The sequence below is a fragment of the Lagopus muta genome, chromosome 1, assembly GCF_023343835.1.
Source record: "Lagopus muta isolate bLagMut1 chromosome 1, bLagMut1 primary, whole genome shotgun sequence".
Lineage (NCBI taxonomy): Eukaryota > Metazoa > Chordata > Aves > Galliformes > Phasianidae > Lagopus > Lagopus muta.
The window spans coordinates 119094568-119606299 of record NC_064433.1 but is presented as its reverse complement, the minus strand read 5'-3'; the positions used below and the strand labels follow the sequence as shown (position 1 = coordinate 119606299).

General features: G+C 41.3%; 7 protein-coding genes and 1 non-coding gene across 26 annotated transcripts; 3 read left to right on the top strand and 5 right to left on the bottom strand.

Moving 5' to 3' along the window:
* Positions 1-82242: 82242 nt before the first annotated feature.
* RAI2 (retinoic acid induced 2) lies at positions 82243-114508 on the top strand. Of its 3 annotated transcripts, none has more exons than XM_048948883.1 (2): positions 82243-82355; positions 112396-114508. In XM_048948883.1, the coding sequence occupies exon 2, from the start codon at positions 112487-112489 to the stop codon at positions 114131-114133; it is 1647 nt and encodes a 548-aa protein (XP_048804840.1). In that variant the 5' UTR covers positions 82243-82355; positions 112396-112486; the 3' UTR covers positions 114134-114508. The 3 variants fall into 3 exon arrangements, with proteins under 3 accessions (XP_048804840.1, XP_048804857.1, XP_048804848.1); XM_048948900.1 differs by lacking the exon at positions 82243-82355 and adding an exon at positions 82855-83200; XM_048948891.1 differs by lacking the exon at positions 82243-82355 and adding an exon at positions 89380-97901.
* A 9564-nt stretch (positions 114509-124072) lies between these two features.
* On the bottom strand, positions 124073-193845 carry SCML2 (Scm polycomb group protein like 2). Of its 4 annotated transcripts, none has more exons than XM_048926984.1 (15): positions 193756-193845; positions 182884-182991; positions 177934-178002; positions 171839-171909; positions 165720-165954; positions 161573-161661; positions 159937-160180; positions 146362-146612; positions 141914-142049; positions 139954-140157; positions 135113-135295; positions 133975-134088; positions 128867-129148; positions 128000-128163; positions 124073-126490 (listed from the first exon to the last, which is right to left on the bottom strand). In XM_048926984.1, the coding sequence occupies exons 2-15, from the start codon at positions 182903-182905 to the stop codon at positions 126365-126367; spliced, it is 2190 nt and encodes a 729-aa protein (XP_048782941.1). In that variant the 5' UTR covers positions 182906-182991; positions 193756-193845; the 3' UTR covers positions 124073-126364. The 4 variants fall into 4 exon arrangements, with proteins under 4 accessions (XP_048782941.1, XP_048782930.1, XP_048782951.1 ...); XM_048926973.1 differs by lacking the exon at positions 193756-193845 and adding an exon at positions 193442-193585; XM_048926994.1 differs by lacking the exon at positions 193756-193845 and adding an exon at positions 193442-193585 and having other exon boundaries at positions 128867-129145.
* Positions 193846-218336: 24491 nt separating this feature from the next.
* On the top strand, positions 218337-343095 carry CDKL5 (cyclin dependent kinase like 5). 10 transcript variants are annotated; one of them, XM_048933318.1, is made up of 19 exons: positions 218337-218418; positions 264744-264973; positions 265446-265480; positions 288571-288616; positions 291270-291406; positions 294342-294462; positions 295582-295641; positions 301912-302002; positions 304564-304753; positions 309252-309332; positions 313049-313209; positions 315060-316086; positions 318965-319066; positions 319316-319421; positions 321199-321322; positions 329308-329410; positions 333585-333707; positions 334802-334921; positions 335900-343095. In XM_048933318.1, the coding sequence occupies exons 2-19, from the start codon at positions 264910-264912 to the stop codon at positions 336278-336280; spliced, it is 3072 nt and encodes a 1023-aa protein (XP_048789275.1). In that variant the 5' UTR covers positions 218337-218418; positions 264744-264909; the 3' UTR covers positions 336281-343095. The 10 variants fall into 10 exon arrangements, with proteins under 10 accessions (XP_048789275.1, XP_048789301.1, XP_048789309.1 ...); XM_048933344.1 differs by having other exon boundaries at positions 218338-218418; positions 264846-264973; XM_048933352.1 differs by having other exon boundaries at positions 218344-218455; positions 318968-319066.
* Positions 343096-346208: 3113 nt separating this feature from the next.
* RS1 (retinoschisin 1) lies at positions 346209-357919 on the bottom strand. Its single transcript, XM_048969124.1, has 6 exons — positions 357867-357919; positions 350921-350946; positions 350032-350137; positions 347114-347255; positions 346695-346890; positions 346209-346456 (listed from the first exon to the last, which is right to left on the bottom strand). Exons 1-6 carry the CDS (start codon positions 357916-357918, stop codon positions 346304-346306), a joined length of 675 nt encoding a protein of 224 aa, XP_048825081.1. The 5' UTR covers position 357919; the 3' UTR covers positions 346209-346303.
* Positions 357920-362171: 4252 nt separating this feature from the next.
* TRNAV-UAC (transfer RNA valine (anticodon UAC)) lies at positions 362172-362244 on the bottom strand. The gene has a single exon. It is a non-coding gene; the product is annotated as a tRNA-Val (tRNA).
* Positions 362245-365495: 3251 nt separating this feature from the next.
* Positions 365496-392914, top strand: PPEF1 (protein phosphatase with EF-hand domain 1). 3 transcript variants are annotated; one of them, XM_048939535.1, is made up of 18 exons: positions 365496-365897; positions 365996-366109; positions 370982-371171; positions 373887-374014; positions 374537-374588; positions 377270-377433; positions 378957-379071; positions 381040-381086; positions 383375-383541; positions 384226-384262; positions 384723-384872; positions 386885-387016; positions 388395-388580; positions 389194-389336; positions 390181-390287; positions 391242-391405; positions 392240-392324; positions 392723-392914. In XM_048939535.1, the coding sequence occupies exons 3-18, from the start codon at positions 371099-371101 to the stop codon at positions 392911-392913; spliced, it is 1941 nt and encodes a 646-aa protein (XP_048795492.1). In that variant the 5' UTR covers positions 365496-365897; positions 365996-366109; positions 370982-371098; the 3' UTR covers position 392914. The 3 variants fall into 3 exon arrangements, with proteins under 3 accessions (XP_048795492.1, XP_048795481.1, XP_048795488.1); XM_048939524.1 differs by having other exon boundaries at positions 391239-391405; XM_048939531.1 differs by having other exon boundaries at positions 365496-365921; positions 391239-391405.
* A 1877-nt stretch (positions 392915-394791) lies between these two features.
* PHKA2 (phosphorylase kinase regulatory subunit alpha 2) lies at positions 394792-434042 on the bottom strand. 2 transcript variants are annotated; one of them, XM_048939507.1, is made up of 32 exons: positions 433818-434042; positions 431706-431864; positions 430589-430636; positions 430048-430216; positions 429190-429272; positions 428518-428598; positions 427400-427498; positions 426951-427097; positions 426665-426718; positions 425999-426121; positions 423338-423433; positions 421793-421900; positions 421024-421102; positions 419532-419666; positions 417874-417983; positions 415111-415255; positions 414603-414681; positions 412887-413050; positions 412104-412277; positions 410907-410995; positions 409772-409905; positions 408208-408364; positions 406754-406833; positions 406442-406520; positions 406187-406316; positions 404479-404580; positions 403765-403883; positions 401974-402021; positions 399891-400058; positions 398484-398537; positions 396990-397190; positions 394792-396390 (listed from the first exon to the last, which is right to left on the bottom strand). In XM_048939507.1, the coding sequence occupies exons 1-32, from the start codon at positions 433893-433895 to the stop codon at positions 396217-396219; spliced, it is 3666 nt and encodes a 1221-aa protein (XP_048795464.1). In that variant the 5' UTR covers positions 433896-434042; the 3' UTR covers positions 394792-396216. The 2 variants fall into 2 exon arrangements, with proteins under 2 accessions (XP_048795464.1, XP_048795470.1); XM_048939513.1 differs by lacking the exon at positions 401974-402021 and having other exon boundaries at positions 394793-396390; positions 433818-434041.
* A 1321-nt stretch (positions 434043-435363) lies between these two features.
* Positions 435364-490775, bottom strand: ADGRG2 (adhesion G protein-coupled receptor G2). Of its 2 annotated transcripts, XM_048939495.1 has the most exons (29): positions 490532-490775; positions 479580-479698; positions 473714-474334; positions 464223-464249; positions 463397-463423; positions 461850-461894; positions 461698-461730; positions 460673-460714; positions 459051-459098; positions 458405-458472; positions 456923-456996; positions 455760-455799; positions 455604-455638; positions 453390-453472; positions 452744-452804; positions 451533-452260; positions 450774-450972; positions 450312-450468; positions 449267-449416; positions 448918-449040; positions 446723-446768; positions 446515-446618; positions 445889-446010; positions 444966-445234; positions 443847-443946; positions 443234-443508; positions 439877-439978; positions 439040-439192; positions 435364-437351 (listed from the first exon to the last, which is right to left on the bottom strand). In XM_048939495.1, exons 2-29 carry the CDS (start codon positions 479695-479697, stop codon positions 437167-437169), a joined length of 4035 nt encoding a protein of 1344 aa, XP_048795452.1. In that variant the 5' UTR covers position 479698; positions 490532-490775; the 3' UTR covers positions 435364-437166. The 2 variants fall into 2 exon arrangements, with proteins under 2 accessions (XP_048795452.1, XP_048795445.1); XM_048939488.1 differs by lacking the exons at positions 461850-461894; positions 490532-490775 and adding an exon at positions 490150-490327.
* Positions 490776-511732: the final 20957 nt, after the last annotated feature.

Here is a 511732-nt window from a genome sequence, read left to right as displayed (position 1 = left end):
AAGTGAGGAAGGAAGAAAGGTAAGGAAGAAAGGAAGGGAGAAAAATGGGGGCCAACTTCAGCTGAAAAAATCTACCATTTGTGACCTAGACAGTAAGGACTGACACTTGAGGATATGTTGATACTATTTTTTCTCTGTGCACATGATGGCCTATCTTCTCAAAAGTGAGGAATGATTTTGGGTGCCTCTGTCTCTAGCAACTGAAGCTGCACAGAGAGCTCCATGCCCAGTTACAATGATGAGTTACAATCATGCAAGTGTCCCACACATGACCATTGCTTGCCTCTGGACATCCTTGGTGCACAGAGGTGTGATGATGGACCTCCTCAGCAGCTGTGGTTGGTTCATTCCTTCCCATGGCCACTCACTAAGCAGCTACTGGTCTGAACCTCTGTTGTTGGTGACACACAGGTAGCTTCAGAGCCCTGGTGTATTAATTTTTACACTGCTTAATACCTTTCTGCATGACATTCATCCACAGAGACTGAAATCAGTTATCTTCTGAACAGGAAGTTACAGAAATGAGAGAAGATGAGAAAAAAATCATCTACCTGCATGATACCTACTCCCCAGCTGGTGGCAGCATCTGCCCAAATCACCGAGGGCCACATGAAATTATTATCAATAACATCAATAATGACAGCATATCTTTTAGTGAAGAACGGCATCACTCAAAAATTTCTTCAGAAGGCAAGGTTTCCAGATGCAAGAGTGACAATAGCCATGACACCCAGCACTGCTTGCCCTTTCTGCTCATATCCCATGCCTTTCTGGGCCTGCCAGTGAGCCCTGTTCATGCTGGATAGCTAAAATGTGACAGAGGATTTAGCTCACCTCTTCCAGAAAACGCAGGCCAGCCAGCAAGCGTCAGTAAACACCACTCAGAAAAAAAACTACCCCTTAGATATCCTCCATCTCCTCGTGATGGATGAGCTGCAGCTTGGGCAAAAGGTGAGGAGGCTGAGCCATAGCTGTACCTCATGAATCTCAGCAAAATGAGTGGTAAAACCTGTGAAATACGCTTCGTTTTTCATTCTGTTCTTTTTATTCTTGGTTTTGGGCTCCCTGCCTTGTGCCAGGGTGTGCAGCCCATGCCTAAGTGGCTATGGGCCACAAGGGCTGTGCTTTGACAGGGCCATGGAGAACAGCAGGGCTTAGCAGGGAAAAGAAGGGCCAATGTGGAGCTGAATTGTTCAAATGAATTCTGTACTTTGCCGAGTGTGACGTCAGGCTGCCTTTTCTTCTGAATTGCAGTAAAAATAAATACAGCTAGAATGTGGGCATGGTTTGGAAAGAGATTAAGGAGAAGTTTTAACATTGGTTTCACTGAAGTGGAAATGATTTCTGATAGCCAGCTGGAACCTGGTAGAGGCACTCGGTCTAAGCTGAGAGCTCGTGCAGCTGGAGTTTCATAATACAAAATTGCTAGTCTTTCATTTATTAGTTCAGAGCCAGATCCTAAAATCTTATTTATATGACTAGTCCCTCTGGGCCATATCCTTATTTCTCTTACACCAGACTGACTCAGGAACAAAAGAAGGGATGCCTATGAGGCAAACCTTCCTCATTAAAAGGTCCCTCCAGAATGGAAAAATAAAACACAGTTATAGTCATGTCCCCCAGCCTGCAGCTCGGAGGCATGGTCCAGTACAGAAATAAGCTACACACCAGGCAGCTTTCTTCAGCAGAACTAGCACGGCCCTCTAGAGCCCTCCATTAACTCCTTCTTCAAATGAGGATTTAGTTGAAGTACCTGGTATTAATCATACAGGTCATAAATTTTGGGGGTCCAGTTTACCTTAAAACCTGCTCCCCCCTGTACACTAACCAACACAGCAGTTGTTACTATGGAAACATTCAGCACAGAGATGGTTGGCTCAATAGCCTGAGCCCTTCATTTGGACCTGAAGCCAGGTACCTTGAATTCTTGGTAGTTTGCTGTCTGATACTCATTCGGTGTGAACCAACTCTGCATTTTCTGGGACAAAATATAGGAAAAATGCCATAGGAAAAAAGGCTGTGTGGATCCAGACCATAACAGGTTTGACCTCGCTGCAGAGTCATCCAGTACTGGCACGAGGGAAGGCACCTTTCTGCCCTCTCACACTTATCACATGCCTTTGGAGCCAGGAAATAAAGCAGCAGTTCTAGAGGGCCACAACACAACCCTCTCATTGTTTTGTGTACTTCAGGCTACTCCAACCTCCCAGTAATACCAGTTATAATGATGGACAGCCAATTTGTTGCATAATGTAGGGTCAGCTTCTTTGCTGCAGACAGATCCAACCCGGAGCAGTACAGGCAAAAGATGCTGCCTGATGCTTGTCTTGGAGACAGGATAGTGCAGTATCAACTTAACTACTAGGGCCTGTAGAAAGGATGCACCAGATGGGAGATGGGGCATGGGAGATCCTGCCAAGAGCAGAATGGTGGGCAGAGTGTGGAAGTCACATCCACACCAGATATCAGTTTGGTACAGCAATGTCTAAGGTCACAGAGACCTATATTAGTTATCCATATGGCGGCACACAGGTTTGCCAGCTCAGATCCAGATGACGTCTGGGCCACTGAGCCCACTAGGAAGGATTTATTAACATGAGGACAGTGGGAAGGCTAGGCGTCCAACCTTGCTTCTAGAGCTAGGGGGAAGTTCTTCTTGGCCAGCATGAGTGCCCCCTTGCACATCTTTCCTGCCTATCTAAATCCCATGCCCATCTCCCACGTAGCCTGGGGCTTCTTGAACCTAGTGGAGTAGTTTCTGATGTATTTTGACTCCCATGCCAGCACTTTCATCAGCAGCTTCCTGAAATGTCAGCTGGAGAATGCAAAGGAGGGGGAGAAAAGGCAGGAGGAGGAAGATGAAGGAAATGGCCAAGGTCTTAGGCACACATGAAATGCTAGGATTCAAATGAAGTCAGCCTGCTATCTGACGCACGTTCATGCTGTACAAATACCCCAACAAACCAGAAAGCTGGGAAGAGATTCTGAGGCAAGAGCCTGCAGAATTGAGACAATGGGGGCATGCCTTGCACATACCCAGAGCCAAGAGACTTCACAAATCAAGAAAGAAATTCTGTAGGAGAAACATTGTAGTGGGTGGAATCCATCAATTACTCTTGTTAGCACCTGCAAGCATGCTTTTTAACAAAGCAGGATTTTCTCACCCTGTGGAAATGCACTGCACATCCTGCCAGGCTAATTAAATAGCAGTCCCTCCCTCACCAATTTGGGTACTGCAGTGGGTGTGTGTGAGCTCAGCCTTTGCACACAAAGGACAACCATCCCCAGGTTGGTTTCCAACAGGGAAATGAAATCTTCCAGCAGCAGGAATCTGCTCTGTGCCTGATGCCAGGGTGAACTTGCTCTGCAGAGCAAGCCCCCACCCACCTCCCACTCAACCAGAGCAGCTGTGAAGGGCTCTGCCCCCACTGAGCCTGCATCTGCCTGCTGAGGCTTCACGGGAGTGAGCAAGATTTGGCTCACCTTCCCAGCCCTACCTAACCCACAGCCAAGTTACGGGTAATACTATGTGCTGCAGAGCAGTTCTGTTTGTCAACTGGAGGGCTTTGTGGAAGCCCTATAAAACACAGGCACAGCATAGCCAGTTCAGCGTGGTTTGGTGTGCAGCAGTGATGTTGTCTGCACCTGGGCACCTCTGGGACCTGTTACCATTACCAAGGGCAGAATAAAAAGTCCTTTGCTTCTTGACTGCATTTTTGAAAGCTGAGAGGACTGCTCAGGGATTTCTGAAGCTTGAGTTGATTAGCAGTTAATGATGTGCGTCCTGAAGAAAAATTAAGATTAAATATTGTGCTCATTTTGGAGCAGGGCATTTTCATATTGAGATTTACAGCTACTTTGTTGGTATTTGGGGAAGTGTTTTGGTCTGCCCAGCTCTTGGTTACACAGCCGCTCACTCATTTTATACAGATATAAATTAAACAATTGAAAACATATTAAAGCACAGAAGTGTGTCTGTTGTAACTGCATGCTAACTTTCAGGGAATGCTATTGGAAAACAGACATCAGTCACTTCTTCAGCAATCAGGTGATGCATGCTCAAGAGCTGCACACTTACCCAGGGCCATGCTGTCCCTGCACTGACTTCCCTGCAGTTTGCACATTACCCCTTCCAGCCTGACTAAGGTGCTTCAACAAAGCTCACCTTGCTGGTTGCCTCAGCTCTCACCATCCTCCCTTGGCATCTCTCAGCTGTGTTTTGCCTTATACTCATTTTGAAGTTCTGCACAGCCCTGCCCTTTCCTTCATATAGTGTTTCTGAACTGTGTTGCTCATTGGTGCCCTCCACCCTGGTGGCATGTCCAAACTCAGCTACCTGGGTGTCATCCCCTCATTATTTCTGCCTGCAGTCATAGAATAGAATCATAGAATCATAGAATCATGGAATCATAGAATCATAGAATCATAGAATGGCCTGGGTTGAAAAGAACTACAATGATCATCCAGTTTGCTATGTGCAGGGTCGCCAACCACCAGACCAGGCTGCCCAGAGCCACATCCAGCCTGGCCTTGAATGCCTCCAGGGATGGGGCATCCACAACCTCCTTGGGCAACCTGTTCCAGTGCCTCACCACCCTCTGAGTGTAAAACTTCCTCCTAATATCTAACCTTAACCTCCCTGTCTTAGTTTAAAATCATTCCCCCTAGTCCTTGGGATGCAGTGCATCTTTCCTGAGGGAAAAGGAAACTCTTAATATTTATGTATTTTTATGCCTTCCTTCCTGAAGATCTCCTCTCCTGTTGTCTCCAGGAAATGCAGTTTGTACAAATATTGATTTAAAAGAAAAGAGAGGAGGAGGTGGTGTTTCCTAATGTGTTAAGAGAGAAACAAATCATGCCTTCTCTCCCTTTCTAGGTGTTTGTCTGCATAACAAGATGAAAGCATGCTTATAAAGATGTACAAGAGCAGCAGAGATGTGGTGGAACAGGCTACAGGTGTCACTGACACCTGTCTCCAGAGGGCAACTGGGTTGCTGAGCTATTCTGCATCCCATATACCCTCCTTTCACTCCTCTTGTTACTCAGGGTAAGAAGGTTCAGTGAGGCATAGATACGCCCAGCCGTGCTACATTCATGACTTTATTTTGCTGCAGAGACATGGTAGAAGATCAACACCTAACACTTCATGTGTAGCAAAGAGGGACGGTACAGCGTGTAAAATGAGGACACTAATGCTCTTCTTCTTCAGTGACTATTAGAATAGTTATACCATTTGTTCAAAGGAGTAACATAAGCAGTGCAGCCAGATAGGCTAAGCTGGACAAAAGCTTCTGGTCCTGTGTGGCTATTAAGCATTTCCAATTAATTAAACTCTCAGTTGATAAATACATACAGCCACAATGGGATAGGTATCTCTTTAAAAGCAACTCTACTACCCTAGGGAACCCCCGGGAAAATAATTTGTAGAGCAGGTCTGTGATTGGTACTTTGTGATATATAAAACATAGATCACAGGAAAAAAGAGGCTAAATCTAGAACTAGCTGAAGGAAACATACAAGATACCTCAAAAGTTCTGATTCAGCATGTACAAAGTCTCTAGTCTTTAATACATATGAATTGTTAAAATTTGAGCATCCAGTCTCATGACAGAAAAAGCAGAGTTACTGGAATTGCTCTGTAGATGTCCTGAATTATTACTATTACCACTCGTATGTGAGCTCGTATAAATTTTGTTACTAGCATGGCTGTGACGCCTTGTGCCTTTTTCTCTCTCCCTCTCTCACTTTTCAAATACTAAGCTGAATTTCTAGGTTGCAGGAGGCACTATGGTTCACACTAGATTGGTTCTGCTTCCCAGCATGGCTGAGCCCACTATGTGTGGCCAGGAGGATTAGCAGGAGTCAGCTCAAGGCATGTTTTAGAGGAAGCAGGATGCATTGTAAGTGAGCCTGCCAAGGCAGTTTAGAGGAAGAACAGCAGCACTGCTGACAGAGATAATAGCCCTGCTAATAGATATGCCACATCTTCCGAACATGTTCAAAATACGGATGCATGCATCTCTCTTTCTTCAGTTGGTGAAAACTAATAATAATAAAATATTTTATTTTCAATAGCATCCTGTTAAAGGAAATGCGGCTTAGCCTAGAGTTATCTGCTAATTTCAGGGAGAAAGGTTGTTTTAATGCATTGTAAAGCAATCATTTGTATTATGTTTTAGTATTGGTTTTCTGTAAAAGCCTAAAGGTCGTGTTCCTACTTACTGTAGAATTATCTGGTGTATATCCAGAATAAAGGAAAGAAGAATAAAAATTCTTTCCTTGGCAGCTGGAACAAAACGTCTTAAGCAAAATCATGTGTTTGAATCTACATTCAGACACAGCTCTTACTACTACAGGTCTGAAAATTTCTCCCATAGTCAGACGTACGTTGCAAGTCCTGTGTTTTAAACACTGCTTTGGGCTTCATTTGGATTGCTCTGTCCATGTAGGAAGATCTTTAGATACTCTTGAGCATGACCCTTGGATCATTCTGACAATAAACTTTGCATTTTAAGAACAAACTCACAGGGTTAATTCAATTTGGCTTTCTTGGATCCCTGTTATTTCAGGGGAGCTTCCTACCTCTCGACCTGGGGATGGGACACCTCGTCAAACACCAAGCTCATACAGATCTGAACTTAGAAAGCATTTCAAAAGAAAAAATGGAATCACTTGAAATGTTATCACTCTCTTTTCTCTTCTTTTTGGATTTAAAACTGGTTTGTGACCTACTGGTTTCCTGTGAGTATGTTAATTGGCTGAAAGTTTTACCCAGTATTTTGATGGAATATCAAAACTGTGAGTTCTTCTACCTGATGAATCTTTGCTTTGCATGGATTTAATGGGTCATATGGTAAGACGCGTTTTTTTCTGATTGGATGGATAAAACATCTTAAATAAGAAAAAAACAAACACCACTAATGAAAGAGGTGCTTCTGGCACAAACACTTGGAGGACTACTCATTCATTCTTAAAATTCATGCCATTTTCCCACACAAGAGTTGTCACATACTTGGCAGCAATCCAGGTCCTCGTAAATAACATAGAACATAATCTAGGAATAAAAGCAACTGAACACAGGTCTTTTAGCTGCAAAACCTCTACAGATCAGATTCTGAAAATATATGTATATGTTTTCAGCTATTTCTGTTAACAGCGCTTGCTGTAAAACAAAACCTACTTACACAGATGGCTGCATGTTAGTCTTTCTGGGATTTTTTTTTTTACCCCTTAATTCCTGCGTTTTCTTCTCATTTGTGGATTTGAGTCAGACTGTCCATGTTATTTTCATAGAGCCATTTGTGTTCTAATTAAGGAATAAGGAGCAGAGCCCGTCCTGGGGATTAGGAGTGACTTGGAGTGTTGACGCAAAGCTGAGAGCCATTAGCAACACCTGGCCTTTAATTCCCCAGGAGATGCCAGTGCCAAACTCATCATGGCTGTTTCTAACAGTCCATGCTGGTTGTGGGTTTTGTTTTGTTTTGTTTTCCAGTGGGGAAAAAATATATATTTTTTACTTTTGAAAAGTACCAAAGGGCAGGTAAGATTTCTGTGGCTCACCATCCAGGAGACAACAGGAATAAAAAGAATGTAGATGGCTACAACAGCATCTATAGAAATATAATATTTTTTATTTACCAGCCCACTCATGTGTCTACATAGCAAGTAGCAAGGTGTGATGTATTTTCAGATATACCAGCTTCCAGAAAAACAGATTTCATTAGAAGAACCAAATTCCAAAAGAATTATAAAATGAACAAAACTTGCCATATATCTTTTTTTTTTTTAATAAATCCCATTAGTGTTTATTGTTAACCATACAGAATAATGACACAATAATGTTATCTAATTAACATATTTGTGCTTTAGTTGATTGAGAGGGAATGGGGTCTATACCCATCTAAGCAGCTCTGCATTCCTGCTGGAATACATTAGCTGTTCCTATCCTTCCCCATGTTACTACAGTATCTTTGTCCAGCACAGGCTTGCATCACTTCTGGGAGAACACCTTCACTAAGTTCTTACACAACATTAATGAACATTCATGCATAGTATAGCTATATGTATGTTTCAATGACCCAGATAAATGTGCTTAATTTCCTTTATGTGTAGTGGGCATGAGTGTTTAATTATAACGAGTTGTGACTTTTGTAGTTTATCTCAGCCCCCCAGGGAGCCCTTGAAAATGAAATTTCCTATTCTCTGGTATGCAAGCAGTACAATTTTACCATAACCCTACACTAGGATATCATAATCCATGCTGCTTCTCTGCTTTTCTTCCTCTTAATGTATACAGAGAAGCATGGACATTGAAGCTGGAGTTTGTGAGACAGTGAGTTCGTACAGAAAGCAGAAGGTTGCAAATTAAAAGAAAGATTTAATGAGAAATGGGCTGCATGACAGCAATCAGGACTTTTTTTTATAAGTCACTTAAATTACTGGCCACATATTAATTCAGAGGTTAATTCCTCTGGTTAAACTAATCACTATTAATCAATGAAGCTGTTAATCACATTGCTGAGAGCACAGGACCGAGCAAATTGGACACTCAGATAATTTCTTGGTCTTACCAAAGCTGCAGAAAAGTTTGTGTTTCCCTCAGAAAAATGAGCAAAGGGTTAACTGACTTGCAAAAAAGGTCCGTTTGCAGCAGCATTAAACCCTTCTCTGCTTAAAGTGTTTTTGAGGTCTTTTCACTCACCCCCTGCATTTCTTCCAAACGTGTGCTTTAGCCCAACACTTGCACCCTCTCTCTTTACATAAATGCATGCAAGCAAGGATGGAAAAGGCTTGCAAGGGAGAAATTTCAAGTGGAAGATTGATGGCCAGCGATTGTGAAGCCAAATCACTCACTATACTTGCTTTGCACTACATGATTTCCTGCTGTTGTTTCTAGTTACAGTAGATAATAAAAATTGTTACAAAACCCTCTTAACAAGAAAACAAAACACAGATGGCATGTTGAATGTAAAGCATCTGGGGATGGCAATCAACTGCGGCCTCAAAAGCTATTTTGTTCCATCCCAATTTTCTTGAGAAGCGGGAAAGGGGCGGCCGGAAATGCTGCGCGAGCTGCTGGAGGAGCGAGCTCTGCCAGCGACCGAGAGACTCGGCCTGTGCTGGGAAGTGACTGGATCTTGGAGGGGACAGTGGCTTTCAGGAATGCTTAGGGCTAATGCACAGTGTTATTATCCTCTTATCTCTCGGGGCCCGGCTGGGAGAGCAGTCCCTAAGACATTTGTTCCTGGGATTGAGCACCAACTATTTACAAACCTGCCCGGATACTTGTAAAGAAAAGAAAATGCGGTTATTATTTGTGCTGTAAATTCTGAAAATGGAGGAATAGTCAAGGCTTAAAGAGCAGATGAAACCTTACTGAAAACTTTTAAAAACATCCCATTGAGAAATATTTATGCCTTGCATCATATTTTAAGTCTTTCTCCTCCTTTGTTCTTTGGTAATACGGATAGTGAACCAAATCTGGAAATCAATTACGCAGCGTATGTTTGGCATAACTTCACTGACCCCTTTTGTGTTAGCTGGCCTGCCTTTACAGCCCAGTGCCGCAGAGATCACCGAGTTCAGCTTCAATACAAAGGTTCCTGTAATGAATGCATTCATCTGCTCCCGTGGGCCAGGCTCAGAGAATGCTACCTGCTTGGGGAATATTATCCATTTGCTTGTGAGAACATGAAAACAGATAATGACAGATAACAAAGCTGCTATACCCTCGTCCTTGTTGGCAAGTGAAAAGCAATGGAGCGTATCTGGGAGGAGATTTACACCAAGATGCTCTGGCCTTTTTCCCTGGTGTAAGCTGATAGGGCTGCACAGGCTGCTACAATTTATGCTGGCTGCTGAGGCCTCCTTTTTCTAGCAGACATGAATTTCACTGAGCAAGAGAGCAGTTCCTACATTTGCTGTGTGTGGTGTCTCCAGGCTTTCAGTGTTTGGACAGAAACAATTTACAGATAATAGGTATCAGCATCTGCTTTTGGCCACGGATTTAGGTGGCTCTTTCTAGCATTGTTCCTCTCTGGAGGCTGCCTCTATGGACATCAGGTGGTCATGAGTCTAACCAGCAAAAGCAATATGAAGCAGAGCCGTCTGAAATCTGTGGGATGAACAACAGGCTTGATGTTACGTATTTCTTTGTTCCTACTGACAGAGGTTACTCCCTGCTCACCAGACACATTCTGAATGCCCTGCCACATCTAGGAGTGGCTTGCCATGCTTCAGGGGACAACTTGATGACTGACAGGCTGTATGCAAATCACAAGGATGGCTTTGCATCTGGCATGGATTTTTCTTGACTAGTTTGCACATGAAGAATTCATGGCATGTGTGTGGCAATGCTCTGGGCACAGCAGAAGGATGAGCGAGTTTCACGTTTCATTGAGGACAACTGAAACTTGCCTAGATTGTACATGTGCAATAGCATTGGCCTAGAGCTAACAAATATGTTGGCAGCACAGTTATTTTGCAGATGAGGTTAATCAGCCATTTTACTCACTGTGTCCCCATTCACATCAGCCATGCGCGGTTGAACAGGTGGTAAGATGTTTCTGATGTCAGACCTGCTGTATGCTGGTGCAAGGCCATTACAGCACAGAAGTCCAAGGAACTGGCCCTCTTGGCACAGCCCTTTTACACTTGATATCAAGAGTGTGTCAAGGCTTCCTCACTGGTGGGTAAGGCCAAGAAAACTACTAGGAGGTTAGCAAGAAAGATGGGGTAGCTCCCAGGCCCCGGGAGGATGTCTGCAGGTACGTCACCTCACCCATGTGAAGGACCATGATTGGACCTGAGACTCACATATGCTATTGCCTAATCTCTGCGTTGGAGGTTTGTTCTCTTTCTCTCCTTCAGTCTGTAATTCTGGGCCTTTTCTCACCGTCAATGCCACCTTGTCTCAAAAATGTTTCAGGTACAGCTCCACTGAAGCTGCATATATGATTTGTGCCTCTTTAGAAACATCAGTTGGGTGTAAGAACATTTCACATTCATTCTTCATGAAGCCAGCCAGTGGCTGACAGTCATACTATCTCTCATAAAGTAGGTATTACCTTTTTCTCCTCCTCACCTGTGTTTTCAGGTTTCTGAGCACCTGCTCTGCTCTAAGGAATTACTCGGTGCCATTAGATCATAGAATCATAGAATCATAGAATCACCAAGGTTGGAAAAGACCTTCAAGATCATCCAGTCCAACCGTTCACCTATTCCATTTAGATGCAATGCCAGTTCTATTCTTCTATGTACCCTTCTCACAGACCCAGATCATAAAACTGTAATACTTACATGAAAAACACAAAGGCTGACACGATGACAAAGCACTACATTTAGTATTACAGACTATGTATATGTGAACAGTAGCAGACCTCGTGCTTTGTGGTGTGTATTTTCAGCACTCTGCTCACAACAGAAGAGATGGCACATGGCTGGCCTCTCAGCAGAATAAGAAATTGGATTATTTGGGTGCCTTACCTATTCACTGATGAGTACTGAGTTCAGTTTAATACTAATTTTGGTAACTTTTAAAACCTAGGATATTTTGTTTTCTTCGATCTGACTACAGGGTTAAGTCTTGACTTTGAGGCTTCACCTGCACATGTGTGTGTTGGTGTTTGATGAGGATAGCAGCATCGGCTGAGGAAGAAAACGATAGTGTGTGAACATGCCTTGCCCTCCTGGCAGGGATATGACTTGCCCTGGAGGGTTGCACCGGCCTTAGGCATTTGGAGTGTGAGATACCTGGAAATGTTGCCTTGGAGGCAGAAGGAGAAGCAGACAGATGGGGACTGGCATCACAGATCTGTCTGCTACATTGAGGGGAGCACATGAGGGACCCCTCCTCCATCCTCAGGCTGTGACTGCAGCTGTAAGGAGTTATCAGCCTGAACACTCTGACTATTTCATTGGGGACTACATTTTCCTTAATTGGGCGGAAAATAAAAATGGCATGCATGTGGAGGGTTAATACCAATGCAGAGATGAGGGAACACATACTTTTTAAAAAATAAAAGCCAGCAGTCCCACTGCTACATCCAATACTCAGGGTGGAAAATACTGGCATATATTGCAATGGCAATGCAGCTAGACATAATTTGAAGGTCTGTTTGATTCTCTTATAAAGGACTTAAGCCAATTCTGGCTTGCAGCTAATTCCTTTTCCCTTAATAGCTGCTCAGATAATAGGAAGCAAAAAATAAAAGGCAAAGAACAGCACAGCAGACTGTGCAGTAAAGATGCAGAATCTTTACCCCAGAGATGTCTGGGCTCAGCGTCTGAAGTGCCTCCCTAACATGGGCATTGTGGTATTTGGACAGCAAAGTTGTAGGACCTATTTGGCAGCGAGACTGCATACAGCTTCACAGAATCACACAATAGTTGAGGTTGGATGACACCTCTGGGGATTGTCTAGACATACCCGCTTATTCAACTCTTATTTGATGCTAGTTGTGTATTTCTCACCTAGCAAGATTTCACACTCCAGCAATACATGAGCTGAGAGGGAGAAAAGAAAGATAACATCTCTGATTTGCAAAACACATTAATTTTTCTTTCTTTCTACCAGGAGGATGAGAAGTGGACACAGACCATTTGTAATCTGAAAAACATATTATGTCTCAGAGATTCCTCTAAGGGTGAAAATCCAGCTATTCCTTAACATATTGTAAACTGCACATATTCCTAGCAAAATGTGTGCAGTGAATTGTGTTCTGTGAATGAAAGAGCAAAGCAAAGCAGTGTAGCACTGAAGACAGGAGGCAGAATGGGCTCTGTGCTCAAGAGCCTTTTGTGTAGACCCTGCCTCTTTCTTTCAGTTCTCTCCTGGATAATAATGTCCTACATAAGTGGCTCCTTAAGGTGCTGCTGCAATTACCCTCAAGCAATAACCACGCATTGTAGCATTGTACTGGTCTGTCTGAGAGCCAGCATTAAGGAAGGCCATCCCGACCATGGGGGCTGTGGCTCTGCATGCAGGCTGAATTAGCATTGCTGGGGGGCTAACAGTGCTTGAATACTCTGATTGCTGTAGTATTAAACTAAAAGAGCCAGCATGTTGGAGCAGCGTTTATAAGGCTCTGGATTTTTTTACATTTCATCCACCTTATCTGTTTGAACACAAGATATACCTTTCATCACATCCTTGTGCACTTGGGCTGTTGTGATCTGTTTTCCACTATGTGCACCTAGATGACTTTTGCAGGTGAAGTTTCTCCCACCCTTCTTTTTTCAATACAGAAATGTCACTGTTTATTTTAGGAACTAACAGTGCATAACTGGGATATTATTTTCTACTGCAAGTTTTGCTTCCCTAACTATGTGCATGCCTTCCACACACATCCTCAGCTGTTGAATCATGGCTCAGCAGCTCAGTGGTTGCCTCAGTCTTTTTGAAATTTGCAGCCTGCTGTGGATGCTCCTGGAGAGTTCGTGGCCCTCAAGGATGTCAACAGAGCCCAAACCTCTCCCTATCTGAATCAATGTGGCCATCAAATGATAGCCTCTCTTGGTGCTCAGCTCTGGCTCCTCTCTACGTAATTCTCTGTACCAAAGGATCTGACGACTGCTATCTCACATTCATGCATTGAAACATGAGGGGTTTGGGAGCATGGGAAGCACGGTTCTACGGCCCTGTAAGGCTGAAACTCAGAGGGGAGAGTGTCTGAGACAGACAGGGTATTTGCTCTAGTGGTGTCCTTGTGTTCCATTAAGTAGTTACTGAAATGCATGGCGCATTTAGCTTTTCTCGTATTGCACTCTATAAATGTATTAATAAAAGGTATTTACCCTTCATTATTCTCATTCTCCAGAGAATTACCGAAGACAGCATATAATTAATCCAGATGCTTATAGGAATCCAGTGAGGTTGTGCGCAACAACCACTGTCCTTACTAAAGGTAATTGCACACATTCACCACAGTTCAACCTCTGTGGCATTTTAAGAGAAGCATATCTAATTCATGAAAGGGAAGAATTGGTTATTATCTGTATTATCCTTAGCACTCTGGCTTAATTAAGAGTGTTAAAGAAAGATAAAAGGTAAGAGAGAAATGCAGGAAGATGAAATGATTTGCCCAAGGTCACAGAATGGAGATTAGCACCTGGGTCTTTATAGTCCCTGCCTAGTGCCCACCCCATTAGATCAGATGGCTTCTCAAATCACCCTTTCCAAAGATCAAATACCTTGAATGTCCATGGAAGCCTCTCAAGGAGAAAAACAAAAATGGCTCAGCGTAGTCTGATGACGCTACAGCGAGTCAGGAATCACTGAAATGCATTAAAAAGAATATTGATTGGGAAGCAATGTTAAAAAGGAAACACTTATGCTTTAAAGAGTCAAGGCAAAGAGAAACTACACCTTGCTTCAGTTTGGCTCTTATATTTTTGTAAAACGAATCAATTAGATCTTGCTCTTAATTTAGAGTACTGATGCTTTCAGCTGCAGTTCTGAGCTAGGCACAGGCATACTAGGTGTCACAGCTTCAGAAATAAAAATAATTGGTTTCGGAGGAATCTAAAGTGCTAAGGAAGTAACCACTTGCTGACCTATTTATCTGGAAGCAGCTTAAGGAGCAATTTTACATCTGTGGGCATCTACAAGATAAAAGAAGATACAGTTTATTAGCAAACAACAAGATTACAGCTAAAGGAGAAAGCAACTTCTTGAGTGTTTCAGCAAGAAAGGCAGGATGAGCATGACCCCTTTTCCTCTTATTCAAACAAGACCCTCAGCTATGCCCTCTGACCAGCACAGCCCCAGTTCTTCAGGGCTGGAGCAGTTGGTAACTCTGTTTCTTCTTCCTACCACCCCCCCTGGGGTGCTGCGGGGTTGTTGGAAAGATGAGACCCAGCTCTGCGACTGGCTCCTGTGTGACTCTGAAACAACATGAAGGGAACAGGTGAGGGATGGAGCACCAGTTCTGATGGTAATCTCAATATGGGCTAGTTAAAAAACAAGCCTATATCTCCCAAATTAAAAAAAAAAAAAAAAAAAAAAAAAAACAAACCAAAAAAAAAAAAACCACCTCAAAAGGAAACAGCTAATTTAGTGCCTGCATTAAGAGAAAAGCTCTCTCACATGGTTCCAAGGAAATCCAGGCGGTTATTTTCCAGTATAAAAGTTTTTTCCTAGAAAACTGTTGTGGTTTAAGCCAGCAGGTACGATGGAGAAGAGAACTGGAAAAAAAGCAGAACTCACGAGTTGAGATAAAACTATTTACTTACTCAGAGAAAAGAAAAAGGACAATAATTATGAAAATATTTATATAAATATATATGAATATATATAACAAATGATGCACAAGCGATTGCTTACCATGCCCTAACTGATGTCCAGCTAGTCCCCGAGCAGCAGAAGAGAGTGAGATGAACTCTCATCCCTATCAAAACTCCATCTGCATGATGTCATATCGTATGGAAATCCCTTTGGCCAATTTAAGTCAACTGTCCTAAGTCTGTTCCCTCCTAGCTCCTTGGGCTCTTCGCTGAGAATGGCTTTGACTCTGTACAACACTGCAAAGCAGCAGTTATAAGCATCAGTGTGTTATCAACATTGTTTTTCTCCTAGAAGCAAAATGTCGCATCATACCAGATGCTATACAACTCTATCACAGCTGAAACTAAGACAAAAATATCACTTTACTGGAACAAAAGTTCTTGAGGTGCAATCTGGCATTTCTGGGGTAGAATTACTGGCCAAAGCCATAGAGGAGCTTGAGAATATTCAAAAGGTTCTTCAGGGCAATTGTCTGCAAGACTAATGTCACTGCTTGGTGGTATGATATAGCAAGCCACAGGGGTAGCTGTCTAATTCAGATACGTGTAGATACAGTAGGTGTGTTTTGGTTTGAAATCGTTACATAAATCTACATGAGATGGATGTTTAAGCTTGCATTTGTAATCAGTGGTGATCTATGGCCTTGTTCAGCTAAGCATGCAATCACAGAATCATTAATATTGGAAAAGACCTATAAGATCATCCAGTCCAACTATTCAAAAATACTGCCCACTAACCATGTCCCTCAATGCCACATCTACACTTTCCTTGAACGCCACTAGAGGTGGTGACTCCACCACTTCCCTGAGCAGCCTCTTCCAAGGCCTCACCACTCCTGAGAAGTTTTTCTGAATATCCAACATAAATGGCTATAGCCATCTGCAATATTGTAGGTTGTCTGAGACTTCCACGTGAGACTGGTTGTGTTGTGACATGTGTCCTTCTGGACCATCAGCTGAGGTTTTGCTGTCTCTGTGGCACCTCAGCTGATAATAAAGACACGTTTAGATAAAAGTGCGGAGCCTTTTGCTGACTTCTGGGTGATGACACTTAAGGCCAGACTATCTTTGTGGGAAAGACTAGACTGTCTGGGGCCTACATCAAGCCTTTGGAGTCATTAAAATTCAACAGGCTGTGGAATTCCTTTGGGTTTTTAACTGACAGAAATCACATATGATATCATATGATATGATTCACGTCACCTGATTTTAGTGGGTATCCAGTGTAATGTGACTGCCATGGCATTTTATACCATGTGGGGAGGTAAGTGCCTCCAGGGGTTATATCATAATATTTCTCTCTTTCTTACAATATTTTTTTTAATGCCTAAATGGCTATCTATTTCAGGAGAGGAGAAGAAGGCAGGTGATGGAAAAGTTCATTTGAAACAGACATCTCGTATCTAATGGGCTGGGTAAGCTAATTCCCTGCCCTGCTATAGCAGCAAGCCCATAGCTTTTCCATCTAATGCTTCACTGCTGCAGTGCAAGCAAAAACTACCCTTGAGACTGCCAAAGCCAAACAGCTCAGCTACAATGAAAAGCCTTCACTTCACAATCCTTATTTTGTGTAACCTGTATGCAATCCTCATCAAACTCACAGCTTTCTTGACTTTAACGGAAGTCAGATTTGGGTCCTAAAGGGTTGCCATACAAAATGGAACTTTTGAGCTTGCCTCTGCTTTTGACTACTTGGTAGATGTCATCTTCCTAAAGGAGTGGATTTTAAAGTTCACAAGAAAGAAAGATTAATTTGAAATTAAATGGGTTGAGTGAAACTCTGGGGATTACTCTGGCCTTGAGAACGTGATAAAAGAATTACACTTTTCCTTTGGCATTTTCTTGCTCTGATGACTCATTTTGCTACTTCTGCTCTTCTTAGAAAACAAATTCCTGATGTTCATAGTGACTCCCATCTCACATCCACATGCACACAACTTTTGGCGCTGTCATAAAGAACTCTAGGATTTCTTAACTCTGCAGAAACTGGCCTAGTAAGCCAGTAGGATCTCCTCAAGAATCAATTTTTAATTTTTTTTCTTAAAGAAAAATCCATGTGAGTCAAAAATTTCTAAATTATTAAAGTGGCAGTAGATACACAGTGCACAAACATGGATCTTGACTAGGATTTTGCTCTTCTCCACATATACTTATGTGATTCTTTGACAAAGGGCTGTTGTATTCCCATGTCTCCATATTAAGTTTGTCATGCTTCTGTTTCCAGCACCAGTTTCCTTAAGATGTTTGAAAAGGGATTTGAAGTTGGTCTGACAAGACTGCCAAAGGATTGTTTGTGCTTTTCAGAGCCCTGTGGTATCATAAGGTGCCTTTGGCATCTAGAGGTTGGCCAGTAAGCCACTAATGGCATTCATCAGCCACAACCCCAGTATCAGACTTCCTGCAAGGCATATGAGGAGTAAAGGATTCTGAAAAGAAACCCTTCGGAGCTATTGAATGGACAGCAAGATATGCACCAATCCTAAAGAAAAAATTGAAGCTACATGTTTCTTCCAGCCACAACGTGTTTGTAGCAGACCAGGGAGACAATGGCTGATGTCTCTTCTGGTTCCTCAGCCGTAGCCTTTCTGTTTGCATGGAATTAGATGTACACAAACTGGATCAGACCTCCTGCTTCTGAAATGCCAGAATCTCACATCCAAAATAGCCAAGGGTCTCAGAGTGGGAGCATCTATCTTGCGCTTAGGAAAATATTGTTGAGATCCTCAATTTTCCTGATCTGGAACAAGACATTAATGTACCCAGTTCTTTGTCATAATTCTTAAGCGCCTATAAAGCCAGCAGAGAGTTTTCCTCTGGAGCACATGACCTAGCTTAAGCCATATTCAGATTGGTGCTAAAACGGAGGAAAAGTAGGGAATGAAAGGCCTCAAAATGAAAAACTCACCCAGCAAACCTATTTGGCTGCATGATGGGCAGAGTGGGTGCAAAACAGCTATGATAGGCATGGATTTTATAGTTTTTCACATTTTCTTCATGTTGCACTCATAAAAGTACTAGAGATGCTAGGGAGATACAGACTAATTGTGCCCTTGAAAATGGGATACATACCTGCTTAGCAAAATTTAAATCTATAGATAGCATTGAAGCAAGACAATGAAAATACCACACCTACTGGAGAGATCTGCAGATTCTGTATGAGATGATAAAAACAAATAAAATTATTGGTAAGTGATCTGCTCAAAAATGTTGGGAAGGAAGGGAGGGAGGGAGGAAGAGAGGAAGGAAGAGTGGAAGAGATGAAGGGAGGAAGGGAGGAAGGAAGAAGGGATTGAGTTTGTTTGTTTCTCAGAAGGGAATTCTGAAAGGAGGATAGGGATCTCCAGAGCATCTTAAAATGTGTCTAAACTTGCTACAGGTAGGTTGTTTGTTATTTCTTCATCATGACTAAAGGCAAGACAAGAAATTATCAGCTTAAATAACACTGTGAGAGAATCAGGTTAAATGCAATAATTGTTAAGAATTGGCATGGGGTCCTAAGGCTGAATGTGGAGGTTTTTAGGGCTATACTAGACAAACATCTACCTGTAAGTATGTGTACTTCTGCCTGAGGACAGGAGGATGGATTAAAATTAGCTGACCTCCTGAGGTTTAAACTAAGACTACATTTATGCTGAGTCTACAAAGCCAGAAGCAGGTGGTTTTCTAAAGAGATGTCATCTCAAACCAGCATCTCTGAGGATGCTTGTTATTACACTGCTGCTATTGGTTGGTCATACTTTAGGCTAGTTGCATCTGCAGTTGTTTACATAAGCCAAGCAGACACAGAAAGCAGCACACGACAGGGATTTTTTTTTCAGTGCAGCCTTTGTTTTAAGCCAATCAATTAATTTGGCATCTAATCTATGTTCTCCTTCTTTCCTGGGATTAGTTTAAATATTTGTAAATGTTAATAAAGAATCTGAAATAAAAGCTTGAACACACATTTCATTGTAAATCTTTTTGTTTTGCCGAAATGTACTTTGACATTCTGTCAGTTATTAAACAGCTTTTCCCAGGCACTTTATCTACTGCAATATTAAAGGTGAGGTCTTACTGAAATAAGACCCCTGAAATTTACACAGAAGTATCCACTGTCTTTCAGGAAAATTCCTGCCTCAGTATGGAATTTGGAATTTTATTTCAGGAAAATGTGCTGTTCTTCCTGGAACAATAAAACTTGATTCTTTTGTAGCTTTCAGAGTGTGCAGGGATTTTTGCAGAAGGGTTTATAGAAATGTTTTCAGAGAATACAATTTTTAACATAATTTTTAACATTTTGCTTTTGATTAATTTTTGAAGGGGTGGATTTTTCAGGTTTAAAAGCTCTGCAGCTCAGACTATGAAAAGTAATGAAATCATAACCTGTGATTTGATAACCACAATGCCATAACCTCTAGGAAAAGCAAAAATGCATTTGATATGTGTTCTCACATGACTGTTCCTGCAGCGTTACTGATCCAAGATCAGCATTCTTGCTAAAGAAAAAAAAGTCATCTGCAACCCCTGTGAGATTCAGTGAGATACTGACATTAAATTCACTGGAAAATATAAGGTAATAGAATGACTGAAAGCTTTCTACAGGAATTGCAGGGGCCATTTGCAAAACTAGCATCATTTTCAGTAACTGCTGTTTCCATTTCCTTGGTGCCTCTGACCCTAGGAACCATGTGTGCGAGCGTTGAACCATCACGACCATGAGCACACAGGAACATTTGTGGTTCAGATGATCCTTGCGCTGTCCTGATCGTAGGGCCTTTCATCTGAAACCCTCTGAGCTCCTCCTGTCCCTCACTGCATCAGCTCTGAGTGCAGCTGGAGTTCACAGCATCCAGGCCTGGTGACTGCACCTTGTGGGGATGCAGCATGACCCAGCTTCCAGCTGCCACTCCATGTCTGTCAGCTCCATATGAACACTCCGGAAACCCCAAGGAACCCCAAATGTCACAAGGTATCCCAGTTTGGGCCTTAGCTTATAGTCTGTAGAGATATTCAGCTGAACTGTTCACCTGTGCCTACTTTGAAATGAGGCACATTAGAATCATAGAATCACTGAGGTTGGAAGAGACCACTGAGATGATCCAGTCCACCAACCCATCACGCCATGCCCACTAACCACATCCCTCAGGGCCACATCCACACGGTTCTTGAACATCTCCAGGGACAGTGACTGCACCACCTCCCTGGGCAGCCTGTGCCTCTGCGTCACCACTCTTTCTGAGAAGAAATTTTTCTTAATATCCAATCTTAAATTGTCTTCGTTGACTGGCTCTCCACTGATGAAGACAGGAATCTAGCCACCCTGTATGGAGAGTTACTGTCAGAAATGTTAACCTAGACTGGAGTCCCAGCTGTGCCCCTAACATTTGTCTGTTCCTGTGCAAGTGCTCACAGATAGATTCTCTTGCTGTTGAGATCACTGTGACAACACCCTCGTGTGCCCGCAGCAGCACCCGTCAGCCCCTGCTGCTCTGCTGGCTCAGGGACATTGAAAAGATCTAAACATTCTTCAGCACTTTTTTTAAATAAAAGCAGAAATTGCTTTGCTGGTTGCCTTCCAGAGAAGCAGAAGCCTGGTTGTGCCCAGTGCACAAGTAACAAAAGGAGGCCTTTGCAAATGAAAATAAAAAACAAAGCAGTTACAAATCCACAGCTTCCTTTCAACTTAATTCTAGCTAAGCTTCCAGGGTGTCTTTCCACACTCCTCCAGCCATTTGTTTTTGCTTCCTAAAAAGATCTGTGCTATTCCTCCTCATTATTCAGCAGCCGCTGTGTTCCAGCACAGAATGGTTGTACTTCAGCTTTTGGCAGGGAAGGGCCCTTTGCTACACTTCATGCTGTTTGTGAAACGCTTTGGGAAGCTTTCCACCGAGAAGCATTGTCAAAAGGCGAGCCTATTATTCTTGCAGTGGGGGATAACAGGTTCGGCCGTCGGCTCGCTGTGTGAGCAGGTGCCAAAATCCTGCTGGGAAATACTGATGGAGGCTGCTGGCTCGCTGCAGCAGCTGGGAGGTGCCGGGGTCTGTGTCCGCAGGGCTGCTGCACAGTGCCTCCTCCGTTCCACAGCAGGGCCGACGTCTTGACCTGTGAGTAGAAGGTCAGCGAGACTGGGACTGACGTTACAGCAGTTTTAAAAGCCCAGCCCCCAAGAAAGTGGATGAGTTCTGGCCTTCTTCCGCACTTTGTATCCCAGCTTCGATGCAAGCTAAGCAAACCATCTGCTTGCTGACTGCCACAGAGCAGAGCAGAGCCTCTCTTGCCCACACCTCCCCATAATTGTTTACAGCGTGCTGGGCTCATCCTGCTGCTCTGCAAGGACCTGAGGCTAGAGTGTAAAGCAAGGCCACTGGCTGCCCAGTGCCTGGCCATAGGGCTGGTGGCTCACCTTGTGGAGTGCACAGTATGTTATATGCTTAGTAGCACATCCAAAGTGAGAGCCTTGCACCAGGCCTTGGTGCAAGGCCATCTCTACAAAGGCAGGACTGCTACCACACAAGTAGCTGGTGGCCCCAGCTGCTAACTTGGAGGGTTTTTTTGTGCCGCCACCCCCTCCTGGGTTGGATGGAATATGGTCAGCAAGCTATGGAGATGTGAACAACAGACTAAGGCAACAGCAGGCAGCTATACCCTGTCCTTTGTACAGGTCAAACCAGCCATTTGCAGGAATGCGGTTGCTTTATAAACCCCCCACGCAGGGATGTCCTATTCATGAGCATGAGGAGAAAACAAGGCCCAGTGTAGTTACTCTATGCTTGGGCCCATGACCTGAGATAGCTGAGCCAGGGATACACAGAGAGTGGGGTTGACTGGGATGAAGACTCCTCTCTCTGTCCTGAGTGGGGAGGCTAAGGCTGCTTTTGCCTCTCCTTTTCTCCCGCTTTAAGATTTTCTGATCCTCCATTTCCTGTGAACAGCCCTCCAGCCTCACATGGGGAGACTGTAGGCCTTGCTTGTCTTGCTGACTGCCATGGCCATGCCATGCAGCTCTCTTTCTTTCACCAGGGTCTCCTGTCTAGGAACAACCCGTGCTGCAGATATTCTGTACAGAGACAGCAGTGGTGCCAAACTTCCTGGTCCCTGTGGAAGTGACCCTGGGAGTTCAGGTGACTGCTGGGTAGCAGACCTGAGAATGTCAGTGTTGCCCCAGCCTCCTGTGAAGAGCTGCTAGTACCTCTCCTAAAGAGTGAGGAAGGCAGAAGCCAGGTCACACTTTCTCCTCCTGCCTCATTTAATGGCTAGCAAAGCTGGTGAGTTCCTCCTAGGCTGTGTCATCCCTGCCTGTCCTCAGCAGGACATGTCATGGAGCCCACAGGACAGGCAGGAGGCAATGTGTGGCCAGCAGTATCAGTGAGGGACATGCTGCCATGAGCAGTCACATCCCAGTCTCTTAGGCAGCACTGCTGATATGCTTTAACAAGGAATGTGGAAAGAAGGAAAAAGAAAGATGCAGAAAGGAGTTTTAAGGGGTGGACTTCAGTGTGATAACGCTGGGCTCAAGGCTCTCTTTCCAAGGTAGGCAGAAAGGTCATTAACTCCATCTCTCAATTCATTATTCAGAGAGAATCTGCATTACCAACGTTAATGCTCCAGCCAGAAGAAAACCTAGCAAAGGTAATAGATGTTCATTGGCCAGAAAGAGAAAATCCCACAACATGCTTTTTTCTTGTATTAGCTGAGACATGCTGCTTTTTCAAAGGAAAAACTGTACTGCAGAATCACCTAGCAACCCCCACAGAATGACTTGACCATGCCCTCACTGCTTTGGTCTCCTTCACCTGGTGGTTTGCTTTCCTCTGACCCTCCCTCCCATTTGTTCATGCAGATGGAGGAGCAGCATCTCCACATCCTTGGCCATTTCATTTCAAGCAGCTATTTCCTCTATTTTCTTCATGAGGAAGCACTTTTCCTCATCTGTACTTCCATTAAGAAAATGTACAAGCCTAATAGTTACTAAAAAGAAAGTGACTAAAGCTATTGTAATGTTTTTTTATGGACTCATTAAAGGTCATATTAATTTTTCTCCGTATTGGAAAAAATCTAATTTTTTACTCGTGACATAATCAGGAGCGGTACCTGGGCTTTTAGGGTTGAAGCGTTATCCCGTTAACCTTTTGTTCCACTTGGAACAATTGCTCCCATGAACTTGCTGAACCACAAATCAACCCAGGGCTTTTAGAGGGGACCCATCTCCTCCCAGGAGCTGCTTTATTTCCCCTTGCACACCACCCTCTGTGCTCACAGTATGTGTCCACTTTGCAACTGAGCTTGAGCCAAGGAACTGTGTGGGAAACTGGACTGAGGATGCTCCTGTGAGGATGTCCTTTTGCTAAGATGGGTCATGGGCAGGTCCCCTCCCAGAGAACAGCCCCAGGTGCCCATGCATCCCCTACCTGAGGGCAACACGTGCTAAGTAAACTTCTAATTGATTCGGTTATGACAGCCAGCAGCTAAAGTAAAGCCATAAAACTGCAAAAGCATAAAAGCAAGAACACAGTGAGTGATTGATGGCATGCTGTATCTGCTCTGCACTTGTCAGTGATCCTGTGTGAGCAGGCGATGTTCAGTGACAAGGCAGTGGTATGAATGTTAAGTGTGGTTATTTCACAAAGGACCCAAGTTCTCCTGACAGCCAGGAGTGAGTTATTTCCAAAACGTGTGGCGTGTCTGTCTAATCCTGATGCATCTCTTAACAACAATACTTCATAAAACCTCAGTTTGTAAATTCACTACCAGTGGAGGAACGAAGTGTCAGTCTATAATCTGTTGTCATGGAAATAGTTGGGAAGTTCAATGTACAGTGGAGGTTACTGGGATGTGAAAAGACAAGAGTGTGCTTCTTCTTGATTCTGCCTCTTCTGATCTGGAAATAAAGGCAGAGGCTACACTGAAGGCTAAGGCAAGTGTGTTTACTTTCTAGACAGGTGCATTCCACTATCTGAGTAAACCACACCTAACCAAACAGCACTGTGTTTGCTCTTGGATGACATCTCTCAGCTGCTCATCTTTACAGCCCTGAGCTTGCTGCCCTGGGGATACAATGGAATTTCTACAGAAATCCACGTAAGATGGAAAGTGAGACAAGGACCGGAAAAGATAAAATGAAGAATGAATGTTAGAGGAGGTGAGTGCAGAGAAGAACATTCCACTTACGGTATTATGGAGGTTTTTAATTTCCTGAAAACATTTTATTTGGGCCAGGCAGATACATGAGTAGAAGGCAATTGCATTACCAGGCCTATTACTAACCTTGATTTTCCTTGGTCTTATCTGAATGGATTATTTTGTCAACAGTTCAGTAATTAAATTTAATAAAGGAAAAAAAGCGTGCTTTGGTTCAGGATTATCTACACACAGCCTTGAGCATATGGTTCGGAAGGTAGGAACTGGGGCAGCATTCCCTTCTTGCGGTAAGTGAAGATCAGGTTCAAGACTGCCTGAGGAACCTGAGCATCCATATGTCTATGGTCCATAGGTGCCAGTATGGTGCATGCCAGAGTCCTGAGGGAATTAACTTATGTAGTTGCCGAGTCTCTCTTGATTATATCTGAAAAGTCATGGCAGTAATGTGAAGTACTTGGTGAATGGAAAAAAGGCAACATCACACCTGTTTTTAAGAAGAGTAAAAAGGATGACTCTGGGGACTATTGACTTGTCAGCCTCACCTTTGCGCTGGGGAGGATCATGGAACAGATCCTCCTGGAAGCTATGCTAAAGCATAAGGAAGATAGAGAAGTGATTTGGGAGAAACAGCACGGCTTTACCAAGGGCAGGTCCTGCCTGCCTGACCTTGTTGCCTTTTATGAGGCCATAACTGTCATTTGCAAAGAAAGAGTCAGTGATGTCATCTATCTGGACATTAGGAAGGCCTGTGTGACATGATCACTCATAGCATCCTTATCTCTGAATTGGAAAGATATGCATTTGATAGTTGGATTGTTCAATGGATGAGGAACTGGTTATGTTTATGATGTGAAGAGAATATTACTGAGAAACAGATCTGTAATTGGTTTCAGGAATCATCAGGATAATAAAGCCTTTGGGACTTGGACTGCTTCTTTCCTCTTTCCTGCCCTCCCCTTCTTGTTTATATGGCACCAATCTGAAGCTCCTGTTCCAAAGCCTGCTGCTATTAACATTTGCTGGAACTGAAAAAACTGAATTACCATAACAGGGGGAAAAAAAGGTAAATGTGAACCTTCTGATATGGGAAACACTACTTTTTTTTTTTTTTTTTTTTTTTTTTTAGATATGTGCTGTTATTTTTTCTTTTGGTATCCTCCAAAAATGCAATCTAATGGTATCTATTTTTGAAAAGCCGCATACTTGGTGTAGCAGTGCACGGTATCTGTTTTCTACTAGTATGAGGAACACACATTTTAGGTAGAAACAATTCACTTGGATTAAGATAACGTGTTTTCTTTCAAGCAATTAGTAATCATAAAAGTTTTCTTAAGAAAGAACATTATTAAAATCCCCATCTGCCACAACTAGTGCTTGGTGACTTGGCATCCTTACCAACCCACTGAGCTACATTTGTGTGACTTACAGATTTTCATCCTCGTGGTTATTCATTGAGGAGTGGTTGTACTGATCCACATGCTCTCAGCTGGTCAGTGTCACAGCAGTGCTGAGGTGGTGCTGTTGCTTTCAAGGTGTTGTAGTTGGGTAGTAATGGGATAGAACAGTGAGACATGTTCAGAGAGGTGGTAGATGCCCCATTCCTGGAGACACTGAAGGTCAGACTGGATGGGGCTCTGAGTACCTTGATGTAGCTGTAGGTGTCCCTGTTTACTGCAGGGGAGTTGGACTGGGTGGCCTTTCAAGGTTCCTTCCAGCTCAAACCATTCTGTGATTGTATCCAGAGAGTTGTGAACAGTGGTTCAATGTCCAGATGGAGACTGATAGCAAGTGATGTCTCCCAGGAGTCAGTATTGGGACCAGTGTTCTTTAATATCTTCATCAATTACATTGACAGCAGGATTGAGTGTATCCTCATCAAGTTTGCAGATGACACCACACTGTGTGGTGCAGTCAACACACCCATAGGGATGGGATGTCATCCAGAGAAACCTAGACAGGCTCAAGCATTACGCTCAGGTGAACTTCATGAGGTTCAAAAAATCCAAGTGCAGAATCTAGCACCAGCATCATGGCAACTCCCAACAAAAATACAAGCTCAGGAATGTAAGATGGAGCACAGCTCTGCTAAAAAGGACCTGGAGGTACTGGTGGATGACAAATTGGACAAGCAATGTGCCATCACAGCCAGAAATCCAACTGTATCATGGGCTGCATCCAAAGAAATGTGGCCAGCAGGTCAAGGGAGGTGATCCTGCTCTTCTGCTCCGCGCTGGTGAAAGCTCTCTGAAAGTACTGCAATCAGATGTGGAGCCCTCAGTACTGGAGATATGTGGACCTATTTGAGTGTGACCAGAAAAACAACCCAAGGGATGGAACACTTCTCCTACAAGGACAGGCTGAGAGAGCTGGGGCTGTTCAGCCTGGAGAAGAGAAGGCTCTGGGGAGGCCTTTCAGTATCTGAAGGGGAGGTTGTAAGAAAGAAGGGGACAGACTCTTTAGCAGAGTCTGCTGTGATAGGACTAAGAAAAATGGTTTCGAACTAACAGAGGGGCAATTTAGATTGGACATAAGGAAGAAATTTTTTACAATAAGAGTGGTGAGGCACTGGCACAGGTTGCCCAGGGGGGTAATAGAAGTCCCATCCTTAAAGACACTTAAGGTCAGTCAGGCTGGACAGGGCTTTGAGCACCATGATTGAGCTGTGGGTGTCCTTGTCCATTGCAGGGGAATTGGACTAGATGGCCTTTTAGAGTTATTTCCAACTAATAAGATTCTATGATAAAAGCAGCTAGAAACCTGAGCTATATCTCCTGGAAGCCTCATCTCTTCCCTGGTGAGCTATGGGCACAAGTGTAAGAGGAAGAAAATAGCTCTCTGGCCTCTCTTTACAAGGTTTCCAGCCATTTTCCATCTGAGTGCCAAGATCACCAGACCCAGCACAACCTTCTGGATATGGCTGCTGGAGACATGCAGTGATACCCACATTCCCTCACCCCCATCCCCTCACTGAGGCTTAGTGCTGACACAACCTTGGGCAGCATGGCTTTCCCTCCAGATAAGTTTCTGTTGAGCCCTTCAGCTTTATCACTAAAAGCTTTTTCCACTGAAATTCACCCCAATTTCTTTGCAGTCAAATCTTCTGTACAAGATTTAAATAATTCATAGACAGTTTTCATCAACACTTCTTTTTCACACGCTGCTTTTTTTCCTACTTGTTCTCTGTTGCACCATAATCAAATAACAGCCTAACTGATTGCACTCCCTCCCTTGGTGATTTATGTCGAGGAGCAAATAAGGAAAGAGAATCGCTCTTGAAAAGCTGTCCTTGAAGTCCTGTTCTACAATAGGTTTTTTTGTTGTTTTTTTTTTTTTTTTTTGTTTGGCTTTTTTTTTTAAGCTGGGATCAGAAAAACATAAATGGAAGTATATCTTCAAAGTGCTCTGGGGGTTGTTTGCCACATGACTCATATTGACTTTAATGGGAGTCACATGCTAGACTCCCATGCAACACTTTGAAATTTTTAAAGTGCCACTACTCAGCAGAAGGGTCCCAAATAAATCGCTGCTCTTGGTGTGCTGCAGCAGAGCAGGGAGATGCAGGAGATGCAGGAGCAGGCTGGGACAGGTCTGGGTTGAGTTATGTGTGTCCTTTGCCACGACAAACCACAGTGGCCTTCCCTCTGCTTTGTGGAATTGCATGTGCCTTCAGAGTTGCACCCTGGTATTTCCCAGAGCTTCTTATTGTGGAGTCCTAAAATCATTGTCGTTATCTTGGCATCCTAAGATATTCCCAGGCTTGTCTATGGGAAAAAAAGTGAGCAATCACACTGAAAATTCACATGCAATAATAAATAAGTAAGTAAGTAAGTAAGTGTTACTCTCCCAAACGCAAGCAGGTTTTTCTTTTTTTCAAGAAGGAAACAGCAAAATCCCCTGCTCTTCCATATCCTCTACCCCCGAAACAGGTTGTGTGTCAGACTGCTGTCAGGTCAAATGGCTGAACATGATTTAGAAGGATAAAAACCATGTTAAAGCAAACTAAGAGCAGATTGTTCCCAGTGCACACATGGCTAATCCTTGCCTGGGACCAGGCAGCCTGGGCGCTGAAGATAGCAGAAGCTCTCTGCGTTTCTTTGTAGTATGGGCAAGTATATTAAAGTGGGAGGAAAGCACTGCCTGCTTCAGGTGGTGATTTGTGTTTACTGGCTGTGATTTTTATGAGTTGGGGAAAGAGGCAGAGACACCAGTGTATGGTAATTGAAACATACGGGGCTGCTGTAAGAGGCTGTTTCACCATCAAAGGATGGTGACAAAGCCCTTTCAGAGGAGTGTTTTTTGGCTTTTGCTAACACTGCTGAATAAAGGATCTTGGCACTAATGTTACATTTCACGGTGCAAGCGCGAAGCTGTGAATCATCTGCAGAAGGGTTACAAAAAGCAATACTTCCTCAGCTGCTTGGAGCTGGGACCCTACGGTATTTGGACATGCTCACTCCAAAAAGCCTTCCTGTGCTAGGGGCAGGATGATGGAGCTGCACGGCAGGATGAAGAAACAGAAGGGCTGGTTGCTGCTGTCCGTCAGGTCGGTACCCAGGGTTCTTGTCTCACCCCAATTAGGAAGGGAAGCAGAGGCCCTACTGAATAACAGCTGGCCAATGGCTGTTTCTTCCGTCTGCTGCTGTCAGGCCATGTTTGCAAATGAGTTATGCATGCCTTGAGAAAAAACACATGGGATGTAAATTATGCAGCCAGTGACTTCAGTTAGAGTCTTCGGTGGCTCCAGCAAGACATTTATGCAAGGAGAAGCTGCTGGACCTGCAGTACACTCTGAGCACAAAGGCAACTTTGGTGCTGCAGGGCTTTCCCTGGATATTGCTGTTTTTCCATTTCCAAATATGTCTATTTGGAATGGAGGCCTTTGGGTATTTTTCTGGCAGCCCAGCCAGCATTATGCCTCTGCCGGGCACCCTGAAAGACTGGACAAAGGGCCACCGCCTACACATAAATCATCTTCACAGTGCTTGAGCAGGGAACCCAGCTTGGCCAGGATGTTCACCACAGTCCCTGCCCTGCCCTGCAGATGGCCTGTGCAGAGGTGGTAACTCAGGCCCAGCTCTGCATGCCTGATGCAGCACCTCTGTGTGGTGCATGCAGGGAAGCCCAGCCCACAAATGCCCTCACCCCACACCCATGAAGACCTACAGTGCTGGTGTCCTCACCTGCCCCACTGTTCAGGGTATAGGGAAGCTAACATGAGGCTGGAAATCTCATCCTTTTTCTTGTTTTCTACGGATCGTAGAATCATAGAATTACTGAAGCTGAAAAATCCTGTGAGGCCATCTTGTTCTTGTTCAACCTCCAACTACCACCACTATTTTCCCATCTAAACACTTCTTGAACACTTCCAAGGATGGCGGCTACACCTCTTCCCTGGGCAGCCCATTCCACTGCCTCATCACTCTTTCTGAAAAGAACTTTTTCCTAATATCCAACCTGAGCCTCTCCTGGCACAACCTGAAGCCATTCTCTTTAGTCCAGCACCTCAGGGCCACAGGATTCCTCACTGGATCCCTTCCTCCTAATGCCGAGGGACATCAGCACCTCTTCCCTGAAGATTCAGGGCTGGTAGAAGTATCTTAACACATGGACATCTCATGAATTTGGTGCTTCTGCAATTTGTGTCCTAAAGCAGAAAAAAAAGCAAGCTGTCTGAGTTAGAGTGAGAGTTGATTCCCAGCAGGGCAGCCCTCCGCCAGCATTTGTAGCGCTTGCAGAAGAATGAAGGAGGTGTGAAGCAAGTAAGGCTGTGTTTCTTTCATGAGATAGTTCACAGAATCATAAAGTCATGGAATATCCCAAATTGGAAGGGCCCACAAGGATCATGGAGTCCAACTCCTGGCTCCACACAGCACCACCCAAAATCAAACCCATGTCTGAGAGCGCTTGTCCAGATGCTCCTTGAACTCTGGCACTCAGGGCTGGCCATGGGCAGCCTGTTCCATGCCCACCGCCCTGTGGTGCAGACCCTTTCCCTGACCCCCACCTGCCCCTCCCTTGATGCAGCTCCATGCCGTTCCCTCGAGCCCTGTCACTGTCACACAGAGCAGAGCTCAGTGCCAGTATAAAAAACAGCTGGTTGGGGATTTGGTCAAATTCAAGATGGAGGTGTGCACTACACTTTATGCGCAACTGTGGTAAGATAAAAACAGAGGCAGGAGCAGTGATCTGGGCAACAAAAAGCCGAGGTAAGAAGGATGCCTGGTTCCCTCTACACAAAGACCCATGTGGTGTTTAAGCAGAGCAGGTTACTAGCTGCTTTAAGCAGAGCAGGTTACTAGCTGCTTTTCCTCCATACGATGGCACAAATTACAGTAGCTCTTGAATTTTTTCAGCATGTTCGAGTGGGCCAGTGAGCCCTTATCTGCAGCAGAAGCTCAGACAGAGCATAAGGAGGTCTCTTCAGTCCTGTGACTCAGCCTCCTGAAGGTACAGACCAATATGGGCACCATTTGTTTGTACGCTTGTTTTTTAATTTCTTCCTCCACATAGTTTGCTGGGAAATAGTCTGCCTGACCTTGACAGCTGGCTGAAAAATTGAATTGCATGGTTTCTTGGCACATCGTGCAGATTTTGTCTAAGGCAGAATGTTTCATAGGAAACATTGACTCTTTTTATTTTATTTTTTTTCATTTTTTTTTGTCAGAGAAATGTAAAGGCACAAAATTGTGAAAAATTGTAACCATGATCAGTGGTCAGTCCTTGAGCCCTGCTAAGCCCTCTAAATACACGGTGATTATTTTTACTGCAATGTGATTTTTTTTAATACTAAAATATGCAAAGTACTTCAGTAGTCAAAACAGAACCATCAGTGTTCTCCAAGGAAAATGATTTGAATATTTTTTAAAACAATCTATAGGAAATTTCATAATTTAATCTGTTTATTATGCTTTGAAGTTAAAATGTTACCCTGTCATAATTTTGATTCAATGAAAAATTTCAGTATAGCAGCACAGTGAGGTCAAACAAAAATGCAGCATTGCCAGATGGTAGGGTGCCTTCCATTTGCCTGCTCATGTTCTTTATAAAGCCTGAATTCAGAGCATCCAGTGTATCACTGCTTAAGTGTGAGAAGAATTTGGACATAGCTGGGGATGGAAGTTATCTCAGCAGACACAGACACATTTAGGAAATGCGTTTGTGAAAGGGACCTCAGCTCAGCAATGGGAAGCACATCATACTGCTCTTTTTTGTTGAATAATTGAAACAAGTAATCATATTGAGTAAGATGGGGAAAGTCAGTAATACTGCCATCAGTAGATAGATAATTATTAATGGAGGACCTGATTCCTAGCCAAAATACTGAGATATTTCCTTCTCAGAGGAGCGTAACCAATGAGTTACAAAGTTCTTGGCTTTCTGGGTTAATGAATGTTTATGTCAACAATGAGAAATGACTGTAGCAGAAAAGGCTGAGCTCATCCTGGAGCACTCTGGAGCTCTGTGTTGGTTGTGGTTCTAGAGAATGGGTTGCATTCTCTCAAGCAGATGTTGGATTTCAAGCTGCATTTATAACATACATTAGCAACTCCCTGAGTTGTACTGGGTGAAAGAAATTTTACATGCACACTGAATCCTACCTTTCACCTCCTTGGCTTTTGTGGCATGAGCCAAAATTGGAATAATGTATTTTAGGCTGCTTGGCCAAAATGGGAAATTGCCTTTCTTGATTTTCCTTTGGTGAATCAAAAGAAGTAAAAACTATTTAGGTTGATCTGACTTCTTCAGGTCACCTCAGGAAACAAAAGGCAATTACTCATTTAGCACTACCATAATCCCAAAGTTTTAGCAACGTCCTCCCCTTGGAAGATGCTACCTGCTTTCTGCTCCCACTCAAAATCTATTCTGGTGTTCAACTATGTGCAGGGAATCCATCATATCCAAGCCCATATTTGATGACCAGTTAGTTTGTTAACACTGAATAACTGGGAAAAGAAGTCATTACTCTTCTGTTGGTCATACCTAGTATCCTCCAAGGAGGTATTTACGTGTGAGACAAGAAGTTCATTGGCTTAGTTGGGATGTTTATTACTGTCCCTTGTATAATAAAGCCATCAGTCAGGAGGGAAAGGAGCGAGGGAGAAAGGAGAGGCAAATTTCTGTGAGAGAATTTATGTGTAGATAGCTGTGTATAGCTTTTCTTTTATTTTTTAATGTTGATTGGAGAATGATGTCCAATAAGATATACAACCCTGTAGCTGTACACATGTGCTGTTATAATACGGCCATTCATTCAAAAAGGCTGGCAATGGTTAGGGTGGCAGATTTATTGTGTGTACCACAGGTTAAGGATCATAGGTCATTTTGCAAATATCCTTTTCAGGTGTCTGTAAATTCCTGTAAAAACACACACAAAGTACAAGAACACTCAGAAGAGTTATTTTTTATTACCTTCCTGACTCAGAGCCTAAATGAAAACAAGATAACTGTGTCTTACTGGGAACACTGGGAGAGCTAAGCACTCAGGGCAGAAGTCCTCTGCTAGCCCAGCAGCCACGACACCTGGAGTTATCTCTTCCTGGCACTTAGACCTCTATTTCACTTCACAAAATGCCGCAGCAGATCATAAACTTCCTCGCGGTTGAGCAAAGTCTGCTTTTAGCTCCTGTTCAGAAGATGGATCTCCACAGAGGGATAAGCGCAACCAACCCAAGCACCTTTTAAAAGGCCGCCCTGACCCCACTTCCCATGCATACAGTACTTAATGAGAGGCTTAACTGTATCCTGCCTTAATTTCAAATGATTTGTTATCGCTTATGCAGATTATCAGACAGCGGCTGAAAGGGAGTGTTGTGTTTGATTTCACCAACTTTCCGATTCCATCAGTGCAGGACCAAAGCTGCTTCAAGAAACCACATGTCCTCTCCCCCCTCTTTCCTCCATTCCCTGAAAAGATAAAGACTCGCACCACACAGAATTTTACGGGCTCTCAGAGGTTCCTGAAGAAGGATTAAACCATCCTATCCCCTCAACCCATTACCCAGACAAAATGCGATTCCATTGCAGTTCCAATTGCAATTCGCAGTTTAATTCTCAGCACAGTGCCCACTGTGGTTCCCACTGCAACCCCCACCAAGACCTCAGGGCTTGACTTGGTGGCTCCTCACAGAGCATAGGGGTTATCTCATCCTCATAGCAGCAACCAGTCCTGAGAAATGAAAGGGACCCAAATGACTTTTTCTTTTTTCTTTTTTTTCTTTCTTCCTTTCATTTTTTTTTTTTTTTTAACGTGAGATTTGGCAGACAGACTAGCCAGGGGCACTAGTAGCACAACATGAATAATAGTTTCTGACAGAAGGAGGTCACACAGCCCATTTCAGCCCATCCACCTACGTGGAGGAAAGAAACATGACGAAGCAGGAACACTAAGTTCTTGTCTAAGTTTTCTGACTGTTCACTGTGCTACTGTAGATGCTTTGGCAGCCTTTTGAGCTTCATTGCATGTTAATTAGTGTAACTAGTACGACTTTTTTTTTTACTGGAAAAAAAAAGGGAATTTTTCTGACAAGGTGCCTCAACTCCCTTCTAGTATAGTTTTTGGCAGTAATTGTGGAAATTCTCCTTTTTCTGTGAAAACAATGTAATCTGAACATTTCAGTTGAACTCATTGGTGTGGCTCTGCATTCCCCAGAAAGAATGCTTTGGTTCAATTAGTTGCTCTGGCAATCAGTTTGATAAATTAATTCACACACACTGAAAAACAGTCAGGTCTCTCTTGAGAACTTTGGAACCAGGTGATGTATTTCGAAAATGAATGGGCTTTTGTTTCTTAGCCACTCCTTGTAATTAGTTTATATAACTTTTCTTTTTTCACCCTAGATGTTCCTATCTTAACTAAAGTTCATCAAACTCCGTGGAGAAACGTTGCCTAACCTGAGAAGGTACAAAGGCTGCTGTGGAAGTAATGCCTCCTGTTTTATAATGGCTTATGACATCAGAGGCAGATGTCGGTGGTTTGGCAGTAGAGGATGAAGCTTCCTGCCACGATCCCATTACATGTTGCTGCTGTGTGACAGGCAGCAGCAGAGGTGCACTCTGACACAATGCTGTCTTGATATGGAAGTGCGAATAAAGCAAAGGGGGGTCACTGAGCTCCTCAATGTAGAAAAAATGGTACTCATTGACATTCATCATTGCTGAACGTTTGTGGAGACCAACCAGTGGATGTGAGCACAGTGACGGGTGGGTGGTGCATTTCTGCCAGGACAACAGCAACAGCACATCACCTGCACTGCTGTAGATATTTATAAGCGTGGCATGCAGGCTTTTGTTTACTGGTGGTGAAAATAAGTAGCTCATGGTGGTGGCTATGTTGAAAAAGAGTTTCTGTAGCTGTGAATTTACTCTATCATATATTGCTATGGTGCTTTTTCTATTTCTTGTAGTTTCTATGGAAATAAATAGCAGGCATTACTTTTGGAGCAACATAAGTAATTATTTTATCCTGATGAAGTAGATCCCAAGGTGCTCTCAGGAGGTGTATTTTTATTTGTACTCTGCAATGACATTGGAAAATAATATTTTGATTAGCAGAATGTATGACTTAAATTCATCCTTCCTAAGTTGGACAGCTGCAAACACGATCTGTGGCTCCTTAGTCCAAGCATGTATCAGGAGAGGTGGGGGAGACACCTAGCCACATGAAGGTGTTGCAGTCATTTTTCACATTACCTCAGCTACTTCTAAAGGGTTAAAATCTAATGGAAAAGCCCTCCCTCAGTTCTCCTGTTTGGGATGCTGGAAAGGCTATGTGCATCTCACCCTCCTTAATGCTCTCATCCCCAGCACCCCACGCTTGGGCAACAGGGGGAGGCAGCAAAGCAGCAGTTTCGTACCACACGCAAGAGCACGGGCATCTTCCCCACTGCCCTAAGACACAGCCTTTTTGCTATGCTAGACAGTAAGTTTGGAGCTTTTGTGGTAGTATTTTGTCTTTGTAATAATGGGCACACAATATGGAGAGGAGTGGAAAAACATGTTGGTGGAGAGAACCATTTCAATCTTCATCTTTTAGTACTTTATTTTTCAGTGTACTGGTAGCACTAGTATTGGAATTATTACACACCATTCAAAATGAATCATTATTTTTAAAGGAAAAACCATTTTGAGGCCAAGTTTTGAGATGTCAGCCTTTGTAGCCATTCCCACTTCCACCACGGTTGAGGGAATGTGTTACAAGGAAGTTTTTGAACGAGCTGTGGTGAGGTTCCTGGAGTCTCACCGCAATTCAGAATCTCCTGGCTCTTCTAGAAATCACCCTTTATTCGCTGTCCCAGTTTTTTTCAGTCAAACAAAAATGTGTTTCCTTCGTTTCTTTGCAAGTGCTCCGTGTTTAATTTGGCAACAAGGAAAGCACGAATCAGTCCCACTTGTTCACAAGTGATGCAGCAGTTTTTCAGCACTTGCGCTCAGCTGCGTCCTTGAATTCACTTTGTCTGATCAGCAGCCATTTTTCAGCCCAACTGTATTTCTGGTGCAGCCAAGTCAGACTGCGAATGAGCAAAGCCAACGGAAGATCATGCCTCTGTCGAGAAGAATACCTGGTTCCCTAGCTACAAATAAGGATGTGCCAGAAAACCCAGCTTAAGTGAGAATTTTTTTGCTAAGCAGTGAGGTCACTGTGACCTTCAGAAAGATTACTTCATGCATTTTTGTTTCAATAGGTGTCAACAACCATGCTGAGATAGCTGGGGTTGTGCCGCAGCCCAAAAAGGGCAAGAGAAATTAGACACTTTGATCTGGTTGGAATTTTAAATGGAACAGCTCTGCTTGCTTTTTTATTTGCTCAGCCAAATACAAACCTGCTTTTGCTTTTATCTTTATGGTCCTGATACGAAATTCAAATTCAGAAGCACAGCACAGGAGCTCAGGAGGGCAGCATGAAAAGCCCCATTTGCAGCCTAGCAAAACCGCTTCTCTGCTACTTCTCTTTTCTGTCCAGTGTGAACTGAGCCCAACCAGGAGCATGCTGCAGCACCACCAGACCTGGCTTTGGCCCTGCACTGGGCACTGCAGAACAGTGAGGCACTCCTGTCCCACCGGTGAGCATCTCCTTCCCACTGCCCCCCATTGAGTTCTCCAGCACTCCTCTACCCTACAGTTCAGGAGCATTGACACACAGCTGCAATGCAGTGCAACAGTGCACAAAAACAATCAAAGTATTTTAATAAGAAATGTAGTGCAAATTATTTCTAGGAATAGCACTATGAATGCTTCAAACAGAATCATACGAGTCATGATTTCTTTTGTGTCCGTACTGTTGCATATTCATACAGCAGAATATTTCTGGCATGGACATTTTTAGGAAGTAAGTTTCAAAAACGTGCCTGAATAGTAGCAAGAATGAAAGTCAAGTTTTCAGGCATGATCATTCACATTGGAATATTACAGTGGCTGTGATCAGGGTGTCAGAAGCAGTGTCACAAAATCACAGAATGGTTTAGGTTGGTGGGGACCTCAAAGCCCACCCAGTGCCACCCCCTGCCATGGGCAGGGCTGCTCCCCCCAGCTCAGGCTGCCCAGAACCCCATCCAACCTGGCTTTGAGTGCCTCCAGGGATGGGGCACTACAGCTTCTCTGGGCAGCTGTGCCAGCACCTCACTGCCCTCTGGGTAAAGAATTTCTCCCTAGCATCTAACTCAAATCTCCCTTCTTTTAGTTTGAAATCCTTCTCCCTTCCCTGTCACTATCAGACTGTGCAAAAAGTCTGTCCCATTTGTGTTTGCACAATCCCCTCAAGTACTGGAAGGCTGCAGTGAACTCTCCCGAAAGCCTTCTCTTCCTATGATCTCTTCCTGACCATGATCAGCTTGCAAATATTGAACAGCTGCAGAACAGTGTTTGGAATCAACCAAGCTTCTGAACTGAAGATTTGCAATACAATTTGGGTAATCTCTATCCACAGATAACAGAAGACTTAACCCATCAGACAAACACTTCATCATCAGGCAGCCACACTTCTCAAATTCAAAGACTCTGTTTTGGCTGAAAATGTTCCCTCTGATTGCCTCCTCTCCTAATAGGCAGCTGCATTTACCTACTGCAGAACCATTTTCTTTAATACTAAACATGCATTAATTCCCCTGTATCTTCTGACTGACTTTTGGTACTGTAATCACACTGGGGGCATCGTGTGCAGATGTTCACAAAGCAAAAAAAATGTACTCCCAGGCTTTAAAATATAACAACAGCCTAAATTCAAGTAGTTTAATACACAGCAGAGATATGCATCCAGGTATCAAAGCTAAAATGTAGGATTTTCCAGACCCTCTGTCACAAGCACAGATCCAACTTGCAGTTATTGAAAAGTGGCTGGTCTGTGAAATAGCTCCCTTGTATCAGCTCAGTTTTCCTAGGTTATTGACCTCAGTCCTAGTTCTAATAAGGTGCAATTTGATTTCTTTAGGAACAAGATTGTCTAGGCTGTCGGTTTTGGGAAGTTCCAAGGTTCTGTGTTTCTGACCAGAAAAATGTAACTAATTCATTATTTCCACTTGTCTGGTGAGAAATGAGAACTTTGGCTTGCACTATCTATGTATCAGCAATATTTCTGAGACAAAATATACATAATGATTCTCTGTACTTACTCTCTTTATCATCCTTAAAAGAAAAAACAAAAATCTGCTTCTTTGCAAACCTCCAAGCAGAGAAACACTTACAAGAATAGCATTCAACACAAGGAATCTGGAGTCAGAGTGAAGACTAAGACAGACTTAGGACAGGTGCTGTGTCCTGAGGAGAAGATAATACTTTTCATTTCTCATTTCTCTTTTTCTTTTTTTGCAGAAGCTGTCTGCTGTGTTTCTGAAGTGCCTGTAACTCAACTGTGCCTATATTGCCCCTTGTGATACAGGTAGCGTAGATAATGTTCTTCCATTTCACCAGGCCAATTCAAATAGAAGGATATTGTTTCTCTAACCCCTCATCTTAGCTCTACACAATTGGTGCGCAGGACTGATGCATACTAGAAAAGAAAATATTCCTTTCCAAATATCCCCTGTTATCCTTTCGACTTCCTTACGCTGAGATAACCAAAATAAAATCAGATTCCTTTTCCTAAAATTAACCCCAGTGACTCTTCTTTCACATGGGCTTCTCAGTTGCTAATACCTGTCTCCCTTTCTCCCTATACATCTGTCCCACAGGTCTTTTATCCCTTGTGCTGGGCTTCCTCAAGACGTGTGCCTGGGCAAAAGTTGAGGCTGTCTCCCTGTGTGGATCATGGTGATGCTACATAATAGTAAAATGAACCAAAGGCCTCTCTGCTTCGTAATGCTCCTGTGCAGAGCATATTGCCCTGGGGTGCTTTCCTTTGTTCTGTCTTAACTCAGAAAACTTTTGGTTTTGTTGCTCCTCATGATTCCTTAATCATTTGGCCAGACTTTGTCATAGCAAAAAGTGCCAGTGTCATCCATGATATTGGTTCCTATTGATTGGGAGGAAGGAGAAGAGAGGTGCTGTGCAGAAATGGATTGAATGGATTTGACGGATTTCATGGACTTTTTGCTGTACTGTGCACTGTGGTGTTATGGGAAAGCCAACTCTTCTGCATGGCCAGAATAATACTGCATAGCCTGTGCCCTTCTACTTCTACACCTTCCTGAAGTTCTTTGCTTTGGCAGTACTTGGCCTGTCGCCATGAAGTAGACAAAGAAAACAAGGAAACCTCAGAGCTGTCCTTCATGATCTTTTTTGTAACCATCAGTGGCTGCATTGTCTCTCACAGCCTGCCTGAGGGATCAGTGATGTTCCTCAGAGTACTCCCAGTGTGTTCCTCAGCTGGAAGGAACATGCCATGTCTTAGTGCTCCTTAGCAGTACATTTTAGGATCCCCAAGTTCCTGACTCCAATCATTCTCCACCCATGACCTGCCCACCTGAAGCGCTGCTGATATGCTGGCAGGCTAATGGAATGGCACACATCTTCCAAATTGCCACCACAGGAACGGAGAAGGAAGGCTAGGAGATTCGATGCAGTTGTGGAGTAGAACAACCCAAGGAAGGTGAGGTGAAGGGGATAGGGTTGGGCTGCTGGACATGCTGCTGTTCACCCTTTGTGACTCCCTCTACCACAGATCTATCTGCAGTGGAAAGATGTTCTTTCAGAGCCTTGGACCATTCTCCTGGTCTGTTAAGACCTGCAGGGTTTTCCTTGCCTTCCTTGCGCTTTAAGGGCTGGTTGGAAGAAAGCTTTTATCTTCAGCAACCTGCAGTACATGTACTAGAACGTGCAAGAGATACTAGGAGAAAAAGCCCAAAGTTCACAGCTTAAATCCCCAGGAAGAGCAGCAGGGAAACAAATGAACACACACACACACAGCTTGCCAACAAAGCATGGGATGGTCCTTGTCACCTCCATCACCTCATATGTTCCTCTTTGAAATTACATCCTTGCTCCCCGCACCCAACAGCAGTCTAATTTCTTTGACACTAGCACTGTATTGCTTTACATTTAGAACACCGAGGTCACAGAAAGTGCTTTATACCATGAAGAAGTTACTTCCACTTGAATGAAAGCTTTCTGTAACTGCATATTGCTTTCAGTGTTTGTGGCTGCTGATCCATTATTTGCAACGGGGACAAATCTCATGCTTTGCTTTTCAGCTGACTGAAGATTTAACCTCCCTTCACTAAAAGAAAATGTGATGGTATGAAAGATTTCCAACTATTCTCTCATTGTTTTTTATTTTTTTTGTAATTGTTATTATTATTGTTGTTTGTTGCTACCTATTTGCTATAGTTGTGACGTGGAAAGCAGTGGGACTGAGTTATTTTTTGCAGTAATGCTGTGGGAAGGAGAAGCATCTATTATATTCATTCTGCTTCATTAAAAGGCAGAGCATTTTATGGCTTCTCTGCTCTAGCCACAATGACATGGTGCCAGGTGCTGTAGCTTACATCCCTCTCTTCCCTTCGCCTGCAGAAGCAAAATAGTCCAGATCTGCAGAAGTCACAGGTAAGACATTAATCAAAACTCCAGCAGGGATCCAAAAGAAGTTCCTGAAGCAGAAAACAGTTAGAACAGCACACACGACCATTATTTTACCTAGGCATTCAGCAAACCTACCTGTGGGTGAGAACTTAAGAAAGATGAGAAAAGCATTATGAAATCAAAACCCAGTGTTAACAGCATTAGTTTATAAGAACATATGTTCACTTGTGTTCAGATCCTGACTGTTCCTGTGCAAAGGCTAGGTGTTAAGTGAATGAAAAACATTGCTTATGTAAATATGTTAATATGTGTGGACATGCTGCATTTAATTGTGCTCTGCATATGCACATTCACAAAGCAGAGACCTTTTATAAACATGTCTTTTCTATGACTACTAAATACATCGGTGTGAGATGAAGTATTTCCTTTAGATGATCATAAAATACGTCCCTAAAATGTCACCACTTATTTTATTTTCCCAGCTTGCCCCACAGTTCACTTTCGACTGAAACTAATTTAAATTACTTTGTAGCTCCCAGCAATAGAGGGAATTTAGTAATTTGCAGTTCATTTGCCCTTACTATTCCTGGAAACGGTATCTGAGGTTGTCCAATTCTTTGCATCAGGAAACGCGCGGAGCCCAAGTAGCAGTCGTGTCATGCCTGGCAGATTTTGCCAAGGAAACTATTGGTTTTTGCAGCTTTGAAATTCTGGGATAATTGACATGTGCTCCATTCCCACAGAATAGCTGCGATCCTCATCACTGCCTGGCTGTGGATGAGTTTAGCGAACATTGTATTTCCCGAGCGGCGGTGAAGCTAACTTAATTAGGGAAGTGCCTTTATCCACCCTGGACAAAGGCTGCCCTTGATGGAGTGCTGTTGAGAAAACAGCTCTGAGGCAAAGGGGCTATGAACTGGATGTGCAGAGGTGTCTCCTCCTTGGCCTGGAGCTTCTGGAATCGAATGGCAGGGATGACATCCTGCAGGGAAAAAAGGGGTGGGGGTTGGAAGATAAAAGCATGAAATTTCTAACAGGAGAGGAGAAAGCTTTGGCTTACAAACCCAACTTCGGTGCTGATGGAAAGGAGGAGATAAAAGCGTCGTACAAATGAGATCTGAACACTGATGGCTGAACACAAACAACTAGCATTGTACATGGAGCAGTGACAGAAAGACGGCATTTATCTGGGTACATTAACTGCTTCTGTGTATGCCGTAGGGTTCTTCTTGTCATCTCTCCTGATTATTCAGTGCAAATACACAGGAGGAAAATCTGTACGTGTAAAGAAGCACTGTGATATTGGGATTTGTTTCTAACCAAAGTTCTCTCACTCAAACTGTCAAGAGCTCTGTATTCCCTCAAGATTCCCTAATTTTGTCAGGAAATAAAAGGCTAATTCTGACAGCGTCTACAAAACAAATAAACATGTTTTCCCTCCCTTTGCTTTAAACGTCTTTTGATATATTAGCTGTTTTATGTGCTAGTTCTCAGCAAAGTACTGAGTGTGCACATCTCTCATCTGTGCCAAATTCAGCAGAGAGGGATGGAGCCTGCTGACAGCAAAGGTGCAGGGCACTTTGGACATCTCATCCACACCATTACTGACAGTGACAAGCACCTCAGAGCCCTCTTTGATTTCTTATTATGAAGAGAGACAAGTTTATCCATGAATTTTTTGGTCTGTGCTTTCAATTAGATCCCTAATCTGACAGCTTTCTGTCCCACTGTAATGATAATCTGCACATTAGGATTTCTGAGGGTAAGGCTTAGTCTTGTAAATTGAACATTACCATATCATGATGATAACCACACTGCTGGAGAAAGCATGAGGGAAGGAGTAAAAACATATGCAGAATGAAGTTATCTGCTGGCTTGAGGATGGTTTTTCTGGACAAAGAGAAGGCCTACAGTAGTGAATTGTATTGAAATTTTTGCTTTTAAGATGAATGTTGAAGCTAGCAAAATTCCTGTTCTTCCTGAACATTTCTGCCTTGTTCTGATTTCAGTCCTGAGAGCTTTCATGGGACTAGGAATTTCTGTACTGCCTGCAGGCAGCAATTCCTGAGTGTCAAGGATGTCCCTCAATTTAATGGAAACCATACACTTATAACTTCCCATGTTGTAATGGTAACTGGGGACCAAGATTTCAAATAAACAAGAAATGGCACAAAAACAACTGTTGTGGATTATTTTAATGTAATTTTTCCGCAAACAACCCAGCAGTAACATATGTCTCTCAGCGATACCATGCTATTACACAGCTTGGCAACGGGGTTCACCGACACACGAGAAGGTCGAAAGCTTTGTGAAGCATACAGCATGTCAGCATCTTGGTTTGGGGCAGAAAAGCCAAACCCTAGACCCAGCACTCTTCCTGTATTGCTCTTGGCTCCCAGGGCTTAGCCCTTGGGATGGATCCCAGATAGAAAAACTACAGATATGATTTCGCTATGGATAGATGAAGGCTTCAGATGCCAAAGCTAGTGCATTTTATGAGCACTGCTATTTCCATAATAAGCAATAAATGTAGCAGCTCACAACATGCCTGTGATAAGGATTTTGTGGTATGCTTTCCAGTGTGGGACAAAAGGTTTGAAAGACTGAAGACTCTCTGTATGTTTACAGCTATTGCACTCCCAGAATTTACATCAAATCTGAAAATCCTGGTGAGGGCAAAGACAAGAAACAAAGGGCATCCCATGCCGATGTACCTCAAGTCTCACAGCAATTCAAAAGGACAGCCTGGTGGCCACGCACCCCAAGTGAAGCTTAAAGATCCAGCAGCCTCAGGCAGTAGCTACAGATGCAGAGCTAGTTCTAGTGTCAGTCTACTCCTGTACCTCTTGTCTGATTCATCCTACACCCATGAAGGAGGTTCCTAGGCCTGCTGTACCTGGGCACAGCCACAGTTACCTCAGCCCAGTGATGTTTGGCAGAAATCCAAGAAGAAATCGCATTTTTGGGATATGCTTTGAAAATAAACAGAAGGGATCACAAATGACAGGAGGCATTTCTGTATTATCTGACTCATGTGCCTTCACATGAGTGCAGCCAGTTAACAAGTACTAGCAGGGTCATCTACTTAGATCACTTCTCAGCTTATCCCAGTAATGTGCCTTGGCAGATAAATATGTGATCTTTATCTGGGTGGTTTCTAGTTGCATCTTACTAAGTGTCCTTTATACAATCCTGACACATCCTTCACTAGTAAACTTAATTTGCAGTAACATTCCTCTTTGCTGCCCAGAGCACATCCAACTCTTTGATTCCCACTGCAAGTGAAACACTGGGTACATGATGAAAAACTAGTGCTGAAAACTAGTGCAGGTATCAGAGATTAAAGGAAGCAGCTGGGCAGAAACAGTATCAGGGACCTTCAGAGCAGCATTCATCCCCTGTTGCTCTCTGTGCATCCTCATGGAAATATCACTTAAAAACTGAATTTTCCTCTTCTGCAGATAGCGGACAGTGCACGTGTTTCAGTATCCTCAAGGAGTACTGGCAGAGCCTTCTCTACATTTGTGGTGATTTTTGCAGCTCTTCATGGAATCATACAATCACAGAACCACAGAACAGCTTAGGTTGGAAAGAACCTCAAAGCCTACCCAGCCCCAACCCCTGCCATGGGCAGGGCTGCCCCCCACCATCTCAGGCTGCCCATCCAACCTGGCCTTGAGTGCCTCCAGGAATGGGGCACCACAGCTTCTCTGGGCAGCTTCTAAAATAGATATACTTTTGCACAAGCCTCTGGAGTCCTTTATGGCCTGCTACTATATATAAGCATTTGGAGTAGTTGTATGTGCGGCAACATACCCCAACAAGTGGATGTGGGGGTATAGGCCTGTGGCATAGCTTCCAGCAACATCTCTGACAGCCCTACAGGTTTTGGGGCAGCCACCACCCCATAGCCTGCATCCCAGCTGGTGTAGCTGGTATAGCTGGTGTCCACTCTGGGAATACAGTGACAGCCACCGTGTTGGATTTCACAAGTCTAGCAAGCTATTGCCCACAGACTGCCACCCGATCTCCATAAATGAATTCCTGTATCCATAATTTACTTGCAATGTGGATTTCTTCTAAATTGTCAACAAAGTGTGACCACTATTAGCTGCCTGTATAATGTCTGCATTTATCTCAGCTTGGGCAATGAGTATAAATGAGGGCTGCTTGTTTTTCCTGCCCCAAATAATTCCAGATGTTAATGAGATAGTGCTTGAGCTCAATCAGTGCAAGGTTATGAGGATTAAACTACTTGGAATGTGGTCTCGATTGTTGGTGCTGACATTTTAAATCTTGTTTTGCCTTAGGAAAAGGCTACGCTTGCTCTCTATTTTGGCTGAGAAGGGGTGGGGAAATGGTACTGCCTCCAGTCAAATTCACGTACATTTTCTCTTTCTTGTGGTTTCCCTTGCACTGTGCTGAAATGCAGCATTTTGTTACCTATTAAAGTGTCACTCTCAGCGATATTGTGCAGCTATTAAATTCTGCCAGATCATCCTTTGTGTGCAAGAGGATGTTGACAGAGCCGCAGCCCCATCTTTCAGCTATTATATGGTATTCAATGTCCTCCAATTAGTATGCACAATAAATCTAGCCTGAGACCCCCCACTGCTTTATGTCATTTCTGTATTAACCTCACTGCTTCCCAATGTGTTCCTATTATTAAGCCATTTAAAGGCTTCCCTCTGTTCGGTTACCAGCGCACTGTCTCATTTTCCTCCTTTCATATATTTGCATACATTTCCAAGGTTCAATTGACATGACTTCAGTTGTTGTTATTTTTTTAATTAAAGATTATTGCCAATATACTTTCTTTACTCCATCCTTCTTATGTGCGTTATCCTCCTGATCTCCATGAGATTATATAATGACTCGGTTAAGAATAGACTGATTATCATTTCATGTGTTCAAGAAGCCAGCCATTTAAGGCTGCCTGTGTAATTTCCAGGCTAAAATTGAGTTTTGAGACACTTTCGGTCAATGAAAAATGTAAAATTGTTAATGCATTGCATTATGTGGTCCATCTGTGATTCTTAGTGCTGTGGCAGACTACAGAGCCAGGAGCGAGCTCCCCTTGCTGTGCAGCTACAAAGGCAGGCAAGGTTTTAGCTGAGTGGGAGAGTTGGAGGGGGAGGGTGCAGAGTTGGAGTATAGCATCTCAGGATGAAGAAGGCTGAAAATCACTTGTTTAACTATATCTGCAACTGGCATTTTAGAAAACTACCAATGGAGATGACAGAGGGTAATGGAGGGCAAGAAGGATAGAGCCAGTGGTGTGCTGCACAAGAGGCAGTGGCACAAAATGAACACAGGAGGTTCATTCTGAACAACAGGCAGCACTTCTGTGCTGTGCAGGTGACATAGCACTGGGCATAGGATGCCCAGAGGTTGTGCAGTCTCCTCCTTGGAGGTCTCCAAGAGCCACCTGGCCGTGGGCCTGGCACCCTGCTCTGCATGTGCTGCTGGGGCAGGGGCTGCACCTGATGGACACTGGGCTGCCTGCCAGCATCAGCCATCCCGTGGTTGTGTGATTCCAGGATTCTATAGTGGTTAGCGGTGGGCAAGAAGGATCTTCTTGTTCCCTCAGCCAAGTTTCCATCAGATTATGCACCCTTTCAAAGTAGTGTACTTTCTTTAAAAGCAGTGAATAACCACAAAAAGAGAGAAAATAATCAGAAAGTAAGCTCTGCAGCAAATGTCACCCCAACTTCTGAGCATACGAGTGCAAAAATCTCGAAAATATTAAGCTAAGAAACTCCAAGGAAAGGAATATAATGTGTAAGTTCTCTATCTGCTTCTTTTATGTACATACATAGTTTTTGACAGGGGATCCAGGAATATTTATAAAATTCTCCATGTATTTGCAGAGTAGTTTGGGTACTACCCCACTGTTATATACCAAATGTGCCAAACCAGTGTGTCAGCCTGTCTGGAACTCAGTAAGTACCTTTTGTTCCCCTTATCAGCAAAAATGCTGATTTTAATATCAAATAAAATATTCCTAGGGTAGGAAGCACAGTAAAAGTCCATAGGAAAGCCTTTTATGTGGACTTCTACGTCCTAATCTGAATGCTGACTTTAGAGGTCAGCTGAATTCCTGGATGGAAAGTGCAAAGGTCTGGCTCTGTATGTGCTCCCAGTTTTCAAGCACAACAAATGCTTTGTTTTTGATTTGAAGAGCCTGGCATTGGTTTCCCAAGGCTTTCCTGCAGACTGTTGGTATATGCAGCCACTTAATTGGCAGGGCTGGAGGTGCTTCATTTGCCACCCCAGCTCCTACACCTTGGTGGAGGCTCTTACATCCATATAATTGCTGAGAAAAAGGAAGGGCAGTACTGAAATGTTCTGTTTTTCATCAGCCCCCTCCTTATGCATGGGGCCATGAAGACTCATAGCCTCTACAGTAACATCATGTTTGTCCAGCTGGCCAACTTGTACATCCACAAAAATGGAAATCAACTAAACCTCAGTTTTCTGGTGACTTTTCTGGCCTGGAAATTGGAGGAGCAACACAGCTCATACATAGCGTCTGTATTGCCAACTGGAACAAAAGTGATCTCAGCTTCTGGGAGACGAGGAGGTGTTCTGCATCAGCCAACTGTCAGTGGAAATAATCTGCGCTCAAGGCAGACACTATTGCTGGTTTCTCTCCATCTGCCTGCCTGCAGTGCGAACCGTGCTCTCGTCAGCTATTAGCCGGCAATTCAGGCGAGCACAGGTGGGCAATGTCTGATGTGATGGAGAAGAAAAAAGGAGGAAACAGGCGATTGTAAGGGATTAAAATAACTCTCCACTGGAAAGTCTTGCTGCTCCCAAGTGGCTTCAACCACTCTGGCCTTTGGGGGAGCTGTGCCGCAGACTTTCCTCCAATGGATCGAAACCCTGTTCAAAAAAGCTGACTGCTGAGCCCTGCCCGGCCCTAGCTTTGGTGTATTTCACACTGAGCAGGGGAAAAGCGAGGTTCCACACCTCCCTTCTCCCCCCTCCCCCCCCAGCATATCATGTTCCTTTTTTCTTTCTAGAAGATTAAAATAAAATAGCATTTCCACTGGCTGTGGTAATCTGTTTGAGAAGCAGATGTTTCTTAAAGGAGATGGAAGCAGCTTAACCACCTATGATGGGCTGATTCTTAATTCGTTGGCTGAGAGCTGAAATTATCTTCACGTAACTTTGAAGAGGACATGGTATTTGTCTCCCCGGGCAGACAGCGCTCTGCAGTAAGCTTCTGAGTAGGGCTGAGTCTTTGGGAGAATTTATATCCCCTGAGGGACTGTACCTCTGGTTTATCTACTTAAAAAAAAAAAAATCATTTCACAGAATAATTGATTATGGAAATTGTTCAAAATATCGCACACATTAGGTTTGGTGACCAATGGGATCTCAATGCAAATACTGCATGTCAACTTCTGTGACCTGCTTCCCTTCATTTTGCCACTGGCTTCAAAGAGTGTTTGACCAATGTGGACATGTAATTGTAAATAAAAGTGATGTGTTACAATCTCATTACAATAAAAATACATTTCAAGCTTACACTTTAAAAATGAATAAATAAATTGCACAGGTGCATGGAAATTCTAGCAGTGTCAGAAGACCGTTTTTGTGATTTATATACTATTAATTTATTGTGCCTCTGCTGACGTGTGTGTTGCCTCCATCAAACTCTGCAAGCCTTGCTCTCAGCATTGCATTGTACAGCATAAATCTTGGCTGTGAAAGGGGATGTGCATCAGCCAGGCATGGCTGGGTGGTAGCTCCTCTTCCTGATGGAGTTTCTCCCACCTATCTGAGCTATCCTACTGAAGAGAATGGAGTTGCCCAGTGGCGCACTGGTGCGGGCTGCGTGGGCGCCGCTGGGGACCAGCACAACCTTTGTTCATCCCTGGAAAGTAATTAGCAGAGCCCTCCTCCCCAGGGACTACAGCTGCAAATTGACTGTGCTGAGGCCCCATCTCTGCTCTTCTACCACATCTAAAAGTGTCTCAGATGTGTTTTCTATGATTAACAGCTCCTAGAGATGGCTGGCTGTTTCATAATTTGAGATTGAGAAAAAATAAATCCACTTTTACTGCCACTTTTCCTCTTGTTTCATCGAGGAAGGGGGACTGCGCTTTGTTGATGGGATACCTACTCCAGTTCTGGGCATGCTTGGTGGCGCAGGGAGATGGGATAGGTCCCAGTCTCTTGCAGCAGCCTCAGTCTATGTCTCTGGACTCTGGGAGAGGTGGTGGGAAGACATTTTATTTCATATTTCTTTCACTGGATTTCTTGTTTTGTTTTGCTTTTCTCTCTCTGGGGCTGTCCAGTTCATATTGATTCCAGCTTGACGTAGAAATGTGTCACAAGAAGCCTTCACAATGGAGAGGGCGTCAGCAAAGCATTGCCCCTGAAAGCAACATGTTGCAAGCCTAGCAAGCCTCACCACTACCATGGGCAGGGCTGCCCCCCACCAGCTCAGGCTGCCCAGGGCCCCATACAACCTGGTGTTGAGCGCCTCCAAGGATGGGGCACCACAGCTTCTCTGGGCAGCTGTGCTTACTACCCTCTCACTCATATCTCCAGGGCCATGGATTCATGTGGGCAAAGCACCACTGTAGTTGTGTGTTGCTGTCCAAAATTATGCACTCCCCAGAGCTGAGCAAGCTCTCTCTTCTGAAGTCAGCTGGGCAAGAGGAAGATGTTCCTCCACCCCTTTTTTTGTCTGAGATGGCAGTACCAAATCCCACAAGGGATGAAAAATCTTCCTTTCGTCATGCGCACACGATATTTCTGTGGCCTGAACTTTTCTCATTGAGACAGATAGTGGTGTGTACATGAAAAGGCAAAAAGAAGCCCAATGCAAAATATTCTCCTGCACAGAACACAGTGCATCCCCCGGGAGCAGATGAGAGAAAGAGCAAACCAGATGTGACAGATGTTAGTCACATCACTGTGTGCACTACTGTCAGGCAGGGAGGAGTTATGCTAAAGGGGCAGTCAGAAGCCCACACAATAGTATGGCATTAATTGTTTCTGATTCCAGGCAAAGATGTAAATGCAAATTTTTAAAATATATGCAACTCATGATTGTTTTTCCTTTCGTTACTGGTGTCGGGGGAAATTGATTTTACAGATTATTAAGATCCTATTTATTTGCAGAAAGCCTCTTTTTAAGTAGTAATTAGTCATTTTATTGAGCAATCTGTGGCCATTTACTTGTTTTGCTTGTACATTTTGCTTGTTTACGTTGTGCAACACAGGGCCAGCATTTTGCAGTTCTCCAACTTGCACATTATTCCTTGCGAGGGTGCATTTTGGTTTCTGCTGCTGTGTCAGGCTAGTGCCACCGTTGCTATGGCGATGGCGATGTTTTAGTCCGCTTTGTCACCTTTGTCCTGCTATTTTTTTATATGCACATTCCAGCTGCAGAGGCCTAAGAAGCAGGCGGAGGGTTCTCTGGGGGAGCTCAACCCCATCCCTTGTTTATTTATTCATAATATCTTATAAAGCAGAGTGGCAATTTCATAGATGAATAAAGTCAAAAGCCAGCAGAGCTCATCCGATCTTCTGAAGCCAACCTCCCATATAAATGTCACATAGTTACCCCTGCATGGCAGTCCATAAATCCCAGCTGCTACATCCTGAAAGGCATCCCATCTCAGTCAAAAGCCAGAAACTACCCATCGTCCTATGCAGATTGATCCAATGTTTCCAAAATTCTTTGTGGTTTAGGAAAAGTCTGCCAGATTTTTCTTTGAAATCAGAAATGTATTTAAAATTACCCCTGGCTAAAGGTCTTCTGGCTCCATCTCTTTGCCCTCAGCTTTTGCAGACAGAAGCCCTCTGCCTCCAGCCTATGCATCCCTCCCTGGCGGCTGCCCCAGCCACTAAGCTGAGGTCTCTCAAGGCCTGCAGTGCTTTTTCATGGTGACTGCATTTCCTGACACATTCCCTTGTCTCTAGGTGCTGCACTCGGGAGACTGTTTTTCCTTCTCTCTTGCCTGCAGTAAAACGCATTGAGCTTGTTTGGGTGCAGCTTCCTGTGTGACCCAGCAAGCCTTTCAGCTTTATTTACCCTTCTGCCTTTCTTTGGGTGAGTGGCATGCTTTAACCGTCGTGGTTTTGTGTTTGCTTCCACATCACTAATGAAAATGGTGGGCAGTGAGTGCACACGTGTGGATCTCCAGGAAACGCCAACAGCAGGGGATGGAAAATATATACTTTGCTTTCACTGCTTGAGCCTACCACTGGGAAATCAGGCCAGGCTCTTTGTATGGTATCTGTAGAAAAACAGGGAGAAATGCTCACTGTTTACAGGGTGGGTCATCTTCCCCAGCCAGTAGTGAAGGGAGCACACCAGAACACAGATCTTGCCGAAGGTCTACGGCACATCCACTGCATGCCTGCCAAAAACCTCCTGAACTGACATGCTGGAAAGCAAACAAACAAAAAAAAAAATAAGTACAGCAGCAATCAGTATCAGTGGCACTGCCCCTGAGCTAGGGCTACAGGTCATGAAGCTACAACTTGCTTTAAGCCATGTTTTCACTAGGAATTGCAAACATTTCCTGCTGAGCTGTGGGGACTCCTGACAAGGAGGCTTTCCCGTTGCTGCTGTGAGCACAGCCTGATGCTCCCGGCTGGCTATGGGGCCTGGCCACTGTATCTGTGGTCCTGTGGCCTGCAGTTGGGTGTGTGGAGGCATTTAATAGACTTCCTGCTCCCTGTCACAGCATTATAGATCCACAAGGGGCTGGAAGGGACCTATGAAGATCACTCAGCCCAAGCACCTGTTAAAGCACATTCCTACAGCAGGTCACACAGGAAAGTGTCTAGATGGGTCTTCGAGTATCTCCAGAGAAGGAGACTCCACCACCTCTCTGTGCAGCCTGTTCCGGGCTCTGTGACCCTCTTGCAAACAGCAGAAGGGGAGACACATTTTGACAGGCTGTAAGGACACAGGGCCTCCCACCTGCACCCGTGGGCCTGTGGTACCAAACTGAATTTCAGAGACATTTGAACACATTTGTTTTAGGGAAAATGAACAAAATGGCAATTAGTGTCAAGATGTCTGGGGACCATCCTCTCCCCTGTGTGCACGTGGTGCAATGAAAAACTGTTTCTGAAAGCAAAAAAGCAGGTATTCCTATCTCTCGCTATCTGCAGGCAGTGCTTTGGAGCTCTTTGATGTTGGCTATGCACACAGTGGAGGCTCTGCTGGCGCTAGGTTTTATAGCACCAATACAATATTAACTGCAGTAATTTAAGGTAGCCTGTAAAGAAATCTTGTGCAACTGTTTAAGTCTAGAGATATGGTTACAGCCGCCATCTGACACCTTCTCCTAATGGGATCAAGGCCATGGTCCACAGTTCTCCCTGCCGCTTTCTAAAATGTGGCTGGCAACTTGTAAGCAGTATTTGGAGATATAAAATCACCTTTGAAGATAGGGAAGAAGAGAAATCATCTTGGAGTTCTGTGTATTCTGCATTTTTAAAGCGTTCCGAAAATCCCAAGAATTGAAGGAAAGCTATGGTTCCAGCAGCAGCGGCCTCTGTTTTTTCAAGAAAATAAAAAGCAGAGAGCGATGAAAAATAAAACCCGCCTCTCTAAACCATTACTGATATCACTGCACAAATGCCAAATACATCAACTATGTTTTGCCTTCACTGTCATTTCTGGATAAATGCCAGGATCATGAATATCTGAGCCATTAACACAGCCACAGTTTTGCTAGGCACAGGCATGCCTCCATCTGAAAGCGAACAGCAAAATACAAAAAATATCTCCTAAGACCCATCAAAAAAGCTTTCTTCCACTCTGGCTACAGCTGCTGCAGGAGGACTGACTTCTCGGGGCATAGAGCTGGTGGGTGCTGCTGGGATCTCCTTTAGGCCACAACCCAACGTCCTGATCTTCAGGCTGCCTTTGTGCTGATTCTTCATCTCCAGGAAGGAGAAAGTCACATGTTTGTTTTTTATTTCAGCCATTCCTTCTATACAAATCAAACGGAAAAGGTCAACAGTATTATTTCACCCCAGCCGCTTCCTTAATGGCGAAGTCATCCTCGCCGCAGCTCTTGGCCTGAAGCAGTTGGCTGTATGTAGAGCAGCAGCTACGAGGCTCTCCTAGAGGTTAGATGCGACACTGCCTCCCTCCCTCTGCTTTTAGTCAGCGGTATTTTATTTTATTCTTTTTCCAGGAGGGTGGAGACTATTTTGCTCTGTTCTCTTCTGCTCCAAAGATCAGCTGCAACTTGACCTCCTGAATGTTCATCCTCAATGCTCTCAGAAAGGTTCTGAGTGGTAAATGAGGTTCCAAATGCAGGAAGAGATTACTGTATTTTTCTTTTCCTTTTTAAAACCTTGAATAGATGAAAATAGATGGTAATCAACAAACCTGTGGCTAGAGGAAAAATCCCTTTAACTCACATTTTACTTGAATTACATGCAGGACAAAGAAACACATTGCACCATGTGCATGAATAGATGCTTTATTATTCAAAACAAGCTTCAAAGAGCATTACGTCCCCTATAGAAAATATGCAATCAGTGTTTAATTCAATGGTAGGATGCAAATTTAAATTCCCATAAGGGGAAGACTGTTAATGCCATTTAAATTGGTTGTAAATTACAGATAATACGCTTGAGACCCGAATACAGATTAGCATAGTGTTGCCTTATGAATCCAGCCCTACTTTGAACTTATTGTGTATTTATCTATGGACAGTAAGACAATGAAGGCTTGCTTACACCTGTATTTTATAATTCGTCTCAACTCATATGCAGAAAAATATCTTGCTTTTAAAATGCAGATGTTAGCTCCAGTTTGATGGGGATTGGTTGTGTGGAGATGATCTTTGGTTGCAACCGTATCTGTTCCGCTCTTTGCCTGGTCGTGTTACATGTTTCCACAGCTTTCAAATCACACAGAAATTAGCCTGGAGGAGTCACCATTTTTTGATTTTATTGACAGCTAAGGGAAACCCCTGGCTGCTTGGATGAACTCACCAACTGGCATATGCTTGGGACACGTGTCTCTTGCAGAACCCAGGGCTGCCACTGGCTTTGCTGTGTTTGGTACCCTAGATGTTTAGCTAAGGCAACCCTCTCGCCATGGCCACAGCTGCAGAGTGAGGAGTCCAGGCTCCCAGCAAGACATTTTTTCAGAGAAAACAGAGCTCTGTGGCTTCATACTTTGTGTGTCAGAATAGTTAATGGAAATAACTAATGCACTTTAAGGCTAGGCTGTTTAAAATGAACTGCCAGCATCCCATGGCAGAACGTCTGTTTGCTGTTACTTTCTGTGGTGTTTTTCTACCCATTCTTCTATTGTATTTGTATGAAACAATAACTTGTAGAACCAAGATTTTTTGTTTTTTAAAAAGAAACTAACCAGTTACTGCAGAACAGTTCAATAAACCACCGATGGCTTGAATGAGCCTTACTGGTATGGATCCCATTAATGCCATGCTAGCAACATTTTCCTGGGCTGCATCATGAGAAATTTTGGAGCATGTTTCTGCACACTATGCAGGTCCAGAAAACATTTTGTACATCCCCAGATTACCAAGCATTACTTCAGTGTGTTACAAATGGAGAAACAAAAGTTTGTGTGGCAAACGTATCAGTCTCGGTGGTGAATTTCTTTCAAGGCAGTACAGATTACCTAATGAATGTCAAGGAAATGTGGCCAATAATTTCAAACCCCATTTTATGGAACAACTGTTTATGGTGAATATACATGAGGATGAGCATGTGAGAGGCTGGAGGGTCAGGACTTTTTCTGAGCCTTTCAAATCCACTGTGGGAAATGTTTATGGCCACTGAACCAGGCCATCCGCTACAGGTTGCACCCAGTCAGTGTGGATTTTGGTTCCCATCCTGACCACTGTTTTGCCAGGAGCACAACTCACCTCTATTGTAGATGTGTCCAGACTTGACTTCCAAGCACCAGACCTTGTTGCATTCTTCTGTTGTCTTGAGGAGCTAACTAGCTCACATTCTCACATTCCCAGCCTGTGCTGGGAAAGAGTGTGGATCAGTACCGCATCTTTCTGACTCCTCCTGACCTTTGCTGAGCTCTGGATGCCAGAGCTGGATGCAGTCTTTACAGTAATGCCCTCACTCAAAGATAATTTCCCTGTATGCAGGGATGATTCCATTTCTCTATTTCTACTTGCTTAAATGCTCTTGAAACTTTTTCATTCCTCTGGCTGAATCATTACACTGGAAGCAACATATTCAGTAATGTGTCTCACATGATTTCCAGGCTCATTTTAGCATCACTGATTTCCAGAACATAGCCCCTCCATCTTACACTCCTGATCCATCTATTTCTAAATTCATAATTACGCCTATGCTATATAAAAATGCTTGTGGGTTATGTCAGCCCTCCTCACCAGAGATGAGGATTTTCTCTTCAGGGTATAAAGCTATAAGAAATAGCACAAACAGACTCCCACAGGACTCCACTGCAAACACTTTATATTGGTTCGCCCTTCCCTACTTTCAGTATTTTTCAATCAATTAGTTAACTAGTTTATCACTATTTGAATGAGAGCTGCTTCAGTTTTGTTTATTGATTTTTTCCCCCCCAAACACAAAGATTTAGGTACTTTATGGCAATTATCCTCTGAATCCTATCAACTTGTCACCCCATGAAAGATATGCTGTCGTCAAGCATATTTGACAAAACATGTTTTCTATAAAGCGTTGTTGATTGGCATTACTTTATGCTCTCATCTTTTTTGTTTTTACTGATTGTGTCCCCTATCAGCCTTTCCCATGACTATGCCTGGGATCAGTGCCAAGATAACTGGTTTAGAGTCTTCTGCATCATTCCATTTGCTTTCTAAAATACTGGCCAACATTTTCTTCGAGGCCCCGCCTGGCCTTCTTCTCAATTGTTTTTTGTTCCCCTCTCTTGCTCCCATCTTTTCAGGATTTTCCCAGAACTTAGAAGACTTCGTTCATTGGACTCCTCTGCTGGTTCTTATGTTTCTCTTGAGTACAAGGTACTTAGGCCTACAGATTTAAAATAGTTAGAGTTTACATATAACCTCAGGCTAGGATTCCATATGTAGACAAAAATCATTATCTTCCCGCTGAAGTTCAGACATGGATCTAGGTTTCATCTGGGGTTTTGCAACATTTTTTGGTGTGATTAGCACAAAGCATTTACATTTATTGGGCCAGCCCAGACTTTATTTCATCCTTTTCCCAGCCACCAGCTCAACATGGGCATAAACACATTACCAAATCAGTATGCCATTTATCATTGCTCTATCAGCACTGCCATTTCAAACCTGATTGTGCTACGACTGAAGTAATTTTGTTTTGAAATGGGCATCATTAGCACTATAAATGGGTGTTGGTTTTAGAACACAGGTTATGAAATGTACTGCTTTATCTCAACAACAGATTTCCTAGGCGCCTCTGAAGTGTAAGTTAAGCTAAAATGCTTTCATTAATGAGGAATGACTGTGTGAGTTTTCATTTCAGTCCCCTCACGATGGTCACTGTCACTGCACAGTTAGATAGCAGTCACGTCCAGCATGTACCTGACCTTTACACACAGGGAGCATGATCCTGCTCTGAGAGTCATTGATTTCCATTGCAGGAGATATCCAGCACTTTACAGCCTTGCAGTCCCAGGAGCATCTTCCTCAAAAATTTGGCAACTTGAATACCATAATTACTTAACTGTCTTATTTAATTATAGCCACATGGAAGAGAGGCTGATAGACAGTACTGCAATAGAACAGAGCCACGTGGGCCAGAGAAGGGTTAAATCACAGTTGAAAACCTCCCTGGATGCACCACGTGGTAGCCTGCTTGACTGTGCACAAGGCTGTCTAGTGTTTATGGCTTTGAACAGAAAGCCAAGTTTGCTCTTCGAGTTTCTGTATGAAATAGTGTGATAACATATCAGGCAGCTAATGTCAAGAGACTTTGGGCTATATTCATAAATGCTTCAGTGAATCAGTAAAGACACAATAAATTATTGCTTCAGAAGTTTCTTCATTCACCTGCTCCAGGCAAATGGGAAAAGGACAATCAATATTTCTTTTTGAAATGCCAGAAATCTGAAGCATATGAAATTTCTTGACAGTCCCTACATTTGCACTGGGATTTTATGAGGTTGCATCAGTTGACCTTCCCCCTCTCAGACTGTATGCAACTTGAAAAATAAGGAATTGTAATAAATATAGCCACAGATGGATTTAAGCACACTACCACAAACCAGAGCATATTCAGTAATCCAGAAAATGGGCCATGTTGTAAAGTCAGTTCCTTCTGAATTTCCAGTAAATAAATTGATAACGTTTCCCTTTGAAATGGAAATGAAGTGCAGTTCCATGGGACAAAGTTTTGCTCAGTAAAAATCTCTGACTCTGAGCCAGCATTTCAACAAGGCTTTGTACATGAGAGAACAGGAAGCTCTTGTTTGTTTGTTTTCTAATGAGAGCAGGGATTGAATGAAGAAGGAGGCAAGGAGGTGGTGGTGGTGCTGCCCTAGCTACAAGGCCAGTCATCCCTCATTTGCAGCACAGCAGCCAGATGCAGCTCAGAGTGGGCAATATGGCCAACCCCCTTACAAAACATGGACTTCAATGGCTTTTAGCTCTTGAAGCCATCAACCTTCTTCCTTTCTGCCTATGGTCTCCCTTTGTCCTGCTATTCCTATTTCCCCCCTAGCTGCTTCCACATATCCCTCCACAAGTGGGAAAAATATCCAGGTTTCCTAAAGCACCTGCCTTTCATTTTTCTTTGAATTTCTCTATAAAACATTCTCAGCTATGATAACTACAGATGTCTCCCATCTCGAGATAGTTTCTAAGATGCACATTGCAACTTCTGCTCTTCTGCAAACACCCTCCCTCTTATTGTTCCCCCATTTTGCAGCCCAGCTCTGTGCCCATTTTGCCCCTCAAGCCCTGCTGACTCATGGATTTTGTGGAAGATGCTCTCCATTTCATAGCTCACCTCAGCAAGCAAGAAGTTGAAAAGAGAACAGCTTTTTGCTAAGTTCAGTCCCTCTTACACTGCTCACAAACACTGCTTTGCCCTTTGAGCATTATTTGCACAATGCTGGGTGCTTCATGAAAAGCTTAAATTTGTGAAATAAAGCAAGCCCAATTTGTTTCTTGGGCATTTCAAAAGTTCTGATGTAGGTATGACTTCTGCAGCCTACCCCTATTTTAAGGAAAATCTATGGGTCAGAACACTTAGGCATCTCTGACAGAAATACTGTGCATCAGTAAATAAATCCTGGTTTATGAAATGGACTGGTCTATACAAAGCACAGGGAAGTCATTTTCCACTTCTTCTCATCCCTGTCTGTAAATACTCAACACACCCCAAGTATGTGGAGGTGAGACCTCTGTGATAAATTGCAGAGCAATATGCTAAATTAATCTGTACTGCACCCCCATTAGTTTCCTCTGCCCTTTGATTTCTACACCATCTTCTCTGGATCTGTTTTAACATTCCTCTGAACAGTCACTGTTTAAAAACAGAAAACTAAGCCAGAAAGCCCACCATCACCAATGAAATCCCCAGCCACCTAGACAAGATGTATATTCACATTTGCTCATTTCTTCCTATGATCTATGCAGCATCACCATCATCTGGAGCATACACATTTTATTTACATTTATGTAGTATAATGCATGTAATTCACTTAGACAAAGTCAAATTTGGAGCTAATTCCTTTTACCTCACGCATTAAGATCCATTGCTCTCAGGATCGCAAAGGCCATGATGTACCATTTAGTGATGGCCATAAAGAATTCGGTAGTAGCAAGTTTGTAGCAATATACATAAATATCATAGTATTTAAGTATCCACCATTATTAGCTCAAAGAACCTGCAGTGAGCTGTAATGTGAATCATGTGCTCTCAAACTTGTTGCAGATGACATCATCCATTACTAGTGACCATTCACACATCAGCTGTTGCCAATTATTTCTATCCACATAACATATAAACCTAGTCCAGAAGAATTTCTGATCGTCACATCCAAAGTATGCTTTGTAATGTGACAGATAGGACTATTAGCTGCTCTGACTCCTGCATGGAGTGGACTCAGATGTTGGTGACAATATGATGATGGCCATAACCTGGAGCTATGGAGGCTGGGCAGATGCAGAAGTGTGGCTGGTCTCTGCTGAGTTGTCCTCTCTGGTACAAACCAAGGAGGACTGGATCCATGTGATTGCCTTGATACTGGGGACTTTAATGTCCTTGGAAAATGAGTGAGATCTACTTTAACTATCTCTAATAAAAGAAAATGACAATAAACCATTCTCCAGGCAAGAGCTGTAAATACCACTGTGTATATTGGCTTTTACAATTGAGGCATTAGCCAGATTATCTCAGACTGTGTAATTTAGGGTCTTTCATCATTTCAATTTCCAGTTATGGTAGGAAAAAAAGCAACGTCTGGAAGATAAGTATCACAAAAGGAAGAAAATCCTAGGCTTAAAATATATTTAATAATTGAATGGTCTAATAAAAAAAAAAAAAGCTAGTCTTAATATTTTTCCAAAGTGGACTTAAAAACCCACAGAATCACAGAATCACCTGGGTTGAAAGGGACCTCAAGGATCATGTAGTTCCAACCCCCCTGCCTAGCAGGGCCACCAAACATACACATTCAGATCAGGTTGCCCAGGACCCCGTCCAACCTGGCCTTAAACACGTCCAAGGACAGGGCATCCACAACCTCCCTGGGCAGCCCGTTCCAGGGCCTAACCACTCTCCTTGTAAAGAACTTCCCCCTAACATCCAACCTAAATCTTCCCTCCTTCAACTTGGATCCACGTACCATGTACCCAGTACCTCCTTTTATGAAATTCAGAGCTTTCTCTTCTTCAACATCAGGGAAACTGAAATTATCACAGTCTAATAATTCCAGCAAATTTTCCATGGCACAGTGGTGGACAGCAATAAGTTAAGTAGGAAGCTATTAAATATAAACTACAACAATGCCTAATTCCCAGTTGAAATGAGGATGCAGACACTGCAAGTTTCTGAACTTCAGTTGTAACAACAATTTTGACTGGTCTTCAAGTCCAATGCCTTGCACTGAAACAGATGTTTGTACTTTACCTCCGCGTGTAATTTAGCTATTGAGCAAAATGGAATGGCAGAGCAGATGCACTTGCTATGTGATGTATGTGATTCAGTGACCTTACAGAATCAGAGAGGAAATCAGACTTCATAAATGTTCATAGTTTGCTTGCTGTTTGTGGAAGGTCCAGACAAGTAGGTGAAGAAGACTGGGTGGTTATGAAAGAAACTTGTCATCCCTGACATTCAATCTCGTATAATGAGTAACTATCAACATGGAAACCTGCTTTTCATAAGGCATGTGGGAAAACAGGCAGAACAGCAGTTTTGCACTCCTCTTTCACCTAAGTAAAACACATACCCTAGCAGAAAAGTGCATGGCAAATGTGCCATTTCTGAGAGACAGGAAGATTTGTCACAGGGGCTGCTTACCTCAGCCACTCCTGTCTGTCCTCAAGATGTCCTCAAGCCATCCATGAGGCTGAGTGGGCTGAAGTAAGGCCAGCCAGCAGGACTCTGGGCATCCTGTGGTGGTGCGACCAGCAAGGGAGGTTGTTGAAGCACTGAAAACTCTTCACCTTATGAAATAACTTCATGACATGCAAGTGAGTAAATCATCATCCCGTGAGCGATTTGTCCCTCCGCTCTGCCACGCAAATCACAGCAAAGTGGCAGGAGCATGGTGCTTATTTGGCTGCAGAGCATGAAGGGGACTCAGACCTCCAGGCCTCCCGGCATGGCAGGCCAGGACCCTTTCCTTCCACCACTCACCGCTTAGGTGCCAAGGCTGAAGGCAGCAACTGCCTTTGCTCCCAAAGCCAGTCTCTATACTTTCAACAGGACCAGAGCAGTCCTGACCAGCCTTCTGCTGGCATCTGCCCTCCCTCTTTGCTTGGTCTTGACCTGCTTGGCCACATCTGTGCCATAGGGGATCTACAAGTATCTGAAGAGAGGTTATAAGATGGATGATGGGACAGCTGACTAAAACCCCATCCTATTCCCAGCTAAGGTGAAATGCATGTTGTAGGTTTTAGCAGGGTTCATTTTCTTCCACGTCTTCCAAAATAACATTAACTGATAGATGACAGAGCACTTCTCCCTGTGTACTCGCATGTGTGGAGGCAGAGCTCCTTGCTCACAGAGACATTTCAAGGGTTTGTGTGTGAGAATGCCAGTGGTTTGGTCAGCCACCCTTAACAAATGTGTAAAAATCCTGATTGAAGCTTCATTATAGCAAAGTAATTATTTCTGAGTCATGATGGCAGGCGGTCCCAATTAGCTCTAAATAGGATATAAGTAGCAGGAGCAGAAAACCTTCTGCTGGGAGGATCTAAATTAGACGAGGCTGAGGATACTCCAGACAACAGCAAAGTAAATAGGAGGCTTTCAGGCAGGGACTAGGCAGTGTTATTGCTTTCCGGTTTCCAGGAACTGCCAATCCTGGGAAGAAGGCAGGCAAAGGCTGGATTTTCTGTGCCACGCCACAGAAGGGCTGTGCCATAGCTACTGCCTCCTCTTTATGGAGTAATTCTCACAGAGACAGTTCTACCTCTGTTACCAGCATCCCTGCCCTGGTGGCTGCACCCTCAGGGGCTGGAGTTGCACAGGGGAATCCGAGCAGGCCACCAGCCACCAACTTTCCTTCACAGGGCTGAAGAAGATCCTGCTCCATCACTGCCTTGTTTACTTGGTCGATATTTTGCATTTTGGGGCTTCCTCCCCACTGACAGGCAGGGCTGCTGGGCAGCTGCATCTGCAAGGCTGAATGTAAAGATATGCAAGGGGATTTCAGATTCCTTATTAATGTTTTACAGTGTTATCTCAAAAAAAATATTTACAGCTTTCCTTAAACATTACAACTAACTTTGTGATTTTAATATACATTTGTCCCTTGGGTTTTTCACCCGTTAAGATAGATTAAGTGACTATTCTAATGTACAATAGCAGATTTTGCCCTGTGGTTTAGCGGCTGGCTGTGGTTGACTGATACCCAGCCCTCTGAATCCCCGCTGAGCATCTAAGCTCTATGAGCTGCAGTGAATGCATTTAATCTACATAAAAAGAACACAAATTGCATGTTAGCCTTTTTGAGCCTTGTAATCAGTTTTACAGTTTGCTCGGTACGTTTCTCTGCAGTGCTGGTGGCTCCAAGGAGGTTCCAAGGATTCTTCTTTTTTCTCCTGCCTCACATGAAAAAAAAAAGTGTTTGCATTTTGATTGTGCCTATTCCATGACCTCCATAATTTAACCGTTGTTCATATTTAGTGCCGACTAGAGTCCTGGGGGTGGCTGATAACAATAATTTGTAATAAAGCATATGCAAGCTTGATTATTTTTATTCTTGTTTTCCCTAATAATGCAAAATTAAATTTGTTAATTAAAACAGATGAAATCAAATAGGATTCTGGGGCTGCAAAAACACTTGGATTATCCTGGCCTCACATTTAGGATGATTATATTGTTTGACACGTATACAGTGCTTCCAAGCAGTGTAGAGGTTAATCTTCACCCACCCATCCCTCGGACATGTGCTGTTATTCCACAATTTGCAGCTGAGGATGCCTAAGCAAAGAGGTTAATGCCAGAATTATCCAATTCCCACACAAGCACAAGCAGCCTTCTGCAGGCTCACGCAGGAACGGGATTTTGGAAAGTCAGGAGATGCTGATGGAAGGCTGCGGGTGCCTGAGCATATTTGTGGCAGAAGATCTGGGAGAAGGATTTGGGGCAATGGGCACACCCTGTCGTGGTCCAAATTCAGTTGCACATCTGCCAGCTGCTGCCCTGCACAGCATGCAGATGAGAGGCTTCTCCCAAAATTATTGTAATCCCTGATGCACACATGCTCTTTAGGACTCAAAAGAAACAAAGCCAAACTAAAGACTAGGGCAAAATCTACCCTTTAGACCAAAGAGTTCCCTGACAGAATGCGGCCTCAGCTGCATATTTTGTGGGGAAGTGTTAGTATCGGTGTTGGCAGATGAGGAACTATTTTAACCCTCTTTCTCAACTCAATTCCAGCTCTGGTCTGTTGGATGCTTTTGTAATACCTCTCTCATACACAAATGTACTTTGGTGCGCAAGTGAAAACATAAAGGAAATTAAGCACACTGAAATATGATGCCTTGGCAGCTTTAACATTTATTTTGGAGGAGAGTTTCATTTTCTGGGGCACTGCAGCACGCCAGGCTCCATGCTTTCACTTAGTGCCACTTCCCCACAGTGCCACAGAGCCTTGACCTGCACAGCCCCAGTTCCTGACCAGATCTGGTGGGGATAACTTCTTCTGTGATTACATTAGCTGCACAAGCTGCAGTTTATATTGAAATCTCCACCTTCTTCCAACTTGCTAGCGGATCGGCAGCAGTGACTGGGCCGGACTCCCCGACATGTGGCCCTGCATGTGGCAGGGGCGTTGGAGATTCATGATCCAACCCTGGCCATTCTCTGATTCTGTGATATTGGCTGCAACCAGTTTTCTGGCATGGTTCACGCACTGTGAACGTCCTCTTCTGCACCATGCCAGCGGAGATGCAGATCAGCTGCTGCTGTGGCCAGCAGGAAGCAGAGAACAGCAAGCAGGCTGCAAGCTGGGAGAGCTTGTATGTGGTGAGCAGCCAGCTCAGACAGTGAAACTTACTCTCAGAGAATCATAGAACTGTTGGAACTGGGAGGGACTCTAAAGGCCATCTAGACCAGCTCCCCTGCAACAAACAGGGACATGCACAGCTAGATCAGGGTGCTCAGTGCCCCATCCAGCCCGACCTTGAGTGTTTCCAAATCAAGATCTACCACTTCTCTGGGCAATCTGTGCCAGTGTCTCACTGCCATTGTCATAAAAAAAAAAAAAAAAAAACTTTTTCCTTGTATCCAATCCAAATCTCTCTCATTTCCCCTTTGTTCTATCACAACTGACCCTACTAAAGAGTCTGCCCCCTTCTTTCCTACAGCCCCCCTTCAGATACTGCAAGGCCACTATCAGGTCTCCCCAGAGCCTTCTCTTTTCCAGGCTGAACAGCCCCAACTCTCTCAGCATGTCCTCAAAGGGGTGGTGTTCTATTTTTATGACCCCCCTCTGGACATGCTCCAACAGCCCCATGCCTCTCCTGTACTGAGGACTCTGCACCTGGATGCAGTACTCCAGGTGAGATCTCACCAGTGCAGAGTAGAGTACAGGAAAAGAATCACATTCCTTACCCTGCTGGCCAGCTTTTTTTTATGAAGCCCAGGATACAGTTGGCATTCTAGCCTGTGAGGGCACATTGCTGGCTCATGTCCATCTTTCCCTGCACCAGAACCCCCAGATCCTTTTTGGCAGAACTGTGCTCCACCTTTGCATCCCCCAGCTTGTACTGATAGTGGGAGTTGTCACAACCCAGGTGCAAGACCCTGTAGTTGGTTTCATTGAACCTCATGAGGTTCACCTCACAGAATCACAGAATCACAGAATTGTAGGGGTTGGAAGGGACCTCCAGAGATCATCGAGTCCAACCCCCCTACCAAAGCAGGTTCCCTACAGCAGGTTGCACAGGTAGGCATCCAGACCTCAGCCCACTGATTGAGCCTGTCCAGGAGTCTCTGAGGTATCTCATCCCTGTGGTGTGTCAACAGAACCCTGCACCTTGGTGACATCTACAAAAATGCTGAGGGTGCATTAGATACCACCATCAATGTCATTGATGAAGATATTAAACATCAGTCCCAGTAGTGACCCCTGAGGGACACCACTCATCACTTTCTCAGTCTTATAAGGGAATAAAAGCCCTGGAAAGTGGAGTTTTGACACCTCAGCTGGAGATACAGGATGGTGACATACAATGTTGCCTTCCCAAAGGGTCCAGGTTGACAGTTCCCTTTGCACCACTTCCTATCCATCAGGGCTGAGATGTGGGACATCCTCACTGAAGGCAATTATCAGCCTGCAACCTGAGTTCATGAGGAGCTCCATGAGGGGCTGGCTGCTGAGGACTGCTGGTAACAAACAGAGTCAGTGGGGCTGGACATATCTCAGGCATCCCAGGAAGTGGCTTATAGCCTCTGCTGGCCATAAAAGAAAACACTGCAGTTATCTACAAATTCTCCCTAAAAAGTAAAAAGACAGTAAATTCTGCCAGTTCCAAAGGGTGAATGTTGCAGAAAGCCATGAGGATGCTGAGAACAGATTACCTCCTTTTTCCTCAGAGAAACTCTTCGGGACATCTGGCAGACAGCTATAAAATTCTCCTATTTTATGTTTTAATTACATTTTGAGATGGTTAGGCTAAGCATCCGTGCTTTAAAAAGAGCAAACTCTGTGCTCTGAGTACATGGAAAATGAGAAGATCTACCAAGAAGTGTAGCTGTGTTTTGGTTAGTTGTCACTTGTAACTCAGTATGTTATAAATAATGGAAGAGGGAACACTGAAACACGAGCTCCAACAATTTTCACCAAGAGTCCAACAAAGGAAAAGACTATCAGTGTTGACAAGAATTGTTTGGTGGAGAATGATATTGCATATTGCCGAGCCTGTGAACATCAGATTTACATAAACTCCTTCCATATGAGATGTTAATCAGGAAGGAGAGCTGAAGAATCTGAAAACAATCATCATTTCTCTTTTCAAACCCCCCAATGCTTAGTACGGGGATTCTGTGGCACTCCTGCATGTGGAAACACAGGGAGAGTCCAGGGCAGGCAGGCATGGACTCATCAGAAGTGGAGGAAACTTCTGAGAAAAGAGAGGTCATAAACAGGCCCCGAGCTGAGAAATGTGCACTACTGGCACTGAACCAGCTGAAAGGGTTTGCTTTGGGAGGGTGGGGGGGGAAGGGGAGGCAGAGAAATGAGTGCCTGAGCTGAGGCAAGTCTGATCAGAATGTTTCAGGGATAGGTTAGTTCAGTGATAGAGATTAATAAGAGGACTAAAAAGTGCCAGTGCATTAAACCTTGAAGTTTTAAGAGCACAGATGCAAAAGAGGAAGATCTGTAGACATACACACGTAACTGAGATTAATGGGGATAGTTATAGTTCCTACAGATGAACCTTTGTGATAACTGAAAATATTCACAAAGCTAATGTGGTAGAGAACCCAGAGAAGCCCCAGAGAAGCTGTGGTGCCCCATCCCTGGAGGCACTCAAGGCCAGGTTGGATGGGGCCCTGGGCAGCCTGAGCTGGTGGGGAGCAGCCCTGCAGGGGTTGGGGCTGGGTGGGCTTTGAGGTCCCCTCCAACCCAAGCTGTGATTTCATGATTCTACAATAATAGCTGCATGCAAAACATAGAGGCATATTCATATGAATATATTTCCTAGATAAACAAGTATATATGAAAATGCATAAGTATTGTTTACGTATTTTTGGACCAGATTTTGGAACAGAGGAGTCATTTTCCAAAAAGCAAGCAATCATATTTGACAGCTTCTAAGCAAGAGTTCAGTTTTTATTTTGAAATGACACTTTTGCTTTCAAAAATGCAAAATTAATTTGGAAAAAAAAAAACAAAAACAAAGAGGGAGGTGGGTTGCTCTATTTACCTTTGTACAGCGATCCAGTGGTGGAATACAGTTTGATTGAAAAATATATACTGTTCTCAAGGGAACTGCCAACTGAAAGGACTCGCCAGCATTTACTGACTGATCATGGAGCAGATGATCACTTGCTCCCAGTTTATGCTGGTATAAAGACAGAGAAAATCTACTGGCTTGAAGGACCTGCTCTAGTCACCTAGCAAGCTCCTCTTCAAGGACCAAATGAAATAACTGTGACCAGAACATCATCCTCAGCTCTGAGCAGGAGGAGGTGAGCAAGCATTCTTCAGCGCAGCAGCCCAAAGATGACAGTAGCAGCGCCTGGTGCAAGGAAGCTACAGCTCAGCCATCCCCAATGACACTGGCCATAATCTCTCTGGCTGCCAGGGGCTTCCCCTGCTTGCCCTCCCCAGCTCTGCCTCCTGCTCACAGCCATGTAAGAGGGTCAGACCTCCAGGACACACAATTAGAGAATGCACCATTAAGAACGAGACTCCAGATTATCTATACATTTTTAATGTCCATTTTGTCCCCCCTCTAAATGCTCTCAGGGGATATTTGTGGCATTTCTTAAGCTGCATTTTTTTTTTTTCTGAGAAATGGATCTGAAAGATTAATGCAAAGCCAAGCAATCTTTTTCACTTAAACAAAGTCAGTGGCACATAAACCTTCACTCCCCACCTACTTCTGGGGAATAAATATCTATATATTGCAGAAATAATGTGACTCCAGTGTGCATACTGCTTGCCAGAAATGCCAGTGAGTGCTACATGTATTCTTTCAAATAATACGGTGTGTTTGCAGCTTTAAGATACCTGAAGCCAGAACAATCTCCAAAACTGGGTTATTTAATCCCACCAGTAACTACACACAGCCACTGCAGAGAGATGCAAGTGTCCATGCTCTGCTTGATGGAGCTGAGAGCAGAAAGGGAAAAGCCCTGAGCAGTGTGCCCAGAGACCCTCTCCCACACCCAGTGCTGTCAACAAATCTCTCCTATCTGGGACCTTTCAGATTAGGCATGGACACTGAGATCTGCTACATGTCTGTCCTGACTTCAGCTGGGATAGAGGGTTTTTAATTCACAGTGTCTGGTACGATGATGTATTTTCACTTTAGGAGAAAAGCAATGTTGATAGCACAACCGATTCTCTCCCCCATCTCACTGGGAGGTGGGTAGCAGCAACTGTGGTACTGAGCTGCCTGCTGGATTAGACCACAACAGTGCCTCCACTCTATGTACTATGTAATGCTATGTACCCAATATTTTCTCCTCCCAGAAATCTAAACTAAGTTTTCCTTTCCTTGACCCTTGGCCAACACTCACTGTCCTACCATAAATAATTCCCCACCTTTGTTTAAACTGTTAAACTGTATGTATTTATTGCCTGTCATTGCATTCCCCGGTACAGCTAAATACCCTGCTGGTCTGCAGTCCCTCTTCCCAAGTCTTCCTCTCCTGTCCGCCCTCCCACCAGCCCCTCCTCCCTCCGGCACAGTGGACCTTCTCCTGGCAGAAATGAGGCACAGAGAAAAGGACTGAATGAATGAGGCCCTGGAGCATGTCCAAAGGGCTACAAAGCTGTGAGGGGTCTGGAGCACAAGTCTTATGGGGAGTGGCTGAGGGGACTGGGATTGTTCAGCCTGGAGAAGAGGAGGATCAGGGGGGACCTTATCACTCTCTACAATTCCTGAAAGAAGCTTGTGGTGAGGTGGGGTTTGGCCTCGTCTCCCAGGTGACAGTGATAGGATGAGAAGGAATGGCCTCAAATTACACCGGAGGAGGCTTAAATTGGATATTAGGAAAAATTTCTTCTCAGAAAGAGTGGTGAGGCAGTGGCACAGGCTGCCCAGGGAGGTGGTGGAGTCATTGTACCTGGAGGTGTCCAAGAACTGTGTGGATGTGGCACTGAGGGATGTGCTTAGTAGGCATGGTGTGATGGGTCAGTGGTTGGACTAGGTGATCTTAGAGGACTTTTCCAGCCTTAATGATTCTATGATTCTATGAATTATCTTCTTGACAGCTTTTGCAAGTTCTTGTTTCAGATGCTTTGTTGATTTTTGGTGGTCCTCTTACAGCGAATGGACCAACGAAATGGAGACCAAAATGAACGTCTGAAGAAGTATTGTGCCATCCAGCTGGTCTGCAGGGAAGACAACCTGATCTCTGGAAGGACGGAGGAGCACAGGCACTGAACAGTGCAGAGGGCACACTTGTTGTCAGCACTTCCAATTGACAAGTAGCAACTGATCCCAGGCAGCCATGCTCCAAAACAATGCCCAGGCTGCAGGACAGTCAAATTTCATTATCCCTTCTGCAAAACATATGGAGGAAACAAAATATTGGAGGATACTCCAGTGACAGCTAATGACATTACTGAAATTACTATAAATATCAGCTTTAATCTAATCAAAAACAGTATATCAAAGGCATTAAAGCTGCAGATGCTTACTGTGCCAGGGGGGAGCCAAATGAAACCTTACAGATGTGTCATACTGTGAAGTTATATTTGCATAATAGAAAATGAATGCTGGCTGCATCTCGGGTTTCTGCTGCTTTTGAAACCGGGGGGATGTGGACATTACATGTAGTGAAGATCTTTTTAGGTAGCCTAAGGTTCAGGCAGACAAAGACAAACAGAAATACAAACCATCTGCAGGTCCAACAAAAAAATCCCAATGAATGGACAGATCGAGCACTTCATCCCTTGCTAATTATTACATGGGCTGCTCTATCGTGTATTTAATTAGCATCATTTCTTTTGAAAGCACATTTTGCTGACCCGATGCTGACTGTGGGGTGAGAACCACCAAAGTAACATCAATCAGTTAATTAATTGATTAACACGTTTCCCTCTTTCTTAATTCCTGCTGATGAATTTCATTTAGCTGCTTTTAGGCTCTGAATTTTCAGAGGATTTGTTTCTGGGCAACCAGAAGGATGAATGGATCTGTGATATTATTTTGCTGCTGAAAAGAGAGGATGCTTTGGCATCCTTGCAGGGTCTCCAGCACCTGGATGAACACTGCTGGGAAGTAAGACAACAGGTGTACTTCTGTTAAACGCAGGAACGATCCTGCTTACCACTGGAAAAATGAAGAGGGGCTGCTCATTTCTCACTGCTGTGCTCATATCTCCCCTCCATGAACAGGAGATGTTCCTAGACTTAGGCACAGCACCACTTCTTGATTGTGAATATTTCCAAAATGGAAGAGCAACAGCAACTAGAGGCTTCCACAAATGTGTGCCCAGACACATGGTCCAGCCCAGCTGACTTTGCTAGAGGCTGCTGCCTGTTTCTGTCTGTCCACCCCAGTCAGCAGGAGCCCAGCCACAGCCTTGCCCTTCTGCCTCTCATAGCTCTGAGTCCAGCTTCTCTGGCTTCGGTCTCGGTCCAAGTTTCTCTTTGATGCAATGAGAACTGCACTTGTTCCTGGTGAGACATCCTCAGCTGTGCTCAGTAAGGGCATAAAGGATCAGCCAGATGTCTCCCAGACACTCCATGTTGCTGGGATAGATGGAAGCTGTGGAAAGAAGTACAGGTCCAGCAACAGGGTAGCTCACTGTGGCACAGAGGGACATGGTTAGTGGGCATGGTGGTGATGGGCTGGCAGTTGGGCTAAATGATATTAGTAGTCTTTTCCAACCTTAATGGTTCTGTGATTCTGTGATCTCCCTCTAGTTCAGCTCTTTGGAAGATTTTGGAGGTGTCCCATGCTGGGAACACATTGTCAAAGTTAGGGCAAAGAAGTGTGCAATGCTGCCCCAGCACTGGGAAGGGCAGCAAAGCTCTGTCCTTTTGCAGCAGTTGAGGTTGAATCTCACCAGGCTGCACAAGGGTTTCACCTGGCTCAAGGCTCACATGAGGTCCCAGATGGAGAAAATGGATTTTGCCCTGCAAGATTATCTGCCTGGATTTATTAATGCCACAATTTGCATGAAGATATTCATTTAAAAACTATTCCGCCAAAAGCACCGGGAAAAGAAAGAGGTTGACTGGAAAAAGGATTTCTGTTTGGCCTTAATTGAAAGTAGAAAATAATGTTTGTACTGCTGCACGCCAAGTATTTTAGAAGGATTTGAGATTACAACACAGAGTAGGTTAATGGCAGTTTCATAACCTAATCTGCTATAGAACTCTGATTTTAGCAGCCATCTCTCCTGCCCTGGCTTAGCAGGACTCGCTCAAATCCCAGCAGGTTCAAGGAGATGAAGGCTCAGCACTCTCAGTCACAGTGCTGCCAAGTGCTGAGGCTTAACCACAGGGACAAATGATAGCACACAGTCTGTTGTACCCCAAAAACCTTCTGCTTTTTCAAGGCAGCACCCAAACCCACCCCATGGCTCTGCATCCTCCCCATGGCTGCTACCCGTGGCAGGATGAAGGCAGCAATCAGGCCCACACAAGGTTTCCTGCACACCCTGAGGGAACTCAGAGCATGCTGAGCTCCTTATGCACTGATCTGATGTGTGCTGCGTTGGGATTTTCCTGCTGCGTGGAAGGACGCGAGCGGACTGTGCCTTTCAAATGACACTTCTAGCTCCGCTCAACCAAAACCACTGACAGACGCGTGGATTTATACTTCGAAACCTGCAGGGAAAGACTGGGGAAGGAGGACGGGGACGGAGACGTCCAGCTGTTGGAAGGGAAATATTTAGGGAAGATAGAGGAAGCAGCCAGCAACTGGTACGGCTAACCTACAAATGTCAGCGCTGCAGAGCAGGCAGTCTAAAAATAACCTCCAATTGTCTCCCAGTGATTGCAGCAGCAGCACAGCTCGAGCGCAAGGGCCTGAGAAAAATCACCAGCGGGGGAAGGATTCCAAGTGCAGCTTTTTTAAAGGCCCATGCTTTTAGAGATCTCTGATTCAAACAGAAAAGCAAATGCCAGGTTCGCAGAAGTCTAAGGGCGAGTTAGGTTTGATTAATAGCATTCGCCGAATGAATGTTACCTCTGAAAAGCAGTATAGGCTGGATTGCAGCTATTGTCTGGAATGCTGGAAGTACAAAACATGGTTGAGAACTCCTCTTCAGGCCTTCCAGACCCAATACTTTAGATGAGAGAACTGAACACCTCTCCTTATAATTTATATGCTTTGTTTTTTATCAGACTCCCTGTTCTTTTACACCCTACCAACTATTGCTTTCTCTTTTCACTGATTATTGAAACAAAGTCTATGGCAGCATTACATTAATTTATAACAATTCTTCAGAATCGATTTTAAAGCATGAAGCAGAGAACTGTATGCTTTCATCCTTCACCCCTGCCTGAACCCCTTGTTCTACAGCAGGTGCACGCAGGCTCCAGATGCAGAGAGCCAGGGTAAGGACATCATCACTCCATCTCCATGCACAAGAATTTGAGATGGCAGACCAGCTAAAAAGAGAGGACCTGGCACATAATGGTATTTTAAACAAATGAGTAAAAATGCTTTTGAAAGACAAGACAACTAAATACCTCTCCAACAATATACAGGACTGCTGCTTACCTACAAATGTTATAACACACTGCTGAAGATTAGAGGGGCTGCTTTTCCTATTAACAGTACAGTCGTCTATGGTTTAAGGACTGGGAATAGAATCATCGAATCATTAAGGTTGGAAAAGACCTGTAAGATCATCTAGTCCAGCCACAAACACATCACACCATGCCCACTAATCTTGTTCCTATGTGTCACATCCACACGTTCCTTGAACATCTCCAGCAACAGTGACTCCACCTCTTCCCTGGGCAGCCTGTGCCACTGCCTCTCCATCTTTTCTGAGAAGAAATTTTTCCTAATATCCAACCCAAACCTTCTCTGGTGCAACTTGAAGCCATTCCCTCTCATCCTATCACTGTTATCAGGGGGAAGAGGCCAACCCTCACCTCACTACAACCTCCATTCAGGCAGTTGTAGAGAGCAATAAGATCTCCCTTGATCCTCCTCTTCTCCAGACTGAACAATCTCAGTTCCTTCAGCCATTCCCCATAGGACTTGTAAATAATGATGTCATGAGTTTCTTCCCCTCTAGAATGGGATATTTTCTGAAAGCTGAAGTTTAAACAGCTAAGTCTGGGCAGTAACATTTTTGGATCTAAACATTCCTCATCTATTCTTTTATATTCTTTTTCTACTCTGTGAATGGAAAAAAAAACACAGTGTGGTTGCTGGCAAATGCTCCCAATATCTCCACAGACCCCAGTGGTATATGCACTGTCATACCAAACCAGAGCAAGAAACACCAAGTGTGCCTGAACCATGGGATCTGTTGCTGCTGCTCTGGGAAGGTGAGCAGCAAGGATGTGGGGGAGCATGCGATGGGCATGGAGCTGGCACCAAGGCAGTGCTGCATGGAAGGTGGGACAATGGCAGGGTCCCTCTAGGGCCAGTTTTTCAACTTATAAGCAGTTGTGATTGCTGTCTGTGCTGTGAGTTTGCAGCAATGGTGAGAGCATTCCCGATGCCATGTGGGCAGGTCAGGAAAGGTGAATCACAGAATTACAGAATTGTAGGGTTTGGAAGGGAAATCGGGATCATCTAGTCTAACCCTCCAAGGATAGAGTCAGGTGAGCGACTCTTCCTCAAAGGGAGGCAGTGGTAGGTACGTTCATAAATTTACCATTGCATGAGCACTACCACATTTCAGTGCCCCATCACAGCATGTTCAATGCACCCAGACCCAGCAATGTGAGCACAAGGCAGAACTGGTAGCAAAAAATCATGTCTGCATGTAATTGATAGAAACAGCACAAAGCACTATTAAGCTGTTAATTGGTTATTTGAACTTGCCCTGGATTCACTGGAATCATCCTGAGGTGGGCTTGCAAATGGAAGTACTGCAGATGTGGGCACACCATCAGCTTTGGACTTCAACCAGTCGGCACTTGTGCATCACAGAAGCTCTGTAGGTGGCTCCAGAGTGCCAGATGGCTTAAAGCACATTGCCCTATGTGCTCCAGCGCCTCTGCCACCCCTCAAAGCCCCCAAACAACCAGCATATAGTGAACACGTGCTGAATGCCCTCAGACATGCGCTAGCAATGGCCACATTCTGCACTCTCAGTTTAAGAGAGTGGTTCTCCAGCTTGTGCGGTGAATCAATTTACTTTACTCACTCATGCCCACTTCCTTAGTTCATGGAAATGACACCGCCCTGGCTGGGAGCGCTGATGGCAGGAGGCTTGGGTGACCGAGAGCCAGAGCTGTTTGTGTTTACATCATTGGTCTGAATCCAACAGAGGCTGATAGTAAAAGAAAATATTAGCCATCTGCCCATCACTTGATAGCTTTTCCAGCTATAAAACCAAGAATGGATTAGATACAGGGGCTGACTGAATCTGCCTTGCCAGGGCTGGCCTTGCCATCATCACCCTCAGCACCCGCCATCAGGGAGCTCCAGCAGGGCCCCCGACAGCTTCCATTGACACCAACTTGTTACAAATATTGAAGAAAAAATACTGAAGAGGGAAGATGGTTGTGTATAGCCCATTGCTCCCTCTCACCATGCATCATGCTGTTTATGAACTAGCAGATGCCACACAATGGCCAGTCCTCTTGGAAGTGCTTACAACGGCACAGTTGGAAGGTAGACTTTGTCTATTACTATATTATTGTAATGTTCTTCCTTGTCAAAACAGAGTCCTGTATGTTAATATTTCCCACCAGCAACTGCACTTTACCACATACTAAAATCCCTCAGCTGTAAAGATAATGCTTTGTGCAGTTTATAGCCTTGGAGGTATAGGTAGCTCACACACTCCATTTGTCAACATTGCCAGCAGAGGCACAGGAGGCGGACGGCTGCTGCCTCCATTCGCAGGACATCGCTTCTCTCTGGGGACTTGGATATGGCATAGGGGCTGCCTCATGCTTCCACTGTGAGCCTCGGTCTGAAAGGGCCCTAGCACAAGTGGTGGGCTTGTGTTGTACCAACTACCCCTTATCATGCATGGCAGTAATAACTGCATGGAAAGAAACATGCCTCAGGACAATGTGGGTGCTGTGCAAAGGTCACTCTCTTCAGACCCTAATTGCTTAGCAGAAGTGACATTTAAATTGTATATCATTAAAATCATAACAAATTTATTTACCTCCTCCCTTATCTGGATCATTTTTGCATATATTACGCGTTTGATATATTGCATGCTATTGAGATCAGAGTGCATTTGCATCATAAAATGATGTCGTGTGGAATCACGATGACATGGGGTGCCAGGCGCCTACTGTTACTCATTTGCTGGCTCCTTGAGCTTTGCAGGAGAAGTATGGTGGCTGATTCAGCGAGAGCAGGTAATACTGCAAACAGAGGGGGAATGTGATATGGTGAACATTTCTGCACAGTGAAAAGAAAGTTGCAGCAAGAAGTAGATATAATAACATGCATGTGCATCTGGTTCAGTTCTGAATCATTTATTCAGTGCTAGAATTGACATACATGCATATATACACATGTATACATGTGTTTATATGCAAGAATCTATGGATTCTTCTTTCTAGTTCAAAAGAGAGCATTGCAGGCAAAATCTTCCATGCATTAAAAATAACATTATTTTTTAGAAACTGGATATACTGCTCATCTAACATCTCTAATGGGCATTTTCTCTCTTGCCCATAATTAGACTTCAAACACTACATTTTAGCTGCATCAGCCTTAAAACTACATTCAGCACGACACTGGTTATCTAGCTAAAAGCAAGTTTAAATAAGACAGAATTAGCTATCCCCTCTATTCCTGGTTTCACTCATGTGTGTTAATTTCTTTTGCTTGTGTAATTTTTTACTCACCTTTCTATTGTACTTCTGGATACTTGAAGCTGTGTACCATATAAGAGAAGAACAGCCCAATGGCCACACCAGAGGCTGAAGGAATCAGAGATTCACAGAGTATCATGAGTATCCTGAGTTGGAAGGGACCATAGGGATCACGGAGTCCAACCCCTGGCTCCACACAGCACCACCCAAAACCAAATCCGATGTCTGAGAGCACTGTCCAGACGCTCCTTGAACTCCGGCATTCGGGGTCGTGCCCACAGCCCTGTGGTGCAGACTCTTTCCCTAATGCCCATCCTGAAGGAGCTTACCTTGCCCTCCTAAGTGACGGTGAAACAAATCCAACCACACATTTCTTCAAGTGTTTAGCTTCCTTCTTCTACAGACAGACTGTGGAGAACAAGGAACCATTTGCTCTCCTAAAGCATGTGGAAAATGTTTATTTGCTGCTTTACAAGGCCTGAACCAAAGCCTATTGGCCTCTTTCCAGTCCATTGAATTTTTATTTATTTATTTTCTTTTAAAGCTGGGAGAATGTTTTTGGTGAATAACGCATTTGTCAAAAAATGCTGTCTTGAAGAAGCAACTTGTAGAATTGAGTCAAACATAAGTAGATTTAGCTGGGAAACAAACAGAAAACATTCATAAAAACCTAACTGAGACACTCCATGTTTTTCTTTGGAAAATATATATTTGTTTCACATGTGACATTTTTTAAAGGCTACAAAAAGGGATCTAGCTTGCTTAGACTCTGTAGTCAAGTCTCTTTTTTTGTTGTTGTTTTTGGTTTTGTTTTCTTTTCTTTTCCAGACTGGCCATTATGCCAGACCTTAGAGATGAGTTTCTTACCCCTTTCTATTCCATCTTCTCTGCTCGTATCACTTTTACTTGCTTCTTGCTGCCATTCCTCATAATTTGCGGCACTCCTCCCCAGCACTTACTCAGCTGAACAGACTGTAAATTGCTAATCTCCAAATTTATTGCAGGAGAAGATGGCACCATTGGCTGGCAGTAAGCTCTTACGCTACGGCTTATGCAAAGTATAGCAAACACTGGCTGGCTGTTGTGCCCTTGTGTATCGATCTCAAAACGCACTATAGAGAAGACTACAGGTAAAATCTGTAAGCTGTAGGAGATTTTTGCCATTGGGTCAAAGTAGTATTTCCTCCTCCCTACACAGAGATAATTGTCAAGGATCACAAAGGACTACGTCATATCATCTGTAACAAACACTTCAAAGTGCACCCCTCCAAACCCTTCAGTGTTGCCGCCAGCTAAACCTCATGCACAGTGTCCCATGCCTCTGTGGTTAATTGGGATTTCCTCCAACAAAAGCAAGCCGGGTCAGCAAAGGGCCGTGCTTTGCACTTTGTGCTGCAGTGAGCGAGCCTGGGAGCTGGCTGCCCGGGTGGCTTCAACTGACTGCGCTGGCTTCTCTTGTGGGGCTTTGCTTTCTGCCAGGCTGCTTCTGGAAAGCTGTTGAGTCTGTTAGACCTATTTGCCTTCTGAGCTGCCTCATCTCTTCCCCGCAAGCGTCACACAGGCAGCCTGAGATCTATCTATTGTGCTTCCAAAGATTGCCCATCTATTTTACTGGTCATTAAAACTTAATGCAAAGATTTCCTTTCAGCAAAAGAAAAAACAAAAAAATAGGGACAGAGCACTCCTTTCTTTTAATAATGCTGTCTGAGTTTACCAGCTATGCCTAGACGCTTGGTTTCACAGCCACAAATCAAGAACTCAAATGCCCATAGCAAACATGCACATTTCCCTAGGACATTGCTCTTTCTTCCTTTTTTTTTTTTCCTTTTTCTGTTCTGCACAGCAGGAGTGGGTGGCATAATAGTGGATATTGGAAATAAACTCTTGAGCAGTGGAAGGGCCATCATTAGTGCTGACAAAAGCAGCTTTTGAGGCTGAGCCAAGATCAAATAAATGAGAACTGGTAGGAGAAGCTGTCGCGTTTATGAACAGTTTATGAATGTGAGGTTCAAGTTACCACTTTTTTGAATCAATTAACTTTTGTGATACGCTGTATAGACGGGCCCAAGCTCAGGATTTCCTTTTGATTTAAGCAAAGATACTTTTGTTCTGAATTGTTAATTAATTCTCATTGGGTGGAGCAAGAGGCTTCCCCTAATTTACTTCCAAACTGTTTAATTCCAGTCATCGTTGTCGTTTCCCTCCCCTCTTTCACAGCACTTCCACACCCTGCCTTCCCCACCGACAGCACCTGGCCTGCCATCCCACCCCAGGAAGACAGGGACACACTGATCATCCCCTAACACTAACTGCTCTTTTCCAAAGGGGAGCTGTCACAACATACCTGCCTCCAGAGCCAAAATGTGCACTGACCGCAAGGACCCTCCTTTCACCTTCATCCACGAAAAAATTTAATTAATCTTTCCATATTGGCAGCTGAACATCTCCTGAAGAGAAAAATAAACGTTAATTTCCAGAGGTAATTAACAGTCAGTGAATGAGACTAAAGGGCTTTCATCAAAATTACCAATCAGCTCAAATTTGAAGAGATTCTCTCCTCCTCATTGCTTCATCTCATTCAGCCAGTCCTGCTGAATTAGTGCCTAATAGAGTCTCAGACATATTCATATGCTGTCAAATTCCCATCCTCCCAAGGAACTGTCCCTTTCAAATGGTAATATGGAGGGCGTATGATGTGCTCTCGTTGCTATTTCGGATTTAACAGCTGGCTGCATTGCACCAGCGGTAGCTGTGGAAACTTAAATACGGGATGTGCGTGCCTGTGTGTGTGTATACGCGGATGTGTAAACACCTACTTTTTTGCAAATTATACCCTGTATCTTAAATAGCGTTCTCTTAATAGCTCCTTGCAAGCTACTTCACTTTTTAGACCACCACAGTTGTAGAAGGAGAAAGCACAACAGCTTTACAGCAACCAAGAACAGGTTCTCTCCCCAGGCTCTGCTCTGCTCTTAAGCCAGCCCCTGCTCAGCACATGCCTAAGGCCAGTCCTGGGGTGCTGGTGGCCCTTACCAAGCTGTCCTAAGGATCTTTTCAGAGGACTCTCTCCTTAGCAGGCTGCAGGATGGCTTCAGGGAGTTGCCTTTGGATGTCCTCAGCACAGCCCATACACACCTAGTATTGTGTCCAGGCAGAGAGGTGGCTGGTTTCAGGACGGTAGAGAGAAAGCAGCAGTCTCCCTGTGTCAGTGCAATGTAAATTTTTGGTTTTTTTCCCTCCTTCAGCTTTGTTAAATATTTTGAGCCTGAGCCAGTAAGCCGTGGTGTTTGGAAGGAGGCTCCCACTGCTTTCGGTTGGATCTGGCCCTCCAATCCGGAAATCTTAGGGGATCCTGTGGGGACAACCAACAAGGAGAATTCCTACTAAAGCCTTCCTGTGTGCTGTACCAGGGCACGTCTGCAGACCGCACTGGATGGGCACAGAGCGTGACCTCTTTAACAATACACATTACATGAAAGCTAATAATTCTGGCCAAAGCATATTCAAACTAGGATGCTTGAAGCAAAACTAATGCATTATTCACTGCTTGTTGGGAATACAAGAACACACAGATAGACATCTGAGCCTTGGGCCTTTTCTGAGATGTACTGTACACTGCCTTAATGTGCTTATGGCAGTACAGTTACAGATCTTTCGTTACTAATATTATTTAAAAACTTGTCCTGTGATAAAAAACAAAACAAAAAACAAAAAACAAAAACAACAAAACACAAACGTATGCACATTCAACTTTGATTTCTGGCTGTATACAGTGATAAGAGATGTTTTTAATGCTATATTAATTTCCTTGCTGGAAAATATGCCCTTCCTCTACCTGTAAATTAAATTAAACAAATATTTGGTGAAAGCCACAGGGTGAAAAAGTGCAGAAATTGCCCATTTCCCAGTTGGAAGCTGAAGACAGTTCTGAACAGAACACCAGCATGACCAACTCAGACACAAAATGTAGACCCTGCTAAAGTAATGCTTCTCAAACATACAGACTGTAAAAGAAGGACAAAATATATGTTGCTTTGCATGCTCAAGATACACGAATAAAATTATTTGGAAAGCATTTCAATCATCATTGTGCAGAAAACCATGCTGGGATTCACCTAACTGTACAGAGACAGTCTGTAATATTGATACCTGACTCTGAACGAATCACCCTCCAATCCCTCTGTGGTCAACAGAAAAATGCAGACACTTGGGGGAGTGATTTATCTCTTCCTAAAGTAGATGTGTAAGAAAGGTCAAATGGATTGCATCCTAAAAGTGCCTATTCCTCTCCGCTGACCATAAAGGTTGAAAAGAGTGACTAGCACAGATGTAAATTATAATGCTGGAGACATGAAGCCTGTGGCTTGATGGGGGATGTTAAAGTGTACCCCAATGGCCCTGCTGGCCACAGTAAAAAGGTCTGCAGGACAAAGACAGTACTCCTCCTTCTCTCTCCAATGGCAGATTTCCAGGTTTTCATCGGATGGGAATTTCTGTTCAGAGGCATCATGCTGTATATCAGCTGAGATGGTGCCATACACTCAGATCCAGCTAACTGGATCCCAGTGGCAGTTTTGCAATGTATGGCTCATCAAAATAGACCAAGATCTAATCCTAGATGGTCCTGAAGTGCATGCACAAAGGCATATTGACAGACTGCACAACTTTTCCATGGCAAGTTCTCTCTACAATTTTACAAACATCTCGTGCAGGCTTGACATGGGACCCACCTGGAAAACTGACTGAGCTGTAGAAAGAAACGTAATGTATTACTTCTATTCCAGATTCTCACTTTTCGTTACCTTCTCTGTGTTTTATCTTTAAATAGCCACATATAGTGACGTACTAGACTTACCTGTGATACCGTTGATCATCTCAATAATTGCTTTCAGGATAATCAAGCTACAGTATGATTTCTAATGAACACTCATAATTGGAAAAAAAAAAAATAAAAATTGTGAGAGGAGTGTTACCTGGAGCCACAGTGCTTGATTTCAATATTCCTGAGTTTATTCAGTGTTTGATTCCCAAAGCAATACCTAAGAAGCCAGTACCCCAGTTTCAGATGATCTCAGAAAAAGGCAAAGAATCAAAAATCACCAGGTATTATGGTCACATACCTGGAGCAACAATGCTGAGCGTGGTGATTTGTTATAATGTCACTAAAACCCCTTGATATATTTAGCAAGTGGTAATGGTAAAGGTTATAATTCCTCCGAGGGACGATAGGGATGAAATAAACCACAAGGGTCAAGTGGATTATGACCTCATGAAAACTCAAATAATGGAGATGGAGCTTTATAAACTTCCTTATAATAGATAATGGCTTGAACAATTTTAAAGCTGCTTAGTGCTCAATTTAGAGCAGTCACAGGCTTCCTATTGTCCATATATTATTAGAAAAACAAAAAACAAAAAACAGAAAATTACTTCTGCCACTAGAAATCCCATCTGCTCACAATTCCCATTTTGCATACAATGAGCACCTTGCTGTTCTCTGAAAGCCCACAGCAGCACAGGTGCACCCATCTATCAGCTCTCCCTACCCAGCACTTACAGTGTGAGTGCTTACATGGAATTTGTGGCTCTGATTTAAAGCTTGTAGCGTATCCTGGATTGGCATATTAATAACCACACCTGGCAGCATTTATTTTGCTGCCGCACAGCATTGTCACAGCATCAAAGAAAAGGAAGATGAATAGTGCTTCATGCTTTGCATCCTTCGCAAAGGGAAATGGCAAGAGCCCATCAGCACTGGCAATACATACAGTCCATGCAAATTCTTTCTCCATCATTCTCTCAGCCACCTGACCTCACAGTGAAGCTCACACATGTTCAAAGTGCATCAAGTGTGGAGCCCCCCCATGCACCTGAGCAAGTTTTACTGCATGAACACTGCGACAAGAGCTCAGGCAAGCCAAAAGGCTGGACATGCGTGCTGTAGAGTTTTGTGAGCAAATGCCTAATAAAAATCCCCTCTCAAAATCATGGAGCAGTGCTTGAGGCCACACAATGCCAACCTCCCCAGCATGGAGGTGACATGGCGTTTACGGCTGTGTGACAGCACTGGGGATGGCAGGGCTGCCACAGCATCGACCTGAGATGTGAGTGGGGCAATCAGCCATCACTGACAGAGGGATCTGTGATTGATTTTAAATTAAGGTCACTGTCCCCGGGCCACAGCTAGATTTGATTACTTCTGTCACATTTTAGAAGGGTGAGACAAACTTGTTTGCAACCATCCCTCCAGTGACTCAACACATGATGATGGTTTTCCAGTCGGGTTTGATGTATCCAAATTCCACAACGCACCATGGGCCATTGTGCTGCTGGCATGAGCAAGGCTCTTCTGTAATCTTCTGTAAGGTCTGGGTAATCAGTAACAGCTTCTTACCAGTCAGAGCTTCAGCACCAACACCACCACCTTACCTAAGGACACAAGCCAACAGAACAATGGTTCTGCATCGACACCTACAAGCGACGTCACACAGTCCGTAGTCAAATTCATGGTAGTGTTGGATAGTACCAGATTATGTCAGACAAAACCCACCTCTGAGAGGTGTAAGCAGGCAAATGGAAGCTGCTGACGGACACAAGAAGGGATAGCCAGGGTCTTCCCATGCTGGTGAGCAAAGAATGTCCAGCTGCAACCAAGCAGCACTGTTGGGAAGATGCAGAGGAGCAGCAGATGTGGAATCCTGTGATGCTACAGAACTTAGTCCTGACTTAACCTAAATTCCTACAGCAATGAGGAAGCCACATATCTGGAGCATTTGAGATGACAGCAGGCAAATGGCTGTAAGTTATACCACAGGGGACACTCCTACCCTCTTTGGGGAGATGGATGAGGCTGATGACCCATTAAGGTTTTTTTTTTTCTTTTAGAAATTCCTGGGATGTCGCAAGTGCACGTGCTTTCTTATTTCTTAAGTCATTATCTGTTTGATCCAGAACCAAGGGTTTTGCAATGCACATTAAACCACAAGAGGAAATCTTGAGCAGTTTGTTAATATCAGCAGCAATCCAGATGGAATTACCATCATCTCCTGCACTCGGTCGAGGGCACATGATGTAATACCAGGCATGGATTTAGCTTAATGCAGCGCACCTTCCAATAAGCTACTGCAAAGGGGAAAAAATGCATGACATCAAAGAAAGCAATTTAAAGAGGACAGATCCATCTTAAGGCCTGCGATATGATGGGGAAACAGAGATAAAATGAGGAACGGGGAGGCGGAATGCAAACGGTAAAAGGGTAGAAAATAAAGGGAGCAGTTAAAAGAACCCAAAAAGCAAGCAGGAAATGCCCTCGACGGAACCTGGCACCGCACAAGCGCCCGCTCCAGCCCACCTGCCCCTCTCCCGGGGCCGCCCCGAGGGCATGCGCGGCCCCGCCGCCCTACTCCTCCCTCCGCCGGCGGTCGTGCGGTCGTGGGCGGAGTCTCCCCGCCCAGCCCCGCCCCTCCCCGCCCGGCCCGCCCGCCCGGCCCCGCCCCGCCTGCCCGCCCGGCCCGCTGGGGAGCGGCGCGGGACGCGGTGCCGGCGGCCGGGCAGGGCCGGGCAGGGCAGGGCACGGCGCGCGTCCCCGGCGCGGGGCGGCGGCCGGGGCTGGCGCGGGAGGTGGCGGCTGCGCCCTGGCCACGGCGGCAGAGGCGGCGGCGGCGGGGCACGGAGCCCGGCGCGGGGCTCCCGCAGCCTCCACCGGCGGCCGGAGGTAGGTGCCGCGGGGCGGGGCGCGGGATGAGCTGCGGCGGTCCGCGGGCGGGCGGGCGGCCGGCGGGTGACAGGTTGGCCGGGGCGGCGGCCGGGCTCCCGCGGCCCTTTTGCCGCGCGTTGCGACGGCCCCGGTGCCTCGGGCGGCGGCCCCGTTCCGGCCCGTGACCATTGTCTCCGGCGGCGCCGGGCGGGCGCTGCGGGGCGGGCGCCGCCGGGGTCAGGGCGATGCGGTGCGGGGCCGGCGTTCGCGGCTTTGTGCCCGCCGCGGGGCGGCCCGGTGGCGGTGACAGCGCGGCTCCGCGGGGCAGCGCCCGCCGTGCCGAGCGTCGCGCTGTCAGCGGCTGCGGGGCGGAGGGCCGCCCGGGTGCCCGTGGCTGCCCGTGGGCAGAGCGGCGCTGCCCGGCTTGGCCGCGGACCGCCACCTGCGCTCGGACCCGAGCGCCGCTCCGAGCCGCGCGGTGCCGCCTCGCGCTTCGGGGGCTGCTGCTGCTGCTTCTGGGGATTTTTTGGCCGGTGTTCGCAGAGGGTGCTCTTCTCGCTGGAAATCTGTTTTTAAACAGCGCCCGCGATGCAGGTCTTAAAATATACGCGTCGTCTGTCGGGGATGCGTTGTTAACGCGCGGAGGGTGAGCGGTTACCCTGAATTCTTTAGGGATTTTCCATTTAAACTCGGCGAGCAAATCTCGGTATTTTTTTTCCTAGCAACCTTGCGCGTCATTTATCGCTCGCGAAGTGACTGAACGTGTGAAGTGAAGCTTCCCCCACACATACGCCGCTGATTGGAGTGTTTCGGGCATGGCGTTAGTGTGGGATGGAAAATCAGCGCGCTTCCATCTCTTCCCGGTGCGTGTATGGGAATTAGGAGAAGCTTCCCCTGGCTGGAAACGGCTGCGGGTTGCAGCGGTTAATGGGGACCCGGCTGCCCCGCACCACTGTGCCCCGCACCGCTGCCCTGAGGGCGGTACTCTGCGGTGAGCCCCGGCGAGGCGCTGGGATCTCTTTCAGCCCGCGATAGGAAGCCCGACCTGAAGAGGGGATAAATGCCAGTATTAACTCGAGAGGGATATCGAGTGCCCGCCCGTAAGCTGGGGTCGCCGGGTGCTTGCAGCGCATGGATGGCATTATGGGTGTAATAAAGGTGCAGGTAGCTCCAAGCATGCCACTGCTCAGTGCAGTTGGCATTGGCTGCCAGCTGGCCAAGCAGAGCCTGCAGCAGCGTGTGTTACTGGGAAGAGATGCACTTGCATGTAACAAAGGCGCTTGGCTGATCTCCTGTTTGAGGAACTAATTCTTCAAAAAATCTGCTTTTTGGCTCTGCAGCACCCCGGGTTCCCCTGCCTTTGCACCCTTCCTCTTTCTCTGTGGTTGCCCGCACCAGGCTGGGCACTGTGTAGACACAGCAACCCGTTGGTGCTTCATTCCTCTCTAATCCCATCCTACCCCGCTAATCGCCTCACCAAATCTTTGACGTGAGGTGGTAAGGACCAGGCGTAGTGTTCCAGCCCTGTGTCAGGTTTGGAACATCCCTGGCACACGTGGTTGGGAAATAAAAACTGTGGCTTGAGGGTAGATCCCGACAGTGGGAGGGAGAAGCAGCCAGAAAATGGCACCTGGGGCGTTGCTGCAGAGCCAGCTGTGCACGGGGAGCAGCGAGCGGAGGTGGGAGGGTGCAGCTCCCTTGGCGTAGCAGCAGGGTTCTTATTTTAGCGTGGAAGACGGCCAAAGATAAGGAGCGGTTGTCATCCGGCTGCTGGGAGGACTTGTGGAACAACAACAGAAAGCTTTGTGGAGGTGGAAATGTTTTCATGCGGGTGCTAAAAAAAAAAAAAAAAAAAGCAGATAACCTTGTGAGTGATGGACTTGCCACATGAAGCTGGTGGTACAAGGTTCTTCCCATAAAAACCAGAGTGATCCTAATTAAGCCCAGATCCCGTTAAGTGACGCGTGGCTTTATTCATTTCAGATGTTTCTAGGTCCTAGAGATGGGGCCAAATGTGAAGAGTTTGATGTGGCAGAGAGTTTAACCCCAATTATTTTGACATAAATCACGTGATTGTTACAGTAGCCAAGTACATGTGATGGGTGCCCCCGAGCTGCTGAGTGAAAAATGTGTATATATTTTAAAAATTTCCATGAAAAAAAATCTATAAAGACCATTAGAGACAGTGCCTGCAGGTTTGCTTGTAGGACACACAGCTGAAATGGGGGCTTCCCAGAGCTGGCAGCTGTGGACGGAGCAGATAAGTGGTCTCCTTGCAAAGTTGGGCTGGGAAAATTATCTGGGGAAGTGCTGGCTTTTCTAGTTGGGGTGGAAGGAGCACGTTGAGGATGCACGGTGCTGGCTATGGATGGCTTCACTTGGAGGTCAGGCTGCCCTGGGTCATGTTTCCAGAAGTGGCATCTGCGGAGATATTTTTGGTAGCCTTTCATATACTGTCCTTTGAAAGAAGGTGGTTTCCTTTTTCGTTTTGTTTTGCTCAAGCCTTTCTGAATTATCTCAGAAGACACCAGATTTCAAAGAGGAGGTAACTAGCTTTGTGAAAAGTTCTAGACTTTGAACTATCACTGGCCTTCCTCTGTTCCCCCCTGGAATTTCCTTTCCAGTTTTTTTCCAGTGTTGTCCATCTTTTCCAGGGCGCTGAACAGCCCAGTAATTTGGCCACTCTGTGTAGGAGCCACTTTGTCAAGTTATGTAGCGTTGCTGGCCAGTTCTGGCTTCCTTCCACCTTCCAGCAGATCTGCCCACATGTACAGCAGTCACATAACAGTGCTGTAATATGGGTAAGAAGCAGGCTGACCTCTCCACCCTAGTGAGTTTCAGTGGGGTTGTTGGACATCTGAGGCTGTAATTCCCCATCCAGTTAGTGCAGGCTGGTTTTGAACAGCAGTTTGTCCTCCAACACCTTTGTTTGCTTCAACCTTTCAATTATGTTTCTGCTTTTATTGTGACATGGAAACAAAGAGGCCGCAGAAATACGGTGGCTACCAGGAGGGCCAGGAGAACAATGGCTCTCACGTGCTCTGGCAGACGGTGCATTTTTGGTGGCAAAGCCAGGTTATTTGGAGGAGTGCAGGTCTTGCATTCCAGTGAAAAATAATTCATTAGCAGCCATAGAATAATCACTTTGCTTCAAAAAGGCACTCCAGCTGCATTGCACCAACTGTTCTTTTTCAGCCTCTGAATCCTTAATGACAGTAGTAGCTAATTTCTTTTTCTGTGTTTTTCTAACTGCAGCGTCCTATTTTCTCCGAGTTTATTGAGAAAATAATAGAAGTCATTACATAGCTACTTGTCACCTTTCAGAGAAGAAAACTTCTCTCTGGTTGAATAGCCAAATTAGTTATTTGGTGACCGACTGGAACAATAGCAACTTTTTGTAGCTCATCAGTTATTCATCTATGCTTGCTGAATAAACTAATTAGTTAGAGGAGTGTCACTTAACTTATGGTCCATGAGTATCAGAAGATGATGAATAAAATACTTGCAGACAGTATAGCAATTGCACATGTACATTGTGTTGCATTCCAGGAAAAAAAGAGTCATGAAGTGACAAAGTGAGTAATGTGTATTCATTCTATATTTTTTTTTGTTTTATTATCTTTGAAAACTTATGTGACTGCACTGCATGAAATTGTTCTTGGTTTAAAAAAACAGTTAGGTGATTCTTTTGGTTGAAGGAAAGATAATGAGGAGCGTTGAATTGAATGATGTAGAAGGGCAGTGAGAATAGAAATGTGAAAAACTGAATAAAATGTAGAATATTTTTGTGTTTATGATGCACGTCTTTCTGCTGGTTGGTGGTGGATGGCTTGATCTGGACTCACACGAGGCCGTCGCAAAGCAAAAAGGAAGGGTAATGCGTTGTTTTTTAGTTAGGGTTTTCCTAGCCAAGCAGCCAGGCATCGCCACAAGAATAGCAATCCTCTCCTCCAGCCTTGGTGATGGATGGCCTGGAGGCGGGAAGGTGGCTCGGTCAGGCAGTGAGGTGGGGCGGAGGCCTGCAACCCTGTGGTGCCTTGCTGAGAGTGCCAAGAGTCAATTAAAATGGATGTACAAATAGCTGCCGCTGTGCTTTTTTACAAATAAAATCTTATCTACTTCCCCGGGGGAAGAAGAAGAGAGCTATCGTGCTTTGTTTGAAAGAATCTGGTGTGTGGTACCGTATTGTGCGGTACACTCTTTGGAGTCCTGGAAGAAAGTTGAGGCAGGGACTGAGCCCAGAAGCCTGGCCTCTGGGGAAAGTTATGCACAAGCTCCACTGGGAAGTGGTTGGATCACAGGACTCAGCTTGAAGGAACAATGGCTCTGTAGCCCTGGATAGTCTCCTGGTGGACAGCAAAGGCTGCTTGCTACCTAGGGGAGAGCATGTGCTATGTAGGTGCATGTGCCCAGGCCCGTGCTTATTAATTTAAGCCTGTCCTAGAAGAAGGAATGCAGAGAAGAGCCCTGCTGTTGTAGTCATGAGGTGCAGTTAGTTCATCCCTGGGGTCAGGTGGAATTGTCCCTCTGTTTTGGGTATGGGAGGACCTCTGTATGGTGAGGGTGGATTCACAGGGCCTCTGTGATGGAGGGAACTGAGTTCTGTGTCACAGCTCTTCTGCGTTGGACAGGCAGGATACGTCAAAGGAAGTTGTGCTCCGATGGGGTTCATGGTGTCAACCTCGGTATCTCGTATCCCATCCAGCCATTATATTAACCAGCAGTTCAGCTTAACGAGGACTGCTTGGCCAAGCTCCAGTTGTGCTGGAGTTAAAGGGATGTTGGTGGGTGGAAGAAAGCAGTGGTAAGGAATTATATCCCTGCTCACTGAGGGAATGCACTACCCTCTCTGGTTTGGATTTGCTATCTGAGTCCTTAAGTGATTTATTTAGTTACTTATTTATTTTTAAGATGCTCAGGTAGCAGCCGTGGGCCATCCCTTCCGTGTTTTGTCGTGATACCATCACTTGTGTTTTAGGATATGTTCTGGCTGTCATGGTAACTTCCTGTCTTCCAGAGAGAATCGTGACACCGGTGGGGCTAGCCCAAGTGCTGCTAGATGCCAAAGAAAAGAAAGTGAAAGCAGAGCATTGTGGTAGGCCACAGTCCTCACATCCACAGCATGTATTTGCAAAGCTGGCTATGGCGTGGAGGGACTTAACACAGCCTCCCAGCCCCTATCCACACAGCATCTGACCCCGAAATCGTTAAGTTGGAAGATGAGGGGAATGCTGATCACGAAGGGGCTCTGGACAGCATGGCCAAGATGTCCAGAGCCCCTTCGTGGTCAGCATTCCCCTCATCTTCCCCTCATCTTGCTGGAGAGGCTTGTCAACACTCCTGCTTCCTGTTTGCTTTCTGGCAGGGCTGAAGAGCTCTTTGCTTTGAAGCACAGAGGCCCAAATACTTCAGGGCTCAGTGCTTCTGAAACTGCTTTTCTTGAGGAGAGGTGCCACTGAACTTCCAAGGAGCTGAGATTCTCTTATGTTTAAAAAGGAAGGGGGTGTTTCTATTAGAGTTTCCTGTTTTGAACTTAGTTACAGAAGGATTGTCTTTTTGCATTTTGTATTGTAGATGTAGTGCACTTATGTGGATTATTTTCATAGTTATCTTATTTTTATCTGTTTTGATTTGTGCAAATAAATCTTCCTGTTCTATTTGAGGCTGCTGCTTTAAGGAAGTCTAAGTAAGGTTTCCTGTCAGGAATGGTTCAGATGTGGTTGAATCTTGCCCTGGGGCAGGAGAATGGCTCAGACAACTTATCAAGGTCCTCTTCAGAACCTTTCCTATGGTTCTAGGCAGTTACCAGACAAAATACATTTGTAGTAAGTTGTTCTGGTTATGCTGATAGGATTTTGCTGAAGCATTTAGCATGGGTACTTGTTTATAAAAGAAATAATAGCTAATTGCACTATAGTTACTGTGCTGAATTTGACAAATATCTCTTAAAATTACAGAGGAAAACAACTGATGTTACATTTTCAGACTAACAGTATGATATGGCTGTGATTAATTTTTCCAGGAGCTGTGTGGTTTTTATATCTGCTTAAGTGTATTAACATTTTAAAAGGTCAAAGGTAAGCTTTAAAATGGATGCCAAATTAAGATGGATGGGAGGAAAATGACATTTAGTTCTTGTTACTGCATATTGTTTGAATTTGACCAAAGGCAAAAACAAAACAAAGAATCACCCTCCCCCCAGAGAGGCACAGATGCACATGAACACTCTGTCCACCTGACATCCCAGCATACCTGCTCCAGGAAAACCTTAGTGGTGCAGGCAGATCCTCACCCTAACGAAAAATTAGTGGTCTTTGCTTCCAGATGGTCTAAGTACTCTGCAAAGCCTCTCTTTTAACTAATGTGAGCGAACTCTCTAAATAAATCTAGCTAAAATATTTATATTAGGAAAATATGGCTCATGTGAACCATAACCACGCTACCATTTCCTGCCCTTGCTGTGTTTGAGATGACGGCTTCACCACGGAGAAGGGACTGTGCTCACAGTGCTCTCATCTGTCTCCACACAGCCCTTAGCAGACAAAGTCCTTCTGAAATAAAAGAAAAAAACAAAACAGGTTGCAGTGGGAACGGGTCCTCTGCTTCGGTGGGAACAGAGCATGATTAGAGCTGCTGTATGGAAGGAACCAACGCACTCTGATTTTGGAGAAAGCAGTATAGCTTGCCAAGAGGACCGAATCTGATTTATGCCCGTCGTTTCCACTCTTGCCCTGAAATTAGGTTTAGGACCTAGGCTGCGATGCACCATGGCTTGGGAATTTTGGCCACTCCATTATTTGAGGGATCTTTTAAATTCCCTCCCTGCTAATGATAAGTCATCCTAAGCATCCCTTTCAGGTGCTGAAGACGTTTGTCTGAGGTTCTGACAAAAAAGAGAGGAAAAATGTGTTCAAGCTCTTGGTTCTGCTGTGAAAATGTATTTTTCATTTCAAGCTGAACCTATTCCTTCAAGGCCTTGCTGCCTTCCGAGTGGAACAAACAACATGCTTATTTTTTTTTTTGTTTTACCAAGAAAAGGGGGAAGAAAAAAAAAGTAGTCCTTCAGTTGCTCAACCTAAACATTTCTTTCTGTTTTATGGTTGGTTGTTTTTTCAGCTTGGCCACTGTAGCAAACAATTTCATTATTTGCATAGCTCTAATTGCAGTGATTAAACAAACACAGCAAATGCTGACCCTTCGCAGAGCCTCATCACAACCCCGCAGCCAACTTCGTCTGTGTTTTTTCCACAGGGAAGGAGGGAGGGTGGAGTGGCTTTGTGCTAGGCTGAAAAGAAATTACCGACGCTTATTTATTTATTTCTCTTCCCTCCATACCGTTAACGCTGCCGACGTAGAGCAAGAATAATTTCACCCATCCTCTTGCTGGCAGATTCAGCAGTATCACTGTGGTGTGAACCTGATACAGCTGAAGAACAATCGGGTTTCAAATAGCTTGCTCATGTGTTACTTCCAGGCTGCAGCCTCCCGTGCCTTCATTAGAATACTGCGTAGGATTGATACTCTGCTAGCAATACTGAAACTAACTCTAAGGGCTCGGAAGCAAACGTTTACACTTTCATTTTCCATTGTGCAGATGGCAGGCACCCTCACACGGGGTTAAGCAAAATCTTAGCTGGCTGCAGTTCCATCAAATTGGAGCAAACAATTTTTTTGGACATTTTTTAATGACATTTATTTATAGCAGGTAGAGCACAGGCGGCTGCTATTTCTCAGAGTGCTGGAAGAATGTTCTCCAGATGGTGCTTACTGTTTATGCTTTTATTGAGTTCACTTGAACACAGCAGCACTCTACACAAAACACGGAAAATTGGAAAATAAAAACAATTATGTTTTTACAAAGTGCCATGTTATTTGCTGAAATGTCTTATTTGACTGATGAGAGATGCTTCAGGGAGGCGTGGGGGATGATGCCACTCGCACAGGCGCTCACTGGAATGGGTGCAGGCATCTTCCCAGCTTGAGGGGAGCTGCCACTCTTCCCCACACGGTGGGTTTTACACTGCTGCTGGTGATACCTTCGTACATGTGCCTCCCATTTCTCCAGGGCTATGGGTGAATTTAGGAAGGGGGTGATGATAGCATTGCTGTGATTGAGTTTTCCCAGTCTGGGGTGGGAGAGAGGTGAGGCAAAGCCGTCCCTGAGCCCTCCTTATGCCACCATTCCCCTTGGCTTTCAATCTCCATGAAAAGAAACGTGTTGAGGTCTTCTGCTGGTCCAGGGTGAAAGCAGTGGGCTGGTGCCCAAGAGGAGCAATGTGATCCATGGCATCTTTATCTAGCAGTGAAGTTGTAGATCCCCACACCATCCAGTGGTGGGTGTGCTCTTGCTGTTGTAGAGAAGACTGGAAGCTTTAAATAAGAGAATGTGGAATTTTAAGAATATTTTCTCATTAGTAATACTTGGAACAGTTTTCAAAAATTGTTTGTTTTTTTTCTCCATTTCTTCTTAAGAAAGCAAACAGGCTGATCATCAAAGTAGATTTCAACAAGAGGGGGAAAAAAAGCCTTTCAGTAAATATTTCTGGCTTCTGTTAGCAAACAGAACAAAAAGCCAGCAACAGTCCACAGCACTTCAGGACAATTATTCAACCAGCAAAAACCCTCTCCAGTTTAAACTTTCAAATTGGATGCAATTATTATTTCTTTGTGAATGCAAGCCTTCAGTTTCCTTTGAAATCCAGTTTCAAGCCATCAGTACGTTCAGTGAAATTGAATTTCAAGAAATGAACACGTGAGCTGCCATTCAACCTGTTTTTGGGGGGATTTCTTAGCTAAATGGTGGTGCGGTGCTGCTCAGCGCTTCGATTTCTCTCCTCTTGTGACCCAAGAGACAGCCCTTTTCCAACCCGAATTCTTGCTACATCAGCTACATGCTGTTTATCTTCAGCTGCTCCCTTGGCAGTTATTATTTCTTAATGTGTTAATTGTAGTTCCTGGACCCCAGTGTGTGAGCATGTGTAATGTTCACTGTAATGACGCCGATGCGTTCTGTAGTTCCTGGAATTGCAGAGAGAAAATGTTGCATTTGTCCCAGGCACAGGGCATCCAGTAAGGGAAACCAATTACAAGAATTCAAATAGCATAAAAAGAACAGTGTGGGTAATTGGGAGGAGTACGCAGTGAGGCTTGGGTTTGATTATTTTTTTTTTTATTCAATTATGGTTCCAACTAGTGGTCTTGCTTTGTGTGATATATATATATATTTTAATTAAAACTTGAATTATGTCCATTGCTTTCCACCTTTTAACAGTATTTCACTGTGAATTCATTCCTAATAGTGAGTAGTCAGGGGTAAAGAATGGCTTTGCTGAGCGATGGGGACTGTTAATTATTAAAAAGAAACCTACGGATTTAAAACAAATTAGAACTCATTAAGACGAGGTCTGTTTCCATATAGACTGGCTGACATGGAGGAGCACATCTGTGAGCCTGGAAAATGGCACTTTTTAGCCAATGCATCCCTCACAGAAGTGCACCTGTGCTGCAGGGTCGCTGCTGGGGCTCGTCAGAGATCCCAGCTTGGATTGGTTTTTGCTGTCCAAATCTGGCTGTGACTCAAGCTGTTTTTTCTTAGGGGCTTTCTGGGGAACTTTGTGGAAAATCTCAGGGGTTGAATTGATTGTTGGACGCCGTGTACATAACTATGTACTGTTGCAGCCTACTTTCCTGAAATTGTTCGGTGTCCACAGGAAACTCCTAATAAAGAGAGCAAAAGGTGACGTATGATAAGCATTTGAGAATTTAGTTTTATGTTTCCATATGGGCTTTGCACCCCAGGATTTGCTGTCAGGCTGAGATATCCCTCGCATTGTCAGCAGCATCACTGGTAGCGGCACACTTGCATGGGGAGAAGCAGCACCACCATTCTGCTGGCTAGGAATCAGCAATAACATTTTGACATCTGTGCAACAGTTTAAAATGAATTATTCAGCACACAGATCGTGCTTTCAGAGCAGCCAGCGCATCTCTGCCCGTTTACTGCTGTCAGTCCGTGATGGAGATGCCACTGGTGCCAGTGGGAGCAGAGCACATGGGCTGGGGGTAGGTTTTGGCCTATAGCCTGGAACAGCATTTGACAGCACCCCTGCAGAAAACGAAGGGAATAATCTGTGTCGCTATTGACAAAGACCTGAGATCATGATGGTGTGCTGTTCTCTTGGAGTATTTTAAATACATTCTGAAATAAAGGCCTTAAACAATTAGTTATAATTTGGGCTGTTCAGGTTAAGCTCCAGAGAGTGAAGGATGAGACTGGTGCATTGCGTGTGAGTCCCCAGATCCACGAGCATCCTGTGCCCTCTGGGAGCACACCCAGCCACTGCCCTGCAGCAGGTCAGGGCAAGCCCCAGTTTCTGCCAGGCCAGGGACTGGTGTGAAGGAGTCACTGATGCCTATCAGCAGAGAAAATGTGTGAGAGCTGCAGCGAAAGCAGTATCGGATTGGGAAAAACACGGTGAGCAGCAGTGAGAATGCGCTTTGGGGAGTCGCAGATGGGGGAGGCTGGGAGGAAGGACAGAGTAGCTGAACAGGTCTGTTTGAGACAGGCTTGTGGGAGCAGAGCTAGGCATTTAGCTTCCTAATTCAGCACAGTCCTCTGAATTAAAGTTGCATATGTGTTGCGAGTCTGGCATCTGTTATTTCACAAGATGCCTGTTCTCTGTAGCTGCATTTTAAATATAAATGCAGAACACAGGATGGTAAAGTTCAGTGCAGTAGGTTATTGGTATTTCCTTGCCTTCCTTTAAGTACTGTGCTGTAGCTGTCCACTGATGATTTATTTAGTGGGCAAAAATTTGGGAGCACACAAATATTGCATTGCATTATGCAGCAGAGTCAGCAGCCTGGCATTGTCTCTGTTCATGTTTGGGTGATGGAGCACACAGGCTGCCCAGAGGCTGTGCAGTCTCCTTCTTGGAGGTCTCCAAGAGCCACCTGGCCAATGAGGCCTGGCACCCTGCTCTGGGTGTGCTGCTGGGGCAGGGGCTGGGCCTGATGGATGCTGAGCTGCCTGCCAGCATCAGACATCCTGTGATCTTGTGATTCTTCGGGTGGCCAACTGAAAACCCAGCCTTCCCATTTTCTGACCATACATGTGTAGCAAATAACACCCTGCCATGTAAGTAGCCCAGTACTGCACTTGGAAAGGAAAGACATATTATCCAAGTAACTATAAAACAAATGGCTAGCATGCATTAAATTTCTCATGCAGGAAAACAGATCTATAGAGAAAAGACACTTAAGCACATAATGAAAGTTAAGGAGATCCTTATGTCCTATTGAAGTCAGTAGCATTTAAGCATGTACTAAAACCTTTCCTGAAACAGGAACATGTACAGTGTAGCAACACAACAGCTGTAAGGCTGATGCTGAAGGGCCCTGAACCCCTGAATGTGCATGTATTTGTAGCCTTACTATCATCATCCTCAAGAGCTCTGCCAAGAGAGAGAAATTATGATGAATACCTCACATCTCATGATGCCCAGGTGCAACTCTTTTGCAGGAGGTGTGCTATGCTCGCCTGGTTGCTTGGCACTAGCACTCCTGTGGCTGCCATTTCCAGCAGTGTGAACTGGTGCCTGGTTCTGTACCGTCATGCAGCCAGCACCAGATGCATGTGGGTATGTGCATGTCATGCTTCTGTAATGTCTGTGCTGGCTTTCTGTATGTCTGCCATCACCGAGCACCTGTACCTCTTTTCTATCTTTGATCTACTCGCCATCACTGTGCTTCTGGGAGGCAGATGAGTGTTCTCACCCTTTCGCAGGGAGATAGAAGAGGCACAGGGAGATTTTAAAAGTTTTTGTCACATCCACGTGGAGGCACAATGGGGGACATTCTTCCAGGCCCTGTATCTGTGGGCACTGGGCTCTCTGAGGGTTGCTCAACCTCATGTGATAAGCTTGTGGCAGGGGACTCGGAATGTGCAAGGACCATGGAGGGAACCTGCTTTGCTGCTGTGTGTATGAGCTGGTGAGAAACCAGGGATATGCAGAAGACCAAAAAGAAAGGGAAAGAGGGTAAACATCCAAAGTAATATATGTATGGGGGTGAAGAACACTACGTGCTTTTATTGCCACTTGATTGGAAGGATGTGTGCAGCTTGTGAGTATCCATTAATTAGTGGTGCAGTTGCTCTGTGCTGGTATCACTAAAACCTTAATGGTACGTGGTACAGGGCTGTGATTTCTTCCTTTTTCCACATGCCCTTGTGAAGATGCTGTCTGTCAGTGCAGTGCCTTGTGAACAGGGTATGCCACTGTGCCTGATTATGTAGCAAGAGGACTGTAAAATCCTTCGGCAGTTACCTCCAGTGTTATTTTTCCTTATAAAAGGTCTTTGATATGCAGTACTTTCTTGCACACACAAAGTCTTCAGCGATTTTCTTTCTTTTGCTGAAACATGCTAATTCTTAAAATGGCTCCTGCGCAGGCATTGCCTGCTGCACTTAGTGCCTGCAGTGCAATGGGTTAGCAGCAACAACAGCAAAGGCTCTCCTTCATTTCCTTTATATGCACATCGTGCAGCTTTTCAAACAGTGCATCAAACAACACCGACTGGAAATTTCCAGGCCCATTTCCTGTCTGGTGCATGCTCATAAAGCAGGATTGTCTGTACAGTGCGTAGCTGCAGTACTGCAGAAAGTCAATAAAGAGCTGACCATCTCACCTCTATCAAAAGCAGTTGAGAAGCCCTGCCTCATCTGCCTTATTAAAACCACACTTGACTCCTGCAGAGAGACATAGCTGGAAACCTCGAAGAGAAAGAATAAAAAGGAGGCAGAGCTTGCAGTGAGTATTCTCCTTCTGGGTCTTGCAGTAAGGTTAAAGAGTATTTATTCTAAAATGGACCGAAAAAAAAGCAGATTCGTGAAGGTCTTTGTGTAAGTGTGGGCATACTGCTTGAACCTCCGACTCTCCCGTATTCAGTACGACACAGAGATGAGATGATTCGTTATTGCAGCAATGAGTAGATTGAAATAGCTCCCTGATGGATTTGTATTTTAAGTGTAAGGATGTGGATGCATATAGATGTGCATGTGTGTATGGACTTTATCTTAGCAAGAAAAGGCATGCTGTAGAAATAGGTACAGGAGGTAGGATTTGTGCTGCAGAATGTGTTTCAGTATGCACTTGAAAGGCCGCTTATTTTTTAATTTCTTATTTAAGAGTAATCGATTGAATGTTTGCCAGGCTTTCAGTAGGAGCCACCAGGAGTCCCTACCCCCACCTTCCCAGGGCCTGATAGCTTTTTCTCACCTTAAAATGGAAAAAGAAAGAACTTTAACAGAAAGATCATTGCTTTAGCTTAATATAGTAAGATTTCAGAGATCGAATTTTCTGATAGTAATGAAATGAACCATGAGTTGTGCCATGAATTTGATTGCAGTTAATTAGATTGGTGAGATGCTCAACAAATCTGGCCCATTATCTTTAGCCTCACCTACTTTGGGTTTGTATGAAGTAGTATTCTTTTTATATAAATATGAATGTATGTATAGTACGAAAACCTGTCTGGCAGCTCAGTTGTTTGGAACAATTACTGTCTGTGAGTAGTTACTAATAATAGCGTTGGTGGAAACGCTAGTGTGCTGCTGACCATTAATCCCACTGTGTTTATTGCTTTGGTGGCACAGGCTTGGTTTGCCTTTTCACAAGGAAGAATACAGCTGAGCATTTCAGCAAAGAGACATACACAAGCTCTGTCCTGCAGCTTTTTCCAGTTCTCATTGATCTTAATGAGACTAGTCATATGAATAGGAGCGACTCGTGTCAAAAAGGATTTTTTGGCTGAAACTCACAATTTCTATTTGTTTGATGTGCCTCCGCAGGCTTCAGAGTGAAGAGCTCCTGTTGTTGCTTTTGGCAATGGGGAATAGCTGCAGAGTAGGGTGTCCCACAAGATGGTCTCGTTGTCTTGCCTTTGCTCTTTATGCAGTCTACTCCTGTTCAGCAATTAATAAGATGGAGTATTTGGTGATGGAGAAACCTACTGGCTTGAAGCTACAGCTAACCAGGAATAGCACTGAAGAGCTGATCGTGTTGGGGGAAAAACAGAAGGAGGACTGTGCCACTGGGGAGATTGGCTCTCCAGGGCAGTGGACATGGCCCCAAGTTCAGGGAGAGTCTGGACAAAGCTCTCAGTCAGAGTTTAATTTTGGGTGGGCCTGTGGGGAGCCAGGGGTTGGACTTTGTGATTTTTATAGGTCTCTTTCTACTTGGGGTATTTGATGAATTTGTATGATTTGACATGCAGACTAGCAGTTGGTGGGTGGGAGAGCACCCATCAGAGGTAGGAGGTGTAGGTACGGCGGGCCCTGGAGCTGCCAGGGATTGTCTCCTTGTTTGACTGTTTCTGCTGTGCCCAGTGGGTACCCACTAAGGAAACAGGGCAGGCTCTGCCCATTACCTGCCAAGCCCTCATCGTGAAGGGTGCTGCATCTCCCCCATTGCCACCACCTTGGGATAAGTCAGAGGCATCGTGTGTGATGTTTCTCAGGCAATGCTATCTAGAAAGGAAACAATTTTACACATCAGCAGTTTTTTATGATTAATAATATTATCCTGCCTTAATTGAAAAATGGGCTGGGGCCCTTAAGAAAAAATTAAGCTGCAGGAATTAGAATCTAACCTCTTTATGATGAATGTGTATTTTTACGCGCCACATATTGCTGTCAGTGCTTTTAGGAATAATAGCGTAGTATATTGTAATAAAGAATTGTCCCGTGTTGTTTGTAGTTGCGTGGCACCATTCTGTCTGCCTGACTTGACTTTAAGAGCTCGGGTAGAATCCATGTGAGGGTGCTGAAATCCTTTTAGAGGGAATTTATGTACAAACAGGAGAGCAATGTGTAGTCTCCAGGCTTCGCTATCAGTTGTTATTGCTGAAAGATATTCACAGGGAGCTAATGCCAGACATAGCATTAGCTATCTTCAGCCTCGGTGTCTTTGTGGAAAGTTGGTAATAAAATGAGAGAGGGCTCCCGTCGGCATGATTCTTAAACATCAGTGAATCATCTTATGCAGCGAGGCAGTTGCTGCTGGGGTGAGTGTGTGCAGGGGTCTTTGTGAGCCACGTTCTCTACCAAAAGAGGTAGAGGGGGAGGGAGCAAACCTGCTGCTGTCTAACCTGGCATGGAGCCACGGCTGCCTTCCCCATGGAGAACCACAGCTTCAGCAGCAGCTGAGGGGAGAAGATCTGAAAGCAGGTAAATGTGGGAGATGCGAGCGTAGCACCTTGAAATACAGACACCATATTCCCCCCACCCAGAGCTTTCAAATACTCCCGTCAGCTGAAATACTGCTAACCCAAACATTCGAACATGATGAGTCAAATCTCCCTGGAAACCAAGCAGAGAAGAACCCGCATGTGTGGAGTCGCTGGTGCTGGTGTTTGTCTCCGACAGACAGCATAGAAGCTCTCCTCCTCCACCTCCTTCTTCCTCGGGGACACAGCAGAGCGGTAAGGAAGAAAGGCCGGGCTGGCAGCGAGGCAGAGGATCGTCAACTGTGGGATGCTCACCCAAGGGCTCCGCCAGGATGAAAGGTCTGTGTGGCTACCCCTGTCCTTTGTGTTTGGGCCAGCATTGCTATTAAAACAGACCCCGGGGAAGTGTGTGTTAAGGTGCTTCCTTCCATCCCTCTGTCCTTTTCCCCCCTCCCACCCTCATCCTTTTCGTCCCTGGAGGAAACGCTTGTCTCTGCCAAGATCCTGCCTCGCAAAAGTAAACAACATGAAATTACAATAAAATGTTGTGATTTGCTGGGCTGACGCTCAGGAGCTGCACAGTTACGAAAAGAGTCTTCTATAGATAGCCCTGTGAGAAATAAACAATCTTCCATCTTGAGTGGGCTTCAGATCCGAGCACAAGGGCAGGGCGGATGAAGAGCGAGGGATTTCTTCCCCGAACCGCAAGGTCCTTAGGAAGTTTATATTGCAGCAGCTGTCGGCAGCTCTGACATGTTGGTGGTTGGCCATCACACAGTACCACTGATATTTGGAGCTCTGCACGTGTGCGTGCTGTTGTTGCTTGATGTTTTAAGACCGGGTCGTGCACTGAAATGCCCGAGAACAAATAATATGAGCTGCAACTTGTTTCCTCTGGGGTTCTTCCAAATAATTCAAACTACAGCAACCCTAAATGGAGGTGTAATCCCCGGGAGATGAGCTGCCTTGGAAGCTTGCCAGTTTAGCAGGCTGGGTAATCTGCGCTGTCATCAAGATTTGAGGATTAGCTTTAGTGAAGCTAGTTGGCTTTGACATTTCATTAGGGAAGTTTTTAGTAGTTTTTCATCCTCTGTAAATATATAATGAATATTATGCTGTAAAATATAGATGATGCAGTTTTGTTACCCTTATACCTTTTAATATTCGTGCAAGTTGAGGCCGGAACTGCAGACATCTTTTATCTGCTGAGTATTTTTTAAATCATTGCTTGTTTAGGAAAGACTAACTGAATCAAAGGCTGATTTTGTAAAGGATCTGCTTCCCCCAGTGCTAACCAATAAATTTTCATCTGGGTAATTTAAGTTACCGAAGTGTTATCTCCCAAAGAAGGGATAAAAGCAGACACTACTTATCCTATAATCTGAAAATATTTTGAGAAGTGAACTGGAATATCAATAAAACGGCTTATCATCAAGGTCTCACAAGAGCAGTAGAGGACATTTGTTTAAAAATCAAAATGCTAAATTTAGAGGAATGGACGGGGCTCGTGAGAAGGGAGTGTGTACAAGTGACAGTGCTGTAAATTGTCTCGAGGGTTCAAGGGACTGGGGAAGGACACCGTGTCCTGAAGTCACTTGTTCCCAGCAGAGATGTCTCTGCTGATAAGAGCTGGTTGTTGTTTGTGATGACAGTGATCGAGGAGGACAAGGTAGAGGCTCACCCATAAGCTCCTGCAGCTTTTTTCAGAGCAGGGCTGTCGCCTGCTTTATTTATCACTGCATGAAGCGCTCCAAGTTTTTTGCCTGCTGCAGAGCACGGGTGCACATCCTCGGAGCTGCATTTGCCGTAATGCTCTTCCAAGTTCTTCTGCATGTCTGTGCCCATGGGCACCATGGTACTTCTGGGGAAGGCCAAGAGGGGTTCATGGGGGCCAGCAGGGACACCCGGCTCCAACTTGCAGCAGGGGCCTGGCAGATGAAGGAAGGGGAGGTCCCTGCCTCCTTTTGGCTGTCTTGCCTCCTTGTTTCTGCCTTGCTCTCCTTTATGCCAATAACATTCTGTCCTTCACTGTTGACAATTATTGAAGAGGTTCTGGCGACAGCATTTGTTATCTGACCTACAAAAGCTGCAGAAATGCCGTTCTTCAACTTTGCGACTTAATCACTGCCACAGGAATCAATCCTTCCCAACCTTGTACATTAGTGAGGTCTGGGCCCCGGGTTGAGCAGACTGGATGTATTGATTGGCTCCTTTCCCACCAAAATCCGTGAAAAACTTTCATCCAAGGATACTCAGCAGTTGTGTGGTAAGGCTGACCAGGTCAGTCATACAGGATCCTACTACCACTATCTTGGCACTCATGGTGCTGGGGATGGAGCAGCTGTAGCATCCATGCCAGGCCATGCTGTGGGCTCTCTGGTTCCTGAGGGCTGGTACAGGCTGGCATTCCTTGCTTTCCTGCCTGCATCTTGTCTTGCTGTCAGTAGCAGTGTATGAGCACTGACTCCTGAAGTCTGCAATGTGCTGATTTGTACTTCTGTTGCAGAGCCTATGAAGTGAAGCTGTGAGTGAAAAGCGGAGCTAGTTGAACAATTTACTTCGTTTTACTTAAAAAAATAGAGAAGTAATAAAAATAGAGTTAAGGTTGGGCTGAATTTTTCTAGGGCTTCAGCATTTCTCCATCATCTATGTCATGGCAACCTGAAGTGGAACAATGAGTGGTTGAACTGAACCTCTGATGAATATTTCTGCAAGCATTTATTTTAGCGAGATGAGGAGGTGCCGTTAGCAGAAATGCATCCAGCATAAGGAGCTAAACATCTTGTGAGTGCAGAGGTCTTGATCTGGGATAAAGCAGCATCTCCCACAGGCTGTGTTCCTGTGATCCAAAAGGTGTGGAGAAAGGGGATGTGTGTGTTTGTGCACATATGTTGTATTCCTATTGAAGGTGAATATCAATTTTGATTATCCGAATATTGATATAGCAGTTTAGAAATAGTTTGCCCAGAGGAGTTGTTTGCACTGTTATATTTACCTGCCCAATGAAATCAAGACAGCCCTTCAGTCCATGAATCGCAGTACAGTACAGTGTTTGCCATTCGGATTTCTATGGTTGCACCAAGCATGCAACAGTATCCAAAGAATTTTATTGAATCAAAGTAATAAAACTGAAAAGTAGTATTGACTTTTCTTTGGCTTTTTCAGCTTCTTGCTAATTTTGGCCTTAGAATATATTTCAATGCTTTTTAGGTTCCATTTTATTTAGTTACTTTATCTCTCAGATTGTAGGCTTTCTGTTAAATCATGGTAACTGTTTGTTGTAAAGAATGGGACATTCTTCCTAGTGCTTACTGGCCCCAGTGTAACATACATTTTCTAATGATTTTTGCTGTTTTGCTGATTTTGAGAATTTAAAGCACAAAGTGGGTTTATGCAGGCCACATGAATTTCTGGCTTCAAGGCAACGATAAGAATTTTAATGGCTTCGTAAATGACACCATGCATTTAAAGTTGGTTTTCAGCCATCTCAAGATAGTTTGTTGTGCAAGAGTGGCTCCAGAGCAACATTCTTTCCTTCCAGAAGAGAAGGTGCCAAGGGGATTGGTATGTGGAAGTGGCTATAGACTGAAAGGTTTACTTCAGGAGTCTTAAGGATGTCCTCGATGTATTTTCACTCAGCGCAGCCTCCTGTTGTTTCAGAGGGCAGCAGTTCTGCAGATCACACTGTGGAAGCGCCCTGGTGCTCTTTACAGACACTTGCTTCCACTGGCTGGCCACTGCCTTCAGGCTGCTCAGGCCTTCACACCAGCCCTTGGGAAGCCTTTGGAGGGCTGCAGAAGAGAGCACGGCTCTGCCCAAGGAAGCCTGCTTGCATGACCTGGCTTTTTGTGGTGCAGCCAAGACGCCACGATTTTTCTCCAACTTTCAAAGTTAGAGAAATGCATCACTTCCTCAGTTGCGGTTGGAGATATTTCCCATCCATCTTTGGCAGCTCTTTTAGAAAGACAGTAGACATCCCTCTCTGAGTCTTGTTTTCACAAGCTAAGGGGTTGCAACCATTCTTTCTCACACTGTTCCCTAACATGCACAGTTGTACCCTCTCTTGGTTTCACTTCCTCTCTGCAGCATCATTCATCTTCTGCCTTGCACTAGGCTTTTTCCTCAGTTCCTCTCTTCATCTTCCCTACCACCATCATGCATTTTTTCCTGTTTTTTTTCCTGCCTGGATCTCTCTGCACATTGTGCATCTCACTTTTTGCAGCAGGCACCACGCACCCCCAGAGCTAGGATTGCCAGTCTCCCTTTTAGTGCCAGATCTCCATGTTCTACCATTTCCTTCCATTTCAGCCATTCTGGGAGATAAATCATGAATGTCAGAGGAGTGGACCTTCTTCAGATGGTGTGCAAAGTATGAGATGAGTGGTGCTGTTCTGCCAAAAGGTGTTCAGTGACTGCTATCAAGTGGTCCTTTGATCTGGAGACAACCCAGAAGTCCTCACAGTTCTGCAATACAGATGTCAGGAGCTCTGCTTCTTCTACCCTTCCCTCTCCTTATGCCCCTTCCCTCACTTTTCTGGGTTGTGCTCCTCACCTCCATGGGCCTGGTGGCCCTGTCTGCCAGGCAGCTCCTGCAGCCCTTCTTACGTGTCTCTGAAGCTGTTCCACAAACATCCCTCCAAGTTGAAGGTGGAGTTTCACGACCTGTGGGCCTTAATAGTAGAGCTGAACGTGTTTTTCCCTCAAGATCAGCAGCAGAGTTCTGAGGTTCTTGAGGAGAAAATGGTCTTATCTCTCTGGTACAGGCAACAGATACAGGTGATTTCAGGTCATCTGAATAATAAAGGTGCTGAACAACAGTTGCTTGCAGACAGTTGTGCTGTGGTCAAAATGGTGGTCATCTCTGGCTTTAAAATAGCTTTTTTTTCTTCTTTATTTTAGTCCCCAGATTTACTCTGCAATGGGAACTGTGCTTATCGCATGTTTAAAGCAGATTTCTTCACTGTGCGTATGGAGGAAGGTAAAGGAAGTGATAAATCTCTAAAGCCAGTAAGATAAAACAAATCCCCTCTAGCGAAGGGCCAGATACGGCATCTTCTCCTGTCTCAGTGTCTCGGTCTGCAGCTGCCCTCACTGGTAGGAAGATGGCTGCTGCTGCAGCACAACAGAGGGTGCAGGAGGAAGGCCAGGGAGCAACTGCATCACTAAGTCCAGTGCAGGGTTGAGGTGCTCTCTGTCAGCAATGGAGAGATATATGGGGTACTAGAGGGAAAAAAACCACCACTGTGGTTGAAAAGAAAATAAAGAATAGGATTGGGACATTGAGAATTTATGGCTTCTTTTCCCCCCAATAATCTGAAGAAGGTCCGTTGTCCTCCCAGTTTTTGAGATGGGAAATGCTTTGTAGTTAGTTATTTCCTGCACTCCTTCTTAGCATCAAATCAATAACAGGATCAAACTCCTGACTCCATGCTGTTCCCTTTCTTCCCTGTGCTGCTGTTGGAAGCTGGGGAGCAGCAGGCTGCAGGTCCCAGTGGTGCGGCTTCTGCTGTCTTGTGTGTCTGTTGCACCAATGCCCCGTGAAATGTAGGGCAGGTGTAGAGCTTTCCTGGGAGCCATGGGGCCGCCTCTGGGCAGGCATTGAAAGGCTCCAGCAGAGGCCAGAGAATGCAGAGCGGACACTTTCTGTTTGCTGCCATCCCCCTGCCACTGCAGACCTCCGGCAAGTCTTTGAGGTGCACTCATCTTCTGAGTCACATCCGTGTCACCCGGCAAGCAGTGTGATGTTGGGAGATGTCATCTCACATCACATGGACATTTGCAGGCTTTCTTCTCAGTGACCTTTCAGCTTCCCACCTCACTTCCTGTGTGAATGGTTGCTTGTCTTTTCTGAAACAACATCTTAGTTTCTTCTGGTGATGATAAGCATGAAAGAAAAGCTATGTCAGCTGGAAATATACAAACACTGTGTGCTTCTCCTGCTTTCAGAATATCCCCTGATTGCTCTTGTATCCTTGTGGAAGGGCTGGAGAGCAGTGCTACCAAAACAGATTTTCTTCTCTACCACCTTCCCTCATGACCACTGCGTGGCAAAGAAGTACAGCTCCTCTAGGCAGAGGGGCACACATATGCAGCTGTGCTCCTGGTAGGTCAACTGGGCACTGCTAGCTCCAGCACTCACATTCTTCGCTCATTAGTGAATTTAAATGATGTCATTGGAGGAAATTTCCTCCTAATGCCATAGTGCTCTCAGCTTTCTTTTTTTTACCTGAAATAGCCAGTTAAACAAAAAAAATTCTGACAGCCAAAAAAAAAATCAACACGAACCTACAAGACTCACTTTAATTGCATCGTGAGGAGATCTGCTCTCCTCTTGAGTCAAAAGGTTTTTATTTGATTATGTTCAGATTTTTACTCACCAAACACTGTAAATCTTTTGGTTTTAATTAAAGATTTTTTTTTCTTTTGCATTAGACTGATGCTAAACTGGATTTACTAAATCTTCTTACGCTGTAAGTAGCAGTGACCCAGATAAACACATTTAAAAATTCAACTGCTGAAACTACAGTATGTTGCCTTTGTAAGACACAGTGAGAGGAAGTCTAAGCTAGTTCTATAAATTTACAAGGGTAACATGTAGCTTCGTACCATTAAAAGCAGATTCATAGACTAATTTAATTCTTTTAAATTAGATGCACAAATCTGCATGAAAAGAGTGTTCCTTGGTTTGGCATCCGATGCTTCAAAGTTAGAAGGAGGCCTGTGAAAAAATTACTTTTCCCTTCTGCGTCCGTTCTTTTGCAGTGCAACAACAGCGGCTTTGAGGAAAACGGAGGATAATTGCTTATTTATGGATGTGGCTGCAAAGAGTCTGCAGTGCTTTGCCTTTCAGTGCCTGAGCTCGTGGTGACAGCAGTGTTTCCATGTAAGGGCTGGGGCCCAGTCAGGCCCACTGTGTGCCCATAGGCATGGCCTGGATCAAGACGGGGACGTCAAGACTTCTCCATGGACTGGATTGAGATGCAGACATCAAGACTTGTCAGTGGCCTGGATCAAGATGTGGACATCAAGACTTCTCCGTGGCCTGGTTCAAGACATGGATGTTGCCAAAGTTCCTTGTTGGCCTAGATTTGAGTCAACCTATTCCGTGACCCAAAAAACTGTGGTTTAGCACTGCCTGATGGGATGCTACCCGTGGTTTCAGATGTGCATTTTGCATGCTTTCTGCCAGAGCAGGTGATAGAGACGGCATCAGAATGGCTGCTGGTGGCATGGCATGCTAGTTGGCCACACAGACCCCACCAGTCCCCACATGCTGGCAGGGAGGCCTGCTGGGCATCTCTCGCACCCTATAACTTACCCGAACGTGGATGTTACCACTTCTTCAGTCCTTGTGAATTTTCAGACAGCAGCGTCAGCTGTGTTTACACAAGGAAGAAATATATACTATTGGGGACAATCAGATAATAAACAGCCTTTAATTAGCGCAAAAGACGCAATGGGACCTAATCCCTCAGTGCCTGTTTAGACAGCCAGACCCAAACAGCTTGGGTCTGGTGCCCCATTACTGTTCCTGTGGGGAAACCAGGGAACGCTCCATTTTGTCACTGCCATCCCAGTGCCTACAGCTGGTTGCTGGTGTGGGGCTTGTCCTAGACCTAGGGAGATGCCACAGGCCATGTCTTGCTGAGCAGGAGCATGGACATTCTTGTGTTTGTGGTTTGCTTGGTGTCCCCAAAGGAAGAGCCCATGAGGGTGTGTTGCTACAGGATCAAGAAGACAGGCAGCAAAAAAAACCCCAACATTTGCTCCAGTGTGCTTGCAGGTTTTTTGTTTTTTTTTTTTAAGATGTTTTGTTCATCGTTCTATTTTATTTCCTCTTATTTGTAGTTAAATGAATGACACTGCAGAGCCAGCTTTTGTCCTTTACTGTGTGTATGCACAGTGATTCATTTCTAGCTGAAAATGTGACAACGTGAGAGCGAAGCTCTTCCCACTGGTGTTTTCGTGCAGGGATTCGCCCATTCTCCCACCTCCCTGGGAGAGCTGAGCCGTCAGTGCACAGCCACACATACCCCTGCAGGTCTCTGAGGCTGGGCAGCACAGCCGGACGCCAGACCTCCCCTCCAGGTTTGCTGGAGTGGCCCGGTGACGTGCCCCAGGGGACTTACAGTCAATGATGATGGATGACGCTGGTCCATTAATGCAGCAGTCTCATCTGGGAAAGATGTAATTGCCGTTCCGTGTCCCGCCGCTTCCGTAAGTTTTTCAGCACACGTAGTAGTGCACGTCGCGATGGAGATGGCTGGTGACAAATGTTGCAGTAAATATGTCAGGGGCTCCGCATCCCGTGGCAGCTCGCTTCTATTCTGGTACCGGGCAGCCATCGTTAAGATGGGGGAAGTGATAATCACAAAATTTGCTGTACTGCGTTCATGATGATGTACCGCTCTTCTAAGATTTGATGGAAGAGCGTGGGCAGTGCTGGTCTTGTTTCCTCCTGCAAGACGCGTCTGCAAAATAGGTTTGTGTTGCCTGGTTCCTTGTGAGCAGGAAAGGCTCGGTGCAGCCGATGGGATGGAAAGCGGTGTGTAAACGGCTGTGAAACGGAGATGTAAAAAAACGCTGCATTTTTTCTCACATCGCAGGAACCCCGTGCTTTCCTGGCTCTTTTAAACAAAATGCCTGCAGCTGCTTACATGTTTGGCAAAGATGAAAAGAAGGGGATATTTTTGCTTGGAAGCTTTTCCATCCACACAGCTTTGGATAGGGTGGCGTTTGAAACCTGGTGTGGGCGTGCTGTCTGCGTGAGGATTAGTGCCGTCAAGTGGCTGACGAAATGTTGGGTTTGGTGTACTGACGTGATGACGTGTCGGAGAGGGAGAGTAAGGCCAGTAAATCTGGAGCTACAAGTATAAAAATTGATCTTGAACTGGCGAGCTGAAGGAGGATATTTGAGTTGGTTGGGAGGAATGCAATGTTAAATAACCGTCTTTTGCTCTCCAGACAGCTGAAGAGTCTGTCCCCTTCCTTCTTAACAGTCTCCCTTTAGATACTGAAAGGCCGCTATCAGGTCCCACTGAAGCCGCCTCTTCTCCAGGCTGAACAGCCCCAGCTCTCTCAGCATGTCCTCACTATGGAAGTGTTCCATCCTAGAGCTCTCCAGCTCCAGGTCTCGTCATTGCTACTGCATTCATTGGGAACTTTCTGGTGCTCTCTTTCTGGCGTGCAGAGCCTGGAGGCTGTACCCTTTCCTGTCCAGCACAACAACATTTGTGCTGCTGGTAAGCCCATCAAAGCTGCACCTGGGAGCTGCCATTTTGGCCCACCCATTTTGGCTGTTGGATGGCATCAATACCTGTAGTCGGTCATGGGCACATTCTTTCTTACGGTCTTAGGAACATGTGTGCATCACTAGAAAGGGTTGGTGCGCAGGAAAGTTTGATTTTTTTAACATGGTGCTGCATTTCTGCTGATTCTTTACTTATGGAAGGCAGGATGTACATTGGGACAGTCAGAGGTTGTGAAATCTGGGAGAATTAGTGATTCTGGCCACAACAATGTTGAACTGTAATCACAGCCTGCCTCCTGCTCGTTCTTCCTTGCTGCCATGGGAGGGTTTGGGAGGCAGCTGTAGGTGTTGAAGCCATCATGGTGCAACGGGGCAAAGTCAGGTGTTTCACCTGCAGAATGGTTGTAGCGGTTCACAGATGGATTTTAACTTGACCTGGCCAGCTGAGCAGGGTGACTGGTGTGATGGATCCCTGTCCCCTGCAAGCAGGAGCTGCATGGTCATGTCTGCAAGGAGGGACAGGCAATGAAGGGCAGCCTCCCGTTCTCATCTTGATATTGGAAAGATCAAGGGAATGCAGGGAGAGTGTGTGAGCCTGGGGTCGGGGGAGTGGGTTGGGAGGAAAGAGCGAGCTGAGGGTTGCTGAGCTGGGAACAAACCTCTGCCGAGGAGCTGGCAAGGCTTTGAAGTCGTGTCACTGACATCAAACTCTGAGACCCTTTGTAGGAAACACAGTGCTTTAAGGACTGTTTAATAAAGCTCTCGACTGGGAAAGGAGCAAATATTTTATCAGGCTGACGCTGAGTGCTTTTTGTTGTGGGTTTTGGGGGAAGCGGGACTGGCAATTACATTTAATTGATATCCTTTTCCTCTTGTTATCATTGGGGTATCGATTGCTGGGAAAACAAAATGCGTGTTTTAAAAAATTTACTGTAAAGTCACAGCTCTCATTTGTTTTGTTTAGCTCTGCGCTCTCAAGCAGCTCATTTTTCTTTGCTTCGCTGGCAAATAGAATGTTTTGATTGAAAACAATACTAAATAATCAGTTAGATGGGATGTTTAATGACAGGAAAAATTGTTTAAAATATTTTTTCCCATAGGAAAATCATGCCGTTTGCTTTTCAAGCCTAAGAAGCCTTTGAATGCCATTGTAAGTCTGCATCCTTCCTACTGTCTCGCTCCAGAATCAAACACGTGGGCACAGTGCGTGTGTTGAAGCATGTGGGTCAAGGAGTGGTGGATCCCGGGAGCCCTGGCACAAGAGACATCCATCCCCTGAGTACATCCAGTTTTTCCCTCCATCACTTTCATGGGGGATTTCTTAGGCCCCCACCTGCTGTTGTTTCGACATCCCTGTGGGTTACCCAAGGCAGTGCAGCAGCCTCCAGTGCCCCTGTCCCAAAGAAGTGATGCAGGTGGATGTCGCAGGAGCAGGGCCTCGTGTTCCCCCGTCTGAACAGGAATTTGGAGCATGAAAACTGCAGTGAGGTTGCAGGGATGTCGCCAAACTCTGCGGCACGTGACTCAGCAGTAATTATGGCTGGCAAATTTATATTTGTCCTTCGCATGTCAGGTTCAATACATCAGCTTTCCATGTGCTGTCTGGGGCTCTGAGCGCGTGTCCGGCTCAGTGCAAGCTGAGCAAGCTGCTGCTGCTGCATGGGCATTGCCTTGCTGCTCCGAGGGGTAAAATAAAATAGAGCCCATCTGGGCAGGGTTTGTTCCCAGCAGCAAGGCTCTTCTGCTGCAACAGTTTTGAGACAACCAGGATTGGGATGTGCTGTGGGTTCCATGCCTTGGATCATTTTTTGTGGCCCTCCTCTGGACACGCTCCATCTGTGGTTTATATGTACAGGAGAGCTACTGGTACGTTAATACCTCCATGTGAAAGCTCGCTTCCTCCAAATACTTCTTTTCTATTCCAGCAACACCCTTAGTAACAACATGGAAAGCCTTTATGTGTGTGCGGCTGTAACAACACAGCACAGAAGTCGCAGGATGCAAGGTGATTTACGGCTCACTGCTGGGTGTCAGTGTGTGCCCCGCTCGCCCTCTGCCTTATCTACTGCAGAAGGATGCAGAAAGATGGGGCGGGCTTTGGCTGCCTGCAATTGCATGCGTGGCATGGGTGGTCCCACAGCGAGCACCCACAGCCCTGGGAAAAGCTGACATCGGCAGGGGATCAGCAAGCAGGCCGGAGTTATCACCGCCTTCATAATGGCATTTCTGCACAGCTAACGTATCATTTCCTGTAGAGCTGCACACATCATTGCTTAGTGCCATGAACTTAACTCTTATCAGCGCCCCAGTGGGAAAACCCAAGTTATTTACAATAGCTTTCTTTTCAGTGTTGTAAGCTTATTTTAAATTAAAACAAACAGCAAATTAAATATTAAATAGATAAGTAGGGAAAGTGAAATTAATTGATTTTCTGGCACCAGGGTAAGGCAGAAAGAGGAACCTTCAGGCGGTTTTGCTGAGTTGCACTGCCTTCCTTCTTGCTTATCAGGTACATGGGACTGACTTTAAAAGCCAGGCAGCTCTCACTATGTGTTGAGAAGCAGCAGTCCTCAAAGTGACAGCAGTGCGCACTTCAGGTTATTCTTTATTAAAAGAGAAATGTAGTAAAGCTTTCACTGTTAGTAGCAATGTTGGAGAATGCAGTTTAGCGTAAGTCCTCTCCATAGAGACGTAGTTTCATAGAATGACTCAGGTTGGAAGGGACCTCAAAGCCCACCCAGCCCCAGCCCCTGCTATGGGCAGGGCTCCCCCATATCAGCTCAGGCTGCCCGGCCCTCATCCAACCTGGCCTTGAGAGTTGTGCCTTGCCACCCAGGTGCTGCTGGCATCGCTGGGTTCCTCCACCTCAGGGACACACGGAATGCAGCTTGGAATGGTATTTGACTGTGCCTTAAAATCCCCAAAGCAGAAGCGGGCATTTCTTCCAGGTGCCTGATGGTGATAGATGAGCTCTTTTTTCCCTTGTCTAGATACTTCCTCTGCCCTGTCGCTTTCTAAAGCAGCAGTGGGGGATTTTATGATGCTTCAGACTTTCCTCCTGCACAGTTATCTGTCTCTCTCTGTGGGTCTGTGCAGCATGCTAATCCCTCAAGGCACTTATGCAGCATAATTTTCATCTTAATTTTTCTATTTCTCAATGCTAAATGGCCTTAGCAGGGGAATAGAAGGTCATTTTTCCCATCCCCACCAGATTACTTGTTTGCTGTGGAAACGCAGAGATCATCTCACGCTTTGCAAACAAACGGCAGAGCAGAAGTCCTGGTGCCGTCTGCAGTGCTCCTCAGTGCCGCCGAATGGAGGGCAGCAGGGGTGCGGGGCTGGGCTGCAGGCATGAGGCAGTTTTGAATGGTTCTTTTATAAGGAGGGAGATGATGTGGGAAGTATAAAACCTCTTTTTAATTCCTCAACAAGATGAGCCTGCTTGTGTTGGTGCCGCTGCTCCTCGCTGTCTGAATCATCAGCATTATTTCTCTCCTGCTTTCTCGTGCTCGGGGAATCTCTGCCTGCAGCCAGTGCTGAGTGAGGAAACAAACAGAACCCCTCAACCCCGCAGTCGTGTTTTCCTCTCAACGTTTCACGAGATGAGAAGAATCATGAATTATTCTCCCCCAGCCAGCAGCAGCGGGGGAGAAGGAATGACTCATCTGTTTACTTTTAAAAATCCTCTTTAAAAATCAGATGTGCCCGATGATACATGATCGGGATTTCTCTCGCCCGGCCCCAGCTATTAACTCCCGACATTGCTGTAGTCCTGCTCTGGCCGTGACACAGTGCTGCCAAACCCGGGGATTTACAGGCCTCGGGAGGGATGCTCTGGTTTCCCATTTCCCTGCCTTGGCCGTGGTTTGCCCTTTGTTCGGGGTCGGTTTTTGCGTCTGTCTGCGCTGAGCTGGCAGGTGACGGTGCTGCTCCCGCAGCCGTCCATGCGAGCAGGGCAGCGCTGTGAGCAGCCGGGCCATCCGTACAACCATGGGATCATTCAAGTTGGAAAAGACCACTAAGATCATCAGGTCCAACATCAGCTCACGTACCCAAAACAGGCTTAGGGTCTGCGTGTGGCTGCTGCGGGCCAAGGATGCGGAGCGGTGGTGATGGTGCGCGCTCTGCTCTTGGGTAACAGCGTGCAGCTGTGCGCAGGTGAGGAATGTAAATCTGGGGTGCTCCGGTGCTTCCCCATGGTAACAGAGTTAAAAATGGACAAGTTTCCATGGTGATTATTACCGCAGGATGCGCTGCTCACTTCAGGAGTGGCACGGGCAGCATGGCAAAATCTGCAGGCGGAAATTATTTACCCTTCTGAATAAATGAAGGCACAGCGCCATTAATACGCTGCTTTGCAGGGAGCATGGGGGGAGCAGAGTGTTAATCTTTGTAGGAAATAGGTTGCAGATTTCACTGTCACCATGAACAGAAACAATCTCTGTCCTTTTTTTGTTGACATTTGCTTGGTTTAGATAAAGACACAGGCTGCTAAAGTAAATTTGAATCAGAATCACGGAATGGTTTGGAGAGGACTCTAAAGCCCATCCAGCCCCAACCCCTGCCATGGGCAGGGCTGCCCCCCACCAGCTCAGGGCCCCATCTAACCTGGCCTTGAGTGCCTTCAGCAATGGGGCACCACAGCTTCTCTGGGCAGCTGTGCCAGCGCCTCACCAACCTCTGAGTGAAGGATTTCTGTCCCTTGAGGTCTTCGAGAAACACGTAGATGTGACACTGAGGGATGTGACTTTTAGAGGCATAGTGGTGATGGGCTGACAGTTGGACTAGATGGTCTTAGTGGTGTTTTCTGACATTTATGATTCTATCATAAATGTCTATGATATCTGCCCTTGTAAAAAGTCAGTCTCCCTCCTGTTTATAAGCTCCCCTCAAGTTCTGGAAAGCCACAATGAGGTCTCCCCGCAGTCTTCTCTTCTCCAGGATGAACTAGCCCAACTTCTTCAACCTTTCTTCATAGGAGAGGTACTCCTGCACTCTGATCATCCTCATGGCTTCCTCTGGACCCCTGACAGGCTGTGTCAGAGGTACTGCTGCACCAATGGCCTGACCCACTTAAGTAAAACCTCAGGGGTTGAAAATATAACAGCTCTTGTAGGGGAACCGAGGACCCAGCCACGGTGGAACATTTCTGAGCCGTGTATATTTAGAAACATTTGGTTTTGTGCTCCTGCTGAGTTAAAGCAGTGCACTGTCTCTGGGCCCTGCCATACACTGTCATTATGCAGAGCTTTGTTTTAAAGCAGCAGAAGGGGCTGCCCAAGCCCTTGGGTTGGCTGGCGTACGGGAGGGGATTTTTTTTAACTGCAGGCAGCCTTCAGGTCCTTTAAATTATCTGTGTTTACGGCTAAATATAAGTTCCTCAAAACTGTTCGTACAGCACTCACGGACGTCTGTGTATACAGCATCACTGTGTACATTACCGCTATGAGTTGTGGAGCCGTTATCCTGAAACGTGGAAACGTTCAAGGGCTTGTTTTGGCGACAGGGTCTTTCAAGGCAGTCGCAAATGTTTTGTTAAGGAGGAGATTTATGCAGTGCCTAAACCACGTCTCTGCATTGCAGGCCAAGCGATGTCGGTGCCGGAGCCCCTGGCAGCCCCATCCTGCTGACGGCGATGTGAGCGTGGCGCTGCGGAGCCTCAAAGCCCTGCGAGATGGAGGAGCTCTACAAGGAGACTCCCAACCTGCCCATGGATGTCACCAGCCCACCAGCGGCCATGGCCAACAACAAGCTGGAGAACGGCGTGGCCCAGCTGATCACAGCGGAGGCCTGGAACATCAATTCAGCTGACCTGATGAAGAAGGCCCTGTCCCCGCTGGTGACCGTCCCTGCTCCCTCCATCCTGACACCGCCGGCTGAATCACAGAGCGGGGTGGCACTGAAGGTGGCGGCCACCGTGCTGCAGCCCATCTGCCTGGGGGACAGCCCCGTTGTCCTGCCTATCCACCTGCAGGTGGCTGGCAGTGCCGCCCCGCAGATGCCGGCCAGTGGTGCCACCCCGTACGTCATGACCACGCAGGGCCCCATCCCACTACCAGTCCTACTGGAGCAGCATGTTTTTCAGCACCTCAACTCGCCCCTGGTGCTGCCCCCCGGCACTGCCTGCCCTGCCAGCCCCCTGCATGGTGGTCTTTTCCCAGGCGCCTCTGCCCCTGTCAGCCAGCCCCAGCTCCTGGACCCCAAACCGTCAGGCCCAGGCCAGGAGCCCGTGCTGCCACCTGTCTTTCAGACACCGGGTTTTGCCGCAGTCCTGCAGGACCTCTTCCCCTCAGGGCAGGGCGCCCTGGGCTCGGCCCCCTGCCAGCCCCCTCCTGACTATGCTGCCCTCCCACCCCAGGCCTTCAGCTCACCCCTCTCCCCGCTGGTGCCCCCTGCCACGCTGCTGGTGCCCTACCCTGTCATCGTGCCCCTGCCCGTCCCCGTGCCCATTCCCATCCCTGTCCCCATCCCCATGCCCCATGGTGCTGAAGCCAAGGTGACCCCCGACCCACCCAAGCCCCCACTCTTCACCCCGCAGCCCTGCAAGGGCACCCAGACCCCTCTGGAGAAGGAGGAGACGAAGCCCTTTGACCTCGTCCACCAGCGGGACTTCTCCCAGCTAAACCGCCACACTGTCATCAAGATGGGCAGCGAGAACGAGGCGCTGGACCTCTCCATGAAGAGCCCGCCCATGGCTCGGGCCTGCGAGGCTGCCCCGCCACCGCCATCTCCTGAGGACGGGGCACTGGACCTGTCGCTCTCCTCGTGCCGCAAGCCAGGGGGTCCCCATGGGGAGACGGCCGGCAGCGGGCCCAGTGCCGAGGGCAGCCCGCAGGACAAGCCGGCCACCTCCTTCGCCCCTTCCAAAGCGCCGGAGGCTGCAGGCAAGGCGGAGGGCAGGGTGGTGGGGCCGGGGCCAGGTGAGCTCCTGCGGCCGCCACAGAAGTGGTTGGTGGAACCAGCCGGGAGGGCGGCCTGCGAACCCAAGGCCGGTGGCAACAACATTGAGATCGTCAGCACCTCTCAGACAGCCAAAGTCATCGTCTCTGTCAAGGACGCCGTGCCCGCCATCTTCTGCGGCAAGATCAAGGGCCTGTCGGGGGTGTCCACCAAAAACTTCTCCTTCAAAAGGGACATGCCCCAGGACTCAGTGCTGCAGTGCTACGACATGAAGAGCCAGCCCGAGCCGCGGGACAACACCGAGGCGCTTAGGAAACCCGTAAAGAACAGGAGCGTAAAGCTAAAGAAAATGAACTCGCCCGAAATACACATTCTTCCAATAAAGAAGCAACGGCTTGCTGCCTTTTTTCCAAGAAAGTAAATTATGGGTTTTTAGAATTTTAAGATTATTATGGAAAAAAAAAATAATAAAAAAGATGCACTTGGTTTTAAACTCATTTAAAACTTTAAACTATCTTTGTAAGTTATTTTTGGGGAAGGGGGAGAGGAGCAGAAGTAGAGTCCCTATAAGCTGGGTTTCTTCTTTTTTTTTTTTGTTATTAAATTTTGACTTTTCGTGGGAAACTGAATAAAAGCAACCTATTTTTCAAGCAGATTGCACATTTTGCAGCTTTAATGGAGTAACGGATGAGTCAGAGGGGTAAGAGCTATTTTCACTGCCATAAAGTGCTTTGATGATGTAATTCTTCATAATGGTTAGAACGGAAATTTCAAAATAAATGTTTGTACGTGCTAATCGGTGGCGGTATCTCTGTCATTTCTGAAGGGCTTTGGCAGCATGGAGGAGGCCTGGCCAAAGGCTGCAACCGCCCTCACTTGTTCAGAGTGCTGCTAAGAATCCACCTGGGAGCGGATCGGGGCATGCTGTTGGGGGCACTGCGCCCCAGTGGGCTTCAGAGTGGCAAAAATGAGGGTAGCTGAGCGGTGCGGCCCTGTGCTGACGCTCACAACCCCGTTCTAAAGTGTTGAAAGCAATCGCAGCAGTTATTTAAACAAGAAAGTCTTAAAAACTGGGGGAATTCGGTTGCAGAGGGTGATAGAGAAAAGTCGCCTAATTTTTTCCCACCTGGCTGTAGATATATGGAGGCATTGTTTATTGTTAGTTTTATAATTGTCTTTGATGGCTGAAGTCAATGCACATGAAAGAGCAGAACTGTGTAACTTCATTACCTGACGGTGTACAAGCCGCACACGTCCATGGAGAAATGTGAATGTACCATTACAATAAACGTTCTGGTAAGTGATGGTTTTGCACTTGTGTATGACAGCTGGAGACGCGCTACTGCACGTTGGCTTTAAAGGCCATCTAGTCCAACCCCCTGCAATGAATAGGGACAACTACAGCTCCATCAGGGTGTTCAGAGCCCCGTCCAGCCTGACCTCGAGTGTCTGCTGGGCCAGGCACACACTGTGGCGTAGCTCTGAACCCATCATGCAGGTAATGCAGTGCTCTGACTGCGCCACGCTTCCTCCCTCTGTAGCCAAACAACTCCCAGGTCTCCCCATGGGCAGAGATTGTAGCAGTAGTTCTTGCAGGAAACCGGCCAGGGAGGCAACTTCCAGGTTCAAAACGCCATCTCCAGCTATGGGCCTCATCATGAGCTCCACTGACACTTCCACTGCAGAGAGCAGGGCACTGCTCAGTGCCCCCACCAACTGCCCAGGGAGCGGGAAGGGCGTTCTGCTGCTCTTTTGGGCTGAAGGACTACTCAGTATACAGAATGAGTGGGTGTTGTGCACCCCTACCATCATATCCTGCCAAACTCCTCTTTTTAAATGTTTTTATTTTCCCAAAGCTGGCAGAACTGAAAATGCTCGGATAGCTCGTAGCATTGATGGATTCATTAATGTTTTGTCATCTGACAGGCTTTTGTCTTTTTAAAATAATCTTGTTCTTAGGTGAAAAGCGTTCTGCTGCTTTGTTTTGTTCCTCCCAAAAAGCTGCACTGATGCTCCACCTCTCAGTAGCTGCAGCGCTGGGGCTGAGGAGGTCCCTCAGGACTCCAGTTCCCATTGCACTTCCCCACAGCTGTGGCCGGGCCAGGCGCAGGGTGACATGACCTGCTGGTTTGCCCTGAGGGAACAAGACCCCAAGCCCAAAAGCCCTGATACCATGGCAGTCAGCTGCTCTTAGCAGCCTTTTTAAGTGCACACAAAACTGTAAGAACACCCAACTGCTGTGGGTGGCTGACTCAGGTGTGAGGACAGACAGGCAGCACACAGCAGGCGCCCCAGAGTATTGCAGCCCTCCCTCTCTGAAATGGAGCTGAGGGCAAGGTGTGTGAGGAGGAGCCGAGGCACCGAGGAGCTGAGGGGAGGCCTGATGGCAGCTGCAGCTCCTCACAGGCAGCGGAAGGGCAGCGCTGAGCTCTGCTCTCTGTGACAGCGACAGGGCCCGAGGGCACGGGGCAGCTGGGGGCAGTGGGCACGGAACAGCCATGCCACAACACCTCCCTTTTTCAGCGCTGGGCAAAGGCCCCTACCTAGGTGCCATCTTCCTCCTACCACTGCTTGTGTGTGAAGCACATGGGTACAGCAACACTTAATTACACGAAGATTGAGCACTTCCACCTCCTCCTTGCTGCTAGCAGCAATTACAGATTTTGTACATTGGGCCATTAATTTTCTCCACGGCTACATTTTAACTGCTTCTGAAACTTGTGCAGGAGAAGGATGGGGAGCTGCTATGTGATATATGGAGCCTCCATTTCTGGTGGCTGTTAATGGAGACATTAATACCTCTTGAGAAGTTGAAGGGAAAGTCATTAAGCCATAATGGCAGGAGGAGGATGTTTTACAACAATGGGCACGTGCAAAGTAGAGACAGAAAGGAGCAGCACTGACCCTCAAGGGCAACCCGTGTTGGCTCCAAGCTCCCAGTGACTTGCGGGGTGGGTTTTATTAGGAGGTGAGGAATGAGCAGAGTGGAATCCCTTCCCATCTGTTTGCTCTCAAGGAGGGGCTTTGCAGGAAGCCATGGACCCCAACTTCGAGCTCAGGGAAAGCAGCCCCAGGGGCAGAGCTGGCCCATTCCCTGGCACAGAGGTGAAAAGAGCAATGACATTTCTAAGCCTGATAAAAACAGGTGATATTTAGACTGACAGAACAGACACACAGCCAGGGGAGAAGCAGGCAAGGCAAGTATGAGTTCAAGAAGGTGGTGGAACAGGGGAAGATGGAAACAGGTAATGGTAGCCAAAAGCCACCTCCAGATCTGTCATAACATGACACCTATATTAAAGCTAGCGAGAATCCAGCCACAGAATGAAAGAAAGAAGCAATGCGGCAGCCCTTGGCCATGAGCAGACGATGAGCAGAGCAGAGGAAGCTGTCAGCTTCACACAATGCACCCCAGGGAACTGCGGCATCATGAGCAACAGGGCAGCGAGTACAGGGTGCGCTTGCCTGGGATGAAGGCAGCTGAGACACAAACATCACACCACACCATGTCACAGCACAGGAAACACGTCCTTTCCCCTCTTGCTCTGCCTCTCCTATGACACAGCCAGTGGTGGGGAAGAGTGGGACTTAGCAGCAGACCCAATTAAACTGGAAAGAGAGGGGAAAGAGAGTAGCAAATGCATCAACTTCTATCACAGATGCACACACAGCACTGCCTTGTAGGTCCCACAGAAGTGGCGGCTGAACACCAAAGGGAGCAGTGCCAGGAGTCCTCTCCTCCACTTGTGCAGAGGCACCTCAGGACAGGGATCCAGCAGCAATGCTCGGCCCAGCAGCAGCCCTGACCAAGGATCTCCGACAATGAGAATGTAGAACATTACGTAATATCCTGGTGCCAGACATTTGGGTTTCTTTCTGTGCTCAAGTTTATGAGAACACGCTGAAGTGCTTGGGCAAAGCCCTCACTTTCATCTGGCTGGGACGGGCTCCTGCGTTCCTGCACGTCAGCCTGCCACTGCAACAGCAATGGTGTGTATTTGTGCCACTTGCTTCTATACACACCTGCCTCTTCACTCACTTCCATTTGCTTCTATACTCACCTTCTCCCCCCTACTCTTCACAGTTTCATTTCTCTGAGACCACGTTACGTACTCATCAGTGCTGAAGTCTGCAATTCAGGACAGTTTCCACGCACAAGCAAATCCCCTAATTTCAGTGTGGAAAATGTGTTTTCCACAGTTGTTAAATTCCCAGTATCACCCCCCTGCTAGGAAAATCCATCTTGTTGTTTAACCACCTGAATCATTTCTGCATGTTTGGGGAGAAAAATTACTAACCACTGAAGTATTTAGCACTGCTTTGTGCCCACATATCCCAAGCTCTCCGTCAGTAATAGCGTAAGATCCTGGTACTGAAATTATTAGGGTACTTTCAAATGAAGTGGGGAAAATGAAAAGAGCACCAGGCAGGATGGCATCTAATAGAAGTGCCTGGAACGGAGTACTGTTTTCCAGGCAAAAAGTTTTCACTGTAATGAAGTTCAGGTTTGTATGGAAGTGCTGGGAACCCAACGCCCTGCCAACCCGTGCCAAGCCCCCCTTTGCTCCCGGGATTACTAATGTTCCTTAGCCCACAGCTGTCTCAAAATGGCCACATTTTCTGCATTGTTTTAATATCATCCTTCCCACAATCTCCTCATCAACGGCATTCCCATCCTTTTCTGCTTAAGAAACAGAGATGATAGGCAATGTTCTGTCCAAGTCTGGCATCTTGGCATCTCAACCAAACCACAAAAGAGTGCGTCACTGCAACACAAAATAAGGAGGTCCTTCTCCCCAGGACCTATGTACTATTAAAAAAAACCCAGCAACAACAAAAACAACCACCCATAAATCCCATCAGTAGGTATGGGAAAGTTATTAATTGCCGAGGATTCTGCTTCACCAGTCGTTCAGTTGTCTACTAAGACCTCAAGGGGAAAAGAATAACACCTCACCTGCATCCAAAGTTACAGTGATTTCAGGTGAATTTGTCATGCTTTAATTGAAGTGTGTAACAGGAAAACGTGGCATGATGGTGTGCCCTTAGAGACCCTGAGAGACACAGCTCAGCCATGCAGGCACTGAGCTGCCCCACTTGTCCCAAAGCCTGAGGACCATACGCCTCACTGGCCAAGTACCCCAATACTCATGTACAGGGGGTCCCAGCAGGACTGAAAAAGGAAATATTTAAAATGCTGTCATCTACGTTTCGCCACTTCAAAAGAGAAACAACAGTGCTGAGAGTGTGCAACACACTGGGATCTGGGCTCAGAAATATTTTCAAGGGATAGACTTTTGAGATCACATACTATGGACATCTGGACTTTTGAGCAAGACACCTTATGTGGTAGACCATGGGACTTTGCCAGTGCTCTTTCATTTCGTAAAACACCCATGTCCTCCTAAATGCCAGGCAGGTCTTTCATCAGGGGTTCAGGTAAAGGGATTGTTCCGTCCTTCTCACAACAAACAGCACTTTTGATGATGAATTAGTTAACATCCTGAAGTGAAGAGAGAGAGGGTCTGAGGCTCCCATGACAGATACTTACAAACTAGACAACAAAAGCCAAGGAGTCCAGAAAGCTATTTCTCTTTGTAAAGCCAATGCTGCTACTGGGTCAGTCAACTACGCTTACATGGTCTACAATGAGAAACGGCTATGGTACAAAGATGGGAAGCTATATGAAGTTAAACCCAATGCTGTATTCTTTGTCAGGTGAAACTTTAAAACAAATCACATCAGGAGGGAATTGATGGCTTAGGAAGAAACAAAGGACAGAGGGAGGATGCTCGAAGGATCAGGCAGGGAATGACTCAGCCCTTGTTCTCAGATGGAATCATATCAAGAAGTCTTTGGTATCTGAAGTTACCGACAGGCCCATGGGTTTACCTTCAATTAAACATGGCACTACATTTAAAAGACAAGTTTTGATTTTTTGCAACTGGTGACCAGCAAAACGAAGGGGGAAAACAGTCCATTTTCACACACGATGAACTATTTTACACCCCTGACATAGCTCAAAACATTAATCTTTAACTTTCCTCCTTAAAATCTCAGCTCAATACCAATGCCCAAAGTCATCAGTTATGACTCAGCAATCAGTGCATCTAAATCCAGAACAGTTTAACTTTGTATTCCACCTGGTTTCTCCTTTTCCTCAGTTTTCCATTACTTCATTCTTCATATATTTTCCTTCCCATGATTATTGCACAAAAGCCCTATCACTCATCCCTGCCTTCCATTTCTGTTTTCTTTCAAAACATTTAAACTTTCTCCAACCTGCTCATTTCCAGCTGCCAAACCCTAAGACAGTTTACAGTTCATTACAGTGAATGCAAGGATGAACGGAAGCAATACTCTCCCTTTGACTGAGCTGAGAGCCCTGGCCCTTTGAAAACAGCTGGCAACATTCAATTGAAAACAAAACAAGCAAAAAAACCAACACACACCTAAAAAGCCACCACTGTCCATCAGCCTGATATGGAAAAGAAGTTGTGTTGGTAAACATCCCAAGTCTTGTTAGGATGACCTAGATTGTAGCTCACTCCTAGTGAACCAGCATAAACCAGGGCCAGGCTTGAACTGAACCTTGATTTATTAATTGTGCCCTCCCCACTACTTTGTTCATGCGAGCACAGGAACTTAACACAGACAGACAGACAAGAAAGAACTCTGTGGATTGCACCTTGGGTAATTCAGCCTCAGCCCTCTGTTCACAACAGAGTACCACCAGCATTCCTAGGCAAGGAAAGAAATCAGTAGCAGTAACACATTATGCAGGGATCAGCAAGGAAACTGCTGAGTCCTTTTCTTACTTTTCAAAACACACAGAGTAACAAGTACATGTAAAGATCCTTCCCTCAAAAACAGAGGCTCTCCAGTGGTAGGAAGACCTGCTTGGCAGCTCTGGTTTGAAGAGGTGGAAGTTGAGGGAAGAAGTGTTCAGAGCTGTCTGAAATTCCCGTTAACATTAATACAAGTGCTTGAAGGAACAGAGCGCTTACATAACCATGAGGGGAAAAAAATGAAAACAACAAAAACCACCAAATACTCTCCACATGAGAAAAGGAGCAATCTAGGAAGATGCCATTCAAACACCAGACTTTCTGAGGTGCACCGCCATTTGTTGAGGTTTTCCAACTGCCTTGCTGACTTGCCTCAGCTTCCACCTGGGAGGGGAGCCGAGTACTTGTCTTTCCCATTCCTGACCTCACTGCTGAGGCTGCCAGCACAGGGTAATGGCAATTACCATGGTGGTTTTGTGGTGCATTCATTTCCTTCCAGCTGTCATAACTAGAAAGGAGTCATTGGCAGGAGTGCGTTTCTGCCAGCATTGAGCTGTACATCTGTTCACATTTGTCTGTTCACACAATACGGGATGTGATCTCCCTTTCCTCTTGTGCTGGCATCTGTTTGCTCATACGATTTATCCTGGAAGGGCTTTGATTTCGGAGGCTAAAAAGTCAATCTCAGTAGATGAGAATGTCTTCGTGTATTTTAACAAGAAAAGAAGTAGAGATGTGCAGCCGTCACTATCAGCACTAAGCAGCTCCACCACACATGGGGAAAGCTGAAATAAAAGTAGCAGAGGTCTGAGGTACAGCTCAGAGTAGCAGCAGCTCAGGCAAGGCTCCTTGCTTGTACTGCAGAGCTGGGAGATTATGGAGCTGGTGGAAGCTAATTCTGATTCAGATGGGACAAATTACAGCTAATCAAAATGATCTGCTAGGACAGGGATGGATGATTCATGTAAGCGAGGGAGTTAAAAGCCTGCTGGACCGCTGTAACGGCATATTTTAAGGACATACTGAACTCCCATCATCTACACAGCCACGGTCAGAGGAGAAAGTTTTAAAATTTATGTGTTTGTTGTTTTCAAAGAAGAATTTCTGGGGTTGCCGCTGTAAAAAAATAAATAAATCACAATATAAAATGCTTTCTGCTTGCCGACTCAAAACACAGAGGGCTTACAACAGACTTCAGATTTTAAGAAGATAAAGGCTCAAAATGGCTCTGCGTAGTCTTTTGAGCAGCAGGAGCACTGCCAGTTTGGGAACAAGATCCCAGGACTATGGACTGGTTACTGAGCTTTGCAGAGCAAAAGATTATAATCAAGGATTGAGCAAAAAGCAGCAAACATTTCACCAGAGGAATAGATGTGAATGTTTCTACCTCCCTGCATCACTTTTAGGCAATTCCAAGCAAGCACTTTCTACTCACTCCAATAGTTTTACAAGCAATAAAAAAAGAGGGGAGGAATATATGACCTCCAAAATTGATCTCAAGGGGGGTTTTTGCCCTCTTTTTTTTTTTTTTTTAACCTAAGCCTATCTTTACATAGCTTCAATTCAGCAGAAGCTCACACATCTGATGTTGGAATTAAACATTCATGTAACTATTACATAACAGCTTGGCAATCAAAGAACAAAATATTGTTATCCACTTTCAAATCTGTTTAGCCACGTGACACTGCATTAGAACCAACTACAGTCCTCCACTCTTATTCAGAACAGGGCAGAGACAAAAGAAAACTAGAAGCACTGAAAGCTGTTGGTACAAATCCCACTGTACTTACACAAAAAACCCTCAGGCCTATGCTGAGTGGTATTTCTGTTTTTCCCTATAGCACCACTTGCTCTACAGCTTTTATGAAGTTATTACTTCTAGTCACTATTTTAAGTCTATGGGAAAAAAAGCTTTTAGAAATCAAATAGGTTCAGAGCAAGCGGCATAAAAGTTACACGCAGTGGTGTAGACAAAAATCACTGAGCAGGCTTAAGATAATTTGTGATAATGAAGAACAGAAAGAAAACCAGCTCCAACTGGAAAAAGAATGGAAAAATAATATAACACAAATCATCCTAAAGCAGTGAGTATCTCTGCTTCAAGTTGGCTAGACACAGGCTGCTCCCCTACTTGTGGATGTTGGGCCATTTAAATTAAAAACCACTTATAGTACAGATTCATATATACAAATATATGAATAAACTTGCATTACTACCTCATTTTTAGTGGAAAACATGATCCCAAGCTCGCCCACTGGAAAGTTATGTGAACAGGAGAAAGTGACTCTCTGAGTTAAGCAGGAAGATAACCTATTAATTCCACAGTGTACCGTGCTTCAACTCTCTCCATTTTACCTCCAATTAAAGAAAAGACAGGCATGAATAACCATAGTGCTTCATTTGTCCAGGTTCAGGGTTCAGGACTGTAGCCATCCTTACTTGAGGGATCATCGTTACCCTAGATAAAGGAATATTTGAGCTATTCAAAAGTAGAGCTTTGTGCATCGCGTGCAGGACATGCATGATGACGTCTGCAGACTCCCATAAAACTGCCATCAGAATAACAGAGAAGGTTAGTGCAGCTTTTGGGCAAACTCTCCCTGGGCAACCGAAAAGGAAGCAGCGTTTCTACAAACACTATGAGCAGGCAGAAGAGCATCTTCCCCTGTAACTACCAGCCGACATAAAAAATGATGTGCCTTTATTAAAGCAACAAAAAAGGGGGAAACATTCCATCCCTTGAGCCAATACTTACAACGCAACATTGGTGTCTTTTACTGTTCTTCATGAGTTGTGAGAGATGCTGCTCCTCCTGGAGAAGGAGCACTTTAATTTCAGATAGAAGAGACCTTACCGCACACTGACAAGTCATAGCACAGTCTCGCAAGACTCTAAAAGTTGCAGATTCAGCTGGCAAACTGGTGAATCCCCACTGATAGAAAAGTACCTCAGAGAATGCACCACACATTGTTTTGTATTGAATAGGCACCAAAAAGATATTCGCTGTCCCTTGAGCAAGATCAGTCGCAAAATGCCTCCAGACTGTCGTTACTTCCATGTTCCACGATTCGCCTGCAAGTTGTTTGTGTTACCATTAGCCCAATTCACATTACTTCTCAAATGCAGGCGGATCACTGCAAACGGGCATCAGAATAACAGACTTCTCTGTAACACAAACAATAAAACCTAAAGTACATGAAGTTCAAACCCACTGGCACTGACTGCTTTATTTTAAATCGCTCCACCTGAACGCAGCACAGTGTTTTAGTTTTTAGCCGTCTCTCCCCCTTGGTGATTTATATGGGAATTCTGTAAACTGTAAGCAGCGGTATGCTGTATTCAAAACTGAAGAGATGAATATATTCCTAAATCGTTATTTTGAAAGCACAGACCAACCAAAGTTCAAATATGAACTGCTTGGCATAAACAATGTTGGAACCATGTTATCCTTCGGAGTGAAACTTCCTCACGTCAGATGTTTACACGAGCTGTCCAGACCTGCCCAGTGCCAGATAAGAGCTACCCCTGCCTACGCAGGCACTGCTTACACACAGTGTCAAAACGAAACGTGCAACAATGAACAAACCATTTTATTTTTGTTGATGGGAAAGAGCATCCCATTGAAAAGAAGGAATGAAAAATATATTCTGCTAGAACACATGGAACGCTTGAATCTCATACTACAGCCCGTGGTGAAATTCTGGTATTGTAACCCCCCACCCCCCCACGCACACGGGTGCCCGCAAAGCCTTGAACAAATATTTATACCCATAATAGTGCCATGTATAAAAAGTTCATTCCATAGAGGCCAAACTGAAATTTTAAACATCTTTGTTTCTCCTCTGCCAACGGCAATGTGAAAAATGAAAACTGTTTAGTTAATTGTATGAGCAGTACTTCTTTTTACACTGAAGAACTCTGAACTTCAGCATAATAAATCATGGTGGAAGTAAGGTTTAAACAACATACTCAACATGCGGGGCATGATGTTTTTCTTAATATATAACTGGGACTTTCATATGGTTTTTATCAATGATCAAGTCAGTATTTTCCAAACACAAAGAGAAAATATTCTGCTTTTCCAATCAGTGCTCTGACCTCTTCCTAATATTCAGAACATGCTTGTATTATTCATCTAAGCACACACGCACCACAAAAGATATGCAAAACAAATCAATATAGATAACCTTTTGTGTCCAATGTCTAGCAATGGAGTAATAAAAACAATCCTCAAAGCCCAAATTAAAATTGCATTGCAGTCACTTAAACTAACAAAGCTCTTGGACGCCGGTGAGCCACAAAACACGTTATTTTGCAGCAGTATCTCTGCTGAAACCTGAGCAGTATCAGAGTATTGGTACAGCAAGGCAGTTTCAGAAAAGGAATTTGTAAAAAATACATTTTTACTATATAGCTTCATATAAAAAGGCAATAAGAAATATAATAAAACCTACCGTTTAAGGACTACACCTTCCCTACCAAATAGTTTTCGTCACTTGCACTATTACATACAGTACATTCAGTTTCCTACACAGAAGTATATTTTCTTGTCCCTGATGTATATTACAATTGGCAGTGAAAACAAACTGGTTTATTATCACCGCTGGTTGTTGTAGCTTATATAAACAGCACCAATTTTACCCTAAACAGGCTTATCCATTACACAGTGGCACTTCCTTAAAGGAAATACAAGTCTTAAACATCAGAACCAACCACGTATTTCCAGAAATATACCGGAATACATGGCTCAGTTAAGTGATGAATAACCATGAGGATTGCATAGTACAGGGATTTTGCCTGTAGGAGTAAATCTACCCTTTGATTGTTTGTCACCTTCTGACTCCAAGAATGGACAACAAATTAAACAGGCGCTAATGGAAATGAAAGTAGCACAGGACTAAAATCACTGGTAAAAAAAGAAAACAAAACCCAGGAAATTGTACAGTTCTCTCTGGCACAGTGCAAAGTACACATTAAAAACTGAATACATATGTACAGGGTGTATGTGCATTTTCAAATACACGTAATGTGCATTTCCCCAACACGTACACGTGTATCTATAAAAAGCATGAGGACGTGTATCCATGACAAACTTAGCAAAAAGATGGAATGTTTTAAAATGTGGATGCGTTGTTACAGTGAAATCTGTCTGTTCCAGAACAGGCTGTTTATACAGCCAATGTGCTCTTCCATGAAACAGAACTATTATTGCCACCATAAATTGACAACATACCCTACATTTGTCCTCGTAACTTACGAAAGGACTGATAATCACACTTTATAAAAGCTTAGAATTGTTTGAAGCCCTCTCCTCCGTAACCCTTCCCTCCCTACACCTCCCTCCCCCCTGAACTGCTCATACAGCTATTCCCTTTATGGAAATCTATGAAGAATAATCTAGCTGAGTATTACTCTTCTGGAGAAACAGGCACTCACTGCTGAGATTAGATCTTCTATTTTCTTTGCAACGTAAAAGTTCACAGCCATCCCTGTAATAATTATTAACATCTGATGCTGTTTCTGTTTTTCCCTTTGGGATTCAGCTGTTTTGGTTCTGAATATGAACATGTTTGCTGAAGTCTGCAACAGAGAATGTGCCTTTTGGCACTGTTACCCAACCTGCCCATTACCAACTGTCTCTCCCTGCAAGCTGGCTGAAACAGTTCACTAAAACACTAGAATGGAATACATCTTTTCCCTCTACTTTCTCCTAAGGTGTCTTTTTTCACATTTTGACAGAACTTCCAAAAAATACAGATAACTTACACCAGCAAAAGACACTTAAATAAAGGTGATGGCAGTTAACCTGAGAGCTCAGTGTGGTACACACACACACACACACACACTGCAGTGTCCCCGTTCAGCTAGTACTTTCCTTGTTTAAGTCTTTCAATGTGGTAGCACAACTTCAGGGCGGGCCCCAGCTTCAGTCCCATGTATTTCATGATCATATCACTCCTCAGTAACAGTAGTGCCTTTCCATCGATTTCCTGCAGAAGGAAGAGAACAAACACAACACGACTATTTTAACAATCTGCACGCTAACACTGAAAACTACATTATATTTGTTGAGAATGCAGTAAAAAAAGCATTTACCATATACGAGGCAGTAACTTATTGCAATGTGATATTTACCCACAGCCCCTGAAAGTGAATTTATTGTAGCATTTTTACTGTATGGTTAAGGTCTGTGAGATACTAAACAAAATTACAGTAAGTAAAGGAAACTGACCAAACAGCCCCCAAAAATAGGTACAGCTGAGAAAAAAAGTGAATGGGTCAAGGAGAGAAAAAAGGCTGCAAAGGAAGGTCTGTGCAGTTAGAGATTAAATGATGCAAGCACGGAGGCCTTGCACTGAACCTTGAACACAGCTGTGGGAGGATTCTGGCATGCGCATGCAAACAGTCACTCAGAGGAAGGGGTTACAGACCATCTGAAGCTGTGAAATAAGACAGATCTACAGCCAGGTTAAAGCAGACAGATTGTTAGGATCAAGACTGAAGACAACTTAGTCAGATTTCAACTGCCTGGTTGAAAAGTTGCTGAAATGTGACAGTCCAAAGCTCTTAGTAGCATTACATACTGCAGACAGGCAATTAGTTCCCTAAAACACCATAAAGAGAATTATTCTGTCTTAGTTTTTTTAAACATAAACCTGACAAAACAAGCGACATTTAGTCTTGTTACACAACTAAGAATAACACATAAGACAGGAAGTTTTGTTAAAAGTTACTTTGAAATTTGCTTCTAATCCAGCTTACTGTGAAAGAGTTTAACTGTTAGTAAGAGCTGGTGCAGAATGGGGGCAAAATGCTACTAAAGAGAAAGCCAACCTCTTTTTGGAGAGCCAAATATAAAATGAAATAATGACACAGCTCTTTGCTTAACACCTTGCCATACAAAAGCGCAGTGAAAAGGGAGATCAAAAACAACACAAGGAAACCAACATTTACAGTTTATCTCCCTAAGTACAATATCTAGTTAGATCCTACAAAACTCCATATTCTTTGTCAAAACAGACAAATGTTTCAGCTCAACCTCTGAATTTTAGTATTGATGACCAAGTGCAAAGGTAACAAGGCACAGCAGCTTCTCTGCTTTGGGATAATCCATGTACAAAACAGACGGCCTTAGAGAAGTGTCACCAACAAAAGACAAGCACCCCATATTGCAGGTGAGAATGTCAGCTTCTCAAGATGTACCACAGCAACAGGGTGCCTTGGAAGCTGGCCACTACAAAGTAAGAGTTCCAGTATCACACTACCTCGTACCAGCTGGAAAGCAATGCATATTATCTTAAGTCTAATGAGGTTGGAACACAGAGAAAACATACTGCAGGAGGATTTTCAGGTGGAAAAATAATTTTTCAACCTCCCTGTATTACACAAGTGAGCAATCTACCTTTAATTGGAAATACAGTGACAGACATCGAAGTTGTATTCTAGAAGATTAATGCAATACATGACATCTAGTAGAACAGAATGGATATGCATCATACATGTCTCCTGAAGAGTTCAGCATGTGGAGCTAGTGCCTGCGGATCAGCTTCTTTCACAAAACACATTACTTCCTCTATTGACCAGGTGGACGGATCCTTATTCGATATTCTTGAAGGTTCCCTCTTAAGTGAATTCAGATCTGGTCCAGTTGTGGAACTTGCAGCTTTCAGCGTAAGAATATTGTGAAAAGAAGTATCACTAGTCTGTACAGGACTAACACATTTCATTTTACATATGACATTCTTAACAATAGGCTTTTATTATTCGTTCTTTGTCATATATTAAAATAAAGGATGTTTTATTTTCCTTCATGTATCAAACCATAATACCAAACAGTTCCATTTGTCTTAAGTACTCTCTACAACTGCAGATAATTACAACAACATAAAAACCAGCTCTATGACATACCTAGAGGGATTAGTTTGACTCGTGTTTGGTTCCCGGGTCCCAAGATGCCAGTATCCGGGAAAGTGGCAAATGGAAATTCAACTGTGCAGAGCAACAGGAAGAAACCCTATATCTGTATATCAGCAATACAGAAATAATTGATAAAATGCTCAGAAAGCAAGCTGTGTTTAACTAGCACTGCCCAATCCAGCCTGTTGCAGGGTTGTCCATGACAGCAGTGAGAGGAAAGCGCAGCAGACAAGACTCCTCTGGCTTGCTCCATGGTATTAGTTCTAGCAGGCTTAAGTTCTGCATTTGAAGTTACATTAGCAAGCCTGACGTGCTTGGCAACAGCACAACATCTCACTCCATATGTAACGTATTTTCTGTGGCAAAGAACTTCTTTGTTCATAACTCACGGACTTTGCATGTTCATAAAAGCTGTTACATACTTTGGAAAGTTTGGGCATATAGCATACCTTCAATCCTCCTCTGTATTCGATTCCTACTGACTTCATAGTAACTGCTGTTCCCAGCAGAGCTCAATGACAGCCGGCGCAGGATTGGGGCTGAATTTGAGGTAGCAGTCACTGGCTGAAAGGAATTCCTGTAATACGCTGCACTCCCTGAAGTACGATATTCGGTGGAATTTCGACGGGCTGGGCTTGACAGATTTACTGAATTAAGTGCAGAATCCATAGAGTCCTCAGAAAAGCGATGCTCTTTGGAAGTGCTGTTTTCTTCTATACGTAACGTTTCTGCTACAGAAAACAAAAGCATTGATCTGTTCAAAACGATGGACTTTGTAGCTTTGTTATTTAATTCCTTGCTATGTTCTCTTGAAGATAATAACGAGCTCCAAGCCTGTTAACAAATCTCCTGTGAGACAAGACTTACTGCAGAACAGTCATTCTCAAGTAACCACTGCTCCTTTACTACATTAAAAAATTTCCAGTAAAATGTCTCATAGACAAGTTTGAGACAGTCTTCCATAAATCATCTCAGCTGTACGTGTTAAATATTATGAGCAGGATGTGGACATAAGGTTTGTTTGATTTTTTTTTCATTGTCTGATACTAGTATTAACACATGCAATCTCAGTCAAGCATTTTCATCATCTTTCTTAATCGTTACTTTCTGAGAATCTGTTTAAGAGTTGCATTATGTTTATAATTTTTATAAATATAAAAAGAATTATAAAAAGAATTTTTTAACATAAAAAAACCTCTCATGGTAACTAGCAATTGTTTAATTTGTTCTACACAGTAAAGGGAATCTCTAACTTCATAAGCAAGAGGACAATTATCATCTGTAGATCTCCATATGTTCGGAGACAATAGCCATCACAAAAAACTGAAGAGACTACATGCAGAGCTGCAGAAGGCTGTAAATCCTAGACTCACATGCACACTAACACAATACACTCTGATCACAATGCTGCATCTACGCGTAGTTAAACATCAATGGGAACACCACTCCATCCTCTTGTCATTGTATGTTCTCAGCTCCACTTGCACTAGGCCAATATCTACCCTGAGGAAGAAGCTGGAAGCCTGATGCAAAAATCTGCATGAAACAAATGCTGCTTTGGCAAGAGAGTTAAGAGCTGGAAAATATAGCTAACAGGTTCACAGAAGTGTAAACTCCACATTACCATCTTGAAAATTACTCTATGAAAGTTATAAAACATATGCTAGCGGAGCAGCATATTCTTTGGGGTAACTGGTACAATCTGTGAAACAAATTCCTAGAATATGCTCTTTATTACCCTTCTTATATGACAACTTCCAATAATTTCTTGGGAAACTTCCAGAATTAAATAAAGGAAGAGTATTTTCCTCAAACAAACAAACAACAACAATAACCCACAGAGAGCTTTTTAAGCACGTTTAACTTGTTCCATCAGCAATTAGGTTCTCTCTCCTGAAGTCTGTATAACACTGGAGTTTAGTGAAGAACTTGGAGTGTATTTCACAGTTACGATCTTCAGGCAACATTATCCCAAAGTGGAACAAAGATACCCAGAGAACCAGTTCCCTACTTCATGAATTCAGTAAAGCGAGACATGCAAACCAGCCTAACATCTTCTCGTGGCAAAAAGAAGCTTTAAAGTCCACAAGCCCTTCTCTTTCGAGTACAATCCCCAAGACAATAGTGATAAGCTTTCTAGTTTGATCTGTATCAAAAAAGCAAAGCAGTAGCTACTGAGGTTTTTGGAGAAAGCAAACTTTTATTTGTTGGCTTGAAGTATCTACAGCAACTTGCTAAAATGAAAGCAAAAGCCATCTTTCTATAGTATTTCAAAGATACTAACTCATCATTGATAAGCACTATAATATTAAAGGAAACAAATGAGAAAGTTAGATTCAGTAGAGAATGAGACCACCAAATGAAGTCTTGGTGCAAGACTGAAAGGCAGAAGTAATACTTCAAATGGCTACAGAAAAGCACTATGAAGGAGCCCAAAACTTGTAGATTGAGACTTCATAAGTTTTTAAAGGCATGATGAAATACTGGAAGCAATATTCCACACCAGAAAGTTTCAACAGGAGTATTTCAGGAAACATCAGCTAACTCCATGCAATGTCTTATGAAGGAATCTTTTTATAGTAATCAAGCAGAGATCCCAAATATGTCTTTTAAATAATCATTTTATGTAATTCTTTCCACGATCTCTCAAGACATGAAGGGTTTTAAATTCACTATATTATAAAAGAATTTAATTGCATTTACTCCAACTATGTCCCTGGTTTCATTCTAATGCTATTGATCCTAATTAAGCAACAGTAAATAGGGATGGCAAAGAGAAACTGTGCTCTGTATCCGAAGACACTAGCATTTGAGCTTAGAATCAGAAAATCACAGAATGGCCACGGTTGGAAGGGACCCTCAAGGATCATGAAGCTCCAACCCCCCACCACATGCAGGGCCACCAACCTCCCCATTTCATACTAGACCAGGCTGCCCAGGATCTCATCCAACTGGCCTTGAACACCTCCAGGGATGGGGCATCCACAACCTCTCTGGGCAGCCTGTTCCAGCACCTCACCACTCTCTCAGTAAAGAACTTCCCCCTGACATCCACCCTAAATCTTCCCTCCCTCAAGTTAAAGCCATTTTCCCTTGTCCTGCCATTATCTTAAACTTATCTTAACTCTTCAGGTCACATACACAAGGTGGGAGCACTGGCATACTTCACAGGGTGATCATCTTTTAAAAAAGGTGTTTCTGCTCAGCAACTCTACTGTCCCAGTCCACCCCCTTTCAATCCATCTAGCTTCTCTACAAACCAACCCCAACTGCAGTCTTGTAGAAGGCACAGTCAACAGGTATGAGAGCTGATTCAGAATTGGTGTGTGACAAATACAGCTTTGCAATCAGTGGAGCAATATGACTCTTTTCCTACCTCGATATTTGGAGCAGATGTGAGTAGTAGAGGGATGGAATGAGAACAAGTTTTTTTCTGTTACTCAGGAGGTTCCTCTGCAGAATACCTGAAATCTGGGTAGATGTATAAAAGGCCAGTAAAATGCCTTATGTTTCAAATGTAAGGGTAAAAACAGACTGCTAAAGACTGAAGGCCTTAGAAGGAATTGGACGTTTTGTTTTCTTGAAGCTCCTCTGGGAATAAGCTAGTTGTTTTGCTTCATATATAACTGCATGATGTAACTGGCTGCAGTAGTAAAGAACACTCTGTTTTCAAGGGGAAGGAGACAGAGTTGTTTCTCTTTTCCTTCTCTTATCTTTCAGAACTTTAAGAAGAAACTGTAATGGAACAGAAATGACAGCAAAATCTGCAAAACATATCTACGAGTAGATCAGAAGGAAAACGAGCAGTTTGAAAGACCCTTTCCCACAATTATTCCATTTTGCGTTCAAATGGTATTTCAAAACAACTCTTTCAAGACAACTGTGTCTCAATGGAGCCAGAACATTTCAGGGGCAGATCTTTCTTGCTAACCAGCCCATGACTGACCGCTATGAAATTACCTCCAGATTTTCCTCAGAGGACATTGCTCTAATGGGAAACACACAACACTGGAGAATACTTTGCCTCTCAAAATACACGTAGTACAAACTCAGACCTCTTTTTTTTTTTCAATCCAAGTAACGGCACTTTACAATAAACTACTGATAAATGAATTTGAAGAAATACATTGACTTCATCTATAAAAGGGTTCCGTTCCCGTATCAAAATGCTCATCAGGTTATAACACGCATGCCAACTTACTTACAGGGAGATTTCTTATAAGAGAATGCAGGTCTAAGACATCTGTTTATCTCCAATTTAAACAACTTAATTTCAGTAGAATTAAGTTTTTTACAGTTATTCACACAGTTGCTTACTAGAAATATATGATTTAATTGCACAGATGTTCTAGACCTAAACCAGGGTCTATTTAAGACAGAGAAAGCTCTGCATTGACAATTTTTATATTTCTATTGTGGTTACATCATTGAAGTTAATACATTGTATTTATATTAAATTGTAAGAAGAACCATTTTTAATAAGCTTTAACATTCTAATTTGATATCTTCTTCTGATTTAAGTGTGGCCCTATGACTTTACATAGAAAAAGAGATTATTCTGCCCACACTGAGGCTAAATGACAAAACACCAGTAACTCAAAAAAGAAGAAAAAAAAAAAGAGAAAAAAAGAGAAACAAATGACTCATCTCAAAAGCCTTTGGAAACATTATGCAAATATACTGCAGCAATAGAAAGTATCTATCAGATGGGATGAGTCACATCAACAAGTTACCACGGTTTGACAAGTAGCAAAAGCAGAGTAAAACCACTCTTTCCTAAGTCTCTCTGTGAGGTTTAAGCTGACACGCTTCACTTACATTCTGAGGCTGACTACAAATCGGCACAACGAGCTACTGCACCTCTGCCACAGCACAGACAAAAGCTTTCCTTTTCCTGGAGTCAGCTGCACAGAGAGGCTCCTCTGCTCTGGTCCCTGCCGTGGCTGCATTTTATCCAACCCATTCCTGCGCTCATCTGAGTGCATGATGAGTCAGTGCAGAGAAGTAAACTGCGAATATCTCCTAGCTTTGCCAAACTGTTTTCTGTGCTTCACTGTGTCAGTTCGTCACCCCATCAGCAGGGAGGCATGGGATGCACTACAGAGACAAGGAGGCAAGGAGAGCAGGAGCAGAACAACTTGTAGGGGCAGCTAGTCATACATTCAGTTAAATTGTACCATCAAAACACATCCTTGCTCTTACAATCATTGGCCCAAGCCAAGAGTTATTAGAGTTGCTTCCAATTTATCTCCTAATCCATTTCAAGGGAATTATTTTTGTACTAAATAGCCATACATGAAGCAGGAGGCTTCAAATGTCACCTATCTGCCTGAGTGATTTCACAAAAAAGACTGCCATGTTTAGGAGAAAGACTTCTTGAACTTGCAGTAGATCGTCCATAAGCACAAAATCCATGCCACTGATCAATAAATATCTCCATTCTGAGCTGTCAAGGACTACAGGCAAACTAGAGACATACACTGTACTCACTCCTTTTGAGTAGAAATACCAAAATCATATGTAATCCTCGTATGTAATACCAACACAATGTAATCACCTTCAGATGGATGAGCATCACTCCTCGGAAGCTTAGGGGAAAGGGGAGCGGTATATGGTGGAGAGTCCTGAGAGTATCGTTTAACACTTCCATTTTCATGTATTTCTTCTTTTGCTGTGAAGAGGAAAGTCATCACCTATTTATTATGGTATAAAAATGCTCACAGGGAAACTCAAAGTACAAAAGGAAAAACATACATCAAGTCATTCACCAGGTAACAAATCCATTTCACATAGAATCCATCATTTCAATACAAACTTCAAAAGCTGAAGTAACAGCTTAGTTTATACTGTCATCATCCAAATTTCCAAACTTACTCTACTTTCCTGAAAAGTATTAAAGCAAATGACTTTTATCTCATGAAATGAAACAAATACAACTTCTTTACTGGAAAAAAAAAACCAAAACAAATAAAAAACGAAATACCAAAACCACAATACTTTATTTTCTAAAGCAGCACCTGTAAGACTGAAACTGCATTGATGTCAAAGTTTTCTCAGCTATGGCTCCTGATAACTCTTGGACTGGGACTCGTAATACCAGCACGGCAAACCATTTGATGGGAGACCATGAGCATGTTATTTCCCTCTCACTCTATATACCCCCAGAGTACCAAAACTCACATAAAATGTCACAAGCAGCCAGCTGCAAAACCCACCTTCTTTACTAGACTGTATGCTGCAGATCTAAAATTTTGGAGCCATCACTGAGCAAGGTGAACAAAGGAAGAAAAGACTATTCAGTGTTGTGGGATAGGCTGAACTGAATCACCTCTCAGAGCAAGCCCCTCTTATAAGTTAGTAAGCATCTTTATCCAAGGTTATTTTATGATTCAAACATAAATTGAACAGGCAAAATGTGAAGTTTTTAGTCTGTTCTTTTAGTAACCCAGTGGTACAATACATATGTTTCCTAGTTGACCACAAGAAAGAGTTAGCAGAACAAAATGATTTCTGCACATGTGCTATGAGCTATTCCAACCTGCCACAGCACTTGTGCTCTGGAATGAATCCACTAAGAACAGAACCATTTCAGTCAATTTAAGTTACAGCAAAGCAGACCAAAACGTTAAATTTCATAAAGTAACCACACTTGTCAAAAATAACAGTACTTGTAAACAAGAGTTGTTTAATAGTACCTGGTTTGTTCCTATCGTACTCCGTGGGACTATGTGCACACCCCATGTAAGGGCTGAAAGGCTGGCTACTGAAAAGATTATCGCATTGAAGACTGTGGCAGAGTTTCTCCAAGAAACGTAGGACAAATGATGCACTGTTTACAGAAGGAAGATTGATGGCATGCTTCTCCCCATCAAAGGAAGCTGCGAATAAGAAGATGATGTCAAACAGTCCCTGAGCATCACGAAGTATAGCAAAACACTAACAAGTAAAGGACGTTCAGCTTTGATTTAAAACATGCAAGACGTGAGAGGAATAAACAATCTTTCTGGTGTTTCACACATTTATATTCAAAGAACTGGTTGTACCTTCCATTGGATCCATGCCACTTTAAATTTGCTCTATGAGAACTTATTTTAAGAAAATAACACTGGCTTTAAACGAGCGTAACAGATCTATTCTCTCAACATCAAAATCTTACGGGCAATTTCAGTTGTTTGCTTTTAAAACAGTACCTCTCTACCACCTATTTGCAGGAGATAACCAAGAAAAGATCCCTTACAGCACTTGCTAGAGAGAAAAAAAATAAACTTTTTTTTTTTTTAGTTTGTAACTGAACTGAGCTTACAAGCAGTAGTGTGCAGGCATGCATCACCACTGAAATTCTGACTACCGAAACTCATTTTGTCATTTGATATTTTACCATTAGAGAAGTCCATCCTGCTGTCAACGCTACAGTGATGAAGCTGCAACTTAATTCTAAAAAATCTAGGTGGCAGAGATACCACAAGAATGGACTTGAATGAGTGATTACAAAGAGACTGAACATGGGCCAACATCTTTTACTTGCTGACCTCTTTCCTTGCTCCCTAAATACTGAGAATGATGTAGTTAATGATAATTTCCCCTTTTTGTGATACTTACTGAGATTCTGAAAAAACTTCTATTGCAAACGCCACCAGTATGTAGGTAAATAATTACAGTTATGTTAGCTGAATCTTTTGGTTATTTCTAATTAGAAAGACACTGCAACAGAACAGGAACGAACTTGTAAATTATGCTTAGGGTTGGAAAGAATCAGTGTGAACACCGGGTTTATGCATCAATTTGTCTTCTCGGCAGCTTTCTGTTTTTGAGATTCCAAATGCTAAGCAGAGCTTTAAAGGATCACATTTGGTTAGCGGCAGATGCATTTTCAAACAACAACAAAAACAACAACAACAAAAAAAACCCCACAAAAATTACAAGAAAGCTTTTATTCACAAGTCTGAAATAAGGAGCATATCCATATTGTGTTACAGAAGAAGACAGATATTATATACAAAAACAAAGAAAACGCCCCAGCACTAGCATATTTTATGCTTCCTTAGGAAATCAAAGGCATGACTGACTTATACTGTTAAGTGAGCCTATGATTAGGGTTAATGCAAGTGCACGGGCTAGCATCAACAATAACACACTACCTCTCATTTGCTTTCATTGTGTAGTGACCCAATGCAGGTGCCTAAAGTTTAAGAGTCAGTACCACAGGGACAAATCCTGGACCCACGGGTTTCCACGGCCCATTCACATTTTTTCCTGTCTCCAATGTTTAAATGAAAACCTAATGATTCACATGTGGCTCAGACACAAGGCTCTCTACCTCCTGTTTGGGGAAGAGGTCTTGGGAGGCATATTTCTGCTAGGAGCTCAACCAGTTCTGGAGAGCAAATGGGCTGTGAGACCCAGCAGAGCCTGATCTCCTGATATTTACTGCAAGGTACCACTATCAGCTGCAGCAAACATTCAAATAACTTCATAGTAGCCTCACAGGTAGTCTTACATGGCCCAAGGGAAATTACTTGTTCTCCACATCTTAATTTCTCATTCACATCTTAATTTTGAAAAGAAGCATTGAAAAGAATAATATTATCTTAGAGTTGTCAGGAGGATAAAGCAAGAAACATCTGAGGCTATCTGAATTCCCCAAGACATACCATAAAAAAAAAAAAAAAAAAAAAAAAAAAAAGGATTCAGTGCAAACACAGCTCTCTTGTACTCCAAATGTCTGAGGGCAACCATAGGAACTCCAAGCAAAGGAGTGGGATCCAGATCTACAGGCTCAACAACTCTCTGCTCTGCCTGGGGACAACAAAAGCTTCTTACTTCCAAGATAAACGCTAGGGCTGAAAATAAAAAGGAGTACTTCTGAGGTGCAACAACCTCAACCTCTAATGACAAATAAACAGGGAATTGAGCTTGTTTGTGCAATCCCAGCCCTTGGGATGAAGAGACATTCTCATTTCTTTACTTTTCATTGTGTAGGTATGTTTCAAACAGCAAGCTCGAGCCAGGAGAAAGGCTGAGAGCTAAACTATCAGACAAATGTGTCTGTCTGATAGTGAAGAAAATCACCCAAGAGACTGATTTAATTCTCTGCTTGAGAAGATTTATCTGAACCTCACTGTTTCATCCCACTAAATGACACAGACTCAGAGCTACAAGCAGAAAAGAGGGGCTGACACCACCACCATGAGTGGGCTTGCTAATCAAGCCTTTAATTTCCCTTTGGTTACATTTGCTTGAATTGAAACCTTATGCATCAAGCAGAATTAAAACAGTTTGTGCTTTTGTTTTGAGTAAGAAAAAAATCCTAAATTCAACTCCATTCAAAACAATTATTTTCTCTGGCAGCTGAACCAAAAGAACCCACTAATTATTCACACATATTGTAGCAAGATTATTTCATCCAAGTCCCAGCATGCAGTTTTCTACTATACCAAATACAATACTTGCCATGAAAGTTCATCACAAAAGATTTAGATTTCTTTCCTTAATCTCTGATGCAGACAATTGTTTTTCTTGCCAGTCTTAAAGAAAAACCAACCATACAAAAAAAAAAAAAAAAAAAAAAAACCAAAAAACTTTCAAGCAAAAACTCTACGAGAAAATATTCTCACAATTTCATTCTGCAGTTTCTCATTTTATTCTACTGTATGTAGCCTACCTTCCTATCCAACTGCACAGTTGGTTTTCATAGAACCACAGAACGGCCAGGGTTGGGAGGGACCTCAAGGATCATGGATCTCCAACCCCCCACCACATGCAGGGCCACCAACCTCCCCATTTCATACTAGACCAGGCTGCCCAGGGCCCCATCCAATCTGGCCTTGAACACCTCCAGGGATGGGGCATCCACAGCCTCTCTGGGCAGCCTGTTCCAGCACCTCACCAATCCCTCTGTACAGAAGTTTCCTCTGATATCCAGCCTAAATCTTCCCTTCCTCAACTTAAAATTATTTCCCCTTGTCCTGCTGTTATCTACCCTTTCAAAGAGTTTTAATGTATTACATTAACCTAAGCCACATTCTGTTCTTCTCAAAATATATCCGACAAATTTTTTTTTTAATAAAATGTCTCAAGATTTGACTGATCACTCAGTGAGCTTCTCAGCAACCTATCCAACAAGCTGATGAGCAGACAAGAGCTAAAAAAACACAGAAAATGCACCTGAGAGCGCTCCAGCACTCTGCTTCATGAGCAGCCTACAGAGCCAGGCTTCTTGAGCTTAGGACCACTGAGCTGGCTACTTTGAATCTAGCAGTAATTACAATAGTAATTCCTGTTCCTACAGGATTTTTGAATGAAAATATATCAGAACTAGATTTTTTTTTTTTTTTCTGCTTTGTAAAATAATTACTTTCAACTATTCCATCATAGCCCAGATTCACCACTGGCCTACAGTTTAGTCCTTCTTCAAGAACAATAACAATCAGAATACTGGCAAAGCATATCTGAGTGTATTTTGTTCCATAAAAAAATGACTTTTTGGAATAAGGCACAATTATATTATTATATTAATAATATAATAACATTTCATATGTTTTGCAAAAAATAAAGTAATACAAGTTTCACACCCAAGCTTACACAGTTCCAGTAAACTTTTATTACAAAGTAGAAAAGAAGCACCTATCGTACGAACAAACTCATGCAGACACATAAGCAAGGACTACTGAAATTCTGGTATATGCAGGTCAGGGTACTAGGTTGTAGATACTGTTAGACAGCAAAGTCTTTTACGAGGATTTAATTAAACCTGTATTCCACTGATCATCTTTCACACCTGGTGATAATGTAAGGAGATTAAAGTTACACCAAGTCTTTTTACTGCCAGTGATAGAATTATGAATTGATGTGCTAACTGCCATACAAAGTACTTTCTAGCCTAGAAGGAAAAAAAAATGTCAAGCAGCAGCTACTCAGTTTGAGATGTAAGGATAATTTATTTGTAGACATAGCATTAATATGTAGCAGAACTAAACCTATTCCTTAGTAGAGGACACAGGAGAATGAACACTGACCTAAGAGACCGGGGAATGGGGGAAAGGAGGAAGCAGCAAATTTAACATGTGGAATCACTTGCCTGGAAGCTAAACAGATTAGCTGGAAACTTTTCACTCACTTGGGTAAGGTATTAAGAACACAAACATTATGTACGGATAAGATTATGAGAATGATTTGAATTAATAAAGCTGATACTTCACTCATACTGAGCTTACTTGACAAATGTATAGCTGCAGCTGTTGGTGCATAAGCTCTACTTATTACCAACCACCTAACTGTACAGTGTACACGTAATTCAACTTTGCTATTGCTAGATTCTGATTGAAGAATTGTTCAGAAAATCCTGGACTCTGACTGATACAAAGTATACTCCCCCAGGACTCTCTTAATAAAGTAGTTCATAAACATACATTCTTGACTATGCTTAAGGAGTTACAAAAGTGATAGAATCTCATTGCAGTTACTTCAGTTCTTTCTCCCTACCCTAGGTTCAGAAACAAGTGAAGAAACAAAAAAAATTAGAAACACCTTCACATACCAGTTATCATTTCCCCTCCATGATGGCCAGATTTCAGAAATCCAAAGACTGTTTTGGATTGATAGGCACAATCCACACAAGCTTGTACAGCCTGTTGAAGTACCACGTTGACAGGACCTGGTCCAAAGTGATCTGGAAGCTGCTGAACCTTCTTCTTATCCAGGTGAGGCCCAGAATTCCCATGCTTGTTGACATAAACACACACTGAAAAAGAACAAGCCAAAGTATTTCTACTTTCTTTGTACCTAGTGCACACAGAATAGAGACACATTTCACGTGCTAGAATTGCATTGTTTCTGAAGTCCCAAATTCACTTCCACCTGACCTCTAAAGCCTTTCTGTACCCTGCTAACGTACAAAGCCATCACACTGCATTCTTCTTTCAACTCATCTCTACTCACATACTAGTCCCAGGAAAGCAAGAACTACCAGTACATGCTCTAAACTACCAAAAAAAATCTATTCTTAAAAGCTGTCCTTGCTGCCCTATTTTTTCTCATATTTGAGAAGATACAACAAACCAAACCCTATAGCATAGGCCTGCTATGGGTGCCCACTCTGAAGCACCCACACAGCATTAACAATGTCTATGCACAATGGTCAGTATCTGCTATCTTCAGCAACCACCCACGTATGATTTCCACACCACAGCTTGGCTTTCGCTGCTAAACAAAAGAACAATACTTACCTGGATACTGTGCAAAGTGGTTTAAAGCTTATCATGAAAGTAATCAAATAGGACTATTGAAAGCACTTTTTACAGAGACAATGAAAAATTGCCTTTCAAAAGGAACAACAAGGCAGAAAAATATGGAGAAAAGCTGTAATTGAAGGGTTTTTCTTTCTTCTTTTTGGTCTTGACTGTCACATGACCAGGAACTCAGGAAGACATTAGTGTAGCTTAAATCTTTTGTGATTAAGCAGACAATCTAAGTGATATGTAATAGAAAAGACTGCTGCATTTTCTCAGCTGTAGTACCATTCTGGCTTAGTTAGAAACATAGATTTTAAAAATGAAACGTTTCTATGAAGTGCTTCAGTGATCTTGTATCTTCATGCCTATCTGCTTAGTCTCTGATGTCTGCAGATTGGAGGAAGCCACTTGTATGAATAAACAAAGATACAAATCAGCAAAAAGAGCTTTCATGACATCTTCGTCTGACTTCAGTAACAGCTGACTCCTGAAAGGTTTATTTTCCTAGGAAACACATAGGTATTTTCCCCTCATCCATCATTGAAGTTGGGATGGAGAAGAGCCTGACAACTTCTATTGTAAAAACAGTTTTTAAATGTCAAAAGTATCCCAAACAGCATTAACATAAGTTACGGGCTTTTTTAGAAAGATCTGAGATTTCAGTTGACAACCTACAAATTGTCTCATTACAGAGTTGCAAGCCCCTCAACAAGCTAGCTCATTAAGTAGCTTATTTTTGTTTTGCCAACGCTTTTTAAGATACATTTCATTACATTTTCTCTTAACTTTGCTTGTTTAAAAATAAGGGAGATATTTCCCTTGATTGCTTTTACTTGGTTTAAATGGACTTGCTTTTTTAATAGAACACTGAAGTGAGACAAAATCTCCATTTTGTGGTATTAAAGTCAAGTGTGCATGAAAGCAAAATATCATATGAGCTTTTAGCTACATCTAATCCCATTTCATACATCAGAGAATGAGACAGACAGTTGTGCAGTTTCCTCCTTCAGACAGAGCGAAACTGACAGGTTTAGCAGACATGTTCAAAGTCTCCATGCTCCAGCACTTCTTGTTATAATGCAGGCATCAAAATACCAGTTCTACAAAGTAACACTGGCACCTACAAACATCTTTTTAAAGAAAGGTAGTAGGTGAGTAATGATTTACAGGAGTAAGTTTGCAGCACATTTCCATAAGAAGACACGACTAGTTTTCTTGAAATTGAAGTCATTTCACACTAAAAATGTCATTATTTTTTTCTTTTACCTGTGGATATAACTGCTGCAGCTGCACCAGACAAACTAATTCCATCTTTCAGCATCTGTGTAGTGCCACTGTCCCCATCAGGAGAAGAAAGAGGAGAAGGTGGTGCAGGAGTCAGCTGCTCTGGTAAGACTTTTTTCTGTTTTGAGAAAAAAAATACCAAAGTATTTAATGTTTTTTAAGTAGTATGCCAAACCTTTCCACTATCATTTATCATACTATTGAGTGCATGTAGTTCCTTATTACAGAAGTACTACATTGCAAAGATGATGAAGTCTGGGAAGGGATGATCAGGAACTGCCTGCGTTTACAGCTACTTCAGCAACGCAGGGGAAGACAAATGACTTGAAAAGGAGCCCACTTATGGTTGAAAAGGAACTCACTTATCGCTGAAAAGGAGCAGGAGAGCAATGAGCTATATATAATCAATTCACGGTCCTTCTAAATTTTAGGAATCACAGAAGAGGTATTTGGATTACTTTCCCACATACACTCTTTCCATCATCTGGGTTTATCACAATTCCAATAAATTATTTGGGCTGTGCACACATTGTCATATATTGTCATTGTCATTTGAATTCTGATCCAAATTTAGTTGTCAACTTTACAGAGCATCTAGATTTTCTCCCAGCTTGTTTCAAAGAGGTTGAAATTCTTACATAACACTTTCAGAAGCTGGTGCTCTATGCAAGGTATCAAATATACCAATATAGTTATAATTCAGTCACTTGAGTTTGCAAAACTTTCTTCTTTCCCAAACCAACCTTATTTGTAGCCTATTATATACCAGACAGACAGATTTTGTAGCACAAGGATGTAGAAATCAGTCAGTGTCTCCCAGCTGAGAAAAAAGATAATGTTGCAATTTAGTTTGGGCTGGGGCTTAGAAAAGAGGCGTATGCTAGAAAGGCACTTCTGATGTGTTATAAAAATACATGGAAATAAAAGAAGCAATTAATTGGCAAAAAATTCTTCACCTCTTCCTTCGCCATTTATTCTTGCACAAGAACATATTACATGCTCATTTTCTACCCTGAATTAAAAAAAATTAGGAATATAAGAGATTAGCCAAGGTGGTCAAGGTGGCAGAGACCCAGATACTCATGTGGAAAGAGTTTATATCTAACACTGATCTGCAGCAAAGATAAAAATCTGCCAAACTGTCAAGGAAAGCTTCAGTTTAGAAGTGCAATGTAATAAAAGTGTAATGGATGGATAAGGAGGATATTTACTAAATAGTACATTAACAAATCACATAGCAAGCAAATCACCTTCCAAAGAACAGTAGTGCCTAACTTCTCCACAACACCTACTAAGAATTGTAGTTCTTTTCTTCTAAAGTCTATGGCATGGTAGAGAAAATTTCTGTGCTCTTTACAGATCTGAGAAAATAGATTTGGAAAGAGAAATTATTTGACAACACGGTACAGGATGGAATCACTACAGACGTGAGAGAGACAGCCAAGGTTTGGCACTGCTGTGAATGAGACGAGGTGGAAAGGGTCAAACACTGAAGCAGTGATGTATTACTTGTCAGAGACTGACTATGCATCTTAACACTGGGAAACAGAAAGGTTTCCATCCTTAACACAGAGAACAACAATGCAGTTAGGAAGTTAGAGCTTTTGATCTGAAGCCTGGCATTCCTGAAGCCTCTATGCAGAAGGGACTCCCCAGGGGACCAGTTGTCTGTTGTCATGCTGCAAAATGCCAGCGGTGGAGTTGAGAGGAAAAAGGAGGGAACAGGAGAAATGTAGCATGAAAACAAAATGTAAACACTAAGATGTAAGCCAGAAGAATTGTCTACCCTCCACACGAATGCTTAAGTGTGGTGAGGCTAGCCAGCCATTTCTTACCATCTCCAGAATGAGGAAAGAGCATATTTTGGGAATACAGCCTGTTACGCTTGCTCAGCTGAGTAATTTGTAATCCCAAAATGATGAGCAGCACACCGCAGTCCGACAGCCAGGCTGTGTCAGGAAGCAGGCCGTGCTTCCAGCTGGGCTCACCACATTTGCCCCTACCCACCTTTACCAGCTGGCCCTGCCAGCTGGGAGGGCACACCAGCACCGAGTGTCTGCACAGAGCTCAGCACACAGGCTGGCACCTCACCACCCTTCACTGATGCTGCTTTCGTGGGGTCACATCTAAGGCTGCAAACCACAGTCAGACCAAGGCCCTTTCTCAAGAGATGCATATAAACCAGTTGGTCTGGAAGGAATTCTTTGCATTGCTCTGCAAAGTGCACTTTCAAAGGTGATGGGAGAAATGTAAAGAGATTTTTTTCAATATGACAGTAAAAAGAAAAAAAAAGCAGCGCACACTGGGGGGTAGGAATGGGGAATAAGACTTGACATGCTTTTTATCCTCATGGAGAAGCTTAAGAAACATTTAGGCGAGAAAATGACAACAGCTTAACATTCCTAGCTGTACAATAAAAATTAATACATGCACAATGATAAACATTGCAGAATAACAAGCTTAAAAAGGCAAGGAGTCCCAGCCTGCCTCTTCACTGTGAGATTTAACAAGTCAAACAAATCTCTACTTCATCAAGCACCAGACTGATCTCCCGAAATACACAGGTTTTGAATTAGCACAAAGTCAGTTCACATCTGGAGAACAACTGCACAGGCTGAAAAGGTGGAGGGTTATTTTGGATTTGTCTTAAAACAAACAAACAAATAAACAACTGCATTCAAATATCTAAGCACATATCACTAATATTATATTTGTGTGCATACTGGGAAGTACCTGAGCTGTGTGTCACTCTATATCACATATACCCCGTACATACAGAACTCCCATTTAGTAATCTCTCCTCTCTCCACCCTTACAGTATTAAGTAAAACACTGCAAAGAAGAGTGCAAATATGTGTAAAGTCTTGGCAACCTTACCACATACTTACCACATACCGTAGCAATAAAAACTTTCCATGGCTTCTCTAAAGGAACCCAGTTGTTAAGTTCTCAGTGCAAAAGTTACAATAGTAACGTGCCATGTTAGATAGGTGCCTCAAATTCAAGATACTACAAAGTCTAATGCTTAGTTGACTGGTCCCACAGAGGAAATCAGATGCACGTGAAGTTTTCTCAGATCCCTTCCTGATCGCAAGAAATGCCCAAAGTAACTCCCAATCCCAAGCAAAGCCCTATACTTCACACAGACCAGGTGCCAAGTGCAGGGCTCCAAGAAGACACTTCCCGTTACCCAGCATTTGAAGCTCAGAAGCCTCTTTAAAGGTGAGATGCCTGCAACTATCTTCCAACTTTTTTTTTTTTTTTTTTTTTTACAAGAGACAGAGGAGCACAAAAGCCTTGCACAAAGTGCACATCCTGCCATACCCAAGTATCTCCTAAATATAAGATAACATGTTCAGTTATCTCCTTTAAAGCCCTTTAGGCTTATGGAAAACAGCCAACCCACTAGCTCAGTCTGTGTGGGAGCAGCTTTCTCCTCTGTAACCTGCACCTCTGTGTGGAAACAAGGAGATAAAGCTGGAGCCCAGGTGCCCCAGCAGCCTACTGGTCTGCATGCCTAAATGGGAGGGACAGGTGGCAGAAGACAGCAGGGTTTCTACTTTCAATCTGCAGAACCGTTCCTTACCCTGCAGCCAATGTTGCAACCAAAGTAATCACCTCCAGTTTTATCCTAAAGCCTTTTAGGTGCGCTCTAATACCACACTTCACTAGTGCTTCACACTGAAGGGCAAAGTCATACTCATGCCATTACTTCATCCCTTCCCATGCACCACCAGCAATTTCTTACTAGCCCACAGTAACCCAGGCTGGAGGAAAGGAAAAAGCAAAACTTCAACTTTTGGAAATGAGAGTATGTGTGGGTGGCTGACCACTGCCCATGTCTTGGACTCAGCTCTGAAGGGAGCAAGGCATCATACCTTTCAGGCTCACACCTGAGGAAATGCATTGATGCACTGCCTGAAGGGAAGTGTCCTGGTTCATGCAGGATCTCCAGGATGATGGGATGTTCAAGAGATTAACTTGGCAAATCCCGCTGCATGCTTAAAATGCCTAAACTTTTCACCAAAATCCTCACTGTTCCTAATCTTTTTTTCTTGTTCAACATGAGAGAAAAAAAATGAAAAACATGCGTATGCTACAGTAGTAAAATAACTCAGACTAAAAAGCCTCAAGACTTCCCCGTGGTTCTTGGGATGTTACTGGAAATGGCTATTCCAGAATAGTATTTTTCAATACCAACAACACATCCATGAATTAATCTAAATCAGTACTCCCATACTGGAATAAGAAAATCCCAGAAGTTTATCCTGAGATATTCTAGAATAGCTATTCTAGACGTTTTGTCGTAATCAACTTCCGAACACAGTAAAGCCCTGAAGGCTGAAGAGAAGCCAGAAAATTAATGAAAAAAAAAATAATCTCACTACAAAATTTTGCAATATAAAGTAAAGTAGTAGATAAGGACTAACCTTTTTTCCAGGTTTTAAACTTTTTTTCCTTGTTTTAAGATTCTCAGTATGAGAGGTGCTTTTGGTCAGGGGAATATTTTTAGGAGACCTGCCCTTCTTGGGAACTGTAGACTGTCCAGGGGGTTTGCCCCGACCTGGTTTCCTGCCCCGCTGCGCTGGTACTGGAGCAGATTTCTGTGGAGACTGCATTGAACGCCGGGTCACTTTGGAAGGGGAAGATTGGATTTTTGCACTGCTCTTTGTAATGGAAACTGAGGAAAAACAAAAACAAAAGGGAAGGGGGGGAAAACCTCAAAATGAACGATGGAAAGCAACTTTTCTAATAAAGGCTTTAAAAAAAAAAAAAGTGTAGTGCACAATTTACATTGTAAAATAAATATACTTGGATATTTTGAACCCCAGTGGTTGGCATGAAACTACGTAATTTCATTAAAGCCAAAGAGAGACTTCTTTATACCCATTATTTTAAAGGGACCTTCCTAAGGAGAAAAAAAAAAAAAAAAAAAGAAGAAGAAGAAAAGAAACCATTCAAATAAAAATAAAAAAGAATTAATTCACTCACCTTATAAGTGCTTCCCATGATTTTCATCATCACAAGATAAAGTACCATTCATCAAGAAGGCCTTCATAATACTTCACAAGGTATACAGCCCATAATACTTCCACTCTCCTCTCAGAGCAGTTCTCACAATTACAAGATATGCCAACTACTTCTAGCAAGCTACAAACCAATTCTGAGCAGTGAAGAAGTCATCCAATTAAGAAAAGAAATTGATGACAGGCAAAGTATCGTTCATCAGTATTTGTCTGAGACGTCAGTTTAGAAAGTTCACATAACTGCTCAGATTTTTATACTTGGAACAGATTTAATTTTTTTTTTTTATTATTACGTTTTAGTTTTGGAAGCCAAAATAAAATGTCATTTTTATTTCATCTTAACATTCTCTGTTGATTCTTCCATCCCAATAGAAATCGGATCCACTACATACAAGATGCGTCTGCATTATAATCTGATGAGAAGCTGCAAATTGTAATCAGATTTCATTGAACAAAACTTCTTAGTCTGCTATCATTTCCACCCATCTCCCTTCTCTAAAGCACTAATGATGATTTTACTGTAATGATTCCCTAGCAACAGACTGATTAAAACAAGAGGAGGATGTCAAATGGAAGATATCCTCAATGAGAAGACATCCCACACCACACTCCTTGTGGCCAACACAAAGCAATGACCAAGTCCACAAAGAACTACGTTCTGTTTCTTGGACTGAGTGATGATGGACAGGCAGATGCAGAAGCAGCTAAAGGAGAGGGAAGAAGAGGATGAAAATGGGAATTTTTGTGATGATAAACCACCCTCGTCATGAGAAGCATGGGAAAGGAAGAAGAGAAAATACAGCATCTATGAAATCATTTGAAGTCTTGGCATTAAACTTAGTTAGTTTTCCAGAATCATACTGTCTTTAACACTTGCTTTTTGCAGCCTGCTGATACAGGATAAACTCCATGATCCACACTAACTATAAAATACCATGAGCTTAATGTGACATGATGCAGAAGTACTACAAGTTAGGGTTCAAGAGGGCTTCATGTGAGTAACCAGTGCCAAATCCAAAGGACTACTGCAGTCCAAAATTGGAACACATGGGGGTTCTAAAAGTTGATTTCTCGGGTTTTCATGAATTTATAGTAATTCTTCCTTTACAATATTAGTGTAATTGATACTTTCTGGTAAGCAAATATAATCAAAGATACATCTGAAATGAGATCTGGAGAATATACTTAGCAATTTAGCAACAGTTTTAACATGTAGCTATTTGAGTGACAGTCACCTGAACATTTCACTACGTAGCTTTGCAACTGTTATTTTGGCTCTGAATTTTCATTCAAGTTAACTGTTACGAAGTATTTGCAGTAGCAAATATAACATTAAGAATGAATTACATACTACAAGCAGACTCTTACGAAACACAAGCTCTACTGACATCCATTTTTAAAGCTGTAGGACTGTTCACAAACATTGTGATTTGTCTGATTCGATTACTAATCCAATATTCCTAAATGGCAGTTCAGAAGAATTTTTTTCGCTATGATTGGTTGCAATCTCAATACATTAAATACAGACATTACATCCCTAAGTACCTGAGAAGAACCACCTTCTCAACGTGGAATGTAATCCCTTTCCTATACCAAAACTTATTTTCATAGGCAGTGATAGTTGAAAGCTGAAGAGAATTTTATTCAACTGCTGGCAAAGCACTACTCTCATGTCTCTGAATTGCTGAGTGACAACTTGCATTAACCAGTACTTCTGGAAGAGCAGAGCAGTATCGACTACATGCTGTACCACACAGTGCTACATATTACATGTGTTATGTTTACAGGAATGCAAAATACAGCTGTTTTTATTTATTCATGCTACCCAACTAGGTGTTAAACCATTGTGAACTTGTAATTGTTGGTTCACAAATTCTTTGTGCCTCTGCTGAAATCTAGCAAGTGTGTTTCTATTCCCTCATAGTAAATACAGCATACATTAAATACAGAACGAATTACAATGTCAACAGGTATGAGTTTTGATATCCTGAGTAATCCCTACTCCCCTCCTGAAGGATATTTACACACAAAGAGTAACAATGCAAACAGTTTAACCACTTCAGGCCGCCCTCCTGAAATACACATAGCAAGTATTCTTAGCACAGCATCTTCCTACCTGCACACGCCAAAGGACCAAATATTAGCAGCATTAACCACTGGGGGGGGGGTCAGGTCCCATTTGATATTTTTTCTTCTAACTAAAGCTGAAGCTGCTTTTTTCAGCACGCAGGACTACAACAAAGCCCATGCTGCCTGGGCAGCCTCCCTGAGATAGCAGCAAATGAGGAGGCAGCTATTTGCATTTGTTGATTTAAGAGAGGAGGGGGGCAGTGGGAGACTGCTAAAGTAATTCACATATTGTCTGCAGGCTGTATTGACAGTGATCATCAGTCACCTGCTCATGCTTCCTTCACCCCAGCCTTCAGAGGGAGACCAAAGGTTATGCTGGGTCAGAGGATCTAGAGGGAAATGAAAAGACATGTAAAAGCTAGTTGCCAACCTCACTGCATCTGCAGACCAAGTTATCCCCACTAGACCACATGTTCCAAAAACTAAGATGTTTTAATAGTCTCATGAGAACTTGTTAAAATATATCAATGAAAAGAATAGAGAGAAAAAGTGCCAAGCTCTGCTTGCAATTACTGCACTATTTAGCTGGGATATTTACAACAGAAAAAAAAGCAGATTTGCCTTTTCAGGATACTGCTTTGCATCACAATGGTCTTCTCATTTGCACAAACAAAATAAAGCATTTGTTTCATGCTGCTCTTCTACAAAAATATCAACTGCTCAAGTTTCCAGAGTTTGATGCATTGCATGGCATTCTTTCCCAAGTCTCTTATTTATATCCAGAAACCATTCTGGTGTCCTCAATAACCAAAGACCAGAGATCATAAACATCCTTTACCATAGTAATGTTAACAACTAAACACAGTTTTCAAAGGCCACAAGAGTTCTTGTTATTTTGTCAAGCTAGCAAAGGCTATAGTTAGCTACATTCATGCAGTATGCAAAGAACTTTCAAACCTTCAGAAACTGCTCTTTCAAAACATTACCAACCTATTGTCCAAAACAATTCCTGTGAGAATCCGGCACCTATAAACTTTGTATCCTATCTATTTAAGAGAAATGCAAACCCAAATACTTCCAAACCCACAACCTTAAGATGCATTACCGCCATTCAGTGCAAATTTGCACAAGTAGATCCACTGGAGTCAACCAAGTTTACTTCCATGAAGTGGATATGAAAGATTAGATTTTACACCAGAGCCAATTCCTGCTTGTAGAAGTAAAAAAAAAACCTCACAAGGCACATGCAGAACTGCAAAATTGGACTCTATAATGTTAACCCCACGTCCTTTTGCTGGAATAAGCCAGATATGTAAGACAAGTGTGAAATCTAAAGCTACTGAACAGCTCCAGCACTTGAGAAGGGATGGAACAGATGACAGCTCTCATGCAATTCTAATTATTAAAATTCCCTCAAATAATCCACAGCAACAGTTTCATTCTACCTCTTTAACTAACACCAAGGGAAAAAAAAAATCTTCCAATTTGTAATATTAACATTTCAAATCTACTGCTCAGTTAGTGTCACAGAGCAGCAATTACAAGAAATGATATAAGAAATTTGAAGCAAAATTGCATGAAGGAAGGTAGGAATCCATTTTTCCACACATGTGAAAACAGCATTCCTACCTCAGGTGAAGCTGCCTATTAGGACAGTAAAAACAGTAATTCAGGGTTTAGATCATCATTTCTTTCAAGAAAAGGAGTTATTTTGTTCGTAATGCAGCGTAGCTCACATGCCTCCCTGAGAATGAAGCAGAACATTCTTCTGAAAATGTAAAAGCCTGGCCCACTCTCATCTGCAGATTAATAAAATTGAGGCAAAGAGATTTAGCAACTAACCGTAAATCCATGGGAGAATTCCACAGCAGAAGTAATGGAAACACTACTTGAATTCTAGCCCTGAATTTTAACTATAAAATTAGCATTCTTTAATACATTACATATTTATTGTGATAGTTTTGACAAACTGGGAAAGGAGGTGGAAAAGATTAGCAGGTTTTCAAAACAGCTTACTGCTAAGCATTACTAAAATGTACATGCTCACATCTCAGTTGAAGAAGCAGAGAGTCACACAAAAGTGTCTGTAATACATGCTGTTTCTATCCATTATTTATATTTCTGCCAATATTTTAAAAAGGAAAAAAAAAAAGTGTTATTTTGCTATCTTCTGTGAGCAGTCCTTGCCTTCTGCAGTCCTGAAAGGTGAGATGGAGGACACTAAGCAATATGAGATAGAATTGAGGCAAAGTGTTTCCTTCCCTCAGACTTCCCTTAACAGCACTTCAGCACTCTTGCTCCATCACCTCCATGCTCAGGCACAGCCCTGGTCCCCCCGTTTTCAGCAACTACTGAGGCCAGCACCTATGGAACAAATCTGGGATCTTTGTGGATACCTATGAAAGTACAAAATAAGCTCCACCAAATCCCACTGCTCACCAAACAAAGATACACCACTTTCAAAAAAAAAAACAAAAAAACCAAACGTTTTTTTATAACTCACATGGATGCTGGCAGAAATGAGGCAAACAGGAAAATAAAAAAAGAAAAAAAAAAAGAATCCTAGAAAGATTGCTACAGTTAATCTCCACAAAGCAAGAACCATGAAAAGCCAGCTTCTAGGTCTCATCATTCAACAAAGCAACAACAAATAGGCTTGTAAAAAAATAAACAACAAACAAAAACCCTGAGCTCTATTTTGTTGATAAACTCAGGTGGAAGAGACCAAGTTAACACTTGATTAACTTTCAAAGCAATACAAATTTGAATTATCTGGAGACTGTTCAGATCCGCTGATACGTTAAGCCTGACAAAACCTATCTCTATACATCAAGTGTCAAGTGTAAGCTTTCACATTCAGATTTTTGACCTTGCTGTTACTGATTCTGTACAGTTTCTGTCTTTATTGTTCCCCAAATAGCCTCAGCAGGATGCAAAGTAGGCCCAAAATGAGACTACAACATGCAATAAGCTTCAGGGGAAGCAAAACAAATGCAGAGCACAATTATTGCAAAGCTGTGATTTGTTATGTTTCAGGGCGGGATCTGAATGAGAGCACTGATATTCATAATTCAACTGATATATACTAACACAGATTCAGAAAAAATCCACCCAGTCCCATCCACTAGCTGGACAACACAACCAACCACTGATGCCATTAGTGTTCACAAGCTCTCAGTGTGAGGTCTTCATTTGTGCCGCAAGTCAAGTAAGCAGGGTGGAAGACTGGCCTGGATGAACAGGTATCCTGCAACCTGGGCAGAAAGAAAATATACAACCTCTGGAGGCAACATCTGACTTCACGGGGAGTTTGCTGCAGCTCACATCTGCAGTGAGAAAACAAGAAAAGCTAAGGCTCCACATTGATTTGATTGCAACCAGGGTGGTGTTTGACAACAAAGAAGTCCTTTCAAAGTATGTCAACAAAAGGAGGAAAAGGAAAACACAGGACTGATACTTGAAGCAGGAGGTCACCTAATAAATAACTAAGGATAAGGAAAAGATAAGAGGCATTTAATGACTTCTTTTAATCTTAGTATTTAATAGTAATCACGGATCTTATGGTGCCTGGTCCACAGTGTTTGAGGGCCACAGCTTGGGGAGCAGTGACTTTCGATCTGTGGTCACCAAAATGGTAAGTGAACAGCTGTTACCAGCTCTATGTTCCTAAGTCCATGGAGTCTACTGAGATTCAGCCCAGAGCACTGAAGGACTCTGCAGACACTATAGCTTGACCTCTCCAACACTTTACCAAAAGCTGTGGGATGCTGAGGAGGTTCCTGCTGACTAGAAGCTAGCCAAAATTATCCCCACTACAAAAAAGGCATGAGCAAAAGCTCAGGAAACTAGAGGCCTCTCATTCTAACCTCAGTACCTGAAAAAGTTATGGAGAACATTGTCCTGGGAGATACTGAAAGGCATTTAAAGAAAAAAGCTATTATTAGGCATAGTCAACACAGGTTAATCACAAGGAGATCAAAGGCTGAGAGGTACCTCAGTGCTCCCTGCAGTGCCCTGATGAAGGGAAGCAGAGGGAGGTGCTGGGTTCTGCTCCCAGGAACTGACAGCAGCAGGAGAAAGGCACAGAGCTGTCATGGAAGGGTGGGACTGGACATTAGGAAAGTTTTCTTTACCATGAGGGTGGTTAAACGCTGGAAGAGGCTTCCTAGAGAGGCAGCTGATGCCCTGTGCCTGGCAGTGTTTATGGGGTATTTGTACAAAGACCTCAGTAACATGCCCTAACTTCTGGTTAGCCCTGAGATGGTCAGGAATTGGACATGGTAGTCTCTGAAGGTTCCTTCCAGCTTAACTGTTCTATTCTAAGAGCAAATAAAAAAAAAAAATTCCATGTAACAGGAAAAAAATATATGTGCCTGGAGCACTTGCAGTTTGAAAGAGAAATACAGTTACCTCATAAGCGTGTTAAGATGGTGACAAAACCAGTCTTACAATAAGGTCACACCTTTGGGAGAGGTAAAACCTTTATTTTTAAGTAAGTGATTTCTGCCCTGTAGCAGCACCATCCAGGCCCTGTTGCATGATGCCAAGAAACATTAATACCAAATAAAAAAAAAGCTTAACAAGCGAGAGAATGTGGCAAATCAGATTTTAGCCTGAAGCACTGAGGAGTTCTGTATCCACAGTTCTGAAGACAGCATATATATGCTTACTGTATGCCTAACTACTGTGTCCTGCTCAGAGAAGGAAGTCGGCTGCACTGAGAGTAAAATGAAATCTCCAGCAATATGAGACTGTGCAAATTCAGCATGTTTCTATCTATAATGAAACTTAAGGATTATTGTGCTTATCTGATTTTTTTTGCTACTTTAAACAATGCAGTCCTTTCAAAGACCTTACTGTAGCTCTCTTCAAAGTCATTTCAATGCTTTCTTTGTAGAGCAGTACTGAAGTTTACAATGATGTTGCACAATTGTGTACAACTCAGCTGAAAATCCAGCACAGTAATCTTGACATCATTTCATTATCAGCAGAGAGATGTATTTCTGGCAGCTAGCTTGGAAAAAATCTGCACAAACTATTGAGATCATGTCTGAAATTTAAGTAAATCAAAAACCAAGAAATCATTAAGCAGACAAACAAGACATTCCTTTACCTTCACTTGGGCCTGTCCTTCTCTTATTGCTGTAGACAGCTATAGGAGATATTAATCATAGCCTGATTAGCGTAAGGAAAAAAGATTGCTCTCACTGACAATAAAAACACAAAACGGGGAAAAGAAATGAGGTGGCACATTGTGTGGAGGAGGAAAGACAGAGAGAGCAAGGATAAAAACTTGGTTTTTTTTTTTTTCCCTGATTACAGCATCATCTTTCCTTGTTCACCTGAACTCTCTCCTGCAAGATGCAGTGAGCAGATCCTTGCAACATCTCGATCTGTCAGAGATCAAACTTCATAAGACTGGAAGGAGAGAGGAGGATCACGAAACTGTGGGAAATGATCTTTCTGCAGATGCATTTCACATCTAAATAATACACAGTTCTTTACAATGAAATCAATCTTCGCAGGTGAACCTGCTTATCTCCCACATGGTTTTGCCCACATACTCCTCTTCATTCTTTCATGGAAGTGTTTTTGCTTATAAGAAGACAAGTTAGCTAAGTAAGTGGCATTTATATATAATGACTACGTAGCAAAATGAATTTATACAGAAACAGCAAACCAAAACTGCTCAGACAGTCTCCAGTCACCTGTCTTCTATGTCCATCATAGGCACCAGATAAAAACAGCTACTTCTTAGGCATAGTAACAGTTCACTATTATCCAACTGAGTAGAATATAAATAACAATCTATAGCAGTTAAGTATACAAGCATAACATGCTTGGCCCAGAAAAACAGTAGATAGAAAAACATGCAAAAGATATTTTTAGCAAGTCTTTTCAAATTATATAAAAAGGAGAAGTTACATGGATGATCAAATTTCAGAAAAAATGCAGAAGGTAACACTAGAGCAACAAGATCAACTGTTCTTTTTGCTTTTGTGTTCACCCCAAGGAAGCTCACATCAGTTCCTTTACTAGAACCCTTCTTCACCAAGATTTCAAAGAAGCTCATGACACGAAGTATCAGTAGCAGAGGTCAGGAATCAGAGACAAAACAAAGAGCAGAGCTGGCTGGGCAGACAGCCCATTGAAGTTTAAGGATAAAAAGTGGTATGTCCAACCTACTGATAGTGCTGTGAAGTTTGTCTTCAAAATCGCCTCAGGTCCAGAGGCATAAAGGTACCTAACATGATGCCAATCCTCCTGATGTGTGTACTGGACAAGTTGTTAAAAACTGCTGTACAGGAACAGAGGTAGTGAACACAAATAAAAACACAATGTGTTAAAGGAGAAGCGAACACAGCTTTTGTAAAGTCACATCATTGTAAATCCATTAGAATATTATTATTATTAAGTAATCAGTAGGCAATCAGATGATTGAAAGTCAGTTGATGCAGTCTGTGGATTTGCATTTGACAAGATCTCACACCGCAGTCTCTTAACTAACAAACTTAACTAACAATGGGTAGAAGAGAAGGCCCTCATGGCTCTTTCTAAAGAATTTAAAGGAAAATATTAAGCAGTGATCAGGAACAAAAGGACATATCCAAAGTCAAAAGGTTTCTAGAGAAATCCTGATGAGATCCCCACTTGGACTTGTGCATTTTATCCATATATGATCTACAGCAAGAGAGAAGCATGAAATGGCAACAAATGTAAAATAGTTCTTTGAGTAAAGATCATGCAAAACTGAGCTGATGCCCAGCAGGTGAGGAAGTAAAAGATGAAATTCAGTTTCAAGCAATTAAAAATAATTCAGCTTCTGCAAATGCATTACAAAGCATTACAAAAGAAACATCTTGGAATTGAAATAATTATTTCTATGGCAGTATTAATTCATTGCTCAGTAGCGCTCCAGAATCCCAAATGCAACTTTATGAATAATCATAAAAGGAACAGAAAACAAAACAGAAACAGTGCCTTTAAGTCTTAGACATCCTGTGCACTTCTGGTTCTAGAAGCTCAAAATGGCATAGCTGAAATGGAAACAGTACAGAACAACAAAGGTGACCAGAAGAATTAAATTCATCCTAGAGCAAGGTATAAGAAAACAGAACAGGATTTTATAAGTTTGCAGTAGAAACAGTTTGGGGGAACACAGGAAAAAAAGAACAACAAAAAAACAACAATATGACGGCTATATGGAAGTTAGGGAATGAGTATTTACTGACTTTTCCTGTAAAAGAACTAAAAGTACAAGAAGCTGTTTGAGTACAAGAACTAAAAGACATAAAAGTGAAACTACCGGACTACCAGCAAGGCAAAGGTCATCTCCTCTTGCAGGAAACTCCCTTCTATAGGATGCAGTAGATGCTAGAAGTTCAGATGGCTCCAAAACACACCTGAACAAAATGATCAAACTCTGCCTAGAGGTACGCAGCACAAAGGCATTATCTGGGGTACGGGTGTTAGTGAGTTCTAGACTGCCAGATACTAAGAACACTTCTGAAAACCTCTCTCCTACTTTTGTGCTTTTCTTCAACTTTTCTTCAACTATCTGCTTTGAGCCACCACTGAAAAAGCCTCCCAGAGCAGGAGATCCTTCACATTTATCCAGCAGACACTATCATGCCACAGTTCACACTCATGTTCCTGTGCAAAAGGTCATTGTAAAAACACTTATCTGACCAAGAAACATGGAGTAAAACAAGTTGCTGCATCCTTAAAATATTAACCTTGGGCCAGCAGGTCAACTTGACATCAAGCAATGCTGTCAAACCACATATTAGATAAATTACTACTGATCTAGATAGCCAACTACAATACTAGCTATGCACAGCTTCTACTAGTAGAAACACTAAACAACTACATTTCATACCACTATGCACATACATTGACATCAAGCTACATCTCCTCCATCACATGTGATGAAAAGGACAAAGACGAAACATCAACAAGATTATGGACTGAATGTCGCAAAGAGTTATCCAGAACAACTTCTTACTTATCTTCCCCATTTTATCTTCTATTAATTGTGTCTAGGCTCCTAAGCTTATTTTTCTATACCAATGAAAATTAGTAGAATAAAATGCTAAAAAGATTAAATACACCACATATCTAGTTTTAAATAAATTAATTCATACCTAAGAAGTCTGTGTTAAAACTGTTCCTAAAAACCACCCATGACAGAAGTCCTACATTCTCTCAGAGCATCCTAAGTGGCTAAGAGAGTTAACTGCATTAAAATGCTCCCTAATTTTCAGATCATCTCCATTACTGCACTTTCTCTCTCAGACATTAAAAATGTAAGACTCATGGCAGGAAGCTGCTGTCATACGTATGGATGAAACTTAAAGCTTAACTTATCACCTTCATACTCAGATTACAGAATATTGCTTTTGCTTGATAATTAAAATTTGTTTTGTTTTCAGTTCTTTTTGTGATCTATCATGTTTACATGCCTCCTAGGAAAAAAAAAAAAAAAAAAAAGAAAAAGTAGTTATAAAATAAACAAAAATACTTTCCATTATATCCATTCTGAAATCTAAGCCACATTCAGCCAATTATTTTCACTTTCTTTTGTGGAAATTGAACACAGAAACACTAAAACAATCAGCAGGAAAAAAGTCAGGGCCAGAATGATACTGTAACATTTCAAGTGAATCCCTACAATATATTATCTGCCATGCTTTCTTCCTTAACAGAAATAGTCAATGTTAATATGACTTAATGACGAATCCTGACAACTTCATCATATTTCTGAATTGAAATGACGTGATTACAATCTCCTTGAAGCTACTATTTACATTTTAATAAAGGACTATCATTACAGTTCTTTAATGGCTCAAAAGCAATCAAATAACTCTGAAAAACAACCAGAGAGCAAAAAATATTACACCTAGCTATGCAAATTTGACAAATGCATACAACGTTCTCATGCAGCAAAATTTAAAATTTAAAGAACAAACTTCCTGCTCCAAGCAGGGAAAAAAAGGAACACAACTGCAGCCTTGGACACACTTTTAAGACTGCAACTAACCAAATTCCTAGCCTTCACCTCCCTGCCACACATTTCTACCATGTCTCCAAAATTCTACAGTTTTAACTAAACATCTGCAACAACCTCACCTTGGGTTTTATCAGTGCCTAAAGCATTACTGTTCTTCATAAAAAAAGCAATGGAATCCAGAGTTCCTTGGGTAGGTCCTTCACCTTTCACCAAATTCCAGCATACTCAAGAATTGTGTTCATGTTAGTGTCTGAACGATTGGAATATTTAATCAAACCTATTATTACACTATTCTTTGATGTCTATCAAACACTAATCAGGCAAGAGAAGTGCTGTACATATTGTCTCAAAACACTGTTCATTTTCCAGCACTGAAACTGGAGTAGACTAAACAATTTCATAATGCTTCTTTTCAGAAGATGCAATTGGAGTCAGCAATTTAAATGGTCACAAAAAAGTATCTTAAAAAAAAAAAAGTACATCACCTATTTACACAATCCCTTTTGTGCATCCCTTTTTGTATATATCCCTTTTATTTCTCCTCAGTTGACACAAACTAACTTATCATAAAAACAGACTTTATCCATGACTCCTCAAGACAAAGCCAGCCTTCTGAAGAAGCTGAGGCATGCACTTTGCAGACTGGGAACAGAGATACATTGAGGCTGTAGTCACTTTGGGACTCTACACTATTTTGATCAAATGTATTCTGTCTTCCTCACTTCCCCCTCCCTCCTCACCACAGATCTGTACCTGCACATCTTTGATCTGCCAGCACTGCTACACACATCATTGTTCCCTGGCTGAAATCTGGAGCGTGGGCTAAACTAAATTACAGTTACTGTGACCTATTGGCCATGACTGCAGACAGCAATTACGGACAGGCAGGTGAGGGCAAGGTCTCAGAGGAAACAAGCAGCTAAGAAAGGAACTCTTTATCACCTAGATATTCCATACACTCTTGACCCATTGGCAAAGGATTGAGAAAAATAACAGAGGAAAAAGTAGGAGGAAATGACTGATTTCTTGTCTCGTTGCTTCTATTCCTTTTGTACTTCAGTGGGAGCTGGAACCAGTCTGCTTGTTCCTTACCTAACACCAGCTGTGAAAATGTTTGCCATTAGAACAACTTATTCTGGTGAACCATATTGAAGCACTGAACTAAAATATGGACCCCTCTATAAAAAGCTTAATTTCTGTCAAATGTGAAGAGAGAAAAGGTAGCAGAGCCCACATAGTTTGACAGAAAAATCTTGCATTACAGAAAGACAAGAGTAGAAGAGGAATTACCTTCAGGATATTCCTCTTTATTTAATCTCCCATTTTTCCAGGGTAGGTGGCTGAATATTACAAAGCAAGGTTGCCACAATTTAAATGGTCTCTATTACCAAACATATTCATAACCATAAATTAAAAAATGAGGATGATACATTCAGAACAGGCAGCTTCAAGGCAGAACTCGAGAGTATGAAGCAAAAACCTTCTAAAAACACAGTTTAAACCAACAGTCTTAGCAGTTAGCTTAATACAAAGTGCTGCTGAAGAGGATATATTGTTGTCGTTAAAAATGATCATTTAACTATTGTAAAACCAACAGCAAACCTAGCTTAAGTCCAACATTCTTCACAAGCGCACAAAAAAAAAACAAACAAGATTACCAGAAGCCCTTCTCACAGTAAAATATTAACTAAAATATTTCCAGAGTTGCTACAAACACAGAAACTTGCTTCCCAGAAACTATTTGCTTTAAACTACATAAAGAAAATTTAACAATATTTCGCCCTGCTCAGCTACTCACAAATCAAATCTCCGTTCTTATCTGCATACAGCCAGCTGGTTTTTAAAATTCTGCTGTAATTGAGGGAAAAACAATTAAGCAATATTATTAACCATCTTACCATTGTTCCCTGGTGGTTGTAATGCATCTCCTGTCAAGCTACACCATCCAACTGGGAAAATATCACGAGAATCACATCTGCACCAATAGTCAAATGCTCCTCTCCAGCCATCAAAAGTAACAAAAACTTCATCTCCTTTAACATCTCCAATGGTTGCTGGGCAAATCAAGTATGGGTTCTTTCTATCTATGGCTTCAAGCTTCATTCCAACTTTAAAGCAGTTTGTGGCAGGTTTGGGTGGTTCCTACAAAAGTAAGATTGGTAGAATATTTGTGTTCGTATGATCCGTTAAAAACAGAAGTCAGAAAACCTCTATTTTTTCTTCAACATTCTTATTTCTGAGTACTATCAAAAAGTTACAGCGGATATTCAAAGACACTCACTGGTGTGTCACATTTGCTTTTCTTCTCGTGCTTCATAAAAATCTAGATTCTGTTCCCACAAACACAGTTGGGATAATTAGCAAAATTCCCCATGTCAGCAAGGCTGTGCCAAAAGTATTTACATAAGCAATAGGTTGCACCCAATACATTATGCCTGGGCAGCAGGACAGCAAAGGCACTAACGTGAAATTATCACATGCTAATAAAGAAGAGAAGATTTGCAGGGAATGGGTATTTCTGGGGCTGATAAATGTCTGGTAAAAGCTTCATCTCTCAATTAGTCCATGAAAAATTCATTAGCATTGGACATTATTTATAGGCCTCTATTAACCAAGCCTGACTCAAACCAATTCCAAGTGGACAAAAGAGAAACAAAAATCAAGTCAACAAGAAAAAAAACAAGCAAAAATGTACCCACAGTGCAGAGGTGGTGACACAAGGGAGCCTGCATTACCACCTCAACCTTAGGAACCTCAGCCTCCAAAAAACAATCATCTCAGTCATGCTGACAGGCTACCACAGGGAAGTTTGGTTCAACACACCTCAGAAAACTACATAAAGTTAATCATGTAAGTAACATGGCAGGTCAGGAAATGAACTCTCTCTTACTGACATACATTTATATGTCATTCCCAGTATCAGAAATGAAGCCATTCTCTTTGGCAGCACCGTAACAAAAAAAAATGAAGATGTCATTTTAATATTACTATTGTTCTATATGTACTTTTTCGTGTTTCAGTGCAGTTTACTTAATAGTTTAAAAAAAAACAGGCAGAACAGCTTTTTCTACTGTCAACAACTTTCTCATTAGATTTCAAATGATGAGTAATGCACCCAATTAAAACATTTAACAAAATGTTTCCAAGCACTATTTTATTCCAATGATTCCTTTTCTAAGAAAAAAACAATTTACTCTTGTGCATAATCACAACACGAGTATGATGCTTTTAAGAAATGTGAGACAAGGCATCATGTCTTCAATCCATGACACAAAAAGCGTGCTAACATTTTTCTAAATAACACAGCAAACTTTAAAAGTCTCGACTCAGAAAAGGAGATACCCATCCAATGGACTGGAAGCAGACCACCTCTTCTCTAGTTTTGTACCTTGCCAATCCATTTCAAAGCAGTTTTAAATAACAGTTGCCTTCTTGTGCTGCAGCCAATAGGCAATATCTGGGCATTCTCACTAAAAAATGCAACCAGAGATCAATGGATATAAGCACGTATACTAGCAGACCTTTTCTCCTTACCTTCTTAAAGAACGCCGCAGGCGCCATTTCAGCTCCATTCAGAGTTCTTAAGAGAAACATTGGCCAAGAAGATGCATTCATCTGGAATCCTAAGTAACAAATAAAATACTTGTGTATAACATCCCTACATTCAGTTTGTAAAATACGGGAGGAAAAAGATATAAAATTGGCTTTACTACTGCCTGACTCCCTCTACTTTGGACTTGGAGAGACAAAACAGAAGTAACCAAGAAGGCCCAAATAGAGGAGCTGTTGGTACAGAAATCTGCGCACTGCATGCCCACTTTGAGTGGTTTGCTTACAGAATCAGTCACTGTTAGTTTGTGATTGATAGATAAACATTTAAGACTGTCCAACATATGATTTCTAGCACAGGAGATGACCAGGTCATCCCACACAGTCCCTGCCTCAGTGGAACTTCCCAAGCAGAATGAAATCAGAAATAACTCAGCTTACTTTACAAGGCCACTTCTCATTCTCAAATGACTTCCTCAGCTCCAGATTCCTTCATTTACTGAAGAGAGACTCATATTTTCAAGGCTGTTTTAAATCTTTCATCAGATCAGATAAGATGACCACCAATTGGTTTCTTCTCCCCCAACCATAAAAATAAATAAATATTCTTAACAAAGAACACATAATAGTGAAGCAGAAACATATAATGGCTGTAATAGATGTGTATATCTTATTGAAAAACGCAAACTAGATGTTTCTACTCTAGCATCCTTCATTAAACAAGTGAATAAAAAGTACAAACAGTAATCAGATTTGTTCAGCTGAACTACTTGATACAAGCAGAACAGATGTTTGGCTGAAAATATTCTCATTCCAGATAATCTTCCTTCAGAATCAACTACTTTCCAGTTAAAAAAAAAAAAAAAAAAAAAAAAAAAAGCATAAAGTAAAACCAAAAATATCCCCTTTACACTGTTTTACTCCATCTTTTACAGTTACATGCTGGGCACAATTTTACAGGCAAATAGACACAGAGAGAATTGGAAATCTCTCCATAAAGCAGTTACTACCAGAATCTGCCAGGAACTGATGAGCTCCCTCACAACTGAACCATGAAGAGCCTCTTGGAAGAATGCCACTAGAAAGGTGGAATGTATTCACAATTCTTGATCAGTTAAATCATTAAGTAATCTAAAATTGAATTACGTGGATTATATTTTTTAATTGCTCTTCAAATTACAGCTTTCAGCTATCTTTAGCTGAATAAAAGTTTATGCACTGGAACTACCTACACAACACCTAAATTAATAAAAAACTCACAACTGAGAAATGGTGTCATAATTTGAAGACTACTGAGCTGATTATCAGTCTTGGTTTCATACCAGAGTCTTTACACAGTCTAAAGACGTGTGATTACTGAAATACAATATTCCTAACCAGCTAGCACAGAAAAGACACATACACAAAGAAAGAGGAATGAAAACTAAACAGTTTCAATCAACTTCACTTGGCCCATAAATTGTAGGTAAAAACACAGTAAATATTACCTTTATCAGAATTTGCTGAGAACATTAAGTTCTCAAAACCATAAAAGATCACCTATGTAAAACAGAAGACAAAACAGGAACCCTGTCCTACATTAATCATTTTCTAAAAAACCTTATGTAACATACATAATTAAAGCTATGCAAAGATGAGGTAGGAGGGAGTATTTTAACTTGTTATTATGAGAGAAATAGAACATTAGTATCCAGAAGGTTCCCTACCACTCAGGAAAAAAAAAATAAAATAAAATCAGTTGCTTAAATGTCTAACAGGAGGTAATTATACACCCAATTAGCTCCCAGCTTTGCCCAGGAACAGGATGCTGTAAAGCTGCCAAGAAGGCTTTTTCAAAAATTTATCTAGGTATGCCAGAACGCTTCATTGCTGGAATTCAGCCTATCTCCAGAAAAATCTAAGACAGGAGGGAAAAATAATGGCATTTGCATTCTTTTCTGAATAACTGCAATTGTTCTGAGGGCAGGTAAACTTACATTCCTGGATGTAGGGAAACATTTGCTTGTTTGGGGCTGCTCTAAAAGTAGCCTGCACCTACAAAGTAAAAACAGTATCCAAAGAAAAGGCATCAACCCTTCAACTACTGATCTCGGAAAGTTTCTCTTCTTAATGGCTCAACTTCCTTCATTACTCAGAATCCAGAGTTGCTTAATTCATCAGGGCCAGTTTAGAAACACATTTCTTAAAAAAAAAAAAAAAAAAAAAAAAAAGCACTGCAGTCTTGAAGAAAAGCTATACGTCACACATACATACAGCTGAAAGAGTAGATACGCTCTTTTCTTTTACAGCCCTTGTTCATGTTGGTATGACTGCATTCATTCTAGAAGGTTCTACGAAGAACCTTCAGAGAGGCTAAGCAGTCATTTCTCAAAAACAAAATAAAAATAAATCAGAATCTTTTCCCTTCAGTGTCAAGAAATGCAAATGTTTTCATTCAAGCCCTCTACATTCACAAGAAAAAGAGATTAAAAGAAAAAAAGCCTTTTTGAGCCGAGACTGTATCTATCTCAAATAATACCTTTGGTGGACTGGTATTCTAGCTGCATTATCTTACATTTCTCTAAAGCAGCACAACAGCACAAAAATATCTACCCTCACAATCTACATGAAGCAACTTACTGCTTAAGTGAACTCCCGCTGTATCAGTTTGCCTGTCTCCAAGCTAATCAAGTTTTGCACTGCAATGAAATTACACTTTCCACTTTACTTTTCTAACAGAAGATCTGAAATCTATTAACAGATATGGTAGAAGAGTTTCCTCAGGTCAGTAAGAGAAAGCACAACCACCTTCCCAACCTCAGTGATTCCATAATTCCATCAGAAGAAGTTGGAAAAATTTCTTCTCTGAAAGAACGGTGAGGCAGTGGCAGAGGCTGCCCAGGGCAGGTGGTGGAAAAAAAGGGTATCTGATACACTAAGTGACATGGTTTGGTGGTATGGTGGTTATAGGTTGATGACAGGACTAGGTAATCTTTGATTAATTAAGATGAAAGTTGGTCATTATTTTTCCCGTTTTTGAAAAGCAGAACTATTTTCAAACTGATAAGAAACATCATTTTATTTAAAGATTTCTGTACCCAGAAGTGTAAGCTCTACCAAACACAGTAGAAAAATGTAGATCTAAATATACAGATTAATCACAGCAGAGAAAAATGATGCCACAGTTATATTACTCACAGTAGTTGGTCAAAATTAATTTTGAGTATTCATTGTGTAGCAAGGAATTCTTTTGTATAGCTCCCTGTTTAATAAACTTCCTCAATTAGTTTTCACTAAGCTCAAGCACTACTTCTCAGTTTGGGGAGGCATACTGTTGTGGCTCATACTGCTCACGGAAGGCAAAAAAGAAATCTGCAGACTATTTCTCAGCGTAGGACATCTGAATCCTTGCTCATGAGCATTTGTCGTGCTCGCAAACCAGTCACAACAAATTGATCAAACATCCCCCTCTTGTGTCAGCTTGAGGAAATGAGAAACACACGCAGTTTGCTACAGCCTTGGAGCGCCTCTTTCCTGATGCAGTATTGTTGTTCGCTTTCCCAGATTACAATTTGTTTGGAGCACCCAAGAAAATGGAGTGCTTGATTCGGGTTGTCCTGAACTGTACACGCTTTATGCAGTCCAGCTGAGCACTTCACACTTGGCTTAACAGCAAGTGTCTTCTACTGGGCCACTCCACCTTACTGAAGAGGAAAAAAGGATGTTTTGCCTTACCCAAAATTTAGTCCTTATTAAGTTTCACTAAAAGGGACATGGACAACAACAACAAGCAATAAGATATTGTATCCATACACACTCATAAGGTAGGGTGTGTATATCAGTGAACAGTTTCAGAATGGGCACATGACAGTATCTCAGAATTACAAAAGCTGACAGGCACTACAATTTAATACTAAGAGACTTCATTAAGTAACTAAAGCCAAAAAGCAATTATTCTGCTCATTCTTATTTCAAAAGACTAACCTGATCAAAAAAGAAGGAAAAAGTCACAATCCACTTACCCGAAATTAGTTCACTTACCTCTCCTTTAGAGTCAAATAATTCTTTGGTGACATGTTAGTACCACTGAATTTGCCAAGACAAAGCACCAGCTCTGCTCCATAGACATTAGTTCAGAAGCTTTGTTTCTTACCAAGTGGAGGCTGCAGCATGCCCCCCTTCTTCTCACAGGTCCCGATGGGCTGTATATCTGAGGAGTCCACCAGCCTCCAAAAATCATTTTTGTTGTCACTTCCATCGAGTCGCAGCCTTAGCCTGGCCCCAGTGATTCCAATTATCGTAGCTATGCAAACCGAGGTAACGTTGCGAGGATCACGGGCTTCCAGTTTCATGCCAACTTTGAAATCATTCGTAGGTGGAATTCTGGACTACAGTAAGAGATAAAAGACTTTTTGTTGTTGTTTGCATTGCTAAATTGCCAGCCAGTTCAATATACAGCTTTCATTCATCCAGATATTTCATAGAAGTGGGTAAATATAAAGAAGCCTTTGAACTTCCAGCGTTTAGCAGTAAATCAGAAAAGGAGATTGGACAACCTCCCAGCAGCATAATTTCAAATATTTGATGCTTCTGCTGCATAAACACAACTGATTTTTTAAAACATAGGCAGAGCCAGGATGGGTAAGACGGGAATATTGCAAAAATATGAATACAAAGTTGGAGGAGGAATGAATAATACTCAAAGCGAATGGGAAACAAAAACAAGAATATCAGGAAACATGACAACTCTTAAAAATAAAGAAATAAATACCAGAGCAAACAATATTTATTAGTTTTTAACTCATAAGAAATACAATAATATTTTGCAAATTAAAACAAAACTTGGACGCTCTTGCGCTAGACACAATGAAGGTTTGAGGCAAGAATGTTTCTTCACCAAAAAAAGCTTACAGTACAAAAAAAGAAAAAGGAATTAATGTTAAATGCATTTTAAAGAAAGGAAACAGTCTACAGTCACGTAAAACTGTGCAAAGACAGGAACTGCAGCTTGAGCTTATTCACAGAGAACTGAGTACATTCATACACACACACACACACACACACACACACAGAAATGCCAATTTAATTAACAGGCATCAGATTCTTGAAAAAAAAGATGCCAGCACAAGGAAGAGATGATGAATGCAATTTGGTCTTTCAGCTGAATTTTTTTGTTACAAATTAAAAGTTAAAAAAGGAGAATATTCTTTAGTGAGCTATTATGAGGAACACAGAGAAGTTCACATAACAACAAACAGAGATCAGGCAGAAATCTGCTGGATTACAGTCCGAATGCTTGCCTAATGGAACCCTGTAGGCAACATCACCTTATAACAATCACAATCTTGTATCAAGACTAACTGGTATTATACGACTCACCTTGGCTCTAGTGAGATTCTAGAACAATCTCAAGGGAAGTAGAAAGATATCTCCTCACTTTCAGCCCAAATTTATTTGTAGAAACTTTTACCAATACTGTACTTCCAGTTCTCTCTACATCTTTGAAAATACGAAAAAAATCTGCAGTGTATTTCCATGTAGCAACCTGATCCCTTCTGATCAATCTTTCCTCAAGTTAAACAAGCCAAACACTGAGGTTTCTCGTAGGAGAGGAAGACTTCTCCTGGAAGCCTGCCTCTGTACCTCATCTAGGTCAAAGCTGCTCCCAAAAGCAGATGCCAAAAATGGCAGCCTTCCACTTGCCATTTTACCCCTGCAGCTAACATAACCTGAAACACAGGAGGCAGGCAGAGGGCTCACAAACATGGGCATTCACATTCACAAGATGCACACATCCCTTGCCACACCTGTGTGGTCAGGTCTGGTAGGGAACTATACTAAGTACGCAGGGTGCACCTGTATGCCTGGGTACACAGAAAAGGGCTGAGGAATTCTGCTACCTAAACAAGTATTGGTGATATTTTGCCTCCACAGCACTTAATAATTAAAAACGTATCTTGCTCTGTCTTTTCGATGGCGTGCAGGTGCAGTGTTCCAAGCAGATCCCAGATCAACAGCAGGAGCGCTGGAGGAGCCAGAACTCAAAAACCAAGGAGACAAGCAATACTCAGTGAGCACTGAGGGCAGCATCTGCCAGTGCTGCATTTAGACAGCAGGCTGTCTGAAAGGGGAGACTGAGCATATTAAATTCAAAGGGCAATTCAATTTCAGGACATTGCTTGTCCAGCTGTTATTTTCTACAACCATGAAAGACAACTGAAATTGAAAAATTAGGGAGTTTGGTTTTTTTTGAAGGAAAAGTGAGCCTGTTTAAATAACAACAACTCAAGGCACAGTTCTAAAAGGTAAATCCTCCATACCAGTTCTTATCATGTAGTAAAATAACAAAACCAGCTATTTAAGAGCTTTCCTTGAAGCTCTATTCTAACCCAAAGGGGCTGAGCTGTTAATATTTAAAATTTTCAGCTGCTTGAAAAGAGAAGTTTAGGGGTAAGAGAATGAGATGTAGAATGCTTCAGAATTTCAGGGAGTCATTAAAAATAACGAAGAGTGACAAAAAAATTCTAAATTAAGATAAATACTTTAATCAATTCCTATTAGCAGTCTATGCCTGTACTTTAACTTATGGTAGAGACTTTAATCTATTGCTCCCCAGGTCATTTTTAATTACTATAACATGTAATATTCCCACAAGTCACAATTTCTAGATGTAACAGTCAAATAAAGCTCTCTGCTTGTTTTTTGGCTGGCCACAGCAGTGCCTTCCTTTCATTACACAGAGTGACAACAACATGTACGATTCATGTGTAACCCAGCAGTAGTCAAATTAGTCCTACATGAAGCTCAAGCACTTTAGTTTCTAAAATCCTCAAACATTAATTAGCAAGAAGAGCTGGCTCTGCAATAATTAACACTGCATATTACTTCCTACTTAAAGGTCAAATCCTACAAGTGTAGTTTGAATATGCAAATTGTTTGGAAATTTGCTATGCACAGACGTGAAGGCTCTTCTTTCCAACCCACACACTCGTAAAGTAAATCCAAGTCACTCAGATGTATCTATCTTAGCCCACGTTATTTAAACACCTTTATTTGGGATGCTATTTTGTTGTATGGTTAAGGCTTCCCAAGCATCATTTGCAAAGAAGTCAACACACAAAAGAGACAAGGAAAGGCTTCCGAGCAGCTTTCTGCTACAGCTACATATCTCAAGAGTGTATGCTCTGGTCATCATGGTCTACAAGGTATGAATACAGCACTAACTTAGAATGACCAAGAAATAGACCACTGCCCTATTCCTACCCAAGCAGGGCTTGGGGTCTCCACCTTGAGCTGGTATCTACCACGAAAAACACATACTGAGAATGATAAATTATAGGTGAGCCATCCAAAAATAGCCACAGACTTTGCTATTCTTAGCCCTCTCTCATTGAAAGCAGCACAAGAGAGGTATTTTGTCCTTTATCCTCATCTCCTGAAGCGAAAGTTGAAATTCAAGACATAATATGAAGAAATGCTACCATCTGCTTTCATCTTTCTCTGTTCTCCATTCCTGCAAATTACTTCAGGTAACCAGTATGATGATTCCTCTCCTCATATTATTAGTCCAGGTCTTCAGATCATTCCTTTGCTGCTTTTTGCTTGGTCTCCACTGGAAGCCACTATCACAGTACTACGAGACTGCCAACAAACCCTAGAAGTCATCTTTCTGGACACTCCAACCTAGTAAACCACGTATACGCTGCTTCTCACATAAATTATAGTTCTACCAACCTGAACTACCCAATTCCTTCAGCACCTATCTACTCAATTCATGGAAGGTGCACCTACTGAAACTCATCCTACATAATTTTTCACAGCTAAGTCAGACACTCCAACTTCAGAACATACTAGATCCCAGCTGCTCCTACAGAAAGAAAAACGCCTTCAGAGGTTGATTCATTCTCCAAAGAGCTGAATAAATGAAGATCATTAGCTCATACAAGATGGTAGATTTAAACTGCATCAGTAAATACATATAAAACCATCACGCAGGGGGAAATCAAACTTGTAGAGCACAATGTAAAGCAGCACACTAAATACCCTTTGTACGAACTCCTTAATATCTCTCACTGAATGACAAGTAATACTGAATTCTAGTAACTTGAGACTGTAGTTACACATGCATACTCTTCAGTGACCTCAATCTTTTTAATTCTTACATTTGAAACGCTTAACTTTAGTCGCCCTCCATCTTTTGACAGCAGAAGTACACTAAGTTCAGGGACCAATTGTTTTCCTTATTATAGATCCAATATTTCCTTTATATTCTACCACAGAATGATTTCAGTTGAAGAAACCTTAAAGATCACCTAGTTCCAGCTCTCCTGCCAAGGACACAGATACATGCCACTAAAATAGATTGTCGAAACCCCCATGCAGCATGACCCTCAACTCTTCCAGCAATGGGGCATCCACACCTCCTTTGGGCAGCCTATTCCAGTGTCTCACCACCCTCACAAGGAAGTGTTTCCTCCTTATATTCAGTTTAAATCCACTGTCTTTTAGTTTAAAACCATTGTCCCTTCTGCCACTACAAGTTCTGGTAAAAAGTCTGTCATAAATTTTTTAATGTATTCTTTAAACTCCAGTACCTGTTATCACTATCTATTTTTGAAGCCACCATGCTACCAGAAAACCATAATGCAGTTGCCATCACTGAAATCTGGTAGGCATGGCCATCAATGACTACTAGCTGTTCAGGAGTTTTTCTGGTTGATCCACATGTAGAAGCCATTTTGTTCTTTCTTGCACTCCTTTCCAATCTAGCTGAGCCTAGATGGGCTCAAGCAGTGGGCCCTGGAGAACCTCATAAGGTTCAATAAATCCAAGTGCAAGGTCTTTCAAATGGATCACATCAACCCCCACTACCAATAAAAGCTGAAGGACAAAAGGATGGAGCATAGCCCTGCCAAAAAGGACCTGAGGATACTAAGGGATGGCAAGCTAGGCATGGGCCAGCAGGGTGAGGGAGGTGATTCTGGGCTGGCGAGATCTCACTTGGAGTACTGCATCCTGATGTAGAGCCCTCAGTACAGGAGAGAGGTGGACCTGTTTGAGTGTCCAGAGAGACACTGACAGAGAGGGGGCCTGTTCGGTCTGGAGAAGAGAAGGCTCTGAGGTGACCTGATGGCAGCCTTTCAATATCTAACGGGGGATTGCAAGAAGGGGACAGACTTTTTAGCAAGGTTTGCTGTGACAAAACAAGGGGAAGCAGTTTCAAGCTGAAACAGGAGATTTAGATTGGGCATAAGGAAGAAGGTTTTGTTTTGTTTTTTTTTATGATAAAGGTATTGAAGCTCTGGAATAGGATGCCCAAACAGCCGGTAGATGCCCTGTCCCTGGAGACATTCAAAGTCAAGCTGGATGGGACTCTGAGCACACTGATCTAGCTGTAGGTGTTCCTGTTCTCTGCAGGAGAGTTGGACCAGATGACCCTTAAGGAACCTTTCCAACTCAAACGATTCTATGATTACACCTTGGTAAGAATCATCCTGATCTGAAAGAGTTAAAACGCAACATATTTCATGGAATCATGGAATGATTTTTCACTGAAGTGGCGAGGTGCTGGTACAGACTGCCCAGAGAGGTTGTGGGTACCCCACCCCTGGATGCATTCAAGGTCAGGTTGGATGGGGCCCTGGGCAACCTGATGATCTAGCACATGATCTACTGACTACCCACTCTGCCTTTGGTGGGGGGGGGGGGGGTTGGAACTTGATGATCCGTGGAATCCCTTCCAGTCCAATCCATATGATTTGAGTATTTGGGAGATTCAAAAAATAATTGGTAAATAACTTTTCCAGCATGCACAAAAATATATATACATACATTTTGTACATCTAATACCTAGCCAGAATTGAAAGGACTCCTACAGTTACAGATTGGTGGAAGGCTCCTTTCATTATCAGCTAAATTTTAATTCCCACAGTAATCCTCTAATATTACTAAAAAAAAAACAAAACAAAAAAAAAAAAAAACCACACAGAAATTATTTTTTAACTCCAATGAGACTGTTCTATTTTGTTCTCTTTTAAAGAAAAAGTGAGTCCAAAGATACAGTTTTAATGAAACCCTCAAAATCTGGCTTGAGGCAGAAACCAAAAACGGAAAATTTCAGTTGCTGGTATCTACCAAAAGTTTAAGATACTGATAAACAGAGATCAAAAGAAGTCAAAGTCTGCAAGCAGTCCAAATGTAAAACTTGACATGTAATCACCCCACAACGAGTAAACATACACACACAGACTTGCAAAACAGTATTTGGCATACCTGTTTGAAACAATGTAGAGGGGCAGCTATTGATTCAGTCTCCTTCAGATAATCATCCCAACTAAACTGTTCTGAAAGACATAAGACAAAAAAAAAAAAAAGGACATTTTTGAAAGGGAACATAAATTAAGAGGTGAGCTGGGAAAACGGAGAGCAAAAAACCCACCCAAATATCTGTAGAATATTTTTGTTACCTCAAGAACAGCATTACAATAAAATGAAAACTTAATAAAATACACAGCTTTTGAAGTAGCTTTAAGAGTCAACAGGGGAATCACACAACAGGAAAATATGCATATCTACAAGTTCTTCTTTTTGTGCTCCACATTTACATATTTTGTGCTCCACATTTACAGATACAAGTCAGGATACCTAGATTCAATTCTCAGCACATTCCTGTAAAAATCACTTCTGTGCTTTTGCATCTTAGCTCCCCATCACTTGAGCAGTGGGACGAACAGCAGCACTGCTACAGTAACTCCAAAGGACTAGTTTAATAATACGCAGTAAAAACCACAGACACTTAGCATCTACTGAAATATACGTTGAGAATCAGTATCCCCAGCCATAAATCAAAAGAATCAGCATTACATTCCAACAGCACCTTTGTTTCTTTTCATGAGAAGTTTGATAAAGGTTCCTCTTTGTAAGGTGAATACTACAAGATAAAAACTACCACAGCACAGCTAATGTTTTTGTCCGTAAATCATCCAGATGACCTCCTTTGCTTATTTTTCTGTTTGGGCAGCTGGAATCTATCTGATGTTCCTGTAAAGCAGATCATAAATGAACCCCAAAATAGTGCAACGATGCCACCCAGTGGTTCAATCAGCGATAACTTCACAGAGCAAAATCTTCACAACGGTGGAGAAACTGCATTGTGCCTGCCAGTAAAAACACTACTGGACAAACACAGTGCCTCAAGCAGAAGAGAACCATCCTCTTGATCCACTAAGATCTTCAGTTTTTGGCACAGCAGCCTCAAAAGGGTATGAAGGATTGGTCCTTGACTCTGCAGAGGGCATACAGTTGTTAACTAAGTAACAAGTGAAAACATAATTCAAAACTTGATAATTCAGCAAACTGAACTGCAGTTAGGCTGGTAACAAAGATGTTTTCATAGGGCACCTTGGAAGCCTGTATATTTTGTCATAAAAACCTTATTTACACATTTATACACTTGCACTGATTTTGTATTATTCACAAAAGGTATTAACTTTAAAAATGCATTAAGATACTTTTAGGAGGGTATGTTCTGGAAATGGTCCTTCAGACTATTCCTAAGAAACCTGCCTCCAGATCTATTGCTCCTTTCTTTGAAAAGCCATGGAGGACACAAATACCAAAAGTAATAATTAACTGCTTTCTAAGTCTCACCTTATAAAAATAGCCTTTGAATCTAAAAATAAAATTGCCACTATCGATTGACTTGTGATTAAAAAATTATTTTTCAAAGTAAACTTTAATGTACTCAGTTCAATAAAATTAACCCAGAGGTTAATTTCACACAGGGGGTGGTGATGCACTGGAACAGGTTGCCCAAGGAGGCTGTGGATGCCCCATCCCTGGAGGCATTCAAGGCCAGGCTGGATGTGGCTCTGGGCAGCCTGCTCTGCTGGTTGGCGACCCTGCACATTGCAGGGGGTTGAAACTGGATGATCGTTGTGGTCCTTTTCAACCCAGGCCATTCTGTGATTCTGTGAACCCTACCAAAATGTTAATTATGTTCCAGCTATTCCAGCGCTAACTTGATACAATATTGTAATTAGGAACCACAGCTCTGTTGTGGTAGGACCAGGCAATGTAGATACTTCAGAGACAGCATGTTCCAAGAGGAGGGACAGCATTTACATCCTCTGAAAATACTGTATCTCCATAGCTGCATTTCCCAAAATGATTTCAGTTGTTGTAACATGACTTTAAATTTGGTGGGATGTCCAGAAAGTACAGAGGAAAACAAATGGGTTTGCTTTTCAGGGAGTATTTGCTAGAAAGCCTCATAAAGTAACACAACAGCCAGCTGCACCTAAAACCATAAGGAAAACAATATTGCCTTGCTCTTTACTTTAAATGCAGGATATTAAAAACCCTTCCCTCAAGCATAAATGACCTAGTTTACATCAGGACCACTCCAACTGTGAAGATATGCTACAGAAAAGCAAATGTCTCAGATATAGAGCTACTTATCATTTAATTGCTGCAGTCATTGAAAAGAGAAATGAAAGAATATCTCAACATGTAAGATGGTTACTTAGGAAGACAGTAACATGGAAAAAAAAATCTCTATCCAAAAATCTCTACCCAAAAAGTAAAGAAACAGTTGTTTTCTACATATTTCTAATTCTAAAGCCCCTGAAAACACACAACTTCTGAGAAATTGAAGAGAAAATTAGTTCACACTGAATGATTTAACATGCATTCTCCTTCCCACTCAACCTGTAGGCTGAATTAAACAGCTTAAGAAAAACTGTCATGCAACAACATAGACAACTCTTGCAACCCATGAGCAAAGTGAAAATGAGAGAGAAAAAGGAATTTTCATGCTGAAGAACAAATCAGCATATATTGGGAATGAGGAAAAGAAAAACAAAGAAAAAAAAAAAAAAACCTGAGGGTAATCAGGACATTTTGTATAAAAAAAAATTAGGTAGTTTATAGCCAGCACAGGAGTGGGATTCTAAACAGTGATCCAAGACCATCAGCATGCCCAAACAGCCTCATTATTTAAACAAACAAACTAACAAACAACAAAACAAAACAAAAGAAAATAAGTTTATGCCACAGTTGCCTACAATAGCACTGGTTTACAGTCAATGCTCTGTGGGTTAACAGTACTTGCTGTCTTGCTATTTTTTCAATTCTGCGCCAATACCCTAGAACTTCTGGAGAGGCTTTACCCATTACAAACTAACTTAAGCTACTAGAAGGGACCCTAGGATGCCTCCAGTTTGGCTGCTCAGAGCAGGTCCCATCACAGCAAGGCTTGCTGAGTTCTGAGTATGTCCGGGTAACCTCTCTGGGCTCCTCTTCTTGGGTTTGATCATCCTTCACGTGAAGATTTCTTTCCTCACAGGAAGCAGGAATGTCTCCCGTTCCTATGAGTGAAGACAAGATGACCTTCCATTGTGTTTCAGAAATGCATCTGGCCAGATTTTCTTCACAGTCACCTGTCAGGCAGTTGAAATTAGCAAGGTGATGTCCTGTAAGCTTCCTCTTCTTTCAGCTGTGCAAATCATCAGTCTTCTGTTTACATCTTGTGCTTCAGCACTTTCATGCTGTTGGTGGCATCGAGCATGTCAACGTCTTCTTCACACTGGGGAGCTCAAAACTGAACAGGGTTCTCCAGACACAGTCTCACAGACACCCAAAAGGAGCCAACTTCTCTCAGCCTGCAGCCCACATCTCTGCTAACACGACCACGCATGCAGTTCATGTTTACAACCACAAGAGCACACTGCTGGTTCACGCTCTGCCTGCAGGCCGGCAGCACCCCAGTGGCATCCCATCTGGTCCCATCAATGCCCTGTTTCTTGGAGTGTACCCTAATTCTATCTTCTTCTACTGCACACACTGCTTTAGTTCAGTTTGCATCAAAGTTTGACAAATTTTAAATTGAAGACTCAAGTGTAACTTGTAAATAAGCACAGTTCAAGCATTATTTTTTTTTTTAGTTTAATATAGTATTATCACAGTCTAAATCCTGTTTGAACAGATGAAGCACCTTGTGCCTTCTCATTTCATCCCTATGTTCCCCTGGTATGTATCTGAGAATTCTGATCCAAATATGCATATTTTCTATTCTTCTTCCCACCACCCCTCTTTGACAAAGATGAAGTTTCCTTTTAATTGTTTGACACACTACTGCAAACATAGCAGGTAAACTGTAAGGTACTTCATATCCTTCTTTGTACCTTGTACTTCTTTTCTTACGTTGGGATCATTCAGCCAGTTTTTCTACTCTTGCCTTTCCCTACCAACTGCAGTCTATTTTTACTTTTTTTTTTCTTCTTTTTTTTTTTTTTTTTTTTTTTTTGCTCTTCCCACACCATTGCATCCTTTCCACTGGCCAGAAGAGGTCTCTTTCTTCTTTCTGGCCACCAACAACAAATAACACAGGATAAAAACTATCATCTAATCTCTAGCTAATCAGAGATTCTAAGCAAGGCACTCCTCTGTAGGTGTTTGACAGAGTTGAGTCCAGATTTCATAAGCAAATTCACTGCTCAGATGAAAAGCATAGTCTCAAGTGGAAGAACTCAGAGAACAGAACAAGGCTTGCCTGCTTAGCACTATTCCTACCCAAAGTTTTTCAACATACTGTTCTCTAGTGCAGAAAAAGACAAGGAAGTTTTATAGTGACTCAGAAATACAGTTATCTTAGTCATACAAGAACAGCACTTTGCTGATGGGGGCTGTCTCATGGGGCTCCATCTGTCATGTCAGACAACATTTTTTAAAATACATACATGCCATTCGAGTCCTCCTGTGTAAGTTCCTCTTACACAACTGGAGAGGGGAAGAGAGACACTTTAAGTCATGCAAAGAAGGGCATTCATAAGAGAGAAGAAACTACCACTGATATGCTCCCAAGAAATGGAAGAAAGAAGTCTGACAAATGTAACTGCAGAAAGCATTACTACGGCTTCCAGAACCAGGATATCACATCTTTATGCAAAAAGACATCGCCTCGACTACCCAGTTATGTTGTTAGTCTCTCACCATGTTCAAAGATATAGTCCCTGATATAGTCAATAACACAACTTCTCAGGTGGCATGAAGTAAAACCTCTGAACCAGACCATCCACTAGGAGTCAGATGGTATGGAAATGTAAGAAGAGTGAAAGTTTAAGTAACCCAGTGATATTTTCCTAACAACTAAGGACTCTTAAACAGATATTCTACTTCAGTCAACAGTACTCATGACATTTCTCACTGCCTCAGAATCACAGAATCACAGAATCACCCGGGTTGGAAGGGACCTCAAGGATCATGTAGTTCCAATCCCCCTGCCTGGCAGGGCCACCAAACATACACATTCAGATCAGGTTGCCCAGGACCCCGTCCAACCTGGCCTTGAACACGTCCAAGGACGGGGCATCCACAACCTCCCTGGGCAGCCCGTTCCAGGGCCTAACCACTCTCCTAGTAAAGAGCTTCCCCCTAACATCTAACCTAAATCTTCCCTCCTTCAACTTAAAACCATTTCCCCTAGTCCTGCTGTCGTCAGCCCTTTTGAAGAGTTTACTCCCCTCCTGGGTGTAGGTTCCCTTCAGGTATTGATAGGCTGCAATGAGGTCACCCCGCAGCCTTCTCTTCTCCAGGCTGAACAAGCCCAACTCCCTCAGCCTGTCCTCATAGGGGAGGTGCAAAACTCAAACTCAACCAAAGCAAATGCATGAAGAGCATATAAGGATGCTGCTTCTCTCCTACTGCACTTCACAAAAGTGAAATCGCCAACAGTTCCACATATTTCCCAACAGCCCGACGTATATGTCAGCCTATGGAACCTATTGAGGACAACAGAGATTGTGTAAGTTTACAAGAAGTTGGCTTGTTTTTGACAACTGTGTAGTTTTCTTCAGTTCATCATCAATAAACTGTTGATTTGAAAACAGAATTTATTTAAAGTAAAATTAGAAACTCAGGCAATTTAATCCAGTTAGCAACATTAAGATCTCAAACTATTAAAACTGAAATTCAACTTTTTTGGCAACAGCACACATTAATGAAAGAGAAGGTAACTGAGGCAAAAGAGGCATTCAACAGGAACATACATCATCAGAAGAACAAGGAAATCAGTAAATGATCTTTAAAAAGTGTTTATATTTACACAGTTTTTGATTACATATATCATGAGTACTTGTGTGAGCTAATAAAACTGTCAGATTCAAGCCAAGCAGTTTCAACAGTCATTTGCTACACCAAAACATACTTTGCTAATAGTGAGACAAAAGCAATTGTATGTTTTTATTTTAACTAGTCATCAGTTACAGCCAAAGAGATTGAAGGAAAAATCAGTCTCAAGAGACAGACATTCCAAATATACTTTTCCTTTTAGGTACCTTAACTAATAACCTGACAGCTGCAATACCTACCACTTTTTAAAGACGGGTTGTTTGCCTGCTGATTCTTTCCATCTTTCTCTTTTTTAATTTCCTTCGAATCTAAAAGACAAGATTTCATTACTTCATAAATGTAATACTCTCATCATAATAACATCCAGCATAACACAGAATACTTTCAAACAATAGAGAATCTGTCATTCCAAAGACTTTGTTTTATCTATATCAGTGGATAATAAAAAGGTATTTGTAATACAAATTTAGCGACCACATTATTTTTCTTTCAAAATATACTGAAAAGTACAGCTTGAAAAGATATAGATATAGGAGGAGTAGAATAAGAATAGTCTTCTTTCATCAGTCCACAAATCCTCCACCACAGTTCAGTGAGGAGACAAGTTAGGCCCTGGGCTCTATGCGGGACAGGACGTGGCATTCTCCTGGCAGGTCACAGCACAGTCCATGGACTCCCAGGGAAGGAGTGGCAGTCAGGGCTTGTCGTAACCACCCCAGCACAGAGCAGGCAGCCAGGGGCGCCAGGGCAGTCCCAGCAATGAGAACCTCCCTGGGGACAGGGTCAGGCTCAGTTGGGCCACGGCCCCAGCAGCGGGCCATTGACCATGGCACAGCAGAGCTGTAGGGCACCAGAGCCTGCTGCTGTGGCCTTGCTGGGGAAGGGGCTGGCAGTACCAGGGTGATGTCAGGGCGTGTGCTGGTGGGGAAGAGGACCTAGGTGAGGTTGGTCAGGGCCATTGAAGTGCACTCAGGGGTGAGACACCTCACAGATATAAAATGGATAAAAGAACCTGACAGGGTCCGAAAGAAAAATCCTTACGGAGGGATGGACCAGCTGCAGTACCTGTGGATGGTGCCCACGGAGCTCTAACCTAGGTTCTTGTTCAGCAGTGGACACTCTATGTCCTGACAGATACCAGTGAGAACCCAAGAAGGGACTCACACCACTTACAAGAAGACATCATCTCTGCCTTCTTCCTACAGTTCAATATATATTCTATCCAGTCTTTTTGGGATTGAACTGAATCCAGCCAGTTTTCTACTGGGTGGTAGTAATCACTAGAAAAGCTTTTTGCCATGTTTTACAACTTCTGGTACTCAGGCTTTCAAAAAATAAAAATACAAAAAATCATGGGACTGTCAGAGACATCAGGCTGACAGCTTACAGAAGAGAAAGCTTCCCGATGCACTTATTTCTGAAGGGGAAATCCAATGGAGTCCCACATGAGAGTACTGAAGAATAGAACCAATAACTGCATCCTGCAAAGACCAAAACTTGAAAGGACAGTCATGAAAGAACATCTCCCCTACAGCGCCAGATTTCAAACAAGATGACAGCCTTTCATGAAAAGAGAAATCAACAACAGGTGAAAGAATGTGAAAAACCATGGCCTGGACACCAGATGAGTTTTCACTGACAACTACCACACAAATTATTTATTTCCTGTATCAGTTTGAGTCACTGCCTATCTCAAATAGGAACACTGAAATGGAACATTGTCAGTGACACGTTCTTCTTAAAATTAGCCATTAAAAAAAAATCTATAAGAACAAACCAAGATTAAGATGTTAACGAAAAGAAATGGATTCCTTAAATATCTCTTTAATCCAAGCTAGAAGCATCTTAATTTATAATAAACTCAAAGTACCATTGCTATCACTTGGTTTTGATGGGCAGAAAGCTGTTCTTTAAAACAATCAAGCAAAACATACCTAGTACATGCAGAAGCATCCAAAAAAAAAGTCTGACTAAAACCAAAATTGTTTTTCTAGGCTCCCCTTGCCTTTATGCATCCCAGCTTTTAATGGTGAGAAGATCACTACAAAGTTGGAGCTATTTTATCTAAGCAGATGAAATACCATGAACTGAAGGAATTGCTAGCCTGTTTTTGCTTGAGATACCTGGAATCTGCTACCACCTCCCACAGCTCAGAAAGGTTTTCCTTAGACTATGCTTTACCGATGCTAAGATGCTGTAGTCTGGTGTGCCTCTTCCAACGTCATTAGTCAGAGCAGATAAGAATTTATGGCCTATTTTTATAAGGAATATTAAGGAATATAAGATCTATTAAAATCTAAATGTATAACTATGAAATAAATGCCTTTAAATGTGCCAATGTACATACATCATTTGGATACCCAAATTCTAGAAAATTCAATTTCAAAAGATCATTGAAAACAAAATTAAGACATGGAAGACTATTATGTCAAATACCTGGATTGAGGAATACGATTCCCTCAGCATTATGACCCTCAGTTTGGGTAAACTTTCAGGTCAATCCTCAAAAATGAGGTTGTGAAGGTCCCTAATATTTCTATAGACACAAAGAGTATTTTCTTTTCATCTCCTTCAGCCAACTACATTCAATGATTTATTCCCTTCAAGGCAGGAAAGCGCACTTGAAAATGGGAACTTTTTTTGTACGTTAGAGACAGCAGAGACTTATTAGTTCTACAGTCTTGAAGGTCACGGTGAACAAAGCAAGTTTAATTCATTATCTATCTTCTCTGTCCAGAAAGTCCATTTTCAAAGGACAAGCTTGTTTTTATTTTTTCCAGTTTACGTGAGTTTACTTTAGCCTTACAGCTTATTTCAGATCATTTTGTCAAAAAATAAACAAAAATGAAATGCTGCTACTGTGGATTTAATTATATGCTATTCAGTTATCTAAAAAAAAAAAAAAAAAAAAGAGAGAGAAAAGAATGAAATACCACTTTCAACCAAAGTGTTAAACATCCCGTAGTATATTTTATATACTATTATATAAATAGTACAAAATATATGCAAATATAAATATTATATATATATATAAAAATATATAAATACATATATAAATATACTATTTATATAATATAATAATAGTATATTTATATGCTATTATTTATATATATATATAAACACAGAGAGTTGTTACATTCACTATGCAAACAGGTAGCATATAATACATCCGTATATGTAATTCACAACGTATATATGGGTAGCCTATAATACATACAGGCTAAACAGGAATTTTCAAAACCTTGTAAAAGAATGTTTTCATCTTGGTAGCATTTATTAAAATTAAAAAGAAGTATATTCTGTTATTCACTGAAATAAAAGCTTTTTGACAGCACACATCATAAACTACAGCAGTAGATATGCAACAAGTTTGTAATAAATTATTTAAAATAGTGCTTTCTGCTTACTGATTCAAAACTCTGTGTTTACATTACTACACCCTATCAGTAACCACAGAATTCTTCTGCTGATAAGATTATTCAACAAAAGACAGGCAAGAGTAACCACATCTATCATGCAAAAAAATAGAGACAAAGAAGAAATCAGACAAAGTTATCTTTACTGGCTTGTAAATGTGGGCAAAACAAACCCCAAACAAATAACAACCAGAAAAGGTACCTGCAGAATATAAAGTCTGGTAAAGATGACTCTGGTGGCCAATTTACACTTCCTCTTACAAAATCCTGTGCTGAACACTAGCTTCCTTTTTGATATACTTAACAAATCCGAAACACTTATTTCTGGGAAGAGTTAACCTTTGAGCAAACAAGATGATTTTTCGTCTGTACACCAGCAAGCATCATCTTTTTTGCTAGCATTTATGTTTCACTGTTGCATGCTACATGAGGAAGCATGCGTTTGTCATCTAAGACCTCATATTTGCTTGCTGTCCAACGTGGTGAAAAAAGTTCACAGTCATGCTTTCAAGATACGCACGGCTATTTCTTAGCCATCTTAAAGTCTTCAACTCTAGCTTGTGTTCAAAACATACCAGGAGGCTACTTTTCTAAAAAACATAAAATCCTTCTTCTCTTTCAGATGGACATGAAACACCCCACAGTTACAGAAACATTTACTCTGCCTATGCCAAGCAGTTGCTCACCTTTATATGAAGTTCGCTATAAAAAAAAAGCCCAGGATTTACCACAGATCAGCAAGTTGCTTTCAGTCCCCAGCATATAGGGATGTGAGCATATTTTACCTACCCTTCACCAAACCTCAGTGCACACAGCTAAGGTTATCAAGAAAGAGTAAATCTAATATGCCTCCTTCCCTTTCCTTTTGTGCTTTCCCACTGGGATTCTTATCTGCCCAGAACAGAGTGTTTCTTTCAGTACATTTAGAAAACAGCCATGCAGAAAAGCTACAAGAGAAGGGGGCAGACTTCCTCCATAAACTCTTGGTGCAACAATTAAAGAGATGACTGCTGTCATTACAGAAAATCTATTTAGCAAAAGACAATTATTTACCAAGGGAGCACATGAGCACTGAAAGCAGCTTGGGCAGAAGGTGGACAGCTCAAGATAAGTTCATAAGTGTTGGGGATCTTTTATAACGGAAAGCTACCCATCTGAAAGGTTTGGAAAGCAGCAGCAACATGGTTTCAAGTGGGCCTTTTTGCTTTACATTCTTTTTGTTTCACCAACCCAAACACACTTCTTAGCACTCACACATTTTAGCACTCAACTCACAGTAACTTCTGCAGACACGATACAGCACAAATCACACCTTCATAATACAGTGCCCACATCATGGGCAGATTTATTTTAAAAGTGCCCATTTTATCTTCAAAAGCCTGCAGAAAACAGCAGCTAACACTGTTAACTGCACTTAAAATTTATTCCTTGTACTACTCAGCTGTTCCTCTCCTAATTTTGTGCAGATACAGAATACAGCACTACATTTCACTTAATATCACATCTAGACATGTTCTTCAATTTTAGAGCAGTATAGCGACTTCAAGACTGTCACAGGTCAAAATTCTCTCGGTTGAACAGTACAGAACTCCAGGATAACTTGAATTCAGCATACTTACTCTAAAAAAATGTAAAGTTTAAACCTACCTGTGTTCAATATCTCTCATTTTTAACTTCACAGTATATTAATCGACAAATAATAACCCGTCACCTTAGAAGAGACAGTTTAACAGGTTCCCTGTTTCCTCTCGGATAAAAGTTATCAGGCCTCACCTTTAGTCGTGGTTCTCCCCATGGTAACACTTGTGTGATCTTCCCTCTCACAATAAAAAGGCTGAAGTTGAAAGACCAGTTAATTCTTCCTTTCAGTACAACAGTTTCCTGTGGAGTAATAATACAACAAGTTAGGGGGAGGTTGTTAGAGTTTGGGTCTTCTTGTTCTGGAAAGCAGGATTTTGTGTGTGCGTGTTGTTTTACAATTATCTTGCCGGTTTAAGGTTGCAAAAGTTTAACAAGCTATTTGTAGAAGAACAGCATGTAAACAATGGATGTGTCAAAGCAGCAAGGGTACGTAAGAACCCAAACTTCTATTTCATTGGTTTAGGAGGTTTGTTGTATAATGATTTGCATTCGCAGCGAGTTTCTAATACAAAGAAAGACATAAAACATTCTTTTTTTCCCTGTTTTCCCCAACAAACATTACTGCAAACTGGAAGAAAGACTTTAATGCATCACCCACTTACGTGCAGAGAGTTTAACAACCACCACTTTAAAATGCCCTGGATAAAAAAAATGCTCTTTCTGAGCTACAGGGGAAGGAGGAACAAAACATAGATGTAAGAAATCTACACAAAGGCACAATTGCTCGCTGCATCTGCTTGCTGGTTGTAACCACTTACAGCAGAGCTGGGAGAAGCCATTAGAGGAAGCTAACTGCAGATTCACACACTCTTGCAGTTCTTGGAAACTATAAGGGACAACTCAGTGAAACCATTTTAACACAGCAAAAACATTTGTGTGTGTTACTTCTACTCCAGCATCTAGTTTGGGGAATTCTGACTGCATTCAATCCAAGACAAACTCATTTGAAGCTTTTTATCCCTAAAGCAACAAAATCAGCAAGTTTACTTGACATTATTCAAAATAACAGCGCATAAAAATACGTAGATCGCTCTGAAAGTAATGCCTCCTATTTATCTCCATGACAACTACAACTGATACAAAGAGCACAATAACACTATTTGATAGAACAAATTCTCAGCTACAAAATACTCTTTTGCAATGGTTGCCCCCACGAGCTATGCATTGTCACCAGTGATGAACAAGAGCCTGCGTGCTGCGCTCATAAAAATCTGCACCAGTGGAGGTGACCCGCTGTCGCAGCTGCTGGAACACACCACCCACTGCCTCACTGTGCTCACATCCACTGGTCGGTCTCCATCAACATTCAGCAAGCGTCAACAAATGTTAATAGGTGCCATTTTTTCTGCATGGAGGAATTCAGTTACACACCTGTGCTCCATACGTACTTCCATGTCAGACGCCATTTTGTCTCTGCCGCCATCTGTCACACAGCAACAACATCTATCGGCACATTGGCGGGAAGGTTCAAACTGCACTGCCGTACCACCAACATCCACCTCCGATGTCACAGGCCGACATCATAAAACATGAGGCATTACTTTCACAGCAGACCTTGTACATTCACATTTGTGAACTCCCTTCTTTGATCACTTCCTTTCAAGGAAATTCCATGAGCTCAGAGTTTATATCATCAACACCTCATGATTTTTTTATTTTTTTTTTAATTTAAGTAAGTCAGTACTTTTTCAAAGATGAATTTTGCCAGAAGTCACATTTTTAGAAACCAGATCTTTCTAGTGTCATTAAAAACAACAACAACAATAGTTGAAAAGCAAGATATCTACTTACCGAAAAAAGAAAGACATCAATACTGCATACAGTAAGAGTCGTGTTATACAGACAATTATATTCCTGGAAACAGTGAAATTTCAGTGAAATTCTGAGGAACTTGTACACTATGGTGGTAGACTCTATGATGAAAACTTCACACAGGGCAGGTTGTGTTGCTAAAAATAAGTATGATTTCTGAAAGTCCAATGACTGAAGAACGCGTTTCATGTGTTGGCAGTACACAAACGTGCTGGATATTCATTACAAAAACTCAAGGAACTGAGACTTGAAAGCAGTTATAAATAAAACCGAGCACCGACATAAAGTAAGCTGGTTTTGCTACACAATGGCACTCACGGCATAAGCGATCATCAGGATTAAGAACAGAAATCCTTTTAAGACATCAAATAAATTTGAAATACTTGATGCTTTCATAGACTCCCCCAAAAATTCAAAGCTTTTCCGCCGTGAGTAATAAATTGCGAAAGGTGATACGGAGTCAAAGTAACTGTTTTTACAGATTACTTTAAAACAGCGCATGGTTTTTATCTTTTTGTTCCAAGCACCAGATTGCACTTGGTGCAGTAATAAAGATTCCAAGCCTGCAGTGATAGTCATCAAGTTTAGCACAACCGGAGTGTCTGTCAGGACATAAAAAGGATTCCAGCGTTTCATTAGCCCCTGCTCCAGCAGATAGGCGTTTTTACAGCATGCCCACCAGCCTGTTAAAAATACAAGGCTACAGAAAGCTTTGAGAGCGTGGGCCGAACTATGGGTATACGGGGTATTGCTGTGTGGAATAGGTGCTGCTTAAAGCCTGATCACACCTACAGCACTCAACTTGCAGTCTCTACTATAGTAATTGGTAGGCAGAGACAGTGGTCGCAGAAGACATTCGAATACGGTGTTTCTGAGTGTCTAACAACTGCTGAACAGTAGCCAAAAGAAACCAGCTACCTCCAAAACAGTAGGGTCAGTCTGAAAAAGAAGGATGAGCTTCTTCACCGGGCAGTCTGAGGGGCAGCCTGACACTACCTTGAGTGATAATGCAGCCAACAGCTAGCAGTCACCTCCTCTGCTGCCCAAGGTGGGCCTCAGCCCTCACCAGCACAGTGGGCATGGTGTGATGGGCTGGTGGTTGGACTAGATGGTCTTAGAGGTCTTTTCCAAACTTAATGGAAAGCTGAGCTTAAGAAATTAATCAAGTAGCTTCAAGAAGAAAAAAAAAGAAAAAAAAAGCATGAACACTAAATTCATCATAAAAATATAGAGAAGATCTCCATATTTATATTGATCAACTGTATCACACCATTTATTTCTCAATTCATCCTGTAAGCTGAGTTTTATTCTTTCTCTGATTAACTTCCCTAGCATCAGCTACTTTAAAAAAAAACAACCAAGCAAGCAAAAAATGGAAACCAAACCAACACGAACAGGTGGAAAGCATTCACCTCCCTTTAATTCCTTACTGCAGTGTTTATGCTAATAGCCGTGTCTCTCCCAGCAGCCAGCTCCCCCTGCGCCAGCCCTTTGTCAGTGGGACGCGCACTGTCAGATGAATCTCAGCCTTCACCTCTGTACATTGCTGCTGCACAGCGCTAGGGGTCATCCTGTTTGCTGGGAAACATTTTTGTGTCTCACATTGCTCTTCTAATTTTGAAAGAATTACTCTAAGGACACACATTGCTGCATTTCTAAGAAGCCGGTATTTTACAGAAGACATCAAATCATTCTGTTTTCTCCCGACCACATCTCCATTATCTTTCCAGGCATTCGAGCGAGCTGAATGTCCTGAAAAAAAAAGCCATGCATATTTAGGGCTTCCTAGCGCAGGTTTATCTTGACAGCACGTCTGCTCATAAAAAGCACACAGTGTGGGATTATGGAGATAAAGGGAACATTTGAAAGCAGCCTGAGCGCCCAGTGGATAGCGAGCTTAGCATCACCAAACGAGTTACGGTGCTTGTGTCAGGGACCGCGCTGCTCGGCCTGGAGATAAGACAGAGACAGTGATCTCTGAGGCGTGCAGGGTCCAAGCAGCAGGACTGTGCAAGGGCAAAGCAGGACTGCAGTTCTGGCTCCTCACAAGGAGCTAAACTCCTTCACAATTACTGTTTCTGAACAGGGAATATTTTATTTCACCTACTCCTCTATTCACCTGTCATCTCTTAAACACAAGCACTGCTTCACACCATGTGCACAAGTCCCAGAGGCTCTGCAAACAGTCAAATATACAGAATAAGGCTACAAAGTATACTGCTGTAACATTCGATACTTCCAAATCTCCTGGTAGATCTCCTTCCAGGCAAGTTGCCCAGCGCACAGCCTCACATACACCTCAAGACTCAACAGCGTACATCTCTGCATTTCTGCAACGGGAGCCATCCATAAACACTTTCAGGAACACACACTGTGGCACCATTATAGAAAAACAACATCTCATAAGACAAAAGAAAAAACAACCTTACAATGGCGTAAATGCGCCATACGATACAAAACACAAGCTCTGCAGCTGTAAATCAGTGAGACTTGGCATCGCACATTTCAGAGTTCAACACAAAACCTAGAGCTGAGGTTTCCTTTCATTTATGCACACGCATCTATAACCGGTTGGTGCTCTGACAAGAAACATGATCCAACTCAGAATCCCCTTTCTTTCACATTTTCTGCAATAATAAATAAATAAAAAGTGAGGATTTTTCCAGGAAAGGAAATTAAACTTCCACATTTTCCTATGGCAGAACTTCTAAAGAAAAGGAGAGACCAGAAACCCTCTCTTAGCATAGCTCAGAGAACCCATCCTTTGGAAAAAATCACAGGCTTCCAAAAGAGCCAATGTTAGCCAGCCGCATATACAACTAAGTAAATATTTCTTAAGCTGGTGAAGGAAGGGAGTAAGTAACTACTGCTTTACAAATATCATACTGCTTTACAAACACCAAGAAGAAATTTACTGCGATTCAAAAACTGCTTGGAAATTGACCGACAGCATACCGCTCACTATTTATGAAGTGATCACATTACCAAACTTCTAAGCTGTCAGCAATAAAATATTGTTTGTAAACGTTCTGGCCTCCTTGCAGGTAAGTTTACAATCTGCTTTTGGATGTGAGCAATTGTAATTATGCATTTCAAGACAACAAAATCATAAACTCTCAGTCTGTACGAGGTATATATTATTGCACACAGAATCAGGCATTGTACATCTTAAAAAGTGATGTTAACAAGGTTTAGACCACAGATTTGTCCCCAGAATTCCTGAAATGAGAAATAAATACTTATCAGTGTGAACAGCAGAAAAGTTAAGTCTCAGGGGTAAATAACGTAGCTAGCATCAAGCGAAAACAGAAACATTTCACATCATAGACATTCAACATTTACTAATTTGACATTAGTATTAAAGTTAAGAGCCGCTCCATGGCTACCGATGGAAAATAAAAATACCTTCTCTCTGCTCGCCCCCGTCCTGCTTTAAAAGTCAGACGATGTGGGGCTGTAAAAACCTGAAAAAGGAAATGGTATGTGTGAAGTCAGCAGTTCAGCACAGCGGCTGACTGCCCATTAACAGCTTCAAATATTCTTAAAACGCCCATCTTCCCACATGAAAGGCCATTCTAATGTTATATACAAATAAATCAAAAATACAGCTGCGGCGCTTACATTTCTATCTAAGTCAGACTGTCAGTTTTAGTGGTTTGCTGGTACATATTTGCAGTAGCACCAACATTTTGGTGGATTCAACTCACTAAAGCTTCTGTGCTGCTTCCGATTTCCTGGGGTACTGTTCCTGCAAACATTCATCTTCATTCTTTGACCTGGCTCTGTTCGAATTCCTAACTCGAATTGCTTTCATGGAGCAAACTCATTAAACAACGCATCAAAAAAAAACTAAGCATCGCGACCAACAGTGGCAAAGAGCTCAGCAGCTGCATGAAATTCTCAGGACACCCAGATGCACCTCCTCTGCCTCCAGCTCAGCCTGCCCCTAGGCAGCACAGAGCTCTATTTGCTCTCTGAGGCACCGAGCAAACACAGCAGGTAAAAGGAGAAAAGAAATTGCTATTGCAAACACAGCAAAGATGCCCGATCAGGGGACAATGGGATGCCAGAGATCCCTGCATGGCTTTCTGCACTCCTCTCAACAGAAAGCAACAGCAGCGGTTTCAAAAGCAGCATTGGGAGAATGTGTGTACACAGGAAGACAGGAGGTGGAAAGACAAGCAGAGGGCTGCTAGAAAAGGGCCTTACAACCTCTTAGATAGCCCTTGCTTCCTCTCAGCGACATTGCTTGCAAATGCTACCTAGAGAGACTGTAGAAGCTCAGTGCAGATGGGACTGAAAAGCACCCCATATGTATTGTGGAGTTACAAAACGATCTCTGTGGTCCAGATTTGTGCTCATCCAGCAGAGTAACTAGAGAGCACAGTCACCTTTAGTTTGATGCAGAAATCTATGCAAGATCACACTCGTCCCCCTCCTCCCTCCTTGAGAACCCAAACAACACAACGCCCCACCAGGCAGGTGTGCCTGCACTGCCTACCTTTTCAGAGTAGGCACAGACAGGAGAGATATGGTCCTACAAACACCACCACAGACATCACAGTCCTTTTAATCTGAGCCCAGAAGGATGATAGCGACAGTAAAGAGCTCCACCAAATTCTCTGATACCCTTTCACATTCCTCCACGTACAAGACTCACTTTTATGAGCTGTTCTTTCCAAGTGGCCTTTTAAACATGCCCCAGGAATTGCACTCCTTGCACTGAACCTTCCTGCCTTAATCTCCGGTAGATTCCATACAGTACATAAATAATGGTGCGTGCTTCATTCCATGTATGCACCCCATTAAAATGGTGCTACTCTCTTCTATGTTCTATAAACCTCAGACACTCCCTGAACTAATGCATGCTACAGATGACCAAAGGCTCAACCTCAGCTTTGCCCTGTACAAAAAGGTATATCATATTACTTTGAGAAGACAACAAACTTGGATTGCCATCAAAGGAGTTCATCCCTTTCATGAAAGGACCAGATTTCCTCGGTATGTTAAAATAGAAATTGATCTGATTTGCAAAGCTGAAAGCATAGAATTAAATGATTTAAACCAGAATATCTACCTTTATTGTAACATCTTACTTGTTGTTAGATGACAACATACCAAATGTGGAGCTGAGTAGAAAATACACCAGAAAAATACAGGGGAAAAAAAAAAATCAGTCCAAAAACACTGCTCATACCTGAGCTGCTCACAGCTTTATTCTAACAAATTCTAACAAAGAAAATGTACTTGGAGATTAGTCTGGACATAAGATATCTAGGCACCTGTGGAGCAGAAAGACTATGGCTTACAAGAACACATGGAAGAGCACCAAAGTTCTGTTAAAGGCTTTAGTTCTTTCATAAGGAATTTGATATTTGTGGCCCTGCAAATAATTCAGAAAGGCAGGAAAAGAGCAAACAGGAGAACTGCAGTAAGCACACTTCCAGTGTGTAATTCACCAATTTGGATCAAAAACGATCAAATATTACCCATAAAACAGTCTTAAACCCAGAGGGCTGATAAGAGACGCACACGCTACCACATCAAAGAACTGCATATTTCTTCATTCATATCTAAGCTAATACTGCGTTTGATATTCTATGATTCTAGGACACAGAAAGTAAAGGTATCACTTTCAGTGGCAGCAACCCTGCGATAGTACAGGAGGCAGCATATCCCCTCCACCACAACCAATACCATTGCATGTACCCATGCCCCATATCTACCACATACAAAAGAAAGGATCAGAGTAAGCCTATCCAAAAGAGATAAGAAGCCTTGTAAAGATATTTCCTGCTTGCTCCACAGTGTGAATGCAGCTCCTGACTTTCCTCCGAATTTATTTCATAGAATTAATGATTCTTAAAATGGCTTGGGTTGCAAGGGACATTAAAGCCCACCCACTTCCAATCCCCTGTCATGGGCAGGGTTGCGAACCACTAAGTTAGGCTGCCCAGGGCCCCATCCATCCATCCATCCATCCATCCATCCATCCATCCATCCATCCATCCAGGCCATTTCCTCACTAACCAAGCAGAAAGACTAACAGGGAACAGATACAAGCATCTCCAAGGTTCCTCACCAGTGCTCATGCCCTGGTTGCTGCTTGTAAATCTGCTGCAAATAATAGGGCAGCATGCCTGCTGCTGGCTGGGACACCCCAGGCAGATGCCACAGGACAAGACTGCAGCATCAGGCCCTAGTGGTAGCAGGCACAAGGCCCCTTGCCCATTCTGCAAAACAACCTGAAGAGACTGCAGATAGGACACAAGCATAGGGCAGTGCAAGGAGCAAGCTGAGCCTGTCACTCACCAAGCTATCTCTTACTGCTCCACAGCAGAGGCCTGCAAAGGGCGAGTCAAGCGGCAGCAGCGTGTATACAAAAACAAACATTCATCAAATTGTATTGGAATATTAATAAACATTCTGGAACTTCAAATTACATAGAGCCAAATTAAAATCAAGATACTTGCAAAAAAAACCCAAAATCATGACATGCAATGAAAACACTTGTAATGTTAAAGTACTAACAACTTTACCTTTAACATTTCTGTTGCTCCACTATTGCAAGTGGTTCTATTAAGCCTCAACAACTTTACAGAGGATTTCCTGGCACTTCCAACATGCCAGAAGTCTCAAGAGTCCTGGGACACTTACACGGCACGTCTTACATTTTGAAAAACAGTGACAGCATCATCCTTTACATTTAAGATTTTAATCTCTGGAAGAAGCAATCAGCACTAAGACCATGCGCCCAAGGCTACTTCTGTCAAATGGGAACAAACAAAATCTCACATTCCCAGCAGATGCAGAGGTCAATGAGTTGGTCAACAGCCTCACTTGTGCAGACTTGCTGAAGCACTATCCCCATCCCCACCTGCCATTTGTTTTAGTTACACTTGGAAAATATGACAGTACACTGAGTTACTGTCAGAGATTATGTGAACACGTGCAAGAAGAACCATGCACTTTGCCCATCCCTGCTTGAGGCAGCCTGACAAGCCAGACAGCCAGCTGCAGTGTCCTGGACAGCTAATGACATTGGCGCTTCCCATCAGTGATGCTGTTTAATATCAAGCAGTAACTACTGCAGACTCCATTTCTCCTCAGACTTCCACTCCATCACATACAGACTTCAACAATAAAGGAAGCAAACATGGCTCACTCACAGCTTACAATCCAATTTGAATATTAAGAAAGCAACAAGGCAAAATTGTGAGAAAAGGAAACCCACATGCAAAGGGCTGAAGTTGCTACCTACATTTGCTTCAGCCTATTCCATGCTCTCTCAAGTAAAGCAGAGTTGGCATTTCATATAGGCAACTTTTAGGCAGACATTGGATACAAATGCATTCTCAGTACTGCAAATTTCACACTAGTGAAAAACAAATTACACTTGGTTGTATAATGGAAACCCTCTCTGATGCCTCCTCTGAACTCAGGCAGGCACTCCAGAAAGCAATACAGTATCTCTCTCTGCCTTACCAGAGCAGTATACTGCAGGCAGCAAGGGCAGCAGCAGCAACTCTGCCAGTGGAAAGAAAGAAAGCAGGCACCTGTGCATTCAAAGCAGCATCACACAGAGTTTGAGGAAATACCTTCTAGGAGACTGTCGCTGCTTCTTTTCAATCCTCTCTGCATTAAGATTGACACTTACAATAGTGCCCAACTTTAAGAATGGCCTCACTAGAGCTGCATTTATGTACCTAGGCCACTTCCAAGTAGTGTGAAAAGAGTGTATCACATGGAGTCATGTATTTCTTTGCAGAACCTGAACATTCCTATAAAATATTTAATACCAAGCAACCTGGCAGATACTACACAAGCATTACTGCATTACTTACAGCAGTGAGAGAACTTGAGCCATCAACCTTTTCAGCTACGTCTCAAACACAGTCGGTGAGCATTACTTCAATACTCAGAACCAGATCTCGTTACACTTAACAGCCCTACAAATACTTCAACACCTAGATTTCAGCTTCAACTTTACACACTTTCTGATTGCATTACCATGAAATTTCCTGTAAATGAAGTACCAACCAAACTGGAACAGGTTGCCCAAGGAGGTTGTGGATGCCCCATCCCTGGAGGCATTCAAGACCAGGCTGCATGTGGCTCTGGGCAGCCTGGTCTGGTGGTTGGTTACCCAGCACATAGCAGGGGGTTTGAATCTAGATGATCACTGTGATCCTTTTCAACTCAGGCCATTCTATGATACTAGATCTTTAACTCGGTTCCTCTTTACACCAATCCAAGTGCCATCAGCCTGAAGCAGCACTTAGGTTTTATTATGCCCTAAGGGGACCTTAGGGCTCACCCTGCCCCAGGCAGGCAGCAGTTCCCCCACACACTGCCAGGCCCCTGAGCTGATAGCAATCTGCAGGGCGTTCACCTCCCGGTTATGTCCCAATGCTAACGTGCTGCCTTGCAATACAGCTGCCACTGGGTGCCCTCCTGCTGTCACTCTGTCACCTGCATGAGTGCTGCCGCTGGTCCAACATCCACTGTCCCATACACTGCTTTCCCTTGCTGCTTCCAAAGAGCAAGATGCAGCACAACAGCTTTAAACACCCAAAGATTTAAGGCAGTTCTTCTTTGAATAAAAATAACAATAATAATAATAATAACAATAATAAAAACATACCCTAGTTTGCACTGAAGAGTTCTTCACGAGTCAGACCATCGTATCTACACGGCACAGAACCATACAGCTCTTTGAGTTGGAAAGGACCCTTGCAGACCACCTGGTCCAAATCCTCTGCAGTGACCAGGGACACGGACAGCCACATCGGGATGCTCACAGCCCCGTCCGTCACTAAGCGCTACTTAAAACACTTGCTAAAACACGTGAAGCGTCCTTACATCTCTCGAAGAGTACCTGCTTGTGTAAGATCTCGCTCGGACACCACTGTAACTCTGCAGTCCCGCAGCCGGCCCTCGTGGCCGGCCCCTCAGCGCTCCTCGCAGCTCAGCCCGCGCTCAGGTTCCCACCGCGCTGAGGACCGCTCCCCGGGAGCCGCTCCCTTCCTCCGCCCGCTCCCCGCTGTCAATGACCGCCCGCCCCGGAGGCCGGACACCGGGCACGGGCGTCATCCGACCCTTGCCGCCGCCACCGTGACAGGGACGTGGCCGCTCCCGTTCGGCTCCACGCCCCGCCGCTCCCGCCCCGCGGCCCTGCCCGTCGCCACTCACCGGGCCGGGGGCAGAGGCACCCCCGCCTCCCTCGAGCGGCTCCCGCCGCCGGCCGCTTCACGCCGCCGCCATGTTGCGGGGGCAACGCGCATGCCCGGCCCGGCCCGGCCCCACCGCCCCCCCTCCGCCTGGCCTCGCCCCTACCTGCGGGGAGCCGGCTGAGGGAGGGTGGTTGGGGTTCGGGGTGTGCTGATGGGGAAGGGAAGGGAAAAGAAAGGGAAGAAGGAAAAAAAAGTAATCCAAATATACACCAAATAAAGCACCAACTTCTTCACTGTGGAAGTCGAATTCAGCTAGCCAGTGCTAGTGTCCTGCATGCATTGCACATCGCTACTGCACTTAAAGTAACGCCCTCAGACCAGTCAGTTGGTTCTTCAGAAACAAGGAAGATGACTCTTCACCATTTTAATGCTTAGTACTTAGACAGTGTGACAGAAATGAGCAATACTTAACTGAATCATTAAATCATTAAGGTTGGAAAAATCCTCTAAAGCCATCTGGTGCAACCCCCAACCCATCACACCGTGCCCACTGACCACGTCCCTCATTGCCACATCCACACGTTCCTTGAACACCTCCAGGCACGGTGACTGCACCACCTCCCTGGGCAGCCTGTGCCACTGCCTTATCACTCCTTCTGAGAAGAAATTTTTCCTAATACGCAACCTCAACCTCTCCTGGCACAACCTGAGGCCACCCCCTCCTGTCCTATCGCTGTTACCTGGGAGAAGAGACCAGTCCCCACCTCACCACAACCTCTCTTCAGGCAGTTGTAGAGATCAATGAGGTCTCCCCTGAGCCTCCTCCAGACTGAACAATCCCAGTTCCCTCAGCTGCTCCCCATAAGACTTGTGCTCCAGACCCCTCATAGCTTTGTCACCCTTCTCTGTACACGTTCCAGGGCCTCGATGTCTTTCTTGTAGTGAGGGGCCCAAAACTGAACTCAGCACTTGAGGTGCGGCCTCATCAGAGCTGAGCACAGAGATCACCTCCCTGTTCCTGGTGGCTGCACTATTTCTGATATAAGCCAGGATGCCATTGGCTTTCTTGGCAATGTGGGCATATCAGTAGCTAATAAACAGACTTGAGAATGAATGTCTGGAAGATCACCCTCTGTCACCAGTAAAAACAGCAGAACAAAATAAAACTTTGAAAGCTCTCTTGTAATTTGGCAGCTAAATAGCACTTAGCACTTTCACCTAACTAGCGGCAGTGGATGCAAAGCCAACAATTTCTGCACACGATTATTAGAAAAAGGAGTAAGGAGTCATGCCTGCTTCCATTTGCCAGCAATGTGATGAGCTTGTTTGCTGGTGGCGCACCCATCATCCTTTGTGTACTTCTATGGGTCTTAATCTGAATTAATTGGTCATTAAAGCCAGGAAATATTTAAATTCTCATTATTCTTTAGAAACAGAGAGTTAAGTATGTATATACTACAGTATGTATGTATATAGTACGTATGCATGCATGCATACATGTTTTTATATATACACTATATTTATGCTTTCATACATATTTTATATGTATATACATACATAGATACAGTATGCATGACTTTGCATACATGCAGGGAAATTACATCATTTTCAAAAGAATCAATGATGTCAAAATAAAAATATCTCATGAAGATAGACTACAATGAACCCCTACAACTATTCAATATGATGTCCCAGAAGGCTGACACAGATGAAAAAATGTTTGAAACCTGGCAGTTACTCAAAGAAACTGCTTTAAGATTGTGAATGAACTACCTGTCCACACAGAAAAGAGAAGGAGTGTAGTACAAGACTAGCCTAGCTATCACGAGCAATTCCAGGAGTGCAGGCAGGAGGGAAGCAAGCAGAATGGAGCAGTTAGGTTGAGTAACTCTGCAAAACTACAACACTACAGACCAGTTGTGAAGGTAACCAGCAATAGGGTGAGAGGTGATAGCTTCAAGCTGCACAGGGAAGGTTCAGGTTGGATATTAGGTAACGTTTCTTCTCAGAAGGAGTGGAGAGGCAGTGGCACAGGCTGCCCAGGGAGATGGTAGAGTCACCATCCCCGGAGGTGTTCAAGAAATGTTTGGATGTGGCATTTTGGAATGTGGTTAGTGGGCATGCTGTGATGGAGGATAGCGGGATTTCCACACATTGGGAAAAAGGTATGAAGAAAGGAATGTGCCATTCGGTACTGCTGCGCTGAGGTGGGTGGTAACACAGAGGCAGATAGGAACACATAGGAAACAGAGAAATGTGAGGTGTTCTGCAGGGAAAAACAAAAACAAAAACAAAAAACAGATGTGCGATTATGTGCAAAAGAGAAGAAGAGAACAGTCTGTGGTTATATGAGTGACAGTCAGACTGTACACAAGGTGACAATATCAAAGTGCCTCAGTGAGAATGTCATACCACATAAAAGGATGTGAGAACAGAATAAGAGACTCCAAATGAAGTAGCTGTCTCTACTCAGCTGTGGAGATGCTTGGTAGCAGTGGTCTGATGATCTTCAGAAAGTATGCAGAGAAGAGAGAGAAAGGAGCAATTTGGATGAATGGATAATTATAGAGTATGCACTACGAGGAGATTCTTAAATCAACGCTATGCAATGGGGAGAAGAGGTAGATGGGAAAACAGCACAAACAGCTTTACAGATACAGATAAGAACATAAGACAAGTATTTAAGGGTGCTTCCCAAAGCAAAGATTTGATGGTGAATTTTAGTGGTTGGCAACCCTGCCCACAGTAGGGGGCTGAGCACTGGATGTTGGTTGAGGTCCCGTCCAACCCAAGCCAAATCTGTGATCCTATCCATCGGGAACTGTCTTCATGCTTTCTGAGTCCTCCCTCCTCCAAGCTGGCACAGGGTGGTTGCCCTCTGTAAGGTGTACTACAGATATTTGAAAGGTTGCACAGTTTTCCTGCCTAAAGAAAGCCATCATTTAGACATAAATGGGTCTGGTTTCTTCTCTTGCTTATGTGAATTCAGCATAAATTATTGATAGCTTTTCTGAGGGGACGGTAACGTTTTGCTCTTTCCTGAGATTGAAGTTTACCTTTTTCTGAACTGCTTCAAAAGTCTTTCAAGAGTGACAATGACACATTCTTTTAATAACATCTTTTTTTGTTTTTGCTTTTCTGCTTGCGTGTAGGAAATGCCATCACCTCCTTCACAATATTTAAATGGGGTAGATTAAGAACAGGAATAATTGCAGATGACAAGTGTAAAGAACACTTGCTATGATTATAATAAGTAAAAAAAATTCAAGGCTTCTAAAGCAGTTTAGATGTTTAGCTTAAGTGTTTAGGTATGCATGTGGGAGCTGGTTACACTGAAAGAAAAGGAGCTGTGTTATTTTTATTTGTATGGCTACAAACCTGAAAATAACTTTCCTGAGATGCAAAAAGCTTTCAAAAGTAAATGAGAACAAGATCTTGGCCATCATGCTTTTAGAAATCTTTTGTTATATTAATGAGAATTTGCTTTGTAGAGGGATAAGCAGTGAAGAACTGATTTCAGATAAGATAGACTTGAGCTTTTGTCAGCAAAAGGATAGGGAGTAAATTTGCTCCAGCGAGGGAAAACAAATTTGCTTTCTTTGGTTATGTATTACATTAGGTGCTTGCTTACCACACACGGACAAAGAGAAAGAAAAACAAACAAACAACAACAACATCAAAAAACAAAATAGCCCTACTCCAAAAATGATGGGGGCAAAAACCTGTAATAGATTTGTAGTACTGAAAAAGATAAAATTTAGGGTGATGAAGGGCTCTTTTTTCTGATATCTCTCAGGTCCTCTGGAGCTTCAGGCTACCTCTCAGTGATATAAACACTATGCAGGGCAAGGCAGAAAATTGTTTTTCCTTCCCTAAGAGTTTTCTGTGTTTCAGGTTGTTCTTCAGTCCTGATTGACGCTGAAAAACTGTAGTATAATGATTTCAGTACATGGAAATGGTTTGGCTCACTGGTTCTAAGTATCCTTTTTGACTCTCTTTCTTTGATGTTTTTATAGAAATTGCGTTGTGTTTGAACTGAAACTTTGTGAATCTTTTGAGAAATAATATATCCACTTATCACCATTTTTTCTGTTTGTGTTTTGTTTATTTGGATCTAGGAAAAGCAGCAATACCATCTCTTTACTAAAGACAATGAGACTGTACAAAGGCATATTTAATCAGTCTGAAACACATGAATAAAATGGGAGAAGCCATTTTACTGAATGGATGTAAATATACGGTTTGAAACAAAGCAATGGCACAAGAAGCACAACTTTTACATCTGGGCCACAGTACTCGAGATTAGTGGTTTGTGTAAGGAAGCCAAATGCAAATGTTGCAGTTACCTAACCCTAACATACCAGTCCCAATGCAGCAGCTCCAAAAGAGCACTGTAATGCAGTGGCACAGGCTGCCCAGGGAGGTGGTGCAGTCACCATCCCTGGAGGTGTTCAAGAACCGTTGAGGATGTGGCACTGAGGGACGTGGTCGGTGGGCACGGTGTGATGGGTTTGGTGGTTGGACTGGGTGATCTTAGGGGTTTTTTCCAACCTTAATGATTCTGTGATTCTAAGAAATATTTTAGTAATGCACTTGACCCAAACTCAGATTTAAGAATGTTTTCTGTAGGAATACACCCCAATCTCTGCTTCTCTGGCAGGTGTTTGTGCTGAATTGCTGTATGTTTCAATTAGTACATCAAGACCCAAAGATTTAGCTGGTAGTAACACCTGCAAAGCTTGGTTTAAACCACATGCAGCTTGGTGTGATGCGCAAGACTGCATATGTTCTGAGAGGCTGCTGCAGGCACAGAGACTGAGAAAAATGTTACGCTTTGTGTAAAATGCCATGCTTTGTGTGAACAGCACTTATTGCCATGTCAGCGCAATGAAACTTGAGATGCTAAAGTGGCCATCCTGTGTGGTGCTACCATCAAGTCAGAGATCTGTCAGTATTGTGTTTTGCAGTGATGACAGAGGCAAATTGCTAGTAGCTCAGAAAGGCAAGTGCCTTCTGCTTCTCGAAAAGGCTGTTCTTTGTAAACAGAATAGCTTGTGTTGAACTTGGAAGGTGATGTTTCATGTTTGCAGCATCTCAGTCATTTATTCATTCCCGTGATGCATTCGTCCAGCTTTCCCAGAAATAGACATGTGCCCAGAGTGGCAGCATGTGTGTCAGTGCCAGGCACAGCTCCCTGCCAACAGCCAGTTACTTTTCCCAAAGCAACTGCTAGCATATACAATAGACAACCTCAGACCAGTAATACCTAGAGGAAATGGGTCTTTCTTTTCATAGAACCACAGAATCATTAAGGTTAAAAAGAAATAGTAAGATCATGTAGTCCAACCAGCAGCCTATCACACCGTGCCCACTAACGACATCCCTCTGTGCCACATCCACACAGTTCTTGGACACCTCCAGGGACAGCCACTCCACCACCTCTCTGGGCAGCCTGTGCCACTGCCTCACCACTCATTTTGAGATGAAATTTTTCCTGATATCCAACCAGTGTCAAAACATTCCTGTTAGTTACTTTGACAAAATGCTTAGTTTGTTAGCTCATAAGAAATAAAACTACTGCAGTGGAAGTACTCTTACAAAAGCAACAGTAACAGCCTTTTTTATTCTTATACATATATCTCCTTACCTTCAATTTTCTTCAGTGGTTGGCTGAAGAAAATGCAGTACTGATTTCAACTACTTTAACCAGCTTTCAATTTTCACAAGATTTTTCCTGGTATCAAATAAAACGTTTTTATAAAACAGATAATGTAAATTTTCTTTGTTAAAAATAAGAGAATAACAGTGAAACTTAATTGTGAGGGAGGGTAGAAAGAGTAAGTAATGATTAGATCAACCCTACACAGCTTTTGTTCTTCCTCAAGTAGTGAAGGAGACTGAAGTGTTGAAAGAAGAGGTGCTGAAAACAGCAGGACGAAGCAAAGGACAAATCCTTGGGGCTATACTTAGAGGGCTTTGAAAGAAATGGTGAAACTGCTGAAATAATGTGTATTTACTCTCAGACAATGCAAAGAGAGAATTCACAGAAACTTTTTAGCAAAAGTTTCTCTGCCTAAGGTTTTTTCTTAAAACATTTACCTACAAAGGATCAAATATGGTCCCTAGGTGGTCCCTAAGGCAAATTCTGTGACAGTTTGGAAATACCTGAGTAAAATGATCATTACCAAATATGCATTAAAAAAAGCCACCAACGATATACAATCACTATATAAGTCAGAAGTATATTCTCCGTTCTGGTTAGTTTTATTCTCTCCATCTCAAAACAGTGCAAAGAAAATTATTTCTAAAACAGACAATGAAACATATAGAAATTCTCTACAGACTTCTGTTCAAGACAATCTCTTATACATGGGACTATTTAATATGAGTGAGAAGCAACATATAAATACAATAACAACAAAAAAGAAACACAGAGAATGCAAACATAAACCATGGACTGAACTTGAATAGCAGAAAATTTGAAGAGTTAAAATAGAATCATTCTTGAAACTCCTTACCACAACTTAACATTGCTATCAAGAGTTAAGAGGATATCACAGAGGAATAGGCCTGAGCATCCTACACTGATAATAATAGAGATTATTTTAAATAGGGAGAATCCCTCAGGTTTTTCTTTTGAAGTTGAGAGCTGCTAAAGGGAGGAAGGAAAATTCTTTTTATTTGCCTACAACAAGTGCTTGCACTTTTTTAACAATCATTTGGGTTAGCATTGTCAGAGAAAAGTTGTGGGACTGCAGCAGCCTCTGATCTTATAAAGTACAAAAATTCCCTTGTTCCTTGAAGATGAAACACTGTCACGACCAAAATGCCATCTGAACAGGAGACAGTGATGAAGAGCCCTATTTCTAAAGGAAAAGCCCACGAAGTAAAGAAAATGAGTTGTATGAAAAATAAGAGATCAAATATCTGAATTATCCAAACATAACATTTTTCTTCCTAGTTGTTCTTTTTTTTTTGTGAGTGCAAGTTCTTGACACACTCAGCATTAACAGCCTCATCTTTATTCTTTTGCTGTCTATGTTTTTATTCTCATGTTACATCATGTACAGTTGCATGTGAAGTTATTCTGAAAATAACTTTGCAAATGAAGCTTTATTGGAGAAATTCTCCTGCTTTCCAAGTGAAAGAGACCATGAACACAGAGACTGAGCCAAACCCTTCTCAAATGAAGCACACCTGGTTAATAACCAGGAGTTGGTGTTCCCATGGCAAGCAGAGCATTTCTGTACATGCAGTGGGGATCCTGAGCACCTCTACTGAGTGATGTGTTTGAGGGGGGAACTCCTTACACCAAGAAACTGCTGCTGCCTGGGATTGCAACAGTGGCGTATAGACATGTATGTATTAGATATATGTATATACTGTATAATGTAAATAATGTTTTATATATGTAAAGTATACAGAGAATTGGGAGAGCTGGGAATGACTGGAAAGTAAAATGTACAATCTACTGGTCATCACTCTCCAATCCCAAGCTCCAGCTGGGATTTGGGCCCACCTGTCCAGCATTTCTTTGTGTATGGGAGAGGATTTTTGCTTATTTGTTTAAAGGACCCCCGCCTCTTGAAAGGAATGTGAAGTATTAGCCCCATGGCAGCAGGCTGGTCAGAAATGTGTCAATCTCATCAGTCTTGCCAGCCATCTGCTTGAAACCATCTTAGCCGGAGCTGAGCGTGTCTGAGCACAGCTTGGGCATTTTTGTGCTAGGAATTGTCTAATCCCCCAAAGAGACAGCATAGTGAAGGGGTTCCTCCTAAAAGAAGTGGAAGGTGTGATCCTATACCTGATATGGGTCTTTTCCTACCTCTGTGGAACACATGGAGTTAATTTCTGAAAGTCGTCTTTCTCAGATTAGAGGTGCCACAAGCTAAGGAAAGAAAAATGATTTACCTTTAAATAGTTCAGCTGACCTTCCACATTTATCACTTTACAGGATTTCATTTTTCAACGGAGTCTATTGTTTCAACACCATTACCTCCACTTTTAGCAGACAATTACAGGGCATTTATTTATATACCAGAGACACATTGCTTAGATTCTTACATTCTTTTTACCTGAAATAGTTCTGTCACAAAGCAGTTGTTTGTCTCAAGCAAATATTTTTTTCTTTCAAAGCTGTACTTAGAGGTACTCAAATGTCTTTTTATTTGCACAAGACAAAGATCTTTTCTACTGACTGTGACAAGTGATGAACAAGTTGTGGTAACACACTGACAAGACATGGATGGCTTAGTGCAATACCATTGCATTGACAGACTTGGAGTATGTTTTTTGGCTCACTCTGTAAGGCTAAAAATTAGCTTTCTACAAGACTGCTCTTGTGAACAAACAGCAAATTACTAATGTCCTACTCACAACTACTTTGTCAAAATGAAAAATTTTGTTAATTTGGATTTTCAAAAGATACCACAAAACGCTCCACTCCCCCTCAATCCCTGCCATCAGCTCTGTGATAACAACTGAATGTGTACGGCCACCTAAATCATTTGAAGATAAATAGAAACCCTTTTGCATCCATCTAGAAACTGTCATATTTCCATGTGTTTCCTTCTCTGCCTCAGCTTGTGCTCACATTGAACATTGCATGTCATGGCACCACTGCTATATTCATGTTGTTTGCTGCTCTTCTAGTCATGACCAGCTAATTTTGGCGATGCAGTGATAGCAGCAGCTGTTAGAGTAACCTCTTAATTCATAATGTCTAGCTGAAAGCTGCCTTTTAAATACATATGTAAAGTCCAACATGCAAAGGGAGTGTACCAGGAGATAAACCCGTAGAAATCATGTAGACTGCAATGGATTTTTTTCTGTGTGGGCATGAGCCCACATTGGGGGATGTTTTATGATTCCAGATTGAACTAGCCTACCACAGGACAGCAGATGGCTAGAATGTATCTGGTTGACTTCTCCTTTGATACAGTGGAGATATCTTAAGGAGGTACCTTGAAGCACAGAGAGCTGCAGCACTGGGGATAGTGGTTTTGAGGTCATGAGATGGAAAATAATCATGCATTTGCACTATCCCCATCCAAATGTCACTACTCTGTCCTCTCCTGATCACAGGAAATTCCTTTTGAATATAGATGAAATTTTCTAAGTTTTCACTGCCAAAGAGATTGTAAACTTGGTTTATTTTCATATACAAAGCCAGGAACCTTTATTTTCAATATCTGTTGATTTCAAGTCTGCAATAAAACACACTTTGCAAAGTAGTGCCTTAGAATTCTTGGCTGAGCCATGTTTAATAAACCGATGTCCAAGGATGCTCAAGGCATTTGGAGAAATGACGACTGCGTAGGGATAGCACAAAAAAAAATGACAGTGTTTCTCCTCTTTTAGTTATATGAGTACTGGCATTTGTGTACTTCCCTTTAAAATAATCAAAAACCCTTTTGTGCATGTTTTCAGTGCTTCAGTAGCTTAAGGAAACAATGATCTAGAAATAATACAGCAGGAGCATACTAAATGCCTTTCTTTAAAAAGCTACAGTAGGTATAGAAGAAATGGGATTGTATGCACTTTGCGTTAAGGCTAGGCTGCATGCTTTTGTGAGACGATGCAGTTCCAGAAAGAAGAAAACAGCACACTGAATGGAAGCAGAAGAAGCTTCCATGTTGAAGAAGTTTCCATGTTGTAGATTTGGGAAGCCACCATTCTAACCTTGCACATCTTAAATTTCTTTCTTTTTTTTTTTATTTAAACTTAACCAAGCTTGCACTGAACATCAGCTTCTAAACTTCATAAAAAGTTGCATAAGATATAGGAAGAAAATAGGATCCAAACCCAATTTTTTATCACTTTCAAGACTATGGTAACATGGCCTCCAATAACACTGCATTTGAATTACCTTCTCCTAAAGAACTTCCATGTAATATCAGCCTTGACATACAGACCATGATGACCCCACCTTTGGTTTGGCATCAGTCTTAGTATAAACAAATCCATTAAAAAAAACTGCTTATATTACAAAATAAAAATACTTCATGTTTTAACATGTCCTTGATTTGGCTATTTCAGTTCTCACAGGGGTTAAAAATCAGAAAAAAAAAATTTAAAAATGATCTCAAACACTTTTATTTTGGACAAACTTTCTTTAAAGACTGGGACTATTTTTCCACATTATTGTAATATCTTTCTGGAGCACAAGAAACTAATGTGAAATGAGAGCCCCACTGAATTTGTAGCTATGATTATTAAAAGATATGAGAGAGCCTCAGAAACATCTGTCAGTGGAAGACATTGAAGTACAACAGCACGATGTCTTCCTGTTACAATGAACAAAATTAAAAAAAAGGCAGGCATAAAATAAAAATTTCCCTGGCTGTGCTGAAAAAAAAAAAAAAAAAAAGCTTTAGCACTGTAATAATAATAATTGCAGTACTAACAGAAACGTACAGTGCTAGAAACATTCCTACTTCATCCAAATTACCAAGAGCAAAGATTGTCATTCAAACCATAACACAACCCTGGCAGTAATTTTTAATTTTTTAGGCAAAGAACAGTAACTGTGAGAATAAAATAAGCTATGTTTTAGGGAACCATTCTGCAAAAAGGGCAGAAATGTCAACAGCCACTGCCTCTTGGCACAGGTGCAAAAGTCCAAAATACAGTGCAGATATATGCGAGCGAGTGCTTGGGAAGGTTTCAGAATAGCTTGGCCCAAACATTCTTCATCTGTATATAATAAGGCAGACTGAATGGGGATGCAGTGCAAGTAATGTGAATTGGGCTGTTAGTACGGAAGAAAACAAAACAAAGAGAAATTAACCTTAGAAGTATAGCCTGATTCAACAACACTTCTGTTTTCCTGCAGTCAAGGACAAGATGGCTCTGAAGCAATCTACAAGCATCACTCTGGCATTTCTCCCAGAACTTTTAGGGTCTTCTTGGCATAAAATACTTCAGTGAATATTTTTAGTATTCTCAAGATCTCTTATCCCATGCTTCACAGACACCTTCCCAGAAAGCTTCTCTGCTTAAGCTTAAGGTGTGTAACCTTCAGCAGCCTCCATATTTCATCTTCCTCAGTAAGAAGAAGGAATCGCTGACCACGTCACACTGCAGGCTAATCTAGCTGACAAAGCCAGAATCATTCGTGTGTGGATGCAAAGGGGAAGGAATATGTATGTTGGACCAGAGGCAACAGTCCTTATTACCTGGCATTGCTAATCAATTCTAAACACAGTTTCAATCAGTACAACCAGCTACTGTTCTACAGGCTTTTCTTGTACTTTAAAACTTGTTCAGTCACCTCAACATTCTAACACTCTTTATGTAGTATGGCTCTTTCTGCTGACTTCAACAAACTTTGGCAGAAGAATAGGCTGAATGTTTCCGACCCTTGAGCTAGATCTATGTGGCTCATGAGATATTAAATAGGAAATGTTCTTCCCTTTCACTCTCTTTTCCTTTGTTTTAAATATTTTAGTTCACTGAAATAGCATGGAAAATTTCAAGCTGGTGTGAGTTCTCCGAATATATCAAGAAGAGTGTTGGGGGCCAGACTGTAAGTTTTATGAAGAAAAACTCTTAAAATTCTATTACTGCTAATATGAGCAATAGAAAATGTACTTATGAGAATAGTTCCTTTAATATATCTGTACGGGTTTTATAACACAAGCCTTAAATCATTTGTGGGTTTGCTCATAGTGACTGTAATTTGAAATTATCTCAAAAGAAAAGGGAGTCTATTTTCTCAGTCTATTTTCAATAAGACCTCTAAAAAGATGGACAAACAGAACAAGGGAAAACTGCCTTCACTTGGGTAACACTCCAATACCCCAAGGTTACTGTGGAAGCACAGGCTTTGCCATAGGCTCTTGAATTACAGTTGTTGCTCACTCTTGCAGTGCAGCACGCTCTGCAATCCACTGGTAGGGTCAAGCACCAACTCTAGCCCCACGCTTATCTGATGTAGGAATACATCATTTCCTCAGTTGTAGTGGTACAGTGAAGAGGTGGTGCTGAGGGGCATCTTTCCATATAGCCTGCATAGGACATGAGTTAACAGATTCAGCTTAAAAAGTCTTCTTTCTAGGGATAAGTGTGGCAGGGAAAGTCCTCATGACTCCTTGTAAGTCAATCACATCCAGATTAGCATCAGAACTTACTTATAAGAAAGTCAAGCCTTCCTTCTCAGACATCCACACACTCGTTCATGTGTGCTCAACCTTTTAGCTTGCCTGGGCCACATGAACTGAATAACAATAGTCTTGGGCCATATGTATAGAGGCTGCTACGAAACACTATTTTTCAACACAGTCATCACCATGTGCTGTGCATTTTTGCCAGTGGTGAACAAGAGGCTGCATGCTGTGCTCATAACAATCTGCATCATTGGAGGTGACCCACTGTTGCTGTCACCACTGCTGAAACACAGCAGCTACTCCTCACTGTGATCGCATTCATGGGTTGGTCTCCAAAATCATTCACAAGTGCTGACGAGTGTCAATGAGTGCCATTTTTTCAACACGGAGGAATTCAGTGATAAACCTTTGCTTCAGACATACTTTCATGTCATATGTCATTGTGTCAGACTGCCCCTCTGCTGCCATCTGTCACACAGCAACAAAATGTAATGGGATATTGATGGGAAGGTTCAACCTCTACTGCCATACTACCAACAACCACCTCTGACATTGTATATAAAATATACATAAAGTAGGAGGCATTACTTTCAGAGTAGCCTTCATAAAATATGTAATATAGTTAATGTACATAAGTGAGAAAACTATTTCTGTCATTCAAAAAAAAAAAAAAGATAAAAATGTAGAGCAACAAAACCACAAAACTAGTAGGATATGCAACACTGTCTCTATGAAACTAATGCATCAGCCTGGTTTGATGGCAGTGGCTGCCATTCTCAGTGAGCTCTCAAGGGGTTCCTCAGAGGCTTTTGATGAAATGTTACTCCTCCTGTGCTTCATCCTTGAAAACAGTTGTTCACAAATGTAGGAAGTGCCAAAAAGTGATGACTCGAATGTACAGATCATGCTTCAACAATTTCAAAGCTGAAAAACTTTGCATATTTCAAGATTAGATAAATAACGTGATAGTACTGCTCTGTCTTACGATAGTTTGAGAGTTCTGGCCACTAATAGAAGCTTCACTGCACTGTTTTATTGTTTAGCATGCACACATTATTTGAAGAGTTTATGGATCATTATATAAATAAAAGAATCCATAGGAAACATTGCCGTCACAGCTATTTTATATGACGGGGTTTATTTCGACATTCTCCTGTTCTGTTCAGACTGTTGGAGACAGTTTTCATGTTTTTACTTCTTTTCACCTCTTTCCACCTCCTCACTGCCAATTTAGGAGCTGTTAGTTCATAGCAATTGTGAGAAAATAAAAGTCCATCTGTTTCTGTCAGGAATAGGAATGATGGGAAAGGGAATGAGAGAATCAACAGAAAATTCCACTTGCTAGACATCCTTTGCTGATAGCTAGTACTTATCTAAGAGATCCCTTGCTTGGTTGTATTGCACGAAGTACTCAGCGCTTAGCATATGCACAGCATTTTAATTTATATTTGTCCACAAATTCAGCTCTTCCAGAATATAGCACCAAACACTGTTTTTCCACTGTTCAACTGAATCTATAAATGTGACTCCCATGTGCAGATAGTGCTATATACAACTATTTAACTAATTAACAGCCCAAAGCCCGTTTTTCTCTCACTGGGTTTTCAGCTACAGGCATATTATTTTAATAGGAATGTGTAGAGACACCTGCCAGAATTGTTGAGCATAATAGCAAAATTCAGGCTTCTGTCTTTGCAATCTGTCTTTCCAATAGCTTTGGAATGGCTTAAAGGTGAACCGGTAATGAGAAGGAGAGACAGAGAGCTAGGGAGAGAGAAAGACGGCTCAGACAGAAGCAGAGATAGATTTAGGCTTAAAACCCATTAGGAGTTAAATGATCCACAAAGAGGAAAGCCTTGAAATTAAATTTCACTAGATATCAAATTGGAGATTTAAGAGTGGTACGTTAGAGAGGCTCCTTTCATGAAAATGCAAATAGCAGCAAGCTGGTTTAATTATAGGTTGTAAGCCTGGCATTCTGGGAGGCAAGGAAAAAAAGAGCCAAAGAGAGCAGAATAATAAAACCCTTCTATCAGTATTTCAAGTCTTTTTCAAACAATAACATTCTCAGATGAGTAACCATGATGCTTTTCCTAGCCCCCTGCTTGCTTGGGACATGTATGTGCTGGCAGGATTCCTTCTGTGAGGTGCTGCTTTTTGCATGTGGGCATCGCAGCTCCTGTCCTGATTCAAAGACCTGTCCCCGCTGCTGCTGGTAGCAGAAAGGTTACAGCCCATAACAGAAAAATAATGGTTTGAACTGGAAGGGACCCTTAAAGGCCATCTAGGCCAACTCCCCTGCAGTGAACAGGGACACCTACAGCTACATCACGGTGCTCAGAGCCCCATCCAGCCTGATCTTGCATGTTTCCACAGGGCATCCATCACTTCTGTGGGCAACCTGTGCCAGTGCTTCACCTCCCTTATTGTAAAAAGCTTCTTCCTTATATCCAGCCTACATTTCCCCTCTTTTAGTTTGAAACCATTTCCCTTTGTCCTATTGCAACAGACCCTCCAAAAGTCTGTTCCCTTCCTTTTTGATATGATCTCCTGCAAGAAAGGATGAAAGCATCAAGGTTGAGCAGACCATAGACCGTCACCACCAAATAAGACAGACATTCCTCTACGAACAGCTAAGTGTAAAACTAAGACATTGGCCAAAAAACTGTGCTCATTTCATTTCTGGTCTAGAACAGTGCTTGCTGGCAAGAAAAGAGCATGAAGAGGACAAACTGGCCTACATAATACAAATACAAGCAGTTCATCTCAGTAAAAGAGAAGACAAGGCTGCTTGCCTTTCCCAACTCTTCCCATCCTGCCAAGGCCAAGCCAGCACTACCCAAACCCCTTGTGCAGTTACCAGTCTCTCTACTCCTTCAGTAAGGAAAATCTCTTTACTTCTATTTTCAAATAGAGAGCAAATTAAACCTAACCACAGTCTCTCAGGAATTAAATATCTGCATGCAAAACAAGCCTCAGAATGCATTAGTTGCATATGCATCTGCTTAATGTCCAGAAACATTTTAATGGAGGGTGCAGAGTAACAAACTTAGTAACAGCACTGAGGTATTGAAGGGGAAAAAGATGGAACCCCTTAGTATTTAAAAACACATTCAGGATTTGATGATTGCACTGCTCTGGTAAGGCCAGCACTTTCTTTCTGGAAGCGTTTTATGCTTTCCTTCAGCAGGTGTCACTGCAGCACAGGATAATACCCTGCTACACACTAGCACGGTTGGGGAAAAGGATAATAACCAGCTTCGCTAGGGAGTGGTCTGCTATGGAGAACTGAGGCCTTATGCCTTCACATTTTCAGCAGCACTAAGTATCAGTTCTCATGAAATGAAATGAAATGAAATGAAATGAAATGAAATAAAATAAAATAAAATAAAATAAAATAAAATAAAATAAAATAAAATAAAATAAAATAAATCCATTGTTTCCTGACTGGGACCAAAGATGTGAAACTGTTTGCAGTTGAATTCTCATCAGGAAAGATAATCTGGGACAATCATCATTCTAAATCAAAACCAATTCATATGCACCGCATTCGTCTTGCTTCTGTGGACCCAAATGACTGCCTTCTTTCTCTTGCAGTCTCCCATCAAGTCCTCAACTCTGTGCATGAAGCATTCTCAGCAAGACTTGAACTCTTCTTTCTGCATTTTTGGCTCTAACATAAAAGGAAAATGTTTGCCACATTAGTTTTTAATTTTTGTGATGTAATCTCTTTTCTTTTAAGATGGCTTGTCCACTCATATAGCAAAAGTAAATGCTGTTTTTAAGCAGGGTGTAGGGGTTTTGCTTAAAAGAAGGAATATTCAGATGTTAGCTAACAATGAAGAAATGTGAAAGTAAAATGTTTACTGAGTTGAAAATTACCATTTTAGACATATTCCTGGAAATGGCTGTATGTCAGACAAAGAAGGACTGAAGCCTAACAGTGAAAATAATAGAATGTGTAGGAGAAGCAATATGGGAAATCAAGGAGGGTTTTACAGGATGAAAAGCATGCCTTCAGCAAGAGGCATGGCTGCTAGCAGAGGCACCAGAGCACAGGTGGAGGCACAAAAGCCCTCCCCTCACTCATTCCTAGAAAACAAACCAGAACCATGGCCTTTCAGGACTCCTGTAGCCAAACAGCCAAACCCTTTCCCAAAAACAGGAAGGGGAAAGTTGATACTGGAGGCAGGCTGCAAAGCCTCAGGCTCTGGTGTGGTGATAACGATGGAGATGATGCCTGCCAGAAGCACTGTGGCTGGGATCTATCTGTGGGCTTTCCTCTGGCATAGAAGGTAGGAGAACACACTCATCTGTGGTGCCTGGGTCTCAAACTAAACACAAGGAGCAAGAGATGCAGCCAAGAGAGACAGATCCCCTTTCAAAGCCTTGCCCTGAGAGTAGAAGCAAAGGCCTTGAATTATGCAGAGGCCGAGGCTGCCTGTCAGGAAGGCAGGAAGGGACCAGTGGGTGTTGGACTTGCACCTGGGGAAGCTTCTTTCTGAGCTCTGGGAACAGGTTTGTGCCATGTTCTCCACAGATACCCAAACCCCACGTTGGACAGAAGCGTTGGACACGGAGAAGTGGCAAGGCGAATATCCAGAAGGAAAAGGTATCCGACTCCAAGCAAAGCTCATGCTGAAACGAGTTATCACAGCTGCTACCTCTTTGCAGAAGAAGCTGAAGGAAATCCCTGGGACAGAAACCAACACTCTCATGGAATGTCAAAGCCTTTCTGTGCAAACTGCTGAAATAAACCTCACCTCAGCCATTCACGTTTCATTTGAGTTCAAATCCATGTTGAGCATTAGTACATACACCAGCCAACCATATCTGCTTAGCGTGATGAAACAGAGATTTAATTTTGCTTAGGAATGACATTGTTAACAGCTATGCCTTCCCTCAGCTAAATCAATCACCTACCTCTTTATTAAACATGATTTCTTTCCGCCTCTCTGACTGCCTAATGAGCACTCTGAAGCAGGAATCAGTTCATTTCCCCCACCCTCCACAGAGGAAAGCCCACACATCCAAGCAACTATTTGCAGATGACCTTTGGAAAGGAAAGAGAAAAAAAAATGTTTTGAAGGACTGTTCTAAGAAGCCACATTCTACTGAGGTGGATAAACAGAATTTAGGACCATTATTTTTTACCATCTAGGTTGGAAAAATGTTCATGCCTTCTGTTACATATTCTCTTCTTGCTGCCTCTACCTGTGACTTGTTTCACAGCTTCAAGGTTCACACCCACACCCTTCTTTCCTCCTACTCTCTTTGTCTCTGTAAAACTACCCTGTCATCCATGACTTCTTCCTATGCCTTCTTCAGCCTCAGCAGGGCCTGGATCCTTTTGTCTCTCTCTTTCAGAGGTTTCTCTTTTCCACACGCTTCTCTCCCCAACTTCATTTCATGGTGGTCACACATTTTCTCTCTCTCTGCTTGTGCTCCTGCCTAAATCCTCTATTTCCATTTTCAGCAACATTACATACGACCCTTTTCCATTTCTCCCTATAATTTTCATGCTTCATGCAGTACCCTCTTCAGCCTTGTTCTTTGATTTCAGCTCAGAATATTCTTTTGTTTTCACCATATTCCTCGTATCTCTTTGTAGATTCATCCAGTTCCTTTGTTGAATTGCTCCAAGTCTCCCATCTGTGTCCTGGCTGCTTTCTTCCTTCAGCTCACCCCATACCAAAGCTTACTGGCTTGCACTGATTTCACCAGCTATATTTTCAGATCTCTGTTTTCTGTATTCCTCCTTCTTAAAAACATTCCTATATCTTTCAGCTGCATACTTACGGCCTTTTTCTCCTTGCTCTTTGTCACTCAGTCTTTTGATAACTTCCATACCATGAGTATTTATTTGTCTCTCTTTGTTCCCTGCATTTCTTCTCTCCCGTCTCTTTCTATCTCAAGGATTGTTGCTCACTTTCAGCCTTCTTCATGCTTCACCCTATCCTTTTACCTCTCTTCTACTCCAAAACAGCTAGTTCTGAGATAAGATATCCCCCACCACACGTTTTTTATCCATCTTTGGTTATTTCAGTTTCTTAATTCCCATTCTCCAGTTTGAGAACATCTGTCATCTCAAGAAGGTTTTTTGCTACCCTGAATCATCCTCCCTCTTCTCCTGCTCCTGCAACTTCTTTGCTCTCCAGTTGGGATCTCAACTGATGTCTTGAACATGAAAATATCTGTTTTCCATCACTTCCCTTCCTGTATGTCCTTTCCTTCTATGTATTAAGACTTTCTCATTTCCAACTCTTCCATTTGCCTCAGTTCTTCAACCCTGAACACGCTGCTCTTCACTTCTCCTTCAGTTCTCATGCTCCCAGAAAAAGACCCCCAAAATTATTTTTCTGATCCCCTTCTCTCACATACTGAAAAAGGAGGAGCTCTGCTCCTCATTTTCATATCCAAGTTCACTAAGTTTACTACATCTCCACTTTCAACCAACAACTATAAACTAGACATCTCCTCCTAGACACAACATAATCTGCTCTGACCTGTGTCTCTCATCAGTTTTGAACTGAACAAAAGTTCAAAAATAAAAATTCAGTTTTGAACATTCGTATTTATTAGGTTTCTGTGACTGTATTTTCTTTTCTTTGTTGTTGTTGTTGTTGTTTCTTTCCCTGTGCATCTGTCCATTACTGCTGCAGACTATTTGGAGGTCTTTCAAGTCCTGCCTCCGGCATTTGTGATGATTTACCACTGATGATTTAGTTATTATTTTGAATATTCATCTCCTCACCCCAGATCTGCCTGTTTTTATTCAAATGAAAGTCTCAAATAAATTGGCTCAGATTTGCTCTTCCAGGACATTACCTTAAGAAGAGCATATTTAAAACAACATCTTTGGTTGCATCTTCTTTGCAGTCACTGTGACAAATCATATCTGGCCTGCCACTTATCTGCACCTTCCACCTCCTTCTTTTTTCTCATAGCGAAACCACACTATAATCTTAACAAGATTAACATTTCTAGGAGAAGTGTTTTTTGAATTCATCTACATACTAAAATCCAAATTTTAATTAAGCCAAACACTGACTACTGCAACATCTGTTTCTTTACCCTTGCCATGCAATGCGTTAATAATAATGCATTATCATTCAGAGATATCCCAAGTTCTAAATCTCCCTCTAACAGCCCTTTCTTTTGTCTCCTCCTGTCATCATAGAATCAGTACTATGCAAAAGAAGATTTCTTTTTCAACTCCGTTTGTGACCTATCCCCATCACATCCTCTTTTCCTTAAAAATGCGGTATTTTCCTTAAAAATCTCTGTTTGAAATTCATCTCTGCCATCATGCCATAGATCTAGATAAGATTAGTAAGTGAATTACCTCGTCTTTTTCTGGTACTGTGCACCTCTTGAAGTACAAGGCCTGGGGTCTGCGACCATCTTATTTTGGCCTTACATGATACCTAATCCAGCAAAGAGTCTTTCAACAGTAGAGACACCAGAGCCCTATGGAAGGCAAAGGGGAAGATAATGTGGTTTGTGAGGCTGCAATAATGTATGTGTGTGCCATTACTGGAAGATGAGCCAAGAGCTGCACCATCGATGGGTCTGGACTTCCAGAAATTGCCCTCGGAACTCAAAGCGCAGACTACTGCAAGGGAAAGCCACCCTGCAATCAGTCCATCTCTCCCCTTTCCTGTTTCAACCAAATGCTGATATAAAACTATGCATTATGCTCAGGCAGGAAGCACCTTAAAGGCAAAGCTACCTGCATGCATTCTGAAGGTGCTTATTACACACAGTAAGGCATAATAGGGTGAATGGAACCCATTAACTGTAACTGGTCATTACTATTGAAATAAATATGCATGGTTCTTTGAAATGTCACATTGTCTAAATTACAGTAGTCTGGAAAGAAATATTATTTAACTTCATTCTGTGTACTATTTTCCTGTCATTGAGAAGTTATAAAAATACACTGACTTCAGAATCAGAAAAGAACAACGGAAGTGTCTTCGTTAAAGGTCACCTTATTTCATCAGCAAATTCAGTGCAGACGATGGTTTGCAAACACAGGATTTCATCAGGTATCAGAATTTCCATAAACTCAATAAATCACAGTGAAAAAGTGGACTGAGTTCAGAATATCTAAACAAATTAAATGTCAACAACACATTTATTCCTCTTTGCTTCTGCAAGTCAAAACAGTCACATCCTGATCTTGTGGGTTATAGTTAGGCTGAGCCCTGTCTCTGTAAAAGCAGAAGCTCGCTTCTGTATCTACCCACATATACTTAGGAAGCCAGAAGAAAGGGCAGTGGTAATGCATAGGAGGAGTGTACAGCAGGTGGCTGAGCAGCACTGTAAACCTATTTATAAACGATAAGGCAGATTAGGTAAGTTCCAGATCACTGATACTTTTCATTAGCCTAAACAAGTCTTGTTAAATAAGACACTAGAACTATTTCTTATAGATAAGGACCATTGCTTGTGTTATTTTATGCCTTCTGGAAGGGCTTTGCTTGGCTGGGAAGTGCTGGGCAGCATCCCTGCTGAATCCCAAAGCAAATCCCAGGCAGTGTACCACCTGCCACACTGATGGAGGATGGCTGCAGCACCCACTAAATGGAGGAGTAAACAGTTAGTGTGCAGCACTTGGATGGCAATGACTGTGCGGAGAGGAATAAAGCTGTTGCTCTTTGTTCATGAGCCCAATGTTAAAAAATGAATGCTATCCCATTCAAGGGCAACACTTGCAAATTACACATTTTAAAATATATATTTTAAGGAAATCTTTGTGAAAGGATATCAGTGCAGTTATACCAAACTCTGCCACCTGAGAATTGTGGCTGTCAGCCTATTATTGCACATATTAAATATGCAATGCCATATAGAAAATGTGTGGTAAAATTCTTTTTAAGTTACTGCTTGCTCAGCTGAGAGCATGGGAAAGCAACAGCTGGTTTGTAGAGAGTAATAACAAAGGCAGCAGCATTCCCTTTTGTTGCATTTTTTTCTCTTAAGACCCTAGGAATGAAAAAAATATCTATTCACTTCTTCATGTTTTTTGTTTCTTCTGTTTGTAATGAAATGTCACTGCAAGCAAGAATAATGTAATATCTGCTCCTATCTGTGTGCTAATTTTTGCACCTTTCAGCCAGGAGAAGCTCCCATTGATGGTTGTCTGTTTAAAGGTTTTTCTAAAGTGCTGTGCTAGGATCTTGCTCCGTGTATTTATACTTACACCCATTTAAGCTGTGCGGAAATGGTGCATGCTCAGTATTCTTGTGCTGCTCCCTCCACATCCACTGATGCTTACACCACATTTTTTCCAACCTGGTTGTAGTGGCACTACAGGGATGCAGTGGTTGAGCAACTCGTTATTCCCAAGACTGCGTTACGTTGGTCAGCCATCAGCCCTGTAGCTGCTGCTATGCCTGTATTGGGACTGACTCATGCGGCTCCTAGAGGAGGCACATGTCAGACTTGGCACTTCATGCCGTTTCCAGCAGAACAGATCAGACTTCTCCCATCTGCACGGGAGGGCCAACCTGACACAGAGCCAGCTAGTGCCTGGGGTACCAAAAAAGGAAGCCAAGACAATCTGGCTGCCTTCTTCACGTGTTTTTCTCTGGCCTGGATCACTTCACAACCCCATTCAGATTCCCTGAAAAAATAACACTTAGATGGCCCCAAACTGGGACATTTGCTATTCCTTTTTATGGGAAAAAGGCCTGAAATGGTATCTTGTTTTGAATGAGATTGAATTCTTACTTGTATTCAGACTCACATATGCTCATCTTATCTGATAAAACATACTTTTTCCTAATTTATTTACTCAGAATCATAGAATCAGAGAACGGCTTGGACTGGGAGGGACCTCAAAGCCCACCCAGCCCCAGCCCCTGCCATGGGCAGGGCTGCCCCCCACCAGCTCAGCTGCCCAGGGCCCCATCCAACCTGGCCTTGAGGCCTCCAGAGATGGGGCACCACAGCTTCTCTGGGCAGCTGTGCCAGCACCTCACCAACCTCTGGGTGAAAAAATTTCCCCCAGCATCTAATCTAAAGACCAGACTAATATAAATACCAAATCTAAAGATTTAGACTTGGTGGAGCCTAGCCTATTTTCCCAGAACAAAATCTCTGTTTTAGACATGATGCCTGTGTTGGCGAAGAGGGGGTTGACTTCCACAACCATGCCTGTTTTCCAAGGGTTAATCTTGGAAAATTCCATCTTTTTAGCTGAGTGGTATTTGCCTTAAACTTTTGAAGACAATAAACAAAGATCTGTTGTACTTTGACATTTCTGTTATAACCACAAGATAAGGAGAACAGTATTACTGTGAATATTGAAGAAACCCAGAAGATAAGTGGGCTATAATATTTGATATCAGATAGGTAAGATTCTGCACTGCTGTCCTTATTAAACCAAACCTCAAGATTAAATTTTATTATAAAATGTTCTCTTTTCTCTGTCACATTGTGTATTATGAGAAACGTCCAAAACAAGGCAGATCTCGGTAAAAATAGTAACTACATCATGTTAGTGTGTGAAACTGTGGTTACTTGTGAGAAACACTGTAGGAAAAGAACATTTTTTGTGAAATTATAACAAAAATCCCCAGTGCTCTGCTCAGATTTTGTCACAGTAATGTTTCTATCTATGTGTTCTCACAGGAATTCAAGTGATGTACTACATCATTTACAATCTGGCCTCATATTAAAATGACAAGAGATGCTGATAGGAAAAAAATCATTTTAATTGCAAGCATATGTTACCGGATATTCATTTTGTTATTTTTAAGCATTTAAGCATTATCCAGTCATTTATATTAATTTTTAACTGATCATGCCACTCCACCAGGGAGGGTTCATGTTGGATATCAGAAAATATTTCTTCTCAGAAAGAGTGTTGATGCAGTGGCACAGGCTGCCCAGGGAGGTGGTGGAGTCATCACCCCTGGAGGTGTTCAAGGAACGTGTGGATGTGGTACTGAGGGACGTGGTCAGTGGGCACAGTGTGATGGGTTGGTGGTTTGACTAGGTGATCTTAGAGGGCTTTTCCAATCTTAATGATTCTGATTCTGTGATTCTATTGTCTTTGAATCAGTACAGGCAGAAGGGACCAACTGAGGACTGCAAAAGCCATTGACGGTATGTGGAGTACAAACACTGGTGGCACATTCACCACTCTTCGGACTACAGCATCACATCTCTGCTTAAATTCCCTTCAAGTTATTCTTCCAGCTAAGGATGACGTGATACACTCCTGACACAGTACCGTGGGAAGATCTAACCATAAACTGGGAATTTTGGCAGACTTGTGAGCACGTGTTTCAGACGATCGGTTTGACTGCCTTCCATGAACCACGAATCATCTCTTTAGGAGGCTACAGCAGGGCTTCTCCTGAATAACAAATCTCTGAGGCTTTGACAAGGAGGCCTGTTGGGAGATTTGGAAAACCCACTAGATGGTCCACGGGTCTGATGTCCCAGTTGACCACATCTCAGGGATTCCTGTCACTGGACTTGTCCTCGTTGGGTTCCACTGAGCACCCACCCAGCTGGGAGGCATCAGGTGCACTCCTGAACACTTCTGCTCATGGAGCTGCACCTGGAGGGGATGCCACAGAACCATAGAATCATTAAGGTTTGAAAAGACCTCTAAAATCATCTCATCCAACCATCAGTCCATCACCACCATGCCCACGTCCTTCATGCCCTCCAGCACTCCATGCTGTGGGTTGATGCTCTGAGAGCAGAGGTGATGGCATTCACCTCACCACTCAATTCTGGGGATGCGCTCTGTGTGAGGTGGCAGATGAAGAACCTGCTCGTTAAGGACCACAGTGCCCTAAACTTGGTGGCCAAGCCAGTGCAGATGTTTTTGAGGTCTGTATCCTCCTAGAGATGCTATGGGAAGTGCTGGGCTGGCCATTTGCAACCAATGGCACACTGCATCCAGCAGACTTCACAGGGTTTTCTCATTTAAACAACCATTGGAAAATGGGAGCATCCATTATGGTAGAGCTGCACCGTGCTGCGATGCATCTGACACTCAGTGCCTCCGAAAGCAGCTTTATTTTTTACCCACATTTTTAATTCCCGTGAGCAGAGCAGGAAGCACAGCCCCGCAGGCTCCAGCAGCATAATCTGCAAGTCGAGATTACAGCTTTGTGACTGCGGGAGACATTTCCATCCTCCCGATGGCTGAGTCGAGAGGGAAAAAGGGGAGGGGAACAAAAACCGCCCATCTATGAGGCGAAAAGTCCCGAACGAGGAGCCCCGGGCACACTCCCGCAGCACTAAACCCGGCCCGCAGCGGGGCCTCTCCCGGCCACCGCCCTCAGCGGCCCCACCCGCAGCCCCGCGCCCGTTGCTCGGCAGCTGCGAGCCAACCGAGCCTGCCGGGAAGGCGGAGGGGCAGCACCACGGATAGCTCCTATTGGTGGAAGAGGGTGAGGGCGGAGCTCGAGGACGGCTGTCTTCTTCGCGATTGGAGGAGAGAGCCGTCAGTGCGGGGTGGGGGGCGAGGCCTCACGGCTAGCGGGGCCGCGTTGAACGCCGCGTTAGGGCGGGGGAACGGAGCAAGGGGGCGGCGGCGGTCGAGGGTAAGCGCGCCGCCAGCTGTGAGGAGAGCGGCGCGAGGTAGGGAGCGGCGCGGGGGCCGTCCTCACCTGTCGCCGGGCGCTCACTTCTCACTCTTTGCGGCCGTCGGGCTCCGGCCGTGGGTGCGGTCCCTCGCGGTAGCGGCCGGGCTGGGGCTGCGCTTTCGTCTGAGGAGGTCCTGCGGGGATCCTCGTCCGAGGGAGGGCGGCAGGCAGGCTGCGCGCGGTGCCCCCGGCTGCGCGTCGCCGCGCGGACGGATGCCGACTGCCCTCAGGTAGGTGGGCGGGGAGCGGAGAGGGCAGACCCCGGGAAGGCCGCCTCTGGGCGCGAGGGCTCCCCGCCGCCGTCGCTGCGGCAGGCGGCACCCCGGAGTGGCGCCGCGTGAGGGGGGGGCGGCGGGGCTGCGGCTGGGGGCTGCGGCTGGGGGCGGCCTCCGTGCGCTGCCTCTGTGCATGGGGCGGGGGGAGGCGCGCGGGCAGAGCCGCACGACTTGTCGCTTCGGCTGTGGGAGGACGCGAAGCCGAGGAGGGTTGGGAAATCCGTTGGTGTGCGGAGAGGTTATCGCGAGCGGTCTTGAGGTGCTGCGGTGCTGCGGGAGGGAAGTTGTGAGCGGTGCCCTGTTGGTCGCCGCGCCGCGCTGCCGAGGGATGCTGAGCGCCCTCGGCTCCCGCTGTCACCAGCTGCACGCCGCCCCGCCTGACGGCGCTGCTTTGGCGAGCGCGATTCCCGCTCCCCACAGCGTTTTGCCCTCCGCGAGGGTGTGGAACTATCATTTTTCCCTCGTCGCGTTTCAGCCGAAGGGCGTCGAATTTATCCTTTCGCATAGTTTTCTGTGTTTGCCTAAAACAACGACAGTGTTCTTGGTTCGTGCGTTTTCTTGCTGAGTTGCAGTTTGGGGAAAAAAAAAAAAAAAAAAAAAAAAAAAAAAAAAAAAAGACAAGCGTTTAATAAGATCTACCTGCCTGGAGTAGGAGCACAAAGCGCCATTTTAACAGGTGGGCTGGGTGATAGGAGTATGAGCTTTTTTCCATTGTATGGACTTAAGCGCTACCTCGAGTTGTGTGGGTGTGCAAGATTTCTCTCATTTTGCTCAGTTGGCGATCCCCTCTCTTTGTGCTTGCGGTGAGATTCTGCTGTTCTATGCTTTTGCATGGAGTGGCTCAGCCTTATTTGTCAGCATTTACCTAAAGCTGCAGCATTTGGGGGGGGTTAAATCACAACTGCATGGGAGAGCTCATTGCCATATTTAGCCCTTGAGATCTTTCTGATATGCAGCAAAGCAGTGTTATGTGTGACAGTGGCTGAAAAGAGCAGCGGGGAAGAGAGAATGTAAGGCAGTGGCCATCGAGTGCTGCAGGGCACAAGTGCTTCACCAGTGAGTTGGACCTGGAGCTTCCGATTAATGTCAGCTAGTGCTGTGACCTGCAGCTAGCAGCATAAAAGATACACATTAAAAAAAAAAACAAAACAACCCCAACATCCAAAAACACAGTGTTACATCTAATTTCAGATATCATTGGATGTTGACAGCCTCAGTGACTCTGAGATATGATCCAGATTTTTTTTTTTTTCAATTGTTTCAGTGTCCAAGTGATTTGGTTTGATTCATTTTGCCTGACTTCAAGCCAAGAGTTGTAACAAACCTGTTGTTAACCCTGTTGTCAACCCTGTTGTCAGTGGCTTGGTTTTCAAACCTTGAAGTGTTTAAACAAAGAAATCACAGTTCCATTTTAACGACCTCATAGGTCTTTCCAGTTTAGTTTAAGAACACTGGAGAGAAAATGCACTTCGAGATTCGAATGTAGAAATGTTTACTGTAGCTCTATTCCTAACAAAGCCCTGGAGTATTTCATAAGTCTTTTTTATTAGTGAAATAGCTGCAGGAAAGCATTTGAAATTGCACGGCTGCTGAGGACCGTGCAATCTTTTGCATATGTATACAAAATGTGAGCTTGTCTGTTGCAAACCTATTGGAGCTCAGTTGTAGTTCACTGGAAGCGTTAGTGAGGTCTGACACCAGCAGTGTCTGTTCCTGTGATGTGGGGCAGGATGGGCGAGTAGGGGATGAGTGAAGGCTGTAAGTGCAGGGTAGAACAAAGGAATAATTCCTATATGTAGAAAACACTTTTTCTCTGAATACATAATAAAAAGCCAGTTCACTTCCACGATAAAAGCAGCTATTTATAATGCTGACTATATATGGGCACTCTCGCAGGCTGTTGGTGTGTAAGAATTAACGTTCTTTCTGGAACCACAGCACTCTTCCATGGAAAAAAGAAGGAAAAAAACTAGAGTCTTCCTAGATATTGAACTGGACACGCTGCAAGTTCTTCTGGATGAGCATTTGTTTGAGCATCGCGCTTACTGTGAGCAGAGCACAAATGTGGGTCTGCTCTTACAGTGTGTTGACATGGAAGATGGGCGATGTTGTGAGCTGCGTGCTCTCCATGTGAACAGCACTGGGATGGCGTGCATTTCTCAGAGCTGCTATTTGAGAATTGAAAAGAATCTCAGCACTGCCTATGAGCTAAACCTAGCGACTCAAATATTTAACTTATTATTCACATCAAGAAATCAAGGCATGAGAACGATCAGTGATTTGCTATCACTAAGGAATGTAGGCAATGTAAAGAGGAAAGGAGTTTAATCCCCATTTCCAAATTCTGTATTCTAACTAGAAGGCCACTTCTTTTTTCCACGCTTGTTTGTTTTATCAAGCAGTTGAGGAGTCGTTCCTCAGTGTCGAGGTGGAAAGAGGTTTCCTTGTGAGTAGTTGGATCAGCCTTCTGCATCAGAAGCAGTAAGAATTAATTTCCTGATACAAATGAAAGTGAGCATTAAAACAATATGTAAATGAATGGAGGAAATCATTGTTGGAACATCAGCCCTCATGCCAAATCTGTCCAGTTTCATAATATTAAATCTTGATGGAACTCATGAATGTTCAGTGCTGGTACGTCCATCTTGTAAACCTAAAATCACTTGTTTAGAATGCAGTATTAATACATTTCTTTGTCACTGTATTAAATAAAATATTTTAGCAGAGCAGAAATGATTGTTAAATATCTTGATGTTACTGTGAAAGATGGAAAAAATGAAAAGGTTGTGATGTTCCTACAACAGTAAACATTCATATACATTTAGTGTATGTATGTGAATACACACACGCACACACACACAGTGTATATTTAGCACATAGATGTTTTTTGTGCATTTTCTGACACAACCACGAGGGTCCTGTAGGAATAAGCCTGTGGAGAACTTCCTTGCCTGTTTCCTTTAGCAAAGTAACTCTGAAAAAACAACTTGTCCATCAGGGCTTTCAAGTCAGAGCTGTGCTTTCTGTGTTCGTGCAGGGACTGATGCTTAAGTTGTGTTGTTGCTGTGGAGTTAAAACAGCCTGTTGCTTCAGTCTTTCATTTCTTCTTAAAACAAAGAAAGTGTGTATGGAATGTGATGACTTTCTGCAGTGCTTATTTGTGGCCCTGAAGACTTTAGGTTTTTAGAAGATTTCTTTCTAGAGTTATTGCAATTAGATTTATTTTTCTAACATTACCTCAGAAGAGATGTTAGTGTGTTCTAGCTTGGCTTCAGACTTGGACTTCAAGCATGAGCTGCCTGAGCCTTCTTGAAATGTAACCCTTCAGCCAGTGTTTTCAACTGTAGCATAGCTTTATGCTGATGTTCGTTTCAGGGAAAAAAAGGATGGCATTCATAAAAAATAGTTGCTTGGCAGCATTTAAAATAAACAAATGAAAACCCCACCAAACTTACCCTCTGAAAAAACAGAATGTGAATCAGTTCTGAGCTGAATGTGGTTGTGCCAGCCACACAAAGCTCCATTATTCTGGTGAGTTGTATTGCTGTCTCTGTTAATCTTCTCTTACAGATGACTACAGCAGTACAGATGTGAATGGTAACACCCTGCTTCAAGCAACTGAAGGAAAGGGGAGGATGTGGCCGTAAGGTTCATTGGAACCAAGTATCAGTTCAGATAGCCAAAATACAAAAAAACTTCTTGGAGCTTGAATATGAACAATTTTTTTTCACTTCTTTTCTTCATAAGTGGATGTCAGTGTTTGGATGCCCTGCGGCACTGTAGGCACTCTGCATTCCTAGAGAATTCAGATAAGCTGATGGCAATGTTTTTTTCTTTATAGTAGAGAATTCTTATTTAGCTTGGTTCATTTGAACTCTTTTCTTTCATCTCCCCGTCCAACAGCCCTTATTTTTGAGTGGGAATGTTTGGCTTTCAAACTCACAGAAGTTTCTGTGATCTTGAAATTGATTTATTATTTTTTTCCCCCCTAAGTTCCTAGCAGACTGGTAATTACCTTGGATAACCATTTGGCACAGGATCACCTGCACTTCTGCAGAGCGCTTGGTTCACTTGGAATGAGCTTATGAGGACAGCAGCTACTCAGCTGTGGGGTTCCCTATGTGTGGAGTAGGAAATCATTGCTGGAGTGCACCTTGCTGCACTGCTTCGTGGCCTCACCCTTAATGACCTCAGGAGAGCTGATTGGTTCTGTTTGGCCTGGCTGTGGTAGGCTGGGCAACACTTCACCTTCTTAGAGGCAACCCAGTTAAAAGCCACAAAGGTAGCTGCTAACTAGGAGCTTTGTAAGCCTGGTATTTGCAAGTGGAACTTTATACTCCAATACTTTATCTTTGGAACAAAAATTTGAGTTAAACGTGAGATGCTCCTGCCTGTAAGTTCCCTGTTTATTGCTGCATTTCCTAACCTCAAAAAGAGCTTTATTCTCCGTGAGAATGACATCTCACAAACTCGCTGCATTTGCCCATGCGCGCCTCAGCCCTGTGCTGGTGTCAGTGCAGCAGAATGCCTGCTATGCCCTGAACCTTGCAGACTCCCAGCGTGTGCGTTCTTTTTTTTCTCCTCTCCCTTTTCTTGTGGATTTTTCCAAGATGTTGGTAAAAAAGAAGCAGTGTGCTGGTGTGAGTCCTGGAGTGGGTAAGTTTCAGCAGCTTGCTGAAGGAATTTGAATACTGCTCTGTGTCAGCTCTTACAACCAGCGTGTCTGGTGAGAATATTTAGAGTAGTGTAGCATGTCATGTTAATTGCAAGTTCATCACAGCGATCTTCCCTGAGTAAATGTAACGTAGTTTGTTCAGCATCTTCCAAAGTCTGATTGTTTTATAGAGACTGTGGGATTTTCTATACGCTATATTCTTGGCTGTTATCTGAAAATGTAATAGCAAAGTCAAACTGCCTGGAAGATGAGGATTTGACAAAGTTGACTCTTCTTTGAAGCCCTTGTCAGAACTATTACGCTCATCTTAAATTCCTGCTAGCCTGCTGCACTCAGTAGAAACTAGATGGTAGCTGAAATTCCAAGGCAAGTTTCCTCTTCTGTTTTTTGTTGTTAATACTTGGCAGCATTTTGTTGATTCCTGTCAGTTACTTGAGCCCTTTCTCTGAATATTTGTGCACGTGTCATAGGTTAAGTATATGGTCAGCTTTACTGATATTGCTTATGTGGAAGTGCATGCAGGGTTGGGGCAGCTGTGTGACTCCAGTTAGAGGTGAAGAGATCTTGGGCCTGTCAAAATGCACAACATCTCATATAGCAGGCAGATGTTTTTAATCTTGCATATTAATTGATATTTCAAATTCATGTTTTTCATACCAGTTGGCAGACGTGTTTGGCAACTCTCAAGTATGTTGTGTATTGTGAGAATATACTCTGTGAATATAGGGGATGGTACACATTTGCTTTTTATGTTAGTTATCAACTGCAATAATAGTAAGTTTAATTTATGTATAATACTCCTCATTCCAAAGTTAAAATGTTTATTAATCGAGAAGTAAGCAATTGTCATAGCAGTCAGAGTAGGCAGTAACAGTGAGATGTGAATCTGAGAATGCAGACTTGTTTCTAGTGTTATCCCTCTTGATTGCAGGATGGGTGTTGACTGAAGTGATAGTGCATCCTCTAGCAAATATTCATAGAATCACAGAATGGTTTGGGTTGAAAATGACCACAATGATCATCCAGTTTCAACCCCCTGCTATGTGCAGGGTCACCAACCACCAGACCAGGCTGCCCAGAGCCACATCCAGCCTGGCCTTGAATGCCTCCAGGGATGGGGCATCCACAGCCTCCTTGGGCAACCTGTTCCAGTGCGTCACCACCCTCTGAGTGAAAAACTTCCTCCTAATATCTGACCTAAACCTCCCTGTGTCAGTTTAAAACCATTCCGCCTTGTCCTATCACTATCCACCCATGTAAACAGCCATTCCCCCTCCTGTTTATAAGCTCCCTTCAAGTATTGAAAGGCCACAATGAGGTCTCCCCAGAGCCTTCTCTTCTCTAAGAGAAGAACTGAATAAAACAAAAAAACAACAAAAAAAATTGAATTAAACCTCCCCCCAACCATTTGCAACCATTTTAAATCTGATTGCTTTGTGTGTTTTGAGGTGAGAATTGACATCAAGTTGTAAGAAGCCAATTTCATGCTTTTTCAGCTGTTGTTGGTTAAGAGAATGGCATTCCTGGTGGCTTACTCTGTTCTTTGGCAATACCTTGTGTGCTGCAAGATGCTTCTCCTTCAAGATGTCTCTAATTGTGCCTGCACAAAGAGTTCCCTTTGGAAGGGAACTCAGAGAGCTGTCCAGTTAGACCTGCTCAAAGTGGTGTTTTCTCTTTAAAAAAATAATGGAAAAAAAATGTGCGTATGTATGTATATCTATGTATATTCCTGAGATATCACTAGGATGAAGTGGTGTAAAATTTGGATTTTCTTCTCTCTTTATGACACTTCTTTATTTTCTTTCACCGCACTCTCCTTGCTTTAATGGCACTGCTGCGTTGTCTTCTTTAGAGTGCTTGGAGGGAGAATTTCAGCCCAAAATAAGCAATGGCGTTGGGTGCAAGCATTTTATCTTTCTTTCTTGGTGAGTTGGATTCCAGTCTCCTATTGTTTTCTCCCATGCTGTTAATCTGTAGCGTTCACAAGATTGTCACTGCTTGTTTACTTAACCTCTGCAAACGTATTTCCAGCCTTTTTGGAAGATGAGCCTGGAACTGACAGTTGCTTTAGCAGAGCCCCTTGTGATAGAACAAGGAGAAATAGTTCCAAACTAAAAGAGGGGGAAATGTAGACTTGATGTAAGGAAGAAGGTTTTTTTTGTGATAAAGGTGGTGAAGCACTGGCACAGGTTGCCCAGAGAGGTGGTGGTGGGTGCCCCATCCCTGGGAACATGCAAGGTCCGGCGGGATGGGGCTGTGAGCACCTGATGTGACTGTAGGTGTCCCTGTTCATTGCGGGGGAGTTGGACCAGATGGTCTTTAAGGGTCCCTTCTAGCTCAAACCATTCCACGCTGTATTCCCTGTTTCAGAATGCTGTTATCTACCTACATCTTTAAGCTTTAAAAAAAGAAAGAAAAGCTGCAAAAGAAAAAAACACCACTGAACAAGCCTGTCACCAGAACTAATCCTAGTATGAAAACACCTACACTGAGTCTATGCTCACTTGAGAAGTTTCATACTTCAAAAAACTTAAGCCTACCTTATGGACCTTTTCACACGTTCCTGATCCATCTGCTTATCTAGCATAGCTTCTCCTCCATCTCTTCACACAGTCCTATGCTGCTGAAATGCAAACCGCCTTTGCAGTTCCTTTAATGGGTAGTAGTCTTTCTACTGTACGTTTTCTGTATTTTATACAACACAAGATTTGAGGTTTTTTCCTTTCTCTTTTACTGCTGGCATTATTAGTACAAAGGATGTTTTAAATTACATGCCACTATAATGTTTTTATGCAGACATTATTTTTCTACTTAACTGTGAAATCTTGTTTGGGTACAGCTTGTGTTCCAAGACAGTTATTTATGGAGTATGATAACTGTACATCGTGATGTACACTCAGTGCAGCATTGATCTGGCAAGCCTATAGACTGAAGCTACTAATTTATGGGATATTGCCTTTTATAAAATGGAAAACCCTGAAGAGGGAAGCGGCCAGTGCTGATGGAGAGCTTGGTGGAACAGGTAGGACTTGGAAGTTTTAATTTGGTTTGAGAGGAGCATCTTATACAATCTCTCCATCTGTCCATCCATCTGTCCACCAGCTCATCCTCCCACCCTGCCGGTAACTTCTGAACCGCTTGGTCAGTTTTTGGGAGAGGGGCAGTGTTCTCCATCTCTGCTGAGCTATGCAGCTCTAATGGGAAGAGGCAGGTGGTTAGAGATGGGACAAGAAATGGGGATCACTGCTCAACTGCTGGGCAAGGTGAAGGTAGTAAGGAAAGTGGAAACAATGTGAAGCTGATAATAGTTTGGGGATGTTATTCTAGGAAGCAAGTAAGAGTATACTTATGGGTGGATGTGGGACTAAGAGCTGTGGAAGATCTGTTTGACATCGCTGATGTAGCTTATGCAGGAGTGTAATGTAAGTCTGTAAAGAGTTTCTAATGTTTAAAGGAACAGTGGGAAGGGTGCTTAGTTCAAATCTACCATGAAGGAGTAAGGAGAGAACTGTAGGTGGAACATCATGTGATCGTACGTGGGTAAGAGGTTATATTTCTGTCCCTGGTTTTGTAGGGTATGAACTTGATGCAAGTAGAAGAGTGGCAGCCAAGCACGAGGAACTTCAAACTTAGAACCTCATATGTAGAACAGGGGTGGGTAAGAGAGGTCCTGCAGCACAGCAACGTAAGTTGGAATCACTGAACTATTCTTTGAAAAACCTGGAGGGCTGACATGGTACAGACACCAAATTGGTTGCTCGACTTTCTTTAGAAAATATTTTTTAACAGAGTTATAAATAAAAATAAATTTCAGTGTGAAGATGCCAGCATGGGATGCACACAGTAATAATAACAGAGCAGTATTTTCAGAAGGCGAACCTTGACTTTACTTTTCCTAACCAAATAGCTGTTCCTATTGTTGGGAGCTCATTAAATGTTTCACTAATTCTGTACGTATTGATGTTTTAATTGCCTGAAGCTCTGTGAATGAAAAGCATGTTTGAGAAACATGACCTTACTTCCCTTACTTCTGTCAACATAGTTGGTTTTTAGTTGCTTCTGCTGGCTCAAATTGTGACTCACAGGGGGGAAAAAAAAACCCTGCATGTATACTTGTAATTAATGTATTTGAAATTCAGGATTGCTTTATCTATAAGTTCAGAGACTGAGAGATGTTTGGTATCGTTGTTGTTTTTCTTGTGGAGTAAATAAAATTCATTTATACAACTCATTCTAAAATAACAGTGACTAAAATTGTGTCGCAAACATGTCTGGGTGAGGGGAGATAGGAAAGTATTTGTATTAAGGCCAAAGTCTACTCGACTCTGATTGTACAAAGAACTGAACAACCCTGGCAGACCGGGAAGGCTATCCTGTATTTTTCCACACCAGTAAAATGGGTGACCTTTTGTGTGACTGTTCCAGTTATATTCACTTAAAATAACGTTTGAGCTATTGTTGGATGTTTTCAATGAAAATGAAATGGCAGACCAGGCTCCTTAACTTGCTCTTCAAAGAAATTAGCAAAAAGGAACCACGCTGTCCTTTTAAATAATTGGACTACATGGAGCTCCAAAGCTAGTGGAAAAAGATGGTTCAACTCCAAAAAAATATGAATAAATGATTTCACTGAACATATTTTCCAACTTTAACATCAACAACTGTGTAATTTTTAAAATGGCAGTTCTTACAAAGACTTTGAAATGTTCCAATTTTTTGTGGAACTATGAGAACAGTTTTCACTTAGTGACAGCCTGTTTTTTTTTAAGAGTTTGTCTGATGGTGCTTGGGATTTAATAGCACTTTTTGCTTGCTTCCTGGTTCTGATCATTTGATTGATTGGTGAACTCTCCTTGCCTTGTGAAGGACAGCATAGCTTCAGAAGAAGCCCCCTCTAAAAAGCACAGTTTTGCTGTGCCCTGTGCACCGTTACCATCCACTCAACAACTACAGAGATCACCAGATGTGGAGAATGACTTGCATGATAAAGGTGGATGGTGTAGGGCGTGTAATGCTTGAAAATAATGAGTGTAGGTTTGTACTGTAAAACCATCAGGGTAGAGGTAGTGTAATGGGACTCGCATCCTAATTGGTGCCTGTGGAAGTAGCTGTACAAATTTGTGTTCATGCTGTACGTGTAAATTACCAAATGTAAGCAATAGAAGATTTATGAGTATAACCAGTAAAAGAAAAAATGGTATTTTTCCTGACCTTAAAGTTGTTAAAAATATGCTGCTGAGCCTTGGATAGTGGAGGCTGTATTGCAGGAGTGGAATGGAAGCAGGGACAAAAATGGCCTCTTCTTGCTGGCCGTGCTTACAGGTGTCTCGTCAGCTCTGGAGTCCTGATATGTGAGCACTGTGCACTGGATTCTATAGAAGAGCCCATGCCTCATGCTCAAGGCTCCTCAGCCACATAGTCCAACACACAGCTGTGGCTGCCGCTGAGCGTGGGTCTCCTCTCTTGCTGGACGTGAAGCTGCCTGAGCTTGCTGCAAGGCCCACGTATTGGGTTCTGTGGTGCTCAGCAGTACCTGTGCCACTCTGCCAGTGCGTGAGAGGATGCATCATGATAAAGGTTTTAACTAGGGAGCTGCAGATTGAATTTAATGTTCAACGTGTGGGACTTGACGGCTCTGTATGTAGCGCGTATATTTGGGCGGTGTTAATTTATGAGCTCTCTTTATCCTTTCCAGTCCACCTGTGAAGCTGAAGTAATTGGATTTTATTTAAGGCAGAATGATAGATGAACATGAAAATGGACCTCTGGAATCAATTACTTGTCTGAGATGGATAGTGAATTTTTTCTAACTTGCTTTTCCTTGTCTGATAGAGTGTACTGTTTTACTGGGGAATGGCAGGACAGATTGAAAGAAACTGAAGGCTTTCGTATACTTATCGTATGGCAGATCAGTGGTAAAGATTCTTTGCTAAAAAAAACCCCAAACCAAAAACAAACAAAAAGAAAACATTTGAATGTGATGTGAATTGCTTAATGTCTGCCAGTGCCTCGTAGTTGTGTGGAACAGATTTTCATTGTGATGCTACAGCAGAAGAGGCATCGTAATATGCTTTAACTTAGAAGCTAAATCCAGAAGAAAAATGTCAAAAGCTAAAATTTATTTTAATCTGTAACATAAGTTGCATGCAAATGCTTTAGCCTAGGTGTACTTTGCAAATGAAAGCAGAAATAATCTCACTGTTGGTGCAGAATGTGATAATGTTTACATTCTGTGATGCTAATGGCAGAACTGCAAACAGTGCTGGGCAAATAAGAGTTCTGGGCTTGAGAATTTCCTCTGATGCCTGCTTTAACATGGAATATCAGAGTTGAAAATATACTGTAGTCTTAACATGAATTAAAATGGCCTTTAGTTAAAAAGGAATATACAAGTAGTCTCATTTAATTACAGTGCTTAATCCAGTTAGGCAATCTTAGGATTGTTTTGCTACTGTCTCCAGAATTAATGCTGGAAAATGCTGGGTAATTTTAATACAAGAATAAATCTTTTCTGCATTCCATATGGAATGTTTAAGAAACGGAAATGAAGGTATCATGGAAACAGCTCATTTTCTCTCAGTTGTTTTCTGGGGAAGTGAAAGCGCTTTTCAGCAGAAGCGTTATCTTATATGGATGTTTTTGCTCTTTAAACAAAATGCATGAAGTGGGGAAAAAAGATCTAAATGGTACGTGGAATGCTACAGCATGAAAGGAGACTTAAAATCACTTTGAAGAATGCTTTCTGCTGCAGTAAGATCAATACCATATAGAAAGGTGAAGAAGTTAGTTAGAAGTAAGTCTTTTGTAAGTCGTCTTCCTCTATATGAAATTAAATGAATATTCTTTTTCAAACATTCTTCCTTAACAGTATGGAGCAAAATGATCTATGTTGGGCTTGTCAGCTTTGCAGCTGTTACAAAGCATCTTAATGAGTTAATAATAATTCCACCTGAGAAAAATAGCTGCTGTTTCATTAACAGCTAAAACAAATCACTGGGGGGAAGAAAAGACTGAAGTTGGTGTGGTGTGATTACATGACAGCAGCTGAAAGAAATGTCATTCTCCTGAAGGGGGAAACACAAAATAAATTTGCAAATTGATTTCAAGATAGGTTGTGAGCAGTGAGCTGAGAGTGTGCTGTGCCTGCACCAGTGCTGGTGTGATGGAGGGTACAGCTGTGAGTGCAGTGTTAGGAGAGTGGAATATGAGCCCAGGTAACAACTGGACGAAACTCCAGCAGAGTAAGACACTGTGCAGCCATTGACTAAGCCTTATGCTGAGCTTCTGAAGTACTGTCAACACGTCATACTTGAGGTAAAATCAGAGTGTTGTTCCATACATCCTTCTGGCCCAGAAAGTCGCCTTAGAACTGAAGGATTAGAGTCAAGAACTTGGTCCTTGAATAGCATGAACCAGGTTGGTTAAATCGCCAAGAAAATAAGGAAGTGGTTGACCGCATTTGCCATCTGATAAAAGTTCTTATATCAGCACTGTTGAGAGCCTATTTTTACAAACAAGAAGTTTGAGCTTTTTGTTTAAAACTAGTTCTACCAAAATTATATGCAGAATGATTATAGTATGTATTTGTAAATTGCCCTCGTGCTTTTGTGGTGCTTCTGTTCTACCACAGCCAGAGTGCTGCCTTTGTTCTTTCATGCACACTATTCTTATGCTGCTGTTTATACGGTTTAAGGTGGAAGAATGGTCAAGGTGTTCTTTGACATTTCCTTGTAATGATTATTTTAGTTAAAGAATGTAATAGAGTGGTTCCTGTGCAAATTAAACAGCTGTGATTCGCATACCTCTTATTATATGGTAATGCTATAAGCTGTCCCTGCACTGTGTTCCTTGGAGTTGAGGTACAACGTAATGTCTCATTCAGAGCTGGAAGATGCTACCAGCAGAAGTCTTTCCCATTCTACTTAAGAAACCTGAAAGTAAAGCTCAAGTAAAATTTAAGTTTTGCTGGTGGATGATACTGGGAAGGCATTTTAGGTAAATTTTGCAGCTTTGTCATTGGCCTGAGGTTGGGTATTCTGAGGAGACCCAGGAGAGTCTTTGTTGCCATCTCTGTGTGTGGGAAGTTGTTTGGAACTACCTTCTAATTTTTAAATGAAATTACAGAGATTGTCAAGTTCTTGACTCAGAGCATTTGAGATGACTGAATAGAAACCAGAAGGCAAGAAGTGCTCCTCGCATTGTACACTGCTTTTAAGATGAGCTTCTGAAGATTGCTGGGATCACTTTTCAGTGATAGTTGTCATTTCTCCTTACAAGTTTCCATAATTTCCCTTCAGTGTGTTTTGTCTGCTTGTATCTAAGGTTAGGAAGGTTAGGATGGTGCTTCAGAGCTTTTGTCTGTGAGTAGTGTACTTCTGGAGCTGTTCTGTATTTTTGCTCACTCTTGCAATTTTGCGCAATCTTGCAGAGTCTCATTTCTTGTTGGAAAATGTTGCTCAAATGAATGGCAGGTTACTATTGCTTACTGATGGGTTTTAATGAAGATTGCTGCTTTATGCTGAGACTTACTTGGAGCAACTGTACTTACTTGTAGGACCTTGGTGGGCCTTATGGTGAGGTGTGATGGAAATCGGTGGTAGAACTGGCCCTTTTCTGTGTCATTCTAGTTTAGGATTCCTTCATTGCAGGGAAATTGTTGAACTGTATAAATCTAGGAAATGTTGATTGTCCCCCTCTACTCTGCTCTTGTGAGGCCCCATCTGAAGTACTGCATCCAGGCCTGGGGCTCCCAGCACAAGAAGGATGTGGAGCTCTTTTAGTGGGTCCAGAGGAGGGCCGCTAAGATGATCAGAGGGCTGGAGCACCTCTCCTATGAGGAAAGGTTGAGGGAACTGGGATTGTTTAGTTTGAAGAAGAGAAGGCTCCAGGGAGACCTCATTGTGGTCTTTCAATACTCGAAAGGAACATAGCAACAGGAGGGGGAACGGGTGATTACAAGGTTGAATAGCGATACAACAAGGGGGAATGGTTTTAAACTGAGACAGGGGAGGTTTAAGTTAGATGTGAGGAGGAAGTTTTTCACTCAGAGGGTGGTGACGCACTGGAACAGGTTGCCCAAGGAGGCTCTGGATGCCCCATCCCTGGAGGCATTCAAGGCCAGGCTGGATGTGGCTCTGGGCAGCCTGGTCTGGTGGTTGGTAACCCTGCACATAGCAGGGGGTTGAAACTGGATGATCATTGTGGTCCTTTTCAACCCAGGCCATTCTGTGATTCTGCTAAGTGTATGGGGGGTTGATTTATCTTTCAACAACAATGATTTTAATGTGAGGTTGTTGTTGTTGTTGTTAAGACTTTACCCTTGACATTATGACGCGTATTGATGAATATTTAACTTTGAAAGTTCACTGTATGCAGAGAGGATTAGGTGACTTATCACCTGGGTTCTCCTGGTTTGCAAAAGAGTAGCCCCAACAGCACACTGAATTACAGTTGGTGTCCTGAGTCCATGCAGTGTTCAGGAGCTTTTATGTTCATCCAGACGTTAGGTTACAACAGTGCAATGTTGTGAGAATGCTGAGCGTGTCTTTTGTCAGCGTGCAGATATGTAGCAGTTGCTCACCATCTCTTCCTGTGAGAAGCAAGGTGTTGCTTTGGACTGTTGCAAGCACCTCAGAGTCTGAGCTGTCCTTCCCATGGTGTGTACAAGTAGAAGGAAAGTCAGTTATCTTGTAGGAGTTGTTCTGCTTCCGGATGCGTTTGTTTGTCATACATTTAATAGTGCTGTTCTAATTAGGACACAGAAAAACCCCTGATGATCTTGATGATGTACTTCTCCTAAAGGCTAAGGGCCTGATACTAATTAAGTCATAGTTGCATAAATTTTATCTTTCTGGCTTTACAGTTTAGTTGCATTCTTGTGTATGGGAAAGTAAAACAAAGTCTCCATTATAACATATGCAGGTAGTGTATGTTTGAGTTTAAGCAATAATTAACTAATGAGGTAATACAGTGTGGAAGTAGCAAGAGGGAAACATTGCTTATGAGAACGGGGGTGAGAGGAGGGAGTTCTTGTGCTGTAATACATCTATGAAATGCCCTTCAAATACTATAATTAGGAAGGGCAAGCTAATTTGCTTTTTCATCAGTGGGAAATAGATCTGTAGTGAGATCTGCCTTTATACCGTTATGCAGACGGCTTTACTTTAGGTCTCAAATTTTCCAGTATGGGTTATTCTGTTCCTTGAAACCATAGAAGCTTACAGTCGTCTGTGACTTCTGCAAATGTTATGGTCAGTTAAGCAGGAGGAAAATGTTTTGGTTGGAAGAATCCAGCTGAAATTTCAAACTCAACACTTCTGTGTTTGTTATAGCAATAAAATGTAAGAACTTCATTCTTAGGTGCCAGGTGGGCGCTCTGTGCTGTACGTACATTCTTTGTCAGGAGGGCAAACAATTACATGAGTAAACGTGATCTAATCTGTCTGTTTTCATGTGAGGTTGAATGGCTGCCTTGAATAAATAGAATTGCACTGAATTTTTGTAATAGTCAGTATTGAGTTAGAGGCTCACTTTCTGACAGAATCTGCTAACAAAGATACTGTGTGTTTTATAAAGGCAAGCTGACGTTCTTAAAAGAAGAAATCTTTTACAATGTGCAAGTTCTTTAAGATATGGTATGTGTAAACTCTTGGTGTCTGTCACTGACCTGAGAATAAAACTTCAGTTATTACTTATAGGGTCTGCCTTACAGCGTAAGATCACATGGCAGTGCCTTCTGCCTTCAGTATTTTACTCTTATCAGTGCTGTGGTACAACTGGGTCTGTCTAATACCTGTTCATATACAAGGCAGAGTAAGGAAAATGTGTGTATTATTTCAGATCAGTCCTTTTTACAAGGTGTGGATAGGTTACTTGGTGGTGAATGTTGAGTTCTATTGCAGATGTGATGCCCCTGCAATAACTGATGGAAATACATTAAAGAATCAGCATAACAATTTATTTCACAGGCAAAGGTCAAGAGAGTGCTGAGTCCATATTACAAATCTAACAAAACTGAAGTGGCTGAAGGGTTCTCCGAAGGCTTACGTGGATGAGGAATGTTCAGTTTTCTGTTACAAAACCTAAATCAGAGAGCTTCGCAGCATTGAAATCTGTTGAATTTTGGAATAATTGAGAGCAAGAACGTGAGTTCTGTTCGTAAATTGTGATAAGTATGCTGTTTTCCCTTTCCACCCTTCTTGCTGAGCTTCATTTTTGGAGCAAAAGTTCTAATTCATCAGTGTAGCTGAACTGCTGCACTTAACAGCGCTGACTGTGGTAATATGAGAATAATCAGTCACGACTCCATGCAGCCAGGAGAACACAGATTAACTACGACTATAGCTGTAATTTAATAACTTGTGAAATTTCTAGGTCCCTGTGTTCTTGCAGACAATGCTTGAAAGAATTTTCAGTGTTCAGTGGAAGCAATCTGAAACTGGGTTGCTCCAGAGTGCTCCAGTAGTTCTGTGCTTCACACAAGCTGCTGCAGGTGGGGGATCCTGCAGCTCTTTGCTGCCTTCTTAGGAGTCCTGGCCTTTTCTCTTGACATCAGAGTGAAATTCTCTATGGGTTCTTGAAACAGCCAATGTGTTTTGTGGCATCTGGACAATGAATTCAGTATTTTAAGAAAGAGGTATTTTGAGCATGTAATTGTTATTCAATCATTTTGAGTTAGCTGTTGTGACTACTGGTTAGCTAAGGCACTGTGGCTTTTAGCTTACATTCCATGAAGATATACTTTTTTTTTTTTAACCACAGGCTTAGGCTAATAGCTCTTAAATCCTGCAGTAGCTTCTATAATCAACAGCCTTAGTCTGCTAGTTTTTAAAGTATCACCCAGCAACTTCTGTGCAAGGGCAACAAACTCAAAATTGAGCAAAAGTCATCTTTATTCTCTAACCTGTACTGCATCTGCCTTCAAAAAAGAGCAATTCTAGATAAGGATTCACAACTGAAATTGCTTAGCTCACGGGAGGTTTCTCACATGCTGCATTGTGAGAATACTACATACTACATTGACCTTCAGTACTAACATGGTTTAGACAGACTAATAAACTATGGGCAGGTGACCTTGCGTGGATACTCTTACTGGTGGAACAGCATCTGCCTTAGCATGGTTTTTCTATTGGCAGAGGACTGTAGAACCTGTGCACTTCTTCACTTCTTTAAGAATCCTTTCATCAGCGCTCAGATGATGCCTAAGTAGATCGTATTCTATTGTGAACAAGATGGAAAAGGTTGAGGCTACTTAAACTTGAGGAACTCTGAGATAAAGAGGTCTTGTTTTAATCTGTTCTGATGGGTTACATCTGCGGTGATGGTGGCACAGTGTTCTCTGACTTCTCCATATTGTTTTCTCATGGCTTTTTCATAGAATCATAGAATGGCTTGGGTTGAAAAGGATGGTTTGTATAAGAAATAGCATTGCCAGCAGGAGCACGGAGGTGCTCGTCCCTTTGTTCTCAGCTCTGATGGGGCTGCACCTCAAGTGCTGCATTCAGTTTTGGGCCCCTCACTGCAAGAAAAACGTCTAGGCCCTGAAGCATGTCCAGATAAGGGCAACAAAGCTGTGAGGGGTTTGGGACACAGGCCTTATGGGGAGCAGCTGAGGGAACTGGAATTGTTGAGTCTGCAGAAGGGGAGGCTCAGGGGTGACCTTACTGCTCTCTACAGTTCCTGAAAGGAGGTTGTGGTGAGGTGGAGGGCTGGCTTCTTCTCCCAGTGATTGGTAACAGGGATAGGATGATAGGATGACTTCAGGTTGCACCAAGGGAGGTTGAGATTGGATATTATGAAGAACAACCTCTTGGAAAGGGTGGTTGCGGCAGTGGCACAGGCTGCCCAGGGAGGCGGTGGAGTCACTGTCCCTGGAGGTGTTTAAGAAGCATGGAAATGTGGCACTGAGGGACGTGGTCAGTGGGGAATAGTAGAATAGTAGAGCGAGGTGTATGGTTGTGCAAGATGATCTTGGAGATTTTTCCCCCCCCTTTATTGTTCTAAGTTCATCTTGTACCTCTCTCTTTTTTTTTTTTTTTTCTTTTTACAGTCCTAAAAGAAGATGGTGTAGCTCCTGTTTCTTCTTCCAGTGCAGAAAGTTAGTCCAGTCAAATGATTCCATTCCTTTAATAATGATCATTAAATGAGTAATCTGTTAGTTTTGTTGCCTTAGCATTTTGGTTGTGGAATTGTGATGGAGCAAGACAAAAACTGTCATTGCTGTTCCAGCCCTGAAATTCCCAGCCATTTGTGAAGATTGCGAAAAGAACTTTTTGTTGTAGCATGCACAGCAGTAACAACTGCTCTGTGTTACACAACATAAATTGTTTTCTTTAATATAGGAGAAGTGAGGAGTAAAGAAGGAAAGCTGTGTGTCGTGTGGTGGTGGTTTATTTTTACCTTTGAAAACATCACATGATAATTCTGGAGAATGTTTACATTGAAAAACAGCTAATTCACCCTTGGCTGTCTGAGATGAGACAAGCAGTGCTGTGTTTAAGAACCCACTTGACTGAGGCAAGTCAGGAGGGGCAGTGGCCAACTGTAGGGAGCTGCCAGCTGTCTCAAACAAGTGTGGACAGGAGTGAAGGAGAAGGAAGTATGGAGAAGCTAAAATGTAGGAGTTAACCATGGACTGAGACACTATAGAAAGGGCTAACATGAACTTATGTGGCCAGGTTTGCTGGTACCCTGATGTAGGATGTATGGGGGGTAGCAAGGCCTGTTGGTGCATGAAACCTGTGTGAAAGCTGGCATTCCTCAAGTACCAACACAGTGATATAGCACTGCAGTTTCTACTGCTTCTCTGGGTTTTGATTCAAAGTTTTGACTTCTTGGAACAATTCTGTGTTTTTAAAAAAACTTCATGAATATGTTTATGGGTATTTACGAAGAAGATTTTGGGCCCCTCACTGCAAGAAAGATATTGAGGCCCTGGAACGTGTTCAAAGGAGGGCAACAAAGCTGGTGAGGGGTCTGGAACACAGGCCGTATGGGGAGAGGCTGAAGGAGCTGGGAATGTTCAGCCTGGAGAAGAGGAGGCTCAGGGGAGACCTTATTGCTCTCTATAACTTCCTGAAGGGAGGTTGTGGTGAGCTGGGGGTCGGCCTCTTCTCTTGTGTCATTAGTGATAGGACCAGGGGAAATGGTTTCAAGCTACGGCAGGGGAGATTCAGGCTGGATATGAGGAAGTATTACTTTTCAGAAAGGGTGGTCAGGCACTGGAATGGACTGCCCAGGGAGGTGGTGGAGTCACCGAGCCTGGGGGTGTTCAAGGAAAGGCTGGATGTTGTGTTGAGGGACATGGTTTAGTGGGAGCTATTGGGAATAGGTGAACGGTTGGACTGGATGATCTCTTAGGTCTTTTCCAACCTTGGTGATTCTATGATTCTATGATTCTAAGAGCTTTTCAAAAGTGGATGTTCAAGATTCATTTAATCGTACCTGTGAAAATAGCATGCTAATATTTCATAAATTCTCATAGCTCTCATCAAATAACCTTGAAATTATCTGCATCTAGATGTCACTGAGCTGGTTGTTACATTTCTTTTGGCTTTCGGATTTATAAGAGACAAATTCTGATCTCAGTCTTGAGAGGTGAGCCCTATTTGCTGTGCTTGTGAAAGCGCTATGAATGCTCAGTACAAGAAAGACATTGAGATTTTGGAAAGGGTCCAGAGGAGGGCAACTAAGATGATCAGGGGGCTGGAGCACCTCCCCTATGAGGACAGGCTGAGGGAGTTGGGCTTGTTCAGCCTGGAGAAGAGAAGGCTGCGGGGTGACCTCATTGCAGCCTATCAGTACCTGAAGGGAACCTACACCCATGAGGGGAGTAAACTCTTCAAAAGGGCTGACAACAGCAGGACTAGGGGAAATGGTTTTAAGTTGAAGGAGGGAAGATTTAGGTTGGATGTTAGGGGGAAGTTCTTTACTAGGAGAGTGGTTAGGCCCTGGAACGGGCTGCCCAGGGAGGTTGTGGATGCCCCGTCCTTGGACGTGTTCAAGGCCAGGTTGGATGGGGTCCTGGGCAACCTGATCTGAATATGTATGTTTGGTGGCCCTGCTAGGCAGGGGGGTTGGAGCTGCATGATCCTTGGGGTCCCTTCCAACCCGGGTGATGCTGTGATTCTGTGAATGACTGAGGAGGATGTCTGAGCATTCTTTTTGTCAACCATCAGTGGTTCACAGATGTTGCTTATGCAGTTGTAAACACTTGCTCAGCAGCTTATAATCTGATCACAAGACACAACAATATCCTTTTTAGTCCCACAAATACACATTCAACCTGCAGATGGTTAATTATCTCCAGCAGTTCCTGTGTAATTCATTGGTAAACTCTGTTTTCTGTGTGGATTAAGCTCCTGAATTAGCAAAATGACAAGAGTAGCATCAAATCTTACTGATGTAGTCATGATGAGAGCACATGGACTGTTTTGTTGCTTTTCTTGTGGATTTTTGTTATCAGAAGTGTGAGGTTTTTAAAGAACCTGGTCATGAGCAAGCACTATTACTTGTCTACTTGTCTAATCCTTGATTACAAGGATGGTCAGGTAGGTTAGGGAGCACTGTGAATAAATACTTTTTGCTTCTATTGCATTTCACATGTTAATACTGAGGCTGACTTGCAAGGCATTGTTTTCCACTAGAAACCATGTTGTATTTGAAGTGATTGCTGTAATTGCAGGATAGTATGGATTAAAAATGCTCAGTGTACTATGGAACTATGAATCTGTTCAAATATCCGTCTGTTATTGTGGTGTTCTTCTCTGTAATCCCTAAACCAGGAGGTTAAAGATGTGTGAAACTGGATCATATGGAAAGGGATTTAATTCAGGGTAGGTCCTTACAGTATTATGTAGAAGCAGGGACTTGCGTGGATCAGTTGCTGTGCTGTGGGGATCACAATTTTTGTGGAACACCTGGTATGCAACTGTGTTTGTGTTAAGCTGTTATATTGTTATTGTTCTGTGCAGGTGGGCTCAGCACCTCTGCTAGAGGTGTAAGCCTTGTAAGTGACTTGGTTTCTTATAATGAACTACATCTGAATTAGTAATATCTCGGTGTCTTCTCTCAGAAGTTCATAGGTTAGCCTGTAAAATGCATGCTTACAGCACTGGCATCAGTGAGCTGATAGGCTATTATAAAATACTGGGTTTTAAAGGTCAACATTGTGCCAGAGAGAAATAGTTTGTAGTTAACTCTCAAGAAGATTAGGGGTCATTGGGATCCCTGGTTGGTGTGGGTTTTTTGTTTGTGGTTGTTAATTTTGCTTTATGGGGCAAAGCAGTATATGGAAATATATGATTGCTGCAGTCTTCTGCTAACAAATAACTGGGTGGAAGGCAGGCTCAGCATGCTCTGTCTCATGATTTGCCTACCAAACTGTAGGGACCTAAGGAGATGAGAACTGATGGATATGCACTGCAGTACCATTTGTGATATGGATGAAACTTGAGATTTTATGTGAAATTTGTATGAAAAATGATTTGCTGCTAATTAATCAGTGTATATCATCAAATATCTTCTCCTTTTCTCCAAGGTTTCCATTTGTTCCTACAGTTCTGTAGCACAACAGAACAGGTTCCATGATCTATAAATAAACTGCTGAGGTTGCTAGTCTCAAATACTATTCTTTAATTGGTTGTGTAATGTTTCCCTAATCACAAGAACACAAAAGTAGTTCCAAAATTGAATTTGATAATTTCAAGTTTTGAAAACACAAGTTAGAAATTTTATTAAGAAATCATTTGCACAACCAAGTTGTTTTTTTTTGTAATACATTTGTTTACTACCTTACTATATTATAATATATTGTTTACTATAATGATATTATTGGATGATCCATACTGTTGATGTAGAAACAGTGACTGATGTTAAGCCTTAATAGAAATAAATCTGGTAAATGGACAGTGAACCAGATTTTTGTTGGCAGATATATAAATCAGATTATCAGTATTCACAGAATGATAAAACAGCTTGGCCCACCCAGCCCCAACCCCTGCCGTGGGCAGGGCTGCCTCCCACCAGCTCAGCTGCCCAGGGCCCCATCCAACCTTTTAAACTAAAATAATTCCTTCTTGTCCTGTCACTGTGTAAAAAGTCAGCCTCCTTCCTGTTTATAAGCTCCCTTCAAGTAGTGAGAGGCTACAGCGAGCAGAACAAGCACAGCTCTCTCAGCCTTTCTTCACAAGAGAGGTGCACCAGCCCTCGGAGCATCTTTGTGGCCCTCCTCTGGACCCACCACATCAACTCTGTGTTCTTCCTATACCAGGGGCCCCAGGCCTAGACACAGTACTTCAGATGGGACCTCACGAAGGCAGAGCAGAGAGGAGCTGTCACCTCTCTTCCTGCTGGCTGCTTTTCTCCTGATGCAGCCTAGGATGCAGTTGGCCTTCTGGGCTGCAAGTGCGCACTGCTGGCTCATGTCAAGCTTTTATTAATCTTGAGTTGATTAATCCGAGAAGCAAAATTTGTTAATGCTGTCCATGGTATTGAGATGACAGCTTAGCGTCACCCAGAAATGAGTTTTGATGGCTCTGGTAAGATTGTGCTGAGTGTCCAATTAATAAAAACAATATTGGAACCTTATACAACTCTTCAGACTGAGGAGAAAGTTTTCTTCTTCCTGTAGTGGAAAAAGGCATTCATGTCAACCTTGTCAGAGAGCTCAGTTAATAAGAAACTGTGATAAAAACTGATGCAAAAGGCAAGGCTTTGGGGGGCTTTCTCTGCCGGGTACTAATGTAGAAAATGCTGCTTTCACTAATGAAACTTGTAGTCTCCCTAGGTAGTCCTGAGAATGTACTACTGTGTGCATGTAAGTAACTGGCAGTGTTTAACTTAAATTACATCTGCATCTATTAGAAGTCTGTATCAGTTTGCCAATCTAAGTTTTGTGGTTGTTTTAAAAAAATAAATTATACCCATGCAGTAATGAATTGCGGCACTTTAGAAGGGAGTGGTTCCTCCACCCTGTAAGTGTGATCTGAAATGCTTCCCTTGGATAATTTAATTGCATTTACTTCAGTAGCCAGAGTATGCGTGTATGGAAGATTTGTTATCCTCTTCCCTGCTTTTTTTTTTTCTTTTGTGTTGAGCTCTTGTTTTGTTCCCATTCTCCTTGATTTTAGCCTCTTCTGGTGCACCAGCAGCAACTCATCTGCTTCTGACTGCAGGTCTTTTTCCTTCATGAGATTTGGCAGAAGCTGATGTAGCCATGATGCTGCACCAACTGTTCTCTTGATTTGACCTCTTTTGATGCGTCTCTCTAACAATCTTCTTCAGAAGCATTGTTATGCAGGAAGGAAATGCAGTGGGTAACTCATACTCCCTGATGTCGTTTTAAGGCAGTATAGAAGACAGTTTCAGGAATTTAAAAAGCAACCCCCCTGAAACAAACACATACTATTTTAACCTGTGTGCAGAGATGTGTGTTTTTTAAAGTCCACTTGCTGCTATGTTTGTTATTTGCAGGCCTCATGATCATGTTGAGGGCGCTTTTATTTTAAAGATCAAAGCATATCCAGAGTAGAGCCACAAAGATGATCAGGGGCTGGAGCACCCCCCTGTGAACACAGGCTGAGGGAGCTGGGCTTGTTCAGCCTGGAGAAAAGAAGGCAGCGGGGTGACCTCATTGCAGCCTTTCAGTACCTAAAGGGAGCCTACAAACAGGAGGGGAATCAACTCTTTGAAAGGGTGGATAACTGCAGGACAAGGGGAAATGGTTTTAAGTTGAGGGAGAGGAGATTTGGGTTGGATGTCAGGGGGAAGTTCTTTACAGAGAGAGTGGTGAGGTGCTGGAACAGGCTGCCCAGAGAGGTTGTGGATGCCCCGTCCCTGGAGGTGTTCAAGGCCAGGTTGGATGGGGCCCTGGGCAGCCTGGTCTAGTATGAAATGTGGAGGTTGGTGGCCCTGCACGTGATGGGGGGTTGGAGCTTCATGATCCTTGAGGTCCCTTCCAATCCTGGCCATTCTGTAATTCTGTAAAGCATTCTCTTTGTATCTTAGTGACAAATACAACTCATGCTGTAGGAGGAAGGGAGCCACCGGTTCCAAACTGCACATTTTGCAGAGTCTGTTCATTTTCCTTTGTCTCAGATCTCTGCTGTTAATGGAACAAAGCCTTCATGGGTATTATGCTTGTCAATGTAACATTTGTGCATGTGGTGAATGGATATGGTAACACTAGTGATAGCCTGTGACATGTTGTATACTGCTCTGCAGATGAAATAAAAGCTTCATTAGTTTAGAATACGTGTTAAGATGTATGGAAGTTTCTAACAGTGTTTTGTTTTTTTTTTTTAAAAAAAAAAAAGATATTTATTTGCCAAAAACATGAAAGAAGGCACTGAAAGTTGTAGTCTTACCAGTTCTGTGCATTTGTTTTTGAAGTAAGTGGAATGGTCTGTAGCTACTGTCTGTAATCAAGGTTTGATATGCTTTCCCCTCAAGACTCAGTTTTTAAATTGTTAAATTCTGCCAAATGTGTTTGGCTGACTTCTTTGGTTTTCCCTTCCACCCCCCTGGATGACTGCCCCAGCCTGATTATTTTACGACACTGAATGTGGTTTAGTTCTGCCTCCTTTATTTTATTCAAGCCAAAGCAGTGAGCTGAGAAAGAAGCTACTTCACGAGAAAAAAATTAACAAGTTTCTTTTAAACACTTTCAGTGCTTTGACAATATTTACTGTGGAATGGAAGGATCACCTTGTGATTCTGCACTTGTTCATTTTCACAAATATAGTTAAAAATCTGACCAAGTTTCATATATTCTTCGTAAGAAAAAAAAATAATATAAAACACCTGTCAGTTTGGATGTGCTTATTGCTGCTGGGAATTCAGCAGTTGTCTGAATCCAGGGAAGAAAAAAGCCAGAGGAGAGTAGAATACTGCTGTAACGTGATTTGGAGATGGCTCAAGGTGTAGGATGACTGTGTGAGGATGGTAGGAGAAGAAATTTGATGACAAAAAGTAGACAGATTGTTGGGAACAGTATAGAAGAGAAAAAAGTTGGGAGAAAAGGGTAGTCATTGGAGTCTGGAATAACATATTTAGAAGGGAAGCTGTTCAGACTCCCCCAGCTATGAAGTTTAGCCAGCGCCAAAGTCTGTTTTCTCCTTTTTTAGTGCCTTTTCTTTGCAGGACTTCTGGATGGCTGAGGCTGCCAGGTACCTCTGTGTCCATTAGGTCAGCACACCCAGAGTACAGTGCCGGGCCACATCCAAGCAGCTATTGGACATCTCCAGGGAGGAGACTCCACAGCCTCTGGGCAACCTGGGCCAATGTTCTGCCATCCTCACAAAGTGCTGCCTGGTGTTCAGAGGGAGTCTCCTTCTGTTCCAGTTCGCACAGTTGGCTTTTGTCCTGGTACAGAGCACCACTGACAAGCTTCTTGTTAGAGCTCGCTTTTCAGTGGGAGCGATAGTTACATGAATGGTGAGGATGTTTGGTGCAATCTGAGATTTTGACTTGCCTTTGAACTATATATGCAGGCATGATGCAAAATGGTTAGATCTGCTGTTCGAGTTTGTGCCACAATCTGTGGAACCTATGTGGAAGTATGCGTATAGTTTGTATAAGAAATGGTGTTGCCAGCAGGAGCAGGGAGGTGCTTGTCCCTTTGTACTCAGCTCTGATGGGGCTGCACCTTGAATGCTGTGTTCAGTACTGGGCTCCTCACTGCAAGAAAGATGTTGAGACGCTGGAATGTGTCCAGAGAAGGGCACTGAAGCTGTGAGGTATCTGAAGCCCAAGTCTACGGAGTACAGCTGAGGGAACTGGGATTGTTGTGTCTGGAGAAGAGGAGGCTCAGGGGAGACCTTACTGCTCTCTACAACTGCCTGAAAGGAGGTTGTGGTGATGTGGAGGTTGGCATTTTCTCCCAGGTAACAGCATAGGATGAGAGAGAATGACTTCAGGTTGCACCAATGGAGGATCTGTCTGAGTATTGGGAAAAACAACTTCTTGGAAAAAGTGGTGATGCAGTGGCACTGGAACAGGCTGCCCATTGGGGTGGTGGAGTCTCTGGAGGTGTTCAAGAAATGTTTAGATGTACTGAGGGACATGATCTAGTGGGGAAGCAGTGGGAGGGAGGTGGATGTTTGGACAAGATGATCTTGGAGGTCTTTTCAAACCTTGGGAGTTCTATGATAGGTGGATAAATAAACTGCTTATATACTTACAAGAGTAGGAAAATGGAGTATTTAGTTGAGGGGGAAAAAACTAAAAAGGTGTTTGTGGTCTTTTTTATCTGCAGTTGTCTTTATTTGCTTTTCAGTAATGGTGTTGTCATAGACCTGGCCTCAACAGTAATTAATAAAAGTGAAATACTGAATAACTACTTGTTGTGCAGAATGAAGAAAATAGTAAAGAAAGGGTGTTGATGATATTCAAACACGGTCGGGAAATTGAAGTTCTTCACTTTCTTATGGACTCGGAATGTCTGGATGGCTGTATGCTATCAGCATTTGGTACAGTTCCAGAAACTTTCTAGCTGTGGAACTGGCTTATTTGTGGTGTTTGTTCACTAGAGGAGATGGATAACTAATGGGTGGTGAATACAATCCAGTTTTTCTTAGCTGATTTTCAGGAAATTTGGCTCCCCTTTAATAGCTTGTTTGTATTATTATTAGTGTTATTTTTAATTGTGAATTGGTGGGAGTCACAATGCAGCTTCTTGAGTGACTCACCATGGATGCTGAAAAGATATGCTTCCACTTTTTGACTTCTGTAGGCTTTTTAAGAAAACAAAGTGTACCTATTTCCTCTGGGTGAATCACAGTGCTTCAGTGTATTTATATCCTCAAGCAAGCTTTTAATGTTGAACTTAAGAATATTCTGCCTCCTGTACAAGAGAAGTGTCCTCCCTTTCGTGAGGAAGGGAAGAGTGGATACAGACTCTTCACAATAGATCCATTTTAGACATCTATTCTTGTATAGATTTTCTGGCGTGCTGATTAATTGTTAGGCTTCTTGTTGCTTGCTCCAGTTACCTTATCACTGTACCTGAATGATCTATGTTTGGTATCTGTAGGCGTTTAATTAAACAGTGTGATTCACCCAGCTTTAAGTATGTGCCATGGCCAGCACATGCGTTGTAGCTCAGCTACTGCTTTTCAGAAGTACTTATGACTTTCTTGGTCTTTGTTCAAGCTAATCGATATTGTATGGTCACACAAACATTCAATTCTTAATTATTTTCTTTTTAATGGCAAAGTGGTATTGTTCTTACTGTTTCAGTTGTCATGGTACTGTTGTTCCATATAGCCGTGTAAAACCTTGGAGTTACTTCCATTAGTTGCAGAGTTAGAAGAGTTGAGTAAAAATTGGTGGTGTTGAAATACTAATTGCTAATGCAGCTCAGATTAAGAGAATGTGTGTGAGAATACCCTTGTGTTCTGGGTATCTTGATCTGTGAATTGTCATTGGTGACATGAGGGTGAGACTGTCGTCTGTCACTAGAAAGTGGTGGCAGAGTTCCCTGAGTCTTTGGTCTGTCTGAATGAGAGTCACTGTGTGAAAGAGCATGATTAATCTGGCACTGTGGGATCCAGATGGCGAAGCTATTCCTGAATATTTCCTTGACCTTCTGTGACGGTAGCCTAAAGGGAGAGGAATGCTTCATTAGGGGAGAGGGAGAGCCTGTTTGACTTCACTGTGTAAAATCACATGGATTACAAAAATAAAAATACAGGAACTTGGAGCCCCTATAGTAGCTTTATTGCAAAAGTTTTTGAAAATACCATGAAATTTCAAGAAGAAAGCCCAGTAAGTCTGGGGATTCCTTCTATCATTGAAAATATAAACATTTTATAGAAGTTAATAAGTGCAAGAACGTTGAATCAGAGGAACTGATTTTCAAGCCCTGAGCTGTAGGTGTGGGGGATGTGCTTGGTTTGGGTGGTGGTTTGCAGGGATCAGTTGCAGCCAGATTTGCGTATCTGATCGTGTCCTAAAAATTTTTATAGTTGTCTCTTTAATATTTTGGACACTCGTTTTTAGTAAGTTTGATTTTCAATTCTGTGGCCTTCTATAAACACGCACAAAAATACCCGTAGCACTTCTGTAATGCTTAGGTAATCCAAATGCCTATTCAAACGCTTGGAAAATAATAGTAGGATATTTTGTTAAACTTCCATTACCTTTAATTTGAATGATGAGATGCCCACAGGTGTTTGAAATAATTGGGTAAATAATGTGTAAATCTGAATCACAACGGATAATCTGAAATCTGAGGTGAGTAACCAATGCTGTCCCAGTAATTGTCTTTAAAAACTATTAGAATACTTAAAAAGTCAGGAAATGCTGGGACACTTCTTGTGTAGATGGAGTCAACAAGGATGCACTGAAGCGCAGATGTAATCTGTGCTGTTTGGCTGGCACTAGACAGATTGCAGCAATCTGTATCCTGTTACCTGTTGTTGGTGTCTTGTGTGTGATGAGATTGTTGGGGAGATTTGATTGAAAAGATAACAATTAAAAAAAAAAATGTTTGCATGTGGCAGTTTTTCCCTTCTGCATTTGAATTTGGCATTGGATTTCATGGCATTTTTCCTTTTCAAAAGGTGTGCTGGAATCACCTCTGTGCAGACTGCCTACATCTCACATGCAGTTTGTTAATGGTTTGAAGAAGCCTTTTGTAATAAATTGAGATAAAACATTAAGCTGTATAAAATTAATCAGTGAAGCACTTTAATGTGAAACGCCTTGTTATTTTTCAAGAAAAATAAAATCTGTAGTAGAATAATGTGACTAATGTAACTAATGTTGCTTACTGTACCAATCAAATCTTGCTGGTGGTGTTCACTCCTCATAGTCATCACTTTAGCTGCTGAGGAAGTTAGTTGGGAGCACATTTCTTAGTTTTCTTTTTAGGTAGACCAAATGTTTTTACCTTAATTGGTTTATGTTTGCCTGGTGTGAACGATGTGAAAATAGTAATAGCAGTTATTTCTCTTGGACCTGGAGAAACCATGGGCTTTAAAAACTTGACTGCAGAATTGCCAGTAGTCCTTCCCTGTTGTGGCTTATTCAGACAGATCGAGCTGAGCCATCTGTGGAAAGCTTGCTAGCAATGTGAGGGACTTCCTCAGGTATTCTCATCAGTCTCATTTGATCAGCTATGATTACTCAACTTGTCTAGGTGCTAGCATCTCCTTCTGTTTAGGTATGGAACTCACTTAAACAGGAGAAACCAAGTAAGCATAGGGTTTTTAAAACAATGCTTTGGAGGATTGTCAAGGGCCTTTCCTTCCTGCATTCTGGTTTGCAGGCTTGGAAGGTTTCCCGCTCTATCAGTGAATTCTTACCCAAGAGCAAAAAAGGAAGCTGAGCAGCCAGTAGGACACCGGAGGAAATAAATGGGATTCCATTTGACTCCTCTGCAGAGAAAGAAACCTTTATTTGCCACTAGAGATATTTGGAGAGTAATTGGATGCCCTTTGAGAATCCTTTAAAAGGAGAAGATGGAATGAAACTTAGCAGTAGTTTGTTAGACTTCGGTTTACTTACCATAGGCATTCTGTAATAAGTTTGTGTTATACTGGGAGACCGCTCCAGTGATTAAAAAAGAGGCATGCAAAACCCAAACTAGCAAAAACCCACAAACTTTGGTGTGTGCAATACGGTCTCCCTTGAGACTTAAATAATTTGCCTGTTTCTGCTTGCCCTCTTAAATTTGTTGATGCATTTTGGGTTTTTTGTGTGGATTTTTTTGTTGTTGCTTTTGTTACGCATTTAGCACTAAAAGGTGCCACAGGGTTGTTCTTCTGCTTGAGACAGTGCAGTCACAGCACCTTGTGATTGGGTTGTTCCAGCTTGTCTTGCTTGACAGAAGCACTCTGCAGTCCTGATCGTGAGCAAAGCTCTGAGCAGCCTGGTTAAATGTCTTTGTCGTACTTGGAGCAAAAGGGAACCAAGTATCTCCTTAGGCCCCTTGCAACCTGGGTCATTCAGTGAGCCCAGTCTTCATAGCTCTGTGGCTCATTTCTAGAAACTGGTTTGTTTTCCCAGGCTGCTGTGGTTGTTAGTATGTCATTCACATGCTCTCAAAGACAAATGGCTCTGTACGTTTTCTTTGGTTATTATTCCAATAACAGTGTATGCTATACCACGGGTATGTATGTAAACACATGATGTATGTATGAGACAAGTGGTGTTTCTATGTAGAGCTCCTTGCTTTTTTGCTTCTACTGTCTGACAGTAGACTCTTGGTGGTGTCAAGAGTTCATTTCGTGGAAGTTGATACTTGCAGCTTCAGTTATAGGCGGTGAGGAAATTGGTGAGTGCTTCTACCATGAATTAAATTATATGCTATAAACAGGATAATTTTGAATTAAGGTTGTATGTTTGGGTGTAGCTGGCTTACAATCCAAGGCCAAAAAAATTGAGTGTTGAGAAGTACTCTGTTCCAAGTTAGTCATTGAAAGAAAAGCTCTGCGTAGGTGTAGCTCTGCTAAAGGTTTGGCTTCCAGAAAACTTTGATTCCTTCCTTCCAGATGTAAAAACTCGTAGCTGTCCCATTTTCAGGTCAGGCTCCCTGTTGGAGCTCTGTTTTGTGTGTCTCTCTGGTGTGATCTCACTGTTGGTTTACCTTGTCTTGTGTCTACATACACACAGAACCAGAAAGGCGTTCCTGGTTCACTGTTGGGGAAAATGCTTGTTGTAGTGCTACTGCAATGCTGATTGCTATCATGTGATGACATGATTAGATTGTGCAGTGTCTTGAAAGCTCGGGCTCTTGCTGGAATTTTGCCTGCTGTCATCTGTGCCAAGGCTGGATGCAGATATTCTCCACGCTGCATCTGTGCAGGGCAGTGGTGTGGTGCTTATACCTGTGAGCTGAAAAGGGCTGTGTTAATATTCATGTGAAGGAAAAAAGATGGCCTTTTCTGAGCAGTGCCTAGGTACTGTCTAACTTTGCAAAACACACGCACACAAAAAAGTTGCAATTGTATGGTACCCTTGAGCAAGGCTTCTGGAGCTGTTTCTCCACATGGTAACAGATCTTTTTGATAAGGAGGTTAGATCTCCAGTAGGAGCTTGGCACTGAGACCCTGGAGAAAGGCAGTGGAGAGGACTGGAGCCTTGTGCCTTTATTTCCTGTTGTTTTGAGTTTCCTCTCAAAGTTAATTGGTTGTTTTAATTGAGGCTTGTCAAGGCTCTGCCTTCATTTCTGTGGGGTGTTTGGTAGTTGCTCAAGTCTCCAGTGACACGGCTGTGCTTGTTCTTCCCTTCTCAGCAGTCTGGTGACTTATGCAGCTTGTATTGCTCGCTTCACAGGAAGGTACTTTCTGAGAATGAAATGCATTTATTATGCCTCCAAATGATGGGTTAAATCCAAAAGAAAAACTGGTCATGTTGAGAGCTTTTATTGTGAGTGAGGAGTAAAGGTGCCTGGAGATGAGCATGACCTGGGGTGTGTGGTTGGGGGGTCCTGTTCATGGCAGCGAGGAGCCCACTGGAGAGTGTAGAAAATGCTGGAGCTGTGTGCCTGGAAATGAAAGGGCTCACCACTGGCTGCTGCTGTGCCTGTGGTGCCTTTGGTTTATGGGCTTTTCCTACATAGTTTACATAATCTTCCTGGAAAGAAGTACTGGGCAGAATTGACTTTTAGTAGGAGATTGTCCTTCTTCAGACCAAATATTATATAAATGTTTTTTGGGGAAAATCTTTGTTTTAGTTTAGTGTAAATTTACAAACACAAGACTCTGAACTACTTAGGTTTGAAAATGATCAGCGTTGATATGTGAAAAGCATGTTTTTCTTTCCAAATTCAAACTGATGTGCTCTGTTTTCAAAACTATCAAATAGTTTACATAACTAGGCTGGATACATTTAAATCAGGCAAAGAGCTGCCAAAAGGGCATCAATTAAATTAGCTCAGGGATTTTGTAGGGATTACATTGTCTTAATGGGCATTTGACAGTATCTTTTCTAATAACTAAAATAGTCTTTGTATTATATTTAAAATTTGTCTCCAATTGTGGAAGTTTGCAAGTTTGCTGCTCTAATTGAATGCCTGAGACAGAATCATGTACTACTGCTCTTTTTAAAATGTTTATAGTAGATATTATTTCAGTATGTTTGAGGAAGGAAAGAAAAATTTCTGAACAATTGCCCGCATGTAATGCGTTTGGGGAGGGGATTTCCTTTGTCTTCTACAGAAGGAAAAGATGCAAACTGTTTTTGATGGCACAGCACGTGTAGAAAGTGATGAGTGAAGCAGAGAAATACTTCCCAAATGCTTCTGGAATTGAGCATTTCAAGGTCCCGTTGCTTTGGGTTTTTGGGTACAAACACTTGTCTTCCTCATAATGATATTTCATGTTTCACATTACTAATGAAACTACATACTGAATGTGACTTAACGTATCCTTATGTAAAAGGATGCTTCTTTCCATAGACTTGCAATACTTGCTTTTGTCTGCAGTGTACTGTGAATCTTGGATTAAATGCTTTGCTAACCTTTTTCTTGTGTGATGTATGTGTTAATGTATGCTATGGGAGTCTTTCAGAGTGCTGAAACAAACCATGGCTCATGCTCTGTTTCTAGCAGTACTTATCTGCTGCTCACTTATGGGCTGGATTAGAAATAAGCTCCTTGCATTTTACCACCACTGGAGCTAAGGGTACAAAGTTATTTTATTTACGTTCTTACTTGGCAAAGAAACAAGCCTCTAATAGTTGGAAAGTGTGCTGATGGATTTCTGACCTCTGCCTTCCTTCTCATTAATAGAGTTTCAAGAACTAGAATATATTTCTGGAATGAATTAAGATCTTATGATTGGAGTAGATTCAAGTACTATAAGGAGAAGTTCTTGTAAGGGAAGAACAAGACAGGAGAAGGCTTGCTTTTACATAAGGAAAGAAAAAATGCCGATACCTCCTCCTCACACCCCCAAGCAAGATGAGAGCAGTATTAGATTTTGCATCTGAAAAGTCAGTTTTTAATTGCAAATTAATTAAAATGGCAGGGTAGTCTGCTTTCACATCTCAAGGCAATAATGACAGACTTCGTATTTTGAGAAATTGCCTCTTAAAGCTCTAGAGATGCATGACTTTTCTTTAGTCTTCATTAAAGTGAATATTGTTCTCAGATATGTTGTACGCATCTTCTACCTGCTACTCCGGTTCTAGCAGACAGTGGTATGACCACATACCTCTCCTGCCCTCATGCGGGTGTATTTCCTTTGTTGCCTTGTTGGCTGAAGGTATAGGTTTTAAACACTTGAGTTCCTTCAGTCTGAGCACTGCTTTGTTTTACCAGGGCTTGTATGTACAGCTCTCAAGAGTAGTTGTATCAGTCCTCCAGTTGTCTCTCCGCTTTTGCTTTGATGTGTTTTCTGCAATGAAAATGTAACACGTACTCTGACCTTTTATATCAGGTGTTCTAGCCATGGAGAAGACCATCAGATCCTTTCTCCTTTCAGCTTCGTATGAACTGAATGTTGGAACAACTTGGGATCTGACTAAAACCATTAAAAATAGAACAAGGTTTGGTTATTTGAGAAGGCTTAGGTGTTCATTCCCAGAAGGTGGAGGGAATAAAGGAATCCAATTTATTCACACTAATTTCCAAGAAGAAAATGAAGATGACCGTTTAGCTGAAGGCCTGACGTTCTAACATACACGTATCACTGTGTGTGTCTGTACATGCAGAAATTAGAGGGAAAGAAAAAAAACAGCCATTAACTTTGTATGTCTTTGTAGCTTCTGATGAATGTCTGAGTAAGAACTTTTGGGCATGGTTTGCATGCGGACCAGTTATGAAACCTGCCGGTTGTGTGTTTCTAGGAACAAACTGGCCAACATGTTGTTCTGTCAGGCTGAGCTAAGTGTAACCATGTTTTCAGTCAGGAAGGTTCCTTAATACTAATGTAATTCCCTGTTCTTGAGTGGTAGGGACTTGGTGTTTTTAATGATGGATTAAAGGAAATGAAACAACGGTGTATTTAGAATGGCCGGTTGTTTGGACTGTAGGACCCGTGATGGCAAGAACTGTTACATCATAACATTTTATGGCATTCAAGGCCAGGCTGGATGTGGCTCTGGGCAGCCTGGTCTGGTGATTGGCAACCCTGCACATAGGAGGGGGGTTGAAACTAGGTGATCCTAGTGGTCTTTTTCAACCCAGGGCATTCTGTGATGAGGATTTTCTTGCTGAATGTCTTGAGAAAGACAACTCCGTTACATACTCCTACAATGAGAGCAGTGATGGTCTCTTCAGAAGTTAATCTATAAATTAGCTGATCATTTTTACTTCCTTTTTTTTTCTTCTCCTTGAATTAATGTCTTCAACCATTTCACCCTTTGTGTAGTTAAGTGTTAATTAACTGTAATTCTGTTGTGAAAGGGATGAGGGAGAAGAGTAGCACCCATCAGGTAACATAGCTAACAATTTTGAGATTTTATGAAGTATAAAAAATGAATTTATACTTTACTGCATCCTGTCTTTCTGAAGGAAAAAAACAGATTAATATGTATCTATAAGGTGGCAATAACAAATTTTATATACAACCTTCATCACAGGCAGCTAGTTAGATTTATTCTTGTAAAACAATAAGAAAGCATGCAGGGAATATAGCCTATTTTTTACTATTATTCAGCACTAACAATGGAGAAGAGAGGGTGGCTTCTAAAGTTGGGTACTTAATGCAAATTCATTCTCTTGCATAAGCTGCAAAGCAGCAGAACATAACACTGTCATTAAAACTGACTCATAGCGTTCAACAGAAGGTGTGTTTGAAGCTTTAAAAGTGCTAAGAGAGTTGCTGTGGTCTAGTAAATATCTAGCAGTGGAAAAAATGCTTCAGCTACAGTGTGTTGCAAAACACTTGTGCAAATGCTTGAGTGTGTTTTGCCTTTTAAAAAATCTGAGCGTGTGAGCAGGGAGATGGAGTTGTTCTAAACTGCTTACTTTGATCAGTTGGAAAATGGAGGTGAGTATAAAATGCTCAATGTTGAAATATCAGCGTTTGAAATTCTGGCTGAAGTGCACATTCTTATATTACTTCATTGTCTTTCAGTTCTGTTCACTGGTATGTATGTGTGGAGAAATCTCCAGTGCATTACAGAAGTATCTATTGAGCAGTAGGTGCTGAGCTCCATAAACTGGCGTTTGGTGGGTCTGTGTGTTTGTTAGAGGTGCAAGTGGATGGGAATAGGAAATGAGTGTCCAACACCACAAGATCCATAGATGTTGAACATGCATTTTGATAGGGTTAGTATGCAGTTTCAGCCACCAGGTGATACAATTCAAACAACATCACAAGACTTATTTCTGATTCTTTTGTCCAAGTAAATATCACGTCCCACAGTCTATTTGGGCGACGGGAAACCAGAGGTTACTCTTGCAATGTTAGAAAGGCACAAGGAGAATAACAGTTCTAACTGTGCCATATTACTTCTTTCCACTGTGGTGCTGTGTTTTCTCACTTGATGGGGAGTGGTTTTTTGGTTCTGTGCATTATGTATGGGTCAGCATTCTGGCACACTGTGATTATTGCCGATAACAATTAATGAGGTATACTGGTACACTACCAGTCAGTTTTAGTTTCCTGATGACCAATTTTTCAACGTATGTTATGGTGACTATAGTCCTTGGCTCTGACAGCCTGCTGCTTGCTGTACACAAGTAATAGCTGTTGTGTTGTCTTGCACCACAAAAGCTCAGCAGCAACACTCTGCATTGAGTCATATTGGGCTTTGGGAAGGTCCTCCTAATCCTCTGAGACAAGCAGCATGCCTTGTACTATTTTCAACTTTGGTTTTCTTACCTTTTTTTATTTGTCCTTCCTTTCACTGAAAATAAATAACAGTGACTTTCAGAGAGTAGATTGTTGTGTCCAGATCTCTGAGATTATTTGTCTATTTCCCTTAATGTTGCAAAACTGTACAAAAGCTAGATACACAAGAAACAGAAAAGTCAGTTATGCAAATAGTGACTTTGGGTGCTGAAAGTCTACTTTTTCTTATAGGATGATCATGCAAATCTCATTATGAACTCTCTGGTCACGCCTGAAGCATCTTTTCCTTAGATTTGTTTTGTTTTTTTTCTTTCATCCAGGAACTTCCTGGTATGCCAGCCTTTTGCTGTTGTCTTCCATGACTCTCTGGAGTAGTTTCCCTTCCCTCCTTCCTTCACCCACCATTCCTGCCCTTTGCTGCAGGCATCACGTTCCCTCTTTTTTTTTTTTTTTTTTTTCTTCCCCCTTCCATCCTTCATCTGTAATTAAACTTGGAAGACTCAAAGACAGACGCATCAAGGATGAAAATAAGGACTATGAGCTTTTATTTTATTTTTTCTCCTTTGGTAGGTTTGCCAACACTTACCGTTTAGATGCAGCTGCTCTTTTGGGTCAACAACATATCCACGCATGTTTTTGCTGTCATGGAGATCCCCAACATAAGAAGCCATCGGCATACCAGGGAGAAGTTCCATTACAGTGTGTGAAGCAGCCTGCTTGGGAGACAGGCCATGCACCTGCAGTTTCCTGATAATGTTTAAATTTTGTTTTCCATCAGTGCTTAACCTTCTGATCTAGATGATTCTTCACTTGAAAAAGCTATTGTAACTAATCTGTAAATAGTAGTCTTCCATTTTTTTTGTGGTGAAGTAGCTCAAGAGCTCATCCAGGCTGGATGTGGCTCTGGGCAGCCTGGTCTGGTGGTTGGCGACCCTGCACGTAGGAGGGGGGTTGAAACTGGATGATCATTGTGGTCCTTTTCAACCCAGGACGTTCTGTGATTCTGTGACTTTCAGTGGAAAAATCCTGCATGTAGTTTAGAGACGTTTCAGCCAGAACAGCTAGGGCTGTGCCATTCTTACATGAGGTTTTTATTATAAAAACCTGACTTTTTCACAAAAACATTAGTCAAGCACAGCTTTTGAGTAATGTATTTTGCCAGTATTTTGATGTTGCTGGTTGGGTATGGAGAGTAAGTGCAAGCTACACTTGTGTTAAGGAAGTTTGTGTGAACATTCTTACCTTTTATTATGAGAGCGGTTAAAAGAATGAAAAGTTATTTCAAGTCTCAGATTACACTGTAACTATTAAATGGCAACCAATATGCTGAACTTGAAAGTTACAGAAAGGCTACTACTTGATATTATTTTTTAAGTAATTATGTAGACTGATGTTAAAATAGTGTTGTTTATTACTTAAGAAAAGAAAAATGACCACATCCTATTTCTAGAGATGAATCAAATTGCTTCCTAATGTTTTAGAAGTTTTCCTGAGTCATCTGGTGAGAATTGCATTTACCACAAGGCTCCTATTTTCCCACAGTAGCTCTCTGCATGCAAGGAACTGATATTGCAGTGTGGTTTCAAAGATGATATTCTTATAACTCATTTTATAACAATACCCAGGGGCCTTCAGTGTAGCCAAAAAAAAAATTCCATATCTGAGCTTAACATCTAATTAAAGACAAGATCCAAGAATTCATCTAAGAGCTGAAAAGAACAGGAGAGGAAAGGTGAACTTTTTAATGCAAAAGCTTGTAATCGCATTTTCATAATGGGGGTTTTGGAGTGCTTTAAGTTTGAGAAATAAAATAATAATCAGAATCTTTTCTGTGCTGGTATAGGATTAGAGGTATTGAGATTAGAAACGGCAAGCAATTTTTCTCCTGTAGCTCAAATACCCAGGAGGCATATGCATGGAGAAGTATTCTGTGAATTTGTATGATTTTCTTAAGGGAGCCAGTCCCTCCAGCACTCCAAGCTTGGTTGCTGGGTTTGCATTCAGCTTTGATGAGATCCATCTCAAACTCTGAGTAAGTCACCCCGGACAGCAGTCAGTCAGCCTTTGTAATTGTACTGAGTGCTGAGGTACGAGTTCCTCAGTTGCCTTTCATCTTCGCTCAATGCAGTTCTTCTGCCCGCTTCCTCTTAGGAGAACTAACTCGTGTGTGTACAGAGGGAGCTCTTCATTACTCTCCATTAACTAATGGATAGTTATAGCAGGTAAGAGCGGTGGAGATCTTTGAATTTGATCTTGTCTGCAAGTTAATTACAGAACCAGTAATGTGGGACTAGATGATCTCAGAGATCTTTTCTAACCACCAGCCCATCACTCCATGCCCACTGACCACATCCCTCAGTGCCACATCCATGCATTTTTTTGAACACCTCCAAGGACAGTGACTCCACCACCTCCCTTGGCGGCCCATGCCAATATTACAGTTTTCACTGCTTTTGTCTACCCTATTTCCAAGCTGCTTTTTGCTGCTTTTTAGATGAGATCACATAATTTAGCTTGGTTTTGGATCTGTATTTCTGTTCCACTGGAAAGCCGTTGGTACTTTTTTGCAAACTGACTTGGTCACCATCTGTTTTCTGGGCAGCTGTCAGTAATATTGCAGAGCAGAACAAAATCCCCTGACCTGAGTGTGTTGGGGGTGGCTCAGCATGAAGGCATCTCTCAGAATGGCCCTCTGGGCTGTTTGGCACTGTACGTTTTCTGCAGTAGATGTGTGCTGGATGTTTATTTCAGGGTTTTCAGTTTGATGAAACTCGGTGTCCTAGCTAGAACTGCCCTTTGTATCTGGTGCATTGCTGCTTCTTTGACATCCTTCAGAAGCTGTATTCCAGAAGAGCTGAAGTTTTTATCCTCCTGAAAGAAGCTTATGAGAGGAATTTAGAGTGTTCTACTTTGTCTGGAATACAGAGGTGTTTTTTTTTTCTTCTTCATTTTCTGCAGTTACTCTGGTCATAAGGTCTTAATGCAGTCTGAACCACTTTGTAAAGCTTTCTTGACTTGGGTTTCACTTAATTGATTTATTCAGCTGCGTATACTTAACAGGCACTTATTTTCCAACTCAGAGTGGCACATGACTCATTCTTCTTTTGGAAGTGTGGTCTATGCTCTGAGAACAGACATCGTAATAGAAATTCTCTCATGTTAAAACTAACAATAAAATCTTGCCCGTATTGTACTCTTCTCTCTGAAATCTGCAGATTTGGAGCAAATGTATTGTAATGGCCTTTCAAATGTACTGAATTAGCAGCAGTACCTTTAAATTCAATGCAGTTTCTGACAAACGTTTCTGTTGTTGGTTGGGATTTTTCCGCTTTGAAACAAATCATTTCAGGTTGATACAGTCAGAAATTTCTTCTTGGAGGAGTGAGGAAAAAAAAACAACAGCAGCAAAAAACCAACCAATGACACAAACCACCACCAGCAAACACTTTATAGTTTCCCCACTGCTAGCTTAATCCGTTACAATGACTTTTCTAAAAAAGAATTCATAGTGAAAAGCCTTTGAGTTGTTTCATGCATGTGTGCCTAGGTGCTAATGTGACTTTATTAACAATGTGACCTGAATGTAGGTGCTAGACACTCAATCATTGTGTGGCTTCCTTTTGTTCTCTCTTGAAAATTTCTGATGGCATTCTTTGCATGGTTAATATTGTAAAAGTTGGATCAGTGTTATTTAAATAAAATGCCTCCGACTTGCCTGGAAAACACGTTAAGAAGAAATGATGAATGATTTTGCAGTAGTTACAGGGTAATTCAGTTCTTTAGCTTATATGGTACTTTCTTATTAATTCAGAATGGAAATTCTGGGGGGCTTCCCCCCTCATTCCTTTCTTTGTTCCATATGCTTGGCATCCCTTTTTCAATGAAAAAATGACTTCTTAAGGTTTTTCTTCTTACTTTAGATAGTGAACCAGTAATTTGTGTTTAATGATATGTTTTGAAACTTACAAGGAGGTATAGTCATGGTGGTTATTTTGATCTGCATCAGAAAACCCACAGAATTTAGTTTCAGCACCCATTTGGTATTTATAAGTGTTTTTACATCTACCTTTACTTTTCTGTTCTCTTAGGAGAAAAATCCGTCCCAGCCCAAACCAGTACAGAGAGAAACATCTCATTTTTGAGTGTGAGCAGGAGTTATTTGGAGAACAATGAAGGCAAAACTTCAGGCTATTAGGAGCTATTAGGAGGAGGAATTTGGTAAGGTTGAAAGAATTTCAGTTTTGTCACGTTAGGAGGCTGCCACTTTAAATCACTGGCATGCTCTGCATGTGCATGTAGGAGATCTGGTGGCTGATTCAGTCAGCAGTAAGTTGGGGGGATGTAATTGGAGTGGCCTGGTCTTTTACATCTGGTGTTTCTGTCTAATGACAGCATGGCGTTGTAGTACTGCTGGTGCAGAATTGGTGATTGCTGCCATCAGATAGAGGAACCTATAGGGCACTGCACTTCTTACCAGTAGGCTATCAGGGAATTGAGGGACCAGGCAGTGTGGTGGAAGAGCTCAGGGCCCTTTCCTCCCACAAATATGCTGCTGAACTCGAACTTTAGATCAGTTCTTCAGTGGAATGGCTGCTCAGTGCTTCTAACATGTTTCCTTAAAGGTAATATATTGTATTATACTTGGGGAGGAGCTCGCTTTGCTCAACATTTTGTCTGAAGGTGCTCAGATTTTTTTATACTTGTAAAGGAGTGAGGCTTTTACACTCAGTACTTGTTTCTTCTTTTTTTTCCTTTTCTAAACATGAGCTTCAAATGCAAATATAGGAATAGAGTCAGAAAGTGAGTCCTAATAAGTAGCGCTTCAAAAATAGTAGCTTTTCTGGGTAATTATAAAAGATGGAAAAAGTGATGCCAGTAATATTATTTTATAGCCTGGGGATTTGAAGTCCATGGCAGATCATCAAAGATATTACAGAGCTGAGTAGTGAGGAACGTGATGAATGAGTGTAGAATATTACTGGAGACTGGAGTGCTGAGAGGAGGAAAGATGAAAATAAAAGACCCAACTTTGAATGAGACCACTTACAAATACTGTGCTAGATTAAGAAGCTTTAACTTCTTCCAAAGAAGCATATTCTGAGATCTTTGGTAAATACATTTATTGTCCCTACCTCCCCATGCTCCCTGCCTAAATGTTGGATGTTTCTGTTTGAAGTGAATGCTTACGTGTTGGACATCTTGTGCCAAATGAAACAGCGAAGACTTCAGCTGTAGCAGCTTCTGTTGAGCATTACCACCTGAACACAGGTCTTTCCTATTCAGAGATGGTACGGATAGAGTGAAAAGTGCCCAGTAAGTGTAAGGACAGGTAACGAAACATGTAAAAAGTTGTCACACCCACAGCATACATTTTTGTTAGACTTCTTCCCCACTCGTAAGAGTCCTAAAGTGGAAGCAAATCCTTTCCTATCCTTCTGTTACAATTCTTGGGATCCGCTGTTCGGATCAGTACTCTTATAATTGCTGTGTTTGTCACTGTAGTCCTAGAAGCATTCTGTGAAGAACCCACTCTTTTCAAGTTAGCCATAGAAGTGTGTAAATCTTGCATTTTTAACTCAGAATTGAATTCTACTCGTACTCAGGATGAGCTGAGCTAATATTTGGATCTGTACTTGCATAAGAAGGAAGAACAAAATGAAACAGTTGTCAGAATTGGTATTCTGGTCTCTAACCCATTTTCTTTTAGGAAGTTAACCAACTCTTCAATAGCCTGGAGCAGATTCAACCTCTTTTCCAGTTTAGCACTTTCTATAGGATGGTAACTGTGACCAGGTTCCTACTATTTATCTTCACCAAATTTCTGCCTTAGAATCATAGAATGGTTTGAGTTGGAAGAGACCCTTGAGTTGGAAGGCCATCTAGTCCAAACCCCCTACAATGAACAGGGACATCTACATGGGTGCTCAGAGCCCCATACTGCTTGAACTTGAGTGTCTCCAGGGATGGGGCACCCACAGCCTCTCTGGGCAATCTGTGCCAGTGCTTCACCACTGTTACTATTTAACAGTAACAACAACAGCAACAAAAAAAAACAACACCAAGAAACTTCTTCCTTCTCTCCAATCTACATCTCTTCTCCTGTAAGTGGGACTGTTTCCCCTTGTCTTGTCACAACAGATCCTCCTGAATAGTCTGTCTCCTTTCTTAGAGACCCCTTTTAGACACTGAAAAGGCTCCCTGGAGCCTTCTCTTCTCCAGGCTGAGCAGCCCCAGCTCTCTCAGCCTGTTCTTATAAGGAAGGTGTTCCATCCTTTGGATCATTTTTGTGGCCCTCCCCTGGACACATTCCAACAGGTCTGTGTCTGTCCTGTACTGAGGACCCTACATCTGGATGCACTACACCAGGTGAGGTCTCAGCAGTGTAGAGTAGAGGGATCACTTCCCTTGCCCTGCTGGCCACACTTCTTTTGATTCACTCTAGAATACAGTTGGCTTTCTGGGCTGTGAGGGCACACTGCCAACTTGTATCCAGCTTGCCCTCCTCCAGTTCCCCCAGGTCTGTTTACACAGTGCTGTGCTCAATCCTATTGTCCTGTAGCTTGCATTGATAGTTGGGGTTGCCACAAGTGCAAGACCTTTCACTTGGCTGTGTTGAACCTCATGAGGTTCACCTGGGCCCACTGCTTCAGCCTGTCTAGGTATATCTGGATGACATCCCATCCCTCAGGTGTGTTGACTGCACCCCACAGCTTGGTGCCCTCAGCAAACTTGCTGAGGGTATACTCAACCCCACTGGCAGTGTTACTGATGAGGATGTTAAAGAGCAGTGGTCCCAGTACTGATCCCTGAGGGACATCACTTATCTCCTGAACGTAAAGCCATTGACTATCATGACCATCACGCTCTGGATACAATCTATCTCACAAGCAGTTCCTCATCCATTGAACAGTCCACCCTTCAAATCCTTATCTTTCTTGGAAAGAAGGATCTTACGGGGGACTGAGTCAAAGGCCACAGAGGTAAAGAGTTTGCCTTTCTGGCCAGTTATGTGAGGATGATTTCCATTGATGTGTTGGTAGTTTTCAGTATATCAACAACCATTTAAAACCACCACCAGTGAAGTCAAGTTCTTACGGTGGTAGCAGTGTCAATAAAAGCTTGCTTGGAGGTGAACTTTGAAACCTCCTAAGCTGGTGCAAGCAACTTTTGGCATTTTGCTTTTACGTAATTTGTTCCATCTTTGACAGTCTTCTTAATTTTGCATTTATTTTTACCAGCTGTTCTTTTCCTTGCAGAGGAGGATAGGTTGAAACTTAAAGCATTAAGAATATCTCACTTGCTTAATTACAGGATCTTGTTGCTTTTAATCTCTTCTTCAGTTTTTTTTCTTTTAAGCTGAATTTATTCTTTATAATCTGTGGTGGATATATTACAGCACTCCTGATGCATTATTCTGTATTAATAACTCCAGAAAAGTTTCTCTTTCCTGAGTTTTCTAAAGTGCATACCTTGTATATTCTGCTGTACCACTTGTTACGAAGCTTATAACTTTAATTATGTTTTTCCTGAAAATCCTAAGATAGACATACACCTATAATGGGGAGGAGAGGGAAAAGCTGGTGTGACAGCGATGTGGTGTGACTGACAGAGGCAGGTAGTGCTTCCTTTCATGTGCGCACGCAGTCTAACAGAAGACTGCCAGGGTGTGGATGAATGCATGACTGTCAGAGGCAGATACTTCCCTGATCTGGGTTGTTCTGCCCTTGTTTTGCTGGTGAACGGATGGAGGTGTACCTGACCCTCCGGAGAATCTTGGTTGTATCTTCGTAGTGGGTAAAAATAGTAAATACTAAGATGAAGTTTACTTTTTGTTTTAGGAGAGCAAGAGAGGCATTTACATGTTGGCAGGAAGCTTGTGAAAAGCTCATGGATGGCCTTGATGTCTGTTAGAGGTATCTGATGTTAGAGGTATCTGACTCAACTAAGTGAAAATTCTGCTTTTTGGTCTAGGTACAGGATATTAAGAATACTTGAGAATCTAACCATGTATTTCTTGAAGAGATTTTATTTCTCGCAAAGTTTATAAAGATCAAGCTGTTTGAAATGCATTTTCTCCTTCTAGTTATTGATGATTATGAAATGAGTAGCATTTCTTAGAATTGAGGCCCTGAGATGAGTGGTTAAACTGAATACTTTGCAGTGATTCTTCAGTAGTCATGAAGAGAAAAGATACTGAAGAGCTCGTTTTTTTTTTTTTCTAATGCTTTAATTTAGTTCTGCGTTACATAAAACTGGTTTGTGCTCATTCATTTCAAAGTGTTTACCTTTGCTGACTTGGCTCTGGGTTTTGCAGAATGCTGTGGTAGCACTGAGACCACCTCTCCCTAAGATGCTCTCTTAATTCAGTGTGGGTGATGCAGTTATTTTTCAGTCTTTTAAGAGCTTTTGGTGACAAAGATCTCCAGCAAGTCAGTGTGTGTAAGCCTTGTCTCAAAGCAGCTGGAGTTCTTTCTGTGAGAGAAAATGGGCTGAGTATGGCGGGTGGGCTCTGACCTTTGGTCTGTAGAACAAACCTGGGACCAGGTGGGCCCAGCCAGTCTGGATCTACTGTTGCCATGAGGGAGAAAGGCAGGAGAAATGGTGCTCAGGTGAGGTGGGACAAAGCTGTGGTATCAGGTGTTAGGGTGTGAATTTGCACTACTGCTGGGTCTCATCTTTTCATCGGCTGTCCTGGACACTCAGGATGAGGCTTTGGTCAGGCACTCCCAGCAGAGGTGTGCACATGGCTGCCTCTGGAGCTGCATGGTTTTCTTTTGGGAGTTCCCCTCCATGTACATTTTTGTCATCTTTGCTGTCTGTCATGACGTATGATTTGAGAAACCAGATTGTGTGTTTATCTGGGACAGTCCAAGTGCATCACTAAATGGCATGTGAGCATTGATAAGCAAATTGGCAAGCTCTCACCTTTAGGGGCCTGCATGACAGTGCCTCAGGTGACCTGAAGCCAGGAGCACTTGTAAGAAGCAGCCTAATTCCTGGGGGCCGTGCTTCTCCCTGAGGGGAAACTGACTGCGAAGAAATCAGTGGGGAAAGAGGGTTATGCATTGCTGAGCTTGGGAAAGAAAGGCTGGCTGGTGCATCTAACCTCTATTCTCAAGAAACAAAACCTAGCATCCCTACTGAAGCCTTTTCAAAAAGAAAGTAAATATGTGGCTCGCAAGTTATAGGCTTCTGTAGCTTTATGTGGTTGATGAACATTTTTGAAATCATGAATGAGGGAAGAGAAACTTGCATCTGAAGAGGAAAGGGATCTTTTATAGAATATGCAAGGGAAGAAAAATTGAAGCGGTGAATCAAACACTGAAATAATCCATTAAAGACTGGGTAACTTCTTTTAAAAACAAACAGCTGTCCCTTTTGCTCTAAGAAGTCGCTGCTTTACTTTCAGAGTTTGTTCCCAAAATACTAGGGCTTGGCTAACTCTGGGGATCTTAATTATTTCAAAAGCAACTTCAAAACCATCTCCCTATGACTTGCTGAGGTTAGCAGTGTTGATTTCCCTCCGCTTTCGAGTTGTCCTTCCTTTATTATAATTGACTTAGTGCAGGGCTTCTAGCCAGCACCCTTAGCTTATGCTAACATAACAATGAGACATCCTGTTTGGGTGAGCCAAACCCAGTGTCATTAGTTCATGCTTGCCCATTACACGTAAGTTAATTAAATGAATTTGCCTCTATTGTGCCATCACATGAGTACTCCTGTTCTCAGATCACTGGACTGCGGAAATCTCATTTTCTCCTTTCACGGTGAAACTATTTTAGCTTTTTTCCCTATTTTAGGGCATAGGATGTATGCCTTAACTATAAAGGAGAGGGAAAGCAGTCTGAATTATTAAAACCAAACCTAGAAGTTGCGTTAGTGTTCTGAGGTTATACAGGAGAAGGGATTGGAGTCTAACATGGAGGCAGCAGAAACTTTCTTTTTCCAGTATATATTTGCTTGGTTTAACAGATCACTTCTACCACGTTTAAAAGCGTGGGCAAAGGAACCTTTGAAAAAGCTTTTTACTTACTACATCTCTATTAAATAAGCTGATAAAAGTAACAGTTTTCTAAGGCTGATCACTAGTCAGTCTAACAATTTTCCTTTTTTATTTCTTAAATGCTTGTAGGAAATAATTGCAGAATGCTTACTGTGTGGGGTCCTTTGTGCATTATCCTTTTGCTTTTGCAGAGAACAAATAATAAAGTGGCTAAATACAACTTGTTTTTATACGTAGCTGACAACATAAACTGAAGCAAGAACATCTGTAATTAAAGGTGTGTTGTTGCTCACTGAAGTAGTTCCTATCAATGTTTTGTTTGCTTCTGTCTTGTAGAAATGGCATGCAATGTGCATTAGTTATTAATAGACACAGTATGGGATTACAAAGGCAGCTGTACTCAGGTGTACATTCAATCCATATACATGGCCCTGGGTTGTACTGAGTGAGAAAAGTAGAAGCACACTGACTGCTATCATTATGTTGTACAATGCTGGCGTGGTGTGTATATCAACTGCTGTGCTTTTTTATTTTCACCAAAATAAAACAAGTTGCTAATTATGCTGTTTCCTCCTCTTTCCCCTCAGGAAGCCACTGACTGCCTAGGAATTAGGAAGGGCGTGAGAAGTCCAGTTGATCAAGGCAGAAACTTTTTTTTCTGAGAGCCTTTCCACATCTGCCTTTTGCAGGCTCTCCGGACGCTCCCCGTTGTGCCATGTTTTGTGGCTTTCTCTGTAGGAAGAATTTGTCTTGATGAAGATTCCTAACATTGGTAATGTGATGAATAAATTTGAGATCCTTGGGGTTGTAGGTGAAGGTAAGTAGTATACTTTATATAATCTGTTTGTTTATTTATTAGATTTTACTTAGTCTTCTTGATGGTAAAAAGTTTTCATTTACAGAATGTTGCTTGTATCACATCTTGCAGAGAATAAATTGCCGTTCCTTAATTCCTTCCAATCACAATCTTTGATGGAAGGAAAGGTTTGGGAAATGGCAGGGGTAGGAGGGGAGGTAAGAAAAGGAGGGACCGGTTTTGTTGAAATTGGCTGTATTAATTTCTTAAATGATACAGGATAGATGCCAACTGTCAAACTTCTGTTTGTATATTTAAAAACAACTTCAATGTTTTAAAACCTGTTTACTTTGAAGTCTTTTTAGTTTTCACTGCACAAAAATTCAGTAAGGTGCTGTATGTGCAAGTTGAGGATGATACTGGGAGCAATATTCTGCAACCTGGAGATAACGGAGTACTCTTATCTTGATGCTTTTTTTCTGATTTGTTTCAGGAGCCTATGGTGTTGTACTTAAATGCAGACACAAGGTGAGTAAATTGCTTTAAATTAGAGATAAGTGTTGGTATTTGGGTAATACAATGACTTACCTTGACAACTGAGGTGTTATGTTTTAGATATGTTGTAATTGAGCAGGGCTTTTCCTTGCAGTCAGTTATTCGGGCTTAATTGCAGTACTGTCAAAAGAAGCAGCTACATCTAGTGCAAAAACACAAGGGTTTTTGTAGTGTTTGATATCTGTCTGAAATATGAAGTATCAATAACTTTTCACTAATTTCCACTCAGAAAGCCTTTTTTGAAAATAAATAAGCTAATTTGGAGTGCAGCGTACTCTCCATCAGTCTCAATTTGTATATCAAATGAATTGCCCAATACTTCCATATAAGTATTTGTCTTTCTTGGGGAAGAAGAGGGTATGCTTGTGGAATTCCCACCACTTATGGTGGTGGACAAATAAAATACAGGAAGAAAGCACTAACTTTATGCTTATTGTTTTCCATCTTGAAGAGGAAGAAGTAACACCCCTTGCCCTGAAAACCCTCTGAAAACCAAACAAACTTCCTTTTTTCTTTTTTTTTTTTTTTAGTGGACGTGATGGTGTTACGAAGGGTGGTTATGTCTGTACTTTCTGCTCATCAGCACAGATCTAACGTGCTGTTTTCAGAGCTGTAATATAGTCACAAGAAAGTATCTTTTATTTCAGGAAAGTAAGGCATTTCAGAATCATAGAATGTAGTGACTGGAGAATACGTAGAAGTTATTTTTATGTAGTTCATACCTTGTTCTAGAAAATAGCAATGCTCTGAAGAGGACCTATGCTCCTGTTGTGGCTTTTAGCAAATACACAGAAGTCCTTTTGCACAGGACACGTAGCTATATTTGGAATGACTTACACTGTTGTACTGAGAATTTGGAGCTTGCACTTTGTAGGTAAACCTTGTTATATAGCACTGTTGGAACAGTTTTTTGGAGGTAATTGTAGCTTTTGGTTTTTAACACAAATATCTGAAATTTTCAGAATACCACATAAGATAGTCATCTCTCACCCTCTAGTAAAACCAGAGTAGATCTCTTGTTACTTTCTTTCCTAGCTATATGTTAAGTGTAGTTATCAAAAATAATATGAACACATGATAAAACGGAATGTTAATGTTGCCCTCACTTTTGGATGTGATACAGATGACTTGAAAATAAGTATGAAAAACAGCTATATGATACTTCAAATAATTTCAACAGAAAAACCTCTGGTTTACTTTCTTGCATATATTCTAACTTGTCACATGATCTGTGCAGGTAAAGGTGCATTGTTTTGACAAATGAAAGGGTGGTGAAAATGAGGACTAGTGAGGCAAATAAGACTGATAAAAACATTAAATAGTGTATTTTATTTTTGCAAACCTTAGCTCTGGATGCATTGTTTCAAGATACAAATGAGTCTCTAGCACACATCCTCTTGGAGATATTGTGCACATGCATTATAACAAAGCTAGTTAGTAGTTCCCTATGTTATTATTTTCTCTCCTGGATTTCGTGTTACTTGTTATCTCTTACTCTTGCAGTATGTTAAGCACTGGCCAGACACATGTAGATTCCCCTTAAAAAGGGAAAAACATAGAATCTGTGGAGATTCTATGTTAGGATGAAGCACTGTCTGCCTTGGGGGAGACTTGATCCCTTTCAAGTATGGCTTTGTTAAACTTTGTATTTTGAGATAATTAGAGTAATAACACTGGATGTGTATTGTAAAAGATCTGGGTGGTTACGATGCAGTTTATGCTGGGCAGGACCCTTCTTTATGGAAAGTGGACACAGGAAGATTCTAGGATTTGCTGCACTGGTGAGTGAATTTCCAGCTCTTTGTGCCGTTGGCAGTGTCCTGATCTGAAAGAGCTTGGTACTCTAAGATTGTAATGCAACGGCAGGCTTATCCGAGTTGTCTGAGTTCCTGTAAGAATACCTTGCAGTGTAACAAATGACAGGACAGGGATGGCTTTCCTTCAGCAGTGGAAGGTGCTTTTTCCTACAGCCGCTGAAAGGACACTGAATTTCTTTGACTTTCATGCAGCCTTAGCAGAATTATCTGCAAATGCAAGGCTGTGGTTTTTGTGTTCACTGTCTGACGGCTGACTGGCTGTACCTAGAAATATTGAGTTTTAGTAAATGATTCTTCCATGTTAGATGTCTGCATGTAGTGCAGTTGAACTTTGAGTGCCATTATGCAGTGTTTTTTTTTTTTGAGCTCCACAAGGGAGGTCCAGAAATGGTGTAAAAACTAGAGGGTGCTGCAGTAAACAAGCCACCTTTGGTCATGTTCCCTCAGCATGCACTGCTTTTCTTTTTGCACAAAGCTAACAATTCTGTATAAGGATTCAAGTGCAAAATTGTTTATATTCATCTTTACAAACAGTGGTAACGTGCAAGAACCAAATTCTCAGTGATTTTAAGTCAACTGATTTCCACTGTATTAGAGAGAAAGTAAAATTTGCATCAAAAGAGGAGTGGGTCCTTAATTGTAACATTTTGTGATATATAATCCAGTAGTGCTTCAATAAATAGGTAGCTTTTTGTACCAGTGCATTTCAGTGGTGTTTGTATATGGATTTAAATTGGAGGGAATGTGCTAAGAGGTAAATACCTTGTCATTATTTCATGATTTTTTTTTTTTTCTTTGCTAGCAAAATGTTGTCAGGAAAACAAGAGTACCTCCTCTAGAATGACTACATTTATGTTATTATAGGATATTTCTGTTGCAAATTCTTTACTGCTGCTTCTTTGTAAAGTTAACTTGTTTTTCTGCTGGTTTTTTTTTTTTTTTCAATGTGAAACTAATATAAATGTTAAGAATAAAGCAGAGATCTGAAGTTCTGAGAATGTTCTGAGAAGCTTTTTTTCATTAGAGGCTATTTCATAAAGAAATACACTGCTGTTGCTTTTGAAAACACTGGAAATACATTTTATTTTCACAAGACATAATAAAGTGGGCTGTCTTGGCTAATTTGCTAGATCTTGTCTTTCCTGAGAAGAAAAGCAATTTTAGCAGTTCAGCTATGTCAGGGATCAAAGCTAAAAGAAAGAGACTTGGTTCATGTTTAAGATAGTTTTATTTAGTGGGCAAATAATGGAACAAATATTTACTTCACAACTTAGTCTTGCAGCAATGGGGTGTCCAAAGATAAGCATGCTGAGAAATGGAGAGCAAGAGGCAAAAAAACAATTGAGGTGTTGGTGTGAAAAGTGAATGTGTAGATGCACTGCAAGATGCACTGTGTAGGGAGAAAAGTTGAAAACTGGAGCTGCAAGTGAGGAGGAATCTGTAGAAATGAGGTTAATGCATCACTGTACAGCTGGAAAGAATGGAAACAAGTCTAGATAGACAAGATGGGAACACTGGTCTTCATTAATGAGACAGCTTGCCATGGGATCAGACTGGAGAAGAAGGATTCAAAATTGTAGGTAGTCAAATCATAGATGTTTTATTAATATGGTGTGTCTGGTTTGAAGGTATTGATTCTGATCTCTGCTTTACGTCCCATCTGCAGAACATACCTACTGTTTTCTTTTATTTAACCAAGGTTTTATTAATATTCACTTGAATATTTGATGACTGAGATACCTAAAACTGATCATTATATAAACAAGAAATTATGGTTGCTGATGGCATTCTACTTTGGAGCTTGCAGAAACGGGGGAAAAAAATTGCTGGAAGAATGCAAAGGAGAAGTTGCATTCCCCTGTGCATTTAGTTGTAGCTTTTAGATGATGTGACTTCTCTGAAAGCATAGCGGGATTTCATCAAGTCTCCCAGGTTTGTTCATGCCCTTGCCCCGTGCTGTGTTACCAGAATCTTTGGAGCCGGGGGGGATGTAGTTTAATGATTTAGAAATGTTATGCCAGTTCTTGTATGCACAACATCTCCTGTCTGATAAGATGTTTCTCTGGTCCTTCGTTATAAAGTGCATCTGGTTTTGGTGTTCTTTAGTGTATTTGAGATATTTTTAGACATTTTTTTCTTAAACATCACTGAATTTCTGTATTTAAAAACAAAAGAAACCTTAGTTTATAGAATAATGTGGCTACTTCAATGCAATGAAGGTGGCTTCAGTGCAATGAAGAATAATGAATAACCTTCTCAGTAGGTTGAATACTTGAAGGTATTTTCCTCTTAACCTGATATTTAATTTTGTCCTTTTTGAGTCCTCACTAATACTCTTTCATTGTCTTAATATAAATTTTGTGTCTGAATACCTGGAAGAAATATTTACAGATGTTTTCAAGAAAAGTGCAGTATTCTCATTATGTCATATAAACATGGCTGTTGTTTTTTTTCTTTAACCACTAGATTTCACTTGAGCACCTCAACCTTTTCCACATCTTTTATCACTACTGAACAGCAGAGTACAGTTTCCTTGGTTTTCCCTTTTGCTGTTGCGTAACTATAAAAACCCTTTACTTTGCCATTTACTTTTACAGTTTTTCAAGTGATGTGAGCTTTGGCTTTTGAAATATAACTCCTCTATGGTGAAGCAGTTTCTTTGTTTTTCGTCAGGTAGCCACTTTCTACTTCCATGCTATGTGTGCTGCTGCTTTGTGTTTGAGCTCCATCAGGAATTAATTTCCTGCTTACCAGTGCTGCCTGCCGAGTTAAACCACACCACCAACTCAGACCATTTTCCCAGCATTTTGCATGGAAATGGGCTGGTCCTGTACTACAAGAAAGCCTTCCTTGAAGAACAGCCAGCTCTCGTAGATTCCTTTACTCCTTAATGCTGGCTTTAAGCAGAGGGTAAATGTGTTCTTTTGGAGGATCAGGATTGTAATTCTACTGTTCAGTTCTTCATCATCTCAGATCATGGGGTTTTGTATCAAGAGATGCTGATCCATTATAATCTCAGTGAGAAAGGCAAACTGTATAAATGCAGCAACATCCAATGAGCCTCTGATTGGGGTGCAGCACGCTGTGCCCGCAGAAGGGGTTATGCCATTGTCATAACTTGAGCTACTATAGGATTTTCTTAGAAGAAAACAACTCTGTTAATTTCTACTGTCAAACAGAACGGATATCTGTGTGACAACTTCTTGCTGTGCTTTTACGTAAAGGCAAAGCCATACAAATTTTGTAGTCAGTAATACTGAGTTGGAGCTGCAGGCTCCTTTGATACAGAGATCTGGCTGAGTTTATCCTTCAACCATGGAATTTATGCAAATAAACAGATCTTAAGATTGAGCTGCACCTGTTATACACAGCTCAGCACAGACATGGACCCTACTCAGGTTAATAGTGATGTAGATCCCCAAGTCCCTCAGTGTGTGGTGGTCTTTGAGCTGGATGACTGCATGTTGTCGCTGTTTCTCAAGCTGTCATCAGCCTTCACATTTATATTGGCTCATTGAGCAGATGTCAGGAAATTGTTTTCTGCATCTTCCAGCAGTCTCCTGGTTGTCAGGATATTTTGCCCTTTCAGCAGATGCTGCAGTACTCTGTCTTCTGTGAAAACTGGGGTTTTTTTGTAAGGCTTCCTTTAAAAAGTTTTGTCTGTTCTGCTTTGAGTGAGTGTTTTGAAGCAGATGTCCACCCTAATGGCACTGGTGCTCTGTCCTCCAGCCCTCAGGCAAAAACTTTAGGCTTTCTTGTTATCCATTTCAAAGCAAATGCCTGTGCCTTCAAGCCTCTCCTTTCCAAGAACCTCCTTGCTTTTTAAGCTTGTCCTTCATGAAGTTGTCTGTGTACCTGTTCATGGCACCATTTCAGTCATGCAGGCTGTTCTGCCACAATGCGAAATCTTAATGAGTGATGTGTTGCATTGCCTCCTACGGTACTGACCTAAAACCAGGCCAGGACCAAATGACTGCACGCACACACCAACAACAGTTGACAGCTGACAACAGTGATGTCAGTAGGGTAATAGTACTGGGCTAACAGTTCAGATAGGGCGCAGTTGTAGAAACAGGAGTTGGCAGGAGTTCCTCCTGTTTGTTTCCCTTGACATTTGTGTGCAGGTATGAGATCTGATGATTTTCACAGAGGGAAAGAGAGTGGTTCCTGCTCATAGGAAAGTTGGGGTGAATTTGATGTTTATAATAAACCATCACATTCTGAACAAGGTACTAGAATCCCTTTTCTTATTCATGTGTCTGCTGATGTTTTTAACGTTCTTACTTCTTACTGGAAGTCAGCTGACTGTTCTATGTTGATAAGTTTCCCTTTTTGTGTCAGAATTAAAAGGTAAGCGTTCATGAAGGAAAGCTGCAGTTATCTTGAGTATGTTGATGTTACTGACTATCTTGCTTTAGATCTATCTTTCAATGCTCAGGTTTCGGCTACTCAGCTAGAGAAGGTTCTACTACTGTCTGGTATTCTAACTCCAGCATATTAATTGTGCTGATTTAAAAAGCTTCTGGTCCTTGGTGTTCTTATTTCACCATAATTTTATAATACTGTGATAATTCTAAGAGGCTGTACCCGTGTTCAGAAAGTATATCTAGACAGCAGATACCAAGTTCATACCACTCCAATGCTTAGCTGTGGAAAAGTTGCTTACAAGTCGAGAACAAAAAGCCATATGTATAATGGTGGGAAATGGGTCTTGTCAGACGAACCAGATTTCTTCCTTCAAAATACTGAGTTGAAGTAGAGTTGGGGGGAATTGTGTAGTAACAGTCTGCTTATGTGAGTGAGAACTGTACCAGACTCTAATCAAAGTTTCTGGGTGAATTCTGGTTTCTAAAGTTGCGTGGATTTGAGATCTGACTGATCAACAGACTTCAAAGCAACTGTAAGTGAGCTAAGGAGAGGTATTTATATCTGGCTTTGACATAGAAAGATACCAGGGAAAAAATGGCTATTCAGTGTTTTTATGAATGATTTGAAGGTAAATGTGAAATTACCACTGTTAAAAAATTATGAAAAACACACTGAAGTGGTAAGTAATGAAAGCTAACCTTGTAGGGCATTTAGCATTATGTGTTAATAATTATGAATCAATTCAAAGCACATTTTAAATATTTCTTTGTATATAATTGACTTTCAAAATTAAAATGTTTTCAGCAAAGTCTGAATTAAGTCAGGAGCATTTTTGAACATGTTTTACTCTTTCAGAGTAAAGCTGGAAGCAGACTAATGCATAGCATTTTCTTACCTGTTACCCTTATCTGCACACGAATTTTCATTTTGAATTGGATGTGTTCGCTGGCTCAGCTTCTTTAAAAGTGACTGTGTTACAGGTAAACAACAGATACTGAGAGGAAGAATATAAGAACAGGATAGGTGTACTGTGACGATTTCCACAATGTACACAGCCTCTAATTTGTACCGTGCTATTGGGAAGTCATTATTGGAATACTCTAGCACAGATTATGCCAGCAGTGTTATTTTCTCATTGCCTTATCCCTTGCCTAAATCCTACTTGTTGTTTAAGTCCTCTATTTGAGCATGCATATTGTTTAAAATATCAACTGTTACTTTGGAATGCTGTGTAAAGCATTTTGTCCTTACACTTTTTTTACATGCCATCAATTTACAAACTGCTGTCCTTCACCTACCAACAAGTGAAAAGAGCAGTGCCAAATCCTACTGATTTAGGTCTGAGGTAGCAGCAGTAACAGTGGGAGAATGTGATATTTTGTTCTGCCTCTGTAAAATCCTCAAAAATTACACTGATCTTTGTCTTTGATTTTTTTGTGTGTCTTTAAAAGGAACGCTGCTAATTTTCACTGCTAATCGAATGTGTTTTGGTTCTGTAGCAAGCTGATTGGTTTCAATTGTGGTAAAGCAGAAATCTCTGTACACTATATAGTTTCTTTCAGTAATGGCAGTGTGCATGAGGAGGATTATTGCACTTAATATTGTTCCTTAGGCTAGAGCATAATCAGATGTTCTTTGTGTGGGAATTGCTTGCAACACACATAGCAAATGTGAAAACATCAGCCTTCTGAAGTAAATGGTGTGTGCCAGTTGTAAATGTTTCTAGTAGCCGGAGTTGAAATTTGTTGTTTCAAGTTCTGTGTGAGGAAAATAGAACTATTAGACAAGCTGTACTGCTGCAAATCATATCATCTCTTTGCTTCAGCTTCAATATTAGGTAAGAAAAACCTTCTGAATTCCTTATAGAATTCTGTCTTGAAATATTAATCATGTAGTATTTCTTTTGTGGACTTCCATTCTCAGCTTCCAAGGCATTCATGTGAATGCAGCAAAAGGCAAGCTTGATAAGCACTAATTCATTTCAGTTATTAATTTCCTGTACTGGTAGATGAATGTTATACAGCACACTTCTTTAACTGCTTGTTGTGCCAATTGGATGTAAATGTGGTAATGAAAATTGATGCATTGTGGCATTATCTGTACGTGAACCTCGGCTTTTTGCATAGTCCTGTCAGTTTTCTGTGGCAGGGGAGAACAAACAAATAACAGCATCTGGTAGACTTCAAATGGTGATGCTATGAACTGGTACTTTTTTTTTTTTTTTTAAACTAAGTGAAAGATTTGTGTAGATACTGTCACTACAAATATCAGATAGCTATCCAGAACGGAGAGTAGAAATTGCTGAGATTCCCTGGTTTGAAAAGACAGCTAACTGTCAGGCATGGAAAAGAATGCAGAATTGGTACCCGTGGGTGATAAGTATGTTAGCAGAGTATGTTAGCGGTGCAGTGCACTGCTTGTTGGTCAGCCTGGAGAAGGGCTGTAGACTTTCCTATGAGAAGGTGCTGCCTTCACACAGAATCATAGAATGGTTTGGGTTGGAAGGGACCTTTAAGATCGTCTAGTTCCAACCCCCCTACTATAGGCAGGGACACCTCCATCTAGACCAGGTTGCTTGAAGTCCCATCCAGCCGGGCCTTGAATGCTTCCAGAGAGGGGGCATCCACGACCTCACCGGGCAACCTGTTCCAGTGTCTCACCACCCTCACAGTAAAGAATTTCTTCCTCTGTGTCTTTAAATCAGCCCAGGCTGCCATATGAAAGGTCCCTTGTATGATACTCTATTCCTTTACCTCCACCTTTGTACTTGTCGTGTTCTGAGCCCTGCTTAGATGTTGGGCAGTAGGCAGTATTCACAATTGGCATTCCCTCTTATTTTTTTTTCCTCCCCAAAGCCTAATTTAGACATGGGGAGGTGTGGGGGAAAGATGAGAGCTTCTGGAGAAGAGAAACTAACATGGTGTAGGAGGAGATATTAGGATTCTTTTTTTTTTTTTCCCCCTCTTTTTTTTTATTCAGGAGTGTTGAATTCAAAGCAATACAGTGAGAGAGTGATACCATCAGTGCCACAAGTTGGGATGGCTTCAGTGGGCTTGGACATGATAACACTGGGTAGTGGCATTCATAAAGTGCAAATCTGAGTGCAGAGGAATTGGGTGCTACTGAAGACTTTCAAAACAAGGGAGAGGGGGAAAGCAAATGTGATCATCCTCTAATTATGCAGAGAACTGAAGGGCGAGTGGCATATAAACAAGAGTTAAAAATAGGATGAACAGTACATCGTACCTTGGGAAGGGTATATGGAATGTGTTACTGGTAACTCTTGACTTAAGTCAAAGAAAAGTGATTTGTTACAATGAAAAAGAGAAGGTTTTTTTATTCATTTATTTCAGTGCCAGCTTTTTTGTCATCTTAGTGGTTATTAATTAACCTGACATCTCTGAATTTTCTTCTGTTTTATTTTTTAACGAAGCCGCACAGCTTTCTGGTGGACTTGTGTATAATGGGCTGCATGAATTCCTCCTATGGGTGCTGTTTTTTAAGTGAAAAATTACCACTGATGCCACAGGTGACAATTTTCCTTGGAAAATTGCCAATAAATAGACCCGCTTCTGGTAGAGAGTACTCACATTTGCAAATGGGTGATATAGTTACACTTTGATTAGTACAGGAATTGTATTCAGACCTGCAGCAGTACATTCTGTGGCTTTCCCTTGTAGTTTTAATTGCAAACAACTTGTAGCATTATATCTCGTTTTAAAGCACTTATAAGTAAAAACTTGATTTTAAGTACATGTGATGAAATGCACAAAGCAAAATTATCAAGGCAAGTTATTCTTTTTTGCAAAAAACTGAAAATGTTGCACTGAAAACTAAAGAATCTGATAAATATTTCTTCACAGCTACATATGAAATTGAAACTGGTGAGGATTTCAGACTTGATTTAGGGTCTTGGATCATTAGGAAACAAGTGCTGTAGGCTAGGTAATTTATAGATAATGAAAATTAATATGTAGGAGAAGGAACAACGTGGCTAATTCTAGAGCTACATCTGTAGTACTGTGAAATTGCCTGAATATGAGATTACATTTTATTCTTGTCATCAAATAGCAAAGTACTGCATAGCATAACTCTTGGAAAGAAAATGGAATGTTTAAATTTTAGGTCAATTGTTTTGTTTATGAAGGACTCTTACAGACTTAAAATTCTGTGGTACGTATGGGCAGCTCTACGAATGCTAGGTTAATCACTGATCTCTGTACTTTAAAGTCTGATAAGAGCACAGTTCAGTTTTGAGATGATCGTTATTAAATGTACCATGGTGAAAGTGAATGGATTTGGATCATCTAGCTGGCTTTCAAAATCACTTGTGGAAACCAAGTTGACCTAAAATGTCACAGTACTAAATGAGTGTCTTGAATATTCCAATTATGTTAACTTGTTTTCTTAATTGTTCCTGTGAATCTAAAGCTTCCTTTTTAGACTAGGAGTCCGGGAAAAGGGACACTTGGTAGTGAAGGTAAAACATTAACAGAAATAGAAGCTTGCCTAGTATTTCACTTTATCTTGCTACAGGCTTTTCTTGGCACATCTATTTTTCATCAGAAAGGATTACAGTATATTTTTAAATAGTAAGCTGTCCTTTTGCATGTCCTGGTTAAAGTAGTTCTACATAATTACTCAGTTTTGTGTGACTCCTAATCGGTGGAATACTCTTCTAAAATCTACAGAAAATTTTCATTTCTTTTTGGCTAAAAATTATTTTCTTTGGCTAGAAATGCTTTTAAGGTACAGCACTGTTAATTTCTCATTCAAAAAGTGAATTGTGTTCAGCTGTATGTGGATGATAAAGCTCAGTGCCTCTGCTTCTTGCATACAGTTGGACTATTCTTTATCGAAAGCCAGCTTCCTCTGTTTTAAAGGGTGAATATTGAAGCTTCTTTTTAGTATAAGAGAAGAAAACAAAAAAAACTACGTTTTGATTTATAGACTTTGTATTTTCATTATATTAGCCCTGAATTACTTCTAGCTTGCACTGCTAAGTGAAACCCATCTTCATACAAAGGTATTTTAATAACTTAGAACGTGGTGGCTTAACTTCGCACTGGATAAAATATCTTTTATATTTTGGAGTTCTGTTTTAATTGTGTCAAGATGTATAGCAAAGTGAGTCATTGTTTCCAAATAGCACAGGTTACTTTTGGTTGGAAACAGATAGCAACACTGCTCTTGTTTTATGGTTGCCTGTACCTTAAGAACTCTGATAAAGCAGCTTCCGTTTCTTCTTCCATGTGAATATTAGTTTGTGTCATTGTCTTAGGTGTCTCATTTTCAAAGCACGAACTTGTGCTGCCTTTATTGAAGAACTAAGTTGTTCATAAAATCAGTTGACCATAAAATGCTTTGAGAGAGAAAGCTTCATTTGCATGTTGCTGTACCTACTGGTCTTCCAGACAACAAATACTCTTTATAAGACATATTAAGGATATTGTTGTATACATTTCCAATAACAGATTACCATGAATACCAGTGTACTGAAAATTGTGAAGCAGTTTCCTTGTACTTAACTTTGACTGAACAATGTTAACAGTGTTAACTGTTAACTAAATGTTAACTTATTTTTTGGATGTAAAAAGACTTTTTTTTTTTAAATTGTAAAGCTTTCCAATATAACTGAGGATTTGTAAATGTAGTCATGAGCAGAGATAGAGAAAGGTGAAATTCTAGGATCAAAGAAAAACTTGGTTGTTTGCTTATACACCCATCTCCTTTTCTGACAGTATACTTCTTGATCCAGAGGCAAGCTATCTTATTGAAATCAATTAACATTTCCAACAGAGATGGAGCAGTGCCATGATTGTGCTCAGGAATATGTTACAGGCAGTGCCATCTGCAGAGCACAACTGACTAGCTTCTACAGGATCAAATTTCCTGTGACTGTGTGAAGGATTCAGCTGAATGACACGTACTTTTTTTTCCTCAAGGCATCAGCTAGTGAAGAATGGTGTTAAGGAATGTACACAAGATAGTATCTAGTGGAACTGCAACCTGGGTTCTGAACCTGCTCTAACTTTCTAAGTCTGTCATGCTTCTGGTGTTACAAATGTTGCCGTTGTAAGGAAGAATCAGCAGAAACTTTGCTAGTTATGAAGGCTCAAGGGATGCCAAACAAAATCTATTCCATGGACTCTAGTAGGCTTAAAATAACTACATAAAAACCCATATTTCTGTTTGGAAATTCTGGGATGTAGCATCCCTCGACATCCTTCATCCAGGTCGCTCGGATCACCAAATGTCCCAGGTGAATCCAGTATCAGAGAATCAATGAGGGGAGACTGGACTGACTATAATATTTCTTACTTTGCGTTGTCGTGGATGTTAGTGAAATTGATGTGTTTATGTTGGCAGAGTTCCTTTTATGTTGACAAAGATTCTTTTGTTGCTGAACCAACATCCCTTCAGTTTCACATGTACATGTACAGAGCCATATGCAAGTGCACGTACACACACATGCACATTTCAGTTCAGTTAATGAGCTACAGCAAGCAGTTTCTTCTGGTCAGTTTTAGAAACCATTGCCAACCCATTCTTTCTGTTGCTCCGTGAGTAGATTTTTATATGCACTAGTTAGTTATGCTGATCCTTTTTATTCTCACAACTCTAAGCACCTGTGTCTCAGAATGAGATACGAATGTCAGTGATTCTGTTGGTTGATAATGTTCTGTTATATTATTTACTATGCCTGGAGCTTTGGAAGTACGATTTTTTGTTGTAGTGTTGTTTTAACTTCGTAAAAATCTCACATCTGGAATTGTAGTATAATGAAATCAAATCAGAGTTAGTATTGGCATGAATGGCAGTCAGCAAACTGCTGCTGGGATTGTTGCCTGTGCTCTGTACTAGCAGAATGCTTGCTACTATACCAGCGTACAAAGGACAGAAGGCAACATTTATGTGAAGAAGTTTTGTTTTACACGTCCAGGTTAGACCCAGTACTGCAATGAAGCTCCAAACTTTTTTGTTTCTTACAGCTCATGTTTGGTTTTTTTCAATATTTGTTTCTCCATATTCAAACTAAAGCAGCAGCATTGCTTTTAAATATTAACAGATAATTTCGTTAAGTAATAGATTGGAAAATTTTACTTCATGGAGAATCTAAAAGCTTTTCAATTATGCTTTATTCTTTCATGTCCATTTAGAATAATTCAAGTGCTTTGGTATTCAGAGAAATATAGATCTAGGCCATCAATATGTAATATACATTCTGAATCCTTATTTATTTTTTAGACAACGTTTCACATAAATCTTAGAGGTTCTATTCAAGTATCTTATCTGAAACATCCTCCTGGCAGCTTAACAGAAGAAAAGCAGCTGCTTCTAACAGAGCCTTTTCTGAATGTTATTTAAGGCTTTATTGATCTCAGGTAGTACCTTCAATTATGGTGGGAAAAGGAAATGCAAAGCTTCTGCTGGAGGTATTTATAGCTTTATGCATACACTCATTGGGGAACATGTACTTTGTTGTCAAATGTGCAAGTTAAAGAAGATGGGTGAGCTTCAGAAATCCCAGTCTTGCTGCTAGCTGTGCCAGATTGTTTTGTGGGAAGTGAGAATTGATGCTGCACAGTTACATTGGCAATGGAGTTGTTCTTACTTCAGTAGCACAGTTGGGAATACTTGTATCTTGCTTGTGTATTGCCAATGCAGTCCAGTGGACTATGATGCTACCAACTTAGTGGTGAAACTCAAAGAATGCTGACACAGAGGTGATAATATATCTGAGGTTCCTAATGTTGGTCACTGTTTCTTTATTTCTAAAACATATCTTTGAAAAACTGGTTTGTATGCCAGTTTGTGCGTGTGTGGGAAAATAAAGCATCCAAAGACAAAGTCGCACGACTTGAGTGGAATTAATCCTACCCATTGTTTCAGCGTGTGAGTCTTACATAACTCAACTCTTTAGTTTGTATAAATGAACCTCCAAAAAGCACCACATACTGTATGAAAATGGGTTAAGTTGGTATCTTTCTGGCTCTCCCTCTTTCACTAGCTCTGGGGAAAGCTTTGACAATGCACATTGGATATATAACTCTTAGCTGCCTGAAGCTAAACAAGACCAGCTCTACCTTAGGAATTGTTTGAGGTTTGCTCTAGATGTATTTAGTCTCTTTAAATACAGAACACACATGTTCTCAGTTTAAATTTAGTTTTGGAGATTGCACCTTCTATTTTGGACCTGAAGAAAGGCTTCAGGTTTTTTGCTGTTTTTGGCTGTTTTTTTTTTTGTTGTTGTTTGTTTGTTTTTTTTGTCTTAAACCGGTAGTTCTAATAAAAGAACATTACCTTTCCCCTCAGATTCTTCCTTGCTTACTCTGATAAGGCTTTTTTGCACATAATTTAGATTTCTCCAATACAAAATTCATCATCTAACACCATATGGATACCCACGCAATTGTCACACAGCTGTCAGCTTTTAGTATTTGATATGGTGTAGCTGGTAGCCTGTTGCCTTCATTTGCTGCGCATATCAGGGCTTTGTGGAATGAGACTCATAAATAGTTTCAGTGAGTTTGCAGCTATTCTTAAGTTCTCATCATTCCTTTGCTTTCAGTAGAGTTGGGTTCCACTAAAGCTGTAGGTATTCACAGATTCATATTCTTATTTGTTACGCTGTTCTTAATGCTAATTTTTGAATCCTGTTTCTTTTTCCCAGTTCTGTCTTTTAATATATTTTCGATCTGCATTTTTTTTTCCTTCTCTTCCTAGTCTCTTAAGTTGCTATATTCTCTGATTCTCAGTACTTAATTCTTTACTTTTCTCCTCCCTTTTCTCTCCACCTGTTGTTCCCAGTCTTTGGGGCAGTAAAGAGACCAAGATGCTTTCCCTTATACTAACAGTATTTCTTTCCCTTTTTACAAGTCTTATGAGGAGCAGCTGAGGGAGCTGGGATTGTTCAGAGAAGAGGAGGCTCAGGGGAGACCTCATGGCACTCTACAACCTCCTGAAGGGAGGTTGTGGTGAAGAGGGATTTGGCCTCTTCTCGCAGGCAATGAGCAGGACACGGGGAAATGCCACAAGCTGTGTCAGAGGAGGTTCAGGTTGGACATAAGGAAGAACTTTTTCTCTCAGAGAGTGGTCAGGCACTGGAATGGCTGCGCAGCGAGGTGTTGGAGTCGCCGTCCCTGGCAGTGTTCAAGAGGCATCTGGATGAGGAGCTGCAAGATATGGTTTAGTGCCTGTGGTGGCAATGGTGATGAGGAGACGGTTGGACTGGATGATCTTATAGGTCGTTTCCAACCTTGTGATTCTATGATTCTAAGAGTTATTTCGTTGAATTTGGGCAAACTTTCATGGTGAACATAAAGTCTATGTGATACTTTTTTTTTCCCTGACTCAGAAGTAAATGTGTGTTTGTATGAGACCTAAAGGAGGGATGTATGAGATACTCTTATCAGTATGAGTAACTTTTCTAAGAACAGCTGTTTTTGTTGAGTGTTCTTGGAGCACATGTGATGGATAAATTTTTTTTCCCCCTTTTTGAGAAAATACACGTGCTGATCTACTTGTGAGTCCTCAGATGTTTGTGGACTCATTTCAGGTAATTTCTGCAACATTTTCTCAATTTAGGTCCAAAGCTGAAGTTTCAGATATGTAACACAGAGGTAGAAATGCGTTTTACCCACACATCTTCACAAAAATAGCACTTCTTCATTTCTTCAGTAGTAACAGAAGTCTTCATTGGGTGCAGTTTCCTTTATTTCCTCATGTACATTTAAATGGGCGGTCAGGCACTGGAATGGGCTGCCCAGGGAGGCGGTGGAGTCACCGACCCTGGCGGTGTTCAAGGAAAGACTGGATGTTGTGTTGAGGGACATGGTTTAGTGGGAGCTATTGGGAATAGGTGAATGGTTGGACTGGATGATCTTTTAGGTCTTTTCCAACCTTGGTGATTCTATGAAATGACCATACAACTTGTTTAGAGGCAGTTCTGCTGTTCCTCCAACTTTTGCAACAGTGAACAGAACAGTGTATATTTGAGGTTTGAATTTCACCAGAAGAAGTTTGAACTGGATTTTAATCCTTGATACTGTTCTGTAACGAAGAGACGGTCTCTAAAAGGAATGCAGTTTTAAACGCTTGGCAGAGCAAAATGTCAGTATTGTTAAGAAACAAGAATTTGTTGGCTAAAGGACGTGCTGTCTGTCTGATCTTGAAGAAGAAAAGTCTGCCTTTCTTTACAAACCTGAATGCAGAAAATTTGAGAAGTAAAGGTGCCCAGTAAAACCTATTTCACTATGTAGACTGAAACAAACATTAAGATAAGAAAAAATCAACTAAATCAAAAGGGAAGAAGGAAAGAGTGTTGATTTATGTAGAACATCCATCAGTTTGGTAGTGTCAGCAGTGAGAAGTGGTTGGTGGCAAGTTGGGAAAATAATTCTTCTCTATTAGATGCTAAATTAGATGCTAAAACTAATTAAAAATTGATGACAAACAAAGAGAAGCAACTGGCACCTATAGAGAACTTCCCTGTTATAATGTTAGCCTAGAACATGGCTTTGTGAGCACAGGGTTGTCAGCAAAAATGTGTCTGAGGGAAGGAAGGAAAACGAGAAAGAGCAAAAACGTTACAGCATTAACAAAAATACATTGTTGGGGGGGAATTATTGCCCCCCTTCCCCCCCCCTCCCCCTTCCATATTATAGTTATCTTAATCAAAAAAGTAACCAAGCAACTGAGGCTATGAAATGCAAGTGTTGTGCTGTTTCCTGTTCAATCGTCCCTTCCCTTGGGAACAGTCTAAATACTGTTACTAGAACTCTGAAAAATGAAAATCTTATTTCTGAGCCTCATTGGTACTTGGGGGGAAAAAAGAGATTCCATATGAAGAGAAGGACTTGGAATGGGAAACTCAAAGTTACTGTAGGCAAATTGTTGCATAGCCAAAAATACAGTGAGTTGTGGCCAGCTTACCAAGCAAAACGTTTACTTTTTACATATTAAATTGCATGGACAAGACAATGTTACACTACTTTGCATGCCCAGAATGGGAAAAAGCAGATTTCAATTTGAAACTTGAATAATAATAATAAATGGAGACAATTGTGAATTAATTTCTTTTTTAATTAGTTTAAAAACAAAAACAACAGCATGAAAATGTTTCTAAAAATCTGTTTTTGCTCATGACTGGAAAATCAAGATGTGATTTCCATGCATCTTGTGGGCTGAGATAAAGACAATTTAAAAGGAAAGAAAGGAAGAAAAAAAAAAGGAATGCTCTGATGCTGATGTTTAATATTCGTGTGAGGGGTGAAAGGTGCACTAGAGTTGCCTAAATGTGAGCTTCTACTGTTACTGGTGATGCCTGGGGTAGTGTGCCTTAGCTCTGCTTTCTGTTGAGGAGGTATGCATCTCTATAAATCCTCTGCCATTTCTGCAAACACCATGGGAGCGCTGCAGATACCTAGGGGATCTTAAATGTTGTTGTTAGGGGAACACAGTAATTTCTGGAGCTAATGGTAGCTCAGGGATCTCCAGCTCTGTTGACTGTAATAGTAGCTGGAATTCCTAACTCACGTTCAGATATCTGAATTTAGATGTATTAATCTGAAACCAAGTTCCAACTGAAGAGTTTCGAAGAAACCTGCTTGACAAGTCTGTCCAGGTTTAAAGTGGGGCTGTTTTTTTAGAGGTCAACACATAGGAGGAGGAGCTGAGGTTTGCTCAGCGCAGAGCAGAGGAGCTGAGGGGAGGCCTGAGGGCGGCTGCAGCTCCTCACAGGGAGTGGAGGGGTGACATGGCCCGAGGGAACGGTGTGGAGCTGCGTCAGGGGAGGGCAGCTGGGGGTCAGGGAAAGGGGCTGCACCACAGCGCAGAGGGCGGGGAACGGGATGCACAGGGCTGTGGGCACGGCCCCAGTGCCGGAGTTCAACACCCTCAGACATTGGGTTTGATTTTGGGTGGTGCTGTGTGGAGCCAGGGGTTGGATTCCATGATCCTTGTGCATCCCTTCCCAAGTTGGGAAGGGACATTATGATTAATTCTTTTTTTCTTACACGATAGAAAAAAAGCACCTGTCTGTTGATAAGAATAGTCACAACAAGGTCTAGCCAAAAACAAATTGTCAAAGTGCCAGATTAGGGGGGAAAGAAAAAGTGCTAAAGGTTTCTGGCAGAAGAAAATCGATTGTATCAGCTGCGAAAGTTGAGATTTCTGAGTTAAAGTTTGGATTGTGCTTTCTGAAGTTTAGCAAATCATGCTGTTTTGATGCTCAGAATTGAAATTAAAAAATGGAAGAGTCAGATAAGGCTGTAATATTGATGCATGTTTAAAACACAGAAGTACTTCCCAATAAGCTTTACCTATCTTGGGTTACCAGGTACCCAGGGAAGGAGCGTTACATTTTTAATACAAGCAGTTAGGAAAATAGTTGAGCTACGTGCATCTTGTTAGTCTCTGCATTTATGGCAGCAGCAATCTCATAAAAAAGGACCATCAGTATCATAAAGCACAAGTTGTCTTCCTGTTTTTTTCTACTTCATTGTCACTTGTATTTCAAGCATCCAAATTAAGTTGTAAAAAGTAATTAAGCATGCCAGTAGCTGTCCAATACACTATTATACCATTTATTAAATAGCTTTATTTTTCTTTCCCAATTTTCAGGTTTAAATGAAAGTAAGGAAAATAAGTGATATAGAATTGGAAGAGGATTGTGATCTGAAACTGAAAAGAGTACTGATTTTTCAGTATCAGAAAATATTATAGCTACTTCATGATTTTTTTTAATTCCATTTTATATCTGTGGTTTAAATTAAACATTGGTGTCAAATTGTAAAATGATAGGGATTGATTTTACTGTGTTACTATAATGTTACTATAGTAGTACAATAGGATGAAACAAAGCCCAGATTATTTAAAACATAAACAGAGGTGGTAATGCTGGTTTTCCATGAAAAGCCAAAATAGCTGTATTTACAATATTTAAAGGCTGTTCTTTCACATCCATTTCATTACATTCTTGTACAATTTTGGGGGGATGGAAGGGGGATGAATATGTACTTTGTTGTTTGGAGAAACCATACCAAAAAACGTTTGGAAGAGTGAAAGTTTCAGAGCTAATCATTATCATCAGTCTAGTAGTCAGCAGAAAACACTTCCTTCAAGTGTTATTTTCAAAGCAGTATTTTAGGGCTGTGGGACTCTTAACATTCTAACATGATAACCTTGGGTTAAAGAAACTGCTAATTCCTAATGTTTATGAAATCCTAGTATTCAGCAGAATGGGGGGAGAATTTGCACAGGGCTGGCATCAGTTGATAGAGCTCCGCTCCCCAGGCTTCCTTCATTTGTGCCTGCATCTTTAGTCTGAATGGCTTCATGCACCTCTGCTGAGCCTGCAAGGCTGAGATTAGTCCTGACTTTTGTGGAAAGTAAAGGGAAAAAGCATAAATCAGAAGATTTCAACATTTTAAAAAAATATAAAAACGCAACCTAGTGCAAAATATAAAATCTGTCAGCATTCCTCAGAGGTATGAGACAGGTCAAGGGGATCCACAAGCCTATGGGTTATATATGGGCTACTTGTTCAGTTTACACATTTGTCTTATTCTTGGGTGAGAAATAGTTGCTGTTTATTATTTCCTTAAATGCAACACAAGCGTTTACTCATAATATCCAATCTGAGAACACTGTTCTTGTAACTGCTTATGAAAAACATAGATACAGAAATCAAAAGAAACTGTTTCAATATGCTTGCATTTAAGGAAATAGGAAGTCTCTTTCCACCCTTGTGCATATTTAAGACTGTTTTCTGGCAAACTGCTAGCTAAAGGCTTCAGTCTTTCTTTTTATGCTTGCTCCCTCAATGGAATAGCTGAGCTTTTGTAACTGTCCCTACTTTGAAGTTTTCTAGTGGATTCAGGCTGGTTTAAGTATCCTCTATTCCTCACTTTCCTCTTTTCTACTTAGGAGTCATTGTGGCCGTTTTCTTCAAAAGGGGCACGTTAAGAGTATAAATTCTTGTTCTGTTAAGAGTCTTCTGCACTTAGTTGGTTAGTAAATATACTTTGCTTTCAGAAGATATGAAATGGATTTGTGGTCATTCTAGGTGTTTCTTATCAAGTAAACTCTCATATGTATCTGTTGGAGAAATTCTAATCAATTTTTCAGTAAAGGTATTATGAAAGCTCAGACAGACTGTTCTGTCATTGTTTACCAAGAGATCTGTCTCTTCCTAAAAATAAACAAGACTTTTTGTATTAGGATGTAATTTCCTTTTAAACTGAAAAATTGGAGAAAGACATTTTCTCAAGGAGGAGCCCCAGTGGTTGGAAAGAATCTCTGAAAGTCATTGAGTCTAATAAAGCTGGTTCCCTACAATAAGTTACAGGAAAACATCTAGGTGGGTTTTGGATATTACCAGACAAGGAGACTCCACCACCTCTCTGGGCACTGTCACCCTCACAGTGAAGAAGTTCTTCCTTGTGTTCAAATGGAATGTCATTTATTCCAGTTTGTGTCCACTGCTCCTTGTTCTGTCATTGGGCTCCACAGGCAAGAGCCTGACCCCATCTGCTTGACTCCCACCCTTTCAGTATTTATAAGCATTGATAAGATCCCCTCTCAGCCTTCTCTTCTCCAGGCTGAACAGCCCCAGGTCTCTCAGCCTTTCCTCATACAGGAGATGCTCCTCATCGTCTCTGTGGCCCTCTACTGGGCTGTCTCCAGAAGTTCTGTCTTTCTTGAACTGAGGAGCCTGGAACTGGACACAGCACTACACATGTCGCTTCATGATGGCAGAGTACAGCAGGAGGATCACCTCCCTCAACCTCTGCTGGCCACCCTCTTTTTAATGCGCCCCAGGATACCATTGGCCTTCTTGACCACAAAGCCACACTGCTGGTTCATGGTCACCCTGCTGTCTACAGGGGCACCCAGGTCTTTCTCTGCAGTGCTTCTTTCCAGCAGCTCAGCCCTTAAGCTGTACTGATACGTGCAGTTATTCCTCCCCAAATGTAGGACTCTGCACTTGCCCTTGTTGAACCTCATAAGGTTTTTTCTCTCTGCCCAGCTTTCCACCCTGTCCAGGTCTTGTTGAATGGCAGAAAGATAAAAACTGATCGCCAATCAGTTCACAGGGTTTTTTGCTTCTCGATTGTTTTTACAAAATGTAAATAGTATTCATGAGAAGAGAACGTGATTGACTTCACTTCTAGCAAAACTTTAGCCTTGGAGCTTCATATCTGTGCAGACTGAAACCATAAGTCAATCACAGAACACGCCGCATCACCATTTGCTTTGGTATGTCAGCGTAAAGCCCTGATACGATGCACTTGCAGCACTGGTTGAGGAATGGCAGTAACGTACTGCTACTCCAGAGCATGCAGTCAGTATTATCACTGTCTCTTCTCACGTTCATTGATTTTAATTGATGCTTTCAGTCTAGGGCGAGGTTATAGAATTATAGCTGAGTGGTGTCACTTTCTGAAGGACGTTACCTTATCTGTTTTTCAGTGGTCTTTTTTTGTAACTGTGCTTTGTGTCAGAATTTTCCTTGATGTACAAAAGAAAAAAAATCAGTCACAAAAACCTTTGAGATAAATTAGACACAAACGCTTTTCTTGTTAGGAGACTCTTTTCTGTCATATTTCAAGAATAGCATGTAGTTAGGTAGGATGTTTCTTTTTCCAGAGAAGCCTGGTTTTCGTTCTGATGCCCAGTTATGTTGAGCAGCATCTTTTGGCTTGAATACTCCCACTGTTAACATCAGTGATTTTCTAGAAGATAGTAAAGATGCATCACTTTACTGTTTTGGAAAAGCAATGTCATGTCTTCTTTATTTTGTAGACACCATGGAAAAATAGGGATGTGTATCCTATAAATAAAGTAAAACAAAATGCTTCTAAATCAGGGAACTCTTCTAGCTTGTTTCTGGTAGCAGGAAATATCAGGCACTACAACACTATGTGGAAACCCAGATCTCTGGGTGCAGAAGAGCTCTGAGATCTGACCACCTCCTATCAGTGTACTTTTCATTTGAGGCTAAGAGAGGGGTAAATCCCATTTTTTTCCCCAAGGTGTTTAAATGTGGATTAGTATTAATTTTCATCTAGATGCTCTTGTATATACAATAGTTTTTCCAGGTGTTATTTTAAATGAGATCAGGTATTTTACAGGTTCATATGTTGTGACAACTTGAAATTAAAAATGAAATAGATGTTTATTTTGTTCACTATGTGTGTTATCAGACATTCTAAAAGGGCTTAACTTTTTCACTGCTTGTCTTCAGTACAGCCTCTGTATGCTGTTAATAGTGGGATATAAGTTGGAAAAGATGTGTAATGTAGATCTGACTTATCAAATAACTGAAGCAGTCTACTGCCTCTCTTTTCACATTCGCATACTCTGTGACCTTAAAGCTTCTCCATCATATTACTAAAATTCAGGTGCTGCATGATCATTTGAACAGGCAGTCATTTTGGCCCACTGATAGATGCACTCATTTCAGTTCACAGGGATGGGCTCTCACGTTCGTACTTTGAACAGATAAAAATTGTTCAGCTTTCAGAATAACTAAGTGACAAAAGTCACAGGAGCACCTCTTGAAAATGTAATTCATACCTGCTACAAGGTATTTAAAGATGAATTTCTAACACCTAACTTCTTTTTTTTCTTTTTTGTACTGGAATTCCTAAATGTAGCATGTCTGCTGCATGGAATTTTGCATTGCATTTGGCTTGATCACTGAGATATTTACTAAATCAACAAAGGTTTCCGTTGTCACATTTCCCAGGATGCTTTTTTTTTCTTCTTTTTTTTCTTTTTTCCCTCTTATGCTTGGGGAGCAGAGGGAAACCAGCAGGAAAAAAAGACTAACCAGATCTTGCTAATTTCACTTTGTTCCCTTTTGTTTTACAGGAGACACATGAAATTGTGGCTATCAAGAAATTCAAAGACAGTGAAGGTAACCTTTTCTGCTCACAGCCTTTCATGTCAATAACTGCTATGCTAATATCTTTCCAGTTAAAATAAGAAGTCTCATATATTAATACATGCTTTTAAAATGGTTATGATTTATTAGCTCTCTAAATGTTCAAGATACTACATACCTGCTTAGGAACTGCATTATGCATTCAAACTAAAGACCTATCTTTCCTCCTTGGAGCCTCCCACTTGATATTGCTTGAATTGTGGTGCCATTCATGGTGGTATGACCTATCACTTGGAGACTAGATGTGATCAGATGACAGCAAAAACTTCTCTTGTAGCACTAGCTGTGGAGTTCTTGAGCTTTATCACTCCTGATTTAGGTGAAAGGAAATGTTAGTGGTCTTGAAGGGGTAAATGAAGGAGACAGAGGGAGGTCACTTAAAAGCTCTGTGTTGCACAGAGGAGTTGGGGAGTTGTTGGGGACCAACTTAGCCAACTGCCTAAGTGAGGAGGCAGCAGTTCTGCTCTCCCTTCAGTAGGCTTCACTTTCTACAAGGGAACTTGCTTCTTTTCCACTTTCACAGCAGCCTGTGTGTACTGTCTGCCTTGCACACAACAGCCTGAATTCTTTGCAGGCACATGAGAGACAAACAGCAGGAGAGGCCAAGTATGAAGTAATAGAAGAGTAATCCAGGTCTGAGGTGATGATGTAGCTGTGATCTGCCATATACTGAGGCTGTAGCTGAAAGCTGAGCAGTCTAATTATGTTTATGTTTAAAGAAGTAGCAGCAACTTCATTTTAGCGAACTACACTTTTTTTGGTATTATTATAGAATTGGGGAAGGCCCTGGTGCTGTTGTTAGTTACAAAGTTACAATGTAATTTTCGGAGTCAGACACAGCAAATTCAGATTATCTGTATTTTACAGATTTCTCTGTATTTTAGTTTTTCATTGCAGTTATTTTGCTAGATGCTTGGAGGATATAGCTGATCTTTTAGCCTTGCTGTTCAGAAATCTGTTTTAAATCCCTATTAAAAGATGTTGATAAGTATTTAGTTGTTGTGGTCTTGATCAGATCATGAAGGTACTTCAGAATCACATGCTGGACCTCAGTATGTCTACTCAATACATATCAAAGGCAACGAGTCTCCAGCATTAAGCCCCAAACAGGATAAGACAGTATACAAATGAAAACAAAAAATGCAACATTGCCGTTAGCTTTTGCTTTCTATTGGTTTATGTGATTGATGACTGCTTTTCAGAGTTGTAGATGTTTACGAGTTTCTGGAAATGTGACAGAACTTCCTTTGATGGATTAGATTCAGCCCATTTCGCATCTGTCTTGCTAATATGGTAGTTCATTACAAATCTGAATATACAGTAATTATTTCTATTGCCTTTTTTTTCTTTTTTTTTTTTCCACTGAATTACTGCTGTTTGACATATGCATGCTAAATGCTCTAGAAAGTGCATGGTTATGGAAGAAATAATGCAATCAGGCTGATGCCAGCCAGACTGAACACTCAGTTTTAAAATGAAATGATTCAGATGACTCTAAATTATACATATTTTTACTAAAAACATTTGTGGTGATAGTGTTTTACTTCCTTCTCTCCACTTGCTACAATTCATGATTTTTTCTGTTTTCTGATGATGATTGTATGCATTGAAATGACCTGTGTTATATTCTCCTTTGCAAAACCGTTTTTGCCTGTTGCTTTTTGGAAGAGCAATTTCTCTTCCTTGTTTCTTACTTCTCTGTCTTTAGAGTATGTGACATGCAGGTGGGATTTAGTTCTGAATTCATGCAATCATATCCCATTTAATATTCTTCTGTTGTGGATAACAGCACTAAGAGATTAAAAACCTGGCTTCTAAGTGTACATGGGCAATTGCATTAATGGATTTCACTTGACTAAATGAAGAACAAAAGCTAATATATTCTATGGTATTTCACGTTTTGTTGGTGCTATCCTCAATGATAAACATGATAAGCACTCTACAAAGCTTTAGTAAAACACTTTTTAGCAGCTAAATTATCAGAGTAATAGTTCAGTTTCTTGACTCCAAATCAAAGATGCATAGATTAATTGTATCTGTGTTTTCTCTACTGCCTGCCCTCTGTGGTTACCATAGTGGTCTGCATTGCTGAATTTCCATTAAAAGCTTTGTTCAGACATTTAAAATTATTCTTCTGTCTTAATTTCTCATCGATTTTAGAGAATAAAATCAATTAGGAATCAAACGGATCTAGTCAAGGCTGTTCAGAAATGATCATTCCAGTGTTTCTGCTGAAAGCATAACCTTGACAGGGCTTCATGCACATGATAGGTATACATGAGGTGGAAGATATGCCTGTACTTATACATGCATATTTTTGAATGTACATTGTGCTCTTTGAAAAGAGAGAAATGCAAATTATTGCTTCTTATTAAAAAGCTTTTTCTTCCACTGGAAACCACAGTGGTTATGAAGCGGGTACTATGAAGGTTATATAATGACTGAACAGTCATCAGGTACCTCTCTTCTGGTGCAGAAACATTCAGGTAACGCAGAGAGCCTGCAGTGTTTGGGGGGGGGGGGGAAGTCTTCATACTACCCAGATACAGAGATTTTAATCAGAAGAAATATAACACTTTATTACTCTTTTTTTTTTTTAATAAATTTTCTCACTTTTGCACTCTAGAAAATGAAGAAGTCAAAGAAACCACTTTACGAGAGCTTAAAATGCTTCGCACTTTAAAACAGGAGAACATAGTGGAGCTGAAGGAAGCCTTCAGAAGAAGAGGAAAATTATACTTAGTTTTTGAATATGTGGAAAAAGTGAGTTGAGTTTGTACTGTCTTTACCACAGTTAAATCATCAGCTTAATGGAAAAGTCTTTAAAACAACTATAGTTTTAAATACGAAACTATTGTCATCTGTAGAGTGGAACAGCAGAAAAACTCTGATACAATCTGAATTGTTGTAATTAGGCATTCACAGTGACAATACAGTACTGATAACTTTATTATTGTTTTTACATCATTTGTTAGTCTTCAAAACAAAAAGTTATTCCACGTATGAACAGAAACATGAACAAATTGTGTAAGCTGGAATACTGAATTTTAGTTATTTATGTGAAGAAAATGTTTCATCCAAATACTTCATTTTAATTGTAAAGTTGATTCACTGTCATGTGTTATGTTGGGTAATGAATTCAGACATTGTCTTTCAAAACAAGATCATAGGATTTTGACCTTGGAATCTGTGGCAACTTTCTCCATCTCTGCCTGTTAAAAATACAATTTCTGTTTGTATATTTCTGTAACAAGTCCACTATCAATAGTTGCTTAGAGGGATTTGGCAAAGATCGTTGTAATTATTTCCAATCCTGACCTCATTTGAAATGATCCCAAAATGTTCTTGGATTGGCCTACTATTGCCAAGCATCCTGGTCTGTTTCTAGGGAGAAACAACCTAGAACAGATTGGTCTTACGTTAGTTTTGCAAGCTTTGCAATGGTGGTAGACCTTACCCTTCTATCTTAACTATCAAGGAAATAATTTGATGGTATATTTAGATACACAAAGTAAAAGTAAACACAGGCTTAAATGTATGTATTTATGTAGCTTTCAGGAGGTATCATTCCCTTGATCCAGATTTTCATTTAATATCCTGCCGGTGTGATTCTGTAATACAGCTGAGTGCTATTTCTTTTCAATCAGTTCATTTCAGTCTTGTGTAAATGGTTCCTTCCTGTAAATACTTTACAATTTACTGTGTGATATAACTTCATTGTGTAACATGAGATGACTTGTTTTAGGCCAGAGCTAGGCAGAAGACAGTTTTGTGTTTCACCAGATTAGCAACTCGTGACGTGGTAGACCTTGTTTAGCCTTGACATCCAAAGTGTGATTTGTTTCATCCATATTCCTTGTGATCCAGATACGTGGCATGTGTTTGATCACTCACCAACTAGGATATATATTTAATTTGGTGCTGTAGTTGAATTAACTAGGCTCACACTACTAGTGGATTGAAAGAACACAACAATAAAAGACACCTAAATGCATAATAAGAGCATATTTCAAAAAATGTTAATAGAAGTAAATACACCAGGCTGCAATATCTAACATTATCAAATTGGAGTAAAGGAATATAATGATAAAGACAGACATCATGTGCCTAACGTCATTTCTGTTATACTGCCATTTCCACATTATAAGGGTGATCTTTCATATCAACTTTGAGGTCCATGAATGTTTTGCGTTTTCGCATGTGTCAGGTAATTTCCACAGGCACTCCTAAATGTATGTCGTTCAAATCTAAGGACCAGGATGATTTCTGTATTTTCAAATGAGCAAGAGTAGATAAATTAAATAAAATCTGGTACAATAGGCCTAATTTTTATTTTAACTGGTGATGAAAAAAAATGTGTTATTTACAGAACCTTAGGCCTGCAATGCTCAGTTCCAGATTACTGAAATTCACATTTAGTCTAATCTTTTTTATCTATTTCCCTTAGTGTTTTCATGTAGGGTCTCACTGTGTTGATGCTACTGTTTTTGTTCATATTTATAACACTAACTTCTTGATTGACTTATCCAGAACTACAGGCCACTGTGTAGATGAGAATCTAACTAAAATCAGTACAGTTTCTTAACAGAAAATTTCTTTTCTGAGATCTGAGCTGCATTTCTAAGGAAACTTGCTTGCAAGTACATAAGTTCCAGTATTTATTCATAGATTGCAAAACTCAGAAATACTTCCAAATATTTTCAAAGTCTCTTTTTGTTTTGTCTTATACTTATGTTCATTAAAATATCTTCCAAGAAAAATCTCAAATGTTATTACACGGCTGAAGAAAACATTTGTCAGAGATAAATTTATTTTAGATGAAAAATCTGTTCAAATGCTTAAATTCTTAATACAATGAATTGTGTAAGATGATATAGCCAAAATACTTATTTCCATTTCAGTTTTCAGTAAATAAGATTCCTTTTGTTTTCAAGTTGGCTGCTGCTGCCCATTATTCATTCAATTAAGAGTACAAACTCCATTGTACTTGCAATTGTGAAAAAAATCAGAGATAATGGAAATCTAAATATCCTTTCAGTTTTTCTTGTTCATCACCAGTTAAAACAATCTATTTAATTTTTAGCTAAGTACATCCATAAAAAGTTACTGTGGACATAGGACTACAGTAACTAAGATAATCTAAGGTTTATACAGCAGATGTGTATCTGTAGGATATTCCATAGATTACTATTTATGTCCCCATGAGGCATTTTTACCTCTGTTACCTCATTAGCAGTAATGTTGCTTTAGGTATACCCATTCATGTAGAGACATGGGCTGTGATTAGTCACAGCCCAGTATGTGGAAGACATAGAACTAACTTAACCATTAAGAAAATAGTATGTTAAGGTGTAGTAGGACATTTGCAAAATGTTGTACTTAATTTTTCACACAACCCCAGTAAACTGCTGGAACAACTTTCTGGACCAACTTCTTGTATGGAAATGACTGTTTAGAATTTTTAAGTGGGTTGATGACAGCCTTTTAAGGAATTGTGGTAATTGTCTTCACAAATGCTTTTTTAGAATGAAATTAGCTAGTACTATGTTTATGATTAAAATACACTCCCTAAATGTTAAGCTTTTTTTTTTTCATAGCCAGACTTGGTGGTGTAACTCTGTTGCTTCAGAAGGCTGAAAATGGGTTATGTTCAAGCTACTAAAATATAACTTTTAAATAATGTCTTTTGAACATTTAGAATATGCTTGAATTGCTAGAAGAAATGCCAAATGGAGTTCCACCAGAAAAAGTGAAAAGTTATATCTACCAGCTAATTAAAGCAATTCATTGGTGTCATAAGAATGATATCGTTCATAGAGGTGAGTGCGTAGTTCTGCACATGGGGATAAGCTCTGGAAAGAGTTTACATTCTATAGGGAAAGATGTTACAGCTAGAAGGAATTTGCATTTAACATAAATATAAGCAATTACTCTTTGTCAACAACTAAACAATCTGTAAATTTAGCTGAGTATTAAGCCTGCAACATGACTTCAAATTTCTGTAGAACTAGATTCATCTACATATAAACTTGCTGCCCACTGTCTTTGGCGTACAAGTAAAGATTGTGTTAAATGCACAGTGAAGTAAAACTGGAGTACAAACATTGCCAAAGGAAAAGGAATTCTTAAACGTTTCTGAGAATTCAATTATTTCACTTCTGAATCTGATAAAATATTAGCAGAAAAATAACCCAGAACAAACCTGTTTTTTTGTGTTTTACTTCTGCTGAAGGCGTATCTTCCCAACTTCTGTGAGTTCAGCTCCCTCTAAATTTTAAGCAATTACAGCACTTGCTTTGTTTGATTTTTATCTGGTTTTATGTATTTTATCCTTATTTAATAAAATTGTATTTTGCTTTATGGCTTTGCAAAAGTAACATTTCTAATGTTCCCAATAAATTAGAATTCTCAAACAATATACTATGTTAGTAGAGACTGATCAAAACATAGGCGAGAGTTTGACGTATTTTGTAAAGCAGTTTGAAAAAGTATTCCATACATAGATACCACAGTATCCATATAGGAATAAGAAGCAGGCTTAGAACTAGAAAATACGCTCTTTATATAGAAACGACAAGAAAGCACAACATATTTTACCAGTTAACTGGGTAATTAAATGATAGGTTATTGTATGATCATGCAGCATGCACTATTCTGTGTTTTCTTTTGCTCTTTAGGTATGTCTCTAAATACCTTTTATCTTTTCATGTTTTGTTGAGAAACACTTCACATGGCAGAAAGTAAATTCTGCATATCCACAAGTAGAACTGCTGGAAGCCTATTGAGCAATTATTGAGCAATTGGTCCTGTAGTGCTTTATTTATGGTTGTATGAATGTATCTAAATATATTGCTATGAAATAATATTGTTGACAGAGCTCAAAATTACATAGAGAAGTTAACAGCTATCTTTTCTTTCTTTGTTATTTGATACTTTAGATATCAAACCAGAGAATCTCTTAATAAGCCACAATGATGTTCTCAAGTTGTGTGACTTTGGTAAGTTCAGTAGATAGACTTCTTGCCTTTTTAAAGAAAATCTCTTGGAATGGAGCATTACCTCATTGTCATGAAAGTTCTGTGTTGTGTGCTGTTGAAGACTCTTTCTCATGGTCAGAACTGATAACTTATTTAGGCTTATGGCTAGCACTTTAATTTGAAATATCCATGCTCTTAATTTGTGTACTTTGTGAAATACCATCTTACTAAATCAAGAGAAATTCTGCATTTGTGGTCTCGTCTCATGTTGTGCGAGGATTTACTAGTGCTGTTATTGGCTCTCACATGAGCACAGCGCTGATTAGAAAGCTGGCAGAACTGTGTATTTATCTAGCTTACGTATTTAAGAAAAGATTCCAGTTTCATTAAGGCATTTACCATTCTTATATGTTAACATACTTCTTACATTGTTAGGTGCATAGTTATAGATCATCCTCTATTGTGCTAATCAAAGATTGTGTCAACATACGATTAGTGACTGAATAGTTGAAGGGGTAGAGTCAGAGCTGTACATGTGCTGTTAACTTTGGTATTTCATGCCTTATCAAATAGTGTTTAATGTCGGCTTTAAGGCTTCGAACAAGCAGCACCCAAGAACAAGACAAAATTGCCTATGTGAGTAATCCCCAGAAGACAGCAGGGTGGCGTATATACTGTTCCAACAATCTCTGTTTTTCTTCTATATGCTACATAGAAACAGAATAAAACACTCTAAGTAGCTTACAGTTTGAATTCCAGTTCCACACAGCTGCCCAAGGTCACTTTGAAAGCTGTCATTTCGTACCCCTGCAATTTTGAATGAAAAGAGGAACCATTCAAAAAACAAATAAATAAATTGCATTAGGTTTTTGGAAAAACAGAACAAACATTTGTTCTGAAAGTGCTGCTTTCAATCTTCTGAAGGCATTTTTGTTTAAACATTCAGAACCAGCAAGCATTCCAGGAAAAGCCTTAGAATATCCAGTCCATGTGAGTTGTTTGAATCAAGGGCAATTTATTTTGCAGCCCCAGGAAGTGCATAGATCTGACAGTGCATAACGGTGCTGGTGTCCAGAGCCTGTGGCTCCTTGGCCCTATCTCCCGCCAGGAGCCTACAGCTAGCTCTGCTGTGGCTGCCCTCCCCTGACTACTCTCTCCTCTCAGCATTCCCCATAGTCCCAGGCTCTGGCTGGCAGCGTGTGCATTGGGCATCTCTGCCTCTCAGAAAGCTTAGCAAACAGTCAGCAAACAGCACTGGCCCATGACCAACATGTGCTCTGGTCAGGACTAACAGTGCCATGAGTAGGAACACCTTATAGGCATGCTCCCTTCCTCCCTCCATCTTTGTCCTCCTGAGGGCAAGGCTCACCAGCAGAGTTGGCATTTGCGAGCAACCCTTTGTGCTCCTGAACTCCTGTCAGCAGGAATTCTAAAGAAAAATTGAAAGCCATACAATCATATTTGTTCTTGCCAAAGATAGAGTTCTGCCAGTAGAGATGATGTGCATAGTCCATAGGCTTGCTCACGTCGCATCTTCAAGCCAGATTGTATTTCTGCTGTTGGAAAAGAAATACAACTGCACAGGCATCCGGGTTTTGCTGTTCGTGTGGATTTGTTTGAATTTTGCTTATAGTTTCAGACTTAGCTGAATTTAAAATGCAAAGCAACTCTTAATACATGGAATCCATTTTACCTTTTAGCCTTACTGCTGATTAACATTATTAGTAGTTAGTAGCTTAAGTCATTACTGTAAAAATATGTTTGCCACAGGAGTTTCTTGCACGTGTATAGATGAGGATGGAAAAATTTGTCCTTTAATATAACATAACATGCTACCTGCCTGCCTAGCTTGCTTAATTTTTTAGAACACAAAAACTAATTGCTTACAGTGCCACATTCCTCACGATAACAACAACAACAACAACAAAAATATACATCCATCCCAATGCAGATTTGAAGTAATTGTGTGTTTTGGAATATCCTAGCGGACAAAACATTTTGAACAGAAAAATTTGGTAAGTTTTTAACAAGATAGTTCTTCATAATCCTTGTGCCATGTTCTGTACATATCGTACTAGAAAAAATGAGGTTGTGTGGTGCTTGCCTGGACACATGTTGTGTGGGCGTGATTTCTACCAATAGAAATGGGAAAAGAGAACAGCACAAAAGGCCAGTTATAACAGATGCATCTGAATTGTTGGAAATTGTTAAGCATTCTGACTAGTATGCTTGCTTTTTCAAAACCAGGACTTCAAAATTACTTCTTTTAAAAATTTCTTTATCTCTCTATGATGCATAAGCATAAAAATCATGAAACGCGACTGGAAAAGACCTCAAGAAATTCTTAGTTCTTCCACCCACTCAGAGAAATGATTAAGTATGTCTGTGTCATTCTTGACAGGCATTTGCTTAACTTACTCTTACGATCTCAGTAATCTCAGTCTTTACACACCTAGTTAAGACCTTGCATGTCATTGGATAGTTGGACTAAATGATCTTTGAAGGTCCTTTTTAACTGAACTATTCTGTTAATGTTAGAATGCTTTACATTGTCTGATTAAGTTTATCTTCTCTATAAGAAACAGGCAATCTTATGAACTGCTTTTTCCCCTCACACCTTCAGCCTTGTAATCTGTCCTCCCCTTCTGAGTTGTTTGAAGTCCTTTCGTGAAATGTCATCTTTTGCTTGTTTGTCCTTCTTGTTTTGAAATAATTTTGCAAGTTCTGTTGTTTTCATAGTTGCTCTCACTCAAGTTACTTTCCATCTTCATGTTCTACTCTGTTCCTTCTCACTGATAAGTTTGGTCAAGTCTTCTCCCTAATTACTTTCTCTTATTTTTGTGTTAAAAATTGTTCCAATTAGCACAATTTGGGGGTTGGATCAATGTACTAGCTAGGCCACAGGATGAGCAATTCTGCTGTTAGAAAGCATTATGCTTTCTTGAATTACCAATTCCACCTACCGTCTCTCAACATGATAACAGAGTCAGAGCAGTAGTGTATGTATAAAATGGTTTCCTACATCACATGACAGTATGTAGGTGCAACTGAAGCCTGTGGTTTTTCCTTTTATGTCTTGACATAACTCCATTCTACACTTAATCTATCAAAGTTGAGGCCTACTGATTCTTTCTTTTTTTCAGATTATGTTAGCTGCTGTTGATTCCCTATACACAGCAGCTGCTGACTGTGACCAGGTTCCAATGGAGTGGCCTGCAGGAAAGCTCTATGCTTGACTTGATTCCTCTAGTGTACCTGGGCTGGCGGGCTTGTGCTGTACATTAGTAAATGAACTGTGTGATGTGATCATTTGTATCATGTGGCATTTGTGTCTTTCTCCTCTCTTTCAGGATGGGCTTTCCCATTGTTTGTTCTGGCTGTCCCATTTCTTCGCGATGGCTCCTGATTTTCTTCTCGTGTTTAAAATCACGAATGAGAGAATTTCCACTGACAAGATTAATGAAATAATGTCATAATTTCAAACAGAAACAGGGCTGCCTAAGCAGTTCTAAATATAGTAATATTTAGAAATGTATCCAATCCCAATGTCCTCTTCAAGTAAATTAAAAAATAATAATTTCAAGTTTTTTAGTGGAATTCGTAATTTTTGGCAAAACGATGGGAACAGATGAAAAATGTTTGGGATAAACTTGAAATATCTCTTCTTCACTGTATATGCCTTTCTGTTTACTAACTTTTAAAAGGGAGAGGTGTATTAAAAGAAGTAACAGCTGTAACCTGTATCAGTAACAGCTTTATCATTACACTGGTAGTTAGAAAAAGCGGTCTCTGCACCCAGACATTTATTGCAAGTTTTTGTTAATTAGTGTAACCACAGAGCTCTAGGATCTTTCATACCAATGCTGCCAAGTGAGACACTTTAGGAATACTGCAAATAAATCAATAAATAAATGACAGTTTTACAAGCATAGCTGTGTGGGAAAATAATTTTTTGGCAGCTTCTGCATGAGAGCTCAAAAATAAAGAAAAAATAATATAGCATTTATGTAGCACTTATTTTGGAAGTGAAATCATCCCTTATATCTCTGAAAGATCTTGAGCTTTTTATTCTTTCTTCATTGCTCATGCAATAGTGGAAAGATTCCTGGTGATTTCACTGAAGTGAATTTTCTACTGATTTTTAGTGGCGCATTCCAATTAAAGAAGCATTTTAAAAATATTGCTTCTGCTTTTCAGTCCCATAAATTTGTCTTAGTTTGAGCTCTAGGTTTATAGCAGAGTCTTGCTGCTGAAAGCTGTCGGATTTCAGTCTCTATGTATTTGATAGTTAGGTGCTTGATACTTTGCTGAAACGGTGTTAGCAGCTGCCCTAGTGTACTAGAAGAACTAGATGAAGAATCTAGTAGTATCATTACTTTGGTGTTAGCTTTTGATAAATGGAGAAAAATGAAAACAAAATACAGTGCATTCCTACTTCTGTGTTTTCTAGTATATGCATTCTTCTCTCTGTTGGTCTTATTAATTGTTCTTCCTTAAGACAGAAGTTTTGGTATAACTGCAAATAACTCAGCAGTTTATTGATTCTTAAGAAAATTATGTGGAGGAGGAAGTTAATTTGGACTTGTTTTCTGATCCTAATTCACTGGGAATTTGTTATGGATATGATGCTAAAGCAGGTGGGAAGCTGACACTTGTAGAGTGACTTAAATCATAGAATCATTAAAGCTGGAGAAGATCTCTAAGGTCATCTAGTCCACTATCAGCCCATCAGCACCATGCCTGCTAAACGTGTCACATCTACACATTTCTTGAACATCTCCAGGGATGGTGACTGTACCACCTCCCTGAGCAGCCTGTGCCTCACTGCTCTTTCTGGGAAGAAATTTTTCCTAATACCCAACCTGAAGCTCCCTTAGCGCAGTTTGAGGCAATGAACTCCTATCTGGTTGCTTGTTACTTGGAAGAAGAGACTGACCCCACCTCACTACAACTTCCTTTCAGACAGTTGTAGATAGTGATAAGGTCTCCCCTGAATCTCCTGTTCTCCAGACTAAATAATCCCAGTTCCCTCAGCTGCTCCTCGTAAGACTTGCACTCTGGATGCTTTACCAGCTTTATTGCCCCTCGCTGAAGATACTCTCACACTTCAATGTCTTTCTTGTAGTGAGGGGCCCAGAACTGAACACAGTACTTGAGTTGTGGCCTCACCAGGTCTGAGTACAAGAAGATGATCACTTTCCTAGTCCTGCTGAATACACTATTCCTGATACAAGCCAGGATGCCGTTGACCTTCTTGGTCACCTGGGTGCTCATGTTCAGACAGCTATCAACTAATACCTCCAGATTGTTTTGTTCCTCACAGCTTTCCAGCCATTCTGCCCTGAGGCTGTAGCTTGCATGGGATTGTTGTGGCTGAAGTGTAGGACCTAGTAATAGGTCTTGTTGAACATCATACAACTAGCCTCAGTCCATCAATTCAACCTATATGTATCCCTGTATAAAGCCTTCCTACCTTCAAGCAGGTTGACACTTCCTCCTAGCTTGGTATCATCTACAAACTTAATGGGGGTGCACTCAATTGACTTGTCCAGATAATAAAGATATTAAACAGGACTGGCCCCAATACTGACCACTGGGGAACATGACTTGTGAACAGCTTCTCTAAGAGAATGCTGTGGTAGGCAGTGTCAAAGGCTTTAATAAAGTCTTAGTAGACTATATCCACAAATGCATATATAAAACAATTTTGCTGGTCTTTGGTGGAGTGCTGCCTTTTGTAAGCTTAGGGAGATGGCCCCATTCCTTGCTGAGTCAGGGAGGGAGTGTCCTTCCGTGAGAATTATACGTATCTTCTTCACCAACTGAAAAAAATGGAATTCAGTGAGACTGTAGTAGTTAAGATCAGTGACTAAAGTGTCTACTCTCCATGCGTATGTTAAGTTTCCGTTGTTATGAATCCTCTTCTGCAGATAGCTTTTCATAGTGAAATTTAGTGGCAGTTGTTCAATAGCTTGTATGGCATACTGGCAAGTACTTTCTTTAGTCTGTTCTATTATGGTGAAGTAGCAAGGATAATGGTAAAACACCATAGATTTCTGAGGACAGTATACAAGTGAAGTAGTCATTACTGCAAACATTCTGACTTTCACTGTTGTATCTATGAGAGGTTACATTTCAGTAAATGAGCAGTCCTTGCAGGCATTCTGCACTGGGGTTTGTAAACAATTTACTTCTGTTTAAGTAGGTATGACTTCTTACCGCCAAAATCAGTGATGATATGCACATTTTATTTAAAATGGAATATAATCTTTCCCACTGTTCCTTTGACAGGCTTTGCCCGTAATCTTTCTGAAGGAAGCAATGCTAATTATACAGAATATGTGGCAACCAGATGGTACCGCTCACCTGAACTCTTGCTTGGGTAAGTATAGTTTATGAAACAGCCATGAGAAATCTTGAACTGTAAATCTTGAGAACTGTAGTTGATTTAAAGGGAAGATTTCAAGAGAATTCTAGATTTTCATTTATACTTGCTCATTCGTTCCTATTAAGTCAGCATAAATCAGTTATATGTATTCATCTATCTTGAGCTGAACAGTATTTAATTGACTAAAGGAAAACTGAATTATCACAAATGCCGAAGGAACAGCATGGAGCTGCGTCAGGGGAGGGGCGGCTGGGGGTCAGGGAAAGGGTCTGCACCACAGGGCGGTGGGCACAGCCCCGAGTGCTGGAGTTCAGCACTCTCAGACATTGGGTTTGATTTTGGGTAGTGCTGAGTGGAGTCAGGAGTTGGACTCCATGATCCGTGTTGGGTAGATTCCACCTCGTGATATTCTGTGTTTCTGTAACTGGTCAGGAAGAATTTGTTGAAGGAAGCTCTTTGAGCAATTTTAATAAAGTACTCAGACGTTAGTGTGACATTGCCTATGGGAGAAGTAGTTGCATGAGTAGCAATTTAATTTCACTCTTTTATTAATCTGTAAAATTAGCGTTTTACTACTTCACAAGGTTGAACTGCATGAACAAATTCACAGGGTGCAGAAGTGTAGAAGAGGAGACTAAAGTACCTGGAATGTATGGTTTGCGATCTTTCCATTACTGTCAAGTTTTACAGCGTCTTTTTCTAAATACACGAGCGTTCCAGTAAAATACAATTCTTGTATGTATAGCATATATGTATTTATATATGCATATCCTATAAGTAAGGAATTGGCAGCCACAGGAGGAATCAGAAAAGGATTGCTAGGAGTCACTAAGATTCTTCAAGCAAAATGTTTGGTGCTGCTGCGAAACAAGTCTTTGTTTGAACCCTAGATTAACTCTGAACCAGGGAATAGACATTTATTGAATAGGTAAGGCACTGAATAATAACTATTCTGTCAAGGAAGTCCTACAACTATTCCCAGAGCTGTGTTAATCTTAATCAAATTGAGATGTGTTGTTATATGCAGAATGGTATGTTAAAGTTGCCAATAAAAGAAAATGCAAGGCTCAGTTTTCTATATTTTGCAGAAAACTGAACAATTAAATTTACAGCAAAGCGTGTGTTTAACATATGTGTACACACACACACACTTACTAGTTGGAAAGGAAACATCAGTTATGGCCTTTACATTGTTGCAGCATTTTACACTTTGTCTGTATTAGAAATTAGTGTTTTAGAGGAAAGACATGAAGAGCTTGGCAGACATGGCATTTGTCTGGCCTGCAGTTTTCAGAGCTGTTTCATTAACAGAGGAAATGTAGCAGGAATCATTTCTGTGTGTAATGGACTAGATTTGATTAGTTTACAGAGGAAGGGGAGGGGTACATGTATTTCGTGAATATGACTTTAACTTTGCTTGTGTGTGTTTTTAATGCCAAGTTTTTCTGGCACAACTTGATGTCTGTTTCTTGGCAATTCTGCTCTTATTTCACAGTCATCTTAGGGAAAGAGGGAAATCTCCTTCCCCTACTTTTTACCAAATCTTTATAACCGTATGTAATACTTCAGAGTCCCCAAGATTATTAAGCATTTATCTGTTATCAAACATATTTTTAATTTTTTAAATTTTAAAATGTATCACAGGGATGTTTTTGGTTTTTTAATAAACCTCAAGTTTCATGAGTGGAAAGAAATAGGTAACGATTCACAGAATATCCTAAACTGACTCACTTTGAGGAGCCTCAGGTTCTATTTCTTCAGCATCCATGCCTTTGATTGAAAATTGCAGTAGTTCACTACCCTCTACTCCTCACACAAACATCTATTCTCTGTATTATGATTTTCTACCCTGTATGTGTGTATATATCTTACAGACCATCTGCAAGCCCATCATTTCTTTTGACCCCACCACACAACACTGGCTGCATGCAAAGAGACCACCTGCCTGAATTTTTTCTCCAGATCCATGTGGCTTTGCTTCAGAACAGGAAATCCTTGCTTTGTGATGTTTTCATTGTCTTCACCTGTGTTTCTTAACTCATGAATAGTTTCAGGAATAGCTTCAGGGGCTTCTGTTTTCTCTCTAATCAAAACTTCACTGTAGGAAGGGTGAAACAAAGATTGCTTGTATTTCTATCCCCTCATAGGCCAGATCCAGTGTGTCTATCAATCTAATAAAAACAATGGAATAAAGCAATGTAGTGCAGAAATACAACACAGTCATTAACCTCTGGAGATTAAAAGAAGTTAGTACTAGTTTAACTTTCATAACTACATCTTTATTAAAAAGGTTATTCTTGTATGTATGCTGTTGTTGTTGTTGTTTTAAAAAAGGTAACTGAATCCTTGGGGATACCTAAGAATTCTTGTCCTGCCTTTTCAAGCAATCCAGTGCAGAAACAGAGAACTTGGTATTTGAGATTGCTTCTTTAATGTCAAATTTTATTTTTTCTGAGCTGTAAGGAGGCAGGCTGTGGAAAACAGCCAGCGAATTAAAACAGCTTGGTAAGAAGATGGTATCAGTGAGTGAAAAACAATTTATGTTCACTTTTTAGAGCCCCATATGGGAAGGCTGTGGATATGTGGTCTGTGGGCTGCATTCTGGGTGAGCTGAGTGATGGACAGCCCTTGTTCCCAGGGGAGAGTGAGATTGACCAGCTCTTTACCATTCAGAAGGTGCTAGGCCCACTGCCAGCTGAGCAGATGAAGCTCTTCTACAGCAACCCACGCTTCCATGGACTGAGGGTAAGAGATAGCTTTGTTCTTTTCTTTTTATTAATTTACTCACACGATATTTACACTGTTGTTGTCATAAAGGTTATTTTCATTTAGAGTGTGTGCCATGTTTTCTGTTGCGTGTATTTTTGTGCAACCACAGGATATTTAGATCATGGAGTGTTCATAATTCAAAGTTAAATCCTAATTATACCAGTACTGGGAGGCATAAGTAAGTTCATTTTGCTGTTAAAAGCTGATTTTAAACAGATCTATTTCTTTAACTTTTCTTGTCTTGAATGTTAGCAAATGTGCCAAGCCTGAAGTTACTGTGCACTGTGAAGTTTAGTGGCACATTTGTATGTTTGTATGTTTGAAGTGTGGAAAATTTATGCCAGCTCTCTTAAGTCTGCTGTGATGGCAAAACCTGGGCCTCGGATGCTGTTATGATGATAGGGGAGCTTTATGCCTTTTTACTTGAATTCCTGAAGAATTAATGTAAGGCATATAAGTAAGAAAGCATCTTGTTCCCATTTCAGGAATTTGACAATGCCATGAATTAAACAGAAGATTGCTAGTGTGGAGAAGCTGTTTAAAGTGGCAAAATGCCAGATAGAATATGTATATTTAAAAATAACAAAATAGAAAAACTCAGTTGTCTTTAATAATGCCTGGTCAATGATTGTATTTGTGTTGTCTTGTTCCATTTTGGTTATCTCTTTTTTGTCTTTTTTCTTTTAACAAATGCTGCTTACAGAATGTTATGATCTTGATGAATTATATGAAATTGTTAATATAAAATCCAATAAAGAGACATAACAATGTCTTAGGAGACCTGATCTGTGGTAAAGATTGGAGATTGGAGTTTTACTCCATAAAAGAGAAAACAGAGAACGACAAAGAGGTGCACCTAGCTATCTTATAATGCATTAAAGTTTGCCATAAATTATGATTAGCTGGTGATAATAGCAAAACAAATAGTTGGATTAAGGTTTTCAGTGAGTTATTTTAGCTAAAACAATAGTTAATTCCTAAGATTCTTTGATGAAGCTTGCACACCCTTCATCACAGGATTTTATAAAACAGTAACACAACTGTTGCCAAGGTAATGTATGTTTTTGATCCTGCTTAGAAAAGGGCTGTAAAGGATTTTGTTTTTTAAAAAATTATATCTTCTAAAGCAGTGCTTCACAAGCTGCAAGCTAAATAAAATATTCTCTTTTCAGCATTATTTTACAAGAGTTCTAGTTGTACAGTGTAATCTTACTTGCCTAAATGCTGTGCAATGTCTTAGGATGAAAATGAAGTATCTTTGTTATGTAGCTTTATAGTAAGGTAATTCAAGAAGACAGCATGGACCTAATGTGATTAACTCAGGGTTGAGTGTCATGAGTGTCTGTTCATATCCTGGATTAATGTTTTATTACTTGGCCTCAGACATATCGCTGCCTTTTCATTCCCATCTGCAAAGTCAGGGTAACCTAATGATAACAACAGTGAAGCGACGGTACGCCTTCTAAAAGAGAGTACTTTTGGAATACTGAAGTCGGAATAATGACTTCAATATGAAAAATACTACGAAAATGTTGATTCAGAATATGATTTTTGTTACTTAATTGAAAAAAATATTCCATGTTTTAAGGCAACATTTCAAGTACAGACGAGTTTTTTTTTAATAATAGCACTTAATAGTGGAAGATGCTCAGTTGTAGTGAATAGAAGCAATGCTGTGATCATGCAGATTATTATTTACAAGCTGGCACTGGGTGTTCGCATGATGAAAACTAGTCCTTCAATGGAAATGTTTATCCACGTGGTTATCTATCAGCTTTATGAATCTCTCTCATAACTGTAAGTACTGCCATATTGTAGCACATGATTTAAAAAATTCTTATTCAAATACTCCAGCTCTACATGCACAGGTGTAAAGATGCCACATTTGCATGCTTCATCTTCCTGCTTATTTCCTCCACTCGTGCATATACACACTGTTTTCATCACTTCTGAGGATTAGGTAGTAGTTAGTTATATCTCTTCAGTCTGTTTGAGGAAGCAAGCATCCATGCTATGTTGAAGACCCAAGAAAATAATCTTGTATCGGAAAGAACTTACAGGCTCATATGTTTATGGAAATGTGAGTGGTAATGTGGAGCTGTAGTATTATTCTACGAGTTAGTTACAAATATGATGGAGGACATGAACAAACCCAGTGAATGGCAATCACGCATTGCATGTCTTTGGCACATTTTAATGTTTCTCTGTTCATTCCAGAAGTAAAATCTGATTTATAATGTTCATTCTATGCGAGTACAGAAATATTTTGCCCACGTGGATAGACTGAAGAACAGGGTTTGTTTTACTTAGAAGAATACTGCACTTAAAATAAAATAGTGCCTTAAAACAAGTTAGTGCCTCCTGAAAATCTATTTTCTTTATGTAAACTAGGGGAGGAAGAATGGAAGGCTTGGTTCACCTAGGCTGCTATCTAAGATCAACAAGGCAGACTTGGACTTAAAAGTAAATAATTAAAATAAACTTTGCTGTAATTAAGAAACCACTTTAAAAGAAAGTAAAGTAAAAAGAAAAATACAGAGCCTGTTTAGGAACAAGCACATTCAAACTAATGTTCTTTCATTTTCCTTCAAAGCTCACATAGTATAATTTATGAAAAGTAATGCCAGTACAAACAAAGGATTGCACTTCATAGTGGTCTAACATTTACATACTTGCAGTGCATGTACAATGCATTCTGCTTCCAAACAAAATACATTTTTGGAAGTGGATACGTGTACTGCTGGATTACTCTTCAAAGCAAGGATTTGAAGTCATACTCTGAGGAAGGTGTACATGTAAATGTATGCACCTGGCTGTAAGGATCCTTTAAACATGCAGAAATGGGTATAAAGGAATAAAAATGTTTAAGACTTCTTGCTCGTTGATAGTTCAGACCAAATGTATAGCTGTTGTATGTTTTTGTACTGTGGCAAATTTCTGTATAGAACATTTTTTCAGTGTTCGTATTTGTTGGGGTTTTTCTGTTGTTGTTTCTGTTGTCTTAATCACTGACCCAGATTTTGTGGTTATCTTACATTTTCAGCGATTTTAGATGTAACTCAATATTTTATGTGGGTATGTTTTATGTATGACTTGAGTCCATTTGGACATTAAGCAATGGCTTTTTATGTATCGGGGATGGGATTGCCAGTGCATATTCCCTGTTGTCAGTACTCTAGCTTTGATGTGTTAACTTAAGAGGGCTTTTTAGAAAACTCATAGTTAAGATGTGGATGGGATCAAGCCAGGCTGCAACTGAAGCACTTGAATATTTTGGGCAAATACCACAACTCCAGGAACTGCAAATGAAGTATCTGGATCTCAGCTGCATTGTTTAGGATGAACTGTAATTAATACCAATCAGCTGTCTTGCTGTTGTTTGACTTAGTTTTTCCTGAAGTTTCCCTGGCATTCAAATGTGCAGTTTTTTCTAAGAACAGCATAAGTTGCAAAAATGAAGATTTTTTTTTTTTTTTGGTGCTCATCTTGGAAATCCTGCCTTAATTTCTAATTCTGAAAATACTGGAATATTTGTGTTTAGCTTTTAAATTTGAAGTTACCTCACCGAAATCAGTTTACCTGTTTGTTTGATGTCAGTTCCATGCACGCCATAATCTGGAATTGGATCTCTGATGCCTGTTTTTTCTAGCTCATCATATTTGATGTTATTTTACAACGTAGATATACTGAGTAGATTTTCTTTCATTTGATTAAAAAAAGAAAGACTGTTTTCGTATCATTTGACTACAGCCTTGTTTACAAAGCAAACAACACAAAACAAAAAAATCCTGTGCATTGTATTTCTTTTTTTCTTCCTTGAATCTTTCCTGCCTGCTCTTCTTTCTAGACGGTTAGGACTGGCTTCAAGTACTGCCTGGTTTTGTCAAGTCTGTAGTTGACCAAAACTGTCCCCGAGCAGAGCACACTTCATGATGTTGCCAATTCATTCCTACTGCAACGTGATCGCAGGAGTAATCCCAAACCTTTCTGCATAGTTGCTATTCCATTTTTGTGAGGTTTTTTCACTTATAAACATTTTGGAATTGTCAATCAGTCTTTGGTATTTAATTATTACTACATTCACGCAAAAGCAAAATTATCTAATAACCATTTCTAAAGTCTTTTCTTGGGTAGATGTTACCTATGTTATTTCTGAATCTATCTTAAAGCACCCACCTCATGTCAATCATAGTGCCACAAATACATTTATAGATCTAAGTTAATGACTTGTCAATTGAGAGAGGTTCCTTGGCTGCCCTACTAATCAAAAATACTTTCTTTGGTTGTCTAGATTCGTGTCATACACCAGCAGTTATTTCTTTCATCATGTTTTGTAATGTTTCAGAAATTATGAACTGTTTTCAATTAGGTTGCATGCCTTTATTCACTGTATAGTTTATATTTTTTTAATGTTGTATTAATCTTTACCTCATTTGCATTCTCAATATATTTTTATGGTGTATTACTTTGACAGTTTCCTGCAGTCAATCATCCACAATCTTTAGAGAGAAGATACTTGGGAATTTTAAGTGGTGTTTTGCTTGATCTTATGAAGGTAAACAAATATATTTATTTTCTCTCTGTAATATAAAGGGAAAGATGTCACTTCCTTAATAGAGTGCATTTTAGAAGTACTTGTGAATTTCCTTTTGAGATGTTTTGGTATCACCACCATCTATGATCAGCCTTGATACTTCTTAGGAATCAGGAAAATATCCCCTGCAAATGCCAGGAGAATCTGCCCAAACTTGTCTGGTTTGATAAGCAATGTATATTCCAGACAAAAGAACTGCCATCATTTGTGTCGGCATGCACACCGACAACCATTCAGATGCACAGATCACCTTACTAATGCAGGAGGATGAACTCTCAACCTGTGATAAATCTAGATATATCCACAGCGAATGAAGATTAGATTAACCTGAGTTATTATTGTTCATTACTGGATAAGCATGAGGATATGGACAGTAGATGCACAGTAAACTTTTTGCCTGTCTGAGGTCTTAATGTAGTTATTACCACTCACCTCTACAAAGCACGTTATTTAAGTTGCTCTTCAGTCCTGTTTTGAAACATACCAGCTAGTTCCCCGTGGCCAGGCTAGGATATGGTTCTGAGTTTCTTGCAGTAGTCCAGGAGAAGCCTGCTTTCCTCAGAATGGCTGAACAATGTCAAAACTTCACTGTGGTGAGCTGTATCCTTCTGTTATTTCAGCCACAGAAAACTGAAGGAGATTCAGTGACAAAAATTATGTTTAGAATAAATGTATTCTATTTTCTAGTTCACATAAACTTTTTTTTTCCCCCCAGCACTATAATTAACTGTAACTCAAGCTGTAGTAGCACATATTGCTCAACTGCCATTTCAAGATGGTTTCTCATAACATAACACATGCTGGGGATTGTTTTTTTTTTTTTTCATTTTACACTAATTTTATATGTTGTATAGCAATGTCTTTTGGGTTCTTCTGATGTGATATAAAAGTTGAAATTGTAAAATGAAGCATCAAATGTTAAGGAAACAGATTTCTAAATAATCCCTTTTTTTGTTTTGTTTTGTTTTTTAATTCATGAAATTCTTTTAAACTTTTTTGTCCAAATTACTCTATATAAGATGAGAAAAGGTCAGGGATCCTGTAGAGGGGCTATTTTGTTTGATCTACATTACACAGTTGAGAAGTTGAAACATTGTTAAAGAATGAGCAGAAGACTTAGAATAAAAGAACAGAAAGCACCTGTGGTTAAGTTGCATGCTGCAAATGCTCTACATATTTTGCTGTGTGCTTTTCTCTTCCCCAGACACTGGACAGTCTGGCAGTTATTCACAGTTGCTATGTTCCTTGTTATCTGCATTCCCAAGGAGCTCAGTTCTGATTACTAGATTACTGAATAATCCATGCCCCAATTTATGTCAGCTAGCACTGACATATGTATCTCTAGATCTGTATATATCAACATTTAGAGAGCATTTCTGGACTAGATTAATGAAGAGTCATTCATTTGCTGCTGTTGCTTTGCTGCTCCTCTCTTCACAAATCATGTTCTTTTGCAAGCATGCGCTTGGAAATTTGAATATGATGACTTGGGAGAAAAAGAAGTTGAATATTTCATGCTTATTCATATAATCTGTCATTCAGTTATCTCCTTTGTTCATCAGCACACCTTTTTTTTTTTTTTTCTGGGCTTCCATTTTCTGCTAGAATACCTGAATAATGCATATATGTTTTACGCTTGCTTTAACTGTAGTTGGTCTTCAGCCTTCCTTGTGTCATCCATTATACTGAAACAGTGCGTTTATGCTCTTTCTGTGTTGTCCTTGGCTTAATTTCTTACACATCACCTATTTTGAGTTTTTCTTCATCATGTTTGACATTTTGCAGTGTGATGCCCGGTGAGATGCTTTGTTCCTGCACTCAGGAAGTTTTCTTGGACAGCTGTCTTTAGATGGCAGTTTTTCAGGAGATTGTCTTGGAATCCCCCTACAGAAGTCAAAGTCTGCAATCTTAAAGTCGTGGGTCCTGTCACTGATGCTTAACTGTCTCACCCTTCATTTGAATCCTAATGATAAACCCCTCAGGGTTGTTACATCTCAGACTGTCTTCTGTGATCAGATTAGCCTCCAGTACTTTACTGTCAGTGAACAGCAAGTCAAGTAAAGTGAAGGCTAACTAACTCTTGTTTGGTTTGCCTCTCCAGCAGTTAAATTAGAAAATGCTACCAGCGTAGTCTAGAAGTCTCCTGAGTAGTTGAAGTCTGCTGTGAGGATGAGGAGCTATACTCTGCTTCTTGTTGTAGGAGGAGTCATCCTCTTTATCTTAGATGCGTAGTTGATAGCAAATCCCTGCCGTAACACCATAAATATTGGTTTTCTCTTCTAACTCTGACCCAGATTCTGAGTGGGTATACCTTTAGTCTCGTGCTGTCACTCAGTAAAAATTAGGAACCAGTTTAGTTGGAGTGCTACTCCTCTTCTTCACTACCTCCTAGCTTCTGATGCCAGCCATACCCATAAGTGACCATGACCCAGCCATCAGCCTTGTTCGCCACCACTTCTCTGTGATCCCAGTCAGTTTCTGAGCCCTATGATTGCCTATGGGCTTTAGTTTTCCTTGCTTGTGCTCCAGCTTCTGCAAGTTAGTTTACAAGGCACTTGAAGTAAGCCTATGACCATCCATAAGTGGGCCACTTGTATTGCAGTAGTGATGAGTGCCACAAAGAAATAAGGAGAGAAGAAATGAATCGTTCAGTACGCAGCTTGTCACCTGAGAAAGGCAGATACTGCATACTGTATGACTGAACTGCACAGGAATGCCAGACACTTTTTCCATTTTGGTGTGCAGGGATCCTGTGTAGGGAAAACTAGTTTGTGGTCAAGTGGATGAATATTATATTAATGCATATACAGATAGCCATTGCACGTGTGTGCACACAGAGTTATTCTCTGTTCAACCAATACAGCCCTTAAAAAAGAGCTGTTCTTTTTATTCAATGGCCATTGAAACTTTCATCCTTGCTGACAGTCACACATCCAAGATGTGTTACGTGTGGTCCCATTTCTGCAAGGAAACATTAGAAGTTATCAAAATCAGCAAATTGTTTTTTGATTTTGTGATTAGGTGTTCTCTGTGTGTCAGAAAAGTCAGTATGTTCAGAATCACAGCTGATCTAATGGAATCATAAGGCACATGTTATTCTGAGTGCATTGTAAACAGTTTAGATGATCCTTTAAAAACATGAATGAACTTGAACCTTTACTGAAATAAAAACCAACTCACATTTGTATATGTTTTTAAAAAATTATAAACTATAAAGGAATTTTTGAACATTTAATACTGCTCGTGTATGCGTGTTCTTTTTGTTACGCCTGTTTCATTGGCAGTATTATAGTAATGGTAATTCAATACTCTTTGTTTTAATAATGTTTTATAGTATGTCCTGAAAAGTATCTTTAAAGTCACATATTTTTAACATCTATATATATATAGGTACATGTATAGTTTTCCATTTACATCTTTTTTTGTTTTAAACATGTTAAGCACAAATTTATAACCGTGTATGTTCCCTTATGTTCCTTAGAATATAATACTTCTGAAAGTCTTCATTTTGTATCATGTGTATTTAAATGCAGTATGAAATTATTCTGGTACCTGCATGTAATCACAGACGGTCTGGAGATTAAAAAACTATCTCATTAACGTTCTTTATTTTACTTTATTGTTGTTGACACAAATACGCATAGTAACATTTAAACTTTCGGATTTATTTTCCAAAGAACTTACTGAAGTTAGATCCAGCAGACAGATACTTGACAGAACAATGTTTGAACCATCCTTCATTTCAAACACAAAGACTCTTGGATCGCTGTGGAAGCTCACCTTCACGGTCAGCTAAAAGAAAGCCTTACCACGTCGACAGCAACACATTATCTAACAGGTAAACGTAGTCGTTTGACCCTTAAACACTGATATTTTCTGTGTTAATGAGTAAGTTATAACAGTGCTTACACAGAATATTATCTTCAAGAAAATTAGTTATTTTGTAGTTTAAGTACGTTTCAATGTGTATGCTGTTCCATGCTGCTTCACTGAACAAAGAAGGCAGACATAGTTTTATTATTACAGTTATTCAAGCTGAAATTTTTTGTTAGCTATATTCATCAGGCTGAATGCATCTTGAGATTTAAAAAAAGAAAAAAAAGTAAAAGTTTTTTCTCACATGACGATAAGAAAATAATTTGGCTTACTCATCTTAAAAAAGTTAGCTTCTTTTCTGAACAATAGCAAGAATTCTGTGGTTTGGAGGTGTCGCTACAGAAAACAAAAATGCATTGATCATGCTCCACAGTAAGGATAAACAGAATTTTGTCTGCAGTTGTGGTTATGAACTGAGTCTGGTCTACTTGAACTTAAAACAGGATGTATTTGCTCACTAACTCCTTTGTTGGACCCACATAGCTTGAGAGAAGCCACCTGATCTCAGTACGTCAACAAACCAGGTTTTCTGGTGGATAAAATACTTTAGTAGAAAGAGACTCATCGCATTCCTTTGACAAAAGCTTTCCTAAAGGCCATCCTCTGAAGTATGCAGAACTACAATGTCTTTTAATCCTAGCCAGGTTTTTCTTTAGTTCTTCCAGTGAGATTTAAAAAACAGCATTCCTCACTTTAAAATTTGGGAGCGTGACGTCTGTATCCTGCATGTTTTCTGAAATGGTTACTGAAATGTTTTGGCTGCTGCTATACGTACTTACTGGTGCTGGTATTTCTTAATTTCTTGAAATTGTAATTGAGCATATCATTAGATCACTGGAATTGGGTAGTACAAAAATCCTTAATATAAAAATAACTAGCATTATCCGATAATAGTTTCTAATAAGATCCACAAATGTACAAATTCATCAGTACTGTCAGCTCTTAGTTTATACCTCAGTAATATATCTGAGTTAGATGATGATAGAACTGATTTAAAAATAAGTACATTTACTCAGCTTTAAGCCAGCTTATGTCCATCAAGGCTAGTAAGCATAGCCACAACACTGCTCAGTTGCAGCTGCACTGTTTCAGGGCCAAAATGGGCCCATGAGCAGATCTGCTTTTATGCTGTAGAATCTGAGTTCTGCAAAAGTCAGTGTTCCTGTGGTATTCCTGACTTGGTGTTACAGAGCTTACCAGGCTGCACAGACCTTGGAATCAGTCCATCTGAATGGCTTTGACCAGCACAATAGCTTCTGTTCTCTCTCTTCTGCCTGCACTCGCCTCAGACATACATTATGTAGCCTGGAGCATTGACTGTACAAGGCTTTTTGGCAGCATTGACATATTTGATTGTTCCACTTTAACTTTGATATGCTGGATGTGTTTAACAATTCCTTCAGTGGATCTGCAGCTAATTTTCATAATAATGCTTAGAGTAGCGATTACAAATATACTACAAATTGGTAAATATTTAAATATATATATTGGAAAGTTGGAATTTTTATGATTGGATTTTATATATTTCTTTTTTTTTTTTCACTAGCAGAATCCTTTAACTAAAATTGAGTTGGTCCCTTAGGATATAACCAATAAAAAACAATATACTGACGCTTGCAAATCTGTTATTCTAGTGGAGTTTCTGGTTCCTAGTTCACAGTTTCTGCAATGAGCGGAAGTTTTTGATCTTACTGCTGATTTTGTGTTATAAAGTGGCAACTCCCATTTAAAGTGAGTGCACGTTTGTTGAAGTTACTAATATGTGAATATGTAATCTGGTATATTAATGCTTCTTTATGCATTTTAATGTAGAAATCAAGCCAGCAAAAGTTCTGCTTTGCAGTCACACCACAGATCAAACAGCAAGGATATACAGACACTAGGGGTTGGCGGGCCAAGAGAAGAAGGTCTTCCAGCAAATGAAAGCTTTTTAAATGGAAACCTTTCTGCAGCTGCACATAGCCCAATGCACGCGAAGAAATCAAGCAACCAGCCTGGATCTGGCAATAAAGATCTAGCCAACAATAACATGCCACATCTTCTTAGTCCAAAGGAGACAAAGGCAAAAACAGAATTTGATTTTAACGTGGACCCAAAAAGTTCTGAAGGTCCAGGCACAAAGTACCTGAAGTCTAACACCAGATCTCAGCAGAACAGGCACTCATTTATGGAAACGTCTCAGAGCAAAACTGGGACGCTGCAGCCTGGCGATAAGCATAGTCGCCACAGCTACATTGATACCATTCCACAGTCTTCTAAGAGTCCTTCGTATCGGACAAAGTCAAAGAGCCATGGGGTTCTGACAGACTCGAAATCCGTGGGCAACCTGTCTGAGGCTAGGGCTCAAGCTGCTGAACCAAACAGCAGTCGCTATTTTCCATCCAGCTGCATGGACTTGAACTCTCCTACCAGTCCGACCGCTCCCCGCCATAGCGATAACAGAACTTTGCTCAGCCCTTCTGGGAGGAATAACCGCAGCGAGGGCACTCTGGACACCCGAAGACCTTCAACCAGGCACTCCAAAACAATGGAGGAGTTGAAACTGCCAGATCACATGGATGGAAGCCATTCCCACTCGCTCTCTGCTCCGCACGAATCTTTTTCCTATGGCCTAGGTTATACCAGTCCTTTCTCTTCACAACAGCGCCCTCATAGACACTCTATGTATGTGAGCCGGGACAGAGTGAGGTCAAAGGGCTCAGAGGGTGGCTTAAGCGTAGGGCAAGGGATGGCAGCCAGAGCAAACAGCCTGCAACTGTTATCTCCACAGGTGCAGCATAAGTCACTCACAAGGTCTGTTGGCTCTTCACGAGAAGACTGTACAGAAGATACTAATAGGGTTAGTTCAAAATATCACCTGTTATGGAAGACTTACCTTCCTCTCCTTATTTCATGTGGGGACAGTGTCCTGCTTTCTCTCTTCTGTTTCTTTGTTTGCTTAGTTATTCTTCTATGGTGCTGTAAGGCAAGGGATGTGAGACCAAAAAAACCAAAAAGACGCTAAGTAGTTGGAGTGCAAAATGAGGCCACGTTAAAGCTAATAATGATTGGACTATGACAGCTATTTTTATAGTGTACTGAAATGTGAGAACAGAAAAAATGTCTGTGAAGTTAACATTTAATTTGTAGTTCCTAGTCTGTTATGTTTTCTAATGTCATTTTTATTGTATTGGTTTTCCTTAATTAACCTTCTCGTTTGTGTTTTATTTAACTTTGCTAGTATGCCTTTCTGTTTTGAATAGCAATCTTAAATTTTGAAGTGAGCTTTTTCACTTGTTTATAGCATGACATTATTGATGAAATGTCATGATTTGCTAGAGGGATATAAAAACTGCACTATTCCTCTTGATTAGTATGATATATAACTGGAACAGGGTAGAGATTTTTTTCTGGGAGAAGCCACCAGTGAACTGAAGCCTTAGCAGTGCTATAGTGACTGTCATTACTTATCTTATGATATTTTGTTATGAGTATTACTTCATCAGTGTGGAGAAAGGGCCAATTTCAGTGTTGATTTACTTTCCTAATACAATAGTTGTGAATTTTTGAGGTTCTGCATAAGACGAATGTCCCCATATCCTTAGATTGCTGTGCCATTGATCCAAAACATAAATGAAAATAAAATCAGCATTTGGTTTTTTTAATACACGTTTATGTCATAAAGTGACTTCAAAATTCTTGTTCAGTTTTGTTGACAAACTGCAGAAAGTCAGATCTACATATATTATTGAAAGTCTAAAAATGATAGTGACAAAGACTAAAAACCTCAGCCTGTTCAGTTTACATAATAAATACACATAGTAGACTTGTATGCAATCATAAAAAAAGAGTTTTCACATGCTGGATGGCTCTTCAACAGAAGAAAGCATAGACAAGGCATTTTTATATATTTAAAAGCACGTTACTAATACATTATTTTTGTATTTATTATGTCTCTTCTGTTCAGAATTATGTGAATTATTCGTTATAAGAAGAAAAAAATCTCATAAAAGAAGAGAATTTAAAGAAAAATGGCTACTTAGAAGGAATTACAGAAGCTCTGCTTTAAAATAAGATTTCTTGTGCTTAGTCATTTTTTTCTCTCTCTCATTTCAGTCGAATTAAATGTTACTTTTCTTCACAATATGATTGTAGAAAGGCAGTAATAGCAACATTTGACATTTTGATAATAAAAGCTGACACTGCCTTGTATTCTTTAATATTTGGATCTTTTCCTGAATTATTTAGCAGATATTAAATTGATAATTAATTCTAATTTTAATTCCTATTATCAGATCATTCTTTGTCTTTTGACAGCTACTTGAAAAACTTTATTTCAATTAGAAAAATTGTTATACATCCTAATGCTTATAGTTTTGTTCATTGTGGTTTCCTTTGGAATGTCTAATCATTTGTAAAGAATTCACCTTTATCTTTTTTGGTCAGTGGTTTTTAAACTTAAGTCTTCAATTCATTGTTTTAAGGCCATATTTCAACCAGCAGAAGCCTGAAGGGAAAAATACTCTTTTGAAATATATGGCAAGTCTGTACGTTCGCAAAGCGTTTTTGTCTGTTTTCCTTCTTTTCCACTATTTCCAATCACAAATCAGAATTAAAATTACAGTATTTGTATGACTCTGATAGGAATTTCAGATAGGAATCCTTTCCTATCCCTTTTTTTTGCCATATGCTGTATTACAAATGAGAAAACTTCACTTTCTTCAGCCATGGTGAACTCCAAACTTCAGGAAAAATACAAAGGTTGTCAAAGAATCTGTATTATTTTCCTAGTAAATTTTTCCATTCAGTTCTACTGGTTTTCTCTGCTACTGTTGTCTCTCTGGGCTCATATTTTGTGAAATGTCCTTACTTCCCTGTTTGTAGATTCCATTAAGCCACTAACAATTCATTTTAAAGAAAATCATTCTTTGTTCGCTAGGTTTAAATCTTACTTGCATTCGGTGCATTATGCTTTCCAAGTCTCAGTTACAACAGTGTTTTCTTAAGGGCTCTTTTTAAATTAAATGTACGCAAAGGGGTAGGCAGAATAAATTCAAGTACAAGTTGCTACTATTGTCTTATATTTATGACTTAAATGCTAACCAACAGGAAGTGCCTTAAGTCATAATTTAATCAAATTTATCAAACTCAAATTTTGCTGAAGCAATCTGTGATTTAAACCATTGTTTTAGTTGCATTTATCATCTTGGCACAGTTTTAGGAGTTATATTATTGATGGTAGTGAGTTCAGATCTTTATTAATGAAAGACAAAACAAATTTTGGAAATGTTTCCCGGTTTCCTGGGAGGTCTTAGAGTATTGAATTTTATCTGGTCCTTACTGCAGAAAGAGTCACAGCTTCTGGTTCATTTAAGAAAGGAATTAAGTCATATTTGGTGGCCAATTCCATGCATATATGGTCGTTTATGAGGGAGTAGTTAAGTTTTTATTTGACGTACCTTCCAGGAAGTTTTCATTCGAAAACATAGATTAATTAGAGATGGTGATGTACTTTTGCTATCCTGGTGATGTACTTTTGCTATCCTGTCTGACCTACCTATTCAGCTTATATATTTCTTAGTTTCGGGATGCCTCTTAGTTTGTGAATAGTAGATTTTGTGACTGCTGGCTCCTGTAGGTACTACTGTATAACAGCTGTTAAGAGATAGTGCTTTGGTGTTGCAATAATCACAAATTACATGCATTTCTTGTTTATTTTTTTTAAAATTTGCCATTAGCAGAGTGACCAGATTCCATCAGAAACAAATTTAACAAGACCTCCAGTAAAAGATTCCTCCAGAGATGTTACAGCTGCATTTCATTCACGGCGAAAATCTGAGGTCTGAATCATGCTAAAGTCCTTAAAATTACAATTAAGAGGCAAAATTTTGTTAATGCCATTTTGGAAAAAGTGAATGGAACAACAAAACCAAATAATTATTGATTATGGGGTATGGTGGTTTGAGACTGGCAGTTTTTCATAGCATGAAATGAAAACTGTCTGTAGTAAAATTCAGAGTTTATTCCTTATGTATGTTAGTTAAAAACACAGCCTTTCATTTTAAATAGCTGACTGTTCTTTTGTCTAGGGTGGAGCATATCATGATCCACACACAGAAGATGGAGCATCTACTAAGGAAAATAGAATTCTGTATAATGAAGCTGTTCCCAGAAGAGTTGGCAGTTTTTACAGAGGTAATTTTATGGTGCATCTTTAAAAATTAAACAAGAATTTTAACATGGAATATAAATGAAGTAGTGGAAGTTGGTGCAGAGAACTAAGGTGAACAATGTGAAAAAAAACAATTGGAGAAAGAATTGTTACCACGCTTTCAGATACTAGACTGACATACTCAGTTGTATGTAGTCATTGCATTAGTATTCAATTTGTGCAAAAAGTATTTTTGCATATTTAAAAGCATATTCAGTGTAGTTCTTTGTAAACCAGAAGATAATTTATTAGGGAAAATTGAACAAAATAAATGAAAATCGCTAGAGTGAACTCCTTATTTTTTTAAATATCAATTCATATTTACAATTCTTACTAATATTAAATCTGAACACCTTTCTACTTGTGACACACTGACATGCTGATTTGTCTTAGGTAATATGGTGTATGGATCTTCCAGTGCCATTCATTCATTCGTTGAAACTTACATTTGTATCTTTTGTGCAGGTTTACTAAGATTCAGGGTTTCAACAAGTAAAAGCACAGTTATGTGAGCCCAATTGAGAATAAACAATAAAACAGGAGTGTGTTAATGTACATAAGTACCTGTATATATACATGTGGGTGCATGTGCATGTGTGTGTATACATGAATAGATACTGTTCTGGTACGGTACAGTAAGGACAGTGATTTGTGAGCAGCTGTCTCATAGCTAAACCTGGGTAATCCCTTTGAGAAGAACAAGGATGACAAGCTAATTACTGTCCTATGAATATTAGGAGGCTTGTGGGGCTCCCCTGAACCTTAAGTAGGCACAATCAGCTAAAATTCGATTATGAGTCACCTAATAACCTTAAGTAGAGTTACCAGTCTCTCTCTGATCCTCTTCAGATTGATCAATTGGCAGATGACCTGCTTTAGCCATGTTCAGTTCTGCCAATCCTTGTCAGTGTCCCATTGCAATTATTTAACTACATATAGCAAACAACCTTATTTTAATGCACAGACTTAACTGCTTCACTGGAGAAGTGGTATTATATTCAAAGTATACATTGATAAAAGTATATGTAAAAGTTACTGGAAGAAAAACTTACTGTGAAACACTGTGACTTCCTATTGACTCAGTGATTAAGTACTGACTTCAAATAGAGGTTACTGGCATGTGCTTTTGTACTAGAAATTAATCAAAAATTAACAATTCAGTTTTGATAGTACAGTAGTGCTGCAACTAGTGTCTGATCAGTTTTAATCCACTGCATATATTTCTGATGTTATTTGTAATTCTGATATCAAATTTGTACTTTAGGTATGTATAGAATGTTTTCGAAAGTACAGTATTTTTGTTTAAAAAACACATTTGATTTTATCCCTTCATTTTTTATAAGTAATCTCTTACTCCTAGTTACATTAAATCTAATTTTTTTTAAGACTAATGTTTTGTTTTGTACCTAAGGCTTGTGTTAAGACAAAGGGTGAGCTGTAGTGTTTTGTGTCTTTAATACCAGCAATCCAGCCTTTTATTCTATTTCCTGTTTTTAACTATCAGTCACACTTGCAGATGATGTTTGGAATATCTTACCAAGTTCTAGTGATGCCATCATTTTACAATATTACCTTGCAATTATTATAAAACAATGGCTTTCCAAACTGTAAAAGTTAAGAAGTACTTTTCTGTGCTTCTTACATAAAGCGCAACTGCCACTTCGTTTGTTTTTTGTAGAAGAGGTAGAAAGAAATCATACAACTCAAAGATGTGATTTTTGGCAGATCTCAGTATACAGTTTTTGCTCTTTCTCTGTTCAGTTCCATCTCCACGTCCAGACAGCACGTACATAGAAAACAATGTGTCAAACAGAGCTTCTGTACTACCAGCAGACAGCAGCACGGTGGCAAACCACTCAAAGAGACAAACCACCTTTGATACCTGGTGAGTTGTTATTTACACAGATGTGTAGAGAATGGCAGGGGAAAAAAAAAGGATTTTTAAGAGGAGAAAAGAAAAAACCTACAAGATTTTTTTTTCAGAATTTGCTATTGTATATTCATGCTTTCTTTAGTGCTCCCTCTGACTGTACTGACATGACATTGCATGTTTGCTGTGCCCTTTTGAGCAACAAGAAATACTTTATCGCATTGAATGCATGAGAAATGGTGCTCTTTTGTCTGCTCTTTCTTGTTTCTTTTTTTCCATTATCAGCCTTTGGTTAAAGATAATACAAAGTGCTTGATACAGCAAACCCATAGCTTCATCTGTGGATTCTAAAAGCATGAATTGTCAAATTTACAAATGTAAAAACCATATATATGAAAATGCATGTTTCCATATATAGAATAGGACTTTGTTAATGAAGAATACAGTGTTCACCCTGCAGTGGGGACTGCTGCTTTCTTTGCTTATGCATCACAGAAGGAATTGAGCACATTCTATGAGAAATTGGCTAAAGCAACATCTGAGTGGTGTATATTGATTTTAAAAGATTTAAAAGTATCACATGATGCTATTGTATAACATAGAGCAATTAACTCTGATTATTCTAATAGAATGGCGGCATACGTGTAGCTTTGCAGGACTTAGAGGGAAACATCTTAATTTTCTTACTGTGAGAGCTATATAGTTCTAAAATAGTCTCCATGTTCTACTTCGTTCAATCACAACAAAGCACAGTGAATGAAAATAAGCAAACGGTTTCAAAGGATTGTTGGGAGGGACCGTATGCGTTCTCATGTCTAAAGTGTACCTTGTACCATTCTCTGAAACTCTGCTCTCTGAAAGTGTGATAAAATTATGCTAGCTAAAAAACTGTTTCAGTGGTTTGTTAACATACTGTATTTTCATGTGAACAATCCGTGAATTATCTGCTTAAAAAAGAAAGGAGGAGGGACACGAACAAATGGTATCTCAGCTTTTGTTCGGGTTCTGTACCCATGTCAGCAGTGGAAGATGTTTACTCCAGAACACTTGTCACCTGCTCTGATTCTCTAGAATCTGCTTGCTGTCCTTCAGTAGCTCCACCTACATCAGTTTTGTTTGAAAGTTAATTTGGGGATCTGGTCATTTATGTAAGAAGGTGGTACCATTGTTGTAATTTATGTTGCTAAATAAGGTCTTTGTTTTCACTGTTGAAGCTTTTTACATCTTTTCTTGTCCTTCATATTTGAATCTTCTTACCTTGCATACAACAAGACAACTGGAATCTTGTTTTCCTTTCTGTGTCATTCAGTAATATATTACCTTTTATTATGTGGTTATTGCAAAGGAACATGTAATGTTATTCCAACTCTGAACTGAAATAATAACGTATGTTATTAGAGCTGGTTGGGAATTTTTTGACCAAGTATTTATTTTCCTTACAATTACAAATTACCAAAATGAAAACTTTTCAAAGGAACAGACTAATATCAACTAAAAATTTTTGGAAAGAGCCTTCAGTTCCAGGATTTAATTGCCAGTCAAAACCAGAGAAATACTCAAAATAATGAGTACTGTAGGGTCAGCGTTATTTTTTGGCATGTGAAGAACTCAAGTGCAAGGTCTTTGTTCTTTGTTATTTAAACCAGAGACTTGAACCGAGATCTTGGATCTAACGAGTGAATGCCCCAAAACAGAAGTTAAAGCACATTCTCTTTTTATCCTGAATATATTCTCCTTTGGAAATTTCATCTTGTTGAAATAACAAAAGGGCCACAGAGATGCAGAGTATAGCCTAGTGAAAAAGACCCTTAGTTAACTTTGAGAGAGTTAGATTTAAGTCCCTGCTTCGTTTAATATACTCAAATATTTCCACAAAGTGGAACAGCTCCTTTGAGAGAAAAACCCACAGAATAATCATTTAGTCTTGTGAAATGGAAAGAATGCAATGCCCTCAACAGTCAGTTAACTTTGGGATGCATTCCTCTCTCTCTTTCCTTTCCCTACTCCCAGTTTTCCTGAAATGTTTCCTGCCCAGCTCTACCTGTTGCTCTGTGCAAGCTGTCCTGGCAATGGTCTAATGTTGTTGCAAAATTGTTTTGTGCCATAAAAGCAGATTCCTGAGTGATGTAGAGTCTGTGTTCCTCTACTTAATTTTCTGTATAGAAGTTGTGCAAATGCTTATGAAAATGTTGAAAGCTCTAATGGATTGTGATTTTTGCTTACATCAATTTTATGATGAAGTAAACATTTGATGTCTGAAAGACGTACATAACTGGTACGTGACAATTCATCTCAGATTACGAGTGACATGTATTCCACTCAGACTTGCCACTGCTGTAAAATATTGCTCCTCTCCTACTATTGCTCTGTGTTACCTTTCTTCTGTCAAGGATTTTGTGAATGTTTGCTAGACTGAATTGTCACAAATGTTCCCTTGTCTTTGTGTGCATTTCTTCACTCTGTCCCCGCTATCCTGCCTCTTTAAAATAAAGATGTTATAAACTCTACTTCTGTGATCAGGTTTTACTATTAAATTACTATTTTACTATTATATTACTATTTTGCAACTTTTGAGAATCTGATTTGGGGGAAAAAAGGTGTATTTTACATCTTTCTAGAAAATCTTTTTGCTTGAGTTTAGTTTCCTCTGAATGACCTTAAGCTTGCTTAGTATTCCGTCTTTAGGAACGAGCATAGATGTTTAATTCTCTTTTGTTGTACAAAGTTGTGCAAGTTTCGTCTTGAGCTGAGCAAAACTAGTAGGTAATAGGCAAGATACTTAACCTTGTTCTGCTAGTGTACCAAAATGCTGACGTGTGTTACCCTTAGCTTTGCATTATTATCATTCTAAATATCTCTTTGGAATAAACTCTATGTGCAGTATGATACATCATACTGGAAATGCTTGATTGCTTGCAAGATATTTGGAAACTTTTGGAAAGCTTTCTTGCATAGATCTTTTTTTGTCCATTAAGCTTATTTGTTCTGTGACAGCTAGAATATGTCGTATCTGCCTGCAGAAAATAAAAATGAGGAATGCATGTAATTATTTTCTAGATGTGTACAAACAAATAAGCACACAAACACTCTGTGACTCAAGAACAAAGAGAAGAACATCCTATTCTTAGGAGTGTCAGCGGCTTACTCTTACCTGTCGTTAGTTGTCAGGACTCCAAAACAATATATATGTTACAGATGTGACCCAGCTGCCTTTAATATTGCTGTTTCAGTGTCAATGTGAAAATACAGTCACACTGAGTTCCCTGAGACTAGAAGGTTACCAACACCTGAACAAGGCAGCTGAAAGCTAGTTTGACTGTCTGCAGTATGAATATTCATGCATTGCAAATTCACTCCAGTTCGTTTGAAGATCCCTAGAATTCATCTAAAAATAGAGAAAAAAATTCCAAATTTGTAGTTTGCAAGTTTAAAAATCAGTAGTGTGTTACACTGGCGTGGGTGGAGGCTTTAGGAATCTGCTCAGCATAGCCTGAAGATGTTCACCTTCCAAACAGTGTCACTTTCCTTCTGACATTTCCTTTCCAAGATTATGGCACATGCATTGTCATCTGCTATGTTTGCTTTTTTCAGCCATTTGGCTGCACCTCAGCCTCCCTGCCAGTGCATGTAGGCTTTCTTCTACTCAACAGTGCCTCTTCCCTGTCCCTTCCCTGGTCATCAGCGGGTTTTGTTTTGTACTGAAACTGGGTAATGAAATGTAATGTTATTTGCAAGGAAGCCTTCCACAATTTGTAGTCATCGATATTCTGTCTGAGAAATAAGCCTGATGAACTACAAGTTTATGAAACCAAGTATTTCCACGTTTTTTTTTCTTACTGATGTTGAGGGGTTGCTATGGGAGGAGTATAAGATGTCTATGTGTATAAATACATGTAAAGGATGTATATATACATACAAAGTATGTATAGTTTTTTTGTAAAGCCATAACATGAGGATCCTAGTAGTTGTAGTGGCTTGTGCTTTGAATTCTGTATATAAGATGGTAGATCAGGGTTTTATTCTAACTAATAAACCCTACTTTTTTCATGAAAAAAAAAAAAAGACTCTTACCAGAGATCAAATCTGAACATTGCTTTTCAAGCTTTCAGTGCCAGGCTTTTAGACCAGTAAGTCTAAAAGCTACTGTGGGCTTCAACTTGCAGGATTGATATCTTTGGTAAACTATGTATCCAAGGTGCTTCTGAGGTCTCTGACATTATCTTGCTTTTGTTTATGGTGACTGTATAACTGCCAGCAGTTTTTTATTTTGTTCATTCACTTTTCTTTTGACAAAAACTTCAGACATTTCAATAACTCCTCCATTAGACCCAAATCTTACTCATGTAATTGTGTGCAGTTCTCTCCAGAGAACGGTATTGTGACACTGTTCTGACCCAGCTCCCTGCTGAGATTAAGGTTAATGAGGAATAACTTAAGCTGAAGCATAATGGATTGCTTTCAGAGAAGAGCTGTGTGCGGTATGGGTGTATCTGTGGCAGCATGAATGCAGCACGCTTCTTACTTTTCTTTTTGAAGTTTATATTAAAGCACAGCAGCTTGCCTGCCCCGCACATGTTTGCTGCTTCACCTTGATGTACCTGCACAGGGTTGGATGCCATTCCTGCCCAAAGGGTGATAAACACTAGTAATAGTCACAGAATTTCTCTTGTTTCTATGTCTTTTTCCAAGTATCTTTGTCCAGAAGAACCACTGTGATCTATGCTATATGTCCTAAGCATGCAAAAGATGCATACAAAAAAAAGAGTAAATAATAGAGAAGAGCACATTTTGCTTTTAATTTCTGATTGAGGGCAAGTTGTGTCAGTGAGGACTTTTCTCTAGGGCTGGTCTTACTTGCTAGTAAAAGAGGCACTGTAAAACCGCTTGCTCTCCAGGCCTGAAGCTTTATACAAAATACCAAGACTTGGCAGTTACACTGTAAGATCTGCGGTGTGATTATAACAGATTTTTTTTTCTGATAGCCTTTTTCTTTTTTTTCCTGTACTGTCCATTGTCTGAAAACCATCTTTTGGGATGCCTAAAATACCCCAGTGTTTTATCCCATTGATCCAGACGTTCTGCTCTATTTTTACTCCTTACAGAATCCTGGTGTTGAAACTTCCTGCTGTAATGCTATATATGTTCGCTCTCTTGATATAATGAGCATGTGTTTTGAAGAAGTTGCTTTTCAAGGTCAATGCTTTTTCAGACGACTGTACTGCAATATGAGTCATAGGAGTTAATGACATAAACCCGTTGGTGTAAACCCACTGCCTTTTGGCTAAGCAGCCATTGAAAATGAGCAGAGTTCTCAGCCCCTTACTTTTCTCCAGTCTGGTCACTGGAGTCATAATGAGGGAATTATGGCACAGAGTTTCACTTCTATCTATTCATCTACTGTTGGGAGCACTTTTCATGTCCAGGCTCATTGAACCAAATAGAAGAATTACACTTGACTGAATCTGTCTGAAATCATGGCAAAAGTTGTTCCAGGTTTTATTCTGAAGACTAAATTCACCTTTAAAAATACAGTGTTTCCACTGAAGGTTGGATGTTGGAGCAGAATAGCCATAGCAAGGCACTGACATTTTAAAGAACAATGCAGAGTGACCACGCTGGGGCTTAAAATCTGATATTGGTCCTTCAATAGGCAGCATAGTCTCTAGGTTGGTAATTTTCACTGGGGCCATGGTATGGGGTGTCTGCACACATCAGTGTGCAATAGCTCCTTCAGGGAAAGGTGTGAGCAATTCTCAGCCCCATTCACATGACTTTCAGAGTATAAGCAAGATATCTGGGGCATTTGGTTTCCTCTAGGTTTCCTAATAGATTAAAGAAGATGAAACTCCCCAAAATAAATATCATTTAGTAAATAATTCAGTAGTTATTTTCCTTGTGCAACGTCATTCTTGAGAGTTGACAGATTCTGTGAAGCTTTCAGTAGTGTTTACTTTTGGGCTTTCTCCTTGATGCTTTAGATGAATAATACAAAACTTAGTGCTGTTATGCAATGATACCAAATCCAGGAACATGACATAAAAGAACACGACATAAACAAGAATCTTGAGCAATGCAGGATCTTTATAACATGTCATAGAAACCTAATAATTATATACTGAAGTAGAGACTTTTCCCACATCAACTTTCACAGTTCAGATTTTCACATCTTGTCTATCACATTGAATGCTTGAATGTTTTTTGGATCTAGATTTAAGTCACAAAAATCTAAATTAGGAAAATTCCCATCATTTCCTCTGCCTATAAATCTTTCCCCTACGCACATTTATCTTACTCAATAATTGCACTTTATTACAGTGTTTAAACACTGCGTGCATTCCCATAGAACCAGGTAGCATTTTGACTGTTTTGGGAAGAATTCGAGGAACTGATCAAGCACTGTTTGAGAGTGAAGATACTCTTATCAATAAGAGAGGCTTCTCTAGTCATTCCCACTCCAATTATGTGTTTCCCATTTGCTTGGAAAATAATGTCAGCTTGGCACGTAGTAGCAGCTGAATCACCAGCTTGCAGCGTAGTGCTTTAAGCCAGATTTAGAATCCAAGGATAACTATAGCAGACAGCAAAGTATTGCTACATTACAGTTGCTTCAAGAAAAGCTGCTTTTCCTTGTCATCCGGAGCCCTGAGAACTGTGGTTGTCCATCAGGTTTTGCAGCAAGACAGCAGAATCATTTCATTTTTGTTTTCATACACCTCAAGGCTAAAAAGGGCTATTAGGGCACCAAGTATGGCCTCCATCGTGTTAGTTGCCATTAAATGGCATCGTTTCTCTGGGGTTGAAGCCCAGTAGTGTACCCAGCAGGAGTTTATGCAGTCCTGATTGGAAATGTCAGATTTCAAAAACTATCAAAAAGATGCCAATCTGCTTCACTAAAGAGTTACTTCTGTGGTTAATTATTAAAATCAGTGCCTCATTTACAGTATGGTTTCTGTGGCCTCATCATGTACCTACTTGTTATGTCTTTGCCCTCTGCTTTAAAGATCCATCGAGTACCCTGTAATTTCTTCCTGGATAAGTACCTGCACACCGCAAGCAAGGAAACTAGAAATGCTGGGGTTTGTGTTTTTTAACATACTAAAGACTTGGAAATCTCTGGCTCTTTTAATGCAGGCTGTTCTTTCTACCTCTGTGAAACTTCCCTTCACTGTTTCCAGTTTTCATAATACCTTAAAGGGCACTAGAACTGCATTCAGCTCTGACTCACCACTGTCCTACATAAGCCATCTTTCTTCTCTATATCAGGACTTGACATACATAGTTTGCTGCATATGCTTTAAGTAAGTAGCATGCCGTTTATCAGCTGTGGATAATTCAGCTGTAAGCAAGATCTAAGGTGGAAATAAATAAAATTCCAACTTCAGGCAAGTTCCACTCCGGGGTCATCTTTTTTTGCCAGCGCTGTCTCACCCATGCGTAACAAAATAACTGAAGCATTTAAGTTGAGATGGACCGCAATAGATCCCCAGACTTCCTTGGTGATAAGTTTGGAACCATGTCAGCAAAGGTCAGGAATTTTGGTTGAAATTGGTTCTGTCTGGCAAACTTTGCAACTCCTGGCTCTCCACCAAGCAGTGGATAAACTGGACCGGTGCTTTTATACTTCCTCATCATTTGTATGTTCTCCAAGTTATGATTTTAATTTTACTAAAAGGCCTTTTGTGTAAATACTTTGGTTGGAATATTAAATTCTGGCTTAAAAGAAAATAAAATAGAAATGCATGCTTGTCTTTCCCCTAAATAACTATTCAGTGGTTTGAGCTAATCATTTTACCCTAACACTGTGTTCTTCCTACTCCATTTAATAAGGTAATTTATCTGTTATTTGTATGGTAACCTTTGAACCAATGAATGCTAAAATACTAAGAATCTTAGTGCTTTAATCATTAATTTTCATTCTTTGGCATAAGGTCTCATTATTTTGCAGAATTTGCATAGTGTCAAAATAAAATCTATCTTACAATACCTTATCTCATGTTTAGGAAAAGTCCTGAAAATCTTAACAGTCACTCTGAACAGCTTAAGGAGAAAGAAAAGCAAGGTTTTTTCAGGGCAATAAAAAAGAAAAAGAAGAAATCTCAAACCGTAAGTATACAATTATTTGTAAAAGAAAATGTGGTTGTCAATTTTAAATGGCACTGTTTTAGTATGCTAGACTAGTACAGTATGTTTCTATTATTTGTGGTCATACCTGCCTGTATCTATGTGGTGTTACTTTATTTTCTGTCAGATACAGTCAGATACATGTGCTGCATATGTCTCTGTATTCGTTCAGATACTTCATCATCCAATTTAGATGCAAGTTTGAAGCAGGTATCGCAGCAAATTCTTTTGCAGCATATGGTGACTCCATTCGAAGAGTAGAAATGCATTATTGTCCTCTGAGCTTGAAAAATGTCAGACTCCCATTAGGTGATCAAACTGCTTTAAAAGAGATTTCTTTAAGATCTTTTTCATGGCACTCTCTTGATGACAACTTCTGTGTTGCTGTACCCTGTGACTGGAATAAGGGAGATGCGTCTTAACCATTGCAAATGCTTTATGGTTTTTGGTGACTGTGGCTTTTGTCACCTGCTGTAAGTCTCTTATCTTTTCCATATTTACATCTAGGTTTTGGAAGGGAAGAAGAACTTTATCAGAGCGAGTTGGCATTTCACAAAATTTTATAATGAAAATCCCTATGAAATAAACCTAAACATCGTCTCATTCTTGGATGACAGTTCTGGAAACAGTGAAACACTTAAAATTACATTTGCATTAAGTCCAAATAAAATAAAATTAAAAAAAAAAAAAAGTAAATTAAACTGCAGGTACTTTATCTAGAAACTGGGGCCTTGTAATTCTCAACCAGGCCACCAGAAGGATAACTTACTTTTATTAGCGTAGCAGTATGTTGCTAAATTTCATGTACAAAATAGCGTCATAAAAAAAACCTTGGTCTCTTTGTTGCCAATTCTTTTCAGTGTACTTCACACTTTCATTTCCCTGTGCAACGAGTTCTGGGTAGGAAAATGAAGAATTCTACTATTTTTTTTTTTAAGATAAAATGGGATAAAATGTTTTTTAAGATAAAATGACTCAATTTGTTAATGGCAATAGCTTTCTGATATTGGTGTTCTCAGTGTAAAAATAAGAGGATAAATTTCAGACTTTACTTGGATTCTGAAAATCAAATCATTTTACCTAGTATTGAGATCATCATCACCAGCAGTAAGATATGCTCTGATTTTCAGAGAAGCTTACTTGAATTCCCCACATTTCAGCTTTCAGTTTGCTTAAAATCTCAGTGACACTGAAAATTAAGTTGCAGTATTTCTGTAAGTGAAATTGCAGTTACAGTTTTGAAGGTTCTTGAAATGAAGTAAGTCATGCTTACTGACTCTAGTTAAAATAGGCTCTGGAAGATGCTAATGGTACTGCAGGATGAAGGGCAGTGACTGTATTTAAATATCTTCTGTCAGACTGAGGTGGTGTGATCTGGGTTTTGGTGGAGGGCAGATCTGTTGAAAGTTGGGGGAGTGGAGTGTTCATCTACTTTTGTTTGTTTCATTTTCTTTGAACTGCATGAAACGTGTGCATGCGTGTATTAATTGGCACACGAGATGCACCGTGTCTTCCTGCTGGCCAGGCTTTTCCTCCTTCTGAACTTGTTCACCTTGAGATTTGCACTCAGTTCAGATACAACCATTTACATTACACAATGGAACAAAATATTTAGATTAAGACTCTGGGATTATTTGATATCAAAATGCCCATGAAAGGCTAGCACACCTGAAACCACTTGTTCCAGTGATGTTAAATTTGATCTTTTTCGGATTTCAGCCATTCAGACTTGGTGGTAGGGAACGCTTTAAAAGCCTAGCTTTTAAATATGTTAAGTAGCAAATACTGCAAGATTAAGCTATGTGAATGAAGGAGAGACTGAGTTGAGTTGTTTTGCACCTCAAAATGCAGCACTTTCCAAAACCCTGATCTGCAGCTACTGAAAACATCCCTGGTTACAAGCCAAGGCTGATTTATACATATCCTTACTCCTACTTCTTCTCATCCTTGAGGATAAGGAAAGAAAGAGACAGGGAGAGATAGAAGGTTTACGTAATGAGGGGAAATTGCAATGTCTAGTTAGAACCAGTATGTCATAGGAAGATAGATAAAATTCCTGAATTGAGAGAGTGATAAACCTTGCACCTCATCTACAAACTTGCTGACATCAACTTGGTCCAAAAAACTTATTCTCATTTCTACTTACAGTTGATTACAAGACAGTCTCTAGGGGCAGACTGTGCGTGCCACCATATGCACAAGTGTCTGCCTAAGACACTGTTAGTTGAGGAAGTCTATCTAACAAACATTGAGATATTCATTAGGATCTTCAGTGCAAATGAAAATTAATACCTTCAGTTCAACACCAAGTTTGACTTCATTAGAAGAACCTTCTACACCTGTAGTAATAGCTCTTGGCAACCATGTGAATGCTTTCTATGAATTCATGTTAACAAATCTAACATAGAACTGGTGACTATGCAAGTTTTTGGGGGTTTGATTCTGAAGTTTATAATTCTTACAGATTCCTAGAAGTATGTAATTCTACCTATGTACTCTGATAAAAACTTTCTGCAGCAAATAACAAACTAGAGCAGAGTATAGGCATAATGAGAAGCGTGCTATAGAGCTTAAGAGGGTGCTAATATCACATTCACTAGTATTATTTACTTCTAATAATCTTTGGAAAGTCTCATTTTGCTGGTGATTAGCATAAGAGTCACAAAGATGACTGAAATTGAATTGAAGATATCCTCTTAATAATGCCATTCTCAAAATTCCCGATAGCTCAGAACTGATAGGATTTTCCGACACTTCCTTGTGCAGAGTTGTTCCCATTAATCATTCTCACTAGAGTTCTCCAGGTGCAGTTCTTCATGGGATAATAATCATTATTGTCTGCCATGGGAATTCTTTGCAATGTTATTTCTGCAGAGCTGCTCTTAATCATTCTCTTACTGTTAATAATCAAGATATATAAGATCAAGATATAATAAGATATAATCAAGATATAATAAGATAATAATCATTATCTTGCTGAGAGTCATTTAGTAACATAGCAAAAAGTTTTGAAGATTGCTACAATCTCAGGGTTTTTTTACCAAGCATTTTAATGAATGTTCTCAATGTTGTCAACATGCCCTATCTTTAGGCAAAATCAGACTTTGTCACATGCTGCAAGCAATGGAACTGAAGAAATTACATCCTTTGGAAACAAACAGATGCAAATGAACATTTCTTCTACTGATGCTTTGATTCCTTTCTAATTTACTGTACTGCAAACAGGAAATTCTTCTGACCATAGAGTTTCTAAAGAAGCTGTGTCATTTAGTGTCGTTGTCTTTTGTTAACTTGCATAGAACCTAGAAGATGGGAAGGTTGTTTGAAACCCTTCTCTTCTGGTGATGCACCCATTGTTCTATTTAGTCATAAGATCATTAGTCTGCATTGTAGAGCAAGCAAAATAATGCTTGTTTGTACCTCAGCTGGGGACAAATCTTGTTCATAATTTTAATTCTTGATCGTTTATTTTATTATTATTATTGTTATTGTTATTATTATTATTGTTATTATTGTTATTATTATTATTAATTTCATCCACTGCTATGCTCTTTGACTGTATTAGGGAAGTAAAAATGAAACAGGCGGTGCTCTTGCAGTTGTACATCAAGTTGTTGAAGTGGTATTTTGGTCAGAACTGAAATAATTCATCTTGGAGCTCTAGCTTTTTTTAAAAGCTAAAAGTAGAACACTTGTATTTCTTCCAGAGGTAATTATAAACTGCTCATGATAAAACGAATTGCTAATATTATTAGTATATCTTTGATATTTCACCTATATAACAATAAGAAGTGTCATATAATTGTAGATCCTTATCTTAGGTAACAGAAGAATTGTTCCAAAACTCAGTAATGTCAACAAGACGTACCTACAGTTTTCAAAAGGCTTTGAAATGCACTCTGCATTCCTAATGGAAAATGGGTATAAGAATGGGCGTACTGATCTCTTTTTCCGTGCTTTGTATGCACTGAGCTCCTTGAATTTATTCCACGCACTTTTCTTTATTCAATCATTATATTTTCCTGCAGCAGATTATACGTAGGATTGATACTATGTACCGTTGGAACTACAAAAATAAAGTAATGAATTAATGTGGTAAGGACAGATCTCCTGAGTTGAAATGCTATGCATTTAGATTTTGTATCTTATATTACAGACAGACTCAACCAACGGGGAGAATCCAAGCATCAAGAAATCCCTCTTTCCTCTTTTTAATTCAAAGAATAATTTAAAGCATAGTTCTTCTTTGAAAAAGCTTCCTGTAGTCACTCTACCCATGGTATTAATTTTTAAGTACAGTAGCTCTGTAAAACGCTCCAGTAAACTTGTTTTACTGACTACAGCAGCATGTGTTTTATTTTCATGGGGTCACTTTCTTTCTCTTCATGCCAGTTAAGTATCTTGGGCCAGTTCGATAAATTGAAGTAAAATTGGCAGTTCTGTTGAAGTAGACTGTGTCTAAAGACAAATGGTTTTTGACTATCTGATATACTGAAAATGCAGTGTATATATGTAGTTCCAGAGAAAATGAAATTGCCTGTGTCTAAAACTAAAAATATTCTGTCCATTTCAATCAGGAAAAAAATTAACTTGGTTTGGTTTATAGCTATATTGGAAGCGCATTTTCTGTGTCAACTGCTCCTTTCTACATGAATTTAGTTAAATATTAACATTAATGTTAACAGATTATCTGAAACACCAATTTTAGCTCATGTTTTTACTGTATTTTTGTTTGTCCTGATTGTTCATGTTAAAAAGACAGCTTCCATTCCAAAATATGTCCAATTGAATTGTTCTTTTTGTCCTTTTTTTGCTTAAAACTCTTGAAGTCTCTGTGTAAGCCATAAATTCTCTTGAGTTTGCATTTTGTTTTTTTAGGGTTGTTGAGTTTTTCAGTTTGTACTTCGGTTTGGGATACCTGTGGAGCACCAGAAAGATGGGGAAAGGAAAAGCTCTTGTTTTGTGATGGCAAAATCAGACAGACGTCACTTCAGACCCAATTTTGATCTGCCTCAATCAGGAACAAATTTATAGAACTGATCCATGGTCTTAACTGCAGTATGGAATGCTTTTAAATGAAGATGAGGCTCAACAATTTTTTTTTGGTTGATTTTTTTGGAAGCCTTATTTAACTGCTCTCTCTTACAACAAATAACACTAACAGCATGTGGATGCTTTACGGGCTAAGGGTATAGCAAATCTGCATGACCTGTGCAGCCTCTTATTCTTCCTATGGGAAAATATTGAAAGGACATTGCAATTCTGCTGCAGTAATCAGCTTTACTTGCATAATGTAATTAACTGGGGAAAAAGGATTTGCAGATATTCTGAGGAGTATATTGAGAGACCACACTATCTAACGTTTTGTTGCAGATGCCTGGCACTGATGGTCAGGATCTCCTGGCGTTACAGAAAGCCATTCATTCTTCTAATCACCAGAGCAACAGGCAGAAGGATTGGCATCCTGAGAAGATGACAGAAATCCAGCCCCATGTAAGTGGCATTATCACTTCCCCGTATTCGAACATCTGAGGTACCTTGAGAACTTTTTCTCTGGTGAATAGAAAAATCGCATTTGACATTATTTCCCATCCCCCCCAGTCCCTGTTCTCTAAATGTAAAACATGTACCTGTAGTCTTCTGTATTTCTTTGAAAATCTGGACGTAGATGACAGGGAAAAGAAGAGAGACTAAGTGTCCCCACGTCAGTCTTTGGGCCTTTAGAGATATTGGTTAAGTGTTAGATGCAGACAGCCTTTCAGTGCACATCCACAGCAGACACTGCAGTGCTTTGGAGAGGCCCGTATGTGATCTCTGCAAGGTGTGGTGCACCCCAGCAGTGCCTGTGAGCACACCCCTGTGCCTAAGCTGGCACGGGCTGCTGGCTGCGCAGGCTGGATCGCTGGAGCGTCACTGCACAAATGCCACTTTATTTTCTCCATCTCTAAAACCAGCTTGAGGGGCAGAGGTTGGGAGGCAGCTTCTGTGCCATTATGACACTGAAAACTGAAAAAGAGGATTCATTGCAGCTGCTGTGTTTGAAGAAGCACAGTTTTCTGAGAGCTGAGGAATTTAATGGAGTCGTTATCCTGCCATTTTGTGTACTCAGGCTTACCCTGGCACTTGTTACCCATTTCAGTAGCCCCACGTGTCCCTTTTCCTTCCACCTGCTCATCAGCTAAAGAAGCTATGAGGGTTAAGAGCTGCTGGCTAACAAAATATCAGACTGCTGATTTCTGCCAGTCTTTCAGTGCAGATAGTTACTCGGGTTTGAACCATAATGAGAAAATATTTTTTGAGTGTGTTTTCTCAGCTTGGAAGGAAATATTCCGTGTGAATGCAATTAGAAGCAAGGAAGTCCTGTGAAGTTCCAGATGCTTTATTTAAGGAGATGACGGCTTTGTTATGGGAAGTCTGATAGATACCATAACAAGAGAGCAGAAGGTCAAGCGCTTTCCCCGTGTCTTTCAGAGCCAGCCATTAAAATCCCTGCGAAAGCTGTTACACCTCTCTTCAAATCATTCTGTCCCTGCTGAGCCTCGCTTCCAGCCCTTACCGAGTCAGCCGGCCAAACCTGCTTTTTCTGAAGTGCGAATTCACCCCATGAGTCAAAGCTCCAGCAGTGGCAGCAGCAACGCACGGCAAGAGCCGCAGCCAAAGAGCCGGCCGACGCTGCAGATCCCGAGCCAGCTGGAGCCCACCTGGCACGTCTCCCCCGTCAACAGGAGCGCCAGCGATGGGCCCCCCTACTCTGAGCAGCCTTCCAAGAGTGGACAGAACGGGCACACGTATAACCGAACAAACCGGTCACGAATGCCAAATCTGAATGATCTGAAAGAGACGGCCTTGTAATTGCTCCAGGAAATCGGGCAGTTCACGTGGAGGTCAGCGTGAGGGAGCGGTGGTAGTTCTGGTGATGGTAAGACTGTGCTTTCAGCTTTATAAAGGTGTGCAATATGTACATGTGGAGCTATGCTGTTTGGCACCACATTGAGAGTCAGGGATTCTACAGTAAAATGAGTCGAATTGGGAATCACTCGTCATCAGAAATGTCACTGGACGAGAGGCAGAGTGTGCCATTCGGGGAGAAAAATGCATTGCCATTTTCTCTCATTTACATTCCAGCTTAGAGCACATCTCTGTTGGAAAGCTGGGAGATTTCTGGTATGTGTTGGCACTTATAAGGGTGAAAACATTCATGTGCAGACCTATGCCCTTACTACATTTTTTGCTGCCTAGTTAAAACAGTGGGTTTTATGTGATAAAAGTGTATCCCCGTTAAGGGTTTAAAGTTAAATTGTGTGTCTTAAATTTGTTTTTTAAACTTCCATATTTGATAGGATTTGTAATATTTATTTATGATGACCTAATATCGTACTGTTACAATCATATCTTTTATGTTATAATGTAAAGTTATTTTGAGCTGTTTGAAACATTGTGAAGCAGTGCAACAGCTACAGTAGTTTCTATAAAAAAAACTAACAGTAACATTTATATATTGCATCAGGAGTATTTTATTCTATATATAAATATATATATAAATGGGAAATAACTGTCTGTTTTTTAAATATACTCATTTAAAAGAAAAAGTATTGTTATGACACTATCTGCCATATTTTTATACATTTGTGATATAAAGTGCAGTATTATACTTCTAATAAAAGGAAGTTGAATGTCGATATAAATGTGACTGTAACAGTATGAATCTTGCTCAGCTACGAGAGCCCAGTATCATAGGAATTACTGGTAACAAACAAAAGACATCATTCAATTCCAGGCGTTATTATGGGCTGTTTTGTTGGAAGTATTGGCTAAACGTAAGAGACTGCAGAACTGTACGATAATCTAAATGTGGTATGTTCTCCCCTGTATCCCTAGCTTTCCTAATAATACTAATGAGATTTCTGCATCTGCATCAAGAGACCAGAGCCCCAGAATGACTTGTGTTGGTAGTTGCTTTTTTTTTTTTCTCTCTAAAGAGATAAAGTGCCCCAGGATCACAAGCTAAAGCAGGTGCTTCTCCACTTAATAGTAGGGGTGAAAACCAAAGAAACATAGCATGAATTGCAAGTGAAATGCCACACTTTCACATTTAATGCATAGCATGGCACTGCGGATCATGGTATGAGCTTTTATGCATATGTGTATTTTACATCTTGTTAGCAATCTATTAACTACTAAGATAAACACTGTATTTAAATTAAAAGTACTCTTGCACTTTTTATTATATTTCAGGATGTATTTAAAGCTACACATCTGATATTTGGATGTTGAGGGAGAAGGTTGCCGTGCAGCTTAATTTCTCCTTAGATCTTACTGTCCCAATATTCCCATACTCAGTTCAGTGACCAGTCTCAGCAAAATACTAGACCTTGGGTTCCAGTTTCCTATACAGCTTTGTCAAAACTGCCTTTACATTGGTGAACATCAAGTGTAGCAAATATATAACCTGATTCCTCTGTTGCTACTGGCAAAATAAACTAGAGTTGAGTCATTAGGAGTTAAAAGAATTATGCTGGTCTAAACTTTTGTGCAATAAGAGGAGAGTCAGGCCTGTAGTGTCAGAACAATACAATCTTTCCTTTTTAAATTCATTCATTCAACTCCCTCATTACTCTGCAGCATAGTTCCTTATCTATATTGTGTCCTCATAAGACATGTACCTGCAGATATGTTGTCTGTTCCAAAAAGAGATTAACCTGAATGTAAACTTGATGATTTAGCCATAAATGTTAACAGAAGTAGCTAGACAGTAAGAGCTGAACTTCCTACTTTGATGCAATGCAAATTGGACGTGACGTTCGGTACCTTTTGAATCATACCAAAGTTCTAACAGTAACTAATTTGGCACCACCACTTTAAAATCTTTTGTACAGAGTACAGTATGAGCGGATGGTACATCAGGTTTGTCCAAGGCAAGAAGTAAGTCTAGTAAGTTAGAAAGACTACAAAATAATAAGAATTCTTTGTCAATTGCCTGCAAGAAATGTGTGTGTGATTTTGTATAGATATTTATGGTATATACTATATTTATATATGCTGTAGTATATAAATAATATATTTATGTATCATATATAAATACAGTAGATATGAAAGGATACTCAGATTCTGATAAGTTCAGTGGGCATCCAGGAAAGACATTGTGGTGTTTACTAGTCTTTATAATCAAGGGAATAGCATTGTATTTTAGAAGTCTCTTGGATCCCCTGGTTCATTACAAGCAGTTCGCTCCCGTTGCCTGCTTTGAAATGAGCTGATGCCACTGAAATCCCTCATGAGAGCGTTGCCTAAGAGTGGGGCTCTAAGCAGTACAATGTGAATGCCTCCGAGTGAGCATTCATACCAAGCTCTTCTGTACCTTATGGATACATTTCCTTTTGCCTCTACAAGAATTTTATATTGATAGTAAGAGCTTTGTGCCAGAGATAATTGTACTGGGCTGTACATGGCTATTCTGATTTCTGTCAAGGAAAAATATTTCCCAAGGGTTGGTTGGTTCTTTTTTTCTTTTTCCTCTCAGTACCCATTGAGTTGAATCAGGATAATCTCTTGACTGTACATAGAGCTGTTTAAAGTAGTTAGCAAAGCTTCAAGAGTGACCTAAAGAATGTTCAAGTGTTTGGTGGCCCATATTTACAAAATCCTGTGTCTACTTTCGTACTGCTTTTTCTTCTCAACAAACCACAACAGATTTAATACCAAATTGTGTTGGACATATGTAGTATTTTCTCTGTTCTGTTAGAATGACCTTACAGCAGATGAATGAACCAGCTGGCGCTGAGGTAAACTGTGTATTTTTAATCTGGTCTGACTTCCAAATATTCAGAATATCACTAATTCTGCTGTAATTCTGCTGAAGCTTCCAAAGGAGTCTTATTATATGGCTAAGATTTGCTGCCTCAATAAAGGAGAAGAGAATTACAGAGCAAACAGTTTTATAAGTGTGAGCTTTCCTCTTCACTGGTCTTGTGTTACATGTTCTATAGATTTACTGACCATAGATAATATTAGTTAAACCGCCTTTTATTCCTTGGCAAACTGCTTTGCCTTATTATGGCATCATTAATGATGTGAACAGTAAAGAAACTAAGTTTCAGAAAGGAATTACAGTCATTTTGCAGAACTCAAGCTGCCTAAACTTGTCTATAATGTTTTACTATAGCTCTTGTTAACTGACATGAAGCACCTTAAGCTCATCTTAATTGAAACTGTGCGGAACGATGTGAATAAGCCGTCCCTTTAAACTGCCATGAAAATGCATTAACCTAAAGCAACACGTGTTGTTAACAGACCTGGCCACAGAGAGCAGTCCCTTAGGGCTATTGAACGCTTTTTGCTCTGTTAGCACAGTCCAAGATCCATTGCTCCTCCGAGAGGCCGCCGGCAGCAGGCACCAGGCCAAGTTCATGTCAGGATGTCAGTAGTTCCAGATCTGGTCCAGTCTTTCTGAAATGTTCTCCATCCCACAGGGCTTGAGACTGACACCAAGCCTTCACTTCTGATACCAAGCCAGACCCACTTAAATGGGTGGATCCTGATGCCACTCTGTGTACAGGTAACGGTTCTCTTAGACCAGTCCTAAAGCAGGCCACAAACTTCCAAACTTAGAATACACTTTCACATCATCTCCAGGCTTGTTGCCTTTTTGCTATACTAGCTCGTGTCTGGGAGCCAAGCTGAGAGCTCTGTCAACAATAGGGTCCTGCGATAGGCCTTCAGCAAGTGCTTGGTACTGCAGTCAGGTCTCCTAAAAGATGAATCTTAACAGTGTAAAAAGCCACATGCCAACCTCTGTTCACCCAGAACAAGCTGTATGTTCTTCACAGTTCAGTGCTGTGATTCCCTGTAATAAAGGGAACTCTGAAAGCAGTGCTAACATCTACTTAGCTAAGACAAAAAACAGGCACTTTTGAGGGGAGCTTTGAGCTAGAAGCACTGAAGGTTTTTTGTTCGTGTTTTGGGGTTTTTTTGTTGTTGTTGTCTTAAAGCATTTTGGTAGTGCAACATGCCTCAAGAATATCTGCATGCAATTACTTTTGTACATGCTGAAAACTGTCAGAGTAGAACTGGGAGAATATTTGAATCTCAGTCACACAAAAGGTATTACAAGGATAGCCATATATAATATACTGCAAATTGTGGGGTGGCAATGAATGCTTCTTTTATCCATTCCAGCTGTCATGCACAACATGGTTATTAATGGGATTATATCACAAACCACACGTTTGGGCTGTTGTTCACGTACGTAGGCCCACCATTTGAAATAGGATTAGGAGTGTCACAGAAGATGCTTGGAAAGGTGATGTGCCCTATTAAACTGTTTTTAAACGACCTTTAGATCAGGACACTATTTAAGAACAGGTGCCTTTCCCCACACCGCTTCCCCCAATGGTGTCATGATGTTAACCATTCATTAATGGGGTTTGTAGTAAATCAGGAGAAAAGCCATTTAACTTTCTGGCCTTTGTTAAAAAGGGAACAATTTGAGTAAGCCCTTTTACTACAACACAGCTTGGAAGTTCTAGCTGTTGGCTCCTTTCTGAGCCAGACAGCACCATCGTTGCTTCAGGCTCCCTTGGCTGGTGAAGGCTTGTACACACCACTGGGTTCAGATGTTGTACTGAAACAGTTGTTCTCTCACTCTGCATTCATGAAGCAAAGTTAACGGTAGTTAAGCAAAGCAGATTTTATAGGAGATCCTCTTTTAATTTGAAGGTAAATCCTGTCATAGATCATCTGTTGTCTCAGCAGTCTTTCGTTACAGCTACTGCATGAGACAGGATAGGTTACATGTAAAGTTAATTTTGCTCCAAGTTATGCTGGGATGCTCACTTGCTAGCAGGAGTGTCATTGTATGCAGCCAACTGCTTGGAGCAGACATTGGCTTTCTTGCCAACCTAAGCAGAAGATGCACAGAAGTGTGAGAGAAAGAGCCCTCTATACATCGATGCTGTTGTTCCAGCAAGTCAAATTATTTCTCAGGCTCTTTTTAGAATGTAACCTGTGAATGTGACTCTTAAAACGTGGCTCAAGAATCTGAACTTGGAATGTGGACTAAGGCTAAGAGTGACTCTACGCATCTCTTGTCTTCTCTACAAGTCAATCTACCTCCTCTCTCTTGCAGAATGTGGTTGAGGTTTTGTTTGTTTATTCTGAGTTTATTACTGACTCTAAATTTCGAATAAATGTATGAAAAGATTCTTCCTCTAGGTACTGTTAGCAACCAAGTAATAAAATTTTGATGGGCCTTCATCCAATACACTTCTAAAACCTCCAAGCCATCTCAGCTCTCCTGGAATCCTGACACCATCCTTTGCACTGCTTTGCAGTCTTCCCTTGCTCTTCCCCATGCGGTTCTCAAATATTGCAGTTGCCTTGTTCTTTGTTGTTTCTCTAGTGCAGTTTATCAGGGAGTTAGAGGCCTTATCTACTACTCCACCCTGTTTGCTGTTTTATTCGAACAGCTATCCTTAGACTTGCTCAGGAGTTTCTTCACTTTTATTTTCCATTCCATCTGGGTGAGATACCTTACCTCATTGTGCCCCACCAAAACAGACTGCCTTCCAGGCTTTCTGTTCCACCAGGTCTCTGTTTTCACAGAGCACTGTTTCTCTGGGTCCATTCTGAGAAATGCAAGGTGGCATCTTAATTGTATAGGCGTATAAATGCTTTGTGAAGTAACTGCTTTCGTAGAGCTTTCCATTAGCAAACTTACAGCATGTTCATAGCGCAAGATGGAAGGCATTATTCAAGTTTCCTATAGCTTATGAACCTCTTGGTGTAAATTCTTGACTTGTAAATCCAATGGCAGAGCTTTTAACTGTTTAGTAAGGCAGAACTTTAGGTGTGTTAACTGTCTTGGCTTCCCTTTTCTGACTTTTTTTTTTCTCCAGCTAGTGCACATCTTAGACTACTGAAGAATATGTCTAATCAGAAAGAGTAACATCCATATGTATGTGGTTTACAAGGAACAATGAGTGAAATCTTCCACGAAAACGTAATTTGTTGGAAATTCTATGCAGGTGTTTTTAAATCTGGTGAACCTGATCAGGACTTCCAGGACTGCTTAGATCTCCACTGTGAAATACTGAATTCTGAATTCGTTTCATTTGGCAGAAAGAAGGAAAAACTAAGTTAGGAAGAATGGGGTCTTTTTTCACAATCACTGTTCCAGAAATACCCGACTGGGGAGGTGGCTTTCAAAACTTCCTACATTTATGGTTATGATTCCCCAATACTTTTAACAGCTATTAGAAATCTGAAGCGCACAGATTTTTAGATCTGCCATGCTTTCTGTTGTGGAAGGAATGTGCTGTGGTGTTAATCTTTTTAATCCTGGAAATACAAATCGATTTTAAATTGTGCTGAATATTTAAGGATGACTTCATGCAAGTTAATAAACCATTTGTAAAATGTTTGTATAACAACGCTTTGTATCATGTTGTTGGTACACCTTACCAAATTTTTTTTTTGGGCATGTATTCCATTCTTAACTTCTGTAATATTTATATTGTTGCTGTAAATATTCTAAAAGAGAAAAAAAAATCCTGTGGTAACCTTAATTATCAGCATGGAAATGGTTAATTTTTACTGAGCACAATGTATTTTTGAATGGGCCTTCCAAAATATGTCTTTAATAAAAATGCAGATTTTGCACTAGAAAATTGGCACTGCTTGATGGCTGCTCTTATTTGTGCCACGCTGCTTACAGAGCCCTCCTGGTGCCCCTGGATGGGGCAGAGCTGTGACAGAGCTGCTCTGCCCAGGTCCTGATGCACTCCCTGTTTGAGAAGCCAGCATATGTCTGTTTGCAATAATGATGATGTTTTCACAGCATCACAAAATCACAGAACTGTAGGGTCTGGAAGGGACCCCTGGAGATCATTTAGTCCAACCCCCTGCTAAAGCAGGTACCCCACAGCAGGTTGCAGATCACAGACAAGATAGCTCTGAAGCACTCCATTTCCAACCATTCCTCTCACTGCAAACACTGGAACTTTTTCTTCCTTCTCCCCCTCTCCCCTTCTCCCCCTCTTTCCTTCCTGCCTTCCTGCCTTCCTTCCTTCCTGCCTTCCTGCCTTCCTTCCTGCCTGCCTTCCTCCCTTCCTCCCTTCCTTCCTCCCTCCCTCCCTTCCTCTCTTCCTTCCTTCCTCTCTTCCTCCCTCCCTCTCTCCCTCCCTCTGCTCTTTATCTTTTGAACAGCATCACCCCCCTCATGCACTCATCAATCATTAACCAGAAATTAATGGGCCCTACAACATTCCGGCCCGTGATTTGTGTCTGAGTAACCTGTTGGGACTTTGTCATTCCCACACGAACTGACACTCCTCTGGACAAATGTTTAGGTGTCAGTGATATTGTTGGGTTCACGTTTAATGTGTCCTGGTTATGACTTAGTTTATTACTGTGTGCAGCTTCAAAAAACTTCAAATATTTGGCTGCCAGTCCCTCACTCCTTGGGGTAACTGGAAACAGAGGAGCAGGGTTCTCCATGCCCTACTTGCTGAAGTCCTTCTGAAATGGCCACCACGTGGCTTATGCTGCAGCCACGGCTGCTGTGAGACCATGCTGCTGCTGCTGCTGCCTTCACTGAGCATTGAGTCTCAAACAAGGAAAACTGGTCTGGCCCAAGCTAATGCCTTTAACTTCCACCCACCAATGGTTCAGCACTTCAGAGTGCCCTGGTAGACAAAAAGGCCAACTGCACCCTGGGCTGCACCAGGCCCAGCACTGCCAGTGGGACAGGGCTGGGGTTGTCCTGCTGTGCTCTGCACTGTGCGGCTTACCTCCAGCACTGGGTGTGGATTTGGGCACCACAATGTCAGAAGGACATCAAGCAATTAGAGTGTGTCCAGAGGAGGGCTACGAAGATACTGGAGTGAAGGTGTGTGAGGAATGAGAGTTCCTCACACGGGGAATGGGATGCACAGGGCTGTGGGCACGGCCCACCTCGCTGTGGTAGCCACAGTGTGGTCAGCACTGGTCGTCCTTGGGAGGGAGAGCAGAGTTTGTGTGGGTATCTCACTCTGACAGCTGCTCAGGGGTTATTTCTGTGGGAAATAATTAAGAGAATGGGGCTGCAGACTTAGAAATGATGGATCAGGACTGGAGGGCCTGAGGCAGTCTCTTGTCACACCACTTGGATTAGGCAAAGCTCAGCACTCTGTAAGCACTGCACTCATTCATGTCATGAGGCTGAATGCGGCTCTGTCCTGCTTCCCATTTCGAAACTGTTGCATTTTACAAGTTGCAGGGCCATGCACATACTTCCACAGGTAAAATATCTGTAGGATTTTTCCCTCCTAGAAGATACTGCCTTTTTAGCACTGTTTTGTACCATTTCCTGATGACTCAGGCACTGCTTCTCATTTGGATAATGGTAATTGGAGTTATCTGTGCCCAAAAAGGAAAAGTTTGACTTCATGAGGAAAAGCTTTGCAGTTTTGTAATTGTGTTTCGACGGCTTTCATAATGCCCTCAATTGCACCCTTCTTCAATATGCTGTGTTTATGCAGAAGTGGAAGTCAAGCGCACTTCTAAAAGCATTTTAGGACCACTTAATTAATTAAGCCTCTCAGCACCCCGCTTTTTAGATAAGAGGCAGAGGTTAAGTGAATTTCCAAAGGTCGATTAGCAGGCGAGTGGCACAGCTTGGATGTGAGCAGAAATGTCTGCTTTAGAGCATTAAAAATAAAAGGGAAAAGCTGGCAGCAGGGTTCTTCCCCATCCGGACTGAGAGGTGAGGTGCAGGCAAAGGACAGGGTGAGGCAGGACACAAACGAACCATGAAATTTAGTGTGTGCCCATTAGTTCCACCTATTTATCACTGTACACTTCAGCCTGGAAAAGGAATCTAGCATCCTGTTCAAAGCTGTGAGCAGGGAGAGTGATGGCACAAACCCTTGCTGCCTGGGCAGTCTTTCCTTCCTCTGAGTCTTATATCTAAATATAGTATCAGTCATGAGATGCTAAATAAATTATCTTGGTATATAAGGGCATGTGGTCCATCCACTTAGGCTGTGGATGAAGCTTGAAAGCTCAAACAAATTATTCAGGAGCACTCTTATTAAGAAAATGTGCCCCTCAACTCATTTATGGATAGACAAAACTCATTTTGTGGATGAAAGCATGAGTGCAACAGTGACATAATAATTTCAGTAGATAGGGTCTCACAGACCTCCTAGTTAGGACAGTGTAGCACAAGTTTTCAGAATGCCACATGCCCCAAATTCCTTGCGAGATGTTGGTTACTCTCAAAATCTACCTGAGCAATATGTCAAAAGAGTGAAGCGATGGATGGCCAGAAAGCCCAACCTTGCACTGCTGGTGTGGGTTTGCTTTGCCTCTGTTGCAGGAAAGGAAAATCCTAGAGAACTGGGAAAAACTCCTGTCAGGGCAAAGGCAGAACTTCTGTTCACCCCAAAAACACCGTGGCTGCTGCCCCAGCCCTTGGGCGCCCTCTGCTGAAGGTTGAGCCCACACCCGCACCTACAGAGCACCCACTGGGGACTAGGCCATGGAGGGTGAGTCAGTCATGGAAACTGCAGCACAAGTCTACCTCCCATGCACACAGTGTGCCATGATGATATCTAGCACCCAGGATCAGGACTGTGTCCCATGTCTAGTTCCCACAATCAGAAACACTGTATCTCATGGGACTGAAGCCATGGTAACAAACCCTCTGAAAACCCCTGAAAAACAGTAAGCTATTGGAGTAGGGTTCAGCCGTATCACCAGGTGTCATGTAAAGCAGTGTTTTATTCAAGAAAGCCCTTCTGTTTGTAGGGTCGGCAGGATCGTGGCCGCAGCACACATCAGCAGTGAGATGGGACGGCCATACAGGCACACACCTGCACATCTCTACCCAGTGGGCACTCAGCCACATTTGCCCAGGCACTCGAGGAGCTCCATGCGGATGGCAATGCGCACGTGCCAGCCCAGCGGGATGAGGCGGATGTAGCGGGCCACGATGGGCGGCCGCAGCAGGTTCTGCACTGAGGATGACCGGTCCGAGTTGCCATAGAAAACCTGCCAAGAGACGCAGAGGCAGACACAGTTCAGGGGCTGATCAGCATTGTACTCACTGTCACCATGGCAGCGTGATGGCCATGGGGCTGGAGCCCTGTGTGCCATGGGTAAGCACCAGGCCCCATCCACCTGCTTTTCATACAGGACCCCTCCCTTAAGCTGCCTCCCCCAAGACTTCAATGTCATCAAATGCACCCCTGCAACCACCGCTGTAAGGCAAAGCACAAGGTCCACCCACCCGGTTGTTTCCGGTCTGGTCCTTGTAGTAAACCCAGTTGAGGTTCTCATCGGTGCGGTACTGCACGCTGTATTTGGTCATCCACTCATCAGCATCACAGCGCCCTTGTGTGAGGATCCCCGAGATCACCTTCACCTCTTTCAGGTCGATCTGCAGCCACTGCCCGTTGTCCTGGTACTTGGAGAGCCAGGCGCACCTGGGGGAACACCATCGGCCCCGCTGCGCCCTAAACTGCCACCCAGGCAACCCTGCTGCCCCACACTGCCAGGGGGCTTGGCCTCCATAGAATTACAGAATTATAGAATCGTTAAGGTTGGAAAATACATTTAAGATCATCTAGTCCAACCATCAGCACTCTGCTCATTAATCCACGCCCCTCATATCTACCTCATGCCCTCCCACAGGGTCTTCAGACTCACCCAAAACCTTGGCCGTTGAGGCGGGCCTTATTGGCTGTCCATGAGGAGTACCAGCCTGTGTACTGCTCGGGGTTGGAGCAGCTGATCTGGTCAGGGGTGACAGCACCAGACTCAAAGCCGAGGGGTTTGTGGTAGGGGCACTCTGCAGGGCAAGATAAAAACATGGCACCATTAGTGACACGAGCTGCTCTGCCTTCTGGTTGCCTTTGTCCTAATCTTTTGTCAACAACCTCTGTGGTTTCCTTGTGCCCTACCCTCTCTGTGCGGGATGGTGGGGATGCTCTTAAGCCCTGACCACAACCCCTGCAGTTATTTGCTGTCCAGGGAATGTGGCATCTAAATTTCTTATTCTTACATATAGTTATTCCTAAGTCATTGCTGCGTGTGATGTTTTGAGGGAAAAGGTTTTATTTGTGCATGTTGTAGTCTCCCAATCTCCCCTTTCTTGCAAGCAGAAGCAAATGGATCTATGGTCCTGGATCCCGCCTCCAGGCTGTCCTTGGGAAATGTCTGGCACCACTTTTTTTGCCTCATCTCTCCTTCTCATGTACTATCATGATTTACAGCTGTGCCTACACAGCAGAATTGCTGAGCCTCTCCAACCAGATCTGTGTGTTCTGCTCTGGGGGTTGTAACTGTGCTTGCAGATAGTCTTCCCTTATGGAAAAATGTGCAGGTACTTATGCATGAGTGAGGTGTAATGCCTGGCCTTCCTGAAGGCTTAGAGATCTTTTGAGTTTTGCCTTCCAATCTCCAGGTTACCAAACCTGATTGCACAACAGCTTTCTGCAACACTGAGAGGCTCATCAAGGCTCCCAGTGGCTGCCAACATGCAGAGCAGCTGAATGCTCCTTGGACCAAGCATTTTTTGTTACGATAATCTTTTACACAAGCAGCTTATCGCTAGGTATTTAGATGCAGATAAAGAAGATGCTCACAAGCTTCATGTGAGAGCTGCTTGGGCAAATACTTGCCTACAGCATTTTGTGATTTTGCAGCCTATGGAGAGGGATATTCCCATTGCACGTGCGTGCCCCAAAGAGGAACTCTACCAAGTTTTACATCTTAGCATGCTTTGTTTCATGGGCAATAAACAAGTGAGTGAAATGGTATATATCTTTCATTTCCGGGCCTTAAATATGTCTGATAGACCACTATAATGCATTGTGATTACAAATAAGCTCTATGTGCAGGGAGCCAGAGTGCACCCAGAGCACGGTGTGGCCACTGCCTCCTCCAGCCATTGCCCCTTGGTTTGTGCCATGCCTGAGCACACCAGTGGGATGGTCAATGTCTCACCCGCAAATTCCACCAAGTCAGTATCTTACACGTCAATATCTCATTAAGATATCTTGTTCAGGCAGTGCTACGTTAATGTATTTTCCCCCCAAAAAACACGCGGCTGTTGCCCTGCCTTCCTCCAGGCATGGAAACACCAAGTCCAATAACAACAACCAATAGCAGCTGCTTGAAACCCCTGCACCCACAGCACACACTTTATATGCATTTATACAACACTAAAGAAAAGATCAGAAGGAAACAGAGATTAGCTTTCACTTTTCTGAAGGGCTGAATGGGATGTGGTAGCAGGGGTAAAACCATCTGGTGTATTTATAGCTATCTGCCTTCTTAGTGCAGGTTCAACACACCACCATCAGCATTTTCTCCACAGCAAACCTAAACCAAATGTCCCCTCTTTCAGTTTAAAGCCATCACCCTTGTCCTGTCACTGCACTCCCTGATGAAGAATCCCTCTCTGGATCTCCTGTGGGCTACTTTAAGAGCTGAAAGGCAATGGCGTCTCCCTGCAGCTTTCCCTTCTCCAGCTGGAACATTCCACACTCCCTCAGCCCCTCTCCACAGGAGAGCTGCTCCTCTGGACCCACTCCATGTCCTTCTTGTGGCTGGGGCCCTGACCTGCCTATGTGTCTCCCTTTGCATAAGAAACCGCTTCTGCAGAGCAGCTGAGGTGGCCCCACATGTCCACTACTCGGCAGGCTTATCTCAAAGGCAGCGTAGTTTTATTTTAGTATCACTAATCCATAGATCACACGAGTATAATGAAATTAGCAGGTCACCTTCTGGTACGCAGGGCCATGCCGCACACACAGACCCATTAACAGGTGCTTGCTGCCTGCCTGGCCAAACCAGCTTCAGCCACATAACGCCGTTATTGCTGACCTGAAGGAAACCCGTGGAGTGCACCGCCCTCCGCCCTGTGGTGCAGCCCCTTTCCCTGACCCCCAGCTGCCCTCCCCTGACGCAGCTCCACGCCGTTCCCTCGGGCCCTGTCGCTGTCACACAGAGCAGAGCTCAGCGCTGCCCCTCTGCTCCCTGGGAGGAGCTGCAGCCGCCGTCAGGCCTCCCCTCAGCTCCTCTGCTCCGCGCTGAGCAAACTGACAGCCTCAGCTGCTCCTCATACGTCTTGCTTTGCAGAGCCTTCAATATCTTTTAGCCCTCCTTTGGATGCATTCAAATGGTTTTATTGGAGAGCTCAGGGGAAGCAAAGGGCCAGGTGTGGATGGCTGAGAAGCCTCTGTTCTTACCTGCTGAGTCATCCTCAGGCAGGAGTCCTTCACATCCAACATCACTGTGGAACAGAACATCTGTTTTCTTCCCCTCTCATTTGTACATGCTCTGCTAACCATGTCATCTCTAGCAGCTCTTACATATGCATATGTTTTTGTTTGCTTTCTATCGAGCTGGGAAGAGGCATCAGCCAGCCTGAACCACCCTGGGTGCCCTCACCAGGCCAGGGGTGCTGTTATCTTTCACCCTGAACCTCCCATGGGCACAGCTCCACCAGCCCAGTGTTTGGGGCAGGCACCACTGCAACACCTCACTGCAGTGCAGGGTGCAATGAGGGGAGATGCTGAGGACCATAGCACACACACTGCTGAAAGAGAGCGACCCGTTACCTGGCATGCACTCCAAGCTGTTAGTTCCACTGGACCACACCGAATTAGGTCCTCCCTGGCAATTGCATTTGCAAGCTTTGCTGTGCCACAGCTCCAATCTCTCATCCTAAAGGGAAAATTAAAAATAAAAAAAAATCAACTTAGTAATCAATGATAGTGACACAAAGCTAAATACCAGTCCAGAAGCCTAAACATGAGTGCGATCTAATAGAGTGACATCCACAGAGAAATGAAAGGTGTCTGCATCTAAATCTTGCAGCCCTCTTGGCTGCTCTTGAACCATGGTGTCACTGCAGAGCCCACAGCCCTGAGGCCATGCCACCCCAGTGAGCATCAGGGGTCACCTCCTGGCTCAGCTACACTGGATGCAGCCTGGTCCTCCTGCACACAGGGCTGAAGGCTGCACCATGCAGCCTATTTCTTTTGCACAAGACATGGCTGTCCTACAGCCCTGCTGGGACCGCTGAAATGCCACAGGGTGTTCTGTCATCATGTTCCTGTGTCAGGAGGAGTTGCCACACCAGGATCCCCCCAGAAGGATATCATGTGATGAGTGCTGACTGAAAGCTGCTGTTGGAGTGAGGCAGAGGAGAGTCCCCAGTGCAAACGGCTGCTCCTAAGTGCTCTGCCTGTGACACTCAGATGACTTTCATGGATACACATGCAGATTCACTCTTTTGGTGCATGAGGAAGGCATAGGGGGAATTTCAAAATACAAAGATTTAAAAGTTGCTTCTGCTAAGGGGACCAGCGCTCTGAAACTGGTAACAAACTCATGGCAGGAATGGTCCCCCATCCATACCACATTCCTCCACCCACTCCCAGAGGTGTTAGGCACTTTGTGTTTCTCCTACTGTCTGCAGGATCCCAGCCAGCTGTATGGACTCACCTCACCAGGGGACAGGGCCAGCACAGCTGCAGGCAGCGGGCATGGAGGGAAGAAGAAGAGAGAGATTTCAGACATGATAACATCAGGAAATGCAATGGGTATTTACTCCTGAGCCTGACTCAAATAAAGGGAGAAAGGTAGCATCTCCCCTGATTGCCAGGGGGAAAGCAAGAGGACATGGGCATCAGCTGTGGGCAGGAGCAGGATGCTGATATGCCCATATCATTGCTACTCTGCCACTGGGCTTTCTTTGTGATGGCTTTGATGTTTCCTTTTTCCAATCAGAGATGCCTGAAACATCCTGAGGAGAAGCTCATGTCAGTTTCAGTCTCTGCTTTCCAACTGACGTTGCCTCCATTCATTTTTGCCATCTTCCTGCCCTACAGTTTTCCTTTCCCATTTTGCTTGTAAAAATAAGAGCTGATGACAGGTGAAATTGCAGCCTACAGCCATTGCAGATCACTGGTGGCTTCAGAGGAGATACAGCACCCCTCGAGGTGGCACTCATGAGAATCTTCCTCTGAGAGACATGGAGGATAAACAAAATGTAAATGGATCTTCCCAATCAATCTTATATGCAAAACACCCTTTCCTTTTTTTTTTTTTTTTTTTTTTTTAAGGAAAAGTACTGTGGCTGAAGAGGAAGCACTGCTATTTTTGTAACACCTGACCTGGTTTATCTTCTGCCTGTCCCTGAGTAATGATATTTTACAAGCCCTATCCTTACTGAAAGAGCTCTCCTAACTCCCTGCAAAGCCCAGAGCAGGCTGTTTTAATAGCACTTAGACAAGTAGAATAGTGCCCAGACAACTATGAAAATAAAATACTTTTAAAAGTTCCCATGACTGTTGATAAATCATCAATACAAGCCAAGCGTCAGCCCTCACGTTTCCAACAGATAAAACGAACGTGGCCAATTGAGGGCTGAGGTATGGAGCAAGTAAAATCTTGCACACAGAAACCACAAGAAAACAGCAATCTGCAAACAGTGATGTTGTGAATAGGAAAAGAGGATTTTTTTTTTATTTTTTATTTTCTATCAAATGAATTAGGCTCTGAATTATTCACTGAAATCTAGTTATGATTTATTCATTCACACACTAACTTTGCTGAGCCTAGGAAGGTCCAACTAATGCTGGCAATTTACATCTTGCATTTACACAGCAAGTTTCATCTCAAAAGATTCACAAATGCTGTGCAATTATAATCAGCTGAAATATAAACTGTACACAAAGCTCTGTTTATTACTGAAATGCAGCTTCTCCTAAGCTTTGACAGTGAGCCTGAATGTATCAAGAATCTAAAAGAAAGACCGCAGCAAGGAATGAAACGATGAAGAAATACTTAAAAACGTTTTGCGAACACAGAGATGGTCTCCCTCACTTCAGGTTCCCAAACAAGCATTTCTGGTTTCTGGGATATTCCATGCTAACCCAAGGCATCTGCCCTGGCTGAAAAAGTTAACATCAGTCTCTGATGAAAAGTTGTAGCAGTTAATGTTCCTCATCATCAGATTGATATGGTAGAGGCTGGGACCATTCCTGTAACAGCAATGAAGCACATTTCCTGCCTGCTTGATGCTCTGTTTAATGGCACTGGCTGCTGCAGGGCTGTTGCTTCTGGTAGGCAACGAGCCCTTAAGCAGACCCTTCAGAGTCCCTGATTTGAGAGCCAAGACCAAACTCTGTCCCCTCATTGATGGATACAGCTGGAAACCCAGCAGCTGTGAGTGAAACAACAAAAGGAGTCAATTTCAGGGCGAATGCTGGGACCTATTCAACCAATCCAGAGTATGGCACAAACTTTGCAATTCTGAGCCAAAGTGGGTTAAAGTGGCTGCAAAAGGCAGCACCCTGCAAGTAGCTTGGCCATTGGGTGCTGGGCTTCGGGCAGTGGTGGCTATGAACAGACCAAGCATCCCACAGCATCCCCCTGATGTCCCCTGATGTTGGGAAAGAAAGGAGAGAAAGCAATGCCCTTGTCTGCGGTTGGCTGGAAAAAGCAGTAATTGATATATTGGTGTGTTTACAGCTGTGATGGGCCCTGTCCTACAAAGGAAATGAAGAGGAAAGCTAGCTGCCAATAGTTTCAAAATGTGATGGCCGGCATGCTTTTATAGTGAGCATGTTTGCCTTCAAGGAAGGTTACAAAGATAATTGGTAATTGTAGGTCAGACAGAACGAATTGCTGCAGTTCATGGAAGAGTCGTGAGTCTGCACCACTGCCGCAGGCTGTTTTAAAAGTACAGGACTGAAAAAAAAAAACATTAAAACAGAAAGAGTCTTATTTACAGCTCCTGCAGTGCCCCAGGACGTTGAGCAAGCCATCAGTTCACTGAAGTAAAGCATTACTTGTGTGTATTTGTGAGGGACAGGGTGTTTTGTCTTGCCTCTTCCCTGTCCCCCAAATCACCAGGCCGTGAGAGATCTCCAACACGTGGCTGGGCACGAATGCTTTTTCTCAGCACTGGATGTGGGGATAGTGACAGTGGAATGGGGAGGAGGTAGCAGCCCTGGGCTGCAGGTGGGGCAAAACAGCAACTACATGAGGTTCTGGTGGATGAAGAATGGAGGAGGGAACAAGCAACAGCAAAGACGTTCAGCTGGGGGGCAATGGGCACTGCAGAGGGTGGGCAAGGTTTCTTTGGCTCTCCTTCATCCCATGGATTTTTGGAGTCAAGCTTTTCTCTGAGCTGAGCTGAGGCTGGAAGCAATAAACATGAAGCATCAGAAAGGGCAGGCAGGAGCACAACGAAGCACCATGCAATGGAATACTGGTATTTAGCAACAAGAGCAGATAACTGCAGGTGTCAGAAAATTTCTGCTTATTGAGAATGTGCCTGAACACGAGAAAGAAAGGAGGAAGGGAAGTGCAGCCAGAAGGAACAATGACAAAGCTGAGGGATTTCAGGAGGTCACCTCTGAGACATCGTGTTGGACATCCTGACCACTGAGCCACAATGGCAAGCCATCGTGTTTAGAGTGGCTAGAATTAACAGTGTGTGTGAGCATGAGAAGGCACGCTGTAAGGCAAAATGGAGAATTGAAGTGTAGAATAAACATCAGTCACTTGATTTACCAGAGTAAGCTGGTAAGTTTCCTGGTCATGGAAAATGTTATTGACTGTTCATTGACTTTACAATTCAGGTGGCCTAGATATTCAGCTGGAAAAAAACATCAGCTCTTGTTTGTGCAAGCGGCCTCTGTATTTAACAGGGATCAGAAAGAGGAGCAGTATTGCTTTCCCTTTGCTTCTCCTAGTGCAGAGCACTGCCTGCATGTCCCCAGCATGGCTGCTTCCATGCAACGAGTGTGGCATTGCACAAGAGGAAAGAAAACATTTTAAAACAGGGAGAGATTTGACTGTAGCCCTGGAAGAACCATCTCAGGAAGGAGAAAGGAAAGGGCAATGAATGGCTTTATCACATTTTTTTGAAAGGCTGTGCATTTCAGCTCCCTGTTTGCCGTGAGCACCCCGGCACAGAGGAGCAGTTAGGTGGGAGGTATGTAAGAAACATGGGGCCAAGACATGTAACCGTCCAGTGCAATGAGCATCTTGATTTCCAGAGAGTGGGAAGCCTCCTTCTAGGATGACAAATGAAGCCCGGAAAGGGGCATGACGAGTCCTTGGTGGGGGCACTTTTCTTTTGTATTGCACCTTTATTTCAATGATGTTTAATCTGGCTTCTCTTTTTGTTCATCTGTTTTGTGTTCCACTTACTACGTGCCAGTATTTACCTGGAATTGATGAAAGCCGTATTGAAATAATGACAATTATACCTATTTAATTCAAATTCATTTCTCTTTTATGCCTGTTGTCTCCTCAGTGCTTCTACAAATCTTTTATGTTTTGAAAATACTTGAGAAAAAAAAAAATGAAGGAAAATCAACCTTTGCCTCTCTTCTTTTCTCGAGAACATCAATTATATTTTTTTCTAAAGTGTTCCCTTGAGAATTTTTGGCCTTTTCTGATCTTACTGACACATTTGTTCCTTCCCACTCGGAGCTCTGCAGTACATTGCCTGCACAGTAATTTTAGTGATTCTGTTAGATGTACCTCTTGTGCCAAAGAGTGGCACTAAAGATGTTATTTACTGTGATCTGAAGGCGGGGTTGGGCCTTTAGTTGTTGGGTGTTGGGTTTTTTTTCTTCAAAGCTGCAAAAAATAGAGAGGGAAAAAAACTCCCCTCCTTCTAACTGTTGAGACGTGCTTCTTATCTGATGCATGACAAGCAGGGATGGAGCGATGTGGTGCTGGGACGTCACATCGATGTGCTGTGTGTTTGTGACAGCCCCCAGATCTGTGTGCTGGTGCAGGATCGAGATGCACATCTGCTGCTGCTGTTGCTGCTGCTTTGTGGGGTTCCCAGCAAGCAGAATCCCAGCAGAGCCTAGGGGCAGGGTGCTCCCCTGAGCTGCGGCTCTGCAGGAGAGAATCGCTAAGGAGCTTACGCTGTCATCGGAGCAGCCGGCTCAAGGCTGACCCACCAGTGCTTCCCCATGGTGGAAGAGGAGGGGGCCCGAGGGGACCTGGGCAAAGGGCTGCTGCACACTGAGCAGGCAGAAGGGGATGCTTGGGCCATGGAAAACACAAGTAGGTTTTAAAAAAAGCAGTAAAAGAAGAAATAAATAAATAAACACCAAAATAGCGATGCCTGGAAAGTGATCCTGCAAGTGATTTTTTACTGCAGGCTCTCTGAAAATATCCTGGTGTGTGGGTGTCTATTAACAGCAAGCTGTGCCACGGCTTCAGAGCAAGGTGTGAGCTTGTACCAAGGGCTAATTGCAGTGATACCACCCATCGGGAAAAATGGGCAGTTTGGGTAAAAGCAGCCTTCCAAGAAGCTCAGGGACCAAATGAAGGGCAGCACAGAGCTCAGGTACAAAGGCAGTGCACAGGTGTTTGCTAGCGGATCAAAAGACCTATGAATTAGTGCAGAGTACAGCTGAGCATACCAGGATGAAACAGAGGCATGGCCACTTGAGGAACACCTTCCTACCCATGACATTCAGTAGGCCCTGGGCATCCAGACTTTTGGCTTGCCTGTACCACACTGCCTGAAGAGGAATTGTCTTGGGCCACATGCACAAAGCTTGCTCCTAAAGTAACACCCCCTATTTATTTCCATGGAAACTACAATGATACAAAGAGCACAATAACACTGGTAGAGCAAAATCTCAACTACAAAATACTCTTTTTCAACACAGCCACTGCCATTAGCTCTGCATTTTTACCAGTGGTGAACGAGAGCCTGCGTGCTGCACTCACAGCAATCTGCTCCAGTGGAGATGATCCACTGTGGCTGTCACCACCACTGAAACGCACCACCCACTGCCTCACTGTGCTCACATCCACTGGTTGTTCTCCACAAACATTTCAGCAAGTATTAATAAATGTCAATGGGTGCCATTTGTTTCTGCATGGAGAAATTCAATTAGACTTCTGCTTCATCCGCACTCCTATGTCAGAGTGCCCCTCTGCTGCCATCTGTCACGCAGCAGCAAAATGTAATGGGATATTGGTGGGAAGGTTCAACCTTTACTGCCATATCACCACCATCTGCCCCGATATTATGGGCTGACATCATAAAATGGAAGGAGCAGCCCTCATAAAATAGATAATATAGTTAATGTATACGAGTAACAAAACTTATTTTAATCTACAATATTTTTAATTAAAACAAGAAAAGAACACAACAAAACCACAAAACTAGTGGGATATACAGCCCTGTCTCTATGAAACTAATGCATCAGCCTGGTTTGATGGCAGTGGCTGCCATTCTTGGTGACTTCTCATGGGGTTCCTCAGAGGCTTTTGATGAAATGTTATTCCTCCTGTACTTCATCCTTGAAAACAGTTGTTCACAAATGGAGGCAGTGCCAAAAAGCGATGACATGAATAAGGCATGACTGTGAAGCAAGGAATGTTTTTCTCTGGTAAGAGAGGTCTCATAAAAATAAAGAGACATGGTCAGATTTTTGAGTCTGATTGCAACTCTGCACACTCCATCTGAAAATACACAGTCATTTATTTATGTCAACTGAAAATGGAGTTGCAGGCTGTGAGTTGGATATGCGTGAGGAAGCAAAGTAACTGACAGACACAGAGGAGGACTTTTAAGTCCTAGACTTAAGAACATAGAAAAAAAGTAAAAATGGAGAATTCAACACCTGCGGGGGAAAAGCTGATCTGCCCAATACTTCTGTCCCAAATGGACACACCATACTGCAGCCACATGCTAATGGTGGTAGATACTGCACAGCACCCAGCTAGAGCAACCCCAGCCTTGAGACATTCAGAGCTTTCCTGTCAGCTGTGAAAAAGTCAGAAGTTCAAACACAACCTGAAAGCAATCTCCTTGTGCCACAGTGAGGTTAATTAAAATGGAATTGATAAACACTCCCACACTCCCTCCTCCCCCTTTTTTTTTTTTTACTTATGATTTTTATTCTTAGAGTGCCTTTGAAATTCTTCCCCAGGACAAAATATCTGAAAGAGCCTTTAAGAAAAGCAGATCTCTACCAGCAATGTCTTGCTGCTAAAGAAAATTAGTGGCTTTTGATTAACCAAGAGTTTTGATTAATGAAGAACCGGTCTCTCATATTCTACTGTACCTCATTTTTCAAATCAGCATTATTATTTACTCACTGGCTCAGCTGCATTACAATTTTCTGTGTAAATTCATATTTTGACAAATTACATGCCAATCTTTTTTCACTGCAATTACTTTGCAAAACAGAGTTGTACTATTGAATATTCGTGGAGCTGTAAGAACGCTGCTCCCTCACATACGTAAATTACACATCTCCTGCACAATTTTTCCCTGATTGTTTTGCTTCCATAAAGAGCTCCCTCTGTACCCAACAGCCCAAAGGAGTCTGTATGAAACAAGAATGTATACAAAGGGGGACATCTGAAAGCACATCTCTAGAGGCAAAGTGCATACCTTTGTACCAGAAAAGAAGAGACAGCAGGACGTTGCCCATCTTGAACCGCATCTTTTCCTTCCCCTTTCAGAAATAGCTCCTTAGCCTGCTGCTCAGCTTTCTGGGAAGGCATGAGATTAGCTTAAGCTTCACCTAAGCACATTATGCTCCACCATTCTCGGGATTTTATCAAGGAGCATCAAGCCAACTGCACAGTTACTACTGTCAAGCTCCATGTGGCGTAGCTAAAAGGTAGGAAGCTCTGTGGCACTGTGTGGCACTATGACTGTATTCAGACATTTATGGATGTGGTATTTAGGAGCATGGGTTAGTGGGCAGTACTGGCAGTAGGTGGATGGTTGTTCTAGATAATCTTGGAGGTCTCTTCCAGTCTTAATGATTCTGTGAACCAACAAGGACATGCCTAACTAGAAACCACATTTAGCCATCATACAAAGGCAGAGGATGTGCCTAATGCTTACAAATCATAGACCGTTTTATGCAGTGCATATTGCCTATTGTATGTAATATGCATTAATTATCTTCCACCCCAGTTATTTACCTCTGCATCACTGATGCCTGTCCTAATAATTGCTGTGTGTAGGAATCTTCCCTGGCCTTACTGCTCTTCAGTCACCTAATTGCAAGGGGCTGAAAACTGCAATTACTAGATCAAACTGAAATAGAGCATTTTTGTTTTTTACTTGCAGAAATGTAAAAGTTTGAAACAAACAAACAAAAAAATAAACTTCCCTTTGCTAACAGTTCTACCTATCATATCCTATCTTTACATGGTGCTGTCAACCCAGCATGAAAGACAGCTATAAATTAGGTTTAAAAGTGACTGAAAGACTCAAGACTACAGCAGATTGCTGGTGATTCCAGCGAATATTGCTCCTGTTTCTCCAACCTCTGTTAATTATGTGCAATTAGCAATGAATTTTTAATGGGGGCTTTTGACAGCTATTGCTTCAGAAGCAGCATCCTTTGTTTCAGAAGATCTCTGACTGCATGTGCGGAGAGTAGATTAAATCACAGCACAGCTCACATGGGCTGTGGGTGCATGAAGATCCATCTACCTTCAGTTTCCTGGTCTGTATCCATTCAGAAAAATCTGTACAAAGAAGGATGCTGATATTTTGGTGGGATCTGCCTTGCCTACCTTTGGAAACCTAAAGACTGTGGATGCCCCACCATGGGATGTCAGATCCAGCATCTCTGTACTGTAATTTCCTGGAGACATTCAAGGTCAGACTGGACGTGGCTGTGAGCACCCTGATTGAGCTGTAGGTGTCCCTGTCCATTGCAGGGGAATGTGACCAGGTGACCTTTAATGGACTCTTCCAACTCAAATGATTCTGTTTGTGTGATGCATCCTGGCCACATCAGGACATGTGACATGGACAGTCTGAGCATCGTGCTATGAGGGTTATCATAGCCCCAAGACACTGGGAAGCATCAAGTATTGGTACTCTCTCTAGTTACACATTGTTGACTCTAGCCCATCTCTGATCAGTGGTGAATGACTGAGCAGCTGTACCCTTTTCAAAGCGTGCACCTTTTGAGCTAATTGTTAAAATGCAACGAGCTTGTGAAAACAAAGGCACTGGAAATTATTCAAATCAAGACAAGCTCAGTCAGAACAAAAATCATTGAAAAAAAGTCAAACTGGTTCACAAGATGAGTCAGAGAGCTTTAAAACTGAAGCCTCTGTATAAACATCATGCACTCCAGACCCTCCGGGTCTAAGGCTGTCGATAATGCTTCTTTTTAATAACCTTAAATGGCAACACCTCCACTACAGATAGTTTTACTAAATGAATCATGTAGTTCTTTCCTAGCAGTCAGACAAATACTTCCAGGTATAGAACACAGAAAATATTTTAAAGTCAGTACACAACACAGCACCAGAAAGAACAACATTTGCTTTTTTTTTTTAAAAAAAAGGTGTGAAATTTAGCCTGGCATTGGTTTTGATAATAGAATGAAAGTGTGCCTGGTGCAATAAGACCAAAGTAGGATAATCTGACTACACCATGCTGCTATGTAAATCAAAAGCAGGGATAGCCTGAGCATGTCTTCAGGCCACACATTCTATTTCAGGTCCAGCTCGTGTCCCATTGACCCTAAAACATTTCTGCACATATTTGTGGCCCTCTGATATTTTGCTACACTTTCTTCTTTCACTTTGTCTGAAATAACACAAAGGCCACCCTGCAGCATCAAAATGCTTTTGCTTGCACTTCCAGGGGTGCATAAGGACATAAGGGATGGTAGCAGGGGGAATGAAGCAGAGTGGAGGTTGTTAACCAACAAGTGGGAATGACATGCATCCTTCCCAGCTGCATGGAGCTGGCCTACACCCCACTCTCACCAGAAATTTACTAAGAATTAAGCAGCGTGGATGGCTGGAGGCCAGTGCTCCAGTCTGTGCTTTGCTTTGCTTGGTTGACAGGTATAATCACAACTGTACCATTTGAAGATCAACATGCCAACTTCTTACACAGGCTTGCACTTTCTGCTCGTAGCTTTCTTTTGTCAGAGCTCATGGGCAATGAATCTGCTTCTGAGTACATCAGAGCAGTGTCTCCAGGAGCTCGCAGAAGGCACCAAGCACACACAGAGACCTCCTGGAGCTGGACCAGCCTGGCCCAGCAGTGGTGTGGACACACATCCTTGAAGGGCAGGCCGGAATGGAAGGTGCCTATGTGTGAGGGAAGCACAGCTTCGCATGGTGATTTTGTGTTTCTCCCAGAGTCAGAGTGACAGACAGGTAAATGAGAGCAACACACACAAATTTGGATGTCTGGGATCTTAGCACATGCACCAAGCAATTTCTCAGCGCTAATGTGTGACTGGCACACATTGGTCTTAGCACAGCTAGGGAACGTACAAAATGCACGTTTATATGTGTACGTGTGAATTGTAGGCATCTCTCAGATGTAAGATACCAACATGCTGAAAGAGGAAAACTGCCAATGCTTTTGGAGCATGAGTCAAACCTTCAAGAGCTGGATTCTGTTGAAGTGGATGGGGTGACGATGATCTGCCCATGCTGAAGATCTGGTTCTTAAAATAAAATATTATTTCAAGGAGTCTGAGTGTGGGCTTATGTCCTCTTTTGGAAAAAAAAAAGCACCTCAGTGCAAAAAACACAACATGACTAGTTACCTGATGCTGCCCACCAGGAGCAGGCCCAGTCCCCTGCCACACCTCAGGGACTTGTGGCTGTCATCAGCATGCTGGGCACCATGGAGTAATCGTGGAGGGACGATGGGAAGTACCTTCCCTGACGGCTTTCATATACTACAGTGGAAAATTCTAGATGTAGTGGACAGCTTTGGACCTGTAACCTGAAAGCAACCCTGCTATGACAGGCATTTTACCCTAGAAACAGGGCTCAGAGTGGAGATCTCAGTCTTAGCTGGGCCTATTCAGCCCTGGTGTGCCTCTTCCTCCTGCAGAGACTTCTTCACCCCAGGCCCTGCTGGGGCTCGCATGCACAGACAGGTGCTGTGGCAGCATCCATATCCAATGATCACCATTTCCTAAAGGCTTGCACATGCAGAATGAGATGATGTGCTGTATGCAACAGTAGAATTGCTCTGAGGTGAACAAGTTATGGAGTGTGGCTGAGGGAATTGGGATTGTTCAGTCTGGGGAAGAGGAGGCTCAGGGGAGACCGTATTGCTCTCTACAGCTGCCCGCAAGGAGGTTGAAGCAAGGTGGGGTTTGTTCTCTTTTCTCAGACACCAAGTGATAGGACACAAAGAAATGGCCTCAAGTTGCAGCAGAGGAGGCTTAGTTGGATATGAGGAAGAATTTCTTCACAGAAAAAGTGGAGTTGGTGGAGTCCTCATTCCTGGAGGTTGTTCAGGAGGCGTGAGGACAAGGCATTAAATGCCATGGTTTGTGGCAGACTTGGCAGTGTTATGTGATGGGTGTCCTTGATGATCTTAAGGGACTTATTCTATGGTCCTGATGTGTTTCTTAGGGCGAAAAATCAAGTCCTGCAGTAACACTGTCTAAATTATGTTTGGACTGTTAGAAAAGGTGCTGTTGCACAAGGCTTATGATGGGCTCAGGGCTGCCTCTCAGCAAGTCGTGTCACTTGTGCACTGAGATGAGAGCATACACGTAACACAGGGATTCCAGTCAGCAGGGCTCTCCTGACTGGTGGGCCCTTCTGCTCCCAGCTCCACACATCGTTCTTCCTCCACTTTACAGAGGACTTGCACTTTTTAATACAGTTGCCCATTTTGGGAGAAAAAGAGGAGGCCTAAACTAAACTTAACTAACCTGGAAGGAACAAAACGTACTGCCGCTGGTTCCACTGGGGCTCGAACCCAGGACCTTCTGCGTGTAAAGCAGACGTGATAACCACTACACTATGGAACCGCTACGGAAATAGGCCGTTATGGCGCTCCACCTATTGATGAAATGCTCGCGCTCTTCGCTCCCCCCCCGCCTTCGGTCCCGCCCACACGGAGGGAACAGACCATTGGAGGAGCGCGCGGAGGGGCGGTTCCCTCCCCTGGCGGTTTGGCCGGGAGGGGCAGTTTGTGGGGGGGGGGAAGGAGGGAGGAAGGGGGAGTAGTATGCCTGAGCAGGTCAAGTTTTTTCCTGTCAAAACTGTGGGTTTTACCTCAGTCGGTGCAGCTTGTGCTGCAGCACGCTAACAAAACGCAAACCCTGCTTTCCTTAGGCAGTTCTCGTGCCCGTCTCTTTCCCTGCGTTGGTTCACAAAGAGGTGGCGAAATCTGAGTGCTGTAGTTGGCTGTCGTCTCCATAGGCTCCAAGTATAGGCTGAGACTGCAAATTATGCCATTAGGCACTGCTTTCCAGAACATTTCGCTGATTTTTTTCTGCTGATCTCTTTGTGGATTTTTTGTGGCTTTTTCTTTAATTTTTTTACATTGTTCTCATTTTTACAGGGAGTGCCCTGGTGATTCCATGGTGTTCCTGTGTAGTTTCTCACCCTTTCTTGGCTCATGTTTCTGGTTTTGTGTTCTTTTTGCCAGGGATGCTAAGTTTGATGTCTTTTGTCCCTTGTCTTTGCGTCCCAGAAATGTCCACTGAGGGAAATGTCTTTTCCCATTTACCCACACTAACCTTGCAAGGCTCATTTATCAACAGGCTTCAGTCATCACACTGATTTTGATAGGAAAAAGCCAGATAACATGACTGTGTGTTTTTTTTTTCTCCTTTATCTCTTCTTTTTATTCCTTCTGTTACTGACAGATCGCTCAGCTGGGGACTTGTCCCCTGGCCAGTGCTTTAAAATACATGGCTGGATCACATAAAAATACTTTCCTAAGCTTGATAGGGTGAGAGGAGGGGAACCACGGTGCAGAAGGAGCACATTCACTCCCACCGTGATCATCTTCAGCCTTTTTGAAAAATCTTGGTTGCATCACTTTGTAGTGGGTGCTTCTGAGACATGAGCCTGAAGCAGATTTTGAATTATGCATGTGGAATGCCTGCATGAAGGCTGGCTCAGGAGGTTGGTGTTTCCAAAGCGTTTGGGGAACATAACACATGCTGTTACTTCAAGGGCTGCCTGTAAAGGAGTCTCCTGATTTTTGCACTGGCAGCATAACTTTTTTTTTTTTTAATTCTGCTCGGCTGCTCAAAAGCGTATTAGAGAATTTTGTTGCCTACTGCCTGTTGATGCTTGCTAAAATGCTTTTCACCTCCTTAGTGTGTGATATGTAGCTGCTGAGCAAAAAAGCTCAGCATGTGTGTGACTTGATGGTGGGACTGGTATGTTCCCTTTGCCTCATGTGGAAACGAGGATGGCTTAATTAGGTCCAGCTGATGTCCTTGGGCTTAAATGGGAAAGGCTATTTGGAAAGCTACGTGTTACTATGATCCCTGTATGTAACTGGAGAGGTGGCTCATTCCAACACATCTGACTGTCAGGTTGTCGGGTCACTTCAGAGCACTGAGAAGGGATGAGCAGCTTCCATGAATAACAAGAGAAAACATGCTGGGGAGACATTGTCCTATGGAAGATAACAACTAAGGGTTTGGTTCTGTTCCCACTGATCTTGGATGAAAGATTTCTGATGGATTTGTTGGCTATTGGAACAAGCCTTATGGCCTCTCATTATGCAGAAATCTTGCTAAAAGCCAATATGGATGAATTTATCAGATGCAGTAAATATTTGATAAATGACATGTATCCCCAGAGTGCAGTGGAAAGAGGTTATGATGTATTTTTACTTGTATGCTTTTTGGCAGGACAGTGTGATCATACATAAATGATTAGCTACTGTAACTCGGATAAGGGAAAGTGCATCCTGCCAGAAAAGCAAACATCAAAACTCTCCTGGGCTATGCAGAATTAGGGCGCCTCGTGTGGATTTTATTTGCTGTCTCATTCCACGGAAAAGGAGTGGCTTTGAATATGGAAGCTTGTGTCCAGGACTCCAGAAACTCAAAGAACTAGCTCACTCAATCAAAAAAAAAAGCATATTCACATTTTTTGCGTTCACACAATGCCTTCTGCTTGCTGGCTTTGCACTTCAGGTATCTTTTACATGTTAAAAAACGTGCCCATTCTATCACAGTGAGGGAGCTCCTCTGTCTGTCCCAAAAGATGATCTAATCACTGTGTCCAAGTGCCTTCACAGTGTTCTTTAGAACTGTCACCAAACTGATGGCAAAAATTTATTGAAAATACCATGCTGTAGTATTACTAAAGCTTTGGAGCAAGGGCATCAAGATCTTCATCTGATGGTCTCTGTTCTGTCCCATCTATTTCCAGGACCTGGCCTTAGTGAATGCCATCATGAGGAGAGGCTGCAGAGGAAGGAGTACTGTGATCCCCATCCACACAGTGCTTCCTGTCACCATACGCATCCTAACCCCAACCTTAGCCCATGCATTGTAACCTGTGGCCTTCTTTGGGCCCACAGCCCTTACAGTGACCCCACAAAATGGCTGCTGTGCTCTGCTCCATCACTGCACAGAGAGACCATGAGAGCAGCTCCTCTCTGGCTTTCAGAAGAGGGCAGAAGGACAGAGTGGGGGTATGAGTGGTTAGTGGTGCGATGGATGCTGAGGGCTGTACCTGAGAGTATAGTGGCAATATTACAGTGCCAAACTTATTCTGGTACCTAATATTTATGAGTTGTTTGGTAGTATATGTGCTCAAAATTGCAGTGTATGGGGCTTGTTGTGTCAACACTGAGCAATAAGAAATGGCCTTGGGCTTGATGGCGCTGCCCTTCCTGGCACCTGTGAGGTGGCTGAGTGCCCACAGACAGCAAGGCAAGGAGGTGGGTAGGATGTGCAGGCTCTGCGGTCAGGGTTTGACTTCAGAGTATATGGCAGCATGGCTTTCTGACCACACAGGTCAGCCACAGTGGCAAACTGACCCCTTTCCAGGAGTTACACTGGGGAGGGACAAACTAAGCCATGAGCTTAGTTCCCTGAACTCATTACACTCTTATGGAGAGAATGTGTGCGCAGATAGCGTCTGTATACCAGTGTATGCATACAGTGCCTCTTGGCAAATGAATCTGGCAGTATTTCTTTCCTTAGGGGCTTTCATTACCATACCAGTCACACCAGGGAACCAAATACCTGGGCGGTCTGTATGTGTGTTTATCCCTCGTGTGCTAGGTAGGTCTGCTAAATTGCAAATCACTGCCTCATCCCAGCAGAAAGGCCTTTCCTCTGGAGAGAGACCATGTGACTTCAGATGTGCAGATGATACCTTCAGCCCATCCCTTTCTCTGCCTGCGATACAGGAGGCACGGTGACTAGACAGATCTCCAATAGCATGCCAGCAGCACAGCTGGAGGGCTGCAGCCAAGAGCTTCCGCATCATGATGAATATGGCATTTACCCTTGACTGCGTCTGAGGAGTGAGGCTCAAGAAATTTCCTCTCGGGAGGCTGTATCAGTAGGTGGAGAGTAAGTGCTTTGTGAGCTCCAGAGCCCCAGGGAGGATTGGAGTGCTGGTTCTGCAGAGCTGCGCCCCTCATTATGCAGTTCTGGTTCCAGAAAGGGACTGCTTCTGCTTCGGGAGGAAGCTTCTGAAGGTAACTCTTGTGGAAAAAAAGCAGGTAATTTCTTCAAGTCAGATATGTATCTTTTTTTTCTTAGCTCACTTTTAAAGAGCAACTTGCCTGTATCCTAGGTCTTCAAAGTGAATGAGAGAAGGGCAGTGCTTTTGCCCTGAGAAAAATCAGTGTGCTTCAAGCTGTCAAGTTTGACCTGGACTGGATCAGTTATCCAGAGCTTCTGAATACGGGTAAGATCAAATAACTTTGAGACTTCTGTATTTCTTGTACTTTTTGCTTTAAGAAAAAGACTTTATGTGATGATAGTCTTTGTTCTGATGATGTTTAACTCTCATTAAAACCAATATAAATTTCATCTGAAGCATGAATTTAATTTGTAAGTTGGCTCAAATTTCAATACATTTGTTCTCGAGTTTTACGTTTTGGTCAGTATTCCCCTTCAAGTAAGGAGAAGGAATATCATGGGATGTCATTAAGATTCTGCTCATTATCTGCAGGACAATTTATAATTTATAAATCTGAAATTTATGATTTCAGATTTCCCTTTTTCTCTGTGATAAGAAACTGCAACTGTTGCTGATTTTTACACTCCTGCTGGGTCCTCTTACTAGAACTAATTTGGCCACAGGATTTTGAGCTTTCTGCTGGCTTCCTAATGGCTTCTCCTTTTGAAGCTCTTAGAGTTTCTGAAAAGTGATATGATGGCATCTTCATAATCCAGGGTGATCTGCACCTAGCTGTGTGCTTGTATTTTCCACCTTCCTTTATTACCACACTCTCCCCACAACCTTTCTGTGCAAAAACTGAGGCTGTTTGCTTTGTTTATTTTTTACACAAGAAGTGCAAATACTTTGTGTAAATGTATGCTTTATTGACTGCAGATGGAATGAACTAACTTTCACACATCATTTTCCTACAGATTCTTTTTGGATTTACATGCAGTTCTTGAACTGAGTGTTTGAACAATTGCCATGTTCACACCTTTTCGGATCTTCTGTTTCCTTACTTTTGCAGTACGTTTTTGGGCTCAGGAATATTAGTCTACCTTAATAAGCTGGAATGTCTTCATCCTATTCTCTTTCACTTTGGCTTTGCTGGTTTCCCATTATTACTACATCCATTCCATATTGATTCTTGGCCCAAGCATTGATGTCTATCAGCAGCCATTGCCAGAAGTGACTCCAGCAGTTCTGTACAGGCCTTAGCCTTGCATCTCTGAGCAGGCTGAAGACTTTTGTCTGCTGTGTATTTGAAACAAATTTATTAAAACAGAAAGGCTTTCTCATTTCTTTCTTTCACTTAATAGAAATATCGGTTTGTCCTGTGGATGTAAAATAACACAGATTTAAGCATGCACTGCTTTGTCTATATTTGATCTTCTTCTGTCATTTGGCAGACCAAATTCAAGTGTTGATTTACAGAATTATTACTCTGGCAGTCCACAGCCAAGTTCTCTTTCACTGCATTGGTAGCTTCATCCCACTTTTTGCAGAGTGAGTCTTTTAGCTAATGAAATCTCTAAGTCGTCTCTAGATCCTTATCCTTGACAACCCCAGCTCTGGCAATAAGACAGTTTTGAAGAGCTGTCCCTCTACAGGTACCAACCTGGAAGTTATGATTTAATGCACAAGGTTCTCTTTTCTAGGGTATCTTGCTCCTTCCTCCTTCATTTCCTCAGCGTTACATAGAAGAGAATCCATCATAAACCAATGTTTCATGATTCTCAGTACTCTGAAGTCCCTGTTTCCAAAGGAAAGCAATTCTGAATGAAGCTTGTGAGTTGAAGAAAGTTGAAATGTTAGTAGCGAGAAGACATCAAAGTAAAGTCTCTGGTGTGGGAAGTACCCATCCACCCGTCTCATCTTTATGGAGAAAACTGTCCCTGTCTCGCTACATCTCCAACCACACATATATTCTAACATTTTATGGGTGTAGACAGTAACTGTATGTTAGTAAGTATGGTTGAAAAAGGGAGGGAGGGGAGACAGGAGGCACATTGTTGGAGAAAGATACTGAAACAACTTATAGAGGAAGTAGCATACCTATGGAAATTTCATCCAAACCAAAACAAAAGGGGCACTTTTTCAATCTTTGTTTATTAAAGATAAGAAACAAGTGAAGCTGAGAAGTTAAAGCTTAGCAGCTGTCATTTGTATGGCTTCCATATCCACAAGCTTGGCCTAGCTTACAGTTGTCTACAATAGCATGGCTTATCTAAATTTTAAAGATGAGCGAGGCTTGAAAGAATGGCTTGCTGCCCAAAGGACCTGCAGCCTAATGTCATTAAAGTTCAGCTATAAATCTTCACAAGATTTTCATTATTTTTGAGGCAGCTTTGTCTTTCTGTGACTGATAAACTGAAGGTTTAATTATTTGGGGCAGCACCTATTACATTCGGATCAAATGCTGCTGGTTCATCATCTCTGTAAATCAGGCTCTTGACAGTGCTGGTTATGAAACCCAAACTTCTGAATGCTGCAGTTCAGCTTTCAGAGCAGGGTGTGCCACTTCTGCTTTGGTTAGTGCATCTCTGTTGGCATGGTTGGAGCAATGTTTTCTTTTGCTTCACTGGATGGGCTATGTATTCGGTGCCTGTCTATCACAAAATTGCCTTTCTGCTGAACTGAGGGAAATGTAACAATTTCTTAGACTTGTATCTGAGCTATTGTCTGACTTTTAGTGAATGTGACAGACTCTCTCTCTTATCTCTTAAAGGTAAATCAGTGGTACAATAAACAGAATGCTAGCACAGCACTATGTCCCAAATTCTTATCTAGGAATATATATCTAGGAAACCTTTTTCCGTATCTTGAGAAAAGGCCAACTTTGCATTTCATCTGTGAACACTTGGGGATCTTTTGTAATGGCAAATGATGGTTTACCAGGAACTTTGCATTGCATTGCATTGCAAATGCAGCATTCACAGAAAGCACTTCGATGTTTCAGATTCTTGTTTTTCAGCCTTCTTAGCTGTGGAAGGCCCATGTGGTCGTTGCTTGGTATTCTTCTATGAGTTCGGCAGGGAGCAGAGCTGGCTTGAAGTGATGCACCTTAAGAAAGTGTGCGGCTCAATTAGGAGCGAAGAAGAGCACTTGCTTGTAGGAGATGCTGGCTGTTTTCACAGTGGGTTGTTCCCTTGGTCATGGTCTTTTGGTTGGTCCAAAACAGCAGAAAATGAATTCACTATGCCTGGATGGAAGTTGTGCTTGCTCAAGTCTCCAATTGATGTGGTTGTACTGGAGCCTGGAGATGTGGGTTGTGAGAAACTACTGGGAAACAAGGTAGTAATTTGAATGTTTGCTGTGCCCACTGTAGAATAGAGGCATTGGGGATTGATGATGGTGATTCCCCTGGATTAGTTCACTGATGGCCAGCTAAGGCATTTTTAAGGGGCTTATTGATATTGTGTAAGATTTCCTCCAAGCTTTGAGTATGTGTTTAAGGCTTCATTTACTGCTGTTAGCATAAAATTCTATTCTAGCCTCTCTCTTTATTTCTTTGCTCAAAGTGGTGCTATAAATTAAAGAACTTAGAGGTAGGGGAAGGGTGCAGTCATCCTCCAGGTGCCCCTGGCTTGGGGCAGCCCACTGATTGCCATGGAGTGTGTGGAGCCCTGAGAATCACTGATAGTTCTATTTGAGGCTCTCGTTGCCTAGTTGCTGGAGACATGTTGCCCTGCCCATCAATGTAGGTGGTCATGCTGGAAGAAGGCTTAGACTGTGAGCTCAAAGTGTTTTGTACTTGGTCTTAGTCTTCAGATCTGCAGCTGGTTGGTTTGAGATGAGCTAGTGAAGACTCATGACTTTCTTAAATGGGGCACGTGAGGAGACAGTATTCAGAATGATAACAATTGTCTGTTAAGCTTTTAGCAGTCTCAGTGCTGTATTTGATGCTATTAAAACCATTGATTGGCCCAAACTTACTGTAACAGGCCTTTTTTTGGATTTCAGTTTCACTTCAGAGGGAAGAAAAGCATAATCCATCATGAGGAAGAAAGCCCCTCAAGTCCTTCTTTACTGAAATAAATACTGACTTGGATGATGATAGACCTAGCTCAAGTGTGGGATACCCATGTGTTGTGGGATGCTGAAAATAGGGTATAAATGTAATATGATTGATTAATAAATACTTACAAGCTGGAAACAGTCTCACAACAATAAAGGCATTCTGACTATTGAAGCAGAAAACAGAGCAGTTACGCATTTGTATTTTCCTGTCTCTTATCCTCCTTTTGCTAATTAAGAAAAAGCAAAAGCAGTTAAGCATTCATTTTATGCTAAGGGATTTCTTCTTTGTTTTAAAACCCAGATAAAAGAAGAATGAGTATCAATGAAACAAAAAGAACAAATGCAGTAATTGGGATGTATTAGAAATACTAGAGGGAAACATACCCCAGGAGACGGAGGAGAGTGATCACTGTGATCACATAAGAAATCCTCAGCTAAAACAAAATTCAGTCTCTCTCAGAGCATTCATGATGTTTTGTTACCTAGAAATTAACCTATTTTGTATTTCAGGGGGATGTTAGTCTTTTGAACTTGTTGATTTGGAAGTATACGGCATTAATGTTTGATCCCATCTAGTGAGGGGATGAGTAAGTGCCAGGATATAAACCCAGAAAGCCACACTACAAAATGCCCTGTACATCTTTTTTTGTATGAAACCAATTTTTTTTTGTTAGAATGTTTCTGTAAAAATGCAACGGAAAACTTGGTGCTTTATTTCAGTGAAATCTGTTTAGGAAACAATTTGCCATGGCACCATTATATATATGGTCCCTGTGCAGTTGGTGGTGTTTTTTATTGTGTTGTGTATCAGTTGGTGGTGGGGATTTCCATTCATCCAGCATCTGTAAGGGTCTGTAAACAAAGCGTTTATCAGCATTGGAACAGGGAGGTGTAAGGTGGTAAATGGGATGGTAGGGCACCTTTTCAGTCAAGAAGGGTGTTAAGAGGGCTGGTTATTTTGGGGGGGGAGTACAAAATAGGTGTGGTTTATTTGGTAGTGTTTTTGCAGGATGTGCTTCACAGTCATTATGGGTGGCTATAGGTACTTTATATTCTGTATTGCCAAGTGTGTGTATTTTCCTCTCTTCCTCTTAGTGGTGGTGTGAGGATCACAGGAGCCTTCCTTGTGGCTGGAGGAAGAGCACAGCAGACGTGTTTAACACCAACAGCTGAGAGAGACATGCTTCCTTCCAGCAGTGATTAAAACCAGAAATGGAGTGCACCGTTAGCACCATGGGGTGCAACTCTTCTGCAGATTACAGTAAACACAAATATAATGAAACAGGTGAGCACTGCCATCATCTCCACGTCCAAAGTTGTTCTCTCCATAGCACTGCAAGAGGATTGCAGGATATTATTTCCCACCAGTCCTGTTGTCAAATGCTTGTTGAGATAAAATTACTTCACAGTTATTGTCTCTAATTAAAGGAGTGCATAACTTTCAGATGCCAGTTGAGGTCAGGGCAACTGCAGAGCACCTCTAGCATCTTACACATGAGGTTGGAAAAAATTCATACAGAAGTTATATTTCAGATGTGCTCATGTGTGCTCTCACTGGCGAAGTATATAGGATAAAGGATTGAGGAGGCCTTTTGTGGCCTTCCACAACATGAGGTTCCTAAGAAGACTGCCCCAGTTTCCCTGCTGCTGGGTGATCCTGGTATTGAAATGGATGCAACTAAACAGAGCTACTATAACTCTTTTATTCTACAACTATGACTTTCCAAATTGATCTTCTGCCATACAAGGTGTGTGGCCTGAAATTCTCCCTGCAAGCCTTTGAGACTGTTGATGGAAAATCCTCACAGCACTTGCACAAAGAGTCAATTAAAAACTTGATGTATTGGGCCCCTGCTTTTCAACATAGCACATCCCAGTTTTGAGCACATGAGGGTTTTGCACAGAATCATGGAATCATAGAATGGCTTAGGTTGGAAGGGACCCCAATGATTATCAAGTTCCAACCTTCCTGCCACATGCAGGGCCACCAACCTAGCATTTAATACTAGACCAGGCTGCCCAGGGCCCCATCCAACCTGGCCTTGAACACCTCCAGGGACGGGGCATCCACAACCTCTCTGGGCAGCCTGTCCAGCACCTCACCACTCTCTCTGTAAAGAACTTCCCCCTGACATCCAACCTAAATCTACCTTCCTTCAACTTAAAACCATTTCCCCTTGTCCTGCTGTTATCCACCCTTTCAAAGAGTTGATTCCCCTCCTGTTTGTAGGCTCCCTTTAGGTACTGAAAGGCTGCCATGAGGTCACCCCGCTGCCTTCTTTTCTCCAGGCTGAACAAGCCCAGCTCCCTCAGCCTGTCTTTGTAGGGGAGGTGCTCCAGCACCTGATCATCTTTGTGGTTCTCCTCTGGACCCTGTCCAACAGCTCTCTGTCTTTCTTGTACTTGCCCTCTCCAGTTGCTGGATGGCAGTCTTTCTGCTCTTCAGCAATAGTAAAGTTTTGCAGGACTGTCATTATATCTGCAGTCTGAATCCCTCTAATGCATTAATATTGTGATTTTAACAGGTACTTGCTGGTGGAGTCACCTTCCACAAATGATATTTTATTTTACAGATACATTGTAGCCTAGTGTGAAAATTATGTTCTGGTTTAATCCTGACAATAACAACATAGTAATAAGTACAATTAAAAATAATAATAATAATATATATAAAAGAGAGGAAATATTTAGGTATATTTGCAACATTAAGCATAGTTATCAACATATACCTGCCTGATACCTGTGGGGTTGTGCCACGTTAAGTGCACGGGGCCAGACACTGAGCAGCCCAGATGAGCATTACTGGGATTGTAATGGCTCTGATGCTAGAAATTAGTTTCTGTGCTGGTGGCTCTGCTCTGCCCCATAGGAACTCTTCTAACCAGAAAAGCTGGTGACAGGCTTGCTGTCAGGTCTGGTGAGGGGAACCGATTTAGACCCTAGAGGTTATGTATGGTAGGGAGTGTGCTCCCACTCGTGCAAGAGCTGTACCTTTTTCATTTAGGAGGGGTGAGATTTCTGCAGTCTTTACTGATTTTGGCATTGTCTGGAATTGAGAACTTTAGCACTTTAATTGTACTACATAGTACTAATTTTACCATATTAGTGGTAAAACGAGGAAACAGCATGCTATTATGGCATCTAAAAGTGCTTTTATATATGAAAAAGCTTCCGTAATGTTATGCATATTATGAGAATTGTGCTTCTGCAGAGGTCTTTATTTTCTTAATCTGACAGTTATATGAGTAAGAAATCGTTCTCATGCAGAAGGTGCCACTCATCCTAGTCTCATAATCCTAAAAAAAAGTGAGGTTTGTGATCAGCTGAAATAATTGATGACTGCAAACCAGTGTTTCTCCAGTGCAGAGCTTTTCTTTGCAGGAAAAAGCATAAGCATCTGTGCAAACTGTTGGCTGTCATTTGTTGCTTTGGTTTGGTTTTAGCATCAGCTGTTCATTTTGGCAGCTGCAGCCAAAGACCAGCACAGTTAGGATGTCAGTATTGTTCTCACTTTTCTCTTTTTTTCTCTTCCACAAAGTTGCAGTGATGATTGTATCAAACCCTGGAGTTCTGGAGAGCATTTTGTGTATTGCTTTGGGGTTTTTTTCCTGATTTTTTTTTTTTTTCTCCTGATTATCTGTTTTTTCCTGCTCAGAAACAGGCAGTGGTTCTTGGAGTGTCAGGAGTTCACATCACTGTATTCCTTTGGGCCTTGTTGCTTCAGTAACATTGCCCTGAAGCTACTTTGACTCGTTCTCCCAAGATCAAAAGCATACAGACTTTTTTGTGTGTTAGGCTGAGCTACTCAGGGCTGGGTAGCCAGGGAAACTCCCTGAAGTGAGGTGTTAGCTGAGGGCTGGAGGCAGAGGTTTGACACTTCTGGCTCTGTCTACTCATTTACTGGCATCCTGTTGAATGTATGGGAAAAGAGAGAAGGACAAGAGATAAGGAACAAGTCAAGAAAGAATTATGTGTGATCCGTTGCTTTCTCTTTTCACAGCCATAAAAGCTACTGTGTTAATCCAGAGGTGGTACCGCTGTAAAAAAGCCCAGCTAGAGATCCGCCGCCGCTATTCTCTCACTATCTTTGAGTCAATCGAATATGCTGATGAGCAAGAGCAAACACAGGTGGGTAATCTTCAGTTCTTCCTGTACAGGCAGTTATGTTAAGCCCCTTACATTAAGTCATTGCATGGGTGATCTTAAAAGAATGAGCAAGGCAAGCTATCTGCAATAGAGAAATAGAGTTTTCAGTATCTCAGCACATCAGCCCGGGCTTTCTTGAGAGTCAGTACCAGGAATTAGGAACTTACTGGGCTTTGTGTTAAGTCTAGCATCAGTATAAAGTGAGTTAGGTGAATTATATCTGTTTCTTTCTCTTGACTATAAAGGAAGCTTAGACAAATAGCCTGAATGATGAGGCAAGATGAATGACACCCAAATGTCAGCAGCATGATGTAGCTTTGGAATTTTGTATGTGATCATATGCTGTCAACCTGCTCATTTAGAGGTAATGCTCTGGGAACATACAGTAGTGTCCGAGCTCCCTCTAAATGGGAAATTGATGGTACCTGACTAAGGAAAAAGAATGTTAATGCTTGCTGAATCCCCTAAACTGATCAGTACTTGTTTGTTTTTTTCCTTATCCAGCTGTCCAACTTTTTCACATTCATGCTGGAGCACTGTGTTCATCGTGGTAAAGGTAAGAAGAAAAATCAAAGTAACACAGAGATTGTTTGAAAACCTTATATGGGAAAAGGTAATGTGAGATAATGTCAGTGTGATATTTAGAACTTGTGGCATATGCTGGGACTGAGGTTTGCTTTTCCAAATATTACAGTAAGAATTTGGTCCTGTTAAGTGTTGACTCCATCCTATTGAATTACAAGACAATATGCTTTCTCCTTCATCTGGTTCAGCCACCAAAATGGTGTGTGGTTCAGTGTTCTAATGACAGCTTACATTTGTCCAACTGCTGGCTGTGTGCATCTCTTACTTCAGGCTCTTACTTGCCCACTCCTCTGAGTGACCTTTGCAGTTCCTGTGCCAGACCCAGAAATTTGAGCAAAACTTGTGCCTGAAAGATTACTTAATGAACTGCTTCTGTTTCTGCTGTATCACAGTCTTAGTATAAGAGCCCCTGTGAGTGTGAACCTGGCAAGCAGAGAGGCTTCAAATTAGCTTTGCTATTCCCAAGTATTTTCTAAAGCCCACCACGCTTTAATCTCTTTCTTTTTTTTTCTTAATCTGTGTTTGGTCACTTAAATTAAAGTGATGGCATGTTGTTCAAGAGCCTTCTCCAAGAATTTAGTATATAATATTCTTACCTGAGTACAGGTTGCCTGTTCCTCACAGTATGCAATGATGAGAAAGCTACCTGAGGATTTTGTGATACCTGTCATCTCTGTTCATCTTGCCACTTTTCTCTTTTTAATCATCTTGTTCCAAATGCCTTTCATTCAGAGGAGGAAAGCAGTCACCATCTCATTAACACAGTGGTGCTTTTGATGTGGTTGTTTATGTTATATTCTGAAACTTTTATCATCCTCTCATCCTCTTTAAGATGTCAGTGCAATTAGAGTTGTGTTTGGGATATTGCATAGCTATGTGTGTATTGTCCTTGCTCTGCTTGTGATTTAAAGCCATTTTCCAAGGTTTTACAGGACCAGTGTCCAGTGTCTGAGCACTCCTCAGGAGCCAGAGGTCCTTCCTGGGCTTTTGTGTTTGTGTAACAAGGAGCATGGTCACTGTCCTGCACTGAGCCTGGAGCCCTATGGCGGCTGCTAGCAGCCAGGGCTGGGCTCGCTGTCCTCAGGCAAGGCCTCCAGCATCAGAGCATAGCAAAAGGTGTTCCTGTGCTCCCTCTGGTTGGTAAAGAGATGCAGAGGGTGCTTCATCTGGTCTTAGGATAGGTGTCTGAACGCAGTGTGCCTAAGGCTGTTGTCCTTGTCATTCAGTATGGACTGAAAGAGCCAGGACAGCTCTGGCTGGAAGATAACTAAATGAGTGCTGAGTCCTTCAGAATGAGCCCTGCATGGGTCTTATGGCAAGGTGGGTTGCTCACAGGCCAGAGCACACTAATTGCCAGGCTGCAGCAGGACATCCATTACAGGAAGAAGTACTCCTTGCTCCCAAATGAGACATCCTATGCAGGAAGAACCCTTAAAATCTAGCTGAAAGACTGGCTGAGGAAATGTAAGAATGCTCCCAGGTTTGTGATCACGACTGATTTTTTGATTTCTCATCCTGAAAATGGGGTATACTTTGCAGAGTAATGCCCTCTGGGGAAGGAGATTGGCTTTCCCAGCCTGGGCACCTGCCAACAGGGAGCAGAGGCAGTGAAGAAGGCAGGTCTGTTCTCAAAGGGGATGGGAAGGGTCTCCTGCTGTGGGCAGGAGGGATGGAGCAGAATGGGCAGGTGTCTGCATGACTGGGGACATGGGGAGGGCTGCTGGCTCTGGAGGAGAAAGCTGAAGGGAACCTTTGGCCAGAACTGGCGAGTGGAAATTAGGATGGTCTGAGAAATGGCAAAAAGTGTTTCCAACAAGAGTCTCATGCAAGCAGCTCTGCAACAGCAGCCTCCAGAACACTGTCCTTTAGGGCTCAGGCTCTCTCTGTTAGAATAAGAGATGACAAAGACTGTCTGCAAGGAGACAGTCCTTGCACTGCGCTGAAATCAGTTTTCACTATTACGTATCCAGGGTACGCTAAGAAAATATTGGATTGAAGCAGTGAGCAATGCTCCTGCTTTCTCCATGTTCAGGAAAATCAGGAGAAGCTGTTTTTGTTTACTTTATGTCTTCCAGCGGTTTTATGGCAGCTGTTGTTGTCTCTCTGTTGTATCAGAAAGGAATGCTTTGCAGTCTGCTGTGAAGGAACACTGCTTAGCTGCTGGCTTTTAAAATATTCAGTGTGCTGCTGGTAGTTAGCCTATTTTTATGTAGAAGATAAAAGCAACTCTTTAAAACCCATATTAACAGCATAATCTGGAACTATAAACAGATGGTCACCGGATGGTCAGTGAAGGCTTCTGAATCTCCTTGCTCTGTGGGAGGATAAAGTCTATGGTAGGTTGTATTCTCATTGCCTAACAGAACAGACTGCTCCACAACTCCAGTACAAAGTATTTTGCATCCTGACCACAGCTGCTGCCTGTTAGGACAGTTTTTGCCAGTTTTGTCTATGTTTATTTCTGTTTTTGTTTAGCGCTGTGGATCAGTGTGGGGAGACCTGGAGCTGCTCTGCTGTACAAGGCAGGAGCTGGCTCCTCCAGCACTGCAATGAAGAGAGCATCTACTACATTCTCCAGTTCCCCTCATGTTGCTAAGCCTTATAGGACTGCTAGAGTGTCTACGTTCCCATTTCTCTTCCCTCTCATTGCAGTTGCTCACACTTCCACCAGCTCCCATGTTTCTCCTGGTGCAGACTCATATGTAATTGAGTATGAAAAGATTGATGTTCCAGACTCCTATCGTGGACCAAGACTCTCATTTCCCCTCAATATTGCACATGCTAAGGCTCTTCTTAATGCGCTCAAGAATCGACAGGTACACTGCAACTGCTTTTTGTTTGTTTGCTTTTCTTGTCCCACATCTCTATCCACTTGGAGCTCCCCCGTCACTTGAATGCAATTAAGGACTGAGCTGGTGCCCAGGGAGATATTTCCACCTTCCTTTCCATCCCATTGCTCTTTCCTGCAAACCCTCATTGATCACACAGGTACACGGTGAGCTGCTGTAGGAATCTAATCTGGCCAGGAGGTAACCTTGACAAAACCCAAAGAACTTCTCAGTCCCTGGGTTTGAATCACTGTGTAGCTGCAGCGCTGCCAGTGCTGGGAGGGGCAGGGGTTGGTGAGCATCTCTTCCTGAACAAAGATTATAGTGAATGTGCAGTGGGAACCCTCAGCAGCTGCCAGTCAGGGTGTCAGTAAGGATGCTGACAGGACTGTGAAAGGTGCTGAGGTCCTTTTATTTTTCCCTTCAATGTTTTAAAGACAAATTGAGTTGCAGGGATTAATAATCTGATTCTAATGTACAGGACCCTGGAGAGAGTGAATATAAAGTATGGCTAATGTGCTAGCATAGATTTCATAAGCTCTGCCCGCCACTGCTTTACATGACACAGTTTTGTTTGAACTCGTGGTCATTTGTGCTCAACAGTGTGCTATTTAACAGTCACTCTTTGCTTTCAATTTACTGAATAATATTTTATTTTTCCCCTAATTTTCAGCGAAGGCTGATCTTACAAGTAGCACAATGTAAAGCACATGAGAAATGTGCCCACTCAAGGCTTCACTTTGCTGTGGCTGGCATTTAATAAGGAAATGATTACACATAATTGCCCTCTTTTGTTTATTTCAAGAAAATTCATCTTGACAAGTCAGTCTGTAGGCCATCCATCAGTGTTTGAATTAAATATTGTAAAAACCACAGACTGACCAAGCTTTGGCAGAGACCAGAAGAGCACAGGAGCCAGAAGCTACATGCCCTCTGAAAAGAGTAATCTTTGGAGCTTGAGTGTTTCATTCATATAATGTCTTCACAGTGAGCTGGAAGATAACTCTAAACAAGTCAACCTTCACTGGATTTTCCTTCTCTTTATTATTTGTGTAATTTGCTGAAATATCATTTATGGTCTTTGGATGGGGTTTTTGTAGGTTTATTTTTGTAATTAATTTGTCTGTTTTTCATTTTGTTTAGAATTAGATCCCTTTTTTTTTGTTAAGCTATGTTCAGGGGATGAACTTATGCCATACTTCTGAGTGCTCCATTGCCCATTCTCTTACTGTTTTTGTACATGAGAAGAGTAGAAACGGGATGTAGAAATAAAATGGGAAAATATGAACAGCAAGTTTACCAAGGGCCCCTTTTCCATTTATTGGGAAGTGAATGCAGAGCTACTCCTGATTCCCAGCACTAAACCAAGCAGCCTATATCCATGTTTAGAGAGGTCTGTAGTATCAGTGATGTGATACACCTTCCTTCACAATATGTGTGTAGTGCTAATAAAGCAGATTTCGAGCTTCTCCTAAAATAACTTCCTCTTCTCCCTCTGGTTTTCCTCATAGCTGCTTCATCCCCGCTATGTACTGCAGCTGTTACATGAGACCAGGAGACTTCTCAAGGAGAAGCCAAACATCACCCATGTTTCAGTTTCCTACTTCAAGGAGATAACCATCTGTGGTAAGAATAGAACTGGGAATATAGCTGCTTTGGGCCAAAGGTTGATATTCTAACTAGTTGAAGAGTGAGATGGGAATTTCTCCTTTTTTTTTCTTCTTTAACAAATGCATACATGGAAACAAAAAACAAACAAAAAAGCACCATTTAAAAAAAGGCTCTGCATCACACCAGGTATATTTAGGGAAGTCCCTGCCCTCCTCTTTTCTCTTGTTAAAAGTTTCTGAATGAGTCAGTATCAATTCAGCTAACACTGCCGTGCAGCTTAAATATTCCTGCATATTTCTAAAATGCCACTCTGAGTACTGTGATTCTCACCACTGAGAAAAAGACTTTATTGTGAGAGTTTACTCAGCAATGATTTTAATGAAAGTGTAGTAGAAAAAGCAGATAAGGCCCTTTGTTAATAGTATGACCATCAAAAACAAATTGAAATGTATAATAAACCTTGTTACTAAAGGGACCCAAAAGGATACAGTGGTCGTCATATAACCAAAAAAATTAGTCTCACAGAATGATGTGACGTGTCACAAGGTGAAAAATTAAGAGCTCATTGCCATCTGTTTTATTATGTTTTCATAGATTATGAATGAATGGATGTGGTATCCAAGTGTGCCACAGGTAGCAGTAGCTGCAGAACAGAATAGGAGTGGTGACATCCGTTCTGACAGCTGTGTCTGTGCTGCATTGTAGGGGAGACAACTATGACACATGTAAAACAGCAATTGATGGTACTAAGATGTGGTCGTGCACCAACTTTGCTTACCAGGAAAGGGCTCGTTTAAATAATATTTTCTTCTAAACAATAATTTGTTAACCAAACCAACCAAAATCTCTCTCTGAATGCAGGAAACAGACTCACATTCGCTTGCTATGCAGGGTGTGGCTTACTAGTCAGTAATAAAGCACCCCTCTGTTGTTTGTGTATCCCATTTGTGCTGTGCAAGTAGCATCTGAAGTGTTCCCCTTCCTGCCATTGGAGCTAACAGCTTTTGCAACCAGATAACTCCTCTGCAGAATATGGAAGACCCATTTTTGAAGCTAATTGGTCCAAAATTATCATTTTCCTCAAAGCAAGGTGCCTCCCCCAATTTCCTTCTAATTTCAAACAAATAATGCCAATTAAATATGCTTCTGAAGTGTTTGTGGCCACAGCTTTTAAAATCTGTCGTCACCCAAAGGAATCCATAGAGTACCTTCAGCAGGCTTGCCATCAACAAAAATTTGCATGGAAGACATAAAAAATGTCTCCTTCAATCATTTCTTAACCACCAGTGGAGGAAGCTCACTACCATGCCATGGCTTGGGGGTGGTGAGTCACAAGTGCTGGGAGGGTGGCTCTGAGGGGAGTGATGTGGCAGGGATCTGCCATGCTGTGGTGAGGCGCCCCTGCCTGTTCTGAAATAAGCCTCAGGATGAGACAGCTTTGCCCTTCCATAGTACTGAGGCATGTAGGCTTTGACAGTCCCTCCAGCAGATCCTACCTCCAGTAACCAAAACCTGGGCCTGAACCAGACTGTTGCTCAACTGTGCTTTGTTTAGTAGACAACATAAAAAAAATAAAATAAAATAAAAAGAAGTAAAAAAGTAAATTCGAACCTGTTAGTATTTAGAAGTCTGTTTCTGAAGTATTAATCTGTGTTACAGGCTGATAATGTGTTGGCCCATCTTCCATTTCCCTGAGTGACCTCTTACCTAGGTTGCAGATCTGATCTTTGGATCTAGCTTGGAGAGCTTGTCTGCCCTTTTAAATATTTAATTGCTAGACTTTATTAAGCCACTTCTTCATGTACCTTAAAATTAAGCTGATACAATGCTAATGTAGGGCAAGTTATTAAGGAAAATCCAAATTAATAATGAAAACACAAGGAAAACCTTCTTAGGACTAACTTACATAATTCTAGTCCTATAAAATTCCAGTTTTTCCCTCTTCCATGATTAAATATATGTATATGTTTTTATTTCCTGTAGGAGACTTACATGGAAATCTGGATGATCTCTTACTGGTATTCCACAAGGTAAGCAGGCAGTCTGTGGCGTAGCATTTTGGTTTACAGAATATGTATTAGCATCTAATAGTTGTTATCACTTAAAACTGTCCGTGTGTGCCACACACATGCATACAAACCATGGAACAACTTGGATGGTGTCTTTGTCATAGCTTTTCGTTCTCTTTATCCTCCTGCTCACTGCAGGAGAGGAGATCCAGGAAATATGCTTGCTTCCAACTGTAGAGCTAGAGTATGAACCTAGGGAGGTTCCTTTCCATGTCTCAAATGTTTGGCTCAAGTTTTCTATTCCTTGCTGACTAAGGTCTGAACTCTGGAGCTAACAGTTCCTGAACTGACACTACACTATGGATAATTCTGGTCCTCAAGACAGAAATGCAGAGGCTTTTTTGTACCCTTCCATTGATAAGGTGTTTTTCATTATTATTTGTTTACAGAAAACAAAAGGATGCTATCTGTTTAAAAACATTTGTGATCTTGAGAATAACTACATAGTCTGCACAAAATGGAAATACCTTGGGTAGCTTGTCCATATCCTTGAACTGCCACTCACTTTTCAAATTAAAAAGCATAGATTTGTTTTACTGATGTGAAAAAAAGTTAAGCCCCAGGCTTTCTTTTCCACAATTGTGTATTCAACTGAAGATGCAGTTTTCCTGTATTTAGTTTCCCCTTTATCTTTAGTTTGAATCACCATCTTTCATTCGGCAGATCTGAGTTTTCTGAAGGAAAAGGTTTGTGTCTGATCCTTGCATTGGGTGGAGACAGACACAAACTAAACCAGATATTTAAATGATGTAATTTCCCTCTGCTTCCAAGGTCTTCACACTTAATATCTGATACTGGCTGACTGGCTGGAAGCTTGGTGGTTTTGTCCAGCGACATACCTGGAGCCTGCTGAAACATAATCAGGCTTCTTCAGGCCTCTGCTTTTCTTATTAACCAATTACATGTTGCCAGTCCTTGGCCTGTAGTCTTTTAGCTGTTATTTTAATTAGGCAACCTTCCCTTTTGGAACTGCATATTGAAACAGAACCAGAGTATGATTCACATCAGTTTCATAAACCAGACCTGGGAAGTAAAGCAGAGCTATCCTGGAGGTAACTGCTCTGTTATCTCTAAATTTGTTCAAGCACTTGGATTTTAAGGCCTGTATTGCTAAGCTAGATTGGTAAATGGCTGCTAATGATAGAAATAGCCTGAAGATGTAGGGAATGTGAGCAAAAAACAGAAATTAGTTAATCACTAATCCAGCAGGTACAGTAATGATACCCAGCAGCAAGTTGCTAATCTTAGAGAGCCTTGTTCACCTTTTTGACATGTCAGAGGCTGCACCGCAAGCAGTGCTGGGGCAGCAGCCATATTTGTGAAGTAGGATGCTTTGCAATGCTGTCTGACCTTGTAAGAGTGGCCTCTGCTGTCACAACATTTTGTAGATGTTCTGTCGGTCATTCTTGTCCATGCCAGTTGTGAAAACAGAGGTTTCCTTTACCTGGCAAGTCAAAAATGAAGAATATTTCCAGTACTCATGACTGGAAATGATGAAGCTACGTGTAGTCACTGCTATGCCTTTTGTAGGCTGGTGGCACCTATTGACATGTGGATAACTAGTCTTACAACACGTACCGTCGATTGACAGTAGTAGCTTTTGGTAAGTTGCTATTCACAATAAAACATTGCTCTGAATCTCCAGAAAAAAAATCAGGTAATAAGTATGTGTATGTGCAGTCTCCCCAGGAAGGGGAGTTTTCAGGATTAAAGCAACTGGAAAAAAAAGTTTCTTCAGTGTCCTGTATTAAGGTCTGGGCTCTAGTATTTCTTAGGAGTTCTGGAAGCAGAGACTGCAAACAATGTAAATATCTGAAATCTAATTTCTTATTGGATAAGGAAACATAAGGACCTTCAGATTTGTATCAGAAGGTAATTTTTCATGTCATACACTCAAAATGAATAAGTCCCTTCTATTTGCAAGAGCATAACTTCCTGGCAACAGTTGCATTAACAGAAAAGAATATTTTATTACAATAGTAATGTTCTTACTCGTCCCTTTCAATTTAATTTAATAGGTATAGGAAAGGATTAGAGGCAGCATCATAAGAACAATTAGAGAGGTCATCTGTTCCCTAATAGCTCTGTATTATGCAAGATGTATTTTTTAATTCATTTGTTTATTACAGGGTTTCTAGCAAGGTGATCTCATTTGAAATGATATTTCCTTTACTACAGTAAAGGACTATAGTAAAGTACTACAGCAGCACTGCAGTCTCTGAAAATCTTGTTTTTGTTTCCTTCTGCAGAATGGTCTGCCTTCAGAAAACAACCCTTATGTCTTTAATGGTGATTTTGTTGACAGAGGAAAAAACTCTATGGAAATACTTATAATCCTATTTGTGTTTCTTCTTATCTACCCAAATGATTTTCACTTGAACAGAGGAAACCATGAAGACTACATCTTAAACATGAAGTAGGTTTAAAGGGATGAGAGGGAAGCATATCTAGTCCTTCACTGTGCCAACATCTGATCTCTAAACCAGTAGTGTTTTACTGGGTATTCTGGTGGAGCTTTGTATCTTCAGGATGCTTAAGCAAAGAACATCCTCGTTATGTTTAGACACTTGAATAGGCATTTCTAATCATAGTCCATCGAATTCGTTGTGTCACTGAGACTTTCAGAGCACCCTGGGGGAGGGGATGGATGGAAGGACTGTATTTTAGTTAAATGATGAAAATTAGGGTGTTGTGGAAACGCCCCCTGCAGCAAGGGTGCTTTGGTGTTAAAAGAATGAGGTATTAGACTCCTTGTCCCTTGTGGAGAAAAAGAGATGTGATAGATGGCGCTGTCTGTAGAGGTTTTGTGGGAAACATCCAGCATCAGTTGGGTTCCTTGAAACTTCTCCTGGTATCTCAAAGGTAAGCTGTTAAGCTATTTATTTTAAGTGGGAAATAAGGCTGCTTAAAAATTATTGGTCTGGACTTTGTTCTCGATCCCAAGAATTGGTTTAACTTCATTCTTGAGACAAAATAGAAGAAAGCTCCTTTATACTAAAGTGAGACAGAAAGCAGAAAAAGAGGGATGGGAAGTTCTTGGCAATCACCATAGTGCAAAAAAAAAGTGCACACCCAGTTCATGATGCTGTCCTGTTTTCAGATATGGCTTCACTAAAGAAGTTTTGAAGAAGTATAAGGTAAGACTCTTCCCATTTTCCCTGTATTTTCTTTTAGTATTGCAGATGTAAAATGAAACCTGTCTGAAGAAGGAGACTTTCAACCAGTTTAGGCATAGTACGGAATGACTTTAATGATGTAGTTACAATTATTTTGGATTTTCAGTGGAATAACTGACAAAATAACTTTTAACTGTTAACCCTTTGTGCTCAGCGATCCACGGGATGAAATAAATAACATTGGTGAGGCCACTCAGAAGCACAAGAAGAGGTAAAAGTGAAAGGAAAATGAAATGCTGCAGGGACAGCTGAGTGGCTCTTGGCATGAATTTCAGATCCTATTGGCTGGTGTTGCAGTGCAGTGTCTCCCCTTGGGTGGAACTGTTCATACAGGTGTTTGCAGGCATCTCAACAAAATGTAGAGCTAAAAAGTAACAGAATGTTCCCCCAGTAGCATCTAATCTAAGAGTACATTTTGCAGGTCCATGGCATGACAATTCTGTATCATCTGCGGGATGTTTTCAGCTGGCTTCCCCTTGCCACTGTAGTTAATAACAAAGTGCTTATTGTACATGGAGGAATTTCAGACACTACAGATTTGGATTCCCTGAATTTACTTGAGAGAAATAAGGTAAGTGAGCATTTTCATGTGATGGTACTTTTATTTTCTTTAAATACCATAGCAGTAAGAACGCTAAAATCAAGTTGATTGCAGGAAGAAAGAAATGGCTACTTTCTAAAGCGAGTAAGGAACAAAGAGTCTTGTTTTTCTTCAGAATCAGTATTTAGAAAGGGACATTTCAGTAGGTGTTGGGAGCTAATTGGCTGCTGTAAAACGATATGGGTCTTCTGACTTTAAAATAGTTGAACACACGTCAGATACCTCCATCCTGCAGTGATGACACACGAGCCAGAAAGTATGCAAAGTTCTTAATTCACAGGCATTTCTAAACACTTCAGAAACCAATGTAGCTGCATCTTTTTAGCACCGCCTGTTGTCCCAGGGCTGTGTGGTTGCCATCTGCTCTGTGTAGGAAGCTCTGCACCCTGCAGTGCTCCCATGGCTGCACATGTGGGAGAGCCCTTCCAGCAAGAGCAGGCCTCAAAAGCTGGCCTTGAGGAAGCAGAAACGACTGCTGTTCCTAAATTTAGAAGATGGAGTCATGTGGTTTTTATTCCGAAATGATGAGCAAATACAGCTTTTCAAATCGTGGGAAAATGGTGTAGGTTTTGATCTGGAAGATTTATACAACTAAATGAAGGTGAATGCTTGTAAGCTGGGTGCTTAGGTTCCTTATGATTAATGTAAACCCAGAAGATGAGTTGAAGATCTGGGCTTTACCATTGATCAGATACAGGTCTCCAGTGCAGGTCTCTATGGAAGATCTTCCAAAGCCACAGGGGATTTCCATTGCCTCTGGAGAAAGTTGTCCTCACAGATCTCTTCCATGGATCTCCCTTAGGCCTGGTTCACAGGCATGCAGAGCATCCCAGATGGCACAAGATATAGGTATTTCAGCAATTCATAGATCCATGGAATGTCCCAAGTTGAAAGAGACCCGTAAGGATTATCGTGTCCAACCCTTGGCTCCACACAGTTGCCCTGTGTTCCTAGTGCCTGTGGAATCTCACCCTCACAATTTCTAGCACAGAAATAACAATTTTACTGGTCATTCAAGTGTAGCTCAGTTTGTTTCATAAAGGTGTGAAGAAAGGCAATGAAACTGAGCCTAGCACACTGAATTTGGGTGCCTAGCTATAGATGCAAGTGTCTCAGCTTTGGGACAAGCTGTTGTCATACTTTCACCTAGGCTGGGCTGGTTGTATTGGATGCACTGCAGAATTAACAGGTTGACGGTGCTGCCAGGGGAGAGTATTGCTAATGAGACATGCACAGGCCACAGCTCAGGGCAGTATCACTCTGGACTGACCGATGTTTTTTAATTGGTACAAGTGGCAGCTGAGAGGTCTTCAAATCCCGGTCAGTGCACCAGGAAATAATTTTTTGCATCAGTTGTTGTTTGTTGTTAAATCGTTGGATGTTTTTGGTGGTATTCTAAAAGGAGATAGCATGAGGAAATATCAAAAGAGAACAGATATTCCCTGGAGAAACCTGCATGAAAAGGCCTTGTCGGAACCACAGCACGCAGCTCCAAAAAAGCAGATGCCCATACGTCTCAATTAAACATATTTAACAGTGAAAGGACTGATGTACTACTTCATGAATTTTATAGCTATATTCCTGGTACTCCACTGATTCCAGCTGAATTAACCTAGCAGCATGCTACTGTATCAGAGCAGCGGTAGGTGCATTTCCATCCTCAATATTGTATGTGCATTATCAGTTTCCAGCAAAGCTGGGCACTTTGGGATCTGCCCTGAGCCCAAGTGCTGTCCTTGCTGTGCAGTGAGATCTTGTGACTGAGTGTGGCTTGCAATGAGTGATGTTCCATGATAGGGATGTGCCAAGGAGGTTGGTGCCTGGCAGATGCAAAGCACGATATCTGCTGGTGCCAAACACCTGCAGCTGCCACCAGACCTGAGAGTTCAGAGCATTATGAGGATTAAAGACTTGGTAGGGGAAAAGGGAATGGATCATCTTTATTTTCTGGTAATTTTTCCAATGTTCTGTATTTTTTTAAGCTGAAAACATTGATGAAGCTACCAAAGTTAGACAGAAAAAAACAAATGAAAATACAAGGCATCTCACTGAGCTATGCTGAGCTTTTCCGATGGAGTTCACATCCAGAACTCACCGAGGAGGAGCGGAAACAAGTAAGTGAAACCAAAGGCAGCCTGATGCCGAGACCCAGTTATGACAGTGGCAGGGGCTACGTTAAGAGGGCACCTCTGAGTCCGGGAGGTCTGTCTCTATATAGGAAACCCATTGCTCTGGGGAGTATAGTAGCCAGCTAGTTGTTATTTAGCTGCTTTTTGTACACCTGGTAATATACGCTTGTGATTTTATGCCTCGAAAATACAATTTACTCCGTGGTTTTGGTTCTCAGCTGTTAGGAGGAAGAAACTGTATGAGATGTGTTTGCATGCCCCCGTGTGGTAGGTCTCTTGGTACGTACACAGTTGTCAGTTAAAATAGGTCAGACTTGGCCACCAATTGTGATAGTATGCACCTTTCTTTGGCCATGGTTTTCGCAGCTGGATGCCAATAGTTTCCAAAAAGCCCCATTCCAGAGACCTGCAGGCTGATTACTCAGAGCAGGAAAATTTTGTCCTCTGGCAGTTAGTTTCCTCTTGAATATCAGAGGCAATATGCTGCTTGTCATGCTGTAATTTAATAAATCGTGACAATTCGGAAATCTTAATTTGCATATTAATTTAGAAGCTCAAAATTGAGTTGTGTATATTTATTTTTCTGAACTTCAGACAGCTGCTGTACAGAGCAGAGCATTTTGCCTCTAGAGAAGCAAATCTCTGAAAATGTGATTTCCCAAGATATGCACCTGACCTCAAAACTAACATAATGGGCAGGAACAACCCTCTTAATCTGACACTCTCCAGCAAATGGGAAATAGAATGCATCTCCATAAACCCTTTCCAGGGAGATATGAACAGAAACATTTTGCCCAGTGTTTGCTACAGGCTGGAATTAATACATTTGAACCTTGAGAATTCATCCTCATGTCTCTGACTCTGTTAAAATGCCAACATGTAAAATGTTGTTGTGGAACACAAGCTAAACAAAGACACCACAGCTGCTGTGAGGGCAGCTCTTACCGTGTTTAGAACAGGTATGCCCAAGCTTAGTTTAGATAAAACCACTGACATGGGTGACCTCTGTGCTGGGAAATAAGAATTGCCTCTCACATGTGTAGGTGGCTTTTGCTCTCCTTGCCCATGCACTGTACCTGATGCATCTACCTGTCTGGAAACTTCATTCGTGACAGGAGATATACATCTCTGAGAAGATATTGCATCTGAAAAGGTTAACGCATACTCTAAATATGTTTTGTAATTTAGAAGAACAAAAGTTTCAGCCCAAAGGAATGCACAGCTGAAAGAAAAGAAGAAAAGCTTGTCCTTTCAGGTGTTTTCTCTCAGTAGCCTGGGGTTTTTGGTACGGCCACTAGTTCAGGCATCTGTAGCCTGTCAGCCCTCACCTACTATCAGTCCTTCTTGAGTTTGCTCTTCCTAGGTCCTGGACATTCTCTGGAGCGATCCAAAAAAACAACACGGCTGTACTCTGAACCAGCGTCGAGGAGGAGGTTGTTGCTTTGGCCCTGACACTACTGACCAGCTGCTTAAAAAGTATAATCTGAAGATGCTAATCAGGTCTCATGAATTTAAGCCGGACGGCTACGACCTCACTCATGATGGGAAGGTAAGTGGCTGCCGTGGAAAGCACGTGATTTGCACAGGCACATCCACAGTAGACTTGTCAGCAGAGTTAATTAAGAATATGAGTGACTTCTTCAAAATGGGTTTGGGGGAATTGTGCACTAAATTAATAGATGTTAGAACAGATTATGGAATTCTGACAAACACAGAAGTCTTCTGGAACTTTAGGGAGTGGGGACTGGCTCATTACTCATCAACATCAACAAAATCCATGGGGATAATTATGTGTATATATACAGCACAGAGATGCTCCTAGGCTCTAGAAGCTTTTTAACTTAATTTCTCTTCTGGCCTTGCTTGCTAACATGCTCTATTGAGAGGCCATGAAAAAATCCTGAAAACGAACTGTGTCTCAGATGTATCCACTACAGCATGCTATCATGCTGCCCTCTGAGCTGTGGCAGGCCAAAAGCACTGGTGTGGAGTTCTGACTGGAAAAGTACAAGCAGTTTGGTGAATGGCATCAGTATTGATTTCTGGCTTTACACACCAACTCTTCATTTTGTAACCTGCAAGTTTTTCTAAGATCATTTTAAGCAATCAGTCTCAAGAAATATTATTCTAGCCGATCTAAATTCTCTTTTTGCTACGAGCAGGTTATCACTATATTTTCTGCTTCTAACTATTATGAAGAGGGGAGCAACCGGGGAGCATACATCCGAATGAATCCTGACCTGGTTCCCCACTTCATACAGTACCAAGTCTGCACGAGCACTGACAAGCGGAAAAACTGGGAGAGGTAAAGATGCACTGTGTGTATGGTGAGCATGACCACCACTGATCTGTAGCTTCATTGTAATTGGATAGAGTCACAGAATGTCCCGAGTTGAAAGGGACCACAAGGATGATGGAGTCCAACCCCTGGCTCCACACAGCACCACCTAAAACCAAACCCAATGTCTGAGAGCACTGTCCAGATGCTCCTTGAACTGCAGCACTGGGGCCGTGCCCACAGCCCTGTGCATCCCGTTCCCTGCCCACCGCCCTGTGGTGCAGCCCCTTTCCCTGACCCCCACCCTGATGCAGCCCTGTGCTATTCCTTCAGCACGTTCACAGTAATGTTCACATCACAGTTCACATCAACCTCACAATTTATCTTCTGTTTCTGTTTTCCTTTTTAAAAATCAAGGCTTAAAAATGCATTTTAAGTACCTCCAGGTTTTGTGAGAAATTTCCAAAGGCAATTAGAAGTGTTAAATGCTAAGAATGGACTATTGTCAGGGACCCTGAAGAGCCTGCACCTGTCTTTCAGGTCTGCTTTAAGGCTACAGCGTTAATCCGGAGAAATCCTGCTATGAGTGGAGTCCAAAAAGTTCATCATTGCAGCTTTGCTATGCCTAGCACTGTGGCCAGATTTACTGGAGCAAAGCAGCTTAGAATTACCTGCATAAACTTGATTATCTCTTAAGTTCAGATTATTCTTCTAGGGCTTTGTTTTATTTTTCATGCATGTTGTCTTTTAGGATCACCCTAACAATACTGCCTGTTGAAGAACAGAATTTGATAATGAATGTTGAAATGCGTAAGTTGCTGGAGGATTAATATCCTTTAATGATCTGCTTTTGATTTCTTTTTTGTTCCAGGGTGAAAACAATTGAACAGTCTGCTTTACAAACCTTACAAGAGAGGATTTTTGTTCACAAGCAAAAACTCATGGACACCTTTGCAAAGTATGACCGCAACAGCACAGGTAACACCATCTGTCTGTCCGCTCACCGCCACAGGGAAAACAGCTTCTGAATGTTCATGGTGGCAGAAGGGTCCTGCCTGCTTTTTTGTAAGGCTGGAGGAAGGCAGAGCCTAGTCGGTCGTGTGTTCTCTCTGACCAGTGCAGGATGTCTGTTAGTGGACACTTAGCCCTAGAGAACAACCTGGGGAGCTTTAAGTAGGAGGAACAATAGAACTGAAACATGTGAGCAAATAAAGAATCAGTGTTTGCCACCAGGCAAAGTTTGAGTTGGTGAAGTTTGAGTTGAGTATGGCTCCAGAAGCTCACTGAGGCATCTTCAGGTATCAGCCAGGGAACTGGGGCCTCTGAGAGAACTAGTCTTCTAAGCCTGGGAGTTATTTCAGTGAAGCTAAGCAGCTAGTCCACTAGAAGGGAATGCTCACCCATCAGCTGAAGACAGCTCAGTGATAAATTGATACATGAACCTTTTATATAGGAAGAGGTCATGGCTGACTTGTAACAAAAATACAACATCTAGCAAAAATACTTTTCCTCCTGACGGCTTCTCATCTGACTAGTTTGTCATCTGTGCCCCCAGGGTGGTGGTACTGTTTTCTGGCTGCTGAACAACTGAAGAAGATATTTCTGGCTTGTTGGCTTTTCAGTCACATATGTCTGTCTTTATTGCTGCAACTCGACTCACAGCTGAAGTACTCTTCATAGCATAATTTGTTTTTCTCTAAAGGCATTAAAGCATGCTGATAGTCATAATAGAATCACAAAATTGTTGCAGTGGGAAGGGACCTCTGGAACTGCCTCGTCTGACCTCACTGTTTTTATTACCTTGCTTAGGAAAAAAACATTTATGTTTTGTGAGTGTTGTAAAACAATGTCAGAAGGCATGCTGGGGTTGCTGGGTCTCATCTGTGCTGTGTCACGCACTGCTTGTAACCATGAGCTGACCCCTCCCAGCAGGCAGGATTTCTGTCAGTGACTGGGCAGCAGCGATGGAGTCAGTCTTACAACTCAAACTGCCCTGGAGGACACTGAAGTCTCGGTTAGTGAAGACAGATCCAGATGGAAATGTTGACTACATGTCATGTTTTTACTATATGGACACAGCTCGTCCTATGCATCAGGTAAGAAGGAAAACACATCCTTCCAAATCTTGGAGAAACAGCTTTCATTGCAGCTTGATGCACAAGGCAGTGGTTTGGCCACTCCAGTAGAGATCTGCATCTGAACTAGTTACCTAGCTTCCTTTTATAGTTACTGGAGAGAAATAAGCATTTCTAAAGGCACAAATCATCATTCCCTGCTAAGGTAGAGTCTTAAAATAGGCTGGATGAATCACATGCTAGAACTGCTTTGTACATCCCATTGACTCTCAAGGGCATTTTGATAAGGTAGCTGAGGAGCTATGCGACAAATCCTACCGTGAGCACTCTTTTGAGATGAGCTTTTTCAGATGTGCTCAGAGCTGCTTCTGGCACCTGTAAGATGAAGTCACAGTTGGAGGTGAGCTTTTAGGTGTCTCATGATAGATGAGGTCTCTTCTACAGAGTCCAGTTGCTACTGCATGAATGCACAGTGCTTTGGTACTTAGCTCTCAACACCATTTTTTCTATGCAGCAGGACCCATTCCTATATGCCTAATGAAAGTTTCATGAGTAAGTGATATACAGCATTTTCCCCAGATTATCATTTTTTCCACAAATAATTACTGAAAGCAGGAGGCTTGAAGGGCTCCTTCGCCAGCCCCCACCCCACCATATGTGACAGGTTTTAGCTGATTTGGGGCAAGACACAAAGCACCATTCCTTCGAACTTTTGCATAAGGAATGCAAAACCATTCACCACCATTTGGCAAGTTAAACTAGTAAAATAGACTAGGATAATAGTACATGTTCTGGCAGTTAAGCTAACCTAAACCCAACGTCTAAATGGTTTCCTGTACGTGATTTCAAAACCAGGTTCAGCCAACTTTGGTGGAAACGCTGTGCAAATACAGAAGAGATCTGCAGGTGATCTTCAACATCATGGATGAAGATCAGTCAGGTGAGGCTCAGTAACTCACAGTCGTGACCCTTGGAAACCTGTACTGGTTATTTTTCCCCACTGTGTTTCCTCCTTTTAAGGCTTCTATATAGAGAGGAACCAGAGGTGATGTCATTTTCCTGAATTAGTGAAGGCTAATTTAAGCAGTCATGCTGTACCCATATAAGGGATGGTGTCTAACTCAAGAAGTCTTCACACAGTTTCCAGTACTGTTGTCACTTTGATGGCTTTCTCCCTTCTGCACTCGAACTGTAGTTGAGTTGTGAAATAACAAAAAAAATCCCACAGAAGCCCTGCTAAGCAGGTGACTTCCTGGAAGTGGAGGAGTGTGCATGTGAGTGTGGATGGAGGAAGGGGAAAAGTACTGGAAAAAGCAAACTGTCTTCTGTTTCCTGTAGGTCTAATTTCGCCTGATGAGTTCCGCAAAACCTGGAAAATCTTCAGTTCTTACCTTGGTATTTATTCACATGATGAAGCCATTGACAAGTTAGCCCAGAGCATAGACTACAACAAAGATGGCTACATTGACTTCAATGAATTTTTAGAGGCCTTTCATGTGGTTCGCAAACTAGAGAACAAGGCAGCCTAGGGAAAGGGCAGAACTTCTTGGGGGGGTCACAAGAGCTCACCTTCCTGCTGTAGTCCCAACAGCCTAGAAAAACAATTTCCAGACTGACAAACAATAAATGGTAAGTGCTGCGGTCACTGTGTAAACCTGTGTTGAATCCCTTCGGGATGATGCATACCTTGTAGTGAGGAAAGCAGAAGGGATGACCACTACCACCTCACCCTTGGTGTCATTTCCTCCACCACCCTAATCTGTGAATGCTACCAAGGTAGCAGCTACAGTGCCATGGCAAGAGATGCTCTGGTAAATTTCTCCCAGCAGCCCTTAGAGCTAAGAAATAGCATCGATGATCACAGAGAACATACCAGTCTCTCCTTGGGGATGTGTAACAGGAAAAACAGGCTTTCTGTGGACTCCAGGTGAGGAAAACAGGGAAGAACCTTCTCATTAAAATAAGCAGTTCTGCATATTTAATCTTGTTCTTTGCATGATGTAATTAAAGCATTCCACATTACTAGTTTTCCTCTTTGAGGTTTGCGGACCCAACTTAAAAGGAAAGGTGTCTATACCTGCCACAGATTTGTACTTAGCACTGGTTACTTTTGCTGCAGTTGTTAAGTTTGGGGGTTAATAAGTGATCCTAACTTGTCACCTTAATCAGGGCTTAAGCCAAAGCATGTTCACATACAGTAGATCACAAAAATAAAGCTTGAGCTTTCACATAATGTGTAAGTTTGTGGTCTGTTTCTTGTCTGTATTTTGACAACCTACGTGGAACAGAGCACAACAGTTTGAAGAGTGGAGGATTCAGATGAAGGATGCTCACCTTGAGAGAGCAGGGAAGGTCGCAATGCAGCACTTAGCATACACTGCTTTTAGGGCTGCAGAGCTGCAGCACAAGAGGAACTGAGTCATCCAACCAAAAGCAACACCCAGCAGCTGCTGCAGGTAGCCTGGGGCACCCTCACCCCCAGCAGAAGGAGAGAGTAGAGGAGGGGAGATAACTGCAAAGCACGCCATGCCAGGAAGAAAAGCCACCAAAGTGCAAAACGGGGAGCCACGCACGGCCCAGTTACGTGTGCTTAAATCCAAACAGATCCAGATGAGGCTCTTTCATCACTCTCATCCCAAATTTTTTATGTCTCACCATGTTCTGCAGGGGCTAATAAATAACACACTGCAGTGACATTCCTCTGCACAAGCCACAGCCCGGCCCTGCAGGTCCTGGCAGCTGTCACACAGCCAAGCACAAAGTACTTGTGGCAGCTGCACATGGCAGGCTGAAAAAGCAGGGCCCAGGGGACCACCTCAGCTGCTGGAAGCCCTTCTTTCTGAGACAGGACATGTCAACCTACCTTCACCTTCCTTCTGTAAACAAGACCTGGAATTTGGCCATGTCATCCTCCTCTCAGTCCCCAGGGAAGCCTGACAGCCAAACCCATCACTGCCAATTAGTGGTAGAGCTGTGACAGCTTTCACCTGGGGAGCATAGCCTTGCCTCCAGCAGCACTCCTTTTGTTTTGTAACAGCTTAGTAGCACACAGGTGCATCCTCTGCCAGGTGTGGGAGTGTTTGGTGCAAAAGCTTGTTTGCTTAATTGGGTCTGCACTAAATGGGACTCCAACTGGCACCACCCTGCCACCATAGCTCAGCAGCAGGACCTGACCTGCAAGTTAAATGAGATCTCCCTCTACTCATGCTGTGTTTCAGCATCCCACTGTTTACCAGCAGCTATCCGAATTCTTCAAAGCACCTTCTAAGTCCTCTGCCAGTGCCTGGCTTCCATGTGATAACTAATCATGACTACCAAACATAAATCATAAGTCAGATCATAGCAGAAATTTTAAATCAAAGACACTCACTGTTACTCCCATTTAAAAAAAAAAAAAGGGGGGGGGGGGGGAGAGAATTTAATGTTTTGTAGGTTCCAAACACTTGTTTCAGTCTAAGCCACCTCTTTATCCTAACCTATCTACATCTAGCACAGACCTTGCTTGACTCTTCCAGCGCATCCTCAGAGAAGCTTCAGGGTCCGCAGACTGCCAAGTTCTCCTGTTACTTCTGCATCACCTCCTCAGGCTTCCCACCCCCACCTGCCTTCTCTCTCCCAAGCAAGAGCACAGATGTGGCAGCAGCACCTCTGGTGTGGCTCTGCCACCTGAAGCTCATCTTCCCCGACACCACCGTGCCAGTAACTGGCAGCTGAGACAGAGGCTTTGCTGCCCTCTTTTCATCCAACCTCTCTCTGCTGCCACGTTAAGTGACTGTGGAGCCATTTCCCAGCAGGAGTCGCAGCAGCTCAAAGCAGCCACACAGCTGCTTGCAGCAGACCTACTCATGGTGATAACAGGCACAAAACTGGGAGATGGCTGGAGGGAGACTTCCAGAGAGCCCATCCCTAGCCATGAGTGACAAGTGTGCCTTCAAAGAAAAAAATAATAATAATAGAAAAAAAAGGGGGGGGAAACAAAGACAGAGAGGAAAAATCAAAGCTTTCTATAAACTCTCCCTGCACTGGAAGGGCGGCTATTACGCCATTCTCAGCACTGAGGCTATTTGCAAGGGAAACGATCAGGAGAGATGGAAGGGTGCTTAAGTGGCTGAGATCTATCTTTCTCTGTTCAGAGAAAAAGAATACAGCATAAAATTCCCTGTCACCTCGGAGCAGTTGGAGTCTTGAGACTGTGCCTGCGGAGGGAAGGAAGCAGCTTTGTTCAGATTAAAGCGAAAGGCATCTCCCTGAGAGCTGCTATCATCTCCAATTAGTGGCTATTGTAAGACATTTGTCTCTACTGGCGCTAGCCCTGCACTAACGAGGTGCAAACGAGATGAGAATCAGGGTGAACTTGTATTAAAAATACCACCTGGTTGTTTCCAGTTCTCCCAATTCCTTTCATTTACATTCCCCCTGAATGTTTCACACTGCACATTAGTGATTCACAGCAATGTAGATTTACAGATTGGCAGGAGAAAAACTAATGAGTTCCATTATTTCCCTTATTTGGGAAATTCTGTGCCTGAGATTCAGCTCCCTCGTTTTATTATGCCTTTTGATCTCCACAGAGTAATCTGTTTCCCCCTTGGCAGAACTAATTCTTGCTAATTTAATACGAATTACATTTACGCAGTTTAGGCAGAATAAGCCTCGTTATTTGCTCTTTCTCACACCCTCCCTTAAAATGAGGTCACATTCCACCCACCTGTCCCCCTCAGGCAGGTGTGCAGGTAACATAACACTGTGACTGGTATATCTGCTGACACACAGCAAACAGGCAGCAAAACAGGGAGAAGCTTCCTAGCCTCTTTTCCCTAGTGAGACATTGCTTACTGCATCACACAGCCTGTGCTAGGCAGGAAATCCTGCAAATAAATAATTATGGCTTTCGTCAGGTACGTCATGGTCCCGTAGGCCCCACTTGGGGCACTGTCATAAAAGAAGTGACAAATTCCTGTGGCCACATCCTTCTCCAAGATACCACCTGTAGCTCCGTATGATTTCTGAAAAGATACAGAGAAAAGATATAGGGAAAGTTAGGCAGTTATGCTTATTTATCAGAATTAAAAGACCCCATGATGATTTTGCATTTGTGCTGAATACAGAAAGCAATCCTCCCTTCCCTCATTGAAGCCTTCATTACAGTATACACACATAGAATCACAGAATGGTTTGAGATGGAAGGGGCTTTTAAAGACTATCTGGTCCAACTGCCCTGCAATGAAAAGGGACACTCACAGCTCAGTCAGGGTGCTCACAGCCCCGTCCAGCCTGACCTTGAATATCTCTACAGACACGCCATTGACCATCTCTCTGGGCAACCTGTACCAGTGCCTCAGCACCCTTGCCTATTTATTTGGATAAACTCACGTATATAAGGAACATCTAGCTTCACAAATTTTGTCTTGTTTTCTTTTTGATTATTCAAGTAATGATAATTCAAACACTTTGTGCTTAGCTTTCTCAATGTTCTTCTATAATTAGGTGGAGCTGCATGCAGCTGACTGGGGCATGAATTTGGTCAAATTCATCACACACACAAAAATGAACAGGGGACAAATTTCAGATGTGAAGGATTTCCTCCTTTGCACTCTGGACTCACCAGTTCCTGCAGGAAGAGGTCGTTGGCCATGTGCACTATTTGGTCTACATGGATGATCCCCCCAATGCTGTTCACCTCGATGTCAGACAGGAATGTGAGGACGAGAATGGCTTCCACTAGGAGCTGCCGATACTCAGGCTGGGGGACGTGGTTCAGCACAGACTCCACATGTACAGCAAACTTGATTTCACATGGGGTCATCTGGCAAGTCAGAGAAAGAAAGAAAAACTGACAAACCCAAAAGAGCAGTTCCCCCACACCCCCCAAGCTCTGAACCATAAGCTCCTCTCCTCACGTGGGGGCACTGATTGAAGTAAACAAAACATTTGTACAGCTTCAGCACTTACAGAAACTTTCTGTCATTGGGCCCTGATCCTGCAAGCAGCTGTGCAGCTTCCAGAAACTGCTCCAGCCCTGTGACCCATCACACATACATATTTTATTTGTATGTGGGACTTCTGATGCGTAGTTAGCAAATTATCATAGAATCCTTAGAGCTGGAAGGGACTGTTATAGACCATCTAGCCCAACTTTTCTGCAGTGAACAATGTCCCACCACAGCTAGATCAGGTTGCCCAGGACCTGATCCAGACTTGCCTTGAAAGGCTCCAGAGATGTGTCTCCATCACATCTCTGGGCAACCAGTTCCAGCGCCTCGTCACCTTCACTGTAAAAGTCTTTTTCCTTATATCTAACTTAAATTTACTCTCTTCAAGCTTGAAACCATTTCTCCTTGTCCTATCACCACTGACCCTGCTGAAGAGTCTGTCCTCTTCTTTCCTATAGCTCCCCTTTAGATACTGAAAGGCCACTATCAGGTCAACTCGCCATCGAAGTCATCTCTTTGCTCTTAATGTGACAGCCTCATGCATTCTGCTTTCCAAGCACTACTCTGGTATCTCACATTAACTGCAAAACTGAACTTACTATAGAGATCGGATGTGCTTTAACACCAGCACACAGCTCTATTGCTTGCAGAACAGCCTAACTCTCACTGTACAGCTGTATGGATGTTGTGTGAAATGCTGTTGCCTTAGAAGGTCTGTGCTTATTTAGTCTGATTCCTTTAAACAGCAAAATTAGATACTGTCTAAGTCTGACATACCAAAAACATAAGCCTATTTATTTATACAATAGCAATAAATAAAGCCTTCCATTCTGTAAAATAAGATTTAAATTTGGCAGAAAATTCCAGCCCTTCTCTTCAGCTGTTACCACTACCCTCAGAAACAAAGGAAGCAAACTGCTGTCGGTAAAGGCACACAGGCAGCAGACACAGCAAAGGGGCAAACCCTCCCAAACCCACTGCCAGGCATGGGTGGAGGAAAAATTCTTTTTACAGCCTCCAGTGAAGCCAGGGAGATGCTGGAGGAAATATCACCACCTCAGCCCCTTCTCACAGTGACCTTGAAGCATCAATCCTGCTCTGCATCTTACAGTGCCAAATCAAACATTCAGCCATATGATAGAAACACCCTTGGCATTTTACTGTACCTCTCTGGTGGTTGAAGAAGGAAGGACATACCCATCAATGGACAGACCATGGCACTGAAACAAAAGCAGTTTGACAGTGAACAGAAATTATAGTTCTTGCAAGTAAATCTGAATGATCCAAGCCAACATGTAATAAATTTCAGTACAACAACAAAACTTGTTGAAACTATTACCTCACCTTTGCTCGAGAGTTTATTATGTAGCCTGGCAACTGTCAGAAATAACCTTACACAACACTTGCACAGTGCTCTATATTCCCTTCTAGCTACTGAATGGGAGGAAATTCCTTGGGAGAGCCACCAGAGCAAGGAGCAGACAGAAGACAAGAACAAAAAACCTTCTATGGGGCACATAATGCAAAAGCATGACAAGAAACCATGGAACTGAGAACCTTTATTTCTCATTTTTCACTGAAACAACATTTAGTTAAGTGCTTGAGATGCAGGATACCACAATTGAAGGACTTCAATATGTTGTGGTTGCTGGAAATGGGCCACCAGCAGTCATGGAGATGGTGTCAGCAACACTGAGTGTGACACACAAGAAAAGGATATGACCTAAGGGGTGGCAGGCTAAAGAATGGCACATCTGGGTACCTCAGGCACAAAAAAAATCACTAAGAAGAGGACAATACTTTGTGTACACAAATGATGTTCACTGCATTGAAAGATCTCATCTAAATCTAGTGGTCACATATGATTCGTCTTGGCTGACATCAACACTAACAGCTTCAGTACAACTGATTTTACGATAACCAAAGCAGGTGCTCAACATCTCCGCAATGGTGTAGGCTTGAACAGTTCAGTTTTCCAAGCTGCCAAATATTGACACTCAGCAAAGCAGAAGAACAGGTGCATTGCCTTGAAATAAACAGAAATTCTTAATTCCCCCTTTCTCCCTCATGGAGATCTGCTTCAACACATTTCCATACCTCAGATCTTCACGGTGCTACCATGGATTACTTTTCATTTAACAACAAGCAAGTAACACTAGAACAGTTACACAGCTCAGAAAAGCCAAGAAGAGTTTTCATCATTTTGGAAGAGTCAGTGAAGCTTCCAAGCCAATTCCTTGCAGCCTTTTCCAGCAGGAGCATGGGAATTGCACTGCATTACAGTGCCCCTCAGCGGCAGTGAGCACAGCCTGCATTAGGCCAGGAGTGATGCTAAATAGTGGTAAAACACAACTGATCAGCAAAAAACTGTGCACCGGTGTTTTCAGAGGAAAAAAAACACTTTCAAGCAAATATGTGAAGTTGCATTAATGAAGCCCTTATATCTCCTACAGATACGTTGCTACCAATAATTCCAGTTTCCACTAGTCTTACAGTTGAAGACAAATTTTAGCCAGCAACACCATCTTCCCATATGCTGCTTTGTTTTCTTACTGCTATAATTGTCAACCTACCTTCTGAAGAATCTTCCATACTTTCTCATAAAAGCCAACAGGAACTCTGTTAATGGCACCATCAAGCCTTCTTCTGCGCAGCCACTGCCCTTTGCGGTCACCCCAACTAATGTCTCCGCTGGAACTGGTGGGAGAAGTACTGGAAGGAGATGGTGGAGTACTGCTCCTCTGTAAGAAACATTAAAGCCTCAGTTAGTTGCTTTCTACCCCCATGGGTGCTACTACTTGTGAAGATGTCATACTGCTACAGTGCTAGCTCAGGGCCAGGAGAAAAACCATAGGCCACGGCATCATACAAGGTGATGGAGCAGTCTCATTCCACTCTTCCCCTTTTGTGACAAACTTCACTTCTCCCATGCTTCAATCATTTCTCAACAAAATGAGCCAGCAGTGCCACAAGGCATAACTGCTCGGTTCAACTCAAAGCATGGCCGTTTTAACAACTATGAGCTGGCTGACATGGCAGCTTTACTGCATTCAGTGGTGGGATTTACTGATAGGTCTGATTCAGACTTCAGGCTCAAAAGAGTAAGTGGGTAAAAGAGTCAGCGGGTCTGTAGTGAGGTCCTCCATAGAAACCAATCCATTAACATATGCTGATTAAAGACCAAGTTTATGTGGTCATACAGTTACCACACCCAACTCTCTGTAAACATCAACTTTGTTCTCCTTTGTTGTCATGATTCATGGTTGGACAAGACAATCTTAGTGGCCTCTTCCAATCTTAACGATTCTATGATTGGTTTTCTATTTTAACTCTACCAGACTTGAAGACTAAGCTAGGCAGCAAATCATCTTCAAAGATGTGGCAATGCCACCACATCCTCACTGTTACTGTCACACCAGGATATGTGCAGGCTGCCCATCTTCACTCTCCCAGGCCCTCTGCTATTCTGTTGCCTCCCTTGTACTTCTTTGCACATCCATTACTTTCAGCCCAGGAAGGACTTCACTGACGGTCCCTTCTGAAATCCCATCCTCTCTGAGTACAGAACTGCCCGAGCAGGGTACTGGGGAAAGTGGGAAATAAGACCAAAAAGTGCATGTTTGCAAGGGGTATGCTCAGTGACTCCACAGAGCCAAGCTCCACAGAAAGATCAGTAAGTGAAAACAAAGTCCATTTTTCACTTCTGCTGGTGTCAGTGAGATGTAGGTGGTGTTCCCTTGATGCCCCCTATTCCTTACTATCACTCTCTGACTGAGATAATCAGGATCTCCTCCATTTCATTTTGCAGCACCAGAGGACACAGGAGGGTCAGTGGCAAAGCAGAAATCCATCCACAAACAGTAATTAATTTGACTACTCAGGCAGAGATCTCATTCAAAAACTTCTGTGCACTTTTATCAAATGCAGCTGAATCTTCTCTTTCTGCACTGCTATGTTGGAAGAGAGAGGCTGCAGCAACATGCTTAGGGGTGCTCTGTAATTGTATTTAGAGCACCTGAGGGCTGTGCCACTGAGGAGAGTGCAGAGGTGCACTCATCACAATCACCAGTTCAGAGTGCACACATAGCTGCAAACCTTCCGTCTCCTGGTGACAGATTTGGAGTCTCAGAATTTAAATCTCTAAGGCTTCTACTGGTAAAATATTTAAACAATTCTATTCCTTCTTAACAGCAAAAGCTTAAGCGCTACAATTTTCTGCCTTTAAAGAAAATGACTGCCTGAGGAGATGCCTGAGCCTATAAAATCCCTGCCTCTGAAACTGCCAGCACTCTGAAACTGTGCTGGTCATCATCAGCCAGAGATTGCCAGCATAAATGCTATGTTACTTTTAAATATTGATGACACCTGCAATACATAATCAGGTAGCTAAATCTGTGACAGTGCTTTATCTGCTTCAGCTGTTTACTATTAGGAAGAGCTAAGTGGATCTAAATGTGAGACTGAGCTATTAAAAGATTACTAATGAGAACAGGCTCCCAGTGAAGATGAACTAAACAAAGAGGGTTTGAAAGAAGCTTTCACAGAGCAGAAGCAGCAGGAGGAGTTTAGAGCTAAGGTCCTTGCACAAGTGTATGCAGACATATACAGACACACGTAGGGTGAAGAGCAGGAACAGAACTGCAGATATCATTTTACCCTGGAAGCGAACATGCTGCTGGACATGGAGTGGCCCTCATGAAAGAACTACAAAACAAAAACAGACACGAACAGATCAGACAGACAGTCACGACACAAACAAGGTTATGTAACCCATCTGCGCAAAGGCAAGGAGCACGGAATAAACTCAGGTACTCAAAAGAAAGCCATGACAGCCCCAGATACAGGCAAAGGCTGAGTTTACATATTCCAGAAGCATCTGCAGCAAATGGGAGAGCTGTAGATGTTCAACACAAGAGCTCTGTCTCGTGATAGTGCTCAAAATGTTTTTCCTGACACAAAGTTGGTTATCCCTCCAACCACAATGACATTAAGATGGTATTTCACAAATACATTGAGATGAGGTGTGAAGCAATAAGTATGGACCGGTGAGGGGAAATAAAAGCAAAACAGCCAACTCTTCTGCTGTTTTTTTTTCTGCAAAAAAAACCAAACCACATCTATCTAATGCAAAAGCAATGCAAGGAGCTACCTTTCCAGCCTTGACAAACTTCACAGGGTTTCAACTCAGGTGCACGCCTATATTTAAGATTTGATGCTGCTGCATAGCACCCAGTCCATGTTCATTCTGGGAAAGGCACTGAGGTTGAACATCCTCAGTAGGCTGCTGGACTAACAGCCATGCCCAAACGGAGCTACCAAGGTCATCCAGAGTCTGCAGTTAGCACCCTGCAGCAGATTCACAGACACTGCTGCACCACAGGAGGGGACAAGGCAGGCTTGGCTGCAGTAACACTAAGGCACCAGAGTGGCTCAAACACAGTGACCTGATCTCACAAGGTACAAAACACAAATTTCACCCACACCTTGCCTTCCCTGATTAATTGTATCACAAAAAAGAATTATGAACTCATCTTTACATCAGCATAAAACGCTCTGTGTCAAGGATTATACAGAAATGCTCCTCCTCTCCAAAAGCTCATTCAGCATTTTTGTTTCATATAAAGCAGAACACCCCATACTTCCCTAGAAACTTACACAAATGGCCTCAGAGTAAATGCTCTTGCTTGCTAAGCTCTTAGCAGAAAGTGTGTTTTTGAAATATGTCTTCAATATAATACACTTAATTCCCATCAATGTCTTTCACTTCACCTCCTTCCTATTTATCCAGAGCAAAAGAAAATTACTAGTAGAAACACACGTACACAAAAAAAATGAAAACCAGCTGCAATAAAACCATCAGTCACACTCATCCAGAACACTTCGTGTCTTCTATCATTTCTCTCATTAAGCTCAGTTGCTGTGTAACTAAGAATACTGAACTTGGATTACTGCTAGAATATGAAGTATGTTTCTCCTGTCCATAAAAAACAAAACCGGAAAAGAAAAAGCAAAACCACCAAGATTTCTCTTCCAAATGTACCTTGCTATAAGGCAGATAGACCACATTAAAAACTTGTGCAGAGTACAGGAATGAAAACCACCTATGTGAAAATCTATGTGAAATGTGCAGCTGATTTCTCTATAGCTAAAGACGATAAAAAATTGTTTTAAAGTTGATGCCATGAACGCAGTAGACTTTGCTATTTGCTAAGTTGCAATATTCAGTACATGAAACAAGAACAAAGAAGAGGCTTCATTTTTGGAAGAAGCATGTCCCTCCTGCCTTCTATTAGCTTTAAACCAAAGGGTGACTGGCAATTTCTGTGATTTATGAAGAATGTATTTATTTGGCATTGGAACAACTTCCTGAAAGGAACACGAAACTCCGATAAAACGCCATTCCAGAGCAGCTACATTTTCTGATAAGCACTGACAGAAAACCCTCACCTGCTTCATCTCACTCTTCAATTTAGTAATACCACTTCTTTCTGTTTTCGTTGCTCCAGAAGGCCCCATTTCATGAATAGAAATTGCAGGGCTGGATGAAGAAGAATCCATAGGTCGCACTAAAAGAAGCAAATGGACATTTTAGAAATTATACTGGTAGGAAAAGAGACAAAATTGTGTCTAGAAGTTACAGATAAAAGCATATCCTTTCATAAGTGTTCAACACTTTTTTTGACAGCGTGCTTTCAAATTACATCAATAATTCAAACCCGATTACATCAATTCAGAGATAGAGAGCCACAGCTGGATGTTAGGATTTGACCTTCAAAGACAAGGAACAATCATAGCTTCAAAAGACACTGGAGTTGCACTAAGTGTGTGAGGATTTAAGACACAGCTGAAGTGTCATCTGGAAATACTGGGGATCACAGATACACTCCTGGGAGGCAGAATGGACACATCCTTTTCACAATCTTCCTTCTGGTCACGTTAAATTTTTTCATTTTAAAAGTTTGCCTTGATACAACATTACTCCTGTGTAGGACAGTTACCATCATATGTGCTTTTTTTATTCCGCAGCAGATATATGCAATAGATCTGTTTCGTACATTACCTGTACTCCTATTTTACATGCCTAGATGGTAGGTTCCTACTTACTACACAATCTATATATTTACAGTTCCCATTTAACATCTACCCAAATGGATAACTTACAGCTTCTTTCCACACCAAACTCTTTTCCACTGAGAATATGGTGTAGGAGATTTTTCATATCAAAAGGGCTTAGATTCATCAAACTCTCTGAAGCTTCTTCACCTGGTTTAAATAACAAAAACAAGCAAATAAAAATCCACAAAAACAAAACAAAGCCACACATACAAAAACAAAAATCAAACGCAACTATAGGATGCTTTATGGATGGCTTTCCTAACTAAATTGCTGACTGAATGAAATTCCATCACTTACTTTTGCAAATAATGCTTCCCTAGAAAAAAAATTAATATGTAGAGTCATTTCAAAGAAAACACATTTCAAGACTAAGCAACACTGAATGGAGATGATGGTGGTTACGTTACTGAGCAGCCTCTCACAGCTGTGTGAAATCTCACCAAAGGTTATGATGAAGCAGGTGCTCCTTCACAGAGCAGATCAACTGAAAAGGCACTGCAGCCACCTCCCACAAGAAGATCTTACTCAGATCTAAATTACAGAGCCAGAGTTATTCCATAAAGAAATGCATGCAAATGGCAGGCTTGTGGTGTTTTCTCTAATTAAAGGATGATGCTTCGAAGTGTGAGAAAAAGCTCATACATACACATGGGCACAGGAGTGCACAGAGAAATTTCCCATAGGAGAACATGGAAAAAGCAGCAGTGAAGCTGAGAGTGGCTTACAAAGAAATAACAGAAGGGACTACAGGAAAAAGAGGCTTTGAACTGTGAATGTAGCAGCTTCTGGTACTCAGCTTCAGCTCTGGGGGAAACAGGGCTGTCTGAATGCTCCTTGTGGAGAAACAGAATTATCCCAGAAAATTACTTGGCTCCATTTACCAACTTCTCCTAATGGACAAACACCTCCCCAGAGGTAGGCATTGAGTTTGGTCGAAGACATCAATGGTGCCCAAGCAATGCCTTTCTAAAATAAACTTCCATTGATCCCCCTTGGGGTGTGCTAATACATTAGGAACAACAATGAGCTGAGCCACAAGGATCATGCTCCTAAGCATCTACATTTGAGACTATACATTCACCACATTAACTTGATCACTTCTTATGACTGTTTCTTCTTGACCTCTGACTAATTTGAGTTCCTTTGAGGTGGAAAATTCGTCAGCGGTTTTTCAGTTATCACCTCAGTCATGATTTCTCCTCTCTACTTAAAGTATTTTCATCCTGTACAACTTGTTAGTTTCTTCATTTTGCTTTTTTGCAGTGCATATGCAGCAGCTGGTGGTCTTATGAGGTACATATTTTTACTGACCTCCTGGTGTTGGTATCACCAGCTGAAATCCAAATAGCAAATATTTTTCAACCACGTACATTCCAAGCAAGAAGAACTACAGGACAGAACTTATGCTGAATAAAACTCACAAGAATGCTGAATAATCAAGGTTCAAATATTCTGAAGATTAACCTAGTGTCCTAATTCTCATTGAAGTTAGTCCCTAAATACATACACTTGCAATTTCAGTATTGGCACCTCAAGCACTGAAAGTCAGAGTGTTTAAGTATTTAACATCTACTGCAGACTGACAGAGTGCAGGGAGGCAGGAATCTTTCATTAAGCCAAACAGAAATTATTTTCAATTTTTAACTGTGTATGTAAATTCTTTACAACAGAATTTAACACAAATGAAAAATTATTAACTGAGGTGAAGCAAAAATAAAGCCAGAAGTATCTCCCACAATAGAACTATTCTTACCTGAGCATTTCAGACTCCGAGCCAGCTCAGTGGCCATCACCTGAATTATCAGACCAATGCGGAGCCTGAGCATCTCCATGAAAAGACTAGGCTGCGATCGGACATACATTGCCAGGTACATAATTATTTCCTGTAAGGACAAATTCAGAAGAGCTCCCATTCAGCATGGCTCATCCCAGCTTTCCCAGTCTCAGAAGAACACTGGCATTACACTGGGCACAGCTTAAAGAACCATTTTTTTCCCATGCTCTGTACCTGTGTCAGGACAGCAATACTGATGTCTTGGCCACTGGCTTCATAAATAAGATCTGTGAGCTCCTCAGGTGGCAGAGGGCTGTAAGAGGGCAAACTACAGTTAGCAATAAGTCCAGCACTTGTTGTCAACCTCTTGAACATGCACTAGAACCATGTCACCCAGAAACATCTTTGCACCGCAGACTTTTCTGCCTTGGTGGCTGCAATTCTTTCTGAAGTTGAAAAATAAAACAAGGTGAGAGCAGCAGAACGGCACCAGCAGGAAGCTGAAAGGCAGTCTGCTTCTACAACTGAAACGAAGCTCCAACTTACGTGGTAATGATTTTCTCGCGGGGTTCTGGTGGCAGCCCCACTGTAAGCTGCTTGTGGTGTGACAGGAGGTCTGTGCATGCCTATTGCAATACAACAGAAAGCAAGAGATCTTTTTCTGAGACATGCACAAGTCACACAGCTTTAACTCTAGAAAATGAAGCAATTTATTTATCAATTTCTAAGTGCATTTCAATTAACTACTAGATATGCAGATCAAGCAGAATGCTGTTAACCAGTTGGCAAATATCCCCCAAGGTTAACAGGACCTCAAGAGTCTGCCCAAGCTGAAAGCCTGCTTCCTCACACTGAAATCAGCAGCAGAATTATTATGCTCTCCAGTGGGACTGGCAGATCAATAAAGGATTTTATCATAAGATAAATATTTCATTTTTATTTAAGACAAAACAATTATTAATGGAAAGTTTGGCAGTATTAGCAAAAAAAAAGAAAATAACCCTGTATACCAGAATTCTTCTAGTACCAGCATTTTAATCTTTTATACTTCCTACAAAAGCGAGTGCTTAATTTACCCGATTCATTATTCTGAATCAAAGACCTCACCGAGTAATGTTCTTCATATTTTTCTGATTCTGTTTTCCTTCCTTTAACGTATAACAAAGCTACATATACCTCTACTCTCACCCTCTACAGTTCTTAGTCAATATCTCTGCAATTTAATGTACACAGGTTTTTGTAAGCATGTACTGCCTTGGGGATGGAAAAGGTACTTAACGAGGAATCACGCAGAGTGACTGTTGCAAATTGCTCCCTGCAAATACAACTGTCAGTAAAACAGGCCATTCTAAGTATGATTATCAAAGCTTTGAAAATGGCCAGAAGTTAGAGAAAGAGTTCTTTGGAAATATGCAGGATTAAGTATTTTTAAGAAAACCCTTAAAACAGCAGAGTGAACAGTTTTGTAATGTTCCAAAGGAAATCTGTACCCTTACAACGGATCTTTCTTGTTAATGTTAAGCAGGGCCAGATATCATAATGCCTCTGTACTGCCACTCACACTACAGACTGCCTGCCTAATGGGACAGAAATCACTGCAGCATGTTTTTGCATCATCTCTAGCACTAAGATATACTGGCGCTCCAAGTGTTCATGTTACCACAATAGCAATAAGCAATTACCAGTGACCACTACAGCTTTCAACGCACATAATTAAGCTGCTTGGATTAACAGAGACTAAATGAGGCCTTCGCAATCACTTACAGACTGACATTCTCATTACACTCTAACCTTAGCACACTTTTCAGTATAGATGAGAGAGGTTGTAACAAGATTTTAGATCAGGAAAGCAAACAGTGTTTACTGACAAATGCTGCACTAGGTTTGTTGTGAAGTAAGACCAGAATAGGGCAAGCACAACCCCCACTGGCACTTGTGCCTCACATTGGTAGTCCTGTTTTCAGGCAGGAATCTGAACCAGCACTATTCCTATCTCATACCTCTGCCAGGACTTCCAGTCTCTTTTTAAGTATACCAGAAATATAACGGATTAAGCCCCACTCTTGATTGAGGCCTGCCTTTCTGTAGAGCTCATTGAGCAGACAATGAACAGTGACTCCACATTGTCCATTCAGCTGCGTATCCCAATCAGGGCCTCTGCAGGAAAACAGAAGATTATTTCCATTAGATCAAACAAGTAAGGGGTCCTTGAGGAAGACATAGAAAGAGAAAGCAGAAAACACTAAGTTGCTTAGTCTTAACACACAACGAGCAACCAGACTTTGACTGAATTCTCATTTGTGTGACAGTCATTTGGGTGAAGTGAATGGGACACAGCAGTCCTTCATCAGAGATCAGCTACACGTGGGCAGAAACCTCTTGGTAACAGCAACTCTCATATTATCTCACTTGGCCATAAGCCTGTGACTACAAAGCAACCAGCCAGGGGATTTCCCATTTGGCTTTAAGTTCAGCACAAGGAAGATTGAAAGAATGGAAGAACACTCCATATGTTGCTTCTTAGGAGTGAAATTCAGCACTTTTTCTCAGTACTAATAAAGACGGTACCCATTTTTTCGGATACTACAGGGCCTCTATGAGTATTTCTCCCTGCCTCATTCTTAGCTACTAACTAGACTTCCACATTGCTTCTGTCAATATTGATGAATCAGTGAAGTTTTCCATTCCTTTTCCAGTTTTGAAATTTGCTGTATTATGAACAAAAGGTGCCTCTAGTTGACAGTGGCTCCATGCACCACATGATGATCTTTCAGCTCCAGTTAGAGGGACACATTTCACCAAAGTCCAACAGGGACACCAGTGGTGAAACAGTTCCAGAAAGTAAACTAAGGGTGTTACATACAGTCAAACAAACAAAAAGTAATTCTTCAGGATCTCCTTTTTAAGAAGAGTTACTATTTTGCTTAGGAAAATAAAAAGATCAAAGAAAAGGCCCACACAGGAGAAAGACTAAGATAAACATTAACACAATCTCTGCAGCATTAAGGAAGACCATCCGTGATCAATAAATGCACGTCTTTGCAACCTAAACCAACTTTTTACCAGATTCCAACAGTATAAGGAAAAAATGCCAGTTAGCACACTCTAGTAGATAATTCTGTTGATCTGTATTTGAATTTTACTCAAATCCATTTAATGAACAATTTTTTTTTTTTTTTTTACTAACCCCAGCAGCTTGAGTCGTTTCCAGAAACACTTTGAAGAACACCAAGTTTTAGTCAACTATGCACTTAAGCATGGAAGGATTAGAGGAAAAAATAAAACTGCACCTGTGCTTTAGTTAGAAAATGAGAAAATTAAGTATCCCCCCACTCCCACTTTGGCAAAATTGTGCGTCAATCAACTTTGAAATTTGCACAGATGTATTCTGAATGCAAATTATTTATGTAGTCAAGCTAACTGAAAATGTTTCTGTTAAAGCACAAAACATTTTAACCTCTCCCCTGAAAACACAGTTCTGAACAGTGACAACCTTTTGCACAACAATAATCAAATAGCTGTAGCCAAACTTAAGGGGCTGAAGCCTATACTCAGATAACTCACTTTAGTATATGCAAGATATATAAGATATCTGCTTGATCATGGAGCGTTGGACATTCCTTCAGCTGCTCAACAAGCTTCCTGCAATCCAAATCACCATGAGCATCTTTAGCTAAGTTCAAAACCTTTTCATGGTCCTGATAACAAAGAGGGATGAAAATCAATAACAGACCTTGACAAAAGCAGCAGATAAAATTTGCAGCTCACCATTAAAGAACACAGACATGCAACACAACTCCATGCTTGAAATACAGACATATCATGTAGTTTTTTTTTCAGACTACTGGCAGACATGAAAAGAAGTATGATCCCCAGAAACACAGCACCCAGAATGGACTGTCTCTAGATTTGGTTCAATCGACCAGGAAAGCTATTTTGGGGACAAAAAAAAAAAAAGTTCTCATAGAAGTAAACAAAATTATTTGCATACTTTTCCTGTCATACACTGCTACTTGCAATGAAATAAAGCAGAAAGATACCACTGTTTTGCTGAAAACATTTAGAGGTGGGTTTTTTTTTGTTCTTTTAGTCTTGTCTCCAATCTGAATAATTGCAGTGCTTTACTTATGCAGATGTTGCCATCACAAATTTTTCAATGCTTTGGAACTAGCATGTTAACTAGTCAGGTGATGCAACACTGCAGTGAATTCTTAGATGAGAACAAGTTTTATTTAACAAGCTATTCAGGTATTTGTACGGTCCTGAAATACTGCCTCCACAGACAAAGCCTATACAACAGAACCTTCTAGCAGGTTGGATACAACCTCATGTCACCACCCTCAGCAGCCAGTCACACATGCTAGGACAGAATATCCAGCCCAGCTTTGCCCTTTGTGCTTAGTAGTGGGATTCAGCTGGTGCTGTATGACAGCTGTCCTTTCATATGCTACTCTCCTGGCTAGAAATTAATACAATTACTGTTTATTAGACAATATATATATCAATGTGATAATATCTATTTAATAAAAAAAACTTCCCAGCAAAAAATAACAACCACCCCCTACCCATTGCCCCAGGCAGACAGCTTTGCTGTCAAGGTAACAAAATGAGAACTAGTATACGGTTTGGCTGGAAACCAGATGGATTCAAAATATTGAGTCCTAAAAACATAAACAGCATAAAAAATCCCACGGTTTACCTTTTTCTCAAGGGAAAGGGGAATATCAACAAGATTCAAGGACTTCCGGTGCGTGTTCAGAACTTTAGTTGGAAGAGACATGGAAACAGCTGGAAATCAAAGCCAATGACAACACTTAAAAGACTTTTGTTGCTGTTGTGCAGAAAAGCAAAACCACAAATATGAAGCAACTGTGCTACGAAAAACAACAGAAATACCTCTGAGAGTCAAGTTAACTTAGGCAACACTTCCAAGATGTTGTGTGTGGAACTCAAGAGACAAGCTCACACTTGAAATTTTTCCTTCCTGAAGACCTGGTCCAAGAGCTTTTGAAAGTAGCACATCAAAGTCTGAGGCACAACATGGTGAACTGACACCTCTTCTGGCAGTCTGTGCTTCGGATGTTCTACAAATGAATGACCTGATCCTGACAAGTATTTCAAATGTTTTTGCAGTAAACATGCTAAAACATGTTTAACATATGGACAAAATGGTCTAATTGAAAAAACGCTGTAATTGAAGTGACAAATGTGAATGCAGGCTCATGCTCTGTTATCTTTATATGACAAATTTAACAGAGTATCACATGATTCTGCAGCATATGAAAGATAGGAGAAAATACTAAAGTTTGAAGATTTATTAATGTCCAGTGAAGTTGAGAGAAGCCCTCTCTTAACCAGGATACTGGATACTACATATCTACATGAAAAACACTGTAGATGTCGGAATCTACTTACAAATTCAGTCAAAGCATTATTTGGGTGAAAGTCCTCCAATCAGTTTAATGCAGCATTATTAGGAATACCGCCTTCCATTGGTACTCCATTTATTCTTATAGGTTAAGAGTATACATGTGCATACTGATGTTTCATGTCATTGAAACACTTAATTTCACCACAACTTCATTGGATTAAGTATATTATTTGTCTGCCTTTGTACAAAGACAAATAATAATAATAATAATAATAATAATGAACTGACTCATGTTCTAAAATTCTATCTGATCAGTTAGTTTCCATAACATTAACTTTGATTCACTGCAGATTATTTATACATACATCATGATATGGGATGCTGTGGGAACTACAGCAACAACTTCAGACTCTCTTCTTAACAGCTACAACACACTTGCGTTACTAACTTTCTCCAAATAATAGAATTTGAAAATAATTGAACTTATCCATCTTAGCACCCATGGCAAATAATAGAGAGAAATACCTGGAATCTCCAAACCCTTTGCCTTGGCCATTATTGACAGTATCTCTTGTGTGGAATGGTTTGCACTGAACACAAGTGGCTGATGAGCAGTCTTTGAAGTTGGAGGCAGATATGACTTCAGTGCTGTACTCTGCAGGATATCATTTATATACTGATCCAGCTCATCCTGGCTTTCTAGTGAGACATACATAAAAGAAAATGAGTATTAAAGGTAAGAAAACCTTAAAAATACCAGTACTTTCTTTTTTCACACATATCACTCTATTCTTGTTTATACAAAAGAGCATGTGAAAACTAAGAATAAGCAAGAGACTTCTAAGCTGAACAAATTGGAAAGAAAAATGTAAATAATTTTTGATAGTTTTTAAACAGTAAAGTTTAGAAACTGTTTTTCCCTTTGAAAGAGATCAAAAGAATTTTTCTTTTTGGTAGACCAAAGATCAGCTCTTGTGCACGAATTTGTCTGTGACTCCTCACACTCTCTACTCCCTCTAGCATCTTCTACACACCTCCCACCTGCTGATTCTCAGACTCAGTTTTACCACAGCAGTTACTGGTCAATGCCACATCGAGGATGTAGGATGAATTCACAAAATCTCCTTCAAACTAAGTCATGCACATACCATCCTTGAGCTGACGTATGAGAGATCCGAATAACTATCAACTGTGCATACATCAGATTTTGTGCTGTAGGTAACCCCAGACTCTATGCTTGAACAGACTCTACGTCTACTCTACAGAATGTGACAGAGGAAAAAAAAAATAAAGGGAAAAAACTATTACCTTTTTCACAGAAATCTGCTGGATAGCCTCCATATTCACTGTCAGGGCTACAACAGCCTCCATGAGAGTCATCAAATAGTTTTATATCACAGTCTGGATCCAGGAAGCTCAGATGCGTATGAAAAGATGTGGTAAGAAATTCTGACAGCTTGCCTATCTTCACCCTGCAAACAGGAAAGTACACCAGAGGGAGTATGGCATATAAGTATGCCAGAGCCAATATACACCATTTTGATACTATTGGCTATGCTCACCGAGCTTTCAACAGCTCCAAATCTACCTTTAGTAACTACGAAGAAGTAAATAACCAGTGTCGAGAAAATAAATGCAAAAAAAAAATAGTTGCAGATCCTGCTGAGTACTGCTCTATCTAGTAACTGCACTTAACTGTGTTATGGTAACGCTCACAACACCCTCTGATTCCTCTCTGCAGGAATGCTCTCCCAACACTCAGCTCCCAGTCTGTAACTATCTGGCATTACTCTGTCTCAACAGTAGAATCATTTTCTTCACGTTAAATTTCAAACTGCTGTTGATCACCCAATGCTCTAATCTATCTAAACCTCTCAAAGAGAGTCTAGATAGATCAGAGCATCGAATAGAGCATTTAGATGCCCCCAGAGAGTCAAAAGAATCTCCCAGATATGTATTATCAGCAAATCTGCTATGGGTACATCCAATTCCTGCATCCGTATCTCCAGTAAAAATGTTGTCAGGACTGTCCATACACTAGAGCCCTGAGGAACACTATTAGAGGCTGGCCACCATCCAGATGCAGCCTTATTTACTACAGCCCTTTGAGCTCTGCCACTCAGCCAGTGTATCACCCAGCACGATGTGAACCTGTTCGTCTTATAGTTAAAGGATACTGAGAGGAACTGTATTAGATGTTGTGCTAAAATCCATAAAAAAAATACCTACTGTCTTCCCTTCATCCACTAGCATGGATAGCACTTCATCTTACCATAGAAGGATACCAAATTAATGAGACAGGACTTTCCTCCTCAATCAGTGATAGCGGGTCTGATGGCTGTTGCTATCCTTTAACTGCTTTTCATTGGCACCTAGGCTAATCTTCTCCATAATTTTTCCAGGTACTGAAGTTAAATTAACAGGTCTATAATTTCCACGGTCTTCTGTCTTCTTACAAATGTACACAATCTTGGTCAGTTTCCAGTCACAAAGGACCTCCCCAGATTCCCATGAACTTTGACAGAGAATTGAGAGGGGTCCTGCTATAATATCTACTAAATCCCTCAGTACTGAGACATGAGTCCCACCAGGCCCTATAGACTTGTAAACATTCAACTCATACAATTAGTTCCTTAAACTTTGATGTCAACAAATGGAAAATCTCTGCTCCCCAAATGACGGTCCTCCAACTTGCAGGGCAGGACAACTTAAGGCCTTCAATTAATATTGAAAATTGAGGCAAAAAAAAAAAAAAAAAAAAAAAAAAAAGACATTAACTGCCTTCACATTTTCACCATCTATTAATGGCAGTCAAAGGTGTTAACTCTCCTCATCTTCCCATTGCATCTAAGGTCTGGCTATCATCTGATTGCCACATAACAATTTAAGCTGAAACTGCTCTCTCTGTAGAGCTCCAGCGCAAGATCTATCACTATCACAAGTTAAAATGTAGTTGTGACTTTGTGTATGATTTAATTATAAAAAAAAAAAAATCACAGAACCATTTAAGGGTTACAGCATTACCTTGCACCACCGAAATAACCATCCTCTAATTTTCGTATGGTGGCAAGAACTGCTGGATGAATGTCAGTACCATCGTCAACTGAAAAAGAACAATGGAAGAGTTTGAATCTTACCAACACATTCTTAAATAACCTCTTCAAACATCAAATTTAAAACAGAGCCTGCAAATGTTATCAATACTGGTTTATTCAAAAAAACCTTGGAACAAAATCAAATCAACTCCAAGCCCTTCCGCTCACGACAAGTTCCAAAAGGACTACTACCAAATTTATTTGGACAGAATCAGTATGGAGATGATGAGAAGATGCAGGGATATTAAGGAGGAATAAGACAAAATGAAGGATTCCCTGTCATCAAAGTTCAGTAGACTTGAAAAAGTTAAATTGCACTTTTGATGTTAAAACTCAGATGTTAAAACAGTCACACCATCTGTCTCCTCTCAAACCTACCCACATCCTACTCCTCCACAACAATTTACTGCACTTGAAATAGAGAAAATCAACTTTACCAAGCATCGTGTGGGTGATGGGAAACGTCACAGTTGGTCTCCCTGTCATCCTCCAACAAGAAGTGAGGTAAGCCAGTTCTATCTTGAGCATCTCCACAATCATCTGATTGTCTAGAGCCAGATAGAAGTGATGCTGGTCAGTAAACTAGAGAATAGAGAAACACAGCATATAAGTGGTTGTCAGTACTCTATAATTTTTTCCATGTCCTCTGTTAAGTCATTCACAAAAGCCACATGAACTATTCTAGACACAGATTATGTGAGTTAACCTAACCAGGCATGTCACTAGGAAAAAAAGAGATTCATGTGTCTGCAGAGTGTATTTTCTTACATTTATAGGCTTACAGTGAAAAAAAATCAAGCCGTACAAACAGAAAGTAGATGATAACTCCCATGAGGGAGAATTTTCTCAGTGATGAATTACAGTAGTCTATTATCTGAAAGACTAAAGTAGCCTAAATGTGGAAAGAAAAACCAACAGCAACAATACAAACAATAAACAGGCTTAAGTGCGTGCTAAGGACCAGGAATTAACAAGTGGATGTCTCTTAGAAACACTCTGAAAGACAAGCAGAAAAGGAACATCTGACAGATGGTAGGGGAAAAAAAAAGATGCATTCTATGTACAGTGGTAAATGGTGGCATTCTCACTACAAAGGAAGGCCAAAAACCACAAGAAGAGACTATTATGACTATATCATCAGAAATGGAAATTTTAAAAAGCTAGAAGAACAATGAAAAGTATGACAAATCAGCCACAATGAATGTTAAAAGCACAGAAGCATTAGTGAGGGGTGGAAGAGGGAAAAGGCTGGAATGTAAAATAAACATCGATTGGTAAGATCCATTATGGACAAGGAGAAAACACCCTGTCAACACATGAGAAGTAACTGGAAAACACAGAACCTGTAGGTCTTTCAATGAAGAGAGGAAGAGGATAGGAAGAGAGGACGAAGATAAGCTGAATCAGTGCCCCTCTTTAATGAGGGATGAAAAGTAGTAAATTATGATCTGTAACACTGCTTTTAAAACAGTGACAGGAGTTCAGCCTGGGTTGGGAGGAAAATGTTAAATATCATGTAAATTCAAGCTGGTGAAGCATAAAGAAACTAATTAGAACAACTTAAGGAAGCAGCCAAAATGATTCCTGAACCACTGGTAGTTAGGTTTAAGAACTCAGAAAGAACAAGTCTAGACATCCAAAGAGAAGCAAATATACTGTCTGTGTTTAGAAAGGAAGGCCAGAGTAATGTAGACCAGACAAGCCCATTACCAAGAGAATTGCAAATGATAAAGCAAGTTGACCAAACAGTCAGATCAAAACCAAACTCAGCAAACCAGTCTAACTTCACTATTTAAGAGCAACAAGACAGCACGCAGAAGGAATTGGCAGACATATCCTGACTTCTGCAAAGCTTGTCACACTAGTAGGATGAAGAAAAGTATCCAAAAAGGCTGAACTGCTTCCACATCTGCTCTCCACTGGTAGTTATTAACCATTTTCTCAGGCTCAGAGGGTATTTAAATAAAAGCCTCTGCCCCGTTCCTAACTCATGTTTTCATTACAGAATTGGATGAAGTACAAATTACAAAACCAGAGAATCTGTGGACATTACTCAACTTCAATAAAGATGAGTTAATTACTAACCTAAGGAAAGTGAAATTAAACAAACTCCACTCCATCAAAAAGAGAAAACGGGGGAGGATGTAATGTCTGACTGAAAAGTACAACAGAAGACTTTATGGAGGTTTTAGTCTAATATGGAATAAGCATGTCCCCGATTTGAAGATAAATGCCATTTTTGAATATATTTATAACAAGATCTAGATAAAGATATGTTTTATTTTGGTTTTGTTTTTAAATAACATCTCTGAGAAACTTTTCCCTAATTTGTAAAAATGGATACTGGTGTGGTGGAACAACACAACACAATAGGCAATCCTCCTGCATACAAAATATCTTACAAAGCCTGCTGCAGTCAATTGACTGGAGGAAGAACAAGAAGGAACATTACTTGCAGAAAAAATATGATTAAATCTGGACATTATGCAGCACTGCAGAAGCCATGTCAGTTGAGCCCACTGAATCTCTTTCGCTGGAATTTGAAGACTATATTAATCAAACATAAGGTCAGCAGGCTGTGAGCATTCTTTATCCTGTTCCAGTTGCACATGGATGGAGTAGATGACCTATTGGCCTTCTAGTAACAACTACTACAATAAGGCTACAAGAAGTGTGTAGTATTTCATTATATGTATGAAAAGAGCCACTAATTCTGGGAGGATCCAAACTTCCAGCTACAATGAAAAGCACACTAAGCAGAAAACAAAGAATGTCCTTTACTCAACATCAGTGACCCTTTCAACAAGGGAAAGATTATGTCTTAGTGTCTTGGGGATTATAGTACTTGGCATACTTAAGTGAATGTACATTTTCCATCTAAGAAATCAGTAGAAAGAAAATGTTAAGTGACCTATTTTCAAATTATTTCATTAGAATGTTGGTTCAGGCAGGGATCAGTAACAAATCTAAGCCAAAAGCCAAAGAAGCTAGATGCTGTATGATGGAAGAAAGATTTATCAGTAGTCTTAATACTCTGATCATCCAAAGCTCTTAAAAAAATAAAAACACAAAGCAAAGTACGTCTGCTTTATCAGCCCTGCTCTATCTAAAATGGAATGATAGCACATGAAAGCAAAGTACTTCCCTAATGATTAGCCATTAAATATACAGGGATTTCCCTGCCAGATTCAGATGCTCACCTGAGGGGTAAAAGCAAATATTTGGTTTCTTATCACGTATAGCTTGGAGGTACCCAGCACTCCAATGTGTCGGTGTGGCCGTCCACTTAATTTCATGTTCTCATTCCGACCTGACAAGAGGAAAAAAATATTATCTAACACTTCCTCTCTGGTTTTCTGCAACAGCCATCTTAGACATGGAGACCTATTTCATTTGTTGCAGCAAGGCAATAGATAGATAAGAGTGGTATGTTTTGTAGCAACCATCAATACAGTAGTCAGGGTACTTCAAAAGCCTGATTAAAAGTTTGGCTTCACTGACCATGATATTAAGTATTCTGAGCACAATCATTGCTCAGCACCCAAAGCTTCACCACCAAAAACTACAAGTATGTCTTCAAAAAGCAGACCATCAACAAGTAACAAACTGCAGTGCTTTCATTACAGAACCTTAAAATTCTTAACTGTGAAAGGCTGAAGAACAAATTTTGATTCCTTTCATGGAGCTAATAAGCCCCACTCTTCTCACTGTGGCTTATAAGCTAGTGTTCTGCATTGCAGCTTTTGCTCCAACATCCAGGAGCTGACCTGAATCCATCTGACAAGGAACACAAGCCCAGCAACTTAATGCCTGAAAAGAAATCCTTGTGAACATTACCAAAGAAGTCACTGTTGAAAACAGTACATCTCTGTGTCAAGTTATCCTACTCACCCCCACTAGTGAAAGAAAGCTATTTCAAACTTCTACAGAATAACTGCAAACATCAGCAAAGCCCTGTAAATGTTAAACTTGTTAGAAGTTCCTTGTAATAAGAAAACAAATTACTTTCCCCAAACCATATATGCAAGCTCCCTTCTTCACATATAAGGCTCAATGTCTAACACTTACTTGAAGGCCCTCTTACCTTCTGTTAAAAAAACAAAAACCACATAACATTGAAAAACAAATAAAAGCATAAGCTATCTTCTTCCACGTTATCCATAAACTACATGACCACAGAAACATGCTCAAGACTGACATAGAAGCATGATACAGCCAGCTTTCCTTGTCCATACTGCAAAGGAATCTACCAATGCTGATCCACTCCATCCCAGTTTTACTTTCCAGTAACAGCAACAGATTTGAGTCATGACTTTTTGGCCTGCTTGAATTTGTAAAAGTAAGTTCAACTAGGAATACAGGCAACAAATTTTCACCAAGACCCCTTTCATTCCAACAAGTATTACCAGAAGAGCCAGTGGTGGCTGAAGGTTTATCAGATTTTCAACTTAACTAGAACAAGTTTGACGTTTTGTGCATTTAGTTAATCAAATTGGCAGGCTCAGAGGGACCACAGGCCTCTAGGGCCACTGCTGATAAACTAGAACTTTATATATAAAGTCCTGGGGCTATAAAAGCCTTAAAGGTGTCTGGATTTGCAGACAGAGAGCTTCTGTGAGCTCCATTTGGCTCAGGATTGGAAGAAACAACAGCAAGAACCTGATAGCCTAATGGTTTTTCTTTTTGGAAGAATAAGATCTCAGTTTTTAAGACCATTGTTCTAATTTTGTTAACCTTCTTCACACAAATGCGGGGTTTTATTTTGTCTTGGTTTGTTTGTTTTTAAATCAAAGAAATTGCGGCAGTGTGCAAGAAATATAAAAATACCCAGTATGGCAATAGATATTTAAATACCTACCTAGCATGGTGTAGAGATTACTTAGGATGCGAGCTGGCTGCACTCTGAGTGGATGGATATCAGCAATGCTCTGAACATTGATTCCATGGTCTTGCAAAAGATTCTTAATTTGATTAGTTTCTGCCAGAACAGTTACTGCATAACAGAAATCAGAAACACTTGTAAGAGCCAAGGTTATTCTTTGTAATTGCCTGCCTTTACTGTCACCTCCCAGCTATTGTGTAGCTGTCTAAAAATGCACAAGGGTTTTACTTCTTTCTTAATTTATGTCTTCATGAGATCTAACAGGACGTCAGAGAGCTTTTGGCTCTCCACTTCCCCATACATATTGTCATTCTGTTCCATTCCAGATTGTATGGTAGCTCAAGTTGGAAGGGATCTCACAGGGTCTCTAATCCAACCTTCTGCTCAAAGCAGTGCTAGTTCGAAGGTTAGATATCATTTCTCTTCAATTTCACACAGTTTGGATTGTGCAGTCACTTTCAGGAGATGGGGCTTGCAAGGGGAAATCCTACTTGAAAATCTTTGTTTTAATACAGCACATCAGTGGTTACAGCTAGGTCAATGGTGAACAAGTATGTTAGGATTACGACAATAAATGTTCCAAAGGCTGTACAATGAAACAGGTAGGAAAAAAAAAGTCCCCAGATTGCCAGATTGGAGGAATTTACAATCCAAGGCCTGATTTTACACTTTTTTTGCCCTTGTGAGCTGGCTTATTGGTTTGGGACTGACAATTCATACTCTCTGCATTATAAATAGCAGTCAAAGAATGCTAAAAATAAGCATGCATTTATGCATCTAAGGGAAATTACACATTTTAGAGTAGCAAAATGTCACCACTATGACAACAACAAAAGATAAACAAGCTTTTGCTCAGCTTGCAATACCACTGAAGGCTCCTCCTGCTAAACGAGCTGATTACTTTTCCAGAATGACACAGGAGCTAGGAAGGCTTTTATGCCCAATTAGTTGGTGTTTGCCCTCAACTTAAGTATGTAGTTCTGGCTGCTCCTGCATTGATGAAAGCAGCAGATGCACCCTGACACAGACAAAAAACAGGTGTAAGTCTGGCTGCCCTGTGCTCTTTAGCTCACTCCTCACCTCTGTGAACACAGAGATCTGCCCCACCCCTTGCTTTCTTGGGTCCTCTGAAAAGAGGCTGCACAACATCCTAACTGAACTGAATGGTTTCCTGTCAGCCCTCCTCTTCCTGCTATTATCCATCACAACCTTCCTTTTCAGTAAGTCCTTTCCAGTCTCTGACCAGTTTTAAAATCATGAGTGTTTTTTTAAAAGATTTGTTAAAGCTGGTCTTTCCTCCTAGAAGAAAAACAGCTTGACAAACAACCACTTTCTCACAGTATCTACAAAGCATCCATGTGCCATGCAAAGATGAGTATCATTTTAAAACACGTCCTTCTTAATTCTCTTGAATAGGAACTTCACATTCACATAATCCAGTTTATTCACAATGTTAAAACTCCCTAACCTTGTACCACAACATCAGGTTTAAATCCAGTGGAAAATCTTCTGTTTAAGGGATCAATTTCACCCGCAGCCAGAAATCCCTAAAAGAGAGAGAGAGAGAAAGGAGACAAACAAAAATGAAGTAAAAGGCTTTTGATGAAGATTTCTACAAGATTTCTTAACCGCTTCTCACATTTTATCAGGAAAGCCAGATTAAAGTCTGGTTTCCCCATCCCATCCGCTAAGTACATTCAATGAAAACTATGTTGTAGTGGCTGTAATATTCTTTGGAACAACAAGAAAATGATTATGACTGATGCAATCTGCATATCCATATTTTCTATTGTAGAGTTGTAGCAAGTAATGCAATGCTACCATGCCAGTGATTTTTCTGCAGTTCCTCAGGGATACTCAGTTATTCACTTCCAAGTCCATAGCTCATACTGGACAATTCTGTAGGCATCTTATGCTGCAGAAAAATGTGCAATCAAGTGCAGCTGAAATTGCAGAATCCTAGCTCTGGAACTGTCAAGTCAGTATGGACTTTGTATTTCTTGAGCATATCTGGCAACTTACTGACCTTGATGAGAAACACACAATTTAGCATAATATACAGATGGTATGTTATCCATAATAACACAAATAAGCTCCTGAAAGCTCAGAGTCACCCCTCCACAGTTTTCATTGGAAAACACACTGACCCCTACCTGACAATCAAATTGTGCTTACAGGCTAAGCCTACTCAAAACAAAATGAAACACAAACTCATCTGCTATACAAGAAATAATTACCTCTGCTAATAAGCAGCTAAGGATGTACAAAGACTGACCCCAAAGATGAGGCAGCTTTCCCACTGGGATACGATCCACTGAGTGAGGATTTTCATACTCCTCATCAACCTGACAACAAAAACATAAAAAACAAGAAACTTATCTTAAAGTTCTGAAGAACAACCAATAACATAGAAGTATTTGTAAAAATACAGTCTATCATCTACCATTTCTAACCTGCTATTATTGACCTCCCTTTCTACTGATTTTACTTCTGAGGCTGCACGCTACCTGGGACAAGAACCATGCTTCCTTTTCATACACCACTCAAACTATTGAAGCTGGAGGTTGAATGAGGATTCTGCACACGAGTATAGCTTTGGTGTCAGGAGCTCCCCTTTCTTCTCGTCATTCCTTTGCTGCCTTCCCTTTGGGAAGCTTGTAGGGAATTGTGTCAGCTTTCCAGCTCCTTGCAAGATGATTCTTGAACTTCACTGCTGCCTACCTAGCTTTCTGAAGACGCTCATGGAAGTGCTTTCCAAAAACAAAGCCTATTCTACTGTTCTTATTTTAGTAAGAATGGTCTGTGGAAAAATAAGGAGTAGAATCTCTCAATTTTGCCAAACAGAAAACCAAAACCCCTGACTTGATCTTGCAGTATACAGATCTATTGAGGGAGGAGCACACAACCTTCTAGATAACATCTTTATCAGAGCCATTTTAGAATTTACAAACGGAAGGCAAAAATTACACTATTTATTTGGCATATTCTTCCAATCATAAATGTATCAGAATTTTAAAAAAGGCTCTGTACTGTTACACACTTGCTCCCAACAGAAAGGTAACTCAGAGCTTCAGTCTCAGACCTGTGAGAAAGACATCAGCTTTTGATACTCCCTCCCTAAACTCAGATCAGTCCAGAAGGCTCCACACCCCCATTGGTTGCTGAGAAATCTGGAGTGGGAGAAGTCAGCAGGGAGAGATATAAAAGCAGGTAGCATGGAAGGAGATATAATGTTATCTGAATTTCTCTGTCACAATGAGAGAAACAGGTTAAACAGCGACAGAAAAGATGGGAAAAACAAACAAAAACAAAAACAACAGAAAAAGAAACACACTTAAAATCTAACATAAATCCCCATTCATTTGAAACCTGTTTCCATTTTAAATACAAGCTCTGAAAAAGAGCAAGCACAAACCACTGGTGAAATAAACAGGCAGAACAGCCTATGCTTTACTTCTTCTCTGAAATTCAATTTCTAAATTTCAGAAAAACTTCTTAAATATACCTTCTTATAAAGTCTTAGTAATTTTAAACCTGCTCCAGAACTTCCATAGACTCTTGGATTTCTATCTCCAGGATTTGATCATTTAGAAGCCTAAAGTTACCATTTCTCAGTGGGAACCATGAGAGGTTTATCAGCAATTAATAATGTGCTGTGAATTGCCTTTTTTTTTTTTTTTTTTGGTATTACTGACTTAGATTTATGAGCTATAGGAAAGTGGTACACTGATCTTCATATCTATACTTCACATACTGAAGGGGATGCTGCATTTTCACAATACCTTTTCTGAAGGGACTGCATACAGTTCAGGCATTAGAACTATTCCATTCTTTTCTCTGATGAGTATTCCTTCCAAAGCCTCTCTGTACTCTTCTACCTGGAAATATTTATAAAAGAAAATTGACAATACACTCAGCAAAACAGAAACAATAAAGTTATAATTTTACTACTTCTCTGTTGAAAATTCATAAAAAGTAAACAATAAGGGGGAGGGGGGAAAGTGGATCATAGCTTGCTGATGGAAGAAGAGGCTTCAAATTGTCAAACACTGTTCCAAGATCTCAGTATTATCATTCTCCAAAGCATAAGTACACATCTTTAATCAGAAACAAACCAAAGCATAAAAAAATATTGCAATCAAGAAGTCACTAGAAATCCTGCATAAAATTTGATCATGAAAATGAAGTGACACAGAAGATGTCAGCACTAGCAATATCCATTAGAAGTGTATGGTTTAAGTACTGTTAGCTTTCTACCAAGCACATTTGTGTATGATATTCTGAATCCAACTTTGCAGAACTGGGAATTCAGTTTCTCTTAAAAATTTGCCCTAAGGAAAGCTTTAAATAGATGTAAAGCAAATAAAATACCTAAGTTAAACGAACATAAAATCCTCTTGTTCTCGTATCGCTAAACAACATATTATTCTAGAACTGTAGAATGATTAAGGTTGTTAAAGACCAAGATCACCCAGTTCAACCACCAACCCATCCCGCCCACACCCACTGTGTCTCTCAGTGCCACATGTACACAGTTTTTGAACACCTCCAACAACAGTGACTCCACCACCTCTCTGGGCAGACAATTCCTACGCCTGAGCAATTCTGTCCTGGTAGGAAGAGCAAGCAGAGTAAGACAACCATTGTAGAGTTAGCCACAGTAATCACCAGGACATATAAATGGTCTAAAATTCAACAATTTCCTTTTTTTTTTATCACATTTCTTATTTTGCCCATTTCTTCACACTCCCATTCTAAGTTTTAACTCACAGGGAAGCTGTTTCCTAGCACTACCAGCACCTGGCTCTGAAATTCTATTCCTGCCTATACCTTTCTGAGGAATAATCTCTAGCCTAATGCACGAGCTAAAGTACCCACATATTCATGTCATGGTACACTAGTATTGTCAGTATCCTATCCTTATCCACTCTTGTTGAGTGATCAGGGTGCTTATTTTCCAAATCATTGCTGCTACTGCAATTAGGCTTATGAAGCAGTAACTGTGGAAAACTGGACACCACCAGAGTGTCACGAGCAACTATGTATAAAGTGTGGGAACTGGGACCAATTGTCCGTTCTGAGCACATCCTACCACGGGCCATATGTACACAGTAAAAGCAATCAGGTACATAATGTCCCAGACCACCTAACTAAATTCTAAAGACTGCTTTTGAAAAAATAGTTTTATCAATGTGACTGAAGTTTCAGTAAACTCTGATTTTTCTCCTTATGAAACGTTACTTTTCTCTCCACCAGACTATTTCTACTGTGTTCAGCAAAGCAACCCATATTTTTAACATTAATAAATACTTCACTGTATTTTCATCTGTTATAGAAAGGTATTTTTGGTCTGAAATTCCTTGTTTTGTTTCTGATGGCATTTTATTTTTAAGAGGTTTTATTTAGTAATCATAGTCCCTCTGCATACTGGGCAACTTTAAATCACATGTATTTGGTACTTCCTTCAAGCTGTAGAGCTCTTGATCTGAATACATTTAGTCCTCATTACTTGCTGCTCTTTTAATTTACCACTGTTCTCCAGGAACCACTACAACCTTTGAAAGGTTACAGTCAATCTAGCTCCCCTGATCATTCAATGCTCGACACAGCAAAGGCATGAATTACATAAAGGAATCATCAATTAACCTACAAAATCAGTTAAAATGAAACGGCTCCTGATAAGGGTCCTGATAAGGGTCTAACCCATCCCAAACCTCCCTAAATGTACCAAAAGACTGAATGTCTATTAACGTTGTGACTGAAGACTATTACTAATAGTCACTAACGTAGTGACTGAAGACTATTACCGTTGTTCTCAGCAGCCAAGCCACAGAGATCAGGGAAGACAGAAGCTAGACTCATCTCACAATAATTTGGTGAGACATTATGGTTGGTGATAAAACAGAACCAGACAAATACGCCATGTCCAGATCAGCTCAAACCCTCCAGCCAACAGAGCCACTCAATCTGACAGAGAAAGGGAACCCTTCCCTGTATCAGCATGGACAACACTGCAGCTTTTCTCGTGACATGAACCTCCCAGTAAGGCCGGAGTGGTTGGAGACTGCTTCCAACCTGTTGCATGAAACTCCACTGAGTTTCACAGGAACTCAGTGATTTCCAGTACTGTCTGATGCCAAAAGAGCATCAACATTGCAAGACATTCAAATAATAATACCTGTTACACTCCAGCCTGACTTGCATGTGGAAACAAATGCTCCATCCACATTCTCACCCAGCTGCTGTTATCTGTCAAACGTAATTCATCCACACAAATACACAATTTATATGTATGCAAATAGCAAAGGGTTCTGCCAATAAAAAAAAAAGGGTCATGCGGACTTTTAAAGGTGGTAACTGATAACTAAAATAAACAGAGAAAAGCTATAATGGGGTGTTAACAGCTTTGCACTTCCATTCTAAGCAGTTTCTTCTCTCCTCACCTGAATTTTGTCCTCATTAAATACTCCATCAATTAAGAAGTACGTCCAGAACACCGGCCACTCACATTCAATATTCTCAAACAGCTTGAGCTCAGCAGGATCATAGTGCAATCTGCTTGGATCCTGGAAATTCAATCATGTTCTTTTAGTCACAGTGCTAAATTAGTCACTCAAACACAATACACAATGAAAGCCTATTTTATACAAATAATTAAAACCGAGCAAGCAATAAAAATACAGCAGAAAGTTTCCACATAGTCTCTTGATTTCTTTTTTCGCATTCATTCCCAAACTTGTTTAATTGGTCTCCAGACAAACCAGCCCTTCTCAGACTCAGAATCTAGGTGTCAGCCAAATAATCATGCTTCTGCCCTACTTCATAATACCCTGGAGCATCTCAAAGGCAATTCTTTTCCTTAGGTGCTGTAAGCACGTCTAAGGGTTAATACCTTGCAGAATCATGAATTAATTTATCTCATTAATAACTGATGGTCTTTAAACCACTAGCCACCTTCAGACATGAGTCATTCCCAAGATTTACTTGGTTTACTACCAAATATCTTAATAGCGATACTGAATTTTGCCCTTGATGCAAACAAGCCAAAATAATGCCCAAAAGAGAGAGCATTCTTCCTAAGATCTACTGAAAATATACATCAGAAGTACCTCTCTGGGTGTCTTGTAGCCATCTCGGAGAAAGCGACAGCAGCCATAGCGGCCCTATAAAAACAGACAAAATTACAGAAAACATACTGTTTTTCCTGATAGACTGATACCAACATCTAAGTTGTGAGTTTCCAGTGCTACTTTGGGATTTTCCTCCCTCTGTTCCATGCATGGACCCACCAAGTCTGTCAATCCTAGATTAATTAGGATTTTCAATTAAGAAAAAAGGTGCTACTTCTCCTTCCTTCTGAAAAATAAAACAAAATAAAGTAAAGGAAATCCTTACCTGCAATTTGGATATGATTTCACTCTTGGTTATATTAACAAGGTTTATATCCTCCACTGCAAAAGCTGGGTATGAAATTATGGAGAGAAGGCCAGCATCTATTTCCTTTGACGTGGATGCCCTTGGCAACATGGAGTATAGTATAGACTGAGCAAAACACAGAAGAGAGGGATATGAAATAATTTACTTTGTTCAAAAGGCTATGTAACGTGCAAAACAGAATGCACAATTTGCAAATGGAGAGAATTCACTGCATAACTGTTTTAACTGAGTTAACATAGGAATGTTTCAAACCAGCTCCATGTGATTTACTATAAACAGGATGAACAGCACAGTTTGAAGTCACCCTTATTAAGTTTACCATTCAGTTAACCAGCATTTCAATTAAGAACAGAATGGAAAAGGAGATGGATTTTCTTCAAGCACTAGAAACAGAAGACTGCTTTTACCTGACAATGTTCTACTTCATCGGGAAGAACATGAATCACTGATTTATGCCCTCCATGAGCTCCAAAAAGATCTAATTCGTCAATTGCTTCCAAAGCAGCCTTCAAAACAAAAACACCCACACACAAAAATACCATTAGATATCTTTTAAGCCAAGTACAACCCAGCCATCTGACATCTCCTCTGAAGGTTATTAGGCAAGACAGAAGTTTGCTCCACAGATATTGTTTCCAACTTCAATGGGAAGCATGTCAATACTTCTGGAAAAGTAAACAATATTTTTGCATTTCCATTCGTAGGATCCAGGACTGATGTGCTGATGACTGTTCTTACAATTAAAACCTAACGCAAAGCAACAGGAAACAGTGCTTCTGCTGTATAATACCTAAATAATACTTATCCATAAATGCTTCTCCTATTCCACGTTCCAAAATAACCCCCCTCCACTTCAGTGGCAATTTGTGGCTCCTAGTTGCAGGGCTATTCAAAGAGGAAGGCTTGCTCAACATGCTCTGGGAATCAGCCTCTGCTAGTGCAGGGAAGAGCATGTTGCCATCCACCTCTCTTTCTGATATTATCGCTTCCCTAGGGAAAGAGAGATAAAATGTCTGCTCTCTGCATGCCTAATGGCCAACCAGCCATTAGGTTGTAGAGACACATCATGCCTGTCTTAATAGGTGAATCAGTACATCTCCTATATCTCAGCTATAATGTGTATGTATATGCCTTAGGAAGATATTAACAACCCACCCATTCATCTCTGTGCACCCCTACGTTAACCTGGAAGTGTCCTGGCTTTGCTGATGTGGGGTTTGCTGTGCCACATAGGGTATGGATCCGGAAAAGAGCAAGGAGCTTTCCTTTTAAAATCCTGTTCACTGTATCTACCACGTTCGTGCCTCAATGATTCTGCTGCACATTTTGCAGTCCCAGAACAACTGTACTAAGGTCCTTCAAAGTAAACTATTATCACAAGGATTTTATGTTGAATACTCAAAAATTCTTAATACAATTAGTTAACTGTTGCCAAGAAGGCTATGCAAAGGAAGCTGCTGGGTTCACTAGAGCTATTCAGAGTGAGGGAACAGCCACAAAAGAGGAGTCAGAAAGACATGCTCACTTTGGCCATCCCTACGGAGCTTGCGTTCAGTTCTGGGATGCCTTGGTTTGTCTTATCACCACGTTCCCAAATTCCATAATCCTGCAAGAATAACAACAGTAAGAAAAAAACTGGTATGGTTACATATACAACCAGTATTTCCCTACCTCGCCTCCACACGCACAGGCTACCAGAAAACCAGAACCTCATAGGAAACTTGTTTATCAGCCTTAAAAATAAAATAACAAGTGACTTCCAAAGAGCTCCTCTGCACGTTTAAAAAGCAGAACATAAAAATACATCCCAGCAGGATCACATCTGCAGTCATAAATCACTTTCTCCATAAAACACACAAAGACCTCCAAACTGCATGCTTCTCCCCGTGCCTCTGCAACTCATCACTTTCCAAAAAAGAGTTTGATAACACTCTGCTCTTTTCGGAAAGGCTCATGAGACATCAGAAATTGTTATTAATTACTACTGTGATGATAGAATCACTATACTTCATCCAGAAAACAGCAAATTCCCCTACAGCTGTCCCACCACCTCCAGAAATGTTGCTCACAATGTAATGACAAATTCCGACATCCTCTGATGGAAAAACAGGATTGTATTTTCAGTCACCATCAAGAAATAATTTTCAACCCACATCTAAGCTGGGTTCAGATGTCTTACACATAAATAACTACTTACAGCAACTTTGTAGGCAGCTTCTATGTAAAAAACAAGATTCTGAATAAAGGTAACTTCATCAAGGGTGAAAATGATACGTAACCCTAAAAACAAGAGAAGAAGAAAGAAAATATGCTGTATTAGAACTATTTCCTCTTCAAAAAATTTCAAGCGTTTGTATATTTGTTACCAACTACCAACTACTATTCACAGAAATCAGTGAAAGACTCAAGTTGATTTCAAAGGGAGTGGCAACAAGCCTCAACATTTGCTGCCCATGAACTACTTCAAATGCCACCAATACACATCACCTGTTTCAAAAATACGCCCTCAGTGGAAACACGGCATTCACACACCATGGCTACAGAACAGGGAGAGCTGAACCACGTCCAGCTCCTGAGAACCGGGGGGCCCAGCTCCAGCAGCAGCTGCACCATCTGCTTCATGCTCTGCCAGGAGACCACCAGGAGAAGAGACTTATTCTCACAGAGGAAGAGCATGGTTGCTATGAGCAGAAAGCCAAGCAATGCCCGCAAGAAGAGGAACACAGACAGGACAGTGGCACCCAGCTTGGTGTAGTCACTCTGAATAAACCCGCTGGTCCATCAGACGCACTCGTCTTTGACATGGTTCTGAATAGCTCTGAATAGAATTTGTACACCAACAAACTCTAAGAGAATGGACTTCCTAGGCAGTTACTGTAAGTGTGAAATCCTAACTAACAAACATCTCTTTCCGTAGAAATACTATTTTCTGTGCAATAACTACACAAAGATCTTTGAAGCTAGTGATGTTTTTTTTCCTCCTCTTCAATTGAAAGTTGTAAAACATGAAGACTGTAACAACAAGATAGTCAAGGCTAAAATATCTTCTGCTTACCTGATGCAGTCATCTGTGCCAAGAAGAGCAAGTAAAGAGAAGTGGCATCAACTTGCAGATGTCCCCACTGATCATCTCCAACCACTGTGGCACAAGTAGCAGAGTTGTACTTGGCGTGCAGGCAGTCCTTGGTACTCTGTGTGCGTTTGAACTTCTCCACCTTATCTACCTGAAAAGCACCACAGATTTCAAATGTGAAACACTTCAGAAGAAATTCTCCAAACAATTTCACAACATGTTGTCTTAGATAGGGAGAAACTTGAGGTCCTAAATTTTGTTACCTCACATCAGCGTGTTTTGATTGATCATAGTGCATGAACTTTAGACTCTGCCTAAATCCACATCTCTTTGGGAAAGAGTAAGCTTAAATTACCTTGCTGAGTTCAGATCTTAGTAACAGCTATGCACCTTTGAGCAAATCAGTTTGCAAAGGCAACACTGTGATTTGCTGCAAACCTGATTTTAAAAAGGTACAAGCATGACCAGAGTTTGGCTTAGGCTAACAGCAGTGTATGTGCTGAATTGTACCATGCATACATACCTGTCTCATCATGCACTGTAAGAGACCTCGCATCAGCTTCACAACGTTCTGCAGGAATAAAGCAGACCAGTGACACTCCTGTACTACCAGCCCTATCAGCTGTTAAAAACAACATGCAAAAGTCACAGGTTCACATCCCATGTTAATGTCCTCCCAAAGGCAAAAAAAATGTATTAATCTGAAATGTTTTAAATGCCCTTTAAAAAAAAAAATAATTGATTTTTGTTCTCATGCTTCTATTTGGGAGAACTGATCTTTTCCCAAAGGCCCTCTCCAGCATGCAGAGTAACCTGTGTTCTTTCTATCTGGCTAAGGAAGTAAGAAGAATGTTACCCACTGTAAGAATAATGATAGTTAGACTGACAGATCCAGGCAACACTGGTAAGTAACTACAAGACCCAGACACAGCCGGAAAACCTGTGGAGTCTCTTCATCTCTTTATACAGCAAGTGGGTGAGTAATGTGAAGAGACCTCAGTGTGTATTAAGAGAAGCACAGAATAAGCATTAAGACAAGATTTCATCTTAAATTCCGGAAAATTATTAAGGCTTAAAAATACAATCATGCTTTGCCTTTTTTGGTTCTGACCAAACATGTCTATACACCACATATGATTTCCGTGAGACTACACATGTTCACATTTCAAAGACAGCTGCTTTAAAGGGCATGTTTCTCCTTAAGGGGAAAAATGATAAACTGCCATCCTACGATACAAGCAACCTAGGTTTGAATTTCTGCCCACAGCACACCTCATGAAGGATCTCACAGTTTAATCAGGGAGGCTTCTAAACGAGGCCATAAAATCTCTTAGAAGCAGAGTTTACAATAATGTGCTAAACAATGGGAGTTTTACTCCTACCAGTTTACTTTCAGTATATATATGGAGATGTTAGCCTCTCTGTTGCTCAGCTCTCCAAATCTCCTGGGGGGCTGCTAGGAACACAGACCATTCTGTGTTACATAAACACTGCTGTCACAAGAACAAAACATGTATTCCATGCTGGGAAAACAGTGCCACATCCTCGACATAACAGAAATGCAAGCACACCAAAACCATGACCATATGGAAAAAAAGGCAAAACATAGCATAGTTGTTTTGCACTGAATTTTAACATACCTGCTCAAGCTCATAGGCTTTGGCCTTGTCCTCATCCCGGTCTGCGTTCTTTCTGTAGGCCATGCCAAGCCCCCACACTGCAAGGATGCTATAGACATTGTCCCGTACCCACGCATCCTTATGGTCCGTACCAGCTGAAAGCAGCCCTGTAACTGGGTTCTGAACATGGCAGAAAAGGTAAAGAACAAACATTATTACCTGAAGTCCCATCTATTACGATAAACCACTTCTTTCCATATCAAAACATGTTGGAGGAGGGAGAAAGAAAGGATTTGGGGTTTTCATACTGGCTGCAGAATACAGCTTCTCACAGTTTTGCAACAGAGATGCCCAGTCCTTTCCTGAACTCACACATGCGAAATGCAAAATTTAGTTATTTGAGCACTTCAGGACACAAAGCTTATAGAATCCATCAGGGCACACTCACCCACACAGGCTGATGAGCTACGCCACTCGGTGACAGCCGAAGCACAATGAAGAAACACAAATCTAAACTGTGTGTATTTGGAAGGAAAACAGGGTAACGAATTAACATCTGAAACTGAGCTGGGATCTGCCCTTGTCTGTGTGACCATGCTGTGGTATGGTCTTGAAGAAGTAAAAAAGAATTGCTTCTCTTCTAGGAAGTGGGCAAAGTGTTTCTGTCTCACTTGGTTTATGGAAGCTAAAGCATGAATGCATGCAAAGCCTTTTTATGTTCCAATGCAGAGAATGGCAAATTCTGGTAGCGTTCAGTAGCAACACCGTTTGAGAACCAGAATATTGCATAGTCTCCTGCGTCTCAAACACTTCACAACATTTTTCACTTAATCATTAATTCCCTTTGCCTCGTTGCCATTAACTTTTACGCTTGTTTCTCAGCTGTGTGTTCACACAGAGCAACTGTTACGAATGCCAGATCAATTGCTGTGGCAGGGACACCTGACCCCTGCCCTGTCAGACACACCTTTATCAAACGCAATGTTCCCAAACACACTTCACGTTCTCCAAGCCACGTCTCAGAGAACATGAGCTCTGTCAGAGCACAGCAGCTTAATCTGCATGCTGCTGGATGCCGGGCACAAGGTCACCTCCACACACCAGAGCTGTACAGCCCTGTCTCGGCAGCACCTCTGCCGCCTGCTGCTCTTCTTTCTGGCTGCTCACAGGACGTGAGTGGCTCAGTTCAGGCCCAGCTCCCCAGCAGCTGCTGAAGGAGCCCAAGGTCATCCCGCAGGGCCAGGAGAGCAGTACAGGGCAGCTCCCACAGCCCACCACGGTGAGAGCCCAGCCATGCTGTCTCATACTGCTCACACCAGATCCTTGCTTTTTGTTGCTGGTAGGTTTTCAGTAGTTCACCTAATGATAACAGTTCTCAGGTGTCCGGAGCTTCTGCCCACAGAAGCAGCTGATAGCATAAATCTTAGTGAGTTGATGGTATAAATCTTATTGACCTGTTGGGCTCTGGGTGCTCACCTCTTTAGTTAGTCATAGAATCATAGAATCCTTAGAGTTGGAAGGAACCTTTAAAGGCCATCTAGTCCAACTCCCCTGCAATGAACAGGGACACCACAGCTACATCTGGTTGCCCAGGGCCTGATCCAGCCTCGCCTTGAAAGTCTCCAGGGACAGGGCATCAACCATATCTATGGGCAACCAGAGATGCCTAACCCCCTCACTGTTAAAGATTTTTTCCTAACATCTAAAGACGTTTCACTTATGATTGCTTTGCAATTTCTTCTAAGTTACTGCAGTGAGGTGCATTTGGGACTAGATTCACACAAGAAGCCCCAGTGCCCTTCACTCTGCGCAGGGAACCACTTTTAAAGAAGCACAACACCGTGCATGCCCCCCACCCTCAGCACACACACCTGAAGCAGGCGCATCGAGCAGAACGCACGGCGCTGCGCAGGCTGCACGAGCCAAGGCACGGGGAGCCGGTGACAGCTTCTCCCCAGCAGCGCCGACGCCTGCACTCAGCGCTCAGAACGCGGGCAGCCCTTAGTGCTGCAGGTGCGGGCCCGGCTGCCGCAGCCCGGGAAGGGCGGACAGCCGCCTCCACCCGCTCGCCCCGACCCAGGCGCCAAACCCGCCTCCGAGCCCCAGCCGCTACACCGGCGACGCTGCCCTCACCTGGTGGCAGAGGATGGTCCGCTGCACCAGGCGGGCGTAGCCGTCCAGGCGCACTCCCGAATTACTGCGGCTCCTCATCGCCTCGTCTCACCGCCCGGCCGCGATGGGCGGGCCGGCAGCCGGAGATGGCGGCGGCCGTTTCTCTGCGTGCGCGGCGGGCGGCGCGCCAGCCCTCCCAGCCCGCGGCCCTTCCCCCTGCCGGCGGCCGGGCGGGGCCCTACGCCGCTTCCCCTCAGCGCCCGCGGCCCTACGGCGATACCCGGCGGAGCCGAGCGGTCTCGGCGGCACGGCGGCGGCTGGGCGGGGCGGAGCAGGGAGTGGTGCCACTTTTCTCCCAGATAAAGGGTTGCTATGGCTACGCTGCTGGCAGGGCACAAAAGTCCGAGTACCGAAGGGATACGTATTCTGTAGAGCATAATACAGCTTAGAGTTGCAAAGCTTTCTATGAAGTACCAGGAACTGGAAGCGAAACAACCACAGAGTTGTATAAAGCACAATATGACTACTTATTTAATGACTTTTTTGTGTGTGTGTTTGTATTTATGACCTAAGAAGGCGGTTGAGCTAACCCAAATTTGCTTAGGCAGCTGCTCGGTCCCCACGCCCCCTGGTGTGCAAATGGTTTTTCAACGCCTTTATTGATGGTATTCACTGGGCTGCACCAACAGGCTGCCGGGAGTGTGAAACTTTACTACAGTATGTGTATGGCCAAGTAAGGTGCAATTCCCATGCCTAGGAATAAATCAAATAAGAATGATTAAAATAATCCTAGTATAAATTGAGGTGCAAAAATAGAAACAAATGAAGAGTCCAAGCTGTAACTGTAGAATATACTTTTTAGTACAGAATTGCTGAAGCCAAATTCAGCCATGGCCTGGAGGAGGCTCAGGGGAGACCTTATCACTCTCTACAAATGCCTGAAAGGAGGTTGTGGTGAGGTGGGGGTTGGCCTCTTCTCCCAGGTAACAGCAACAGGACAAGAGGGAATGGCCTCAAATTGTGCCAGGGGCAGTTCAGGTTTGGATATTAATACAGATTTCTTCTCAGAAGGAGTGGTGAGGCAGTGGCACAGGCTGCCCAGGGAGGTGGTAGAGTCACCATCCCTGGAGGTGTTCAAGAACTGTTTCGATGTGGCACTGAGGGACGTGGTTAATGGGTATAATGGGGACAGGTTGATGGTTGGACCTGATCTTAGAGGTCTTTTCCCACCTTAATGATTCTATGATTCTTTTACTCATGGCATTCTTATGGAAGAGTTTCAGCAGACTGGAGGAACAAGCACTGACTGGGCAGACTTACATCCGACCGCTTATATCAGACTCATATCTCTGCGAAAGACAGATCTGCTTGAGCCATGAAAGGTGAAATATGATATGGACACAAAAAAGCAAGGGCCATGCCAGCACTTTCCTCATGAGGTGACATACTCCGGCTCACATCATTTCAAGAACTGTAACACAATCCAGTAAAAGGACACATTTAGCTAAAAGACAAAATTTATGTATTTTGTGTTTACTTGCTGTAAATTTATTGTTGTTTTTTTTTTTTACAGTTGAAAATATAAATACACAAACATTAAATAAATTTACAAGAAACAGTGCAAAGGCAATTCGCCAACAGTTAAAGCATTCACATAAAAGCACTCTAGCTACTAGCATTCCAGTACTTTCTTTTATTAACATGCAGTTAAAACCTTGTGGATAAACACAACAAATGCTTTGAATTCTCACTTTAAAGGCATATTCTGCATAGTCTCAGGCATAGGTGACCAAAAGAATCCAGGCACTGCATTTAGAACCTCACGAGTGTTTAGTAATTTGGTTCAACAACCACGCCAGAGCCCCAGAAAGGTGTTCCACCGATGTACTTTGTTGAGAAGTGTTTCCAGAGATCCTTACTGAGTCCTCTGGGAAAGCAGAACTCTTTCTCCCACCCAGTGTGCACCTGCCTCAGAAAGCCCCTTTCCAAGGGTTGGCACTCTGCAGTGCGGCACTGGCTTTTGCTCTGGCACTATCCAACCTTTCCACAAGAACCCACGGAGCAAAAGAAAGTCACAACTGCACACTTGTCTAAGAAGTAGGCACAACCTGTGCTCACACTGTTCAGAAATCTTCACAGTGTTGTATGGGCTCTATTTTCTTCCGACTGTTGCGTATGAGGAGCCAAAAATCCACCTTTTTCAGAGAAATATCACAGAGGAAATTAGACGATGATTCAGGAAGTAACTGAGGTGGGGCCTCAGAATTTGGTTTGCCAAAGAAGGACCAAAATGCAAGCAGAAATAGATTGTAACTGCTCAAGAGCTGCCCCTTAAAAACAGCCACACAACAAAACAAACAATTTAGTAGGCTACTAAATATAACAGCATTATTTTCTGTATTCTTTTTATTCAAAAAAAGTAACCCTTTTTTTTTCTTTTTAAAATCACTGTCGATGAGAAATGGCAGTGTGTTTAATACTTGGAACTCAAGATAAAATATTGAACCTGGTGAAATCAATGGCAAAAGCTCCCACCAACTTAGTCCAGCTACTAAGATAACTTAGCTACATTTAATAACTTACAGGTGACTTTATTCATCACTCCCTCATTCTTAGTGCTCTACTTTAATGACACCCAGTTTCTCTACCTCTCTGTGTTGCAGTGAAAGAGGACACTAAGGATTAAAAAATAATGGTGTTCACATACACAGTTCTGTCTCTGGCAAACCACAGTAAGTGGTTTCACTAACTGAACACATTAACTTCTGTATCATTCTGTTAATTATTTCAATTAAAGACAAATGCGAAGTACAATAAAAGTTAAAACAAAATATCAATTATTTTTCTATACAAAAGAATATTTAAATTTATATTACAAGAAATAAATATAAAACTACCACTAAGATATTTAAAGGCTGGCATTCTCCTCCTTATGTACAGCACTAACCTGCAACTCTAACATACAAAAAGTTGAAGACAGTATAGCTAACATTTTTGAAGTTAACACACAAGTTGTAATTTCCTACATTTATACAATACTACTATGCATTATATCCAGATACTTAATTGTACTAAAAAAAAAACTAAACAAAACTTTAAGCGTAAAAATCCTCAAATATCTCTAATGAAGAATCAAAATAGAAACGTGCCAGCTGTAATTCGACATCCGAAATACCTTGTCGGAACAGGAGCTTCCTCCCCATTTTTTTTTCCAATTAACAATTGTCGTTGTCAAGCCATTGCATGGCTGCCTGGAAGTTTCAAGACAATATATTAAATAAAATCAGTCTTTGGTCTTCTCACATTATGTAAAACTGTTGAAGTAAATCTCTACTTCATACTGTAAAACAGTGTTCCGTTCAAAAGGAAATCACATTTTCTCAGCAGAAGGTAAGCTTCCCCTCTTTGAAGTCCTTCTAAGTGAGATACGGCTATTTTGGCTGCCAGTGTCATCCTTTTCTTGAAATACAAGTTGTTTGCCTGAAAAGTCCTGAAGACACACATCACCATTCTGCACGCTGAAAGAAACACCATTCTTCTCACCGGAAAGATGGCCTGTAGAAACAAATAGTTGTCCCTTCTCAGAGAAGGTCAGAATCAGAAGATACAGTACTTTCCCAGTGAGTATAGGGAGCTCATGGTATCTCATTTTACCTCTGCAATAATTTCAAGATGAGGATTTCTCTGTACGCATTCTGTATATATTTACTCTACGCGAGACAAGTAAAAGATCTGAGAGACCTTAATACACTGTACACACAAAAAGATTTCACATTTTCAACCAGGAAGGTCACAATTCTAAGAATGCAGACTAAGACTTGGAATCAGTGTCACTAGGTAAGATGCAAAATACTTCTAACTCCAGTTTTGCATTAACTATAGTTAAGTTCAAGTTTCTCAGTTTTGCCATGGATATGAAATAAACTTGGAATAAACATGGCAGGTTTTGTGGTTTTTTTCTCTTTAAAATGCATTTAACTTGCAGTATTTATTTCTGGAGAACGATCAGAATGTGGCCTTGGTCCAAATACTTTTGCAAGCCATATTTAGATTGAAAAATCTTAAACATTTCTGTGTCCCTACAGTGAACATATGTAATACCACTCCCAAATGAAGCCTCTTAACAGACTGGAACACCAGCTCCACAAATGCTCAATTCACTGGATAGAATTTCCTATATCTATACACCACACTCTAGATATTTTTTCTTAGAAGTAGGATTCTTTATTATAAATATTTGCACAAATGCTTTCAGTTGGTCTTTCTTCTTTTTCTTTTTCCTTTTTCTGTTCTTTTTCCTTCTCAGAGAGTAGGTAAGTTTAAGAGATGTGCCACCATCCTGATATCACATCTATCATGAGATGGAATAAAATATCAAGATGGGAAAACCCAAACTGGAACTAGTATTTCTTCTGGGAAAGAAACATGAAAATTGAGTTCACAAACACAAATGCAATACATTTGAATTAATCTGTTTTAAATAACAGAATTAATCAAAACACACATTTAATAGTGTTATTTGTGTTACTGTTTGTATCACTTCACAAGCCAACATGGCCATGACTGGCTACTGTTAAATTTACTGAGAAGACAACAGTCAGTGCAGAATCTAATTTCCATTTATGGTTTGGGGAAGAGAAAAACACTGGTGAGAAACATCAAGGCAGTGAAAGATGAGCTGACTACAGGAACCAAAAATCTGATCTTCCCTGGTACATCTGACAAGAAAGGCGCTTACAGCAGCTTTTGGTAAATAACAGGCTTACTGATGAATATTACCTACTATCTGATATGTAAATCAACAGACCCCACTAAGTATAATATGGATATTTTAAACCTTTGTGTACCATCTCCTAAACCAGATGCGATATTATTTGTGAGGAAATCTGAAATATTTTGACCTTATATTATTATTGAACCTATATTATATTATTAATATGAATAATCATTCCTAGAATCATGGAATAGCTTGTGTTGGAACGGGCCCAGTGATCAAGTTGCAATCCCCCTGCCACACACAGAGCCACCAATCTCCAGATCTGATGGTACTAGAGCAGGTTGCCCAGGGCTGCATCCAACAAGGTCTTGAACACCTCCAGGAATGGGGCATCGACAGCCTCTCTGGGCAGCCTATTTCAGCACCTCACCACTCTCTCTGTAAAGAACTTGCCCCTGACATCCAAAAACTGGTCAGCAATTTACTATGTTAGCAGGAAAGAGCATAGCATTGCAATGATACATACCATTCCCATTTGCATGCACTGAATAATCATTATTCATTAGCACTGTTGTAGAATTAGTGGAGTTACTGTTTGACTGCAAGGAATTGGAAGAACTGGATACCCCTTGGTTTACAGTCTGCTTCTTTAAACCATTAGTAGCAGTTCTGCTCCAGTCTACAACAGATAGTAGAGAAAATTGTGCAACTCATAGAAGCGTTAATGTAGTTTTCTAAACAGAACAATATTCTGCAAAGAATATCAAAACTCTTGATGTTTACAATTATTTGCATCTAGTTTGTGTTTTTTTCTGTTTAATCCCTTCTTAAAGCAACAGGCTGTCTTAGTGTTATGACTGTGTACCAGATTAGAATTTTCCAGCAACTAAAGAAATGATTGAAAAGCATACAGCTTTATGAGAAGTCAACTACTGAATAACAAAATAATCAAACCTATTTCTACTTTTTTTTTTTTCTTTTTGTTTAAAGTTTTCTTTATCTTGTGTTTTTTCTGAAGTTGCTGGCAAAATTACAATTGACTCAAACTGGAGCAAATCTTAAAACTTCTGATTGTGATTAGACAAACTTCTAATCTAATCACGATCAGAAGTGTTCTTCAAAGACATGCCCATAAACTGCACCAGAAGAGACCAGCTGCAGTTAACAACTTAATGCAAGAACTGCATTAACTGCTGTCTTTAAAGAGTATAATTTCAGAGGTTTATTGTACTTTGAGAAATAAATCATGTCTGCAACTAGAACAAAACAGTTTATTGAATTTAAGAAAAAAAGCGTATTATTAAATGCTAGGAATTCTTTGGAAGAAGGAAGAAAAGAACAACAAAAACATTTTCATGCTTACCAGAGTTTTCAGCTAGCCTGAATTTTCCACAACACAGATATCTTCTCCACTGCTTACGGACATTCTCCTTTGTTACACAATAGAAGATGAAAATGAAGAACCCTGCAAAACAATGACATCTGTGATAAACAACATTTTGTTGTCTTTCATTTCTTTTTAGTTTCTAACCAAAAGTTTTCTTTAGTGAAAAAGTTAACAATTCTGAACACTGAGAAGTACTATTCTACTGAACACAGATGGAAGGAATCATGTATACACAAATGCAAGAAGAACAAACCAAGTCCACAAAGTGAATAAAGTTTCTCCTTTCAAATATGAAGGGAAAAGTTCTGTGCATCCTGAAGATTACTTTGCAACTTTGGAAAACAATTCAAAGCAATGTCAAACAGAAAGTGTGATGTGACACTGGGAGGGTATGCAGTTCTCAATACCTGGTATAACACTGTTCCATCTGTTAACCACAATCAAACCAGTAATGCTTATAGATTTATTACTTGGAATGCCAACTCCTGGAGCATTATTACTGACCTTTCCAAAAGTTAAAGGAGCTATTAATAGGTCACAAAATCATTCATATGTCATTTAGAGTATTTGTACAAAGAAAACATTGCATACCTAAAATATTAGATAAATGGTTTCCCCTTCACAACGACTTTAAAACCTAATATTTTCTATAAGGGATGGGCTCATCCCTGTCTCTTGTCAGCATCACGACAGACTTTACCACTTTACATTCACTTCTAATGACACACTGTGGAACAACAAATCTCCCTGCTTATAAGAACCCCTCCCCTGTTTTAAGAAAGGAACTTGGTCTTTGCATGATTTTTCAGCTGCAGCGTGTCCCTAAGAACATAAGTGTTAAGCTTATAATGAATGAAAAAGAACATGAAAGAGAATTAACTACTGAGACTAGCACAGAGTTTCATGTATGTTATGTTCGTGCTGTTTCTAAAGACAGTTAAGCATGTAAAATCTCACTAGGAGAAATTCCTCACATCTTTGGTAGCTTAAATATCTTATCTTTGGCTTTCAGAATGAATATTTGAATATAAAGACACGATTCTATACTGAGACGGTTCTATACCACTTCTGAATACAGTTCTGAAACACTGGTATATATTTACCAAATTGTGGTACTCAAAAATGAACACACTGATGAGAGCAGCTAGAAACGCAATCTGGCTATAATGGAAAAAATAGCGATAAAAAATGATTGCTAAAATACTGACAGAAGGAGATTTCTGCTAGCTTGAGAACTACTAAATCGGGCATGTGAACCAGAAGCACCTCTGAGAACTGCAGCCAATCTCTCTGAAGTGCAGTTGGCAACCTAAGAACCAGAGACATCTTGAAGATACTAAAAATAAGGGCAAAACCAAGGAACTATAATTGCAACTTATCTGCAAAGGTGAAAAATACTCTGAAACAAAGGGGAAACTCTCTGAAAAGATTGAAATCAGTAACTGCTGTTGTCTGCATTAGCCACATGTACGTATAAGTGGCCTGGGAAAAGAAAAATTGTGCCTGAAAAAATAGGAAACATCATGGTCTATTGGTTACTCACATGAAAAACAGAAATGACAAGTATCTATTAGCTGCTCCAAGTGTCAAGTTCTACATCCTCTTACGTCTTGATTAAAGATCTATGGGATTAAAAATGACTTGTTTTCCATTCGAAACTGAACTTCTCTGGGTGTATGTATGTCCGTATATATATGCATGCATACATAAACATACACACATTTGCTATTTTGCTAGTGACAGTTTTGCAATAACCTATAGTGGAAATCTTTCTCAATACACTTGCTGGTGCTATCAAAAATACATATATTGTAGCAGCCCTTACAAATGGCAGAGTGAACATTTGAGTGCTGCTCTGAATGTAATATTTCCTATTTTATCATGTTGGCCCATAACATCAGAGGCAGATGTTGGTGCTACAGCAGTAGAAGTTGAACTTTCCTGCCAATATCCCATTATATTTTGTTGCTGTGTGACAGATGGCAGCAGAGGGGCACTCTGACACAATGGCGTATGGAAGCATTGATGAAGCAGAGGTGTGTCACTGAATTCCTCCGTGCAGAAAAAATGACTGACTGACATTCATCATTATTTGCTGAATGTTTATAGAGACCAAACAATTGCTGTCAGCACAGTGAAGTGGTGGGTGGTGCCTTTCAGCAGCAGTAACAGCAACATGAAAGACAAGCCACATTCCATTACTCTTGTTCATCACTGACAAAAGTGCATAGTGGTGACTACATAGATACATGACATTGTTATGTATACATGACTACGTTGCAAAACAGTTTTTCAGGTGAGAATTTTCTCCACTGAATTCTCCGTTCTATTTATTGTACTCTTTGTTTCCATGGAAATGAGAGGCATTACTTTTGGACTGACCTACTTGTATATACACATACACACACCTTTCTGGTAATACTTCTGTAATAGCTTGATATATATTTGTTTTATTAATCATAAATAAGTACACTTGCTAGTACCCTGTATTAAAGTGAACAACCGTTTGAAATAATGCCTCTGGTTCCTTATGTACTATGGAATCTTGCAAACCTACTGTCATGATTTCTATTCTATGGCCAGAAAACCATTTAGGTTGTGACACACCAAGTAGAGAAGTAGTATTCACAGAGCTATAAATTGAATTTCTTTAGTCTCCCTGGGGAATTATTCCACCAGTAATCTAAAATACATTGAAAGAGAAATTTGGATTACTCAAAATACTATAGGGAAATTTAGGTACACTCAGATAACAGCATGCAGCTACAGTACCTCATATTTATACAAAAGTTTTTGAAGCCTCTGAAGTCTGCTTTTGGATATGTCCAGTAGTATCCTAGCATCTGCAGAGCTGCATGCCTTCATATCTATTAAAGGCTATGCTTATGAGGAGATATTTTAGATACCACAGCCTTGCCTGTCTTAATGGCCCTTTGATGAATGTTACACCTCACCTTCATGATTTAGTTGTAAATTGGGAAATGATACCATTTTCACTACATTAATTGTATTATTTTTTTGAACACTTACAATAACTGAGTATTTACAGTTAATCTCTTGACATCCTGTCACTTTCCATGGTATCTGGTTTGCATATATTTAAATTATAATATGGATATAAATATATTATACATGTAATTACTTGACAGCCTTTCTATATCTTACTGTAACATAAAATTACAGTAAAGCAGCATAATATCTAATTTAATTGTTAAAGAACTTACCAAATTACAATTTTGTTTCTGAATTATGAAAGTGCCATTTTGAAATCTTTCAAATGTTTTATTCATTGTAGTGGTGGCTGTAAGATGACACATAAAAGCATAAACTTACCTTGCAAAGTGTTAAAGATGGTAAAGAGGTAAGTAAAAACCTCATTTACTGTGAAGAAAGCAAATCCCCAAGTAATTCCCAACAAAAATGTGAGGCCAGCAACACTCCGAAGGTCTTGAATACTTGTTTTTCTCTGAGCACCAAGTTGTTTTTTCTTTTTTATGCGACACAGCTGGATCAGCACAACAATGAACATGCTGATATTGATCAGGAATATCACACAGAAGTATCCCACAGCAGTAATATAGAAGACAATTCTATTTTTAATCCAGCAGCTAAAACACAAAGATAAAGTCTGTCAACCATCAACAGAAAAAAAAAATGAAATAAATACAAGTTTATCTTGTTTTAATTACAAATCATTTTTGCTTCATTAGTAAAAAGTTGTGGGTTTTTTTTTTTGTTTGTTTGTTTGTTTGTTTTACCAAAAGGTAAGTGCATTCATGTAGGCAGATACCACAAAGCACGCAACATACTATGGAGCTATACTATTGCAAAGCTCTCTCCCTGCTTCCTTCCCTCCCCAGCCTTTAAAGAAAAGCATTTTAGTAGGACCCACGCCCTCCCCTCCCCCTAAAAAAAGAAAGCAAGCACCTCCTTTTATTTAACTTACAATTCATCAGGTCTGGTTTTTGAAACTCTCCCAGTGGATATAAGTCCATAATTATCTGGTGATACTGCCAACACAATAGCCACAACTACTGCTGGTAACCCTAAAAGATTAGACCAAATACATAAGTGAAAATCTTGACAAATACAATATTATAACTTGAAACTAAGTGGGGCATTCAAGCTGTGCTCAAGAACACAACTTGGAATGAAACCAGAGATCCTCTCTGCAGCTAGCTCTAGATTTTCTCACTTAGGCAGCAAATACTGTCACACATTAAATGCTTTAAATCAGTTTGATAAGGCATACTCAAATTTTATTTCTCATATCAATTTGAAGAAAACAATTCTGTTGATTTTAGTGCCTTTACAAATGTTTAACTCAAGTGGCCAAAGATGATAACAAGGGCCCGAATCTCTTCATCCTTGAACCAGTTACATTTGCCTTGCCATTTTTTGCTAGTAACAGTGCTACCCCAGAAATGCAATGTATATATTCAATTCCATTTATTTTGAAAACAGAACTGATGCCATCTGTCTAGCTAATGGAAATAAGCCATTTTGAAGGGGGCAGACTCTTTACCAAGATCTATTGCAACAGGACAAGGGAAAATCGTTTCAAAATATAAGGGGGAAAATTTAGACTGGATATAAAGTTTTTTTGTTTTTAATGATAAGGGTGGATGGTAGTTGTCCTATCCCTGGAAACATTCAGGATCAGGCTGGAAGGTGGCTCTGAGCGCTCTGATCACGCTGTAGGCGCCCCATTCATTACAGGTGGGTTGAAAGAGATGACCTTTACAGATCCCTTCTAACTCAAACCACTCTATGATTCAAATTTGGCTCTGTTATATTTGCAAAAGGAAAATCCATTATTCACTCACATTGCAACAGCCACAGTTTTCCACATTGCAAGCTGAGAACGCCTGCACTTACGGAGGAATTCACTACCTCGAAGTTGGAATTCATACAATTAGATTTACTGATAATGAATACTTTGTAGTTGACAGTACTAATACAAAGCAACTGTTTCTCTTTCATTTCCAAACTGTATCACCTTTGCAGAAATATTTGGTGAGTTGATACATACATTTAGAATCCAAAAAGTAAAACCAATACATACCCCAACCAACAATGCAAAACTTAAGAATGTATTTCCGTACGTAGGTATTAAAGACTTTCACAAGTGCAAGATACATGTGGAAAGCTTCTAGGCCCATCCAGGTAAAGGAAACCAACAGAAAATAGTGAAGAAATACAGCAACTGCAATGCATAGGCCTTGTGTGTTATACAATGCAATCCATGAGTCAAGGAGGAAAACTAGGTTGAGTAGAAGTAGTGCAGCACACAGCTGGATTAATATTTTGGACGGATAGTCTCTCCGGATTTTCCTAAAAAGCAAATTAGTGAGATGACAATTGTCAATTGTTCTTGTATCCATGACTTATTTTCTCTCTGGTATTCTTTAGTTCATACATGCCAAGAAAAAAAATGTGTTTATATATTTTGATTTATATGTAATGATTCTTACATTGAATTTACACATGGGACAGAATGTTTTAACACGTTTCCAAATTAACGCTCTATATGAATAAAGTCTGTTATAGAAAGATTACACAAATGTAAATAATAGCTTTGATTCCTAGATATCAATACTTTTTTTTTTTTTTTTTTTTTTTAAACATTGTATGTTAGGTGGCTTCTTGCTACATGACTTTCAAAATGCAAAATGAGTGTTCCTTAGTGCTAACCTAGATTAGGCTTTTGACTAGGCTTCTAAAACCTTGATAGAGCCAAGTATTTATTATTGATGGGATAATGAGAGAGTAAATGGGTGCCAAATAAATTCTAGGAGGATTTCCAAAACACACTGTGGAGGACTTAACAGTTAAACCTCAAACATCTTAACAAAATGTTCCAACAACGACAAATTTGTGCATTATTAACAGAAAGAGCACCCATAACTACTGAAAGAGACTTTGCTGTGAAGACTACAGACAATTGTAATTGAAGAATAATGGGAGCTGAGTTGAACAGATACTTACTCAAAAGCTATGTAAGTCACAAGAGTAATAGAAAGAAAAATTGCAGACAGGCCACAGCCTATATAGGATATAAAAGTCAGTACCAATTCTTGAGTAGGACTTGGAGTATTTCCATACAAATTCTACAAGGAAAAGAGAAGTTGATTTCAGAGAGCAAACTTATGAAATGGAAAAACACATACAAACAAAACAAAACAAAACAAAAACACCTTAAAATGCACAAAACAAACAAAAAAAAAGCAAACCATTTTCTTCATGGATCTTGCAAAAGGTTTGCTGGAAAACAGAAATGTCAATACAACTGTGGAAGTCTAATTAAAATAATTTTAAATTGGATTTATCCCAACTTCTTTTTATTTTGTACAGAATATACAATGGCCTAAATGTATGAGCTGCAGTTTAATAAGCACTTAAGCAATTTTTACTTTAATGGAACTCGTGGCCTCCATTCAACAAGCAGCTTAAGGACATCATTGATTTTATGGCTCTTTGCACTAAGCAAGAAGTGAACAGAACTGAATTCGTATTTAATAAGTTGTATGTATTTTCTGAATCCTCATTTACTGAATATGAGGCATGTTTTAACATTTTCTTGAATCAAGATATAGAATTTTTGAAATACCTACCATCAAAACTGCAAAGCTTGTGAGGTGGTTGCATGAACAAACTGTTTCATTTACTCTACTTTCTTTAACAATGCAACCTTCGTATGACCAGCCACCATGTCCACCTGTTAAAGAAAACAGCCTTGTAATTGATTAAAGCATAGCTTTCTACTATTAATATCAGCATAACTGAAGCAACATGATATCTTGGGTGATATCAAGTACTTACCATTTTTATTAAAGTCCCAAAAAACACATCTAACTGTTGAATTATCCTGTTTTGGGAGGTAAAAATAAAAATTATAATTAAAACAAAAGATGTTTTACTTAACTGTAATTAATGATCAAGAAATCTGAATTATGTACAAAATACAGGGAAGAATAAATACTGCATACATTAAGTATACCTGTATTACATGAATACTACATAAACTTAAAAGCATAGAAGAGATTAATATCACAGTATGCAGGCCCAAGTACAAAACCTTGCACTTTGCCGTGTTGAACCTCATTTGGTTCACCCAGGCCCACCTTTCAAGCCTGCTGAGGTCCCTCTGAATGGCATCCCTTTCTTCCACTGTGTCAACTGCATCACTCAGCTTGGTGTCATCAGCAAACTTGCTGAGGGTGCACTCAATGCCATCATCGATGTCATTGATAAAGATGTTAAAGAGCACCGGTCCCAAGACAGACCCCTGGGGGACACCGCTTGTTACCGGCCTCCACCTGGACATAGAGCCATTGATGACCAACCTCTGTCTGCAGCCTTTCAAACAATTTCTTGTCCAACAAGTGGTCCACCCATCTCCAAATTGGAGGGATGTGAATTTAATAAGGATGCGGTGGGGGGAGCATGTCAAAGACCTTGCTCAAGTCCAGGTAAATGACATCGGTCGCCTTTCCCTTGTCCACCGATGCCATCGCTTCATCATAGAAGGCTATCAGATTGATTAAGCATGGCCTTCCCCAGCCAGCTGTGCTGGCTGTCTCGGATCACATGCTCATTCCTCATGTGATCAAGCATGTCATCCAGGAGAATCTGTTCCATGATCTTCCCAGGCACACAGGTGAGACTCACCGGCTGTAGTTCCCCACGTCCTCCTTGCTCCTTTTCTTGTAAATGGGAATGACATGACCCTTCCTCCAGTCATCCAGGACCTCACCTGACAGCCACAACTTTTCAAGTAGTATGGAGAGTGGCTCGGGAACCAGCTCAACCAGCTCCTTCAGAACCCCAGGATGCACACCATCTGGTCCCATAGACTTGTACACATTCCGTCTCATGAGGCCGTCTTGGACCTGCTCTGTCCTCACAGTGGGGGTGAGTTTACCGCCTGGTCCTCACCTACTGCTTTAGGGATGCAGGGCTCAGGGATGTGAGAAATACTGGAATCCTGGCTGCCAATGAAGACCAAGGCAAAGAACTCATTCAGTACCTCAGCCTTTTCTTCATCTGTTGAAGCAAGTTCTTCTTTTACATTTACCAAAGGAGGTACAGAGGTACCTGTCTCTTCTGACCAATGTCAGAATGCCTGTCTCTTCTGACCAATGTACCAGTAGAATGTTTTCCTATTGTTTTTCACATCCCTCTCCAAGTTCAGTTCCACCTGTGCACTGACTTTCCTGATCCCACGTCTGCAAGTCCAGACAGCATCCCTGTATTCTTCCCAGGTGACATGCCCTTGTCTCCAGACCTTGTCCACACCTTTCTTCGCCCTCAGCATGCCCAGCAGGTCCTTGCTGGGCCATGCCGGTTTCCTATTTCCTCTGCCTACTTTCTTATTCAGAGGGACGGAGAGCTCTTGTGCTCTCAGGAGGGCATCCTTGAAGAGCAGCCAGCTCTTCTCAACATCTTTGTTTTTAAAGACAGCATCCCAGGAGATCTCGACCAACAGTCCACTGAACAGCTTCAAGTTCGCTCTTCCAAAGTTCAGGGTCCTTACGCCACTCTTTGCCAGGCCCACATCTCTCAAGATCATGAACTCAACCAGGGCGTGATCATTGCAACCCAGGCTGCCTCCAACCTTAACACCCTTAATGATCTCCTCTGCATTGGTGAGCAGCAGGTCCAGCAACATTTCACTTCTGGTCGTTCTGTCCAATACCTGGACCAGAAAGTTATCATCAATGCATTCCAGGAGCCTCCTGGACCTCTTGCAGGTTTGTAAAATAAAACAGAAGGGCAGGTAGAAAGGATCAAAACTTCAGAGCTGACTGGCAGAACAAAATTACATCATTTGAGAACAAAAATTAATATAAACAATAAATAAGCAAAGAACAGAGATTTTGAAAGTCTAGCTGGAAATGAAATGTCCATGCCAGTAAAGCAGAACCAACTGATCTGTATTCCTAGTACAGTACTTCTTCTACAACAACTCTAATGAGGCAACAAAAGCGAATTCTGTCAGACAAAACAAATCATACCTGATTAGGTCTGATGTTCTGTAAAGTAACAGTCACATTTGCCTTCAGGTTGCTAATTGTGAGGTTAGCAACACTTGATGATATAACACTGCTGATTAAAGATGCATTCTTCAAGGACAGATCCTAGAACAATAAAAAATAATCAGATATAAAATCAAACAAAACAATGGTAGAGTACAGTTTACACAAGTTCAGGTATTATGTGAAGTGAGTATTGGACAAAAATAATTTCTTTTCAAATAAGGAAATTTTAAAAAATATTTTATGGCCAAAAAACAAGTCAGTTCAGATTTTATTTTTGCTCTAGCATTGAATTTAAACTCTTATGAACAGAGGATCAAAAAGGTACCTGGAACACACTAGTCTTTTTAAAGAAATTGAAAATAATTCTAGAAGCCAAGTCCAGCTCTTCAGGAGGTAAGTTGGTGAGCAGTGATGAAGGAAGTGTAATTGATCCAAGATTATTTAAGTCATGGACTGCATTAGGGCCAAGAGAGATCTGAAAAATAAATGCAAGAATTATGCCTCATTTCTGTCACTAAAGAAAAATTAAATTATGCCTTATATCCAGTTTAGAACTCTGAAATAAGCATCTCTCAAACCACTGCCAGGAACACACTGCTGTTCTCTCACTTCTCTTCTGCTCAAAGGAATAAAAAGCATCTGCAGGCCTGAAAGTAGTGCAACTTCAGTACCAAAGAACAGTTTCAGTACTACTAATGGCTTATGCTAACTTAAGCTATTTCATTCTCTGAGAGGACACAGTGTGCCAGTATTCGTCCACAACTTTCCATCTTTCCTCACTTAAGCCTCCAAAGGTTGTACTGTCCAAATCAGAACTTCCTTAACCTGAACAGAAGCTTTTGAGTGAGAGAAAGCATATCCAAACTTTCTAAGCACTTTTTTTCTTGGCAAGACCAACTACTCATGAGTGACAATTGTATGAATATCATTACTCAAGCAGTGTAGTAAGTTGTTTCCTGGCACTGACAATTTCCTGCAATTAATCTTCTCACATATGTGACAACACCCCTTGACAAGCACAGACAGGGTAGGTGATTAAATGACTCATGATTCTGGGTTCTTGTGACACATTCCAAGCACTCTGGTATTCTCACTGTGCCCTCTAACAGCTTATTAGCCAAATGCCAGTTTCTGCTAACTCAGTTGCTTATTTAGCCCATAACAGAACATTAAAAAAAAAATTCTGAAAGATTTCAAAAAGCAAAGTCTTTTTTTCTCTGAAAATAGCCTGAATAAAAGATCCTGAACTTGTGACATAAATGCAAAATAAAAGTCATGTTATAAATATAAAGAAGATAAATATTATAACACAAACACTTTAAACATGAACTTACGAAATTTCATGAAGTTTAGAATTATCATTGTCCTACCTGGAGATCAGATGAATCCTGGACAGCAAAAGACATTTGGTTGGAACGGATGCTATCGGTTTTGACAACTGCCAGAGCCAAGGATGGGGAGGAAAAATCAGCAGACATTGTTGAAAAGTTCAGTTTTAAGCCAATATAATCCACTACTTTTATAATTCTGTTAAGAAAAAGAGATGCTTAGTATTACCAAGCACAAAGTTGTGATTATGGAGCAGCAATCCAAAAACAATGTAAAATGCAGCTTACTCTTCTCACTTATCGTGGTTTGAACACAAAAATGTTTTTTCATAGCATTATATTACAGTACAGCAAGTAACAATATAATAATAGTCCTTTTCTGTGTAAGTTAAAGAACAAGAAACATTCTCTTTGATTAAGATTATTAAAAAATGAAACATGCTGAGGGTAACTTATGAAGCAGTCAATACAACACAACTTTAATCTACTGCCAGATGGACCTACCTGTTAGAAATTTGGGGTGGTAGTTGTTGAGAAGCTGTCAGAACACTGCTAACCTCACTCACCATCCGTTCTACATCTTTTGACTCTACTTTTCCAGCTGCTAAATCTTTTTCTATTTTGGATACGATTTGCTCAGCTGTGGTAACATTAATGGTGGTATATATGGAAGTTGTGTATGTGGTAGCTGACAGTATCTTTCCTGTGACAACAGAAAAGTTGTTCATTTTTGTAAGTATTGTGCTTAACAAATGAAGTAAGCAGAAAAATTACAACAGTTTTCTTGAATAAAAAAGCTTACCACAGATACAAGCATGTTACATGAAACACAGCCTTTTTTTTTTCCCTAACAGCTAGTTTGCAGACAGCAATACTTAAGAGCCTTAGGAAAATATAGAGCAAGGTTTCAAATAGTCACCATTGACCATACTTTATACTGATTATAAAATCACCATAAGTGATGCTAAATAATCTATTATTTAGAATTTTTAGCTGCTGGGTGCCTGCAAGAAGGAGGAAATCAGGAGAAAACCAGAAAACCTAACTACTACAGTTAACAAAATATTGCAGCGTGAGGTACCACTCATCATAGCCAGAGGCATCAGAACATGTTCTAAAATGAGTACAGAGATTTTGTCAGGCTTGTCATGGTGATTAGAAGATGATAGCTAAGACACAACCAAAATCTTGTTTAAAAAAACTGAAAGCAAATTCAGTATATGGATTTCAAGTTAAAAGATATTTTTTATTTGTCATGTTTACCTGTGCTTCCGTTAGGCAGGCTACCATGGCCACCAGCAGTAGAATGAGGATGAGGTGCTGAGACAGAATGTTTGACAGGACTAACAGTGGGGGTTATTGAGAAAGGAGTAAGGGGAAGAACAGGTGCTGTAGTAATGTTTCTGTTATCAGAAATAGGTTGGGTTGAATCTGTAGAAAGAGGAATTTGTGCAAAAGAGCTGGTGGTAGTTTCAAAAGGTGGAATTGCTATTGGAGGTTTGGGAGGAAGCTCAGAAGGGGAAACTGCAGAAGGTTTAGTGAAATTTACAGCAGGAGAAATTATTGTGATAGGCTTGCTAATATATGTAGCATCAGATTTAATTGAGAGAGCAACATTAGAAATAGATTTTGTTGCAGGTATGGAAGAGAGAACTGTAGTGACAGATTTATTAAAAGCTATGGAGGGAAAAGTAGCCATGATTTGCTGAGCAAAAGACTCAGTAGAGGAATATGTAGTGGTATCAGTAGTGGCAGACAAAGAAGTTGTAGTGGTAAAAGTTTCAGAGAGAGGATTTGCAGTGGAAGATGTGGAGAGGGTTTCAGAAAATGAATTTTCTGTGAATGGGGGGATCAGTGGTCTAATTGTGGGTGTTCGTTTTGCAGTGGGGGAAAGAAAAGCACTAGATTTGAGGGAAGAGAAAGCAGTCCTTTTATGAGGAGGAGAATGAGAAGACGGAATCCATATGGGATGAGGCGGCAATTCTATAGTACTGTTAAAAAAAAAGCACATAAATACATGTTAAATTTAACATTATTTATATTTTAAGAAAATTGGCTATAATAGAAGAATATATATGAATCATGTGGGCATATTAGTAATATGCATATTTTGAAAGTCATCAGGTCATTTCTCATGCCCTAGTGACAAACAGTACTTCTGTAACATTTTGAGGCTTCATGCATTCTATTTTGCCATAGTTGTTAACTACTAAGGCCACATGATACCCTTTCATTTTGTCTTCTTTGGACATAATTCTGAACTCAAAAGCTTCTGGCACCACAGGGAAAAAAGAAAAAAGAAAGAGAGGAGAAGGAAGGACAGGAAGGAAAGAGAATGGAACTATACAGGAAGATTGTGCTTGTGCTCGTGGAATCCTTTCCTAGTTATTATATTGCAACATGCAAGTTCATTCTATTTATCCATTACAAAGATAAGGGAATAAGCATGCCAATCTGTTTGTATTTATACTTACTACATTTTTAATTCTTCAGCAGTCAAGGAACAATACCTCAGTGATGAACAGCAGCACTGTTCTGAAATGACAAAGAAGCATTAACATAGTTTGCCATGAAGCATAAAAACTGCTTATACCATTAACAGGTTATTCAAACAAGGGTACATTTTACTGTTTGTTTGCTTTTTTAAAAACAATAGTGCATTTTGAATAATCAGTTTTGAGTTTTTTTGCTCAATGCTTCAGAAGTTCAGACTTCTCTTTTTAGAGAAACCAGTATGCAAAGCTATATGCTTTGAAACAGAGAGAAAAAAGCATGAGCCACTCCATACTATCAAAATACAACTAAGAAAACTGAGCTACATTATAAACTTTGAGAAATGCATTTGTGTTTTCCAGTAATGTTACAGACAATACTTTCAAAATCCAAAATGCTTTAACGTAGTCAGCAACTTTATATGTAAAAAAAAACAAACCCAAAGCTTTCATATACATATCTCCCGCTCCTTCCCCCCAAAAATCAGGAAGTCTGCATTTTTTATGCATTTACATTATTAAAAAAAATATTTTTATTTAAAATTAAGAGGGTTTTTTTTTTTAGGTACTTGGCAGTCAACTAAAAACAGGACAGTTAATCTGTGAGACTGTTTAAAGCATAACTCACGAATTTTGGCTATTTCTTCTTTCTCTTCTAAACTGCTTATATTCCCTTTCTTATCCAGCTTTATTATGAAATTGCAGTGTGTACTATAATGAGAAGAAAAAGCCTTAGATTCAAGAAATAATTACGTCATTGCAATACATGAATCTAATGACAAATAACAAATCAGAAAAAGCATTTTTTTCCTAGGCTTTTTCAAATCTGGGGATGTTTCCAAAGCATGTAGAACACCATGTCAGGTTAAAACAAAGAGCAACACATCCATTTGCAGCAGCTTATTTCCTTATTCCTCTACAGACTCTGTCGATTCTTAAATGTGATCCTTCCTAGTCAATGTTAGCCATTAAAGAGTTAGTATATAATAACAATCTCCTTTCTTACTGTAGAGAAACTCCAGAGAGGAATCAGAACACATCTAAGATGACTGTTAGTGTATCCTTGCCTATGGAAACCTAGTGTTCTCTCTCAAGATAAAAAAAAAGTGAGCTTAAATGACTCAAACAGAAAACTACATTTTTTACATTTCATGTTCAGTTACATGAATCCCTATCTAAACGAGCAAACATACAATCAGAATTCTTCCTGAGCAGCTGAAACACATTGGTGAACAAAAAGGGAACACAAAGATGAAGCAAAGTTTCTTTCCAGCTAACAAGAACATGGAATACCAAGCTACTGCCAGTGTATGACACAAAAGTGTGATTTGACTTTCTATCCGCTATTATTAGGGGATTTCAATTTTTGTTTGATCCAAAAGCATTAAGATAAATCCTCAAATTCAAGTATATTGGAAGTTCCAGATTTTGTTTCAGAATATACTGTTTTCAAGCCAATCTGTTTAAAGAATCATCTGTTTAGCTGTGAGTAGCAATGAAGTTGACCGAGATTATCTAATCTTAAGGTTTCCAGGATCATCTGTCTAGAGCAGCCTTGCCATTCTGATATTTCAAGCCTTCCAGACTCTGAAATATCTTCTCAGGCTTGTCCAGTCCTGAGCATGACTGGCTTCCCAAACCGAAGAACAGCTTGGGATAAGAACTACTACCTGAAAGGAGGCTGAGACAAAGTAGGGATCAGCCTCTTCTCCCAGGCAACAGCTATAAGGCCTCATCTGGAGTACTGCATGCAGTTCTGGGCTCCCCAGTACAAAAAAGACAGGGATCTCTTGGAAAGAGTCCAGCGGAGGGCCACGAAGATGGTGAAGGGCCTGGAGCATCTCTCCTGTGAAGAAAGGCTGAGTGAACTGGGTCTGTTCAGCCTTGAGAAAAGAAGACTGAGAGGGGACCTGATCCAGGTCTATAAATATCTAAGGTGTGGGGGGCAGAATGGCGAGGCCGGACTCTTTTCAGTGGTGAGTGGAGACAGGACAAGGGGAAACGGCCAGAAACTGCAGCATAGGAAGTTCCGCACAAACACGCGCAAGAACTTCTTTACAGTGAGGTGACGGAGCACTGGAACAGGCTGCTTGTGGAGTCTCCTTCTCTGGAGATGTTCAAGACCTGCCTGGATGCCTACCTGTGCGACCTGCTGTAGGGAACCTGCTTTGGCAGGGGGGTTGGACTCGATGATCTCTGGAGGTCCCTTCCAACCCCTACAATTCTGTGATTCTGTGATTGGACAAGAGGTGACGGCCTCAAGTTGTGCCAGGGGAAGATCAGGATGGGAATTAGAAAAATTTCTTCACAGAAAGAGAGGTGAGGCAGTGGCACAGGATGCCCAAGGAGGTGGTAGAGTCACTGTGCTTGGAGGTGTTCAAGAAACAGATACATGTGGTACTTAGGGACATGGTCATGGTTTAGCAGATAGTGCTGGTGTTAAGTGGACAGTTCAACTAGATGATTATAGAGATGTTTTCCAAACGATTCCATGATGTTTGAAGTAATTTGCTCAAAAAGACTTAGTGACTAAGAAGCTGTGTGACCCAGCTAATTTAAAGATGAAGGAGAAATATGGTAGGTAAGTCTGTGTTTCAAAAGATTAATGAGAAGCAGAGGAGTTTGGTAAACAAATAAAGTAGATCATTAATAAGATTAATGGGATCAGAATTTCTTTCCTCATTAGCCTGCTTATATTTGTCCAGCCTGTTTCTCAGACTTGACTTCCTAGACAATTTTTCTCTTGTTACACAGCCATTCATGCTTGATACATCACAGGCTCTTAAATATGTAGTAGCTACTAAATATATGAAATTAAAAAAAAAAACAAACAACAACAAACCTCTGGTTTTCTGAACTGCATTCCAAAACGGATGACTATAACAACAAGGAAAAATAGAATAAAATTGTTTTGTCAGGAGAAAATAGGACTTATGACACTATCATAAATAAATTGAAAAAAAGTATTCCAAACAGTAAAAACAATTAGTAATCTTACCTCACTCATTTCTTGCAAGGTTTTGTTGAGCTCTGATATTCTGTAACATAAAAAGTTACAATTATGGAGGATTGCTAATTATGTTTTAAAGACAATTACAGCAGTATTATGAAATGAACAAGCAATTACCAAGAAAAAAACCTTTTTTAAAAACTACAACAGTTCTAATATTGTACAAACACTTTAAAAGGATTGAACACGTAAAGAATTGCCTTTTATTAGACACTTTGCAAACTACATTTAAAACTGGCACCACAGATTTTAACATCAATCCACATCCTTACAACCTATTTAAAAGAGCAAAAGATAGATCTTGATGTCTAAATGCTAACTTGCCCTTTGGAACAAAATTGCCCATTTAGAACAAAATTTTGAACTTACACTGAAAGCAAATCAGTAGGAGTTATGGCTTTCTAAAAAAACAAAACAAAACCAAAAAACAAACAAAAAAAACCCCACAACATGGTCTTGATTTACAAAGGGAGTTTTTGGAATAGCAGTAAAGACATTCTCTGGAAAGCAGTATGAATATTAAGCATGCAAAAAGGTAAGCAGAATGACAGCTATGGGACACAACCTAGATAAAGACTTAGATTCCTCTGGAAAGAGGAAAGTGCATATTTTAGAAAGACTGTGGAAGAAAAAGTTATAATGAAATAAATATTGATTTAACTCCATAAATCAGAAAAACTTAGAACCCTAAAAGTTCTCTTAGTAAAATTTCTTAAAGAGACAGACTAAATCTCTGAAATTAAGACAACAATTTATTCATGAAGAGCAACAGTCAAATTGACCTACTCAATAATCCACAGTTCACATTCTCAGGTACTGTTACTATTATTATCGTCTTAATCATTATCATTATTATTATTACTGAGATCATCAGCTTATAAATAAGGCATTCAGGCCTTGTTAAAGCCCAATGAACCTGAAGGACCTGAAATGTAATCAGTAAATGTAGTATTTCTTTAAACAAACTCCAGGGGTACATAAAACAAAATGAAGACTGTTCTAATCAATAGAAACTTCGTGTTAAAGAAAAATAGTTCACATTTCCTGACATTTCTAAATTGTCAAGTACAGGAATAATGCAAAGTGAAGAGTCTGCTAATTACATGAAAGGTCTCAATGTTTTTGAAATATGGCAAAGATTTCAAGTTTACCTCAGTTCTTGTAAGGTTGAGGCTGGAATTGGAATAAAGCCTGAAACTTGATTGTCAACAGTTTTGTTATTAATCTGTTAGAAAGAAAGATACCAATGCTAAATAAAACAAGTGAACTTTAGCATTAGAATAAACTCACGTTCACCTCACTCATTTAAACAGAAACACACTTGGAAAGCCCAAAGAAAATCAGCACCCTTTCCCATAAATACACTTCAGTTTACATTTATTATGCCTGTGTTGTCACAACTTAAGGAATTGCTTCATCTAGAATACACCTAATTTAAGGGTTTAACTTGTGAATGATAAAGGAAAGAGGATAGCGACCTCACCACACATCACACTGGAGAAACTGAAGTTGGCTCAATCTGCAATAGCAATCTTAGACCAGAAACTGAACAAACTTTCAACTAAAGTGATAGTGCAGCAATTGGACAAGCTACATAAATGCTGTAACAAAAATAGTCTCCCAGTAGAATCCTGGGAGTTAGAGCCAAGAACTGAGGTGAAACACACGTCTGCTCTTGCCTCTAGGCTGGAGAGAGTACAAAGGTTGATCTAAAAATCCTTTATAGACCTGCATTCTTATACTTTGTTTTCCACCATTACCTGTTATTTCTACATTTAAAGCATTGAGCATCGTAATGAAAACATCATCTAACAGTTATGGTATTCACATTACCATAGAAATATTCTGCTAAAAAGTAAAACAGCTTCCAGAGACAGAAATCTACTTTTTCTAATAGCTGTAGACATAATGTTCAATACAGCAGGATGGTTTCAGGAGACGTTATCACTACGGAAACAGAATACAACACAGATGTGGCTCTTGCTTTCGAGATACTGGGGCCTACCCCTGCCCAAACTCACTGCTCAGTTGAGTTGCAGTGGCTCTCTGTGGTGACTGCTGACAACTATCAGGCTTGCAAAGATTGACACGTAAAATCATAGACTGAGTGTAGACACAGATATATAAGAGAAAGGTACAAGGAACCATTAGCAAGCTCACGGCCCCTTTGTTTCCCATCCACAACAACCGAATAGTCTTAACTGCCACCAGAAAGATGCCCTATTTCAGAGTGTCTCAACATGGATTAGTTTCAGGGTGCAATCTAACCTAATTTATGCTCAAACTGTCAATATCTAATGATGCTAGCTTTCTCAATTACCTCAATTCATCTCCAAGGAATTTAGTTGTAGCTAGGCTGTTTAGACCGCACTGCATACTTCCTAGGTTTACCTCCCTCTTTTCAGTGATTAAATAGAGAATAACGACCCTTGCTATAGTAAGTTTACTTTCTTACACTTATAAACAAGTGTTGTGTGTCTAAATTTTAAGAGAGAGTATTACTGTACATAAATTAAACCATAAATACTATAATAAGAATCACGTTATGATACTAAGCATCTTAAGCATTTTAGGCACAAAGAAACTGATTTCAACCTTCCTTTTAAAAAAGTTTTACAAGAGAAAACACTTACTACTTCTATATTTAATGATGTGTTACTTTCTTCTTTTGGATGAAGTTTTACCTTGCCCACATAGAACACTAAAACCAAAACAAAAAAAGGTATAAGAAAATAAAAACTTAACATGGTGTAATTTCGTGATGTAAAATAACTTGAGAATTAAAAAAACAACAACACAGTCCTATGTTAGAATGCAAGAGAAATAAGAACACTTAAAATAGCTTTTCAGAACATTCAGTGTTTTTGCAATAGTTCTATCTCTTCTCTCACTGCTTCCGTAAATAAACTAGACTTATACCAGTCTCCGAACTTCACTGTTCTCTGTATTTTTTGAGTTTCTTGAGTTTTTACAGTAATAACTCTAAACAGTATTTCAACATCTGTTCCTGATACAGAATTACATTTCATAAGGCACACACTAATAGCATACTACTTTACTGTTTTCTCAGTTCCGTAATTCTTATCATCAGTTGCACATACTTTGATAAGGATCAAAAATCTACATATTGAATAGTATTTTTAAATTAAAGAGCACGTTTTAATTTTTTTTTTTTTAAAAGCTGCACAGAGTTAGCTTGTATATGGCAATTAAATGTTGCCTCATTACACAGAAAACTGTTTGGCATGATTTTTATAAAAAGAAAGGAAAATCACTGACCTGAATAATTACAGACAGATGATACATTGCATAAAATGGTTTCTCCAGCTATATTTTGGAGGGAAAAAAAATCTAATGAGTAAAAGAGCTGCACTTAAATCCAAAACTGACAAACACATTTTGCAATCATTTCCCTGCTTCTTGCTTTAAATGTAAACTTCTTTACATTACACAGACTACCTTGGCTACACTTCTCTTGGGCACTCACCATGACACTATCTAAGACCCCAGTATTCAAAGTGAGACACGCTGGCTTTCATTAATTAATTCTGAGTAATTTTTTGCAACTGTTTCTCCAGATCTATGTACAAGTGGTCTCTGGTTGTTGTTTTGTTTTGTTCTTGGTTTTTGTTTTTGTTTTTTTTTGTTTTTGTTTTTGTTTTTTCTGTTGTTTCGTTGTTTGTCTTTTTAAGTCAGTTTGGTGACCATACGCAGTTGTAGACATGACAATACGCAACATAATTAAGTTACTAATATATAGGTAAGACAGTATTCTAGTAGGAATGCACATCTGCTTTTTAATAATTTTCTATTGTGTGGTTATTTTCCAAAATTAATTTTAGCAATTCTTCCTAATGAATACAACCAAGATAGTCAAGTTCTAAACTCTCATTGCAACTTTCCAGATGTAAGTACAGTATTTTAGATTAAGAATATAGACTGGCTCCATAAGCAAAAAACAAATGCTATTTTCTCTGCTGTTATCATTATCTAGTTGCAAATGAGATGAAAAAATTTTCTTTCCCTTTTCACTTTTACCATTCCTGTGGCCCAAATACTTGCTTATTTTAACTTAATTTTCATCATTTTTATCACCATCAACAATCAGCAATCAGAAGGTATGGATTGCGAGCAGGATGCAATATTCAAAACATTTGAAAAAAATTATTAACAATATAAATTTGCCTTCCATTTTGTGCTGGGAGCTGCCAGAGAAGCAGTAATGAAAAATGTATCAACACTTTTATTAAAAATGCACAAAGAAATAAAATATTCACAAATAACTAAATTTGACAAAATTCATTACATGAAGGACAGTAACATTTATAAAAACCCAACACATAAAACAAGCACCACAAAAAACAAGCAGCAAGGTCAACTCGATTTTGTTTACAACCACTTGCTTAGGATCTTGCTTAGGGTCTCAACAAGCCACCAAAATGCACAAAATAATTAAGGTACCTGGAGGTAAAAGAGCAATCAAAAATTGCTACTGCTTCCAGCCTCCAAAGATCATCAGACAACATAGCTGCAAACCTCTTGCAGGCCATCTTCATACAGTCAAATTATGCTAGTTGGTATGGCTGCACGTCAACTATTCTATCATTTACTCTGTCTCAGTGTAAATACACTCCAGCTTAACTCAGCACACCCCTACAGACTGGATTTGCCCTGAGAACATCATGTCTGGGTTCAGATTGCTCCAATATGCTTAAAAGCATGATGACGTTTTTTTTAATAGAACACATAGGTCCTGAAAATTTCTTATATCTTTGTGACTCTTCACATCACTGTTCTGATACAATAACCAAACTTTTCTGTTGGAAAGTGTGGGTGTCTAGGCAAGCACAAGTAATTCTAAGAAACACAGAAGAGTGTCAGTGGTGATGTATGAATCCTACCTGGTGCTACAGTGGAGTAATAGACAGTGAGGTCAGGAATTTCTGTTTAAAAGAAAAATAAAATTAAGCTTTCTCATTTTTATTTAAAAAGATCATGAAATATGAGTGATAAAAGCAATTTCCAGATTCCACTTAGTCTGTCTTCCCAGAAGTGTAAATACATGACTATTTATAAGGGAATTCAAGGGACATGAACAAACAGCACTGAGATACACCCAATCAGATATTTATGGACCCATCTGAGCCAGTTACTCTAGCCTCCATATTATTTTCAGTTGAGTGCTGCTTTTTAGGCATGATTTCCATTTGGCCTGTTCTATGTGGGTACTTCAAGTGTTCGTGTTCTAAAAATGTATTTCTCTCCATCAAATATGACCAATAGCAGGTTATCTTGCTCAGATACAGACATGCAGACCCCTGTGCTGATAAAGGATGAATCGACTTGTCTTCAAATGGACAGATCAGGAAACAAGGTGCAGCGAATTCTCCCAATGGAAGCTTACTGATGCTATTTGGCAACTCATTGCAAGAACATACATTTAACATAATTTAACATAAATTTATATTATATGCAATAAATTATGTTAATAATATAAAATATATTATATACAATAAATTATTAAATTATAAATTACGTATATAAGTTTATATATATAATTTAAGTGTTTTTAAGGAATCCTATAGAGGTTTGAGTTTTACAAAATTCTTTAAATACTGTCATGAAGTAAAAAACATTTCATCTACAGATGTGCCAAAAACTTCTATACCTGCCCAGTTTGGGCTTCTGTATACACTGCAACATTCTGCGTAAAAAAATATAACAGCTTTCAGCTAATACAATGCATTTTGAAACCCTACCACTCATGGAGACTTAAAATACAGACTGGAGACAATTGCATTTTAAGACAGTTTAAGAAAAGAATTTGGACGAAACAAGTCTCAATTTAAGAAAATATTAAAAAGCAAACTTTCATGAATGCAACACGTTTCCCTTCAGATGTGACTGCACTCACGCTAACTCTCACCTGTGCTTTCTGCAGCATCATCTGAAGTCATCTCTGAAGAAGAAAAGTCAGTGGCATTAAAAACCATAAAATAAAAATCTAAACAACTAAAAATCTAAAAAAAATCTAAATCTAACTAAATCTAAGTAAGAGAAACATTAATAAGATCTTGCCTGAGGGACTAATAGGATAGGTGACAAAAGTAATAATAGAGGATTCTGGAAGAAAAGAAAAAAGATATTAATGTAGTATTTTATTTCTGTGTATTTTGGAGAAAGAAACAGAATGCAACACTTCCACCAGGAACTGAATTTTAAAGATCTAAATTGCCTTTTAGGAACAACTTTTGTGCCCATTACAAACAGCTGACATTAATTTGACCATCTCAGTAAGCATATGAATGCAAAAAGCTAATAACAGAATTCCTTGAGATAACTTCCTTTTATTGGCTTCATTCTTTTAGAAGAGGCAGATCAGTTTCACGTATCTAATTCCTCAGCCCAAAGGCTGAGTTCCTGCATGAACTTGTAACACTCAGAAGCAGGGATGATATGCTGGGAAACCTGTCTCCAAGGAAGCTATTTTTGCAGAAACCATGTATAAATACACTAGCGTGAGGTGATAAATACTTTTAAGTGAATGGGAAAAGGGAAAGTAGGAAGAAAGAAGGAAATTAGGAGAACAGAAGAAAATTTAATGATTGCTCAGGATGTGCTTAGAAAGCAGATTTTAAGTGTCGGTGCAGGAATATAAAGTGGTTCAAGGATCACTTTGATCACTCCAGTAAGACAACTAAGTGACTTTTTAAAAACAGTTGTTTCATAACAGCTGAAAATTATGCTTTCTGAACTTCTTTGCTAAAAGCATTACTGCCATTGCTAGAATCAATATCTTAAGTATGAAAAAAAAAAATTCTACTGGATTAGCCATTCCAAGACTTTTCAGATGTGCTCTGTTAATTCCATACTAGAATAAAAGCTAAGTATATTTAGTTCTTAAGTGACAGTCCTGAAGACAACAGCAAGTAAAAAAGCAGCCAAAACATAAGGAATCAAAATGAAAACTAAATATTGACTTCATCTGCATTATTCAGATTGATACTATAAATACTGAATTGGCTGTAGTTGTTAAAGATGAATCATTCCTAGAAAATGATTGTATCTGTAAAAGTAAAGAAAGCGTTGTGTGTTTGTGTCTATTGTTCCTTTTCTCTAGAGCACAATATGTCAGCATACTTCAAGGAAAAATGTAGTGGACTCTTCCCATTTATATACAGTCTTTGTTATATTCCACAATATTTTCCTTTTAAAAATGTTGTCATGATGATGTTCATGACCTCCGATCCTGAAGGTTAAATGATGTACACACATCTTGTAGAGTGGGAAGAGACATATGGGAGCTTTACTCATTACAGTGCTCCCCCTCTGCCATCTCTGCAACTGTTCACTGGACAAAAGGCTTTTCATCAAGCAACTCACATCTACCCCAACCTCAATCATCACTGACAAAAGTCATGAGTAATCCAATGAGGGCTGCTATTTCAATACAAAGTAGAATGAAGCAAATAAAGACAAAAAGTAATAATAAAAAAGAAAACACTACATGTTGGACTTCATTTGCACTGCAACTTTTCTGCATTACCCCAGGTAAAAGCAGAGACTGATCTAATAGGAAATAATAGATACTATAGTAGTAATCAGTAAAATCTTGATGTTCTTACCAGAAGTGGATGTTGCAGTTGATGATTCTGAATGCACAGTTTTTGTTTAAGACAGAAAAAAAGAGAAAAAAACACCAGGAACACAGATTAGCAAACAGATATAGTAGATCAAATACATACATAACCATTCTCAGCAGCTTTTCCTTATATTCCCCAAAAGTTAACTGTGTTCACCAGAAGAGGGCAACACCTGCTTGTCAGAACAAATCCAGGTTGGAAAAAGGATAGATGTAAAAATCTCTGACAAAACAAACTCATACACATTTGAAGTTTAAATACAATTCAACTAAAGATTATTTCTTTTCAATAAATACTGGACAGTTTGCACTGTGTAACGTTAAGAAAACAAGATTGTTGTCCCAAAAAAATACAGCTAACCCAAAAGTCACATGCCTACCCTGAGTTTGTTGCTAATTCTGGGAATGGGAATCAAACATATAATGCTGCACATGGGTTATTAAGAACCCTTCTGAGACATCACACAGCAACACTGAGAACTGCTGTTTAGAATTCATCCCATACACAATCATTCTCCTTTCAATTCTGAAAAAAGCAGCATCACAAAACATTAATTTGATCCAAGTTTGAACCTCTGATCTTGATAGGAGTCAGACAATTATTTATACAGCAAACTACAGCAAACTAGCTACTAAATGTTTGATGTTGTCAGAGCGAACATTTGGATCAAAAAGAAATTAAGTGATTTGTTATCTGGTGCACGACTTTGCAAAAACTGAAGCAGGCCTACTAGATAGGTTGGTATTTCACCTTCCTTCAGTCAGCGTAACTAACTCCTCTCGTTTTCTTCTTATAAATCAATGCTCACCTGCAGGTCTGGTGGTTTCCTCTGTAACTGACAAAAAATAGAAACAATTAGGTGACAGAGCTAAGACTAGAGACTTTTGCAACAGAAAGCAAAATCAAACTAAAAAGAATATGTCTCTCCTAAAAAAAAAAACAAAAACAAACAAACAAACAAAAAAAAAAACCCAACAACAACGACAAAAAAAAAAGAATAAAAGGTAACTTAAGAAACCCAACACTGCCAAATCAAAGCAGAAGGCATTTAGCATATTCATTCTCCCTAAGGATTCCACAACCAGACTTTCAAATTACAGTTTGGTCCTAAGAGTAAACAGTTAAATCATTAGAGAATATTTTTTTACTTAGTTAAGCAGGTCTTCAAGTTGCAGAAGGAGAATTAAAATCCCCCAGCTGTCTCCTATCATTCTATTTGGAAGATAAAATTTTCCTGCTCAGAATAGAGAAAGCACAGAGAAAATATCACATGACAGATGTGTTCAACCTGCCCTCATTAGGCTTAGCCCCTTCTGAGAGGAGTCTCTAAAAAGGAAACTTCTAAATGTCAGAGAAAGATAAGAAAGTGGAAATACCACATTCTTCTGTGACACTACTCATCTACTTCCTAGTTCATTCTTACCTTAAGGATGCACTTTTTGCACATTTGGGAACCTGCTAGCTTCCCGTCATTAACAAAATCTCTCACTTAAATTCCAGCTGGCTCACAGAACTCCTTTGTACCCATTTCTTTTTTTTCTTTTTTTTCTTTTTTTTTCTTTTTTTTCTTTTTTCACTTGGCTTATCGCTTGTGTATTTATCGGAGTCACAGATTAGTCTGTGTTTTCCCGCTGCCTTTCCACTTCCAGTGTAAAAACAAAGCAGAGCAAATAGCAGCAACCAAAAATGCTATGCACAACTATGCTTTGGTAAAGCTGTTTTTTTTTGTAAAATGTGGGGAAATAAAATGCTGGTGAATTATTCACGAAATGAGTTTTTACTAACACAGTAAGAAGCAAAGAAATAAAGAAAGCAGGGAGTGGGAGAAATGGGTAAGACAGAAATGCTGTATTACAAACTCATTCATAAAGTGCACAGAATATACTTTGAGAGTACATCTACATTACATAGATGCTCACACTCCCTGCAGCCACACTACCAAAGAGCATCTAAACAAGAAGTAGGCAAACAACACTGCTAGAACTGACATGGCTCTGACAGACCTGTCTCACACAACATCAGAGTCTCTAAATTGGAGAGACACAGATTTGATGGACGGCCCACTCTGTGAATAAGGAACTAGTTGGATGGTCACAATCAGAGTGCTGTAGACAACAGCACGTTGTCCAGGTGGAGAACAGTGACAAATGGCAACCCTCGTGAGTCTGTACTGGCACAGGTACTATTTTAGATCTTAATCAGCAACACGGGCAGAAAGAACGACTGCACTCTCAGCAAGTTTACAGATGATGCCAAGCTGGCGACGTCAATATAATGGAGGAAGCAATACCATCCAAAAGGACCATGACACGCTTGAGAGATGAGCCCGTGCAAACCTCATAAAGTTCAACAAGGTCAAATGCAAGATCCTCCATCTGGGTTGTGGCAATCACAAACACGAATACAGACTGGATGATGAGTGGACTGAGAACAGCTCTGCCTACGGCAAACCAGTACCTAAAAGAGCCTACTTGAAAGATGGAGAGAGACTCTTCATCAAGGAGCATACCGATTGGACAAATGCTGATGGCTTTAAACTACAAGAGCACAGATTTATATATAGATGTTAGGAAGGAGTTATTTGCTCAGAGGGTGGTGAGGCACTGGAATAGGAAGAGATTGTATCTCTTCCTATTTTACAGATGGGCTCAGTGACTGAGGTGTGGATATGACAATTGAAGCCACCAGTCTTGTCTTAATTAATGGTTAGCATTTCATGCAAAAGCCCTTCCTTCCAACCAAAAAAGCCCTGGAGAAAATAAAATTTTCAAAAGGAACCCACCTCTTGAAGTATGCATCATCTCATAGCAAAGGCCAGCACAGTTTCTGCCCACTAAAAAAAAAAAAATCTACCTGGAGAATCTGATCTTAAGGTCATTCTCAGATACTCTCGAAGAGTCAGTTTAGACATAGTCACTACAGACAAACTGCTTCTTCCATCCTCTATGTGCCTTCAACCTGCTTTGCAGATTTTGAGAGTACAAGTAATACCTTGAGGTGGATAAGAAAAGTTGTCCAATTACACATTTAGTAGTGTAGGATAATCAGTAAGACAGCAAATTCTAAAACCATCAAAAGCTTTGTAGTTACAAATTCAGTGGTATGGGAAGCAAAATAAGCTAAACGCAAGCCATGAGCCTGGAGCTGACAAATGCATCAAGTGATGGTGGCATGCATAGTCTGAGGGACTTCTCTTGGTCACATATCTAACCACAACTTCTCTTACAGCACCGTATTCACATGCCTATTGTAGCTATAGATTATCTGTAAGGAAGACTTGTTATAGAAAAAGGTGCAATACTAAGTTCACTAGCCAAGTATTTCATCAGAATCCCTTTGAATGATGAAAGTTAGAGGAGAAGTAGCTGTGATATATTATTCAATTTCACATACATTTGACCACTGTTCCTATGTAGTCCTTAAGTGTTAGAAAAGAATGTGCATATAGCCTATTTGGAGAAGAACTGAAGTCCAATCCAAAGTATCCCTAAAGATGACATGAAAAAAGGAAAATAAAATCACCAAAATGTGTGCTACCCACAAAACCAAAAAGAACATTAATTTCCCTTGGATTGACCTCTAAAGATGAGAACAAGAAAATCCTGAAGCACATGGAATTTGATTTTACTTTCTTAGTGCATTTTTATCTGCAACACTGTTGATCTAGGATCATCAAACCAGCACACTAAATACTCTATCCCAAACAAGACATTCCATACTGTAGGGATACTTTTCTACATTTTCTGTAATAGGAAACATTTGCTGAGGATGCAAAAAATTAGAACATAAATAATGTTAAAAATAACAAAAATTTAAAAACACATACAAAATAACATTATTCAGCATTATTCTTTGCTTCTGCTGCAAGAAAGACAGAAGGTCTTGCCCCTTGCACAAGAATCAGGTGTTTCTACAGGAAAAAGCATCTCCATTAAGTGAGCACCAGATTCTGTTACAAACACAAATTTCTAAAAACAAAAGCAGCAAGTCACTTGCTGTCTTCATATAACTTTGCACTGCTCTAACACAAACAGATAGCTGAGTAAAGACTGGGAGTCATACATGTACAGGCAGAGGAAACTGCTCTGGTGGTATGAACTTTTATCAACTCATACCATATCAATGAGGTTATCAACTCATACCATTGCTCCATTAGACAGCTACAGAAATTTTACCTGAGAACCAATATTATTTGTGTTGTAACAAGCATTATTTCCCATAATGACCTTTTTGGTAATGGGAATCAGCATAACTTCAGCATCTCTGGTCTGCTAGGAGACTAAATTCATTAATAACAGCACTCAAGGTGATGTTCACAAACTAATGTAGCTCCAACAGCACTGAACCTGTAAGCATTAGGACCTGTGAGCTGAGTCTCTAAGTCAGACACTGTAGACGATTCCTGGAAAGACGCACTTCAGGGCCCTGTTCACAACAGCCAATAGCCCCTAGTCCTTTTTGGAAATAAAGTATTTACCCTTGGATTACAGGCCCCAGCTCTAATTGCCATCTAACAGATGACCTCTGTTTTTTGAATTCTAACACCAGGGTTGCTTCTTTTCAAAACTAAAGAGGAAATTCACCTCTTAATGGAAAGTTTAGACAGAAAAAAGACTAATGTTTTGTGTTGTCTAGAAAGTAGCCTTGTGCTTACAGCATTCTTTAGCATTAGAGATTGTAACTATCAACCTAAAGGGATGGAACAGTCCCTACATGTCTCATTCAAGCTGTCCCAGCAAACAAAATAGAATTCAAAAATCAACTCAGCCAAAGGGAGGGAAAGGAGAAAGCAGCTTTGTACCACAGTGGTCAAGATAGGAAGGGCAAGATTTGGGATCTGGTTCTCGCACCATGGGCACAGTCACTCAAGACATGCTTTTTGTTCATTATTAGAAACAAGAGAAAGCCCTTAAAAGATGCACAAAGTACAATTATTCACCTACAATAGGAATAATGAAAATATCCTTTTCTTTTCCCTAACTCCAATCTAACTTACAGTCAGTACACCCTAAATTTTTGGAAAGGCAACACCCTCTCTGATTCACCTGTCTTCAGGCAGCCCCTCCACCAGAAGTAAATCACTTTTTCCAGGGTGGAGGACTGAGAAGCAGCTAGAACCTGGCTGCAGATAACAACATTTTGTAAGAACTAAGCTACTGGCAGCTGTTTCTTGCTCCCCTATCTCAGGGGAACAGTGTTATAGATGACTAATACTGTTTTACCTAATATTCCGTGATCTCCTTTAAATTTTTGCAGAAACCATCCTTGAGCACACCCAAGACAGCAACTAGAGTGTTTTCTTGGGATAAGCAGAAAAAAATTTGAACTGCCAAGAAATGGATCCTCCACATAGACACCCATTCTGCCCTGTCTGCTGCACAGAGGAGCAGGGATGGAACAGCACAAAGGGTCACATCTGCTGCCCTATGTCTCTGGGGCTCTCATCTCTTGATGAGAGAATGCAAGAGACAGTTTGTTGCAGTCAGATCCAGACACAAAACAGGCAGGAAATACTAAACCTAGTCACCAGTAGAAGTACAGACTACACAGGACTACAGGATGAGGAGAAATGGCTTTAAACTGGAAGAAGGTAGATTTAGACTAGGTCTTAGCAAGAAATTCTTTACTGTGAGAGTGGTGAGACACTGGAACAGGTTGCCCAGTGAGGTTGTGGAGGCCCCCACCCTGGAGGCATTCAAGGCCAGGCTGGATGGGGCTTTGAGCAACCTGGTCTAGATGGAGGTGTCCATGCCTATAGCAGTGGGGTTGGAACTAGATGACCTTAAAGTCCCTTCCAACCCAAATTATTCTATAATTTTATATATAATAGGCAGAAAAATGTACACTTATGTGTTGTAGGGCACAATGGTAGAATTTTGAAATAATATGAAATAAAGTGCCTCAAGTTACACTTGTTTTAAATTTAAAGCGTGCCAAAAATGAGAATAGTTTATGTTTTCATATAGAGGCACCCTTAACCACATCACATCTCCCAAAGAGATCAAAAGCAGAATGCAAATGAAAGAATCCCAAGGGGCACCGTGGTGGCTAGATAATAATGTCTCTGCAGGTGGCAGGACTTGGCCGATAACACAGAATGACCTCAGATAACCAAGACCATCTATTTCTGAGAAGATCAGTTCTGACTTACAAATACACACAAACATATCACGGAAGTAGTACAAACCAGATTTTTTAAGTAAGATGTGGTAGCAAACTTTGTGCTCAAAGTTTTTCCATTAAAGAAATTCAATTGATTCAGGCAGATTCGCAGAAGTGATTTGCATGGCAGATTTCAATCAGAAATGGGAAAGACAAAACGTATGTTCCAAATGGATACATAGTATCATCTTCCAGCTTAAAAATTAAAACATTTCACACTCAAGTGTCAATTCCACTTGAGTGTTATTAATTCCCTACAAATCCTCTTCTAAACGATATCAGAGGCTACAGTGCTGATGTATTCTGTTAGTCACCAGTACTGGGTAGCAATGACCCTTCATTTATATTCAGTGTTACTAAGATAACTGCATGAAAACACTTCTCATGAACCCACTCCTGAACAAAACCAAGTGTAGTAGCTTCAACAGCAAAATATCAAGTGCTAATATCCTACAGTCTTCTATTTACAGAAGCAGACACCTAGAAACAGTGAATGTGCTTCCTCACATCAGGCTCTGTCACTTTGGCCAGTTCACTCCTGTAACCTTAAGAGAAAAATCACGTGCACTGTTTTTAACTCAGCTTCGATGTTACAAAGGTTTTTACGGAAATGTGCTTACAATACAGGTTTTGTCAAGCTCTGTTTGTACAAAGATGTGTATCAGAGGCTGAGATGAACCAGAATCTCTTCCCTTGTAGGCTGATTTCCAAAACGCTCCTTCTATTCATACAAAAGAAGACTGAGGCAATGAAAGCAAAGAAATGGGAGGTCAAACACGCGTTCTGTTAATATGTACAAAGTAGAGCAATATGTGACTCATCAAACAGGCATTCCATAGTTATGTATTCCACATCTTGCCCCACCCCCTTCAGATCTATTTATTTAAGAGCTTCCTTTAAGAGCCTCTAAAGGTTTCTATAGCATCGTACCCTTACATATTAAAAATATATTTTTTAATATATTTTACTGGTAATTTTTTAATATATTTTACTTTGCACTGGTGAAAGTAACATCTTTTTACATCTTTAGCTTTCATTACTTGCTCGGTGAACATAATAACACAGAAGTACAGTTTGGTACTCAACAGACTAGGATGTAGACTGGATGAGTGGCAGCTACATTTCAACGTTCTTCCTGAAGAGGTAAAGCCTTAGAACTCCACCTTTCCTTCTAGGAAAGCTGATTTTGCCATCAGTAGAGTACACAACTCAAGAAATCTTTAAAAGAGATTGCATGAGTCTAAATCACACCTCTGGTTATTCATATCTCCAAATTAGAACAGTCCACATTGAAGTTTTCCACAACCTTGAGTGTGCACACAGGGCACGGATGACTTCCCAACAATATTAAATGACTTTGTTCCCTCAAGTCTGAAAACCTCCTACAGCAACATCGCAGCAGGTTCATCCATACAGGGATTGTAAGGATTCAAGGAAAAGAAGGGACAACACCTTAATCTAGAAGACTGGACAAGACAGTGTAGAAAAATTAAGATGTCACCATCTAACACTGGATTGTATTCATGCAAAAGAATGCAACTTAAAGTAATAGGCTCTGGATTTCTGCTAAAAGTTAGGGCATCTAAATTTAAGGCATTGATGTCACATCACAAATGAGGTGACAGAACTTTAGTTCCAGTGACACTATTTCTAATTATTCTGTAAATCATGTATTCGACTTACTCTTTGAAACTTGTAAAAGGTCATCTCTGTCATCTTTGTGCTCCTTGCATAAATGCACAGTGTAACAGTTTGGATATTTATATTTTAATAAAGAATGCTACTGTTTAATATGTAACTGAAATGATTAATGTTTAAACAGTAAATTTCTTCAGTTGTCAAGTTACCACTAAAGGTCTCGCAAATGTCCCATGCAAAAAATGACAACAGAAGAGCTTTTGCCCTTGTATTCTCTGACATCAGAGAATATGACTTACTTTTTCTTGGATTATGTGAAAAACAATAACATCCACAATAACTGTCCACGTTAAAATCTGTAGTTAAATAGGAATAATTCATCAAGTAGTAAGACGAATTACTCTTTGAATTTGGCACATGGAAGAGTGAACACCTCCGTCTCACCTGGTTGGCCTATGTGAAATACATCTGTTCAGCTTGATGTATACACCGAGCAGATGGGACCCAAAAGTCTTGTTACTGAAAGAAGCAAGAGCTGCATCTTTCACTCAGACCTGAAAGTTATATATTGCTATGTTCCCTGACTCCAAGAAATGTCATTGGCATCACATCACAAACTGGGAAGCAGTCAGGTCCTTTCTTGCAAATCTTCAGATGCACACGATGCTTAGCTAGAGCAAAAGTAATGCCCATTCACTTCTGGGAAGTAATTTACTTTAAGTTCAGCACGTCTTTAAGTGTTAATCACAAAAGTAAATCTTAACACAATCAGGACTCTAGTCCTTATTAGATCTAACATGGTTAAGAAGCAACTAAACAAAATTTTGGTAATCTAAGAAATTAGTATAAAACTAAAATCAAAAGAAAATGAATATAGTTAAGAAAAGGAAAGCCTGAAGGAGGGGGTAAAGAAACAGAAGCTAATGATGTGACACTACGTCAATCTAAACTTACTAATGGAATGAGTCATTGCCTATGAGACACCAGCTAGATAATGGCCTACATTGCACAAAGATCTTGAGAAATCACAGAAATCTTGGTAATCTTTGAGCATTTTACAAACAGCTGCTTCACGGGAGCACAAAGCACCAACCAGGTTATAACAAACTTCTTGTTATAAACTTGTCCTCCGGCACAATTACAACTTCAATGAAACACTTCCTTTTCACTCCTTGTGAGTATGCAGGCAGTGTGGCTCTTTGCCAGTTACATTCCATGCAGATACAAAATCAGATCTTTCTGAAGACTCACTGCTATAAGCACAGCTACTTTAACAGAGCAGAGAACCCTACTAATTGGGTAATTTTTACATAGGAAGGACAAAGGAACTTCTAGAAAAAAATCCACTTGTGATACTACCACCAGCAATTAAAGCTGCCTGGTGCTGTCAGTGCTTTTTTTTTGTTTTTTTGTCTCAACAGTACATGCTAAATATTCACCTTCCACAGGCTGGTTATTTCTTTCTCAGGAAAAAAAAAAATAATCTTCTCATTCTATTTTAACGCCCTTACTACAACATTTCAAACTACACAGCCAGTGAGTGATTTTAAAACTACATAGCTAAATTATATTTTTCAGTCTTCACAAAATGAGTAGGTAGAGTTTGAAAGGATAGAGATGATGAAGACCAAGGCTGTCACCATCTGTCATCTAACATTATCACTTCTATTCTAGTTTAAGAAATCAAGTGAACTAATCACCTTAATAACTCTGGGCTATGGGCTTAATGCCATTTACTACAGTTGACAAAATGGATCCTACTCAAATTTCATTTCTCTTTTACCTCAGCAGAGAGGACAGCAAAAGCTAGAAAGAAGTTTTTCCTCGATTGAATTCCATCTTAACTATACTAAAATCCAAGTTCTCTGACAGTATAATTTTATTTTGTTCTGTTTTAAAGCTTTTTATGGTTCTTTTTCAGGTCAGAGAAGAACTTTAAGAAAGGTCTTAGAAACCATCTGGCCATTTTAATAAAGGAAGATATTACTGCTACAGAAACAAGAGTAAACTAGAGACTCCAGTTATCTTTACAGATGTAGACCATACAAGCTAAAAATGGTATAGTGTGCCAGCAATGATGTGAAAATTCACATGCATTCAAGCCCAAGCCCAACAAACGTGCAAAACGAGGACCCCCAATGCTTTTCTCTGCATTTATTCACATAATTTAAGGTATGTGAATTAATTAAGATGACATTAACAAAAAAGCCCTAATACTCCAAGGCGTTGGTTGGATGCATCCCACTCTAACTGCCATTACATGAGCAGCAGACAGACACAAAAGTTGGAGCAAGCGGGAAGCCTATAAAAAGCACACCAGTAAACTTCTAAATCTGCATGAAAGCTAGCGAGAGCTGCAGATTCTCACCATCTCCATAAACAGACAAAAATGACCAATAGAGAAAGACTTTCTAAAATACACAAGACAAAATGTTAGACATGTTACATCAACTTTTTGCAATGATGCTACTCTAAAAACAGGGAAGCAATGATACTTACCACATGGCAAAGAGTTGTCCTTTTCTACTGTCTTATTAAACATCCAGTCCTCCTTTCTCCAGCGTACAATACTACCATCTCTGCAGTGCTTGGCAAGATTTGTATTTGCTTTATCCCACATTCTGAACATGTACAGTTCCCCAGTCATACCCTGATTAGGTGATGCAGCTGTACCTGGCAGTTTTGAGCAGCCAAGTAAGAACTGCCCTTTTCCAGGGAGAGACATATTTCTAATTAGTTTTTCATTTAGTCTTTTTTTTCCATTTATGAATAGCTTCACTTCCTTATCTTCACTTTTCCACTGGGTACATATTTGGTGCCAGATGTTTTCCTGAAGCATCGCCACTGTCGTATTTATCTGATTTCCAAACAACCAGATCCTCAAGTTACCACGATCTCCGCTAAGTCCAAGGTCATGCTTAATTGCAGAGGGATTGCTGTTAGTTGTCTCCTGGTTGTACACATACGCTGTCCAGGGACTATTGGAAAAATTGAGCTTGAGGTGCACACAGACAGTGAATTCTTTCAAAGAAAGCAGAGAAATTCTTGGTGACATAATCCAAGGATCTTCACATTCAGTCTTAAAGACCGCTTTATATAGTCCTAGGAAATCCTCCTGATCTAAATAAAGAAAAGGTGATTTGCAAAATTACTTCTTTAAAACAATCATCTGCATCAATGTTATGCTTTTATATATTACTATACGAATTTACCCCTATGAATTTACCCGGGAGTTTTCAAACCAACACATTACCAAAAAACTTTGATTCTTCCTATTTTGTTTGTTTGGGTGGGAGGGAGGGAGGACCAGCATATTTGGAGGCAGGTAATCAATCCTAGCTAATCAAGAAGGCTTTGACACAAAACTCATGTGCAACATAAAGAATGAACACATAGCTCCCCAACATAATGCTCAACCTACAAGTGGGAGAAAAAAGGAGAATAAGGTTCTGGTCCCTATTCCGAAGACCACACAGGTATTTTGCAATTACAGTAGTGGACAAAATATAGACAGAAGAGACTATAATCCTTACTGCCATACTTACGTTCTGCATCTCTGAACAGTGTTAGGCTTCTTCATTTTATTTTTTTCAAACAAACAAAAACTCTAATATTCTTAAATCTTTCACTGTATATTGGTTCAGCTTTATCAGGAAAGGTAGAAAACAGCCATACTCCAGAAGACAATGAGTTTGGGTAACTTTCGGGAAACATGGTTTGGAGTTACTGACTAAATTTAAACCCATCTAGCCCCTATACAATGTTCTCTACCAGGACATTTACTTGCAGAGATAACTGATCTATGAATCTTACATTTATTTAGACACAGAAATGGCAGCCTGGAGTTTAACTGGGATGTAAACATAATTTTAGATGCAAACAATAAATTTACTGGTAAAAGCAAGATTTTAGACTACTTGACAACTTGTGTTGACAAGTAAAACAAGCAGGGTCATAGAATGCCTCAAACAGTAGAACTTGACCATAATTATTAAGTTCTTGCAGACGTCTCAATTCTTCCTCTGTCCCACTGGTACAGGCTTTTGTGGCTGTAGATGTAGGCTCTCCAAAGTGGAGACTGCATCTTAAAAAGCACATTCCAATTGTGCGATCGTTATCAAGATTGCCAGCTCTATGATGCACCCACTCAACATCAACAAAAATAAACCCAAACAAAAATAACTCTCATGGGCCAAGTAATGGAGCCGTGGAAAAAGGAAATAGCCTAGTAAATGCTCAGAAAGTGCAGAATATGCTAGCGCAGAAGATGCTAGAATGATAGATTTTGGAAGGCATTACTTTGTCAATATACACAGAGCTTTTATGTACCCTATAGAAAAAGGGATTAACCATGATTGATCAGGGTTGGACAGCAGAAAAAAATTGGTCAATATACAAATCATGTTTTTTCATTAGTTTCCCTATCAAAAGACAAATTTTGAGGTAACTTGATTCCATCTTTTCTTTTCAAGGTAAATCACAGTCATTGTCCTAGCTAGCTGTCAGGATCACAGCCAGCTCTTTGATCATCAGGGATGACACAGGGATTTGCTCAAATATTGTGCCTCTTGGCCACAGAGATGTCAGACAGCTTTTTCAATAGGAACAAATAAAACACAGGAAGAACTTCCTACTGTGGCAACTGTGGTACACAGAATCACAGAATGGCCAGGGTTGGAAGGGACCTCAAGGATCATGAATCTCCAACCCCCCATCACAGGCAGGGCCACCAACCTTCCCATTTCATTCTAGACCAGGCTGCACAGGGCTCCATCCAACCAGGCCTTGAACACCTCCAGGGATGGGGCATCCACAACCTCTCTGGGCAGCCTGTTCCAGCACCTCACCACTCTCTCTGTAAAGAACTTCCCCCTGACACCCAACCTAAATCTCCCCTCCCTCAACTTAAAACCATCTCCCCTCATGCTACACATATCAATCCTTTCAAAGAGTTGATTCCCCTCCCCTCTGTAGGCTCCCTTTAGGTACAGAAAGGCTGCAATGAGGTCACCCCACTGTCTTCTTTTCTTCAGGCTGAACAAGCCCAGCTCTCTCAGCCTGTTTTCATAGGGGAGGTGCTCCAGTCCCCTGATCATCTTTGTGGCTCTCCTCTGGACCCTCTCCAACAGCTCTCTGTCTTTCTTGGACTGGGGGCTCCAGATCTAGACACAGTACTCCAGATGGAGCCTTACAAGAGCAGAGTAGAGGGGGAAAATTTAGTACAGGCTACCAGAAAATGTTTAAAACACATTTATTAATCAGTTTTCACGTAAACTCACTGATAACTGTTCTTGTTGCTTACTACAGCTTTGAAACTCCCCTTGTAATAGTACTAATTAGCAGAATCCAACCTCAAATCATTCCTGAAGTTCAGCATCTATCACAAAGGTACTAAACAAGGCTACCAAGCAAAGAAACCTGAATAGACTCAGGGTTCAGGCCAAATTGCATGAAATTCCTAATTAGCAGCCAATGGATTCTCACAGTTTGACACTGTAGATGCAGAACAGTCCTAACAGCAATCAACAGAATTACTGCTCCACCCTAAAGCATGAATTCACTCATCCAATTTGGCCATTTGTCACAGTGCATAGGCAAAATCTAGCATACTTAGCTAAGAATTGACTTACTAAACAAAATGGCTAGGCAGATACCGTTATATGTCAACACTTGTAACATAGGCTCCTCTAAAGAAAAATAATTGCTCAAATCTTTCACTATTAAATAGAAATTACGCTGAAGGTTTTGAAAGATCTGATGAAGATGCTATTCTTCATAGACAGTATGCCAGCAATATGTTTGCATGACTTACATGTTCTCCCAGATTCCTGTAAGGAATCTTGAGCCTACAGAGATGGCCACAGTGGCTGGTAAAGGAAGTCAAGACAAAGACTTAAAACATGAAGTCACTATTAATTATCCAGGATCCCTTTATATTTGAAGAGTTAGAAGTCCATTTCTGAGCAGAAATGTTAATTAAAGCTTGCAGTAGACAATTTTGGAAACGAACAAATTCTGACAGAGGCTTGATTTCATGTTAGGCATTAAACTAGGGGTTGTTATTGTTATTAATTTGTAACAGGAAATTAATTATAGGGCTGCAAAATTATAGTACATTCTTTATAGATGATTGACACTATAAAGCCACTGAGTTAGAAATTAATTATCAACATTATCTTAGCTAGGCCTTTTATATATGTAGGTGGGTGCAATATAAGCAGATGCTAACATTATTTCAAAGCCCTGGAAATTCAGTCAATCATCATTTATTTTCTCTAGAAAATAGTGTGCTGCAGCCCACACTTGTTCACAGAACCGAGAAGCTGGAACTGGCTGTTCTCTGACTGGGCCATTCTGAGCTTACGGCTAGTTCCTTTGAATACAGATAATACAAACTACATTTGGAAACCTGGCCATTGAATATATTTTTTATTACCACAGCACAGAAAACACGGCATAGGAGAAAGAATGCTCCAAACATATGCAGTGTAAGAAAACTAAGCAAAAATCACAAGTTGGAGTCAAGAAAACTCCATCCAGTAGAAACTGGGGACTAACTTCTGAGTGGCATTTGCTATATTCAAGCACTTCACCTCTTTCAGAAATGCAAGTTGTTCCTTTTTAACATATTCACATCACTAGATGAAAGTGCTGAAACTAGATGTAGCGCTAAAACAAAAAACATTCATGTAAATGTGTTCTATCAAGCAGTGGAAGAAGCCCTGAAATGTATGTATGAAATGTTCTGTGATTCTGTGATTTTAAATCTCCACGTATTCCATCTAGAGCTAATAGCTAATCTTTATAAAAAGTTTACAATAAACTTTCTACATGCAGACTGCTTGATTCTTCTGAATGTCCTGAAATTCTGAAGCTAAGAACTGCTTTCTCCTTTTCAGTCACAGTTATATTTAGATAGATGGGGATAAACTCTGCCACATCATGCAGCATCCTGCATGTTGAAAAGAACACAGATAATTCTTATCCATTCATATTTCCTGGAAAGCATCTTAACTGAAGAAAGAACTGAGCAGAGATGATGCTGAAAATGCCAACAGCCTACCAAAAAAAAAAACCACTACCAACAAAATACTGTGGAACCAGAAATCGACTCTTGCAACAGTTTATGTCATCTTGAAGGATTACTGACACTTGCAAGTTGTACATAGGTGAAAGAAAAAAATCCTTATTTGCTTGCATTCTCAAAACTCTAGATATAGCTGAATTGTCTCTGGCAAAATATTTGTAGGACATCTGTTCATATTTTGGGCTGTTCCTTTTGCTTTTCAATGTACCTAAGGTTAAAACTTGATCATTTTAGCAACAGTTTTGTAACTTGAACTTCAAATTCTGTCTCAATAAAAGGTTCATTTTACAAAAATCACTACATTTGGAAAATTGGAATTAGTCTATTCTATCAACAAATAAAACCACCTTGCTAGTACAATGTCATTAAATAGGCGTATTTATTAAGTGTGTTTGGTCTGCAAAAAACTCTCACCTTCTGGAGTACAACACGCTACAGCACATGCAGGAGCTTCTAAAAATAAACATTTTGTACATGGCAAAAAAAATTGAATTTTTTTTTTTTAACTATTTAATGCACAACACTAGCATGATTTATTATCAATACAAGAAACTGTACAAATGACAAGCACTGTTATTTGTATCTGTCGAGGACCAGCATAACAAGACTTGCACCTGTGAACTTCAAGAACAGTAATGAATGGAACACAAACTTGCTGATCCTACTTTATCTCATATACAAACATCACCAACATTAGTTACTCCGTTTCTACTAGAAATGACAAGAACTTGAAGTTGCTTGATTCTTTTTCATTTACTGCTACAGAAAGAGCATAGACTGTCAAATTCAAATACATAATTTCTGTTACCATATTTTGGATCTTATCTAGTTTTCCCTAGCCATGCTCAGACCCACAGCCAAAATCAGCTGTTTTGTGTTTATAGGTGTACTAGGTAAAATTAAAAGGATCTTGAAGTGTTTATGTAAGAGCAGTATAAAACATTTAAAGGGAGGTTCTGACAATAGTTACATCTCCAGTTAAAAAAAATAGCAGGATAGCAATGTTCTGTTATTATGTACTTACATTTTCTCCTCATCCACAGCCCAAAAGAAATTACTACTGATGACTTTTTGTGAAAATAAATACTGTGAACTTAGAGCCCATTTAGTATCCAAAATGATTATCAAATGTTTTATTTCTTGGTAATGAACATTATTCCTTTTGATTTCAAGATGGCAGAAAGTTGCTTGTGAATACAATCAAGAGTCCTATTCATAAAGACTAGTGTTGATCACTGGAATATCAATACTAGACAAATTGGGAAAAACATGTCTTACCTTTGCCTGCTGTAGCCAAGAACAAATGAAGTAGAAGGACTGGGAAAGCAATCCTGAATCTCAATAAAATGTGCTGTATTCTGCCAACACAGCAGTGCTGTCTTCCCCATGCAACCATTCTAGGACAAAATAAATAAATACATAAATAAGTCAATGTAACTAGAAGAAAAACAAGTCTTCAGATAACTGTGACAAATGATGCTTCCAACCCAGATGTGTGAATTTTTCAGCCCTGTTACACTACTGGCCATGTGCTGTACACAAATGCACTGTGGAGTATTGCCAAGTCACTGATAAATAAATAGCTGTTTGTGGGTGGGAAAAAGCAAATAAGCAAACGTTCATGTTCTCTAATTCTCTAATTGGGAGTCTAAAGACTCACAAATACATCAGATCATCACTACAAGTCCTTGCACAAGTAAAGCTTTAGAAGTTTATAAGGCAAACAAACATGAAAGGCCTCGTAAACAAAACAAAACACACAGGAGTGACAGCCTGGTGAGCTTTTCAAAAAGCTTTGTTAAGCTCAGGCAGTAAATGGGAAGCACTTGTTTGGTCCCCTATCCACAGGTTCTATTAGCTGACATCTAATAGCAGCACTGAGAACCTCTCAAGAATAAACAAGACTTTGATTCCCAATCCTCATCTCATTCTCAAGACAAAGAAGTTACTGCGAACTTCAAAACACAAAATGCAACAAGCCACTGTGCAGAAAGTTCCTAGAGAATGTAATAGAAAACTGATTTCTCCACATCTCTTCCTAGTGATGGTTGCCTCGGGTGAACAGTAGAACATGGTGATGAAAAACAAACATGCTTCCTACTGTAAGATTTAACACCCCCAAGAATTATACACTTTTATAATAAGATCCTTGGGAGGAAAAAAAATATATATATATATATTTTATATATATTATATATATTATATATTATATATATAATATATATTATTATATAAATATATTATATATATTATATATATTTATATATATAAAATATATACATATATCTCTTCTGGATATTTTGCATGCTGAAATAATTGTTAAGCAAAACATTCATGTGCTTTTTGCATGCATTATCTCTTTAATAAAGAACTTTACAGACACATATTTGTTAGCAATTCTGTAACTGACACTTGAAAAAAATGCAAAGCAGTAAACTTTACATATTTACTATATGTATCTCCTAGTGTCTGCCTTATGGCAGACCAGAGCATCCTGCACAACCATAGAAGTTTAACACAGCCATCACAGATTTGGTATATTTGTACCTGGTTAGCACTGAGAGAAGTTTAGAGTCATGCTACCTGCAAACTTTCCTATATTTTTGTACATGCTGCACCAAGCTGCAGTAGGTTTTTTTCTTTACAGGAACTGTAAAATGTACACTCCTGAGGGTTATAAATTCTTGCTAAAGTGAGGGCTAACATAAATTTTTGCCAGCGCTCACATTAATATAAATATTTATTAGAATAAAATGGTTACTATGGGGTGAACCCTCCAAGTAAGTGCTAAGGGAATATACTGGCATACACATAAATTAGTGAAGTTGCTAAGTAATCAACACTTTGGAAATTGATTAAACATGCATGCAAATAAATTATGAGCATATAACAGTGTAATACAGAAAAGAAAGGAAAGGCTTTCTAAAAATTAGAACAGCACCATGTTACTGCCAGCCATCATTTCCAACAGTTACACAGTATATGGTATTTCTAGCAGAAATATGGCCATACTGATTGGATTGAAGAAGACTGATTTTGATGACACACACAGTTTCCACTTTGCAGATGCTGGATGCATGCTTGAAACCAGAATGCTCTGAGGAAATAACAATCAAACTGTGGCAAGATCATGAATGACAGCTGCATGTAATAAGAAAGATTTTCAGTCAGTAAATTAAGTAATTACGCTAATTATCCCAAGAACTTGATAACAAAAATTGCAGTGCAAAACACTGGTAGGTTTGAAGTGTTTTTGACTGACAATTTCAAGGATGGCCCACCTACAGTATAACTTCATGGCATTAAAAGAAATGCACATCCAAAACCTCTTTTTCCTTTGCTTACTCACACTTTCCATTCTCATCTCAAATTAGGTCACTCCTAAGCAAAGCTAAGCTGCACATCTATTCCTTCAATTTATGGGGAAATCTCCTTTTGGTGTGGGAAACCATATATTCACAGGAATGCAGCAGACAATAAACTAAACTCAAATTCCAGCATTCCTTGCCATTACTACCTAGAAATGAAGAGCTGAAATATGAATGGGACAGAGCCCAAAAATACTTCACAGAACCCACAAGCTTAGCCATTGGTGCTGGTAAGTGTTGAAGCAAACTGCTTGCTCTGCATCACATAAAAACCTGATTTGGAATGCCTCCAAATTCTCTGCATTTGGTTTCAGGAGAGAGGCAAAGTTTCTTGTTGACAGAATCCAGTCATAACAAGAACTCCACAGCTATTCAGTTATGAATGCAGATTAACGTTCTCAGGGGATGCACTAAAAAACAGAGCAGGAAAGTGAATAAACATACAAAGGGAAATCCCAATATGATCAGAACTCAGTTAACTTTTTGCAAGACTTTCGAGATGTAGGCTAGCTCAGCATTTGTTCCAGCATCTAGTGAAAATCACAATTAAAAAACAACATCAGGTATACAATATTACTGCTTCTTTCATTTCACAACAATTCTGCTTACATTCTATTAAGGAAAAAGATCCTACTTTCTATATTATCATTATTTCTTAGATAATGACAAATCCGCATTCTTACCATTAATATTAACTAGATTATTTCATGCTATTTTACTAGTTGATGGACAATTCTGATGGAATTGTCTCCTTCCACACAGTGGGACTTTCACTTGCTTAAGTAGCACAGAGTTTTCACAGGAGATGATACCAAAATGTAATAGGTTCATCCAAATAAACACTGTGACAGGGAATCCACTGCAGAAGGGCAGGCAAAAGAGTCTAGTCTTAACCAGCTAAGAGCAGGCAAACAAAATAGTTAAAACCAAGGTCCATAAGTCTTTCACCTTGTTTACTCTACTGTACCCAGCTTTTCACCTCTGAAAGACAAATAGCATTACTTGTAGTTGATGTTTTCCAAGCACTTCAGTGGACTTACAAGAGCCACAGGAAATTGGGCTTGTGTTGCAAATGCACTTGGAATGCAGAAGAGACAGGATCTGTGCCTCTGCAACCAGCCCCAAGAGTGTCTGCTTGCTGCAGCCCCACGCAACGTGCAGTGGGAGAAGACTGGACTGCGTTCCAAGTGTACACCCACATCAAGATACCTCGCCTATCTTAAGCCACTTCTTGCCTTGTATCACAGAAGATAAATTTGCAATAGACTGAAAGCCATAAAAAAATAAATAAATCTTAAATACAGCAGCCTTTGCTGCACTATACTTCGTTACATCCCCTTTTGAAAATTACATTCAAGTTTCATAGTGCTCGTTGAAAACGTCTGTTTACTGGCAGTCATTTTCTTCATCCTTAATTTTAGCCAGAGCTGATTCTCACAGCCAGTGCATGAGCTGTTGGTAACAGAGTTTGCTGGAAATTGTAACTGTAAGCAGTCATTTACTTCTGACCATGCCATCTACTGCTGTGCTTCACACTGTTTTGTTCAAATCACATTTACTCCATCTGTAGACCTTGAGGCTTTCAGAGTCAGATCTTGGATTTTAAGATATATATTTCCAGATTTATGGAACTTGCTGTTGAGGAGGACAGCAGTGATGAATGGTAAGATTCTGGCTGTTGTTTCTGACAGTCTTCATTATTCAAATCTTTACCAAGTGAAAAATGACAGTAAAGAGCCAAAGAAACATCATATTGCTCAGGTATGAAAGCCTCTTAGATCTGCCTTGGATTACTTTCAGAAACAGAAAACTGTGGACTTCTTCCATCAACCCCTTCCCAGACTGGAACGAAACTGTAGTAAAGCTTCTATGTTATTTTTAAACCTTGGCTAAAGCAAGTTCGATGTAATAGGGAGGACGCTATGGTGGAAAGTCTTATGTCACTGTGAATTTTGGCACATATAGCACCTACCAACATAAGAGTAGAAGCATACCACTGAATTTTAAATGGTCTTCTATGTTTCTTTTTAATGTATTTTTCCAGAAGACAGTAATAGGATTATTACTGTCTGATAATAGCTTGGTTTTCATTAATTCTTTTCCCTATTTATCAAAGGCTGTAGAATCAAGCACACAGCGTTCTAAGAAATCCAATCACTTTAAGTAGAACATCTCTTTTTCTAAAAACTATGATGGTAACATCAACTAAAGGATCCATCAAATAAGTTCTCCTGACATAAACCTTTACCACTTTCAAAGGTTTTTGATCTTTTTCATATTGGCTTACAGAGTGCAGCAAGCCACTTGGCTGGGTATCAGTCCTGCAGAAAACTTGTAACTCATCAGTTCAGTTCTCAACACAAATAAATGGGAAGAAAAATTCTTGGAGGAACTCATTCTCTAATTTAGTCTCTGCCTAAGACTAATTTTAGTTTGCACAACACTGGCATTCAAGAGATTTTTCAATTTCATTTTACAATAAATATATGTATAAGGCTGCTTAAGTCAAGGACTGCCCTCAGTTATATTTACAGATCACCCTTAGATTTGTGTAGAAGTATAAGCTGATTCACTAACGCAATGGCTGAGTGGTTAAGGGTTTGAAATCCAATGGGGTCTCCCCATACAGGTTCATAATCTGCTTGTCCTCTTCTTCCTCCTTCCCCTTCTCAGGGGTAGGAGTTTCCTCCCTTACTAAGCAAGTGGACATTCGTATCATTTCCTTTTGCCACAGATACTGGCATGGGTTGGTTCTCAGGTTCAGATGCAGGGCCTGTTCCTGGGACTGGAGCAGCATAGACTGTTGTTCAACAGGCCAAGCCTCTGTGCTTTGCAGTGATTTGGGCCTCTCAGGAATAACCAGGATGATGGCATACCTTTTTCAAACATTTTACCAGTTGTTTGAGATCCTGAACTTGTTTGGGGGCAAAGTTCCCAAGCACTGGATGTGCCCACTGTTCTAGGTGCATGCCAGTATCTTCCCACAGTCCCTGACACCCACAGCTATCCAGCCTCCAGGCAGATCTCTGGGTGGTATTCTTAAATAGCTGTTTAACCTTCAACAAAACCTGAAACAGGTTTGGAAGGTGCAGCAATAGGAGCATGATGGTTTCAACATCCCAAGGATATTCAAAATTCTCAAGGGGTATTTTTACTAGCCTGGAGGAAAAGAAGAGGGTGAAGAAGTGAGGAAAAGGGTCCACCCTCTTCTCCCCTAACAGATGGGCACGCTGAGAAGAAAAGGTAAAGACTGTAATTATAGTTTCCAAGACATAGTTCCTAAAGTACGAAGGTGACAGCAATGCTGACTACAAACAGCAGATTAGTCTAATGACTGGCAATTTTATCATATCATAAACTAGTGTTTCACAGTACAGCAAAATGATAACCTTAATCCAGCCTCCAGAGATGGTAAAAAGCACAACAGGACCATACAGAGCATATAAGGGGTTCTATAACACAACTCCGAAAACAAGTACAAGAGCTCTGAGCACAGAAAAAAAAAAAATCAACACAGTGATCAGCAGATACTGAAGTAATGGAATGAATCATAGAATTGAGTTGGAAAGAATCGTTAAAGGCCATCTAGTCCAACTCCTCTGCAACGAACGGGAATACCTACAGCTCCATCAGGGTGCTCAGAGCCCCATCCAGCCTGACCTTGAGTGTTTCCAGGGATGGGGTATCCATCACCTCTCTGTTCCAGTGCCTCACTACCAGTACTGGAAAAAACTTTTTCATATATCCAATTGAAATCTCCCCTCTTCTAGTTTGAATCCACTTCCCCTTGTCCAGTCACAGCAGACCATGTTAAAGAGTCTGTCCCCTTTTTTCCTAAAGCTACCCCTTTAGATACTGAAAGGTTGTATCACATCTCCTCAGAGCCTTCTCTTCTCCATGCTGAACAAACTAGGCTCTCTCAGTTTGTCCTTTGAGCACCAACAGGACTGTTATGGCTTAACCCATGAGGCAGCTCAGCATCAAAGAGTCATTTGCTCCTTTCACTCCCTAATGGGATGAGGGAGAAAACATCGATTTCATCCTAAGCTTTACATAGCAGGTCTCTTGGAAGTTTCCACTGGAGCTGCTGAAACTCCCTTGGAAGCTATGGAGCACAATATTTGGTAAAGGCAGGTTGGCTTTGTTTTGGTTTTTTTGTTTGGTCAGTTTGGGATTTTTTTTTCCTTTTAAACAAGCAGAGACTGTTTTTAATAGACAGCTCAATGGCCAAACATGCAGTTTGTATCAAAGAAATAAAGCTCATAACTTTTGACAGACGGATACACTGAAGCAACCCATGTTCCAGAGCCCTACTACAGCTCTGGTAACGAATATGGCATCAGTACTCTGCACAGTACAAGGAACTACAGTCACTTTGGCACCTCTGTCTTTATATGGGGTTAATATTTTGGGCTCCCCTGTTAAACCTTTCTAGTAAATGAGGTTATGCCAGGGCGATGTTTCTGGCCTCTTTTAGCAGTGCACCTCCAGAGGGTACAATGCCTATGGAATGTATGGAGCATGGTAGAAAAGAGAAGACACCATTCCAAAGACAAGCTCCCTGAACTTATTCTAGCACTATTCCTGCTTTCAGCCCTCACATATCAGATCAGAAAATTTGCTTTGCACAAATACACTCCATACGGCCTATTTTGCTGTTGCCATTTCTACAATGAAGTGATTAGCCTTTCTTAGAAATAAACCACTCTAACCACAACGCCAACTTGCTGAGACAGATAAGAAAAAAAATGCACTTTTAAATTCAAGTTATATGAGTACTTAGACTGTGCTGTGCGTAAGTAATGAAGGAACAAAGTCCCCTAGACTTCAAAACCTGATGTATTATGGTGTATTATCAAAAAGCCATTCAGTCAACTTACAACCATAATTAATTTGGTGCAAGAGAAACAAAGATATTCAAAGTCTGGTTGCGAAGTCAGAAAATAAATGTGGAATTTGGCAACAATCACTATCAGGCATTCCCAGAAGTCTAATAAGTCCAGGAAAAGAGATATAGTAATTTATTCTCTACAGAATATCAAAGAGATCTCCAAGAGAATGTTTAAAACATTAACATGTCACTAAAATGAGCGTGGTTTTGGTAATACGTGCACTGTAACGCTTCCAACAGCAGCACACCCTCGTTGCTCATTTTCCTGCCAGCTTTACTGTTTCTAAATGTCTCACAACTTGTCAAATGCGATAGTTTCTGGCAAACCTGCTGATGTATCTTTTAGGCCTCAAGTTTTCAATGACTCCTTTAAAGAATATCACAAATGAGAACAAAGGTAATGCTTAAGTTGTGAGTGCCTGTTCTTTTTTGGCATCTAAGGCATCAAGTGAGGTACTCATGCAAGTTTCTCTAAATTTAATGGAGTTTAAAAGTACTTTAAGTAGCCTGGAGAACTCCATAAACTATTTCTTTTCTGCACATTGCCTCATCTAGTATAACTGAGTTCCTATAGTTTTCCTTTAAAACAAACAGAAGTACATTGTGTTACAAACTACAGTTCTTCTCTGCAATATAGTGGGTATGAAGTATTTCAGTAGCCAGCAGAACAGAACCTAGAATGGAAGAACAAAATGCACTGATTTAATACGGTATTAGCTGAAAAACAGCTGGTATATCAAACAATAATGTGATTTCAGGGCTACAATGCTCATACATAAAACAGAAAAGACTGAGGCTGAGGCCTTCAGCTGCCAAATAACTTTCTAAAATCTTGTGTTAGTTCTACTACATACTACCTGAAGGTGCCCTGAATGAAACTGCCCTGAAGGTGATGAAAGCAACACAGCATGTGCACCTGTGGTATACAAGGCGCTCAACTCACAGCTGGAGACAAATCCATGTGACTCATGCAGGGAGGAGGCTAAGATGCTTTTTTTTTTTTTTTTTTGGTCATTGACTTAATGGCAGCTACAAAGGATTCTTTATCCGTCTGGAACAACAATAAATTTAAAAGATATTTTGGCACACACAAAAAAAAAATCAAAGTCTCCCGGTCAATTGAGTCCTACTAACTACTGTTTAATTTACATAACCCCATCTTTTCACATAGCAAGTATAGATCCTTTCCATGCTATGGTTCCACCAGGAAGGTGGCACTGGAAAGAATAATATCCTCATAAACACAAGCAGCTATCTGATAGACACGAAATGATTCACTTGGCTGTTTTTGTGCTCACAAGATGAGAAGCACCTACCAGTGCTCTACAACAAACTGTTCTTTTCTAAATCAGCTGTAGCCAGCAGTGCATCCTGGCACCCAAGGGGGCACACACAGCACAGCCAGCTGGTCAAAGGAGGTGATGTTCCTGCTTTATTAGCGTTGGTGTGGCCTCACATTGAGTATCATGTGCAGTTCTGGGCTCCATAACACAAAAAGGACGTTAAGATCCTTTTCAAAGGAGGCACAAAAGCTGGTAACAGGGCTGAAGGCATGTTCTGTGAGGAAAGGCTGAGAGCATTGAGAAGAGGAGGCTGAGAGGTACCTCAGTGCTCCCTGCAGTGCCCTGATGAAGGGAAGCAGAGGGAGGTGCCGGGTTCTGCTCCCAGGAACTGACAGCAGCAGGAGAATGGCACAGAGCTGCCATGGAAGGGTGGGACTGGACATTAGGAAAGTTTTCTTTACCATGAGGGTGGTTAAACACTGGAAGAGGCTTCCTAGAGAGGCAGCTGATGCCCTGTGCCTGGCAGTGTTTATGGGGTATTTGTACAAAGCCCTCAGTAACATGCTCTAGCTTCTGGTTAGCCCTGAGATGGTCAGGACGTGGTAGTCTCTGAAGGTTCCTTCCAGCTGAATTGTTCTAAAAAATAATAAAAGCCTAAAAATTCCACTTATCTGAAAGAACAGCAAAGCTTTTAACTGCACCTACATACAACAAAACTACTAAACTTGCCGTTTATCAGAGAGCTCAGATCTCAAGACAAACACAGCACACCTTATCCTTGTCAGTTCCTCACTTGAAGTCAATGAGACTGTGAGCTGTCTTGATTGTGGCCTAACCTTAGTATTCCACTGAAAATACAAAATTCCAAATTCATGCACTGAGCAGCTCTAACACCACATTATTTGCCAAGGCCACTGATCGTGTTATATATTAAGAACTAAAAGCTGTCAAAATTTAACAACTGTTATTCCCTTATCATGTCCAAATCTTTCCTGAATCTGCCAATATACAGCATTATTAGTGGATTACCTGCCTAAAAGCATTCACTGCACTCACTATAATTTGAGTGATTAACTCGAGAATGGGAATTCAGTCCCTGATTTCTCTCCAGCTGGCTACAACTGCAGCCAATTTCTGCTGATGTGTTTATAAACACAAGTTTAATGTGAAATTTTGAACGACTTGAAGAGGAAGAAAAAACCAACATGCTCACAAATGCTATCTGATCTACATAATTACCTTAAGGTACTAGAGTAATATTATTAATATGTTAGCTTATTTGATTTCCAACTGCAGCAACAGAAATAAAATAATGTTACTAACTTGTAGCGTACATTAAAAACTGTACTGGCCCCAATTCATACCTGAACAAACTCTGCCTACACTTAGCTTCTGTTCTCCATCTTCTTTCAAAGCATTTCATTTTGTTTTTATCAGCAAGTTATATGTGCATCCCCAGTAAGACTAAGTCAGTAAGCACTGGAGACAGGCAGACTCTCCCAGGCAGAGACTGTTCTTTGGTTTAATCCAACAAACACACTTGCAGACAGCCAAGAGAGGACAAAAAGCCCTGCTTGTTTCACCCATGTGAAGAACATACAGAAGGATGCTTTCCATCTTTAGGAAGGGATGGACAAAGGTGTAAGGTGAAAACTAAGAACAGGAAAGGTTGATCAAGTCTCCTAATGACAATGCGTAGCCTATGCAAGCAAAAGGATGAGATGCATTCTGAGCAAAGGCAAGCAGTACAAGTGACAGAGCTCAGGAACCAAGCACCTTGCTGTAGGACTAATGCTTAAATCTGCACGCTAATTGGTTTGGCCTTTACTGAAGCTGCTTCCACCATGCCTCCAGTGCGACTCCCACTCATCCCACTCCCACTACATCCTGAAGTTAAAGCCAGCCCAGCCTGCACAGCCACACTGGATGGCAGCCATGACTGAGTTTACAAACACATTTTCAGCATTTTCACACAAATCAATGTGGGGCAATCAGGCAGTAAAAGCAACAGAAGTCGGCACTATCACAAATACCAACAGTGACTAACAAAACCAAAGCAAAAATCAATGCAGACAGCACTCAAGGTCACTTCCAGCACCCGGATCGCTCCTCACTCAGCACAAATGACCAAAAAGCCCCAACCAGCTCACAACACCGGCCGTACCCCACAGGCGATTCCGAACCCCTCACGTAGCCCCAGCAGCACTATCCCAGCCGGCCACCCTCGGTTCTACCACATACAGCATTCAAACCCTGCTGACGCGTCAATCAGAATTACTTATCTCCAACCGAAACGCGCTACTGACCTCTATCCCTACTGACCAACACGGACCGCAGCCGTACCCCGCCGGTACCGAGGGACGGGCACCTGCTGGCAGCAGGGCTCCGCTCCGGGCCGGGCCACGCCACCACCCTCGGGGCAACGGGTGGGCGCAGTGCCCCGCGCCTCAACGGCCCCTCGCTGGAGGACGGGCTCTGTCCTCGGCCGGGCTGAGCTGCGGAGGAAGGCGGAGGGGACAGCGCTCACCCCTCCAGCCGGACTGGCAGCGCTCCGCGGCACCCTTCAACCCGCAGGGGAAGGAGCGCAAGGAAAAAGCTCGGCGGGACAGCCACTCCCCGGAAAGCCGCCGCTCTGCCGCTCCCTCCTCGCCCCGCGCAGTCCTCCGCCCGGAGCTGAGCGCCGCTCACCTGGCCCCGGGGGACCGACCGCCTGTCCCGCGCGACGCCGCCGCCCGCTCGACTCTCGGTGCAGGAGGCGCGGCCACCGCCCCCGGCTGCTGGAGCAGCCCCGGGCCGGGACCTGGGGGGGCGGAGGCACACGAGGGAGGTGCTGCGAGAGAGAGGGAGGGAGCCGGGAGCCCCTCGGTAAGGCGGGCCCGGCGACAGTGGCCCTGCGGGTGCGGGCGTTGGCTTTGACCGAGTCCCGCGTGCGGCTGTTAAGCTCGCGGCTCGCAGTGTGAGGGGGCAGCGGGCAGCGGACAGCGAGCGGAACAGCGCGGCTCGAGGGAAATCCCGGGGCACTTCGCAGCTCCACGCAGCGAATTGAAGGCGGGACGGGGGGGAGAGAGAAAGGTGTGGCTTTCCTCGCGTTAACTTGTCTGGGATGAAGCACGTTGAGAAAAGGCAGCATTTCCAATGATTTCTCTTTTTTCTTTCCTTTTTTTTTTCAGTTGCTTAACACACCGAAGTTTTAGGAGCTGCTTCTGAGGTTGGAAGGGGCCTCTCAAGACTGACCCCTCTGCCTCCCTGTTGGAATAGGGCAACTCCAACACGTTGCCCCGGATTGTGCCCTCATAGTTCTGTGTCTAAGGATGCTGACTCCACACCACCTCTGGACACCCTGTTCCAGTGTCCAACCACTCATCATAAAACTCCGTTTTCAAAGAATCAGAATGGTTTAAATTGGAAGGGATCCTTAAAGGCCATTTAGTTCAGCTTCCCTGCAATGAACAGGGACACCTACGGCCATATCAGGATGCTCAGAGCCCCATACAGCCTGACCTTGAGTGTCTCCAAGAAAAGGTCATCCACCACCTCTCTGTGCAACCTGTGCCAGTGCCTCATCATCCTTATTGTAAAAAACTTATTTTTCCTTGTATGCAATTGAAATCTCCCCTCGTAGTTTGAAACAGTGTCCCCTTGTCTCATCACAACATACTCTCCCACAGAGTCTGTCCCCTTCTTTCTTATAGCCCCCCTTTAGATACTGTTTTCTTATGTTAAGATGAAATTTCTTGTTTTTCAATTTCTGCCCATTGCCTCTAGCCCCGTCAGCACTAATATAAACCTGTCTCTCACTACATATTTTTAAGGAAATGTTGGAGTTTTAGGCAACAAGAAATCTTCTTTGGTGTCATTTAGGGTAGGAAAAGGACAGAATCTACAAACTCTACAGATAGCAGATCCTCCTAAGGATGCAGCGTGCGATGAGTCCATGTGAGGAGCAGGATTTCAGAGAGAAATACTTAGAAAGAACTGCTGAGGTTAGATAAAAAGGCTTGTTTCATTTTGCTCGGATCTAGGGTGGTGGATGTAGGGATCTTTGGATGCTTTGGAGCCAGTACCTAATGGAACACAATGGGAGGGCTTTGGCAGATTTTCACAAAGGATAAAACAAGAGGCACGTATCTTTCTCTGCCTTGGATAGTGCAATATCTTCCTTGAACATTGAAGTACCATAGATTGTGCTCCCCTTACACTTCTGCGTGGACATGATGGTGATAGGCTGACAATTTGACTTGCCAATCTTAGAGGTCTTTTCCATCCTTAGTGATTCTGTGATTGTATGATTTTCTTCCTAGCTTATACCACTTTATGAAGTGATGGAGGATTATGTCTCCCTCATTTCTGAAGTGGACTTCCAAAGTAAAAAAAAAAAGAGGAGAAAATTGTCCTGAAGTTACTGCTAGGGGTGTGATGTGTGAAAATACTGTTTATCTGCAAAAAGCACAACCTAGTGGTTCTACATCAGTGCTCTTTTGACACATCCACAAACAGTCTGCTCTACACAGGTTAGTGATGTTTCAACAGAAAGGCTGAATGGTTGAATGAGCACAGAAACTGAAGCCCAACTCACCCTCAAGGCACGTTACGCATTGGCAGGGCAGGTTTAGTAAGCTCACTGTATTGCCTGTTCTGTGAATAATTACCTGTGTACAGATAAATGGAAGCCTGCCGCTGTCCTACTGCCTTGACAAATGACACGTTCTTTAAATAAAAATCAACCAGTTGATGAATTTTTAAGCACTGCAGACAGAGGAATTTCCTCAAAATTTATTTTTCTCTCAGATCAAGTTCATTTAGCAGGAGAAAATAAATACTGTGTGACTTATAAAAGCCCTACTTAATTTATATCTGAAATTTCTTATTTAAACTACATCTTACGTTAAAGTGGGTGGTGTCCAGTAACGTGCTTGCAGAGAAACCAAACAGAATTAGTTGGTAATGACCTAGGAACCAAGAACAAGTAATGAAGTTCATTCCCAAAGTGCATTTTTATAACTGCACTTAACTGGAAAAAGTCTCTGAAATCTATATACATTCACACAGGTACCAGTTTTCCATCTCTACAGTTTTGGGACTGTACTGGATCTAGCCAGTGTTACACACAAGCCACAGGCAGATTCCTGTGTGCTTCCTAAGAAAGTGTAGACTGTGGCAGGTCTGAGACACAGGCACAGATAACTAAATGATGAAGAACTTTTTGCTCCCGTTAGTTTGTCATGACTGTGCCAAAACCAACCAACCAACCAAAAAAAGAAAAACAACCACCAAACCAAACAACAACCCTCTCTGCATTCAGATTACTTAATGCCTCCTTTATAATAGGCTTGTGCAACAGTGTACATTGGCTTAGTAGGAACAGCAAGTGACATGTACAGGTTTGAGAGAATGATAGTCCCTTGAAAGGAAGCAAGCAAATATTTTGTCTCCAAGCAAAATGATCACATTAATTACGTCTTGAACAGTGCTGAATAAAGCTCCTGGAGCTGAGAGACTATCTAGAAGTTTTCTGATCAAAAGGTAACTAACTTGAAAATGGAGATAAGGATACAATAAACTGGTATTGATATGAGTTTGTCTACGTATCCTTGTTTGGACATGTAATGAAATGCTGGATTTCAAGCTTCTGACAGTTCAAGCATTTTATTTATTTATTTATTTATTGTATTTCTTCTAGTTAAGAGGATTGAATGTAGAAACCTCAACAGTAACCCCAACAAAGTGGGTAAATTCCCATTATATTCAGCTTGACCAGAGTCTCATATCATGCTTTCTAGTTGGTTTGGGATGCTTTGTTTTGCTTACTAAATCCCTCTGTCTCTATTTATGTGTGCGTATATACGTTTCCTAGTAACATCAGCCATCACTGTAACACATCGTACTGCAGCATTCACTTCATGATTATGATTTGTGTAACCAAATGGGACTTGTTCTAGTGATGTAATTTGTGTCTCAGACGGTAGAAAAAAAAGCAAATAGTTGTCAGTTTGAAAGAGGGGAGAGATGGTGGGAGAGGTGATTTCTTTTTCCCTTTTCAATTTTGCTGTGAATGTAGGATTTTTGAAGAGTAAATCCTTGAATGTCGGTGCTTGAAGGAGCAGAGTTGTCGTGCTTGCTTCTCCCTGCTTCTCCCCTCTTCCTAGTGTTTGAGATTGGAGGTTGTTCTGCCCAGTCAACATCAGGGAATTAAAGTAGAATTTTTTTAAAAGAAGAACTTAGTGTAAAATTGGAGGAATGACTGCTTCAATTAATCACATTGAGGTAATGTTGTTTATGTCAAATCTACTCAATTTAAAAACCAAACAAAAAGAATTCCTGATAATTTTGTGGCTCTGGATTTTTTCTTTCTGCATTTTTTTCTTCTTCTTTGACACATTAAAAGTTTATACGAACACCATGGATTGATCAGATATAGAAAGAAGTGGCTGAAGTTCTGGACTTCGCTGTTTAAAAAAAAAAAAAATCACTCATTTTTTTTCTATAGTCTCACATGTTTTAGTGGTCATGAGGATTACAGAATATTTGGTTTAAAAAAATAGGTATTTTTTTAAACTAATGGTAACCCTGAAGATTAAACACAGTCATCTACCAGTCTTTCAGTCCATTTTCTGCTTTCCGCATTGCAGAGATAGAAAAAAGTTCTAGGATAAGGAAGTGATATGAATTAACTGTGATGCTAAGAGGAACCGTACGTATCAAGGGGGAGGATCTTAAGTCTAATCTTAAAACTACACATATTTAGCACCAAGTTGAGAACTCGGTTTGTGAAAAAGAGACTGCCTCTGTTCAAAATTTGTGCCTCAACAACAAATGCCTATCTAACAAAAGAGTCTTTAGACTAGATAAACCTATCTAATGTTCTAATAGAATAGCTACTTATTAATATTCTTTTGTCAGAAAGTAGCATATAGGCGTGGGAACCATGAGTACAGTGTTTACTGAATGTTAACTGAACCAATATGTAGAAGAAATCTCTTAGATATGTAATCATTAAATAAGGAGGTGTAGTGTATCCAGCTGTGTGATTTTACACATGTTGTCAAATATGAAGTACAACACCCATAGTAAGGCTTTCTGTTGACTGCTGCAGTTTCTTAATAAAAAAAAGCAATATGTAATATCTTTTCCTCTGAAGGTCAAGGATAGAAAGAAAGAATAATTATAGCTCTGTAGTTAAAGTCTAAACTTAATTCAACAAAGAAATATGCTTTTCACTAGTTTTTAGAAGAAAATACCTTTATAGAGCTGTATCTTGTAAAGTTACTTAAAAGAAATAAGATTTATATTCATTATGATATTTTGTCTGATTAAATTCTATGTTTCAGGTCCTATTGCTTACAAGCACATGGCCTTCATGTTTGTATCTGACTGCATTCCAGCTCAGTGTCCCTATTACATTCAGATTCGAAATGGACAAAAGATGGGAGGCAGTTCACTAGGTCAAAATACAAGAGAAAATTTGAATGCTGCTTTGTTCAGCAAAATTTTTTGTTGCCCGTACAAAGAGGGAGTGGATGTATGTACATAGCAGCAGTATGACCGTCCTGCTCTGCTGAGGGATTAGTCCTTCCATACTTCACTCTGCATAAGTTCTCCTGCAACACTTTCCATTTTGTGAGCTGACAGCCTTCATCACTACCTTCTAGAGTTAAAAGTGAATGGAGCGCAAACTGAAATGCAAGAAACTCGTTTAAAACACTAGAAACAAAAGTCAGTGGTGAGGTTGATCAAACTGGAGTAGATTATCCAGAGAGGCTGTGGAGTCTCCATCCTTGGAGATACTCAAAATCCATTGGGATATAGTCTTGGGCTCCAATGCTCCAGATGCTTCCAGCCTATGGCTCTGCAAAAAGAAGTGCTGATAACACTGCTTTCCCTCAGTGTAAAAATATACTCTTGGCCAAGCAAAGGATAACAATCCTCAAATTGTAAGAAACATGAAGGTGACGAAAGGTTCATGTACCCAAAAGCCCAGACCAAGGTGCTAATTAACATTATGGGAAAGTGCAAACAGTTTTTGCCAAGGAAAGCAATTCTGAAGAGAACACCTGGAAAGTACTATAAAACCTTTCAATTCTCTACAGCATTCACTCTCTTTAAATTTTGCCAACATTTTTATTTCCATTAAGCAAACAATTTAAAAGGAATTGTAACTTGACCAGAAAAAAAAAATAAAAAAAATTGATCTACGTAGATCTTGGCAGGCAAGATCTCATTCTGGGAACATTTCACATTTTTATCTTTATTTTTTTAAAACTTAATGTACAAAAAAAAAGTTGTATTAAGCCCTGAAAGTTTACATTGGCTCTAATCATTCCAAATTAACTGCTCTTATGTAGCAAGACTTTCATCATAGTGTGAGCTGTTAAAATAAAGCCAAAGAGGTAACTATATCCCTGTTGATTCCCAGGTCTGTGTAAGTTATGAAGCAACAGAGAAAGATCTTTTTCATTAGGGGACACTTTTGGATGGACTGCAATGCATATCTGTCAGGATTTTAGTTTTCATGCCAAATCCATTCCTCCCTGACACCACTTCTTTCTTTTTCTGAGAGCAAAACTTGTGTTCATAGTTGTCTTGTCCAAATTCCAGTCTTGGCTTTTCTGTTTCCTTTAAACAAAGTATGTGCATTTTAGCTGTAAAATCAAAGAGGCAAAAGGTGTCTGCCATCATGTTGTGAGGAATGCTAGGGAAGGGAACTGTCCTTTGATGTGTCAAAGGACAGGACTCCCCCACCGCCAGCTCGGTGCTATAATTTATTCCTCTGGTTTGCAGTGCTGACTCTGTCCATACTCTGCACCAAGTAATCAGTCTGGGAAGTGGAGGGAACCTTGGCAATCTGCTGCAGTACTTCTGGAAAACATTTCTGCTATAGTATTGATTCCTATTGTTTATTGCCAATGATCATATTCCACTTCAGCCTTGTTCACTCTTCAATCTTTTAGTAGGTTGGGAGTGAGGAAAGTCATTCCTAAGAGATCAGCTAATCCATGCTGCCTTTGATTTTACACCAGCATAAATCTGTTTCACAACATTTATTTTTAATCATACTAGAACTTTTGGGAGGAAAACCAGAGTATAAAAAATGTTCAGCTCGATACATGGGAAGCCTTTCCTTTGTGGACCTGTCTGGGGGTGCAAGAGCATATACAAGCAGAAGACACAAACCCTGCTGGTAATATGATATTCTGTGGGAAGATCAAGGAGAAATCTAGCTCCCTTAAGATTTTAATGTATGTAGTCTTCACAAGAAATAATTTCTGAGATGAAGGCTGAAATTTCGGGTGCTATTCAAGCGACAGCCTCTGGGACAGGCTGTGCATGGCTAGATGATCACTGACAGGTCAGTTCCATTCCAGCAGTGCTTACAGGTGGATAGAAGCAGACACCATGGCAAGAGCCATCACGAGGAGGTAAGGTATAACTAGTGATCCTCCACTGGGATGCACTGAAATCTTTATTGGCACGTCTGATGTGTGATGGAAAAGGACAATTTTTTTACTGTTCCTGTCTAGGAGTATTTTGACCTTTCTCTGTATATATCAGTTGCTTTATTCTAAATACCTTTGAAATTTAATCTTCGAAAATGTTAACAGCAATGACAATATGTCATTCCTGGTGGAGCCAGAAAGCTCTTTGGCTAAGTAAACCACAGGAGTTTTAATAAACCTCAGCACTGCCATTAGTTGTAATTTGACTGTCATTCTGAATGCCCTATGCAGAAAATCCACTTCTTGTTTCTACCTAGGTCAAATACTTTGTAACATTAAATATTAAAAAACCTATAATTACGTTGGATTGAGATAAAAAAAGATGCATATAAAGCCTCAAGTGACAGGAAATTAATGTTTTGTTTTTCCTTTATGTGCCTCCCTCCTCAAATAGTTTGAGAAGTTTTCTTTCAAGTTCTAGGTATTAATTAAAAAAAAAGTTTTTCCAGCTAAAATGAGTCAATTGAATAACGTGGTTTTTATAATAGAAGCTACTACTTCTCCTTTTCTGCATTGAACCCCTTAACCATTATTTTTGGGCTTACCTATTCTTCTTCCAGAGTTCTTCGCTATTTGCCCCGTTTTTTGGATATTGTAAGTATTTCTAAGGATCAGAACCTCTATTGGGATAAGCAGAGTGAAACTCCACAGAGCACAAGGAAATAGAACCCTTTAAAAAAAACTTTGATTCTGGACTCCGGTATCTTTTCTACAAATGTTTTTCTACTCTCGAAGCTTTATTTGCTCCTATTGCTTGATCACATTACTTATTATGTTATTTTTAACCATTTTTAATGTCTCTGGTTCACTATTATGTTCCCTCTTCCTCCCCATCCTTTTTGCTGTTCAGCTAACTGCAGTAATTTGCCAGGTGTGGAAAACAGATTATAGTCACCTAAATCCAGCTCCAAGTTCAGTATTGAACAGTGAGCTCCATGGAGTTCAGTTAGCTCAGCTTTCAAACAGATCCGAATGAGGGCTGACACCCGAACCTCTCCTAGTGATAAATAGGTACCTGGGGTGCCGAGTATCACCACAGCATGTTTCCAAAGCTACAGATTTATCATGCTTCACGTATCAGTTGTATGCTGTTACGACAATAACAGACTAATGAGTTATTTTCATAAATTAAGTTGGAAAGCATGATTCGCACATTCTAAGTCCATCATTTTTCCAAGAAAACATTTCCAAATACAATAATTGCATTTTGCATGGAAAAAAAAAGGCCCTTTCCTTCTTTTGTGAAGCCTGAAAAAAATGTCTGTTTCTCTGGAAAGCTGATGAAAAACGTGTTTGTCTCAATTTAGTTTGCTGTTTCCAATTCAATTCTATTTAAGTTTATGGACAATTCAGTTCCTTTTTTGCATACTGGCTCTCCAGTATTATATTAAAAATACGTAACTAATAGATCTGTCTATTGAAATATAAAGACTTCATCAGATAAAGGATAACGTAGATTTTTTAGGCCATAGTAACTCATCTAATCCACCTCTAATCCTGGAAGCAGGTGTTTTAGCTCTGTCTTCAAGCCGTTGTTGTGTGACCAGAGGGACAAAAAGAGTCTTTGTAGTTTAATCATTCCTGCGTAATTAGGATTTAGTTTCACAGTCAACAAATAGAAACCAAAAATCTTGAAAGTGCTTGTCTTAAGGTGCAATAAACCTAGCAACAGAGAAGGGATTTACTGGAGAAAAAAAAAACAGAACCAGCTTCCAGGATTCCTCTTCTGACTTGCTTTCTGGTATCGTAGAACTTCACTCTCCACATGGATGTATGATTTATATAACCTAATACATAATATGTGATTAATATATAATCATGTAATAATGTGTGTCCATCACACGTTCAGCCTGCACTATATGTTCTTAATGCATCATTTTCTTTTCAGTTTGTTTATTTAGCCTGAGTTATAACCAAGAAACCTACACTACTCCTTGTGAAAGGTGTAAACAATTTTTAGTATCTGTTTATGCTTATCTTCTAGGTAGGTATTTATTTGAACAATAAAGCATAATCTGCAACATGATGAGAAGATCTGATTTGGCTTTAAATATATGGTATGGTTAAAGAAATTCAATTTTTTCTGAAATGCAAAAACAAAGTATTTACCAGCCATGAATTGAGAAATCCCCCTGAGCGAGTGTTCTCAGCAAGTAGTTTATCACTTCCTTTGGTCTGTAAAATGCTATTCTAATTTGCTTTTGAGTTAAAAAAACAAAAAACTGTACCTCAGTTAGGAGCCATGATTTTTGACTGACTTCTGCTCAGAGAGGATGAGGAGGCATTTCCTGGAGGCACATCAGTATCTTCTTGTTGCACATAATTTACCAATTCTGTGGGAGACTGAAGAAAATCTAATTGCAAACAAATGGGTGGAGCTGAAACAGGAATAAAGATGACCCAGTTTCCTTCAGCTAAGAGTAGATGAGTGTAACTTGATGTAATTCCAAGAGCAGGAGAGAAAATCACTTTCTGTTCTGTCAGGTTGTGACAAGATCTTGTAACAGAGACAAGAGAGAGCAAAGAATAAATGAGAAGTTACCTGAGCTACTTGCTGAATGTGCTCTCAAGAGATCTGAGCAACCCAGGTTAGTTCAGCAATAAGTTTAGTGTTTAGCTTCAGAAATCTTAAAGAGGAGTGTGAGATATCCCATTGGAACAACTTAGAAACCCCTGTTTCACATGGAAGCAATCGCTAAGTATGAAAAAGAGGAAATCCTCACAAAGTTTTTCCACAGGGAAAAAGAAAGAAATGAAAGGTCATTACAACTATGGACTGTACAGAAAACCTCTGTGGATAAATTCGTTAAGAAAGATAAATGTTAATTGCCCAGGTGTTCCCAATCCCTATCCCTGGATTTTCAAGCTGGCTGTATTTGCTGCAGAGTGCGGGAGCAAGAGACCTGCTGATACTCCTTGAATCATAATTCCTTTTGAAAGGATGCTTGTCGTGTGCCCTCCTGATGAACCAGGGTGGCTCAGGACAGCGCTAACCAAGATCTGTGGTAAGGAGCCACACAGGATGCTTTGCACTTGGAGAGCTCGGGGCCTGAGTGAGAGCAGCAGGGCTAGGGATGAGGCAGGGCCACTCCTTCCAGTGGCAGTTTGGACTTGAAGCACTCCTGTGACTGCTGTGTCAGTTACTGTGCTCATTTCCTGTTCCAAATTTAGTTAAAAGTGGTAATGCCAGATACTGCTGCGTGGTAACTGCTAGCAAATTCCTCCTTTTTGACACAGTGAGCACCAAATGTGCAGCTAGTTAGTCACTTGTTGCTAAATATTCAAATTGCATTGAAGGTCAGTCACAGAAGTAGATATGTTCTTAATAAGCCCAAGGCAATTATTTTCATTTCATTTTTGGCAATGAGACTGTGTTACGTTACACAGCACATGGTGCTTCTGTCCACTGTTTGGTACTCAGTACAGGCAATTCACTTTAGAAGGAACATGATGTCACCTTGAAAAAGACAGGAAAATAAAGCCCTGTGCTCAGTTAATATGTGTGTGAATGACTGGAGTGTGACTAAAATCCCAGTTTCATCTGTACGTTGTGAATGTACAGCTCAAAGAAACAATGTGCCTGATGTGCAAACACCATGCAGCACTTTGGGGTGCTGAGGAACCTTGCAATCAGCATGGGAAGAGGAGTCTCATACTCAAATAGAATAACTTCATTAATTTCTGGACATCCAAAATAACAGAACAACAATTTGTTGTTGTTGTAGGAGATAATATAGTTGAAAGGTGATGGAAAAAACAGAAGTGGAAGGAGAAAATGCATTTTGTCCATGCATCCAGCTTTTAAGACATCTGTATCTTTGCTATGATAGGTTAAGTCAGTGGTTGAGGTTACAAATAACTGAAGGTTTACCAAGCCACAGTAGAAGGTTGGAAAAATAATATATAGTTAGGTTAACAGGTGTGCTGTATAAATTATTCAATTAAAATATTTGTGATAGAGAGTAATGGTGATTTCATAGAATCTCAGAATCGTAGAATGACCTGGGTTGAAAAGGACCACAATGATCATCCAGTTTCAACCCCCTGCTATGTGCAGGGTCACCAACCACCAGACCAGGCTGCCCAGAGCCACATCCAGCCTGGCCTTGAATGCCTCCAGGGATGGGGCATCCACAGCCTCCTTGGGCAACCTGTTCCAGTGCATCATCACTCTCTGTGTGAAAAACTTTTTCTTAACCTAAATCTCCCTTGTCTTAGTTTAAAACCATTCCCCCTTGTCCTGTCACTATCAACCCATATAAATGGTCATTAATTTGAGCCTGTCTTCCAATTTGTGGACACAGATATAAGAAAACGCTCATAGGAGGCAATGGTTTCTCAGGGACCTATTAAAATTTTTTCAATTAATCTAAACTCTGTGACTAAATTGCATGGCATTTGCTCCAAGGATGTTTTTCATTTTCTCTTCTTTAAGCATCAGAACAACTGAAACCCTTCAGATCCTTTAGCAGATAGAGACTTCAAGAGCTCATCATGTGTGGGTATGACCCAAGTCCTGATAATGCTTGTCTGTACCAAAGAATTCTGCCCTACTGTGTTTGGGCAAATTGAAATTCTACCTGGGTCTCTTTATTGTTAAACTAAAAAGTGGTTGACGGGGAAACTTTTTAAAACCTATTTTTATCTATTTGAATCATCACATATTCCTGGAAAGGTAAAAAGCAATCTTAGTAATGTTTTTCTCATGGCTCTAGCCGCACAGAATGTACACAAGAAGGCAGAAGGGATTAAAGACAAGGAGAAATCAGGGTAAAGAAAACAGGTTAGAGCAGATTAGAAGCTTGGAGGTACTTGAGATAAGCAAGCTCCAGAGAAAACTTCCCGTTCTCTCCCATGTTCACCATCCACAATGCACTGAATCTTGGTGTGGGGAGAGAAGGTACTGCTGCTTTTACTGCAGGTGTCTACTGGCTGTTCAAGCAGAAACACGGGACTGGGAGGCTTGTCAGTCCCCTCTTGGAAAGGGTTGTGCTTCCAGCTGAGGCAGTCACCATGTAGGTTGATGCCAGATGCCAAAAGACAGTTAAATCCTACTGAAATTAAATGAAAAAGGTGTGTGCTGTTAAGACCCTGGACATCATAGTTCAACAGGTACCCAGTTAGGGAGACTTTTCTGTAGGATTGGGATAGACTTCAGTTACCAAAGTCTAAAAAGACACATGAAACTTCAGCATGAAGGTTGCAAATAGATGGAATTCCTACACAAAAAATCAACGGTCACTATAAACTGTCCTAGTTTTTCTCTTGAATAATGAAATTTTTATGTTTTGATGACCTTCCTTGTCTCCCAAATTAGAGTCTTTAACAAGTGACTTATGCAAGCTTTCTTCTCAAAAACGGATAATTCCAGTGAGTATTGTGAAACTAACTTGGGATCTACATAAAATACAAAATTATTTCCAGTGTATTCCAATTATGACATCTTCTTGGCTCAGTGATACCTAATATTGCCAAGATAACTTCGAACATTTTTCAAATAATTGGAAGGTTTCACAATAATATCTAAACTCATTTGATTTTTTCTTGGAGAACTGCCCGTGATTTTTCAAGTGACAGAATAATGACCTAACTGCAGATGTGGCATATGTTGCCAGGTAAGAAATTGTAATGAAAACTCTGTTGAAATTCACCCTCTTGGATTAGTTTTGATTCTTAGAGACTGGGGAAATTGTGTTACATACAGGATAGTCTTCCTCCCTTAGTAGAGTTCATTCCACCCACAGGTATATTCCTTCTCAGATATTTCTATGGCTACTTGTGCACACTGAATATTAAGCAGAACTGATTTTCAGTCTAAGAGACACACTAAGATTAGACAAGTCACGTTCTTTCAGCATTTTCACTTGGTAAACAATTAATTCTAAATTCTTAAATGAGATATGCCAGGTAAATGCCATCATTTCTATAGAAGCAATTACTGTGCTCTGCTGCATACCAATCTGAGCTTTCAGCTCTATAAACGCCTAATGTTAAGCATATAAACAAAGATGGCCCATGACATGCCAGATGTCTGCCCAGCACTGACCTTCTCATGTGCAAAAAAGAGGCTACTTGTCTTAGACATTTAAATCCAGAAGACCTGGCACTTGGACTCACTGAACTTCATGAGGTTCACCTGGGCCCACTGTTCAAGCCTGTCTAGGTCCCTCTGGATGGCATCCCATCCCTCTGATGGGTTGACCACACACCACAGCTTGGTGTCATCAGCAAACTTGAGGAGGATGCACTCTACCCCACTGTGAGTGTTACTGATGAAGATATTGAAGCATATCAGCCCCAGCACGCACCCCTGGGGGATGCCACTCATCAGTAATCTCCATCCAGACATTGAGTCATTGACCACCAGGATTTTAGAACTGCAAGGGTTTAAACTACGCAGGCCAGAGAAGTACCTTTCTGTTCCGCTAACTCATCAAGTACTCTTTAAAGGAAGATAACAAAGCATGTGAAACAGCTGAACACTGTTTAAAGAAGTAGTGCAACCACTAGGTATTTTCAAAGCATCTAATTAACATAGACAATGTAAAGAAAAATTTGAAGCTTATGCTTCATAATCCTACTCTTAATTTGGTTTGCTGTTTCAGAGAACTTACCGAATGATCAAAGCATTTAAAAGTCTTTTTAGTTAATTGTATTTCACTTTTTATCCAAATGCACCTTAACGTAACAATAAAAAACCAACCAGCCAGCAGAGAAGAAAAGGGCCATACAAGAATCACAGTAGTTCCTCTTCTGCATAGCACCAAGAGTTCTGGCTGTGGACGGGGGTGCTGGGGGCAGCAGGGAGCAGAACATTTAGGAAGAGGGGATGATTTTACAGAGTTTTAAACAGCATCTTTGTTACATCTAGTCTAGAAATGAGCATAACCTGTTTCTGCTGTTCACATTTTAGTCAACTGAGAGCATTGCATAATTCTTTTAGAAACATCATGTGCAGCTTCTTTTCTGATTGTTGCCAAAGTTCCCAGGAAAATGCAAGGAAGAAAATCACTTCATGACTTTTTGTCATCACATCAGTGAAGTATTATGGAGACTGTCTGATCTGGAATTTTGAAAATTCTTTTTATTTAAGATAGGGCTTGGAAAGCTGCAGCTTCCTCCTAAATAAAACAGTAGTTGATAAAATGCTCTGTATTTTCAGCAATGCCTTTCTATCCGTTCATTTCCTAGCGAATTACCAACAATGTACATTATATACAGTAAAACATTTGAAAAAAGAACATTCCATTCCTAAAACTAAGCACATTAATTCTGAAATGTAATTAGGTTACAGAAATAAAGCATTCAATAATTACTCAGTGAAAATATTTTCAGAAACTGCGGTGTTTTCTGGGTACTGCAGGATATGTAAATAAAAGCGGTGAGCCAATATCAGAATGTCGAAACAAAAATATGGCAATATGAAGGAAAAACTATTACATGAGATCACGGACACTGTAATTACCAAATCATATTTACAAGCTGAGTGTGCCAATTTTAGTTCTTGTTTCACTCAAGCTACCAGACTTCCTGCGTCACACACACAGCTGCACAACTCCAGCCCCTCACCAGTGTCAGCAGAGGGAGGTCTCCACTAAACTGGATGTTTTACAGAAAAAAACTTTGGAAAATGAATGCATAGGCAAAGTTCAGCTTCAATAGTCTTGCCACATCCATTTCTTTTGGAAAGATGTGTGCAAGAGGAATAGTGTGAAAGCCTGTTCTCTGGCATTTTTAGTGCTGATGTGTCAGCCTTTCCATTCTACCACTTTGGTTTGAGGTGTTTTTAGTACTTGGAAGATGTATTTGTTTCTAAATAAACAAATACAGAACTAGCACCACTGTTCTGATTTAGAAGATACAGGAAAAGAAATGAAGTCTCTTACCGCCCTTGAGATGATCTACTTAAAAAGAGCCCCACTTTTAAAATGTTATAAATCTCTCTTGTATGAGCTGAGATATTTTGGAGTTGGAGAAAATGGAAGAGTCTAAACAACAAGACTGAAAGTGAATTGCTTTCGTAAGAAGAAGTGACTCCACGCATTTGCAGTGGATTAATTTATGGTGATAATATAAATTAATTGATTTGTTCAACATGCACTCACTGCTCAGAGTAACTAGTCCTTGGCAAGGAGCCACAGCCCTTGTTTGTGCCAGTCCCGGGAGCCCTGCAGCCCATGGGATGCATTAGGGAGTGGTGCAGAGGCCCCACAGCTGCATCCCATCCCGCTTCCCTTGGCCTGCACCACGGCCTTCACAAGGGTGGGGTGTCCTGGGCACGCCAAACTCTGGCCTCCTACGATTCCCCAGCCAAAGCAGGCCTTTTCAGCACCTACTTAATCTCAGCACGAGCTCTCCCAACAGGCCAGCAGTAAGGATGCTGTGAGCTTGCCTCTGGCTCTGTGCTTGGCTTCAGCCGCAGGCAGCCCACGATGATGCTCCAGAGAGCACCCGCTCACCCAAGTTTCTGCCAGCTGTGTTACACTAGAAATTCATGGCTGGGATGAAGTGGGATGGAGGAACACCCCCCTCAGCTGCAGCATGACCCCTAGCAGCCCCATAAGTGAGCAGGTCCGGCCCAGGATTTTCTCATCCCAGTTTTTCTAGCCTCCCAGCCTCAGAGAAGAAATACACTGCAGCTTGGTCAAGATTTGGGTCCAAAATCCGTTTTTGAAAGTCCAGTGTAACATATAAAAAAGCACCAATGGTGGTTGTCTGGCTGAAGAAATATAGAGACTAGGTTTTGTTTTTCAGATGCTCTTAGCCGCTGTGCCTAGCTGAATCCCAGCAATTACATGAACTATAATGATTTGCAGCTTGGCATAAGCACATAAATAATGAGGTAAACTGCATTAAGTAGACACCAGCAATAAATTACAATAAAATATCTCACAGAAAATCTGATTTTTGTTGTGGTAAATCAACGTTACGGCCCAAGCTCACCATGGTCAAAGGAGTCTCAGGGAAACTCAAAGGAGTTCCAGGAAAAATGTTGGAAAGTAAGCCACTTGTTGGGCCACAGTGGCAGAGAGGAAGTCCTTTTCATAGATCTGCATTCTCTATCTGCTCAGCCAAATTTGCAGCACTGTGGTCCAGAAAGTGTTGTACAAACAAGTTTTTCCAATGTTTATTCAAGAACGTACCTAAAGATGAGGATTCAGGAAGACATAGTGTAGGGAACTCGACACTCTGTCCTAAAAACAATCCTAGCCTATGACGCATTTATTTCATTAAACCATATACTTAGCTAGCAACATGGAAGAAAATAATCATCTCATCTCCATGTTTTTGGACCAACACAAGGAAATGAAAATAGAATGCTATGTGATGGAGTTGGGGATACATGAAATTAAGTGTCAGTTGGATACTGAGACCATCCAGGCTTCTACATGCTTTAGGACTGGGAAATTTATTTTCCAAACGTCTCTAGAAACGGGAGGGGGGAATAATTTCACCTTGAGTAGGCTGCCTGGTAATATATACATATAGCTTTGTGCTATCATTGGTATTATCATACAACCTTACTTTATATCTGTTCTCTCTCCAGGTCTTTCTTCACCACATTTGCTTACATTTAATGCTTTCTTATCAGAGGTTATAGCTCAAGTGCTCCCCTGGGGCACTGCTTGTTCATAGAGAATCTCATTAGCTCCCATTAAGTACTATTTAAAGTCATGGTAGGTGCCGATCAGCTGATACTTGACTTGATGCTTGAAGTAGGGATGTTGCTTAGCCCAGCATGTTTTGGGTGTATCACCTGCACTACTGGTTGGATCAAGCTGCAGTTTTCTTCCTGCCAAGCTTCTTACACTCCCGCTAAGCTAATTCAAGTGAGGTGAGATAACTGCTGGACACTAACAATACTCCTGTTATTGTCAGTTCCATGAGGCTATCATGCTTTTGAGGCCTGGTTTGTTGCAAAGTGATCTTCCTTCCCGTGAGTAATTCACAAGTTCATTGTGATCACTGTAAATATATTTTGCTGTTTTCAGATGGCTTTGTTTGACTATTGGCTTTCAGTATTAGTGGGATGTGGTTAGTTACATATGTCTATCAACTTTTCTAGCTGACTGCCTAGATATCTGAGAGCTTTAAAACTCTAGAACAGCGATAGTAGAAGGACTGGTGGTTGTCAAATACTGAATAATCAAAACTAGTGTTCTTGAAAGACGTTATTATTACTCTACAAAGCAAGAAACCTGCTTGTGCACCAGAATGTAACTATAATTACATACCACTGATAAAGAAGTTATGTTACAACTGAATTCACTTACATTAATATTTTTATTATTTTACTTCAAGTTAAAAAATAGATTTTGTATGTTTTATAATGCCTCAGTACTGGTGCTCTTTGTCTTTCCATCAGAATGTGCACAGCCAATTTGGGTGTTCCCAATTTTGACTCAATGGTTTGCTCATGTTGATTACATAATGACACATATTTCCAAGGCTGTGGTTGGGTGCAGGTGCTACGATCAAGTTCTTCGTGTTTTGATTCTCAGGAGGATCCTCAAAAAATGGAGCATCTGTAGTTACATTTATAATTATAAATCACACAATGAGATCATCAAGTCTCTTTTCATGATAACAGGATGCAATATTTTAAAGCGCATGGGTTTTATGTTAGAAAATACATTTGACAGGAAACACTCCAACATAAAGTACCCTGAATATTTTTTAAGCACTGATTTTTGTATACTTGAAGGTTGTTTTACAGTCATCTCTCCTCTTTTTTCATAGGCAACTCCCTAACATTATTTTCAACACTTTTCAAAGAAAGTACACAAACCGTACAGCAAACACAGGCAGTACCTAAGCTATGCACTAATGGAAGAATCTTTGTTTAATAAGTGAAGCTAAAGTACAGAAAAATCTATGGCCACGTTACTATTCTGTAAAAGAAATCATCTCTTATTGGCTTTACTACCTTATTTTCTTATTAAGGAAATGGGAGTTTGTACACCATACTGTTTGCTCTACATCATACAACTGGAAATAAAAATCAAGTGACTAAATATTGACTTATTACATTCTTCCCCTATATGCTACTCGCCAAGTCACGTGACTTGCAGTTTTACTTTGGAAGATGGTCAATGATTAACTATGGGCTGCACCAATTCCTTGGACAACCATGTGCAGGTTTCTGCAAAAGCGTATATGTTTAATAGAGGGCACACACACAGTGATTATTTCTTCTTTTTTAGATGAATTCTTTTTCACTCCATGCTACTTTTTTCCATTTTTTTTTTCTTTTCTACAGCATTTAGTAAATAACTTGCAGTCTGTGTGACAGAACATTAAAAAAAGTCTTTTTTTAAAGTAGAAATACTTCCTCTCAAATTCCAGTTGTTCTCAGTCAACATAATTAATTGTTTAGGCTTCGAGTATCCTGAACATTTTCTAATTTCTTTACAAAGATGGCAGATGCTTTCCACAAGTTGCTTTGCTCATTTGCACTATTTTCTACAAAGAAAAAAAGAAAGAACAAACCAACCAAACAAAAGCTGTAATGAACGTTTCAGGCCCAGGAGGGTGAGAATAGCTGATAAAGGGAAAGGTGTGCCTCCCTGCCATGACTCACCTCCAGCAGGCAGGGACTCCATTGTGCTCAGCAATGGCCACCTTCATCATGATTCTGCATTCAAGAATTGCTCTGCACCCAGCTGCCCCTGTGCTGCTGGGAAGCATGCTGGTGGCAAGAGCAAAGGGAAGCAACAGAGGAGGAACTTTGGTAAATTCTTCCTTGATTACTTCCTCCTGAGAAGTTCATTAGCCATTAAGGACGTGCACGCCCTAAGGTTGTCACTGTGCATCTGTTAGTTATCTAGGCACTGTGTCAGGTACTTCATGATCTGTCGACTGATTTCTTCCTTTTTTTCTTTTTTTTTTCTTTTTATGTAATGGTCTGTAGGAAAGTCAAAACTTACGTGTGCTTCATCTCTCAGTATGGGTGCATGATTAACTCGCTGATATGGTTTTAACTCTTCACACTACTGTACCATACCACGTGCTTCACAGAATATTTCTTTGGAAAACCAATTAAGTGGCTCAGGAAACTAGGATTGTTCAGTCTGGAGAAGAGGAGGCTCAGGGGAGACATTATTGCTCTCTTCAACTGCCTGAAAGGAGGTTGCGGTGAAGTGGGAGTTGGCCTCTTCTCTCAGGAAACAGCAATAGGATGAGAGGGAATGGCCTCAAGTTGTGCCAGTGGCAGTTCAGCTTGGATATTAGGAAAAATTTCTTCTCAGAAAGAGTGGTGAGGCAGTGGCACAGGCTGCCCAGGGCGGGAGTGGTGTCACTGTCCCAGGAGGTGTTCAAGTAACGTGGATGCGGCACTGAAGGATGTGGTTAGTGAGCATGGTGGTGGGTTGGCAGTTGGACTAGGTGATCTTAGTCACATTTTCCAATCCCAATGTTTCTATGAAAATAAAACACTTTTCAGGGATCATTATAGATGAACACACATTTTAACATATCATGCTAAGCCATCTCTAATCTAATTCCTAAAAAATTCACTCTACATCTACTGTCATCGCAGCAGTCTCGGCTATGACTGCAAACAACTTGGAGGTGACAAAGGTGAGGCTGAAGCAAGTATGGCCTCTCTCTGTGTTTTCTATATTACTTATTCTGTCATCTCATTCATAGGAGTGAAAGGACGCTGAAAATACCTGGAGTTAAAAATGGTAAGTGATAAATATAAACTCAGACCATTTTAAACGCTACAGGAAGAAAGCAGGAAGTCACAAAATGTCACACAGAACTCTGGATTTTTACAGAGTTAATTGACTTAAAAGGTAGTTCAGTGCTTCCACACCACTGCTAGTGAGAGGTTATTTCTCATACGACATTCTCCTACATTAATATTTTCTGTTTATCCTTATTTATATGTATTTTCCTTAAGTGTATTACATTGATTTTGCATTTCAACACTCCACAAAGATGCCTGTCATAATTAGGATGTAAACTAAGCATGCAAAGAAACAAAAACAGAGAAATCCTGGTTCTGAGCTAGGAGGTTACATTAACAGCGTGTGCAGTTTGGGGCACCACAGTATATAAAGGACACAAAACTGTTAGAGAGCTTCCAAAGGAGGGCTACAAAGATGGGGAAGGGTCTGGAAGGTAAGACATATGAGGAGCAGCTGAGGCCCCTGTGTTTGCTCAGCACAGAGCAGAGGAGCTGAGGGGAGTGAGTCTGTTGTACAAGCCACCAGGAAAGACTTGTAGGTGTGCATTTCTGTTGAAAACCTTAAAGCTGTCTGAGGATGCACCAGTTAAAGAGGTAAGCTCAAAGTCCTCTCTCCATTTATCCCTTGTTCCTGCAGTTCCACTGTTATGGACAATAAAGGGATATCCCGTTTCTTGGGCAAACCTTCCTTCTCCTATGGCTTGTGTTCCTGGAGAATTCTCCAGAGTTCAACAAAGCTATGGGTATTCGCAGCCCACAGGTGCACATCCTTTTGCAGCAAGGGTTATATTTATGCACTGATGCCTTTTCTTGGAAACTGGAGTATAAAAAAGTGTCGATAATTTGCTGTCCTAAACATCAAAACATACTGTGTGTAATGACTTGTGAAAAGGTCAGAATGTTTTTTCTTTTATTTTATTAAATATTTAAAAACTTGATCAAAAAACCAACGCCAACCAAAACAGAGTAAGTAATATTCACAAGACATCTGGGAACACCTGATAAATACTTATAGATTGATGCACACAGTTTCAGAAATACACAGTGTGTCATTTGGTCAATAGCCACTGCTACTTGGTTTTAGAGACAGTACCTTTAAATCAATAGCTCCTTTTTAATATTTAATGTCCTCCTACCATTAGCCTGCTCTTGTGTCCTCTTTTTTATTACTAATCAAAGCTATTGGCAATGACCTTGACATTTTTCCAGGGTTTTAGTGGCTCAGGTTTCACTTAAGTTGGCTGACACGGGAAAAGCTTTTTGTTGATATAAAATTCACCTACATTTTAAGAGCTTTGGTTGCACTTTATTATTTCACCAGAGAGTAATTCTGTGGTTTCTTATATGAAATATATGAAAGTCTAAATTAAAATGCTGTGGACTGTCCTGATCTCATTTTGTGTAGTAGCCAGATACAGGAAGGGTGACTACTTATGTGTCAAATTATGTCATGACAGCAGGACACCAACAAAGAAAAAAAAAAAGAATTTCAGTTTTTCATTTTCTATTTCCATTAGCCAGAGAAGTCACTGGCAATTTAGGTTCCCAATCTGGCTTTGAACCTTATTTGAAAGCATATTTGGGATTTTTTCTTAGTTCCAGGATTATTATGCGACTGTGGTAGAAGGTATCCAAATTCACCGATGAACTTTTTTGGTGATTTATTAATTGTGGAAGATATGTTTATCTTTAAAAGCTCTTATT

Excerpts from the sequence above, each read along its gene's own strand:
- SCML2 (XM_048926984.1), bottom strand. The coding sequence starts at position 182,905 with ATGGGGAGAACCACGACTAAAG. Across the intron at positions 134,089-135,112 it reads GTACGATAGGAACAAACCAG|CAAAAGAAGAAATACATGAA; the intron begins GTACTATTAAAC and ends TCCTCTTCACAG. Across the intron at positions 128,164-128,866 it reads AATACAGAGGAGGATTGAAG|CTGCAAGTTCCACAACTGGA; the intron begins GTATGCTATATG and ends TTACGCTGAAAG.
- PPEF1 (XM_048939524.1), top strand. The coding sequence starts at position 371,099 with ATGGAGTGCACCGTTAGCACCATGGGGTGCAACTCTTCTGCAGATTAC. Across the intron at positions 374,589-377,269 it reads CTGTGTTCATCGTGGTAAAG|TTGCTCACACTTCCACCAGC; the intron begins GTAAGAAGAAAA and ends CTCTCATTGCAG. Across the intron at positions 391,406-392,239 it reads CAGCTCGTCCTATGCATCAG|GTTCAGCCAACTTTGGTGGA; the intron begins GTAAGAAGGAAA and ends TTTCAAAACCAG.
- ADGRG2 (XM_048939495.1), bottom strand. The coding sequence starts at position 479,697 with ATGGTTGCATGGGGAAGACAGCACTGCTGTGTTGGCAGAATACAGCAC. Across the intron at positions 452,805-453,389 it reads AGAAGAAATAGCCAAAATTC|AACAGTGCTGCTGTTCATCA; the intron begins GTGAGTTATGCT and ends TTGTCATTTCAG. Across the intron at positions 445,235-445,888 it reads GTGACTTACATAGCTTTTGA|GAAAATCCGGAGAGACTATC; the intron begins GTAAGTATCTGT and ends TTTGCTTTTTAG.
- RAI2 (XM_048948883.1), top strand. The coding sequence starts at position 112,487 with ATGGAGGAGCTCTACAAGGAGACTCCCAACCTGCCCATGGATGTCACC.
- RS1 (XM_048969124.1), bottom strand. The coding sequence starts at position 357,918 with ATGCGGTTCAAGATGGGCAACGTCCTGCTGTCTCTTCTTTTCTGGTAC. Across the intron at positions 346,891-347,113 it reads CTCAACGGCCAAGGTTTTGG|GTGCGCCTGGCTCTCCAAGT; the intron begins GTGAGTCTGAAG and ends GTGTTCCCCCAG. Across the intron at positions 346,457-346,694 it reads ACCAGACCGGAAACAACCGG|GTTTTCTATGGCAACTCGGA; the intron begins GTGGGTGGACCT and ends GTCTCTTGGCAG.
- PHKA2 (XM_048939507.1), bottom strand. The coding sequence starts at position 433,895 with ATGAGGAGCCGCAGTAATTCGGGAGTGCGCCTGGACGGCTACGCCCGC. Across the intron at positions 421,103-421,792 it reads TTAGCTGCTTATTAGCAGAG|GGATTTCTGGCTGCGGGTGA; the intron begins GTAATTATTTCT and ends TCTCTCTTTTAG. Across the intron at positions 406,317-406,441 it reads GTATTGCTGTCCTGACACAG|GAAATAATTATGTACCTGGC; the intron begins GTACAGAGCATG and ends TTGTCCTTACAG.
- CDKL5 (XM_048933318.1), top strand. The coding sequence starts at position 264,910 with ATGAAGATTCCTAACATTGGTAATGTGATGAATAAATTTGAGATCCTT. Across the intron at positions 288,617-291,269 it reads GAAATTCAAAGACAGTGAAG|AAAATGAAGAAGTCAAAGAA; the intron begins GTAACCTTTTCT and ends TTTGCACTCTAG. Across the intron at positions 334,922-335,899 it reads TGACAGAAATCCAGCCCCAT|AGCCAGCCATTAAAATCCCT; the intron begins GTAAGTGGCATT and ends CGTGTCTTTCAG.